Here is a 478,208-nt window from a genome sequence, read left to right as displayed (position 1 = left end):
GATTGGCATGTATTATTGTCGTCGTAGCAAGATATTATCTATGTAATTGCAATAGAGGTCCACCACAATTCATTAGCGGAAGTGATTCAACAACGGATCAATCTCGTGGAAGTAAAGGGTCATCTTCAGGTCGTCGTAGAAAGATAAGCGAATTGCCCACTGAAGAAAATAGACAATTAATTGATGCACTTAGCCAAATATCTGAAGCAATGAAATGTGTTATGAAGCATAAGGAGTACGATGTCGAAACAGATTTTGTCAATGCCCTCATGGAAATTCCGGACCTGCCAAATGCACTGAAGTATGGCGCTCTTGAATGGATAAATATGCCAAGTAAGAAGACCTTGTTTTTAAAAATGACAGTGGCGGAGCGGGTCAAGTGGCTTAATTATTGTGCAAACAAGTAATTGTAATGCGTTTTAAGTACAATATCTTTTTTGAGAAGATTGTTATGTATTAAAGACGATGTTTGAATTATAACGTTGCTAGACTTATCAGTATGGTTAAGGTTTTTATTTTATATGTTTGTTGTCTTAATATATTATGTGGATAATATGGTGGATGAGTATGGATGTGAATATGATTGTTAAGTTTGGATGAATAGGTTATGATTGAAGATTAGCCATTATTTTTGTTTATGACTATTTAGAAGTTTAAATTTGCAGATTCTCATGGATATTATGACAGAAAAAGATATGGATGTAATTATGATTGGATTGGCATGTATTATTGTCATCATAGTAAGATACTATCTATGCCCTGGCAACAGAAGTGTACCACATTCTTATGGGATGAATGCTCCGTTGTATTTGCAAAATGCCTTAGACAAATCTCCTGTTAAATTTCAAAAAGTTTACAGGATGAATCAAATTATCAGCGACAAAGACTATCTCAGTGGAAGAACAACTTGCCTATTTTCTCCTAACTGTTGGTCAACAACAAGCCTATAATGTCACAATAGAGATGTTTGATAGATCGAACTGGTCCATAAGTAAATATTTCAACAAGGTGTTGGATGCTATCCTCAAACTTCACTCTGATTACATCAAACAACCTTCAGAACACACACACTCGAGGATTTTAAACAATTCAATGTTTTATCCATACTTCAAGGTAACATCACTTGTCCTCTATTTAGATTACTATACAAATTTAGTCAATACTAATTGAAATTATATAATTAGGATTGTATTGGGGCTATTGATGGAACGCATATCAAAGCGAATATCCTGCTTGAAGAACAACCAAGGTTCTGGAACAGAAAGGGTTATCTCTCACAAAATGTGATGGCAGCATGTACATTCGACATGCAATTCACGTATGTACTAACTGGATGGGAGGGATCAGCAGCTGATTCTCGTGTATTGAAGGACGCATTGACTCGCCGAAATAAACTATTTGTACCTGAAGATAAATAATATATTTTATGCAGTAATATTTTATCTATTTTATCTTTAATTATTTAATATAAAAAATATTTGGTATTGTAGGTAAATATTATCTAGTCGATGCTGGTTATGCAAATCTATGAGGATTTTTGGCTCCATATCGAGGAACTCGATATCATTTGCAAGAATTTGGAGATAATATTCCTAAGAATGAAAAATAATTATTCAATCGAAGACACTCGTCTTTGCGGAATACTATTGAGAGAATTTTTGGTGCTTTAAAAGCTTAATTTCAAATGTTGAAAGACACTCCTCCATTTTCTTTTAAGGTGCAGACAAAAATTGTCATTGCTTGTTGCATATTGCACAATTATATACGTACAGAGGATTACAATGATATATTTGATTTGGAAGATGATGATTCGGATGATGAGTTTGGTGGAGGAGGTGATGGGGTTCAATTACGTGCAACGGACGATACAGACAACGATGATAGTGATGGTCTTGTGGAAGAGGATACCCAAGTAACAAGCTTTCGGAGGCAGCGTGCATTAGAATCCACAAGAACCGCACAATTTCGAGATGACATAGCGACTTGCATGTGGAATGATAAATGATGATTGTATTTGAACATGTGTTGTTCTTATGTACTAAACTTGTAATTTGATGATTTTAATGCTAAGCACGAACTGGTTATTACAATAAAACTCTATTACATTAGTAATAAAGTTGTATATTTATTTATATATTATATTTATTAAATTTTATTACTATATTAAACTAGATATTTAAATCTGATAAATAAAATATAGTTACAATATGTATTTGATCAATTGATTAATTTTAATTTTTTGGAAATATATTATCAATTAATACTACGCATATTACGTTTTTAATAAAATAATTCTTTATTTACTCATTATATTTATTTTTTATTTATTGTATTATATTAGTGATTTAATAGTGATAATATTACGTACAAATATATAGTGTATTAAAGTTATGATTAGATCAATTTTTCCTCTTAAAACATTCATTTTTAGGCTATAGTATATCATATGTTATTAATAAATTAATAGCTAAACATATTACTTTCGTTTTTGTTATTTATAACGTTATTTATTTATTACTTATAATTAATCATGTGTGTATTTCATTGCCTCACGTAATTACCATATTAATGCACAATAACATATCTAATTCAATTAATAAATATATTAATATATTTTAATTATACATTAAATAAGTTACTCGTGTAGTAATAATGATTGTTTTACCTAATTTGGGGTTCGAGGATTATGTTGTAATTCTAAGTGTACTGTACAGGTTTAAGGATTCTCTTGTTTTTTATGTTTTTCTAATGAGTGGGCACTATTCACTGGAAACTGTTTTCCTGTACATGAAGGCGTCAACAATAACACTAAATGCGAAGATGATCTTCGTGTACATAACTGACATGATCGGATATGAACTTTAACTTCAAAAATTTATTTGGGGGACTAACATGAAGTTCATGTTGGAGATGAAAATGAACTTCAAATTTCCATTTTGTTAACCAAACCCCCAAAGCAGGTCGTTCAATAGAGTTGTAGCATTGCTTATGGCCTATGGGCTACGGAGCGGTCGGTAAACAGACTCGTGTCAAAGTAGATACAAAGAGTATAATCGTAACTCGATGGGAGCTAACTCAGCGTGGTAAAATTCGGGTCAAATTATCTGAGTTGGATCATTTTTTAAAATCCAAAAACTGGATTCGGGGTGGTTCAGAAAGACTGGCAGAAATAACTCGATCTACTCCCTCCCAAATCTGAGTCGACTCGTTGAATCATGGCTTACCTGTCGAAATCGTGATACTAAGTACTGACTTAGCAAAAAAAAAAAAAAAAATCTGGTATAGAAGAATATATAATGAAGAAAAGGAGAGAAAAGTAATTTCAGAAATTTGATAAAAATAAAAAAATAAACTTGATAACTATAAATATTATAAAAAATGTTATTTTTTTATTGGATGAAATTATCAAATAATTTTAATTTTTAATTCCATATCTAAAGAAAAGCTATTAAAATTTTGATATTTAATAATAATTTCTTATTTATAGAAATTACTGAATAATTTATATTTATATTTTTTATATTTATAAAATTCTTTAAAATGTTTTATATCATAAATTATTTTACAATATATCAACATTATATTAAAAATATTATTAACAACACATCTACCAAAAACACAAAAATTACTGATTGCGTACACTCATGGGAAAACACCATCTGGTATCAAGATAAAATTTAGTCAAAGAAGAATTGATAAAAAAAACCTTATCTTACGTAAAGATCCCAAGAACAAGAAGAAAGTTTTGATCACAGCTTAGGATGCAACTGAAGAAGATTTTGGCCACTAGAAAGAAGAAAAAGAGATGTTAGACTCATGGCTTTTGAAGACATAAGTAATAAATCTACAACTTCCGAAGAGGTAAGCAACTCATACTATGAACATGAACTTGAAGTAGATAAGCCCTGGCATTCGGTCTGGCTCTGTTGTAAACCCATCCAAATTTCGAAAAACTAAACTAACCCACCATATTGACCCAAGCATCCAAATGATAATATTAACCAAGTAGTTTTTAGAAGACAGCAGTTTCGATTAATTTCAATAAATAATGTAATTGTAGTCTCTAAAATGTCTGCTTCATGAAAATTTTTAGGAAAGCGTTCAATTCCAACATCTAAAGTTTTCTGAAAGATTTTTTAGTACTTCTTTATGAAAATTCGAACAAGCTTACAGTAAATTTTACAAAAGCTTCAGTTTTGAGTTGGGACATTTCGATCTATTGGAATTACCCAATTCTTCTGGATGGTGTCCAGAAGAACTGGGTTTTAGGGTTTTGCTGAAATCCAGAGGCTTAACTCAGGGCGAATTTGTTGGAAATAGAATTCCGACTTCTCCCAAAAATGAGTCAACCTAAGAGAGTCACGGGTCTACCTGACGAGTTGCTTGGCCATGAATCAGATAACAACTACACAAGTTTCATATTACAGAGGATGGAACAGGAGTTTAACCGAGTACCTTACTCTCACATGGAAGAAAACACATCTCAAGCTCTTTCACCCCATACCGCTAAAACTTCCACCAGGTTTATACAAGCGCTCCTCCAATCTCAGAGAAAAATGAAGAGCAGAACTACAGAATGTGAGTTAATAAAATAACATAAGCATAATCAATTCATTTATTAAAGCTCTATTACCTTATCCCGTGACCGACAAACCCAAGGCTCCTTTTCATTTAATTTTATAAAAATATACTGCTTGATAGATCAAAATCTGCAAGACCAAGTAGTGCTTTTGAATCTTGAAATGAACCAGATGAAGTCTCTTTCAGCAGTAGGTTGCCCAGTGGCAAAGATCAGAACCGACACAACCGATCCACCTCATGTTGAAGTCAAACTTGACTTTGTTCTCCTCTTTTTTCTCATTTGCTGGAAATCTCTGGTAACTTGTCATTTTTGTCGGCGAAGAAAATCCCTCATATCCTGATGTGCTTCTCCACGAACAATCAAGTGCATCTTTTTTGAATCTTCCCACAAAAATCCACCGATTTCTCTAGCATAATCACAGGCAGCCTCAAAGACCTCCTATTAAATAGAAAACATGGGTTAATACTTTTCATGCATCTAAGAACAATAGAGAAGAGGGTGAAAGATGGTAAGTCATAGGACTATCTTGGAAAGGAAAATATTAGAGGAAAAGTTACTTGCCTTGGACGGAAAATCATCATAAAAATGTGAAAGAATCATCTCAACTCTGTTTCGATCACTTTCCCATAGTCTAATCTGTATCAACAGAAATTCCAGCTAATGAGAAAGTGAAGTACCCATGAATAAAACAGGTCTTTAAGTTTATGATTCTATAATTTCTGAATGAGATTTATAAAATCTAGAAAACTCACCTGGTCTGTGACATTCTCAGGAACAGCAGGTACTCTCTCTGCAACACGGGGATGTGCGTTCAGCTGAAGGAATGAAATAATCTGCAAGTGCAGCATTGAAGAAAAGTATGCAGGATCAGTCTACTGAAGAGGAAGGATACACATGTCACTTGACTGAAGAACCATAACCTTTTTATCAACATAATTGAGAGAGTTTACGAACTCTTTTTCAGGGAAGGAAACTTGTTTCCCAGGAAACCCAGTTTGGAGGCATAAATCAAGGAAATGTATCAGAAATGTTTCCATTACTTCTTTGGAATGGTATACATATAAGAAGCTTCTTTTGAAACCCATTGGAAACTCATCTAAAACTTCACGTAATGAAATCCTCAGGCTGTACCTTATTCCTCTCTCTTAATGAAATCTTAATGGAATCTCATCTTCCCATTGTTATCCCAAATAATAATAAACAAATAAAATAATCTAGTTCAAACAAGTTATTAAGTTAAATCAATAAAGTTACTTATTACAACTTTGTTTGATAACAATAAATAAGACTTTGTTGGTAACAATTCCTTTAGATCATTCTCATATAGTTTGTATATAGAGATATAGACAGAAATATGCATAAATCTTTCTTATTTGAATCTTTTCCATTTTGTACGAGTCTTAAATATTTCCTTATTCGTTCCATGACAATTCATAGATTTTTCTGAAGAGTTCCTTATCTGTTTCTAAAATTTATATTTCCTACAAATTGTTGATTGTGTTTCCCATCTTCCCCACTTTCCAATTCCTCTTCACACAATAATGGTTAAAACCTTTCAATTAACCACCTTTTTTAGTTGTTATGCTATATATCTTTTTTTTTTTAAATAGTGCTGAGATATATTAACTCTGCTATATAAGTTGGCAGTTAGTATTTGCAGGTTCCACATTTCTTACTTGACCTGATTTTCCTCTAGCATATTCCACATGCCAGAAAATCTTGGGTCCTATGCTAGGAGGAATAGCCATGATATAACTTTCAGAGTAGAAAAGTATGTTCCTATTGAAACAGTCCTAGTACAGGAGAAACCCTTGGTGCTTTCTATTCAAGATGTTTTGACAATTTTCCAATGATAAAATTAGGAAATTTACCCAATATTTACTAGGACAGGGATTTACCTGATCAGATGTAATCCCATTCTCAAAAGCATTGTATAAACTTTCCTTTGTTATTGCTCCCACTAAGAGGTTAGGAAGTTGATACTCTACCCTGCATTATGAAAGCAGCCTCATGAACCACCATGTGGAAAGGACAGAACTTCCATTGACTAAACAAATCAGACTTTTGTTTTTTTTCAAACTCAAAGTCTATATTTATGAAAGTTCACTGACTACAGAAGCTGGCTAAAGTAAACAATACTCAAGACATGGATGTGGGCTGTATGTACCACAAGTTCACCAGATTCAACAGGCAAGTTGGAAGCAATAGTTTCTGTCATCTTAAGGAAAATGCCCAAGGAAATAAAGCATCTGAAAGGTGGTCTCAGAAACAATTCCAATTTTGACTGATCACCCTTGTGAAAAGTGAGTGCCACTGGACCAAAGTCCATTAATCCATTCCTTTAAAATTAACTCCATTACTCGAGCTTTGTCTCAAATACGGCAGTCCTACTTAGTCTAAATAACTGTCGTTTGAAAGCTTATCCAATAATGTCTACAAGAGAGCCACAATATCATTCCATCATCCATTCCAAGAAATTTTCCCCAAATACAAATTTGTGCTCAAACAGAAGGTCAAAGCTCAAAAGTGTCCAAGCAAAGAGCTGATCTCACCAAGTAGATCAATAAACCATATGAGCAAAAAGTTCCTCATTGTTCTTATGTTTTGCATGTTAGGAAAAGATAGAGAGAGTTGATGGTGTTAATTTCATACTTATCTACATTGATGGCATTGTATAACAAGCTGTCAACATTAACAGAATTCAAAAAATTGGAATCCTATGACAATGAATGAGAGTTGCATACAAACACTAGCACTGTGATGCCAAAGTGCCTTTATGTCAGATTATTGTACATCTTTTGTTAGTACTAGGACAAGAAGAGATCTCCAAAGCATATTATATAGAATAACCTCACATAAAATTATTTGAAAGAAGATTATGCACCTTGCAAAAAGGCGTAAAATCTCACAATGTAACTTGGATGATGAGTAAGCATACATCCTAAAATTTGTCTCAATGACTACAAAACCCTGTTTCAAAAACAATAAAGTGAGGTTATAGACTAAACTACTGCACATACTTGATTTCGATCCAAACAAAGTAGACTATTTTGATATAAAGAACAATCTGTACTATCACAAAACCTGTTTGCGAGTTGATGTATCTGACAAGCTTACAGAAAGGTTGGTCGCTAGTTTGGTGGGAATGAACCAACTTTCTTTCCTACCCTGCTGCAACTTGACTAATCCAAGGTCTGCCAAGTCCTTCACAGCACTACTCTGAACATCAGTGAGGGTGTTCATATTATATGCCTACAATATATTCAAGAGATAAAACAAGTCAGACAAAAAGGAAACATGCAATAATAGGAGAACCAAATATCATTATAACAACAGTTCAAGAGGAACTGCTTTTATCTCAGCTTATTGCAAAGAAATGAATAAGATAGCTATTACCAATTGGTGAATGTTGAAAAATTAGCCAAATCATTTGGTCCTTGTTGAAAAACCAGTAACTAGGACTGTTGGCTATTGTTCCATTTCAAAATGAATGACTATCATAGATTCTGACTGGCGAAGTGCTTCCTCATCCTTCATAACCGCATCTCAAGTATGTAGGGTCAACTATATGAATCCTTCATTTGGTTCTATTCATTGCTAAATACTTCTGAATGCAAGTACAAGAATCTCTTCTTAGCTTTATACTCATTTTTAAGTTTCTCTTTTCCAGGTCCTTCCTCACCAGTTTCTTCATCTTTAATAATTAAAATCTCCAACTGTTTTACTGGTTAACATAAGGAAATATCTACTTCTATCAACTTACATCTTTGAACTAACATCTAACAAACAGAATTCTCCCTAATCAGCTTCTCATAAAAACTAAACAGATTACAGCAAAAACAGAAGCTTCAAAAAATTAAAAAAAATAAAAAAAAGAAAAGGTAAAAATAAAATAAAAACGATACTGTGAATGAGTAGTATTGAACTAGTACTTCACCCATGACGTGGAAACTAAGCTCTAACAAGAAGGAAATTAGATCTGCTGGATCTAAGCCTCGATCCTGCACCATAATAAGAAACTTTCTTAATGAAGATTCAAGGGAGATGAATATATCTCTACTTAACCCTATTTTTCCAATTAGTTTCAATCAATATGACTGGTAATCCAAGTGATTTTTTTTATTTAACATCTATAATGTCCATACCTGTGCCGAAGAGATATATTCTCTTATTATGTACCAAAGTTGTGCATTGGTATCCATTAACTGCAGTTTAAACATAAAATAAGATATATTCATAAAAGATCACGAGAATAAGGTAAGCAAAGGTTTCTCTTTAGCTATACCAAGAACTGGAACCCATGCTCAGACAACTTTGGAGATTCATTTTCCCTGTTAAGATAAAAAAGGTCAGCTCAGATTGAACTACTGATAAACCATTCAAATTTCAGACATAGGCAGAAACTTACCTGGCATGCATAAGGCCTCGTTGAATAACCTTCATCAAGTGAGAGCTTAAACCCATTGGTTTTTCTGCTTGAGCTGAGGTAATAAGTTGAAGCAAGAAGCTCTGGAATTATCAAGAAACCAAATCATAAAGAATCAAATAATCTGAACATGATATTTCAAAAAAAAATCTGAACATAATTACTCATTGGCAAGTGATACAAAATATGTCTAAAACTTTCCATGAAATATAAGTTATGATAGTTACATTAGTACTGAAATCCACAACCTCTTGACATACACAAAATGGCCTATATAAATATAAAGCTGTAGATGGCAACCTCCCATTGGTCAACTGCATAGGCATCTAGCTCCTCCCGGCTTGGAAGTCTCACAGTAATATTTGAAGGCATTGGCTCTCTAGGCAAAGATCCACTGTGATTCCAAGTTTATATGTCATAAACTGCATATAATGTTTCTCAAATTGAAGAAGAAGGGCAAACAACAGCATAACATTTTTAATTTACTCTACACAACTAGAGGAAACATGAAGAACACAACACCTTAGAAAGAAAGAAAAGCTAAAAAACTCTCAGATCTGCCACATGACATGTACCTCAACAACACAGAACATAAAACCATCCAGAAAAGAATACATGCCTGTCTAGTAAGTACAGCCTAATATCAGATGAGGAAGTCAATGAGTAGCACCAGACAATGTCAAAAGATCAAACCTCTACAGATGCAAACTGAACAGGCCCACTATGGGCAAGAGATTGGAGACAGCATTCAAAGCAGAGAAAGAGATAATAGATGAGTCAAAAAAAGAAAAAAAAAAAACTGAGTGTTCAAATTTAGAAATTGCACATGAGGAATTCGCTTGTATCACAAGTGCTAACGGCTTTCATGGCCAGTGGTCATATTACTATAGGCTGCTAGAAACTTCATGCTAGCCCAAAGAAGAAATGCTTCCCTGTTCAACTGTTCAGAAGTAGAGGGTGACTTCTGAACTCAAAATGCAAAAACAAAGAAGACAGTGAAAAAAAGAAAAAAAAGAATCTTTATATATAAGGAGAAGGCTTGAATACAATGACTAATACTAAGAGATCCTAAAGCGATAGAAAAAAATCAATAAGAGAAATCATGCATGATGATCCTCTGAGAATGTACTTCATTTAGAATCCTACATAATGTTGTGCAGATATAGCAATCATGACATAGTAGTTAACTCATCAATCTATGCATGAAAGAATGAAATGGATGATTTTGCCTACACTTTCTCTGTTTTCCAGGAGTGAGATGTCATTCCATTATAAGGTAATCTTCTAATCAACCCCTACATCTGTTTCTATTGTCCTTGCAGGTGGCCCTCTTATGTTCCATGAACAATCTTTTTTTTTTCTTTTTAAATAGCCAAAGGCCTAGAAAACAACATACAAGATCAAAGCTGCCAGTCACAACAGGAAAAAAACAGCGAATAGGAGAAGATATAGCATTAAGCAATCAGAGAATATTCAAGCTCATGCACTACTGCAATTTGCCACACTATTTTTTCATCATTCAACCTTTTCTCACCATGTACTGGCACCCTGTTGCCTAAGAAATTTGTGAACCATTAATCATCGGTTAAGAAATTTTGCTATAACTCTTCATAGATTTGATATAAAAAAAATGAAATAAGATCACCTGAAAATGGACATCGATAATGGAGAGGGTGACTACCTAAGATTTACCGCACTAAAGAACAACAGCCCAAACAAGCAAATGAAATAACTTGGTTGTCTTTTAATATAACTCAGCACTATTTCAAAAAATTAAAAATAAATAACTTGGTTGTGATAAAAGAGTACAAGAAAGTATTTTCTGCAAAACGAGTAATACTGAGCAGTAAATTTTGATATCCTTTTGAAACTAAAATGATGTGGAGCACTAATGCACCGATGATCCAGAATAAAGTGGATTTGCATTTCGAGACATACCCATACACCAAATATTTCTGGAGATTGCCTTGAAACTTGGGGTTTAATCCGTAGCTGGTTTCTTTTTTCCTGCATGAATATGAACAAGTATTTCAGAGAGGAACAAAAACATAGAGACTCCCTTATGAATACCATTTTCTCATCTAGCTGGCTCAAGAGCCTATGAAGACAAACAGATCCAATTTTAGAAATAATATCTACTGCATCCCATGTGCTTCAAATCTTGACCAACATAGAAACATCACCTCCAAAATAAGTCATGAAGAACTATATTCCTAAGGGGTCCAGTCATTCAATAGATAACGGCAATATCAGCAAAAGGCAACACTTGCTAGTGTTTTGGTACAAGGTTCTATGCTTTAGCACCACCACCATATATCTGCCTTTTTGTCCCTACAAGCAGCTCGAATTACCAATGATATATGGGTTGACTGTATGCCAACTACTTGCATAAAAAACTATGGTTTAGATAATATAATCTCATACATTTAACTACTGAAAACCAGTTGCTTGGTGTGAGCACCTCCATGAAACTTCTACCTATTTTCTTTTCCTATCTCTTTTCTGTTTTAATGGTTTCCGTACCTTTCTGAATGGTTCCTTGCCCAGGTTCTGATTAACAATTAGTCACATCAGTTACTTATATTGGACCAGAACAAGTTGCTCAATTACATGCTTCAACTCTTTAGCTTGAAAATAAACCACCCTTACTAATCAAATTAACATTTCCAAAAACATAATGCTTCTTAAGATCGCAGACAACAGACAGAATGCTCCATATGTGTCTTCAATTAAAGTTTGACCATAACAACATATCTAGATATGCCAACAGAGAGAAAGAGAGACGGAGAAAGAAAGAGAGAGAGAGAGAGAGAGAGAGAGAGAGAGAGAGAGAGACGTAGAGAGTAAGAGAGAGAGAGACTTGCACCTGTCTATAGATTCAACAAATATTCTTAGCTGCAATAGTCTATCAATTGCAACCTTATGCTTGGAGAATCCATCTGGAAGCACCCGCTCCTTCAATGATTTGGCCGTCACCGGGACATCAATGTATAACATTTGCATGACATACATCTTAGCTAAAGGTGGCAAAGACCTGAACACAGTAAGCACCAGGCCGCTCAATCCTGAACCTTATAAACACATGGTTCCATAGAACCAGGCAACGCAATTAACATCGAGACAAGTTCAGTGGATTTACAACAGAATCAAACTCAAAATGATTTTCCTTATTAAATGTAATCTACTTCCCCAAAATTGAGAACATGAGCTGAAGTGACGTTTTTAAAAGCATCAGGAGAGATAACTAAATAAATAGTCTGGAGTTTCCTACTCTTCCAATATCATAAGCAAAGCCACCGGTAACAACTCAACCAAGTACTTCAGTAAAAAGACTGACATCATTCCCAACAGATCCAAAAAAAAAAAAAAAATACAAATATAATACAAATGCAGAACAAATTAACACTAACGAATAGGATTCAGTAAATCGTAGGTTCCAAACTGACCACAGGTACATGTCATTATTCTTTGTAATTCTTTTTGTTAATATATACATCCTTTTTCAAAAAAAAAAAAAAAAACATGTCATTGAACTTAGGCCTACCATTTAAGCGATCATTATGACAGTATTTGTGAAGGAATATAGACTTTTATTCGTATCCACACTAACTTAAACTGCTACAGACACCGATAATTCCTAATTGTTACGAAAAACACTAGAACAAACAACAGGAAAACTAAGACAAGGAAATAAATAAGAAGAAATTAAAAAACAAAGAGACTTCTGAAATCAAACTACCTTAGAACTGCTTCACAGATGAAGGCGTTGTCATAGAGTTTGTCAAGCTTCATGGCTGGAAGAGCGGCCACCATGTCCATAAAATTCTTCGCTACGATCTTCACCTGCGGCATTGTTTTTACAGCTCCGATCTCCAGATACAAAACACCGGTTCCTTATAGTTCCTTTATGAAAGATTCTGACACCAGCAGAGGAAGCCAGCAAGAAGAAATCGAGAAGACGGGAAAGGCAAAGAACGAATGTTCGAGCTCTTCTGCTGGCGAGTATATTTCATGCTGCGAAATGCACTAGTTCAAAAGCAAAACCTATACTTCTTGCCAAAAAACTAAAACAATAACAATACATGAATTGGGCCGGATCTGGCCCATACCTGTTGAAAATTTATTTGGAAATGACTGGACCTTAGACCATTAATAGTAGATTGGATTATGATTTCATTATCATACAATTTAATATAAATTTAAGCCCCCTTTAATGCCCCATACGTTGGAAATTTATACACATTTCCAATAACCCTTGAAATAAAATCCTATTAGTGCCTTAATTTTCCAAGGAAAATTAATTGTACCTATTAGTGCCTTTTCTAATAAATAAATAATTAATTAATAATTAATCTCATACATTACCATACATATTCAATAATTTTTTAGTAAAATAAAATATTAAATACAAATTTTAAAATAAATTTGATCATGTTGATACACAGCTCCTTAGTGCTTTTGACAACAACCGTCAGATTTTTCAAATATCTCTCGGTGATAATCTGTTTCCCCTCATGAAAATTCAAATCGAACCACTAATAAAAAAAATAGTCAAAGAAAAATATTTAAGAAAAGAAAGTCTATGTACGTCGAACACGTACAGAAAAAAATAAATAAATAAATAAATAAATAATCCCTCAAAGAACAAAATGACTTGCACCCCTTGTTTTTATAAAGGGGGAGTGCATGCACTTAAGTATTGGGGATTAAAAAAAGGTAGCTTACATGAGTTTTGTCTCCTTGTCCAAGGAATAAAGGATAAAGGAATACAATGGAAAATTTATAATAATTTGACACAAGATGAGGTAGATTGAAAGAATCCAAGGCTTTCAATAACCTAGACAAGAGTGCATATAGAGCAAGGTTTTCCCACTCCTAGACTCATAACTTGGGTTCACCCTTGACTCGACTAGGTCAACTCGAATTTGAGAAGGCTAAGAGGGGCAAGTGACTCCTGACTCACCCCAAGTCCGACCATTAGACTCACTCGAGCTATCCATTTTGGGTTTTCAGGTGCTCAAGTCAAGTCCCAAGTTTGCCTAAAAAATAAATTGTTAGTGAGTGTTTAGCTTCAATTATGAACAAGTCACCCCAAATTTAACAAGAGATTAGGTTATAACAATAGGTCGAGCTCGTCCAAGTTGGGCGCGCTCGAGTCTAAGGGTGACTCCACTCACCATCATCCAAAACCGAGTCAACTTGCCCGAGTTACAAGTCGACACGGTCGAATCCAATGGTTCTACTCCGGCAGTCTGAGTGGGTCATCGGGTCCACCGAGAGCAACGCGACGGAACCGGACTACGGCGCCGTAATTAGGGAGCAATGTCCCCTGCTTTCCGTACTTCCCACGGTCACGGGACGGCCGCCCACGCTCCCACCAGCCAGGAATCCATCTTTCGGGAAACGAAGACCCCCTCATGTGGTCCTGATTGGTCGCCGCTCTTTTGGAGGTATCTTTCGTGGGACCCACCCCGCTTTCACGAGCTACCGACTCAAATCGCTTTCATGCTTCACTGTAGCTTTAGCTCTTTCTCTCTAGAAAGGTCGCCGCCTCAAATATTTTAATTTATTTTTAGAAAAATGTGGCTGTAAAAAAAAAGGATTCCACTGAATCCATCCCAGATTCCAAAAGCTGTCAATTCATAGCAATTGGATTCAAAGTGCCGGGGCCTGACTATTTTTCTTCTAAATTTCAAAGGAGTCCCTTAGAGGTGAAATTTTTTATTTCTCACTCAAAACTTCTTTAGGCTCGCCCGGATGAGATTTTCTATATGTACAGAAGACGTTAATATATATGAGTGTAATAGTTGATATATTCCCCTTGTATATGCTAGTATAGACTGATACAAGTGTATTGGGTAGTCCAAAATATCATAAATATTGGTCGATTTCAACATATATCGACCAATACAAATACTGATCGATATCAGATACTTATTGATTATACTAGTAATCTTATTTTTCTTTGTAAGACAGTTCACGATTTGTTACTTAAGTGACCCATCCGTCGGATGATTTTTTATTGTGGTGGTCACCGGTTACAACCTTACGATTTTTCGTCGATTTCATGGTCTCGTTTGATGGAGAGGAGGCTATAAAAAGGGGTCTAGTTTGCCATTGACGAACTTATGTAATAGACGAGACATTCTGTTTGTCGAAGACGATAGTCGAGAAATTTTGTCTATTGGAAGTTGACGCCGTGTCAGGAGGTACAATTTTAGTTTATGAATTTAATATATGCTTTCAAAATTCTTCATTAAAGTAATCTTACAATCTTGACATATTGCCAACTTGTTAATTTATATATACCTGATTTTAATTTAGAAAATATGATAATATGAGGGTATATGGTCGATGTGGTCAATATATATCAAATTTTAGGATGTTTGATACGTATATATGCCCACTTTTGTTTGAAGTCTTATACTTTTTTCTTTAATTTGGTATTTTATTAGCATAATTGGGTTTTAAAAAATAGTTGGAAATCAAACAAAATAGTTGCATGGCTGGTACACGTAACCCGGTTATCTCAAATGAAATTTCTGGAGAAGGGAGGAGAAGATTGTAATACCCACACTTGTTTAGTACATAAATATAAATAATTTATTTGGGCAGTTATCTTGTATATTTACGGTGGAGTCCTTTTCGTTGAGCCCGCCTTCGCCAAAATCTCCACGATTCTCCAAGTGGATATCCCCTCTGCTAGTGGGTCCCGGAAGCGGGAAGATTCCTGATGTCTCCTCGCATGCCCCGTATCTTCCACTTGCTTCAATTGTCACCCGCGCTGACGAAACCGAACCACACGCCTTTTTGTGCCCAACGCTGGGTCCCACAAATGGAATCTTAATTATTTTGTTATTTTATTTGCTACGTGGAATCCGCATCTCGTTGGCAGTTGCGTTCCCTGTACCAGGAACATCTTCCCCCCCAATAAGCATCGCACACGTGGTGGTTGTTTGACGTGGGAAGTTTTGATTGGGTCATTTGGTAAGCGCTGGGCACATGAGGCTTACTGGAAGATTCTACAAGAGAAAACGGAACAGAACCGGGGCGGGCGCAGAGATGAGAGCTCTATTTGAAGGAGTCTAATCGACGACGAGAAAACAGGAGAGAAGGCAGGAGGCTTGAGTTCGGATCCGAGGAGATTTCATGGAGTTTCTGCGGACCAGGATTTTGCCTCTGCTGTCGCTGCTAGCTTCATTTCTGCTACTCTATATCAGGACCTCCTCCAAGGTCAGATCTCTGTTTCTGTTGCTAGTTTGAGTTCGGATCTGTCTTTTTTGGGTGTATGGATGACAGGATGAATCTATGCGGTGAATAGTTCGGAGCATTCATTTCTGAACTTTTTTCTTTCTCAGTCTCTTTAAGTTGATTATTTTTTTCGTGTGTTTTGAGAGATCGAGTGCTGTGCGTTTTTTCGGTGAATAGAATGAGTCTCTTTCATTAAGGATTAGAGCGTTTTTGAACTTGTTTCTGTTTCGGTCTCACTTGCTTATCGCTTGTCATTTTAGATATGATGCGATTGTAGACGTCTTTCTGTTGAGGCTGATTCTTTTTTTTTTTTCCTGAGAGATGAGGTGCTGATATTAATGTCTGTTGATGTGATGTTCGTTTCGTCAGTGCGTTTGTTAAAAATCGTTTTACTTTTTTGAGATGTTTTACTCGTCGTCTGTTTTTCTGAAGTTGTGCTGTTTTGAATTTATGTTTCATTTTTTGGTGAGTTGAATGTCTTTGCTTTAACTTCAAGATTTTTGGAAGTACATTTTGGAGTTTTGTATCTCTCTTTTCTCTCTCTCATCGTTCGAGTTATGGTAAGATGCGCTGGTTTTTAGTTTCTTTTTTGTTTCTTAAGATTCATGCTCCCTCTTTCTCTCTTTCTTTTCTGATTTCTTTCAACCTGTTTGAGATGTGATCCGTTTTTGTACCGTACTTTTGGTGTTTGAAATTTTTACTAGTTTTTTTTTTTTGTAAGGTACTGCTTTTCCTCTAAATGCATTGAGGTTTTCAACAAGTATTTAACTTTTCTGTAACTCGCTCGATCTGATGCTTTTTGGCTGTTGTCACGTTTCTCTGTTGAAGTTCTTTACTCGACTTCTTTCTTTCTCGTTCGACTTCGATACTTTTTAAGTTGTAGCGCACGTTCAACCAGTCAATTGTTCTCTTGTAGTCTTATTCCTGGAGAGCTTTCTTAGCCAGTTGTTTAACATTTTTCAGAGATTACGTTTCTTATATGTTTATTGTACTTCATGTTTAGCAAGAGATTCTAAAATTTAGTCTAGTCAAGGTTTAATCATGATTTTTAAGTATATGGTCGTTGAAATTTTGGAATCAATAGTGATCGACTGTTTTGCAGTTCTACTTTTTGGTATTTTGGTTCTTTTGTTTTACTGTTTTTCCACGCTTGCCTGTTAGACTTGCTCAACAGTTTTTTCTTTTTTTTTCTTTTTTACTTTGATTAACAAAATACGACGTTTTTCTTTTTCTTCATCAGAGTTTTTTTCTGTAACTTTTACTTTTTTTTATCTTTTATTTTCCTCGGAAAAAAGGTTTGGTAAAGGTTTCGTCTCTCTCTTGGACTCCTCGTTTCACTATTGTCATCGTCTGTTCAGTAATTCCGTTTCTCTGCAGTAATTCCACGAGACTTCAGCATATGAGTAACTTCTCCGACATACTTTTCTTGGCCCAGAAAAGTTGCTGAATCCGCACTCTGCAGCCTCATGCGGACTTTCTAGGACCGTCCATTTAGCGATTAGGCGTGACATCAACCTCACTGGCCCTGTGAGATCATGTGGTCCAAGTAGCGAATACTGTTACAAATTGGAATTCTGTCCCTTCCCCTTCTCTGTCGTGAAAGTGTGTCCTTTTCTTTTTCTTTATAGGTCGGGGGTGTTGTGTGTGTCTTTTCCCCTGCTTGGTACGAATTCGCAGGTCTTTATTGATGCCTTAAAAACTTTGTGTGAACTGCACACTTGTGATATACTTATTCATGCGATCATATATAATAATATATCTTTATATTGTGATTGACTATATCGCTTTGGATAGGTATCGGGGATGTATATGTACTTAAACCTTTTTTTGCCTTCGTTTCAAATAAATTATTATCTTGGATTAAAAAAGTGTATGGATTAAAAGATTGTACATACATATGTATATGTATACATTTATATATGTCCGTGAAGCGTCTTATGTATTAATTTTTCACATTAATTAACAAGTTTCGGTTCCCCATTACAGCCATCGAATAGTTTGTGCAGCCTTCTTCCTCACGATGAATTCTGGATCTATAGCAAGAGAATTGTTACCCCTCAAGGAGTTGCTGCTGGTGCAGGTTGGTGGATAGAGATTGGACAGCACGAATAAAACAAGAAAAACACTTGTTTGTATAGTAATTTTTATGCAAAGCAGAATCTTTTCGATTAATATAAAATTATCAATATAAATTTAATATAATATAATAATTTTAAATATGAATTTCAGTTAATGTAGATAATTATAATTTTTTTTAACGCTGTATCATGATTCTATCATCCTTTTAATTTGCTTTGAAGAGCTTTTAAAAATGCTGTTGCCTGTTGTTAAGAATGATATGATCCTGTCATATCTACGGAGATCTGCCCGCCAATATTAATTGTAAAAAGGAAATTGTAACTGTAGTTTATAGCTAGATCATTTCATTAAAAATGTTAGTGGGGTTCTATTAACTTATTGAGTACTTTCATATGAGTTCTTAAACATGCTCGCTAGTTGAAATCTGTAGTTAGGAAGAAAATATTGAATTTTGTAACTGAGTGTTGCTGTGCTTCTTCTGTTCAATTTCAAGCCCATTTGGCTAAGCTTCCACTCTTTTGGTCTATGCTTTAAGCGTCGCAGCAATGTAAACAAAAGCTGCTTTGAAGTCACTTTGTTAGAGATGGCGTCTGGGCTCAATGCATTTGGCACCACAATCTCCGATTCACTTAATGAATCTTCGTGCTCCTCAACTGCTTGTTAAAATGATATTTTCATTACTGTAAATATGGATGCTCGTTACTACAGCTAAGGTATTTTTTCTTCTTCTGTAAATGATCAGTTGAGGTTAAAGGAGGAACAATTGTCTCTGTGGTTGAAGGAGTTCAAACAGGGGAACTGCCCCAAGGACATGTTGTGGATTATGGGGACGCTGTAGTAATGCCTGGATTGGTTGATGTGTAAGCAAGAATTAAACCATTTGTGGTCTTTTAGTGAATAACATACGCAGAAAATGATCTGCTTTCTTAGTCTGTAATTCATCGGTTTAATGCTGAATAATGATTTGGTATTATACAAACCTCTTCTCAGACACGCACACCTCGATGAACCAGGGAGGGAAGAATGGGAAGGGTTCTCTTCAGGAACTAAAGCAGCTGCTGCTGGTATAGTCATCTGTAAATCCATTTTTAAGTACATTCTGGTAGTCTAATGATTACGGATCTAGTCTCATACGGATTCATATTCTACTTCTGATGCGTACTAAAGAAAAAAAAACTAAAAGAGTTTGAAAGATCTTTCTCCTTGCAGGTGGTATCACGACACTGATTGACATGCCCCTAAACGGTATTCCCTCTACAGTGTCTGACGAAACACTTAGACTCAAGGTTAACATTCTTCACTCAGTTCAAGACTTTGTTTAGTCTTATGGATGCTTCTGTGGCGTTTGGCATGATGTTGTCCATTCTGTTCATGATTCTTTTTCAAGTCTTGTGGGTGTTTCTCTTCCATTTGGCATGGTTACGGTCACTCATGGCATCGGTTGCTTAATGATTTTGGTCAGATTTGCTTACTAGGTTTAGGTCTTTTGGGTGAACTGAGGTCAATTTATTTAATTTTCAAATAAGTTTAATAAAAGGATAGCATCGATTTCTACTTTATTGATATACTTTTTGTTTGATTTCATTTTGGCGAAGAATTTTCTTCAAGTGAATAAGTGTGATCTTTCAAAGATTTTATCAATGTTTAGTTACACTAATATATTTTTGAATTTTTTTTCTTTTCACTGTATGTGACAGGTCGATGCAGCTCATCAGAAAATCTATGTCGATGTTGGTGAGTTTCAGGATTTCAATGTCTATTAAGTGTACAAATTCTGTTAATTTAGATCTTGGAAGCTAGAACCAAGAATTAGAGATGATGACTGGCTTCTCACCCTGAATTGATTACACATACGTTCTGTTATACATTCGAGGCTCAAACTTAATTAGTTTAGTCAGTTGGAGGTGCTAAAGTTTGGCCCTGATCCCACAGTTTACAGTTTAATCTCTCAGCCAGGCAGTTAAAATATTAATGGAATTGGCACCGTTCTAGTTCTCTGACAAAGGAATTCGTGTGATCTGGTCTTACCTTGCCACTTTTCTCTTCTTAATCCATTGGTATCAGAACTTAAGCAAATTGATTTCATCAATGCATTTAGTAGCTGAAGATAAACGGCCTTTCTACATTGCAAATGAAATGTCCAGAATATTATTATTTTTGTTTATATTTCATGTTTTAACACGGGCAATGTTTGTTGTATACAGGCTTCTGGGGAGGACTGGTTCCTGAAAATGCCTTCAATAAGACTGCACTCGAAGGACTTCTAAATGCAGGAGTTCTTGGTCTCAAAGTATGAGATTCTTCTATTCTTTTACAAGCACTGTCTTTTGTGGAAGCTGTCAGTTTGACTTACTGCAGTTTTTTTGTGTTTACGTAGTCTTTTATGTGCCCCACTGGAATAAATGACTTCCCCATGACAGACAAAAACCACATCAAGGTTTGTTCGTTTATCATCTTTGTTTTGTAGAAGTTTTCTATTTCAGTAGTTTTTTTCATTTTTCAATTTTAAAGTGTTTAAAACCATCACATAAAGTTATCCTGGCTATGGACAGACCAAAATATGGATGATGGTTTTTAATTCCTTGGCAGGCTTTAATTTGAGCTTAACTTGTTTCAGTTATAATTTCTTTTCTTTATTATAATTTCTTTTCACTTTATTTACTTTTAGGAGGGATTGCAGACGCTAGCAAAGTACAAAAGACCTTTACTTGTACATGCAGAGCTTCAATTAGATCCTGACCGCCATCTGGAACTGAAAGATGGTCTTGATATCCACCGGTCATATATGACATATCTTAAGACGAGGCCGCCTTCTATGTAAGCAACATTTTTAACAGTGTTAATGCATTTGAAAATGCAATTTTCCAGGTGTTGTTTGACTGCTGACCTTCTTTTCTTTCTATCTTACCAGGGAAGAAGCTGCTATAAAGGAGCTTATAGATGTAGCAGAAGACACAAGGTTGGGTGGAACTGCAGAAGGCGCCCATCTTCATGTTGTCCATCTATCTGATGCAAAAGCATCACTTGATCTTATCAAGGTATTTGAGAGATTCTCTAGATCCTCTACATTCAGATATTTTTCAGATGGAATGCAAGCTTAATATTGAAGAGGGCTAAGACATAATTTTGTTCTTCATATTCTTAGGACCATATCTACTCCTCTTTTTCAGTTCAATCCACAAATAACCACACCACAGTGGATTGGTCTTTTGACAAATAGCCTTCTTTGGGAATGGGGGTGGGGGTAGGACTTAAAAATATAACCTGACTGACTTTATATACGTATGTTCTTGCAGGAGGCAAAAAGCAAAGGTGCAAGCCTAACTGTTGAGACTTGTCCCCATTACCTGGCTTTTTCAGCTGAAGAAATCCAAGATGGGGATACTCGTTATAAATGTGCCCCACCAATACGTGATGCAGCTAATAAAGAGAAGCTGTGGAAGGCTTTGAAGGTACTTTGTAGTTTCCTTAGTTTTACTTTACAAAAAAAAATCATTGTACTGCACCTATTTGTGCAATCTCTCATCCTTTACGAATGAATTGAATCTTATTGCAGGAAGAACATGTTGATATGTTAAGCTCCGATCATTCTCCTGCTGCACCAGAGCTTAAACTTTTCAACGAAGGTGACTTCTTAAGAGCATGGGGTGGAATATCATCTTTGCAGGTTCTTTCTTTTCTAATATGAGAAATGTACATATTTCTTCTCACTGCGAAAACAGAAGAATTGTTTCAGCACAAGGAAACTGACTAGCATCGTGTGGGAAAATCCTGCAGTTTGTTCTTCCAGCTACATGGTCTTATGGGAGACAGTATGGGATCACTTTGAACCAACTAGCATCTTGGTGGAGTGAGAGACCGGCAAAACTTGCAGGCCAAGAACTGAAGGTAGTTTGCTTTGACTTTTGTATCTTTTTTTTGTTATCAGATTGTCAGAGTTGTTTAATTAATCAATAAATGAAAAGTCAATGCGGTACCAGCTGAAACAAAAACGCAACGCATATTTATTAGTTTATAATTAATTGGCCTGCCTAGAGAATCCCATCATCATGTACCTATCAGACAATATGGTAGAACACTGCTACAAGCCGAGCTATTATATTTTTTGCACTTTTTGTACAAGAAAAGTTGAGCAACTCTATCCCTGTTGCTTTGTTCCAGGGAGCCATTGTAACTGGGAATCATGCTGATATTGTCATCTGGGAGCCTGATGCAGAATTTGAACTGGATGAGAACCATTCCATACACCACAAGCACCGGGTATGACTTTCTTCCTCCAGTTAAAAAATATATGCATCTTTCCACTAAAAGTCAACTTGCAACCGCTAATGCCGGGAGAGGCCCTTGCTTGTTAACTGTGTATCAGCTGACACTGGAAACCACAGCCGTTTTGCTTCCCTGTGCTTCAAAACTGATTTTCTGTTTATATTAAATTGAGATTCACCTCTTTCGTGCAGAATATTTCGGCCTACCTGGGTAAAAGGCTCTCAGGAAAAGTTCTGGCTACATTTGTGAGAGGGAACCTTGTTTATAGTGAAGGGAAGCATGCCCCATCAGCTTGTGGTGTTCCAATCCTAGCAAAATAAGTGGCTGAAAAGAAGGTAAATATCACTATTGTGATTTTCTTATTTAAAGTATTGATTTTGTAAAGTTAGTCAAACAGCGCAAAAGATTTATTCCAATCCTCTAACCAGTCTTTCTGTGTAAATATTTCAGGCATTCCTCTGGACTGGAGTCGATTGTAAATAATTCGGTTGGGCTCTGTTTTGGTTATCAAAACAGGGTGCTTGGCTTGTATCTTGTTGAATAGTATAATTTATTAACAGAATCATTCCAAGATGATTCTGAGGAAAAGAAAATCTTTCCTTGTGCAAAAAATGCTGCACCTTCCTGCAGAACAGAGCACAAAACAGTGACGAAACAAATGCATAATTTAGTTTAACAGGAAAGTTTGATTTAACTTCTTTTTGTTTGCTTCCAGACATTATCTTTGCTTTAATTTTCTTTCTATTTGAAATTTAAAGGTTGTCCAGTAGTTATAAAGAAATTTGATGCCTGACATTCTCATTTGGATACATACTTGTTTTCAACCAGCAATTGATTGGATACACACTAGCTGCATCATTGCCCCAAGCGCAAGATTGGATACACATTTGTTATTCATAAGAAAAAGGAAATGTCTGTGAGTACACTCCTGGACACTCCTGAAAGGGACTAGAGAACTTCCTGTGGCGTATTATGCTTAGTGTTGCCAAGAAAAAAAATGCTTAACATATTTCTTGACTAAAGCATTTAATAAACTTGTCTGTGATCCATTAAAAGGATTGTTAAGTAAAAAAACCTATGTGGATTGACATCCAAAAATTTCTCCACTTTGTCTTCTTAAACTTAACAAACTTAACAAACTCATCAATAGTTTGAAGCACCTGTCGAGAAACTCTTTTGAATATAGATTCTGTATACTATGCTTTGAGAACAGAGACTGTTACCTGATCAAACAAGGCCAATCATTTTTTTTCCAGCATTCAATTAACAAGCATATTGCACAGAAACAAACTCCATAAAATCTAATAGCAGCAATAGTTTTTATTTTTTTAAAGTTAATAACAGCGATATCAACAACAAGTCAGCCTAAAACTGAAAAACTAGAATTAACTAAATCAACAGCAAATCCTGCAGTCAATTAAAAAAACTGGACAGTTTTCCCATGTTAGTAATATGTGTAATTAAATAACCTGAATTCCACTAATTTGGTACACTGAAACAAAAAATCAGACAATATTTACATTTTTCTCAAGTTGCTGACATGGTTTATTCTTGGAATGACATATAAAGGAGTTCTTTAATCATAATTATTAGGAGAGTCTAGATTTGCCCTAGTCCTTGAAATAAAATGGAGGCTTCAAGTGGCCATAATTGTAACAGGTGATGATGCCAAAATAAATCCTTGTTTGAGCTCCTGAACCCAGAGTTCTTTTATCTATATTGTTGATTTCTAGGGACAACACATAAATACAAGAGATCTCAAGGGAAAGAGAGAAGAGAGGAACTCTAGCTCTTGGGAAAGAGGTGTATGGACGAATTTGAGCCAAGAGGAAGAGGCTTGAATAGGGTTATAAACTTTTACCAACCCTTCCCTTTAAGCTTTATTTATAGATGCTAAAAGTACCAATATTAAAAGTATACCTTTCACCCTAGTAAGAGTGAAGAAGAGACAAAAATCATAAACTAATTACATCAAAGACCTACCGACATATTCATATCTTCCAACAAGAATAATATAGATTCGTGCTTGTGCAATATACCCCCATTACAAAGGTTCATGCAAATAAGAAGAGATGCGGTGAAGTGCCTTGCTGAAACATTGCTAGTCTTCAAGGTCCAAGAATAATGAACATGTTTCTGGATTGTGGTTGGAAAAAAATTGCCCTTGAAGCTAGTAACTGTAACATCTCATAGATTTCCTCAGCCTGTGGATGATATCTATCCCCTGCTACAAAAGCTGTAAGCTTACCGATAACCTTTATGCAAGACAAACCTGGCTCCTTCCTTCCTTTGATTTCATTAGCTTTCTCATATACACAGCATCTGTCCACATTCCAGTGGCAGAATAAATGTTAGAAATGGTGATAGGTTCCACCACTATTAGGATCCAGTTCCAGAATGTGTTTGGCTGTTCGTCTTGCACATTCAACATCACCATGAAGTCCACATGCCCTTAGCAATATAGACCAAACAACATCATCAGGCTTGACTGGCATTTAGTTGATCAAAGAGTCTGCATCCTTTAACATTCCGGCTCGTCAAAGAATGTCTATCATGCACCCATAATGCTCTTTCCCAGGATTAATTTGGTAATCTCTACTCAGAGAGTTAAAAGTGGTGGAAACCAAGATTAATCAGGCCTGCAGCGCATGGCTTCAGGCACTAAGAATACCAATAAAAGTCACAGAATCAGGCCTAAGACCTACAACAGACATCTTCTCGAACAAGTCAATAGCTTCTCTACTACTACAATGCTCTGCAAACCCATTTATCATGGCTGTCCATGATACCAAATCATCATTCCCAGCATAAAAAATGTTTTTAGCTTCTCCTATGCTACCACATTTTGAATACATGTCGATCAAGGCACTATTTATCATAGGATCGTGTTCTACTCCAATGGAGAGGATGTGGGCATGGATTTGCTTTCCTTGTTCAATAACAGCCATAGTAGCACATAGGGGTAGCATCGAATCGAGCCGAGCCCGAACCTGCCTATGTTCGAGGTAGGCTTGATTTAAATATTTCGAACTCGAGCTCGAGCCAAACCTAGCCTTGAGCCTAAAATTGTAATCGAACTCGAGTCCAATAATTTTAACCGAGTTCGAGCTCAAACTCGAGCCGAGTTTGAACTTCCACTTATATTTAAAACTTTGCATAAAATACATGTCAAAAGAGGAAATGTTTTCAGTTACACTTAAAAAAACATTTCTACCTCATATTATAGGAACATAAACAACGAGAAGCAACAAATTTAGTGTTCTAATGGAGCTTCTTGTGGCACATGACATACTACGCACACCATACAGAGATATGAACCAGAATAATCTGTCTGGTACTCCCTAATCAATACTTCTTCAAGTGCCGAAATGTAAGAACTAAGAAGAAGAGCAGATGCTTGACGACCATGATTTAAAATGGTTGATGTCTCCTTTGTAATTGAGAGATCGAAACACGACGCGATTAAACTACAATCTACAGATATCTAGCAGTGCTGATTGCTAAGGATTGAAAAATCGTTTGGCAAACAGTTAAAACGCCAACAAAATAATACAATGATAAAACAGAAAAATCAACATCATGGTAAGAGCTAAAAATAGAAAAATCAACAGTAGGGTGAGAGCTATTACCTATGAGAAATGAGTAGGAAGAAGCTCCTAAAATAGCATGAGGTGTTCGTCCATAGCAGTTTTAATGTGAGATCGAAGATAAATAATGAAATACAGAAGATAAAAATGAAAAAAAAATCATTGTTACATCGGCGATGAAAAAAAAAACCCAGATTTTTTAAGATTAAAAGAACTTACCTCTGTTCCGTCACTTCCGTTAGCGAGGAAGAAGTTCGGGGGAAGAAATCGAAGAGGAAGAATGAAAAATAAGAAGACGAAATTGATCTTCCCGCCCAAATCCCCATTTTCGCTCAATCGCCGTTTGCCGAATGCCGACTTTCCCTATTCCCCTTGATTCCCGAGAAGTAAGAACGAAAGATGAAGAGTCGAAAAACGAAAATATCAAAATCTCAGAGTCTCGAAGACACCTCCCGGCTCCAGCTTCTGTGCGTAAGAACGAAAGACAAAGACTCGAAACTCGAAAGTCTAGAAATCTCGAAGTCTCGAAGAGTTGAAGTCGAAGACAACTCCCGGCTCCCGCCTCCGTGCTCGGCCCTCATTAAGTTAACGAGCTGGCTCGCAAACTTTCGAACCGAACCATGGTTTGGTCGAGCTCAGCTCGTTAACTTAAACGAGCTTGATCTGGATTTCAAACTCGGTTCGAGATCCAGATAAACCGAATTGAACCGAGTATGCCACCCATATAGCACTAGCATAGGCACTAAGTAAACTAGCAAGAGTAAACTCATTTGGTCTTGTTCCTTCCCTCCTCATTTGCGAAAAAGTTCAAATGCTTCTTCTCCTACGTCAGAGCACCGGAGTCGGCTTAGGCTTTTAAAACACTTGCAAAACTATAAGAATCGCATTCTGCATCTGATAACCACATGGCAGAGAAGTATCTTAGTCCCTCCACATTTTGACCTGCACAGACCAGCCCAGTGATTATTGCTGTCCACTACGAGCAATGGCTACCTTTCCTACTTTAAGTGCACATGTCCAATAATGCACTTCCCACAAATCCCCATGCATAGATTGACCTGGTTTTAGTTCAAAACGGTGAAGAAAAAGAAAGGCTCAGAGCAGTGCTACAAAAGAGTAACTCAACAAAGGTCATTTATCTGCAAAAGAAGAAAAAAAAATTCAACCAAGGTAAGGAAAGAACAATCTTAGGAAAACAGGAAAACACAACATAAAAATTGACTAAAGCGAGCAACAGAAACAAATAACCTACAACATAGCTGCTTATATCTTTAATTGGCATGACAACTATGAAGTTGGGTCCAAGGCTCATCCCAAAATAACTAGGAAGTTTTTTTCCCAACTAATAAACTAAAGATTTTTGTATTCACTAATCCATCTGGATTATTCCTTAACACTCTCCCTCACGTGTAGGCCATCTTTTGTGGCTCTACAAAGTGAATAATTTGGGTGGAGGCACATATATGAGTATATGTTTTGATACCATATGACGTTGGGTCCAAGCCCCATCCCAAAATGACTAGCAAACTTAGCAAACCTCTTCCTCAATTAATAAACTCAAAATCTTTGTACTCTTCTTATCTCTTTAATTGGCGTGACAACCACCATGATAAAAGACAATTTGGCAGGCTGTTAATCGCAGTCTAAGATTAACAAGCCGATGCACAAAACTAAAAACTACAAGTTCAGGACAAAGCGATAAAGATTTTTTACACTCTTTTCAAAGAAATAAGGAAAGAAGTTTGTAAGAACAAAGAACAAGCATAAAACAGAAAAGAGATAATTTACTCGTAAAATACAATCCAAATGCTTGCAGAACGCGATTTCTCCTTCAGCCACACTACACAAAAATAATGAGATTTGACAGCCTACGCAAGACAATAGATATAAAAGAGAAAGAGAAACAACTGAGAGGCCATTGGCGAAGACTTCTGAGAGGTTTTTTGCCGCATAGGAGAGGTCTTTTACAGTGGGGAAGAAGCCGAGACCAGAGACCCGAGACTCGCAGCCTCGTAGGCAGAGATAGAGAGAGAGAGAGAGAGAGAGAATGAGAGACCAGCGGCAAATAATGAGGTAAGGCCGCTCTTTGGTCGAGCTACCGTAACTCTCAGGTCTTTTCAGTTTAAAAACACCCGCGCTCGTGTCTTTCAGGCTTCAAGGAAATGGATAAGAGAGAAAAAAATCATCTTGAGAAATGGGATTGCAGAAAAAGGTGAGGCTGCTCTGTGAGTTTGAAAATTTTGTTTTCATAGTTTCTCTACGCTTGAAATGGGTGGACTTATTAATTTCAATTTTTGATTAAATTTCTCTGGTGTAGATATCTTCATTGAACTCCTATTAGGTGTCTTTGGTGCTCTGTTCTTCATGGAGATGAAACAGAAGTCTGGAATTGGGGGGTTGAACTCAACTACAGCGGCGGGTTTTAATCATTCCCTTTGATGGTTACATGGAAATCTGCAACTGCTGCGTTTTGTCGCAGAGAACACCGGTGTTCTTCCATTTTATTACTATCCATGCCTCCACAAGAAAATTGGACCCCCGAGCAGTGTCTCGAGTCAATCGGGTTAGTGTGTCAGATGACCTGCAGAAAGAGTCAGAGAAAATACTAGAATGGCACTCCGTTTGTTCACTGGTTGCAGCTTTTACTTCCACCAGTATGGGTGTCTCAGTCTCTCGAGAGGGGACTTTGCCTATAGGTCAAACCAGGGAAGAGAGCCAGAAGCTCTTGAACCAGACAACCGCAGCTGCTCTCTTACCTCAACCGTTAGATTTCTCTGGGATTGATGATATATCACATATTGTGAACTCCTCTGTTTTGGGAGAACTACTTACAATTCGAGAGCTATGTGCAGTCGATAGAACTCTTAGATCATCTAGACGGCTTCTGCAACAGTTAGAGCAGGTTTCTTTGGATGGAGAATCTTCGGAAAGGTTAGTGTCCTCTGCCCTCCGCCAGGCATATGCTTCGAGCATTTTTATTTGTTTCTTTTGCAAATTATTTCAAAACTCTCGCTTCCAGTTGGGGTGTTGACCTTTGACATTTTATTTTTTATGGTTGTACTGTGCTTTGGTACTTGTTGCTCCAAGACTTTGGTATTTCATCAGTTTTTTATCTCATGGTTCAGATTTCAAAGATTGAGAAAGACTATGGATTTCCGTATGCTGCTTTCTTCCTTATTAAAGGTACATAATCTTATGAAGTGAGCATGTGAACAGGTATTCTCCACTCCTCAAAATACTTCAGGAGTGCAGTTTTCTGGAAGATCTGGAGCAAAAAATAGGTTTCTGTATAGACTGTAATCTTTCATTTATTTTGGACCGAGCTAGTGACAACTTAGAACTCATTAGGTCTGAAAGAAAGAGGAACATGGAGAACCTAGAATTTCTTCTAAAAGAAACATCTGTGAGGGTTTTCCAATCTGGGGGTATTGATAAACCTCTTGTCACAAAGCGTCGATCTCGAATGTGTGTCGGAATTAGGGCTTCGCATAAATCATTGCTTCCTGAAGGTGTGATTTTAGATGTAAGCAGTTCTGGAGCAACTTACTTCATGGAGCCCAAAGAAGCTGTGGAACTAAACAACATGGAAGTAAAGCTTTCAAATTCTGAGAAAGATGAAGAGAGTGCTATCTTAAGCATGCTGACTTCTGAAATAGCAGAATCTGAAAAGGAAATAAGATATCTAATGGGAAAAATTCTTGAACTGGATCTAGCATCTGCTAGGGGTGCTTATGCCAGATGGATAAAGGGGGTATGTCCAATTTTAAGCCAAAGCCAGGAAGAACAGGTATTGAAGAACCATGGACAAACATTTGCAGTAGATATTGAAGGTGTTCAACATCCGTTGCTTCTTGAGTCATCACTTAGAAGTTTATCTTCCATGTCACCACTTGAAGGGAGCTCGGTTCTACCGGATTCTGACAAAGAAGTAGAGGGACCTAAGTTATCTTCCATGGGTAAAAATAAGTTTCCAGTCCCTTTAGACATTAGGATAGCAAATGCTACAAACGTGGTTGTGATTTCAGGGCCAAATACAGGAGGAAAAACTGCAACTCTAAAAACACTTGGCTTGGCATCTTTGATGTCAAAGGCTGGAATGTATTTACCGGCAAGGAACTCACCAAAGCTTCCATGGTTTGACAAGGTTCTGGCGGATATTGGAGACCACCAGGTATATAGTTTCTCTTTTTTCTTTGGAAGAGAAATGAACTTCTAGTCACAATCTGTTTTTATTCTGAAGCTCTTGTGTTTGAAATGAAGTCATTGGAACATAACCTCTCTACATTCAGTGGACATATCTCACGTCTCTGTAAAATCATGGAAGTGGCTTCAGAAGAATCGCTTGTTCTCATTGATGAGATTGGGAGTGGGACTGACCCATCTGAGGGTGTTGCTCTCTCCACTAGCATTTTGAATTATCTTGCTGGGCGGATTAGGCTTGCTATGGTGACCACTCATTATGCTGACTTGAGTCTTTTAAAATCGAAGGACTGCCGATTTGAGAATGCAGCCATGGAGTTTTCTCTGGAGACTCTGCAACCTACTTATCGAATACTTTGGGGGAGTACAGGTAATTCAAATGCTTTGAGCATTGCCAAGTTGATTGGGTTTAATCAGAAGGTGCTAACAGATGCCCTTGAGTGGGTCAAGAAGCTGATGCCAAATCAGCAGAAGGAACGAAAGGGTATGCTTTATCAATCTCTGATGAAAGAAAGAAATATGCTAGAAGCTCAAGCTATGAAGGCTGCATGTATTCTTTCAGAAGTGGAAAAAGTTTACGCAGAGGTATTCTTTTCTTTGTGTTGGAGAGAAATTTAATGTGTCTCATCTAATGAAAACATACCTTTGTTACTTAAATCAAAGAAGAGAGCTGATTAGAAGAAGTACTAATTCACCAGCTTCTCAATGTAGTGCTGGCACACAGACCCATCAGTCAACACCCCTCACCTGAATTACGTCATCAAGAATCTCACAAATCAAATGCCATTGCTTAACTTGACTTAAGATACATCTCACACTAAGAAAGTTTTTTTATCTAACGGTTAGTATTGTCTCCATTGTGAGATTTTTGCAGCTTGTTTTATACTTTTTAGAGCAGTGTATTGGTGGGTCTGGAGTGCCTGACATGCCTTGTGGAAATACTGCTTGAGAAGATTCCATCATTTAGAATTCAAGAGGTTAATATGACGGTAAAAATTATTTTTGTCCTTACAGATTCTCTCTGAGTCTGAAGATCTTGATCGACGTGAAGCAGCACTTAAAGCAAAGGAAACTCAACAGGTCCTTCATGACATAAAAAAAGCCATAACAAAGATGCATGGAATAGTCAATGACTTCAAAATTCAACTCAGCAATTCGAGTCCTGATCAGTATACTTCTCTACTTCGCAAAGCAGAAGCTGCCATTTCATCCATTCTTTCAACTCACCACACAAGTAGTGATTTGGATCTTAGAAAGTCGATTGGTAACAGAACATACATACCACAAGTGGGAGATCAAGTTTTTGTTAAGGGGTTTAGGGATAAGTTGGCTATTGTTGTTGAAATATCAGGGGATGATAATTCTGTTGTTGTCCAATTTGGCAAAATAAAAGTCAATGTAAAAAAAGATGTTGTAAGGCCAGTCACAAAATCAGAGAAGATTGCAACAGTTGGTTCTCCGTCTCGCTTAAAAGGACAGGTTTGTAGTGGAAATTCTTTATTTGGTTGTTTCTTGATTTGTTTGCTTTGGATTACTTACCTATTGTGCTGCTACTTCTCCATCCTCTACATATATAGGAACACTAGTGCTGCTGATATGAAATAGAAGTATTGTAAGAGTAAATTACACTTTTCCATGCCCACTTACTTTGCATTTGACCTCCTGCAAGTGGTTGTTTAATACTGCATATTTACAACATATAAACATGAATTCACACACTTCTCTAAAAAAAACATACAAACATGAAACTTAAATTTCCATTTTCTAGTTAAAAAATATGCTGTAGTCAACATCCTATTAGTTTCAAATTTCCATATATTTCAAAATTTTATATTCTAACCAGGTGATTTTTTTGCCATTCACCTAAAAATAGGAAATAGAGAAGTGGTTCTTATAATAGTTGTCCAGTAAAATTTCCAACCATTAACATTCAAAAAAAGGCTTCCGACTAGTAGAGACTAATAGTTAATGGTGTAGTAACAGCAAAACACATGTGGCTATCAGCTTCTTTTCTGTTTAACTCAGTTCATTATGTATTGTGCATCATCAAGTCTATAGCTATTTCATTCCTTAACCAGGTGTGTGTGTCTACAGCATTCAGACATACAAATATGAACTTAATCAGCCCCCATTACTCATCAGTAGAATGGTGCATTGTTATGAAAAAGAAAATACGAATAGATTTATCATCATATCACGTATTGGTTTTTGGAATAGAAAAACCTTGTGATCTGAATTATGGCTGATGTCGTAGGGTTCAAGTGGGAGTTTCAAGCAGGCCTCTTCAATGTCCACTGAGGAAGTTGAGTCTCTCCACAGTCCAGCAGTGCAAACATCCAAAAACACAGTTGACCTGCGTGGGATGAGAGTTGAAGAAGCAGCTCACTGCCTCAACATGGCTTTATCTGCTAGTGGGCCAAATCGTGTTCTTTTTGTCATTCATGGGATGGGAACTGGAGTAGTTAAGGAGCGTGCACTTGAAATACTGAAAAATCATCCGCGAGTTACCAGATTTGAACAAGAGAGCCCAATGAACTACGGTTGTACAATTGCCTACATCAAGTAATTGGTCTGCTGCATGCCAAGAAAAAAAAAAGGTAAATGGTCTGCTGGAGTAATTCCCTGTATCAGCTGTTGGCAATTCCATGTAGATATATCTTTTCTAAATTCTATGATTGTGAGTTACTGATTTATAGATTTTTCCACTTATAAAACCATGTCACTAAATTCCACAGTAACTAAACTGCGTCATTCTTTTTCTTCTGGAGAGCAGAGAAAATCAATTTTTTTAAAAAATGGTACAAGACAAGAGATTGTACATAAGCAGAAGGGAAGAAATGTTTATCTAGGCTCTTGCTTTTGAAAGGTTCATTAACAAAGCATTTTAGGGGTTTTCCAAGAATGAGATGGGTTTGCTAAAGGTCCCATGGTTGTGACAATGGATAAGTGATTCACCAAGATGACCTGCAATTCAGCTGGGTCGACATGTTTTTGGGAGGCGATAAGTTGGGTCGGTGGGTCAGACTCCTCCCTTCTATTTATTACAAGTACCCTGGAGGCTAGCCTCCGGAGTCCAGAAAAGCGGCTCCAATCGGGCAATTCAACCTGGATTTTACCTGGGGGTGACTGAATGAGATTTTCTCCAGTCAATTAGCAAGCAATTTCAGAAAACACATCCATGAATGTTTTCTCCATTTTATGGTATGTCTATATTTCTTCTATAACATCAGCCAAAACCCATGGAGACTGAAAACATTGTTCTCTTTTTTTCATTAAGTTAATAACATTTTCTGCATCTCCATTAATGACTGTTATATCACTCTTCAGAAAGCCTGCTCATCAGACTGATCTAAAATAACTTCTCATGTATCACTTTGTAACAAAAGGTGCTGCAAAGATGATAATTTCTGGTCTTCTCAACAGGGACCAAAACACCCCATCTACTAGTTCTGGATTTCCAACTGAATGACCATAAGAAATTAGACAATTCTCATGTGCTATTTGGCTGTATTGACTGCATCTTTTGGTGTAACTGGTTATTCCTTACCGGATATCGGCCAATACATATCGGATTTTGGGTGACCTGATACAGGCAGATACATGGGAGTGGTATTGGCTATGTATCGACCGATACACCCCGCCTCAATATGTATCGGGATTTTGGGTCCCTGAGATGTATCGGTTTCGGAACTGGTAAGGCTGGTATGAACAACATTACAAGGTTATATTACATACCTAAATTTGAATTTCAAGAATATACGTGTATTTATTTGATTATAAATGCTGTATTTACTTGATAAATATTTAATGAGACAGAGGCAACTGAGCTTTTTTCAACCACATACAGACTTCTGGTCTCTCCTCTTGCTATCATCCTTATCTATTCTCCATCAATATCCCCAAGATTTGATCAGTTAGCCACTTTAATAATGTTGTGGGCCCGAGCTCCTTAATGGGCCACAAACCGCTTCTCGTTCACAACCTAAACTTTCGTTTTTCACAGACAAGTAATTGGAAGTCTGCTTCAATTACCTTAATAAAAGCGTTATGTGACTTGCTTTATTTGGTGGGCCCCAAGTAAATCATTCTATGGCCCACACAGTTTGATTAAAAGAACCGTAAAAGGAGTCTGGGCTCAATTGGAGTTAACCTCAGATGCACCCTCTTTATAAAGTTAAAATATTTACAAAAATGCCATTCACTTCTTTTTATTTACAATAATGTAATATTAAATTTTATCATAAAATAATAATAATAAAATAATTTTAAATAAAATAAAATATTAAATAATGGAAATATGTTTAAAATATTAACTAATAAAAATATTTAAAATAATAAATAATAAAAATATATTTTATTATTTTTTTAGAGGAGATGAGTATTGCAGGCTTGCAATTTGCAAAAATTATATAAAGGGACGGCTAACTGTTTGATAGGGAATATATCTCTCTTTTTGCAATAGCTCAATGTAGTGGATGAGTCATTACTCAAAGACTGGAAATACCGTAATTGCCCTTTTCGTTAGATGAATTTTACTGAAGTGGTTTTACAATTTTTTCAATTACAGCTTTAGTTTTATTTTCATTTGCTTTAATAGTGGGAAAAAAATAGAGAGTTTAAATTTTTTAAAAAGGGATAAAATTGAGAAATATAAAATTATTAAAAAATTAACGGCAAAGATTATGGTATAATTAGAGGGTGTGACGTAATATATAATAAAGATATTAGATATTGTATCGATCGGTTAAAAATCTGATAAGGCCTCTCGAAGTAACGGTTATAGAGAATTAAAAAAGAGTAACGGTATTTGATTATTATAATTTTTTATTGAGATTATTTTTAAAAGAAAATATTCTTAAAAGTAAGTTGATCGCCCTCTCGAAGTTGGTTATTCCAATTTAATCTGAGAGCCAGTTAAATCGATAAATTCACAAAAATAACTTAAAATATGCTATATACGATTTAAATAAATAAATTTATTATTTATATAAAATAATTACTTTTAAAATATTTTATATTAAGAACATGAGTATACGGTAGAAAATTCCACCTTCCTACAATAAATAATTATTTTTATAATTTTATATTAAATATTTCATTATTTATCTTGCTCAATTATACATACAAATACTTGATTATAAATAATTATTCAAAATATTTATATTTATATTCCTATCAATGTTAGTAACATGGGTCCAACCTCCTAATAAACCCACATGTCTTTGTTAACACTTTAGGGAACTAATCATAAAAAAGTTCACCTAAACAAACTTGAAATATTGGATAATGCTGGTCGTCTCTATCATTAACATATATCGAATATTGCCCGATATATCCCCCTGGATTTTCGGTACCTGTTCCTAAAATTTTATATTTTTCTTTAATTTTTTTTATAAAATTTGTAAAAAATAAAATAAAATTGGATATTTATAGAAGAAAAAAATAGAGATTAATTTTTTAAAAGGCGAAGGTAATATAGAGTTTAAAATTTTTTTTTAGAACATTTGTCGAAAAAAATAAAATTGGATTATTCATAGAAGAAAAAAATAGAGGTTAATTTTTTAAAAGGCGAGGGTAATTTAGAGTTTAAAAATTATTTTTTTTGGAAAAAAATAAAATTGGATTATTCATAGAAGAAGAAAATAGAGGTTAATTTTTTAAAAGGAGAGGGTAATTTAGAGAGTTCACAATCTTTGTCATTTTCTGATAGGGGTACTTTGGACAACACGCTTTGGGTTTAATTTTTGTAGTACGAAAAAGTTAGTAAACTGAGTCTCGGGGATTGACCAGAGAAGTAGCCAACTAAGACAGGCACTTTTCTGTCTGATTCGATTCCTCCAAAAGTTCAGATTCGAATCCGTGATAACCCTTTCCGTTTCTTTCTCAATGGTGAAGTGAGGCGTTTTTTCCTCTGTAAATGCACATCTGTTTCGCGAGATTCGGTGGAGAAATGTGCTGTGACTGAAGGAAAAGCTTCTCTGTTGATGATATCTGGTGGTGCTTTGTCTGAAAAGTTTACGGAGGAAAACGAGGGGTTAACTGTGTCTCCGCCGAGGTTTGGAGGTGAGGAGTGAGTTCAAGGCCGCCTTTCTGAGAGGAAGACTTAAATTTTTGAAGAAAAACTGTCTTTGCATTCACTGCGTGATTGACGGCGTCCTTGGCGGGTGTGGAATAGAATATGGTCAATTGTAGAGCTCTCATGAGACACGCTTTTTCTTCGAAGCTCCAGCGGGTCGAAGTTTCTGTCAGTTTTTCTTTTGTTTTTCTCTCAGAAAATTAATGGTCTGACACAGGCGAAAAGGTTGGTTCATTACTGGTGAGCTAGTTCTAGTGAGGAGAAATGCGTGTAGCTTTTATCAGTGAACAGTAGTGTCGAGGACTGTGTTTAAGCAATTTTTACACCGCAGAGCAGCTTTTGAGAACCGTTGGTGGTGGCATTGGGGGAATGCGTGTGTCAAAGACAGAGCATTGAAGGTTTTCAGAGAGAGAAAGGTGATTTCAGACTTTACCTTCTCTTAGCTGTCGGAAGCGATCGGTTCCGAAGGTTGGAAGCACATTTTTTGTCCGTCCGTTAAAACTCTGGAGTTTAAATATTTAAAACCATTGGAAGATTATTTTCAACTTTCATAAATCTTTTGGAGATCTGTTTGGTAATGGCGGTGACAACACCCGGGAGGAAAATTGAAGGAAGTTCCCTTTGAAGAAGTTCCTGGTTCTACAGGTACAAGCACATGCCCAGTTTCTTTATCAATTTGAATTTTGAATAAAGATTTTAATTTTTCATAGCTGGAATCCTTTATTGTCTTTGTTATGCATTAAATTAGAGGAACCATTACCAGCTCGTCTTTTACTGAAAAAGTGATTGGATCTCCATGTTATTGAGGATAGAAATAGAGTTAATCGCTACAGGTCTTGGAAGCTAGTGACAGAGCGGTCCTGGAGGAAAATTTCAGAATTGCTTCCATACCCAGTTCCATTCCCCTTATTCTATATGCTTTTGTCCTAAGGCAAGCATGGGTATTGGAACTTCGGATGACTATTTCTTGGTTACGTTCTCTCAAGTTGTGAATAAAGTGCTTGTAAAATTTTGGAAAATGATGTTTGACTGCTGAGATTGGATCTTTCAGAATTTTCAAAAAGGGAGGAAGTGATTGCATGAAAATGGCAGAGAGTTCACAAGAAATGCGATCGCTGGCCTTGACGCCAACTTGGTCTGTTGCAGCCGTACTGACTGTTTTTGTGGCTGTTTCCTTGATTGTTGAGCGTTCTATCCACCGATTGAGTCATGTAAGTACCAACACTGTTTCTTTGGTACCTTGTTCTCTAATTGATTACATTTACTCCTCGTTATCTGAAATTTTGAGCTGGCTAGCTCCTGCAGGTGATTTTTGCTTTTTCACTGCTGTAGGAGTAACAAAAATATGATTTATCTTCCTTAAGATGTTCTTATAAAAAAAATTCTCATTGGTTATTTTGGAGTTGATATGTTTGTAGAGAGTGTGGAAGTATCATGAAGGTTCTTCCTTAGCACATGAAATAGCTATTAACTGTCAGTTTGGGACAGTGAGAGAGAGAATAATTTAGCTTGCTGTGGAAAGCATGAATGATGAGAAATGTAAATACTACTTTGTGTGTGAAAATTAGTTTCAGCATGGCTGATTTCAGAGCACAGTGTTTAAAGAAGCTGATAGTTTTGAGTGTGAGCAATGATATTTCAAGAATTAAATGCCTTTAGTTTTCTTTTTCTCAGTGGTTGCACAAAACCCACCGAAAGCCTTTATTTGAGGCAGTGGAGAAGATGAAAGAAGGTGCATTTCATACTGGCTACTCCACAAAGAAGTTCTGGCATAAAAATTACTTTGCTTGTTCACTTCTCATTCCTTTTCTGTTATCTGTGGAACAGAGCTGATGCTGCTTGGCTTTATATCACTCCTTCTAACAGCTACTTCAAGCTTGATTTCAAACATTTGCATTGACTCGAAGTTCTATGGAGGAAATTTCTCTCCATGCACCAGGTCAGAAGTGGAAGAGGATAAAGTAGATGAGGGCAGTGCAGTTCATGATCGTAAACTGTTGATGGGTTTGATCTTTCATCAGCAATTCAGGAGGGTATTGAGTGGTATTAGTAAGAATACGTGCAAGGAGGTATTGTGATAAAGGACCAGCCAATTATAAATTAAACTCCTTTTTGGCAAGGAATTGCTTTTTGTACTTGTGGGGGACTAGGTAGCAGGTTCTTCTCTAACTTTGTCACTGACTCTAGGGTCATGAGCCGTTTGTTTCATATGAGGGATTGGAGCAGCTGCACCGGTTCATTTTTGTCATGGCGATCACACATGTATCTTACAGTTGTTTGACTATGCTGTTAGCAATTGTAAAGGTAATAAAATTTTCAACACTTTTTTTTTTAACTTAGTAATTGATTTGCAGACATTGAATGTTTTTGACTTGTTATAAATCTCAGAACTCGTATGTATTATTATATGGTATTTCTGGTTAATTGTTATAGTTGTTGTTTTTGTATGTGTGTGTGTGGTGGGGGAAGTACTCAGAAGAGTTCTGTATTCTTGTCCCTTTCATTTATTGGCAATTCAGTGCTGATTCTTCATCAATATACTGTTTGAATTTCTCGTTTCCAAAAGAGTAGTGTTTATATTTCAGTAGCCTTGTAGGGCAGAAAAAAGAATATTTTGACTGCCATTTATGTTATGGTTTTGGATGATATCTTAAGTAGTTTATATTATGATTTTGGTTGGTTTGTACGTTGGCAGATACATACATGGAGGAGATGGGAGGATCTGGCACATATGGATCGGCATGACGATTTGAGTGGTATGCTGGTCAATCTTGTCAGTACCACTAACAAGAGATCTGAAACAACTGTAGACTCGTGTATATGTTACTTTCAGTTTCTCTTTATTTTAGTCATACGTAATGCTATTTACCATTCAGAAAAAAGAAAAATAGTGCTCTCTTCATTTAGTTTGTTGATCACTTGTAGTAGTTCTACTGTCATGTGACTGTCATTGATTTTGGAACAACCAGATTTCCTCATTTTGTTGCACAAGTTCTACTGTTCCATAATGATGCGACTATCTTATCATGGAATTTAAACCTGCCAGAATTCCTCATTTTGTTGAACAGAAATCACAAGAGAATTGATTCTGAGAAGACAATCAACCTTTGTCAAAGTTCATACATCAACTCCTTTTAGCAGAAATAAGTTCCTTGTTTGGGTGGTAGGTATTACAGGGCAATTTACTACTCAAGGGCATGCTTTGACATATTCACTTTTATTTTGATATTTTATTAGATTTCTTACTGGGTTCATGGTTTACAGACCTGTTTCTTCCGCCAATTTGGCCAGTCTGTTGTTCGTGCTGATTACCTGACTTTGCGCATGGGTTTTATCACGGTATGGAATTCTATAATACTTTCTGATTGTGCTTTTTTTCTTGATTTATAAAGTACCCCATTGTATGGATTTTCTTCCTGTTTTTGCTATCTTGACTATCATAAAAAATGCTACATGAATCTCTACCACTTTGATGTGAAACTTCTTCTTCCCTTCAGTTGATATATTGGCTTATCTCTTATGCATTTGCAGAACCACCACCTGCCTCAGAATTATGATTTTCATAGCTACATGATTCGTTCCATGGAAGAAGAATTTAAAATGATTGTTGGTGTGAGGTATGTTGTAAGTTTTCTAGCAATTTCGAACTTCTCCCTGGTGGTCTGGTGATTAAGTTGTTCCATCTTGTCAATTTAGTTGTTTACCTGCTTGAGTCAATCGTCCCCTGACCATGTTATCATGTTTAAACCACATGCCAAGTTTTGTTCTGCTGCATTAACACTTTTCTTTTTGGTAAATGAATTACAGTGCTCCATTATGGGGATTTGTTGTTGCTTTCATGTTATTTAACATAAAAGGTGAGCATGTCCTGCCTCTTCAATCTCTAATTCGTATTAATTTGGTTAAATGCTCACTGATTGGATAATCAGTCTTGCTGTAATTTGGCTCTATTGAGGCGTCATATTATTGCTTTTAATTGCTTTACTACTCTGTGTGTTTCTGCCTTTGCTCAACAAAAAATTCACTGACTGCACATTGGTTTTCATGGCCTACTTTGCAGGATCCAATCTCTATTTTTGGATAGCCATCATTCCTATAACTGTGAGTTTTTTTTTTTCTTTTTTTTTTTTTTTTGCAATATCAGCTACTCAGAGAGAATTAAAACTATGTTTCTTGTCTACTTTTAAATGCTTTTGCTATTCTCATGATGCAGCTAGTTCTTCTGGTTGGAACAAAGCTGCAGCATGTCATTGCAACTCTAGCATTGGAGAATGCGGGAGTAACTGGATTCTTCAGAGGATCAAGCTTAAAGCCACGGGATGATCTATTCTGGTTTAAGAAACCAGAATTACTGCTATTCTTGATACACTTTATTCTTTTCCAGGTTCGTACTTTCATTATACGAAATTTCATACATATTTCCGGTCAGTGGAAGTAAAACTGTCTAAAAAGAAATTCTGTTGTCTCTTTGTTTTGAATGTTTGCAGAATTCATTTGAGCTTGCTTCGTATTTCTGGTTTTGGGTACTACTCTTACAACTGAAACTTCAGTTTTCTTTTAATGAACAGTTGTACACAGTAACTTGTCTACTAGCCACCATTACTGACTCTTGTGTCTCTAGTTTTCACTGATTGGACTAACAACCATTTCTTTTTATTCTTTACAGTGGCAATTTGGATACAATTCATGCTTTATTAGAAACCACACACTGGTATACATACGGCTGATACTGGGGTAAGCATTTAATGTGAAAAGTCTACAGTTAAATGTCTGACTAAATTAATTAATAATACCAAGATGATGATTCACAATCAGAATAAATTGTTTATAGCTGCTACAAATGTTACCAATTGTTGACGATCCAATCTCTGTGGTTATGTTTGTCAGATTTGCTGGTCAGTTTCTCTGCAGCTACAGCACATTACCACTATATGCACTAGTTACTCAGGTACAATTTGCAACACATAGAGGATGAACAACAAGACACTTTTCTCCATGGTGTTGTGACTCGGCCTTGGTGAAATCCAGGTTGTGTCACCTGAGTCAGGTTGGGTTTCCTAAGTTCAGAAGCTCAAGGCAAGTCGGAGGGGGTGGTGCGGGATACAAGGGGTGAGTTGAAGCCTCTGACCTGCCCCTCCCCAAATCCAGGCAACCTGGCCAAATCATGGGTCAAGCCAGCGAGTCGAGAGACCATGTTTCTCTCTTAGGGTCTATCATTCTCTACAATAGCAATATCAGATCCTTGTCCAAATCATTTGGAGAATTAGTTTCTGTATGATGAAATCACATTTTAGTATAAGTGTTTAACAGAAAAGTCATGAACTCTTCTCTGAAATTGTTGTCTCCAGATGGGAACAAACTATAAAGCAGCATTAATTCCACAAAGAATTCGAGAGATGATGCATGGGTGGGGTAAGGCAACAAGGAAAAAGAAAAGAAGGCATGGTTTCATCACCGATGATTCGACTATTCGCACAGAAACGAGCACCATCTGCTCACTGGAGGACACACAAGAGCAGCTTCTGGAGGAGCCTACAACAGATCCCTGCATGGACATTGAGCTACAGCCACATTCTACCATTGAATCATCTCAAATCTCTAATGACATTTCTAGTAGGGCTGGAACCCCCTTGCTTCGTAGCTCAACTACTGTTTCTTCAAGAACTATCATGGATTCTCAAGGAATTGACATTCTGAGAACAGCATCTTTCCCCAGATAATTACAAAATCAAAGAAACTAATCCTCACAGTTTCCTTCAGTCTTCACTTGTATAGGGATAAATACAAAGTTTTTCTTTTTCCATTTTCCATGTTTCTCCTAACCATGAAAGTGTGATCTCAAATTTACAAAGGGAAGTATATACACATATTGTTATAGAACACTTTGTATCTTTTTTATACCAGTGACTAGTGTAATGCATGTGACAGGTCTAATGCTTTAGTGTATCTTCTTGATATCATTTGTTCAATTAATATTTTTACATGATCTTATAGGAGTTTAATGCTATTTTGAGTAAAACAGGTAACATTGTATATGCTAAATAATCAAAACTGGTAATGAAATATTGTTGATTTTTTGGGCAAAGTTCGGTTTCATCTTAAAATGACTAGGAAACATATTACTCAACCTTAAAATCCGTTTAATTTTCTTCTCATTTTTCAATATGGGATTTGTTCTTACTCAACACTTCTCCTCGAGTTTAGATTTACACATAAATGGGTACATAGGCTCCTTCATGGAGCTTCCTATGACATGGAATCCACAACACACGTTTCTACCTCTTGGCACTCACAACACAGATAACTTGGGAAACACAAATTGGGTTTAGCCCGCAAACACAACCTGCTCTTATATTGTATTGAGTTTTTTGGGTTGAGCTCTGTTCTATCACAAAATGACTAGCCACTTGGGAGTATTATTGTTTAATTTTATATCTTATTAATTTTTCTTCTTATTTTTCAATGTGAGATTTTTTCCCATTCAACAAATACCTTTTCACTTGTTACATCTGTTACCCATTGCCAACATTCCTAATGGAGATAACTATTCATTGGGAGAAGAGTTTTCCAGTAGCTTGCTTCTTCATAAGACAACACCAAAACTGATCTTAGGAGGCAAAAAAAACAGTCTTACCTGGGACTCAACCACCATCATTGTTTGGCTTCTTGGGTTGAGCTTCTCATCATTCTCATATTCATCCAAATCCAAATTGCATAAAGAAAAAACAGTAAGATAATTCCTCCCATTAGCAAACAACAAAAAAACTTGCCAGTCTTACAGACCCTCCATATAGCATCAAATGCAACCAAAACAAATGGAAAGGAACATTCAATTGGTGTCATTAACTGACAAAATTGACTACCAGATTTTGGTCATACGAAAGGAGCACACTCCTTGGAACTCCTAGAAAAGAAAAGAAAATGAAAATTTGATCATTATTATTTCTAAAAATAGTAATTAAAAATAAGATAATGATCAAATTATCTTTTTTACTAACTATTTTTGGGAGTAATAATGGTCAAACTTTCATTTTTTTTTCCATAGGGTTCCATACAGACCCTAGGAGAAACACATCTCTTGCTAAACCTCATAACACTCCAAAGCAAAATCAGTACTTGTAATCCTTGACATGGAGACTCTTAGACACTCTTCCCTAGGCAACATCCCCCTTATATGTAACCAAAGTTACTTGTAAGTAGGGGTGACAGCAAGCCAAACTGGCTTGAAAAAAGCTCGGCTCAATTTAGTTTTTATTTGAACTCAACTCGAACTCAAATTTGAAATAAGACTCGTTAAGTATCACAAGTCAAACTCTAGATTGTCCAAACTCCGCTATTTAACTCATGAATCGACTCGTTAGTATAATTTTTTTTTATAAAAATACCCTTTACTCCAATTTTTTAGTAATTCCTTCTTTAGTTTGTTGATAGTTGCTCTTATTTATCTCAAACCTAAAAAAAGATCGATCGTTCAGTCCTTTTGGGTCTCTCAACATCTAATGTTGTTATTTGCCAATGGAATAACACACTATTGATAGAGATGTTTGCCCTTTTTTTGTTGGTCTATTAAACTGGTAATTACATATTAGTATGCTCCATTGCAAAATCTTGGATTCCTACGTGATACCTTGTAGTTCAATGGTACCAAGGTCATCACAATATTCTCTTTATTTATTTTTATAATTTTTTATTTTTAAAAATTTAAATATAAATTGAATTTCAAGCTCGAACTGAAACTCGATTAAAATATCCTCGTCAGCTTTCTATTTTTGGCGGAGCCGATAAGGATCGAGGGTAAGACTTTCTAATTTCTAAAACGGTTCTTTCGCGCTTAAAGCCAAAATAGCTGTTTGTTTGTACATCAACACGTGTCGCTGTCACTCTTTAACCGCCACCAACCCATAATGACACGTCATCACCAGCTGATGCTTCTTTCGTCGGCGCACGTTAGATAAATCAGAACTTCCACTTGCGTAATCATACAGATCAGGGAGAACATCCAATCACTAATCTCAACCGTTGAAAAATATTACGAGATACGGGGGAGCATTGAGGAATCGTTTCACATGCTTCTCTTATTTTAAATGTCTTCCTGTATCTTCTCACTTTTCATCGGTTCGTCTTCCTGCTTCTTTCGTTTGTTATAAGTAGCTCAGACTTCGGACGCGACCTCACCGCCAAGAAAATATGTTCGCTGTCTTCGAGAAATCGGTAGCTAAGCCGCCGGAAGAGCTGATTATTCCGTTGCCCGGCGACCCGAGGCCGAAAACTCGAGCTGAGATTGCCAAAATGTTCAGCTCTTCCTGGCCGGAATCGACGGTTTGTAACCTGTCTAATGGAAACTTCATGGCTTTTTCACACCAGAATGAGAATCCGCAGCAGCCTAGGTATTGTCTATTTTTAGTTCATTTTCGAATGAACTAATCCGACTCTTCGGAGATAATTCAGATTTCGTCTTTTTTGTGAAATAGGATGAAATAGCATGTATATCGAAGTGACTGTTTCAGCTGATCTTAGTGAGCTTCTGGATTTGTTTAGTTTCTTCGCCATGGACAAAGGCTGAAAGGCAGAGGCCGTTGTGCATTTCTCTTATATCTTCTGGTGATTGATGATGACTCAAATCATGAATCTTTTTTGATCGATTGGATTTTGATGTGGATTAATATTTCAGCTGTTATGAGATTCTTGATTTGTTCAAAATTTTCGCCATGGGCAAAAGCTGAAAGGCAGAGATCGCTGTGTGTTTTTCTTCAATTTCTAGTGAATGAACGAGTGAAATCATGAATAATTTTGAAAGTTTCAGTTGATTGAGCTTACAAGTGAGCTCGTAGCTTTGTTAATATTTTCGCCATGGATCAAAGATGAAAGGCAGAGCTCTCCGTGTATTTCGAACTCTATGATTTTGATGTATTTCTCTCCCGTATTCTGGTATGAATGAGTAAAATCATGAATCTCCCTGAACTCACTTAAAATTTAGGTAATGGATATTGAATTTTTTTTATTCTTTGAATGCGATGGAATCATGGAAATAGAAAATATTAAGTGTGAAATACAAACAATTAATTTCTTTATGCATCAAGGTCCCGTAGCTCAGTTGGTTAGAGCGTTGGTCTTATGAGCCGAAGGTCGCGGGTTCGAGCCCCGCCGGGACCATTGATGCATTCACCGTCGTTTTCTAACGTTTTCTTCAAAGCAGAAAACGAGAAAAGTAATTCTGTTGAGTTTGCACTTTGTACAGAACTATTAATCAGGGGCTCTACAGATATCATTTTCAAAATCAAACCATCCAACTACTATAGAAAGTTTTACTTTACTGAAACGACGCAAGTATCTCGGAACTCTTTTTCAAAATGTTTCACCGCGGAAATCAGACAGACTTGATGCTGATTGATCGAAGCAACATAGCCTAAGCCATGCATGTTCTGTTGTGCAGGTCAATTGTTGTGTTGGACGATGTCTTCTGCATATTTGTGGGGAGTTTGGAGAACATATGTGACCTAAAACGGCATTATGGTCTGTCAAGGAACACATCGGAGGCGATGCTAGTGGAGGAGGTGTACAAGGTTCTGCGAGATCGCGCGCCTTATCCGGCCGATCAGGTCATCAGGGATCTCGTCGGGCGATTTGCCTTCGTCCTGTTCGACGTCAAATATGGCACCCTCTTTGCTGCAAGGGTAAGTGAATCGTGTCTCTGTATACCTGTACCGATACTGCTTCCGACAACACAACAAATATTTTATTTGTATGGCGTGTCAATATTTTATTGCACGGATGATCAAGAAATGCAGGAAGTCTAAGAGGGCAAACTTCTTTTCTAGGTAGGAACACATTTCACTTATGAGGGGATTATTAAGTGAAAAGTGCTCTTTACATCAACTCTAGCTGTTATTAATTGAATCAAATTGTGAAACTTCAAACTAGGGGTTCCCGATCCAAGTTAGATATCTTATCAGAATATAAATTCGTACAATATGAAGGAAATTTGAGACAAACCCCTTGATACAAGTTAGATATTGTTCATCATCATTTCAAACAAAAAAAAAAAATTGTTGATATATACATGCAAGTGTGGTTTTATATGTGCATGAATTCATATATTAAGGATGATTTTTAAAATATTTGGCAGGAAATTTAGGTGAATGATATAATTTTTATTTCTGGCTCTTTTAGGGTTTATTTGGAACTCTTAGAAAAGAAAAGAAAAGAAAAGAAAAGGAGAAAAAAAGTGATTTTCTGCTGCTTAGCAGCAGAGGATCATGGAAAGAACATAATGAGAGAGAAATATACTCCTAGTTATAATATTTTCCATCATAATTGAATTCTAAGAGAAAATGAAAGAAATAGAAAGGGGTAGAGAAATTTTTAATCATCAAAATTTATAATATTATTAAAAAAAATAATTATTATTAAATTTTTTTTTTCTTTTTCCATGTGTATCCAAACAAGAGAAACTATATTCCTCTTTCATTTTCCATGAACATCTAAACAAAGGAAAAGAAATCTCTTTTCTTTTCTCTATGTCTTCTCATTCTTTTTTTTTTCTTCCGTCTCCTCTTTCTTTTCTAGGGGTTCTTAACAGACCCTTAGGGGGTGATAAAGAAAATGATGATGATGATGATAACATTAGTAACCGATTGTTTAAATACATTGTTAAAAAATGCTACTGGTGTTTAATTATATATGTTGTTAAAAATTTCACAGACATTAGTTACTGATTATTCAAATATGCTCTAAAATTGCAAAGATAGTATCTGATTGTTTAAATATGCTGCTAAAACATATTGCATAGACATTAGTAACTAATTCTTTACATATGCTGCTAAAAATCCTGAAATAGACATCAATAACTGATTGTTTAAATATGCCGCTGGAAAACGCACAGGATCGTGATGGAAGCATCAACTTCAACTGGGGAGTGGCCAAAGATGGATCACTCGTTTTCTCTGACGACCCTAAGAGTGTTTCTGAAGCCTGTGGGGTCTCCTGCGGTCCCTTTCCTCAAGGTAACACAATTCCTCCATTTATTTTCTTCGTTACTCAGATTTCAAAATTGAAATCGGGTTCAAAACAACTTGGTCTACGAAGCAGCATCGACAGAGTCTTTTTTAAACAATTTACACGATATTCATGATGATGCTAGTTCGTAGCCAGCAGATCTGAATTCAATAGTAACTTGGGGTTGCTCACTGTTAGGCTGCATCTTCATGAACGGGAGTGGATTAGCCAGTTTTGTTCACCCCATGCATAAGATGAGAGCCATCAGGCGTGAGGATGACCAGGGGCAAGTATCTTCTGTAGTGTTCCAGGTGGACTTATACGCGAGGCTTCCTAGCATCCCTCGTGTGGGGAGTGATGCCAATTGGGCCAATCCCACCACAGTCGAATGAGACCTTAGGGCAGTAGAATATATACATAAACAGAGACCCAATATTAATAAAAATAATGTAACAGTTTGATGTGTCACTATGTATCATCCTATGAAGAGTTAAATAAGTAACTTAAGTGGGGCCTGCAAGCTCAGTTTTTGTTACTTAAAATGGGGCAATGATCATGGAAACTTGAGTGTGTTTGTGGGAAGTTGGGTGGTCACAATGATTTGCAATCATGATGAAGGTTGTAGTTCAGTATTGGGTAGGCAGTGTGGTTATTTAACAGCTAAGGTTACAAGTTCATGATATTGTTGTTACATGTAACGTGACATTGCTCTTATAAAGTTCGAGTTAATTTGGATTTGGAAAGGATTGGGTTAGGTTAAAGAATTTGATTTTTATCCCACAAATTATATTTTTATATGATTTTTAATTAATTATAAAAATGGTTATTAAATTCTAATTAAGAGGTCTTAATACGCCCATCCCTTTCCCACCGAAAGCTACTCCCTACATTTCAAAACCCTAAACCTTATCAACAAAAAAACAAATATCTCCTGATCTGCCCCTTCTAATCCTTATCACCCCCCACCTCTTCCACTCCTTCCCCAATATCCTCCCGCCACGTGTCGTGCATAAACCAATGCCACCGAGGTTCCCCCGTTTTATACTCCAGCGGTGAAACCCATTGACTCCGTCCCTCGCTCTTTCCCTTCTTCTCCGTCGTCGTCTCCTTCAATCCCTCCCGATTTTCCTCTGGAAAATCTTCCCCCCGAAGCCACTCGAGAGTCTTTCCATCGTCAATGGCGGGCTTCGATCATCAAATCAAGGAGCGGAGCAAGGATCTGAAGTCGTTCTTCAAGAAAGGGATGAAGGCCGTGGAGCATTCCTGCAAGAAGGGCTGGTACAAGGTGCGGAACTTGCGGCCATTTTCGAGGAAAGCTTGATGGGTAACCGAGTGGTTTCTTCGTGTTAATGGGGTTCGATTCGTGTCGTGGTTTGGTGGAGTGGTGGTTTCCGGGTGCGGATCGTTCGGGAGTTTATGTAAAGTTTGATTTTTGTTTCTTCTTTTTAGGGGATTTCTGGGTGAGGGTAGTTATAGCGAGATCATGAGTTACTCGATTGATGTGTCCCTTTGGGAAATATTGAGGAATAATAGTTTGATTTGCGAGATGACTTGAGGTGATGTTACCGGATTCTTTCGCCGGCGACTGCTTTTTTTTTTTTTTTGCTGCTCTTGTTATGATTTTACCATTTCATTTTGGGTAATTTCTTTGAGAAAGGATCGATGAATTTTTTCGATTATTCTTACTAAAAATGTTTGGCTTCGTTGAGGGATGTCTTGAAGTGACGTCGCACTTTTCTTTGCTCTTGTTAGGATTTTACTATTTCATTTTGGGTTCTTTTTTTTTCTTTTTCTAGATGTTCTTTGAGAAAGGGCGGATGAACCGTTTCGCTTATTCGTACTAGAAATGTTTGGTTTCTTTGAATTACGATACATTTTGAAGCGATGCCACCGGATTCTTTCGCCGGCGACGGCGTTTTTCTTGCTATGTTCAAATTGTTTTTACTATAGATTTAAGTAAAAGGTAGCACATTTAAGACATTTGAAGTTATACAGAGCTATTCACGAAGAAGAAGATTGCAGCTATTGGGTCTACTGACATGTAGATTCATAGTTCTGAAGCGAGGCTTGACTAGGGGAGAAACCTGCGGATTTGAGAGGAGATCAGCGGTCTGATCCGCTGGGGAAGAAATGAAAGAGGAAGAAGCCAGACTTCACTCGAGGGAGAAATCTCTGATTGGCCAGGAGCTTGGTGGCCTCATCCGCGATGAAAGAAACGAAAATAAAGGTCATAAATCATACTCGTCTTCAAGACTCTAAAAAAGAGGCGCTTGCAGGAAGATAACGCAGTTTTAACATCAACATCGTCGATCCAAACAGGCTCACTTCGTCGTCCCCAAACTAAGAACTCCGCCAAAGATAGAGGCAGAAGAAATCTGAACAAACCTGCAAACGACACGATTTTTTTCCATTTGTTCATCTGCATTTTATAGTTCATTCAATGAAGTAGTGGTTTACCAGCGCCAACGTCATATAAAAAACGTAGGTAATCGTCTCAGGCTAAAATCGTGTAATCAGGATTCAGCCCGAAATTGCAAATCACCTTGGCCTTCCTCCCCCTAATTTTGTTTTCTCCTCTCTTCTTCCTCTCGTCTTCGCACTCACTTCGGCTTCTTTTCCTTTCGTCGTTGCGTGGGAGGCTCCCGGGCTCCAATATGTTCCGGTTGACAGAGCTCGGCGACGGCGGGATCGTGATGGACACCGACACGGCGGTGATGAGGTTCCCGGCGTTGCGGGATGCCTTCTTGGCGGAAACAGTAAGGTTGCCGTGCGCTGCTAGCATTTCCATCTTTAATACGTGTTACGATCTGTTCGGATTCGAGTCCTGACGGTGTCTTTCTACTTCTCGGGGGGCCCTTCTGGTTAAAGGAATACAAAATCTCCTTCGATAGGGCCAATGACTTCGTAGGGTTTGGCCCCAATACCTGCTCAGCGTATTTACATGATATTTTTATTTTGGACACTAACACTAAAATCTGTTTTCCAATACACTTGAACTCTTTTACACTAACACCCAATTTGAATTAAATAATTGCTTTGAATTTGAAGTTCAACTTCAATGTTGCCGAGAAGTTATTATGCCCAATTTGGACTTTGGAAGGTTGTTGTTTTGGATCAGGTTAGGCCCAGTCCACTTACAATATAGACGCCTTATCATCCCTTAGGCCCATATGTGAGTTTTTCCTATTTAAAATTGGATTTTGTCTCAATGAGTTCAATTGAATTAATCAACTTCCTATTCAAATTCTACAAATATGAAAGAATGTATCAGATGTGACACATTACTTGGTCCCTAAGTTTCGATGCAATAGTGTCACCTCCCATATCCACATCAACCAAAAATGGAGACTCTTGTGTGAACAAAGTAATTTTCATGCACATGACCATGGGACCACATTCTTTTTTAAAAAATAAAATAAAATAAAATTTGGATCATTATTATTCCTAAAAATAGTTAGTGAAAATGAGATAATAATTAAATTCTTATTTTTAGGAATAATAATTATTAGTTTTTAATTTTTAATTTTTTCTTTTCCATGGGTTCTGAACAAACACTTAGTTCCATGGTTGTACGATTTGGCGAATTGATAGTATCAATACTTTGGTTTTTTTTTATGAGATGTGCAACTCTTATGTCTCAATGAGTTAAATTCGAAATGATCAACTTCCTATTCAAACTTTACAAATACAAATTACTTGAAATTTGATCGAGCTATCTAAAATTTGAAATGTATCAGATGTGACACATTACTTGGGCACCAAGTTTTGATGCGATAATGTCACCGCCCATATCTACATCAATCGAAAGAAGAGATTCTGTGTCAACAAAGTAATTTGCAAGCACATGACGATGGGACCACATTCGTTTCAACGAAAGGAATCTCTTAGAGTCTATTTGGGACCTCACGGAAAATAAAATAAAATAAAATTTTGATCATTATTATTTTTAAAAATAATTAATAAAAATAAAATAATAATCAAAATTTATTTTTTAGCAACTATTTTTGGGAATAATAATGATTAAATTCTTATTTTTTTCCATGAGTTTTCAAATAGACTCGCAATTTGGGTGAGTCGACTTGCATTTTGGAAGATGACTAATTCTTTACTCAAGGTGAGATCACCCCTTCTATTTTGCACGAATCGCCCCAACTCGGATTTCAAGGGTCTGAATCGGTTCCGAGTTCGAATCGCTCATCCTGAAGGGCACTACCGTCCGAATCGGGGAAAGAAAAAACCCGCCAGGCGCCTTTTTTAGTTTTTAAACGAGTTCTTTTAATCCTCTCATGTACCATTTATTCCTTCTCTCCCGACAGCTTCCACTGGAAAGGAATCACGCGTCTGTATTTCTAGAGGGAGAAGTAAGAGAGAGGCGTGCGCGGATCATACACAACTCACTCTCTGTTTCTCTGTCGTTCTATTCGCTTGAATCAGACTGCGTGAATTGAGGTAGTCGTTTTTTTTTTTTTAATTCCCTTGGATGAGGAATTGGAGTAGTCATTGGCAAATGGCCGTAATTATGTGAATTCGTTTATCTACTTGAGGTTTTCATTTTAATTATATGGTTTTAGTTGTGTTGGATTGAGGTAGAAACAGAAGAAAGATCGATGTTGATCAAGTGGCATTCTGTCTTGCTGAAACGATGCATGGAAACTGCTTGTGTGTTAATTGTTTCTCTCTTACTGTTTGTTTTATTTGTTTTAAGATTAAATGAACTGTCTAGTGCTCGCAGTGGGGAGAAGTGATCGATGTTAATCAAGTGGCTTTTTGTCTTACTAAAACAACGAATGAAAACTGCTTGTGTTTTTAATTGCTTCTCTCGTACTGTTTTTTGTTTTAATGATTAAATGAACTGTCTAGTGGTAGCGGTGGGGGATTTGATAGTGGGGAGAAGTGATCGATGTTGATCAAGTGGCTTTCTGTGTTGCTAAAACAACGACTGGAAACTGTCTTTTTTTTAATCATGTATTATTTCACTTTTTTTTTGGAAAAGCACGACCATAATTTGATTGAATTAATGACAACCAGGTTTAAATTTCTCATCTTTGGGCTTCTTTCATTCCCTAAGCTCACCACTAATTCTGTTTCTCTTTGTTTTGCTCCCTCTTACCTTCGATCCCTGGAGCACATCAGATGGAGGCTTCGTCTAGTTCAAGTCCTAAAAAATGTGATATTGAGGAAAAGGACATAGTGGCATTGCTTGATACCTTTGGTACAACTTTTGAACTTAAAGAAATAGCCTCTGCCTACTGCAGAGCTGGGCGTAATGTGGATTTGGCAGGTGAGATTCTTTATGGCCTGCAAGGTGAGAGCCGTGCAAGTAGCGGTACTTCATCACCTGTAAAGAGAGATGAGAAGCCAACTGATATAACAAAGACTTCTAAAGGGTCAAAGCCTAGAAAGTTTTCCGTTTCTGTTGGTACTGTTTCAAGTGTCAGAGGAAAAGGACACCGTATGTCCACTGCTTCTGAAAATCATTCGTACAAAGCAACAAAACCAGTGAAACTGAAAATGAGGTCTTCTTCGACTGAAGATCTTGTCAGCGATGCAGCTGAATCGGATTTTGCACCAAGAAATAAGCCTCTGAAAAATAAAGATGTTGAGAATTTTCTGTACAAAATGCTTGGAGAAGGATTCCAGCTTGAGATGGATGTGATTCAAGACGTTCTTTGTGAGTATTATTTTCCTTATTTGCATATGGAAACTATAAATCTGCCTTGTCTGTGTTGTAACTTTTTGAATCAGTTGCATGAAGTTCCTGATCCCACCACTTCTATTTTCATATCGGCTTTGATGATATTCATTAGTAAGGTTGAAAGTTTGGTACTCTACGTGTGAAATCACCGGCAGCTTCGTATCATGACCCGGTTTTATTTTCTGTCAAATATTTGTTTTAGGTATTTTATTGTTGCTTTCTTTCTTTTGAAGGAGGGAAGATGAATACTTTTTCTTGCTAGAAGAGGTCTCCAGTCAGATTGAATAGTAGTTTAGTACCAGTTATTCTAGGAAGATCATATTGTTCAGTTCTCCCCTCGATTAAAAACTTTATGTCCCATAATCGTGGGCATTATTCCATTGTTTAGTTTCTGGAAGTTAGCTGGAACTGAAATTGACTTAAGAACTAAGCAGAAATATTTTTCCCTAGCCAATAAAACATTATGTAGCTCTTATGCTTCCTGATTCTATCACAGATTGGTAGTCTGAATCTGAATGAGCCTTGAATGGTCAGGGTGCAGCATTTGGAATGAATATGTGACACTTTTCTGCACCATTGATGGAATAAATATATCGCACCATCAATGGAAATAAATGCAGTGATACCTTTTCTTTCCTTTTTATTTTTATTTTTCAATACCAGAGAATGATGAGTATCAAGCATCATTTGTGTCGTTTGGCTGTTTGCATGTTGTATTTGTTTCATTTTTCAGCTATAACTGATTATTTCAAATTGTAAACACACTCACTTACTATCATGCATGATGGAGCATTGTGTGCTTGCAGGTTGCTCTGGATATGACGCAAGAAAGGTAACAGTTGCTATTCTTCTCATGCATGGTACTTTGTTTTCATGGATTCACCTACATTTTCTTTGATAAACTCAGTGTTGATACATTTGATGTTACTTTTTTGTTTTTTGTGTACATTAAAAAACTATGATATGGGTTGGCTCTGAAGCCTCTTTAGTCTTTAAATAGTTTTTTGTAAAATGTTGATGAAATATTCTTTAGGTTTCTTATCTTTGCTGAAGGTACTGAAGTTCCATTTAAGCACATTTTCTTTGAAAAAATTCCTTGTACAAAATTTCCAGTCACTAAGCTGAAAGTTTTGCTTAATGTGTTAACCATATGATTTGCCGGAAAATACAAGACATTCATATAGTTTTTTTGAAATAGACAAGACATTCATATTTGTCATACTCTTCACCATTTATCTTTTCATGGACGTAGAAATGAAGGCGGGAAGGAGAAAAAATTGAGAGCTGTGGTAGGGGGGAAGCCAGTTAGTTATTGAGGCATCTATAGCAAAATTTGTCTCAAGAACGTTTTCTGGAATAAAATTCAAAGAACTCTCAAGCTCTCTTAGAAACTCTAAAAAAAAATCAGTTCTCTTTCTGTAGTAATAATCATAGTCATCTCATGATAGATGTACAAGGATATTCATGTACCGCTGTTATCGTCTAAATAGAAAAATATATACACAGGTGTTTTTATTTTTATTTTTTTATTTTTTAGTTTTTATGAAATGTACGCTGTTACTTTCATCCATAGTTGGAAGAACTATGATACTCAACTATACATCAAAGCTTGCAGAGCCAGAACTAGTTAGCGGTTAAGTTATTGTGTACATGAAATGTCCATACATTGTGTTTATACTTGTGTCAGATGATACAGAGGCTCAGATGATTCTATTCAATGATAAAAAATGAAATTATGACGAATGGGTCTTCTAAAACATGGTTCTCTTTTTCTTATTTCTTTGTTTTTTTAATTTATTCTCTTGCTTTCACTCTGACGATAGTTCCTTAATTGGTTTTTTGAGATGGCACCTTAAGAGAGATTGCTAGTCCAGATTAAATTCCATTCCCTTTTGGTTGTTTTTTATTATATTGGCAATGCTTTCAGTGTTCCAAGGTGATATGTTCTTACTTTTTTCTTTCTTCTATAAGAAGACAAACCAAGTGGGATCTTTGGACAATTCAAATCAAAGGCCTCTCCAATTTCTCATTTTCTAGCTTTTTTTTTTGTTTTTCAACAATCTGGACCTTATATTGTATCTACGTCTGTGAAATTTGATTCATATTGTCAGATAGATCAAAACATGGTATGCACATACAAATCAACAACCAATAACAAATAGAAAATTGATGAATATGTTTGGAATATCATCTTTTGGCTTTGCCTTCTTAAGTTGGTCCATTGTGCTACACATTTTTTCTTCTTCTTTCTTACTTGTAGGGCATGGAGAAATTGTTGAGTATTTCAAGTGCTGAATCAAACAAGACAAAAGATGATATGAGCAAGGTATTCACCCTCAACCTTTTTAATTGGATGATTTAGTGTAAATATTTGAATAATTAGTTTGCTGAGATTTATCCAAATGAAGTTTTTATTAGTTGCAAGAAATTGAGTCTCTTTTGTCTTGTTTTTTCACTTGAAGTGGAACAATTACTCCTGATTTCCAGTAACTGATATATCAGAAAGAGGAAAAAGGACTCGTGCAGCTGATGACAATAGAGTTGGCGCAAGGTCTTGATGATGATTGATAAGCGGGGCTGGGTTCGCCCAATGATTAGCTTACCCTAGGAGGCCTATTATCCAAATTTAGAAATGTAATAGGTCCCATCTTTATAACAGAGGCAGAAGTACCACTTCCTCTGTTTCTTTTTCTCACATCCAGGCCTAATGGAGAAGATTTCAAAGAGGCTTGAGACATGGATTATGGGGATGAGCAAAGACTTGGTTTCAACCTGGCTCTAGTACAATGATAATAAGTAGGGCATGTTTTAATCCTGATAAAACCTGTAGCAAAGAAATCATGAAGAAGAATAAAGGAGAAGATAAAGGAAGAAACAAAGAAAATAGAAGAGAAGTAGACAGAGTAGAAGAAGAAAGGTGCGAGAGTCAGCACCTAGTTGGGAGTCAGAAATCGACTCCTAACACTTTTATTAAACAGCTTAAGTGAAAATTACATGAATTGACCAAGTTGCCCCTCCAGCATTATTTTACATAAAAAATTAATTAAAACAGAAAATAACTGATCCGATATTTTGACTTATCTTTCATTACCAGATTTTGATCATCATGGAGGTTTGGGTTAACCTCTGTAGGGGTATCAACTGGTTTTGCACCTAAAAGCTCATACTCTTGTAACAAATCTGTAATGTATTTTTGTTGAGATAAAACAACTCCATCATTACCTCGAGTCACCTCTATACACATAAAATACCTCACTTGTCCAAGGGTTTTTTTTTTTTTGAAAGTTTTGTTCCAAATATTGTGTTACTTCTTCAATACCTACTTTATCACTTCTTCAGAGGATGATGTCATCCACATAAAAAATCAACATCACAACTTCGGTAGAACTTTTGAGAACAAGAATCTTTAGACTGAGTTGCGGACAGAGTGGTTGGGCAAATATCAACTTAGCTATTAACCAAGAAAGCTTTCTCTCCTTATCTAGGTTCCTCCATTCGTGAAAATTGGAGAAACTTGGCATTGATGCACATTGGGAAAAAGCCTTCGGTCATGAGAGAATGGACTCCTCCTGATCCTGGTTTCCTAAAGTTAAATTTTGATGGTTCATCTCTTGGCAACCCTGGTATTTCTGGTTTCGGAGGAGTTATTTCAAACCATTCTGGTAATTAGCTCTTCACTTATGCTGGCCCCCTTGGTATATCAGACTCTACGTCTGCTGAATTGCATGGTCTCCTCTCCGGTCTTCGTATCTTCAGAGATAAATGTAGGGGGCCTCTTCATGTTGAAGGGGACTCCAAAGTGGTGATAGGTTGGTGTGAGAACGCGTCTTCTCCTCCGTGGAGGCATTGGGATACTTTTAAAGAAATTTTAGATATTACCTCAATGTTTCCTTCTATTTGGTCTCACATTCCGAGATCCGCTAATTCGGCGGTTGATGTGCTTGCCAGGCAGGGAGCTACCCTACAATCACTGGTTGTAAGGGACGTGCTCCCACAAATTTTGTAATTCTCTTCCGTTTTATTAATACATCTTCTTCTTAAAAAAAAAAAAAAAAAAAAAAGAAAACTTCTGAGAACAAATAATGAATTATCACAATGACTTTGACAGAAGCCAAAGGCAGTGAGTACCTAACTGAATTTTTCAAACCACGCTCTTGAACTTTGTTTTAATGCATAAATTATCTTGTTTAATTCGCAAACCTTACCAATCTCTCCCTTAGCAATATACCCAAGAGGTTGGTTCGTGTAGACATCCTCTTGGTAGTCCCCCATACAAGAAGGCATTTTAATGTCTAATTAATGTTTCTGCCATCCATTATTAACGACCATGAAATAAGGATATGAACAAAATTGAGTCGTGCCACAAGAGAATGTATCAATGAAATCCACAACATAAGTCTGGATCTACCCTTGTGCAACAAGTTGAGCTTTGTAACGCTTAATTGTATTTTACTGTATACACCCTAGGACATCCCACAATTACTGCATCAGGTGGAGTGCCACACTCCACGTACCTCTAGAGAGTAAAACCTTTATTTCAGCATCCATGGCTACCTTCCACTTCGAATATTTCAGTGCCTCTAGGACAATGCACATAATAGAATTCATAGACAAAGAAGTAGCAAAAGAGTGAAACTGGGAGGATAAAATATCAAAGGAAACATATTTGGAGATGGAATGGTTGGTACCTTTTTTAGTGCATGACGAGATCTAAGTCGGGTATGTCAGAACTATCAGATGTCAAAGGAGATATAATAGGACAAAGCATTGGTTGCCTATCATGTGGTGCATCATGAGAAGAATCTTGGAAGGACAACAAAGACTCTGTAGGAGCTTCATCTTCACCATTTGTAGTAACATTCTTTTTGTTTTGATATACTTTTGAGAAATCTCTAGAAACTTTCTCCAATGGATGTAGTAGTGGTATATAGTTAGGAGCATCCATCACTGGATCTTGAAGAAGAAGAGTCAGATTGAGGGAGGAAGGAAGACAGACTCTTACGGAAGACATGAAGTAGGTAATATGCTAAAAGAAAGTCATATCAACCAAAATATATAATTTTTTGGTTTTTGGATCATAACACTTGTAACCATTTTGATTTTGTGGATATCTCGAAAACAAACACTTGACTAATCTAGGAACAAGATTGTCAACCAGGGACCCAACCGCATGGACAAAACATGTACAGCCAAACACTCGAGGACAAGTGTCAAATAGAGGTCTCATAGGTTGCAGAATTTGAAAAGGAATACTATTATGCAAAATAGATGAAGGCGTGTGGTTAATCAAGTAACATGCGGTAAGTATTGCATCCACCTAGTATGATTTAGGAACTTTCATGTGAAACATAAAAGTCTGAGCAACATCTAGCAAATGCCTATTTTTGCTTTTAGAAAACCTATTCTATTGTGGGGTATATGGACAAGATGCCTTAGGCAAAAAAAGAATTAGAAAAATCTCTTGTCAACAAACTATAATTCATTGTCACTATGCAGAAATTTGATAGAAGCACCAAACAAAACCTTTATTTCATAGTAAAATTTCAGAAATACATTAAACACTTCATATTTTCCCTTGAGGAGATACATCCGTGTGACACACCTATAATCATCAATGAAGGACAAAAAATACTTAAACCCAAAGATCCTAAGTACCCTATATGGGCCCCATACATCAGAATGAACTACTTCAAAGACAAAACTACTTGTATGATGATTGAATGGAAACAGTGCCCTATGGTGCTCAAGATGACAAGTATCGCAATAAAAGAAGATGGATATAGCATGGAGACGAAGGAATAAGTGAACGTATCTTAGCTGGAGATGGATGTCCCAAAAGAATATGCCATTGGTATAGAGAAATCTTTGCATGGAGTTCACTAGTCTTATGTAACCCTTCAAGGTAGTATAATCTATCATGTTCTTGTCCCCATCAATCATCCTCTTCGTCCTCAAGTCTTAAAAAACACAACCAGTGGCTGAAAACATTACATTACAATTCAAGGATGTTGTCAATTGGCTCATATATAACAAATTGATGGGAAAGTTAGGAACATATAGGACAAATGACAAAGATAAACTACATGTGGCCTAGACCACACCCTCCCTCTGAATTTTTTTCAGTAGACTTGGAACCATCGGCCAACACAACTGATTTACGAGGAGAAGATATAAGGACAAAAACAGAGATGACATAGCAGACTTGTGTGCTGAAGCACCTGAGTGAATGATATAACAAGGAGAGGAAGACACATATAAGGCCGGCAAACTTGAAGTTGCAAGAGTGTTGCTAGCAGTGGGAGGTTCAGAACCTGAACTATCAGAAGAAGTGGACATCTGTCCTAACTTCAAAACTAACTGTTGAATTTGATTTTGAATAGATGCGCAAACTTATCATTACCACCACTATTGTCAGGAACATCTATCAGACTAGAATTAGCCCATGCAAGCTTCCCGAATTTGTCCCAACACCTGTAAGACTGATGGTTTATTTTGCCACAATATATGCATTTTCTTTCTCCTCAATTTCTACTGTGGTCAACTACGTCCACTGCCTCCAACTTCACAACCCCTGACACTTTTTGATTTTATTTTCTTCTGGGGACAGAATTCATAGCCGATGCATCAACCGATTTATGATCCTTAATACCAGAAGTACACCTTCAGCTCTTAAAACCCTAGAGAAAGCGTTTTCTAACGTAGGCACATCATCATCTGTTGACAACTACACTCCAATAGCATCATATTCTTATCCTAAACCATGTAAGAATCGAGCCACTTGCATCTAATTTTCTTTCTTTCTTAAAGCCTCTGCATCAATAGTAAACGGATGGTAGTTGCTAATTTTCTAAAGAACAGCCTGCATCTCACGAAAGTAATCAATGACACTCATATTCCCACACATCATAGTATCATATCAAGAATACAATTAATAAATCATTGACAGATTACTTTGATAAGAATGAAGAGACTCAAGAGTCTTCCACATTCCTTTGGCAGTTTATAAGTCATAACCTGTGAACCAATCTTGGGCTCCAAACTATTGACAAGCCAAACCATGACTTGATAATTATCTCATTCCAGTCACAATTCGTTGGGATTGGAGGACCATACCTAAAATATTTGAGCTTCCTTTGCCCCAAGATAACTGAATCAGACCAACAGACGTAGTTTGAACTATTCAATTTTACAGAAGTAACCTGAATTGAAGTAGAATTTTTACTCTCAGATTTTTATGAATCTCTAGCAGGGGTGACAAACTCACCTTGATCTGCCATTATGCAATATTTCACCAATCACAGTCTCCAACACAAAGGAACAGAATTATAATTCTTCACAGACAATAATTTTTTTTTTTCTAGGAGTAGTAGATGATAGAAGAAGATATGCAAGCTGATGCTCAAACACCAACTGATTAGCACTCAAACAGGTAATAAGCACTTAAAACAGCCCACAGCACACTATTAAGATCCCCAAATGTACTGGTACTGAAATACCTCCAAAAAAGCAAAAAACAATCTTTCCAGATTTGTGTTAAATTGGGTCCAAGGCCCTATCCCAAAATGACTAGCGAACTTAGGAAACCTCTTTACCAACTAATAAACTCTAGATCTTTGTACTCACTAATCTATGTGGGACTATTCCTTAACACTCCCCCTCACGTGTAGACCATCTTTTGTTGCTCTACAAGTGGATAATTTAGGAGTAGGCAGTTTAGGTGTAGGCCCTCTTTTGTGGCTCTACAAGTGGACAGTTTTTAGGTTTAGGCCCTCTTTTGTAGCTCTACAAGTAGATAGTTTTTAGGTGTAGGCCCACATATGAGTACCTGCTCTGATACTATGTTAAATTGGTCCAAGGCCCTATCCCAAAATGACTAGCCAAGTTAGGAAACCTCTTTACCAACTAATAAACTCAAGATCTTTGTACTCACTAATATACGTGGGACTATTCCTTAAAATGTGCATATAGGAAAATCCACTAAATGGGCATTCACAAACACCGAAATAGGTAACAGCATATACTAAACTTTGTGACACATTAAGCCATGAACCAACAGGTTCTGACACACAGAAGAAACAAAAATTGGAACTTTAAAGATAATCATAATAGAAAATCAATGAATCCATTCTTGTGGAAGTCTCAAGTACCAGGATGGAAGATAAAGGCTAAAACTTGAACTCCTGAACTCCAACAAATCCCAAAATGAGTAGCTACCTTAGGAAGTCTATTGCCCAATTTCTCAACCCAGGAGAACCCAAACTATAATGGATATGGGACTCTGCCCAAACTAGTAATGATGATGATAAATCAACTTATTGATTGCATTTCACTAATTAATGTTTCAAATCACTTCTGTGTTTCAAATTAGATATAAGCTTTCATCAAATGTCTTTGTCGCCATTTGGGCCGAGGATAAAGATTTTTTTCCATCAATCGTTTTCTGTTGATTTTAATTATTTTTCGAATTTGAATTTTAGATATTTCTTTTTTTAGCGAATGCACTGATAAATTAAGTATCGTGGGTGATTGAGATAGCCTATAAGCCATCTTGGGAGTTGATCTTCACTTTTAGACAATGATGAGGAACCATTCAAACTTATACCTCCTATTGTAGCTTTTTGTTGAATGGAAGCTTTTAACAAGATGCTTCTGTTCTTCCAATTCGTTAGTTCGATGCTCATTTGCTTTCTCTTGCTTTGACCTTTTTGGACCCATATTAAACTTCTTCTTGTTCTAATGTATTCTTCTATTTTAACCTTGATCCTCCTGCAGCCTGCAGGTTCACACTCTATGTTGCTGCAAAATGCACAGAGACAGTACTCTGGAGGAAGGTGTGCTTGTCAATGTGAATAAATGTACGTTAAAAATGTGACAAAATTATTACATTTCTCAGTCCTCTCACTCTTTTTTTCATATTGGTGCAGAGATGAGATTATAACGGAACCCCCTTCAATGAAGGACAAGTACTCTGATCCTGCTATGGATATTGTAAATGCTTGGTATAGGCCTCCTGTGATGCCCAATGATGACTCTCCTGAGGAAACTTATAAATTGAGTAGAGCGAGCCAAGCTAGCCGTACAATAGTATCGGGTCATCCAGATGATATCTCTTCAGAATGTTCATCAAAAATTGTAGAGCTACACGTTGAGGGTTCAGAAGAAGGTGAAATTTTTAAAGTTTTAGAGGTTGAGACTTGTTTTTTTAATCTTTGATGTGTGTTTTATGGACTTTGCTTATTGTTGGAATTGTAGACGAGGAGGATAAGTATGACACCCTTCGAAAGTCATCTAAGGTTAACTGGGATGCAATGAAGGCATATTATGAAGCAGTGAGTAGCTTACACCAAGATTCTTGAAGCTAACCACCTGTCTCTCATTGTTTTACTATCATAGGAGTTCTGTGTTCAACAAGTCTCATATTCTTATCAGGCTGTCAAAGCGTTTGTAAGTGGAGAGCAAGACCGTGTTGACTACTTGTTAGAACAGGTTTGTTTTTCTGTCCTTGCCCATTTGATACAAAAGTTACTGGTAATTAATGTTTTTGGAGGTGCATGAGATAACTTAGGCACAAATAATTAATGTCTAAAGATTAAAAATAAATAAAATTGTGAAGGCACTTGACTATCTTATCATTGAATATATTACACACCATTGACTGGTATTGATACTCCTGACACCTTTAAGAGAGGTTTTCTAGACTTTAGGATTGAAATTTTGTCATTGCATCACCTCCAATTCAGTATGAAATGTGAACTTAGGATGCTCTGTCTATATATCTATTTGACTTGATCAACGGCCAATTGACAAGTGATACCCCAGCTTGGAATGGATGAGTGTGGGAGACATCCTTTGCTTTTCTGACTAAGTGATACCATACTCGGATGTCTCTTACAAATATGAAAATTTTACTTCTTTAATGACCAATGAATTCTACCGTATATGTAAGAGGCAGGTGGTGGGAATATAATTTTTAGTGGGGTGCTCTGAAGAAGGATCTTATTCAGCCTGATTTTCTGTTCCTTTTGTCTGAAGTATATATAATGCAGGTTGGTCTTTCATAACTTATATGAGATTTATTGGAATCTACATCTTTGTGAATCTAGGGCAAGCATTTTCACAAAAAGGCTCGGGAAGCTGATGATAAATCTGCTAAAAAAATGCACGAGATCAGGTTAATTGCTACATATGGGCAAAGTGCCATTTACTGATCCTTCTTAATTTGTGATGACTCATAATATGAATTAGTTTTGCAGAGATGCAAATGCTTCAACTGTAGTGACTGTTGACTTGCATGAACTAAAAAAAAGAGAAGCCATACGCCTTCTCAAGCTGCAACTTTCATTGTTTTCAGGTATCCCAATTGAGTCTAGTTCCACTACCTTTATTTAACATTCATAACAGTATCTTACGCTTTTCAGTTTCTGATGTTGTTATCCATGGAAAGTTTCTTATGTGAACTTGTTTTCTTTCTTTACTGTCAGGTATTGATTTCCTTAAAGTAATTGTGGACTTAGGTGATGATACCATCACAAAGGGGGCTCGAAGACGATTGGTAAGACTTCACTCCACCTTAACTACTTTTTTTTAAAGCTGAAAGTTCCAGACAGCTGACGTGTTAACCTTATGATAAATCAATCTACCTTATAAGTTTTATGATTTATTTTCTGTTTTCCTTAGGTAAGAAATATATTATACGATGTAGTATTCTAGGTCGATGGTAGAAACTATAGTCTAGTATGTGAGTTTTGTTAGACGGTTGACGAACTGTCACCACATTGTGACCCGTCGTCGTTTGGTGTTTCCACTTCCTAGGTGATTGCCGGTTATAACTGGCAACAATTACAAGCTCTCATAATAAAATTCAGCATCATTTAAAAAAAAAAAAAACAGTTACAACCTCTCACCTTCCCGTCGGTTGGTGGTCTCCTTTGATGGAAAGGAGGACTATAAGAATGGGTCTGGTCTAGTATAGGCAAGCTTGAACGTTGCCATCGACGAGCTTCTGCGATAGACGAGACGCTTTGTTCATCGGAAAATGAAGCCATGTCTGGAGGTACGTTTTCAGTTCATGAATTTCATATATGTTTTTAGAAGTTCATGTATATGGTTAAACTTCATCATTTGGTATCAGAGCCAGCTCTCTCTAATATGGCTTCATTTCCGTGGAGAGCGACACTGCGAGCGTCGCCGTCAGACGACAGCGACTGACGGTCGAAGCCATCGAGTGTCCCCCCTCCTCTGCATGTGGCTGGAGGTTGAAGATGACCACCAGCACGTAGAAATAAAAAGAAAAAAGAAATTTGAAACTTAGGTTAAAGTTGTTTCATTTAAATAACGAGTTGACTCGGACCGGTTGAGTAGGCTCGGACTGGCTTAGACGAGTCGGACGGGTTGAAGCGAATCGGACAATTAGGGTCAACTCGTACGGGTTGAGTCTGCTCGTCCGTTGTGTCAACTCACCCAAGCCGACTCGGTTCTCAAAATCAGTTTTTTGGAAATAACACTGGCACCAATGACCATTAGGCCATCTGCCATTAAGTGTTATTGTTGGATACACACTTGATACATATTTATAATTGCAGTATCTGTTTTTTATGCAATTTAAATTCATATGAATGGAATAATTGTGCATGAACATATAGTTGTATCCTGTGCATATTATTTTAATTTTTCAATTGTAAAAAAATATTTAGGTTTTATGCATAATTCATTTTTTATGCATATTTTCAGTTGACCTAAATATAAAGAATTAATAATTGACCTTAATTTTAGTCAATTATTTTTATGTCACATTTTTTGTATACATTTGAATAATTGAGTAATTGCTACAACATTCTTAATTATGCAAATGTCTAGTGACATTACATTTAGTCAATAAAGTTAATGACAAAAAAAAATTGTGATTAATTATGGAGATATAATTATTTAACCCTACAGGGTAAATGTTATATTTAAGTGATTAATCAGGATGGGAAAGAAAGAAAAATTCTAGTTGCCTACAGGCCTAGAATATTCCTTTACAAACAAATTTCTGGGTCCCATCATAAAGAGACATAAATCGCATATGTGTTATAATGTAAGCCTACAAGAAAAATTATAATGACACACTGATTTATTTGTTTGGATTATTTACATGGGTAAATATTCAAAAAATTTAGCCTGTTGTCTATTTTTTGCAGCTCTTAAAACTTTGTTTGTCCCAAACTTTGATTCCTCTATTATTCCCCTAAGTGGTGAATATTATGGAAGGTACACTAAAAGAGGACAATTGCCTGGTCCTTTTGTAAGGTTTCTTGAGGAACAAGGTGTTGTGCCACAATACACAATGCCTGGCTCACCGTCTCAAAATTGGTGTGGTTGAAAGAAGAAACCGAACATTAATGGACATGGTGAGGAGTATGATTAGTAACTCCAATCTCCCATTGTCTTTGTGGAGTGAAGATTTCAAAACTGCAGTCTGTGTACTCAATAGGGTTCTAACCAAGGCGGTTCATAAAACGCTATTCGAGTTATGGAAAGGGTGGAAACCTAGTTTAAGGCATGTACATATTTGGGGTTGTCCAGCTGAAGTTCGGATCTACAATCCACATGAGACAAAGTTAGACTCTAGAACAGTCAATGGACATTTCATTGGCTATGCAGAAAAGTCTATGGGATACAGATTTTACTGTCCATCTCATTTGACAAGAATTGTTGAATCTAAGAATGCACGGTTCCTTGAGAATGATGAGATTAGTGGGAGTAGCAAATTTTGAAACTTAGTTTTTGAGGAGCATACAAGTTCTCAACCAGCTCCTACAACTTCACATAGATTGGTTGTTATTCATGATAATCATCAGGATTCGATTATTCAAGTACAACCAATAGTTGAAGAACTATCTCATCATGAGGATACTCTTATAGATCTGGTTACCCAACATTCTCAACCTGAAAATGTTGAAGTACCATTAAGAAGATCTTCAAGAGTTAGAAAATCTGCAATCTCTTCAGAGTATGAAGTGTACCTTCAAGAGTTTGACGTGGACATTTGTGCTGAAGATGATCCTATTACGTTTTCATAGGCCATAAATCCACATTATGGAATGATGCCATGAAGGAAGAGTTGGATTCAATGGTTAAAAACTAAGTCTGGGATCTTGTTAAATTGCCTAAAGGGGGGAAGGCCATAAACCAAAAGAAACTCTTTAGGCAATATTGAAAGATATAAGGCAAGACTTGTAGCCAAAGGATTTACTCAATAAGAAGGAATTGATTATCACAATACCTTCTCTCCTGTTTCAAAGAAGGATTCATTTCGGATAATCATGACATTAGTAGCTTATTTTGATATGGAGTTACATTAAATGGATGTGAAACGACTTTCCTCAATGGAGACATTGAAGAAGAGGTTTACATGAAACAACCTGACAGTTTCATTTCAGAATGATCACTTGGTTTGTAAACTTAAGAAATCTATATATGGACTAAAACAAGTCTCCCGTCAGTGGTATTTAAAATTTCATGATATTATTTCTTCATTTGGTTTTACAGAGAATATCATGGATCAATGTATATACCATAAGGTCAGTGGGAGCAAAATAATTTTCTTAGTCCTATATATAAAATGATATTCATTTGGGGCCAGCGGGCAACGGCAACTGGCAATGGCGAAGGCGACGAAGGCGGCGCTCCGACAGTATGCCGAGGGGGAGAAAAGAGGGAGGCCGAGAGAGAAGAGAAGTTGGGAGGCCGAGAGGCTCGACCTCCCATGCTCTGCGACGGAGGTCGAGAGGGAGAGGAGAGGAGGCAGAGAGGAGGGAGAAGTGAGGGGGAAGAGAAGGAGGCCGAAAGAGAAGAGAAGTCGGGAGGCCGAGAGGCTTTGCGACAGAGGCTCGGCCTCCCGTGCTCTACGATGGAGGTCGAGAGGGAGAGGAGAGGGAGGCCGAGAGGGAGGAAGGCCGACGCAACCCACGTGGCGCGAGGAAAGTGGGTGATTCGCAAAATAGGTAGGAATCAGCTTTCCCCCATTTTTGCCTGAGCGAATGAAACGGTGTAATCTCACTTCAATTCAATTCTTTTTACACTAACGCCATTTTTTAATAAACTAGGTAATGCGGGGGGAATTCATTCTACTTCATTGTGGACTAACCCCCCCATATTAACAAAATTCTAGAGAGAGATCGCATGAATAATTGCTCATCTGGTGTTGCACCTATTGTGAAGGTGACATATTGAGTTTGGAACAAGCTCCACGAAATAATTTAGAGAGGGAACAAATGAAAAACATTCCATATACTTCCGTAGTTGGTAGTTTAATGTATGCTCAGGTTTGCACAAGACCTGACATAGCATATGCAATGGGAATGTTGGGCAGATATCAAAGTAATCCAGGTTTGGACCATTGGAAAGCTGCAAAGAAAGTCATGTGATACCTTCAGGGGACTAAAGACTATAAGCTTACTTACAGATGATTTGATCATCTGGAAGTGATTGGATATTCAGACTTTGATTTTATTGGCTTCCTTGATTCGAGAAAGTCGACATCAGGATACGTCTTCTTATTAGATGGAGGAGCTATTTCTTGGAGAAGTGCAAAACAATATTTGATTGCTACTTCAACCACAAAAGCAGAGTTTATAGCATGTTTTGAAGCGTCATCACAGGCTATATGGTTGAGGAGTTTTATTTCAGGGTTTGAAATTGTTGACACAATTTCTAAGTCATTAAGGATTTATTGCGACAATTCCGCATCAGTGTTTTTGGCCAAGAACAATAAGAGCGGAAGACATAGTAAACATATTGACATAAAGTTTTAGCTATTCGAGAACATGTCAAAGCAAACAAAGTGGTCTACCACCCGTTGCTTATAAGGGACATGTTGAACATATGGGACTCAATTCTATTAAGTAATTTATGTAATTGAGATTCTCTTTATGTTTGTATCGCAATTTGTCAATTGAAAAACTTCATTAAGTTCATTTGTGTCTTCTCTTATTTGGTTGTATACATAAAAGGTGATCCTGAATGAGCATTATGAAAGTTCAAAGAAATGTGCCACATAAGGTTCTAATTCAAAGTAGATAGTTGCTTTGTAATATGTGGAAGGTAATATTTGCTCTAAAGGACTTACTGTCATTATTCATGTAATTTAATCTTCTTTGTTTGAGTATAAGGATATTATATCTATAGGAATCATTCTTGAAGATGTATCAATAATCAATGATACATATTAAGTATGAGTATAGGTCAAGTGGGAGAATGTTAGACGGTTGATAAACTGTCACCACATTGTGACCCGTCGTCGTTTGGTGTTTCCCCTTCCGGGTGGTCGCCGGTTGTAACTGGCAACAGTTACAAACTCTCACCTTCCCGTCGGTTGGTGGTCTCCTTTGATAGAAAAGAGGACTATAAGAATGGGTCAGGTCTAGCAGAGGCAAACCTGAACGTTACCATCGACGAGCCTCTGCGATAGACGAGACACTCTGTTCGCCGGAAATTGAAGCCATGTCCGGAGGTATGTTTCAGTTCATGAATTTCATATATGTTTTTAGAAGTTCATGTATATGGTTAAACTTCATCAAGTCTTACATACTTATGCTCAAGGATATCTTAAAAAATTGCAAGAGAGTTGACTCAATGACCAAAGGGGGGTTGTTAAGGAATAGTCCCACATAGATTAGTGAGTACAAAAATCTTGAGTTTATTAGTTGGTAAAGAGGTTTCCTAAGTTGGCTAGTCATTTTGGGATAGGGCCTTTGACCCATTTTAACATGGTGTCAGAGCAAGTACTCATATGTGGGCATGCTCCTAAACTATCTACTTATAGAGCCACAAAAGATGGCCTACACCTAAAACTATCCACTTGTAGAGCCACAAAAAAGAGGGCCTACACCTAAACTGCCTACTCCTAAATTATCCACTTGTAGAGCCACAAAAGAGGGTCTACACGTGAGGGGGAGTGTTAAGGAATAGTCTCACATAGATTAGTGAGTACAAAGATCTTGAGTTTATTAGTTGGTAAAAAAGTTTCCTAAGTTGGCTAGTCATTTTGGGATAGGGCCTTTGACCCATTTTAACAGGGGTGAAAAGAAAACCAACGCAGATAAACTCAGCCAGTTGCCACCCCTTGAAGCAGATGCTTTACAGAAATGATTCCATTGACTTCTAGTGCCAACATACAAATAGCCCTACGAGGCCTGTATTGGCTGTTCTGTAAGATCGGATAGAAAGACTTCATGGTTTCATTGTCAGATCTTATGTTTCACTTCCATGGATTCATAATTGGATAGATCGTTTGCTTGGAAGGAAAGAAAAGGATTGGTTTTTAAAAGAGTCTAGTGATCAAGAGAGTTGAGAGATAACGTCTTGAGCTTTCCTGTGTAAAACAGAGTGGCATCTAAATGATGAGAGACCTCGTAGCTGAGCACAACTTAAATGACGGACTACCTGAATTTGTCTTCTGCTGAATATCAGCTTGGTCCAAAATTGCTTATTAACAAATCTTAGACACTGATGTGAATATTAAATTTCTTTTCTGTTTTTTTTTTTTTTTTTTTGTCATTGGCTTCAATTGACAAGAAAAGTCCGAAATATTTTTTGGAGCCTACTACCAACTGCTAGGCTGATGGTTGGATAGACAATTCCTAGACAGTTAAATTGGTCACAAATGTGGACCCAACATGGACCGTCAGGAATCCAATAAATCTAATGCTAGAAATACATTTTTGATAAACATATAAAAAAAGAAGGAAGCATAAGAACATAAATTTAGAAAAAAAGATTTATTGGTAGGCAAGTTATTCATGTAGTATATATATTAGGGAAATGGCCATCTCAGCCGTCCACCATTGATCATGATCAGATGGCTGAGATAGTGTTTCCCATGTTTCGTATCAAATGGCTGATTTGATATGGTTCAAATATAGCAAAAAAGACTTATTCAGCCTGGTTCTTACTGTTTAGAGCAATTTTAACCAGAAACCATTAGGTCCTATGTCAGCGTGACACTGTAATTAAACTGGTTGGTATATAAACCCACACTCGGCCTGTTATAACTTGGGTTAGGGTAGATTTTGCTCCCCCTGACCTTATAGCTCTCTCAAGCACTTTAGTGCGCTATGTAGAAATTGGCTAAGACAGCAGTTTTCTTAGCCTCCATCTTCTCGTATGGAAAAAATAAAAAATTGAAATAAAACAAGCCAGACTGTTTTTTCTGATTAGTCAAATATATGACATATGGAAATCCATCTCTTATGGATGCATTACAGATTTTTTATGGTTCACTTCCATAAAGTGGCCCACCGCTGCACTGTAATCTTTTCATATATGTGGAAGCAGAAACAGTTTCCATATTGTATAAAACCTCCAGGTGGATCTCTTTATAATGTGCTTGCTACAGGTGATCAAGCTTCTGGAGAAACACGGCATCAAATGGAGTGAAGAAATCGCAGGAACAATCAAAATCAAAATGGATGAGATTGACACAAGGAAGTTGAGTTTTGCAAAAAACACTGGATATTGAACCCTCCTCTCCAGGTAGTTTTTTTGTTGAGGTTATTTGAGACCAATTTTGTTCAAGGTTCTTTTTCTGTTCTTAACTTCTCATACTTGTGAGCAGGCCCATACTGTCAGCCAAGAGAGATCTTTTCATTGCATATGAAATCGAATGTTTGGAGTCAGGTTACTATAATGGTTATTAATTGGAGATCCATTAGAGATCCTTCAGAATTTACTTTTATGCAATACTTTCTTAACTTTCGTTGAATTATTACTCTATTGAATTATTATGTTTGTTATTATATAATTCATATTAAACATTGTTCATACCAATGTTATAAATCCAATTGATTTCCTCCCTCTTAGCTCAGAATATAGAAAAGCACAAGAAAATTTTCAGAAAGATATCAGTGCACAAAATGTCCTTTTAATTTGACTATCTTTCTATGACTAGTTTAACAGCCTTCCGAGCCAATCATGCAGCGAAGAACACTATCAAAAGGAGCCTCATTGAGGTGAAAACTGATTTGCCATTTTACAGCAAGAGAACTACAATATGTACAATACAATGAAAACAGGAATAAAATGCAAAAACTCTTCAAAAGAAAATAAGCTACAACTTCTGCATTGCCCTAGCCACAGTTAAGACTGCAAAATTGCCATTTGACCATAAGCTACTAGATCTTCAATCTCTGCCAGGTGCAAATACCAACTCAACGTCGCCAAAACTTCCCTTGTTGCTTCTGTTCTTGCATCCTCCTGAAACATTAATTTTACATGAAATGATATAGAATCAACAAAAAAAAAAAAGAAGAAGATAGATGTAACAAAACCTCAAGCGGCTGTAAGCAATCTCATGCCTAATGTACAATTTAATTTTGTCTAGCATGTTTTCTAGATTCATTATAGTATTTTGTGGTCCTTACATGTTACATAAGATCTTCTTTCCTTCTTTTAAGAGGTTAGAGAAATAGAACAAGGGATGTTACCGCTGATGCTCCTTAGAACGCTGAATGAATTCGGTAGCGATATCAAGACCTTGGTAAGAAGTGAGTACAGGTCGGATATCAGCAGGCCTATGGCGTGCTACATCTGTCACAAGAGCATACTCAATTGAAATTCTATAACTTCTAATATACTTGATAAGTCAACTATAAAGAACTTATAAAGTTCTCAGAGCTAGCAACTCATTATCAGCAGTTTGAGCAGAACAAAAATGACTCACATTCAAGAAATGGAATAAGATCCAAGAGAGTAGTATCATCTGCTTCAAGTTTCCAAGGCTTGACTTGAACACAGTTTTCTGGCTGAAGGCTGCTTTCCAGAGCATTTCCACTCACATAAATGATCCGAGAAGGATCTCTATTGAGCTTTGATAGATCCTGCCAGATCAAAAGGTCAGCCTATTAAAGAAAAGTTATATATAGGCAACAAAATATGAAAATTAATACAACCAACTTTTAGCTTTTAAATTAGTTAAAATCTCAAGGCTTCCCCTTGATATTAAAAACAAGGTTCCTAATACAGTACTAGGCCATTGAAGATGAAAAAGAACAGAAATTGCAAAGATCCACGAACCAGTAAGTTTTCTTAAAGAATCACATGTCAAAACTCTATTGTTTAGTAGAAACGTAGTAAGAACTAGTGATATTTTTGGGTTGAGTCTAATTCTATTTCAATATAACTAGCCACTTAGAAGGCCTATTGCTCAATTTTATAACCCATTAATTTTTCTTCTCATTTTTCAATATGAGACATTTTTCCCACTCAACACTCCCCCTTACGGTCAAGCTTACACATAATGGGTTTGAGATATGAGCGCGCACACACACACACACTGCTCAACCGTATAACCCGTTAACTTTTCTTCTCATTTTTCAATGAGGGTTTTTTTTTTTCACACTCAACAGAACTAAATAAGTTTTCTTGGAGAATCACATACCCGGTAATGCTTTCCATCTTGATATTTGGTCGCAGCTCTTGATAGCCGAAATCGTATACAACCCTTCTGATCCAACCGCTCAATAACCGGATCAACATACTAAAAGCACATATTAAATCAATAAAAAGAAGCAAACAATCTGTTAAAAGAAGCATAAACCTGGACTTCTGAATAGAGCAAGAAAATAAACTGTACCATGCTTAGCTGGTCAGAGTATACAACAATTTCATAGAACTGAGCAAGATGCTCTAAAAATGCATCCACTCCAGGTCGCTTGAATGTTCTCCAACCTCTGTCACGCTTTATACAGCAAAAAAATTCCTTTTAGAAGATTGATGATCATGCAGTGTGTGTATTGAATGACAAACCAGAAATTAACAGACATGATGAGAATAGGAATTACAACAGGCATCCAAAAATTGAGATAGTTCCACATGATACAGTGCTCCTAGTCTTCTTTTTTTTTTGTTTAAATAATGATGATTTCATTAAAGAAAAATGAACTGAGCTGAAAACATCAATGCCTCTGATACCCAATAAGCCTCTCCAATCTGAAAGCAGATCATCTTCAGAGAGAATCTAAACCATAAGTTGCTTGTGTAGCATAGCGGCTATTATCTAATGGTCGTTCTGAAGTGCTTTTACTGTTGTTGTTTTTTTGTTGTTGAAAGATAGACTTCTCTCTCCCTTTTAGACAGCATTGTAATTTATGTTATGTCGTAATGGTACTTGTCATGTTTCATATTAATGAGGATGGGAAAGCTCAACAACCCAACATTGTTCGAACCATTAGCCCATGCCTCCCCTTTCTCTCTTCTCTCATTCTCCTCCTCCTCCTCCTCCTCCAGCCTTCAGTTGGTGACTTCTTCTTTTTTACTTTTGTCTTTCTTTTGCTTATTATCTTTTTTTGTATGGTATCAGAGAAGACGTAACTGCTTTTCTATTCATGTTTCCCGTCTCTTCCCTCTTTTATCCTTATATGTCCCATCAATTGGAGAAGCATTGACTAGTGCTATTCTGAGGACTCCAATGCTGTAAAATTTCCCTCCTTTCTCCTTTTTTTTCCCTCCGTATTGCACTCCTGTGCATTTTGGGTGTTGGTGTGTCCCTAATCTTTCCTTTGCCATGAGGTAATAGGCATGAAATAGATATCAATCCTGTGTTCTTGATCCAAAGAGTGTCCAATTCCCCCTTTTTGCTCTCTAGGTCTGTGCTGCAGATGAAAAAATAACCCGTGCAGGCACCCTTCTTGTGCTTGACAACTTGGTGTGCTAATTGGTTCTTCTAGAGGTCATTTTACCTTAAAATTTTATCTTTTGCTGCATAATTGAGGAATGGAACTTCCAAAATGAGGTGCCACCGTGTTTGGACATAGGATTACAAGAGACAACTGGGGTGCGATCAAGGTAAACTTCTCCAACTTCTTTATTTGCTACTAAAGGTAAGTTTCAGAATGTATATCAACTAACCAAAATGGGAGACCAGGTAGACAACCATCAGAGTAGGTTTTGTGCATAGGCAATAAGTCAGTTGAACACCTTCTCATAAGCCACTTGTTCAATTGAATTTAAGGAGCCATAATACATAAATTAAGTGTTAAATCAGAAGTCTCACCTTATTATTGGTATGTGACAAATAAAGAGAAGTTAGAGCTGCTCATGCTTAGATTGAACATGTGGAATAAGATAAATATATAGATAAAAGACAAAAAAGGAGGTTGAAAGTTACACACTAAAACTACACTTTTAGTACAATTAACAAACAACTTTACCTTCCAATCAGAGTATATTAAGGTTTCATTGAGATCAAGGACAAGTGTAAAGACATGTTGTTCCTGGGGAAGCAAATCAGGTAGAAGCTTCTCGGATGCTGGTTCAGTAAACCCCTACACAATGGAAGTTTGATGAAGTTTGATGAAGGGCCATAATTTTCAAGCATTAGATGGATAATACATACTCGGACTTGTTCCTCAATAGACCTTCTAATATCAATATATAGCTCAACCCCTTTCGCAGGAACTGCAAAGGACAAATTAAAAAGAAAAAGAGAAAGCACCTTCATTTCCCGTGAACGATGATTCTAGAAGACAATTGGTCTTACAAAGAGCTACAAAGTTTCTTTAGGAAGTAAAGGAAAAAATGGGTAACATATATAAGCCACCAAAGAGTATAGATTATTATTGTCCTACGCTCGTCTATATTACTTAGTTTTTAGATGGCATGGATATATTTGTGACATATTAAAACTGCCATAGGAAACTGAAACAGGACACCTAAAGCATAACTTGGTACCTCACCTGTCATGGCTGTAGAATAAAGGCGTGCCAAGATTTTCTGTTCAATCGATAAAAACAACAATATCATTTTTCCAATAGTAAAAGCCAATGTTTTAGCACAAAAAAGTAAATGAAGTTCTACCTACATCAAGAATGGATGCATCATCAGGTGCGGTATAGTTTGCTGACTCACGTAAAGGTATTGTCTTTTGCTCCACTTCTTCTAAGGTGTATGCTGGGTGGGTGCATGATTACCATGAAATTCAGAATGCAGACATGGAAGTGGACACAATTTACAACACAGGCACACACAAAGATAAACCAAATGAGAGTTCGAAAAAATAGGGAGAGGGAGAGAGAGAGAGAGAGAGAGAGAGGCATCGTGGAGCATTTCAAGAGGAACTACAGCATGAATCAAGTCTGGAAAGTAGTTTCTATCCAAACTATAATTTCAGGAGTTATTTGAATCTACAGTGCAAAATACCCCCAACCCACAAAAACAACATCAATAGGAGAAAAGACAATTTCTCCCTTCTTATCCTATTTAAAGTTAACAATAACTCCTATGGATGATTTTTGAAAGCACAGGAGATGCACTAAGCATAAGAAAATTTCAAGCTCTATTTTGGCAAACTATATAATCACTTATAAAACAGAAAAAATGGATGTTGATATTTTGGTTTCTTTGGACAATGAAGCAGATTTTTTTTTTGCTTAAATAGGTCAATGACAATCAGTATAAAAGACATTAAAAGAGGGTCAACCCAGAGCTTGCTGGAACTTATGATTAACTATTACCACTTCCCAGTTTTCCAAACAGTATCTTGCCTAGTTTCTTTCCTCTTTCCTTTCTTTTTCCATTTTGTAAAGTTTTAGTTCTTCAAGTAATATAAATATCATCGCCACATGATCAATTCAAGTAGTATTAACGACGAACCCTTTTAACTCGAATGTTTTTTAACCGAGAAAAGAATTTAAACGCAGAGAAAAAAGAATGACAACCCAGTAAACTAACCGTAGCTGACAAAACCAGCTGTTGCAGCAGCTCCTGTGAGCATCCCAAAGATCCCAAGCTTCAGAAAACCCCGAGACTTCTTCTCCACGTCCTCCGAGGAAGGGTTAGCAGGACCAGACGGCGGAGGAAGCTGATCATTCAGTACTGTACTCCCGGATACGAGCGGCTCCTTCGAGCAGAAGGGTCTGCTGCGGACATGGCCAACCAGACCACGCGATCGAAGAGCGACGCGCATCGCGCTGAATGCCATTAGCCTGGAGCCTGGAGGCAACGACAGAAATGGAGAGGCGTCGCAGCCTTGCACCAGCCAAAGAATGTAACAAGAAGAGGCAATGAGAGTCTGAAATGGACGTAAATTTACCCATAACCCTTTATTTTAGGAAAAAGAAATATAAAATATATATCGTATTTAAATTTTATATAATTATATAATTTTTTATTTTTTATTTTTTATTTTTTTTATTTTTAACCATATTTAATATTTAAATTCTTATTTATTTTTTATTTTCCCATGTATTCATAGTCTTATTTTTTAATTTTTTATAATTTTAATCAATAATAAAAGATAATAACCACCCCCCGTATTATTTAGTTCATTAAATAACATTAAAATAAATTACATAAAAAATAAATCACATCACATCACTTCATTCTCTCGAGCAAAAATCGGGAAATTTAGATTCAACCAGATATTCCGAATAAACCACTTGACTCGTGCCCCCAAAGGAAAAAATTATCGCGAGTCTATGGAATCAGAACTTGAGCTGAAGCATATATTTCTCACTTTCCTGTCATCAACTTGATCATTACAGTGATCAGAGAAAACATACATGGAGTACAATGCCATACTATACAGAAGAGAACCCACCAGACCAAAGTTAATTTGGCAGAGGAAAGGGAAGAGCAAGCAGAACAAGTTCTGGCCCTTTTGTCACCCCCTCTTCAGACAATATCGAGAAGAGATTGTCTATGGGAGATTATGGTCCTTGGGTGAGTCTTTGCGTCTCGCCTTGGTCATTCAGGGTCTCGATAAGAAGCGGGGGAGCATATTGGGCAGTTCCTTGATGCTCCTCTGCATCCTGGCAGAAGGAGAGAATGATGGTGTCAATAGACATTTCCACTACTGCGAAGAAGAGAGTCGCAACAATGTAACCAAGCACCCAGCAAACCTGAAACAAAGTCAACAAACAAGTTTAGTTAACTATTATGGACATCATCTGAGATAATTTGGATACAGGTATTAAGTCTAGTGATTATAGTAAAATGTAATGCTCCACTAAACGAAACTCAGCATCCTAATGGTGTATACAGCTCATTCGCCTACAGTAATTAAGATCTGCTAATATTTTGAGGTTGGCGGATCATTTTCCTTTCATGTTCATGAAGTAGCAAAATTAGCAGTCCAACTCAGAGAACAGCATCATCCCTTGTGATTTCCCATATTACTCAATTATTCAGGGTTTTGCTTACATGGTCCTGATCCTCCACTGCAACCTGTCATTTGATAGTCCGATTGTACAGTCGGGCTTCCTCAAAACATTACCACTATTGTATTTGTTAAGTTGGGTCCAAAAGCCCTATCCCAAAATGGCTAGTCAACTTAAAAAACCTCTTTCCCAATTAATAAACTCATCTTTGTATTCACTAATCAATGTGAGACTATTCCTTAACACTCTAGTTTAGGTATAGACCCTCTTTTGTGGCTCTACAAGTGGATAGTTTTAGGTGTAAGCCCTCTTTTGTGGCTCTACAAGTAAATAGTTTTTAGGTGTAGGCCCACATATGAGAACCTGACTCTGATACCATATTAAGTTGGGTCCAATGCCCTATCCCAAAATAACTAGTCAACTTGGGAAACCTCTTTCCCAACTAATAAACTCAAGATATTTGTACTCACTAATCAATGTGGGACTACTCCTTAACAGTATTGTTTTCAGTGCAACTCTTCCTGCCAATCCCCCAACAACCAATGGCAGAAGTTTGCTCATTTGATAGTCCGATCGAACAGTAAGGCTTCCTGAAAACTTTACCACACCTATTTATCCATGTTTCATCATTTCAAAAAGCTCTTTTTTTTCTCCTGTTCTTAAATGTGTTTCTGCAGAGAATCAATAATACACTTGCTTCAACTTTTATGAACCCTCCTACAGCCACACCTAACTCAACATTCGAACACTTATTCATGAAGAAGAAAATATTGAAAAATCTAAATAAAAAATCCAAGAAGAAAGCTTACCAGAACAGGGAAGAGTGGAGAAGAAATTTTGTTATGGGCAGATCTGTATTTGTGAGTATCCAACATGAGGAATGCAAAAATGGCGCAGAAGAGGCTGACACATAATTTCCCAAGAAAGAGAATAACATCTCCAATTACATTGACTTTTCCTATTCGCAAAATGTTGTTCATAATCAAACCTGTGGCAATTGAAGAAGCTCTAAAGAATCCTTTACCAGTAATGGCAATCTGCAAGAAAAAACATAAAGAGATCAAAGTGCGTAGAATAACTCCATGAACTTTTTCAACAAGGCTTGTTCTACACACAGAGCTAACTTCTATTTCAAGGCAGATGCACGGAACTGTAGTTATATATATATCAACGTGAGATACATCAGCTGTAAACATGAAAACCTCTTTCAAGGAGCCACCGTCAATTGGTATAGCCACTGATAGTTTTCCCATTCATCATCCAATTACAGGCCACTGCACAAGTTAGTTTGGCAAAATTTGGGAGTATAGCCAATTTTAAAGGTGCCCCCCCCCCCTAACTTAACAAGTTTACTATCAAGTCCTAATCATGTTTAAATCCAACTTAGTTTTATTCTATTGTCAGTGTGCTTGATCTGCCACTTCTTATTCCATCTCACAGGTACAGTCGTTCCACTGTTCAAAAGAAATAAAAACACAGAAAAGGGACTATAGCTCCTTATGTTTCATGACTAGCAATGTTGCAACCCTCTAAATTCAAGCACCAAAATACATACAACAGGCCACTCAACATTTACCCAAGTTGAAGATTCTAGGTAATATTATTCACTATTAAATTCTAAACAACACTAGTAGCTCTTAAAACGTACTCACCATAATATAAGCATTGCGATTAACTGATTTGATGGTCCAATCCACACATCCAAGACAGCATTGTGAAGAACATGATACACATTTACCTATCATACTTATAGGTGTTGTATTAATAAGCTTCAACCTTCGGCGAATTGATTCAAGAATATACCGAACAGATTCGACCACAGAAACTATGAGGGAACCAATAGCCGCAGAACCCAAGTTATAACGCAAAAGCCGCTTCATTGAGGCAAAGACTGGAAGGAAAGGAATCTCTTGCTGCATTCATTACACTCTGTACGTATTAGAATCAAAATAAAGAAAAGCAAAAGAAAGTTTCACTTTAGTGAACCAGACAACATGATCCTGAATTCCTATTTAAATGATCAATTGAGCCATTTTCCTGGACTAAGCAAAAAAATTATGGGTTCGGTTTACCATAAAATGCTTAGACTTTCTTGCTTGTTGACCTTTACACACAGTTTGTCGGTAGAAAATGTTGTCTTTTTTATCCTACGAAGATCTTACATCAAATACAAGCAGGAGTATCCTCCCCAACTTCGTTAACATGACTTTTCATTTCAACCACATGATTATTGTCAACTAACAGTTGATTCCTTGAGATCAAAGCAAACCTAAATGCCCTTAGCAATAGGTAAGGTATGGTCACTTCTGTAAAACCTAAAAGTTCCTACATGATATTTCCATTGCAGACGTTTACTGTTAATGTAATCAAGAGCTTACCGATGTTTCACCGTGAGCCCAATAGTAGGATGCAACAGAACCAGCAATCACAGTTGATGAACATGCAATGACGAATTGTGTAGCCCAATAACATCCAAACAGGTGGAACAATATCGCTAATGTTATATGATGTGTGTAGTGGATACTATATCCACAACAATTATCACAGTTCACCCTATGTGATTTGAGGTCATAAGCACAACAATTGGCACTGCAGTCATTTTGGAGAACCTGTCCAGAGCTGAAGAGATGGAGAATCACAGAAAACCAGAACATGTAAAACACCACAAGAATGGTGTAGGGTATTATAGGGAATATAATAAGTGCTTGAACTTCTCCAATGACCTTAGCAGCCACCTGCACGAAACTTTAATATCTTAATATGCTGATCCACACTGTTAACTGTGAAGTGAAGCAGCATAACCAAATTAACTGAGAGTGATAACAAATCAATATTCTGAAGACCTGCAACAGTCCAGAGAGTAATTGATTGAACATGAAGACTGATAATTTATTGATTAGAACATGTAAATGCCTTGTATACCGCATAGGCCCACCACTTGGAAGATCCTGATCTGGATTTACCACAAGGATAAATTCCCATCAAATAATCCAACTGGATGTAAAATGCTGATCATTCTACTTTCAACATTCTTTTAAGGGAAATAGAGACATATACAGGTCGTGATATTTTGATGGGACAGTCCAGCTAGTATCGGTTACCTGTATGTGAAGCACACCTCTAAAGCATTAATTGCCAGTACCCTGAAAGTATGGCAAAATGAGGTCGAGAATATTTTTTCAGCACCCACTTTTGCATCTCAATGGCATAGTCATCATTTAATGTTGATATATTTGCAGTTTATGGTAGCTTAAGCTGTCCCTTAAAGCATACACAATGAAATTAAATCATTTCATGAAATTTAAACTTACCTTCAAAACAGAGGTGGCCATAAGGATGCGACGGACAATTGCTATCGATGATAGAACAGAAATAATCATTACGACCGTCATAAAAACTGCAATAGCTCGCAGATGGTTTATTTCCTGAATGACAGACAAAAGTATTGAGTGGCCATATTCAAATAAAGCTAAAGTTTCTGATTTAGAACAGTAAATTGAAAATTTTAACCCACCCTTCCACTGATGTGATAGTATGGATCACTTTCGCCAATGACAACTGAGACAGCATCATTGCCAATCCATCCAGCTAAAATGACATGGTAGAGTCAAAGTTCATGTGAATTATAAAATATCAAATTCACTAATTAAATAAGAAACTGGTAGCAAGTGAAAACTACATAAATAAGAATCCTAAAACATAAATGAGGTATATGAAGTTAAAAAGACTGCAAAACATGTAATGGACGTCAACAAAAACTTGGCTAGTATAAAAAAACTTTTAAAAAATAAAGAACTGAAACTAACGACTAAACCCTAAACCCTAAGCTTCTCCCCGATTGAATTTACTGATATATTTAGTCAATTAATGTGAGTCCAATATAATCAAAGCAGAGAACATTAAACATTGCACAAACTACCTGACCAGAGAAATCAGCTCCAGTAGTTCTAGGATTCTAGACATTTTCTCTTTCCTGTCTTTAGCTCAAAAGTGAGTCTATGTCATGTTTCTTCCACCATTCGGTGGTATGTTGCCAAACCTCAATGATTCAAGTTAAGTACCAGCATATTTATAGTTCATTTTAGAAAAATGGCCCCCCATACCAAAGACCAATGTATGTATGAGGCAGAGTGAGCACCTTCAAAATAAAATGCATAACGAGATTTTGTTTCTGACCTTTGGTGTAGAAAAACATAGTGACTGACACAATGAGAGCATTGAAGAGAATAACTGTTATCCAAGTCATTCCAGCAACAAAATGCCGAATCATCAGTAACCATATCACCGAGAGAAAAAGGGGAACAATTCCTCCACAAACAATTAACACTGACCACGACTTCCCAATGTCTGCCATATACCTCTGAAAGAAAATGAAAAACACAAAATTAGAATGACAATTTCTCAAGAGGAATTAAAAAGTTTTATTTCAGAAGATGTGCAAGATTCAGGACAATGAATTAGTATGAGCTATAATAGGTAAGCGTATTAGCAGACTTTTTTATTTTTTGATAAAGATGTATTTATAATAACAAGAGAAAAAATTACAAAGGAAGAGGGATCAGATCCCTAACAACAAGCGATTGCAGGGTTGCTCCCTGCTTGGCAAGCACATTTTGCTGCAGAATTTGTGGATTATTAGCAGACTTATGTAATGTGTGAAAGTTCCCAGAGTTGACAGATCCGCCAGAGAAGTATTAATTAGATGGTTCAGGACTTTATATCAAGGTCCATCTGATGGGAAAGAGGCAGAAAGCTACTCAAGCACATTACTTGACAGAGAGGGTAAACCAAATAGACCTTACTGCTCTAAACAGCTGAAAAAAACAAATATAATAAACATGAATAAGAAGAGCAGTAATAAAAGTTAGACCTGAAGGTTTGGGAGTTTCATTTTGAATTAAAACACACTTTTGACCATCTTGCACCAGAAAAAAGTTTAAAATTGGAAACTTTTCCTCGGTTGACAAGTTCTCTAACAGTTACTGCTTGTACTGAAAACAAACAGCAATACTGCCCACACTCGGCAGAAAATACATTTCAATAGGAAAACCCTCAAGGTTAATACACAACCTTCCCAGATAATTTGAAAGGAAAAAGTGTAGTACATCAATATATTAGTTTTCATGACTGATAAAGACACACCACAAGTCTTGAGTCTCAACTAAATCAGCTAAGGGGTCGTCTGTTGGTTGCAATTGTTATCCACTGAAAAGGTTGGAAACACTTCTTTCTTTGCCTTCTGTTCTGTTCCTGCTATTACTGGAAAAGGAAAATAACCAATTCAATTTTATTTCCTAAAAAGACTGGCAAAACCAGGGAAATTTTGGTCAAAGGGGAAAAAAATTCCCATTACTCGCTTTCATCTTGTTTTTAGAGTGGCAGAATTCTCCAATAGTGTCAGAAACATACAAGGCTAAAAGTACATTCCAGATACAGACAACACCAAATAGGACAAAAAAATATATATTTCTCAAATGGGCATTTCTCAAACCTTTAGGACGGCTGAATGAGAATTGATGGCCCTATGTATTGTTTTGTCAATAACAAGGTCCTCATTGATATTTAATCCACCCATCTGTTGCCAATGCCGCAAAGATACATTTGAAGCACGAGCTATGAACTGGCAGCTCCAATAGACTGAAAGGTGAACCAAAAAAAACAATAAAGCCTGTTAAGCCAAGCTAAAGAAATAAAACATAGCTACATGCAAGATCTCAAGTACATAACTCTGCATGTCCCATACTGAAAAGGAAATATATAGTTGTATTATCCTCTCAAGATGGTCCCATCCCTACTTAAAGAATGTATATCCTACAATAAGAGAAAACAACCTAAGACCTTTCATTTGTTTTGATCAAAATCATCATCTGGTATAATTATTCACGCTTTCAAGAGAATAATCTAAAATTCCTGGGACTAATGACTGCTATTTCAGGCGAATCTAAAATGATGCTGTAGTGGTCACGATGACTTGTTAGAGTCATTAGTGATAAACTCAAGAGCGTGTCTGTCACTTACCATTCACACTAGGAAATATAACAGGGTAGCAAGGGCCTTGAAGCTGAAGGGAGCTATTTCTCATCTCAGGTGTGAGGAACTCGTAATAGTCATAATTCCTATCAATCCAATCATTCGCAGAGATTCGAATATCACCCTCTGGATAATCACATACCCAGTTAATAGAGTCTTCGGAGGGCGTTGGGCATTCGATCAAACAAATGGCTCTTGCATCTGCCAGCTTAAACTGACTATGCTTTACTCCACTTTGGTAGACCTGGTTAGGATTTAACCAGTAACGAACCTCCAATTCACGAAGATCAGGATCTGCATGCTTGTTCCCACAAATGTTACCCTTATAGTCCAACCCATACATAAGCCTGATTTAGATATACAACATAGATGTCAATAAGAAGTTAAATATGTACATCAAGTATTTAGACACAAACCAAATACTCTAAGGCTGAAGAGTTTCTTTTTTATTGTTATTGAAAGAATCAATACTCTGACCCAATATGATCAAAAGCAAACTTCAAACATCAAGAGAAGAAAGACTACATATCTTCAGGGTCCAAAAGACTTTTCACAACCGGAATTAAGCCCTCTACCAATTAGACAAACAACAATAACATAAGAGAGGTCCTTGAAAACTACCATTCAAAACTCAAAACTCCAATTGGCAACCTGCATTTGACTAAGAAACATGTTTCCGTGGACTTTCTCAATATCATCTAACCCAAGGATACAAAATTTCTGACAGACTATGGATGAATGTCAGCCTCTAGAACAAAAAATGTGTATGGCATCTGAAGGTATTTTTGCAGCAGAACCAAACACTTTCAAGTGGACATAAAACCAATCCACAAAATACACAAACTTCGGAATATCCTCCGCTTGCTGCATGGTCTGCCGCTACACACAATATGTAACGAGTTGAAGATGTAGCTCCGCACTCTGGGACAACATGCGAGCGAGGACCTACTAACGCATACTAAAGTTTGAATAAAAAGTGCCGTAACCAAACGAAAAGCAGTAAAGAAACATCTCGAGCCAGCGTTTTCCGACAAAAAATGAATAAAAAAAAAAGATGTACTTCAGAATGCAAGTACAGAACATGGAAAGAGAAAATTTTTACTTCTCATTTTTCCTTCTATCTATGACACTTTGTGAATTTAAAACAGAGCAATAAGTAATCGCTTCACCCAGATGCAACCGAAATGAATAATACGACAACGACCGCAAATAATCTTCTGGGGAAAATAACAAAAAATCTTACCTTTCTTCACAAATCTAAGAAAACAAAACCAAGGTTGAAGCAAGTGAAAAAAGACTCATTTTTCATACAAAGGAAGCAGGAATCATAGACCATCCAAACACTGTCTCTTTACTCCCTCCTCTTCTCTACATTTTCAGAATTCCGCGCCCTGAATCTAAACCTCACTGTAGCCAATTGCAGCTGGAAACAAACCCACTAAGCCCATAACAAACAACCAACAAGAAAACCTCTAAAAGACAAAAGAAACAAACCAACTTCAGTATCTACCTCAAGCAAGCTAAAATGTCAGCAAAGTAACATAACCGATCCATCGGAAAGCAACAAAAACAGATATCGCCGGTTACCTCAACGGGTTGCCCTGGTTGAATGCGAAGCTGGAGTTCACAATCATTGCCACCCAGAAAGCAATGAAGAGGATAAGAAAGACAATATCCCTGCATTTTCGGTTATGTCTGATAATCCCTCCGACTTGGGTATCTCCATCACTTGAAGGGAACCGACCTATGATAGCGCCCAACGGCCCCCCCATGTCTTCCTCTTCTCTGTCACCAACTGTCAGAAAAGAAGATTGCAGTTGAAGCAGATGCGAGAGAGGTTTACAGGAGAGCTACAAGGACTGCTTCAGACTTGCAGTAGAAGGGAGAAGGGAGTTGGAGGGAACTGTGTGTAAAGGGTTCTTGTTTTTGTTAAAGACTACGACAGTGGGAGCTCAAGAAAGCGCTTTCAGGAATAGTGGTCGAGCGGCTCGACTGAGGCATTTTCCTGCGAATCGGCTTGGCTCGAACTGATCCTGAATATTTACCATGAGAGGAATATAGTATGAGACGCACGAAAAATTTCCAAGCCTTTTGAGTCCACTAGTGGACTTTTATGCAACAAATCTTGTTTTATTATTAACTTAAAATTTAATTTAAATATGATATGATATTTTTATCTAACATTTTAACATAGAATTATTCAACCATAATGAAGATAATAGCATTTTTTTTTATGATATAACATCTCTCTTGTCACACTTATGCTCTAGAGTTTTTAGATAATAACAATTCGAAAAAAATGAGTCTAATTATATATCTCATAAAAACAAATAAATAAAAGTAGAACGATAATCCTATTAATATGAGAAATAATTTAAATAGGAGAAAATATGTTCGTAAAAATTGGGTGCTAGGGTTGGCCACGTAATCAAGAAGCACCGATTTAACACCTAATTTGTATTCAAATTCATCTTATATATGGATTAAAAGTAGAGAAATAAAACTGATTATCTATTTGAGGATAATAACGTAATTTTATTTTCGATATCCTTGGAAATTGATGTAATTTTTATTTTGTAATCTTTTATTTTATCGTGTTATAAAATTGGTATTATATTCTTAAATGACAATTTAAGTTTAATTCTATTTATATTCAATGCCTTCTCATATCCTAATTGCAACAAAAACTCATTAAAAAACTTATCAATTTTGACACGAATAAGAAAGGTGACGAATCCTTCCGCCATAAATATAATAATAATAATATAAATATAAATAAAAAAACGAAGTGAGTTATGCTTATCAAATTGGTTTAATCAGACTCAATCACCTTATCAACTCGATGATTAAATTGATTTTTATAACAATGATCAGACTACAATCAATTACTAAACGTTCCTTAAATCCATTACCACCACTAGATTGATTGTGATAAAAATGACCTTGAAAACTACAACTATGGTCTATGGATGCAAGTCATTGGTATTTGACACTTTTTACTAATTTACTAACAGGAAACCTCTAAAAGAGTAGTCTAACTTGCTTCTCGTATCAACAGATAGTCACGCTAGCCTCACTCGACGTATCTGAAGCCGCTGCGCTTTGCGCTAGCGCTAGCGCCGAGAAGAATAAAATATGACCACGGCTAAAATGGATCAAATCGCGCCGCGCGAGGCGGAAAAAAAACAAATATTATAAATTAATTAATTTAGTAAAATTGCTGGGTTTATTTGTCCCTATTCGGATTTCGGAGCATTTCTTCCCCTGTCCAAAAGTAACCACGCTCACTGCCACAATTCGCGAGACACTGACTAAAATGACGAAAATACCCATTTGACTACGTAAACCATAAAATCAAATACCATTTTTGCCCTCCTTGATGAAATTACAATAATATGATTTAAACTTTAATATATTATTAAATAATATCTAATTAAATATTACATGGTTCAATTTAGTAATTTTAATGTAAGATTTGGTAAAGTATGTTTAAATAATTGCATGAAAGCTGAGGGTAATTTTGTAACTTCACTAGAGGATGAGATTCTCCCATGTCGATCACCCTTTTAAAAAGAGAAAAAGGAAGCATACGAATAAAAAGAGGGAAAAAAAGGCTCAGTTTTTGAAAGGCGAAAAGAAAGGGCAGAGGGCAGAGGAATTTTCCGAAAAAACAAAAAAGGAAAAGGGCAAGAGGGCTTGACAGCATTCAGAGCTTAGCGTTTACCCTCGATAAAGCTTTCACGAGATTAGCGCCCTTTAGCGAGGGAGGAAGAAGATGGGTGGTTCTGTGAGGGATGCGCAGTCTAAGGTCGAGATTGATCACGTGCTCCGGGAAGGCGGGCCTGTTGTTCTGCACTTCTGGGCCTCCTGGTGCGAGGCCTCCAAGCAGATGGATCAAGTCTTCTCGCATCTCGCCGTCGATCACCCGCATGCTACGTTTTTTAGGGTATGTTGGGTTTTGTCCTTTTGTTGGTTTTTGTTTCCGCTAGAGATTCTGAATTCGGGTACGCTTGGTTTGGTTACCTGGTTCTTGTGATGAATAGTATTTGATCGAACTTTCAGTGCGTTTTTGTTGGTTGTACGCCTGATTGGAGCGATTTTTTTTGTTGTATTAAGATGCCATTTACATTTGTTGGCGGAGAATAACTGTTAGTTTCTATCGTCGTATTTATGTTCTATTTTTGAGCTCTTCATTGCGAGTTGCTCATGCCTGCTTAAGCAGTTCAAAAACCATTGCAAATTGGCTTCCTCTTTTTTCTTTTCTATAAAAGTTGGTATTGTTCTGTTATTACGATCAGGTTTGCTAGAATGTAATTTTGGGTTCTCTCTTTTGTTATATTTTCATCGTTGCTCTTTTGTTTTGGTTGGCTTTCATCGCTATGTATATTGAGCTTTTTATTGTCTTCCGTTTGTTTTTTTTTTTTTTTGGTCTTATGACTTGGTTACAGGTTGTATTGTTTCCTTCCTTCGAAATCCCATGTTTAATCTATTGTAATTTACTTGAACTTACTGATTTTTTTTTCTAATTTCGTTTACTTCTATCGATTATATTTAGTTTTGACACGAAATTTTGTTGCCTGAGATGATCGTTCTATTTTAGGTTTTGGTCCAATTGGGTAATCCTAATATTCTGTTAAAGAAAGGAAAGATTAAAAGTTTTTATTATTCTATTTATTGATCTGTTGTCCTTGGTTATGGAGAAACAATCACTTTTAACTGATAATCCATTTGGCTATTGTAATTGTATGTGTCTTATGGTGCTCAGATATCAATCTCAATAGAATATTTACTTATAGATGGTTTTGACAAAATAATTAATTAGAGTTTAAGCTTAAAAAATGTCTTTCTCTTGTGCATTATGTTTTTTATTTTTTTGAAAAAGATGTATTAATAAAACGAGAGAGAACAAAATTTTACAAAATTTGGGGGAACATATCCCTTACTTTCTCTTGTGCATTATGTGCGCCCATATATCTGCTTCCATACCTGGTAGTGCATTATAATTCTTCTTCATGTTAATCTTTGGATGTATGAACAAGGAGTAACTCTTTTTTTTTGGTGCCTAATACATGGTTCACTTGTTGCTATGATGCCACTATGCATTCATCTTGGTTTGAGGAGACTGGGATGGTTTATATCAGCAAATGCAGAGCAACAATACCTATATTGAGAGAATGCTTTGAAGCACCTCAATTGGCACCCCCGCATATGTAAAGAATCTGATTTGTTGGTCAAAGCATAATACAATCAAATTGTGCATTCTAATCATTGAACAACAAGAAAACAGGACAGATTGAGCTTTTGGTCAGTCTCCATTTTAGGGTTTCATTCTGTGAGGTCTTGGGTCAAGCTTCAGAGGTGTCTGAGGTATCTTAGGAGAGCACGTATATGTTACTGAGATTCAAAAGGATACTGGAGAAGCAATGCTTGTAGATGCAATCCTTGTGCCTCTTTTTTACATTCAAATGATACCCATCATATTACAATAATAAAAAATACACTACTGCCTTCTTATAGACATCCTTTATTTCATCAATTTCCCATCCGATAATTATAATAGAATTTCACTGCTGCATGCTCATAGAAGTTCTTTATATCACCCATTTTCTGTATGAGTTGTTTTTGTATTTAAAAAATAAACTAGAATTCTTTATATTGAAAGTAAATTTTGTTGTAAAGAGGAAGTTTTGGATCATGACATGTCTTGTCCTGTAATATGCAAGTGATAAGTGTAGTTTTCGTATTTCTCTTGTTCTATTCACTTTTTATGTAAATCCTGATGTACCATGAAATACACGTATTTGGACACTTCTTCTCACTTGGTGTTCCTTATCTTCTCCAACTCTTTGCTCTTTGTACTTTATTCTATTAGTTTACTTTTCATGTTTTCTCATCATGCATGCTTGTTGTTTAAATGCTTACATTTTTGCAGGTAGAAGCTGAGGAGCATCCTGAGATCTCAGAGGCCTATTCAGTTTCTGCTGTGCCATATTTTGCCCTGTGTAAGGTAGTCTTAACCTACTTAAAGATCTTTTTTTTTTGTTTTGTTTTAGGCTGTTGAGACCACACAGATATACATGCAAAACAAAAGTTTCTTTTTTTTTGCTTGAAAAAACAAATAGCTTGTACACAATTGTACTGTGAAACCGACCTGCATCTATCTTGGAATATGTCAACCTATGGTGCTTCTTTTTCCATGCAGGACGGAAAAACTGTTGATACACTTGAAGGTGCAAATCCATCGAGCTTAGCCAACAAAGTTGCAAAACTTGCGGGGCCTGTTGACGCCTCTGGGTCTGCAGTTCCAGCTAGCATTGGAATGGCTGCAGGACCCGTGGTGCTTGAAACGGTCAAAGAGTTGAGCAAGGAAAATGGCTCTTCTCAATCTGCAAAAGCACCATCATCTGGCCTTACTGAATCCCTCAAACACCAACTTCAAGAGCTTATAAACTCTCATCCTGTTTTCCTATTTATGAAAGGAAGCCCCGCAGAGCCCAAGTGTGGGTTCAGCCGTAAAGTTGTGGAGATCTTAAAGGAAGAAGGTGTTAGCTTTGGAACTTTTGATATATTAACTGATAATGAAGTTCGCGATGGTATGAAGAAGTTTTCCAACTGGCCCACGTTTCCTCAGCTCTTCTGCAAGGGTGAACTCCTTGGTGGATGTGATATTGTAATAGCAATGCATGAGAGCGGTGAATTAAAGGAAGTTTTTCAGGACCATGGAGTACTTCCAGTCTTAGATGGACCAAGTTCTGGGTCAGGAAAAGGGGGTATAACCGTATCTGATGGAGTGAGTACAACATTGACTGCCCGACTTAAGGAGCTTATTAACTCTAGCTCTGTGATGCTGTTTATGAAAGGAAAACCTGAAGAGCCCAAGTGTGGCTTTAGTCGCAAGGTGGTCGAGATACTCCAGCAAGAGAACATCGAGTTCAAGAGCTTTGACATTCTCTCAGACGATGAAGTTAGGCAAGGCCTTAAGGTGTCCTCTAACTGGTCAAGCTATCCACAGCTATACATTAAGGGTGAATTAATTGGTGGCTCCGATATTGTGTTGGAGATGCAGAAGAGTGGCGAGCTAAAAAGGGTCTTAAAGGAGAAAGACATTATTGGAGAAGAAACACTTGAGGACAGGTTAAAAAGACTGGTCTCTTCTTCACCCACCATGCTTTTTATGAAGGGTACTCCGGATGCACCTAGATGTGGGTTTAGTTCGAAAGTGGTGGACGCTCTAAGAAAGGAGGGTGTGAGTTTTGGGTCGTTCGACATTCTAAGCGATGAGGAAGTAAGGCAGGGTTTGAAAACTTTCTCGAATTGGCCCACCTTTCCTCAGCTATATCATGATGGGGAGCTCGTAGGCGGTTGTGATATTGTGTTGGAACTGCAGAGTAGTGGTGAACTCAAGTCAACTCTCTCTGAATAGGGACACTATGCTTATCAAATGTAAAACCTAGACATTTGAGAAAAAAAACCAAAAAATCAGCACCTTGACCAATTTCTGGTTACCCTGTGTATGTGAGAAATCCTTTGGTTTCAGTTTTCTGTTAAAGCTATTCAACTGAGGATTTGGGAGATAAAAAGTGAACTGAAACTTCTTTATATTTATCTTGCATGATCGTCTAAACTATTGAATCCTGCAAGAATCTGTTCCTGTTGTAGTTGCAGATGTATAATGTTGTTCATGTTGTAATGATGGGAGAAATCATGAAAGGTAGGTTTTAGAGAGCTACATGACTGCTGGAGCTGTTAATAACGTGCTCATGAGTTCTGTTAATTTGATAAAATGTTTGATCGGCATTCAACACCCAAATGCCTCTAGAATCTTATTTTCTTGCAGATTTTGATAAACAATCGCCCGGACCTGGTCACTGTGATCCCCTTTCTATGGGGAGACACCCCTTCTGCTATTGAGGCATTGTGAACAGCAAAATGTGAAATCGGGAAGCGAAGTACCTTTCGTTGCTCTTGAATCTCTTGAAGTTTGGGCATCTTGTTTTGGACTATAGAAAATTATTTCAAATCTGAGGCAATATTGCTACAAATGTATTGGGTTAAAATAAGATATGCCTGGGACGTTCTGAGATACATAATTTTGGTAATGCCTTTATATAAAATTAGTTCCTTTTAACCTAGTGATGTTGCTATAACAAACATAATTTGCCTATATCAGATTTCTAATACATATTGGGGATCTCAAAATCCAATATATATCGACGGTATCGGCCTACATTCTACATACATTGATGGTACATATTTGTAACAAAGATGTTATGGATCTCCGGTTTTCTAGTTTTACATATCGGGGATCACAATATCCAATATGTATCGGCTGTATCGGCCTACATTCTACACATATCGATGGTACGGATTGGTATCAAAGACATTATAAGGGAGAATTTGAATTGTGGTTCAATGGTCTCCATGGTAAGAGAGAATTTGGATTGTGGGTCAATGTCACCAATAGAAACTTAAACAAAATTTGAATAATTGCAATAACAAATCTAGATTATATTCAATGCTGTCACTTACTCATGCTTAAATTTTGATTTTATTTTAATTCTATTATTTTTAAAATAAAAGAAAATACTTTAATTATATGTATTTTTAGTATTTTGTAATGGGTTTAATTATAAATTCAAAAAATACTGTAATTTTTTTTTTTTTGGCCAAAATTTTCCTTTTGTTTCCTATAGAGGCACAAATGCTAGAAAACCGATCAAAGGAATTTTTTCAATGGAAAAATTAGTCAATTTCGATCATATTTTGTTTTCTTCTTGTGACACAAAAACAGTCCCAGAATACACAACACAGACAATCACCATTCTCAATAGTCAATGTTAACATATTACATGATGTCTATCAATCAATATCAACAATATCAAGGTTTCTTTAGCTCACAATATTAACTCAATTATTCAGTCTATGAAGCAAGGTCCATGAATGATTCTGAGATTGAATTCTGAGCTCTTGGAAGCCAAGGATCTTTATTAATGTCAGTTTATGTTTACCAGGATTTCTTTCAATTTGCAGAAATCCCAGAGTAAAATCTACCAGAGTTCCTTCTTCTTCACATGAACAATCTATCAACATTATTAGGTCCATGACTGCTGCTGCTACTGCTGCTACTATTACCCGTTTGATTACCTGTGTGGTGAGACAAGTAACTTAACAGTTCCATCTCAAGAGCTTTGAATTGAGCAATCTCTGAGTGCAGCTCAGAGTTCTGCCTCTGCAGGTTCTTGTTTTCTTCTAAAAGATGATCGGCTTCTGTAGAGCTGTCTTTGTCGCCGGCCTCGAGAAAGGTTGGGAACATGCTTGGGGCACACTTCCTTCTGCTGATCTCAACAAGCACATCTCGTCGTCCCCTGCGGAACTTCTCATGCTGGAATTCCCATCTATCCGATGACGATTTCTTGAATCCCTGCTTGGACATGCACCATGATCCAGTCCATTGATGAAAGGGTGTTTCAGAAAGCAAAAATCAATGGAAGTTTTTGTGTAACTTTGCATGCATGATCCATCCCTGCAGTTTTTCTGGACTCAGTCAATCACCTGATTGTAAGTGAATGGAGCCAGGTTCCACCATGTCTATGCCAGAAGCTCATTCACCCCCATTCAAGTCATTCACTGAGTTCAGGGAGTCATCTCTAGTAAAACCTTTAGCTCTGGGCTAATACATTCTTAATAGAAAGATAACAGTGGGACGACAGAAGGTCCTCGCCTCCTGTTTCAGCTTCAGCCTTCAGAATTTCTAATTTCTTCTTGTAAAACAAATGAAAGAAGGGAGAAAACTGAAGCTGAACTCAGTAAACTTGTCTATTTGAGCTTTCTTTTGTATTCTATTTGTTTAAAGAAACCAATAGTTTACATTTCTTGGAGAACAACAACTCAACCTGATCAGAAACCTGATTAGAAGGTCCTCGCCTCCTGTTTGATAAAAAAAGATAGAATGTATCTGAAACTTCTTCCATTGCTTACAAATGGGTGCTTAAGCTCTATAAATATTAATGAAAAGTGAAAAAAGTTGATCTCTCTCTTAATCCAAGAAAAGTTGATCTTTTCTCTTAATCCGGAGCCATAGGGCACTGTAACAGAACTCCAAACCATGTTAATTTTTTTCTCTTTTTTTGTTTCCTTTTATATTTTTTTAACATTGACAGAGAAACAGGATCAATAAAAACTCAGTAAAAAAGCATCTCACTACTGTTCTGAGTCTTCTGACTTCTGCATGTCATATCAAGAACAGACTGCTTCTGTTTCATGAAGAATAAAGAAAACTCAGACAAAGTCTGAATTCTACACCAAGGATCATGAACAAGTAGCATATAATAATCCAAGAGCATGATTGAAGTTTTAAGGATATAAATTAAAAAGCTGAAAATAATCAAGTTTCAATTGTTATAATGTTAAATCATCAGGAAACTTACATAGGTATTGAGCTGTCGGACGAAACTGGAGAAGTTGCAGTGCTTGAAATACCTAGGCAGAAGAAACTGCGAGAACTCCTCCGGACACCACACAACAAACCCCGTGCCTTCCTCATTCCAAGAAACGAGCCGCTCGGTCCCTGACTCCTGAAGCAGATCATACGTCTTGCACAGAAACGGCGCCGGAGTCCTCGTCTTGGGCGAACTCCTCGAAGAAGCCTCCGCCTCATCCATGCCCTCGACCTCTTCCGCCCTCCTCGCAGCCACCACTTGGTTAAACAACCACTGCTTCATTCACGGCGGCTGATTCTCTGACTCATTGGCTGTTTTGTCTCGGTTGGAAAAAAGCGAAAAGGGGAAGAAAGAGAGGAAAAGTGATGAAGAAAACCTTTTTAAATAGGAAAAGTGAATATCAGAAAGGTGCGAAATCTTGACTGAAGAATGTCCGTATTCGGCTCTAATGGAGATTTGGATTTGAGGAAGGTTCGCCATGTCTGACTGGTCGTGTTTTTTTTTCTGTTGAAAAACCGTAAGCTAGTAAACAACTGTATCATATTTGAGCTCGTGGAAGAGAACGTTTGGCCCGATGGTTCAGGTGTGGACCAAGCTTTGGCCGACAGTTCCAGTGTAGGCCACTTGGCCACCACCCGCACGGCCACATCGAACCAATGGGCGTATAAGGTATAGTAGGCTAAATTTTGATACATACTTATACCTGATACATATCTACAATATGTCTACGCTGACCCATATGGAATGTATAGGCAATACGAGCCGATATAGGAGAGCATACGGCCAATATAAGGCATGTATATTAGGTGTACACCGACAAGTCACTTATGTATCGGCCTCTGCTAGCCGATAAAAGATGTATTAGATAGGCAAAAATTGATACAAAATACATATCTACTATAGTCCACCCATGTCAATGAGTTCGAGCGTATATTGGGCTTCACCTAACAAATGTTGCCTAGGCTGATACAGACCGTACTTGCTGATATAGGCCAATATAAGGCGTATTTGGAGTATCGATTAACAAGTCGTATCTTTGTATTGGCTTCTATTGATGTATTTCTAATGGAAATAGATGGGGGTTATTAGTAAATATCAATACATTGTCCATTGGAAACAAAAATTATATTTTTTTAAAAATATGTTATATACAAGTAATTATATGTATAAAATAAATATTTCATAAAATATTATTATTTGTTTATTTATTGAGCCTACAATAAGTCAGAAAGCATATGTAGGTTAAAAAGGATGAATAGGAAAGATAGCTACCTCCATTACTGTAGTCAAATGTGGTGGGAGTGAGCATTGTGTCAGCTTTGATGGCTTGAAGTTTCTGAGTACAGGGATTTTCCTTTACCATGTGGGGTGGGGATGGGAATGGGGTGAAGAGAAGAAAACTTGCATGAACTGTGACTTCACTTTGTATACCTACCTTGCGAGGTTTAACTTTTTTGTTAAAATTACGGAAAGATTGAGTGGTTCATGGTTTGAAAAGGGACATGAGGACAAGGTTCGAAAGGGTTAAGTTAGGGTTTAGGTTAGTGCGGTATGTTTGGGCTTTTCAACTTGCCCCGTGCCCACCTCTGGAAGGGCAAAGGATTCAAAAAAACAAACTAACTAATACCTCCATACCATATACAAGCAAAACTGGTCCTCAAACAAGAACAATACCCATGTAAAGAGGCGTTATCAAGGCTACCCGATCAAAACAAGCATATCATGAGTTACAGATTCCAGTGTATTTTCAGGAAGGGAAAGGTCAATTGCTTTAGGGTAAGGGTATACCAGCAAAAACTTGAATGCATTTGTCTCTCTGAATATTTGATGAAGACTGCCAGACATAGATATCTAAAGTGAACCTGCTTCTTGGTCTCTCTCACTGGGCAGCATCAGGATCGAGTCTCCTCTGAATTGCTGCAGCAGCCTGCAAGAGAAAGTAGACATATTAGTAAAATGCATATTTTCAATCATTAGTTCATATAGGTTCATTTGGCTGTCGTGTAGAGTTTAAAATGCTTCAAGTTGGTTTTCTTTAAACAAGGAATATATTAAACCACTTTCCTTTATATTCCTGTGTGGTCTGTTCCTTTCTCTATGCGTCACATTCAGTAGTCCACTAACACAATCTAGTTACTCCCTCTAAACACAGAGAACCAGGCATTTAGAGGCAGTTGCGAGGTTGCCCATGAGAGAGAAGAGGTGGGATTGTGACCGAGGAAAAACATTTTAAGTTTCACACCTTCTTCTAATCTGATATTGTCTAAAGCTTTGGTTATTTTTATTTTATTTTTTTATTTTTTTGCTCCAAATGACAAACATCATCTCTTATAGTTCCTCTTACAGCCATTGGTAGGTTTTAGCTTGTTGAGATGATATCACTAGAAACTTCTGTTAAAGAATAGTCCCACATGGATTCATGAGTACAAAGATCTTAAGTTTATTAGTTAGGAAATGGGTTTCCTAAGTTGGCTAGTCATTTTGGGATAGGCTTTTGACCCAATTTGACATGGTATTAAACCATGTACTCATATGTGGGTCTACACCTAAACTACCCACTTGTAGAGCCACAAAAGAGGACCTACACCTTAACTATCCACTTGTAGAACCACAAAAGAGGGCCTACACCTAAAACTATCCACTTGTAGAGCCACAAAAAGGGCATACACCTACATTATCCACTTGTAGAGCCACAAAAGAGGGCTTACACGTGAGGGGGATTGTTAATGAATAATCCCACATGGATTAGTGAGTACAAAGGTCTTGAGTTTAATAGTAGGGAAAGGGGTTTCCTAAGTTGGCTAGTCATTTTGGGATAGGCTTTGGACCCAACTTTACATAAAACTTTCATTTAATTAAATGCCCTCTAAAGACTGATATGGTTTTTCAATATCTTTATAAGCCTTGATAGAGCTAAGTTGAGGTCAGTGTCAGAGTAAAGATTAACAAGGATAGCACCTAGGTGTTTCTCTCAACACGAATCAACAAGTATTGTAGCTCAAAGATCAAGTTAAAAGGCACATCACGGAGACAACTTCTGAGATGTGTAAAAACCTAGGCTAGTATTTAAAGTTGGCAATTTTACCCTGTGTTTGTGTGTATAAACCCCAAAGATTAAAGCTACAAACAAATTAGAAAGGGAACTCTTACAATAAGAGATTGAAAACTCACCCCTTCCTTAGCTAAAGATTCAGCAATAGAATTTGCTGTACAAGGTACATGAAACCAATTTGACACATGATCTACAGCATGAGTATATAGAAGAAAAAATATTACACATAAGCAAGAGGGATAATTTTATGCAGTTACTTCAGTAACCATACAAATGTAGTCCTAGTTGATTAATAGGAATAACGAATATAATTGGAGTGACTGTTACTAGATTATTACCCGTTTTCACCTCTACATGCATTTGGCATATTGATGCACATGCAAAGAGCAACAAACCATGACAAACAGAACCACTCATAAACAGCACGCAACGAACATTCCAATTTCATATACAGTATCCATGCAGATACTACTAACAGGTTGGGAACTGCTCTTGTGTATGGTTATTTCATAAATTATTGCTTTATTTCAGAATTATCACCTGGTGTTTGCTGCAAAAATTACTTCAAATAATGGCACTCTGTTAAAAAAGTAATCACGCTCACCTCAAAATTTCCAATGCGATACTGGTAAGCCATTTCTTCCCTTAATTGAGCCTGCTCTTTCATGGCTTGTGCCTGAGAATTTGAGTGAGAGAGATTAGCATCTAAACAGCTATACACTGGCATGACTATTTCCTTGCACTTTGTATTGATCTTCAATGTCTTTCATGTACTAAGTATTATAAGAGGCCTGAAAAAGGATTCTTGATATGGACTTACCTGGATCACATGGATTGTTGATGCTTAAAAACAATGAATAGATAGAAGATATAGCATATACATAAATTAGTAGGTAATTAAAATTTTGAAAAGCCAAGGATATGAAAAGATGATTTGTGAAATAGACTCACCAATCCACTCTGCATAGATTGCTTTAAAGCTTCCACCTGCTGTTCCTTCTGCTTTTCACGTTCTCTCAGCAACTCTTGACTGCAAGCCCAAAGAAACTCAGTTATGCTCAAAGGCAAATTAACAAAAGAAGCTTCACATAGTTTTTTTTTTTGAGAGGTGCGTGGCGCGATTCGAACTCGGGACCTGACGCACATGATGTAATGAGAATACCACTAGAGGCCTTGGGTAAAGCTTCACATAGTTAACAGCATATGATGACCATTAGTCCTCTGTCTAATCTAAGATTCAGAGATTCTCAATAGATAATGAAATTTCAAACCCCATACGTTAATAATCTTGGTCTAACCAAATATAGTTTCAACATCGTTTTCACAAAAATAGCTATGAAGGAAATGAAAATCTGATAAGGGCTTGAGTACATTGAAAAGAGCAGTCATAGAAATAACGCTAAGATCATCTTATCAGACTAAAGATTTAATACCTCACACAGATAAATATGGACTGAAAAATCAGTAACAAGAAACACACAACATACCGACGTAGTTCTTCATCATTGAACACAGTACGCTCTGTCTTTGAAACATGCTTCAAACCCTTTTTCAACGCCTTCTCCATCTTACGCCGATGATAAGCATCTAAGCCATAGTATCTGGAAGCACAAATAAATAAATAATTTCATCCTCCACTTTTCTATTTTTTATAACAGTGAGACCATTCTTACTTTTCATCGAGTAGCTATGTCAGTTACTCTCACTTTTGTATAAGTATCTCAATTAAACAGTCATTTGCCTCTCCTTGCGAACTTTAGATGAAAAAGAATCCAAAGTAAATTCACAAGCATCTCTCAGTTTCCTGCAGAGTATATTCATACCAGTATATGGTTTCATATTCCATTCTTCATAATGAATGTCTTTCTACCATATTTTAGTATATGTACCGATTAATTCATTAACCTGTTACAATAAGAATGACTGGTCTATGAGAGAAGATTTGGACATTAGGGCACAGTTACAGGCCTGAATCACCACAAACCAGCTTTAAAAGTTCACTAGCATTTCCATCATCAAGACATCAGAAAACACAACAAACCAGTTACCAGATTTTTTTTTTTTTTTTATCATTCTTAAGGAAAAGAAATTTCCATTTTCTCTTCAACTGCCACATTTTCCAAAAGGATGGGCAGTCCTACACTAATTCCAGTACTAGCAAATGTTAAATACTTCTTTCCTTTTAAGATAGGCAAATAATTGATTTTCAGAAACATGAAATTTTGAAGTCTGAAAGACTATTAAAGTTGTCAAATGCTCAACAAATACCAGGGATGTGTGACTTCAGTGGACGAGCATGTAAATAGGAGCGCCAAATTTTAACCTGACCCAGTAATCTGAACCAAACCCAACCCTTTTATTTGACCCAAACCTCACCCGAGTTATAAATGAGTTGTGTATGGGTCTGTTTATCTAACCTGATTAATAAACGGGTTGGGTTCTGGTTTGGTAGTAGGACTTGATGAGTCCAGGTTTAATTGATCAAAAGAGTAAAAATATAACAAAAATGGTCCTGTTCGAAATATTTAAACTAGACCAAGTACTTTGTCTTTATTTTTAAAAAGAATTAAAATTATTTACAAATAAATTTATACTCAGTAGTTTAAATAATACATACATTTTGTCTTATTTTATGTAGTTTTATTTTTAAATATTTAACCCGAACCCAAAAGGTCATCCCGTAATAAACAGGATGGTTTCGGGTCATCATGTTAGTTGACCCGTCTCAAATTAGGGCACAGATTTGCACTTTACTCCCATTTATTAAAAGGTTGGGTCGGGTTTATCGTTTAAATTGAACTGAGCCAGATCTGACACAAACCCGGCCCATTGCCACCCCTACAAGTAAGACAGTATGGGAACAAGTTTATTATCTGATGGACAATTGAACTGTGTAATGTTACAAATGGAAGCTTCAGGGTAGTTAAGTGCAGTCATTTTCAAAGTGTCTAACAAGATAGATATTATCAGACATTGAAGCTAGTAAAAGCTGAAGAAAAAATAGAATATGTTTTGAGGTACAATGAACTAGTCTGCTTTAATATGCTTTTTTTTTTTTGTGTGTGTGGGGATTAAGAATGCTTTAGAATAAAAACTATTACAAGTAACATACTAGGATCCTGCATGGATACAGTAACTAACAAGCTCATGAGACAATATGACATGATGTTTCTCGATGAAGTTTTCAGCCCTAATACTATCATATCAGCTCATTGAATTCTGGAAAAAGGTAATCTTACTTTTTTGAAGGGAAAGTAGCTGTATTATGATCCTCCATGAACCTGAAAGAATGATACATATTTGCATTAGGAAGAACTGTTCGAAATTACCAAATGCAAAAAACGAGAGAGGAAAAATTAGTCTATCTCACTCATACTTATATGTGTATAATTTGGAAGAGTTCTTACTCTTTGAACATTTGCTTCTCTTCCCAGTTTTGGAGACTTTCCAAGTTGACCTGTAGTGAGACATCAAGTACTCATAAGGCAGCAAAATCATGTGGTTTTGATATTAGTACCATCTACATAAAAACAGACTATATTTGAACTCTGATAGTTATGTGTACTTGATTGAAACAAAAACAAGAGTTCTTAGCAGCTGAACATAGAAAAAGAGAAATTTAGTTTAATGAAGGCAAGCATAAACCAGTACCAAAACCAGATTAAAAAGTATGATATTCCACATATCTTACTATATTTTGCTTAGCTTGGCCAATATTTTCTCTACAAAGCAACCATTTAAAAACCAGATATAAACGTATGAAATGTTGCATTAGTCTTTCTATATTTTGCTTAGATTGGCTAATATTCTCTCTACAAACAACCATTCCCAAACTAGACTTAAAAGTATGAAATGCCACATTCTGACCTTCTTTAGTTTGCATAGCTTAGCTAATATTCGCTAGTATACTGTCTAGAAAGCAACCACCATAAGAAGAGGTTTGAGCATGAAATGCTACATTGAGTCTTTCTTTATTATGCTTAGCTTCACTAATAATCTTGTAGTAAGCAACCTAAAAAAACCAGTAAAATCTGACTTAGACAGCTCCCTTCCATACTAAAGTTTTCACACTTCATGCTCAAATTTGTAAAGACAACATAGAAACATAAAGCACCCAATATCATACAACAAAAAAATGAACCACCATGTAAGTATGCCAACAAAAGCAAATAGTCTAGCTAAATAGTCTGACAGAGATGTTGTTCACATCCATTTCTGAGACATTAAACCAGAAATTAAAGCACTATTCATTGCAATAAAAAGGTTGACATTCTCAATAAATGTACACCTTCTTTACTTCAGCTAACCATGCAGTGAACTCAGGTCTTTTGTTCCTGCAAAAAAGGTAGGGAAGTAAATACTGTTGAGCAAGGGAGGGAACCAAAGAACATTTTGATGGCTTCAAGCTACTATAACACTTTTCTACTTGGCAAGAATTTGATGACCAGTACAACTGAAGGTGAAAAAGTAAAAACTAAGAGAGGTTTCAAGCATTTAGTGTAAAACACTAAAATAAAAGCAATTTATCGAAGAAATCCAATTTGTCACTGAATAAATTAATCAATCCATAATGATCAGTATTGAACCAGAAATACTCTAATAAAATTAGACTGATGTTGTGAATGACATGAAGATGAAGATAATACATGAAAAGCAGAAAAAAATCTCATAGCAATTTGCACATATTAAATACACCAAAATTTCTGAAGTTTTGAAGCCATCAGCAAACATTTGGACTCCATAGTTTGGACAATAATACTACAGGGCATTGGCGAAGTTCTTTTTTCTCTTTCGTTTTTCAAAAAGGCATAATAGATTCTAGAAAGAAGCAATGACGACATCCATCAGCTAGTAAACTGAAAGAGTGAAAGAGCAAATTTACACCAGACATGAATTATATAAGCATATGGGGAGTGTTCTTAAGATGGATTAGAGTTGGTTATATGATCATGACTCAGATAATAAGCAAACTTAAGCTTCAACATAATCTGAGTATTATGAACTCTAGATTCAATGAACATCTAAATACATAATATTGCTATTTTATTATCATCAAGGCCTTTTACTACTGTGATGGCGTACGCTACATGAATACTTCTCCACATGCCTTATCCTAAAGGACGATTCAGTAAAATAAATATCAATGTTCTACGTTGATGGCAACTGTAAATACCAGCAAAAACAGAGCAGGGAGGGGACATATTTCAAGGTTCCATCCAAGAAAGAACATAATGCTTGTATTAAAAAAAATAAAAAAAAAATGTTAAGAATCTCGACAAATTAAAAACTAAAACTCCTCAATAGCGATTCACACCGACTGCATGCAACGCACAATGTCGAAATTTTCCTATTAAATACCGAAAATGATATAGAAACCCTCACCACATATCCGTTTCGCGAATAATCCCGTACTTTCCCCACAAATTCGTAACCGCTCCCATCTTCGCTTTCTCTTTCTCCTTTTTCTTCTCCTTCTTCCTCTTCTCCTTCTCCTTCCTTCTCTTATTCTCCTCCCTTCTTTCCTTCTCTCTCCTCTTCCTCCTCTTCTCCTTCTCATACTCCTTCTCCCTCCTCTTCTTCTCCTTCCGCTTCCTCCTTCCCTCATCCTCACTCTCCTCCGCCAACGACTCCGACCGATCAGATCCAGATCGCGACGATTCCGACCGAGAATCAGAAGAATAATCCGTCGAACTTGAACCAAGATCGTCATCTTCATCAGCTCTACGCTTCCGAGACGAGTGTCTCGACTTCCTTTTCTTGCTTCTCATCTTCTCTTCTTTACTTTCCGAACGAGAAGATTCGCCCGCCGCTTCGTCCTTGCTGCGCTTCGGTTTACGGCTTCGATGTTTTCCCGTCAGCTGTTCACACTTTCCGCCTTTGTCTGGTGGAGCTCCGTTTCCATCTTTCTCCATTTTCCGCTCGGTGTGGACAGAGGTGGGAAGAACGGCAGGAGAAAGAGAGAGAGAGAGAGAGAGCTGTGAGAGTTGCTGCTGCTCAGTGGTGGTGGCAACGGAAACTTGATGAGCCTTTCTAGTGTGTTTTTGGCGGGTTCTCGAAGAGATTTCCAGTGCCCAATCTAATCGGATCCAAGCCCGGATAAGATACAAATCATCGCAGATCCGATTAGGGTCAATTGCTAGTCGGAAGGGTTAGAATCAGGCCAGAATTCGGATTCGGATTCAGACCACCAAGATATCGTCCTGATCTGGATTTGGATTGAATTCGTTTTTTATATTTATTTTATTCAAATAATACATTTAAAATATAAGACTTTAACACAAACATGAACTTGTAAAGAAGTAATGGCGGATTCAATACGAAAAACCATTTGGTGCGCAACAAAACAGTTATCTTTGTATATCAATTTTTATATTTATTTTATTCAAATATTATATTTAAAATATAAGACTTTAACACAAATATGAACTTTTGAAGTTACATTAATCCAATACAAAAAATTATTCGTTGTGGAACATACGAAATGGTTATCTCAATCGTCCGATTTGAAGTTACGGTTTATCTAATACGAAAAACCATTTGGTGTGAAACGAAACGGTTATCTCTGTCGATCAATTTTTATATTTTTTTTATTCAAATAATATATTTAAAATATAAGGCTTTAACACGAATATGAACTTTTGAAGTTACATTAATCCAATACGCAAAGTCATTTGGAACTGAGTCGGATTTGAGTCAGAACCCTGATGTTGTAAATTATTTGGATAAACTTTCAATGGATTAAAGATTCAAATTCAGAGCCATTTGGGACAAAGAGAATATACAACTCTGCCAAAAGGGTAAGAATCAGTTAATTCTGGACTTATTGTCAGGCTTAGTAGCGGCACCAAACAAATAATAAATTAACAGATCATGTTTTGCTCTTATTTTTAAACAGCATCATCAAATGGACCAATTTCCTTAACCTTCAAATCACACAATAGAGAATGATTCACAGCAAAATCAAATTGAATCAGATTGATAATTACCTCCAATCCCACTATTACCAATAAATCATCAACAACTTCCCATTGCCATCAGAATGCAAGCTTTCAACCTGAACAATGAATAGAATCCCCAGTATATTAGTTACAATGACCAAGATCAACTATCGAGATACCCAATATCAAGGCCATAGAGCAAAAACTATCACAGGTCAGTAAGGTTTAGTGAACCAACTATGCTGGGTGTGTACCCACTGCAGAGCTCATCCATATAAATCACAAGCAGTAGGCAATTACTCATGGCTTGATCCAAGTATCTTTATAGTCTCTTCGTCAGGTTTTATATTATCAGCCTCCATGCTCTTCAAAATCTCTTTATAATCTTTCCCCTCTCTAATATTTGCTTTGATCAGGGTATGATACATGTCTCTGTCCATTGGGCTTACAGCAGAAAGCAACGCAACAAAACCCTCCACCTCTTCAACCTTCCCTTCCTCTCCTAGCCATCCCAATATTTTCTTAATCACAGTACGCTTAGGCCTCCAGCCTTCATTTCCTGGGTATGATGATACCGCCTTTTTCATATACTCAAACGCCTTTCCCATGTTACCCTGCTCTTCAAATGCAGTAGCCAAAACCCTGAAACTATTAGGTTTTGGAACTTTTCCTTTCTTCGTGATCTCTTCAAGCATGGCCTCAGCCTTCTCTGGCATGCCCTTTTCACAATACCCAATGAGAAGTACATTGGGCACTCGGAAGTCAAAATTGTGTGCACAAGTCTCCCACTCTTTCAACAAAGATTCTGCTTCTTCAAACCCATTAAGTTTTACCAAAGCACTTAACATTGAAATGTAATCCCTGTTGACCACTCTCTTACATGCTTTTCTACACTTCCATAGCCTGTCCACCTCCGATTTGTTTCCAAGAGAGCCATACAGTGTAATCAAAAAGTTATAACCTTCTGCCTTGGATTCTCCTTCCAGCTTCTCTTCTAATTTCTTCAGGGCTGAAACGGCCTTGTCGGTCACACCAGCTTTTATGTAACCATTTGCCACAGTAGCATAAGTGTTCCAATCCATTATGATGTGTGCTTGACCCTCCATTTCTTCTAAAACTTTCTCCATTCCTTCAAAATCAGATCTTTCACCATAAGAATTAATACAAATTCTGTAGCTGAAATTGTCAGGCACAACCTCGTTTTCCTTCATCTCAGCCAGCAATTCGGGGATCTTCTCATACAGACCTGTATTAGTGTAGAGGCACATGAGGTTATTATAGGGTAAAGCCAATGAGGCAAAGCCCAACTCTTTCATTTTCTGCATATGAGAAATAGATCTTTCGGTTAATTTTTCTCTTACATAACAGTTCAACAAAGCTCCGTAAGTCTTCTCATTTAGGTCATTTTCGTTCAAATTATTGAAGTAGGTTTCCGCAGACTCCAATCCACGGACTCGACCAATCAGATCCAATTGTACAGCAAGATCACTCGATCTTAGACTGCACTTGACACCCATCCACTCAGAGACCTGCGTCCAAAGAGCAAGCCACATTTAACATTACATCTGAAATGTAAAGATCAAATACAAGCACAGAGGTTTTTTTTCCACATAACATACTCTATAGCCAAATTCATTATTAGTTTCACGAAGCCCAATAGACATAAAAGGTTTACAATTTGCACAATAAGAAGGGAATTCAGTATTAGCTTGACTCTCCAAAGGTTGCTTTTAGGTCTCAATTAACTCGGCTACTCTGACACTTTAATCAGCCTGTAACACGAATTACTGTCATTCCCAGTCATTCTCCAAAAGTATCAACCGCACAAAATTTTGAAAAGAAAAAAAGGAGCACCTCGTTCCATTCTGTGACTACCATAAGCCGAGTTAATTTTTCGAGTTATATACCGAATAGCCAGAAAACTGCTCTTCAGGACTTGTGTTCCTGCCACAGTCAAAGCACTTATCAACTAAGATAAGGAGCGGTTGCAGTGCGCAAATTTAAGAAAGATAAGCTGCATTGTCATCATTTCAGTTAATCGTTGAATCCAATACAGAAAAACCAACAAATCTAACAACCTCCCCTCCAAACCAGTGGTTCATTCAACATCACCCACGACCAAGTGGAATAGCCAAACAGAAGCAGATTCGATTATAGTAGAAGCATATCACCAAACATCGCAGAGACTAAAAAGAGAGTGAGAAAAAATTCAACTTCACAATGAAGGAAAAAAATGCACCTCTAACGCCTGCTTATACCGACGGCGCATTCGTAGATCCCGAATGATCCGATTAAGCTCCGCCATGCCAACTTTCTTCCCCTTATCCGCCCATTTATCGAGCTCAGGAACGAGGCTAATGCTCGGATTCCCAAGTGGACTGACTTTGGCGTAGAGAGTGTTCTGACCGCTTCGCTTGGACGCGTAAGATCTGGTGGGAGAGAAACCGCTCCACGGGAGAGTTCTGCGGAGACGATTCATGATCGAGAAGAGATAAGAAGACATCGGCCGTTTCTGGCGATTCTGTAGATGCCTTCGCTCAGTCCAGGCTTCCGGTCCCGTTCGCAGAGGAAGACGAGAGAGTGAGTTTGTGGCTCGTTCGAGTAGGGTTTAAGCATACGTGCCAAAGGTGGGGAGCCTGAGCGCGGATTTGCTGCGATAGTAATTTATTTTATTTCAGGCCTCTATTTCATCGAAATTAGCATTTATTTATTTATTAAAATTTCATTTATTATTAATTATTAATTAATTAGTTTATTTAATTTATTTTAAATAAAATTAACGATAATTCGCACATTCATCTATAAACATATTTCATTAAATATATTATTATTAATTTAATTACAGGGTGTTTTGATCCCTCAATTTTTGCTATATCATTCATATAAATATGAGCTAGCATGGCTAATCCAATTGGTGCAATCTATCAACTATCCGATCCGATCATGATCCGACAACTGATATAGCCATTGATCGGATGACTTAAATAGTCATTGATCGAATAGATAGCCGTTAATCATGATCAGACAGCTGAGATAACGTTTCGAATGTTTTGCACCAAATTGCTTGCTTTAGGTACTACCTATTTAAGCTTTTTGAACATAGAAATTGAAGCTGGTCATTTGGTATTTTCATGAAAAGTACAGGAAGCTACACAGGTAAGCTGCCATATGGTGCATAAAAAATGATACCAACCATATCCTCAAGATCCAGTGATACATTTCCCTTCTGTAGAAAGATCTATTTAGAAAACTCTTTGAGGGCCTCCACTCTCTTCAACATTGTGTTCATACCCCTTTTTTTCTGTAGAATTATATGTTCAGAAAACTCTTGAGAGCTTCAGATCTGCATACATCTTTCAAGCAACCAGGCTCCTTCTAACCCTCAGGCTGAAGCTTCTGCAACTGTCGCATTCGTTTCCTCCGCCTTCTTTCTGTACTCGGACGCTTTCCCTGTCTCACCATTTTTTTCAAAAGCCTCAGCCAAAACTAAATAAGAGTAGGGCTTGGGAACCCTTCCTTTCTTAACATAATCTTCCAGCATGGATTCCGCTTTCTGCAACATACCCTGTTGACAGTATGCACTAAGAAGAATGTTTGGTACTCGGAAATCGAAATCATTCCCACAAGTGTCCCAATCTTTCAACAGAGATTCAGCCTCGTCAAGCTCTTTAAGCTTTACTAATGAGCCAAGCATGGTCATGTATTCCTTGTTAATAATCTTCTTGCAAGAAGACTTGAGGAGCTCCCATATCCTATTCACTGCAGATTTATTCCCAAGAGAACCATAAAGTGAAATCAAACGGTTATAGCCATCTCTTTGTGATTCTTTCTGCAGTACCTTTTCCGTTTGTTCAACGGTTGCAGTAGCCTTATCAGTAAGACCAGCTTTTAGGTATACGTTTGCTACTGCAGCATATGTGTTCCAGTCCATGGTGAAATGTTTCTGAGCTTTCATTTCCTTTAAAACCTTTTCCATCCCTCTGATATCAGATCTTTCACCATAAGAATTTATGCAGATTCTATAGCTGAAATTGCAAGGCACAACGCGGTAGTTCTTCATCTGAGTAAACACTTCGGGTACCTTTTCGTGCTGCCCTGTATTACTGTAAAGGCACATAATGTTATCATATGGTACAGACGTTGAAGCAAAGCCCAACTGTTTCATCTTCTGCATATGAGAGAGGGCTTTGTCAGTTAATTTTTCTCGGGCATAACTGTTCAACAGAGCACCATAAGTCTTTTCATTTTGGTTCTTTTCCTCCAGACTATTGAAGTAGGTTTCTGCAGACTCCGACCCATGGACCTTACCAATCAGATCCAATCTCAAGGCATGTTCACTTGGAGTTATTTTATATACGTCTTTGGAGAACATCCACTCAGTTGCCTGCATTGAAAAGCCATTCATATTTCACATAATCCATGAAATCTAAAAAAAAATGCTAGCTTGAAATGTGTAATAGTGTTCAGGTGTAATTACTGCAACAACTTACAAGCCTCATACTGGTCGATTAACACAAGCAAATAAAAGCTCGAAGATAAAGACACAATGCAGCAATAACAGCCCTTCATGCTCTTCCATACACGTGGAACAATTGGAATAAAATGTTATGGAATTATACTTGTAACTACTGCAACTACTTACAACATCATACTGGTCGATTAACACAAGCCAATAAAAGCTTGAAGATATAGACAGAATGCAGTAATAACCTCCCTTCATACTCTTAACATACAGACAGAACAATTGGAATAAAATGTTATGGGATTATACTAAACCAAACTGCAAAATTCCTAGTACTAATAAATTTACCCAAAATGTCAGCAAACTTATGAAGAAATAAAAAATATATATAATAATAGTGATCAGAGATATCAATTAAGTGTCAAAAACAAAAGATAACGGTAAGCATTTCACCAAAAAAAAAAAAAAAACACAGAGAGAGAGACAGCAGCTTGTTCCTTCCTATTCCTTCTAGATTCCACATAAATTCCCATGTAATTCCTCAATCATGGAACAAAATTAGAACCTTATATCATGGTTTGCCCCATCCTAAGACATACTCTAATTTCAGAGCCTCAAACAGGTGTACTGGCCAAAAGGACCTCATGTTGGCCATATCAGGTTTTTGGGTACCTGATATGAACCGGATACCGACATGGCAAACCATGTTTTACATTCCTGCTGCATTTATTAAAAGTTTAGTAGTGTTTCTGCTGCTGCTACTCTGTGTAGTTTAGGTGAATCTACAAATAAAGACACTTTTAGCCATGGTATTTTAGGTGACTCTTTATCATAAAAATATTTTCACAATTCCAACTCTTTGTCTCCCTCATTTCTTTCAAGGGTAGAGTTCTCGGTGCAACAAAGGCCACTCTCCTAGAAAATAGTAACAATCATTCCACATTGGAGTAGTATCATCCAAATATTTAAAGTTTTATACAGGAAAAAGCAGAATATCTGCAGGATGGATGATTTCCTCCCTTTTCTTAGTAAGGATAGCACCCGGGAAAAGTTGCGTGTGCTGCAAAAAGGCTAGTTCAGGCTTCAATTTCAAAAAGTTTTCCCATAATAGTTGGTAAACCGACCTGCACCCGCTACCTAAATCTTACGTCCCAAATGAATCTGTCTAACTAAAGAACAACAAGGAGCCATAAAGGAAAGGATGATACATCTGGTATCATCAAAATCAAAGTCCTCCGTGTTCTACACCTAGCAATACCTGTTATAGCAAGTCCGTAACACAATATATGAAATCTGAAAAAAAAGTCCTCCGAATGCCAGACAAACCTGAACCCCGATTATTGTCAAATTTCGAACAGCCACTACTAAGCTAGCTTCTTTTCGACAAATCTCTAGATGCTTTCTCTAATCGTCAAGGTTCACCTAAAAAAACATAAAACAATATAGCATGGTTTCTCTGTCGGATTCATCTTAAATGGACATACCAAGTTTTGGCCACATGAATCAACACACAGACAAGTCGAAACAGAAAGCCTAAAAAACCTAAGAAATGAAAACACAGTGGTAGTACGAGCAAAATGAAGCACAGAAAACAAAAACAGACGATTGAAGAAGCAAAAAAAAGCCTCCTTCCCATCAGCAAATTTTCGAGTAATCACAAATCCACCAACAAGCGAACACCAAACTAACCACCAAAAATCATTAGCTCCCTGACTCACTCAATCGCCACACTACATGTGCATTCCAAAATACACAGAAGAGAAAGTTCAGGGAGAGCCCAATCACCTCCAATGCATGTCTATAGCGGTGGCGTTTCCTCAGATCACGAATGATATAACAGAGATCTCCTGCACAAACCTTCTTCCCAGAATCCACCCATTGATCAAGCTCAGGCATGATTGTCTTAAGCGCTCCCAGAGGACTGAGCCTCGCATGCAGCCTATCCTGCTTTCGCTCAGCCCAGTAACATCTGATAGCATAAACGCAGTTCGATCCGAGAGATTTACGAAGACGATTAGTGATCGAGAAGAGAGAAGTGCCCATGGCGGATTTCGCGCTTCTGAGAATTACAACAGGAACTGCAGCAGATTTCAAGGCTGGGCGTTTCGGACGGGGTTTAGGGTTTTTAGAAAATTAACGGAAAATTAGAAACACTTTTCCGGTTCGGGTTGGGCAGCTGAGAGGCCTGTGGGCTGTGGGCTACGGCCCGATGAATGGGAATCGGGCTAAAATGAAATCTTTGGCCCAACGTGAAATTACTTTAGGTCCATTTGTTCAGCCATAGAAAAATAAAATAATCATAATTTTATTATTATTTTAAAATAATTCAACTCTCACAAACAAAAAAACCAGTCCTGGCCGGCTTCTTCTTCAAAGTCTTCTCTTAGCTTTCACAGCCTGCCGGCAGTTCACAGAACCCCCCAACACCTCAAATAAAGATTCAATGAAAGCTCTCTTCTGTGCAAAGATGGCGTCACAGGCCAGCAAATTTCTGATTGTCAAAACACCCATTCTTCCCTTCCACACCCTCTATATAATCTTCATTTTTGCACCACCCTTCTCATTACAAGAGCTTCACAAGGTTGAAGAACATGGCATTGTTTCATCCTAGCAAGAGCTTCTTCATGCTTCTCTTCATTGTCTTCTTCTTTGCCGTTCAAGCTCGGTTATTGCCTCCAGCCTTGGTCAGAGAAGCTACCCCCCTGCAGCTTCAAAGTTTACCAGATGTAGATTTTCTATCATTCGGAGCAATACTCCCGAAGGGAGTACCAATTCCACCGTCAGGGCCGAGTCCGGGGGTTAACTAGGGGAAACTTAGGTTGCATGGTTTTGAGTAATCCTTTTTTGAATTTTTTTCATTTGTTTGTCTTTTTAAAATAAGTCGATGTTTACATGTAGGGTTATGAACCTAGGACGTGTGGTCTAATAAGTTGTTGTTACTCTACTGGTAAATGTGATTCAATGTTGTGATGTGCATGTAAATGGATTATGAAATTGGTTTAGATTTTTTGAAGAATTTCAAGAGAGTTGATTAAATTGCAGGAATTTGAATTCTAAACTCGGAGACTCGGCCAAACTCAGATAAACTTTATATGGGTTTTGTATCCGAGTCCAGAGTTTGATTCCAGAGATAAACAATATAGACTTCTTCTATTTCTTATCAGTTGACATAACCAAATACATTATGAAATACCAGAGCATTTCAAATAATGATTAAACAATAACAAGGCAATATATCGATTGAATGCAGTTAAGAAGATGAATCACCAGAGCTTAAATTCCTTTCTGGGTCTTCTCTGCAACAAACCAATCGTCATCAATCAAAAAAAAAATCTGAAAATCAAATAGTTAATCAAGCTCTTCTTCTGGGTTTTCTCCTTCTTCTACTTATACTGTTAATAAACAAGAAGAATCCCCAGAGCTTCCTTCCGGGTCTTCTCCTTCTTCTTCTTTCTTCTGCTAGTGGAACTGTAGCCGCGAAGCAAAAGTCTGCCCGAAGCTCCATCTGGGAGGAGCTACGTTGGAGAACTCTAGGGTTTTGCCGTCAATCAAGATGACTCTGAAGGACAAACCCTGGTTGCGGAAATCAATGGTGCTCTGCCAGTTGGCGCCCCAGTTCCTATGCATAGGTTCCCAGGTTCTCGTCCTTGAGCCCCTGATCCATGCAGCCTTCACGTCGCCACTTCCCCCTACGTTGGAGATCATCACCAGGTTGAAGTTCTGCTGGCCTTTCATGGTGAATCTCACTCCACCTCTCCTTGTGCATGAAACCCTGCATCGATTCCTCCCACAAATAAATACAACATGATCAAATGAAAATCTCCATTGCTCTTGGTCTACTCAATCCTTGACTGGAACGTGAATGGTCTCATAAATACCCAGTGGAGCCTGGTTTGATTCACATCCCATAATGATTAGCCAAAATCAAGAGATTTTTGGTCGTAAAGATGGTTCCTATAAGACTTAATCATGTTTCTAATCATCTATTTTTTGTACAGAATAAATAAATAAATAAATAATTTAAATTCATAATTTAAAAAATACAAAAACCATTATTAAATTATAGTAAGTATAATTTACCCACTAATGAATTACATGATAATGGGATTAAATTCACTAGAAAGGAAACTCTAAGCAGAGCTTGAGAGCCTTCTGCAGAGCGCAGGGATGAAGAAGAAAAGCCAGCGGGGAAGGTGTAGATCATGATCAGTATACCTTCTATAGAGCAGAGGGATGATCCCCTCGCTGCCAACTCTAGCAATACGAGAGAAAGCTGGCAAAGACATATCGAAATGCCGGCGAGGGGGATCGCACCATCCGCCGTGGTTGTTTGACGGGCAGAAGTTGGTGGCCGTGACGACCACCGACGTTCGTCGGAGACACCATTTAGGGTCCACCTTGGCGTCGCAAGTGAGGAGAAAGCAGGCTCCACAGGCTTCGCCTCCCCTGAACAGAGCTCCACTCAACGCTGCCGTGTTCACCCCGAACCCCGCATGCACCGTGTTGTCGTATCCACACGCACCTCCTGCAAATGACATCGAATAAAATCACACAGTTGAGCTGCAGTCCGCCCCGTTCGATTTCTACAAGGAGTTTCTACACAATCTGAAGCTTACCCAGTGTGGAGGGGTTCTGGTTCGCGCCGTAGAAGGTGGCATGGGCTGAAAGCCAGCCGCTGCTAGCGGATGGTGTGGCTGCTTCAAGAATGAAGCACAGACAGAAGAGAAGATTGACTACTGCCGCCATTTTCGAACTCGGAAACTGAGAAGGAGATCACTGAATTAAGCGAAGCTCACTTGGAATCGGATTCGGGATATGTCACATTAAACTGATCATTTCCATTTATAGAACGATTGTACGCGGTTGTCGGTGGACGGTTGAATTTAAACAAAAGGAGAACTCTCATCCTCTGCGTCAGTTCTCTGCAAATCGACGCGGTTTGATCGAAGTGATACAGAAGATGGGTTGGCGGTTTGCAGGGTCGTTGGAGAGAGAGAGAGAGAGAGAAAGATTGAGATGGGCCCACCAAGCCATGCGACCCCACCAAATATACGGTAAAGGATTACTACTCGCAAAGCCCTTCATTTATTGAGCCGATCAACATGAGAGGCTGGTGAATCACTGTCGGTCCCACAAGTTTCATGGGATCCATTTAAGATCTTTTATATCAAGATGACCCCACCAGACGAAAGGCCCAGCAATGCCACCTGTAGAGATGATCCGCATAAGATATCGGGCCTACCGAAGCTAGTTGACCCCATTACGGCCAAGGTTTGGAACTCGGTGCTCGCAAAGGCCCTTGGATAGGGCATGGGTCCGGAAGTTGAAGGAGTGGGTCCACTAGGTGGGGCCGGTTTGGGACTTTTCCAGCGGGTGGAGGTGGCACCGTCCTAAGGTGTGGGACCAGGGAGGGACGCCGAACATTCCAATGAGAACGGGAGAAAGGGAAGCATCCATGCACGTGGAGGTTAATTCCAGGGTTCCCCGGTGAGGAGGCTAGAATTTGCATGGACTTTACAGCATGTTTTGGTATCTTTGGCAACGTGGGGAGCCCCCGAAGGTGGCGAGAAGCTTCAAACTCACATAGGTAAAGAGTTTTATCTTATTTTCCCTTGGGTTTAGGATATAAAGATTTATCTTAATTTTAAAATATATTTATCCCAATGGATTAAGAGATCTTGATTATATTTACCCTTTCAGAGTTCTGTCGTAAATTATGTATAAATACCACTCTTAAATCAATATAAAGGTGTACTTAAGTTCAACATCTCATAATAGGCAAGATATGCAAAAGCTCAGTCCCACTTCTAATGTCTGACACACAATCAGGTTCGGTTCTATCGACACAAAGTTATATGTATTGGTTGGTAGGCAACCTTTGTGTAACGACATAGCACTCTATTGTGACACATACATGTAACATACCGAGATATATATACATATTAGTTTTGTCTTATTCAAAGGCTAGACATATGAGACATTATATGAAACATAAAACTATGCACCCACCATTGAGGTGGTTTAAAACAGAAATCTAAGTAGTTTTCCCAAGGTAAGAGTAATTAATCAAAAACAAGATAATTAAAATATATCGAAATTTTTATTTAATTCTTGTGACCCATCACGAGATAGGGCAGATGTCAGATTCTGAAGCCCGAAATAGGTTTCAAGTCATCCCTTGCCCACCCGTAAACTAGCCCAACAAGAAATTCGAGTTCAATTAATGGGTTTTCAGGTCTTGAATCTGATTTTGGGGGCGTTAAGAGGCGTTATATGAACGCACTATCGTTAGTGTTAATTGAACTAAGGCTTTTAAGATTCGTTAGGCCCAGCCTATTGCCTTGAGAATTAGAATAATGTGATTCGTTACACCCTGCTTACAACCTACCCATTAAGTGACATTGAGAATATCTCCCAAGAATAAGGTAGATGACGCCCGTAATGCTCTTGGGATTCGTTACACCCCATGATCTAACATTAAGAATATGTCCACAATATTCGAGACGTATGGAACGATATTGGGCAATTTGATGTTTACTTTAGGGGCAAGTAGAAAAGCTAATTCAGCATCGGATCTTGGAAATTCCACTAAAGATTTATTATCTTATTTGGAAGACATTATCAGATTGACAAGACTTTGTTATATCTATGGCCATGTTTTGTATCTCATTCTTCTCTATCAGTTTTACAAGTCTCGGGAAGTGTCTGTCCCCTTCGTTGCCTTACAATCTCTATATACAAGCAGAGGAAGGGGGGAGCCAGCAGCCTTTTATCTTCAGAAGAGGAAGAGGCACAAGACAAGACAACAGAGCAGAAAGACAGAGATTCTGTTGAGTGATCTACCTGCCTGTAGCTCTCGCCGGCGAGTCCTCGAGCTCTCCTCGTTCCTCATCAGATAGTAAGAGGAATCCGAGTAGTGGAGCTCTGATTCCGGGCAGCCGGAGAACAAGCCCAGCACCCAGGGTAGCAATGCGTAGGCCATCCCCCCGTTCGTGGGGTGGAGGACCCGTGAGGTGCCTCTGAAGTGCAGAGGGGAGGGGGTGGATAAGTAGTGGGAATGAGGGTGGTAGTGTTGGTACTGGTAGAATTGCTGCTGCGGCGAGTGGTGGTGTTGGGAGCTTCTGGTGGGGCTGGCGGGTTGGGAGGTCTGGCCGTTGGAGCGGAAGGCCGGGGGGCGATGTGGGATGCCGAGGCCTGTTGTTTTGGATGCTTTGGATTTGCCGGCGGGGTCACTGCCCCGGCCATAGAGGGGGATGAGGGCCGTTTGGGAGAGGGGGCCCTTGCAAACAGGGCACTGTTGTGTGGCGGAGGGGTCGTGGGTGAGCCATTTGTAGATGCATGGCCAGCAGTAGAGGTGACCGCAGAGGGTGACCACTGGGTCGTTTGCGAAGTCCAGGCAGATGTTGCAGTCGAAAGAGCCGGTCACCGTTTCGGAGGACGTCACCGGTCCCACGTCGGAGTCCCATTTCTTGGACAGCTGCTCCTGACTGGGCTGAGGTTGTGAACCGTCGAACATTTCTCGCAGGTATTGATCCATGAAAGGAAATGAGACCTGGAAGTCCTGTAGAAGAGAACGGGAATTAGAGACAAAAGTATGGATAAGAGGCTGTGAGGCAAAGGGAGAAGATGCCGATAAGATCGTAAATAGAATCACAGAGGCAAAGATAAAGAGAATAATGTAATCAACCTCATCTCATCAAGAGGCAGAGAATATAAACAACCTTCAAAACAAGTCGTGTCATACTTAATTTGAAAAAAAAAAAAAACATTGAAAAACCAAAAGTCGTGCTGCATTAAATTGCTTAGAAAACACAAGGAATCTAAAAAGTAAACAATTCAACCTAAGAGGAATAAAACAAGCAGCTGACAGAAAATCTCTGCTAAATTGGGCGGTGGGGATGACGTTGTATTTGATTTTTATGTTCCTGTTGAAAAGTTTATAAATGAAATTGTAATCTGTAAGTTTTGAGATAAACACAGCAGCCCCATGATTCCTTTCAAACAAAAAGTGAAGTGGGATAAAGACAGGACTGAGCATCATCAGAAACCAACAATTGTCGCTGGGGAAACCGGACAAAGCAATCGAACCTGTAGCTCTCCCATTATGGGAATCCACCGAAAGCTTGAAACGCAGGAAGCATGTCTCTTCTGATTGTATCCTCAAGAGGTAACCTTATCAAGACCTCATGAGAGCCAGAGCCACCCACGATTTTCGTTTCGTAAAGGTCGTAAGTAGTAAAGAGGACTTTGGACCGAAAAAAAAAGAGAATTTTCAGATAAAAACGGTAACAAAAAACAGCTAAGTCCCCACTGGACGGCTCTTCTGTTCAGCAAACACAAAAGAAAAGAAAGAAAAGTCCTCGTTTTAAAAGCTGAAACTAGATCGAATGAAAAAAACCTCACGCGCCGTCCGAGCCGAAGCAGCCCGATACAGTCGCGTGTTTGTCCTCAATAAAGCCAGGATATCCGATACGGCAAACTCTACCTAGTTCGTAGGACGGATCGACAAACTTCCCTAGTGGGGAACATGCTGGATCTTCGTCAGCTACCGTACATTGTTAAAGTAGCTTGATTATTCCGATGATCGGTAGCAGGGGCTACAATGAATCACAAAAGCAGGACATCCAATGCTTCCGGCCATTAAATTAGCAGGCAAAGTGTAATCTTTGCGAAACTAACACGATTATTTCCAGTCAACGGTAGCCCACAAGAAGCTCATAAAAGAAAATTATATTATATAATAAATTTTGAAGACAGGAACAGTAACTAACTACAGAATTTTAATGAAAAAACAACTGTTAGTTTCATCCCTTCTTATCATTTATCTCGTCACTCCTGCACTTTTACAGCTTTTCAGAACAGTTTTCTATTGTTAGGCAATCAGTCCGAAATCGCGAGTTGAAGTACTTCAGGCTCTGTTTCGATGTGCGTGAGCTCTCCTTAAAAAACGGAAAGAAGAACAGCCAGAAGAAAAGAAAAAGTCGCGGAAACCTCTATGGCTCAGATCGAAATCATCCGATTAAATATTAATATTTTATTTTGTCTTTTCCCGGTAGAAATAACTATGTAACCATCTTTCCTCAGCTTCCACGCCAAGAATATTTAAAAAAAAAAAACACCCCACAATCTAATCTTTAGCTATTGTGAAGAAGCATAATATCTGGAAATCAAGAAGAGAAAATTCGTTAATCTTAGTTTATTTGTATATCTATTTCCTGTCGATCCAATGATTGAGGTAAAACAAGTCATATATTTCCTCCGACCGGTGACCCAGCAAGAAAGAAGGAAAAGACGTAGATTCGCTAAGAACAATTTCAGGTCGATATAGATATGTAGAGAACTCCATCGTCACAAAGAAAGATGCATACGAAACAGAGTTAAGTTACACATCACGAAAGAGAAATAATGTAAGGAGAAATGAACGATTTATCAAGGCAAAGCAAATTTCTGTTAAAAAATTATTTCAAACCGAAAATTTCATATGCTATTAAAAAAAAGCGAAGGTCTCAGACGAATAAACAACAAATATCCGGACATTTCAAGATCATATAAAACTCTCAGCTCCAAAATCATCTCAAAATAGGAAATTCCGGAAAAACGCGCAAACTTCACCGACGAAAAAAAACGCGCAAAAACTCACAAACGAATCTCAACAAACAAGACCTCGCTTCCAAACCTCTCCAAAACCTGCATCGACTAATCCGATCCTTCACAAACCGAACCACCAAACTCCTCGCAAACAATCTTTCCACCACGACCAATCGGTAAGAAGAACAAAACAGAAAAACCACGCCGGATCCATCCGTCTCCCACTCTCAAAAAAAAAAAACACAATTCACAGCAGAAACAAACCAAACCAATCAAATCAAATAAAAAAACAAAAACAAGAGGGCGACAAAAACGCATCGAAGATTCAAAATGTTAAAAGACTCACCGATGACAGAAGCGGAAAACAATCGGGATAATCCACACAGCACTGTCTGGAACCGCCTCCCGGACTCCAATCCGAAGCTCGAACAATGGCGAATCCAATCGCTTCGCTTTCCGAGACTGTAAAAAGAGGCGATAGAGGGAAGAAAGCCGAAGACGAGAGAAGCGAAGAAAGGCTGTTGCGAGGCGAGCGACGTTCCCGTGGTGTCGATTTATAGAAGGGTAGCAGACACGGATGTAGAAACCCCTCCTCCCACAACCCAAAGCAGCGCTGACGTGGCGGGCGTACATGTTCGTTTCGCACGTGCAAAACGCCATTGTCGCGATTCTAGCTTACTCACCCACGCTCGAGTGTCCAATTCCGCCCAGTTGGCGAAACGAGATCACGACCGTGCGTTGGGTGCACAGAGCTTTGATCGGGCCCACGGAGCGACCGACGGCGGATTCTTCCAGATTTTACCGAGGTTCGTAGTCGACGGAAAGTTGCCTGGACTTTGCGTGATGCTATCATGCGCTGATTGTTACGTAGCAGGGAAATAATGCTCAATATTAGTTGAAGTAAAAAAGAAAAGAAAATAAATAAATAAATAATAATAATTATTATTATTATTATAAAATATAAAATTATGGAGTATTAAAAATAAATAAATAAATTTAAATATTTTAAATTTAAAAATAAAAGTATACAGTAAAAATTAATTAATCTACCACTGATATCTAATTTTTAATAAATGTAAAAAAAATTAAAATCTAATATTGTATGTCGGTTATATTTATCAATATATTCTCTTATATATCGGCCAATATTTAATCCATGTTTACAATGGGGTGAACCTTGATTTAGGTGGACTAATTTTTAATTAGTAAAATTAAATGTATTATATTATTTATTTTAATTACTTAAAATTTATTATATTAACTAATAATTATGGAAAAATAGAAAATTCATCAAGGGATGATATTTTTTTAATAAATTGATGTCAAATTGAGTAATTATCAATTTTTATGAATAAATTGCCAAATTTATTGAATATAATAAAAAATAAAATATTTATTAAATATTTGACTATGTTTAGATGAATACAAAGATAGTTAGGTAGACATTTTTGTCATGTGGCAGGAGAGGCAACAACCTCTTAGTGGAAAGATGTGGTGGAGACACTGACCTGAGGCTAAGCCTTTATCTGCAACTAATGGTTACAAAGAGTCTTCTTGGTCAATTTTGTCCACTAAAGAATTATGTTTTTTCATCCCTCTCATCAATCTTCCTTAAAATAATTATCATTATTTTATAATAATTATTTATAATAAAATAATAGTTCGAATAAATTTAAAATTAATTTAAAATAAAAGTTAAAAACAAAGGACAAATCTTGGTTTGAACTCTTAATGAGACTTAATGCTTGATCCTATAAAACCTCTTACGAAAACTTACGTATCTAGTTTGTACTCAAACTCTGTAATGAAATCTACGTAAAGAAAGCCAGAGAAGTTGCATGACATTTCTTTTCGACCTTGAATTCGGGCAATGCAATGCAAGAGAAGGCAATGGTAAAGTACCACCGGGTCATAAGCGAAAACCCTACACCCTAAACCCTAAACCCTTAATAGTTTAAAATTGACTCTACAGTTTTATAAAATAACATAAAAGAAAAAAAATCCTATAAATAGGGTGAATTTGTTTTTTTTTTTTAAAGAGTTCAATTATTGGTTGTTGTCTCTCATGAGTTAGCTTTCATTGTCATGGATATACCAACTAAAAAACAACTGGTGCTTTTATACATGACCACCTAATGTTTACCAAATGCAACCATCACCATAATTATGTGAAAAATGGATCTCATATTGCATACCACCTACCATATGTACAAATGTACCTCATTAATCAATGAGTGCATGATGAAAAGAAATTCTATAAGAGATATTTCAAAGAGAAATATTTTGTGCTTTTCTTCAATTGATTAACAATGAATCGGAAATAGATTTGGTTTAGGGGATCTAAATTGGTCGGAACTTGTTTTGTTCAAGATTTTGTTCAATTCAGGTGATTAATATTACTTAAGCAATTCGGGTTTGACCTAGTTCTTGAACCCTACCTTGTGTGAGTGAAACTTTTTTTAATTGGGTATATCGACTATAATGTGACTCAGGTCTACCACAAATGATTTGAGTAACACCGACCTCATCTCATTAGGGTTGTAAATAGGTAAAATTAAAGGTTATTTGTTACTCATTTTGCTTCTTTGAACCCTAATCCATCACTTACGAGTTACGAGAACATGTAAAGACCATTCAGAGTTTAGGGTTTAGAGTCGGGTAATGAATATTCCACTACTTGTTTACTTGTGGTGTTTACTTTAAGATGAAAAATGATTTAATAGCTAAAAATTAAATAAAATATTTAAACTATAATACTTAAGATTGACAAAATATTATAACAAACTATAAAAAAATAATTATAATATATTAACATATATAAAGTCAGAAGCTTTCCTCGAGGCCTTCTTAGAAAAGTTGCTTTGAAACCCATGGCTCTTGACTCTAACCTAGAACAAATCCACGGGGTCTAATGAGTCCACAAAAGTGGCTTTTTATGAGTGAATGGCTACAAAAGGGGTCTGTTAGGTGCATTTTAGTTTTGACATTTTTTGTGGTTCACAACAAAAAAGCTGGCAAGAAGGTAAGGAAAAATTTTCAGGCTCTAGAGAGAGGATAGAAAACTTTGGTTTGGCCATGTCTTCCATTGGTTCAAGTTTCATTACCTTCTAGAAGTCTTACTTATAACCTTGGAAGCTTTGAAGAAACTTTAGGGCAATTATCCAATACCCTCCAAATACCACATAAAATATTTTTAGGTTTTACGATAACGGCTATGGACCCATGTAGTATCATCAAAATTACCTAAATACCCTAATTTATCTGTATCTGACATATATCTTATAAAAACATACCTGTTTGTTTGTTTACGGGGTTTCACATACCCTGTGTGATCTACATGAATAATTCGTATACACATATAAAAAGATAATTTTATTTGTTCGAGGGTAATTTTAATTTTTTTTATAAATCAAAGTTAGAGTTAATTAATCGTATTTAATTACAAAGGTGTATAAACAATTTTGATGATATTACAAGGGTAAATATTATGGTCTCTTCACAATTAAAGTTTATTTATGTAACTAAAAAACTATGGAAAAATAAAAATAGAATAAAATATTTATCAAGTGCATATTTAATATTGTGTTATTATCCATCAGTCATTGTAATTGCAATCAAACCTTCTTAAAAGTCCAAAACTCTATCATGGGTAATATTTTATAATTTAAACCTTTAAAGTTGTCTCCTCCCTAACATGGTGAGGTACCCTTTTTTGTCTTGTTGGGTCCCAATTTTTGGTGGCTATCATATAAACTATGTTACCTCCTTGTAGCTGGTAAAAGCCACTAAATTAGACTTTATAGGTTATATAAGACAAAAAAATTAATATTTCATTTATCTATTTATTTATTATTTTATTTATAAACTCTTTTCCTTTTTCTCTTTAACACATGAAAGGGTTAAAAACCCATTTTGTTTATTTTCTTGCACTTTTTCATGGAACCTTAGTCTTATATAATATGAAAGAGAAGGATAATTAAATAAGTAAAATTTTATGTTATGACTTGTGAATTGTGATAGAGTTTAAAAATAAAGTAAAAGTGAGAAAAAGGTAAGCTATATACATGAATTTAGACTCACTAGTGATATCTAAAGTACACTAGGGTAGGTCAAGCATCATTTAGTGTCTAGTTAATATACGTATGTGCATTTTGTAGTCACTTTGAGGAGACCCATGATTTTTGTGACAGTCACCTATTTTGATTCCATTTTTGAGGAGGCATCTCTTCTCTAAGTTAGGACCCTCATTTATTGAGTTCCTAAAAGATTGTTGTCATGTGCCCTAGCTATTCTCTATTTAACCATTTGTCGGTTTTTATATATATACACATATAGAGGTGTGATCCAATACGAAAGCCCCTTATGTGTGATACTTACGAAAATGAGATTTTGGTCATTCAATAAGAGAGAGAGAAAGAGAGGAAGAGAGAGAGAATGAGACTGACAATGCAAGTAACCTACCAAATGGGTTGCATTTGGTTGCATTAGCTTTTTTAAAGAAAAAAAGGGTATTAAAACTTGTGTTTTTGGAAGGGTCTCATTCAAGAAATTAGTGTTTTTTTATTTGCCAGATTGTTTAAGCAAGTGTCATTGTTATGAATTAAGATTTTGTCCAAATAGGAACAAATTTTTTTGGAGAAGGAAAAAGATTTTTGCCTTGTATTTTATTGAAGATAATTATTACTTGACATATTTGGTTAAGAGTTGTTTTGTTAACTAAAAACAAGATAAATTAGGCATATGTCCCTTCTCCGTTGCATTTGCTCGTAACGTATCGTTTTTTTATATATATTCGGCACTTTGAAATCCGATACACATCCGCTTTTTTAATAAAATCTAATATATATTGGATCCCTAACTCCTAAGCTCAAGTTTTGTTAAACGACACAACAGGCGCATGGTAGTGCGATCGGGTTAGCGGACCGAAAATGAAACGCCGGAAAAGCTGGGAAAAATCTGGAGCTTCTTGGAGCAGAAAATTCCCAAACTAGGGAAATGTTTTGCCTTCCGAGTCAGGTCCGAGTCAAAAGACTCCGTCCTCTCCGATCTGATTTAATTTAAAAGTGAATCATGGGATAAAATATTACCCAAAGGTGGACTCGGTGTGGACTTTACAATCTGAACTCAGTTTCTAAAGAAAAATGCCTTTTTTTTTTTTTAACTTATTACCTATGCTTCATATTATTTTTAACAAACATTGACCGGTAACTCGCCAAAGTGGAATTTTTTAAGTCTAGAGCATGGATTCGGGTTTAGGTAGACGCCGTGTGGACTTTAATTTTTACCAAGTTGCTCCAGTAGGAAACTATGTGAGAAACACATAACGAGACACTAAGCTTGGCTGATTGGCGTCTTCATACTTCCTATGACCTTGGCGAGTTACAGGTTTGGGATAAGAGCATTGCATCAAACCAATATCATATGCAATCTCTCTAGACAACCACAAGGGATCTCTCATAACTAATAATTTACAAGAAATTTTTCATCTAACTTTAACTATAATATATTATAGAAGAGAACAAGTCACTAAAAACCTTATCCTGTAAATTAAAAAAAAAAATGTGGGACTTCCACCAACTTTCAGGATTAGGTCAAAAGTTTTCTAAATCCTAAGCTTCTATGCATGAATCACATTTGCCCATAGTAATAAACTAACCCAAGTTTGTATTCATGAATCAGATTTTTAGGTTTGATTCCTTCACCCACAGCAGGGCAGTTTCTTTATTAGTGGAGTTGGAATATTTTTGTTGCTCAAGTCCATTTCCTCGTGCTCATCATTATCTTCGTCTTATCTATGTTTTTGCATGGAATAGAAATTCTATTTACTCATATGGGCTAGTATTTTTTTTTTGAAGATAGTGTGGACTCATGTGGACTAGTATTACTACTCTGTTTTCTCATGTAAGCTAAAAATCTTTTCTTAATCCAAGTTTATCACTCTCACCTTTTATATGGTTCATCTGCATCATCAACATCTCCATATCATCATCATCATCCTCACCAACCTTGCTTCTTCTTCTTCATCTTGTATATGTTTTTGCATTCAGTAGAAGCTCTATTACTCATGTAAGCTAACAATCTTTTTAAATCCATGTGATTTTATCACTACCTTTCATATGGCTCATCTGCATTATCATCATCATCATCTCCTTATCATCACCATCCTCATCATCATACAGCATAACAGGATGCAAGCTGAAAGATGAAAACAGTTGATAGTGCAATATCAGGTATTATTGGTTTTACCAAGGATGGGCAGAACAGTATGTCATAATCCATAATTTCAGGTACATCTAGGACTTGGGAGGGAGACATTATTTCCCATCTCAAAGCTAAATTGAACATTATAGCCTCCATAACAAACTTTACATATCACATAACGTTGTTATGTTTCAGATTCTGGAGAGTCCAATGTGGATGGCCCTAGGGTTACGGTCACCACTGGAATTTACTGGGCACATGTGTAGTTAAAAAATGAAAATCAAGAGAATATAATTGTACCAAACAAAACAGAAGGTACAGAAGGTAAAGATGGAATAGTGCTACCATGAAGCCATCTCATTACAAAATGAAAAGTTTAGAACAGCAGCATAAAATCTGGAACTCAGCGAGTCTTACAGGCTATTAACAGTATTTTATAAAGATGCCCATGGCAGCCTAGTGAACTAAACTTAATAGTAGCAGTGTAGAGAGATTTCAAAAGCAAAGGGACAGGTAGGTTCTTGTAAAAAGCTACATGCTCACCTCTACAAGAATTTCTCAACGGATGAAACTAGAGTGTTCTTGGGCACTGCACCAATGATTGTATCTTTCTTATCGCCGTTTTTAAAGATAATTGCAGTTGGGATGCTTCTGATCCCATACTGGGTGGCTATTGATGGGCTTTCATCAGTGTTCACCTTGAAGCATTTCAACTTCCCTGCAAACTGCTTCGACAGTTCATCTATGACAGGGTGGATCATACGGCAAGGCCCACACCATGGCGCCCAGAACTCAACCAGGACAGGGAGGTCAGCCTCAAGAACAAGGGACTTCCATGTTGCATCAGTAACTGCAGGCACTACTGCAACCAAGAAAAGCAAGGGTCGGTATGTAAATTAAGTATGCCAGCTCTTCCCTAAAACAAAGTATTGTTAAGGCAACCTCTTTCTTCAAGGAGTGTGTGAGCAGAAAGAAAAGAAAACCAAGCCAAAGAAAACATGCTATGATGCGTCCCACCTGTGTGGTGAAAGATCCTTGCCAGTGTCATTTACATGAGTTTTATTTTTCTTTTTGAATGGTAACCATGCTTTTTACTATATTAATTCCAACTTTTAGTGAAACAAAATGAGAAGTAATCAAATTTCCAATGAGAACAGTAGAAATTTTGCCAAACAGTAGCATGCTTAAATGAGATTTCAACTAGAAAAGTAATGGCTAAAAATAAAAATAACTGGCTTCATCGACTCAAGAAATTAATTTTTTCAGCCATAACTCAGAAGTGTAAGATCAAGGCTGCTACTAGAACATGAACTATCCAAAATTGAGAGGTAACCTGAACCTTAGCTTTTTCAACTTATATAGATGCTACACTGCAATAATTAACTACATAAATACTGCTGTTGTCCAAAAAAAAACCTCAAAGTTTTTTTAATCGGGATTTCTTTTATGGAGAGCAAAAGCAAGAAAAAGTGTTTTTCAGAAATAAAGTATTTCATTGCAAACCAAAATAAAATAAACACAATAAGGTTTACTTAATAATTTGAAAACTTACTATTTCAAAAAAATAAAAAAATTGAAAACTTCTATAGGGTTCTGAAAAGAAACCAAGTGTTCTCAGTAGGATAGCAACCTAACCAAGGATGCAAGGGGAGATTATGAGAAAACGACACGATGGAAACAGTAGGAGAAAGTGAGGGAAGGGTCCCCTGACAGTGCAAGATGTCAGAGAATGAAGTTCTTTAGTGTTGAAACACTGTACAAAATAAAAGATATCGACTCCCAACTTTGGGAGCCTTGTTCTACTGGGGAAATCTTGTAAGAGCCTTATAGAAACTTTACATTGAGAAATTTCCAGCATTGAAACCCTATTTTCTCGTACTCTAGTCCAGAAATTGTCAACAATTGGTTGCCAAGAAGCATATGAACAAAAAATGAGAGAAAACAAGCTTTTAATGATGAAAATGCAAAATACAATCTTTTCACTCAAGGCAGTTACAACAAAAGAAACTCTCACTTACGTTCTCTTTTTCAAGGCTCCAAAGAGCTAGAAACCCCGTTATCACATTAAGGATGTGTACTAATACCTCATTCATCTTCTACTCGTGTCTGTCCTCTCTTATCCCTTTCACTCTTTCTTTGTTGCCTTTCTATCATTACTTTTCCAAAAGATGGACCACTCTCATCTAGATAAGGGGGAAATGCCAGAATAGAGAAAGGATAAAAACTAATTCCTCCACTTACCATAGGAGTTTGTTTCTCAACTGACTCCTAAGGGCTGGAACGGCGGGTGATTTTCATCATCCAGATAACCAATTTTCTAAAACCTGACTGTGGACAATCTCCAGAAGTGAGGTAATATGGGACCATCCCTCTCCTGCCCCTTCTGCTGGACTGCTGATGAGAGCGTCTTTCATATCCTTATTCACTACCCCTTTGCCCTGGACGTTTGGAACCGCCTCTTTGATATGATCGGGGTCTGTTGCTGCCTTCCTCATGTCCTCTATGGTACATGTTGCATGCTCCTTGGAGCCTACCTCGCTAAGGTGGGAAAGATGTTCCTTTTCTGCTTGTCTTGCCTTCATCCTCTGGGGCCTTTGGATTGAACGCAACAATCGTCAATTTCATTGGTGCCAACTTATTTGAAATGTATTTTATGCAATGTTTTAAATGTATGTTGAAGCTCGAACCTGGCTCAAGCTTGAGTTCAAACTCAGTAAAAAATTTTGAACTCGAGCTCGAGTTTGAAGTATTCAAATCAAGCCAAGCTCAAAACTATGCAGGTTCAAACTTGGCTCGACATGATGCCACCCCTAGATTTATTTGTTGAAAGGTTTAATTAGTGTAACTAAGGGTTATAATGACAATTTTCTATGATGTCTCATTACCGTGAGGCTTCTTATGATGAGATTATTTGTACATGTATTGAGATATAATTGTAAAGTTGGCACTTATATCAACAAAAACTGGTTTATTTCCTCTGTCATACTATTGCTAAAAATTTGAAAAGGTGGTTGCAGTGGAAACACCACATGAAATGGAGTAAGAAGTTCAAATATTTGGAAAAAAACATATTAATATCAAAGAGAAAACAAAAACATGAAAAACGAAACACTATCAGCTGCTCATCAGACATGAAAATAGCTCTATTTTATGAAAAAATATGCACCCTTCCCAAATGCAAAAAAATACTATGAGCACATGCTTGTACAGGAGGAAAACATGCTTAACTTGCATGGTTCTCTGAAAGAAGAGACAAAGTTCCCAACAAAACAAATGAAAAAATTTCTCAGGCAGTTCTCTTACATCGCTTTTTACTTGTAGTATAACTAACATAGTGATGATAGCTTAAAAGAGAGAAATGCAAGAGGGGCTCAGGAAGCACAGTAATGCAATGTTGCCATCTCCCCTTTATAGAAAAATACAGTAGTCTATAACAAGAGATGTTTCCACGGATAACTACAGACAACTTAGTGCATACAGGGTTCAAGTTTTATTTCCATATAAATTTAGCTTGAAGCTCCAAAATCAAAATTTCTAACTGGAGCAGATCGCTTCCTCCTAATTATGATGCAATGCCCTGCTGGCAGCAAAATGCTTTAAGATTCCCAAGTGCACCTTTTTTTTTTTGTTTTTTGAAATGTTTGGCGACACCAATTTTTAGAAACAATAAACATATCTTAGATCAGTTACAAGTCTGACACTTAATACACTTCCATAAATCGGCTCAATTACAACACACTGAAAGGAAAAGAGAATCAGCTGAGACACTCAGTCAGTAAGAATCATTCTTTGATTCAAAGCCAAAAAAATTATTCTTGTGAACGTTTCATAAAATATTCATTAAGTTTGACTTTACAAACAAAACATACCTTGCGGAAAGGAAAAGAAATTGATGGACAGAGAGGGACCTCAATATTAAACACTTCGAGCTAGTTATTGGAACAAGATTCATCACTTAGGCCACAAGTTAAAATTTAAGAATATACAAAGCCATAAAAGGTCACATCCAAAACCAATTAAATCGCTTAATCTGTCTGAAATATTAAGAAAGGTCGATACCATACAGCGAGCTGTTTTTAGTCGTAAATCGACTGACTACTTAAAACTACAGCAGATCCTAAAAAAACACAAAATTGGAACAAGAATAATGATTTTTTTTTTTGTTGGCAAACGAAAAAGAACGAAATCAAGTGAAGTACGAGACCAACATATTTCCTATCAGACTTCAAGAAAAAGTTCAGTCTTCAGACGCAGCACCAGTAATCAACAAACTAACTCCAGAGAGTCGATCTCCGACAACCACAACAAAATCCAGTAAAATCACAAAAAAATAATCTCAATAGAAGAAAACAAACAACCTTCAACAGCAGCCTCCTGCGATTCACAAACAACTCCGAGGCGCTTAGCATTCGGAACTCTCACGCTCACGGCCGAAGCCAACGCAATCATCTGGAAGCGCGAATCGATCCTCAACCCCCTTGACTCCAGCACTACTCCATGCTTCCTCCGGGCCGGCCCGGCCGCAACCGACGCAAACACCGTCGGCAAAGAGCCGGAACTCAGTTGAACGGCGGCTCGGGGAATCGGAAGAGATTCGAGAACAACCGGCATGGAAGCTGGGAGCAGAATGATCTCAGTGAATCTCCACTCGGCCCGGGAGAAAAATCGGATTGAAACGTGTGACAGATGAACGTGAAAAATAACAAAAGAAAATTTTGTGAAGAGAGATATAGATGTGGCTGGGAGCGCGAATTATGTCCATGCTGGCCTGAAATTGGACCCACAGTCTTGTTATTAATAGAAAATCACCACGTGGAAACCGTCCTATTTTACCCAGTTTTTTGCTTATTTTTATAAATTTTAAATAAAAATAAAAATTATACCTTAATTCTTACAAGACTAAAAATTCGGATAATTTTACTTAATTGACCATATTTTATTAACTAAAATAAAAATAGGTAAGAGTTATTTTATAGTTGAACCGGGTTCAACTAGGTTAAGGGTAGAGGTTCTTAATCCCATCAATGTCATCCTGGGTCAAGTCCCTCTTTTGGACCCCATAGGGAATTGTTGCAAACATGACGGCTTCCGGGACCATCGAATGGCCCATTCCGAGAGTATGGCCCAGCTCATGTAGCGCGACTGATACAAAGTCCACCGTATCGTCTGACTGAGACACACCCCACTTTTCATCCCCGTCAAAATGGGCAAACGCAACCGTGGGAGGCGTTGCATGGCCAAGAATGTGTCTTGGCCCATCAAAGCTCTGATAATCCCCGTGAGGCCCTTTAAAGAATCCGATTTTGATATCCGCACCCAAGTGTTGCTCAAACGGGAGCTCTTCAAAGAGAAAGCTCGTCACTGCACCCCATTTTTGTGCCGCGAATATAATCGACGGTACAGCAAAGTCGTAAGGGAAGTCGGCCTGGAGCGGACCCCACTTGAGGTTCCGTTTGTTGGCGGGCCATTTCGGATTTCCAGGGAAATGGACCCATTGGGTCCCTATACCGGCCTCGGATCCGTTAAAGAAGTCCGGAACTCCGCATCGGGGCGTCATCATGAGGTCGAGGGTGGCGTCGTCAACGACGCCGGAGACATTGAGTTTGTAGGTTGTTTGATAGAGCTTGAGCGCCGACTCGAGATGACTGTCGAAGTGGTCGTCTTTTCCGGTGCCCGTGGCAACGTGGGCGTAGTCCAAGTAGCCGAATCTAGCGAGGTAGTTTTTTAGCTTGTGGAGTCCGGTCACGGTCTCCCCGATTCGGCTGCCTTCCAACGGTTGCAGGTACTTGAACGGCCGTCGATGGCCCTCGATTGGTCTGCAGAAGACGAAGCAAGGTAGAGTGGTTAGAGAGAGAAGCACTAGAAGAAGAAAAGGTTTCTGGAGATAACCCATCTCGACCCGGAAGCTTGTTTACTGTGTTAGAGCTGCTGCTGCATCTGTTTAAATATATTCGCGACTGTTCTTGCCAGCAAAGACTAATGCAGATGACTGGTGAAGCAAGGAAGTTTTTGGCTGGACAGAAGGGTTTTTGGTTCGTTAAAAAGGTAAGAGAGCTGTCAAATTAAACTGGAATGTTACTTACCTTCCTTTTTGAATTCCGTGACAGTTAGATTTTTATTTCTCTCCTCCCATTGACGTCGTGATCGGTGGAGATATGTTTTTAAAGATTTCAGAACCAGAGAAGAGACGGAAAGATTTACATGAGGAAATGTTTGGCAAGTTTTCAGAGGGGTACTGGCTGAGAAACTGAGTTTGCGATTTGGAAACTTGCATTTTCTGGAATGAATTGCATCTTCCTCATTGTTGTGGACACGGTGCAGCAATTCATGCAGAAAGACGAGTCCACTAGATTTTCTGTAACTGAATCACTGAAGTGCGTTTCACTGAGTCACGCCGAGTTGACACTTAGGTTGGCAAAAAATTCTAGTCTAAGTCAGGGCGGGTCACATAAGTTAACCAATTATGTGAGAAATTAAAATCTTGACATGTAATAAATATATATGTTGAGCATAGCTTTGCTTGAGTGAGGTGGATGTTATTTCTTTTAGGTTTTCCTTAGCTATGATTTCTATGTTCATGTCTCTCGGCCAACTTCTTGAGGTTGTCTTGGACCTTTTCTACTCCAGGAAGGTACTCTACTTTTATTGGCGTTATGTCATACTTACGGCTTGCTTATTTATAAATAGGCTACTTTTATCTGTACTTAGTCATAAGACTTTAAATTTCGTACTATTTCCTCGTGAAGACCATATTTTCTCTTCCCGTAAAAGTCGTTGGGTGTACTTGTTTTTTCCATCTTGGGTTACTCTCAAACCCAACAAGGTTATATTTGTTATAATCATACTCTTTGGTGGTTACTTGTGTCTAGGGATATGAACTTTTTGAGGACACATTATTCTATTATTCGAAAATGCTCTAGGTCTTTCATACCTTTTGGTCACTCCTCGTCAATTTGTGCCCTTTAATGCCAATATCACTGCTCCTTGAAGCATCGATAGACACCATGCTTGTGGAGTTTTCAGATCCTACAAAGGTAAGTCCTTCATCCCCTATTCTATTTGGTCCACAATTTGATAAGGGGGGCTCTCTCTTTACTTAAAAACAGGGAAAGGCTTCGCCTCCTCTCCCTATTATTTATTTAAACCCTTAAAATGCTTTTTATTGAAATACTTTAAAGTAATCATTCTTCAAAAGAAGAAAAGAAGTGAAAAATAAGGGGGCTGTTAGGAATTAGACACCCTAATTCCAAATTAAAGAGAGCAATAATAATAATCGAGGAAAAAAATCAAGCAATGAAAAAACACAACATGATTTATACAGGTTCGCCTCAAGGTGAGACTACGTCCTATCTTCCGCAACTGTAGTAAACCACTAAGAAAATGAAATAATTCACAAGAGAAATCGTATACTTATGTTTTCTCTAACCTCTCTCGGCCGCAATTGATGCTCCTCAAATAATGATTTCTCTAACCTCTCTCGACCCACATACCAACTCAACGTAAGGTGTTAATTAGGATCCATAACTTAATAGGGACCTCCCCCTTTACTTAAAGACGGGGAAGGACTTCGTTTCTTCTCTCTATTATTTATTTAAACCCTTAAAATGCTTTTTAGTTGAAATACTTTAAAGTAATCGTTCTTCAAACGAAGGGAAGAAGTGAAAAATAAAGGTGCCTCTTACTTTACTTAAAGACAGGGAAAGGGCTTCACCTCCTCTCTCTATTATTACTTTATATGTTCGAAGACACCATAAACACTTGAAAATTAATTAAAAAATCAACTCAATTGGCCCTTAATTTCAAGAGTTTCTTTTTCCTCCCCTTTTCATCATCACTTTCCGACTCAACCAAAGAATTCAAGGGTAGAGGTTCTTAATCCCATCAATGTCATCCTGGGTCAAGTCCCTCTTTTGCACCCCATAGGGCAGTGTTGCAAACATGACGGCTTCCGGGACCTTCGAATGGGCCATTCCGAGCGTATGGCCCAGCTCATGAAGCGCGACTGATACAAAGTCCACCGTATCGGGTGACTGGTACACCGCCCACTTTTCATCCCCGTCGAAATGGGCAAAGGCTGACATGGGAGACCTAGCATGGGCCAGGATGTGTCTGGGCCCATCAAAGCTCTGATAATCCCCATGAGGCCCTTTAAAGAATCCGATTTTGATATCCGCACCCAAGTGCTGCTCGAACGGGAGCTCTTCAAAGAGAAAGCTTGTGACTGCCCCCCATTTTTGTGCCGCGAATATGATCGACGGTACAGCAAAGTCGTAAGGGAAATCGGCCTGGAGTGGACCCCACTTGAGGTTCCTTTTGTTGGCGGGCCATTTCGGATTTCCAGGGAAATGGGCCCATTTGGTCCCTATACCGGGCTCGGATCCGTTAAAGAAGTCCGGAACTCCGCATCGGGGCGTCATCATGAGGTCGAGGGTGGCGTCGTCAACGACGCCGGAGACATTGAGGTTGTAGGTTGTTTGGTAGAGCTTGAGCGCCGACTCGAGATGACTGTCGAAGTGGTCAACTTCTCCGGCACCCGTGGCAACGTGGGCGTAGTCCAAGTAGCCGAATCTCGCGAGGTAGTTTTTGAGCTTGTGGAGTCCGGTCACGGTCTCCCCGATTCGACTGCCTTCCAACGGTTGCAGGTACTGGAACGGCCTTCGATGGCCCTCGATTGGTCTGCAGAAGACGGAGCAAGGTAGAGTGGTTAGAGAGAGAAGCACTAGAAGAAGAAAAGGTTTCTGGAGAGAACCCATCTCTACCCGGAAGCTTGTTTACTGTTAGAGCTGCTGCATCTGTTTAAATATATTCTCGACTGTTCTTGACAGCAAAGAGTAATGCAGGCGACTGGTGAAGAAAGGAAGTTTTTGGCCGGACGTTCTTTGAATCAGGGAGGAAAATTTGCTGGACAGAAGGGTGTTTAATTCGTTAAAAGGGTAAGAAAGCTGTTAAATTAAACTGGATATTACTTACCTTCCTTTTTCGATTCCGTGACAGCGAGATTCCTCGTTGGCTGCGAAAATGAGTTTGCGATTTGCTGCGCGTAGTGGAAACTTGCATTTTCTGGAATGAATTGCGTCTTCTCGTCGTTGAGTGTAGGGGTGCGTCCAATCAGCCGACCCCGAGCCTACTTATGAGGCTTGATTTAAATAGAGTTTTCTACTAAAATAACCATTTAAAAAATTTATTTTTGAAATGTGGAACCGTATGGCCAATCCTTGTATAAGGTCCTGTTACGCCTCTCACTAATACCTCGAGGTTTTAGCGCAACTAGTTTCAACATGGTATCAGAGCAGGAGTTTTTTCCTCTCTTTTCCGTCGCAGAAAGTCGGAGCTAAGTGCTCCTGTAATCGCCGAAGGAGGAAGCTGGAGGAAGGAAAAATCCGTCGGAGTTGCAGAACTCTGTTTTTTCTGCAACTCCATATTCCGGCTGTCCCGACGCCAAAAGAACGTCGCCGACGCCGACGACGGCACCACCACACTGTTATGACTGAAGCCGACGCTCCGCTGCAATTGCCGAAGACGAAGGTTGCCGTTGTCGACGACGAAGACAGCCGTTGCCTAAGACGAAACATTTTACGTCGTCGGAATCACGTCGCCGACGAGTTCCGACGAGCGCCGCCGACGGCATCACCACCCTTTTCCGAACCGAAGCTGACACTCCGCTGCCGTTGCCGAAGACGAAGACCGTTGCCGAAGACGACAGTATTTTTTTTAAACTTAGGTACTGTTGATTTATTTTTCCTGTCGACCCAGACCGACGGGTCGACCGAATCGGACCGAACCGGTCTAAACTCGAACCGGATCGGACCAGCACTGGAGCGGACCAGAATTGAATCCGCCCAGATCGTACCGAACCGGACCAGATCAAACCGGACCGGACTGAACCGAGCCGGACCGGATTAACATGGTATCAGAGCAGGTTGGTCCCGAGTTCGAATCCCACTCCCCCCCGAAGGCTGTGAATTTGGCCACCGAATTTCCACGGGTATTTCCCGTGCGGGGGCGTGTGGAACCGTATTTGTATCACTCGGGCCAATCCTTGTACAAGGTCCTGTTGCGCCTCTCACTAATACCTCGAAGTTTTAGCGCAACTGGTTTCAACAGAAAACAACGTCATCAACTTATTTTGAAAAATATCCAACTTTGACTAGTCCACTATACATGTGAACAGTCAAAATGACACGTAAGCTTTAACTACTTAGTGTCACCATGTCAACAGTACAAAATGGTCGATGAACACATCGGCTGCCACGCCATTTATTTTTGACATGTCATCTGCCATGTCAGTTGCCATATCATTATCAATTTCCCTCTTTTTCCCCGTCATCTCGCACCACGTAAGTTCATGCCATGTAAGCCCTCACTTATATTTTTTTCATTCTAATATTTCTTCCTCGATCTTTCTCTTCTCCTCTCCTCTCACTCCCTCTCCTACTACTGCCGTTCCCCTGCTACTGCCGCTCGGCCACGACCGCTCCCCTGCTGCCGCCGTTCAGCCTCGGCTTCGCCCTCAACACCCCCCTCTCAACCACTCTCTCTTCGTCTCAACCGAGACTTCATCTCAGCCTCATCTCTCGTTCTTCTTCTCTGTTCCCCTCTGTTCATCCTCTCGCCGCCCCCGCTCTAATACCCTATTATTTCACTCTCTCGCTGCCCCTTCTCTCAAAACCGAAGCCATACACACCCTCCAAACCCGAATTTGAATTTCAGAAGCCGATTTAGTAGGGTGATTTTTTAGGGTTTTTGTTACTTGAATCTAATTACTGTGTTTAATTATAATGTTGATTTGAATTTAGGTGTTTAATTACTGTATTGATTTTTTTGTGATTTACTGTTTAATTTTTTATTTTATGTTAGTGAAATTTTTGTCAATCGCAGATAAATTAAAACCTACAACATGGAAAGGGCTGTAAACCAGAATTTTATCGATGCATTTACTTTTTAAACTCAAATCAAATTTTCATATTTTTTCAGTTAATAAATATTTTTAATTGATAATAAAAGGTGTTTAAGATTTTTAATTAAATAATATATTTTTAAATAATTTATTATTTTGTAAATAAGGTGATAAAAAGTATACAAATAAATTGTATTTTTAAACTCTAAAATAACTTTTTTTATATTTATTAATTTAAATATATTTTAAATCGATAATATATGGGTAAGACTTAAGAGTAAGATTTTTTAAATTTATAAATATTTTAAATTCATAATAAATGGCTAAGAGTTAGATTTTTTCTGTTTATAAATATTTTAAATTTATAAATATTATTATTTTGTAAATAAGGTGATAAAAGTATACAAATAAATTGTATTTTAAAACTTTTAAAAAAAATTGTAGATTTTTTAAATTTATAAATATTTTAAATCGATAATATATGGGTAAGACTTAAGAGTAAGATTTTTTCAATTTATAAATATTTTAAATCCATAATAAATGGGAAAAAGTTAGATTTTTTATATTTATAAATATTTTAAATTTCTTAATATTATTATTTTTTAAATAAGGTGATAAAAAGTATACAAATAAATTTTATTTTTAAACTCTAAGATAACTTTTTTATATATATTCTTTAATTTTTTAATATTTTAAATAGATAATATGTGAGTGAGACTTAAGAGTAAGAAATTTTCAATTTATCAATATTTTAAATCCATAATAAATGGGTAAGAGTTAGAATTTTTCTATTTATAAATATTTTAAATCTAATTTGTATACTTATTTTATTTTATTTTAAAAAATATAAAGTAACAAAAAGTGTAACTTTAAATTTTTTAATTGATATTAAATGGTGTTAAATATGTATGAATTAAATTTTTAATAGTTTATTAGATTTTTTAATAATTTATTATTTTAGATATAGGGTAATAAAAAGTGTATTTGATTTTTTTATTTTTTTAAAATTTATTCAAAATTTAATCATTTAATGGCGTGGCAACTGACATGGCAGATGAAGTGTCAAAAATAATGATGTGGCAACCGGTGTGTTCATCTACCATACCGCACGGATGATGTGGCGACACATAATCAGTCAAAGCTTATGTGTCGCCTTTGACTGTCCACATGTACATTGGACCTATCAAAGTTGGGTATTTTTCAAAATAAGTTGATGACGTCGTTGTTTTCAGGAATAAGTTTTTTTAAATGGTAATTTTGGTAAAAAACTCATTTAAATATTTTGAACTCGAGCTCGAGTCCAGCCTAGCCTTGAGCCTACAATTGTAATCGAGCCTAAGTCCAATAATTTTAACCAAGTTCAAGTTCGAGCTCGAGTCGAGTCGAGTTCGAGCTCTAACCTATATTTAAAACTTTGCATAAAAAATATGTCTTAATTTGGGTACTAGATTCCATAGGGCTTGGAGGTTCATTCACTCGAAGTGCCAAGTAAAGGTCCATGCACCTGTGACAGGAGAATTTTCACCTTCCAATCATTATAATTGTCTCCATTAATGGAGATGAACAATATAAGAGGAATCAAAATTTGGAAAAAATAAAATTTGAACAAATGCAAAATAAACAATAAACTTACTAAAACATGCAATAAAGCTAAATATTGAATATTTAGCCATGTAAATAAATTCAAACAAATAAACCAACATGTCATTATAAAATTTACTATGGGTTTAGATTATAACACAAGCGATTTATATAACTTTATGATGAGATCAAAATATGTCTGTAAAAGAATTTTCTAGGCCTGTTGGCAACTAGATTTTTTTTTTTTTTTGAAATTTTTATATCCCATCTTGATTAATCACTTAAATATAGCATTTGCCATGTGAAGTTAAATAATTATATCTCCATGATTAATCATATTTTTTATGTCATTAACTTTATGTGACTAAGCTTAATGTCACTAGAAATTTTCATAATTAAAAATGTTGTGGCTATTACTCAATTAGTCAAATATAAACAAAAATATGACACTAAAATAATTGACTAAAATTGATGCCAATTATTAATTCATTATATTTAAGTCAACAAAAAATATGCATAAAATACTAAATAAAAAATTTCATAAGATAAAAATGATCATATATATATATATATATATATATATATATACATGTAAAATTATTGAATTCATATGAATTAAATGAGATATGGTATAAAAAAATATACTAATTTTCTAGTTATTCTAATATCTATTAAATGTATCCAACAATTACAATTAAAGTGAGATGACTACGAGGTCATTTACCAAAAATTTAAGTTGAGGGCTTGGGTTCAAATCTCACACTCAACAATTTTTTTTCTTAGCATTACTGACTAACTCAGTTGCGCAATTTGGAATGGGTGAGTCGTATCCAACTCAATCCAAAACCTGGAGGTCATCTTCAACCTCCAGCCACGCGCAAAGAGCAATGCCTTGCCTCCATCACCACCTCGACGACGGCGCACCCAACGCCGACCTTGGCTATGTTCCAACATGCCGCAAGCCAAAAACGTACATAGAGACACCATCGCTGGGAGGCGTCAACGAAATCCGATGGCTACTCACCTAGAAAGGTGTTTCTTCGTATCTGAATAATCCGAACAGGTTCAAGTCCAACCTCTACTTGCAAATAACAGCAAGCAGAAATTTCCTCCAAAAAAATTGAACCCATACCCTTTTTCTGTTCATCCCCACTGCTCGCCATCTCTACTCTCGTGATGCATGATGGACAACGCACATGGAAATTTGCGACCATCGACATCACGAACGACGCTCAACCAATGTAGTGCATGTGGATCACCCGTGTCGGGAAGCTGGAAACACTAGTTTGCATCCATAAAAAATTTGGGAGGGAAAGGTTTCACATTCGGTCCTGACTCCCAAATCCGACTCTTTGAGTAAAGAAGCCGGTTCGCAAGCTCGTGAACCAAACCGAGCTTAGTTCGGGTTCGACTCGTTTACTTAAACAAGTCGGCAACCTAATCTCGAAGTCGATTCAAGATCGGGTTTATTCGAATATAACCGAGCCGAGCTCAAGCTATTCACAAACCTGTGTCAACTCGATGCAACAATTCATGCATAAAGACGAGTCCACTAGATTTTCTGTAACAAAATCACTGAAGTACATTTCACTGAGTCACGCTGAGTTAACATTTAGGTTGGCAAAAAATTATAAACTCAGATCGGGTCACATAAGTTCAGAAGCTGACGAGTAGGACATTTGTGGAGAATAGAAGGGCATTCAACCCGTTCTCTCTCTATTTAGAAATATAAGATATAAGAAGAATGTATTTGAACTAATTACTTAAACTACATTTCTTTCTATTGTAATTTGCCCTTAAATTGGGAACTTATGATTGGTGTTCATTTTAGGATTTGTTCCTCTTCAACACCCCAAAATTATACCAGCATCTACCCCATGTCCCTATCAACCAATGCATCTACCCCTATATCTTTTGTATCTGTATTTATTTTTAGGGAATTTTAGTATATTACCCAATTTTTTTAAAAATAATAATAAAAATAACCAACTTTGGAACTTAATTGCGCAAATACACAACTTTAACTAGTCAAATCCACATGTGTATAGTCAAAGGTGATACGTAAACTTTGAACGCTTACGTAGAGCCACATCATCATGCCACGTCAACACCCAAAGAGTCTTACGCCATGTCACCACCACGTCGTTGGTAAGTCAAGAAAATATTATACCTCTCGAATGTGAATTTTTTTACATTACTTTCCTGTTAATTTTACTCTCTATTCCATTTCTTTATTATTAATTTTAAAATTAATATATTATTTATTAATTTATAAATGATTATTTTCATTTCTTTCTTTATATATTATAATAAATACTTATTTGCAGTTTAATTTTAATTTTATTTGTTATTTTAATTAGTATAATAAGTATTAAATAATTGGTTCCATATTATATTTTATTTATTTAACAAAAACTTCAGTTTTTTCTTTTGTTCTATTTATCTGTTTATTTGTTGTTTGTAATTTTAATTTAAAACTTTAAATTTTCATTTTATTATATTCACTTTTATAAAGTTTATTTTAGCCTTTGTTTTTTTATTTATATTATTTCCTTTTTATCTTAAACAAAATTTTAACCTTTTAACAAAATAAATCAAAATATAAAGGTTTACACGGAAAGGTGAATTGGGCCCATTTTGTCATGGCTCAAAGCCCTCAAAAGGTGGGCTCAAATTTTTTTAATTTCGTAAAGCCAAAAATAAAAAATAAAAAAAGTTTTGGTGGAAATCTAATAACCCTATGTCCTTATTTTAATTCTTATTCTTATATTATTTTATATAGGTTGAATTTACTATGTCCTATTCACAATTTTATATAGAACATTTTCTTATGTTCTATTTTTTAAGTCATAACATAGAAATAGCATAACAAGTGAATACATGTCATAAAAGGGAAATAACATCACATTTCCGATTTTAGTAGTACGAACACAATTAACCAAAGCATAAATACAAACTAAAAAATCTTCAAAATACAATACTTACACAAGGAGAACAAGATACATGAGGGTCACATTAGAGAAAGCCTTAACCAATCATGTGTAATTGGTCCTCTGCTATATATGTAGTCGGTAGACGAGAAATTGATCCAAATGCACCTTTCATTATTTCATACCTTGAAAAATTTTTAAATAAGGGAAAGCAAGAAAAATGTTATATTTCTAATGACATAAAATAATTAAAAGCTGCAAAACTTTGTTTAATCTAATTTAACAGTTCTCGAAAATAATATATTCAAAGGGTCTAATTAGAGGGAGAGGGGCATTATATCTCTCCTTTAATGTCATTCAAATGTAAAGAGCTACTCCTTATGGACATGGTGGGAGAGAGAACGTCGTAGAAAAGATGAAAAAAAAAAAACAAGAAATAAAAGAAAGACGAGTTCTCACCTTGCCAGATAGCATGTAAAAAATATGCTAAATTTCTGAGGGAAGAGAGCTTGCAGTTACATACCTTTATATAGATACCTTTGTTAGGAGTTTCCTTGAGCCATATAAGAATCCATTGAATTGAAAATTTTGAAATGGATCAGTATTATTTGGCTCCTTAGTAGTATATGTAGGTGAAAGTAACTTTAAATATCAATATAAAGAAAAGACTGTCAAGAAGTTACCTCTCTAATGTTCTTCTCTTCTTTGAAAGTTGAATAGCTAGTGAATAGAAATAAAAGGGATATGTGCTATCTTGGGCCAATCCCTTCCATTTATATGTTCGCAACTTTCCATCAACAAGGGCAAATGCAAGATACCAAGTTTCTTCAAAGACTTCGGCAGCCCACTGCTTGGTAGAGATGGTATTTTAGGACATCTGTACAACCACAATCGTTCAAGAGACCTGAGTTTTCCAAAATCCTCTGGCAAGGATGCTAGTTCCCGACAAACTAACAAATTCAATTTATTGAGAGAGGGTAGATTCGACAACCAACTTGGTAGATAAGTGCCCTGATAATCCCACAAAGTTAATGTTTCCAAGTTCATATGAGGTTGGAGGTTTTCAAGCACGTCTTCATCTATGGATCTATCGCGTGCCTCCTCATGTGTCCAAAATAATTCCAGCCACCTAAGTTGTTTATTCTTCAAACCAGCTTCCTTCACCTCTTCCCCGTCAACTACATTTTCAAGCCTTTTAATGTCAAGTTTACCTGTCAAACTGTTCAATCCTTCAAGTTCTACTATTTTCGTCCCTGCCTCCTTCCCCACAATGAAGCAAGTTAATTTTCTTAAATTTGTAAGTTTTCCAATCTGAGTAGGCATACAAGTCAGGTCATAGCAATTGGTTATATTGAGGTGCCTTAGGTTCTTGAGGGTAGCTGTGTTATTAGGCAACTTCTTCAAATTTACACAACCTTCTAGGTTTAATGTTTGGAGATATGAAAGACTGCAAATTGAATATGGCAATTCTTCAATTTTACTGCATGAAAGATCAAGGTACCGTAATAACCGCAAACAACCAACAACGTTGGGCAATCTACATATATTGCTATTTCTCAACCTCATTACGTGCAAAAATTTGAGTTCTGCTATAATATTAATCACGTCAAACTCATCAATAACACTACATATTTGAGTTAGGGCTACAACGGTACGCAGTCGCCTCAAACTTTTTATATAATCAAAGCTTACTTTTTCTGCATTCCCACTCAAAATCAAAGATGCATGACGAGCTCCTTGAGGGATATTGTTCTTTTTAGGAATTAGATCCAACTTGCCGTCATGCAATCTAATACACTCTTCTTTTGCCAATGATTCTGCCAAGTCATGGACTAGATCATGCATGGTGAATTCATTTTTGTGAGGAATAACAGAAAAGAAGGAAATCATCAGTAAATCACTAAAGTATTTATCCCCTATAACTTCTTCTTCTCTCCATCCATCTGGTTGTATGTACCCTAGTGCCATCCACATTCTAATTAACTCATCCTTATCAAATCTCCAATCTTTTGGAAATAAAGAACAAAAAGCAAAGCATGGCTTCACCTTTGGTGGCAGGTGATGGTAGCTCAATCTGAGGGCAGGTAAAATACTATTCTCATTTTGAGGCAACTTCCAAAAGGAACTGTCAAGAACACCATTCCACTCACTTTTATTTCTTGTAAATGTGAGAAGGCCACTTAGTGTATTTATAGCCAAAGGGACCCCTCTACATTTCTTCACTATCACTTTCCCAATGTCAACCAAGTTTGGGTATCTCTCCTCATCGCCATTCACAAATGCCTTCCTCAAGAATAATTTAAGACAATCTTCATCTGGTAAGCCTACCAAATGAAAGGAAGCAGATGTGCCCATAACTGAAGAAACTTTTTCACTCCTCGTTGTAACTATTAGTTTGCTTCCTTGGTTTCCATGTATAAATGGTATGCGAAAATCATCCCAGTAACTGAGAGCATCTTCCCATACATCATCTATCACAATCAAAAATTTCTTCCCTTCTATCAAGTTCTTGAGGCAATTTTCAGGTTGTATTACATCACATTTCTTTCAAGTTATTGACTCTACAATTTCTTTTGTAACCCTCCTTCCCTCAAACCTATCAGATGCACACACCCATCCTTTTACTTCAAAGTATTGCTTTACCTCCTCGTTATTATAAACAAGTCGAGCAAAAGTGGTCTTGCCAAGCCCTCCTAAACCAACTATAGGAATAACTGAGAAATGTTTTTCACTAATTGATTCGTTTGACATCAGCAGTTCTTTTATTAATTTATCTTTCTCCTCTTCCCTCCCTACAACAATAGATGGATCTATCAAGGGGCTTGTAAATGGACCTTGTCTGATTTGGATGGGTCTAGCCACACTCATCTCACAGAGATGAAACTGGTTGCGCTCCTTTGCAATCTCATCTAGTCTCTTTCTTATATCTTGTATCCTTTTCCCTATTTTAAGCTGAAATGTAACTTTCTTTAGAGAAAAGCAAAGGCAAAGGTTATGTACCTCTTTTCTCTTTTTTGATTCAACAACATCCCCAGCTTGTTGTGCTTGTAGTGCATCTAAATTGAAATCATCAACAACATTTTCCGCATCGTACACTACTTCTTTGAGCTTCCTGAGCCAATCTTTCATAGTATTAGATTCCAGTTGCTTCTCTTCAGCATCTGCCATCAAAGAATTGATGGCTGAAAGCGTTCTGGAAAGTCTCTGGAGTTCCTCTTCAACTCCCCAAACTACTCTGATATCTTGGACGAGTGCAGATCCTATGGAACTGATTACTCTGTCAAGGAGAGGTGACAAAACTATCTCAGCCATCAATGACCTTCCAAATAGAACCGATACTGGTTGCAAGAGAGACTCCTTGGAGGGTTGGGAAACGGTGGTGGTAGCATGGGAATACTGAAACACTGCTTTTATACATATGTTCATGGAAGCAATGAGGATTATCTCTTATCTCCACGCCAAAGTACATAATTCTTTATTTTTTCTTTTTCTTTAGTGGGGTGTTACGTGCTTCCTATCTTTAGTAAAAGAAATATTTTATTTTTAACTTTCCATGCAGTCGTCGTGGATCACGAGATCCTCTTCAGAAGGAAAAATCCTGCTTTTCTTTTGGACAAGACATAATAAGTCTCTGCTTTTGAGAGTGCAATTATTGCACCATTTATATGGAAAAAAGAGATATCCCTTGATTTAAGTGAGAAATTATTTTTGAAAATTATTATTTTTGGAATTATATTATATAATAAATTAGGAAATTAATGATAAATCAATTAAGAGATTGATTCTCATGATTTCTTAAAATCAAGAAAAAATATTTATTGATTTAAATTTCTTAAATTAAAAAAATGAATCTTTTATTAAGAATTCAAATTATTTGATTGCAACCAATAAATAGGCTTGTATTGAAGTAAAAATTATTCTGACTTAATAGAATTTCTCTCTTTCTCTTTCACTCCATGGATTAGGTTATAGGGTTGAACCACATAAAATTCTTTTGCAACTTTTGTCTCTTGCATCTTCAAATTTATTTTCTCAAAAAAACTTTCATGGTATGAGTCTTGATTATGCCTATTTTTGTTTTGCAGTAAATTATTTCTCAAATCTATTTTGTTGTTTTTCATTCAAATTGATTTATGTATTAGATAGATCTCTTTAGTACAAGAAATTTGGCTCTTTTTTCGATAAAATACATTGAAAAATGGTTTAGAATTTCATAATTTCACTAACGAAATAATATGCTTTGAATCATTTTTTCTATGTAATATCATGATTTTATATTTAAACTGAAACAATTATTTGAAAGAGGACTCAAATTCGAATATTTACCCTCTAGTTTCACCAAAATCCATAAAAAAATTATGTTGAATTTAATATGTTTCCGTTTTGGTTCATTTTTGCGTCGAAATGAAGACAACAAGCTAATGTGGCTCGGCCTGCTGGCTCACGCATCCGATTTCAGAAACCAACTCTAGTGTAGGAACTATATGCGGACTCGATATGATGGTACTGGGTCATAATGCTCAATCACATGTCTATTTATCCATTTGAACTTTTGTTTATATTATTTGAATTGTATTCTATACAAATAATTATTATATTTTTCATGTTTTCTTATTATGTTTAGATGGATTACTCTTCTTCTTCCATTTTTATTTCATTCTAATATTTCCCTGCTTTTATTTATATTTTTCATTTACTTCTCTTTTTGTTATTGTAATTCTTTGTTTTGATTATTAATTTAGTATTTTATTAGTTTTTAAATTGTATTTATATTTTTAATTAATTTCCTTTTAATTTTACTCTCTATTCCATTTCCTACTATTAATATTACAATTTATATATTATTTATTAATTTATAAATGATTATCTTTCATTTTATTTCTTTATATTATAGTAACTACTTATGTTCAGTTTTAATTTTATTTTTATCCATTGTTTTTTATTAGTATAATAACTATTAAATAATTGGTTCCATAATATATTGTATTTCTTTCTTAATAGAATTATATATTTTTTATTTTTTAAAAAAGACTTCGGTTTTTTCTTTTGTTTTATTTATCTTTTTGTTTATATTCAGTTTTATAAAGTTTATTTTATCCTTCCTTTTTAATTTATATTTTTTTATCTTAAAATATTAAAAAAATTATATTTTGATTTATTTTGTTTTATAAAAATTATGGCCAAAGGGATCCCTCCACATTCTTTCACTATCTATTTATATTTGAGCCTTTTTTAGGCAATGGGCCAAGGGATCAACTTATTTTAAATTTTTACAGCTACTCTTTGGGTCATTCCTTCTTTAGAAAAAGTAATATATATTTGCGAGAACAGGTTGCTAGACAATTGAGGGTAGTCCCTTTGGCCTATTTTGTCATGGCTCAAAGCCCTCTAAAGGTTCATGTCTTGTAACTTAAATACCAACATTAATCATTCTACATCCTAAAGATCTGACATTTTATGTAGGTTGAACTTATTTTAAGTTCTATTTTATAAATTTTTATTTATATAATTTTTTAAATTATTATTTTACTATTTTTTTTTTTTTTTCATATGTCTGTGTATAGGATTTATGCTATGTAAATATTTCATAAACACGATCAAAATCTCAACACAACCAAAACCTTTATTACATAAATTATTTGCTAAGATTTTACTACGAGTGAATAAATATCATAACATAGAAATAACATCATATTTCATGCTTCTATAGTATGAACACAATTGACCAAAGCATAAATACAAACTAACAAATCTTTGAAATATGATACATACACAACAAGAACAAGATACATGAGGTTCTCATTAAAGAAAGCCTTAACCAATCATGTGTAGTTGGTCCTTTGCTATATATATATGGTTGAGTAAACAAGAAATTGATCTAAATGCACCTTTCATTAGTACGTACCCTGAAAATAAAATACAAAACAAAAAAAATGTTACATTTTAATGACATAAAATAATATAAAAGCTACAAAATTTTGTTTAACCAATTTTAACATTTTTTTCTAAAAGAATTTATTAAAAAAAAAGCAAGAAAGAAATAAAAGAGGAGTTCTCACCTTGTCCGGATAGCATGTAAAAAATAAGTTAAATTTTTCAAGGGAAGAAAGCTTGCAGTTTCTTACCTTTATATTGATACCTTTGTTAGGGGTTTCCTTCACCCATGTTAGAATTCAGTAAATTGAAAATTCTGAAATGGTTTAGTATTATTTGGCTCTTTAGTAGTAGATGTTGGTGAAAATAACTCTATCAATGTAGAAGAAAAGACTCTAAAAAAGTTACCTCTCAAATGTTCTTCATTGAAAGTTGAAAGTTAGGGAATCTAAATATATATGGGAAATATGCTATCTTAGCCCAATCCCTTCCATTTATACTTTCACCACTTTCCTTCAACAAGGGGCATCCTGTGATCCAAAGTAACTTCAAAGATTTGGGTGGGTCCAACCACAAACATTCAAGAGACACGAGTTTCTCCAAATCCTCTAGGAAGAATGTTAGTTCCTGACAACCCAGCAAACATAACTCCTTGAAAGAGGGTAGATTTGGCAACCAACTTGGTGTCAAACACCTAGGCAATACTACCCAAAAGATCAACTTATTAGGTAGCGGAAAGCCAAGTACTTAACCCAAACCACAAACTCTAACACCCACCGTTCCCGGGTTCCTACCACTGCCCTTCGGGATTCAAACAAGGAACGTGGTGCCTGGCTGTGATACCATGTCAAACACCTAGCCAATACTACCCAAAAGACCGATATGTTAGGTAGCAGAAAGCCTAGTACTTAACTCAGACCACAAACTCTAACACTTGGTAGATAAGTGCCCTGATAATTCTTCAAATTTAATTTTTCCTACTTGATGTGAGGTTGGAGGTTTTCAAACAATTCTTCTTCTATGGATCCATCTCGTGCCCCATCTCTCAAACATAATTCTAAGCTCCTAAGTTGTTTATTCTTCAAACCAACTTTCTTTGGCCTCTTCCCCGTTAACTTCATTTTCAAGAGTTTCAATGACAAATGCACCTTTCAAACTGTTCAATCCTTTGAGTTCTACTATTTTCTTCCAAGCCTCCTTCCCTAAATGAAGCAAGTTAATTCTCTTAAATTTGTAAGTTTTCCAATATGAGTAGGCATACAAGTCAGGTTATTGCAATTGGATATATTGAGGTACTATAGGTTAGTGAGGGTGGTTGTGTTATTAGGCAACTTCTTCAATGAGCAACAAAATCTCAGGTCTAATGTTTGGAGATATAAAAGACCAAATTGAATCTAGAAATTCTTCAATTTCATTGCCTTAAAAATTAAGGTATCGTAATAGCAGCAAACAACTAATAACACTAGGGAGCCTATCTATCAAGCCAATTTTCAAAGTCAATAAGTGCAAAATTTTGAGTTCTGATATAGTATTAATCTAGTCAAATTCAATGGAATTATCATCAAGATCATATATAAAAGTTAGGGCTACAAAGCTATGCAGGTGCCTAAAACTCTTTGTTTCATCAAAACTTACTTTTCCTGCATTCCTACTCGAAAAAAAAAAGATGCATGACGAGCTCTTTTAAGGGGACTCTCCTTTTTAGGAATTAGATCCAGCTTGCCATCATGCATTCTGATACACTTTTCTTTTGCCAATGATTCTGCCACATCATGGACTAGATCGTGCATAGTGTATAAATTTTCAGCTCTAGGATCACAAGAAAAGAAGGAAATCATTAGTAAATCATTGAAGTATTCATCCCCGATAACTTCTTCTTCTCTCCATCCATCTGGTTGTATGTACCCTAGTTCCATCCACATTCTAATTAACTCATCCTTATCAACTATCCAATCTTTTGGAAATAAAGAACAAAATGCAAAACATGGCTTCACCTTTGGTGGCAAGTGATGGTAGCTCAATTTGAGGGCAGGTAAGATGTTATTCTCCTTTTGAGGCAACTTCCAAAAGGAACTCTCAAGAACACCATTCCATCACTTTCTTTCCTTGTAAATGTGAGAAGACCATCTAGTGTATTTACAATGGGACCCTTCCACATATCTTCACTGTCCTTTTTCCCAATGTTAACCAAGTTTGGGTATCTCTCCTCATCACCATTCACAAATGCCTTAAGAATAATTTGAGACAATCTTCACCTGGTATGTCCTCCAAAATAAACTTTTTCACTCCTTGTTGTAATTGTTAGGAATTAAACGGCCTAATTCCAAACTAACAAGAGTAATCATAATAATCGCAGAAGAAGAAAAAAGTAAACACGAAAATACAACAAGATTTATACAAGTTCGCTTCAAGGTGAGATTACATCATGTCTTCCGCCGCTGCAATAATCCACTATGAAGATGACATAGTTTACATGAGAAATTGCATACACTTACAGGTGATTTTTTCTCTAACATCTCTCAATTGTAACTGATGATCTTACTCCGGGTGATAAAACCCTAACAACAACGCCCCCAAATATAAAGAAAAAATTAGGACAACCAGATTATAAGTGTGAAATCTCCAAACTACCCTTAATGAAACAATATTCAATATATCATGGATCTACCCCTCAAGGTCAACCCGCATACCGACTCAGCGTAAGGGATCAATTAGGCTTCACAACTTAACAATAACTATTAGTTTGCTTCCCTAGTCTCCATATGTAAATGGTATGCGAAAATCATCCCAATATTCGAGAGCATCATCCCATACATCATCTATCACAATCAAAAAAACAATTCTCTTCTATCATGTTCTTGAGGCGACATTGATTTCCAGTTATTGACTTTACAATTTCTTTTGTAATCCTTCTTCTGTGAAATATGTCAGATACACGCACCCATCCTCTTACTTCAAAGTGTTGTTTTACCTCCACATTATTATAAACAAGTCGAGCAAAAATGGTCTTGCCAAGGCCCCTCGTACCAACTATGGGATGTTTTGCACTAATTGATTCGTTTGATGCCAACAATTATTTTATTATTTTATCTTTCTCCTCTTCTCTCCCTATAACAGTAGGTGCATCTATCAAGGGGCCTGTATATGGCCCTTCTCTAGTTTGGATGGGTCTAGCCACACTCATCTCCGAGAGATGAAACTGGTCGTGTTACTTTGCAATCTCATCTAGTGTCTTCCTTATATCTTGTATCCTATACCCTATTTCATGCCAAAATGCGACTTTCTTTAGACAAAAGCAAAAACAAAGGTTATGTACCTTTTTTTTTATTTTTTTTATTCAACAACAACATCCCCAAGTTGTTTTGCTTGTAATGCTTCTAAACTGAAATCATCAACAATATCTTCCACATCGTACGTTGTGTCTTTGAGATTCCTGAACCAATCTGTTATGGTATTAGATTGCACTTGCTTCTCTTCAGCATCTGCCATCAAAGAATTGATGGCTGAAAGCGTGCTGGAAAGTGTCTCAAGTACCTCTTCAACTCCCCAAACTACTCTGATCTCTTTGACGACTACAGATCCTAAGGAACTGATTATTTTCTCAAGGAAAGGTGACAAAACTATCTCAGCCATCACTGACCTTCAAAATAGTACTGCTTGTAGCAACAGGGTTTGAAGGGGTACTGGAGGGTGTTAGTGCCATGAGGAAAATGAAAGGGGCTTGTATATATGTGCTTATGGAAGGAATTGATTCTTTTTTAACTCCAATCAAGAATAAACTTCACTCCTTTGGCCTTAAAAAGGTAAAAGAGGGAAGAACTATGGGAGATCCCATTTTCCTTTTTCTCTTCAGCTACATTTCCCCAGTTCGTGAAATATTTTCAGTAACGTTTTTATTAAATGTTTTTTTTTCTTCACAAGAACAGAAACCCCAAAACATGTAAAGACAATGAAAGAAAGGTCATTTGAGATCAGATCAATCCCACTAGTTGAAGTCTTGGTAATCCTTTCAAAACAATATAACTCTCAATTCATGTAGAATCAAATTTTATGACAGCCAGCTTTTAATTTGATCGCTGTTTTTGAATAATATCTTTTATTCTGGATCAAAAAGAGAATAACTGTAAGGACACAACCAACAATTTACCAAATCTAATGTACTCAAATGATAGCATTGAACAGAAGAATAATAGAAGGAAACAAGCTCAAAATATCCAGGTTCTGAGAGCTCCCATTATTAAGGTAGAAACAGACACCTCTAATGCACCTCCACCCTTCAACTAGCTGCCCTTGTGTTGAAACCAGAAACTTGATTGTTCAACCCTTTCGCTATCTTGAACCACTCGGTGTGAAAGGACCCAGAAACATCAGTCCTTTCGTATGTATGAGCACCAAAGTAGTCCCTTTGAGCTTGGACCAAATTAGCTGGCAACCTCTCTCGCCTGTAAGTATCAAAATAAGCCAAACTGGCTGACATGCCAGGTGTGCTAATACCAGAGTTAATAGCAAGACAAACAACTCTTCGCCAAGCTGATTGTCGATCAATGATCTCCTTTGCAAATTCTGGGTCCACCAGAAGATTTGACAGATCAGGATTCCTGTCATACGCCTTCTTGATCCGATCCAAGAAAATGGCACGAATAATACAACCACCTTTCCATATTCTTGCAAGCTCACCCAATTTCAGGTCCCACCCCTTCTCTACACTCTTTGCCCGTATCAAATTCATCCCTTGGGCATAGCTACAAATTTTTGATGCATAAAGGGCTTGCCTCACATCATTTACTAGCTTTTCCTTGTCTACAGCTTGATCAGTTAAGATGTTGCTGAAACCACCCTCTTTAAAAACTTTGGCTGCTTCAACTCTTTCTTCTTTCAACCCACTCAAGAATCTGGAGTCCAGAGAGGAAGCAATTGTAGGTGCTGCCACGGACAGATCAGCAGCTTGTTGCACTGTCCATTTTCCAGTACCTTTCATTCCCGTTTTGTCCAAAACCTTATCTACCAAGTAGCCATCACTTTTATCATCCTTAATTTTGAATATATCAGCAGTAATCTCAATTAAGAAGCTAAGAAGCTCTCCCTTATTCCACTCTGCAAACACTTCGTGCAACTCCTCATTTGAAAGCTTCCCAACAGATTTCAGCACATCATAGGCCTCTGCAATCAGCTGCATATCACCATATTCAATTCCATTGTGAACCATCTTAACAAAATTACCGGATCCACCTTTCCCTATATATGTGACACATGGACCACTATCAGGAACTTGAGCAGCCACCTTCAGAAGAATATCTTCAATGTGCTTGAAGGCCTCATAGGATCCTCCAGGCATCAAAGAGGGCCCATGCCGTGCACCCTCTTCACCACCAGAGACACCCATTCCAAGATACAGAAGCCCCAGTTCTGACATGGCTATTTCCCTTCTCTCAGTGTTCTCATACCACTCATTGCCTCCATCAATAATGCAATCACCAGGCTCCATGTAAACAGATAGAGTTTTGATAGTTTGGTCAACTGGGGCCCCAGCCTTCACCAGCATGATGATAACCCGTGGTTTTTGAATGGAGTGAACAAACGATTCAGGGTCATGGAAGCCATAGAGAGGAAGCTCTCCTTCTTGTTTTGCCCTCTCAACTGTTTCATCTACTTTGGAGGTTGTTCGGTTGTAAACAGAAATGGGGAAGCCTTTTTCAGCAATGTTGAGGGCAAGATTTTGTCCCATAACAGCAAGGCCAGCCAGACCAATCCTCGTCAGCTTATTTGGAGCAGCCATGTCTTTTTTCCTGTTCAGAGATTGAGGGAATTCAGCACTATCATGGAGGACGGATGAGTAGTGATTCAGCAAAAACTTGATTCTCATAATGCCAAAACATAAACTCTTGAAAGAAATTTGTAAGATAATTTAATTTAATTGTTTAGTTATTTGATCAACATGACTTGGATGCAGAATGCTAAAATTACTCCACATCTCATCGGATATATCAGAAGGCACATAAATCCTTTCAACAAGAATGACCTAGTGTGCAATGTCTATCAGAACACGGGAAGACCAAGAGGCAGATCATACATCATACGGCTTTAGGTAAGACCCATCATGGTCACTGCAATTTAAGCAGAGACGAGAGCATTTGACATTCGTGATTCAACATTCAAAATAGTTAGACTAACAACTTTACATTTTGGATTTCGCCATAAAAATCCAAGCATTCCTGTCCGAATTAAGCATTCAGACGAACAAAACAGGGCCTCGTTTTTAATAACTCATTCTAACCAGGTTCGTCTTTCTACCTTTAGCTCGCAAAACAAGATAAATAGGGAATTTTTTCACAAAATTCGAGGATCAGTATAAAGCAACAGTCGCAAAACTCCATTGCTAAAGAAGACAGATCGTTCATTTAGGAATATTCATCACTTTTTCAAAATATTGAAGGATATTCAGTATGACAAAAGACTTCTTCATAATACAAAGTATTATAGTCCTCGGGGAAGAAAACGATCGACCAAATACAACATTAACAAGCCCTGCAACTGACAGTATCTTCCATAAAAAATTCCCCAAAAAGCTTAAAACTATTCTCACCACAATCTTCAAAAGTTAAAACTCTAAATCCAAAATCAATAAAGCTGGAGATGGAGGAGGGGGGATCCAATAGCGGCAGCCAATACAAATCCCAAATAGAAGAGTCTAGCAGATCAGAATCCCAACCAAGTATCAAATCAAAATCCACAAAACCAGAATTTAAACCGACCAGCACACACAAGGAAAAAGAAAAAGGAATTTCATGCATTAAACTCGAAACAGAGAAGAGAACAAGAACCCGTACCTGAAACTAAAAGAAAAGCTAAGATCGAAAATGGGTATCGCATTAAACAATCAAACCAGCGTTTAAATAACCAATGAATCAAGATTCAACCAATAGAGCAGCGGCTGCTGAGAGGACTAACCTTGCCGATCAAATTCGGCCTACTTTCTTCCTTCGTTGGCGTTTTTTTTTTTAATAATTCTGACTACTCAGATCAGCAAAAGTGGTAGGTGAAAAGGTCGTCACCAAGTGCAATTTTAGAAACTTCGGCAACTTTGTGTTCAGATTTTCAGACGCCTCCCCTGTGGGAGGAACCGCGTTGACTGGAGGATCTGTCGGCAGCTTTGACCCCGATCAACCAGTTCAGACCTTGACATAAGTCGGGTCAGACCGACCCTAAAAAATAATAACCTTTACTTTGGGGTTTAGAACTCTGAAATTTTTTAAAAAATTATTAATCTCTTATTTAAAATAATTTATATTTTTCTCATGTAAGAAATGGAAAGGCAATTAACTACTCAACTAATGTTCCCTACCACCTTTATCATTGCATGGTGTATGAATGTAGATTTTTGATAAATCTAACTTATTATAATTTCATCTAAATTTTAGATTAATTATTTTTTAAGATGGTCTTCATAAGTATAAAAAAATATTTTATAATATTTTTATTTTCTAAAATATAATATTAAGATGTTACATCCAAATTCATACGTTAAAAGTATACGATACCGATATCAAATACTACATTATGTATTGAAAATATATCTAGAAAAAGCTCCGTATATAACCACTATCAATCGATACATACGTTACATATCACATTATGTACCCAAATTAGTATCGACAACCTAAGACAAGGGCTTCAATTCGACTCTACCCCCGACAAAATCCAATGGGATTCATTAAGAGAAATGATGTGTTTGACCCCCTAACCAAACTCGCCATTTTTTCGTCTAAGTTGACTTGCACAAGAGAGGCTTTTAAAGTTGACAATTTGGTTCGAACCTATCAACTCAAATCTTGTACCTAAACCTTAAACCCTAAACTCGTGACTTTATCGGACCGGACTATGATCAAACTCGAAGAAACCGAGTCCGACTCGGTTTTGATGACATTCTTTTTCAACTAATTTTCAGTAAACCCTAAACCCTAAATCCTATCAAGTAACAATAACATAAAATATTTTATATCATGGAACGTATCCATAACCAAATTACTATATAATATAAATTTTAATTTAATCAATCAATACAAACATAGGCTAGATATGAATTTCTATTGCTCATTTAAGAATAATAAATAACACAGTAGTCTCCGGTAGGCCCCACAAGAGTGGGCCATGGCAGGTGTTCTCAAATCCTATAAAACAATTAAGAGTTAACGACCTTATTAAATGGGTTTACCTCAACCACGGTATATTTTATTTTCTTATGGCGATTGGCTTCTTCAATGTCACAATCAATTTGAGCAAAGGATAACCTGATGGCGGACCCCACAAACTGGACGGCCAGAATCGGTCATTGGACGTGGCAGCACCCATTAAGAGGGATTAGTCAACACCCCACCATCTCTAACAACTCCCCTTCCAAATCTGGGACCTACCAGCCACAGTTTCCAAAATTACCCCTCCCCTTCCACAAAATTCCTTATTCACGATTCCTCTTCATTTGCAGGCTTCCAAAGTCAACTGAAGGACTATTTTTCTGAATGATTAGTCTAAACAAAGGATTGGAAATGAGAGGGGTAATATGGGGTACCAAGCTGGGTATATGTTCCACCAAAGAAGCAGAAGCAGAAGCAGATGAGGGTATTTTGGTAGTTTCAGCTGATAAATTGAATTGTCATGGCTTCATCTTCCTCTCAGCCATGCTAGTTGAATTCCATATTTATGCCTCCACCTGCCTACAGCTCAATTCAACTTCCCCTCTGCATAAGATTGCCAAACAGTCAACTCCATGAAAACTCAGGCTTCTACTTTGCCTTTCACGGTTCTGCTGCTCATCATCCTCGTGGTCGGCGGCAAATTCTTCGATTGCGCATCTGGGAGGCGAATCACAAGCAAAAAGAGAGAATTCAATTGGCAAACAGACTTCTTACCTCCACCATCTTCACAGAGCTTCTCTAAAGTAAGTCCTACACCAGGCCCCGCAGACAACGAGGCCTACTGGAGATTCGAGGAGTCGAAGAGAAAGGTGCCAGGAGGACCGAACCCGCTTCACAACTGATCAGTTGGAACTGGAAAATACAGAATTTTGCAGTCTATAGTACCAGTGAGTTCTGGTATAGTATTCTTCTGATTTTTTTTTCCCCCACAGATGTATACAAAAGTTGCAGAAATATGTTTACCTTTTCTCCTGCTGAATATGAATCAGAGAGCTTGATTGAAAGCTGAGAAACCTGTATCATATCCAGAATTGAGCTGTTAAATAAAAATTGATAATTTTCCTGAAAATTTCCTGGGAAGATCAAATACATGATACTGCAGTCAATATACAACGATCCACCGGAGTTTTTTGGGTTTAGAGATTCCGGACAAGAGGTCTGTGAAGAAGTCAAACATCCAGAACAGATGATACTGCAGTCATTATAAAATGATCCACCAGAGTTTTCCTGGTTTAAACGCAGTCAAAGTCTGGATTAGAGGTCTGTAAAAAAAGTCAGACATCTAGAACAGATGACTTTGTTTTTCAAAGATAAACTTCAGGTTTAAAAGATGACAAAACAAGCATAACCTCTTCACTTTCAAATATCTACAGTGGCTTAAGTGGAACAGATGCTGAATTGTATAAGTTTTCTCTGAAATTATAATAATTGATAGCAACTGCAAAGAGAAAAGTGGGTAGAAAGAGCCAAATCTTAACTATTTGTCATTATGCTTCCTTTCCACACAAAAAGATTCCTCCAATCCCATGCTTTGTTTATACCAGAATGTGGGCCTCTGGACTGATAGATCTGATAGATCTTGGGCTGTTACAAAGTCAAGAATCTCCAAATAATAAGAATCTACTGTATGTTGTTTTTTTCCTCCTGAGTTGTCAATTCTAGTCAAGTAAGATGAATTGCATACCACAAGAACCGAACCTATTGACCCACAACTGTGGGAAACAACAGCATGAAAATTGTGAAAAAGTGCATGTCAAAACATAGCAGGTCATGCATACATAGATGTTCCAGATGTACAAGAGGATAAAAAATACACACTTGATCAACAATAAAATCAAGTTTAAGATAAGGATAAGGCACAGATAGAAAACCCAGTATAGAAGCAATGGGCATCTCAAACAATAACTAGTTGGATAAGCAAATAAACCGATATGCATGTGGTTATGGATGCACAACCAAGCATCTGATAATATGTACAGATGTTACAAAGTCATATAGATTCCCATAGCTGTGTAGAGAATACGAGAACATGTCGATATGACACTTACACAACCCTTAGAGCAGAAATGAAAAATAAAATTAAAAAACACTGAAATCCATAAAAGACATGCATAATACATACCCTAGACAAAAAGAGTTACTACAAATACAGAACTACTAAGGCCGTGCTTCCTTAAAAATATATCATATAAGAATCTATTGATGATCCAATGCACAAAGAACTACAAAAGACCTTGTTCTTGCTAATTCATCAACTCTTCAAAATGTTCTCAACAAGTTACCAGCACATGATTGAAAAAATGTGCTTCTTTTTGTTACATACACTTCTTTTCCACTTAACAATTAGTCCAACCGAACCAGAAGCCCAACTTTCTGATCAATGAAGATATGCTACATAATGTCAGTGCCAACAGGGTCAACACGGAAATAAACTTCAAGAGATGATTTCATCAGTGGCTGGAATTTTGACCTCCATATCTGCATTTGAATTTGACAGGAAAAAACTGAGGTTGGAAGGACAACAAGCATCAAATCAGAAAATTTACTTCATAAAAGTTCTAGGTTATGAAATTTGCTTGCCATACATTCTTGTATTCAGAGCTACGTCTGAACAACTCTAGGGCATCCACTGCATAAGTAGACAATACATAAAAATGAAGCAATCAAATGTTAGAACAAGCATAGAAAATACCTGTCAAGTCAACCCCATCTAATCTAACAACTAACCATATTAAAAAAACATCATCTTAAAACCAGACAACGCGAAATTATAAGATCAGAAAGAGTAACCAAAAACTTCATAGCACATTTGTGCCAAGGCTCCTCACTAAGTACGACCAATATTTGGACTTCGAACTTGCTGTAAATATTTCTAGGCATATAACAACATAAATATGAAGCAGAACTTACATGATGGAAATCGAATCACCACAGCATGAGTATATTCTTTATTGCTAAAATTCTGACCTGCAACATACAACCAATGAGATGTACTCAGACATAGCAGTTTATGAACTATTTTATTCTTATTGAAAAGTTAAAATTTGTATTTCCACTGTTTCATTAAATAACATCAGATAAATGAAAGGACGAGCAAGAAAAAGACCCTAAACTCTCAGTTCTCTTGATGATCCAGACAAGGGTGTTCAAATTCACTTCATGTTCAGTGCAAGAAATTTAATCTTGTAATAAGAGAACACAGCTTTTACAATCAAACTCACCTTGTGTAGCCTGCACAATTAGTGATCTAAATTCCACCGTAAGGTTAGCAAGTGTAGCCAATGCATCTTCTACATGTTCACCAATTTCACTCTGAACCACTTGAAGTAGAAGCATAAACTCCACACCATAATTAAAATCCTGTTTACGACAAGTAATGCAACCTAAAATTGAGAAAGAGATGCAATTTCTTTTTCAAATATGATTTAGCATTCACATACAAAGCCCAATTTAGTGGAAAGCACTGCAAAACATGAGTTTGTTTGACAATCTAACTTCAGTTACTCATTTAACTTGAACCAGTGAAGAGTGAGTTTCTTTAGTGTTCATCTATGGTCTTCTAAGGCTTCAGCCTGTAGTAATTTGCAATGCATACACAGAGTTAAAACTGTCACAGATAAACCATAGCTATCAAACAAAGAGAAGAAACAACAGTCTGGAAACGTGAAAAGGATTGACAATATAGGCTTCAACCCTCATCCTTGAATTGAGTTTAATCCTCATCCTTGAAAGACAAACTCAATGCCATTAAAAATAATGCACCAGGTATTTTCTGAATGCTCTATTCAGTTCAGAAGATTGGAAAAGAAAAAACAGAAAAATTAAACAAATGAAACACATTTCATACTGTTTTGTTTAAACCAAAATGAAACCCTGATGGGCTTAAAAAGATATTTGCCTAACCTCGCCCCTGCGAAATATGGAAAGAATGTCATCTTCCACTTCAGCTTCAAAATACACAGCAATTAATCCCTACACAGAATAAAAAAATAAAGGAAAATCTCAACAACTAGAGTCAATGGAACATTATAATTTGTCAACATAAAAGCTAAAAATAGTAAATAGAGTTTTGGTGTTTACTTGTAGAGCATACATGGCAATAAGGCATCACATGCTCCTTGAGAACTCCAGAGAAGGAATTGTCATAGAACCTTGCAAGGTCTTCTTTTCTTTGGAAACGCATAAAAACTGCATGTGTGAAACCTTTGCTGTTCTTTTCAGCTATTTGGCCTGCATATGCGGATGTGGCATCTATATTACTGGAACCCTATAAAACTCTCTAAATCAGAAAATGTAATGATACATGTTGTTTACTACTGTACTGAAAGAAAATCTATTATCTATGAACAAAAAGAAAAACAGAAGCCTCTATGTTATACCTGTCTCCTTTATAATACTTGCAATTTTTTGGAAATGTCTAAGAATACAATTATTAGCTCTTTCGTTCTTTAGAGAGAGAAAGATAGAGGGATCAGAAGCACGCAACCAAGCCAAGTTAGACAAAAGCACATGCATGCTGGACATGAACATAAAATATTGAAGGTCTCATACAAAAGTAAGAAATAATTTAAGAAACAAACCACTAGAAAAAAATAGAGGATAAATAACCAAGAGAACAGTGACCGGTGTAGTGTTTTTCTTTTCTTTCCCTGTTTCATCCAGTTTATTCATTAGCAGGACATATGTATCACAGTATCAGAGTTTCCAAACTGAAGGACGAGATTAAGCATGCAAGTGTAAGACAGAGTGTACAAACATAAAAAAGATATATTAGGAGCAAAGAATAAAAAATGGACATCCAAACAAAAAACTAGCCCCTCACCTAATGAGATTGCAACAATTCATTTCATATGATACTGGAATGTATAAAGATAATCTAGCATTTCTTTCTCTTCATACTCTACCAAGTCTTGTTTTGCTTTCAAAAGGAAAATGTGGTCTGCCACATTCCTGCAATAAAAAGTGGTAATGCTTCTTATCTCACTAGTAAGAAGTAGGGATACTTTAAAGATATTCATGAAGCATAAAAAATTACAATTCAAGTAATGAATATAGTCTACTTTGATCTAATGCCTTTTGGACAAAAATTAGGCAGATATCCATGTCATAAATAGTTCAGAATAAACAGATAAGAAGTACGAAGATTACAACAGAACTAGATACTAAACAAAACACAATCTTTCACTCACAGAACAACAAGAATGACTCAAAAATTTATTCTTTTTGCACTTGAGACAAACCAAAGCAAGTTGATATTACTCTGCCATACAATAGATGCAAATATGATCCTTTGTATTTATTTCTTTCTGAAGCAAAGTAGTGTAACAGATTACAACCACAAAAAACGAGCCAAATATCTGATCTCAATGGCTAAAGAAGACATGAAAATTAGGGAATGCAGAGTATCTCAGTGCTGACTCCAGCTAGAACAAGAATTCAACAGCTTCCCACATGCCAAGCTTACCAGTGAGTCCCAAGGTTCAGTCAGAAACCACAAAACAAATTGTTAAGTCCATCAACCATAGGAAGACTCCATTCATACAAGAGTACTCGCTAAAAAAAAAGGCATAGTATGCGAATAGTTTGGTAGACAAGCCATCAAATTAAAAATATACTCCACTGTTAGTGTTCAATCGAAAAGAAACACTATAACATTACAAAAAGAAATCACGGGTAAAGCCAAAACAAAAAATAACAGCATAAACAGTAAAGGAGAAGCATTTAAAGAAGCTGTAACGAACTAATGCATTAGACAATTGACGGATTCTGCACATCAGGCATTTCAGCATTCAAGATGCGAAAAAAAGTAGAAATGAAAATCATAAATAGAAAAAACTCATTTGTTATTTACGTCTCTGATTAAGAAAAACCTTTCCTACGCGATTACACAAACCAAAATTCGGTGTTCTTCAGTACACAAATTAAAGCGCCCCTGAAGAGAATAAAGAACACCTTTTTTTCTGTTGGAATCTGTTGGCATTGCCTCCACACCAGAGTTCTGTGCCCGAACAGCAGGCAATATCAGTTTACGACCACTTGGCCACAAAAAGTGCTCCATCATTTCTCCTTCAACAAACAAAGATACAAAGATCAAGCGATAACTCCAGGCATTAACCGAAATGCGCTGCTCTTTGGACCCAAAGCAACGAACTAAAAATTAAAAACCCATAACTAAAATCCACACAAAAAGTGAACTCACCAAAAGAACCTCGCTCGTCGAGGACTAATAAAGATCGTTTACGGAGACTGCAACAAGGAGACTTCAAGTGGAACTCTCCCCTTAACCCAAACTCTGTCAAGTCAGCCAAAAACAGCTTTAAAAAAAAAATTAAAAACAATAAAAAATGACATTAAGCAATAATAAACCCACCACGGCCAGGTACTTTCCGCAAGGAACATGCAAGCCGCGAATGAGATAACCAGCAACCAAATCCCTTGGGAGAAATACATAGGGCGGACACCAGGCTTTCATGGGGAACCCAGTTCAGGGAATGAACTGGCATTGTCAAGCCAGAAAAGAAAATAAAATAAAAAAACAGAAATTATATAGGAAACAGAGCAAGTTCATTAACGGGGAAAAGAAGGTTTCTGCAGGCTCGCCGGTTCTTTTTTGTTCTCGTCACCATTCTCCAGGCGCTTTGAAAGGAAAATCTTGAGAGAAGAGGGGGTGGGAAAAACGGCTGGACAGGAAAAGAAAGGATTTTTTCTGAACGAGCGGGAAGGAGAAGGCACCTCGCCACTCACCAGCAAGGTGGTAGACTGGTAGTAACCTGTACTTCGTCCTTCGCGGTTCAGTGACGCAGACATTTACTGAACCGGAACCCGGGTTTGGTACACATTTACTTTTCTCTTCAAAGTTCTAACCGCAGACTTCCAACCAAAAAATAAAAATAATGACATTTAAAATATTTTATATATTTTTAAAAAATATATATCCCTTTAAATAATGGAACTAATCATGGGATTTTTACTCTAATTTATGGACAATTTATAAAAAAAAATATTTTCTAATTGAAAATTGAAAATAAAATTTCTAGAAATTGTTTTAATTTTGACTACATAATATAAAGGGACATAGATTTAAAAATATATATAAAATTTTAATTTTAATTATTATTTTAATTATTTTACATATTTGTTGATGCCATTTATGTTTGGTAGTGAATTTTTTTTTCTACCATTTCTTTTTAATTATGAGAAAAAACCTGAGCTTAACTTTAAATTACACCACCATAGTTGTACCATTGGGGGGGTCTAAGGTGATCTATCCATTGAACTTGAATTTCGATCTTTTAGATTGCATGGTCCAAATAAAACCCTAGACTTGTACATAATGGGGTCCAATTTTCAAGTACACTCCACAAGATCCCATCTCATTCAATTTTTGATACCCAAATCAAATCTTAAGTAATTAAATTAATTAATCTATTTCAATGTTACAAGTTGCATGGTAGACAAACTATTAGTCATTTAACTTATTTCTTGGTTCCAAATTCTACTTAAAAAATGTCTCTCATGTGCTATTTAGAGGCTTCCATTTTGATTAGAGACTTAATTCAAGATATTGAGGTCATCATGTCACATATTTGCCCATATAGGTATTATATGAATTATATCATAAAAATATTTTAATATAATCAGGAAGAAGATGGAAGAATTTTGAAAAACAATAAAAAAAAAGAAATTTATTGAAGAAACTGTAACGCGAGACTTGTGGGATTGCTACAGTGAGAATTCGGTGAGAGAGCCATTAATCAATGACACAGAAGAAGCAAAGAATCGTCGTTCCGCGAGCAGCTCGTGCGCTCGTTCCAGTAACAGTAACTAACAGAAAAACAGAAGTACAGAGACGAATGACAATTCCACCCCAGAAAAAAAAGGCACCTCCACTGACCATCCAACGGCTCGTTTTTCCTTTTCCTTCTCTCTCTCTCTCTATCTCTGTAGACTGACTGTGCGTGCGCGCGCTCCAGAGAGAGAGAGAGAGAGAGAGGAGAATTTATTAAAAAACAAACTAAGCTTTCCGACACGTTTCTGAAATTTGCCTGTACGGATGCGGAAAATGTCATAAAGGCACGATAATTTTTACCGTCCTCCTGGTTTAATCTATTTAAGGACTTGGGGTGGTGGCGAAGGAGCTCTCTGTATTAGCACAAGTGGGAAGAATCGCCTCGGAGAGAAGTATTGTGGGTGGAAGAAGCTCTGAATTGGGTGGAAATGGCGGCTGAGAAAACGCCGGAATGGCTGCCGGCTGGATGGAGTATGGAGGTGCGGACGAGGAAGACGGGAACCAGAGCTGGTGGCGTAGATCGGGTATTCTTCTGCTTCGTTTTTTTACCATTTTCTCATTTGTTGTTTCTTTGGAAGTTTCAGTTTCTTCCCCAATTCGTAATTTTCGGTATGAGGAGCTTAAAAATCCTTTTTTGTTTAGACTTCTTAGTCAGACTTGATGGGAAATTGGGGTCACAGAAGTGGATCGGATGGGATGATCCGAGTTTTTTCATCTAATATGTGCTTTATATTTGTTGGAGTTTTCATATTTGTTTGATTCAATGAGTGAAGAAAAGATGAGATTTTGGGTTCCCTGCATATTAGCTCCGGGTGACCTTACCTGCGCTCAGCCCCAAATTAATCAAAAAAGAAAAAGGAAGTGAATGTTTAGTGTTAATTTTTGCCAGACTTAGTGAAAGAACTATGACTTCAGCTCCTTTTGCCTTACTAAACGTGGCTTCTGTAAGAGATCTGTTAGACTGAAATGGTTGTGCATATTAACTTGACAACTGCAGACTGAGATGCTCAAATGGATATATATGATGAACTTGTGGGCAAAGTGAAAGCTTGAAAGAACTGAGAATTGACTTGTTAGTTCACGTATATTTCTGATTCGACTTTCGGTTATCAGTTAAGTTTCCCAATTGCTTCCTTAGACATGGGAGGATTTATTTCTGGAAGGTTCTTGCCTGTTGTATAACTGAGGCGGCTATTCTTTAGAGCTTTGTTTGGAATCAGAATGTGTCGATAAACTAATTGTGTGTTAGGTGGCTGCATTGACTACAACTGCTGGTGCCATGATCAGCTAACGACATTATAATAACGGTCTGGTTCTTAATGTGGTGTGCTCTTTGTAGTCTAGTGTATAGTTTCTCAACATCTTTATCACAGAATTTAACTGTTTTTTAAATGTTTGGCACGTGTTGATTTATATTGGTGCTTCTTTATTTTGGAACTGTCCGAGATTAATGTAGTTGTGGACACGCGGCAAAATGGGTCAGATTTTCAAATGACCATAGTTTGACATTCCTTTTGAAGGTGCACCCTTATGCCTTTTTTGAAGTGTGGTGTCTTCAATAATACCGCTATTTCTACATCATTCTATGAAAAAGCACACAAGAAAAAAAAAGGAAGTTTTATTATTATTTCCTTATTTATGTAGATTTTTCTTCTTGTTATATGTATGTATAAATAAAGATGGCAGCAGGGCGGGTTTCACAGGGAACCAGCTTGTCCTATCCTGCTAAATGCAGGGACCATGCGGCATTCATGTTGCGGTATGGACATTCAGAATGTTGTCCCTGCCTCACAGGGAGTGAAGTTTATACCCCCTTCAGCCTTTCAGAATGATGTACAGTTTTGAAGGGCAGGGTGGTGCTGGGTTTGCGGGGCAAAATCACTGGACAGGGATAGGGACACAGTTGAAAAATAAATCCTCTCACAGGACAGGGTCACAGGCTGGGGTAGCAAAAACCCAACCCAAACTTGCTTTGAAGGTGTAAATGTCGATGGTCAATGATATGGGAATAGGAAAAGAGACAAATTAGTGAGATGTGGAGTTTCCTATAAAAGAGGAATCATGACATGTTCGCTATTACCCATTCAGGAATTTTTGCTTTCCTGATTCTATTCATAAGTGAAAAAACTCATATTTCTCTTCCCATGTGCGAGTGTGCATAAACTCGTACTGATTATGAGTCCTAAATATTTTTTGTACACTCATCCCCCAACTCTTAAATGAAAACAGTGGCTTCTATAGTAATTAAGGATCTTTTTTTTTTTTTTTTGCATTTATTTCTTTTAGATTATGAACAAGTACATAAATTGTTTCTGGCTATCAAAAGGTCTTTTACGCACAACTTCTTCAAACTTTGTAAGTGATTTATCAGTGGAACTCCTCATTGAAAGTTTCGTGTTATTGACTTGTAAATGCTTACACTTGTATGATCTGTGTTTTTTCAGTATTACACCAGTCCAGAGATTAAACGCCAGTTTCGGTCCAAGAATGAGATCTTTCGCTACCTAGAATCCAGAAAATTTGGAAAGGATGTTGTTGAATCCGTAAAAACATCCAAGGGCCTGAATGCAACTAATGAAAGCCTAGCACTAGACAAACTAGCAGTAAGTATGGTATTCTTTATCTTCTACGTATCTTGATTTGCATTTAATTTAAATTACTTATGTGTCACTTTAACCAGATTGTAGAGAAATCAGAAGATTTGCCCATGTGGCTACCCCCAGGGTGGACAATAGAGATCAGGACTCGAAAGGGAGGTCTGAGTGCTGGAATGCGGTACAAGGTACCAAAATTACAGAAATCTGTTCATTATTAGCCATGTCACTAGTTACATATGAACTCTAATTTTCCACAGGACAAAACTTACCACTTATGCTTTGTAATTCACCAAATCTTTATGCTAATATAACTCGTAACTTTCTTCTAGTCAATACAGTCCACGAAATTTGTTTCTCACTGTCCTACTGCTTCAAACACTGTTTATCTTCAGAATTCCTGAAGCTGTTACCTAATTCCTGCAGTTCTCTCTCCCATCATACACTCACATTGAACGCATATTGCAGTATGTACATAATGAAGAAAGAATACAGATTACAATAATTATGAGAGTTCCAGGAAGACTGATATTTTGTAGATAGGAGCACAAAAGAGATTGCTGGTGCCATAGAAGACAGATTTCCTGGGATCGGCTTCTTATAGGTTTAAGATTTATGATTTCAAGGAAACTGATCTTGTGTACTTTTGCTTTTTGTAGTGTTACATTGATCCATTAAGTGGTTGCAAGTTCTATTCAAAGGCCAAAGTCATAGATTATATCCAAGCTGGACCAATGGGCAGTAAATCACGCAAACGAAAGAGGAGCATAAATGCACTGTCAATGGAGAATGTCTGCTTTTCACCCTATGTTTCATTTTCTTGTCTATTATTTTTGTTTCTCGTTGTCGCTTTATAAGAACTCTAATGCCTTGATGGTTCTTCAAAATTTCGATTTAGCAACTATATTTTTATTCTTCAGACTTCCACTTTAACTGCCTCCTTCACAAATTAAGGGAGTCTATATTAGCAGATATCATGGTAGACAAAAGAGGAATGTGATACTTTCTGTAAACTCGCCATTACCAAACCCAGTTTTTCTTTCTCATGGGTGTTCTACTGCTGCTGTAGTTTTCTCGGTCTATTTTAGCGGGCAATGCTAGTTTCAGTTAACTAGGATAGTTATGTTTGACTTGCTTCTTACTTCCCATTTTAAGTTGGGTTCAAGTCATACATTCAATTTGGTTTACTGCTAGTGTTTGCTGAGCCTCCAAGTATAGTTCCAATGCTTGACAATCTCACGCATTCTTGTTTCTGTTGCTGCAGTTATGTTCAGATCCTGCCAATGGATGTATATACAATTCCAAAAACACTCCAGTTCAGTGTGCCGAAGGTGATGAACTTGAAAACTATGTTTCTGTACCAGTAAGCTCGGTCGATTATGCATTTTGTGTAAGTCTTAGTACTTTCGTTACTCTCTCTCTCTCAGATTTTTCTGGCGTTGCAACATTTAACATTATCATCCTACCAAATGATTTATTATTGAAAAACCAGGTTGTATCAATAGTTGAACTTTTCTTAAAGGATAATAGACCTGATGGCCGATGATTTGCTTTTTATCTTTCAGCTTTCACTGGCAAAATCTAAAAGATCAAAAACCGGAGGTTCCAATGCCAGACGCTGTCTCTTTGCCAACCCTTTGAATCTAAGTAAAGTTCTTAGTTTTCCTATTTTTTGTTTTACAAGATAGAGATCATCTATTTTTCTTTTCCGGGGATTCTCTGGCACATATTAGTGGTTGCAAAGAGCACTCTGCCTCAACATCTAACTTGAACCAGCATGCCGTTGCAGGTGATGGGATTCATTCAGCTGAACCTCTTATAGTAGCCCCAATAAGTTACATCCCTATGAAGGACAATCCCTCTGTGAAGAAGTCTTCTGAATCGGAAGAACAGAAGATTTCAGTTGATAATAAGCTAATGAGTGATGGACTGAATGGAGAGGCAAAAGTGTTTGATGATGAAAAACAAACCAAGAATGGAGCATCTCTTGGAGCAGAAAATGTTATCAAAATAGAGGATACTGCATTGATGGAATTAGAGGACAAGATACCAAAGGAGAATGCAGACCCAGTGCTCAGAGCAAATAAGAATTCATCTGACCATTCCATAGCTCTGCAGTTGGATGAAATCAAGCGACTGGAGAACAAGGTCCAACAAGTGGAAAAGAGGAATCAGAAAGAGGAACAGGTTTGGCCAGAACAAAAAGATAATCAACCACCAGAGAATCGAGAGCTGAGATGCAAAACAGAAACCACCAGATTCACTCGAAGGAAAACAAAAGCTCGGACAACAACTGATTTGCCTCGACGTGTATCTAAACGGTTAGCCGGAATGGACCCAGAAGTGATTCCAGATTCTGCAGATCCTGCGCATGCTCGTCGTCAAGCTAAACTAGCAAAAAAGACATACTTTTCTCTACCAAGAGACTTCACTGCTAGTAACCCAGCCCCTTGCGGATCCGAGGAGCTCAACCAGCTTAAATCTCATGTAGGTGAAAACCCTACTGACGAAAAGGCTTTTGGGTCCAGAAATAATGCAGAAACTGGATCTGTTACAAAATCTGAACCCAGCAAACCAGTCAGTGAGAAGCCAAGTTCTCCGGTGATCTCTCCTTTTGGGGATTCATGGCCAGACCCCTGCCTTGAGTTTGCTTTCAAAACACTCACAGATGCCATTCCAGTGGACTGTTTGCTTCAGACTGACTTTTTCTCTGCCGACTCGACAGCACAGCTGAAACCACTCGCAGAAAGCAGGAGAGAAAACATGGCAAAAGGGTGAAGATAATGCAAACGGTTCTTTGCTCTTCGGACTGCCTGGTTCTTTTCCTGTACAAAGATGCTCAAGGAACCTCTCTCGTTTTGTACCTCTTTTTGTTAGATAACTGTAAGGTCATTCCTACAAATGGCTCACTGTCGCAGGAAAAGAATCTGAGTTATTATCTAAATTCAAAGGCGAATCCCAGTGGATCAATCGCATTGATCTATCTGAAAACTGAGTTACATAGTAAAGACTCCTGGTAATCGGGTCCAGTGACCTGATCAATCTTTCCCCAGGTTTGCAGGAATGGTATCTGGTACCAGAAACACTAGACCATTCACCAGCCCATAACAGCAGCAATAAGCTTTTTCATATGATAGCAACGGAGCGTGGTACGGAGTTCTAAATTGCGAGAGAGAAGCCTGTCGCGACACGAGTTTCATGACAAGCTAAGGAACAGTCTAGTCAGTTGATTCAGCTGATAAATATCATTCAAGGGTCGTTACAACCATATGACATAAATTTCATGTAGAAAATTTGCAACTAGGCTAAAATTACGCTAGCGTAACTTGAACAATGGTGACAATCCTAAAGCAACGGAGAGCGGAAGTAGGAGCTTCCTGAATGGAGCATATGATAGAAAAATTCATTGCCTGCATTAATGAATAATCTAGAAGTCGCTGGATGGAAAGATATTACTCCATGTAAGTGTAACGTAGAATTCCACATTAACAGCAGCGAGTCCAAGAAAAGTCAACAGGTTTTCCCTCTCCTCAAGAAGATTGATTCCATCCCCCATAGTTTTCTTCTTCAGCTGCATTGTATCCCCTATCATTTCGTTCCTACAACAACGCAGCGAATATGAATTTTAGAAAGTCCTACAAACAGCAAATTGGTTAACTGGCTTGGATCAAATGAGTAGTGCTTGAAGGGTGCATGTTAGATTAGAAATGTTCACAGAAGCTTGTGCACTGTTAAATAAAGAGAAATGGGAGAGCAAATGTACCTCAGGGACAAATTTGAGACCTATTTTGATCTCTCCACGATATTCCTCTTCTTTGACAACATTGTATAACTGCTGGTGGAATATCTCCTTCGAGAAACAATGGCTCTAAAGGAATGCTGTGCATGTATCATGAAATCCTGCAAACGAAGTCAATAGAGCCAAAAGAGAGAGAAAGAGAGAGAGGGAGAAGACTCTAATAACAGTGATGTCTGCTTAAACTATTACCAAAAAACATCAGCATTTGCTCTATACAATTTAACATGGTACAGTAACAAGTTTAGAATAAGAGTTGAAACTGTATCAAGTTTACAAGCAGGGCATTCTTACATCGCTTCACCCACATAATCATCCTCAGTGCCACCATCACTGTCCATTATTTTGATTTTGAGATCAGAAGCTCCTTCAGAAACAGTAAACATGAAGGTTTCATTCCATTCAAGATCACTTCCTTTAGCTGCATTGGCCCCAGATCTGAGAGAAGCAGATATTAAAAAGAACCAGTACTACCCACAGTACTGACAAATGACATAAATTGTTGAAGGTCATTATCTAGTTAAGAAAATATTGTGGCAATTAATATAAATAAGGTTTTTAAACAGCACCAAATTCAAACAAAAACATTTTCCCAGCAGTAAATGAGTACTTCACTAAAAAATCATCTTCATACAAAGAATATCATATTTTTTCATACTTTAAAAGATACTGAGAAACTGTGCAACTTGAAAAGATCCATTAAAGCCATCAGATGGACACATAAAGCAGACTAGACAACTTAGAAACAAGAAAATAGGGAGCTATCCACTCCAAAAATGACATTCACAATATCTACTACTCTTAAATCCAACTTAATCTGACCGTGGTTCTTGGTTCTTTCAACCTTAGTTCAGAACTTAATAAGTATTTTAATAAGATGCAGGACTGACAAATTGAGCAATTACAGATTGTTATGGACAGGAGCAAACCTGATGCAACGCTGCTTTTCTGCTCCTGAGAGGTGATTGTGAGAATAACATAAGGATCCATGTTACCTGTTCCAAAAAGCAAACAGTCTTAATAAATAACGTTCATAATTTATAGTAGCAACTGCTCCTATTTTGACCTACCCTCAAAATTAATGGTTATGAATGGTGACTTAGGCATAATAACGAATAGAGAGCAGCAAGAAAAATAATCTGTGTGTGTCTGAGAGTAAGACATATCTATGATGATTTTGATCCCGAAGTTCAGCTTCAAATTCATAGCCTTAATTAATATCATCTGTCTGTGTGGGTAAGAGAGAGATAGGGAAAGTGATCTTTCAGGCTTCTCAAATCAAGTCGGACAAGAACAGAATAAAAGAAAAAAAAAGGAGTAATAATACGCTGGGATCCAAAACAATGATGATAATGTAAAATTGTTTAAACCAATTGAAGTAGTTCATCAAATCAACTCAAACGAACAGTAAGCATTAAAAAAATGATGACAACAGAAAATTAGACCCTGTGTGTGCTAAGGATATTTATTGGTTGCCATACAGGACAAGTTACATATTCTAGGTATACATTTATTACAATCACGGTTTTCAACAACTAGGATCTTGGCTGAGAGAGAGAGAGAGAGAGAGCGAGAGAGAAAGAGAGAGAGAGAGAGAGAGAGAAGTGGTAACTAGAATATTCAAGAAAATGATACTTACATCTCAGTGTCTTGTTAATATTTATCGGAAACATGTGCTTCATTGAATGTTGCTAAATCTAGAGCTTCAGAGATACATAGCTAGCAATTAACGGAAACCCAAAATTTAAACGGTGAGTCACACAAGAGACTTTAAGAGGAAGCTTAATCTATGTTACAAAGACAGAAAAAGAATTGGATGGAAACTCTGCAATACACAACTCTTGAGAGAAAAACCTCATTAATGTAATCGTGCAAAAAGCTTAACAAGAACTGAAGGGAAATAGAAATACTAAATCAGATCACAGATTGAACATTTCCGAGCAAATTGAAGCAGAGAGCTACACACTAATAATAAGTGCTCGCACGGAAAACGGTCTTAGTTACGAAGTATAGGTATTGGACATTATCTTACAAACATAACAAAAGTCTTTAGACAACACGTCCGAAAGAAAAGAAGAAGCAGTGACTAGAACTTACAGAACGGAGTGTAAGAAGAGATGATAAAGATGAGTTCATTAGTTATATAGTGAAGGACATCGGAGAAAATTATGGATCTACAGTTCTACATGCAATCCATTTTGCAACGATGAAGATAAGAAGGAAAGAACGAAATTAACTGCGGCACTTTCTACAGAGAAAGTTTCCCAAAAAATACAACAAGACAAAAAAAGGAAGATTGCCTGGATGGAGAAATAACGGATATCCATAATGAGAACTCTTACATGTCCTTAAAAAGTCAAAGACATTAGTAGAAACATTCTTCAGAAAGGATCTTTGGATTACTTCAAGTTACATCTACTTCCCTACTTTAGAGTGCTAATCCTGGAGATCAAAAACCTCGATATAGTCATAAAAATCCTCCACCAGGAGAGAGCTAAATCTGCAGCCGATCTTCTCATATCAAGAAAAAAATCGAGCTGCACCAACGATCAAAGAATAAATGACTCTGTCCTACCGAACTGCCAATTCAAGTCCACAGCTCACAGTTCAGAGGTACATACGGAAATGCTTCGACTCACAAACATCCTAGACTCTATCGTTCTTCAAAATCTATATGAAAAACAAGCCGAATCAGCCATGAAATAATCGCTCAAACAGATTCTTCACCATGCTGACAAAATTCCATTTCATGCAAAGAAGACACAACAAAACAGAGAGAACAGATAAAAATCTTAAAAAGCTTCTAGCTGAATAGAAGTCGATTTGGTCTAAAAATTTTCTTGCTGAATAGACCAAAAGATTCGCAGCCGATCCTCCCATCCCCTAAAATAAACCTCGAGCTGCATTAACGATCAAAAGAATAAATAGTTCTAGTCCTAACCGACTGTCATCACAAGTCCACAGTCCAGAGGTACAAATGGAAATGCCCCGATCACAAAGATATCAAACTATATCATTCTTCAAAATCCATACAAAAAAGAAAAAAAAAAAACTTTGACCAGCAACGAAGGAAATGGCTCAAGCACGATTCTTCACCATGCTGACAATTTCCAATTCCATAAAAAGAGAGAACAGATACAAAATCGAAACAAGGATCACCAAGGATCAAACAAGTGACTCACTAGAAAATCCCACCGCGAATACTCAGAATTGTCATAGCACGAAACATTTTACGCAATGAGAAGACTGATGAATCGTTGATAACTTACATAGGAAATCTGTGTTCTCGAGGCCTTTGGCGCCCACGAGAAGAACCTCGAGCGTCCCCTCCCGCATCCTGTTCCGATCTTCGAATCAAACCGCGCGATTCGAATCGTCACTCTCGCTGTGTGTGTCTCGCGGATCCTCGGACCGAGCATTTGAACGAGAGGTTGACAGAGTTACTTGTACTCGTGGAAAACGCGGCGAAAGGACTTGGACAGCCACACCCGAGCCAAACCTGTCGCGGCTCGACTCAAATCGGTCTGATGGCGTGGCTCGAACGAATAGTACTAGGTTCAACATGACCCAATTCCGGCACCTGAAAAATTCGAGTTGACTCAGACACCTAAAAATTTTGAGTTGGACAATCCCACTTTGGCAAACTCGGGGCAAAATCGTATGAGAAGAATTATCCGGAGTAGAAGTGGGAGTCTAACCATGAATCATGATCTGACCTCATCCTCGAACCGAGTCGACTCGACGGGTCTGAACACTGAAATTGAATTGACCAATCACAAATTAGAGACAAGTTCCCTCTTTCCGCCTCCCTGGCGGGAGAATTTGCCAAATTTCCCGCGTTCCAAGTCAGCTTTTTCTCTCGCGCACGTCTCGTTTTCGAGTTTCGACTTGTGTTACTTGCAGCGATGCAGATTCGGGTAAAGTGCAGCTGCGGAGAAGGAGACTGCCCGGAGTGGGCGATCGTGGAACTCCAGGGCGTCGTTGAAGCTCAGGCCTCTGTCGGTGATCAGCTCCAGAACCTTGAGATCGGCCGTCTGTGCCGTATTTCTTCCGAGGTCGGTCCCTTTTATTCTCCTTCTCTCAAATAACTTCCCCATGTCTCAATAATTTGCATCTTCGTTAGTTATTTGCATCTTGAATCCTCCGTAAATCTAATATATCAATCAGCGAGGTTTTTTCATCTTCTTTTATTCCTCTCTATTTACATCCAAAAAATACTGAATATTCTCTATAACAAATGAATCAATCTGCTTTGATAAAAGGTTCTCCTAAATCGCTTTTTTTTCAGTAACTTGCATTTGCTGTGTGACTCTTTTTTCTAATTTGAATCTTCTGCAGTTCAAACAGATTAATCTATGACAATTCGATCAACCTACGCGGCTTTTTCATTTTTTTACGATTCTTGGCTGTTAACTTCGATCGAAAACACTCTAAATTTTTTGCTTTATGCTTCGATCAACTGAAATCCTTCCTTCGGGATCTGAATCTTTTTTTTATTAGAAATGGATTAATCAGCGAGGTTTATTTATTTTTCTTGATTAAAATTTCTGTTCTAGGAGAACTACACCTTTACTGTGGGCTACCATGAATTATCAGGGACCAAAGTGCCCCTGAAAAAGCCAATGCTAGTGCTGAAGAAAAGCAAGGTCTCTGATTCGGATTCTCCGAATTCATCGAGGGCAGAATTGGAAGTCATCGGGATTATTCGTCACCGAATTTTATTCAAGACGAGGCCCAAAGCGCTTATTTCCAGTTAAGTACGATTAAAACTAAGATAATCCTGATCGATAATCTTATTTGGCAGGCCATATGGTTCTCAATTACAGATTTTAAATTAAAATTTATTAAATAATTTTTATTTTTTCATAATTGTCATTTTCAGTGCCTCAAAAGTGATGCAGAGGAGATTGAAGAAAGCAATTCAAGTCACCGAATCTGAGTTATTTTTTTTCTTTCTATAAAAAGAAGGCAACGAGGACGAGGGATCTTGATTTTTATTTCTATAAAAATTATGTAGTCTCATATTACCTAATATGATCTTAAACCTATTATGCACTTAGTGGAAAGCCAAGTAGTAATTTTAATCCGGCCTCTAAGTCACTTTTTTTAGGATTCGAATTTGTTTTGATACTAAATGTTATGTACTTAGCTAATATTATCCAAAAGATTGGCTTTGTAAATAGCGAAAAACCAAGTATTTAACCGTAGGATCATAATAAAACCTTAAACCCTAATTGAGATAATAGTTGATTATGATTGGACGTTTGAGATAACTATTTTTTTGTACTAAATGATTTTTTGTATTGGATAATTTTATAATTATTCAAAACAAAAATGAGTTAGGGTTTAAGCAAGATTAGGTTATATTTAAGGGTTTATATATTGTTTATTTACCTATTTATAAAATGGTAATACATAAATAATAATAAAAATGACATAAATTTATAAAACTAATAGAAAGTATAGAAAAATCACATTATTCTATACAAATAAGCTTAAGAATAGTGTCATATTAATGTATAGCCAATCTTTAATTATAAATCATTAGAAAATATATTTTTAATCATACTTTATTTCAAACATGTTCAAATAAAAATTTAATGAATTGGTTACTTAATGTCTAATCGAGTAAGAATTTTTGTTCTTAATTTATTTCTTTTAATAAAAAATAATATAAAATCAAGTAAACAAGTACAATTAACATCTGAATTAAGATTTTAAAAACCCAACTTTAAATGAGGAATTTGACCTAAATTCGTGGTCTTTACTTCATTAGGCTACTAAGCTGAGAAAGGAGTTTCCGACATGGGTTTTTGCTGGACGGATATTCAGGCCCGGTTAGCGGGATGGATTCGGGTTATCTGTTGAATCCGATCCGGTTCAGTAACCGGACCGAACTCGATGTCCCGTAATGAACGTTACCAGTTTTCCGGCCGTCGCAATCTCTTCCTTCCTACGGAAGATTGAAGATTTTCCCGATTTTTTATTTTTAAAACGAGTCCCAAGCGAAAACGGAAGAAAACGCTAAATAACGGGGCCATATATATCTGCCAATACATCCGCATTTTCCCGCGGCCTCGTTGGCTCTCTCGATCCGGGCCTCTGCAGAAACCTAATTCTTACCTCTCTGATTCCTCACTTCTTGGCCTCTGCTCCGAAATCCTCTCGATTCTCTTGCGGGACCTGCGTGGTTTCCTGTCTCGACTGTTGTATCGGGTGCGTATCGTTTCTCGGCTGCTGTACGGGACTAAGTGAGATTGGTTGAGCTACGCGGAGTGAGATTCGTTTTTTGTTTGATTCTTACTGTTTAATTTTTCGTGGTTTGGTTGTTTGATTCTCTTTTTTTGGTTTTATGTTTTAGATAGGGAGGGTAATCTGCGGAGTATTGGTTGTTCCGTTGGCGTTGAAAGGAGTGTGATGGAGGAAGTAGAGGCAGAGGAAGTCTTTGCCGCGGGCTCGAGTTCTTCTGTTTCGGGAAGTAGTGTTGAAACTCCTGTTTCAAAGCATCCACAAGGGTAAGAAATCTGAAGAAACGGCTTACTCTTTATGGAGTAAGTTGTTCAATCTGAACTTTGGACTTTTGTTATGTAGAATTCATGGGTTGATGTTAGGAGCTAATTAATTGACTGATTCCCTTGTGGTTTTGCATGTTTTAGTCGTAACTTGGTTGTGAGCGAGTTTGGTTGCATGCTTTGTATAATTAACGACTTTAGATTAACTATGTTCGGACTAATCATCATTTTTATGTTTGCATAATTTTTATATTGGGACTTCGTAGACAAGTGAGGTTCCTTGCGTTCAAGGATAGTTGGCTTATCATAAGGAAGAAAAATGTATTAAGTATCTGTAGCGCATGTACAACACATCATTTTGTTTACTTGAATTAAGGTAATTGTAAATTGGAAATGACTTTGGAGTCCTTTTTTAAGTTGTTTGAGTGGCTAGCTGCATGTATGGTGTTAGAGTACCTTATTTAGATTTTGGTCAGAGTAGTTTTTGTGGAAAGTTGCCAGTTTTCTTGGTTTGAGATATTGATCATTTGTTAGCATTTAATGATGCAATAGTTACGTCTTGCTTCCATCCCCGAATTCTCGGATTTTGAGTTGTGGTATTGCCTTCATTACTTCTGGCCTTTAATGTCAATTCAATTCAGTATCTTGAGTTGTTAAAATATGGGGTAAGATTTTGGCTAAAGATGCTATTGTAGCTTATTCTTGTTCCAGGAAATTGGATTCTGTTTAATATTATGGAACATGCAAACTGACATATAAATATTCTTCCATTTGTAAGAAATTAATAAGCTGGTGAAGGTTTCTGAAAAAATCATTAAAGGAAATGTGATAAAAGATAGGTGGCCCTTCACTCTTCTTTATTCTTTTGATTCAAGGTCACATTACGGAAGATGATTTTGGTGACACCAGTAGATATTCTTCCATGGAATTTCCGACAGTGTTTCTAGATATTGAAAACTCCTCCTTCCGAAGCTAGACACGGCTACTGCTTTCTTACTTTTGATCTTTTATTTAAATAATCAATTTCTGATATACTATAATGGGATCTCTAGTATTTTTGGTGTGCATGAATCTCTACATGTGTTATTAAAATTTCAGTTCTTTTCTTCATTTTTATGCAGTGATAATTGGCGCTTATGACATGATATTCTTATTGCTTCTGTTGTTACCTTATTCCCAGGAGGATGACAGGTCCAGCCAGACGATCAACAAAAGGAGGCTGGACAGAGGAGGAGGTATGTAGTTTCATGGTACACTATATTATTGTTGAGTTTTGGAATGGCATCTAGCAGGTCTTGTACTCAACCTAGATTTTTTTTATTGGTCAAGGTGGAGGAATTTATAGGTTTCCTATTTTGGATTTCCTTCGGGGAGTTAAATTTTAACATGTCACTCTGAAAAGAAATGAATGCATGGAACAAACTAGTCATTAACCTGGTTATCTTTGTTTAGACTTTACTATTAAACTTAACAAATTTTTATTTAAATTTTCCTGAGATGTTAATAATTTTTCGAATAGTGATTACTATCTTGACTTCTTCTTTTGTACGTGGATCAGGATAACAATCTAATTAAAGCGGTTCAGTTTTATGGAGGGAGAAATTGGAAGAAAATAGGTATGAATCACTTTGAGTTTCTCGAGTTTGACCAACTGGTGAAATTTTCGCCGTAATTAGTTTGCTACCATTTATTCTCAAGTTAACACTTCAAATTTATGATTTTGTAAAAGCTGAATCCTTCCCCGGTCGAACGGATGTTCAGTGTTTGCATCGTTGGCAGAAAGTTCTTAATCCAGAATTAATTAAGGGACCTTGGACTAAAGAGGTGCTATCTTTCTCCTTTTTCCATTTTATTTTTTAAACTCTCTCTCTCTCTCTCTCTCTCTCTCTATATATATATATATATATATATATATATATATATATATATGCATATAATTTTTTCCTATAGCATCACACTGCATTTCTTTATGTTGCCAAATATGTGGTATACACTATGGTGCTAATACTTACTAGGCATATGATTTTCTGATGTTCAGGAAGATGATAGAATCATTGAGTTAGTTGCCAAGCTTGGCTCTAAAAAGTGGTCTCTCATAGCAAAGTCCTTACCTGGCCGCATTGGCAAGCAATGTCGGGAAAGGTAAGGTAGATGCTACTCTTTGAGGTGATGACCTCCCTCCCTCTCACTCTTGTTAGCACCAGTGTATGTCATTTTCCTCCAAATGGTTGAATTTGTGCATCAGCATTATGGATTTAGTACAGTTTTAGGGTTCATGTTTGTCATGTGCCTGGTGTTTAGGATTTAGGTGTTACAGTAGTCGGTAAACCTAAAACATAACTGTCACGTGCAAAAAAAATTTATGACCAAAAGCATTTTAACGTGGTCCTCTGTCTATAAAAGTTCAGGTTTACTGCTAGTTGCTTGAATATACAAAATGTGTTCTGAAAATGAAAGGTACCTTTATTGTCCTTGTTGCCTTGTTGTTTTTCTTCATTTAAAAAAAATCAAAATATGTTTCTTGATATGATTTAATAGTCACTGTAATCAACTGCATCTTTATTTAAGAACAATTACTTGTCTCGTTACGAAACTAAAATTGAATTTATCAGGTGGCACAATCATCTGAACCCTGCTATAAAGAAAGATGCATGGACCGAGGCGGAGGAGGTTGCTCTTATTCGTGCCCATCAAATATATGGAAATAAATGGGCTGAGATAGCAAGGTTTCTGCCAGGAAGGTGTCACATGGCCTTGAGTTATAGCATTATTAAATGTTTTTTTTTTTGCTCATTTTTACAAGCTTATCATTCATTTATGGACTGGCATATGCTTATTTCAACATTGAAAGATGCATATTTATCTGCTGCCAATTCTTTTTTTTGGATTATTCATTTTCCAATATTTACTTGTGTAATTCTTGGCTTCACAGGGCTGATAACTCTATTAAAAATCATTGGAATTGTTCTGTTAAGAAGAAATTGTGTTCATATATAGCTACGGGACTTCTCGGCTCAATCCCATGTGTTGCTCATAATTTTCACAACGCATTAAAAGGAAAGGGAGTTACAGCTTGTAAACACAATGGAGATTTATCTGTCTCTTGTGAGCTGAGAGGTTGTTTCAATGGTGATGCTGCTTCTCTAGACAGTCCAATTCCTTCAGCTACTAGTGGGGAAAAGCAGCATACCAGTCTGAGTCCACCTCAGGTAAGAGTTTTGGAATCTTCTGAAGGGACAAAGAATTTGGAGAATTTAGAAAAGGACACGGATAACACATATGCCGTTATGAGTAGCCAAAGCTGCACAAGACAAGAACATGGAAATTTGTCTGATGAATCTGGAGGAAACTTGTCCTTGAAGCCTCCTGATGGCTCTGATGCATGCTTGACTCTGAAGTCCAATGAAACCATTTTGGTAGCTGATGTTGACCTTAGACATACACCGGAAAAGTTTGTGCACAAGCCTGGTGACGAAGCTGATCCATCTTGCTTACAACTTGGGCATTTTACTCATTCACTGTCTTCTTCCTCTTCCATGGTTGAAACAAAGCTTTCTTCAGAAAGCTCAAAATGTTGGGTAAGGAACAAAGAGAATGTGGATATTATATCTTCTGTTCCTAAAAAGGATTGCAACACTGTTGAAGAGTCTCAGCTATTTATAGAGAAGAGTATGGGTGGATCATGTGATGCAACAGATTCTGGTGCTGCCAGTACTACTTCAATCTTACATGCAGTTGAATCCTGTGATCCCATTCAGAGTGGGGCCTGCAATAAAGTTCCTCGTACCCCTGAACAATTTGAAGATCCACAATTTGGCCGTTTATGGTATAATCCAGTTAATTTGACAAATTGGGATGTCAGATTCTCTGACTTTAAAACATTGGAAAGTTGCAACAGACTGGAACAGAATCCAGTTTATTCTGATCCACACGTTAGTACAGAAAATAATTATTTCAGAGAAAGCAGTCCAGAGTCCATATTGAGGAATGCAGCAAGGAATTTTAAAAACATACCATCAATTTTACGGAAAAGAGGACGTGAGACTTCAAGATTATTACGAACTGAGACTTCTAAAACAAGATCTGCCAGATTTAATGGTGGACCTGAAGTCAGGTGTGGAAGCTACAGCATGAGACCAGGGTGTTGGGACAACCTCAGTGTTGAGCAGCTTAGTATTTCCCATCACAATCTTCAACAAGCTCAAAAAGATTTTGCAGTAAAATCTTTAGAAAGGCGAGTACAAAATGAGCCTGATATGGAAAGGGAGAATGCCAATACCAAATGTGATTGTACCAATACTGCACGCAGTTCCCCTGATGTGAATCTCTAGTAAAAGTAAAAATTGAACTCGTTTCAGCTGAACTAAGTCTGGAGTATAGTCATATGGTCTGCCAAAATTGGTGAGCACATCTACCTATTTGTTTTGATCTTATTTAACATGCTGGTAGAAAATATAGGGAACATCTTCTTCAAGTAATTTGTGTTTGTAATATATCTGATTGATTCTGATGACATCGCGTATTTTTTTGGTGAATTTCACTTTTTGTTGCATTTTTTTTTTTTTTTTGAATGTTGAGTACACATGTACCTTTAGCTGCTCGATAGATAGTAACAAGGCATGGTGGTACCTACTGTCTCTAGGTGTCTAAACAAATTGAAAAAGGCTTAAAGCAGGAAAATTGAGGAGTTCTCTTCTCTTTCCATACCAGTTTTTTTTTTTTTTTCAAATGCTATTTAACTACAGACAGTATTTTTGTTTCTTGTCTAGGTTGTTGTACATTATTGCCTGATGAAGATAACTAGTGCAGAGTCGAATGTAGCCCAGGGCCAACTCTTCTTGAGGTTTGCACTTTCTTCTGCTAATCTGTCTCTGCTTAATGAGTCAACCCATTGGTGGTTAAAATATCAATTGATCCAACACATTGAATTTTTTAGATTCTCGGTTCATGTCATGGAGGGCCCATACAGGCTCCTTTCTATGTTTTATCTACCTGTAATATATATTTTGTTAGGCATTTTTCCTTCTGATAGCTAGTGACAAGAGAGCATGTAAATCTAAACCATGGGAAGCCATACAAGTGATGACTACCTTGCTCTGTAAATTTATCGATTGTTCAAACTGTACAATAAAAATAAGCTACGTTTGCAACTCCATGATTGATGTGGAGTATTTTTTTACTGCAAGTTCTGAGAATATGGTCTTCTCTTGTCTGTTGTATTGCAATTCATGCTTTGTGTATTTGAGGAAACTTAAAAAGAGTCGCAAGCTGTTTGAGAATATGGAGCACCCACATCCCCTCCCTCCGCTATCAAGCTGTTCAAGCACGAAGCTTATTCTCTCTAGGTTGTAACCATTTGCATCTTTAAGGTCCTGTTAGTGCCTTTTTTTCAGGAAATACAACCACTAATCTTCGCCCTAAACCACCCTTAACTTTGAATCATAATTTAGGCTTTAAATTGGTTATATAATATATTATATTTATTTTATCATAAATGTATAGTTTAAATCAGATTATTTAATAATTGAATCTCTAAATAATAAACGTTTACTTTAGAACAGTGCTTCTGTAAACTAAATTAATTTTGCTGACTAACCCCCCTAAACCCAAATCTTAAACCCTAAAAATTTCGCTGTTAAAAAGTTTCTGTTTTTTTTTTTTCCTATATACTCAGCAGGACTGCAGAAGCACGGCGATTTCTCTCGCTGCTGAGGCAGAGCAGCAACCGATTACAGCAGTGAACGATGGTGACATCAGGATAAAACGGCAAAAAAATCGAGACCCATCTCCAAAAACTCCTTGCCGTTGCTTCTGCTGCTGTTTTTTGTGTTTTTTTGGCGACTGTACCATCGTAACTTCGTAAAGAATTCCGGGAGAGACTCCCATCAGTCTCCCAATCAAGCGCTTTGGAGTCGCACTTGAATCTAAAGAGAGGCTTCAGCGACAACCGAGAGAAGATTTCGATCGGTAAATCCTCACAGAGACCAAGGTCATTGCCGCCATGGATACAGTCCCGTTCACCTGTCGTCCGCCTGTCCATTCTTTACTGTTTAAAAATATATCATATTATCTGACCACAGGTTCCACAACAATTTGTTTCTTTTGAAGTTCTTCAAAAGCTATTTTTCAGTCTCACAACTGTGGTTATTTCAGAAATCTCAAAAGGGTAGAGCTAAGAAACTTTAAAACTTCAAGCACGAAAAGAAAAACCAGTTGAATTCTTACATGCAGATCAGATAAGCGTGAGGCTGGCTCAGTCGCTCCTAGTTCCAGTATCACGACGAAAAGCGAAGAAATAAAGGAATGAAGGGAACAGAAGAAATGAAACCAACAGAGAAGTTTCTGTCAGAGAAAGGGAGAAGACAGGGAGCAGTTTTTTGGAAGAGATGCAGACAGTTTGTCAGATCAGAGTCGCCCGAAAGAAACGAAACCCAGTCGAATATCGCGGGATTCCTGCAAAAAATTAATCGGTTTCTCCAGCCAGGAAACGGAAATGCAGAAGGATCGTTCTTGCTTTGTTTCGGTGCAACGGACCAAGTTACAGGAGACCAAGGCTGCCATTGGATGTGAAGAGAATTACAGGAGCCACCCTCGGTTCTCTGTAATTGATCTCTTTGCTACTATTTTGTTTGAAACTCACGAAAATTTCAAGAAGAAGCTGGGTTTTCAATTCTGATGAAATCATGGCTGTTCATTCGTGTTCCTGATCACATCCTAAAAAATGACAAGGTTATAAACAAAACCTGCAAGTAGTAACAAACACTATAAAAAATAATTTATATTGATTAAATAATACAAATTTATTAATATTTAAAAATAATTCAATTTTTTTATATTTTAAATAATTGAATATTTTAAATATATTAATATATAATTTGGAGATATTAAAATTTTCAATATTTTAAATTATGAAGTTAGTCTTTGTTAAGTTTAGAGAGGTGAATAATCTTAGTCTGGTTAATTAATTAGAATGAATCGAGTTTTACCTCATACTGTTAAAGAAAATATTTTTTCCCTAAAAAACAAAAACCTAATGACTTTTATCGACATTAAAATTACTCTCATGATGTTTAATATATAAAAAAAACCCTAATATCTTATAGAACATTTTAACCTAATTATAGTCCGATCTGGTTCTGATGACACTGATAATTGCAACCAATTCAAGCAACCTGACCCTAACTTGACTCTTCCTTTCCGATTTTTCACATACATTCGTTAAAAATTATTCTCGCCTTACAACAACTCCAATATCTAAAAATTTAACGACTTTTTAATACAATTACTAGCTAATTTGAGGGCATTTTTAAGAGAAACCTAGCAAACTCCCACCTCTTCAATCATATGTACATCTTCTTGCCTACTACTCAAAAAGTCTTGCAAAAGCTCAAAACAATTCCCACTAAATGGTAAATTATAAACCTTGTTCATGAAGAATTCTCACCGTTCCGATCATCCCCGTGAAAAAAAAAATAAAAAAAATTGAATCACAGTCACCTAAGTCTCCTCAGCATTAAACCGCCATTGAAATAGGAGTTGTAATCCCTGTAAATAACAGCTCATGCAAGGGTGACTTCTGCAGCGTTTCCTCGTAATCATCCCCTGTTCAGGGAACCGTAACGGAAACTCCGGGCCCCCCATAACGTAGCCGACACCTGGGTACACCAAACGGGTTCCCTGGCTTTCGTCCTGGTTCATGCAAACAGCAGAACCTTCCATTTTCAACAGGATTAGCATTTACAGCCCAAATGGCTGCGAGAAGGCACTGTATATAAGCAGGAAGGGACGATGAAGGCTTCGTCCATGAAAACCCAGAAAAGGAGTTGAGAGAGAAGAGTTGCAGAGAGCATTTTCATGGAGCTGTCTGGTTCTTCTCTGTGGAGGAAAGCTAGGGTTAAGGTTAGTAGTTTTAGGGTTTTGAAGGAGCAGAGGGCACGGTTTTACATAATCCGACGCTGTGTCTTCATGCTGGTGTGTTGGAGGGACGGAGGGGACTAAACTCGGCAGAAAGAATGACGGGGAAGAGACTACACTAGAAGAAGAAATGAAGAAATGAAGATTAAAAGAGACGAACTGCATGAAGAAGATGATCTCTCAACACAGTTCTCATTTTGTACAAATTTCTTTGTTAATATAGCCTTTACATTTCTTCCCTTTTTTATATTTTTCTTCAGTAAAAAACCTCATACTTCTGTTTTTCTTTTCTTTTCGATCACCATTTTTGTGTCATTTCTTGAAGTTTAATATTTTTAGAGATTTTTTTTGCAAATTTTCGATCTTGTCTGTGTGTTGGAGGGGAGATTACTTTGTTCAAACACCAATGTCATTAGAGAATTTGATCTTATTGTTTACTGAAAGTTTTATACTCTAATTACATTTTACAAAGAGATCCAAAAATTGAATGTGTTACATTACGATGTAACAGTTAAGCGATTCGACGACAGTTAGGGACTGGATGTTATAGACTGAAACTCAATCTTCTATGTAAAGATTACTGCAAATTATCCTCCTTGATCATTCTACTTCATCTAATGAATTTCACATTTGGAATGATGTTCTTCTCAATGTTTTCTTAATTAGTTTTAGACAATCTCAATCCTCATTTACTTATCACAAGTGTGATGAATTCAGAAAATTATTCTTGTATTATCCTCTATAATAACAGTTTCGGTTCTAGATCGAGCAATTGCCGGAGTTATAAGTAGGTTAATACGAAGCAACGAACATTCTAACGATTAACAGCTAGGGTTTTGTTAGTTTAAGACGGCCTCGACAATCATTTACATACCGTATTTGCGATGAATTATGTGAGTTATTATTCTATGATTGCTCTAATAGTAGTTCAGGATTATGGGGATATTAACACTAAATAGTAAAGAGTCTAATGATTAACAACAGCTCAATTGTTAATTGGTTGCAGAAATCATCTTTTCCCTAATGAAACATGGAAGCTAAATGCATTGCCAAGGAAGAGAGCAAAATAAGTGAGTGGCGATTTCAGATGCATGATGGAGGCAGTAATTTTTAGGAGATGAGAACAGCTTTATCTCAATCAAGTTTATATAGATGCTTGATTAATACTAGGAAATTGATGGCCAAATGCATGTAATCTGCCATGAATCACTCGTGCATTTATAGAACAGAGGTAAACACTTACTTTTTTTTACAGGAGAAACTGAGTACTTGCAAGGAAGACATGGAAAAATCGTAAAAGAAATTTTATAGATGCAATCACCATCTCTTACAGGAGAGAGAGAGAGAGAGAGAGAGAGTATGAGAGAGAGAGAGAGAGAGAGTATGAGAGAGAGAGAGAGAGAGTATGGTTAAGCATAAACATGAATAATTTTGGCAATGGCACAGTTTCATACCATGTGCAAACTTTCTTTCTCAGCATCTTAGCTTAGACTCCACAAAGTTTAATCTTGTATTAAAGAAAAATCTTTCACTTCACTATCATAGTAGGCTAGTTATAGTTGTCCTTGATCAATCAACTTTCTGCTTGTTCTTGAAAAAGCTTTAGAGTCAGAAAAATAAGAAGAACACAACAACCGGAAACAAGAAAGCATTTAGTGAACCATTGGCTATAATATATCACCTCCTTGCTCGAACAATTTAGACTGTCTGAAGAGTGAAACTAACTGGATTACCCAGAAGAAGAGATCACAATGAAAAACTTCCATTCTCAACCGAATAGAGGATCTTGATAAGAAAGATAACCAGAAAATGTATTACATCAAACCAGAATGATATATAGACAGCAATACTTTTCTGCTTCTCATTGAAAGAGTACAATGTATAAAACTGTGTTTTTTTATTCTTTGAAAACAATGAAAAACACAATACCATAGAGAAGAACTCTCTAAGGAGAAAATACAGCAAGCACATGATAAGAAAAGCAGAAGAAAATTAAACAGGTGTGGGAAGCAAATTCCCAAAAGCAAGGTGCTAGAAGGAGACATAATCCCTGGCCAAAGTGTCAAAACTACCATTAGCATTTTTAGGCGTGTGGTTCCAGCTTATCTGCAATGCACTAAAAATTTCTATGTAAAAATCAATGGTCACCCTCTTCTTGCAGCTTGACCAAATTTTTAGTTTAAGTTGCTCCAGTAAAAGAACAATATGTAAAAAGAGTCTAAAGAACAACAAGAAAAAAAACACATATGAAGCAGTTCTAATCGATAGCGGTAATGCATAGAATATCTCTATCATAGAAAAAGAAATAAAATATGCCCATCAAAATTATCATAGACTAGATGCAACCTCACATGCCAGATACTATAGAATATCATCCTCTGGGAACCAATGAAATGCATCAACATTCTGTCCCCCACCATTAAAAAATCAGGAAAGGAAACAAGTTCATGTTTCTGAACAAATCACAGATCTAGTTACGTGAAAACCCTGCTAACAGGCTGTTTAAGCATACTGTTGGACGCAAAATAATTCAGATATAATCAAGTAAAACCTCTGATAAGGTGCTTCACCTTCCTAAATTGCACAGCCTGAGACTGCAGTCCTCAACGAAGTATTCTGGCATAAAAAAAAATAGGCCTAATGGTTTTTCTTAAAAAAAAATAATAAAAAGGAATTGGGCCTATGGCTTAATGGACACATGGGGCGCTTAGAGTGAGATCATGGGATCAAGTCATACTGAATTTACGACTATTGAAGGGGTGTCAGTGCAATCAACATTCCAGAAAAAAAGAAAAAAGTTAGATAACACAACCCATTTGCCATATTTTTTCCTAAAATCTTATCAATTAAACATTTCCTGAAAAAAATTGTTCTCCTAAAATTACTCCTTGCAGAATATAATTGAGGTTCTCCTAAAAAAATAAATTTACGACCAGAAGATCAATCCAACAGTGCTGATTTCCATTTAAACAAGTCCAATGTCGCCTAGTTCCAGTTAGGATACCTTGCCTTCACCCAGGCCACCAGTTTCAAATCCCATTAAAGGAATTCTCCTTTTCCATTTTTAAAAAGAATCATTTCGAAACACCAATAGACAAGAAGATAGCCCACACTTGCCATGTTTTTAACCTACAAAAGAAGTCAACTAAACGAGAAGATTGCTGCTTGTTCTCAAGCAACCTCGACTTTACCAGAAAATAGACAGAAAAAATAATAGGAAAATGGCAAAACACAAACAAAATCATCAGTCATGAAACCCCTAAACCTGCAACTCTGTAAACAATAGATGTAATTCACTCCAAGAATTTCCCATACATAGGTAATTTCCCATTCCTCACAGATAAATAACAATGCAGAAACCACACAAGCCTTTCAAATATTCATATTGGTTCTAATTTCAATTAAAAATTAAAAAAAAGATTCAAAAATTTATTATTCAGGAGCCGCACAATTCATCACCAAAAGATCTATAATAAATTGGAAAATTCCTATCCATCACCTCTTTACCACAAGATATCACCTTCGTAATTGATATACCAGACTACGATAAAGTACCAAGCAAAAACTTAAAAACAACACGCTTCCCTTTTCTTTACACATGAAAGCAACATAAACCCGTAATAGCACAGGAATCCCACATGAGACCCATGACACATAGACAACAACCCTAATCTGTAAAACCGAAAACAACCCCAAATTCACAATTTGTTCCGGGGGAAACCCAAGGGCACAGACCAGATCATCAGGAGTTATAACGAAAGGGGATGGGATCAGACGGGCGGCAGCTTCTCGCCGTGGTTACTATCTGGGGCGTCGTGGACGATGGGCTTAGTGAGCATCAAGGGGCGGTCCTTGGCCTCTTCCTCGTCTTCAGGGTCGGTGGTGCTGAGGTTGATGCAGGAGCAGCGCTCGAGGGAGGCGAAGAAGGCGGAAGCGACGCTGGTACCGACCCAGTTGGCGACCCGATCGAGCTTCTCGCAGGAGATCAAGCTGGAGTTTTCCATCGCCGCGGGGATCGAAGGAGTAAAATTCGAAGACCTGGCACAAAAGAGGTAACCGAGAGAGAAAGAGAGAGAGAGGGAGGGGAGAGGGAGACAGAAGGGAAACGCGTAGAGAAATTGTTTTTTTATTAATGAGCACGTACTAGAGAAACGCTGGACGGTGCCAATAAACCGACCGGGGAAAACGACCAAACATATTTTCTCAGGGGTAATTTTTTTAATTCCAAAATACTTTTAAAAACTTATAAATAAATAAATTTATTTTTTTATAAAATTTCCTTAATTTTATGGGAAAATTTTCCACTTTTTTTTTGGAAAATTTTAGAAAAATGCACTAAAAATCATTGAAATTTAATTTAAAAACTTCATAAATGTCATAATTTATTTGTTTTCACAAAATAAAGAGGTTAAAAATAAAAAATTATTGGTAATAAAAAATTGATAAAAGTATGTCTTATATTATACGTGTTTTCTCAAAATAAGAGGCATTACAAATACAAATAGGCATCGATCGACTAAGATTATTTGATTAGGCAAAATCAGTTACACTTAATTGACCATTTTGGTTTTGTTTGATAGTTATCATTAATAATTATTTATCACTGATTCTTTATTTAAATAATTTATTATAAAAAATTATAAAAATCTTTAATTCAATTCTTGTATGTCTCATACAAATTTCAAAGTGGTTTCTTACTCATATGTAATTTATAAAATGAATTCATCTTTCACTAAAATTCCCATTTTTCGCTTCTCTCAATCTCTCATTTTCAAGTTTTACTTTCGCAATTGATTCGAATACAACATGGTTCAACCGATCTGATTTAACTAATGTGTTATTTCGAAGAAAAGAGCCAAAAATTCCCCAAAAGCTCATTCTTGATAAAAGGAATAAAAAAATAACCCTATGGTTGAAGTAATCCTTCACTTGTACATGAAGGACTATTTGTTACCTTGTAAGCAAATAATGGAATTACTCAATAAGCTTATATAGAAAAAAAGGATCTACTAAATCATGCATGAATATCTACACTATTTAACAAGTTTTTTTTCTTGCTTGAGTTAAAGACATATTGCCCCCTTAGCTATCTAATCTATTTGGCTCTCATTTTGCATTGGACAAGTCTACAAAGGAATTTAGGTTAGGTGGGCATAAATGACCTTCATAGATGACCTTGATATTGTCTCATGTTAGCTTAAATGTAGGTCTTATTGTGCTCTAGAGCAGAGTGAATACCCCGTTCCCCCCATCCCTGACCTGGCCTATAAATAAGGGTTTCAATTTCGAAGCCCGATTTTTTCTTCCTTAAATGCCCTTAGTTAACTTTTTTTATTCTTCGGAAAAATATTTAGTATTTATTTTTAAATAAACAAGTATAAACATCTAAGTCAAAAGTATTTTGAAATAAAAGTTTTGTTCATTAAATACCCCGACTAAACTTAAGAAATTACTTTCTTTTGTTTATTAAACCTTATGTCATTTAAAAAAGAAGAAGGGGGAATTACAGGTATAAAAACCTGTGGATTGGGTTCACAAAACCCGTCCCTGACCCGAAACCGATGGGGTTTATCTTCCATTTCCACCCCCACCCTGCGGGGTGGAAATGTAACTCCTTCCCTGGTTTTTTCTGGTTAGGTCAAGTTCCCGCCAAACCCGACTCGATGCCCACCCTTAACCATAATAAGCACCCCTTCCAAGCCAAATTACATTTTTTTTAACAGGAAAAAAATGAAGAAAACCAAGAAGAGAATTTAACATCCACATGGAATTGACAACATATACTAAGAATACATTATATAATTTAAAAAAGACATAATTTCCTTTCTTGGATCTTAATCTTAAAATACCATAAGGTAGAAACAAGCATGCACGTAAATATGAACATAAAGGAAGATAGAAAATCATACTAGTTCTTCCCATCCTATATCATTTTTGGTTGAGAGGTAGAGAGAGAGAAAGAGAAAGAGATTAAACTAGCTCTTCCCATCCTATATCATTTTGGGTAGAGAAGTAGAGAGAGAGAGGAAGACGAAGAAGAAAAAGAGGTTGTACAATTATCTAAAAAAAAAGATATTAATTTCCTTCCTGAATCATAATATTAAAATACCATAGATCGAAACATGCATGCACGTAAATATGAACATAAAAGGAAGACAAAAATCGATTAAAGCCTTCCGCAAAGCTAGAAAACTAACTCTTCTCTTTTCAAATCATGTCTGCGTTACATGTTCCTGTCGAATTCCATCCATACTGTAAATCACCGTTCGAACTGACTAAAACGATGAAATTCTAGATTAGAAAGAGAGAGAGAGAGAGAGAGAGAGAGAGAGAAGACCCGTTTTCATACAATCTCAGCTTGTGAAATTCCGCCTCTTTCCCTATCAGAAAAACACTAATCAGTTCCCTCAGTTTGGAAGACAAAGGTAGTGAGCAATGAACAGAAAACCATCTATACTAGGAGAAGAGTTAGAGATCATGCATTGACCCAGATTATTGAAAACCCATTTGATCGAAGAAGATCAGGAGACCTCTAGTCTAACATTGCTTGCGCAAATGAGTATCCCAACTTCGAGCACCGGACGACATTATCATGGCCGGACGCAGCCCTCTGTTGGAATACTCATTTGAGCAAGAAACATTAGAAGAAGTGAAAAAAGACGATAGGATTCGCAGAGTTGCAGGCTTGAAGCTGAAAAGAAACGGGGTTTTCTAGGTCACCCTGAAGCAATCTCCAGCAGACTTGGCCGTCAGAGAGGTGGTTTCAGACGGCCGGCACTCTGATGACGGAGGCCGGGGAGTGGGGGGTGGTGGTTGAGTCGCAGAGGTGCTGCCTGTGGAGCTATTTATATTGTCGCCACCTCAAGGCTGCAGTCTGGAAGCTGTCACCGGAAGCAAATAGGAGGGAGAAGGTTGTTAAATATATGAAATTACTATATTACCCTTACACTCACCATTGTTCTCCTATGCCAAACTTGTTTCTAACATGGTGACTCGGAGGAATGACTCGTCTGAGTTGACTCGGTTTGGAGGTTGCGGAGCTGGTTTAGGGGGTGGAATCACCCCATCTATTTTAGGTGATTCCTCCCTTAATGGTCCCAAATCCTGCCTTGGACTCAGGTGATTCGACCTAACTTAGATTATTCTGCTAAAGCAGTTCCCTGATCTTGTTTAGTGTTTAGGGTTAAGACTAAGATCTTATTCGTGTCAACTCAGCAAAGTCGGTTCTTACTTAAGTCTCTTAGAAGCTAAAATAAGATAGGTCTAACCGAGTCAAATTAAGTTAAACTCGAATCGGCCAAGTGAGGTTCAAATGAGATTTAATTCTAATTGTATTAGACATATTCACATGCTATTAATAATATCAAACATATTAATATGAGTCAAAAGTAGAGTCATACTTGAGTCAACTCGATCAAGTTGGTTCATGGAGACTAGGTTTGAGAGCTCAACTGATTAAACCAACTCGACCAAATTGACTCAAATATGACACACTACATTGAATCTACAAACATGTTTGATATTATCAATAGCATGAACTCGTCCAATTTGATTAGATTTAAATATCATTTGAACCTAACTTGGCCAATTCAAGCTTCACTTAATCTGACTCAATTAGACTCATCTTGTTTTTTGCTCAAGATGAGCAATTGATACCTAAGTGAGATCGACTTTGTCGAGTTGATTCGAACAAGACCCTAGTTAGAGTCCTAGAACCTAGGCCAGGTTTAATCAACTCAGACCGAGTCAACCTCGAAATTGCCCAAATCCTTTCGATCAAGTTAGATCAATTTTTATGCAAGACATTAAACCCTCAAATAAATATATATATATATATATATATCGATCAATACTATCAGTAAAAAAAGTTAGTACTAATCTACATGTAATTATATTAATCAAATTACTAAACCCATAGTTCAAAATTTCTCAAATACAAGCCCTTACCACCACACAAAAAAACCAATTCAAAACTCTTTCAAGGTTAATTGGTGAAAGCCACAAGAGTTAGTTGAAGGGGAGGTCACCCACCACATGCTAGAATGGAAGGTGAAATATAACCAAGGGGTATTTTCGGAATAAAAAGCAAGAAGTGACATTGGTGACCGGTTAGGCCGGTTGCAGCTTCACAAGCATTTTTCAAAAAAATGTGCAGGTGGAAAGATTGGAATTGTAGGTGTTGATGGAAGATGGAATGGCAGCTCAAACGGCTCTTTGGACCACAACTGCCAAAATTGAAGCTGAAATTTTCAAAAAAATTATATTTATTTATAAATTTTATTTAAATAAATAAAAATTTAGAATTTAAATTATGGGGATTTTTTTTCTTGGATTTGGAGGAATTTTTAATATTTTAAATAAGAAGAAATCTAAGAGGAGAAATATTGAAAGGGTAATATGAGTAGTTTTCTTCTAATTAATTTTAATTCACATTTAAATAAAATTTTAAATTAGATTTTAATGAGATGGAATAATTTTAATTTTTAAATGTGTTTCTCTCAACTTGCACCCAATACTATTCCATACAATAATCTTTCCTTGATTCAGGTGAGGGACTAATTGTAACACTGGATAATGAAAAACATTTACCCCTTTTTTATTTTCATCATTATAAAGTTTTCTGGGTGGAAAAATTACATCGAAAGGCACTATTTAACGAAAAAATCTTATTTTGTCATTCGATATAATTTTAATATAATGACAAAGACAATAGTTTGTCTCTTTTAACGATCAAATTTTTTTGTAGTTAAAGGATGAACTGACATTCCATAGTCGAAGACATTTTTTTTAGGGATAAAATTAAATTTATTGTTAAAATGTTCATCGTTAAAATGAATTTCTCGATAATGGTGATTAAATACTAAAATGATAGTTACATTTGGTTTAAACCATGATCAAACTTGGTCAGCTCCATCATCTTGTTGGATTGGTGACTAGGTCGAGTTTTATAAAATCTATTTTATATTTATCAATAAAAAATAGTAAAATATTTGATTAGAAGAAAAAGAGTTTTAAAATTAATAATTGTTATGGCACTAAAGCATAAAAACGATATTATAATTTAAAAAAAAAAACTGAAGAAAAAAATAATCATCCTAATGCGCATCCGGGGAATCGAACCCCGGTCAATACCGTGGGAGGGTACTATGATACCACTACACCAGATGCGCCTAACTCATTTTGTTTATTTTAGCGTACTATCAATATTAGGTAATATTTGTATAGAACCTGTTTCATCTTTCTAAGCTGTATTGGTAAGTGGCAGATCTTCAACATGAACAAAATGAAGTCCTTTTCTTGTCAATAAGAAACCATTTTTCTATTATTTTTCACATTTCTTAAATGCATGAAGAACAAAAAAAAATCTTCTTGTCCCCTAAAATGACATAAACACTAATTTTTTTTAGGTTATTACGGAAAATAGGAAAAAAAATTATGACATATTTTCTATACTAAACACATATTTACATTTTTTTTTGTTTTTCGATTTTTATACTGGGGGGTTAACACTTGGAAAGTAAATCACCCGAAGAAAGAGAACCTGAATGTAAATTTCAGAGTGATCTATTTTCCATTAAGAATGTAAATTTTATTTACTTAATTGGCAAATTTGTGTTAGTGTATATAGAAAGTTAGAGTAGAATTCGCTTCATTTAGGGAAAAGTCGATTACGCCGTTTCTTCACAAAATGATAGAATCTAAAATTTCACATTTTACAAAGTGGAATTCACTTTCCATTCCATCTTTTCCTTTCGTTCCTTCTTCTTCTGTCTCATTCTTTATCTCTTTGATTTTTTTATAAATAAATAATTTTTATATTTTTTTTCCTTTTTTATCAAAAAGTTATTTTTATTATCTATTTTAAAAATATTTAGATAAATTTAACATTATTTTAATTATGTGTAATTATGTATTAGTAATTTATTTAATTTATCAATGTATATTATTTTATTTTGAGTAAATAAATTTATTATAAAACAAAAATTACCAAAAGAAATAAAACAAAGAAGAGAAAATTCTTCATTCTCTTTAGGGCACGAAGACTCGAATAGGGAGAGGAACAAAGGGTATTATTGTCTTTTAACTATTTTCATGCTCCCCAAAAAGGTACTAAGCGGACTCCATTATTTCTCCTTCGCACCCTCCGTCCAAGCAGCCATTTTTCTCTCAGCAAGTCGAGAACTCTTCCCTACCCAGGTATGTTTTTTTTCTTTCTTGTCTCTTACCTTCCGCTGGAGGGAGCTGCTCACTCCTGCCCCACTCTTCCTCGATTGGCGTTTCAGCGTATATGGGTTTATGCAATATTGCTTCATTTTCATTTGAGAAACTGATTCAAGTTGAAAATAAACTACTAGCTATGCACGACTTATTGGACGTTTCACAACTTTTGACTGTAATGTAGATTTTTATTGAAATTTTATGAAAAAACGAACTTGTACCTTCACTCCATATTGCAGGTTGGAGTTTTTTCTCCTCTCTTTCTCCCTTCCTGTCACCCTAGTCATGACATGGCCATGTTAGTTACCCACCATCAGGATCTTGCTAGAGGCTCCGCCCTTACTTTCCTGCATCCATCTGATTCTGCTTTTTTTTTCCTCAGTTCATGAGTGGAGTGATACAAATAGTTGGTCTATTCCTTTTGGATTGATTCTTTGGTTCTATGGTTTATTATCTTGATTTTATAGTAGATTAATTTTAATTGCTAGTGGATGCTTCTCATTCAAAACCCTTATACCCAGATCATAAGTCTGTGGGCTTGTCATGTCCAAAATGTAATTCTTTCTGCTATTGTCAACCAGCACATGTTGCTTCAGTTGAATATAGTTTCAACTTCGGTTATCTAGTCTATCGAATCGGATTTGTGATTGGAAATGACTATGACTTTATTTAATTTATTGACAGCTGAAACTGGACAGGGGTTTGAATGATTTTAGCAGTCTATTATTTATTATGATTTTTTTTCCTCTTTCTTCAATGAATTTTTCTTCTGATTGCTCCATTAGTGTTTGTTCTGTTCTTAACTTTATCCAATGTTGTATACCATTTGTAACTCTTGAGATCATTTCTTCTTGTCAAATTCTTATAAAGCATAATCTTGTATGTAGGACATTTTTTCCACATTAACTCAGAAAGGCAGAAGCCCTCTCTCTCCGCTAACCATAAGTTGTTATCATGTCAATGCTGGAGATCATCACCAAGGCCACCAGTGATGTGTCCAATCACCAAAATCAGTCTGCTCCGCCCAAGTTCCCATTCATTTTAAATGCTGACAACATATTCCCTCAGTTAAAACCAGAAACTAACGACCGAGATGAATCACCTCTAATCAAACAAGTTGTTGGCTGGGAAATCTCCAGCCTTGATTCCCAAATCATGGATTCCACCACTGGCTTAGTCAACAAGCTCAAACGGAAAATCAAGGCTCCTAAGTCCTTCACAAGTGATGAGTTTTTGCAGTTACTGAACTCTTTCTTCAAAAAATGTGGGGAGAAGGCCAACATTTCAATTGACATGCAGGCATCTGAGGAAAGTAAGTATTCATCCAGACTAATTGAGAAGTTTGGGGTTTTTCTTGGTCCTTACCTTGCTAGACTGATTGCTGAGTGCTGTGTGGTTCTCGAGTTGTGGGATCTCTTGGAGACCTTAATTTTGCAACACCTTATCAAGCATTCTGTTTTTAGCCATTTGATAGTGACATTAGTAGAGAAGAAGAAATCCCATTTGCTCTGTCTCTGTGTCAAGTGTGCAACAGATCTCCAGCCTTCAGATATTCTTGCCATCTTGAAATATTTCCTTGCAACAGATAGTTGTGATGCCATGAAAGAAGTTAGAGAAGAATGGGAAGCGCAAGCCCGTACTGCAATCGACAAAGTGGTACAGAAGAAGTCATCCCTCAACAAGCAGGCAGCAATCTTGTTAATGGCAGCAAATGATGGGTTCTCTGCTTCTGAGAAAGGTCTGCATTATCTGTTTAGATCAATTAACACAGAGGATACTGCCTTGACATGGGCAATTGGTGAATTAGAGGGTCCAGAGGTGATGAGGCTGGTGAGGTATCTGGCCAAGTGGTTGGAGAAGTATGAGAGGTTTCCTGAGTTGGTAGGGGCTGGGTCGGAGGGTAATGAATTGGAGGCTTCTAAGTGGGTACCTTCTTTGGAATCAGTGGTAATAAGTGCAGGGATGGTTATAGATGAACATTTCTCATATTTGGTATTGCAGCGGGAGTTTTATGAAGAGCTGAGGATGTTGGAAGAGAGGGTGAGGATTTTGGTGGAGGAGGCAAAGTTGTGTGCTGGTGTTGCCAATATGATTGAAAATTTGAGATCAAATGAAAAAGCTTAGAGGCTCCTTTTGAAGAAACCTCTACAAAAGGTCACACAGTGTGTAATGATTCCATTATAAGTTTGTATACTGAGCCTATCACAAGAGAGAGCCCAAGCAAAGCTATTACTCCTCACATCCAAGAAAGAGTGGAAATTTTGAAGTTGCAGTTCTTTTTGTGACATGGGCTTTTTGTAGCATATATGAAATATCAGTGAAGCTCAAGAATGCTGACGTGTGGAAATTCTTCTCTCCCTGTGCCTTCTTCCACAGAGCTCTGTTTCAAATTTCTATGATGTTCCTTTGCCCTTTGATTTTGTACTCAACTCCATTAACATCTCCATGTTTAAAATGTCCTGGGATTAAGCTTTGTTGATGATGCAGTATCTATTTCCCTCTGCTTCTTGTGGAGAATCTTCATTCTTTTTCTTAGACAAAACTATGCACCGTTAATTCCTTTTGTACTGATTGTGGCATGTTGCAGGAGCTATTTGACGTTAATGTTTGAAAATACAAGTATTAGGAGAAAGGGTAAGCCAATGATCCAAAATGTGGTAATGAAAAAGAGGACATTTCCGTTGGAATATTACAGACATTTTGTTTGGAATTAAATGTCTTGATTCCAAATTAATGAAAATAATAATAATAATTACTAAAAAAAAAAAAACAAATACAAAAAGATAATAAGATTTATACAAGTTCGCCTCAAGGTGAAATTACGTCATATTTTCCATTACTATAATAATCTACTATAAAAATGATCACACGTATTTATAGGTATTTTTCTTTAATCTCTCTCCGATTGTAACTCAAGATCTTCGGGTTCTACAACTTAATACCTCGGTTTGTTATTTCTTTATTCTTCTCTATACATCAAATAGGGGAAGATATAAAATCAAATTGCAATTGATGAAGCTTGCCATTTTCTACTGTAATTACACAAATTTGAACACTTCCTCCGACTGCTATAACATTATTTTAAGCATTCTGGACTCTAGTGAACACAGCTCAAGAAAATTCAAGAGATTGATCTGTATAGAAAGTCACGTAGAAGCAAATGAAAAGAAACTAGTCTTGTGTGGCTGTATTCCACATTCAAAAAGCTTGCTAGGGAGACGAATAAGAAAACATGCATTGCCTCCATGATAGACTTACAAATAATTCTTTTGAAGTAAAACATTTTGCCTCTTGCACAAGAAAGGTAGAACGCATAGTTCCATGACAAACTAAGATTACTCGTATCTCAAACGAATCATCTACCTGTGATTACCATCATAATGGTAAGCATGTACCATAAAATTTCTCAAAACTTCATCAATATCCTACACAAATTCACAAATACAACTATGGTAGCCTGTGATGAGCATATGATGTAGTAAAAGGTATACTATTCCAAATGATTTTTCCTAAAAAGGAAGCTCAGAACAAAAGATCTAGCTGAAATCCAATCTCATGTTTCTCAAGAAGTGCTCTTGAGGAGTTTCTTGTAATCCAGAAAAGTTCCATGGAATGGAGACACCTTCCCCTCTGAGACAACCCACAGCTCATCGACGCTTCCAGATATAAGATGCTCGTCGTGACTTACCTGCACAGGTAGAGCAGAAGACCTCATTGAAAATTTAAGTTTTAGGAAAACAGTAATGAGTTAAGTAGTGAAATGAAGACAGAAACAGACCATGAGCACCCCGCCCTGGAAGAGAACAAGACCTTGGATAAGTGCCTCAACTGCGTCCAAATCCTGGAAAATAAATAATTTCTTTCTGTTAGTATAGTTTCCTGGGTGGAAATAATGGATTAATATGGAGGATTTGCTCACCATAAACGAAGCAGGAAAGGCATAATTTGCTGACATGTAACTGAAGTATAATACTAAAATTTCTATAATGAGATGTTTCTTGTATTGGAGATCTATATGGCCAATACTAGTTGGCAGTCACCCATGGACCCTCCGCAGATGGCCAACAATTGTGTAAAATTTAGAAGATACCGATAGAAAAGTGAATACAAAAAAAGAAAAAAAACATCAAAATAAAAACCATGGTTTCATATTCTACAAGGTAAAAGTACTCTTCAACCTAGAGGTGGGCCCACTAGAGGGCTTGCTTTGATCTCCATACAAGCAGGAGAATGAAACCAAAGCAACTTTGAAGTAAAAGGGCCTGTTATCTCCAAATTTTTGGCCTTACTTTTATATCCAAAGTTCTGTTGATTGTCATCCACTTAAATAAACAAAAGGAAATAGAAAGCTAATACAATTTTAAGACTTACAAGATGGTTTGATGGCTCATCAAGAAGAATGATGTGAGGCTTTTTGAAAGTGATCTTAGCAAATGCAACTCTGCTTTTCTGACCTCCTGAAAAGTTGATAAAGAATATTTTAGAACTGCTCTCAAACATTCATCTTTCAGCAATTTTTGGAAATGCGCATAGGTTGTGAACACAATAAAAAATAAACAAGTTCATTCAATCATCTAAATCAGTATTTATGAATATAATGGTCAACTCAAAACAAAGTCAAAAAGCATGACCGTACCTGACAAGGTATACATTGGTTGAAGTGCAAGATTTCCCGTTACCCCAAAAGATCCCAAGTGAGCTCTTAGTTTCTGGTCAGGTACCCCCTATACAGAGTGAAATTTCAAATAAATTATGCTGACATAACAAGCTTATCTGTCCACAAAGCGGTGAACTAATCCAGCAAAGTTCAGAAGCAATGACAACTCTTTCTGTTAAGATTTTTTATTTTATTTTATTTTGAGGAGAAGGATGAATTCATAAGCCCAAAGGCAAGAACTACAAAACAGAGGGCTCCCTAAATCTTACCATTGAGATCATTGTCTTTATAAAAGATAATTAGTGGTACTAGGTCATGATGATAGACAAAATCCAGCATTTACAGAAAGAACTAGAGCTGTCTGCAGCTAGGTTTTGATAGAAGAAAGTAATACACAAAAGTATATGAACTCACAGGATAGCAGCGCATCATGTAGAGGAGAGGATTTGAAGATAAATCAAGCCCATCAACATGATGCTGACTGAAAACAGCCATCCGAACCTGCAAAAGATAATGGCAGTTTCTTTTACCATGGAGCTTATAAAGAGCTAATCTCCTAAAAGATCTAGAAAGAGACGATACACTACAAAGACAAGACCACATAAGTTGTCTTGAAAATAGTAGCATATGAAATGAATGTCAGCAATAAAAATGTACCTTAGCTGAACGAAAAATTGTTCCAGAGCTTGGCTGAAGCTCTCCTGATATCAACTTGAGAATAGTTGATTTACCAATTCCATTAGCACCCACCACTAGGGACCATTTAGGAGACCAAAGTAAGGCATCAAAGAGAGAGTTATTTGGCAGTCGAATTGAAAATAAAAACAGAAAAAGAAGAAAGACAAAGATGAACAACATCAACAACAAGATTCACGTGCAGGGACCCCTTCCATTAGTGGACACAATATCTTTTCATCTCAAGCGATAGATGTATTCTAGTTAGGCTTGGGAGTTGGTACAACTCACATTGCACCAAATCATGTTAGACACCAATAGCTGCTAGCTTTGCATCAAGCGCCGCTTCAAGTGAATGAAACGGAGCTTGGATTGAAAAGTACCACTTTGGACAACTATAAATGGGGCACTCAGCTATTGGTGTCTAACAAATTTGGTGCAACGCAACTATAAATGGGGCACTCAGCTATTGGTGTCTAACAAATTTGGTGCAACTTGCGTCGCACCAAATCTGGGCCCGTCTAGTTGTCTCCCTCTCTTTGCCTCCTTGTACTGTTTTTATTTTTTTATTTTTTTATTTTTTATGCTAAACAAAGTTCTGTTCTCAAGAATTTAGGGGGAAAAAAAGGGTGATCCTTACTTGCTATCCGACTATCAAGGTCTATACCAAAATTCAAATTCTTAAACAGTAGAGGACCACCAGGATATCCAAATGATGCATCACTGCAATAGAAAGAATGAAAATCAAAAAAAATAATCTAAGGTGCACTAGTACAAATTATTTTTTATAACAATGAGAATAAGGATTCCATTAAGAGAATGTGTGAAGGAGTGAATAGTACAAATACAAGGCAAACAAGATGAAACAGGAACAGAAACTGACGCAGCATCCCAGAAGGAAGAGCCAAGCCTAAGTTAGATAAGAAGAGTGGTTCCTACAGTAAGTTGCTGCCTAGAAACCCCTTTCTCTAGCCAAGGGGTCAGCAATGCTGTTAGCACTTTTTGGGGCTTGCTGCCAAGAAACATCCAGGTATGTACATAAATCCTCAGCTTCATCTATGTACATTAAAAAATGCCCCACTGGAGGTTCTCTTCCTACATGCCCAACTAATGACCATGGTGGAGATCCCTTCCACGAGTAGGGGCAGTAATGCATCCCACATAAAGCCTGATACCTTCAAAAGGGCCCTCACCTCCGCCATAGTAGCATCTCTAAAATCGAAAGAAGCAGAATAAACAAGAAGGATATTATCTGAGAAGTCTCTGATCACACCACTCCTCTCCAGCTGGATCGATGTTGCCCCTAGAGCTCCCATAAAAGTTAAGCTCTACATATTATTAACTGCCAATCCTAAATTAAGATGTTGGTTTGTAAATATTAGATAAGTCCCACCGCCATTCTATGGCTATATGTGTGTCCTACATCTCAAGTTAGTTGCCTACAAGTAAGAGTAGTTGTATATTCTCCATCTCATGAGCTGGGTGGTCAGTTAGGCTTGGATATGAGGGGGAGTAATATTGAGTTAAAAAAAAGAGTTCCACTACTTTCTGGTCATAAGCATGTGCTCTATGACTTAGGCTAGTTACCTTTTTGACAATAATTAGAGAGAGAGAGAGAGAGCATAAATTTTTTCCAATTAGGAACTATCAACATAAAGCTCCCTAATAGAATTTCTATTATTACTGAACCTGAAGCTTATAATGGGAGGTCCTGGTCTATCATCTGGAGTTGGGAAATCAAATTTATAGCTGCACAGTCAGAATGGAAAAAAGTCAGAAGAAGATAGATAAAGATAAATATAGTTTCTTTATATTAAAACAAGAAAAATAGTTTGATCCCAAGGCAAAGGCAGTGCATATGGAAAGGCCACCGTACTCAGGATCATTGACAATTTCATCCACATGACCTATCCGTTCCAATGCCTGAAAATTATCCCGATCAGTACCAGATTAACAAGGGTTCATGACTGCGCTAAGATAGGAAGAATAGGAGGTCAAATAATACCTTGATTCTTGACTGAACAAGAGACGCTCTTTTTGCATTGTAACGGAATTTGTCAATAAAAGCCTGGAAAGCAAAGGATCACACACTAGTCCCAACAATCATTACACAAATGGAAAAAAGTTATAACTTTTAACTGCAAAATATAAACCTGCATATGGGCTTTCTGCCGCTCATTAGACTCAATAGCCTTCTGCTGATTCTTAAGCTGTTCCTCCCTTGTCCTCTCAAAAGTGTCATAGTCCCCTTTGTATGGAACCAGTTTTTTTCCATGTAAATGGAGAATATCTGTGACAACCTGAAAGAAATGTCATTTAAGTTTTCAATAGCACACATTAAAAATATATATATATATATATATATATCAAAGCTACAGCATTGGAAAAAAGAATACCGTGTTTAGGAACTCTCTAGCATGCGAAACTACAATAAATGTCTTCCGCCACTTAACAAGGTACGACTCCAGCCATAAAACTGCATGCAAATCAAGATGGTTCTGCATATAGATGCAAAATGTTATGTTGTCTTCCAAAAGAAAAATCTCATGTATGATTTAATCTTTTCTAGAGGAGAGAGAGAGAGAGAGAGAGCATGTAAGAGGCACATGAAGAAAAATACCGTAGGCTCGTCAAGTAATAACAGATCAGGCTCTATGAACAAAGCACGGGCAAGAGCAATTCGCATGCGCCATCCTCCAGAGAAAGCTTTTGTTGGTTTCTTTTGCATTTCAGGAGTGAAACTGAGACCCTGACAAGATTGTAGAGATTTTTTTTTTTTTTGAATAACTAACAATTTTAAAGATTTTAAGGAACGAATACCGGCTATAAACTGCAGTGATCCATGATAGGAATAATATCATGTGAATACAATATGCTGCAATGTGTACATATAGAAGATAATTTTTCAGTGGGTAGAAACAAGTCCCACCATTCCATGGCCCAATGTTGGAGCTCCATGTCTTAGGTTAGTTGTCTGAGAGTGGGAGAAGTTTGTTCTGAACGATAGTCCTATAGCAGTATGGGCAGGGAAGATCCTATCCTTTTTTTGTTGAGAAAAGGTCCTAACTTTAACTATTCATTGTGAGAACAACTGGCTCTAGTTACAAATCGAGTACTCAAAGCTAATAGTATATTCTGCAGATGTGGGGGGTGCTTCAGAGTGGCACAGATCAGATGACTTATTTTGAAGTGAACATCCACCCTTTTTTTCAATTGCCTTAAAGGAGAAGTATTAAACAAATATAACCTCATTAACATAAAAACAATTAAAAAGGTGCAATTAGCTTTCAGAACTGACCGCAAGAATAGATGCAGCACGAGCTTCTGCAGAATCTGCATCAATGAACTCCAGTCTCTTGTATATCTCCTGAAGCCTTTGAGATATAAAATCCTTATCAACACCATCATGCTTTGCATCTGGACCGTCAAACTCTATATCTCTCTTAAAAATAGCAAAAAAAATCAGTAAAGCTGAAAGCATTCATGGTAAGAAAGGTGGCTCTAGGAAAAAAAACAAAATTGAAGCTACTATGTTCAGGGAAAGACATTGAAACTCTTCTTTAACTCAATATGGAAAAAGTTCTAACCTGCTGAGCAAGAAGTTGAGCTTCTTCTTCCAAGAGTTGAGCTCTTTCTATATCAGTATTAAGAATACATTGCAAGGCTGTAGTATCATCACCTACAACTTCTTGCTCCACATGTAATATCTGGCAGTTCTTAGGTATGCCATCAATTGCATGCATGGCCATATGCCTAAGAAAAGTTGTTTTCCCAGTACCATTTCTCCCAATGAGCCCTAAAAAAGTAGTCCAAGGAATAAGTACAGCTATAGTCCTGGTTGACATCTAAAAAATCCTTAGAAACAATAGCATTTATAACTTTTAGTAAAAAACTAAAGATGTTCATGGGACTATAACCCACTCTCTAAGCGATCCATCAACAAGGCAAGTCTTTGCATTGCACAGATTCAGAGAGCAAATGTACCCATGTACACTAATAATTACAACTCCATGCACCATTGTTTCACACTCATGATAATGTACCTCAGTTGCTTCAAGTGATATACTATCTCTAAACATATCAATCAGGAAAACTCAGAAACCAATACTTTTGGTTTGACTTTTACACTACAACACTACTTACTGGTATTTTCTATCAAATATAAGAAACTATGGCACTAAGACACATATACTCCTCCAGGTGAAACATTTACGATTGACCCATTAGAACCTATCTCATTTGCAAATTGAGATACATCTTTCCCTATGCTAGTTACAATTATTTAACCTGAAGATCAAGGTAGACAGTCAACTTGAAGGAAAAGCCCTGTGAATATTCATGAATAAATTCACATAGAAGGGAACAGAATAAAAATAATAATAATAATAATAATAATAATAATAATAATAATAAAAGCCAAGAAGAATCTCACCATAGTGTCTTCCAAACGAAAGTGTGAGAGAGCCTTCCTCAATGAGCTCACGTCCACCGACAGAAATATTGAAGTTCTCCATATGGATATCCTTCACAGTCCCCTCCCCACTATTATCATGGCTTACACATACCACTGGCATACCTGCTTTGGCTGCTTCCATTTCTGCCAAATGCATTTGATATTTTGCCTGTTAAATAGAAGTAATGGATATGCAATAGTTAGATATAAATGAAATACTGCAAGAAAGAACTAATGAGATGTTTGAGCAGCTTCTCTACCAGCATAGCCTTTTCTTTGGTTCAAACTGATTAACGGACCGAATATTCTAAAATTTTTGGATATGCAAGAGTATAACATGGGGAATTTGGTGTCTGATAACAAAAAAGAATAAAGACACCGTGCTCACAATAGAACCAATTGAGAGCCTATTAACAAAGTTTTGGAGTAGCATTTGATTACTAGCAAGCTCAAATAAACATTTGAAAGAAATGCATTTGCATTTATAACTAAATTCAGCTTTATATATAAGTTAAAACTGACTCAAGAGGAAACATGACATGGTAACTTAAACAGGTCATTTCATAAGTTATGGTAGGCAGTGTTCATGGTCCATTCCAAAAGTAGAAGAAAGTTCATTACTTAAATTATATGTTCTTAAAAAGACTAAGAAGAAAATATACATAATCATTGGTTAGAGTTTAAACCTCTCTTTGTCGTTCATCTTTCCTCTTCTTCCTTTCAAGTTTTGCTTTATCACGTTCAGAGAGTAAGGGACCCTCCACAAGCTCAGGTTGTTTTTTAGGAGCTTCATCTTCATCCATTCCATCAAACATCCGTAAAGGTGTCGCAAGACTTCGAACTGTTGGTTTGGTTTTCACTAATCCATGCTTTCCAAACTTTTCAGTAAGTTTAGAGCAAACCTGTGGTCCCATAAACAGTGAGAACCACGGAAGTAGAAAAACAGTAAACAAAAGAAGAAACAGAAAAACGAAATAACCCTTTAAAGCAAGACATCCTAACAGTTGGAATGATGCTGATATGGTCGAAATTCAAGCCTACGTGATCACTAAGTTATCTGATAGAGCTGAATATAAACCGAATCAAGAAACTTACTTGGAAACACCTGTCCAAACCATCCATTTAAAGTTAATGAGATGTAACCATCTCATAAACATAATCAATTCAAATGCATAAGTCTAGGCAAAACCACTACGCCCGGCATTCCCAACCCAAACACTTTTGACAGATTAAGTGAAAGAGCTGTCTCCTCCCCATTATACTTAAACTCTTTTCCAGAACTTAATGAAAAAAAAATCGAAAAGGAAAACGGGAATTAGTAATTTTATGCAGCACTATAACCATTATAATAAATTAAACAAAATTTGCATACCGATCGTCCTTCAGCATCATCGCTTACGCAACCGGCGTCAACAAGAAGCTCCCCAATGGCATCGAAAGCCCCTTCCCCTTCGATGCCAAAATCGAAGTCTTCATCTGCGAGAACGTTTATGATATAGTCGACGATGGGTTGATCCACTTCTAGCAGTCGTCGACCCAGCAACTCATGCACAACCGTGCTCGCTACGTCCACCATCGCCTTCTTCTCTTGCAACCTCTGAAAGTGAGAGGAGGAAGAAGAAAACCAGCAGCAGCAAAAGAAGGAGAATAGAAGAGATGGCTTGAGAAGCTGTGTTCGAGCACTAGTAAATCACCAATCCGCGATGCAAACGATCTAACGGTGGCTGCCAAGATGGACGGTCGGGATGAATGGACAGTCACATAGGAACGGTATGTGTACAACTGCAACATATTGTTGTAACACATTAAATTTATTTTTAGGTATATTAATATTCTTTTTATTATCGAGGTTATTTTTTGTTGTATTTTTATATAAGATAGTCTACGTGATATATTAACTTATTTTTTATATTATAATTAATATTATAAAAACCAAACCCACCATCAAACCAGTGGGATGATTGGGTTTGGTCGAATTGGGTCAGACCGGATTCAACCATTGGTTGGATTGGTCCAATTCGCCTACGCAAAATGACTATTCTCAATGATGGTGGGACGAAAATCTGAAATTTGCAATACCTGTTCTTGTTGTAAGTTTAAGAGCCAAGAAAGAGACTAAGAGTAGTAACAAATCTACCAGAAGATTAAAACGATATTAGTCAAAAAAAGATAAAACCCTCTTCCAAAAAATAACAAATCTTACATCCACCAGCCTGAGGGTGGGGGGGTCTTAAACGGGGGCAGAGTTTCCTCCCTACCCTTGTTTCAGTCTCTCTCACACTTCTCTTTCTAATCCTTTCCTCTCTATAAAGAACAGTACAAGAAACATTCTTGACCCACTCAAGGGACAGCAATGAAATTAGCAGTCTATTTAAAGCTCATCGTGTGAATCATCATCATCATCGTCACCTCCGGCTCCAGTACCGGCTGCACCACCTGATCTCTGATATACAGCGGTGATGATTGGATTGCAAACAGCTTCCACTTCCTTCAACTTCTCATCATAGTCCTCCTTCTCAGCAGTCTGGTTCTCGTCGAGCCACTCAAGTGCCTCCTTGACGGCAGTCTCAATCTTCTCCTTCTCCTCTGATTCCAACTTGTCGGCCAGCTTGTCCTTGTCATTGATCTGGTTCTTCATGTTGTAGATGTAAGTCTCCAAGCTGTTTCTGGCGTCAATCTTCTCCTTCACCTTCTTGTCCTCCTCCGCAAACTCCTCGGCTTCGCGGACCATACGTTCAATCTCTTCCTGGCTCAGACGGCCCTTGTCATTGGTGATGGTGATCTTCTCTGATTTGCCGGTGCCCTTGTCCTCTGCCTTCACATTCAGGATACCATTGGCATCAACCTCGAAGGTGACTTCTATCTGAGGAGTGCCCCTGCTCAGATGAAAAACAAACGCTCAGGAATTGCTTCACCATAGAGTGCAGAAATGATCTCTAACGGCTAATACGATAAGAGACAGACCTTGGAGCAGGAGGAATCCCAGAAAGATCGAACCTTCCTAGCTCCCTGCAGTCCTTGGTGAGGCTCCTTTCACCCTCAAAGACCTAGATATACAGAGGAACAACCCTTTTAGCAAAACTTAAAAATCTTGATATGAAACAATATTGGTGTCATTCACTTATAGTACCTGGATTGATACAGTAGTCTGTTGATCCTGGTATGTTGTGAAGACTTGAGATTTCTTTGTGGGAATGACTGTGTTTCTTGGGATCAACTTAGTCATCACTCCACCGACAGTCTCAATACCAAGGGTTAATGGGGCAACATCCAAGAGAAGAATGTCTGCATTGAACAAAAAAGTTACGTATCTCCAAATTGTGACAAAAACAGATACTGTACAGATTTTTTTCTTTCGCTGGAGAAATAGATACCTTTGGTTTCTTCACCACCCTCTCCACTCAGAATGCTTCCTTGCACAGCTGCACCGAAAGCAACAGCCTCGTCTGGGTTCACCCCCTTGTTGGGCTCTTTCCCATCGAAATAATCCTTCAGAAGCTGTTGAACCTTGGGAATCCTAGTGCTTCCACCAATAAGCACAATCTCGTCAATCTGGCTCTTCTGAAGCCCTGCATCCTCCATGGCCTTCTTAACAGGGCCCATAGTCTTTCTGAAGAGGTCGTTGTTGAGTTCCTCAAAACGAGCCCTGGTCAAAGGCTCAGAGAAATCCAATCCATCATACAGAGCTTCAATCTCAACACGGACCTGGTGCTGGTTGCTGAGAGCCCTCTTGGCAAGCTCACATTCTCTCCTGAGCTTTCCTAGAGCTCTGTTATCCTTGCTGATGTCCTTGTTGTGCTTCTTCTTGATCAACTTGATGAAGTATTCCATGACTCTCTGATCAAAATCCTCACCTACAAAACCAAAACAGTAAACCCATTAACAATGCACATTTAGTTATTTAATTGGTTTATTTGTAGCTTTGAAAATAAAATTAAACAGAACTCCTAAAAAAATTCTCACCTCCCAAGTGAGTGTCTCCATTTGTGGCCAGAACCTCAAAAACTCCATTATCAATGGTTAAGATACTGACATCAAATGTCCCTCCTCCAAGGTCAAAGACAAGGATGTTCTTCTCTCCACCCTTCTTGTCCAAACCATAGGCAATTGCTGCAGCAGTTGGCTCATTTATAATTCGTGCCACATTCAAACCAGCAATGACACCGGCATCCTTGGTAGCTTGCCTCTGGGCATCATTGAAATATGCTGCAGAATGAAGAAATAAAAATACGTAAAGACAGTTTTTTGGAGAGCGTATTCACTACAATGAGCAAAATAATTAATTAGACAATGAATAAAAGTTCGTAGAGCTGCTTACCTGGTACAGTGACAACAGCATCCTTGATTTTCTTTCCTAGGAAGGCTTCAGCAGTCTCTTTCATTTTGGTTAAAATCATGGCACTGACCTCCTCAGGGCTAAAAACCTTGGTTTCTCCATCCTTCATCTTTACTTGAATGTAAGGCTTTCCATCTCTGTTAACAATTTTGAATGGGACAAGCTTCATATCTCTCTGAACCTCCTTATCTTCAAACCTGCAACAAATATAAACAGGTATTGTAAGGTATATTTTCTATACTTTGGAGAAAAATAACACCTGTTGAAAACAATAACAAAGTGGATTATTACTTTCTTCCAATAAGTCTTTTCACGTCAAAGATGGTTCTTTCCGCGTTCACAGCTGCCTGATTTTTGGCAGCTTCACCGATAAGTCTTTCTGAATCAGTAAACGCCACCCATGATGGAGTGATACGATTTCCTTGATCATTGGCTATAATCTCCACATGACCATTCTTGTAGACACCTACGCATGAGTAGGTGGTACCAAGATCTATTCCAATTACCGTTCCCAACTTGGTGGCTTCTTCTTTTGCGAGGGCAAAAGCAAACAGACAGCCTGAAACAAAACCACAGAAATATAAGTGCAGGTTATAAGAGAAGACTAGGTGAAATACACGAATTATAAAGAAAAAGCACCCAATATAGTTTAAAAGCATAAACTTTATAATCATACAGACTTGTAAAAAAATTCTAGAAAGATGAGTTTCGGTTATCATGCAGGTCTAGAAGAACACTAGGTGAAACACAACCAAAGGTATGAACTTCACAACAATATAGGACTAGTACAACACGACCAAAATAAAAAAACAAGGATAACTACAAAAAACAAAGGATCTGAAGCAAATGCTCACAAGCAAAACTATTTTTTTGAGCAAAAGATGATAAAGAATTTATTAACAACAAGAGGTATACAAGAGATGCTGCTAAGGAAGAATAAAAACTAACCAAAAAGGGGAAACATAAAAAACATAAGAAAAAGTCCCTATAAATAGGAGATCATACGAGTGTCTCCAACACCAAGGTTTTGTCGAGATTTTAAAATTCTACGGGAAAAAAACGTATTAAAGTATAAATTGAGTCCCCCATAACCAACGAAGTTAATTTTTAACTAGATTCACTATAGCTTAAAATTCTAGCCTTATAAGATTCACATCGACAAACAATTAAGCAGTTCAATGAAAACCCAAATGCCTACAAAAACTGAAGACTAATCGCTGCAAGTTCTAATACTTCTCCCACATTCTTCATCGAAAGATTACACCAAACGGCCTCCGATGAAAAACTTCAAAGAAAAAATTTTTACAGATCCTTTAACTCATGAAAACACCTTTCCCATTCGTTTAACCGCTCCAAATGAACACAAAACCAAGAAGTAGATCTAACCCAGATGAACACACCAGCCATTAAAACCTATATTAATCACCCAAATCTGAAACATCAAAAACTTTTAAAAAATATCAATAACAGCATTACCTGACAAGACGAGCAACGCCAGGATCGACGACCGCCGATCTCTCCAAGATCGAGCCATGGTGTGCACGAAATCAGACCTCCCGGGAGCAGATCTGAAAGTCGATCTTTTTCTGTCTCGGTTTCAAGTTTGAGAGAGAGTTTATCGGGGAAGGAAAGCTCTGTGAGCTGAAATTTATATGGCGGGACGGGGCTGCGACTCCGTATCAGCCGGGCATCAGAAGAATTGGAACATGTCATCGAGATAACGTGGACCAATTGGAATCGAGGGGATGACGCAACTGACCAATGGGGGAAACGCTTGTGTTGGGAAAATCTCAGCTGTTGACGGACGGAGAAAGCGGACCATCGTTGGATCTACCGGGGATTGACAGGCATGGACCCGACCCGGCCGTCAATCAAGCGACTCAGTTTTTTAATTTTTTCCACGAATTTGGAAGACTCTAGAGACCGACCCGACCCGACCCGGCGGCCGGGTCTAAATAACTATTTAGCTCTTATATATTGTTAATAAAATTTGGACCTGATCAGGCATTCTTGTAAATAAACGATGCTAATGAAATTTTTGCTTTTGCTGCCGTCACTTTCCACTACATTTATGTTTTTTTTATTGCCTTTGATTCCTTTCTACCAATTATAATCCATATGCAATGAAATTTTTTGTAGTGTTTATGACAAGTTATATTTTTTTATAATTTTTATGTCGGTATAAGTGGAAAATTGCATAACCTAAAAGAGTCGGACAAACGGAGATGAACGAGAATGAGTAGTTTCTTGTTATTGCCCTAAAAGCGGTGGTTTCCCTTGTTTTTTTAAAAACTGATTCTCTAAATTCGACTTAGATAAGTTTTGTTGGTATTTGGAGTCTTGTCATATGACCAAAATTGGGTGTTCAAAACCATTTCAAGAGTGGTAAAAGTATTTTTTTTTTCTTTTTTGTGTACGTGTGCGCATATGTGAGAACAATAATGATTTTTATGGAGAAACAAAAGAAGAGTGAAAATCAAGATTTGGGTGAAGGGAAAAGATGAAAATGAGAGAAAAAGGAGGAGGAAACGAAGACTTATTTGAAAAGTCTAGGAGTGCATAGTTGGGATTACTGTCTTAGGGTTATAAACATAAATGCCCCCTAATCCTTAATAATCCTTAATCACCTTATATCTCCCTAACTATACATCCTATACACATAAAAATTAGCTATTGACATAATTTAACATGCCGAATAAGATTACATAAAGAAAATTAACTATATAAGTGGTAAAATGACTAAAATAACCCTGAATGTATTTTCAAACAAGAAAAAGAAGAAAAAAAAGAAAAGATAGGACATTGTTTGAAATGTGAAGTCAACAAAGTTGGATTGACTCTATTTGTATTAAATATGTGCTAATAAAGCAATTTTAATCTATATTTCATTTATGAGTTAGAAGCTACTTGAAACGATCTAGATAGTGGCATCTAGTTTCTAAAAAAATTAGTTGAATGTCTCCAAATTTGTTTTTTTTTTCTCCGAAGAAGAAGATTAATGCTCTAGATATGTTACAATTACATTGTGTACCTCAGTAAAAGAAAGTGGAGGTCTTAGAGCTTATTGGTGGATTCAATATACTTATGAATGGTACTAGGGTCAACTTCTCCTCAACTAGAAAATAATCTAAATATGTGAAAAAATAGTGTATATTTCGCAAGGTGTAAAAATATCTTCGTAGAAATGATCAAAACTTGTCGTGGAGATCATAATCATCATCCCTGTTAAAAATATCTTCGTAGAAATGATCAAAACTCGTCATGGAGATCATAATCATCATCCCTGTCATAATTTTTTTAACGATATACATTGTCGTAGAATGATAATGGGTGATCAATCATTTCTTGAAGAGATAGTTTCCCATTCTTGTCATCATCTACTTGAATTTCTCATAAAAATGTAAAAGTACCATTAGTACAGAACAAAAATAGAGGGAATAGACAAATTGAAAGAATTAAAGGGTCATCGACTTGATAAATTAGAACTTTGAATTGGTTCTTCAAAGCAAAAACAATTGATATAGCTTGAAATTACTTCCATTCATACCATTCATGTAAATAATTCAACTATATCTTTTCTTTTAAAGTAATATGGAGTAGGGTTCCTTACCTCATGCATCAGTTTCTCTGGGGTACATGTTATGGATGATTGGCTTGAATTCTTTTTTTTTTTACAAGAATTTGGGTTACAAATAAAAATATTAGGCTTCATAATTAAAAAAGAAAAAAGATAGTGTTTATAGGCAATTATGAAAACATACAGTAATTAGAGGAAGAGGAATAAGATGTAAAAGTTAATTGAAAATCAAAATTACAGAAGTGGAGTGATATATTTCATTACTTGTCTCCTTTTGTGTCAAACTTCACAAAATTTCCTTGTAGGTCGTTCTTTTCATTCTCCTCTTTATAGTCATCCCAGTACCCTCATAAGCTTGATCCACATAGCTTAGCCTCCCATCATGGTTTTGATCTAGTTCCCTATTGCATAGTATTTGAATTTTAGATAGAAAAAGGGATGCATGTAAGGAGAAATGGAGTAGAGTGTTTTTAGGACGAGAGAAAGCTATTCTTCAACCATATAGAACTGTAGGGTATATTAAAACAAAGTTACCACACTAGACATGTATCATTACTATAAGATCTCTTTTCTGGAGGATGATCCTCTCCCTTTTCTGTGCATGACATGGTTTTCACCTGGAGGCTTTGTGCTACTCCTAAATCAAATTCTTCATGTGGAGTGCTTGCCTAAATAAGGTCTTAATGGCAGATAACCTTTGGTGTTGCGGTAACATCTCAGTGGATCCTCTTTGCCCTCTCTGTGGATCAGAGGAGGAATAAGTTGGTCACCTCCTCCTCCTTTGCTCCTTTTCTTGGCAGGTCTGGCCCCATATCCTTTGGGGCATCAGGCTTCGATTTTGTTTACCTGAGGACCTGATCTTTGCTTGCTGGATGTTCTTGGGCACTGCCCTGCGTGGGACGGGGAAATTGAACAAAAAATAACCAAGATTGGGTTGGAAAAAAAAGCTGAAATAACCAAGATTTCAGTGTATTATCTTTCAAACTGACATTCCCTTGTATGCTAGATGGAGTGGTGCTATGGGGTTATTTTATAGAGTCATGAATTCAACTGATGATAACCTTTCCTTTCCATCTTTTGTTCATTATCTCTTTTGCCAATTCCTGTTCTTTTTTGGCAATTGGGCCAATGGGGATTCTAAAACTTGATTCACAGCAACATTACATGACAAAATGTTTATTTATACAACTATCTCTTAAAAAGCATTTACATGGCCAACTAGAGGGAATAAATAAATGGTGAAAGGAAGAATATCCAAAGAGAAAAGTGACCCAGCTAATAAATTCCCAGTGTCTTCTCTTTGTAAGTTATTATGTACTAGGGTAGCAATGAAACACATTTTGTAGACCTTCCAGTTTCTAAAAGCTTTTAAATTTATTATTATCCTACCACTTCTTTCTTTTGAGTTAAAGTTTGTTATTTTCTTTTGAAAGATGATGAGATTTCATTGGAAAGGAGAATTGCAAGAAAAAACTGCAGAGCCACCTACAGAGAGAAAAAAAGATAAAAAAAAATGGTCACAACATAGGTTTCTTTAAAAGGATGTTCTACTTTTAAAGAGTTGAATGACAGTTCGCATTCAGCCAATGACTATAGTAAAATCCCCTCGTTGATTTCATTTGCTTCTGTAGAATCAGCAGTACAGACCAGAGTTCTGTTAGAATAATGAACTTTGTTCTGCTGGTTAGATATTGTGCTTATATTTCTTTTTTTATGTGTTTGTGTGGCTCACTTTAAGTTGGAATTTTCTCGACCAAGAGTATTTGCAATCCTTCCCCTAGTTTTTGCTGTATCAGGCTAATGGCAGCTCAAGTTGTTCACATTTTCCAGCTCCCATTGTTGGTATTTTTCTAAGATGATATACCTTAACTGAAGATGAGATCAAGAGGTATTATTCTCTTTGTTAGCCAGATTAAAAAGGTATTAAGCTACTTGTGATAATTTCTTATTTTACTTTAATTTGGAGCTATGTTTTTGCAATGGATAGCCAAGACTTCAATAAGTGGGATTGAACTGAATCAGTACCATAGGGTCTGTGGTTGCCAAAGAGATAAGAGTAGTTTGGGGAAAGTGATGGGTGAAATAGTTTTATCATCTCTCCTTGAGAAAGTCATCAGTACCATAGGGTCTGTGCTTCCCAAAGAGATAAGAGTAGTTTGGGGAAAGTGAAGGGTGAAATAGTTTTATCATTTCTCCTTGAGAAAGTCGTCAGTACCATAGGGTCCGTGCTTGCAAATGAGATAAAGAGTAGTTTGGGGAAAGTGATGGGTGAAATAATTTTATCATATCTGCTTGAGAAAGTCATCAGTACCATAGGGTCTGTGCACCCTTTATCATATCTCCTGTGCTCAAAATCTGAGCTTATTTGTTACATGCTAATAGGGCAAGGTGAGAACTCCTCTTTTTTTTTTTCTTGCTTTTTTGTAGTTTGTATTTGTGCTTTAGTTAATTGTGTTCATACTATAGAAACAAGAAATGTGATATTATTTCTATGTTATGACATATATTCACTCGGTAGTAAAATCTTACCAAATAATTTATGTAAAAGATAGCAAAATATGAAGTGTTAATAAAAAATATTTTTAAAAAATATAAATAAAATTTATAAAATAGAACATAAAATTCAAATAATAAAAAAATATGAACAAAAAATTGAACATAAGAAAATGTTCTATTGAAAATTATGAAGAGGACAAAGTAAATTCAACCTATATAAAATTATATAAAAATAAGAATAAAAATAAAGGACATAGGCATTAAAATGTAAACCATTGATAGAAATAAATACTGATACATAACATAGATAAAGATACATATTATATATATAAAACAAATGGGTGGCTAGCATTGGCTGATGGGGAGGGAAGAGGAGAAAGATAAACCGGAAATGAAAGTGATGTTATACATTTCTCAATGAATTTAAATGATGAGGAGAGATATCCAAATTTTGTTGACAATGGCATAATTTTTATAAATAAAAATTCTAAAACAAAATAAATCAAATTATAAAAAATTTAAAGTTTTATCCAATTTAAAATAAAAGGAGATATATCCAATTTTGGTCGGCATTGGAAAATTTTATTAAGTCAGAGTATTTTTTACAACAATACAAACCTATTTATAGGTTGCAATTGATTAATTTGAATCCTTAATAAAAGATACAATTTTTTTTAATTTAAGAAATTTAAATCAATAAGTATTTTTTCTTGATTTTATGAAATCATGAGAATCAATCTCTTAATTGATTTGTCATTAATTTCCTAATTTCTTATATAATATAATTTTTCAATGTCGACCTAAATTATATACAACCAGATAGAAGCTGGTTTGAAGAATAAACAACTCAGAGAGTTGAAATTATTTTGGACACGGGAGGAGGCACGAGATGGATCCATAGATAAATACGTGCTTGAAAACCTCAAACCTCACATCAACTTGGAAGTATTAAAGTTGAGGAATTATCAGGGCACTTATCTACCAAGTTGGTTGTTGAATTTACTCTCTCATGATGTTGCGTCTAGAATATTGTCAGGAACTAGCATCCTTGCCAAAGGATTTGAAGAAACTCGGGTTTCTTGATTATTTGAGATTGAGGACTTGTCCTAAAATATCATCCCTACCAAAGTATGGGCTGCCCAAGTCTTTGAAGTTACTTAAGATAAACTTTATAAAACTGGAAAATTTTAAAGTTATAAATTAAATATAGAAACAACAAACAAAAAGATAAATAAAACAAAAGAAAAAAAATGAAGTCTTTGTTAAATAAAAAAATATATATAATTCTATTATGAAAGAAATACAATATATATGGAACCAATTATTTAATAATTATTAAACTAATAAAAAATAACGAATAAAAATAAAAATAAAACTGAAAATAAGTAATTACTATAATATAAAGAAATAAAATGAAATATAATCATTTATAAATTAATAAATAATATATATATTTTAAAATTAAAATAGGAAAGTAGAAATGAGAGAAGTATTAAAAGGAAATTAATTAAAAAATATAAACCTAATTTAAAATTTAATAAAATAAAAAAATAAATATTCAAAACAAAGAATTACAATAACAAAAGGAGAAGTAAACAAAAAATATAAATAAAAACAGAGAAATATTAGAATGAAATAAAAAAAGGAAGAATAACAGTAATCTATCTACATATAGTAAGAAAACATGAAAAAATATAATAATTATTTGTATAGAATATAATTGGAATAAAATAAACAAAAAGTCTAAATAGATAAATAGAATATATAATTGGTGGAGGGATTCCATTCGTACAAAGATTAAATGTAAATAAAAATTTATAAAATAGAGCATAAATTCAAATAATACAAAATTATGAACAAAAATAGAACATAAGAAAATGTTCTATAGAAAAATTATGAATAGGACAGAACAGATTGCTCTCACAATCATGGAGTACCCCTACAAAATTAATGGGAGCACAGAGCAGATTGCTCTCATACCTTGCGGGGTTTAAAAAAAATCAATTCCTTCCATGAGCATATATAATTTTTGAAACACTGGTCAATCTCAAATTGGAAAATGATGATAAAACACTGGTCAACAATACCCAGTAACAAAAACTGGTTTTTCAAGGAGAATCCTCAAGAAAATTTAAAATTTATCAAAAAGTTACAGGTGATGTTTATGTTAAGATTCACTCTGAGATTTCTTCACTTAAGGAGAAATCATGTAAATATTCTGTAAATCCGGTGATTGGGTAATCCCGTTAATCACTCATAATTCCTCCATGTATATTCTGTAAAACAGCTATTTAAGCCGATGATGTGAATGAGAAATTAAGATTGTAATTGAAGTATTATTTTTTACTTAGTATCAGAGCAAGATAATCCTTCTCCTTCTCGTTGCCGAAGAACAAAGCGAAAGCTCTGTCCTGTAGTCTCTCCCGTAGCCGAAGAACAGAGTTGCAACTCTGTCGCCGGAAAAAAAAAACACAGAGCAGGTATGCTCCGTGAACGAAGAAGACGCTATTTGCGGTTCTCTTCGGTTGTCGTTGTAACACAAAACCGCCGCCTCCTGAACTCCCGAAATCCGTCGACGAACCGCCGCCGAACCACCTTCCAGCGATCGGCACCAGCGTCACCGACGCAGAAGAAGAAGCCACACCGTCGACGCAGAAGACAAAGTTACGAAAAAAACAAAAAAAAAAGCTTCCGTTAACTTAGGTCCCGCATTTTATTTTTCTGGCGAGTCGCGACAATTTCTTGAACCGGACCGAAAACAGAGACTCGGACCACTTTTCTGACCGGACCGAAAATTGATACCCAATCCCGGTCAACCCATTTGGCAGACCAGACCTGACCAGTTTTCGGACCGGATCAGACCGAAAAAAATTTATTCAGAAAGAGGACCGGACCACAATCGGAGACCCAAATCGGGTCAACCTAGCAAACAGAAAACGGATCAGACCAGTATTTTTGGGTGATCATCACCAATCTACTGATATTTTTTTTCTTCATGTCGAAGGAATCAACACCGATTATTCATGTGCAATCCGAAAACTCTGGTTTACAACCAGCGTCACTCTTACCGAAGCCAACTATGATGTATGGTCCCAGATCATGGAGATACAAATTGCGGTACGAGAAAAACTCGAATATATTATGGGAAAAACACCATTTCCACAAGAAATGGATGCCACCTATGCGAAATGGTATGCTGAAAATCAAAAAGTCAAGGGGTGTTTGTTAACCTCTACGTCACCAGATATTATGAAGCACTATATTCGGCTGCGTACTGCACGCGAAATATGGAATGCTCTGGAAAAAGCTTTCTATGATGGGTCAGATGAATCACAATTAGTTTCATTGAATCAGAGAGCTTTCTCCACCAAACAGACTAGTCGCCCTTTATCAACGTATTATGGTGATCTTGTGAAAAATTTTCAAGAACTTGATCATTGTGACAGGATTATAATGAAAGATCCTGATGATGCTATTGCTTCTAGAAAATCCGTTGAAATATTGCGTGTTCATATTTTCTTAAACGGATTGGATGCAGAATTCGAACAAGTCTGTGGTGAAATTCTCAGAAAAGACCCGATATTGGATCTTAAAGAAGCATATGCTTATGTACGTCGTGACTCTGTTCGCAGAACCACTTTAAATAGTGAAGTTGATCTTGTTGAGACATCTGCAATGGTAGCACGTCGAGCTAAGCCTAAAACAGCTCGACCAACTGGTCCTAACTATGATCAAAATCGAACATCAGGATCTCAGAATCGTAGCTATGAGGTTGGAACAACCAAACCAGAGCGCATTGGTACTCACTGTGGTGAGACTGGGCATACAAAGTCATGATGTTATGAACTTATCGGGTATCCAGAATAGTGGGATCCTACCAAAGCGCCTCGCAAACGGAACTTCAAATCAAATAATCATGCTTCCGTTGTAGTAGCAGAACCTTGCACCTCTCACACAACTGAGGATGCATCAGTCTTAATCGCTACATCTGGTAAAGTTTATAATACTTCTGCTCCTAGTAGAAATAGTTAATGGATAATTGATTCTGGTGCTACTGATCATATGACCTTTGACAATCATCATGTTAAAAGTATGAAACCATCAGCACAACATATCGTATCTACAGAAAATGGTACTCCATCTCACGTTATTGGAGAAGGTTCTATTACTCTCACTGAAAATCTGAGTCTTAATTCTGTATTAGTTGTTCCAACCCTCAATCATAATCTATTATCAGTTGCTCAAATAACTCGTACTCTACATTGTATTGTGGTTTTTGGCCTAACTTTTGTGTTTTTAAGGACATTCGAACTCATAAGATAATTGGGTATGGTACTAGAAGGGGGAAACTCTATTACCTTGATCTGCAGCCAGAGAGTTTTCATCAGTTAGCCCAAGCATTCTCAATGAAGAATAAATCTGTAGATTCTGACATTTGGTTATGGCATAAACAGTTGGGTCATTCATCCTTTGGTTATTTAAAGAAATTGTTTCCTACACTTTTTGCAAAATTATCTATTTCAGATTTTAAGTGTGATGTATGTGAATTAGAGAAAAGCCATCGTGTTCCATTCCAAATAAGCATGAATAGGAGTCCAACACCTTTTATGATTATTCACTCTGATGTGTGGGGTCCAACAAATATAGCCTCTCTTAGTGATAAACGGTGGTTTGTTTATTTTATTGATGATCACACCCGTATGACTTGGATTTGTTTAATGAAGTAAAAAAGTGAAGTTAGTTCGTTGTTCAAACAATTTCACAGAATGATAATCACTCAATATCATTCTACAATACAAACTCTTCGAAGTGACAATGGTGGAGAATTTGTGAATCAAAGTTTCAAAGAATATCTAGATGATCATGGTATTACTCATCAACCTACTTATCTGTACACCCCTCAACAAAATGGGGTTGCAGAGCGAAAGAACCGCCACCTTCTTGAGGTTGTTCGTGCTTCCTTGTTTGAGGTTCATATGTCGGCTAGTTACTGGGGTGAAGCCATCACAACTGCAGCTTACCTTATCAATCGAATACCCTCGAGTGTGTTACAATTTAAGACTCCCTAGAGTGTTCTTCATAAAACCATAAGTTCACCTGCTATGCCGAATCTGCCACCTAAAGTTTTTGGGTGTGTAGCCTTTGTTCACCTCCATAAGTCATTGAGATATAAATTGGAACCCCGAGCTCTCAAGTGTGTTTTTGTTGGTTATGCTCAACATCAGAAAGGTTATCGTTGTTATCATCCTCCCTCTCGCAAATTGTATGTCACTCTTGATGTGGTATTTCACGAAGAAAACATGTATTATTCTACTCCCGAGTCTTCAATACAGGGGGAGAACATGATTGAATTGAAGACCCTTAATCATCATTTGGATTTCTTGGATACAGAAGTGGTCAATATTCAGATTATAGCTGTGGACATCAAAATGATACAAATGAGCATGATTCACAGGATGGAGAAAGACAAGACCAGATGGAAATAATGCAACTAGAGTCTCAGCTGCCATCTTCCCCCCTTCATAATGTACCGATGGATCAATTGCCTTCTGAGCCCGAGTCCATGTTTGAGCCTCAGGTAAGTTCCGAAACTCAACTAAGAGTGCTACCTCATCGAACCACAAGAGGAAAACCTAGAGTCAATTATGATCCTATTCTCACCTCTAAATCTCAGTATCCCATGCATAATTTTGTGTCTTATCATAGATTTTCAAAGGCAAATGAAGTATTTGTGAATCAATTATCTGCTATATCTATTCCTAATAGTGTGCAAGAAGCCTTGAAAGATCCTAAATGGAAAGAAGCCATGAATGAAGAAATGAGGTCCCTCCAAAAGAATTCAACACGGGAAGTGGTTGACCTACCTGTAGGAAAGACACCAGTTGGATGCAGGTGGGTATTTACCATTAAATATAAAGCCGATGACACCATTGAAAGGTTCAAAGCAAGGCTTGTCGCCAAAGGATATATTCAAACTTACGGGATCAATTATATGGAGACATTCACACTAGTGGCCAAAATCAACATTGTCCGGATTCTAATATCTCTGGCTGTGAATCTTGACTGGCCCTTATATCAGTTTGATGTAAAAAATGTATTTTTGCACGGAGATCTCCAAGAAGAAGAATATATGGAATTACCTCCTGGATGTATTATGCAAAACAAAGGATGTAAACAAGTATGTAAACTGAGGAAATCCCTATATGGTTTGAAGCAGTCCTCGAGGGCGTGGTTTGGAAGGTTCACAAATTTTATGAAATCTATCGGATACAAGCAAAACAACTCAGATCACACTCTCTTCCTGAAATATAACAAGGAGGCCATCACAACTCTTATTGTATATGTTGATGATATGATAGTAACTGGGAATGATCATTGCAAAGTCCTATTGCTAAAGTATTTGAAATGAAAGATCTTGGCTACGTAAAATATTTTCTTGGTATTGAAGTGTCCAGATCCAAGGAAGGAATTTTTCTATCGCAACGAAAATTTGCTTTGGATTTATTGAAGGAAACTGGTATGACAACATGTAGTTCAGTCAGTACTCCTATGGAAGAAAATCTGAAACTGGGAACACATTTAGATCAAGTCCCTGCTAACAAGGAGCGTTATCAGAGACTAGTTAGGAGGTTAATGTATCTTGCACATACCAGACCAGACTTAGCTTATGTACTAAGTGTGGTTAGTCAATTTATGCACTCTCCAAGTGAAGAACATATGAATGCCATCAACCGTATCCTGCGCTACTTGAAATCATCTCCAGGGAAAGGAATTTTATTTAAAAAGGGAGGTGACTTGAAAATTGAAGGTTATACCGATGCCGATTGGGCTGGGTCAATAGAAGATCGACGGTCTACATCTGGATACTTTACATTTGCAGGTGAAAATTTGGTCACTTGGAGAAGTAAGAAACAAGAGGTGGTGGCTAGATCGTTAGCTGAAGCTGAATACAGGGGAATGGCCAAGGCAATATGTGAATTATTATGGATCAAAAATCCGATACAAGAATTACATATTGAGCAGACAAGCCATATGAAATTATATTGTGACAATAAGGCAGCATGCGATATTGCCCACAACCCAGTCCAGCATGATAGAACTAAACATGTTGAAGTTGATAGACACTTTATTAAAGAAAAGTTAGAAGCAAGAATCATTGAAGTCCCTCATGTTCGATCTGAGGATCAGCTTGCCAATGTGCTAACCAAAGCAGTGTCTTACCGAACTTTTAACAAATGTCTTGACAAGTTGGGCATGAGTGATATCTATGCACCAACTTGAGGGGGAGTGTTAAGATTCACTCTGAGATTTCTTCCCTTAAGGAGAAATCATGTAAATATTCTGTAAATCCGGTGATTAGGTAATCCTTTTAATCACTCATAATTTTTCCATGCATATTCTGTAAAACGGCTATTTAAGCCGATGATGTGAATGAGAAATTAAGATTGTAATTGAAGTATTATTTTTTACTGTATATTCATAATGACAGACATTACAAGAAACGAAAGAGAAGGGAAGAGTCAAATACTAGTAAACGAGATGCTATGAAGAAGAAGGATTGACGCTGATAAACTGAAGAACAATGTCAAAATCGGCCTTTGATAGAACCTGTTTGTGAGGCATATATAGAAACAGGAAGGTCGGCAAGTTCTTATGGCTAAACACTCCATTCAAATCAACTGTTGCGAACATATTTATGACAGACAAATGATGAAAACTGAGCCATTTGAGGAATCACAAGTGATGGACTTTTCAGTACTGTTTGAGGAATCATAAGTGTTGAGCTCTCTTCTATTCTAATAGTTTTCTTCAGCTACTAATTCTGCAGAAAGGGGAAAAAGGATATGAAGAGATAGTAGAGGAAGGAATATGGTCGACTGGCTGAAGTAAACTCCGCCATTTTCAAACATAAGCCTAAACCACAACTTTTTCCCTGTACATGAATTGAACATTCGACGCAATAAACATGAAGATGACAAACAGGCTCATCTTCTTGGTTTGGGATCTGCTGTGCAAGAAAAACACGCTCAGGAATCGTTACATCGGTTTTTTTTTTTCTTCTCTTTTTCTTGTCGGAAGGAAATCTTCTTCTTCCCCTTCTCTTATGCGAGGTGACAAGAAATATTTCTTCCTATAGTAGGCAAGAGGATAGTGATAGAAATAAATACAGATACCGAGTGCAGATTAAAAAGGTATTATTAAAAAAAGTGATTAAATAAAAGCTACTTGTGATAATTTCTGATTTTACATTACTTTGGAGCCATGTTTTTACAAAGGATAGCCAAAGACTTCAAATAAGTGGGATTGAACTGAACTAGTAAAATCAGAAGCTTCAATAGTACTGGGTTTTGTCGCATTGAAAATCAATTTTCAGTTATACATGCTATATATGTTATAGATCACACCTGAATGAAGCAAAGAAATATTTCTGTTTCCACAAGTAATTAGTTGCAATTCTCAACATCTAATGATTTATTCTTTTGTATGAAATGAAACTGACCACATGAAGGCAACAAAAGATGCCATGCATTTCATCTATGGAGAGAAAATGGATTATATTCTTTTCCAATCTCAAGAAACTGTAAAGAATATATTCTTTTTAAGTTCAGTGAATCCTCTGTTATACATCCATTTGATTTCTTGTTTTTGTGTTGGAGGGTTTTGGTCTTGTAAAAAAGCATAGAAAACGTCAGAAAGGTTACTGAAAATTGTTCATGAACTTTGAAAAGTTTAGCTGAAGAAAAAGAAAAAATTAGATCTCCCAAAAGTTTAGCCGAAAGAGTGAAGCTTACTCTTATGCTTAAGTGTGGAACAATTTCTCATCTATTGGACCACATATATAGTAGAAGACCAACTACTCATGATTGGTTAAGGCTTTCTCTAATGTGAACCTCATGTATTTTTATGGTTGTTTTGTTTGAACAATAGTTTTTTCGGTCTCTCGGTTTTGTCGAGATTAGAAGACGGCGGCAGCGGGTGGCGACGGCACCAGGGACGTCAAGGGACAGTAAAAGTGACAGTAGAGGGTGTTAGACTTGATGTCTAATAATAATATAAACATCATAGAAAATAGATATTAAATCCTCCATAATTTCATTATCAAGAAAACCATACATATATCATAGAATTGAAATAAGAAGAATAAAGAGAGCGTACCTTTCATCTTGAAGAATATAAACAGAACTTGAAGTGCACAAGATAATCTTTTATACTTCGTTTACAAGTGATAAGCTTGCTCCCGTTCAGCTAGACTGGGTGTGCAAATAGCCTTAGCCTCACTTGTAAGACCATGGAGGAATTTATAGATCTCCAAAGGGTGTGGCACTTATGACTATTCATAAGGATACATCCCCTTAGGAGAGATACATCCCCTTAGGAGAGATACATCCTCTAAGGAAAGATACATCCCCTCAAGAGAGATACATCTCCTTATGCCCAAGGGATGTGTCCAATCAATGCACCCAATGAATCTACCTCTATAGGGGGATGTGCTGGCCATTATTCCCTATACTGAACATCTAATGACAACATCTAGAAGTGGGCCCCACGCCTCTAATATCATGGTAATTTTATTTTATAAATTATCTATTTGAAACCATAATGCTAACAAACTCCCACTTGGTTTCAAATCCATTTCAAATTCCGATTTTCGAAAAAAAACTTTGAAAATTAATTTTGACACATAAAACCATACCATGACCATAGGCATTACCTTAAACACTTTAATATACATGTGTAGTTAACCCGGGCCTACACAATATATATCTTAGATATCTAAGGCTGGGGAATAAACCAAATCCATACTTGTCAAATTTGCCAATTCAGCGGTCTCCGTTCATAGCATACTCGGACCTGAACTCAGGGTAAAGCTCTGTACCAGTTCGAGTATTAGCCACTAAGGTAACTGTGTCTAATCAGTACCATAGGCCTGAATAATTTAGACATCCAACCCAACCTTCCTATTGAGACCCTTCCGTATATACATACAGTATATACCTAATAAAAAAGTTGGACATCAAGGCATCTCACCATCCATAGCATACTCAGTACCTGAGGAGCTCAGGGTAAAGCTCTATACCAGCATGAGTATTAGCCGTAAAGGAAACTGTGCCTATGCAGTCCCATTGGCCTGGACAATTTCGAGACTCAACCGTCATTCCCTATTGAGACCCTCATATATACACGTACAAGTGCATACCTAATAGGGAAGCTGAATCTCATGGCATACACTGAGTACTCATATTATCACACAAAAGCATATGCATTTTGTCAAAATCATTCCATGGAATATAAATTACAATGTCATGACATACATAGTATTACAAATCATTGAGACCACAATACATACAAAACAATGTTCTCCCACTTGGTCTCATCAATTATAAACAAATCAAACCCATGTTCCCCACATGGAAAGTGAAACTGGTCACGGGAAGACACTTGGTTAGTGGATCAGCTAAGTTATCCGGAGAAGATATCTTATAAAGAACAACTTCCTCCTTCCTCAGCATGTCTCGTATGTAGTGGTATTTGCCTTCAATATGTTTAGCCTTGGAGTGACACTTCGGATCTTTCGTGATAGCAATAGCAGATTCATTATCACAAAAGAGAGGAATAGGTCGCTCCACACAGTCTACCACTAGAAGACTTCGCAAGAATTTGCGAAGATAGACAACTTCCCTTGTAGCTAAGTTCATAGCCACATATTCTGCCTCCATGGTTGATTGCGCGACACAATCTTGCTTCTTGCTTTTCCAAGAAATGGCACCTCCTCCAAACATAAAGATAAAACCAGAAGTAGATTTTCGAGTATCAACACATCCTTGATAATCTGAGTCGGAATAACCAACCAATTCCAACTTGTCCGCTTGATAAGTCAAAGCATATGACTTTGTTCTTTTTAGATAGCGCATTACCCATTTTACCCCTTCCCAGTGAGTGAAACCTGGATTAGCCTGAAACCGGCTAAGAATCCCAACAGCATAAGCAAGATCAGGTCTTGTACATAAAAGAGCATACATAAAACTCCCCACAGCAGAAGCGTATGGATACTTAGATTCGTCCAACTTATCTTTGAGGCGAGAAGGACAATCCACATGGCTCATCTTTTTAGTGTTATCATAAGGTACTTTACCTTGTATACAGTTAGACATGTGAAACCGATCCAGAAGAGTGTCGATATACTTCTCTTGAGACAAACTCAATTTTCGCAAAGATCTATCCCGTAGAATTTTAATGCCAAGAATATAAGAAGTTTCCCCAAGGTCTTTCATATCAAATGTCTGAAACAACCATGTCTTTATACCTTGGAGTAACTGAATATCATTCCCGGCTAATAAAATATCATCTACGTATAAAGTAAGAAAAGCAATGCCATCTCCCACTGTTTTTATATAAACACAGTGATCTTCTGGATTCTGAGTAAAACCATACGCTGTAATTGCTTTATTGAACTTGATGTTCCATAATCTTGAGGCTTGTTTGAAACCGTAAATAGACTTGTCCAACTTACACACTTTTGCTTCAGTTCCAGATCTAACAAATCCACGTGGTTGTTCCATATAAATCTTCTCATCCAAATTTCCATTTAGAAAAGCAGTTTTAACATCCATTTGGAACAACTCATAGTCATAATATGCTACCAATGCCAGGAGAGCTCGAATAGACTGTATTCTTGCAACGGAAGAGAATGTTTCATCATAATCAATCCCGTATTGTTGAGTAAAACCCTTGGCAACAAGACGAGCTTTGAATCTTTCAACTTTACCTTCAACATTTCTCTTCCTTGTAAAAATCCACTTGCACTTAATGGGCTTAACCGATGTAGGAGGATCAACAAGTTTCCAAACTTCATTTTTATACATAGAGTCCATCTCTTCTTCCATTGCCGACTTCCACTTGTCGGAATCCACATCAAGGAGTGCTTCCTCGTAAGTGTCAGGATCAGTAACATCTTCATTCAACCTTGTTCTTTCATAAGTTTCTCCAGCATAGGTATAAAAATCTGAAGATGATAAGAGTTGACTAGGTTTTCTTTCTCTAGTCCCTCTTCGCATATCCATTTGGGTAGAATTCTCTATATTAGAAGGAGATTCAGAAGAAGACATTTCAACACATTCTTCCAAGTGAGACTTCATACCTAAATCTTCATCACAATCAAATCTATCCTCAATGAATTTTACATGTCTACTTTCAATAATCACCTTCTCCTTAGGATCATATAACCTATATCCTTTCGAATGTTCAGAGTACCCAACGAATAAACATCTTCGAGTCTTAGCCTTCAATTTGTCCTTAGGATTAAGTTTTAAAACATGAGCAACACATCCCCATACTTTAAAATGGTTAAGACTAGGAGTTTTGCCTGACCATACCTCATAAGGTGTTTTCTCAACCGACTTGGAAGGCACTCTATTTGATATATAGGTAGCTATCAATAATGCTTCGCCCCAAAAGGATATTGGCAAATTTGCAAGTGCCATCATAGATCTTACCATTTCTAGTAAGGTTCGATTTCTCCTTTCAGCAATACCATTCTGTTCAGGTGTATAAGGCATGCTAAACATATGGATAATCCCGTTTGACTTGCAAAATTCAGAGAATAACTCCGAACAATACTGTCCACCTCTGTCGGTGTGCAATGTTTTGATCTTCTTTCCTGTGGCATTTTCTACCTCCAATTTGAAGGTTTTGAAATAATCTAAGGCCTCATTTTTTCTATGCAGTAAATATACTCTTCCATATCTTGAGAAATCATCTATAAATGTGATAAAATACGAATGACCATTACGAGTATTCACATTCATAGGTCCACATATATCAGAATGAATAATATCCAAAACATGAGAACTTCTTGAGCCTTTGGATGGAAAGGGTATCTTTGTCATTTCCCCATATATACAACACTCACAAATAGGAAAATCATTATGTGAAAGATTTTTCAATAATCCTTGTGTCACAAGTTTTGTAATTCTATCCTTGTTTATATGCCCTAGTCGTAAATGCCACAAATACAATTCATTTTCTTTAATATCCAAAGAAGTAGAAACATTGAACACCATATTTCCACTAAGTTGCAATTGATATAGACCAGAATTTAGAAAACCTCTCAAAATAACTTTATCATCTTGTAACATAAGAAACTTTCCATTTCCAAAGTAAAATGTAAATCCAAGTTTCTCAAGACAAGATACAGATAATAGACTTCTTCTCATAGAAGGAGCATAAAGACAATCTTCTAAATCAAAAAACTTATTATCAACAAGCTTTAGCCGGTAAGTTCCCACGCCTTCCACAATGGCCTTTTCATCATTTCCCATGTAAATAAAGCTTGTTTTGTCCTCAATCTTTCTTAGCTCCTTGAAACCCTGCAACTCATTCGATACATGAACAGTTACACCAGAATCAGCCCACCAACTAAAAGGCTTGATATAAATAGTACAAGTTTCAAGAGATAAGGACTCACTGGTGTTCTCCTGTTGCCCTTCTTGCATGGTTTTCAAAGCCCTACAATACTTCTTTATATGTCCTGGCTTATTACAGAAGAAGCAAACACGTTGATTTGCATGTACTTCAACCCTTTGTTGATTGACCTTTTTGTCCTTGAAGTTTTGAAATCGAAAGTTCTTTCCCTTCTTCTTAAAATTCTTTTTCTTCGGCTTCAAAACTACGTTAGCACTAGGTGAAGGTTTATCTAACTCAATACTTGGATTGAGTCTTTCGGACTGGTGGTCGATCATATTAACCAAATCAAATATAGTCCACTTTGTCTTGGACAAAGAATAAAAGTCTTGAATATATTTGAGAGATTTGGGTAAAGAGTTGATAATGGTGACCACTTTAGTTTCTTCATCCATTGGTCTACCATGATATTGTAACTCATCTGCCATGGCAAGCATGTCATTTACATGTTTTCTCACATCAGAATTTTCTTCCCATTTGGCACAAGTGAACTTTTGCCATAAGTTATTGATGTGAGTAGACGACTTTTTACCATATTTAGCCTCAATCTGGTCGAGAATCTCTTTTGTAGTGGGGACATGAAAATAAGTCATCAAGAGAGTCTCACTTAGAGCCCCAAGAATATGTGACCTAGAAATTTCATTAGCATTATCCCATTCCTTGAATTTTCTAAGGTCCTTCTTATACTGTTTCAGATTATCAGGGTAGTTTATTCGGGAAGGTCTTTGAGGAGGAGTATCCACTTTGATAATCTTATCAAACCTATAGCCTCGTAGCATTAAGTCAACCCGTTGTGACCAGTTCACATAATTAGTCCCATCAAGTACATTTTTCTTTAGGGACTCAGCAAAATTATGTCCACTACTGGATATTCCTGTCATCCAGAAAATATTTCAATATTTGGGAGAACATACATAATTATAGAATTATTTCAACCATCTAGTACTCCCATTTACCCTTTGGGGATTCATGAGAGTTACTAGGCAAATCATTCCACACATGATAAACAACCAACAATCACAAACCAACAAACAAACAAATAAATTAATTCATACTTACCCTTTGGGGATTCATATGAATTAATTTACAACATACTAATCTAATTATACAATTCGCATTACCCTTTGGGGATTTTGCTAATCATATAATAAAATTAATATAACTCATAAAACAAATTATACTCAAAATAAACACACATAAAATTAATTTAATTTATACAAAATGCATTACCCTTTGGGGATTTTGCAAATTATATAATTAAGTTAATTTTCACATACAAATACATAAATATATAACAAGGCATGCAATAAAACTAATTATAAATACTTCAAATAGCCAAATAATATGGAAATCCTATTCAAAATACAATTCTGGGTAATAATAAACCTTGAAAACACATTCTGGTTCATTATATTAGTAAAAATACGGTTTGGTTCATGGTTCTGGGTCATCACCGACCCGGACCGCACAAGCCTGCACCAGCAGGCCCGTGGCCAGCAGCCCGCGCACAGTAGCCCGCGCAGCAGGCCCGCCTGCGGCGCCAGAACCCAATAAACCTAGATTAGGCTTATTTTCATTCACTAATAAATAGCCAAAAAATCAAAACAAATTATGGAAAAATATAGAAACCTATAATCTATCTCTATGATACCAGCAGAGGCATTAATCACTTGTATTTGTTAGACTTGATGTCTAATAATAATATAAACATCATAGAAAATAGATATTAAATCCTCCATAATTTCATTATCAAGAAAACCATACATATATCATAGAATTGAAATAAGAAGAATAAAGAGAGCGTACCTTTCATCTTGAAGAATATAAACAGAACTTGAAGTGCACAAGATAATCTTTTATACTTCGTTTACAAGTGATAAGCTTGCTCCCGTTCAGCTAGACTGGGTGTGCAAATAGCCTTAGCCTCACTTGTAAGACCATGGAGGAATTTATAGATCTCCAAAGGGTGTGGCACTTATGACTATTCATAAGGATACATCCCCTTAGGAGAGATACATCCCCTTAGGAGAGATACATCCTCTAAGGAAAGATACATCCCCTCAAGAGAGATACATCTCCTTATGCCCAAGGGATGTGTCCAGTCAATGCACCCAATGAATCTACCTCAATAGGGGGATGTGCTGGCCATTATTCCCTATACTGAATATCTAATGACAACATCTAGAAGTGGGCCCCACGCCTCTAATATCATGGTAATTTTATTTTATAAATTATCTATTTGAAACCATAATGCTAACAGAGGGGGGAATGAGAGACGGAGACGAAGACTAAGAGCCTAGTACGTATACGAAAAGAAAAAAACAGTATGAAATTATATGTAACCATTTAACATAAATAAGAAGCAAAAACAGTCAAGCAGTTTTCCCCATCAAACCTCTGGATTATTTCAGTCTAATTTGACAGGACTTTCCATCACCATAAGTCACTGAATTGTTTTTTAATAAAATTTAAAAAATCTTGTGTCTTGTCTTTTCCAAAAGAAAACCAAAACTTGTTACGCTTTTCCCATGTGAACAGGATCTTGTGTTTAAATAAAACTGGACCGTTTTTCTCTTATGTGAGGGTGACAACAAATATTTCAATCCTAAATGCAGATACAGAAAACAAATGGATTGAATTAGTTGGCAAGCATTCAATTCCCATCCGGTCAAAAGCAAGACAGTAATTGCACAAGCAAAAAAACAGTATGAAATATTATCCTGTTTTTAAAGAAAAAGAAAAAATGAATTGTTAACTTTGGTGGAGATCAGAGAGATAAGAGAGAGAATCCATTCCTTCCCTCAGCGTATTTATAAAAAAGCAGTGTTACGGTATGCCACCACCGTTTCCCAACCCTCCTTCCACGGCGGAGTAAGGAGTCCCTCTTGCTACCAGTATCGGTTCTATTTGGAAGGTCATTGATGGCTGAGATAGTTTTGTCACCTCTCCTTCACAGAGTAATTGGTTCCATAGGATCTGCACTCGTCCAAGAGATCAGGGTAGTTTGGGGAGTTGAAGAGGAACTCCAGAGACTTTCCAACACCCTTTCAGCCATCAATTCTTTGATGGCAGATGCTGAAGAGAAGCAACTGGAATCTAATACTATGAGAGATTGGCTTAGGAAGCTCAAAGATGTAGTGTACGATGCGGAAAATGTTGTTGATGATTTCAATTTACGAGCACTACAAGCACAACAAGTTGGGGATGTTGTTGAATCAAAAAAGAGAAAAGAGGTACATAACCTTTGCTTTTGCTTTTCTCTAAAGAAAATTGCATTTCGGCATGAAATAGGGAAAATGATACAAGATATAAGGAAGAGACTAGATGAGATTGCAAAGGATCACGCCCAGTTTCATCTCTCGGAGATGAGTGTGGCTAGACCCATCCAAATCAGACAAGGGCCATTTACAAGCCCCTTGATAGATCCATCTACTGTTGTAGGGAGGGAAGAGGAGAAAGATAAATTAATAGAACAACTGCTGATGTCAAACGAATCAATTAGTGAAAAACTTTTCTCAGTTATTCCTATAGTTGGTTTAGGAGGGCTTGGCAAGACCACTTTTGCTCGACTTGTTTATAATAACGAGACGGTAAAGCAACACTTTGAAGTAAAAGGATGGGTGTGTGCATCTGACAGGTTTGAGGGAAGGAGGGTTACAAAAGAAATTGTAGAGTCAATAACTGGAAAGAAATGTGATGTAATACAACCTGAAAATTGCCTCAAGAACTTGATAGAAGGGAAGAAATTTTTGATTGTGATAGATGATGTATGGGAAGATGCTCTCAATTACTGGGATGTTTTTCGCATACCATTTACATATGGAGACAAGGGAAGCAAACTAATAGTTACAACCAGGAGTAAAAAAATTTCTTTAGTTATGGGCACATCTGATCCCTTTCATTTGGTGGGCTTACCAGATGAAGATTGTTTCAAATTATTCTTGAGGAAGGCATTTGTGAATGGCGATGAGGAGAGATACCCAAACTTGGTTGACATTGGAAAAAGGATAGTGAAGAAATGTGGAGGGGTCCCTTTGGCTATAAATACACTAGGTGGTCTTCTCACATTTACAAGAAATGAAAATGAGTGGGATGGTGTTCTTGAGAGTTCCTTTTGGAAGTTGCCTCAAAATGAGGATAGTATTTTACCTGCCCTCAAATTGAGCTACCATCACCTGCCACCAAAGGTGAAGCCATGCTTTGCATTTTGTTCTATATTTCCAAAAGATTGGACATTTGATAAGAATAAGTTAATTAGAATGTGGATGGCACTAGGGTACATACAACCAGATGGATGGAGAGAAGAAGAAGTTGTAGGGGATGAATACTTCAACGATTTACTGATGATTTCCTTCTTTTCTCGTCACCCTACATTTTATTTTGTATTCACCATGCATGATTTAGTCCATGACTTGGCAGAATCATTGGCAAAAGAAGAGTGCATCAGATTGCATGACGACAAGTTGGATCTAATTCCTGAAAAGAACAATATCCCTCAAAGAGCTCGTCATGCATCTTTGACTTTGAGTCGGAATGCAGAAAAAGTAAGCTTTGATGATATAAAAAGTTTGAGGCGCCTGCGTACCTTTGTAGCCCTAACTAGTATATATCGTGTTGACAATAATTTTGTTGAGTCTAACTGGATTAATACTATAGCAGAACTCAAATTTTTGCACGTAATGTGGTTGAGAAATGGCATGATACATAGGTTGCCTAATGTTATTGGTTGTTTTCCGCTATTACGGTACCTTGATCTTTCAGGCAGTGAAATTGAAGAATTGCCAGATTCAATTTGCAGTCTTTCGTATCTCCAAGCATTAGACCTGACAGATTGTCGCATGTTGAATAAGTTGCCTGATAACACAACCACCCTCACTAACCTAAGGTACCTCGATATATCCGGTTGCCATAACCTGAATTGTATGCCTACTCATATTGGAAAACTTACAAATTTAAGAGAAATAACTCGGTTCATTGTGGGGAAGGAGGTTGGGACGAAAATAGTAGAACTCAAAGGATTGAACAATTTGAAAGGTAAACTTGTCATTAAAAGGCTTGAAAATGTAGTTGACGGGGAAGAGGCCAAGGAAGCTGGTTTGAAGAATAAGCAACTTAGGAATTTGGATTTATTTTGGACACGGGAGGAGGCACGAGATGGATCCATAGATGAAGACATGCTTGAAAACCTCCAACCTCACATCAACCTGGAAATATTAGGTTTGTGGAATTATCAGGGCACTTATCTACCAAGTTGGCTGTCAAATCTACCTTCTCTCAAGCAGTTGTATCTAAATGGTTGTAGTGATCTAGCATCTTTGCCTGAGGATTTGGAGAGACTCGGCTCTCTTGAACTTTTGCGGTTGATCAAATGTTATAAAATATCATCTCTACCAAGGTGTGGGCTGCCCAAGTCTTTGGAGTCACTTGCTATCTATGATTCGCCCTTGTTGAAGGAAAGTTGCAAAAGAATATCTGGAAGTGATTGGGCCAAGATAGCACATATCCCAGAGATTGTTATTCCCTAGCATTTCAACTTTCAATGAAAAACATTTGAGAGGTAACTTTTTGATAGTCTTTTCTCTACATTGATATCTAGAGTTATTTTCACCTACATATACTACTAAGAAGCTAAATAATACTAAACCATTTCAGAATTTTCAGTTTAATGGAATCTTACACGGTTGAAGGAAACTCCTAACAAAGGTATCAATATAAAGGTATGCAATAGCAAGTTCTCTTCCTTCAGAAATTTAGCTTATTTGTTACATGCTAACAGAGCAAGGTGAGAACTCCTCTTTCTTTTCTTTTCTTTTTTTATGTTTTTATTTTAATTTTCAGGGTATGTAATAATGAATTTGGATCAATTTTTCGTCTACTCGACCACATATAGGAGAGGACCAACTACTCATAATTGGTTAAGGTTTTCTCTAATGTGAACCTCATGTATCTTGTTCTTGTTGTGTATGTATCATATTTAAAAGTTTTTTTAGTTTGTATTTGTGTTCGTACTATAGAAAGAGGAAATGTGATGTTATTTCTATGTTATGATATTTATGGTATGTGAGGTGACAAGAAGTATTTCTTCCTGTAGTAGGTAAGAGGGTAGTGAGTAAAACAAATGGGTGGCTGGCATTGGCATTGGCTGATGCATTCATGGGGAAGATGTCCGTTCTTGCTTCTTAATTGGGTATAATAATTGGAAGCAGAAAAGTAAAACCTGTCATTTCTTTTTCATACTCAAGAAAGGTAGGATGATTGCAAGCTCAAAAGCTACTTGTGTAATTTCTGATTTTACATTACTTTGGAGCTATGTTTTTACAAAGGATAGCCAAAGACTTCAAATAAGTGGGATTAAACTGAACTAGTAAAATCAGAAGCTTCAGTAGTACTGGTTTTTGTCGCATTGAAGCTCAATATTCAGTTATACATGCTGTATGTTATAGATCACACCTGAATGAAGCAAAGAAATATTTCTGTTTCCACAAGTAATTAGTTGCAATTCTCAACATCTAATGATTTATTCTTTTGTATGAAATGAAACTGACCACATGAAGGCAACAAAAGATGCCATGCATTTCATCTATGGAGAGAAAATGGATTATATTCTTTTCCAATCTCAAGAAACTGTAAAGAATGTATTCTTTTGAAGTTCAGTGATTCCTCTGTTATACATCCATTTGATTTCTTGTTTTTGTGTTGGAGGGTTTTGGTGGTCTTGTAAAAAAGCATAGAAAACATCAGAAAGGTTACTGAAAATTGTTCATGAACTTGAAAAATTTAGCTGAAGAGAAAAAGAAAAAATTGGGATCTGCCAAAAGTTTTTCTCTCTTTCACCTTTATAAAGCCGAAAGAGTGAAGCTTACTCTTATGCTTAAGTGTTGAAGATAAAAAAAACGAATTGATTTGTTCCATGAGCATATAAAAGCTCTCTTTCAGTTTTCCTCATGGCACAGCCGCCTTCCATTTCCCTTCCACAAAGTAAAGGAGCCCTTGTTGCTACAAACGGTATTTCTGTTTGAAAGGTAAGTGAGGGGTGAAATAGTTTTATCATCTCTCCTTGAGAAAGCCATCAGTACCATAGGGTCTGCGCTTGCCAAAGAGATAAGAGTAGTTTGGGGAAAAGTAATGGGTGAAATAGTTTTATCATCTCTCCTTGAGAAAGTCATCAGTACCGTAGGGTCCGTGCTTGCCAAAGAGATAAAGAGTAGTTTGGGGAAAGTGATGGGCGAAATAATTTTATCATATCTGCTTGAGAAAGTCATCAGTACCATAGGGTCAGTGCACCCTTTATCATATCTCCTATGCTCAAAATCTGACATATATGAGCTAGTTTAAACGATTGAATGTTAGTTGTAGTAAGAAAACAAGAATGTCATCCTTGAGAACAAGGCTGCTATTAAAGGGAAGGTGAAATGAAGGGCCATGTCATGCTTGTTGGTGGATCCATTATCTGTAACTATTCAACATAAATAAAAAGCAAAAAGTAAAGCATCAGGTCAAACAGTTTTTCGTACCAAACCTCTGGATTTCATCCAAATTATCCCGACTTCCCATCACCTTCTCCCTTGTGTCTCTCCTTCTTAATTTGGGAGAGACGAGGGCTGAGAATGAGACAGAGGCATGATGATCTTTTCGTTTTTGGTCGTATCAATGTCACTGTGGAAGAGGCAAGGAGAAAAAGGGGGGAAAAGCAAAAGTATCCAATATTTGAATAACGAAAGTGATCCGGTGAGTAGTTAAAAAACCATGGCTGTAATAGGTTTAAGTGAATCATTTAAAATAAATAATAAAATATAAAATCACAATAATAACCGATTAATTAACAAAAATAATTGTAACTTAAGTAAGCAACTTATTTGAGCCACAATGCACAGGAGATCATCGATCTACAATCAGCTTGGCGAAGAGTTGTTTGTCTTGCTATTTACTCTGGTATTAGCACACCTGGAAAGGGTTGAACAATCAAGTTTCTGGTTTCAACACAAGGGCAGCTAGTTGAAGGGAGGAGGTGCATTAGAGGTGTCTGTTTCTACCTTAATAATGGGAGCTCTCAGAACCTGGATATTTTGAGCTTGTTTCCTTCTATTATTCTTCGGTTCAATGCTATCATTTGCGTTCATTAAAGCAAGACTCAAAGCGAAGGAAAAGTAGGATTTGAAATCATTGCCCTCTCAAAAGCAAGACTTGTTGGAGACCGATGATCCACGACGCCTCCATGAAAAACAAAAAAAAAAATTTATTTTCCAAAAGGAACGAGTAAACATAAGAAGCACGTCACATCTCACTAAAGAAAAAAGAATTATTTACTTTGGCGGGGAGATCAGAGGGAATCCTCGTTCTTTCCCTGAGCATACGTTTAAAAGCAGTGTTTCAGTATCCCCATGCTACCACCACCGTTTCCCAACCCTCCTTACTCCGAGTAAGTCGGGAGTCCCTCTTGCTACCATTATCGGTTCTATTTGGAAGGTCATTGATGGCTGAGATAGTTTTGTCACCTCTCCTTGACAGAGTAATCAGTTCCATAGGATCTGCACTCGTCCAAGAGATCAGAGTAGTTTGGGGAGTTGAAGAGGAACTCCAGAGACTTTCCAGCACGCTCTCAGCCATCAATTCTTTGATGGCAGATGCTGAAGAGAAACAATTGGAATCTAATACTATGAGAGATTGGCTCAGGAAGCTCAAAGACGTAGTGTACGATGCGGAAAATGTTATTGATGATTTCAATTTAGAAGCACTACAAGCACAACAAGCTGGGGATGTTGTTGAATCAAAAAAGAGAAAAGAGGTACATAACCTTTGCCTTTGTTTTTCTCTAAAGAAAGTTGCATTTCGGCATGAAATAGGGTATAGGATACAAGATATAAGGAAGAGACTAGATGAGATTGCTAAGGAACGCGCCCAGTTTCATCTCTTAGAGATGAGTGTGGCTAAACCCATCCAAATCAGAGAAGGGCCATATACAAGCCCCTTGGTAGATCAAACTACAGTTATAGGGAGGGACAAGGAGAAAGAAAAACTAATAAAAGAACTGTTGATGTCAAACGAATCAATTAGTGAAAAACATTTCTCAGTTATTCCTATAGTTGGTTTAGGAGGGCTTGGTAAGACCACTTTTGCTCGACTTGTTTATAATAATGAGGAGGTAAAGCAACACTTCGAAGTAAAAGGATGGGTGTGTGCATCTGACAGGTTCGAGGGAAGGAGGGTTACAAAAGAAATTGTAGAGTCAATAGCTGGAAAGAAATGTGATGTAATACACCCTGAAAATTGCCTCAAGAACTTGATAGAAGGGAAGAAATTTTTTATTGTGATAGATGATGTATGGGATGATTCGCATAAATATTGGGATGATTTTCGCATACCATTTACATACGGAGACAAGGGAAGCAAACTAATAGTTACAACCAGGAGTAAAAAAGTTTCTTCACTTATGGGCACATATGATCCCTTTCATTTGGTGGGCTTCCCAGATGAAGATTGTTTCAAATTATTCTTGAGGAAGGCATTTGTGAATGGCGACGAGGAGAGATACCCAAACTTGGTTGGCATTGGAAAAAGGATAGTGAAGAAATGCGGAGGGGTCCCTTTGGCTATAAATACACTAGGTGGCCTTCTCACATTTACAAGAAATGAAAATGAGTGGGATGGTGTTCTTGAGAGTTCCTTTTGGAAGTTGCCTCAAAATGAGAATAGTATTTTACCTGCCCTCAGATTGAGCTACCATCACTTGCCACCAAAGGTGAAGCCATGCTTTGCATTTTGTTCTTTATTTCCAAAAGATTGGATATTTTATAAGAATAAGTTAATTAGAATGTGGATGGCACTAAGGTACATACAACCAGATGGATGGAGAGAAGAAGAAGATATAGGGGATGAATACTTCAATGATTTACTTATGATTTCCTGCTTTTCTCATGATCCTAAAAATGGGTACACCATGCATGATCTAGTCCATGACTTGGCAGAATCATTGGCAAAAGAAGAGTGTATCAGATTGCATGACGGCAAGTTGGATCCAAATCTTGAAAAGAACATTATCCCTCAAAGAGCTCGTCATGCATCTTGGATTTGGAGTGGGAAGGTAGAAACAGTAAGCTTTGATGATATTAAAAGTTTGAGGCACTTGCGTACCATTGTAGCCCTAACTAATATAAGGGGTGTTCTTGATTTTTCTATTGAGTTTGATTGGATTAATACTATAGCAGAGTTCAAATTTTTGAACGTTATGTGGATGAACAAAACCAATATGAGTAGACTGCCCAATGTTGTTGGTTGTTTGCAGCAATTACGGTACCTTGATCTTTCAAACAGTAGCATTGAAGAATTGCCAGATTCAATTTGCAGTCTTTCATATCTCCAAACATTAAACCTAGAATACTGTTTCAACTTGAGGAAGTTGACTAATAACATAGCCACCCTCACTAACCTAAGGCACCTCATTATGACCCTTTCCCATGGCGTGACTTGTATGCCTACAGATTGGAAAACTTACAAATTTAAGAGAATTAACTTTCTTTATTGTGGGGAATGAGGTTGGGAAAAAAATAGTAGAACTCAAAGGATTGAATAGTTTGAAAGGTTCACTTTCCATTAATGGGCTTGAAAATGTAGTTGACAGGGAAGAGGCCAAGGAAGCTGGTTTGAACAATAAACAACTTAGGGAGTTGAAATTAGCGTGGACACAAAAGGAGGCACAAGATGGATCCATAGATAAAGACGTGCTTGAAAACCTCGAACCTCACATCAACTTGGAAGTATTAAGGTTGATTAGTTATCAGGGCATTTATCTACCAAGTTGGTTGTCGAATTTACTCTCTCTCAAGATGTTGCATCTGGAATATTGTCGGGAACTAGCATCCCTGCCAGAGGATTTGGAGAAACTTGGGTCTCTTGATTATTTGCGGTTGAGGACTTGTCCTAAAATATCATCCCTACCAAAGTATGGGTTGCCCAAGTCTTTAAAGTTACTTGAGATAAAAAAATGCCCCATGTTGAAGGAAAGATGCGACAGTATAAATGGAAGAGATTGGGCCAAGATAGTTCATATCCCAGATATTCGTATTCTCTAGCATTTCAACTTTCAATGAAAAACATTTGAGAGGTAACTTTTTTACGGTCTTTTCTCTATATTGATATCTAGAGTAATTTTTACCTATATATACTACTAAGGAGCCTAATAATACTAAACCAGTTCAAAATTTTCAGTTTAAAGGATTCTAACATAGGGAAAATGAAAATAGGGAAAAGAGTATTTGCAATCCTTCTGGTTTTTTTGCTGTATCCGGCAGCTCAAGTTAGTTCACATTTTTCATTATCTGTAACTAACAGCACCCAATATAGTTTCCAACACAACCGAAGGCACGAACTTCACAATAATATTGGACTCGTACAACACGACCAAAATTAAAAAATCAAAACAAAGGATATGAAAAATGCTGGGTGGCATTGTCATGGACCTGACATTTCTTTTCCCACTAACCTTTTGTCACTGTGGAAGAGACAATGAGAAAGGGGAAAAAAGCAAAAGTATTCGATGTCTGGCCCGCTTTATAAACGTCTCCACCTTGACTCGACCAATGATGCTAAATTAGATCTCGTGATGCACGACGCCTCCATGAAACGTTTAAAAAAAAAAAAAAATCATTAAAAAAAAAAAAAACGAATTATTTACTTTGGCGGCGAGATGAGAGAGAATCCTCATTCCTTCCGTGAGCATACGTTTAAAAGCAGTGTTTCAGTATTCTCATTGCTACCACCACCGTTTCCCAACCTTCCTTCCACGGAGTAAGGAGTCCCTCTTGCTACCAGTATCGGTTCTATTTGGAACGTCATTGATGGCTGAGATAGTTTTGTCACCTCTCCTTGACAGAGTAATCGGTTCCATTGGATCTGCACTCGGCGAAGAGATCGAAGTAGTTTGGGGAGTTGAAGAGGAACTCCGGAGACTTTCCAGCACGCTTTCAGCCATCAATTCTTTGATGGCAGATGCAGAAGAGAAGCAACTGCACTCTTATACTATGAGAGATTGGCTCGGGAAGCTCAAAGAAGTAGTGTACGATGTCGAAGATGTGGTTGATGATTTCAATGTACAAACACCACAAGCAAAACAAGCTGGGGATGCGGTTGAATCAAACTTGAGAAAAAGGGTACGTAACAGTTTGCTTTCTTTGAAAAATAAAGTTCCATTTCGACATGAAATAGGGAAAATGATACAAGATATAAGGAAGAGACTAGATGAGATTGCAAAGGAACGTGCCCAGTTTCATCTCTCGGAGATGAGTGTGGCCAGACCCATCCAAATCAGAGCAGAGCCATATACAAGCCCCTTGATAGATCCATCTACAGTTATAGGGAGGGAAAAGGAGAAAGATGAACTAATAAAAGAAATGTTGATGTCAAACGAATCAATTAGTGAAAAACATTTCTCAGTTATTCCTGTAGTTGGTTTAGGAGGACTTGGCAAGACCACTTTTGCTCGACTTGTTTATAATAACGAGGAGGTAAAGCAACACTTTGAAGTAAAAGGAAGGGTGTGTCCATCTGACAGGTTTGAGGGAAGGAGGGTTATAAAAGAAATTGTAGAGTCAATAACTGAAATGAAATGTGATGCAATATACCCTGAAAATATCCTCAAGAACTATATAGAAGGGAAGAGATTTTTGATTGTGATAGATGATGTATGGGAAGATGCTCTCGATTGCTGGGATGTTTTACGCATACCATTTATATGCGGAAACCAAGGAAGTAAACTAATAGTTACAACCAGGAGTGAAAGAGTTGCTTTTGTTATGGGCAAATCTGCCCTCTTTCGTTTGGAGGGCTTACTAGATGAAGATTGTCTCAAAATGTTCTTGAGGAAGGCATTTATGACTGGCGATGAGGAGAATCACCAAAACTTGGTTGACATTGGAAAAAGCATAGTGAAAAAATGTGGAGGGGTCCCTTTGGCTATAAATACACTAGGCGGCCTTCTCACATTTAAAAGAAATGAGAGTGATTGGAATGGTGTTCTTGAGAGTTCCTTTTGGAAGTTGCCTCAAAAAGAGAATAGTATTTTACCTGTCCTCAGATTGAGCTACCATCACCTGCCACCAAAGGCGAAGCAATGCTTTGCATTTTGTTCAATATTTCCAAAAGATTGGCCAATTAATAAGAATGAGTTAATTAGAATGTGGATGGCACTAGGGTACATACAACCAGATGAATGGAGAGAAGCAGAAGTTGCAGCGGGTGAATACTTTAATGATTTATTGATGATTTCCTTCTTTTCTCATGACCCTGAATACGAAAATTGTTTCACCATGCATGATTTAGTCTATGACTTGGCAGAATCATTGGGAAAAGAAGAGTGCATCACATTGGATGACGACAAGTTGGATCTAATTCCTGAAAAGAACAATATCCCTCAAAGAGCTCGTCATGTATCTCTTTTTTTGAGTGAGAATGTAGAAAAAGTAAGCTTTGATATTATAAAAAGTTTGAGGCGCTTGCGTACCTTTGTAGACCTAACTCATTATGCTATTAATTCCGTTGAGTTGAATGGGATGGATACCATAGAAGAACTCAAATTTTTGCGCATAATGTGTTTGGGAAATGGCATGTTACATGGGTTGCTTAATGTTATTGGTTGTTTCCCGCTATTACGGTACCTTGATATTTCATACAGTTATATTGAAGAATTGCCAGATTCAATTTGCAGTCTTTCAAATCTCCAAACATTAAAACTAGAAGGTTGTCCCAATTTGAAGAAGTTGCCTAATGTTATTGGTTGTTTCCCGCAATTACGCTGCTTTGATCTTACCTACTGTCATATTGAAGAATTGCCAGATTCATTTTGCAGTCTTTCAAATCTCCAAACATTAAACCTACGAGATTGTTTGAAGTTGACGAAGTTGCCTAATATTATTGGTTGTTTCCCGCAATTACGCTACCTTGATCTTTCAGGCAGTAAAATTGAAGAATTGCCAAATTCAATTTGGAGTCTTTCAAATCTCTAAACATTAAACCTAAAAGGTTGTTGCATGTTGAAGAAGTTGCTTAATAACCCAGCCACCTTCAAGAACCTAAGGTACCTCAATTTATTCGATTGTGATAGGTTGACTTATATGCCTACTCATATTGGAAAACTTACAAATTTAATAGAATTAACTCGATTTATTGTGGGGAAGGAGGTTGGGACGAAAATAGTAGAACTCAAAGGATTGAATAGTTTGAAAGGTAAACTTGTCGTTGAACGGCTTGAAAATGTAGTTGGCGGGGAAGAGGCCAAGGAAGCTAATTTGAAGAATAAACAACTTGGGAGCTTGGAATTATTTTGGACATTGGGTGAGGCACGAGATGGATCCATAGATGAAGACGTGCTTGAAAACCTCCAACCTCACTTCAACTTGGAATTATTAATGTTGCAGGATTATGAGGGCACTTATCTACCAAGTTGGCTGTCAAATCTACCTTCTCTCAAAAAGTTGTATCTGAATGGTTGTAGTGAACTAGCATCTTTGCCTGAAGATTTGGAGAAACTCGGGTCTCTTCAACATTTGTGCTTGGTCAGATGTCATAAAATATCATCCCTACCAAGGTCTGGGCTGCCAGAGTCTTTGAAGTCATTTGCTATTTATGATTCGCCCTTGTTGGAGAAAAGTTGCGAAAGAATAAATGGAAGTGATTGGGCCAAGATAGCACATATCCCAAAGATTGATATTAACTTGAATTTCATGTTTCAATGAAAAACATTTGAGAGGTAACTTTTTTATAGTCTTTTCTCTACATTGATATCTAGAGTTACTTTTACCTACATATACTACTAAGAAGCTAAATAATACTAAACCATTTCAGAATTTTCAGTTTAATGGAATCTTACATGGTTGAAGGAAACTCCTAACAAAGGTATCAATATAAAGGTATGCAATAGCAAGTTCTCTTCCCTCAGAAATTTTGCTTTTTTGTTACATGCTAACAGAGCAAGGTGAGAACTCCTCCTTCTTTCTTTTTTGTTTTTTTATTTTTTGTTTTTTTCTATCTCGTTCATAATGAGTAGACCCTTGTAATAAATTCTTTTAGGAAATTGTTAAAATTGATTAAACAATTTTTTCAGCTTTTATATTATTTGATGTCATTTGAAGTATCACATTTTTCATGTTTTTATTTTAATTTTCAGGATTTGTAATAATAAAAGGTGCATTTGGATCAATTTTTCGTCTACTCGAGCACATATAGCAGAGGACCAACTACTCATGATTGGTTGAGGTTTTCTCTAATGTGAACCTCATGTATCTTGTTCTCGTTGTGTATGTATCGTATTTCAAAGATTTTTATTTTTTATTTGTGCTTTGGTTAATTGTGTTCATACTATCGAAACAGGAAATGTAATGTTATTTTTATGTTATGACATTTATTCACTTGTAGTAAAATTTTACAAAATAATTTATGTAAAAGATGCAAGTGTTTATGTAACAAAGGTTTTGGTTGTGTTGAAATTTTGATCATCTTTATGAAATATTTACTTACCATAAATCCTATGTACATACATAGGAAAAGAAAAAAGAAAATAAAGTGGTTTGGTGGTGAGATTCCATTTGTACAAAGAAATATTAAAAAAAAAAAATTTAAATGTAAATAAAATTTTATATAATAGAACATAAAATTCAAATAAGAAAAAAATATGAACAAAAAATAAAACATAAGAAATGATCTTTAGTAAATTCAACCTATACAAAATTATATAAGAACAAAAATAAAAAAATAGGACATAGGCTTATAAAAGGTCAGATATGTAGGATGTAGATTGATTCATGTTGGTACTTAAGTTACGAGACATGAACCTTTTATGGGTTTTGAGCCATGACAAAATGGGCCTCTCTCCTTTCCATGTAAATTGCTCTCATACCTGTAGAAAATAAATTCTGGACAGGCATGAAATAGGATTTAAGATTAAAGTATAAGAGAGAAATTGGACAGTCATGACTTTAATCTGAAATTAGGAGATGGAGTAAATTCTGCATGAAACAATTTTGTTATTTTGGTGGCCTTAATCTGTATATGGTAGAGGTGTCTGTTTCTACCTTAGGGGGGGTTAGTGCACATGACTCAGGACATGATCTTCATGCGCATTACACAGTTCATGTCCTGGTGTCGTTAGGGGGCGCCGAAATTCATGTCATGTATATGAACATATATGACTCAGGAGTTCATGTCCCTAGAGTAAACGGCGGAAAGCACTTTTCGCCCGATTTTTAGAATCATCTACATGACTCTCGCGCGGGGCTGTCTCTCGGGGCTGTCTCTGCCATTGCATTCCCTGCTCCCTCTCTCGTCTCCATTCCCGCAACCCTTTCTCATTCCCGCATCCCTCTCTCATTCCCGCAACCCTCTCTCATTCTCTGCTCCTTCTCTCGTCTCCATTCCCGCAACCCTCTCTCGTCTCCGCAACCCTCTCTTGTCTCTCATTCTCTGCTCCCTCTCTCGTCTCCATTCCCGCAACCCTCTCTCATTCCCGCAGCCCTCTCTCATTCCCGCAGAGCACGGGAGGTCGAGTACTGTTGCAGAGCTTCTCGGCCTCCCTCTCTTCTCCCTCTTGGCGTACCGTCGGAGCGCCGCCTCTGTCGGCATTGCCCGCCGCCGTCGCCAGCCGTCACCTTTGCCTAGCCCGTCCCCGTCGCCATCGCCGTTGCCGTTCACTGCTGAGGAAGACGAAGATGTTTAATTTTTCCCAAGTTAGGAAAAATTAAACTATCTTCATAAAAATCATTAATTTATAATTTTTATTTATAAAATAATTATTTGTATTTATAAAATAATTATTTTATTTATTTAATATATTTATTTTACAATTACTACATTAAAATAGTGATTTAATAGTCATAATTAAAATATTATTAAAATAAATATTTGATAAATTATTTTTGGCATAATTATCCGATTGCTATAGTTACTTAAACCAATGGTTTTAAATTTTGTGATAATATATTATTAATTAATAATACATAAAATATATTATGTACAAATATATAGTGTGTTAAAGTTATGATTAGATTAATTTTTTCTCTTAAATTATTCATTTTTAGGTTAAAGTATATCATATGTTATTAATAAATTAATAACTCAACGTATTACTTTCGTTTTTGTTATTTATAATGTTATTTATTTATTATTTGTAATTAATCATGTAGGTATTTCATTGGCTCATGTAATTACCATATTAATACACAATAAAATATCTAATTCAATTAATAAATATATTAGTATATTTAATTATACATTAAATAACTTATTCGTGTAGTAATAATGGTTGTTTTACCTAATTTGGGGTTTAAGGATTATGTTGTAATTAAGTGCACTATAAAGGTTTAGAGATTCTCTTGTTTTTTATGTTTTTCTCATATTGGGGCACTAACACTGAAAACTGTTTTCCAGTGCACATGAAGTCGTCAACACTAACACCAAGTGGGAAGATAATCTTCATATACATGACTAACATGATCTTCATGTTGGACATGAAGTCGTCAACACTAACACCAAGTGGGAAGATAATCTTCATATACATGACTGACATGATCTTCATGTTGGACATGAACTCGAACTTGAAAAATCTATTTGGGGGACTAACCCCCCCTTAGAAATGGGAGCTGCCAAAACCTGGATATTTTGAGCTTGTTTCCTTCAATTCTTCTGTTCAATGCTATCATTTGAGTATATTAGATTTGGTTATTCTCTTCTTGATCCAGCATAAAACATATTATTCAAAAACGGTGATCAAATTAAAAGTTGGCCAAGACTTGGATAAAATTTGATCCTACATGAATTGAGAGTTACATGTTTTTGATCCTACATGAATTGAGAGTTACATGTTTTTGAAAGGATTACCAAGACTTGGACTAGTGGGATTGATCTGAACCAGTGGTAGATTTCAGCAGCTTCAAAAGTACTGGTTCAAAGGTTGCATCCGAAGAAAAGAAAGAAATATTTGGTGCTGGATATTATGTTAAAGGTGCAAAATGAAGTATCGAATCTACACTCCCTCCAGAATTCGGGTCTGATGGATTGTTAGAAACTAGCATCTTTGCATAAGGATTTGGGGGAACTCGGGTCTCTTAAAAGTTTGGAGGTGGCCGGATGTTATAAAATATCGTCCCTACTAAGACGTGGGTTGTCCAAGTCTTTGAAGTCACTTGAAATCATGTATTCACCCTTGTTCAACGAAAATTATATAAGAATAAGAATAAGAATAAAATAAAGGACAGAGATATTTCTTCCCTATTCTTATGTGAGGCGACAAGAGATATTTCTTCAGTAGATATGAACCAAAAACAAAAATCAAACAGCTGGATCGCTTTTCTTTTCGTGCGTGTTTTTTTCTTTGGTTTTTTTTAGCTCGGTGTAATAAATTTGATGCTTTTAATACTTTTTCGGTCTTGGCGCCTGGGACGTAAAACAAAAATGCTGGCCGGCATGGTCATGGACCTGACATTTCTTTTCCCACTAACCTTTTGCAGTGGAACTTGTTATGTCAGGATTTTTCCGTGTGAATAGAATCTTTTGTTTAAAGAAAACCAACAGCTGGCCCGCCATTATGAACCAGGAACAAAAATCAAACAACCGGACCGCTTTTCTCTTTTGTGAGTAAAACAAACGGCTGGTTGGTATTGGCAGACGCTGTCATGGGGAAGATGTCCCTTCTTTCTGGAGGCAGAATCCATTCTTTTCCGCATGCATGAAAAGCTTAGTCCCCACGAATATTAGGGGTGGCTTCGAGCCGAGTCGGTTTGCGAGCCGGCTCGGTATTGGTTCGGTTCGATTCGTCATTTTTCGAGCTCGAGCCGAGCTCGAACACCGAAATCTGCTCGTTTACCTTAACGAGCCGAGCTCGACCGAAGCTAGGTTCGGTTCGTTGGCTCGCGAGCCGGCTCGAAATGAGTCGGATCGGCATGAATCGGTACGGGATCGCGAGCGAGCAGGGGAGCGGGAGCGGGAGGGAGAGCGAGGGGGGGAAAAATTTTTCCTCCCCCCTCGTCACCGCCGACCCCTCCCATCGGTTGTTGTTGCCGCCTCTACCGCCGTCATAGCTGTTCTCCGACGTCTATACCGCCGTCGCAGCTGCTCGCCGGCCGCCTCTGTGTCCGTCCGTTCGATTTCTTCCTCTCCTCGCCGTCGCCTCTGTTTCCGTCACCGCCGATTCCGTCGCCGCCGACTCCGTCGTGGCCGTCATCTCCGACGATAAATCCTCCCTGGCGCCGTAAGCCCCTTCCCTCGGGGTCGTCTCGGCGGAAAACCAGAACAGGGGAGAAATAATCTCCCCCTTCCTCGCGAGAAGATGATCTCGCACGTGCGATTTAGCACGTGCGGGATCATAAAATAAAAAAAAAACTTTTTCCTCTGGAAAAAATTAAAAATAAATTTTATAGAAATAATTTTCTATAAACTATTAGTGTCTCATTTTTTTTAAAACACTTTTCTAATTGAAATTTTTTATTAAAAATCATATAATTTTCAAAGTAAGATTTTTTGTACCAAGATGGGGTAGAAAACTGTATAAATTTTTTTTGAATAAGTATTTAACAGTTGATGCTGTAATACTTTTAGCATGAAATAATTTTCATTGCAATTTTGTGTTTGATATTTTATTTAATTAAAAATTTATCGATAAGTATAATAATATATTAGATTGATTATTAATTTTTATTTATTTCCCTATAAGAGACAATAAAAGGTCCATTTAACTTTCCTAAGAAAATTTTAAAATATTTCTTGTAATTTTCTAATAAGTCACTAATAGTAATAAGATTTTATTTAAAGGTTTTTTTGGGAATATGTATCATAGGAAAAATATTTTTAGTTTTTCCTAGAATATAAATTTTTATCTAGGGGCACTAAGGAGGCCATAATAAATTATGGCCAAATTCAAAAATTACAAAACAAGCTAGACAACAATTGGAGTAAAAAATATTAATATTGGTGCATTTTAATCCATTATTGAAATTCAATCCTGAACCTCCCCTATCATTATATTTTTTAAAAATGTATGCATAATTTTATATATAATTTAATCAAAGCCACCCCTACGTGCGAGATCATAAACAAGGAAAAAAAAAACTCTTTGTCCCTTCCTCATGGCTCTTAAATAAATTGAAAAGATATTTTAGTAGAAATACGTTTCCAGAGACTAGTTTTTTCAATAAATGTTGAAAAAAAAATTTTAATAAAAATATAGGGACCATTAGTGCCTCGTATTTTTTCAAAATATTTTTTTAATTATAAATTCTTTTTAAAAAATCCTATAATTTTTCAAGTAAGATTTTCTTGCCAAGATGGCTTAGAAAACCATATAGAAAATTTTTGAATAAGTATTTGACAGTTGATGATATAATACTTTGAGCATGAGGCAATTTTCATAGTAATTTTGTGTTTGACATTTTATGTGATTAAAATTTTATCGATAAGTATAATAATATATTAGATTAATTATTAATTTTTATTTATTTCCTTAGAAAAGGCAATAAGAGGTCCATTTAATTTTCCTAAGAAAAATTTAAAATATTTCTTGTAATTTTCTAGTAAGTATGTAATAGTAATATGATTTTATTTAAAGAATTTATAGTTTTTATTTGGGTGATTGTAAATTGATAGTGATATTTTATTTAATTTTGTTGTGTTTGATTATTATATGGAGTTTATTTATAATGTTATGCAGTGTATGGAGTGTTTAGATTATTTTATGGAGTGTATAAACAATTTCATGAAGTGTTTATGGAATGTATAGACAATTTTATGGAGTGTTTATGTAGGTATTATGTATATTGATTATGTCCAATTTTAAGTAAAGGTCATGCCGAATTTTATACAAGTATTATATATATAGATTATGCTCAATTTTAAGTAGAGGTTATGCCCAATCTTATACACATATTATATATATAAGTTATGCCCAATTTTATGTAGAGGTCATGTCCAATTTTATATAAAATGTATGCATAATTTTATATACATTTTATTCGATATATATTTTTTGAAAAGTTTGAAATGTATGTTGAGGCTCGAGCTCGGCTCGAAGCTCGGCTCGAACTCGTTGGGCTCGAGCTCGATAACAATTTTGGGCTCGAGACGAGGCTCGGCTCGAAGCTCGGCTCGAAATATTTAAATCAAGCTCGACTCGAACATAGGCAGGTTCGGGCTCGGCTCGGCTGGATGCCACCCCTACCCACGATATAATATCAAAGCCAAAGCCTGTCACTTCGAGTCCATAAACAAGCTGGGTATAATAATGAACTTTGTTCTGCTAGTTTATATTGCCTTTGTTTTTTTTTTCTCAGCCAAGAGTGTTTGCAATCTTTCTGGTTTTTTGCTGTATCCGGCAGCTCAAGTTTGTTCACATTTTTCATTATCTGTAACTATTTAACATAAAGAAGAAGCAAACAGTAAAGCAACGGGTCATGCAGTTTTCCGCACCAAACCCTCTGGATTTCAGTCTAATTTAACAGGAGGTAGCCGCCTCAATCACCTTCCTCATTTGTTTCTCTCCTTCTTAATTGGGGGAGAGGTAGAAATGAAACTGGATCCATGTAAGTATTCAACACAATTAAGAAGCAAAAAAGTAAACCATTACCTATGATGGAGTTCAGTCTAATTTGACAGGCCTTCCCATCACTATAAGTGATTGATTTTTTTTAATAAAATTTACAAAAATCTTGTGTCTTGTCATTTCCAATAGAAAAGCAAGACTTTGTTAAGTCTCGTAAAAATCTTGTGTCTTGTGTCATGTGAATAGAATCTTTTATTAAAGAAAACCGACAGCTCGCCCGCCTTTACGAACCAAAAACAAAAATCAAACAGCTGGATCGCTTTTCTTTTATGTGAGGTGGACAACAAATATTTCATCTTGCTGCTCTAGTAGGTAAGATATATGTAAACAAATTATATAAATCAAAGATATAGGTGGCTAGCATTGGCTGATGGGGACACGGGAAGAAAGACGTCCAATTCCCATCCGTTCTTGCTCTGCACGGTGGTGCAGCTACGAGCTTGAGTCAGAAAAGTACAATTAGAAAAGTACAATAGTTGCTCTACATGGTGTACAGCTACGAGTTTGAGTCAGAAAAGTACAATAATTGCACCCTCAAACGCAAAACCTATCACTTCAAGAAAAGTCTCAATTATTATCTTATCTTTGGTGGAGATAAGTGAGAGAATCCATTCCTTCCCTCAGCGTATTTATAAAAGCAGTATGCTACCACCGTTTCCCAACCCTCCTTCCACGGCGGAGTAAGGAGTCCCTCTTAATACCAGTATCGGTTCTATTTGGAAGGTCATTGATGGCTGAGATAGTTTTGTCACCTCTCCTTGACAGAGTAATCGAGTCCATTGGATCTGCACTCGGCGAAGAGATCGAAATAGTTTGGGGAGTTGAAGAGAAACTCCAGAGACTTTCCAACACGCTTTCAGCCATCAATTCTTTAATGGCAGACATTGAAGAGAAGCAACTGCACTCTAATACTATGAGAGATTGGCTCGGGAAGCTCAAAGAAGTAGTGTATGATGCCGAAGATGTGGTTGATGATTTCAATTTACAAGCACTACAAGCAAAACAAGCTGGGGATGATGTTGAATCAAACATGATAAAAAGGGTATGTAACAATTTCCTTTCTTTTAAAAATAAAGTTGCATTTCGGCGTGAAATAGGGAAAATGATACAAGATATAACGAAGAGACTAGATGAGATTGCAAAGGAACGTGCCCAGTTTCATCTCTCGGAGATGAGTGTGGCTAGACCCATCCAAGTCAGACAAGGTCCATATACAAGCCCCTTGATAGATCAAACTACTGTTATAGGGAGGGAAAAGGAGAAAGATAAACTAATAAAAGAACTGCTGATGTCAAACGAATCAATTAGTGAAAAACATTTCTCAGTTATTCCTATAGTTGGTTTAGGAGGGCTTGGCAAAACCACTTTTGCTCGACTTGTTTATAATAACGAGAAGGTAAAGCAACACTTTGAAGTAAAAGGATGGGTGTGTGCATCTGACAGGTTTGAGATTATGAGGGTTACAAAAGAAATTGTTTACTCAATAAATGGAAATCCATGTGAAGTAACACATCCTGAAGTTCACCTCCAGAACTTGATTAAAGGGAAGAGATTTTTGATTGTGATAGATGATGTATGGGAAGATGCTCTCGATTGCTGGGATGATTTTTGCATACCATTTATATGCGGAAATCAAGGAAGTAAACTAATAGTTACAACCAGGAGTGAAAAAGTTGCTTTAGTTATGGGCACATCTGATCCCTTTCTTTTGGTGGGCTTATCCGACGAAGATTGTTTCAAATTATTCTCGAGGAAGGCATTTGTGAATGGCGATGAGGAGAGATACCCAAACTTGGTTGACATTGGAAAAAGGATAATGAAGAAATGTGGAGGGGTCCTTTTGGCTATAAATACACTAGGTGGTCTTCTCACATTTACAAGAAATGAAAATGAGTGGGATGGTGTTCTTGAGAGTTCCTTTTGGAAGTTGCCTCAAAATGAGGATAGTATTTTACCTGCCCTCAAATTGAGCTACCATCACTTGCCACCAAAGGTGAAGCCATGTTTTGCATTTTGTTCTATATTTCCAAAAGATTGGTCATTTGATAAGAATAAGTTAATTAGAATGTGGATGGCACTAGGGTACATACAACAAGATGGGTGGAGAGAAGAAGAAGTTGTAGGGGATGAATACTTCAATGATTTACTGATGATTTCTTTCTTTTCTCGTTACACTTATGACAAAAATCATTTCACCATGCATGATTTAGTCCATGACTTGGCAGAATCATTGGCAAAAGAAGAGTGCATTAGATTGCATGACGACCGGTTGGATCTAATTCCTAGAAAGAACAATATCCCTCAAAGAGCTCGTCATGCATCTTTGATTTGGAGTCCGAATACAAAAAAAGTAAGTTTTGATGATATAAAAAGTTTGAAGCGCCTGCGTACCTTTGTAGTCCTAACTCATATGTTTGATGTTGGCAATATTACAGTTGAGTTTAACTGTATTGATACCATAAAAGAACTCAAATTTTTGCACATAATGGGGTTGAGAGACGGCTTGATACTCGGGTTGCTTAATGTTATTGGTTGTTTCCCGCAATTACGCTACCTTGATCTTTCTGGCAGTGAAATTGAAGAATTGCCAGATTTAATTTGTAGTATTTCATATCTCCAAACATTAGACTTGACAAATTGTCACAAGTTGAATAAGTTGCCTAATAACACAGCCACCCTCACTAACCTAAGGTATCTCATTATCACCCATTGTGATAGGTTGACTTGTATGCCTACTCATATTGGAAATCTTACAAATTTAAGAGAATTAACTCGGTTCATTGTGGGGAAAGAAGCTGGGACGAAAATAGTAGAATTCAAAGGATTGAACAGTTTGAAAGGTAATCTTAGCATTAAAGGGCTTGAAAATATAGTTGACGGGGAAGAGGCCAAGGAAGCTGGTTTAAAGAATAAACATCTTTCGGAGTTGGGCTTATTTTGGACACGGGAGGAGGCACGAGATGGATCCATAGATGAAGACGTGTTGGAAAACCTCGAACCTCACATCAACTTGATAACATTATATTTGTATAATTATCAAGGAACTTATCTACCAAGTTGGCTGTCAAATCTATCTTCTCTCAAAGAGTTGTATCTGGATGGTTGTAGTGAACTAGCATCTTTGCCGGAGGATTTAATGAAACTCGGGTCTCTTGAACGTTTATGGTTGATCAAATGTCTTAAAATATCATCCCTACCAAGGTGTGGGTTGCCCAAGTCTTTGGAGTCATTTGTTATCCATGATTCGCCCTTGTTGAAGGAAAGTTGCAAAAGAATATTTGGAAGTGATTGGGGCAAGATTGCACATATCCCAGAGATTGTTATTCCCTAGCATTTCAACTTTCAATGAAAAACATTTGAGAGGTAACTTTTTGATAGTCTTTTCTCTACATTGATATCTAGAGTTATTTTCACTTACATATACTACTGTGAAGCTAAATAATACTAAACCATTTCAGAATTTTCAGTTTAATGGAATCTTACACGGTTGAAGGAAACTCCTAACAAAGGTATCAATATAAAGGTATGCAATTACAAGTTTTCTTCCCCCATAAATTTAGCTTATTTGTTACATGCTAACCGAGCAAGGTGAGAACTCCTCCTTTCTTTCTTGTTTTTTATTTTTTGTTTTTTTCTATCTCGAGTAGACCCTTGTAATAAATTCTTTTAGAAAATAGTTAAAATTGATTAAACAATTCTTTTAGCTTTTATATTATTTGATGTTATTTGAAATATCACATTTTTCATGTTTTTATTTTAATTTTCAGGGTATGTAATAATGAAAGGTGCATTTGGATCATTTTTTTGTCTACTCGACCACATATAGCAGAGGACCAACTGCTCATGATTGGTTTGAGGTTTTCTCTAATGTGAACCTCGTGTATCTTGTTCTTGTTGTGTATGTATCATATTTAAAAGATTTTCTAGGTTGTATTTGTGCTTTAGTTAAAATTGTGTTCATACTATAGAAAGAGGAAATGTGATGTTATTTTTATGTTATGACATTAATTCACTCGTAGTAAAATCTTACCAAATGGTTTATGTAAAAATTGCAAAATATGAAGTATTACTAAAAAAATATTTTAAAAAAATGTAAATAAAAATTTATAAAATAGAAAATAAAATTCAAATAATAAAAAATTATGAACAAAAAATAGAAAATAAAAAAATGTTTTCCATGTGAATAGGATCTGCTTCATTTGAAACATAAAAATCACGATATTGCATAGAAGAAATGATTAAAAAGCACATTATTTTGTTACTGAAATTATGAAATTCTAAACTATTTTTTAATGAAATCTATCAAAATTAGAGGCTAAAACGATATATCTAATTCATAAATTAATTTGAATAAAAAACAAAAAAACAGATTTGAGAAATAATTTACTGCAAAACAAAAATAGGTACACTTAAACCATCCGTTGTATGTTTTTTAGCCTCCGGACTCCGGAGGCGAAGCAAAAACGCCGGAATCCAGGGTCAAGCTATGGCTTCTCTCTTACTCGCTGTCCCACTTCTCACGTCGGAATTTTCTCAACCAAGAGTATTTGCAATCCTTCCCCTGGTTTTTGCTGTACGAGGCTAGTGGCAGCTCAAGTTGTTCACATTTTCCAGCTCCCATTGTTGGTATTTTTCAAAGTTGATATACCTTGACTGAGGATGAGATCAAAAGGTATTATTAAAAAAAGTGATTAAATAAAAGCTACTTGTGATAATTTCTGATTTTACATTAATTTGGAGCTATGTTTTTGCAAAAGATAGCCAAGATTTCAACAAGTGAGAAGTGAGATTGAACTGAACTAGTCACATCAGAAGCTTCAATAGAACTGGGTTTTGTCGCATTGATGCTCAATTATTCATGAACCGGAGAAATTTAGCCGAAGAGAAAAAGAAAAAATTGGGATCTCCCAAAAGTTTTTCTCCCTTTCACCTTCATAAAGCCGAAAGAGTGACGCTTACTCTTATGCTTAAGTGTTGAAGATAAAAAAAGAATTCATTTGTTCCATGAGCATATAAAACCTCTGTTTCAATTTTCCCTTCCACAAAGGAGCCCTTGTTAGTTGCTGCGAACAGTAGTTCTGTTTGAAAGGTAAGTGATGGGTGAAATAGTTTTATCATATCTCCTTGAGAAAGTCATCAGTACTATGGGGGGTCTGTGTTTGCCAAAAAGATTATAGTTTGGGGAATGAAAAGGAACTTGGCAGATACGAGTAGTTTGTGCTTGCCCCAATACCGGAGCATAACCAGTTTAGCCCTTTGCTCAAAATCTGATATATATCAGCATACAGGGCAAAACTAGTTTAAATGATTTGACTGTTAGTTATAGTGAGAAAACAAGAATGTCATCCTTGAAAACAAGGTTGCTGAAAGGGGGGAGGTGAAATGGAAGGGCCATGTCATGCTTGTTGGTGGATCCATTATCTGTAACTATTCAACATAAATAAGAAGCAAAAAAGTAAAGCAAAAAGTAAAGCAGTTTTCCGCACCAAACCTCTGGATTTCGGTCTAATTTGACAGTAGTGAAATTGTAGTGTTTAAAGAAAACTGGACCGCTTTTCTCTTATGTGAGGTGACAAAAATATTTCTTCCTGTAGGGTAGTAACGTAGGAGGATAGTGATAGAAATAAATACAGATAAAGATACAGAATATATATATATATATATATATATATATATATAAACAAACGGATTCAATCAAACAAATGGGTGGCTGGCATTGGCTGATGGGGACACGGGGAAGACGACGTCCAATTCCCATCCCTTCTCTTTCTCATCCACATATCTTTTCCATATGCAGGAAAGGTTCACAAGAAAGGTTACTAAAGAAAAAAGAAAAAAAAAAGAATTATTTACTCTGGTGGGGAGATAAGAGAGAATCCCTCCATTGAGTAAGAAATTCCTGTTGCTTCGAACATCGGTTCCTTTTGGAAGGTGGGTGATTGCTGAGATAGTTTTGTCACCACTCCTTGAGAAAGTAATTAGTTCCTTGGGATCTGTAGTCGCCAAAGAGATGTGAGTAATTTGGGGAGTAGAAGAGGAACTCGAAAGACTTTCCAGCACACTTTCAGCCGTCAGTTCTTTAATGGCAGATGCGGAAGGGAGGGAAGAGTATAAACTGGAAATCGAAGTCATGTTATACAGCCTGAAGATCACCTCAAGAACTTGATTGAAGGGATGGCATAAAAAATAGCGGGAAGGCCTATTCTTCCAGATTCTCGAGAAGTTAACGAAACACCTCCTGCTCCCAGAATTTCGGGCCCTCGTTGAGTTAACGAGTTAACTCGCGAGTTTTTAAATTGAATTATGATTCGATCGAGTTTGATTTATTAACTTAAATGAGCCTAATCTGAGATTCAGATAAACTGAATCGAACCGTGTGGCTGATGGGGACACGGGAAGAAAGACATCCAATTCCCATCCATTCTTGCTCTTCACGGTGTGCAGCAGCTACGAGTTTGAGTCAGAAAAGTACAATAAATTCTCTTCATGGTGTGCAGCTACGAGTTTCAGTCAGAAACGTACAATAAATTCCCTTCATGGTGTGCAGCTACGAGGTTGGGTCAGAAAAGTACGATAATTGCAACCTCAAACCTCTTAACGCTACCACCGTTTCCCAACCTTCCTTCCCCGGAGGAAGGAGTCCCTCTTGCTACCAGTCTCGAAGGTCATTGATCGCTGAGATCGCTGAGATAGTTTTGTCACCTCTCATTAACAGAGTAATCGAGTCCATTGGATTTCCACTCGGCGAAAAGATCAGGGAAGTTTGGGGAGTTGAAGAGAAACTCCAGAGATAAAAAAATAAAGGATAAAAAATAAAATTAAAACTGAACATAAATATTTACTATAATACAAAGAAATAAAATGAAAGATAATCATTTATAAATTAATAAATAATATATAAATAGTAGAATTAATAATAGGAAAATGGAAAAGAGAGTAATTCAAAGGAAATTAATTAAAAATATAAATATAATTTAAAATTTAATAAAATCTTAAATTAATAATCAAAACATAGAATTACAATAACAACAAGAGAACTGAACGAAAAATATAAATAAAAACAAAGAAATATTCGAATGAAATAAAAATGGAAGAATTAGAGTAATCCATCTAAACATAATAAGAAAACATGAAAAATATAATAATTATCTGTATAGAACATAATTCAAATAAAATAAACAAAAGTTCAAATTGATAAATAGAATATATAATTGCTAGATCTAAGAGGCAGAACATGTTGCAAATACTATAGGTGGATGCGGTATATTATCGGATTGCACGCTTGATACTAGAATTAGAATTGAACTCCACTGTCAAATAGACATGTGATTGAATTGAAGGAGATTCAAAGGTGGTCATTGGATGGTGTGCACCCCTCCTCCGTGGCGCCATTGTGTTACCTTTCGGAAAATTTTAGATATTACCTCACTTTACACTTGTATATGGTCCCACATTCAGATATCCGCCAATTCGGCTGCAGATGTGCCAACCAAGGAGGGAGCGTCCTTGCAATCTCTGGTTGTGAGGGAGCTGCTCCTTCTTCCTTTGTAAATTTCTTTGTTTAATATAAATATATCTTTATAAAAAATAAAAATAAATAAACATGTGATTGAGCATTAGGGACCCAGTACCAACATATCGACTCTGCATTCAGCTCCTACACCAGATCTGGTTTCTTAAATCAGATGTGTGAGCCAACAGGCTATTAGGGCGAGCCACATTGGCTTGTTGTCTTCCTCTTGACGCAAAATTGAATGAGAACGAAAACACATCAAATTCAACATATTTTTTTTTATGGATTTTGGTGAAACAAGGGGGTAAATACTCGGTTCTAAGTCCTCTTTAAAATAATTGATTTAGTTTAAATATAAAATCAGGATATTACATAGAAGAAATGATTCAAAAGCACATTATTTCATTTGTGAATTATTTTTAAATAAAAATAAAAATATAATTTAATTAAATAAAGCACGGATTCAAGTCATCTTTAAAATAAATGCTTCAATTTAAACATAAAATGATAATATTCCATTGAATAAATGATTCAAAAGCACATTATTTCATTTGTGAAATTACAAAATTTTAAACTATTTTTCAATGAATTTTATCGAAACAAGAGGCAAAATTCTATTACTAAAATGATCTATCTAGTTTATAAATCAATTTGAATAAAAAACAACAATAGAGATTTGGGAAATAATTTACTACAAAATTTTAAACTATTTTTCAATGAATTTTATCGAAACAAGAGGCAAAATTCTATTACTAAAACGATCTATCTATTTTATAAATCAATTTGAATAAAAAACAACAATAGAGATTTGGGAAATAATTTACTACAAAACAAAAATAGGCATAATTAGACTATCTGTTCTCATACCATGAAAGATGTCTTGCAAAAATAAAATTGTAGATGCAAGTAAGGGTGACATCGAGCCGAGCCAAGCCGAGTTTGAATCTGTCTATGTTCGAGCCCAGCTTGATTTAAATATTTCGAATTCGAGCTCGAGAAGAGCCTAGCCTTGAGCCTAAAATTGTAATCGAGTTTGAGCCTAAAATTGTAATCGAGTTTAAGCCCAATCATTTTAATCGAGTTCAAGTTCCAACCTACTTTAAAAACTTAACATAAAATATATGTCAAAAAAAATATATATAAAATTATGCTTAAATTTTACATAAAATTAGGCATAACCTCTGTATATTAACTCTGCATAAAATTATCTATATATTATACATTAAATTATTCATAAAAGTTCCATAATTATGAATAAACTTTATTCAATAATCAAACACAAAAACATTGATTTGGAAAACAACGAGTTTTGTCCATTTGTACTCAGTCAGATCGTTCTGATTCAAGTACTAGAAAACCAAATCATCGAGATAGATAAAAAGTTTAAGAAAAATGGTTTTAGATGACAGAGAAGAAGGAGAGAAAGTTGCGGGAGGGGCTCGTCAATGATAAGGATCTGTGACGGAAGACGGGGGGAGAAAGAAATCGAAGAGGAAGAATGTTGTCGAACGCAGTTTGCCTATTCCTCCTGATTCTAGAGAAATTGAGACGAAGACGAAACACCTCCTGCTCTTGACTCTCGAGCCCTCGTTGAGTTAACGAGCTGGCTTGCGAATTTTTGAACTGAACCATGACTCGGTCGAGCTCGACTTATTAACTTAAATGAACTTGATCTGAGATTCAGATAAACTGAATCGAACTAAGTTGAACTTGAGCCGCTCCTAAACTGGTTTAATTCGATGCAATCGTTGTAGGCAACCAAGAAAAATTTCTAAACCATTTAACAAATTATCTAAAATATAATCAAGGTAGTAAGTAGGGATTGAATTAGATGAGAAATTTAGATATTATGACCTAGAAACTTTAATTCTTGTTATTTTTTTTTGTTTCAAATATATACCTTTTACAATAAAGTAAAAACTGAAAACCTAAATCTATTTAAATAAGGTAGATCTAATTTTTAATTTAGTCAACAATTGAAATTCTATATCATTAATTTGATGGATATTCGTCTCCCTCCTTGTTGGCGCGTCAGATTTTTCGAAGACTAACCACCTCACTACTGCTTGGCCACTGTACTCTACATAGGAAGAAAAATCCTTCCTTACGTAACTCTTCGCACCGGGTCGAGCTAAACTTCCGTGAAGAAATCTCCTCTCCTAACTCCAACTATTTTTGTGGTTCCGAACTCTCGTTTTAGTTTACTCGTTCGCCATATCTATTGGTTGCTTTTACGTTTTTTTGTGGTTGTTTTGTTTGAACAGTAGTTTTTTCGGTGTCTTCTTGTCGAGATCAGAGGACGGCGGCGGCGGGTGGCGACGGCATCAGGGTCGTCAAGGGACAGTAAAAGTGACAGTAGAGGGGGGAATGCGAGACGGAGACGAACTACTAATGGGTGGCTGGGCTGGCACGATGGGTAGAATAATTGGAAGCAGAAAAGTAAAACCTGTCGTTTCCATTTTCATATGCCAGAAAGGTACACTCTCAAAATCAAATAATTTCTTGTCTAAAAGAAAAAAACATGATTTTTCCCTTGTGAATACGAAAACGTGAGGTGACAACAAATATTTCATCATTGTTGCAGTAGGTAAGTGGATAGGGATAGAAATAAATACAGACAGTGTTACCTTATTTATAAAAGCAGTAGTGTTACACTATGTGACCACCACCGTTTCCCAACCCTCTTCCACGGAGTAAGGAGTCCCTCTTGCTACCATTATCGGTTCTATTTGGAAGGTCATTGATGGCTGAGATAGTTTTGTCACCTCTCCTTGAGAGAGTAATCGGTTCCTTAGGATCTGCACTCGGCGAAGAAATCAAACTAGTTTGGGGAGTTGAAGAGGAACTCCAACGACTTTCCAGCATGCTTTCACACATCAATTCTTTGATGGCATATACTGAAGAGAGGCAACAGGAATCTAATATAACAGATTGGCTCAGGAAGCTCAAAGACGCAGTGTACGATGCCGAAAATGTTATTGATGATTTCAATTTGAAAGCACTACAAGCAAAGCAAGTTGGGGATGTTGTTGAATCAAAAATAAGAAAAGAGGTACATAATCTTTGCTTTTGTTTTTCTTTAAAGAAAGTTGCATTTCGGCGTGAAATAGGGAATAGGATACAAGGTATATGGAAGAGACTAGATGACATTGCAAAGGAATACACCCAGGTACATCTCTTAGAGATGAGTGTGGCTAGACCCATCCAAATCAGAGAAGGGCCAGATACAAGCCCCTTGATAGATCCATCTACTGTTATAGGGAGGGAAGAGGAGAAAGATAAACTAATAAAAGAACTACTGGGATCAAACGAATCGAATAGTGGAAAACATTTCTCAGTAATTCCTATACAGGGTTTAGGGGGGCTTGGCAAGACTACTTTAGCTCGACTTGTTTATGATAATGAGGAGGTAAAGAAACACTTTGAAGTAAGAGGATGGGTGTGTGCATCTGACAAGTTTGAGAGAAGGAGGGTTACAAAAGAAATTGTAGAGTCAATAACTGGAAATCCATGTGAAGTAACACAACCGGAAGTTCTTCTCAAGAACTTGATTGATGGGAAGAGATTTTTGATTGTGATAGATGATGTATGGGAAGATGCTCTCAAATATTGGGATGATTTTTACATACCATTTATACATGAAAATCAAGGAAGCAAACTAATAGTTACAACCAGGAGTGAAAACGTTTCTTCAGTTATGGGCACATATGCTTCTTTTCGTTTGGCAAACTTACCATATGAAGATTGTCTCAAATTATTCTTGAGGAAGGCATGTGTGAATGACCATGAAGAGAGATATCCAAACTTGGTCAAAATTGGGAAAGATATAGTGAAGAAATGTGGAGGGGTCCCTTTGGCTATAAATACTCTAGGCGGCCTTCTCAAATCTACAAGAAAGGAAAGTGATTGGAATGGTGTTCTTAAGAGTTCCTTTTGGAAGTTGCCTCAAAATGAGGATAGTATTTTACCTGCCCTCAGATTGAGCTACTATCATCTGCCTCCAAAGGTGAAGCCATGTTTTGCATTTTGTTCTTTATTTCCAAAAGATTGGAGATTTGATAAGGATGAATTAATCAGAATGTGGATAGCATTAGGGTATATACAACCAGATGGAAGGAGAGAAGAAGAAGTAGGGGATGAATACTTCAATGATTTACATATGAGGTCTTTCTTTTCTGATAATCCTTATTATGAAAATGAATACACCATGCATGATCTAGTCCATGACTTGGCAGAATCATTGGGAAAAGAAGAGTGTATCAGATTGCATGACGGCAAGTTGGATCTAATTCCTGAAAAGAACAATATCCCTCAAAGAGGTCGTCATGCATCTTTGATTTTGAGTGGGAATGCAGAACAAGCAAGCTTTGATGATATAAAAAGTTTGAGGCGCCTGCGTACCTTTGTAGCCCTAACTAATATATCGAGTGTTGACAATAATTCCGTTGAGTTTAACTTGATTGATACCATAGAAGAACTCAAATTTTTGCACATAATGCGGTTGAGAAGAGGCATGATAAATAGGGTGCCTAATGTTATTGGTTGTTTCCCGCTATTACGGTACCTTGATCTTTCACACACTCAAATTGAGGAATTACCAGATTCATTTTGTAATCTTTCATATCTCCAAACATTAAACCTGAGAGGTTGTTACAAATTGAAGAAGTTGCCTAATAACACAGTCACCCTCAAGAACCTAAGGTACCTCAATATATCCGCTTGTACTAGGTTGACTTCTATGCCTAGTCATATTGGAAAACTTACAAATTTAAGAGAATTAACTCGGTTCATTGTGGGGAAGAAGGCTAGAAAGAAAATTGTGGAACTCAAAGGATTGAACAGTTTGAAAGGTGTACTGGACATTGAAGGGCTTGAAAATGTAGTTGATGGGGAAGAGGCCAAGGAAGCTGGTTTGAAGAATAAACAACTTAGGAAATTGAGCTTAGAGTGGGCATGGGGTGACCCACAAGATGGATCCATAGATGAAGACGTGCTTGAAAACCTCCACCCTCACATCAACTTAGAAGCATTATGCTTGATACGTTATGTTGGCACTTCTCTACCAAGTTGGTTGTCAAATCTACCCTCCCTCCAGGAGATGCAACTATCAAGTTGTTGGAAACTAGCATCTTTGCCTGAGGATTTGGAGAAACTCGGGTCTCTTAGAAGGTTGTCGTTGAGGAATTGTCCTAAAATATCATCTCTACCAAGGTGTGGGCTGCCCAAATCTTTGAAATCACTTACTATCATTAATTCGCCCTTGTTGAAGAAAAGTTGCGAAAGAATAAATGGAAGTGATTGGGACAAGATAGCACATATCCCACATATTCATATTCCCTAGCATTTCATCTTTCAATGAAAAACATTTGAGAGGTAACTTTTTTATAGTCTTTTCTCTACATTGATATATAGAGTTACTTTCACCTACATATACTACTAAGAAGCTAAATAATTCTAAACCATTTCAGAATTTTCAGTTTAATGGATTCTTACACGGTTGAAAGAAACTCCTAACAAAGGTGTCAATATAAAGGTATGAAATTGCAAGTTCTCTCCCCTTGGAAATTTAGCTTATTTGTTACATGCTAACATTGTAAGGTGAGAACTCCTCTTTCTTTCTTTTTTGTTTTTTATTTATTTATTTTTATCTCGTTCATAATGAGTAGACCTTTGTAACAAATTTTTTTAGAAAATTGTTAAAATTGATTACACAATTTTTTTTAGCTTTTATATTGTTTGATTTCATTAGAAGTATAACATTTTTCTTGTTTTTATTTTAATTTTCAGGGTATGTAATAATGAATGGTGCATTTGGATCAATTTATCGTCTACTCACACCACATATAGTAGATGACCAAATACTCATGATTGGTTAAGGCTTCTCTCTAATGTGAACCTCATGTATCTTCTTCTTGTTGTGTCTGTATCATATTTAAAAGATTTTCTAGTTTGTATTTGTGTTTTAGTTAATTGTGTTCATACTATAGAAACAAAAACATGTGATGTTATATCTGTTTTTGCTTTTTGGTCGTATCAAATGTCACTGTGGAAAAGACAACGAGAAAGGGCAAAAAAACAAACGTGATCCGGTGAATAGTTGAAAAACCAAGGCTGTAATAGGTTTTTGTGAATCATTTAAAATAAATAAGAAAATATAAAATCATAATAATAACCAATTAATTAACTCAAATAGTTGTCACTTTAAGTAAGCAACTTATTTGAGCCACAATGTTTTTTTTAAAAGAATTTGAAACAAGAAATAAGTCTCTGAATTTTTTTAATAAAATTTTAAAAATAATTTAATAAAATAAAGTCTAGATTCGATTCCTCTTTCAAATAAATGTTTCAATTTAAACATAAAATCACGATATTGCATAGAAGAAATGATTCAAAGGCACATTATTTAGTTAGTGAAATTATTAAATTCTAAACTATTTTTCAATGAATGTTATCAAAATAAGAGGCAAAATTCTTGTACTAAAACGATCTATCTAATTTATAAATTAATTTGAATGAAAAACAACAAAATAGATTTGAGAAATAATTTATTGTAAAAAAAAATTATATGGTTCAACCCTAAGATCCTAATATATGGAAGAGAAAGAAAGAAATGGTAGTGAATCAAAACAATTCGAATACTTAATTAATGATTTTAAATTTCTTAATTTAATAAATTATAAATCAGGATTTTTTTCTTGATTTTAAAAAAATTTGAATTAATTTCCTAACTTATTATATATAATTTAATTCCATATCTTGTGTCTTGTCATTTCCTAAAGAAAAGCAAGCCTTGTTATGTCTTGTCCAAAAAAATAAAAACAGGATTTTTCCTATGTGAATAGGATTTTGTGTTTAAAGAAAACTGGACCGCTTCTCTCTTTATGTGAGGTGACAAAAGATATTTTTTCTTAGGTAAGAGGATAGTGATAAAAATAAATACAGATAAAGATACAGGTAAACAAACGGGTGGATGTCAAAGAGCTTAGGAAATTTTTATCCACTAAGGTTGAAATGCTTCTTAGGTATAACTCAAAAGGTTGAACAGTTTGAACTGTACATTTACCATTAAAGAGTTTGAAAATGTAGTTGATGGGGAAGAGGACAAGGAAGTTGGTTTGAATAATAAACAATTTAGGAGGTTGAAATTAGATTGGACGCAGGAGGAGGCACGAGATGGATCCATAGATGAAGACGTGTTTGAAGACCTCTAATCTCCAACCTCACATCAACTTGGAAACATTAATTTTGAATAATTATCAGGGCACTTATCTACCAAGTTGGTTGTGGAATTTACCCTCTCTTAAGCAATTACATTTGAAGTTTTGTCCGAAGCTAGCATCCTTGCCAGAGGATTTGGGGAAACTTGGGTCTCTTGAAGCTTTGAGTTTGAACAAATTGTTAGACTTGATATCTAATAATAATAAAATAAACATCATAGAAATAGATATTAAATCCTCTATAATTCCATTTATCATGAAAATCATACATATATCATATAATTGAAATAAGAAGAATAAAGAGAGCATACCTTTCATCTTGTAGAATATAAATAGAACTTGAAGTGCACAAGATAACCTTTGATAATTCGTTTACAAGTGATAAGCTTGCTCCCGTTCAGCCAAAATGGGTGTGCAAATAGCCTTAGCCTCACTTGTAAGATCATGGAGGAATTTATAGATTTCGAAAGGGTGTGGCACTAATGACTATTCATAAGGATACATCCCCTTAGGAGAGATACATCCTCTAAGGAGAGATATATCCCATAAGGAGAGATACATCCCCTCAAGAGAGATACATCTCCTTATGCCCAAATAAAAAATGTCCAGGGCATTACTTTAAACATTTTAAAACCATACCATGACCATAGACATTACCTTAAACATTTTAATATACATGTGTAGTTAACCCGGGTCTACACAATATATATCTTAGATATCCAAGGCTGGGGAATAAACCAAATCCATACTTGTCAAATTTGTCAGTTCAACGGTCTCCATTCATAGCATACTCGGACCTGAACTCAAGGTAAAGCTCGGTACCAGTTCGAGTATTAGCCACTAAGGTAATTGTGCCTAATTAGTACCATAGGCCTAAATAATTTAGACATCCAACCCTACCTTCCTATTGAGACCCTTCCGTATATACATACAAGTATATACCTAATAAAAAAGTTGGACATCAAGGCATCTCACCGTCCATAGCATACTCAGTACCTGAGGAGCTCAGGGTAAAGCTCTATACCCGCATGAATATTAGCCGTAAAGGAAATTATGCCTATGCAGTCCCATTGGCCCCGACAATTTAGAGACTCAACCGTCATTCCCTATTGAGACCCTCACATATACACGTACAAGTGCATACCTAATAGGGAAGCTGAATCTCAAGGCATACACTGAGTACTCATATTATCACACAAAAGCATATGCATTCCTTTAAAATCATTCCATGGAATATAAATTACAATGTCATGACATACATAATATTACAAATCATTGAGACCACAATGCATACAAAACAATGTTCTCCCACTTGGTCTCATCAATTATAAACAAATCAAACCCATGTTCCCCACATGGAAAGTGAAACTGGTCACGGGAAGACACTTGGTTAGTGGATCAGTTAAGTTATCTGGAGAAGATATCTTATAAATAACAACTTCCTCCTTCCTCAGCATGTCTCGTATGTAGTGGTATTTTCCTTCGATATGTTTAGCCTTGGAATGATACTTTGGATCTTTTGTGATAGTAATAGCAGATGCATTATCACAAAAGAGAGGAATAGGTCGCTCCACACAGTCTACCACTAGAAGACTTCGTAAGAATTTGTGAAGATAGACAACCTCCTTTGTAGTTAAGTTCATAGCCACATATTCTACCTCCATGGTTGATTGCACGACACAGTCTTGCTTCTTGCTTTTCCAAGAAATGGCACCTCCGCCAAACATAGAGATAAAACCAGAAGTAGACTTTCGGGTATTAATACATCCTTGATAATCTGAGTCGGAATAACTAACCAATTCCAACTTGTCCGCTTGATAAGTCAAAGCATATGACTTTGTTTGTTTTAGATAGCGCATTACCCATTTTACCCCATCCCAGTGAGTAAAACCTGGATTAGCCTGAAATGGGCTAAGAATCCCAACAGCATAAGCAAGATCAAGTCTTGTACATATAAGAGCATACATAAAACTCCCCACAGCAGAAGCATATGGATACTTAGATTCATCCAACTTATCTTTGAGGCGAGAAGGACAATCCACCTAGCTCATCTTTTTAGTGCTATCATAAAGTATTTTACCTTGTATACAGTTAGACATGTGAAATCGATCCAGAAGAGTGTTGATATACTTCTCTTGAGAGAAACTCAATTTTCGCAAAGATCTATCCCGTAGAATTTTAATGCCAAGAATATAAGAAGCTTCCCCAAGGTCTTTCATATCAAATGTTTGAAACAACCATGTCTTTATACCTTGGAGTAACTGAATATCATTCCCGACTAATAAAATATCATTTACGTTTAAAGTAAGAAAAGCAATGCGATCTCCCAATGTTTTTATATAAACACAGTGATTTTCTAGATTCTGAGTAAAACCATACGTTGTAATTGCTTCATTGAACTTGATATTCCATAATCTTGAGGCTTGTTTCAAACCGTAAATAGACTTGTCCAACTTACACACTTTTGCTTCAGTTCCAGGTCTAACAAATCCACGTGGTTGTTCCATATAAATTTTCTCATCCAAATTTCCATTTAGAAAAGCGGTTTTAACATCCATTTGGAACAACTCATAGTCATAATATGCAACCAATGCCAAGAGAGCTCAAATAGACTGTATTCTTGCAACAGGAGAAAATGTTTCATCATAATCAATCCCGTATTGTTGAGTAAAACCCTTGGCAACAAGACGAGCTTTGAATCTTTCAACTTTACCTTCAACATTTCTCTTCCTTGTAAAAATCCACTTGCATTTAATGGGCTTAACCGATGTAGGAGGATCAACAAGTTTCCAAACTTCATTTTTATACATAGAGTCCATCTCTTCTTCCATTGCCGACTTTCACTTGTCGGAATCCACATCAAGGAGTGTTTCCTAATAAGTGACAGGATCAATAACATCTTTATTCAAACTTGTTCTTTCATAAGTTTCTCCAGTATAGGTATAAAAATCTGAAGATGATAGGAGTTGACTAGGTTTTCTTTCTCTAGTCCCTCATCGAATATCTGTTTGGGTGGAATTCTCTATATTAGAAGGAGATTCAGAAGAAGACATTTCAACACATTTTTCCAAGTGAGACTTCGTACCTAAATCTTCATCACAATCAAATTTATCCTTTCGAATGTTCAGAGTACCAAACGAATAAACATCTTCGAGTCTTAGCCTTCAATTTGTCCTTAGGATCAAGTTTTAAAACATGAGCAACACATCCCCATACTTTAAAATGGTTAAGACTAGGAGTTTTGCCTGACCATACCTCTTAAGGTGTTTTCTCAACCGACTTTGAAGGTACTCTATTTGAGATATAGGTAGCTGTCAATAATGCTTCGCCCCAAAAGGATATTAGCAAATTTGCAAGTGCCATCTTAGATCTTACTATCTCTAGTAAGGTTCGATTTCTCCTTTCAGCAATACTATTATGTTCAGGTGTATAAGGCATGCTAAACATATGGACAATCCCGTTTGACTTGCAAAATTCAGAGAATAACTCCGAACAATACTCTCCACCTCTGTCGGTGTGCAATGTTTTAATCTTCCTTCCTGTGGCATTTTCTACTTCCAATTTGAAGGTTGTGAAATAATCTAAGGCCTCATTTTTTCTAAATAACAAGAAAATTCCAAATAACAAGAAAATTCTATTCAAAATACAATTTTGGGTAAAAATAAACCCTTAAAACACATTCTGGCTCATTATATTAGCAAAACCCGTTTTGGTTCATGATTTTTGGTCATTACCAACCCGGACCGCACAAGCCTTGCACATTGGCAAACCTGCACCAGCAGGCCTGCACACAGCAGGCCCGCCTGCGACGCCAGAACCCAATAAGCCTAAACTAGGCTTATTTCCATTCATAAATAAATAGCCAAAAAATTCCAAAACAAATATGGAAAAAATATAGAAAATTAGAATCTATCTCTATGATACCAGCAGAGGCATTATTCACTTGTATTTGTTAGACTTGATGTCTAATAATAATAAAATAAACATCATAGAAATAGATATTAAATCCTCTATAATTCCATTTATCATGAAAGTCATACATATATCATAGAATTGAAATAAGAAGAATAAAGAGAGCGTACCTTTCATTTTGAAGAATATAAATAGAACTTGAAGTGCACAAGATAATCTTTGATAATTCATTTACAAGTGATAAGCTTGCTCCCGTTCAGCCAGACTGGGTGTGCAAATAGCCTTAACACCACTTGTAAGACCATGAAGGAATTTATAGATTTCCAAAGGGTGTGACATTAATGACTATTCATAAGGATACATCCCCTTAGGAGAGATATATCCTTTAAGAAGAGATACATCCCCTAAGGAGAGATACATCCCCTTAAGAGAGATACATCTCCTTATGCGCAAAGGATGTGTCCAGTCAATGCACCCAATGAATCTACCTCTACAGGGGGATGTACTGGCCATTATTCCTTGTACTGAACATTCAATGATAAAACATCTAGAAGTGGGCCCCACGCATCTAATATCATGGTAATTTTATTTTATAAATAATATATTTGAAACCATAATTTCAACCGTTGATATTTTTAATTTTTTTCAACCAAGAGTATTTGCAATCCTTCTAGTTTTTGCTGTATCTGGCAGCTCAAGTTGTTCACATTTTCCAGCTCCCATTGTTAGTATATATATCAGCATACAGGGCAAAACTAGTTTAAACGATTGACTGTTAGTTGTAGTGAGAAAACAAGAATGTCATCCTTGATAACAAGATTGCTATGAAAGGGGGGAGGTGAAATGAAGGGCCATGTCAAGCTTGTTGGCTTGTTGGTGGATCCATTATCTGTAACTATTCAACATAAATAAGAAGCAAAAAGTAAAGCATCAGGTCAAACAGTTTTCCACACACAAGATTTTTTAAAATTTTAAGAAATTATGAATTAATTTCCTAGCTTATTATATAATTTAATTCCATATGTTGTGTCTTGTCATTTCCAAAAGAAAAAAACAAAAACAGGATTTTTCCCATGTGAATAGAATCTTGTGTTTAAAGAAAACTGGCCCAAGTAAATACAGATAAATATATAGAAGATATAGGTAAACAAACGGATTGAATCAAACAAATGGGGGGAAGAAGCCGTCCAATTCCCAGCACCATAAGTCACTGATTTTTTTTAATAAATTTTAAAAAAATTTGTGTCTTGTCATTTCAAAAAACACAGGAAGACTTGTTAAATCTCCAATGTGAATACGATCTTGTGTTTAAAGAAAACTGGTCCGTGAGGTGACAACAAATATTTCATCCTGCTCCTGTAGTAGGTAAGAGGATAGTGATAGAAATAAACCTGTTATTTCTTATTTCTGATCCACATATCTTTTCCAGGAAAGGTACAGTAATTGCAAAAGCAAACCATGTCATTTATAGTCCACAAAAAACAGAACTTTGGTGGAGATAAGAGAGAGAATCCATTCCTTCCCTAACATATTTATAAAAGCAGTGTTACGGTATGCTACCACCGTTTCCCAACCCTCCTTCCACGGCGGAGTAAGGAGTCCCTCTTGCTACCAGTATCGGTTCTATTTGGAAGGTCATCATCGATGGCTGAGATCATTTTGTCACCTCTCCTTGACAGAGTAATCGGTTCCATTGGATCTGCACTCGTCCAAGAGATCAGAGTAGTTTGGGAGTTGAAGAGGAACTCCAGAGACTTTCCAGCACCCTTTCAGCCATCAATTCTTTGATGGCAGATGCTGAAGAGAAGCAACTAGAATCTAATACTATGAGAGATTGGCTCAGGAAACTCAAAGATGTACTGTACGATGCAGAAAATGTTGTTGATGATTTCAATTTGGAAGCACTACAAGCACAACAAGCTGGGGATATTGTTGAATCAAAAAAGAGAAAAGAGGTACATAACCTTTGCCTTTGTTTTTCTCTAAAGAAAGTTGCATTTCGGCATGAAATAGGGAAAAGGATACAAGATATAAGGAAGAGACTAGATGAGATTGAAAAGGAACGCAACCAATTTCATCTATCGGATATGAGTGTGGCTAGACCCATCCAAACCAGAGAAGGGCCATATACAGGCCCCTTGATAGATCAAACTACTGTTATTGGGAGGGAAGAGGAGAAAGATAAACTAATAAAAGAACTGTTGATGTCAAATGAATCAATTAGTGAAAAACATTTCTCACTAATTTCTATACAGGGTATAGGGGGGCTTGGCAAGACCACTTTAGCTCGATTTGTTTATGATTATGAGGAGGTAAAGCAACACTTTGAAATAAGAGGATGGGTGAGTGCATCCGATAGGTTTGAGAGAAGGAGGCTTACAAAGGAAATTGTAGACTCAATAACTGGAAATCCATGTGAAGTAACACATCCGGAACTTCATCTCAAGAACTTGATTGATGGGAAGAGATTTTTGATTGTGATAGATGATGTATGGGAAGATGCTCTCAAATATTGGGATGATTTTCACATACCATTTATACATGGAAACCGAGGAAGCAAACTAATAATTACAACCAGAAGTGAAAAAGTTTCGTCAGTTATGGGCACATCTGCTCCTTTTCGTTTGGTAGGCTTACCACCTGAAGATTGTCTCAAAATATTCTTGAGGAAGGCATTTGTGAATGGCGATGAGGAGAGATATCCAAACTTGGTTGACATTGGGAAAATGATAGTGAAGAAATGTGGAGGCGTCCCTTTGGCTATAAATACACTAAGTGGCCTTCTCTCATTTACAAGAAACGAAAGTGAGTGGAATGGTATTCTTGAGAGTTCCTTTTGGAAGTTACCTCAAAATGAGGATAGTATTTTACCTGCCCTCAGATTGAGCTACCATCACCTACCACCAAAGGTGAAGCCATGCTTTGCATTTTGTTCTCTATTTCCCAAAGATTGGATTTTTGATAAAGATGATTTAATTAGAATGTGGATGGCACTAGGGTACATACAACCAGATGTATGGAGAGAAGAAGAAGTTATAGGGGATGCATACTTTAATGATTTACTGATGATTTCCTTCTTTTCTCGTGATCTTTATCGCAAAAATATATTCACCATGCATGATCTAGTCCATGACTTGGCAGAATCATTGGCAAAAGAAGAGTGTGTCAGATTGCATGATGGCGAGTTGGATCTAATTCCTAAAAAGAACAATATCCCTCAAAGAGCTCGTCATGCATCTTTGATTTTGAGTGGGAATGAAGAAAAAGTAAGCTTTGATGATATAAAAAGTTTGAGGCGCCTGCGTACCTTTGTAGCCTCAATTCCGTCGACTCTGCATGATATATTTGGTGTTGATGATAATTCCGTTGAGTTTAACTTGATTGATACCATAGAAGAACTCAAATTTTTGCACATAATGTCGTTGAGAACTGACATAATATATAGGTGGCCTAATGTTATTGGTTGTTTCCCGCTATTACGGTACCTTGATCTTTCATTTAGTAGAATTGAAGAATTGCCAGATTCAATTTGCAGTCTTTCGTATCTCCAAACATTATGCCTAGCATATTGTCTTAAGTTGAAGAAGATGCCTAATAACACAACCACCCTCAAGAACCTAAGGTACCTCAATTTATTCGATTGTATTATGTTGACTTGTATGCCCACTCATATTGGAAAACTTACAAATTTAAGAGAATTAACTCTGTTCATTGTGGGGAAGGAGGCTGGGACGAAAATAGTAGAACTCAAGGGATTGAACAGTTTGAAAGGTATACTTGTCATTGAAGGGCTTGAAAATGTAGTTGACGGGGAAGAGGCCAAGGAAGCTGGTTTGAATAATAAACAACTTAGGAGGTTGAAATTAGATTGGACATGGGAGGAGGCACGAGATGGTTCCATAGATGAAGACGTGCTTGAAAACCTCCAACCTCACATCAACTTGAAAACATTATATTTGCAGAATTATCAAGGCACTTATCTACCAAGTTGGTTGTTGAATCTACACTCCATCCAGAATTTGGACCTGGTGGGTTGTTGGAAACTAGCATCTCTACCTGAGGAATTGGGGAAACTCTGGTCTCTTGAAATGTTGAGGTTGAACAAATGTCATAAAATATCATCCCTACCAAGGTGTGGGTTGCCCAAGTCTTTGAAGTCACTTTATATCATTGATTCGCCCTTGTCGAAGGAAAGTTGTGAAAGTATAAATGGAAGAGATTGGGCCAAGATAGCACATATCCCAAATATTTATATTTTCTAGTATTTCAACTTTCAATGAAAAACATCTTATACGTAACTTTTTGATAGTTCACCTACTACCAAGTCAAGGTGTTAAGGTGAGCCCGCACATGCTGTTCGTTGCTGGGTTCCCGGTGGGGACGGGGGCCGACCGTCCTGCTGTGAAGAATCCTGATCAAGGGTCTTAGAAATCCCTAGCTCGATTGCGTAAGGCTGGGACCATTCGGTGAACGGTCCAGATCTTAAAATCTCAATTTCTAGAAGTTTCTGGGGTTGAGGATTGACGAGCTGAGAAATCTGGAAGAAGGCTCAGTATCAATGAAGCTGCGAAACTGAAGCAAACAACCAATACCGCCTTTAACAATCGAGAGTCGACCTCCCGATCTCTTTGACAGAGAAGCAAAGCAAGCTCCGTTCTTCAGTCTTCCTTCATTCGCCGCCAATGGCTATCATCTCTGAAGTGACGGAAAATCAATGGGTTGGAAAAAGTTGTATGGCTACTCATATTGACATGCCATTGATCATTACGGATCGGGCAGCATCATATCGGGTCTCATGCAATTCCTGCACCAGAGCTGGTTTCTGAAGCCGGATGCTCGAGTTAGTGGGCTATTAGGGCGAGCCACGGTGGCTTGCTATGTTCCTTTGGATGCAAAAATAAACAAGAACGTCAACACATCGAATTCAGCATCAAATTTTTTATGGATTTTGGTGAAACAAGACGGTAAAATACTTGGATTCGTAATAAATTGTGAAATTACGAAATTTTAAACTATTTTTTAATGAATTTTATTGAAACAAGAGGCAAAATTCTTGTACTAAAACGATCTATCTAATTCATAAATCAATTTGAATGAAAAACAACAATAAAGATTTGAGAAATAATTTACTACAAAACAAAAATAGGCTTAATCAGACCATCCATTCTCATACCATGAAAGATTTCTTGCGATAGTAAAATTGAAGATGCAAGTAGGGTTGGCATTGAGCCGAGCCGAGCCCGAATCTGTCTATGCTCGAGCCGAGTTTGATTTTAATATTTTGAATTCAAGCTCGAGCCGTGCCTAGCCTCGAGCCTAAAATTGTAATCGAGCTCGAGCCCAATAATTTTAATCGAGTTCGAGCTCCAACCTACATTAAAAACTTAGCATAAAATACATGTCAAATAAATTATATATAAAATTATGCATACATTTTACATAATATTGGGCATAACATCTGTATATTAACCCTGGATAAAATTATCTATATAATATGCATAAAATTATTCATAAAAGTTCCATAATTATGAATAAACTTTATTCAATAATCAAACACAAAAACATTCATTTGAAAAACAACGAGTTTTGTCCATTTGTATTCAGTCAGATCGTTCTGATTCAATGACTGAAAAACTAGATCATCGAGATAGATAAAAAGTTTAAGAAAAATAGTTTTAGATGATAGAGATGAAGGAGAGAAAGTTGCGGGAGGGGCTCGCTAATGATAAGGATCGGTGACGGCAAACGAGGGGAGGAAGAAATTGAAGAGGAAGAATGTTGTCGAACGTCGTTTCCCTGTTGCTCCTGATTCCCGAGAAGTCGAGACGAAGACGATGACGAAACACCTCTAGCTCCCGGCTCCCGGGCCCTCGTTGAGTTAACGAGCCAGCTTGTTAACTTAAATGAGCCTGATATGAGATTCAGATAAACTGAATCAAATCGAGCTGAGCTTGAGCTACTCGTGAACCGACTCGATTCGATGCAACCCATGTAGCCAACCAAGAAAAATTTCTAAACCATTTATCTAATTATCTAAAATATTAATCAAGCTAGTAAATAGAGATTGAATTAGATGAGAAATTTAGATACTAGACCTAGAAACTTTAATTCTTGTTAATTTTTCTTTTGTTTCAAATATATACCTTTTACAATAAACTAAAAAATGAAAACCTAAATCTATTTAAATGAGGTAGATCTAATTTTTAATTTAGCCAACAATTGAAATTGTATATCATTAATTTCAAGGATATTCGTCTCCTTCCTTGTTGGCGCGTCAGATTTTTTGAAGACTGACCACACCACCACTGAATGGCCACGGTACCGTACATAGGAAGACAAACCCATTCCTTACGTAACTCTTCTCTCTCGACGAGCTAAACTTCCACAAAGAAATTTCCTCCCCTAACTCCAACTATTTTTGTGGTACATCTGTTCCGAACTCTCGTTTTAGTGTTCTCATTCGCCATTGCCTTACTTTTTTTGTGTTTGTTTTGTTTGAAAGTGAGAGTGAATGTAAAGTATTTGTTTGTGTTAGTGTGCGCAATGAAAAGTGCAGTGTAAAGTACTTGTTTGTGTTAATGTGCACAATGTAAAGTAGAATGTAAAGTACTTGTTTGTGTTAGTGTGCACAATGTAAAGTACAATGTAAAGTATTTGTTTGTGTTAGTGTGCACGATGAGTGGTGTAAAGTGCATATAGATTATTTATTACATAAAATATTTTGATATATCTGATTTTTAGAAAATTAAATTAATATTAGTTAATACATTTCACTTATGTTGCACACTAACAGGGCCTATAAGTGATTTAACGTTTAGTATTATGATATATTAATATCTTAATTAATGAAAAAATATATTATATTACTTAATGATTATAGTTTATTATAAATTAATACAATAATTACGTGCGACTAGAATAAATTATTTAAAATAAATAAATAAAATAACATAAGTGAATATAATAAATAAATAAATTATTTTTTAATAACATAAGATATATTTTAACATTAAAAACCACCAATTTAAAACAATAAAAAAATTAATATAATTAATATATATATATCTATCAATAACATTATATATTTTTATGTATTATTAATTAATAATATATTGTCACAAAATTTAAAACCATTGGTTTAATTAATTATAGCAATGGGATAATTAAACCAAAATAATTTATCAAATATTATTTTTAAAAATATTTTTATTATGACTATTAAATCACTAATTTAATATAGTAATTATAAAAAAAATATATTAAATAAATAAAAATAATTATTTTATAAATAAAAAATATAAATTATTATTTTACGACGAAGGTTAAATTTTTCCTAACTTAGGAAAAATTAAACCATTGTCTTCCTCACGGCGCGCGTCGTCTTCCTCAGCTGCGGGCAACGACGACTGAGGCAACGGGCCAGCGGGCAATGGCGATGGAGGCGGCGGGCCAATGGGAAACGACGATGGTGGCAGCACTCCGAACGCCAAGAGGGAGAAGAGAGGGAGGCCGAGAGGCTTTGCGATAGAGGTCGAGAGGGAGAGGAGAGGGAGGAAGGGAGGGGGGGAAGAAGCAACGCGCGCGTCCCGCGTGCTTCAATTGTTTGATTCACAAAACAGGTCGGAATTCAAATTACCTGATTTTTGCATGAGATAATGAATTGATGTGATTCACTTGAAGAGTAATTCATTTTATACTAACCCATTTATCTAATGAACTAGGTACTGCTGGGGGGGGGGGGGGGGGGTTCCACCCATGACTTGGCAGAATCATTGGCAAAAGGAGAGTGTATCAAATTGCATGACAACAAGTTGGATCTAATTCCTAAAAAGAACAATAGCCCTCAAAGTGCTCGTCATGCATCTTTGATTTTGAGTGGGAATGCAAAAAAATTAATCTTCGATGATATAAAAAGTCATAGGTGTTTGCGTTCCTTTGTAGCCCTAAATAATATATATGATCTTGATTATATTTTCGTTGAGTTTGACATGGTTAATACTATAAAAGAACTCAAATTTTTACAAGTAATACGGTTAATAGGTGTGATAGATAGGTTGCCGTTGAGAAAGGCATGACAGATTGTGATACGAACCGGCTGCTCAATGTTATTGGTTGTTTGTCGCTATTACGGTACCTTGATCTTTCAAGCTCTGGAATTAAAGAATTGCCAGATTCAATTTGTAGTATTTCGTATTTCCAAACATTAAACCTGAAAGATTGTGGCATGTTAAAGAAGTTGCCTAATAACGCAGCCACCCTCACTAACCTAAGGTACCTCCATAGATCCCATTGTGATAGGTTGACTTGTATGCATGCTCATATTGGAAAACTTATAAATTTAAGAGAATTAACTCGGTTCATGGTGGGGAAGGAGGTTGGGAAAAAAATAGTAGAACTCAAAGGATTGAATAGTTTGAAAGGTGTACTTGCCATTGAAGGTCTTGAAAATATAGTCGACGGGGAAGAGGCCAAGGAATTTGGTTTGAAGAGTAAACAACTTAGGAGCTTGGCATTAAGTTGGGCAAGAAAGGAGGCACGAGATGGATCCATAGATGAAGACATGCTTGAAAACCTCCAACCTCACGACAACTTGGAAAAATTAATTTTGAGGAATTATCAGGGTGATTATCTACCAAGTTGGTTGTCGAATCTACCCTCTCTCAAGGAATTGTATCTGCTGGCTTGTAGGGAACTAGCACACTTCCCAAAGGATTTGGGGAAACTCAGGTTTCTTAAAATTTTGAAGTTCTCAGATTGTTCTAAAATTTCATCTATACCAAGGTGTGGGCTGCCCAAAAAGTCTTTGAATGCACTTCACATCAAAGAATGCCCCTTGTTGGAGGAAATTTGCCAAATGATATATGTTGAAATATCATGTCCGAGGTTGTTATGTTCCCTACTATTTCAACAAGAAAAAACATTTGATAGGTAACTTTTTGACAATCTTTTCTTTTCATTAATATCTAGAGTTACTTTCTCCTACATATACTACTAAGGAGCCAAATAATACTAAAACATATTAAAATTTTCAGTTTAATGGTTTCTGACATGGCTAAAGGAAACACCTAACAAATGTATCAATATAAAGATATGAAATTGCAAGCTCTTTCCCTTAAAAATTTAGCTTATTTTTTATATGCTATCAAGGCAAGGTGAGAACTCATCTTTCTTTCTTTCTGTTATTTTTGACATGCTATCCAGGCAAGGTGAGAACTCCTCTTTCTTTCTTTCTGTTTTTTTTTTTCATCTTTTCTATCTCATTCTCTTTCCCACCATGTTCATAACGAGTACCTCTTTACATATGAATGGCGTTAAAGGAGAGAGATAATGCCCTTGCTCCCTCTAATTAAACCCTTTTAATATATTGTTTTAGAAAATTGTTAAATTTGATTAAACAAAATTTTGTAGCTTTTATATTATTTTATGTCATTAGAAATATAACATTTTTCTTTTAATTTTCAGGGTACGTAATAATGAAAGGTGCATTTGGATCAATTTCTCGTCTACTCGACCACATAAATAGCATAAGACCAACTACACATGATTGGTTAAGGCTTTCTCTAATGTGAACCTCATGTATCTTATTCTCCTAGTGTATGTATCGTATTTCAAAGATTTTTTTGTTTGTATTTGTGCTTTGGTTAATTGTGTTCATACTATCGAAATAAGAAATGTGATTTTATTTCTATGTTATGACATTTGTTCACTCATAGTAAAATCTTACCAAATATTTTTTAAGTAAAAGGTGCAAAATATGAAGTGTTTAGGTAACAAATGTTTAGGTTGTGTTGAGTTTTTGATCATCTTTATGAAATATTTACATAGCATAAATCCTATGCACATATATATGAAGAAAAAGAAAAAAAAAGTGGATTGGAGGTGGGGATTCCATTTGTACAAAGATTTACTAACAGGGAAGAAATTTACTTTGTGTTTGGTGATGTGTGGAATGAAAATCGTGATTACTGGGAGGAGTTGCTTGTTGCATTCACCTATGGGGCTGAAGGAAGTGAAATTCTAATTACCTCTAAAAGAGTGACAAAGAGTGATTACTGCTGGGAGTCGTTCACATAGGAAGACACTAATGGGGGAGACTTTTGAAGCTTATCCACCAATTGTTAGTAAATGTCAAGGTCTTCCTTTGGCTTTGAAAACCCTTGGTGGCATTCTTTCTAAGAAAGTCCAATGTGGACCTTGCCAAAAGGCGGGCAAAAATAGTATCTTCCCTGTTCAAGGCTACGTTATACGTTTAATAAACCTTAATTTCTTTAAATACATATCTTATACACACCTATACACTTCCTATATACTTATTGGCTCATCTTGGTTGAAAACCCAATTCGGCTCATCTTGGTTGAAAACCCAATTCCTGTGAGACTGATCTAACCAACATCAACTTGCTCACTGTGTGAGCTAACGGAGTTTTTTTTATCTTGAATGCAAATGTGTTACTTCCTTACCAGATTTTGATCAGTCATAGACATTATACCTTTTGTTTGCAACCTTTGTATGGAATAGACACACTCAAGGTTGTACAGTATACCTAAGGGAAAGCTGCACTAGCTGGAAATACTGGAAATTTACCATATTTGTCATTTGTTTTCGTGGAGAAAGAAAGTTATTTGTTTATTTAGCTCCCCCTGATCCATTTTCTTGTTGTCGTTGTTTCCTGTGCTTGTAAATCCTATACAGAAAACAAATACAAACATCATACTGAATTGGGCTGTGAAACTGGGAAGATCTGAATCAGCTGATTCGGTAGCATAATAAGTTTGAAAAGTCCCCATGAAGCAGAGGTAAGAAATTCTCAATTATTCTCTCTCATGAAGACCGAATTTTGAGGTTCATAATGGAGCTTTCAAACTGGGAGAGACCATGAATTGGAGATCACCATGAATAAATTTGAAGGGATCTCCATGAATTGGAGATTCAGAATTAATTTTTCAATATTAATCTCATCTCTTGAGGACCGACTTTTGAGGTTTTCACAGCTCCCTAAGAAGGGGTATGACACAGGGTTCCCAGCAGGACAAGTAAATCATAAAGCAAAAAAACACTGGTCAACAATACCCAGTAGCAAAAACAGGTTTCTCAAGGAGAACATCAAGAAAATTTAAAATTATCAAAAGTTACAAGTGATGCTTATTCATAATGACAGACATTACAAGAAACGAAAGAGTAGGGAACAGCCAAATACTAGTAAAAGAGATGTTCAGCAGAAGAAGGATTGACTCTGATAAAAATACTTCATAATGTAATTTAAAAGGGGAGGTAGCTGTTATAGGTTTACTCTTTTGGGGCCTCATCGGTATCGATTTGCTTATCTTCCTTAACATGTGAGTGTTCTGCTGTGGTTTCTGTAGGCGCAGCTTCTGCTGGTGTGGTAGTGTCTTCCGTGGATGTGCCTTTTGCTGATCTGGGTTCAGTCTCAGAGGACTCAGTGGCAGGCCCATCCGATACAGGGACAGTTTTTTTTATGGTTCCAACTTTAACATACTTGCTCATGAACTTGTATTCCCAGTCCTGTAAGGCTTCTAGCTCAAAGGGGCCGAGACCTGAGATGTCTCCCGTCAAATCCTTATCTTCGAACGACATCTTTGCGAGAGCTCTGCTGGCGTCTTTGCCAGTGAAGAGGGCATAAGGGCCACCAGGTCCATAGAACATTCTGCAGCAGTGACACCACAAATAGAGAGCAAACACCAGGGTCACTAAGACATTAAGGCATGATTCTATTATAGGAATGGGGCTCCCAATGGTTTCTCCAACAATGAAATTGAAACACTGAACTAGGACAATATATAATAGAGCAATAAACTAAAGCAGTAAAAAAGTAGCAGCAGAGAACAAGAAAATGTGTCTAAAATTAGCTTATTTTCAAGTGCTCAAAGTTGCACTGGTGCCACCTTGGGTTGATATCCTCAAAAAGACTATAATCACGAGAAAGTGGATATCCATGCACATATGTAAACCCTTCATACAGTTACTAAAACATATGAAAGCCATTACAGTTCACCATAACAATTTCAGGAACATAAGATGAACTGATAAATATGTTCTTCATGAGATTACACATCCAAATGCTATTAAAAACATAAACAAAAACAGCAAAGGTATAAAGGCAAATCCAGTTTCTTTAGAGCGAGTAGCAACAGTCCTGGCCATTCATCTACAAGTATAAACATAATGTGAATCACGCATTTGAAAAATCCCAGTTCAATAATTTAAGCTGAAATACACAATCAGCAGGCTCAATGCTATGACTACAAAAACTTCCAGTAAACGACAGACTCCTACTTTACCAAAAGACATTCTTAACCGAGAAGCAAATGGGAAAAGAAAAAGAGATTCTTCGCATACAATCCAAGAAAAGGAAACTCTATTTCAATTGCAGTTATCTAGTATGACACAGGTAACTTAAAGGGTACTGCGCTTTCCACAAAATTAAAGAAACTAAAATTTGCTCTGAAGCACAGACATCCATATCTGGGAAGTAGCATGGAAAAAGGCTACCTTTTAACCAAAATAACAGAAAGGACAAAAATGGTGAAAGTAAACGTCCATAGTTGCAAAGGCATAAAAAAATTAAAAAAAAGAGTTCACTTTTCTTTTACTAAAGTATAGAAAAGCTGGCTCAAAATCTATTTTTCATCGAATGTCAATAAAAATGATAGAAATAACACTTTTTTTGTTGCAGAAAGGTAAAAGAAGAGCAGGATACAACCCAGAGCACATACAGTAACACTGAACTATTTGAAGCCCCACAGAAGCTTACAAGATATGAGGAACCCAAAAAATGAGTAATTGATACAATTCAAAAACCACCCCAAAATAAAAAAGAAGGGAAGAAAGGCCAAGAAATGGTTATCAGCAACAGTTAGCTGCTGCGTGGGGGGAGGAGGAGGGGAGAGGAATGAAAATCGACATGATCTCCTTGAGAGCCTAATATACCCAAGACAAAAGCCGGGGATGCAAACAAGATAACTGGTCTGATGAGCAGAAAAACCAAAATCGACCAAGGAAAACTGACACCCAGTTTCCTGAAAGCCCCGGAACACTCATCAAGCAAGACACTGGTTGTTCAACTAGTCAAACACAAAGAACCAACCAACAAACAAACAAAGCAACCAAAAAACCACAAAAACAAAAACCTCAATATTTAGATGCACAAAATAAACCCGTAAACAAAAAACTCCAAGGTGAAAAACCTGCTCTGCGAGACATCGTAGATCTGTCCCTTGATCGCCATCAACAAGGGCTTCTTAGGATCCAACCCATCATAAGCCTTTAATTCCTCTTCAGAAATCTCCCCGAGCTGAACAGGCGGAGGTAAGGGCTCCGTCTCCTCAACAGGCTCCCTAGCTCTGGGCGGCGGAGGCGACTCAAAAAACCCAGAAATCGCATAGTAAAAGGCGATTGCAAGGGCTACTACAGTAAAGAAAGTCGCCGGGGAGAGGCCCGTGTAAGCGGGGATTGCTTCCTTCAACGTCTCCCAAAGCTGCAGCGCCATGGTTTTGTGTGAGAGAGGAAAACCTAGTGAGAGAGAGAAAAGGGTAGGGGATGAATCTGGAGCTTTGAGGTTTGCTCTGAGGTTTATTAGGGGAATTTTGAGTGTTGTAGAAATGCTGAATTCTGACCGACTTTGGTTGAATGTTGACAGACAGGTTACCAAAATTTTCTTATTCGGTGAATTTACATATTTGCCCCTGATTTTTAAAAGATTTATTAAAATCCTGAATAAAATCTAATTAAAATTTAATTTTTATTAGATGACGTTAATTAAAAATTATTATCCCTTAATTATTAATAGTTTTCTTAATAATAATAATTTAAATATAAAAAGTCATTTTAAATTTCTAAAAAAATTAAAATTTTATAAACGATAATTTAACTGGTAAATAAAATATAATAAAAATGGTAAAATAGATTCATTATTTCTAAAAGGGGATTTTTCAATAAAATTGGGCGCTCAAGCTTGTTTTCTGCCAGTGTTTGGTTCTTTTTATTTAAAAAGAATTTTACGATATTTTAAAGGGTATCAAGGTCATTTCAATGGTCGAAAGAACAGAAGAGTAAAAATGCGTCAGCAGAATGGTCCAGAGCGTGGAATCGCTGACGTGGACAGGCTGCTAGAGAGCCGTCCGGCTGTCGGCTGCGCTTTTGGATTTAAGACTGGCCAGATTTAGATCAAAGGGTCCCCCACCCCTCAACCTACTTCAACGGTCTTGAAGCCCTAAAAATAAAATAAAATAAGAATTTAATTATTATTATTATTTTTAAAAAAATAATAATAAATATAATAATCGGATTATTTTTTAAAATAATAATGATTAAATTCTTATTTTTTTTTTTTTTCCATAGATTCCAAACATACCTATAGCCTAAGTCTCCATTCTGACTCAGGCAATCTAAGTAGAAATTTTAGAAACCCAAGTCAAATCCCCATTTCGAATCATAACACTCTAATAGGAACAGAAAGGATAGGGCAGTGCAGGGCAAGAGAGGTCTAAGACACAAAGGATTTGATTAGGGAAGTGACTTAGTCAAACCCTTTACCTTTCTCACTTATGAACTCTAACATGGGTCTTATGTCTTATAAGTTGACTCAGGTCTAAGGACCTAAGTGTTACACATTGTACCCTACACCCACCAGGAATATATGCCTTAGTTCATATAGGTTAGGTACACCTAAGTTTTATTTAATCATAAAATTTAACTTATTCTTATTATATATTCATTCACTATCTCCATGCATTCATGTTTGATGTTAATTTAAGTTTTTCCTAATTAAATTACAAGCTCACTATTATTTTATGTTTAGAGTTACCCACTGTACAAGACCTAAAAATGGGTCAAGTTTTGTTGATCAGAATTTTTTTTTTTTTTTTTAGTGCATGCAGTGAGCCAACTGACTAAACCCTTCTCCTCACACTTGATCACAAACAGATTTTCACCATTGTTGCTTTGTTCATGCAGTGAACCGACTGACCAAAACCCTCCTCCCACTTATTCACAAAGGGATTCTCACAATCCAGCCCTACTCCCCTTATGCTGGCCTGTAGGGGAGCCCCATCCCATAACAGGATTTTGTCTAATTTATTACCCATTTTAACTTTTAACATAAAAAGTAATTACCTGTTTACATCCATCTATTGAACTCTCTGAGGATGGTTGAAGAGTATTGCAGATTCTGCTCGGCTAAGAAAACAACTTCAAAATTTTCACAGAATGCTTTACATAAAACCAGTTACATAAACTTTTAACTTCTACAACTTACTCTTATCTTATAAATGAAAATTACAGACAGTAATGCTTCCAGTTTGGAGATACAGCAGGTAACAGACATTTGTGGAGTTACATGAAATAGCCAGATAGAGAATGTACACCAGCTGTTTCACTTTCCAATCCCAGAAACAGGAGAGCTGCTAAAAACAAAACCTGTACTCTGTACAACCCCACAATCTCAATGTGCAAGAGAGCTCACCTCATCTGTGGCCCAGAACCGATCCTCATAATTGTACCACCTCATAATACCATCATCTGCAATTGCCCTTTGACATGGAATACATGTCTCCTGCATGCAGTACATGAAAGACTGTAGCCTTGAAGCTTTCTCAAGAATTTCCATGTCGAGTTTCCGAACAAATCTAGGCAGGTCAGGGGGTGGATTGTTTTCGATTAAGACACAATGGGAAATATTCAACACCTGGAGCTGCTTCAAGTTATCCAAGATCATCAACAAGTCATCCATGTACAACTTTGAGCAACGCAGACTAAGGACCTTCAGCTTTGGAATGAAAGTGGCTATGGCCTGCACAAATTTGGCATCACAGGGGCCCATGATCTTGAGCTCGCTGAAGTTCTCACAGTTTCTTCCGATTTGCTCCATGACATAACTCGGGCTACGGACACTAGGCATTGTCAGTGACACAAGCTCCTTCCACATGTGAATAGCCTTGATCATGGCATCCTTTGTAATCAAGTTCCAACCCGGTAAAACAAGCCTTTTTAGATGTGGAGATCTGCAATAAAATGTGTACTATTCCCTTCAGTTGTTTGTTTTTTCTGTTCAAGGCTTTGGAGTTGACTACCTACTATCAAAACCTATGATCTTCCAACAGAAGCAAATTATTCAACAGAAAACACGAAATTTTTTTCTGGTAAATTGAAAGATGTGGTAATTCTGTAAATACATAAATCATCCTGTTAAAAAAAAAAACTCATTTAAGTTGAGAGAAATCATGAGGATCCATGACTGGTCACATCCACCCCCTCAAGCATAAATGATAGTATAGCCATCATAACAGAATTGAGTTTTAGAATTTGCTTCATTGTGGAGCCAACACTGATTGGTTCTAATGGAGCTAATCAAGCCTTTCGAAAAAAATATGCCTTTTAAGATATTGTAAGCCTCCTTTTCAAAAAAGATATTGTAAGCCTGACAGAAGGCCTGGTTGCAGCTTGATGAAGTCCATTCAGACTGGAGTATTTTCAGATGATTTGACACAGTAGAATTACTTTCCATAGCTTAATCAATATATCTTAAAAAGAGATACATACCCTTCAGCAACATGCAGCAAATGCTTGTCATTCATGTATAGATTGTAATGAAAGATCATGCAATTTATGCTGCCACAGCTAAGACCCACAGCAATTCTCAGCACTCGAGTGAGCTCCTTATTTGATTCATTGGCCACCCATATGTATGGCGAAGAGTGAACCTTGATATAGTTAGATTTCCACTGCCCAAGATCAAGAGTCTTCCAGAGAATTGGATCCATGCAAGCCAACCGCCATGAGCTACAAACTTGTGAAATGCCTGAAATCAACTCCGTTACTGTCAATTTCTGGAATACTTTTACCAGAAGATCGATCTGCATGTCTTCCCATCTCTTCACTGATGGATCACTCTCTTCCATCTTGAAAACTTGCTGAGATATTCAGGAGGAATTTCAGAATTTTGCAACAACAAGAAAGGTGAAGAAAAATTGTACGAATTTCCTATTTGAATTATCTCCAATCTTCTTTCTTCTAATTATTTCAAGGAAAAATTAATCAGGAAAAAAGAGAATCCACTCTGGGAGTATGGAAGTATTTAGGTTTAAAGTATCCACTCTCGAAGTGATTACTTCATTTGAAAAAAAAGAAAGAAAGCTAATGAATATTTAAGCAGCATCCCTTAAAAAAGAAAAAGGTTTGAATATAAGGACTGCACTAAAGTTTATAAGATTCTAACAATGCCAGACTAATATAGATGGTTTTAGCAAAGGGAGCAGCTTCCTACTACCAGCAACAGCTCATGGGACCATTAAGAATGCAAGTGTAGAGAAGATTGGATGTTGACATTCTTAGATCTTAGAGAAATAGAAAATAGAATCCAAGATGTTGAAGAGATCCAAATCCCTGAAGCAGTCACATACGTTGAGCAGATTTAAATGAGGTTACTAGTTTATCTATCGGCACAAACAAGTCCCTCATCTCTTGCTCATCCGTGTCTATTCTGTTCGCCACCTGTATTATTGTTTGAAATTTCATTTTCAAGAAACAGCTAATAACTTCAGTTTATCGCTAAATAAGGAAAAATAAGAATAAGCTTTTTGCAGATCTTATTTTAACCTCATTTTTGACTCAATGGTTAATATCTCTGACTCTCCTCTAAACAAATCTTTCAAAACCCAAAAAGTTTAAAATCTAGATTTTCACATGAATAGTAAGAGCATATTTTGCAACCTTCTGAAACAGCACAGAAAGTTTAAAGCAGGCAATTCTATACATTTTTCAGCATTAACAAGCCAATTTTAGTTTACCAAAGCTGGTGCTTTTACGAAAATTTTGCTTCAGAACATTTTTCTCTAAAAAAAAGCCTCATTTTCTATGAAATTATCAGTGAACAAGAAAATACTGTCACTGTGAGGGAGTTGTTCTTACGGTTTTCAGTTTTCTCAAATGCCTCTGTAACTTAAACCAAAGCTAGAAGAGCTAACGTTCTCCAACTTCTTTTGGACACAACATAACAATTTCTTGTAGAAAACTAGTTATGAGATAAAGATCTCTCACGAAAAACAAGCATCTGTGGCACTGACACCCCATTAAAATCATTGAATTCTAAAATTTATTTTCTGCCAGGACTGAGATCCTGAAAAATGTAATATGGGAATTCCAGATTGTACTATTCCCATTTAAGAGTATCTAAATAAACAAATAAATAGATAAATCATTTCAAAGAACGAAAGAAAATCAACAAAACAAAGTTATTATTGAGATATTCAACAACAGAGGAAATCTAACTAATGAAACAAAAAACATAAAGAGAATGTTTTGTGAACCCACGTAATATTTTATTAAAAGAAGTAGCCTAAATGTCAAAATCACTACTATTTTCAACACCAAAAAAAAAAAAAAAAAAAGAAGAGCAAGGGATATGAAATCTGAGGTCTTCGTTTTAATCACCCAGACTACCCAAAACTGCGAATTTGCAGTAGCGTCTGTCATCTTCATGATTTCTTATCTTCTCCTCGTCATTGTAACATAATTACCAGAAATGCACAGAAAAAACAAAAAACCCATAGAGGCCAAGAAGAATTACCTGCTTCCTTCCCCTTCCTTCCCGAGTTAGTAATCAATCAGTCTTTATCAGCAAACCTCGATCAAAATAAAGAAATCTAAAACCAGAGAAATAAGTAAAAAATGAGCAATCTCAGAGATTAACATGCAATCAAGATAAAAAGCAAATGAACACACCCAGAATAAAAGTGAACTAACGATCCTCAAAAGCAGAATTCGATCAAAATGCAACGAACCAACGATTAAGAACACAAAATGAGATCGAAAGATTCCACCTTCCGTCGTCCATCCTCCTCCCCGTCTCATCTCTCTCTCTGTCTTCCTTCTCAAGTCTTGCAGTCTCTGTCCTCTTGGTCCTTCTCCCCCTTATTTAATAGATTTACTAAAATGCCACTTTTTCGTGGCAAAAACGGGTAGTACCCGCGTTAAGTTACAATTTTCCACGTCAGAAATTAAATTTTATTTTCATTTGAGGCAAGGAAATTACTTAAAACTCCAATTAATAGCCGTTACTGTGTAGATGAGCTTTGAGCTTCCATTGCAGATCCGCTTTAGCAATTCATATGTCAAACCACCCAAGGATCAACTAAGTTTTTCCGATATATTTTCTTGATTGCTGGATGGGCTCTTGCTGCGATCAACGAACTCCCCTAGTACAAGAAGATCTGTAAATGTCGTCTGTACAACACCAGCAACTAGATAGATTACAGCTTCCTGAAGAACATGGTTGGAACATTACTGATCGACAAAGGAGAACGGTAGGCATGGCCGTGAGTCTTCTTCATTTTGCCAGGAGTCTTTCTGTCTGTTCTTAACCAATTTCCTTCGGCATTCATGACTATTAGTTGCATTAATTTATGCCTTATGATCACACAACAATATCAGTAATAAAAATAAAAAGTTCAAGAGAGTAGAGAAATCAAAGGTAATGAAAATTCTGGATTGAATGGACTCAAAACCACTTCATCTCACCTTTTGCTGAACCATCCTCACCTTTTGTTACTTGATTTTATTTTTTTAAATAAACTTGGAACTGAAGAATTAAGAGATAATGGGTACTTGAATTATTGACTACTCTATGCCATAAAAATAAAATTTCTGATTTAAATAACATAAATGTGATTTAAATTTATGATTAATGTAATTTTATTTTATTTTTTTTTAAAAAGGGAGGGCGGCCTCCCGCCACTGCCGGCGGCGTGAGGGCGGCCTCCCGTCCCCGTCCCCCTTCCCATTGTCGTTCACTCTGGGGGCAGGAAGAACAGAAAACGGAAGAAAGTAAGAGAGAGAGACTTAAACCCTTTTTTTGAATATATCGACGGCCGGAGACAGTAATGACGATCCCACCGGTGAGAACGATTCCCCGGACGTCCCAACTCCCTCTCTGCATAGATGCCCTCTCTCCAATTTCTCTTCTCCGGTACAGCCTTCGCCGTCTTCTAAGCTGCACTCCGTGAACAAATTTACTTAATTACCCCTTTACTTTCCTGAAATGACAAAAAGACCTTCTACCTGCTTCTTAAACCCTAAACCCTTCGTTCAAACAATTCCCCGGCTTCCCCTCCAGCGCCATGTCCGCGTCCTCTCTCCTTAGAAAGCTCTCGTCCAATACTCTCTCCAAGCTCATATGCAACTTCACGCTCGCCCGCTCCATGGGCGGCGGGCCCCGCACGTTCCCAGGGGGCCTCAACAAATGGCAGTGGAAACGTCTCCACGAGAAGAAAGCCAAGGAAAAGGAGAAAAATCTTCTCCAGCAGGAGAAGCAGCTCTACCAGGCGCGTATACGAACGCAAATACGAGCCAAACTTACCGGAAAACATTACCCGGATGAGCAGGAAGGACTTACTCACGGCCCCATGACGGCCAAGGATCATGTAAAGGCTCTGGCTGATCGATTCATGAAAGAGGGGGCTGAAGATTTGTGGAATGAAGACGATGGGCCCCTGAAGTCGGCTCCTCCGCAGTCTCCTAGAATGCGGGGGCGTGATTTTATTAGCCGATCTGCTCCGCGTATCGATGTGAGAGAGATTGTTTCTGGGGGGCGGCGTTTGCTTGACGGCTTGAGTGGACCAAGTGCAGGAATTGATTCGGTTAACCGGAGGCAGTATTGTTCTCGAAGTGGTGATGAAGTACCCATCTTTCCGTGTCCTCTTAGACACGATGTTTCTGGATCATTTGTTAATTCCGTAAAGATCGTGGGAGGTAGGCCTAGTTTGGCTGATTACGTTGGTATATTTAATTTCCCGTTAAGTTTTACTGGTTACAAGTATTATTCTGTTGAAACTAGTGAGCGTTCGAGATCAAGAGATAGATCTAGGAGAAGTTGGAATTCATCCAGTGAAGATAATGAGTCAGAAATGGAAGATTTTGATGGGGAATCTGGTTCTAGAGTTAGAAGGAGAGGAAAGGAGATGATGAGTAGTGCAGCATTGAGGAATCATGACGCAAAGAAAGTGAGGCGGGTTCCCTGGCGTCCCATTGGAGAGAAGGATGTCTCAGCTGAGGTCCAGATGATCAGAGAAGAGTTTCGAACTAGAACTTCTGTTGAGCGTGAAGAGAGAAAAATCGAGGGAAGGGGCTCACTTCTCAGCGAGAAGAGGTAATGACTGGTTCTGAAAAAAAATTCACTTCCTAGGGAGAGGGCATTAACAGGCATTGCGAGAATGATTTGGATGAATTATTTGCCTCGGTTGTTTCGAGTTTCTTATCATCAAGATTTGCATTTTTTTTAATACACATAGCTACTAGCAACCATCGTTAGTGTTATTACATTGTCTCCTTAGCCTAGATTATGCTTGGAGATTTCAAAAACCGGTTGTATAAGAGTTACTGTGCTGATAAACCTTTCACTGAGATTGCTTGCGTCCACTCACGTGGAATGGTTTAATTGTGTTGTCTTTGAAACCTTTCAGCATTTTCGGAAAGAAGTCTATGACAATAAAGCAGATGTCTAATTAGCTTTATATCCTGTTTCTATTTCTGTAGGTTTGACGAGTGCAATATTTCTCCATTGACACTCAAAGCACTTACAGTAGCTGGCTATGTGCAGATGACCAAGGTGCAAGAGGCCACTTTGTCGTATTGCCTTGAGGGTATGTTTGCAACAGTTAATGCTCTGTTGTCTTTTAACTTGGCTTTTGGTGGTGATTATTCTTAAAGAATTATAGACATGACTTGATTGTTATCGTGTTGGAAAAAGAAGCCCTTGGCTTAATTCTTGTTCAGTTCAAACATTATTTGGAGTTCCATGTTATCTTCAGAAAAGTAAGCTAAAGTGAGTGTGTTTTCTGAGACTTAATTTGAATTACATGTATCGCTTAGTGGATTTCCCTACAGCATTAAAGGCAACATGTAAGAAAGCCATTTCAATGTTCTTGTGTTCTGATACCATAACTGTTCCATTTATTGATATATCAGCAGAATACTTGTTACCTTTACACTTGTAGCTTTCTAGTGGTGCGCCAGGCTTTCAAGTTTAAATGAGGAGAAGCCTGGTTCTGGAGAATTTCAGCATACTCCTTCTTTGGTGGATTATTCTTTGTTTAAGTGAATCCTTACTGTAATGAAAACATGGCACAGCCCCAAGTATTAGTTAAAGAGTGACATGTGGGACTTAAATAAGAAAATTATTTCAACAAGATCAGTTTAAAGAACTAAAAGAAGAATTTGAAAACCCTAGTTTTCCAAAGAAAAATTCTAGAAGTTTCTTTATTAGTTAAAAAAGTAACATGTGGGACTTGAATAAAAAAAACAATTTCAAGATGATCAGTTTAAAGAACTAAAGGAAGAATTTGAAAACACTAGTTTTCAAAAGAAAAAGTTTAGAAGGTTCTGTTGTATCAGGGAAGGTTGGTTTTAGAATATTTGACCTTTATTTTAAGACAATAAGTCAAAGGATTTGGTTCCCTGCACGGAAGGGTATTTAGTCATATAACTCCTCAACAACTCAAGTTTGGACTACAGAGACTCAGGCCAAGTTCTTATACTAAAATAACAAGCACTTTACAACAATCGAGGAATTTTCTCAATCCCCTCAGGAACAAGCCCATTGTCCCAAGTGCATGTGGATAGGCAAACTGATAAAAAAATAAGTAAAAATTGAGAGTTTTGGAGAGAGAATGAGAGAGAGAGAGAGGAAAGAGAGAAGAGAGCGTGAGAGAAACTGTTCTGGATGGGGGTCAAGCATGCCCCCATCTTCTTCTTATTCACTTAAGTGTTATACAGTTACAAAAACTACCCCTATTTAGTCACAATAGACTTACCAAAATTACCTGACTTTTGTACTACAAAGAAATTTAAACATACTGAACAATATAATATCATCTCCAAAAATTACAGCTAAGGTAAAATGACCAAAATGCCTCTGCTGATTTTCTAACACAAACACTTAACAACCATTGAGGATTTTCCCTATCCCCTCAGGAACAAGCCCTTTGACTCAAGAGCATGGGGATAAAATATAAGAAAACAAAACAAGTGGTGGATGCCAAAAACCCTGCTCTAATCAAGAAGAATGACATCTAACTCAAAAATTCAAACTTGCTGTTTTGGAGACCACACCCAAATTTGTATACTAAATCCAGATCACTTTCCAATCATTCTGGCATTTTTAATTTGTTAAGAAAGAAAAGAGATAATGGAGAAGCAGCAAGAGTAGGATGGAAGAAAACAGAGAATCGAGTTGGAAATTGACTTGTTGAACTGGTATTTCTGTGATTAGTCAGTCTTATTGTCACTTTATTAATAAACTTTTTCAAAGAGAGTGCTAAAACATCAGAAAGTTAGACAAGTAAGAACTCTTTAAGATAATTGACTATGAGGTTTAAAAAGAAAGATTATGCACTGACTTAAAATAGAGCTTAAACTTAGAAACAGAGATAGAATACGGACAACTCTAGAAATCTGAGTGCAAAACCACGTTTTACATGGCTAAATTCTTATAACTGATGTACAACTTTTTGTTCCTGCAATTCTTTTATTTTTAACTGTTTCTTTTCAGTTTCTAATCTTAGTTACATGACACCATTAACTCCTTGGTGGGAAATTTATAATTTTTGAATGTCAAATATGTGAGCATCGGATCTGCTATTATAGAAGGGATTAGGACGCTACTGTGTTTAATAGCCTAGTCTTAGATATCTCCCCATTCTAGGTATGAATTTCTACACTGTTACTCCAAATTCCTGGTCCTTTTTGAGTTTATGCTGGATTACTGATTCTGGGATGAAATGCAGCAATTCGTTCTAGTTTAGAGGCCTGTTGAAGTTCATACTCTAGTTTTTTGTTTTCTGACTGATTAAAGTGCAAACTTAGTCTATAAAGTGGGGTTTGTTCCATGCCTATGTCAAGACTCCTGTAGAAGCGTCATGTATGATGAACTTGTAAGTTGTGTGCCATTTGTCAGTAATTTGTAAAGATAAATTTCTTTCTGTACCTGTTGCTGGCTGCCAAAAACTGTGTTGTATTTACTTTTCTTATTCCTTTTCCTTTATAAATGTTATCCATGATCAACCTTCTCAGTGTTATGTATGTGTTCTATTTCAAAATAAAAAATAAAAATGATCAACCTTCTCTGTGGAAAAGAGTTATATTGATATGGTTCCTGTATCTCAACTGTTAAGGGATCTTTCAATTTCCTTGCTTTTTTTTTCCACAATGCTAATTGTCTGTCAGTTTTGGATCAGGGAAGGATGTTTTAGTCAAAGCTAAAACAGGCACTGGAAAGAGTGCAGCATTTTTGGTAAATTCCCATTGTTTTTTTTTCCTTAAATTTACCGTACCGTTTTGTCATTCTTCTTGTATACATTATATTAAACTTTTGACCAAAAACAGCTTCCTGCAATTGAAGCAGTTGTCAAAGCTAAAAGTAGTGATGTAAATCAAAGGATCCCGCCTATTCTGGTTCTCATTCTTTGCCCCACGAGAGAGCTCGCAAGTCAAATTGCTGCGGAGGCAAAGGTTCTTGTACATTATCACAGTGGCATTGGTGTCCAAACTCTCATCGGAGGAACCCGTTTCAAGGATGATCTAAAGCGCCTAGAATCGAATCCATCTGAGGTACGCTGTTAGACAGACAAAATGATTTTTTTCTTAAACTTCTTTACCCCAGTTTGGGACACAGCAAATCCCCAACACTGCAGTATGTCTGTGGCACATACAAAGCTGAAGCTCATGTATACTCTCGTATCACCCTTGCCGTTGGGCAGTTGTATTGTAACCTACCTTTTCCAGAAGCAGTCATTGGTCATATTAGGCCATATTGTTTCACAGAAAAACCATATTATTTTAGAGGGCCCTCTTAACCGGGGAAGGGTGTTATACCTACTATTCTTCATATTGTTGTCAATATTCTATCGTTTTGGCAAAATTTTAGTGTTTTCTTGTGACCTTCACAGATTATTGTGGCAACACCTGGCAGACTATTGGAACACATTGAGAACAAATCTGGATTCTCTGTTCGCTTAATGGGTCTGAAATTACTTATACTTGATGAAGCTGATCACTTATTGGACCTGGGATTCCGTAAGGATATAGAAAAGTTAGTTGATTGTGTGCCACGCCAGAGGCAAACAATGCTGTTTTCTGCCACAATCCCCAAAGAGGTGTTTCTACCATTTGCTCATCACAAAGTTTCTGATAATCTTTCATTTAGTTATATAAATAGACATTTATGTTCAGATTTAAAGACTGGTTGAGTTGTGAAAAAATGCAGGTTCGTCGGACTTCCCAACTTGTGTTGAGAAAGGATCATGTTTACATTGATACAGTGGGGCTGAGAAATGTGGAAACGCATGAAAAGGTACAAAGTGTTTTTCTTGCAACATCTCATCTTTATGATCATTGGGTATGCAATTTAAATTTGTAACTCCAAAACAAAGAGAGTTGAGGTTGGGATATTACTGAATGTTTTTGTGCTTCATCAATTGCAGGTGTTGCAGTGTTACATGGTTGCACCACATGAAAACCACTTCTACATAGTTCATCACCTTGTGAAGGAACATATCATGCGTGTTGTGGACTACAAAGTACATTAATGAATTGAAATTATCACTTTCAAATGCTGACTCAGTTATTTTATTTGAAGTCTTTCTTGGGCTGCACTACTTGTTTTGGGCTTCATGTGGACAAACTGCATAACACCAAATGCAAGGGCCTAAGATGTTGGTTTGTCCACATCAGTGTAACAAATAGCACAATTAGCAGCTTCATTGTTTCATTTGCTTTAACTTTTAAGCTCAATGGCAGAGTATGTCTTTGATTTTTCTTCAGGTTATTGTATTTTGTACAACAGCTGTGGTAACATCTCTTCTTTATCAACTTCTTCGGGAGATGAAATTGAATGTCCGAGAAATCCACTCTCGAAAACCTCAAATTTACAGGACTCGTATTTCTGATGAGTTTAGGGAATCAAAGCGATTGATTCTTGTCACATCGGATGTTTCAGCCCGTGGTTTGAACTATCCTGATGTCAGTCTCGTAATTCAGGTAATCAATGTACTTCAAACTCTTCATTTCTTGTAATTCATCATGGCAATTAGGGCTTAAAGGGAACTTAATGATTACTGAATTTAAGCTTGAACATGTTACTGGATAAAAAATTTGTGTTGAGAGGTTAGATAAAAGATTTAGGGTGTACATAAGGTTGTTAAATATCAGCCAACTGGTTATGGCCTGATCTTGTGATATATGAATCCTGATTGTGGTGGATATTGCAATAATCAAATCAAGAATGCTGATCCAGATGTCGTCATTTACTGGTGATTGGATGCTGATGTCAGAGTGGTTCCGTCCACTCTTGTTAGAATTTGTGGTCTGAGTTAGGTACTTGGCTTTCCGCACCTTAAAAGGCTAGTCTTTTCGGGTTGTATTGGCTAGGTATTTGACTCAGAACTCCGAAGTTAAGCGAGTTTGGGCAAGAGTAATTCTAGGATGGGTGACCTCCTGGGAAGTACTCTTGCCTAAGACTTTAACAGCTGAGACTGTGTGTGCACTTTCTAGTCTCATCCAGTCAGACTAAACTGGATTCTGATCTAGGCTGTATATCAGAACCTGCTGATGCCCATATTTCCGGGTGCCACTCTGATTGATGCATCTGTATGAAAGGACCATCCTAATTACACCTGCAGAGCTCAGTAATTTGATTTCCACATAAGAACTGTTGATTTGTTGACTGTTCTGGTCCTTGTATCATGATTCTTGGAACATGCATAATCACTGTGTACTCATTTTTGGATATCTTCTACATTCTTTTACATTTTATGTTTGTAATCCACTTTTCACTATTATGTACTAATGCTCACTCATTTATTTTCTGCGAGTTCTGATAAAACTTGATTTGCTCTAAGGTGGGTGTTCCCACGGATCGGGAACAATACATTCACCGACTTGGGAGGACGGGGCGTGAAGGTAAAGATGGAGAAGGCATATTGTTGCTCGCACCTTGGGAAGAATATTTCTTGGATGAAATAAAAGATCTTCCTATTCGAAGGTCTCCTTTACCACAGCTAGAGTCTGACATGAAAGTAAAGGTTTGTGTTTTAGTTTTGTGTTTCTGAAGTAGATAAATATGCTGTGCTACTTTTCCAAAAAAATTAGGATCTTTGCTAATTGTTTGTCATTGAGGAGATATAATGCTTTACCAGAGTAAGTAATTTGCAACTCAGTGGACTAGTGTGTGACGGTTGGAAGGTGATGCAGGTGGACAACTCAATTTCGATGGTTGACAGTAGTGTTAAAGAAGCGGCATATCATGCTTGGCTAGGTTATTATAATTCAATCAGGGAAATAGGAAGAGATAAAACAATGCTGGTTGAACTAGCAAATAAATTTTGTGAGTCCATTGGTTTGGAGCGGCCTCCTGCTTTGTTCAGGAAGACTGCTAACAAAATGGGTTTAAGGGACATCCCTGGAATTAGAATTAGAAAGTAAACCTTTTACCAATGCTGCTCTTTCCTGGAGTAACTGGAGACTGGAGAGTTGCCTTCAGTTTAGTGGTACTTTTGGAAGAAAAGGCTACTGAAAGTCTTGAAGCTGTACTTCTGTGGCATTTGCATTCTGGTAAGTGAGCCTTTTATCTGGCAGCCAGCATTTTAGTGCAGATGGTTGATTTCAGATATATGTAGCTTCTATGACTATAAAATTTTAATTATATGATGTTTTCTGGAAATTTTGGAATAACAGGTGGGCTATACGATTGAGCTGATGCCATGGAAAATCGCCTTTGATCTTTCCAATCCAGTTTTCTTTAAATTCTTCTGAACATTCGCCTGATGCTAGGGTGGTCTTTTGGCCGGGATGGCTGGCATTGCTGCAAGAGGTTGCAAACAGACGTTGGGAATGTACAGTCCTGTGTCAAGTCAAGGTTAGACGATGAGTGTCAAAGAAAGAAAGTAGAAATCCTTCTGGATGGGCATATCAACATTTAAACAAAAGGAGTTGTCGATTAGATTCACTACAGCAAATGTTTCTAACGAATGCCAGAGTTGGTAGAATCCTTTGCAGTAATAGTTCCTGTATCCAGTGTATTGAACATTTCTTTTTTTGCTTCAAATTAATCAAAGTTAGCCATGGTTATTAGTGTTGTCAAAAGTAAACTGATTGAGAAGTTGAATTGTTGGAGCTCAAAATGGAGCAATTACCATTGTTAATTGATGTTTATATATAGTTGTAGTCATTTTCTCCTTGCATTTTCCTTTTGTGTTTGAGTTACCATGTCATTACTGCACCTGAAAATCCAGAAACACAAAATGAAGCCTCCAAAACATACTTTTTTCTGATCCTCAGTAACTCTCTTCTTATTTTATGTTTTTTACTCTCTTTGTTCTCTAAGACGAGCATTTAGTAGTGGAAAAGAAGGGCCTCCCCAGCTCTCAACACCCATCCAGTTCTTCACAAAGAAGAAAATTAAGCCCCAATTATACCTTGATGTGTAAGATTTGGAAGTTCAGAATGTGAAAGTCTTATGTGCTCTTCTTGTAAAAATAAAGATTTGGGTGAAGGAAGAGGAGAAGATTGAGAGAAAAATAAGAAAAGATAGTAAGAGCTTTCTAAAGAGCCTGAATGGTTTTGTTGGGAACTGTGTACGAATTCCCAAAATTTTTAAATAAGTGTTTTGAGTTATAAATTATAAAAATACCCCTAAACATTTAATAACTTTAATCTCCTTATATCTCCCCAATTACTCATCCTATTACATTAAAATTTAACCACTGATATAATTTAACTTACATAATAAAATTATATAAAGAAAATTAACCACTAAAATACCCATGAATGTATTTTCTAACACTTATGTTAGAAAATGCTCTATTAGATTGAAGTAGATAGGCAACAAGAAATTTGATCCACGAGGATTGTTATTATTACTATCATCATCATCATCATCATCATCATCATCATCACCCTCACCCTACCTGTACCCCGACTAGACATGAATACTCTTCAAAAAGAAAAAAAATGTACCCCTAACCCTTTTCTTTATTTTAGATACCTTATTTTTTCCTTTCCCTTTAAATTTTGCTTTCATCTGATTTTTCTTCTTTATTACTTGTTTTTTTGTTTTTTACTACAAGTATCTTTTATTGCAGCCATGGCTGAGTGTATCTCAAAGGAATTCTTCTTGGGCAGTATAGAAGATGAGAAATCAATATGGTTTTAGTGAGCAAATTCTAAAGGATGTGAAATCTGCATTTGTCACTTATTTCTTCAAAAACCCAATCAATAGCATTTATAAGAGATTCAACTTGGGGTTTTATCTATATACATTCTCATTGTGCAAAAATTGAGTATATTTTTTTATTTATTTATCGTGGATGGTGAATATATAATATTGTGGGAAACACACTCTTCATAGTCATGTCTTCCGATATTTTAGCATGATAGTGTAAGGCACTGTTAGTGTCTTTTCCAGGAAACGTTGGAAAGACATTTCTAATAGAAATATGTTTTCAGAGACCATTAATGCCTTATATTTATTGAAAACATTTTTCTAGCTGAAAATTCTTATTGGGAAAATCATATAATTTTCTAGGTAAAAATTCTAAGCCAAGATAAGTCGAAAAACCATATGAATTTTTTTAATAAGTATTTAATAATTGATATTGTAATACTTTAAGCACAAGGTAATTTTCATGGCAATTTAGTATTTAACATTTTATTTTACTGAAAATTTGAAAATTGATATTGTCACTTATTTCTTCAAAAACCCAACCAATAGCATCTATATGAGATTCAACTTGGGGTTTTATCTATATACATTCTCTTGCGGAAAAATTGAGTATATTTTTTTTATTTATCTCGGATGGCGAATATATAATATTGTGGGAAACACACTCTTCACAGTCATGTCTTCTGATATTTTAGCATGATAGTGTAAGGCCTGTTAGTGTCTTTTCCAAGAAACGTTGGAAAGACATTTCTAATAGAAATATGTTTTTAGAAACCATTAATGCCTTATGTTTATTGGAAACATTTTTCTACCCAAAAATTTTTATTGGAAAAATCATATAATTTTCTAGGTAAAATTTTTAAGCCAAGATGGGTTCGGAAAACCATATAATTTTTTTTGAATAAGTATTTGACAATTAATGTTATAATATTTTCAGTACAAGGCAAATTTTCACGACAATTTAGTATTCGACATTTTATTTTACTAAAAATTTATTGGATAAGTATAGTAATGTATGAGATTGATTATTTATTTCTATTTATTTTCCTGGAAAAGGCACTAACAAGTCCATTTAATTTCCCTTTAAATTTTCTAAATTTTTTTATGTAATTTCTTAGTAAGGAACTAATAGGAATTTATCTGAAGGTTTCTTGGAAATGTGTATCCTTGGAAAAACATTTTTATCTTTTCCTGGGATATAAATTTCCAACCAGGTATACCAACAGGGCTTAAGTGTATTTCATATAGTAATTTTGGAAGACAATCTATATCGAGTATTATAGGATGTCGAAAAGGGCAATATATTTATTCCCAACTACAACTCATAATAAGAAGACAAATTTTGGAGACATACAAAGGAAATAGATACAACATCCATTTTACTATGGAGGTCGAAAATAGGAATAGGCAGAGAAAAAAGTTTGTGCCATGGTAAGGAGAATGAGTAGTAGTCCTGCAATGACAGAAATGATCGACCAAGGACTCTTGAAGTAGTCACTCATTAAATTTGACATCCATCTATGCCAATTAATCTTGCAGTAATTATTTAGATCCTTGGATATTTGAGGAAGGAAATCATATTCTTCTTTATCTTCTTCATTGATTGTATAAACCAAGTTCTTACCCAAATTATTGAAGACTGAAGCAACCTCCTCATCCGTTCCCAGTGAATGTTCCAAAACTTTGTTTTGGATCAGAATTTCTATGTCCTTGGACGTGTTAACAAGATAGTCCATGAAAATCGCATAGTTGATAAAATATTTCACTGCTCCATGATGACACTTCTCCCAAGCTATAAGATTTGCGAGGAGTTTGCCTGTGTTTCTTCTTACATGCAGACGAGGGAGCCGCAACACACCATGCTTGAACTCTGCAACAAATCCTTTCCCCCCTACTGGTTTGAATTTTATGCCTGCCTGTTGGAGTCTCGTTGCTGTTGGGACGGCTGTTATTAGTAGTTGTGATTTCCGAAAATACTTGTAAAAGATTGCCTGCCAAACTCCAGGGATTGCGTTCACTATCCTCTCCAGATAATTCATCAAACGAACAAACTGAGTGTCACCTGTTGGAGGCGTTGCTTGGCAGCAGAAGCGTGCTAAAGCTTTGAAGATATGTTTGAAGAGGATGAAGATGCATACCACTGAGGTGAAGATACATAGCAAAGGGGCCAAGATACTACCATAAGCGGGCAGATCCATACCCAACGGGTGGAGACATGTAGTGAGTTGCTGTGTCTGTCAGGTAGTAGACTGTGGTGGACGAATTGAAGAAGATGGTGGACCCGGTTGGATTCGTTTGCTCCCTCACCTTCTCTGGGAAGTGGTTGTTTTCTCAATGGAACGAATTCTTTATAGTAATAATAGACAAGCTTCTCTAGAGTCAGAAAAGCAATATCTTCTTGAATCGAAGTGTTTATAACATCTTGAAGGATGAATAACGGAATTTGGTTCTCCACCAGGAGCAAGTCCACCCATAACTCAGATGCCCATTGGTGACAACATTCAGGATCTTCTTTACTGGAGAATTCATTCCAATGCCACTTGTGAAATAGATCAATAATGAAGCAACCACTGAGAAGTAAACCCAGAAACTGAGGGAAATCTGCGGTGGTTTCTCCTTTATCTGAATACCATTTAGCGATTTCTTCTTTCTTCTTCTTCATCGCCAATAGGTAATCCTCCGGAGTCTGCTTTTTGAACCGTTTGAGTACTGCATCGAGATGATAATAGTAATGCCTAAGTTGCTTTTTTGTATTATCATCAGGCTTTGCAATCATCAACATTTCCCTTATTTTTCTAAATTTGGCGCAGACAGGAACATAAAGATCCTTGCTCTCTTTGGAGGACTGCTCGTCTATGGGGACTGTATAGAAGAAGCCTGAACCTCCACTAGCAACCTCCGGTGATTTCTTGAGATCATCAGCATAAGATTCAATCTCATCAATATAGCGCTGCTCAAAGCCTTCAATATCTTTCATATTTTCCATCTCTTGTATAGGATTCTCTGTTACTCCCGCAGTTCCAGGCTCTTCAACTGCCTTTCCCATTATACTGCTTGTTCCTGGGTCTTCCCTCATTTGATCTGCCTGATCTGCAACTGCTTTCTCCGGCTTCCTCACGTCTGCAACTCTTTCTTTGATTTCTGGGTTTCCTGGTTGGTCGGCCATTCTACCTCCCATCTCGGTTATTTTGGTGACAGCAGAATTCTCTGTTATTTCTTCCATCTTTCTGTGCTCTTCGAACTGAAGAATTGGACTGTTTTTTTTTTTTTTTTTTTTCTGATGTTTCCTGCAGACTTGTTTAGGGAGTGATATAATGGTCCAATCTTCTGGGAAAGTATGCATTTTGGTGCTAAGTTTGTGAAGCAGAAGCAAAGATTCCTCCAAACCTTATCATCATCTTCATTCCCTGAGATCGCTTTCTTCTTTCTTCTTCTTTCATGTTCATTTGGAAAGGAATTGCTCTTCTGCACCACAAACCAGTCCTTTGGTGTTACGTTTGTGGTGCAGAAGCAAAGATACCTCGAAACCTAATGATCCTTATCCTCACTCCTCTGGTCTTGTCTTCTTTTTCCTTCTTTCTCGTACATTTGGAAAGCAAACTCTAGGCTTTTTTCAATTATTCTGCTCTGCTATCAGCCAACTACAGAAGAGTACAGCGGCTTTATGTAACAGATCCGAAGAGTACAAAGATTACAGAAAGAGTGTTCCAAAACAGATTTGCGGAGAAGTATCAATCCTTCCCAAGTTTTGTGATGCACAAGGAATTGCTACTGGTACAGCCATTGAGTCAAGTGAATGAAAGGAATTGAAAATGCTCCTATTTCTTGCCCAATCCAAGACATCTTTCTCCATGTGGCCCAACATTTGCTCCTTATGTCAGACCCTCCCAACTCAAGCCAACCCAACTTTCTCTGCTCATGCCGTTATGTATGTATAATTGGTTATCTTTGTATTTTAAAAATCGATAAAAGGTGATTGAAACAGGGACAAACTCAAATTATAAGTGACTGAAATAAAGACAAATTCAAATTGTAGAGTTGTAAAAGCTACCGTGTTGTTACATGAATAACAGGTACTAGACTGAGGAGTTGAAAGAACTGGTGGAGGATTAGGTAATAAAAAGCTTATCAACTGAAAGGGCCATTATATTCATCAGCCTCTGCAACTACTTCTTCCACCATTGTAACATCTAGAACCATTTCTTTGATTTCGGCATTTCCTGCCTTCTTCGCCATCCTCCCTTTGTCAGTACTGAACTTGTATCTTAATTGGCTTTATTAACAGTAACCCTTCAGGTGAAGTCGTAAACCATCATATACAGCAATGAAGAGAACATTACTGAAGAGCTTCATGAAAATTCAATTGATATTTTATTTTGGAGGTCTAAAATAAGAATAGCCTGAAAAAAAGGTTTGCGTTGCAGTAAATAAAATAAGAAACAAAGCTGCAACCAAAGAAGCTATCGACCAAGGGCTCCCAAAGTAATCGCTCATCAGCTTCGCCCACCAATTCTCGCAGTATTCATTCAATTCTTTGGACAATTGCCGAAGGAAATCATATTCTTGTCCATCTCTTGTATCATAAGTATAAACTATGTCCTCACCCAAACTGTTGAATACTGCGGCAACCTCCTCGTGTGTTGGTAGGGAATGCTCCAAAATTTTGCTCCGGATCAGAATTTCTATGTCCTTGGAGGTATTCACCAGGTAGTCCATTAAGATTGCATAGTTGATCACGTATTTCACTGCTTCATGGTGATATTGCTCCCAAGCTATAACATTCTTCAAAAACTTCTTGGTGCTTCTCCTTACTTGCAAGCGAGGGAGTCTCAATACTCCTTTCTGGAACTCTACAACAAATCCTTTTTCCTCCACTGGCATGAACTCTACGCCTGCCTCTTGCAGTCTCGTCGCTGTTGGGATAATTCTCATCATGGGTGGTTGCGATGAACTCTGCTTCTTTTCCAACAAGTTCACCACGGTCGAAAAGAAAGGGAGACGATCACTTTTTTTGTCCGGAAGCAGACTCTGGTGAACGTAATGAAGCAAATGGAGTGGCCTGAATTGTTCGCTATTTAGCCTATTCAATGGAATAAAATCTGCAAAGTAACCATAAATTATGCGATCCATTACAGAACCAAATTCAGGTCCCATAGCTATTTCAACAATTCTCTCGAGGATGAAGAAAGGGATCTGGTTCTCCAAAAGGAGCAAGTCTACCCATAAATCATGAACCCATAGGCGAGCACATTCTGGATCTTCTACTGGAGACACCTGTGCAATGAAGGGCTTCGAGAGTAGATAAATGATGAAGCAATCACTGAGCAGTAGACTCAACAAGTAAGGGAAATCTATCGATTCTCCATCCTCTACAGCATAATCCCATCTTTCAATTACTCCCCAGTCGTCATATATCATCTGCAGGTAATCCTGCAAACTCTTGCTCTCGTTGCTTACAAGGATGAAAAAAAGATGATCATAGTAATGCCTCAGCAGCCTCTGTGTCTGAACATCGGGGTTGTCATTCTCCAACATATCCCTTATTTTTGGGAAGTTGACGTAAGTAGAATCATAAAGACCCTCGCTCCCTCGGAGATGGACTCTGTAGAAGCCCGAACCTCCACGACCATAAGCAATCTTATGAGGATCCCATCGCTCTTCATAGTAAGAATTTATGTCCTTCAAATAGCGCTGCCTAAAGCCTCTGATCTCTTCAACTATATTTCCCTTGACTAAAGGAGTCTCTGTTATACGTTCCATGTTGCCCGCCTCTTCAAAAGCTTCTTCACCGTAATATTGCTTGTTGCTGCGTCATCTGCCATCGTATCTGCTGGCTCTTCTATAAGCTCTTTCATTTTAGGAGTCTCTGTTAGTCCTTCCATCTCTCCAGTCTCTTTTGCTGCTTCTTCCACTATATCGATTGTTGCTGCGTCTGCCCTCTTCTTCGTCTGCCACGGCAACTACTTGTTCCAACTTCCTCACATCTACTACTGTTTCTTTAATTTCAGCCTTTCCTGGTTCCTTGGCTATCCTCCCCTTGCCGATACTGAAGCTGTATCTCAAGTGGCTTTATGAACAGAATAACCTTTCAGGTGAAACGGTGAACCATTATATAAATCAAAATAAATAAATAAAAGCAGCAACGCGAACCAATACTAAAAAACTTCGGCTGAACCCCCCCTTTTCTACTGATTTCTCCGAGCGTTCAGGAAGTGATACTCCGGTCGCCGTGGGGGAAACTATTCTGGTTTCAAATTTGAGACGTCGAAGCTAAGATATTTAGACAAGGTATATCCGATGTCCAGGCCTTCACAGTAAGTTGTTCCTTTCCCACTTTTTCTCTGTCCCTTTCTATTACCATCCTGTATCTATCCATATTTATCGGCTAGACTTTCTTTCAATGGCATTTTTCAATAGGTTAGGCAAGATTTCTCACTTCTGTTTGCAAATAACTATTTAAAAATTGAAAGTAATCCTTAAAAGAAAGAGAATAAAAGGCACAAAGGCATTTAAGGTGCTTTGGATTGTATAAGAAAATTGAATTTGAATGCAAAAATGTATGAATACTCTTATTTATAATGAACAACTAACTGTAATGTTTTAGGCAAAGATCAAGCGAAAATTTTCATCATGTGAATATCGAAATAGTGTACTATTTTCCTATAAACAGACATGAAATTTCGTGAATGCTGAACCACCTAACATTGCAGTCATGGTGGGGATGATCACGATCAATGAAGCCCAGTGGTTGAGCCATAAAAACATCCTCAGACAGGGTACCTTGGAGAAACGTATTATTTAAATCAAGTTGCCGAAGTGACCAACCACGACTTATAACAAAGCTAAGAACAATGTGAATAGTGGTAGGTTTGACAATGAGACTAAATGTGTTATGATAATCAACCCCAGGGGTTGATAAAACCCCTTGGTAACTAAGCAAACTTGTACCTATCAATAGATCCATCAGAAAGATATTTAGTACAAAAAATTCTTTTGCAACCTACCAGATTGTACAAGGGATCCAAGGGAATAAGTTCCACAAAAACATCATACTCATCAGACATAGCCCGACGCCACTTGGGATTGGTGGGGCTTGAGTCACAATTGTGGTCACAGTCGGCAAAAGGAGAGAGTTGAGATGTTAGGTTTAATTTGTTGATGGGTTTGTAAATGTTTTTTTTGAATCTTGAAACAATGACACGAGAGAGGAAGAAGAGGGGTTGGAAGCAAGTAGGGAAGGAAGTTGTGGGTTAGTCGACGAGGGAGGTGTTGGAGGGGGGTCAGGTAGTGGAGTGGGATTAGGTGGGAGGTTTTGTACGGAGCTTGTACAGGGTGCAGAGGTCAAAGTTATGGTTGATATGCCAATAACCAGAAGTAAGGACACAAAGGAGCATCAATGAGAGAGTGTGTTAGATGAAGGATGATCAAGGTGAGACTGAAGTGTAGTGAAGGAGAAGATAAACTCCAGAAATTTATCATGACGTGACGTACCAAGACGAGAGGTGGTGGGTTCAAGACATAGATAGACACTTTGAGTGGTAGAGTAACCAAGAAAGGCACAAGGAGATGAACAAGGAATGAGTTTGTGGAAGGAGTATGACCTGAGTCACGAATAACAGAGACAACCAAAATTTAGAAGTTTAGTGTAGTTAGGATGAGTGCCAAAGACTTTGGCATTAGGAAAAATAAGATTAAGCATGGGAGTAGGTAGATGGTTAATGAGATAGATGTTGGAAGATGGGCTAAAGCCTATACGACTAAGGCCCACATATCCAAGAGTGTTGGAAGATGGGCTAAAGCCCATAAGATATGGATCCACCATGATGACACGAGCAGGTGGGACCCACCATGATCATGTGAGGTGGCATGATGAGTTCTACACAATAAGAAGTCTTACAGAGCCAAAATTATTATGGAAGCAGGTTTCACATAACAATTTCATTTTAAAGGTGTTTTAGTCATGTTAGTCTTCTATATATATTGGGTTATTAAATTATGCTAGAACTTATCTTTAAGTGTTAGATTTTGGGTGTAATTGGGACAAATGTAGTTTAATTGTAATTGGACTCTACTTCCTTCCTCTATTATAAATAGAGATTCACGTACTCTGATTAAATAAGTCAATGAAGTATTTTTCTTTTCCATAAATTTAATATTGTATCAGAGCAAGTTCTGTGGGTTGACTCGACTGAGTCAACCCACAGAGATAATGTAATTTTTTTTTTATCTATAATCTCTAGCAGTTTAGGTTCATATTTATCTTTTTTTTTAGTCCCTATATCCGTTGTTTCCTTTGAGTTTTCACCTCTATACTGAGCTTTTCATATTGCATATTATATATTGATGGAAAGACATCCGAGTCTACTTTCCAAGGAAAAATGATTTTTTGAAGTCAGAGTTATCTACAAAGAGAAATAGATATATGAAGCAGTAATGGTCAGATTGCAAAAGAGGTTCGAGTAGTAGTAGAAAGCTTCAACTTCCGAGCTATTTTATGCTATCAAGAACAAAACTTTATATAGAGAATTATATATAAAAAGAAATATTTGTAAGTCTATTTTCTTACCTATTTAACCAATTCTTGATCTAAGTTTTTATATAGAGATATTGATCTTGGAAGAGTCAATGGTCATGTGGGAAAAAGGGGAAGAGTACTTAGTTCAGCCAGATTACAAAGATCAAAATCTATCAGATTATATATCTCAATAGAAGTATATTTTATGAAGAGAAGTTATACTTGGATGAAATGTATTTAAGTTTAGTTTCAGAAAGAGAAAATTTCATGACAATCTGATCTATATTTAAGGATATATTTGCATTGGAAAAATCAAAGATCATGCTGGTATCCTATTGCATTAAAAAATTTGTATTTAAGCCGAATTATTTCATGTGTCCTTATTACTTTTAAGGACTTTCATTATTTACCAGTTGTCTAATGTTATACTACTGCAAATTTGGTACAAATTATTTTGGCATTGGCCCATTTCCATTACTGCTATTGTGTCTCTTTGATTAAAACATTATTTCTAAAGAAGAACTCCTCAGTTGCTTGCTTTGGGTTCATTATTTGTTGACCATTGTCGCCATTGATTCGTCTTATGCGGAATTTGAATTTCTCAGAAAAATAAACATATGGTGGCATCAACATCTTATTTTTTTTTTTACTTGTTACCCATTGGTTATTTGGCAGCCTTTCTCTTACCATCCTTTATTTGACTCTCACATACCCCTTTGGGCCAACCTCTTGTGTGTTGCTTTGGTTGGTTTACCTTTATATACATATACATAGGGGTGGCTTCGAACTAAGCCGGCTCGAGTTCGGCTCGGTTCAATTCGGTATCTCTCGAACTAGAGATCCGGAATCGGCTCATTTAAATTAAAGAGCCGAACTCGATCAAAGCCAGGTTCGGTTCGACGTCTCACGGTGGGATTCGAGGGGAAATTTTTGGGAGTCTCGGTCTCGCGCTCTCTCCCGAATTTTTTTTTTCGGTCTCTCTCGTGCACCCTCGCTCTCTTCGTCTCCTCCTTCCCTTCTCTTCTTCCTCCGAAAATTTTTTCTCCCTCTCTCGGCCTCCATCTCCCTTCTCCCTCCCGCCGCCGGTGCCCCTTCCGCTGCCGCCACACCTAATCCTTCCCCCCGCGCATCGCCTTCTCTACCTCTCATCGCCGTCGCCGTCGACTCCCGTAGAGTCGCCCTCGCCTCGTCGTACCCCAGCTAGAGCAGCTGCTCTGGACCCTCTCCCGTCATCGTCACCCCCTACCACCACCTGCTATCGTCATCATATCAGCCAACCACCGCTCTCACCAGAACGACACAGAACCCCCGGCTACCTAAGTTGAGCTCGACGCTCCGTCCCGCACAGCGTGTGTACTCGCACGTGCAGTTCACACATGCGAGTTTCGCACGTGCGATTTTTTTATAAAAAAAGAAAAACTTGCAAATCCTATTCTCAGCCTGTTTTTCCTCTGGACGATGCAATTTTGTCAGCCCTAACCGCCTCTAGTATTGCTTTTCCTCCGGACGATGCAATAATAAGTAAAAATATAGTGTGCTAAAGTTAGCATTTGATCAAATTTTCCTGTTTATTTATTTATTTTTTATAATTAATCATGTACACAGTTAATTGGCTCACGTAATTATTTTATTAATGTACAATAAACTGCAATCATTAAATAATATAATATCTAATTTAATTAATTAATATATTAATTTATTTTAATTATACATTAAATTACTTATTTGTGTTGTAATCATGTTTGTTTTACCTAATTTGGGGTTTAAGTATTATGTTTTAATTAAGTATACTATTATAAGTTACTCATTTTCTTGTTTTTTATATTTTTCTTATTTTGGGGTACTAGCACTGGAAATTGTTTTCCAATGTACATGAACTCGTCCACACTAACACCAAGTTTGAAATTGAATTTCATGTAGAGGAATGAAATGAATTTGAAGCAGATGATGAAGATGAACTTCAAATTTTAAGTTTGTTGACTAACCCCCCTTATTATTCTCATATCCACAGTAGCTTCGGAGTCAACATTTAGTGCTGGTGGTAGAGTAAGAGACGTTCTTCCTTGGCACCAAATATAGTTCAAACTCTTCACTGTGTAAAGAAAAATCAAAATGTGAATTTATTTGATTAATTATTTATTATGATATTTTTTAGTATATTTTTTAGTTTTATTTATTAAAATTTTGTTTTATGATTACAGCAAGAGAAGAAGAGTGCAGGGATAATGCCACTAGCTACATGATTTTTCATGTTTTTCTCATTATGGTAATTTTAATATTTTTAACGACATTAAGTAACTAGTAGTGGAAGAGTATTTTTTTATCTGACAATAACTAATTTTATTTTTTTGTTTTTGTCATAGGTGGAGATTTTGCTCATGCAGGGACGTATATTATTTTCTAGCATGAAGAGAAACAACTATAGTTTGTAAATTTATAATGGATTTATAGTTTTTATTTGGGTGATTGTAAATTGGAAGTGATATTTCATTTAATTTTGTTGTATTTGATTATTGTATGGAGTTTATTTATAATGTTATACAGTGTATGGAGTGTTTAAACTATTTTATGGACACAAATAGAACAAGTAGCATCAAGCAAGCAATTACCTCTTCCATCTTATAGTTGAGAGTAGAAATCTGGGAAGCTCATGGACACCAAGTAGTATCTAGATATTGACACCGAAAAAAACTAAGAGAATTTGCCATGGAACAGGCGGTACCTCTTTTCCACCACTAGAAGCTGCAATCAATAATGCATAAGACTTTCCATTGATGGATGTATAAATAATCACACAAGGAAAAACTAATCTAAGCCTCAAAAGGTCCATCTCACATCAGCCATGAGTCTTTATTTATTAATGACAAAGCTAAAGAGTCGATCTAGTCTAATGTGGCGGCTAACTTTTCCTACATAACCTATAATACTGGTTGGTTGAATATTTTAATAATGTTTTTGAGCCCAAATTTTGGGCAGCAAATCCAGTAATATCACCAATACTCTAGTAATCACACAGCTGTTCAAATGTCAAGCTTGTGCCCACTATATAAGAAAACTAATTGGTGCAAACTAGAGACAATTTGTTCTTCTGCCAATACAATAAGCCGACTAATAATCTCAGACTAGGACTTGTTCTTCTTCTTGTTGAAAGATAATATAGATTTCGTTAAAAAGAGAATGCAAAAGGTTAGCAATTACTTAGACTACCAACAAAAGATTCTTAGGGCTAATACATAATTATTTATTGAATTCTAGAGGCTTTCATGGGTTTGCTTAATCTGTTCTCTTTCAATGATCCCATGCCAATTTGGTCTCTTTTAATAATTAGCATTTGCATGAATATTTCTTTATTTACATCTTTGATATTATCTCTGAAATGGGTTCGTGGAGATTCAGCTCTTAGCAATCTGGGCATCTCACCCCAGAAAGAAGAACTGCAGAGGAAACTGTTATTCCATCACCAGCAAATTTGAGTATGAGACTTTCTCTTCAATTTTTTGTCCATATAATATTTGATGGGTGATCATAATGTGTTTGGAATATTTCTCTTCCTCTTTAATTAAATCTAACTCAATCACATATAAGCCCTCTAAATCTTAGTGTAAATATAATGAAAGATAAATTTGAATGTAAAGAAAAATCTACAAATTACCCTCATAAAAATATAATTTGAAACATCTTGTTCAATTCTGAAAATTAAAGTCAGAAAGACCATATTAGGGAGACAAAAGATGTTGCTCTGAAGATACTAGAGTTACTGAGGAGGTTGAAAATAAGAATATGCAGAAAAGAAGGTCTGTACAAAGGTGAGTACAAGAAGGACTATTGCTGCTACCACTGATACAATACTCCAAGGATTGCTGAAGTAATCGTTCATCAGTTTTGCCACCATTTATTCACATTACTCTGGCAGTAATGGTTGAGCTGCTTTGTCAGCTCAGGGAGGAAATTATCATCAAGTCCTGTATGGACAAGGTTCATACTCAGACCATTGAAGATATCAGCAACATCTTCATCACTACTCAAAGAATGCTCAATTATACCTGCTTCACTCAGTATCTCAATGTCCTTCTCCGTGTTGACAATGTAATCTATGAAAATGGCGTAGCTGGTAAAGTAAGTCCCCGCAGCATGGTGACATTGCTCCCAAGCAATAAGGTTCCTTAGTAGAACTTTGGTGTTACTATGCACATACAGATGAGGGATCTCCAACACTCCATTCTTGAAGGAAACGTCCTGGAATCCACTGCCTTCCTTCTTCTTGAACTTAATTCCTACATCTTGCAGCATTCTGGCAGAAGGAATTGGTTTCCTGATAAACAGTTGTTTTGATGGGCTTCTGGTAGAGAGGGAGAAGAGGAAGAGGGGAGTCTCCGGACCTATTAAGAATACTTGAGAGGGGTTTTGAAGGGTTTGATAGGAGTTGGTGGTGAACTAAGTGGAGAAGATGGTGGACGGATTTGGAGTCCATGACAGGTTTCTGCAAATCTCTTTGAATAAAATTATCAAAAAGATTGAGGGCAAGCTCCACAAGTGAAGGGAACTCCGAAGAGCTTCATGAAAATTCAATTGATATTTTATTTTGGAGGTCTAAAATAGGAATAGCCTGAAAAAAAGGTTTGCGTTGCAGTAAATAAAATAAGAAACAAAGCTGCAACCAAAGAAGCTATCGACCAAGGGCTCCCAAAGTAATCGCTCATCAGCTTCGCCCACCAATTGTTAAACCTATTCTCGCAGTATTCATTCAATTCTTTGGACAATTGCCGAAGGAAATCATATTCTTGTCCATCTCTTGTATCATAAGTATAAACTATGTCCTCACCCAAACTGTTGAATACTGCAGCAACCTCCTCGTGTGTTGGTAGGGAATGCTCCAAAATTTTGCTCCGGATCAGAATTTCTATGTCCTTGGAGGTATTCACCAGGTAGTCCATTAAGATTGCATAGTTGATCACGTATTTCACTGCTTCATGGTGATATTGCTCCCAAGCTATAACATTCTTCAAAAACTTCTTGGTGCTTCTCCTTACTTGCAAGCGAGGGAGTCTCAATACTCCTTTCTGGAACTCTACAACAAATCCTTTTTCCTCCACTGGCATGAACTCTACGCCTGCCTCTTGCAGTCTCGTCGCTGTTGGGATAATTCTCATCATGGGTGGTTGCGATGAACTCTGCTTCTTTTCCAACAAGTTCACCATGGTCGAAAAGAAAGGGAGACGATCACTTTTTTTGTCCGGAAGCAGACTCTGGTGAACGTAATGAAGCAAATGGAGTGGCCTGAATTGTTCGCTATTTAGCCTATTCAATGGAATAAATTCTTCAAAGTAACCATAAATTATGCGATCCGTTACAGAACCAATTCCAGATCCCATAGCTTTTTCCCCAGCTGTTTCAGCAATTCTTTCGAGGATGAAGAAAGGGATCTGGTTCTCCAAAAGGAGCAAGTCTACCCATAAATCATGAACCCATAGGCGGGCACATTCTGGATCTTCTACTGGAGACACCTGTGCAATGAAGGGCTTCGAGAGTAGATGAATGATGAAGCAGCCACTGAGCAGTAGACTCAACAAGTAAGGGAAATCTATCGATTCTCCATCCTCTACAGCATAATCCCATCTTGCAATTACTCCCCTGTCGTCATATATCATCTGCAGGTAATCCTGCAAACTCTTGCTCTCGTTGCTTACAAGGATGAAAAAAAGATGATCATAGTAATGCCTCAGCAGCCTCTGTGTTTCAACATCGGGGTTGTCATTCTCCAACATATCCCTTATTTTTGGGAAGTTGACGTAAGTAGGATCATAAAGACCCTCGGTCCCTCGGAGCTGGACTCTGTAGAAGCCCGAACCTCGACGATCATAAGCAATCTTACGAGGATCCCATCGCTCTTTATAGTAAGAACTTATGTCCTTAACATAGCGCTGCCTAAAGCCTCTGATCTCTGCTATATTTCCCTTGACTAAAGGAGTCTCTGTTATACGTTCCATGTTGCCCGCCTCTTCAAAAGCTTCTTCCGTCGTAATATTGCTTGTTGCTGCGTCATCTGCCATCGTATCTGCTGGCTCTTCTATAAGCTCATTCATTTTAGGAATCTCTGTTATTCCTTCCATCTCTTCAGTCTCTTTTGCTGCTTCTTCCACTATATCGATTGTTGCTGCGTCTGCCCTCTTCTTGTCTGCCACGGCAACTACTTGTTCCAACATCCTCACATCTACTAGTGTTTCTTTAATTTCAGCCTTTCCTGGTTCCTTGGCCATCCTCCCTTTGCCGATGTTGAAGCTGTATCTCAAGTGGCTTTATGAACAGGATAATCTTTCAGGTGAAGCGGTGAACCATTATATAAATCAAAATAAATAAATCAAAGCAGCAATGCAGAGAACCATTACTGAAAAGCTTCGGCTTAACCCCCCTTTTATTCTAGATTTCTCCGAGCGTTCAGGAAGTGATAATCCGGTCGCCGTGGGGGAAACTATTCTGGTATCAAATTTGAGAAGCAGAAGCTAAGATATTAAGATAAGGTACCTACGATGTCCAGGCCTTCACTGTAACTTGTTGCTTTCCCACTTTTTCTCTGTCCCTTTCTATTACCAGCTTTTCTCTGTCCCTTTCTGTGTCTATTCATACGTATCGTCTAGACTTCCTTTCATTTACGTTTTGGGAACAAACCTTGACATACTTTAATAATACAAGTGGTTACCCAAGATTTCTCACTTCTGTTTGCAAATAACTATTTAAAAATTAAAAATAAATCCTAAAAGAAAGAGAATAAAAGCACAAAGGGATTTAAGGTACTCTGTGTTAGGGAAAAACTGATGATGACAACAAGACAAGTAAAAAGTAATTATGCACAACACTTTATTTTACGTGGTTCGGAAAGTTACTTATATCCACGGGAGCTGCAGAGGATTTCATTTCAAATCAATTGAGGATCACAATACAATAAGGAGGCTTATCTGTTACAGCAACAACGTCATCCTACTGTCTCTCACAGCAATGACACTGTCCCTCACAACAATGACTCCCTGCTGCCTCTACTAGTAGCACCTGGAATGCCTCCTTGCTGTCTCTACCATTAGCACCTGGAACGGCTCCCTGCTGTCTCTAACTGCAGCACCTGGCACGGCTCCCTGCTGTCTCTACCAGTTGCACCTGGAATGACTCCCTGTTGTCTCTAACAGTAGCACCTGGAACGACTCCCTGCTATCTTTACCATCAACACCTAGAACGGGTCCCTGTTGTCTCTAACAGCTGCACCTGGAACAGCTCCCTACTGTCTTTAACTGCTGCACCTGGAACGACTCGCTGCTGTCTCTACCAGCAATACCTGGAACGACTCCCTGCTGTCTCTAACAACAACATCTGGAACGGCTCCCTGTTGTCTCTAATAGCAGCACCTGGAACGACTGCTTGCTGTCTCTAATAGCAGCACCTGAACGGCTCCTTGCTGTCTCTACCAGCAACATCTAGAACGACTCCTTACTGTCTCTAACAGCATCACCTGGAACAGCTCCTTGCTGTCTCTACCAGCAACATTTGGAACGGCTCCCTACTGTCTCTACCAGCAGCATCTGGAATGGCTCCCTGCTGTCTCTAACAGTTTTCTCTCACAGTAGCGCCAGCAACGCACAACGACATTGTTCAGCATCAGCGTCGCTCGTCGAGCCATCTGTCCGGCAACGACGAGCTTCCACGACTCTCTTTATTTCGGCAGCGGCGATGCACTCCCAAGCTACTCTCTGCAGCGTTAGCGTCGACACTCTCTCTGCGGTGTCGTCTCGACGAGAGTTCGAGGCCCCTCTCTATGCGGCGTCGACCGGAGAGCCCCTTCTCTGCTGTGTTAACCGGAGAGATGCTTCAGAGACCCTTCTCTACAAAGTCTCTGTTTCTTCTCAACAACACGCAACCAATCTCTCTCTTCTGCAACTCCCACTGACGCCAATCCTGTTCTTTCGACACCGGCGAGTCCCGGCGAGACTGAAGCTCACTGCTTCGTCTTCCTGGCCAGACCGAAGCTCACTGCTTCGTCTTCTTGCCGAGACTGAAGCTTCTCCCCACTTCATCTTCTTGGCGCACACACAAGCATTGATACGAAATCCCGAGAGAGTTCTGAGAAGACTCCTCTGTTCAGGCAACGACGTCGCTCCACGCGGCGGTGAGAAGCCTCCTCTCTTGCAGCACCGACGACGCTCATCCCGAGCTAGTCACTCTGTTTCTCGCTGTGACCCAAACCTGCTCTGTTCCGACAGTTGTGCCGAACGACAATGCTCACAACGCCGAGACCCGAGCCTCCCTATGTTTCTCTCCCGGCATCGAGAGTCCCGAGCTTACCTTTGTTTTTCTCCCGGCGTCGAGATGTCTTTGAGAAGATTGTTTGTTTCTCTTCCGCTGCAGTCTCTGTAAGTCCCGATAGAGCCCTGTTTTTTCGTTGTGTGTCGGTCAGTTCGGAAGAGATAAATATCAACATAGAGGGAAAGTTAATTTTCCCTTTGAGTGAGGCACGCATTAATGCAAATAAACTCGAGTGGTGTGGGCCAGGCTCCACCACTCAACAATTGACATATTTCAATAATACAAGTACTTAGCCAAGATTTATCACTTCTGTTTGCAAATAACTATTTAAAAATTGAAAGTAATTCCTAAAATAAAGAGAATAAAAAGCACAAAGGGATTTAAGGTGCTTTGGACTGTATAAGAAAATTGAATTTGAATGCAAAAATGTATGAATACTCTTATTTATAATGAATAACTGTAATATTTAGCCAAAGATCAAGTGAAAAATTACATCATGTGGATATTGAAATAGTGTAACAACGAAATTGTGAAGGCTGAACCACCTAAAATTGTAGACATGATGAAGATGATCACGATCAATGAAGCCCGGTGGTTGACCCATAAAACATCCCGAGACAAGGTACCTTGGAGAAACACATTAAATCAAGTTGCCAAAGTGACCATCCACGATTTACAACAAGACTAAGAACAATGCAAAAAGTGGTAGGTTTGACAACGGGACTAAAAGTGTCATGATAATCAACTCCTGGGCATTGATGAAACCCCTTAGTAACTAAGCGAACTTGTACATGTCAATAGATGCATCAGGTAGATATTTAGTATAGAAAATTCATTTACAACTAACCAGATTCTACAAGGAACCCAATGGAACCAGTTCCCATGTCCCATTCCAAACAAAAACATCATACTCATCAAACATTACACGATGCTACTTGGGAAATGTGAGGGCTTGAGTCATAGTTGTGGGTCACGGTCAGCAAATGGAGAGAGTAGAGATGTGAGGTTTAATTTGTTGATGGGTTTGTAAATGTTGTTTTTAGATCTTGTAACAATAACATGAGAGAGGAGAAAGATGGGTTGGAAGCAGGTAAGGAAGGTAGGTGTGGGTCAATCGATGAGGGAGGCGTTGGAGGGGGTGAGGTAGTGGAATGGGATTAGGTAGGAGGTCTAGTACGGAGCTTGTAGAGGGGTGCAGAGGTCGAAGCTGTGGTTAATGTGCCAATAACCAGAAATAAGGACACAAAGGTGCACCAATGAGAGAGTGTGTCAGATGAAGGACAATCAAGGTGAGACTGAAGTGTAATGAAGGGAAGATAGACTCAACAAATTTAACATCACATGATGTATTAAGACGAGAGATGGTGGCTTCAAAACATAGATAGGCAGTTTGAGTAGTAGAGTACCCAAGAAAGGCACAAGGAGATAAAGAAGGGGTGAGTTTGTGGGAGGAGTATGGCCTAAGCCACGAATAATAGAGACAACTAAAACTTTGAAGTTTAGTGTGGTTAGGAGGAGTGCCAAAAACTTTGGCATTAGGAAAAATAGGATTAAGCATGGGAGTAGGTAGATGGTTGATGAGATAGACAACAATGGAGAATGCATATGACCAGTAAGAGAAATGTATAGATGGATGAGAAAGAAGAGACAAACCTGTTAAGACCAATGGAGAATACATATGACCAGTAAGAGAAATGTATAGATGGATGAGAAAGAAGAGACAAACCTGTTAAGACAATATGACGATGTCATCGTTCGGAATACCCATTGTGTTTAGGGGTATGTGGAGGGGACGTGAGATGAGAAATGTCATTAGTAACTACAAAAGGAGGACATTGCTTTTATATTCCCCCCATTATCAAAATAGAGTATTTTAATCCGTTTACCAAAGAAGTTTTCAACAAGAGATTTAAATTGGACAAAGATATCGAACACATAGAATTTTTTTTCAAGAGGGTAAAACCAGATATACTTTCTAAAGTGATTGACAAAAATAACATAATATTTGAAATCATCAATAGAGGAAATAGGAGAGGTCTATACATTCGAGAAAATAATATAAAGAAACGAAGAAGAGACAAGAGAGGAGTGGGAGAATGGTAATTTGTGACTCTTATTGCATTGACAAGAATTACAATTGAAATTAAAATTTAGTGGATGCGATAAATCTAATTGAAACATAGAAATAATGTGCATTAGAATTAGTGATGATAGATAACCTAAGATATGATGCCACACAAAGAAAATGGTCTTAACATTGGAAAATGATACTAATGATGAAGACTGGGCTAAGGACAATGACCACTCATACACACCATTTTTAGCTCCACCTTGCAAAAGTGTTGACCCCCCCGTGTGATAAATCTTTCAAAAGAAAATAATTAGGTAAAAACTCATTGGAAGTATGATTAGTCAGACAGAATTGAGATATAGAAATAAGATTTTTTTTCATGGTAGGAAAACAAAGAATATTATTTAAGGAAAATATGCGGGAGGGTGAAGAGAGAGATTTGGAACCAGTATGAGTAATAGGGAGGCCCGTGTCATCACCAATCACAATGTCATCAATGCCGTCATGAGGAGTGTGAACAAAGATAATACTCAAGTCAGATGTAACATGGTGCGATGTACCACTATCCAAGAGCCAAGTTTAATCAGTAGAAGAGGTAGTGGATGCAAGATGTGATCATGGTTGCCATTGAACCGAAGGGCATGGTTGGGCGAGGAGTTGGCGGTGGTGACAATTGTGGACCATTAGCCATGATCACAAACTTGGATGACAAGGAAGGAATAAGTTCTTATTGACGAGTTGGAAGACCATCAAGAGAAATATGTTGTACCTCGTAAATCAATCTGGAACATGGTGAGTCGTCAAAATAGAGTTGAGGGCAGTGTGCCTCTTTTTTTTTTTTTTTTTATGTAAGCTTCTATCGCATGTGCATCATTCGCATGTGTGCGGGCTCCCATTCCTTCGATTAATTAGAAGGTTGAAACAGAGGAGGAAGAAGGGGGAGCGTGACTAGTTGGCTCCCAATCTTCAATGATAGCAATAGAGGTGATGTTCTTCGATGACTGCGACAGTGACTACGATAAAGGTGAAGGTCGATACAGAGGTAGTGGGAAGGAGGTGGCGGCGATTCTTGGTGACGGGCTGCGAGTTTATGGCGGATGAAGCAATGATGGCTCTGGCTGATGAATGATGAGCTCCAGAAGAGGTTGCCCAGAAGACAATCATTGTTTGCCACAGATGGCCATTGCGCTTGGGAATGATGATTGGCGCGGAAGAGATGGTGTGCCAAAGAAAAGAGACCTGGATCGATCAGAGGGAGAAGACGTCGACATCACCAACGTCCTGTGCTTGTTCTGATACCATATAGATAATAAAATGTTTTGTATTTATATTGGAAAGAATAGCCTCCTGGACCCATACTGGAAAAGAATAGTGTGGAGAACACAAAGGAAGCTGAAAAAATCTTATATGCTTTCTGGAAGTATAGGATTTTGATGATTAACTCCTAAACGACATGAAATCTGGGATTGTGGCTTTTGTAGAGGAGTATCCAAGCATTACTATTTATCTAGTTCTAGATACCATTCGTCGTGTGGACGAGCAGGCTTACACTCCTCGTTACCTTTGGCTTGCAATACATTATTCATTTGATTATACCTATCCTAGAGATACTATGAGGAACCAACACTCCTCCAGGCATGTGCATTCGATGTTGTCCCGCAACCCAACTGAGACAGTGGTGTTATCGTATATATATAAAATAGTGTATGTGGGGAGGGGCATTATTGTAATTTTTTGAGGGTTATCACATACATAAGAGAGAAAGGGGAAGAAATCGGGAGAGGTTTTTTTGATACCTTGCTATGTAACATTGATTCTCTGAATATATTGGCAATGTGATTTTTCTAGAAATCTCTCTGAGCGTCATCAATTGACATGGTATAAGAGCTTGGTTCATAGTTTAGAATTTTTTTTACCTTTCGTGCATTCTCGGCACCATCTGAGTTGCGTTTGGAGCTCATCGATGCCCTCTTTCTCAGTTTGTCGGTTCTCGGTTCGTCTTTCCTCTTTGCATCTCCTTTATAGTGGATTTCAGAGGTTCCTCATTTGGCGTCGTGGTAGTCTTTGCCGTGGTGAGTAGACTTGGCTTTAGTCCCATCTTTTGACTTCTTTTTTGCTATAGTGAAGACGGGTTGACTTCTCTGAACGAATTAGCAACAGTAGCAGAAAAACGACAATAGGATTTGGTGGGTTTTTGTCCAGAGGGGTTTCGGCATTGAGTTCTGTCCAAAGGGGTTTCAAGTGGGGTTCTGTCTAGAAAAGTTTCGGTGTCATCTGGATTTTATCATGTCATCAGACAAGTTAGATGATATGGTCCTGTGTTACGTACCTATGTCTTCCGCTCCTAACTGGCCGGTCTTTTGGGTAGTATTGGCTAGGTGCTTAACATTTGGTATCCGCGTTCGAATCCTGGAGGGGGCGACCAGAGTGGGCCATCGCTATAGCGGAGGGGGCGACCTGAGTAGGCTGTCACCAGAATGGGCCATTGTGGTCGTCGGCTTGCGAAGGTGGGGTGTGATGTTATGGTCCTGGGTTAAGTACCTAGGGTTTAGGGTGAAAAAAGATGATCATAGTAATGCCTCAGCAACCTCTGTGTCTGAACATCGGAGTTGTCATTCTCCAACATATCCCTTATTTTTGGGAAGTTGACGTAAGTAGGATCATAAAGACCCTCGCTCCCTCGGAGATGGACTCTGTAGAAGCCCGAACCTCCACGACCATAAGCAATCTTATGAGGATCCCATCGCTCTTCATAGTAAGAATTTATGTCCTTCAAATAGCGTTGCCTAAAGCCTCTGATCTCTTCTATATTTACCTTGACTAAAGGAGTCTCTGTTATACGTTCCATGTTGCCCGCCTCTTCAAAAGCTTCTTCCACCGTAATATTGCTTGTTGCTGCGTCGGCTGCCATCGTGTCTGTTGGCTCTTCTATAAACTCTTTCATTTTAGGAGTCTCTGTTATTCCTTCCATCTCTCCTGTCTCTTTTGCTGCTTCTTCCACTATATCGATTGTTGCTGCGTTTGCCCTCTTCTTGTCTGCCACGGCAACTACTTGTTCCAACTTCCTCACATCTACTACTGTTTCTTTAATTTCAGCCTTTCCTGGTTCCTTGGCCATCCTCCCCTTGCCGATACTGAAGCTGTATCTCAAGTGGCTTTATGAACAGAATAACCTTTCAGGTGAAGCGGTGAACCATTATATAAATCAAAATAAATAAATAAAAGCAGCAAGGCGAACCAATACTAAAAAACTTCGGCTGAACCCCCCCTTTTCTTCTAATTTCTCCGAGCGTTCAGGAAGTAATATTCCGGTCGCCGTGGGGGAAACTATTCTGGTTTCAAATTTGAGACGTAGAAGCTAAGATATTTAGACAAGGTACCTCCGATGTCCAGGCCTTCACAGTAAGTTGTTCCTTTCCCACTTTTTCTCTGTCCCTTTCTATTACCAGCTTGTGTCTATCCATACTAATCCGCTAGACTTTCTTTCAATGACATTTTTCAATAATACAAGTGGTTAGGCAAGATTTCTCACTTCTGTTTGCAAATAACTATTTAAAAATTGAAGGTAATCCTTAAAAGAAAGAGAATAAAAGGCACAAAGGGATTTAAGGTGCTTTGGATTGTATAAGAAAATTGAATTTGAATGCAAAAATGTATGAATACTCTTATTTATAATGAACAACTAACTGTAATGTTTTAGGCAAAGATCAAGCAAAAATTTTCATCATGTAAATATCGAAATAGGGTACTATTTGCCTATACATAGGCATGAAATTTCATGAATGCTGAAGCACCTAACATTGCAGTCATGGTGGGGATGATCACGATCAATGAAGCCCGGTGGTTGAGCCATAAAAATATCCTCATGCAGGGTACCTTGGAGAAACGTATTATTTAAATCAAGTTGCCAAAGTGACCAACCACGACTTATAACAAAGCTGTTGGAAGATGGGCTCAAGCCCACGAGCTCAAGACAAGAAGTCCACACGTCAAAGGAGTGACATATGTGTAAAATATGTTACTTTCCATAAAGATGGCATAGAAGTGTAAATAAATGTTCCTTTTATGTCTTTTGTTTTATCAAGTTGTAGCCCTAAGGGTATTGTAAAACTATAAATAAAGGCATTGGCTAAGAGGTAAGGCATTGAAGTACTCTCCTCTCTTTCCACAAATTCGTCCAGCCCTCATTTTTCTTTTTGACGCAACCCTCTTCTCCCTTAATCCAAACTCTCTTCTTCCACGTTCTTCTTCTTCTCTTCTCCTTCTCTCTTCTTCTTCTTCTTCTTCTTTCTTGTTGATCTAAAGTTCCTTTCATGAGATCCTAAATTCTACATGGTATCAGAACAAGGAGTTTAGGATCTCTTCATGGAGTTATTATGAAATCTATTCAATAAGTTGTAAAAAGAGTTCAGTCATAAAGAGATAAGTTCATCATCTACTTATTTACGTTTTTTTGTTTCCTTTTCTTATTTACATACTCCTTTTTACTGTTTTTCTTTACTTCTTGAATTTTGAGTCACATCAAGTCAAGATAAATCTTTATATGTTGTAAAGATTTATTTCTATGACTAAATTGATGTTATAATTTTGACTTCTTGTAAATAAATTACAAGAGTGATCAAGATCAATTGCTCTTTGCATCTTATTAAGATTGATGGGTGAAATTCAATTACCCTTGTGTAATTTGGATCCATCTTATTTGAGGTAGAATTCCAGCACATGTTGTTGTATCTTCTCCTACTTTAGGTTGCTCATGGGTTTGTGTTATGTTGTTGAATGCCCATTATATGTTTGATGAAATGCCAATAGCCATTTACCCTTTGTAGTTCCATTTTTTTTAACTTCAACAATTGAATTTTTTCTTACGTTGAAGTCTCCCATGAGCTGAAGATAAATCTCTTCCAAGTGCCTTGGTTTGTCGTTAAATCTTCTCTAAATTTTTGTCTATTGCTCGTTTGTGTTGGAGTTTGGATTAAGGCCTAATAGGTTGCATCTACTTTCTTCTCTTTTTTCTTATGAATACAAGAGAAGTTGAGTGATGGCTGGATGTTATTATCACTTTCTAAAGGCACAAATTTGTTGATAATTTGGTGCTTGCCCTTGTGAAAGAAATTGGTTCTTGTTCTCTTTTGTTGGTGATTGATTTGGTCTACGGGTTCTTCAAATTACATAGAGTAATTGTTCTTTGAAGAAGGTATTTTCCTTGACCTCCATATTTTACTTGCCTCATCATGGAGATTGGATACAATAGTAATAAGAGTGATATACTCCGTATTACTACAATTCCACTTAGAGGTCTCTCCAATTACATGAGTTGGTCATAATCGGTTCGGAGGGTTCTTATTACTCGTGACCTCTTGAGCCACATTGTTAACTTTCCTCTTTCGATTGATGAAGAAGATGCGTCCTACCACAAGTGGGTTAAGGATGATAACATGGTGATAAGTTGGCTCATTAATAACATTGAAGAGCAGGTGGCCAACAATGTGGTCTACTTGGAAACTGCCAAGAACATATGGGACACTTGTGCTAAGCTTTACTCAAGCACTACTTCATTACAAAAAATATATGATATCTTACAAAACATGCTGCATACGAATCATGGAGATAATATTCACGAATTTTTGGCACAGTTTCACGGTCTTCTTCAAGAATGGAAACTAGCTCAGCCATATTTCACCGATATTGCCGTTCAAGAACGACAAAGAGAAGCTTTGGCAACAACCATTTGCTTATTGAATATTAAACCATACCTTGAGGTGGCCAAAACTCAACTTCTTAGTTCTTCTGCTCTTCCATCCTTCGATGATATTAGTGCTACATTACTTATGATACCGGATCCATCCCCTCCTCCTATTGATGCTCCATCGGCGATGTTCTCTGGCAATCGGGGAACATCTTCCTCATCCCGAGGACGGGGCAGAAATATGAGAGGGGGTCGAACTATGAGAGGGGCTGAAAATAGAGGTGGTAGAATGGGTCAGAATTATTTCCGTACTGAGCCTCAACTTTGTACTTATTATGGCCGTCAGAACCATCTATCAGGTAACAAACACTTGTTGCAGTCCTTATCTCCTTGTTATCCTCATAAATTCGTTACTATTGTTGATGGTACCCAAACCAAGGTCCTTGGCAAAGGTTCCTCCTCTCTTACTTCATCTATTCCCCTTCAAGATGTTTTGTTTGTTCCTCAATTTCCTTTAAATTTGGTCTCGGTTAGCCAATTGACCAAACAATTAAATTGCTCTATCACCTTCTCACCGTCTTCTTGTGTCTGTCAGGATCTCACTACGAAGCGGGTGATTGGTGGCGGCCATGAAAAGGGGGGTTTGTACTACTTCACTCTTCCACCATTAGCTGCATTATCGTCCACTACATCTGAGGCCCAACTTTGGCACAACCGACTTGGTCATCCGTCTACCCCTTCACTTCGTTCTTTGGTTCCATCTTTAAAAGGACTTTCTAATATCAGTTGTGAGGTTTGTCAATTAAGTAAACATGTCAGGAGTACATATTCTCCTCGTCTTACAACTACAAGTACTGCTCCGTTTGAGCTAATACATTCTGATGTATGGGGCCCTTTATGTGTCTCAAATATTTCCCCAGTTAAATATTTTGTCATTTTTGTTGATGATTTTACTCGAGTGACTTGGTTATATCTATTTAAAGAGCGTTCCAAAATTCTTCCTTTGTTTAAAAATTTTCATGCTATGGTCTTGACACAATTTGGGAAGAAAATTCAAACCCTTAGATCTGATAATGCTAAGGAATACATGTCTCATGACTTCAAATCATTTTGTGAGAGTAATGGGCTTATTCATCAAACATTATGTGTCTATACTCCTCAACAAAATGGTGTTGCTGAAAGGAAGAATCGTCATCTTCTTGAAGTTGTTCATGAAGGTACCCTATTTCTATTGGCCTCATGTTATACTTACAGCATGTTTTCTCATTGATAGGTTACCTTCATCAGTCCATCATAAAACTCCTTACTCTGTGTTATTTAATGGTGAAGATCTTTTTTCTCTTCCTTTGAAAGTGTTTGGATGTACGTGTTTTGTTCATGTTACATCTCCACATAAAAATAAATTTGATCCTCGGTCTATGAAGTGCATTTTTTTGGGATACTCTCGTACCCAGAAAGGTTATGTCTGTTACAATCCTACCCTTCGGAGGATGTTTATCTCTAGGGATGTGACTTTCTTTGAGGACACTCCCTTCTACTCCTCCCATGATGCTCCTCCAGGATGGACTTGTCCTTCTACTACTCCTTGTCCGCTTGTGCCGTTCAATCTTGAAGTGGATCCATCCCCTGATGCACCAGCCGTACCTTCACCTGTGGAGTTGTCGGATCCACCCGAGGTAAGTCCTTCTCCTCCTATGTATGGGCCTGAATTTGATACTCGGCCTATTGCTTTAAGAAAAGAACATCGCTCTTGTACTACTTCGCATCCTATCTCAAATTTTATGTCTCACCATCGCTTGTCTTCCGAGTGTTTTCAGTTTCTTGCGTCCTTTCTTTTACTTCCGTTCCGCAGTCGTATCAGGAGGCCCTGAGACATCCAGGATGGAAGGCGGCTATGGATGAAGAAATGCACGCCTTATACGAAAACTAAACCTGGTACTTAACATCACTCCCGAAAGGTAAAAGGCCGGTTGGTTGTCGATGGGTTTTTTCGGTGAAACATAATCCGGATGGATCGGTTGCTCGTCTTAAAGCTCGACTGGTTGCTAAGGGCTATACGCAGTGTTATGGGATAGATTATGAGGAGACCTTCTCTCCTGTTGTAAAATTGAATTCGGTACACATCATCTTATCTATTGCTGCTAACTCCTCATGGCCCGTCTATCAGTTGGATGTTAAAAATGTTTTTTTAAATGGTGATATCAATGAGGAAATTTATATGGTTCAACCACCTGGTTATATGGTTGAGGGGGAGTCAGTATGCCGGTTAAAAAAGTCTTTATATGGGCTTAAGCAGTCCCCTCGGGCTTGGTTTGATAAATTTAGTCAAACACTCCTACGGTTTGGTTTTCATCGGTGCTCAGTTGATCATTCCTTATATTATAAAGATACAGTCAAAGGGAAAATATTATTGGCCGTATACGTGGATGATATTATCTTAACCGGTGATGATGCTTTGAGCATACAAGAAGTGAAACAGATGATATGTCAGGAATTCAAGACTAAAGACTTTGGTATGCTTAAATATTTTTTGGGTATAGAAGTTCTTCAATCCAAACATGGGATAATATTGTCTCAAAGAAAATATGTCTTGGATCTCCTTGAAGAAACAAGAATGAAGGGTTGTAGACCAGTTGACACACCTATGGATACAAATGTAAAATTATGTGCCACAAATGAAGAAGATATTGATATTGGCAAATATCAAAAACTTGTGGGAAAACTGATTTATCTCACGGTAACTAGGCCAGACATATCATATGCTGTTAGTGTGGTAAGTCAATTCATGCACAAACCACAAATTACCCACTGGCAGGCTTTAGAGAGAATATTACGTTATCTAAAAGGAGCTCCAGGAAGAGGATTGTTGTATAAAAAACATGGGCACTTCAACATAGAAGGCTTCTCAGATGCAGATTGGGCTGGATTTCCAGATGATAGAAAATCTACATCAGGATATTGTACTCTGGTTGGGGGAATTGGTTACATTGAAAAGTAAGAAGCAAAATGTGGTTGCAAGATCTAGCGCCAAAGCAGAATACAGCGCTATGGCCCATACCGTTAGTGAACTTTTATGGATTAGGACCCTTCTTACCGAACTAGGTTTTTATAAAAAGGGGTCCATGAATCTGCATTGTGATAATCAAGCACATTCATATCATTTCAAATCCAGTTTTTCATGAAAGAACTAAACATATTGAGGTGGATTGTCATTTTATACGGGAGAAATTTCAAGCAGGAATAATCTCTCTCAAACATGTGCCATCTCAAGAGCAAGTAGCTGATATTCTCACTAAACCCGTTACATCTAAAATCCTATCATTTATATGTGGCAAGCTGGGTATTTATGATGTCTTTTCTCCTCCAGCTTGAGGGAAAGTGTTGGAAGATGCGCTCAAGCCCACGAGCTCAAGACAAGAAGCCCACATGTCAAAGGAGTGGCATATGTGTAAAATATGTTACTTTCCATAAAGATGGCATAGAAGTGTAAATATGTGTTCCTTTTATGTCTTTTGTTTTATCAAGTTGTAGCCCTAAGCGTATTGTAAAACTATAAATAAAGGCATTGGCTAAGAGGTAGGGCATTGAAGCACTCTCTTCTCTTTGCACAAATTCGTCCAGCCCATATTTTTCTTTTTGGCGCAATCCTCTTCTCCCTTAATCCAAACTCTCTTCTTCCACGTTCTTCTTCTTCTCTTCTCCTTCTCTCTTCTTCTTCTTCTTCTTTCTTGTTGATCTAAAGTTCCTTTCATGAGATCCTAAATTCTACAAAAGCTAAGAACAATGTGAATAGTGGTAGGTTTGACAATGGGACTAAAGGCGTTATGATAATCAACCCCAGGGCGCTGATGAAACCCCTTGGTAACTAAGCAAACTTGTACCTATCAATAGATCCATTAGATAGATATTGAGTACAAGAAATTCATTTGTAACCTACCAGATTGTACAAGGGATCCAAGGGAACAAGTTCCCAATCCCATTCCGAACAAAAACATCATACTCATCAGACATAGCCCGACGCCACTTGGGATTGGTAGGGCTTGAGTCACAGTTGTGGTCATAGTCGACAAAAGGAGAGAGTTGAGATGTGAGGTTTAATTTGTTGATGGGTTTGTAAATGTTTTTTTTTTAATCTTGTAACAATGACACGAGAGAGGAAGAAGAGGGGTTGGAAGCAAGTAGGGAAGGAAGGTGCGGGTTAGTCGACGAGGGAGGTGTTGGAGGGGGGGTCAGGTAGTGGAGTGGGATTAGGTGGGAGGTCTTGTACGGAGCTTGTATAGGGTGCAGAGGTCAAAGTTATGGTTGATATGCTAATAACCAGAAGTAAGGACACAAAGGAGCACCAACGAGAGAGTGTGCTAGATGAAGGATGATCAAGGTGAGACTGAAGTGTAGTGAAGGAGAAGATAAACTCCAGAAATTTATCATGACGTGATGTATCAAGACGAGAGGTGGTGGGTTCAAGACATAGATAGACACTTTGAGTGGTAGAGTAACCAAGAAAGGCACAAGGAGATGAACGAGGAGTGAGTTTGTGGAAGGAGTATGACCTGAGTCACGAATAACAGAGACAACCAAAACTTAGAAGTTTAGTGTAGTTAGGATGAGTGCCAAAAACTTTGGAATTAGGAAAAATAAGATTAAGCATGGGAGTAGGTAGATGGTTAATGAGATAGATGTTGGAAGATGGGCCAAAGCCTATACAACTAAGGAAGGCCCACATATCCAAGAGTATTGGAAGATGGGTTCAAGCCCATAAGATATGGATCCACCATGATGACACGAGTAGGTGGGACCACCATGATCATGTGAGGTGGCATGATGAGTTCTACACAATAAGAAGTCCTACAGAGCCAAAATTATTATGGAAGCAGATTTCACATAAGAGTTTCATTTTAAAGGTGTTTTAGTCATGTTAGTCTTCTATACATATTGGGTTATTTAATTATGCTAGGACTTATCTTTAAGTGTTAGATTTTGGGTGTAATTGGGACAAATGTAGTTTAATTGTAATTGGACTCTACTTCCTTCCTCTATTATAAATAGAGATTCACGTACTTTGATTAAATAAGTCAACGAAGTATTTTTCTTTTCCATAAATTTAATATTGTATCAGAGCAGCTTCTGTGGGTTGACTCGGTCTTTTTCATAAATTTAATATTGTATCTGAGCAGGTTCTGTGGGTTGACTCAGTTTTTTTCTGATCTATGATCTCTAGCAGTTTAGGTTCGTATTTATCTTTTTTTTTTAAGTCCTTATATCCGTTGTTTCCTTTGAGTTTTCACCTCTATACTGAGTTTTTCATATTGCATATTATATATTGATGGAAAGACATCCGAATCTACTTTCCAAGGAAAAATGATTTTTTGAAGTCAGAGTTATCTACAAAGAGAAATAGATATATGAAGCAGTAATGGTCAGATTGCAAAAGAGGTTCATGCAGCAGTAGAAAACTTCAACTTTCGAGCTATTTTATGCTATCAAGAACAAAACTTTATATAGAGAATTATATATCAAAAGAAATATTTGTAAGTCTATTTTCTTACCTATTTAACCAATTCTCGATCTAAGTTTTTTATATAGAGATATTGATCTTGGAAGAGTCAATGGTCGTGTGGGAAAAAGGGGAAAGAGTACTTAGTTCAGCCAGATTACAAAGATCAAAATCTATCAGATTATATATCTCAATAGAAGTATATTTTATGAAGAGAAGTTATATTTAGATGAAATTTAATTAAGTCTAGTTTCAGAAAGAGAAAATTTCATGTCAATCTTATCTATATTTAAGGATATATTCGCATTGGAAGAATCAAAGATCATGCTGGTATCCTATTACATTAAAAAAATTGTATTTAAGCCGAATTATTTCATGTGTCCTTATTACTCTTAAGGACTTTCATTATTTACCAGTTGTCTAATGTTATACTACTGCAAATTTGGTACATATTATTTGGGCATTGGCCCATTTCCATTACTGCTATTGTGTCTCTTTGATTAAAACATTATTTCTAAAGAAGAACTCCTCGGTTGCTTGCCTTGGGTTCATTATTTGTTGACCGTTGTTGGCATTGGTTCGTCTTATGTGGAATTTGAATTTCTCAGAAAAATAAACACATAGTCGCATCAGCATCTAATCTTTTTTTTTACTTGTTACCCATTGGTTATTTGGCAGCCTTTATCCTACCATCCTTTATTTGACTCTCACATACCCCTTTGGGCCAACCTCTTGTGTGTTGCTTTAGTTGGTTTACCTTTATATACATATACATAGGGGTGGCTTCGAACTGAGCCCGCTCGGGTTCGGCTCGGTTAAATTTGGTATCTCTCGAGCTCGAGATCCGGAATCGGCTCGTTTAAATTAACGAGCCGAACTCAACCGAAGTCAGGTTCGGCTCGACGACTCGTTAATTTAACAAGCGACAGGATTCAGGGGGAAATTTTCGGGAGTCTCGGTCTCGCGCTCTCTCCCAAATTTTTTTTTTTAGTCTCTTTCCTTCTCCCTCGCTCTCTTCGTCTCCTCCTTCCCTTGTCTTCTTCCTCCGAAATTTTTTTCTCCCTCTCTCGGCCTCTATCTCCCTTCTCCCTCCCGTCGCCGGTGCCCTTTCCGCCGCTGCCACACCTAATCCTTCCCCCCGAGCATCGCCTTCTCTGCCTCTCATCGTCGTCGCCGTCGACTCCCGTAGAAGCGCCCTCGTCTCGTCGTACCCCAGCTAGAGCGGTTGCTCTGGACCGTCTCCCGTCATCGTCACCCCCTACCACCACCTGCTATCACCGTCATATCAGCCAACCACCGCTCTCACCGGAACGACACAGAACCCCCGGATACCTAAGTTGAGCTAGACGCTCCGTCCCGCACAGCGTGTGTACTTGCACGTGCAGTTCACACATGCGAGTTTCGCATGTGCGATTTTTTTATTAAAAAAAACTTGCAAATCCTATTCTCAGCCTATTTTTCCTCTGGACGATGCAATTTTGTTAGCCCTAACCGCCTCTAGTATTGCTTTTCCTTCGGACGATGCAATAATACGTAAAAATATAGTGTGTTAAAGTTAGCATTTGATCAAATTTTCCTATTTATTTATTTATTTTTTATAATTAATCATGTACACAGTTAATTGGCTCACGTAATTATTTTATTAATGTACAATAAACTGCAATCATTAAATAATATAATATCTAATTTAATTAATTAATATATTAATTTATTTTAATTACACATTAAATTACTTATTTGTGTTGTAATCATGTTTGTTTTCCCTAATTTGGGGTTTAAGTATTATATTTTAATTAAGTAGACTATTATAAGTTACTCATTTTCTTGTTTTTTATATTTTTCTTATTTTGGGGTACTAACACTGGAAATTGTTTTCCAATGTACATGAACTCGTCCACACTAACACCAAGTTTGAAATTGAATTTCATGTAGAGGAATGAAATGAATTTGAAACAGAAGATGAAGATGAACTTCAAATTTTAAGTTTGTTGACTAACCCCCCTTATAATTCTCATATCCACAGTAGCTTCGGAGTCAACATTTAATGTTAGTGGTAGAGTAAGAGACGTTCTTCCTTGGCACCAAATACAGTTCAAACTCTTCACGGTGTAAAGAAAAATCAAAAGGTGAATTTATTTGATTAATTATTTATTATGACATTTTTTAGTATATTTTTTAGTTTTAGTTATTAAAATTTTGTTTTATGATTACAGCCAGAGAAGAAGAGTGCAAAGATATTGCTACTAGCTACATGATTTTTCATGTTTTTCTCATCATGGTAATTTTAATATTTTTAATGACATTAAGTAACTAATAGTGGAAGAGTATTTTTTTATCTGACAATAACTAATTTTATTTTTTTGTTTTTGTCATAGGTGGAGATTTTGCTCATGCATGGACGTATATTATTTTCTAGCATGAAGAGAAACAACTATAGTTTGTAAATTTATAATGGATTTATAGTTTTTATTTGGGTGATTGTAAATTGGTAGTGATATTTCATTTAATTTTATTGTATTTGATTATTGTATGGAGTTTATTTATAATGTTATACAGTGTATGGAGTGTTTAAACTATTTTATGGAGTGTATAAACAATTTCATGGAGTGTTTATGGAATGTATAGACAATTTTGTGGAATGTTTATGCAGGTATTATGTATATTAATTATGCCCAACTTTAAATAGAGGTCATGCTGAAGTTTATACAGGTATTATATATATAGATTATGTTCAATTTTAAGTAGAGATTATACCCAATCTTATACATGTATTATATATATAGGTTATACCCAATTTTATGTAGAGGTCATACCCAATTTTATGTAAAATGTATGCATAATTTTATATACATTTTATTTGATATATATTTTTTAAAAAGTTTTAAATGTATGTTGAGGCTCGAGTTCGGCCCGAACTCGGTGGGATCGAGCTCGATAACAATTTTAGGCTCGAGACGAGTCTCGGCTCGAAATATTTAAATCAAGCTCAGCTCGAACATAGGCAGGTTTGGGCTCGGCTCGGCTCGGCTTGATGCCACCCCTACATACACACACACACACACACACACACACATATATATATATATATATATATATATATATATAGGTATTTTAAGTCCATTGAGACTTTTATATATATATATATATATATATATATACCCGTGGGTCTTTTATCGCCATTTTGTGAATGACAGGCATTGCACAGTTATCACTCATTTCTACCTTTGAAAGTCTGTGCCTTAGTTGGGACATCGTGATGGAGAAGCTTATTACTACATCTATGTTATTTGGTTCAAGCTGGGATCACTGCCATTACCTCCCAGCTTGAGGGGAAGTAAAATAAGAAATACAAGAAAGAAGTATTTTATATGTTGTGGTATTTTTAATGTGACAAAAATATTCAAGAAAAGGGGGAGCACAAAGATGAAGTTTTTGAATCTAAGAAGAAATTTTTGCAGCGAAGAAAATTGATGACCAAGAATCCTGACTCGCAATAATAATTGTGCTAAATATTGGTGATACCTGACTCGGCTCGACTCGATTCTATTTCTCCGGTTGGATTATTATTTTGAGGTATTTACAACATATTCTTTGGTCAACATATTATTTGGTGCAGATACTCGCATCATATTATTTCATGGATCCTTTTACAAGAATTTTTATTATTTTGGTTCGTGTTATATGGGCCCAGGTCCATTTCAACTACAACTATTGTGTCTCTTTGGATGAGACATTATTGAAAGGCTTCTCGGTTGCTGATTTTTTAAGCTATTCTGAAGGATGACGAAAGCCAATATGGCCCCAGAATATTATCTTCTGGGTAATTACCTATTACCCCCCTTAATTGGTATTTATTACTCGTACCATTTGAGAGTCGATGTCTAGGATTTAAACACGGTGATGGAGGAATTTTATTACACTTCTGAGCATTACATATAGACCAACTATCTATAGAAGATAGGAGTGTGCCCTACATCCAACATGGGTTATGACTGGAGTATGGAGCAATGTCACACGACTTGGAGTGATTTTACTCTCACTTATCTTATGCCAGTTGGGCCTCATGGAAGACACCTCCAATGTGAGGGGGAGTGTTAGAAGATACAAAGGACTACCATTTTATACGAGAAGATATTATACATCATTTGTAACAAGTTAGGAGTTCATGATGTTCTCTCATCCCCAGCTTGAGGGGGAATGTTAGAAGATGGGCCCAAGCCTATACAACCAAGAAAGACCCACATATCCATGAGTATTGGAAGATGGGCCCAAACCCGTAAGATATGGATCTACCATGATCACAGGAGCTGGTGGGACGCACCATGATCACGTGAGGTGGCATGATGAGTTCTACACAATAAGAAGTCTTATAGAGCCAAAATTATTATAGAAGCAGGTCTCACATAAGAGTTTCGGTTTAAAGGTGTTTTAGTTATGTCAGTCTTCTATTTATATTGAGTTATTTAATTATGTTGGACTTATCTTTAAGGGTTAGACTTTGGTTGTAATTGAGAAAAAAAAGTAGTTTAAATGTAACTGGACTTTACTACCTTTCTCTATTATAAATAGAGGTTCATGTACTCTGATTAAATAAGGACATTGCCCAACTCTAAAAACTCTTCAAGTTTCAAACAAAAACACAAATTCAATTGTAAACAAAAGAATGAGTAGCATCAAGCAAGCAATTACCTCTTCCATCTTACAGTTGAGAGTAGAAATATGGGAAGCTGATGGGCACCAAGTAGTATCTAGATATTGGCACCGAAAGAAAAACTGAGAGAAGTTGACAAGGAAAAGGCAGTGCCTTTTTTCCACCACCAGAAGCTGCACTCAATAATGCAGAAGACTTTGCATTGATGGATGTATAAATAACCACACAAGGAAGACTGATTCTCCTCAGGCCCTTGCAACATCGCCATCATTCTTTGGAAAAACTAATCTAAGCCTCAAAAGGTCCATCTCACTTGAGCCATGACTCTTTATTTATTAATGACAGAGAGCTAAAGAGTCGATGTAGTCTAATGATGCGGCTAATTTTTCCTACTTTTGAGCCCAAATTTTGGGCAGCAAATCCAGTAATATCACCAATACTCTAGTAATCACACAGTTGTTCCAATGTCAAGCTTGTGCCCACTATATAAGAAAACTAATTGGTGCAAACTAGAGACAATTTGTTCTTCTGCCAATACAATAAGCCGACTAATAATCTCAGACTAGGACTTGTTCTTCTTCTTGTTGAAAGATAATATAGATTTCGTTAAAAAGAGAATGCAAAAGGTTAGCAATTACTTAGACTACCAACAAAAGATTCTTAGGGCTAATACATAATTATTTATTGATTTCTAGAGGCTTTCATGGTAAGTTTTTAGTTGGTTTACTTAAATTCTCAGAAGTTGTCAACCTGGGTTTGCTTGGTTTTCAATGACTAGTCATGGGTCTTTCTTAATCTGGTCTCTTTCAATGATCCCATGCCAGTTTGGTCTCTTTTAATAATTAGCATTTGCATGATTATTTCTTTATTTACATCGTTGATATTATCTCTGAAATGGGTTCGTGGAGATTCAGCTCTTAGCAATCTGGGCATCTCACCCCAGAAAGAAGAACTGCAGAGGAAACTATTAGTCCATCACCAGCAAATTTGAGTATGAGACTTTCTCTTCAATTTTTTGTCCATATAATATTTGATGGGTGATCATAATGTGTTTGGTATAGTTCTCTTCCTCTTTAATTAAATCTAACTCAATCACATATAAGCCCTCTAAATCTTAGTATAAATATAATGAAAGATAAATTTGAATGTAAAGAAAAATCGACAAATTACCCTCATAAAAATATAATTTGAAATATCTTGTTCAATTCTGAAAATTAAAGTCAGAAAGACCATATTTGGGAGACAAAAGATGTTGCTTTGAAGATACTAGAATTACTGAGGAGGTTGAAAATAAGAATATGCAGAAAAGAAGGCCTGTACAGAGGTGAGTACAAGAAGGACTATTGCTCCTACCACTGATACAATACTCCAAGGATTGCTGAACTAATCGTTCATCAGTTTTGCCCACCATTTATTCACATTACTCTGGCAGTAATGGTTGAGCTCCCTTGTCAGCTCAGGGAGGAAACTGTCATCAAGTCCTGTATGGACAAGGTTCATACTCAGACCATTGAAGATATCAGCAACATCTTCATCACTACTCAAAGAATGCTCAATTATACCTACTTCACTCAATATCTCAATGTCCGTCTCTGTGTTGACAATGTAATCTATGAAAATGGCGTAGCTGGTAAAGTAAGTCCCGGCAGCATGGTGACATTGCTCCCAAGCAATAAGGTTCTTTAGCAGAACTTTGGTGTTACTATGCACATATAGATGAGGGATCTCCAGCACTCCATTCTTGAAGGAAACGTCGTGGAATCCACTGCCTTCCTTGTTGCATTTGATTCCTACATCTTGCAGCATTCTGGCAGAAGGAATTGGTTTCATGATAAACAGTTGTTTTGAAGGGCTTCTGTCAGAGACAGGGAGAAGAGGAAAAGGGGAGTCTCCGAACCTATCAAGAATACTTGAGAGGGGTTTTGAAGGGTTTGATAGGAGGAGTTGGTGGTGAACTAAGTGGAGAAGATGGTGGACGGATTTGGAGTTCATGACAGGTTTCTGCAAATCTCTTTGAATAAAATTATCAAAAAGATTGAGGGCAAGCTCCACAAGTGAAGGGAACTCCGATTTGTCTTCCCTGAAATACCTACAGAGAAAGATACCTCCAACAAATGAAAGGAGAAACCAAAAGAGAAAAGAAAAAGGGGAAGGGAATAAGGATATAGAAAAGGGCGGCAGGTTACTTCGCTTCTGCTTCAAAAATTGAAAAGTAAATACTTTTCTCTCACGGTGTGTTTTGTGGCCGTAGAGAATAGAAGTGTCAGGAGAGCATTTTTTGGTATCCATGCGTGATTTAATGGAGGAAACAATTTTCAACTAAATTCATCACTTTGAACACAAAGCTAAAGATGGAAGAATGAGTTTGTTACTCCAACTACAAAAATGAAAATTTTTAACCCAAAAGGCAGAATAATAAAAATATCAATCAAAGAAAAATGATTTTTCTGCCATTTTATCTTCTTTTCATATAACAAATTGTAATAAGAATGAAGAATTACTCCCCAAAATAAAGGTCTACTGAGTATCTATGCAACACTAACATGGCAAGAGTTAACATTATCAGTTAGAATCTAGCAAGAAAAAGAAAAGAACTTTTGAGTATCAAGAATGAAAAATCAAGAAAGGTGAACTTTGAATACCACTGTGTTCTTCAGCCATTGGAGACAAATTGAGAATGAAAAATTACTCAACAAGAGAAGTGATATATTCTAAAGAATAATCTTCAAAAAAGTTGAATTTTCCTCAATTTCAAAGGCTGAAATAGCATGCACATGTGTTGTGTTTGTTGTTCATGCTTTTGCTTTGAAATTCATGCCATAATTCCATCCATAATAATTCACAAACTTCTCTGAAAAATCTCTTTGAGTTCAGTCTTGTTGAAAGAGTAATTGCTTCATTAATCCATTGAAAACCTAAGTTAGGGTTTGAGGAGTTGTTTGTTTTTTAAAGTAGTCTGTAGTTCAAGTGTATTTGAATTACTTTTATACCTGTTATTATTTCATTTTTCCTTGGCTAATTAAAAGTGGTTTTTGGCTAATTAGAGTTCTGGTTTAAACTCTAAAAGGAGAAACAAAAATAAAAAAAAGGGGAAGTCATACTCATATGCCTATAGGCTGGTTTTGATCTCTCAATTGATTGCTGAATTCAATGTGTTGTTAATGCCATTTTTGAATTCCATTACATCAAGAATTTGTAACTTTAATTCAATTTTGTCCTCTTCCTTCTAAGGCTCATTCAAAGAGTGTTTTTTTCCCAAAAAAATAAAATTGTTGAGTCATCATCTCTGAATTTTTGAACTCGTTTTCCTCATCTACATATGCTGATTTCAGCAGAGGTGATCCCTTGAGGATTACTATAATTCCACGAAAAAGGCTGGGTAATTATTTATCTTGGTTCCAATGTGTGAAAGTGTTCTTTATTACTAGAGACCTTGTTGGGCATATAACTTAAACCATCTTTGCATATAGATGACCCCTCCTACTTAGTTGAAGGAAGATATTCTAGTTATCAATTGGTTGATAAATAACATTGAAGAACATGTGGCAAACAATATGGTACACCAAGAAACAACCAAAGCAATATGATACACATGTTTTGAGTTATATTCTACTCTTGATAGTCTTCAAAGGATTTACGAAATTTTTCAAGAGATGAGCAACACAAAAATAAGACAACGATCATGAGTACTTTGCTAGATTCAGAGGGTTACTATAAGAGCGGAAAATTGAACAACAATGTGCTCTTGATATTGCCACAAAAGAAAAGCAGAGAGAGGACCTTGTTTTAGCCATATGTCTCACAAATTTACCATCTTACTTGGATGTTGCAAAGCCACAAGTACTTATCTATGTAGTAAATCCTTCTTTTAATGATTTATGTGCTACCATACTAAGATTGATCTTGACCTTATATTAATTGAAAAGATAGATACATACCCAAGGATTAACAAAAAGAAGTTAAAATTAGCAATAAAATTTAACAAACCTATTTATCCCCATACAGGTTTCTTCAACCTTTCATGGAACATGATTGAAAAACAAGATCCAACATGACCCGCCATATGCTTTTTCTTTTGGTCTGGCACTTTCTCCATTTTAGACCACAACCGGTCCAATTCTGCTTCACAAGAAAAGTAGCTGGATTCAACTCATTTTCCTCATTTTTAACCTAATTTTCACCATTTAATTACATTTTCACCATTTACATACTTTCTATTTATTTCCTCGGAGTTTTTTTAATCAGTAAAAGAGAAATAATATTTTTTATGATACTAGAACTAGAGATTGTGTGACAGACATAAATCTCATATCCTACATGATTTAAGAAAAATTACATCCATCATTTCTCTTCCTTCCATAATTAAATCCAATGCATCTTTTGCATCAATTTGAACTTTTCATATCACCTTATCTTTGCTTCCGAATTTTGCTTGTATCAAGAACACTTTCACAGGATGGAGAGAAGATGTGCAAATTAGATGAGTTACTTATGCCGTTACTACCATTTTATCAAACATTCCACCATACCACAACTGTCATTTGATTGTGACATCAAGTATGCCAAACACAAGAAACTCCCCTTAACAAAGATGGAGGCTCCTTCCCAAAGATTCTAAGTTGAATTTCCTCTCAACCCCAATTTAACTTGAGGGGGATTTTAAGAGATTTTTTTAATTTATTTAATTATAAAATCAATAAAAATCGATCAAGAGATTGATTTGTATTAATTTCCCAAAATCAAGAAACGTTGTCTTGATTAAATTGATAATGCAAATCAGTAATTAATTTCATAGTCAAGAAAATTTGAATCTTTGATTAAGGATTCAAATTATCCCCTCTTAGATTATACAGAGAGTTTATTACCCCCCTTTATGCTCTTCAGATTCCCCTCCTCGCCATCCTTTGTTCAACTCTAAGCCACCTCCCGATTCATGTCCACCTCCTACCTCTAGCTAGGGTGGATGCCTTGAGATTGTATTACCAATTCATGCTCTTCCGATTCCCCTCCTCCCCTTCCTCCGATCAACTCTCAACCACCTCACAACTCATGTCCACCTCTTACCTCCAGCCAAGGTGGTTGCCTTGAGATTTTATTACCCTTCAATGCTCTTTTGATTCCCCTCCTCGCCATCCTCTGATCAACTCTAAGCCACCTCACAACTCATGTCCACTTCCTACTTCCAGTCAGGGTGGATGCCATGAGATTGTATATCCCCTTCATGCTCTTCTGATTCCCCTCCTCCCCTTCCTCTGAACAACTCTCAGCCACCTCACAACTCATGTCCACCTCCTACCTCCAGCCAAGGTGGTTGCCATGAGATTTTATTACCCCTTGATGCTCTCTTCTGATTCCCCTCCGCGCCAGCCATCCTCTAATCAACTCTAGCCACCTCACAACTCATGTCCACCTCCTACCTCCAACTAGGGTGGAAACCTTGAGATTGCATTACCCCTTCATGGTCTTCCGATTCCCCTCCTCCCCTTCCTCCGATCAACTCTAAGCCACCACCTCACAACTCATGTCCACCTCCAACCACCAGCCAGGGTGGATGCCTTGAGATTGCATTACCCCTTCATGGTCATTCCCCTCCTCCCCTTCCTCCGATCAACTCATGTCCACCTCCAACCACCAGCCAGGGTGGATGCGTTGAGATTGTATTACCCCTTCATGCTCTTCCGATTCCCCTCCTCGCCATCCTCCGATCAACTCTAAGTCACCTCACAACTCATGTCCACCTCCTATCTTCAGCCAAGGTGGTTGCCTTGAGATTGCATTACCCCTTGAGATTGAAAATATTATTCTTAATGGATCATCTTCAAAAAATAATTCAAACTTCTGAAAAAGAATTCTCCATAAAAACACTAGGGAACTTAAAAATGTCTCTTTGAGATAGGATCACAAAAACTCTCATGACCTTATTCTCCCTATCTACCGTTCCTCCCCAACTGATAACCATCCCATGTAGACTAAATCGAAAACCAGGAATCACCCATGTCCTTCACTCTTCCCTGACCTCCAACCCACATCTTATAAAACAGTTTTAACTTCACCATGTTGGAAATCCACCATGGTTACTGAATTTACAAGGATACTTCAAAAGAACACATCGGAACTAATTCTTCCTCCACCTAATGTTTCTTTGCAAATAGACAAATTGTACACAAAAGAACCAAAAAAGAAGCACACTGAAGCACCACGAGTGCATTACAGATATGAGAAAAAAACACTAAAACATACATCAAAGTAAAGAAAGAAAGAAAGAAATACATTTTGTAAGGTACATTAAAAACCTCTAAGGAGGACGAATATAGGCGTATGCAGAATAAAATGTTTGTGTAGAAGTAAGAAGAAGGAGGTAGATTGCCGCAACAACAGAAATAATTGCCCAAGGACTACTAAAGTAGTCGACCATTAATTTTGCTTTCCATCTGAAAAATCTATTGCGGCAATACCTATTCAAGTCATTGCTCAACTGAGGAAGAAAATCGTTTCCGTCTCCATTGTAGGCAATGTTGGTGCTCAAGCCATTGAAAATGGAAGCAACTTGTTCTTCAGATCCCAATGTTTGCTCAATTATTCCTACCTGATTGAGTATTTGAACATCCTCCGCTACATTGATAATATAGTCCATGAAGATCGAATAGCTAGAGAAGTATGACCCAACCGTGAGGTGACATTGCTCCCAAGCCGTCAAATTTTGTAGTAGGATTTCAGTGTTGTTATCTATACGCAAAAAGGGTATTTCAAGAACACCTCTGTGGAAGGTGATGTTCGAGAATCCGGCAGTTTTCTTCTTTCGGAACTTTATTCCAGCTTCTTGGAGGCTTCTAGCAGAAAGAATTGATTCTATTGTCAATTGCTGCACATGTGGACGAGAAGCAGAGGTAGGTAGTTCAGCGGGTGGGCTGGAAAGGATGAAACTCTTCATTTTGGTGAAAAGGAGTCGCATTGACCCTTGAGGTTTAGGCGGGTCGTTTGATGGAAGAAGATGGTAGTGAACTAAATGTAGCAAATGGTGGATAGAACCAGACTCCATTGGAGGAGTTTGCCTATTAATAACCAAAAACTTTTCAAAGAAACGAAGGCAGAGCTCTGCTAAAGAAGGATATTTAGATTGATCCAGGTTCAGCATATCATACATTCGTCGCAGAGCAAAAAAAGGAACCTGATTCTTGACGAGGAGGAAGTCCACCCATATGGTTTGCAACCCAGAGGAGCAATATTGGTCCTCTTGGGGCGTCAATTTGCCTTCAAAGAATAAGATGATAGTATCAAGTATATGGCCACAACTCAACACCAGAGCAATCAAGTTCCGGAAGTGCATCGTTAATCCAACAGAATGGCATGCCTTTATTTCTTCACTCATAGCATTCATGGCCCTGACGTAATCGACAAAAGTGTTGTTCGGATTTCGGGTGATGATCGAATGCATATGTGCTGTGATGTGCAGTTTTTCTATTCTCGAGGGTGGATAGATTTTATCGGGCACCCAGGTGAGTCCCAACCATAGCAAGCGTGGATTGAAGAGCTCCTGTTTGGCAGTGAAAATGGTTTTGGGAACTAGGTAGATGGTGATGCTCTGTTTCCAGACAAACAAGGGTTTGAACCCCTTTGTAACTCTGTCCAGAAGTTCTCCGTCAAAGCCATCTATCTCATTGGCGAGGTCTTTGTCCTGAAATTTTCACAAGCAACAAAAAGGGGACAAGCCAACTCTGAAAACTCTTCAAGTTTAAAACAGAAACACAAATTCAATCGTAAACAAAAGAATGAGTAGCATCAAGAAAGCAATTACCTTTTCCATCTTACAGTTGAGAGTAGAAATCTGGGAAGCTGATGGGCACCAAGTAGTATCTAGATATAGGCACCGAAAGAAAAACTGAGAGAAGTTGACAAGGAAAAGGCGGTGCCTTTTGTCCACCACCAGAAGCTGCACTCAATAATGCAGAAGACTTTGCATTGATGGATGTATAAATAATCACACAAGGAAGACTGATTCTCCACAGGCCCTTGCTACATCGCCATCTTTCTTTGGAAAAACTAATCTAAGCCTCAAAAGGTCCATCTCACATGAGCCATGAGTCTTTATTTATTAATGACAAAGCTAAAGAGTCGATCTAGTCTAATGTGGCGGCTAACTTTTCCTACATAACCTATAATACTGGTTGGTTGAATATTTTAATAATGTTTTTGAGCCCAAATTTTGGGCAGCAAATCCAGTAATATCACCAATACTCTAGTAATCACACAGCTGTTCCAATGTCAAGCTTGTGCCCACTATATAAGAAAACTAATTGGTGCAAACTAGAGACAATTTGTTCTTCTGCCAATACAATAAGCCGACTAATAATCTCAGACTAGGACTTGTTCTTCTTCTTGTTGAAAGATAAATATAGATTTCGTTAAAAAGAGAATGCAAAAGGTTAGCAATTACTTAGACTACCAACAAAAGATTCTTAAGGCTAATACATAATTATTTATTGATTTCTAGAGGCTTTCATGGCAAGTTTTTAGTTGGTTTACTTAAATTCTCAGAAGTTGTCAACCTGGGTTTGCTTGGTTTTCAATGACTAGTCATGGGTCTTTCTTAATCTGGTCTCTTTCAATGATCCCATGCCAGTTTGGTCTCTTTTAATAATTAGCATTTGCATGAATATTTCTTTATTTACATCTTTGATATTATCTCTGAAATGGGTTCGTGGAGATTCAGCTCTTAGCAATCTGGGCATCTCACCCCAGAAAGAAGAACTGCAGAGGAAACTGTTATTCCATCACCAGCAAATTTGAGTATGAGACTTTCTCTTCAATTTTTTGTCCATATAATATTTGATGGGTGATCATAATTTGTTTGGTATATTTCTCTTCCTCTTTAATTAAATCTAACTCAATCACATATAAGCCCTCTAAATCTTAGTGTAAATATAATCAAAGATAAATTTGAATGTAAAGAAAAATCTACAAATTACCCTCACAAAAATATAATTTGAAACATCTTGTTCCATTCTGAAAATTAAAGTCAGAAAGACCATATTTGGGAGACAAAAGAAGTTGCTCTGAAGATACTAGAGTTACTGAGGAGGTTGAAAATAAGAATATGCAGAAAAGAAGGTCTGTACAAAGGTGAGTACAAGAAGGACTATTGCTGCTACCACTGATACAATACTCCAAGGATTGCTGAAGTAATCGTTCATCAGTTTTGCCCACCATTTATTCACATTACTCTGGCAGTAATGGTTGAGCTGCTTTGTCAGCTCAGGGAGGAAACTGTTATCAAGTCCTGTATGGACAAGGTTCATACTCAGACCATTGAAGATATCAGCAACATCTTCATCACTACTCAAAGAATGCTCAATTATGCCTGCTTCACTCAGTATCTCAATGTCCTTCTCTGTGTTGACAATGTAATCTATGAAAATGGCGTAGCTGGTAAAGTAAGTCCCAGCAGCATGGTGACATTGCTCCCAAGCAATAAGGTTCCTTAGCAGAACTTTGGTGTTACTATGCACATACAGATGAGGGATCTCCAGCACTCCATTCTTGAAGGAAACGTCCTGGAATCCACTGCCTTCCTTCTTCTTGAACTTGATTCCTACATCTTGCAACATTCTGGCAGAAGGAATTGGTTTCATGATAAACAGTTGTTTTGAAGGGCTTCTGTTAGAGACAGGGAGAAGAGGAAGAGGGGAGTCTCCGGGCCTATTAAGAATACTTGTGAGGGGTTTTGAAGGGTTTGATAGGTGGAGTTGGTGGTGAACTAAATGGAGAAGATGGTGGACGGATTTGGAGTCCATGACAGGTTTCTGCAAATCTCTTTGAATAAAATTATCAAAAAGATTGAGGGCAAGCTCCACAAGTGAAGGGAACTCCGATTTGTCTTCCACAACCATATCGAATATCTTTTCCGCAGCAAAGAAAGGGTACTGATTCTCAACAAGGAGCAAATCTATCCACAAATAATGGAGATTGGAAGCACATATTGAATCCACCTTGGGGGTCAATCTACCCTCGTAGAACATCAGCAGAACATCAACTATGAAGCAGCCATCAACCACCAACCATATCAATCGTTGAAAATCGATTTCAATCTCAACATAATGGCAACGTTTGATTCGAACTTTCATCTCATACATGGCCATGAGATAATCCTCCAGAGTCCTGTTGGGGTTTCTGGTAAGGATGGAATGTAGGTGGCGAATCGAATGAGCTCGTTTGCTCTCATCCCTGATGAGGTCCAGATCATAGGTGGTGTCAGCCACAAGAGACATGTAACGGGTCTGATAGACATCTTCTTCCACTTTCAGAATCGGTTCTGGCAGCTTGTAGATGGTGATGTTGGGATCCTCCACATAGAAAGGCTCGATCATTGCTTTCAAGTCCGTAAAGAGCTCTCCATCAAATTCTGCTATCACCTCTAGCTGATTCCCGCCTTGTACAGCTTCTTCTGCCATTGTTATTATTCTTCTTCTTCTTTCCGGCTGAGTCGCCCAAATTGCTAATAGATGAATCTCGTCGGACCCATTTGAGGTTGAACATCAGAGATGTGAATCATACCCAGTCAATGGCTTCCATTGACAAAATGCTGGAGATAAAGAAAGACCCATGACTAGTCATTAAAAAGAACAACAACCGAGGATGACAAATACTGAGGAATTAAGTAAACCAACTTGGCATGTGCATTAGAAAAAAATAAAAAACGCGTTGGCTTGAATGCAACTGGAGATTAGTAGATAAATATGTAATAGTGGCAGTCAATTATGAACTTTTTGTCGGTAGTCTTGTAATTGAATTGAGCTTTTGGATCCCTTTTTAAAGAAACTAACAAAAATTTTCAACAAGAAAGAAGAAAATTTATGAAAAGGAGCGGAGCTCCCCTACTTATCCACAGATGGTGCAGGCTGGTTCAGGTTCCGTCCAAGTGAAAAGAAAGAGAGAAGGCTGGCTCAGAACCTATCCGCAGATGACGCAGCCCCTTCTTCGTCATTAAATATTGCAAAATACGTGGTCGGCGGATAGAAACGAATAGACCACAGGTCACCGGTGAACAGTTTACTGGTGACCCCCCGGCATGCGACATTATCGAATACAAAAAGGAAATTTTTACGTCTTTCCTAAGGCTGCCAGTGCCAAGCTAACTGAATTTGTCTTGATTCAGTTTTTCTTTTTTTTAGTTCAATAGTTGAATGAAAACTCTCCGTATCCATCATGTCGAGCAGAGAAGTAGAATACCAGTAATCAACCCTGTTATTTTACTGCATTTTAGGCTAGATAGATGTTACCCAATTGGTTTTTTCCTAAATATCGCCTCCGAAGGACAATGGAAACTCAATTTCTAGTTTTCACTCAGTCGCCGAGGAGCTTCTGTTGTCGGGCAAACGCACAGGTACTCTCTCTTTCCCTCTACTTCTTCTTCTTTTTAGTTCAATAATTGAATGAAAAGTCTCCGTATCCATCGTATCGAGCCATACACAGAGAAGTAGAAAGCCAGTAGTCAACCCTGTTATTTTACTGCATTTTAGGCTAGTTATAGATGTTACTCAGTTGTGTTTTTTCCCAGATATCGCCTACGAAGGACAACGGAAACTCAATTTCTAGTTTTCACTCAGTCGCCGAGGAGCTTCTGTTGTCGGGCAAACGCACAGGTACTCTCTCTTTTCCTCTACTTCTTCTTCTTTTTAGTTCAATAATTGAATGAAAAGTCTCCGTATCCATCATATCGAGCCATACCCAGAGAAGTAGAAAGCCAGTAGCCAGTAGTCAACCCTGTTATTTTACTGCATTTTAGGCTAGTTATAGATGTTACCCAGTGGGTTTTTTCCTAGATATCGCCTACGAAGGACAACGGAATCTCAATTTCTAGTTTTCATTCAGTCGCCGAGGAGCTTCTGTTGTCAGGCAAACGCACAGGTACTCTCTCTTTCCCTCTACTTCTTTCTCTCTCGTTAGCCAAACTTTGATCAGATTTCAGAAAGGGAGTTTCTTCTCGTGATTTGCATTTGCCCCGCTTTATACTTTTCGCCATCTACCTTATGCCATGCCCTATCTAGCTAGTCCATTGGCCCTTCCATTTTCATTTTCGCTCTCTCGTACAAATCCTGGCAACCTTGGGCGGCTTACCTGAATTAAGCAAGCTTCTTGCTTGTCATTTGGATAGACAACCCGAAATTAAAGGATTCGTCTGGTTCGTTCACTTTTCCGGTGGTTTGTTGCTTCTTGACCTAGAAAGATCGCAGCAATTCTCTATATAAAACAAATTTGTTTCTTATTTCGTCCAACAGTTCGTCTTTAGCTCTTCTTTGTTCGCTTTGAAGTTGATACACAACTCGACGTTTAGAGCTCTTTCAGTTTCCTCAATCGAATTCTGTTGCCGTATGTCAATTTGTCGGCGTGGGTTGAGAAGTAGGCGTGATTTTGAGGTGAATTTTTTGTGTTTCTTTTCTTGAAAAGGTAGTGCATAGCTGCTGCTAGTGTTGATAAGTTTCCATTTTCTCATTTTGATCTCCTAGTACCTGGACTTGTATGTCTCGTGGGAGACGAGTCTGTTTCTATGATTTTCTCTCTGTTATTTATAGTAGAAGAACATATCAGTTGTCATTCAGCTGGTTCTATTACTGTTGTTTTACTTGATTCATATATTGTGATATTTTTATTGTTCTATACTTTGCTCTGTCTAACAACTGAACCATAGATTTTTCTTTTTAACCAAGCAAAAGCAATTATTTGTGTTTTTAGAGACAGGTAGATGCAAGTGAAGCATGTTTATGAAACGTGTTAATTGTGTATCTGTGGTTAGTTATACTCGGAGTTTCTGTTTCTCCTGTCCTTTTTTTCTGAAATGGCTCTTAGGCTGTGTTTGGAACACAGAAAGTGGAGAGAAAAGAAAAGGAAGAGAAGAGAAAGTGAGAGAAAAGATAGGAAAGGAAAAGAGGTTTCTTTTCTCTGGTTTGGATGTCCATGGAAAATGAGAGAGAAAATGGGAGAGAAATATAGTTTCTCTTGTTTGGATACACATGGAAAATTAGTAATATTTTAAAATTTTGATGATTAAAATTTTCTCTCATTTTTTATATATTTTCTTTTTTCCCAAAATTCCATCATTTTGTGAGAGAAAATTTATGAACTGATTATCTCTCTTATTTTCTTTTCTCTCAATGATTCTCTGCTGCCAAATAACAGAAAATAACTTTTTCTCACCTTTTCTTTTCTGGGGGTTCCAAACAGGTCCTTAATATTTTCTCTCATTTTCATTCAAGCAATTGCAGTGCCGATGTATCCAGTGGCCATACCCTTGGAAAAATTTTGGAGTTGTTGTAAGGTTGCAGGTAATGTACATGAAATCAGTGTTTTATTTGATCCTTGTTAATCATCCAGATAATTCATGAAAAAATAGCTGATACTTTTGTTAGCAGAAAATGTTCTCATTTCTTTGTTGACGTTGCCAAAAAATTGCCTAGTAGAAGAAATTCTTCTACTCAAGGATCTCTTTGCACAAATGGTCATTACTCATACACAAAAAGTTACTACTGTTGCATTTTTCTTTCACAATTTCTTTCTCATGAAGTTTTATGCTTGTCTCAAGTGATGCAAAGAACCTGCCATCCTATTGTACATTGCATAGTGATCCAACTTCAGGAAATTCATCCTCCTTTTTTCTCTTTTACCACCCACATACAAGCTACTCCTAGTCTATAATGGTCACCTATATGAAGTTGATTCACATTGGTTTATTGAAATAGGGCACACATTGGCAGATACTTTGGCATGTTGTGGTGATATGGTTGCAAAATTTTAAATGATCACAAGAGGTGACTTTGACATTGTAGTTTGGACTTGTTAGAAGACTTGAATCTGACTGTGTTGTTAAGGAATTAACTAACATGTGGTGGTGATATCCTAGCATAGGATTCATAGTGTCTTTGCTTTCAAGCTTTTTGAAGAGCAGATTAATTATGATTATGTGCCAAGTAGTTTCAGTTATAGCAGATTGCTTTTGATTCTAAGTGAAGAGAACAGGTTAAAGGAGGTTTATAGAGTGTGTGATATGGTCCTCAAAAAAGGAACACTAGATGAGAGTACAAAGAATATATTGATGAATGGGTTCAACTTGCCTTTGCAGTTATAGAAAATATTATTTTTCATGAGAGCTAGCTTTTTCATGGAGCTTGCTGTGTTAGATATGATTGTCAAAGAAAAGGAATAAACTCCAGATTTGTCAAAGGAGAAAATGCTGGTGGCAAAGAATTTGCTAATTGAGGGCAGATATGTTTCTTTTTCAGAGTTATTAATAATTATATCACATCCATTTAAAGCAACTTTGTCGGGGAACTTACTGCCTGTGATGGGCAAAGTCACCTGTTGAAGATTATAGCTCTTGGAGGTGACTCTCATCTTTTGACATGTCATGACTTTTTTATTTCTCCAGCTGTTTTATCATAACTTTTTTTTCTCCTAAATTCTATATCAGATGGCTGTTTGATTTTGTTGATTGGGTCTATTTAGGGGGGAAGAAACTTGCTTGTGTTTAGATGGATACTTGACTAAGGTTGGTTGGGGCATCCGACTTTCATTTTATCTTGATACGAAGTTTCCAAATATTTTTGTGTATGGGTTTCTCTTTAAAGTTAGCCTATCTTTTTTTGTTTCCACCAAATTGAATGTAAATGCAACTTTATCAGAATCAGACCGGCCATTAACCTGGAAAGATTGCTGCACCAGTTCAATTGCAAAAGAACCAGCAGTTGAACTGGTTTGGTGTCATAATTAGTTATAAATATAAAAGATAAGATAATTTGAGTTTGAGGAGGGGTAGGGTCCCCTCTACCTTTTGGAGTACATCCATCCATCCTGCAAGTTGGGCCCATCTCTTTTCCCCTCACTCTTGATTCTAGGAGAGAAAGGCAATTTTGATTCTTGTCTTGCTAATAACATTGAGTCCATTGAGCTGTGGTTTCTTCTGAGGGGAACCTTCAATGCCTTCAAATATCACCTTGTCAATTGGGATGAGGTTTGGAAGCCCAATCATCTCAGGGCCTCGACATCAAAAGAATCGGAATAATGAACTCTGTTCTTCTCTTTAAATTTTTTTAGTATTTTTTTTTATAATATAAATATTATTGTAATGTTTTTTTAATTTAAATATTTTCATAATTTATATTTTATGTGACATATTTATAACTTTAAATAATTATTTTCATAATTTAAGTTATTTATAATAATTTTTGTAAGTTATTGGATTCCATAATGGGTCCTTATTGGATATTCAATAGCAATCCATTTAAGTTTATTGGATATCCATTAAGGATCCAATGGCTTATTTGACGTTCGTTGCATATCCAATAAGTAAATATTGATTTGAGTTTGATTTAGATTTGGATAAATCCAGATCATTGACACCCCTACCTGGAATAAACTTTCTATCCTCTCCCTTAAAGAAGCAAATTTTAATGTAGTTCCTTCATGTGTTTCAAATATCAAGGGAGAAAACTGGACTCCAATTAATGACAAAGTTGGCAGCTTCCTTCTGGTGCATGAAATCTAGACATGGGATCGATGTACCACCAAACATTTCTTGATATGTTTTTTATGATCCAACTTTTCTTTTGTTTTTTTTTCATAGTTGTCATTTACTTTGCATCAGGGATGGCATTTTGGATGTCTGAAATGTTTTGGGCCGTCAAAAAAAAAAATATGATTCAAATTCAGATGTTAATCATAAAGTTCGAGACACCACCTGCAATACTAACACTATAGTGAGATAGATGCTAAAGGGATTGTAATGTAATACTCAAAAAATTCCAAGACATTAAGTTCAATAAGCCTTTATTTTCAGCATTACACCCACCCATTCTTTGAACTCGTCATATTTACTAAGCGTGTTTCAGTGTGAAATTAAATTAGGTGTATCTACGGGAGTTCCATACGAATAGATAAACCTAATTCTGTCTCATACCGAGACACAGTGCAGGAAACCTCATGCTGAGATGTGGATCTAAAAACCCCAAGTCTTGCTTTGAATTCTTCAAAGATTCATTAAAACAAGTGCATATGGTAAAATAATTAGATATCTTATACAACAGTTTTTCTAAACAAAAACAGTGGAGAATGGAGAAAGAAAACTGTGATGACTACATGGGAAGTAAGATGGCAATTGACAAGAGTTTTTAGTTTTTTGGTACAGCTAGAGGAGCAGAAGCTGACCTTCTTCTTCCTGCTAATCTTGTATGTTTTTTCAGGATCTGAGCTTGTTGCCTTTGGCGTACTGCCATTCCCTATGCTGTGATTTCAGTGAGTAAGAAAGAAGATGGGAGATGAAGCAGTAAGCCCCATTAATCACATATCAGAAGTAGAAGATTTTGATGAGGAGCTGCTCAATGATCTGAAAGCCGCCCTCGAGCCCTTTTCTTTGGAGGATCCCATGATTACCATCTACACAGTCCCAGACCCAATACGCAATGTGGATTCAGATGCATATGGGAGTCGTTACATGACTCTGGCTGTCGACACCACTTATGATTTAGACCTCATCAGGGGAGATGAGACTGTCCGTTCCCACGCACTGCGCCATCTCCACTCCATCCTCACTCGTAACCCAGCTCTATCTCTGAATGATTACTTGCTGGCCATGAACGAACTGAAAGATCAGATCAAGAGCTGCCATTACATTGACATCACCATTGATTTCCAGCGCCTGGTCTGGGTGGTGATCAACAGCTGCTTCATTGTTGATGTTCTGCTGATGTTCTATGAGGGCAGATTGACGGCCAGTGTGGACTCAACCTGTGCTTCCATTTACTTTCAGTACATGTGGATAGACTTTCTCTTGGTTGAGAACCAGCAGCCTTTCTTTGTTCTTGAGAAGGTTTTTGACTTGGCTGTGGTTGATAAATCCAAGTACCCTTCATTGGTAGACATTGCCCTTTTCTTCTTTGATCATTTTGTGGAAAGAGATTTGCAGAAGCCTGTCATGGAGTCCAAATCAATTCACCATCTTCTTCATTTGGTTCATCACCAGCTCCTCCCCTCAGACCCACTACAATCTTTCAACCTAAAGCTTCAACCATCAAGGAAACTCTTCTTCAACAAAGTGAAAGACGCGATCCCTCTACACCATTCTCCACCACCTCCGCTGCTGGAGAGCAGCCAAACGAAGCAGCTCTTCATCACGAAGCCAATTCCATCTGCAAAAAGATTGGAAGAGGTAGGAATCAAGTTCAAGAAAAGGGATGGAACTGGATTCTTGAATGTATGCTTCGACAACCGCAAAGGGGTTTTGGAAATCCCCCGTTTGTATGTTCATAGCAACACCAAAATTCTCTTGAGGAATCTGATTGCTTGGGAGCAATGTCATCCGGCTGCTGGTGCTTACTTCACGGGTTACGCAATCTTCATGGACTATATCGTGAATACAGATAAGGACATTGAGATACTTGTTCAGAGTGGAATCATTGAACATTCATTGGGCACTGATGATGATGTCGCTGCAGTCTTCAATGGCTTGAGCACCAACCTAGTCCACACCGGACTCGAAGATGAGTTCCTCCCTTACATCTGCAAGGAATTGAATAAATATTGCCACAACCATTACAATATATGGTGGGCCAAATTAATGGCGGATTACTTCAGTAACCCTTGGACAACCATTTCAATCGGGGCCGCAATAATCCTCCTCATTCTCACTTTTACACAAACATTTTTTTCTGCCTACTCTTATTTCCGTCCACCATAGTGCGACATGTTTCAAGAATAAGAAGTAAGATTTATTGGGGCTTTGCTGTTTATTTTGATCTTTCATGTAATTGTAGTAATTTACAGGGAGTTTTTAAATCTGTAATCCAGACTTTGTTGTTACCATCTTTATATAATCTTTTTAGTTTAGTCTTCTCTTACTTTTCCAATCTGAAAAAAAAAAAAAGTGTTTGTTAGGCTCCATATTTCCCACCAATAGTTTCAGTCACTATTCCTTGTTCTTTCAACTTTGTATGTGAGAGTTGTTCACTATTTTCTTAATACATTTGAAATAAACCACCATTGTTAGATTCTCTAAGTTTGGATTTGTTGGGTCTGATAAATCCCATATTGCCTTTGTTTGTATTGTGCAATTCCATATGATCAGAATGGTGGGATACTATTTGGCATGAAACGGGTAGAGTGAAGACATCAACAAGAGCAAGTGGACTTTAATTATTGGCTAAAATATTCAGACCTGCAATAAAATGTCTACAATCTTTTCTCTTGCAGCAGCAATTTTTTAAGTGATTCAACTTGGCAGCTTCCTTTCTTATGCGTTAGGTCCAGAGCACATGGAATCCTTCTGTATATGTTTTCAGCATCCAACTGTTTTCTTTCTTTTTTATTTGAAGTTGCTTATAATTGAATGCTTCAGAGATTCGTGGAAACAAGTGCATATTCTCAAAGATCTATTAAATATGTTTTGCAGCAGTTTGACTAAACAAAAACAGTACATATTAAAGAAAAAAACTCTGATGATCATATGGTAATGGCAAACGTTTCTTCTTGTTCCAGCTAGAGGAGCAGGTGCTGAGTGCTGGCCTTCTTCTTCTTCCTTCTAACCTTATCTTTTTATCTGTACCAGAAACTGAGCTTGTCGCCATCGGTGTGCTGCCATTGCCTGCATCTTCTGCTGTTGTTTCGGTGAGGAAGATTGGAGAAAGGAAGGGAAACAGCGAACCCCATTAATCACAAATCAGAAGTAGAAGATTTAGACAAGGAGCTTCCCAACATATAGTAGCAGCGATCGAGCCCTTTTCAATGGAGGATCCCACGATCTCCATCTACACAGTCCCAGACCCAATCCGCAACGTGGATTCAGATGCATACGAGCGCCGTTACATGACTCTGGCAATCGACACCCCGTACGATTTGAAGCTGAAAACCAGTAAGGGACACGACGCCGTTCTTTGCCACGCACACGGCCATCTTCTCTCCATCCTCAATTGGAACCGAGCTCTGTCTCTGAATGATTACATGCTCGCCATGACTAAACTGAAAGATCAGATCAAGGGCTGCCACCACAACGACATCACCATTGACAGCGCCCGTCAGGTTTTGATGATTTACAAAAGCTGCTTCATCGTTGATGTTTTGCTCCTGTTTTACGAGGGTAGATTGACATCCAGTGTGGACTCCACCTGCGGTTCCATTTACTCTCAGATACTGTGGATAGATTTTCTCCTGGTTGAGAACCAGCTGCCGTTCTTAGTTCTTGAGAAGGTTTTTGACATGGCTGTGGTTGATAAATCCAGGTACCCTTCATTGGTAGACATTGCCCTGTACTTCTTTGATCATTTTATGGAAAGGGATTTGCAGAAGCCTGTCATGGTCTCCAAATCAGTGCACCATCTGCTTCATTTGGTTCATCACCATCTCCTTCCATTACACCCACCACAGCATCTTAACCAAAAGTCTCACCCTTTAACAAACCTCATTTTTAGCAAATTAAGAAGTGTGATCCCTTTGCGACATTCCCCGCCAACCCTGCTGCCGAAGCACAACCAAGCGAAGCAGCTCTTCGTTATAAAACCAATCCCATCTGCAAAAAGACTGAAAGATACAGGAATCAAGTTTAAGAAAAGGGAAGGAACTGGGTTCCAGAATGTATGCTTTGACAGTCGCCATGGAGTTCTAGAAATCCCTAGCTTGAGTATTCACAGCAACACCAAAATTCTTTTGAGGAATCTAACTGCTTGGGAGCAATGTCATTCTGCTGCTTGCGCATACTTCACAGCCTATGCGATATTCATGGATTATATAGTGAAAACAGATGAGGACACAGAGATACTTGTGCAGAGTGGAATCATTGAACATTCATTTTGCAGCAACAAAGATGTCACTCCAGTCTTCAATGGTTTGAGCACCAACCTTGGCTACATAGGACTTGAGGATAGCTTCCTACCTCACATCTGCAATGAGTTGAACAAATATTGCCATAACCCTTACCATATATGGTGGGCAAACTTGATGACTTTTTACTTCGGTAACCCTTGGACAATCATTTTAGCTACAACAATAATAATCCTTATTGTTTTCACGTTTACACAGACATTCTTTTCAAACTATTCTTATCTTGGTCTACCATAGTGTGTTGTGTAAAGAACCAGATGAAATGCAGATTTGTTGTAGCATTTTTGTGTAATTATTGGGAGTCTGTGTCTGGTTGAGTACTTATCCTTGAGACACCTTGATGGAGGAGATAATTATTACAACTATTTTATTTGTTTCAAGTTAGGATCATTACCATTACCTTTTAGCTTGAGGGAGAGTGTTAAAGATATGGACAAGCCTGGGTGTCATTGATGTATTTGATCTTTTGTCTACTATTCACTCCTACTTGGGTGAAGGTATACTTATAATATTTGTACTTTTGACATCTATAAATAAAACTTACGAGAGAGGGTTAAAACATAAGTCCACAACATTAATTCTCCTCAATGTGCTCTCTTTTTTCCCTCATCTCTTAGACGTGATCTCTTTCTTCTCTCTTCTCTCTTCATGTTTCATGTCCACCTTGTGCAATCTACAAGTCTTTCAGTTTAACTTTGTTACTCAAAATTATGTAAAAGAAATTGTCCGTACATGTAATTAAGTAACTTAAGTGAACTCCATTATAGAAGTTCTAAGCAAAAGCTATTCATAAGTACATCAGTCACTCACATACATGAACATCGTGTATAAATTGCAGGAAAAAATTGCTTTAAACCACAATCGAGTTGGTGTGAGTTCCTGTAGAGGACTTCTTCCTCTGGAGCGGTCTTCCAGATCCGTAAAAACAAAGGAATAAATCCTCTGTAACAACGGCTTTTGAGAGATCCAAGAGACCAGTTGAAATAAACTATAATTTTAGTATATAAATATGGATGTAAATAGATGAAATGAAATGAAATAAGAAAGAAAGATTTTATAGAAAGTTTACAAATCTTTACCCTGAAAGTCGAAATTTTCGGCTTCGAATGAGCATCCGAATCTATGAAATGCTCCAAAGTCTTCCATAGGTTACAATCTTTGGTAAAGGAGACAAGGAAGAAGAAGAAGAGAGAAGGAGATCACGTCTAAGAGAAGAGGGAGAAAGGAAAGCATGTCGAGGAAAATTAGGGTTGTGGACTTATATCCTAACCCTCCTCCTTAAGTTTTATTTATAGATGTCAAAAGTATAAATATTATTAGTATGCCCTTCACCTAAGTAAGAGTGAATAATAGATAAAATATCAAACGATAATTACATCAATGACACCCAGGTTTGTCCATATCTTCAACACTCCCCCTAAAGCTAGGAGGTAATAGTAATGATCCTCCTAGCTTGAAACAAATAAAATAGTTATAGTAATTATTTCCTCCATCAAGGTGTCCCAAGGATAAGTATTCAACTAGACACAAGACTCTCAAAAAGTAAAAAATGGGTGATAAAACATGAGTTTAAATCAACCTCAAAGGATTTCAAACAAAATAGTGATAATAATCACTAAATAGGGTAATGCCTATCACTTAAAAGATGACAATAAAAACCCAAAGGTACCAATAAAAATGTCTTAATGGACTTGTAAATAACCTATATATAAAAAAGGGACTAACCAAAGCAACACACGAAAGGGTTGGCCTAAGAGGATAAACGAGAGTAAAAAAAATGATGGTAGGAGAAAGGCAACCGAATAAAAGGTTAATGGGGAATTAAAGGGAGAGGAGACGGTGAAGAAGCTAGGGCCATCAAGTGTTTTATCTTCTGAAGTAATTCAAATTCTTCATGAAGGTAGACGTCATCATATGCTTTATCTTCTGGAGTAATTCAAACTCCTCTACAAAAGGCACCCTTCTTGCCTTTGTGGTTCTTAAGAATCATTGTAGAACTTAACTTTTTGAACAACCGAATCCTTTTTATGTCAAGCCAAAAACAGTTAGCAAACAAGAGAAATCATGTTTCTCTTCCATTTTCTCACTCCAAACAAGAGAAAAAGAAATACTATTTCTTTTCTTTTTTCTTTTTCTTTTATTTTCTCTCCATTTTCTATGATGCCAAACACAGACTTAAGGTTTTTTAGGTGGACAAGTACCATAAATTGTGCTTTTCTCCAATTTTGAATCAAATACTCCAAAAGTGTGGTTGAAATTATATTTAAGAATAGGGCATCATGAAGAATCTGATTGTGAAATATCCACAAACAGGCCTGCATTCATGTAATAGGACACCATGAACTAGTCAAAGAGAAGGTATTTCATCGGTAACTTTCCAAGTTATGTCTTAGCACGAGATGGAATCGAGGTTATCCACTTATGTGGGACCCAGATGATTATCCTACAATATAATTGATAATGTAACTTTTATTTATTGATAATTTACATATACTACTTCATAATATAATGTTTATAATTTTAGTGATTAACTCTTAAAATGCATTTTATTGGTGTTAAGTTACTCAAACTTTATCGTGAATTAGGACCCTCAAAATTCAGATCAACTGAACTAAGAGATTTTGTTAAGAAGTTGGCCAAGTTTCTTCAAAATAATTTTTTAATAATGAATGTTATCAAGAAGAAAAATTTTGAAATTTTTTCTTTTAATCCAAACAAGTCTTACTCTCTTCAAAAGCCTAGCAGATCTGACAAAAAATAAGTCTGTTAAAATTTCAGATGCTTCAAGCAGAAGCAATTTTAGATGTCTATCAACCAAAATTCTGAAAACTTTCCTTAAGCTCCCAGTTTCAAAGCTGTAAGAAATTGCTCTACTTCCCAATGTCAAAGCTATGAGGAATTGCTCTTTGTTCTTTTAATGGAAGCAAAACACTAAAATAAAAATTCCTCATGAATCTCTTTGAAATTTTCAAATAAGATTGATCTTCATTTATGAACACACAAATATTTACGTAAACGGAGCTGCTCTATGAACCATAGACAACCCTCTGGAGCATAATACAATATGAAAGAGAGAACTTCAAGTTTGGATTTGTCCACCACTGCCATGTCAAATATTAGTTGCAGGGCAAGGAAGGGAACTTGGTTGGGGAGAAGGAGCATGTCTACCCGTAAGTCTTGAATGCAGGAGATACATGATGTGTCCACCTTAGGCTTCAATCTGCCTTCATAGAGCATGAGAAACACATCTACAATGAAGAAGCCACTGAACAAGAGAAAAAGCAAGTCCTTCAAATCCACATCAATGGCAAAATAATGGCATATTTTCATTCGGTCTTTAATTGAATTCATGGCCAATATGTAATCTTCCAGTGTCTTGGTTGGGTTGCGGGACAATAATGAGTGCACATGCCTGGAGTGTTGGTTCCTCATAGTATCTCTGGGATAGTTAAGATCAAATGAATAATTTATTGCAAACCAAAGGTAACGAGGAGTGTAAGCCTGCTCGTCCACACGAGGAATGGTGTTTGGAACTAGATAAATAGTAATGCTTGGATACTCCTCAACAAAAGGCACAATCCCAGATTTCATGTCGTTTAGGAGTTGCTCGTCAAAATCTTGCACATCCAGAAGGCAATTATGAGGGCCTTTCTGCTTCCTTTGTGTTCTCCACATCATTCTTTTCTAGTATGGGACTAGGAGGTTGTCCTGTTTCTTCTGCTATCTCTTCTTTCTCCTCAATCAAGCTACCCCCAAGGTCTCCTAATTCTAGTGCCATGGTTGCCATCTTCCCTTCCTCCTATTCTGGCCATAATAATAGTGTTATGTTTGACCAAATTGTGGTGTGGGGCCTAGTGGGCCCATGTAATTTTATCTATTTCTCTTATGTAACCCTAAGTTAGGGAACAGTAAATTGAATAACGAAAATCGGGAAATAGAGCGTCGTCGCTCTCGTCTTCTCTCTTCCTCCTCCTCGTCTTCTTCTCGATCCAGATTCTCAACCCAAAATCCTAACAAATTGGTATCAGAGTGAGGCTAATCAAATCTCGTTTTCGTTTTTGCTGGTCGTCCCGTCTCAGAGCCGCCTTGAGAATCCCAATCGGAGCTTTGCATCAGAGCTGTTGGAGAAGCTCTGTTTTTCCCGCTTCTCTGTTTTTCAACCATTTATCGGAGAAGAGAGAGTCCAAGGGACTCTCGTTGTTGCCGTATCCCAGATCCGTGGGACTCCTCGCCGTCCCTGTGGCCGGAACTGTCGTTGCCGTCGCCACAGGTAGGGTTCAGATCTTACCAAATGCAGGGGTGCCGAAATTGAGTTTTCGTGGCGCAGAAATCTTGATTTCGGGAGACATTTCATCAACGTGAGGCATTTGTCCATTTGGGGGAGAAGAGCGCAGCCTTGCGCCGTGAGCACTATTCTTGGGACATTGAGGTAATTCTAATTTTATTCTGAAATTAGAATTTTTTTTTTGTAGTTTGGTTCTGCTGTGTTCTGTGAATTGGGTATTGAAAAAAATTTGAAGGGATATGTCAGGTAAATTTGATATTGAGAAGTATGATGGGAAGACGAGTTTGCACTGTGGCAAGTGCGGATGGCTGCTATTTTGTCAAGTCAAGTGTCAAAGAGGCCATTTTTGGCCGAGATAAGATGTTTGATGCAGTATCGGATAAGAAGTGGAGAGAAATGGATGATAAAGCACTCTCCATTATCCAATTGTGTTTGAACAATTTGTCATTACAAGAGGTCCTATCGGAGAAGACCGCTAAGGGTTTGTGGGAAAAATTGGAGGACATCTACATGAAGAAGTCACTCACTAATCGGTTGCGGTTGAAGTTGTGCCTCTACACCCTTCACATGGTTGAAGGTACATCAATTTTCGATCACATTTCGGTGTTGGCATCTATTTTGAATGATTTAGATAAAAGTGATGCTATGGTAGAGGATGAAGATCAAACCCTTTTGTTATTGTGCTCATTACCCACATCTTATAAAGCTTTTAGAGACATGTTGATTTATAGTAGAGACAAGATTTCTCTTGAAGATGTCAAGAGCAATTTACAAGCCAAGATGCACATTGACAGTGACATGACCATTGTTGAGAAAGGGAGCCAAGGTGTTGGTTTGGTTGTGGATCGGGGTAGGCCAAGGGATCGATACTCCAAGGACACAAGGACCCGTTCGAAGTCTAAACACAAGGATTTGAAGTGTAATTATTGTAAGAAGAAGGGACACATTAAGGCAGATTGTTTCAAGCTTAAAAACAAACAAAAGGTGGATACCAAAGGTTTTTCTTCGGAGGCAAATGTGGCCGAGTGTGACACGATTGATACTCTTTGTGTGGTAGATACCAATGTTGATGACAAGCATTGTTGGGTTATGGATACAGGTACTTCACAACACATGACTCCTTATAGAGATAGGTTTGAGACTTATGAGTCTATGGATGGTAAGGTACTTATGGGGAATAACAATGTGTATAAGGTTGCTGGAGTTGGTTCAGTAACAATGAGGTTCCATGATGGAAAGGTCCGAAGATTGACAGGTGTGAGGCATATACCCGATTTGACGAAGAATTTGATTTCTTTGGGGTCTCTTGAGGAAAAGGGTTGTAAATTCCAAAGTGAAGGTGGAGTTCTTAGAGTTTCTAAAGGTGCTCTCACAATCATGAAGGCAAAGCGGATTGGAACTCTTTATTTCCTACAAGGTTCCACGGTCATGGGCTCGGCCACCATTGCACGTTCGGGTACTATCTCGGATGCAGATGCTATAAGGTTGTGGCATATGAAATTGGGGCATATGAGCGAGAGAGGAATTACCATTTTGAGTAAGAGAGGCTTGTTGTGTGGCCAATGCACGGGTAACTTTGAGTTTTGTGAACATTGGACTACATTCATTTGGATCTTTGGGGACCTTCTCATGAGACATCCAGAGGTAATGGTTATCGTTACATGCTTACTTTCATTGATGATTTTTCAAGGAAGGTTTGGGTCTGTTTCTTGAAAGAGAAAAGTGAAGTGTTCCGCACATTCAGAGAATGGAAATCACTTTTGGAAAACCAAACGGGAAAGAAAGTAAAGAGGTTGAGAATTGATAATGGCTTAGAGTTTTGCAATCAGGAGTTCGATAATTTTTGCAAGACCGAAGGAATTGTTCGGCATAAGACAGTGGTCAACACTCTACAACAAAATGGTATTGCAGAGGGGAAGAATAAGACGCTACTTGAGAGAGCTAGAAGTATGTTTTCCAATGGGGGTTTGGGTAAGGAGTTTTGGGCGAAAGCTGTCAACACAACATGCCATTTGGTGAATCGATCTCCTACCACTTCAATTGAGTGCAAAACGCCCGAGGAGGTGTGGTCGGGTAAGCTGACAGATTATTCCAGTTTGAGGGTGTTTGGTTGTCCCGCATATACTCATGTGAATGAAGGAAAGTTAGAGCCTAGATCGAAGAAATGTGTTTTTCTTGGGTATCCCGAAAATGTGAAGGGGTATAGATTCTGGTATCTCGAATCATCCAAGTTTTTTATATCTAGAGATATCATTTTCAACGAGTTGGCAATGTTAAAAGAAAAAGATGTTGCACCCGAGTCGACTATTAAGGAAAATGAGACAGTTGCAAAGAAGGTGGAGTTCGAAGTACCGGTCCAAGAAGGTGATGAGGCAACGTCACATGATGATGAGATAGGCCAAGAAGATGCACAACCATATTTATTGGCAAGGGATCACGTTAGAAGAGAAATTCGACCACCCACCAGGTATAGACACTCTGATTTTGTTTATTGTTTGGCAGTTGCCGAAGATGTGGAGTATAGTGTGTCATCCTCCTACAAGGAAGCCATTTCTTTTAAGAATGCGGCCGAGTGGGTTGCCGCGATGAATGAAGAGTTACAATCACTGCAACAAAATGAGACTTGGTCTCTTGTGAAGCCTCCTAGTGATAAGAGGATTGTGGGTTGCAAGTGGGTGTACAAGAGAAAGATTGATGACTCAAATCTCGCGAATTTCCGATACAAGGCAAAGCTTGTGGCTAAAGGCTATAGCCAAGTCCAAGGCGTGGACTTCAATGATGTATTCTCTCCCGTGGTAAGACATACCTCCATTCGAGTTTTGCTCTCTTTAGTGGCAATGCAGGATTTGGAATTGGAGCAAATGGATGTGAAAACTGCGTTCTTCCATGGTGATTTGGAGGAGCAAATTTACATGAGTCAACCGAAGGGTTTTAAGGTGGCGGGAAAGGAGGACCGTGTGTGTCTTTTGAAGAAGTCCATTTATGGCCTTAAGCAATCACTGCAGCAATGGTACAAGAAGTTCGACTCATTCATGGTGAGTATTGATTTTCACCGTTCCAATTATGATAGTTGTGTCAATTTCAAGAAGTTGAATGGTGGTGAGTTCATTTACTTGATGCTCTATGTGGATGATATGTTGATTGTATCCTCCAACTTGAAAGAAGTTAGGAGGTTGAAAGAGCAATTGAGTTCGGCATTTGAGATGCAAGACTTGGGGGCTGCCAAAAAGATTCTCGGGATGGAGATCACAAGTGATCGGCCAAATAGAAAATTGTTCCTTTCACAAAAGAGTTTTGCTGAAAAAATGTTATGCCGGTTTGGCATGGAGAAAGCTAAGGGTGTTTCAACTCTTCTTGCGGTGCATTTCAAGCTTTTGGCTGATTTAAGCCCAAAATCCGATGATGAGAAGAAATATATAGAGAATGTTCCATATTCGAGTGTGGTCGGGAGTCTCATGTACTTGATGGTGTGTACTCGACCCGACATTGCTCAAGCTGTTAGTGTGGTAGGTAGATATCTCTCTTGTCCTGAAAAAGGGCACTGGGATGCAGTGAAGTGGATTTTTCGCTATTTGAAAGGTACCATTAATGCTCGTTTGGAATTTGGAAATGGTAACAAGGCACTAATGGGTTTTGTGGATGCGGATTTTGTGGGTGATTTAGACAAGAGGCGTTCCTTGACAGGATATATTTTTAATTTTGGAGATTGTGCAATTAGTTGGAAGTCTACACTTCAAGCCACTGTTGCACTCTCAAGTATCAAGGCCGAATACATGGCAATTACAGAGGCTATCAAGGAAGCTATTTGGCTCAAGGCGTTTGTTGGTGAGATGTCTTCTATCGAGGGTCCTATTACAGTGCACTGTGACAACTAAAGCGTCATTCATTTGACAAAGGACCGCATGTATCATGAGAAGACGAAGCACATTGATATTCAGTATCATTTTGTTCGAGATGTGATCTCGGATGGTAAGGTTGTCATGAAGAAGATTGGTACTGAGTCCAATCCAGCCGATATGCTCACAAAGCCTCTTCCAATTGCAAAATTCAAGTTTTGTTCAGGTTTGGTGTCGGTTTGTTTCTAGCATGTTGCTAGTGTATCTTTATGTTTGTTTTTGTTTAGGTTATGTTTGTTTTAGATGCAATTTGGTTCAAAGTGGAGATTGTTATGTTTGACCAAATTATGGTGTGGGGCCCAATGGGCCCATGTAATTTTATCTATTTATCTTATGTAACCTTAAGTTAGGGAACAATAAATTGAATAACAAAAATTGGGAAATACACCCCCCCCCCCCCCCCCATCGTCTTCTTCTCGATCCAGATTCTCAACCCAAAATCCTATACAAATAGAGATGGAAATGGTAACAACGTTCTCTTGAGCGTTTTGGTAAACAGATAGAGGAACAACACGATTTCATACAAAATGAAGAAAAATGAGAAACTTACATTAGTGCACAAGAACAGAAACAGAATAAAAAGCAAACCTGAAGGAGAGTTGAGGTCTTCTGCAGTAAAGGGTCAACGATGCTTTCCCGAAACAAGTCCAAGATCAACTCTCTCTCTCTCAACATGTCCCACCAGAGCTCTTAAGCCGAGTCTGCCTCACATCCAATTTGAAGGCCATGAGAGATCACAAGGGTTTTCACCACCTTCAATAAAAGAAATACTTACAAGCCATTTTCGTTCGAGTTCACCATTAAAGCCCTCAGAGTTATAAGCAGACTGAAGAACACTCTCCATTTAAAACAAAAACTAGCCGTTGTTCCAATCCCTTCTCACCAGCACACACAATCCCTTTTCATTATTTACACTTACAAGACCATCTAATGAAGACTTTTTGTAGGCTGATAAGTACCCTTAAGCTACTTTTCTCCAATTTTGATTATGACATGTCCTTAAACAAATCACCCTTCATGTCAACGCTCTACCCTGCGTCGATCCAATGCATAGCTTCAATTTGAAGGTGTCAGTTTGGCCGCTCAATCCAATCTGGAGTCTCAGATTCTTGAACAATAGTCTCTCGCTTCTGTATCCAATGACTGCTTTAACACCCAATCTGAAAATTGGATCCGATGCGACCTGCATATCCACTTGAACTTTGGTTCATTTATATTTTTTGAACCAAACTGGCCAGATTTTGGTTCAAAACATAAGCATCCCCTCTGTCTAACATCTCCTCTTTCTTCTGCCATCCCCTCTTTTTTCTTCAAACTTTTCACCTCCAACGAGGGAGTGCAGAAGTCTCTTCTATCTTCTGCCATATCTCCCGTCCTCTCAGCTAGACAATCACCCAAAATACTACTTTGCAATTGACTGAATACACATGGAAACAACATGACACCAAGTGCAGTTAGATTGATTTTTGCAATCTTGAAATGCCATTCCAAGCAAAGAAATCAAGTTTTGTGAGATTTTTTGATGCGGGACAAGGTGCGATTTTAATTGATGTATACGAATGTCGATTAATTGTTAAAATTAGAAAGATAAAAGAAAAAATAGAAAAAAAGAAAGAAGAATTAGGAACAAGAAATAGGAGAATTGAGATGAGTAAGTTGAACAAAGAAAGAAAAAGAACAAGGGGAAGAAGAATAAGGAAGGAGAGAGAGAGGTAGAGATAAAAAATATGATATTTTATTAAATCTTAGATACTTTTAACATCCTGTTACAACTTATAAAACCCTTAGTACCCAACAATCCATTTAAGAAACCAAATCAACACCTTCGATGGAATGAAAGCTAGGTTCTTGGCAAGACAATTGGAAGATTAATGGAATATCGAAGATGATTTTGGTACGAGAAGCTCATTTTATTTTAAAATTGCAGAGTTCATTGCTTAAGCTTGCCTCAAGGCTAAACTAGAGAACTTTGAAGCGATCGATGTTGAATCTGGGTTTCAACTATCGTTCTTCAATGTCCAAGCATAACCCTCTATATGGTTCGCAAGATCATCACTGAAGTTCAACAGCCTACTTCACAGCCTTTCTGAACGTCTCTGTTCCTTCTCTTTCTGCCCTTCTTTATTTCACCCAGAAACAAATTACTTTACCCTTCTTGTTTTTCCAAGCTGCAACTCTACCTGTGAAGTCTGGTTTCTGACTTCACTTTGCTGCAAGCTGTACAAAATAACTTTTTTCTTGTGGCTGCCCAACATTCCGTACTCTGCTCTGCTTTACAAGAAACAATTTTTTTCTGTGGCTTCAGCCTTTAGAACGCTGTGACCAACCTATCTGCAGCTCTCCCCTCTATTTTCCTTTCTTTCTCATTTCGCTCTCTGGTTTCACCCTATCAGTCTGTCTGGAAGTATGAATTCACCTTGCCTTATTAGGCAAGTTAACTCTTTCTGTATGTTTTCAGTTGAGGAGCATTATCTTTTTGAGGCAGGCAAGGAAGCGTGCTTCTGATTCTGGTATTTCATGTCTACCTTATGCAATCTGGGAGTCTTGCAGATTAACTGTTTTAATTAGGACTATGCAGAAGAAACTGCTACTAGATTTTATTAAGTTTCCTTTAGTGAACTTCGTTATACAATTTCTAAGCAACAATCGTTTTTTTATGTACTCCAGTAGTCCTAAGCATACACATAAGCATTAGAAACACAAACACAAAGCTGATATAAATTGCAGAAAAAAGCTGCTTTGAACCACAATCTCTGCCCTGATGCCCTGAAAGTAAAAATTCTCAGCTTCGAATGAGAATCTGAAAAAGGAACATCTATGTAGCCTTAATGAAGCCATAGATGGAAAAAATTGATTGGACCACATTGAGAACTAGTAGGAAGATTGCTGCCACAAGAGAGATGACTGACCAAGGGCTACCAAAGTAATCATTCATTAATTTTGCCCACCATGTGTTGTATTTATTTCCACAGTAGTCATTCACTTCCTTGGACAACTGTGGAAGAAAACTCTCTTCCCACCGGCAAACCAGATAAGTACTCAATTTGTTGAAGACTGCTACAACTTCTTCATCTACACCTAAAGAATGTAGAAGAATTCCACTCTTGATGAGTATGTCGACATCCTTCTCTGTGTTAATTACATAATCCATGAAGATTGAGTAGCTAGTGAAAGATGTGCCAACAGTGGGATCACATTGCTCCCAAGCTGCTAAGTTTAGGAGGAGTTTCTTGGTATTACCATTAATCTGTAGATATGGGATCTCCAAGACACCCTTTTTGAAGGTTATGTCAGTGAATGCATCTCCCTCGTTCCTCCTGAAATGGACCCCTGACATTGTAAGTCTCCTTGCAGTAGATATTGGTTTCAGAAGTGTGGTAGGTAACTGTCCTTTGTTGTTTTTTGAAATTGGGAGCTCATAAGAGCGAGAAGAGAACAAATTCTCCAATTTGGAGGAGATGATTTTCAGTGGGTTGTAACTCCTGCTGCTTACAGGACTTTGAGGACCAGATGGGCGAAGATGGTGATGAACTAAATGAAGCAGATGATGGACAGATTTGGACTCCAATGGCTTCACATTCTTGTTTATCGTCACAAACTGGCTAAAAAATTCAAGGCAGAGCTCTACCAATGAAGGATATGCAGATTTATTAACAAAGACCATGTCAAATATCAGTTGGAGTGCGAAGAATGGAACCTGGTAGGGGACAAGGAGCATATCCATCCACAGGTCTTGAATGTTAGAGACACAGGGATAGTCCACCTTGTCCAGTATCTTTTCATGGAACTTAAGAAGAATATCTATGATATGGAAGCCGCTGAACAAGAGATAAAGCAACTGCTTCAAATCTACCTCAAGGGGAACTTCATGGGACATCTTGATCTGATCTTTGAATTCATTCATCGCCACAAGGTAATGCTGCAAAGTCTTTTCCTTATTCCGGGAGAGAATCGAATCCACATGCTGCATCTCGTGATCAGTCAACCTAGTTGGTGAATAGACCCCTTCAACTGTATAACTGAGTGAAAGCCACCGGTATTGAGGGGTGTAAGCGTTCTCTTGGAAACGAAGAAGGGTCTCTGGAACTTGGTAAATGGTAACTGGTCGAGGCTCGACGAAAGACTGAATTTTAGATTTCACTTGCTCTATATATCCTTCTTCATACCCATTCACTTGCAGTAAGCGACTGTGAAGGTCTCTTGTTTCTCCTGCCATCTCTTCCCCTTCAAGATCACGAATTTCCTCATGGCGGCTTGGAGTATCTCCTCTTTCATTAGCCCTCCCCCCTTCCTCTGAACCTTGCACGATAAAGGGTGTGCGCAGGTCTCCGCCATCTTCAGCCATGTCGCCCTTCCCCTCAGTTAGACTACCCACTGGAACTGTTACTCTGCGATTAACTGAACAAGCATGGAAACGACAAGATCCCAAGCGCAGTTTGATTATTTCCGCTTTCTTCAATTACGATTCCAAGTGCAGAAATCGAGTTCAGCAAGACCTCTCCAAGATTGAGCATTTGGAATCACTGAAAATTAAGTCTTCTCAAGTAAAAAGAACTAAGCCTATGTCAGTTAAAAGGAAAACTCTACAGTCCTACAAGCTAAAGAATACAGTACCTGAAAAAGAAGATCATGGTGGTCATCTTTATTTTCTAGCAACTGATAGAACCACTGAAGAGAATTTCCATAAGGAATGAACAATTAAAACATCTCTTGACCTTAAGTTACAGAGATCTGCTACCATTATCCATACTTTTTTCATAAAGTTAGGAAAAGGGTAGCCACTAAGTTGGAAGATGGAGCTCTCTCTGGGTTCATATCATGTGGTGGCCAACCTTAGGCAACCTTGTCCTTTGGCTTAGGTTCTTGTCAGGTTCTTTTCATTAAAATAAAAATCTCAAATTCAGTTGTTTATGGAGAACAAAAAATACCTTTTTCTTTGCATTTCTTTCATGTATATGAAAAAATTATGGAAACAAAAAGGATGAGGGCCCCTAATTACGGGTAAAAAGAAGACAGAGGTGAGGTATGAAGCAAAACCAACCCCTTTCCCAAATTTTATTTTAAATTTATTTTTATTGTTAATTATGTTAGTGCATCCACTAGTATACCTCAGTTGAATGGAATAATCTAGGCTTACCCACCTTTTCGGTTTGAGAACATTTTTTATGTATTTTTCTTGTCTTTTCCCTCTTTGTTTGCTTGCCTATTTGTCCATTTCCAGGCATGACTACCTCCTAATCTTCCAAAAATTTGATCAACTTGTAGAACACTGTGTAAAGAAATTACAGTAACTTAAGTATTTTAATGTGTTGTCAATATCAGAGCTCTAAGCCCTTCATAAATACAGTGGAAGTCTTTAAGTGCATACAGATTACAGACAAGAATACAATAACAGGATATAGATCGCAGAAACAATAGCTTTGAACCATAGACTGCACTAGAAGTATTAAGTCCACAGCTTCAACTAAGTGCCTAAAACAAGAGTGACTACGGAGACTCCAAAAAGCTGTAGATAAAAAATATAGACTGGATCGTATTGAGAATGAGAAGCAAGATCCCAGCCACCAGGGAAATGCCTGCCCAAGGGTTATTGAAGTAATCGTTCATCAAATTTGCCCACCAAATGTTCATTTTATTTTCACAGTATCTGTTCACATCTATGGACAACTGCGGAAGAAAACTCTCTTCCCAACGGCAGACGAGGTGGGTACTCAAATTGTTGAAGACAGATGCAACCTCTTCATCAGTACCTAATGTGTGACCGATAATCCCACCCTTGCTGAGAATGTCAACATCCTTTTCTGTGTTAACTATCAAGTCCATGAAGATTGAGTAGCTAGAAAAATATGTGCCGGCAGAAGCATCACATTGCTCCCAAGCGGCGAGGTTTTGGAGGAGTTTCTTGGTGTTTTCATCAATTTGTATGTATGGGATCTCTAGAACACCCTTTTTGAAGGTTATGTCGGTGAATCCATGACCATCTTTCCTTCTGAACTTAATTCCAGCTTCTGTGAATCTTCTTGCAGAAGATATGGGATTCAGAGTGAGTGTCGTAGGTAACTGTTTTCTGCTATTGTTTGATATGGGAAGCTCAGAAGAGTGAGAAGGGAAACTATTTTTCAGCTTGGAGAAAATGATTTTTAGTTGGTTGTAAGACCTGCAGCTTAAAGGGTTTTGAGGTCTAGATGGGAGAAGATGGTAATGAACCAAGTGAAGCTGATGATGCACAGATCTGGACTCTAATGGATGCTGGTTCTTGTTTATCGTCAGAAATTGACCGAAAAATTGAAGGCAGAGCTCTACCAAAGAAGGGTATTTGGATTTATCAACAACGGCCATGTCAAATATCAACTGGAGTGCAAAGAATGGAACCTGGTTAGGGAGGAGCATGTCCATCCACAGGTCTTGAATGTTAGAGACACACAGAGTATCCACCTTGGCTTTCAATCTCTCGTCATAGAACATGAGAAGAACATCTATGACAAAGAAGCCGCTGAACAAGAGAAAAAGCAAGTGCTTCAAGTCTACATCAAGGGTGACATAGTGGCACTTCTTAATCTGGTCTTTGAATGCAGACATTGCCTGTAGGTAATCCTCCAAACTCTTGGTTGGATTTCGGGAGAGAATCGAATGCATATGCCGCATCGCATGTTGATTCTTCAAATTTTCTCTTGGGTAGAATTGATCAAATGAATAATGGATTGCCAGCCACAGGTGGCGAGGGATGTAAGCATCTTCTTGGTCTCTGCGAATGTGAATGCTAATTGCAGGAGGCTCCTCAACAAAAGGCACAATTGCAGATTTGACATCCTTTAAAAGCCCCTCATCATATTCTTTCAAGTTTTTGCCAAGGTCTCTTGTTTCTCCTATCTTCTCTTCAAAACTGCGAATTTCCACACTACGGGTTCGAACATCTCTTCTTTTTTCTGTCTTCCTCAAAAATTTTCAGATCCAGTGAGTGAAGAGATCTTTTTTATCTTCTGCCATATCTCCCTTCCCCACCTACTGCCACTCAACAGCTACTCTGCAAATGACTGAAACAATATGATACCGAGTGCAGTTAGATTGATTTCTACAATCTTGAATTGACATTTCCATGTGAAGAAATCAAGTTACAGTAAGAACATGCGCATTTGGAATCACTGAAAGTTTGCCTTTGCCAGTAAAAAGAACTAAGCATGAGAATTGTATCTGCTTGACAAAGACTCCAGTATTCTTCTACATTACTGAGAATGAATGATCAGAAGAACGAGAAAGCAGGAGAAACAGAAAGCAGAACTAAACTGAATCAAGGAATGCAGTACCTGAAAAAAAAGATTATCACTGTGGTTCATTATCTGTACACTACAGAAACTGATACAGCCACTCTAGAGAGTTTCCACAAGAGGACTGACCTTGCAGAGATATGCCTCAATTACTCATATATATACATCAAGTTAGAAAATGAGTGGATTATTTAAATGACTGATCCTACTGTGAAGGAAGACGTGATGCACGAGGAAGAGACTCAAGGGATATCTTTTTTGAGATTTAATAATCAAGAAAGACTTGTCACCTCCACGCGTCTATAGTGTCTGTTGATGCTTGCATGGTGGTGTAGACGTTGAAAAAAGCCAAGAGTTTGCTTCTCAAATGTACGAGAAAGAAGGAAAAAGAAGACAAGACCAGGGGAATGAGGATAAGGATCATAAAGTTTCGAGCCTTCGAGGTATCTTTGCTTCTGCATCGCAAACGTAACACCAAAAGAGACTTTCATATAAAATTCTATTAATGCCTTACCAAAAAATTAAAATAATTTTTTTAAGAAAATTTTAAGGGAAATTAAATGGTCCTGTTAATGCCTTTTTTAGGGGAATAAATAGAAACAAATAATCAATCTCATATATTACTATACTTATCCGATAAATTTTTAGTAAAATAAAATATCATATGCTAAATTATAGTGAAAAATTACCTTATACCGAAAGTATTACAACATTAATTGTCAAAATACTTATTCAATAAAATTTCATATGTTTTTTCGAACCCATCTTGGCTTCAAAATTTTACCATAAAAATTATATGATTTTCTCAATAAGAATTTCCAACTAGAAAAGTGTTTCCGATAAACATGAAGCACTAATGGTCCCTGAAAACATATTTCTACTAGAAATGTCTTTCCAACATTTCCTAGAAAACACATTAACAGGGCCTTACACTATCTCAACTCTCTCCATTTGCCGACTATGACCCACAATTGTGACTCAAACCCTCACCAATCCCAAGTGGTGTCAGGTTATGTCTGATGAGTATGATGTTTTTGTTCGGAATGGGACATAGAAACTTGTTCTCTTAGATCCCTTGTAGAATCTGGTAGGTTGCAAATGATTTTTTTGTACTAAATATTTATCTGATGGATCTATTGATAGGTACAAGCTTGCTTAGTTACCAAGGGGTTTCATCAGCGCCTGGGGTTGATTATTATAATACCTTTAGTCCCGTTGTCAAGCTTACCACTATTCGTATTGTTCTTAGCCTTGTTGTAAGTCGTGGTTGGTCACTTCGGCAACTTGATTTAAATAATGTGTTTCTCCTAGGTACCCTACCTGAGGATATTTTTATGGCTAAACCACCGGGCTTCATTGATCATGATCATCCCCACCATGTCTACAATTTTAGGTGGTTCAGCATTCACGAAAATTTTTGCCTGTTTATAGGCAAATATTACACTATTTTGATATTCACATGATGAAATTTTTCGCTTGATCTTTGCCTAAAACATTACAGTTGTTCATTATCAATAAGAGTATTCATACATTTTTGCATTCAAATTCAATTTTCTTATACGGTCCAAAGCACCTTAAATCCCTTTGTGCTTTTTATTCTCTTTCTTTTATGGATTACTTTCAATTTTTAAATAGTTATTTGCAAACAGAGGTGAGAAATCTTGCCTAATCACTTGTATTATTGAAATATGTCATTGGAAGAAAGTCTAGACGGTAAGTATGGATAGACTCAGGCTGGTAATAGAAAGGGACAGAGAAAACAGTGAAGGCTTGGACATCGGAGCTACCTTATCTTTCACCTGAAAGGTTATCCTGTTTATAAAGCCACTTGAGATACAGTTTCATTATCGGCAAGGGGAGGATGGACAAGGAACCAGGAAAGGCTGAAATTAAAGAAACAGCTGTAGATGTGAGGATGTTGGAACAAGTAGTTACCGTGGCAGACAAGAAGAGGGCAGACGCATCAACAATCGATATAGTGGAAGAAGCAGCAAAAGAGACTGGAGAAGTGGAAGGAATAACAGTGACTCCTAAAATGAAAGAGCTTATAGAAGAGCCAGCAGATACGATGGCAGACGACGCAGCAACAAGCAATATTACGGTGGAAGAAGTTTTTGAAGAGGCGGGCAACATGGAACGTATAACAGAGATCAGAGGCTTTAGGCAGCGCTATGTTAAGGACATAAGTTCTTACTACGAAGAGCGATGGGATCCTCGTAAGATTGATTATGGTCGTGGAGGTTCGGGCTTCTACAGAGTCCAGCTCCGAGGGAGCGAGGGTCTTTATGATCCTACTTACGTCAACTTCCAAAAAATAAGGGATATGTTGGAGAATGACAACCCCGATGTCCAGACACAGAGGCTGCTGTGGCATTACTATGATCATCTTTTTTTCATCCTTGTAAGCAACGAGAGCAAGAGTTTGCAGGATTACCTGCAGATGATATATGACGACTGAGGAGTAATTGCAAGATGGGATTATGCTGTAGAGGATGGAAAATCGATAGATTTCCCTTACTTGTTGAGTCTACTGCTCAGTGGCTGCTTCATCATTCATCTACTCTCGAAGCCCTTCATTACACAGGTGTCTCCAGTAGAAGATCCAGAATGTGCCCGCCTATGGGTTCATGATTTATGGGTAGACTTGCTCCTTTTGGAGAACCAGATCCCTTTCTTCATCCTCGAGAGAATTTCTGAAATAGCTATGGGACCTGGATTTTGTTCTGTAATGGATCGCATAATTTATGGTTACTTTGCAGATTTTATTCCATTGAATAGGCTAAATAGCGAACAATTCAGGCCAGTCCATTTGCTTCATTACGTTCACCGGAGTCTGCTTCCGGACAAAAAAAGTGATCGTCTCCCTTTCTTTTCGACCATGGTGAACTTGTTGGAAAAGAAGCCGAGTTCATCACAACCACCCATGATGAGAGTTATCCCAACAGCGACAAGACTTCAAGAGGCAGGCGTAGAGTTCTTGCCAGTGGAGGAGAAAGGATTTGTTGTAGAGTTCCAGAAAGGAGTATTGAAGAATCTTATAGCTTGGGAGCAATATCACCATGAAGCAGTGAAATACGTGATCAACTATGCAATCTTAATGGACTACCTGGTGAATACCTCCAGGGACATAGAAATCTGATCCAGAGTAAAATTTTGGAGCATTCCCTACCAACACAGGAGGTTGCTGCAGTCTTCAACAGTTTGGGTGAGGACATAGTTTATACGTTTGATACAAGAGATGGACAAGAACATGATTTCCTTCTGTTGGAATTTGTGTTTGTATCGACCGGGCCAGTCCTTGTATAAGATCCGTGGGGTTGCTTTCCTAAAAGGTTCGAGCCTTTTAGCGCATTGGTTTCAACATGGTATCAGAGCAGGTTGGTCCCGAGTTCGAGTCCCGCTCCCACCGAATTTTGTCCTAGGTATTTCTGGTGAATTTGTCCTGGGTTTTTCCAGGAGTTTGTCCCGGGTTTTTCCGGTGAATTTGTCCACGGGTTTTCCCGTGCGGGGGAGTGTTGGAATTTGTGTTTGTATCGACCGGGCCATATAAGATCCGTGGGGTTGCTTTCCTAAAAGGTTCGAGCCTTTTAGCCCAATGGTTTCAACACCTTCCGCAATTGTCCAAAGAATTGAATGAATACTCCGAGAATAGGTTTAACAATTGGTGGGCGAAGCTGATGAGTGATTACTTTGGGAGCCCTAACCAGATTCTACATCTGACCTCTCTTCTATAATAACCTTGTACCTGTCATTCATGTAACAACACAGTTCGTAACTTTAAAAACTCTACAATTTGAGTCGCATTAGTGAGAGGCGCAATAGGACCTTATACAAGGACCGGCCCGGTCGATATCTCAACACTCCCCCGCACGGGGACAACCCGTGTAAATTCGGGTCCCAACATACAAGAGACAAATTCGTGGGGGAACGGGATTCAAACTCATGACCGACCTGCTCTGATACCATGTTGAAACCAGTTGCGTTGAAACCTCGAGGCATTAGTGAGAGGCGCAACAGGACCTTATACAAGGACCGGCCCGGTCGATATCTCAACAAAGAAATAGAGGCGTTTTTGTCCCAATGACTATAAATCGTAAATTTTGGAATCTTTGATCTATGAATCATGGATTTAACATCAATTAATATGTAATTCCTAAGTTTTTAATAATTTAATACAAAATTAGAAGATATCATTTTTTTAATCATTCAGTTCACTTCAAATTACCGTCAACATGCATGCATCTAAGCTTGTGGTGTGTTCCGTTGACTCTTGTGGGAGGTATCAATTCCTTTCATTGAGTTGACTCAATGGCTGTACCAAATGTACAAGAAGAAGGAAAAAGAAGACAAGACCAGAGGAGTGAGGATAAGGATCATAAGGTTTCGAGGTATCTTTGCTTCTGCACCGCAAACGTAACACCAAAGGGCTGGTTTTCCTGCTTCAGATTTGAACCAGACAATAAATTAGTACGGGAAATTTTTTTATATCATTGCTAGAGTTTTTTTGCTTTTTTACCGAATCCTTTTTTTATCAATCTCTAGCAAACAACCGTAACAGAATTCTAGTAAACAACAATGGAGGCTGATTGAAAAGTCAAATTAATAATGCCCAGCAGAGTGGACTTGTCGAAAAAGGCCAAGAGTGTTGCTTTCCAAATGAACACGAAAGAAGAAGAAAGAAGAAGAAAGAAGAAAATGATCTTAGGGAATGAAGATAATGATAAGGTTTGGAGGAATCTTTGCTTCTGCTTCACAAATTTACTTAAAATTTACAGCCTTATCGGTGTATGAATGAGAAATTTACTTAAAATTTAACTAAGTCATTCATTGAAACTTGAAGGAGAGATTCTTCTCCTTGTCGTGATACCTCTTATACCCATAAAACCATTTAAGAAACCAAATCCCTTTGGCCACTTACTAGAGCTCATAAGCGTATAAAACCACTTCTATGAACCCAGACCTATCCCACATGCAGCATGTGGGTGACTGAATGAGTGTTAATATGAACGGGTCCATGGTTAATAAGAAAGTCATTTGGTGACATTTTCAGCTGACACGTTCCCATCCTTAGCTTTGGCTTAATAACTAAGATAACATAACATTTGACTTCTTTAATATCAATTCAGTCTTCATCTTGACCTAACCTATTTGTTGAATTAAATTTTGAATTTTTTACTCACATATGCAGTTCTAGCCCTCTTAAAAACTCAACGTAATTGACATCCTCACCCAATTTAACATAAAAAATTAAATTTCCTATATGGAGATTAAGAAAAAAAATAAGTGCTAGAAGTACATATACCATTTCATGATGAGCTTGGACAAAGGTTTTTTGCCTACACAAACGATGATTTGGTATTTTATGTTTTTGGATTTCTTGGATTTTTTGGAAGTCTAAGAGTTAGACTCGGGACAAATTAGGTTCAACTCAATTCTAAATAAAAAGGAGCTAATCCGAACTGAATCTGACCTACCCTGTCTTTCATCCAAGTTAACCTGGCCGAGTCGAGGGTCAAGTTGCTAGGTTGTCGAAACACCAAGGTCTCCCCCAATCCTTTTTTTTTTAATGTTAATTTTTGTATATTTTTAACTTTAGTTGTCCCCTATGTAAAAAAGAAAAGGACTTCTTTTTCCTATATTTACATATGGAGAGATTACAATTGACAAAATTACCCTTCTCTTTATTAGGGTAATCAAGTAATTGGATAGAAAATAAATTACACCATTTCCATGCTTTAGAATAAGGTGCACATCAAAAACATATGATTATTATCACGATTCATGAACCAAACATAAACTCTTAACACATTCATAAATTCAACTTCTATTTCTATTGTGGAGGTCAAAAATAGGAATAAATAGAGAAAAAGCTCTGCAACATAGTAAGTAGAACGACTGATGCTGCTGCAATAAGAGAAATAGTTGTCCAGGGGCTACCAAAGTAATCAGTCATTAGCTTTGCCCACCATTTGTTAAACCTTCTTTCATAATAACTGTTAAGTTCCTCGCACAACTCTTCAAGAAAATTATTTTGCACAAGTTCTGTATAAACCAGGTTATCACTCAAACTGTTGAAGACTTGAACAACCTCCTCATTATTTTTCAAGTAATGCTCTAGGACTCCGCTCTCGATCAGTATCTCTATATCCTTTGAGGTATTAACGAGATAATACAAGAACATAGCGTAGTTGGTGAAGTATTTTTCAGCTCCACGAGGACATTGTTCCCAAGCTATGAGATTCCTCAAGAACTTCATGGTCATTCCTACATGCAAATGTGGGAGTTTCTAAAACTCCATTGTTAAACTCCACAACAAATCCTCTAGCCTCTCTTGGCCTAAACTTGACCCCTACCTATTGGAGTCTTGTTGCTGTAGGGATAGTTTTCATCCTTGAGAGATGATAAAGCCTTTCGTAATCCATAGGCAACTGCATTTGTCTTCCCAACCAGTTGAACAATGTTCTTGTTGAGTATATGGCTCATACATAAGGTTGAGGGGTATTATTGTATAGGGGTATTATTGTCTTTCCTACACAAATACTGTTACGATATGTTAAAATGTATATTAAATATAATTTATGTTCATAATTATTATATAATTTGGGATATGTATATAGGGTTATTTGATTAGGCTTAATAGGATGGGTGGTATTGTCTTGGGCCCATGGGCCATTTTGTAACAGGAAAACCTAAAGCATAAATACCTAATGAAAGGGGGAAAATCCCCAAAGGAAACATTTTATTCGTCGTTCGTCTGCTTCGTTTTCGCCGTGAAACCAGAGATCGTTGAGCTCTCTCTTGTTGGTGTTTGGACTATTCCGTCAGTCCTGTGAGGTTCGTTGGATCGTTAGTTCCCGTCAGATCCTCAATTTGTCATGGTATTAGTGCTAGATTCGTCCGAAGATTAACCGTCCAAAGCATCTTTGTCCGACGACCTGCGCTGTCCGACGAGTCTTTTTTTCGGCATTGATTTCGGGGGTCGTCGAAAAATTTTGTCGGACGGTTCCGTTGCCAGGAAGAAGGTTCTAGCCAGAAGGGGAAACGAGAGGGGTGGTTTTCGGAAAATATTGTCCAAGCTCGGGAAAATTGTCGGAAACGCTCCACTGGTGGTTCCGTCGTCGGAAAAGCTCCACCAACGGTTTCGTTGTCGGAGAAGCTACAACGGGAAGGGGGCTCTCGCCGGAAGGGGGAACGAAAGTATGAGTTTTTTTTATGCCGCGTGTTCGATTAATTATTTGGCATAGGTCGTTCTGCAATTTGAGAAACTTTGGGGGCCGATTTGTAATTTTTGAAGGTATTGGGGGCCAATCTAGAATTTCTGAAGGTACGAGGGTGTTTTTCAAATTTCTAAAAGTATGGGGGGTATAATTCAAATTTTTATTAACTTGGGGGAAAATCTTGGATTTCTAAAAGCGTAGGGGTCTATTTGAAATTTTTGAAAAGTGGGGGTATATTTGGAATTTCTTATCTTGTGGGGGTACATCAGGAATTTTGCTAGATTCGATCTTATCATGTCAGCAGACAAGTCAGATTTCACTCCTATTTGGTTCACGGGCAAGAACTACGGTACTTTGGGAATTTCAGTTCTGGTTATTTGTTCAGGGAAGAGGTTTATGGGGTCATATTGATGGGAGTGATCCAGCACCTGGCGATGCTGACGCATTGTCAAAATGGATCATCATGGATGCTAGAGTCATGACTTGGATACTTGGATCTCTTGAGCCTCACCTAGTCCCAAATCTGAGGCCCTACAAAACTGCCGCAGATATATGGAATTACCTCCACAAGGTTTATCGTCAAACCAGCACAGCCCGTCGATTTCAAGTTGAATATGAACTTGCAAATTTCACCCAAGGCAGCCGCTCGATTGAAGAATATTTCTCAGGCTTCCAAAATCTATGGGCTGACTACATTGATATTGTTTACGAGGATGTCCCTGCTGCTGCTCTCTATGTTGTGCAAGCTATACATGAAACCAATAAACGGGATCAATTCTTGATGAAGCTTCATCCCAAATTTGAGATTGCTCGATCACATCTGATGAATCGTCATCTAGTGTCGTCCCTGGATGCTTGTTTGGGTGAACTTCTCTGGGAGGAGCAGCGCCTTACTACTCAGGCTGGCATGGAACTTCGCGTTTAGGCTGATCTCTCGGTTCCTGTAGCTTATGTAGCACAAGGAAGACATAAGGGTCGGGACACCAGTCCTGTTCAGTGCTTCCACTGCAAGGCTTATGGTCACTTTGTTCGGGACTACCCCAAGAGGTCGGTTCTGTTCTGTAGCTACTGTAAGAAGTCGGGTCATCACATTGCCATTTACCCTACACGACCTCAAAGGTGGAAGCCTACAGCTTATCATGCATCCACTGGTACTTCTAGTTCTACCGCATTGTCGCCTGTCGTTTCAGTCCCTATCATTCCTATTCCACCAGCACCTGCCAGTTCAACCACCCTCACTCCTGAAATGGTACAACAGATGATCATTTTTGCCTTTTCTACTTTTGGTATCAGAGCCGGGTCAAATACCTCTAGGGTTTAGTATAAATATGGATTATGTAACCCTAATTATAATTAGTGAACTTTCCGACTGTTGGACGTAGGCACACTGCCGAACCACTGTAAAATTTTTGTCTTCTTCATTTTCTTGCCTTCTTCCTACAATAAGTGGTATAAGAGCTGCAGGAGGAGGATTTTTCGGACGAAGGTTTTTGGTTATGGAACTCTAGAAACAGAGAGAAGGTTTTCGGCGTTCGGCGATGACCCAGAGAAATGTAGTTCTGGCGTTCGGCGACGACGCAAGGTTAGCGACGTGTGGCCACAGACGAAGCCGTCGAGGTCTACAATTTCTAAGAAATCATAGATAGAGGAAAGCCGAGAAGAAAAAAAATGAGACACAGGAAACCCGGATTTCTGAGTTCAATAACGATAACCCTACGCCGCCGCTGCCGAGGACGACGATGGAGATGACGAGAGGCGACGGAAATTGTCGGGCCGCCGTGAATTTCCATTTGAAGCATTGTAGGAGGATGACGGAACCGGAAATGAGAACGTCACGTAGGATGACGAAGAAGAAAAAAAATTGAAACTCGCGTCATGAGGGAGACGCCTGACATCTGACGTGTTAGGGATTTTTCTGACGCGTCTGATTTTCTGCTAGCACAGAGGGTTGCAGGTGCATGCTATGCACATCCGAGGAGGTATTTTTCTACGCAATGCCGAGGCTTCTCATGCCCTACTTGAAATTTGGATTTTTCGTACAAAAAACCCAAGTTAGGTTACGATGATTTGGGTTTTTTCTGCCAAATTTGACATGATGAAATTCGACGGAACATGGAATTTCAGATTATGGCAGAGGAGGGTGAAAGACCTGTTAGTGCAGTAGGGCATGTTGAAGGCGCTATACGAAAAACAATTGGCAAGAATGGACGACATGGATTGGAAAAAAATGGAAGTGAAGGTTGTGGTGACTATTAGGCTTTGTTTGGCTGATGAAGTGATGTATCACATCATGGATGAGGAATCACCAGCGAAAGTTTAGTTAAAACTGGAAAGTCGGTATATGTCCAAGTCGTTGACGAACAAGCTCTATCTTAAGTAAAAATTGTATGGTCTTAAGATAACAGAGGGCTCGGATCTGGGCCAGCATATCAACGTTTTCAATCAGGTCATTAGTGATTTGAGGCGAGTTGATGTGAAGTTTGAAGACAAAGACAAGGCGTTAATGTTGCTAAATTCCCTACCGAATTCTCCTACGTACAAAAATTTGGTTACGACTCTGATGTGGAGAAAAGAAACTCTCGAATTGGAGGAAATCACAAGTGCTCTATTAGGCTTGCATCAAAGGAAGAAAGTCAATGATGAGACTTCACAAGGTGAAAGACTTGTGGTGAAGGGTAACCAGGAACGTGGAAGAAACAAGTCTCGAAGTAGATCGAGTAACAACAAATTTCGGTTTAAATCCAGGAAGAGGAAGGACATCACGTGTTTTAAGTGCGGGAAAAAGGGGCACAAACGGGATTGTCTAGAGAAAAAAAAAAGGGAATGCAGAGAACAAAGATGGTCCTTCAAAGTCTGCGAATGTAGTGGAAGAAGAAGAATCAGAGAATGGTGACGGGGATATGCTTTCTGTCTCATCTAGTTTAGATCATCTAAGAGATTCTTGGATTCTGGATTCGGCATGCTCTTATCACATGACACCAAATAAAGATTGGTTTCACACCTACAGGTTAGTAAACTCTAGTTCTGTTCTGATGGGTAATGATGCTTCATGCAAAGTTGTTGGAATATGGAGTATACAAATTAAAATGTTTGATGGTGTCGTTAGAACATTGTGTGATGTTAGACACATACTTGATTTAAGAAAGAATCTGATTCCATTGGGTACTTTAGGTTGTAATAGATATAGTTACATGTCTGCAAGTAGAATAATGAAAGTTAGTAAAAGTGTCCTAATAGTGATGAAGGGGCAAAAAATATCTGGCAATATCTATGCACTGCAAGGTACTACAGTTGTAGGTGGAGTTGCAATTGTAGAGTCTGAGTCAGACTGTACAGTCTTGTGGCATATGCGGTTATGACATATGCGAGTGAGTAGGAAGATGGAGCTTCATAAGAGAAATCTATTGAAGGGTATCAAAATATGCAAACTTGATTTCTGCAAGTTTTGTGTCCTTGGGAAACAGAATAAGGTGCAGTTCAAGGCAGCCACAAACAAGACGGAGGGGGGCCAGTAAGAGTAGCATCCCAAGGAGGACACGTGTATTTTGTGATCTTCATTGATGGCTACTCATGAAAAGTTTGGGTGTACTTCATGCAGCACAAGTCAAAAACGTTTGCCAAGTTTAAGTTGTGGAAAGCTGAAGTAGAGAACCAAACAGGGAGAAAGATTAAATGCCTTCGGTAAGACAATGGTACTGAGTACACAGACTCAAAGTTCAAGGAGTTGTGTGAGCAGCATGGAATTAAAAGACACTTCACAGTACGCAAGACACCACAACAGAACGGTGTGGCGGAAAGAATGAGCAGAACTATAGCTGAAAAGCTCGATGTCTCAGGTTGAATGCAGGGCTTGCAAAGAACTCCTAGGCAAAAGCAGTAAATATGACATATTTCTTGATTAACGGATCACCTAGAGCAACACTAGATGGGAAAGTATCAGAGGAGGTGTGCACAAGTAGTGAGGTAGACTACTTTGGCTTGAGAGTGTTTGCCTGTCCAACCTATGTACATGTTTCTAGTGTGGAGAGGTTGAAGCTTGATGCGAAGTCTAGACAATGTATCTTTCTGGGCTATCAGAAAGGGATGAAAGGCTTCAAGCTCTGGGATCCGAAGGCAAACAAGACGGTGATCAGTAGATATGTGGTTTTTGATGAAAAATCCATGTTGCAGCGTACTCAGGAAGAAGGGAAACAAGTGCCAAAAAATTGCAGCACCAATGAGCATGTGGTGCAGGTGGAGCTAGAGAACCATGGTAGAGAAAAGGATACTCAACATGTAAAAAGTTCTAGCTCAGGTGATCAGCAGCATCATCGTATAGCCATAGACAAACCCAAACGCACTATCAAGCCACCTACCAGGTATGATTTTGAAGATTTGGTTTCTTATGCGCTTATTACTAGTAGCGGGGATCCTACAACTTTTTAGGATGCAGTACAAAGCCAGGAGAAAAGTAGATGGATGGGTGCTATGGTGGAGGACATGGAGTTTCCTTCAACAACTTAAGAGTCTATATATGTGTAAAGGGAGGAAATCGGGGGCATAAAAAAAGTAGAAAATTGATATCTTGATATTACCTTCATTCGGAGAAATTGATTAACATGGTATCAGAGCTGCGTTTGGAGATCATCGGCGCCACAATAATCCTTCGATGTGTTCAGTGCTCTCAGAGGTGATTTATCTTCCCCCTCTTTCTCAGTTCGTCGGATCTAGGTTCTCGATTCTTGATTTGTAGTGGATTTCGGTGGACTCTCACGGAGTCTTTTGTTTCGCCTTTGCTTCGACATCTGGTATGATTTCGATTGTCGGGGACATTCAGTCTAGTAATAGGGGGGTTCCGTGTGGTGTTTGACGGGGTGGGATCCAGAGTTGGGTTTGCACCGCGAGGGTTTAGGGCACGTGATTTTCGAATTTATGGTTGTTATTGCTGAAACATAGCAGAGAGGTTGGGATTTTTTTGGTTGTTCATTTTGCTACTGCTCGTGATTTTTGGACTTTGTGTCTGTAGATACAAAACACCAGCCAAGTGCGTTTACATAAAGAAGGCAAAGAAATGAAATACAATAGGGTGTTTCTTATATGTTTCTGTGAATTTCTTTCATCGCATTCAGATCTCTGTTAGGGTTTCGCTTCTGCAATTTGTGGGTTTTTGTCCAGAGAGGTGTCATATGGATTTTATCATGTCATTTGATAGGTTAGACTTGTTCCCTGTTCGTTTCACAGGTAAAAGTTATAATAACTGGGAATTTCAGTTTCGTTTATTTGTTATGGGAAAAGAGTTATGGGCTCATATAGATGAGAGTGATCCCGCACCTCGAGAGGCCGAGGCTTTGTCCAAGTGGAAAGTCAAGGATGCTAGGGTCATGACCTGGATCCTTGGCTCCGTTGAGCCTCACTTTGTTTTCAATCTGAGGCCTTATAAAAATGCGGCTAAGATGTAGAGTTACCTTGACAAGGTCTACCATCAAGACAACACGGCTCAGCGTTTTCAATTGGAGTATGAAATGGCTAATTTCACACAAGGAAGTCTCTCCATTGAGGAATATTTTTCTGGTTTTCAAAACCTTTGGGCTGACTATGCAAACATTGTTTATGCTAATGTTCCCATTGCAGCTCTCTCTGTTATTCAAGTAGTGCATGAAACCAGCAAGAGAGATCAATTCTTGATGAAGCTCCATTCCGATTTTGAAATTGCATGATCTAATCTGATGAATCGTCATCCTGTACCATCTCTAGATGCTTGTTTCAGTGAACTCCTTCGTGAGGAGCAGCGTATAGTAACTCAGGTTGGCATGGAACATCAGGCTAATGTTAGTGCCCCTATTATTGTGGCTTATGCAGTACAGGGAAGGAATAAGGGAAAAGACATTTGTGTTGTTCAGTGCTTTAGTTGTAAAGCTTTTGGTCATATTGCTAGGGATTGCCCTAAGAAGTTCTGTAACTACTGCAAGAAACATGGTCATATCATCTCTGCCTGCCCCATTCGATCTGAAAGGAAGCAGGGTACTGCTTATCATGCCTCCGTTGGTGCCTCTACTTCTACTGCATTGCCTGCTGCCTCGCCGGTTATTCCTATTCCTGCCCCTACAACCTCAGCAAACCCGAACATACATACTCCTGAGATGGTACAACAGATGATCATTTCTGCTTTCTCTACTTTTGGGCTCTCAGGTAATCATAAAGTTTCTTCTAAGCCATGGTATTTTGACTCCGGAGCTTCTAACCATATGACCAATACTATTGTTTATCTTTCCAATGTAAGAAATTATGATGGCAAGCAGAAAATTAACACTACTGATGGCAGTTCTCTGTCTATCAGTATTGTTGGTGATCTTTCCTCTTGCTTAATTGATTTTTTTTGTGTCTCCTGACCTCTTCACAAATTTTATTTTTGTCGGTCAATAAGTCGATAATAATTGTAATGTCCATTTCTGTCAATCTGGTTGTGTTGTGTAGGATCAAGTGTCAGGGATAATGATCGCGAAGGGGCCTAAAGTAAGACGACTCTTTCCTCTTTATATTTTTCTTTCCACTATTAGTCCTAGTTTTCCTTTCCTTTCTTTTCCTTTGAATGTAATGTTGTTGGTTCTGGACCTCAGATGTTGTATAAACGTCTAAGCCACCCAAACTCTGATGTACTTCGAAAATTATTTAATTCTAGTGTATTGGGACATAAAACATGTTCTTCTCTTGATCTTTCTTTTGAATGTCCATCATGCAAACTTGGCAAAAGTAAAGTTCTACCTTTTCCTCATCATGCATCTCATGCCTTACAATGTTTCGATATTATTCATACTGATGTTTGGGGGATTATACATGTTGTTTCTCATGCGTATTACAAGTACTTTGTTACCTTTATTGATGACTGTACTCGCTTTACTTGGGTTTACTTTCTACGATGCTAAGGTCGAAGTTTTTTTAGTATTTAAGCGTTTTCTTGCACTTCTTGAGACTCAATTCTCTGCCAGCATCAAGGTCTTGCGTTCTGAATTTGGCGGCGAATACATGTCTAATGAGTTTCAGGACTTTATTCAAAGCAAAGGGATTGTCTCCCAGTGCTCTTGTCCTTCGACACCGCAAAAAAATGGTGTTGCTGAGCAGAAAAATTGTCACCTTCTTGGTGTGGTCAGAACCCTTTTACGTGAATCATCTGTTCCTTCTCATTTTTGGTGCGAAGCGATTTCTACTTCGGTTCATTTGATCAATCGCTTACCTTCTCTTACATTATATCATGTTTCTCCCTTCTTTAAGTTGTTTGGCCATTCTCTTTTATATTCTGATCTTCAAACATTTGGTTGTGTTTGTTTTGTGCATATCCCTGCTCATGAACGACATAAACTTACAACCCAATCAGTTAAGTGTGCTTTTCTTGGTAATGCTATACCTCAAAACGGTTATTTTTGTTATGATCCACATGCTCGTCGTATACATGTTTCTCGGAATATGGTTTTCTTTGAAAATCAATATTTTTTTCCATCTTATGTTGAGTTGCCATATGTATTTTTATCCCTTCTGCCTAGCTTTTATGATTATCCGACAATTGTGGAAAGGTTCAAACCTGGTTTTGTGTATGGAAAACGTAGTAGACATGAGTTTGGTTCCACTTCCTCTGTGCCCCCTCACGATCTTGTCCTGGTGCCTACTCCTACTCCTCTCTTCGCCGGTCTACTCGCCCTTCTCGGCATCCTCATTGGTATGGTTTCTCCTCCACTGTCTCTCCTGTAGCTACTTTATCCTCTATTTCCATTCCCACTTGCTACAAACAGACCATAGAACATGAGTGTTGGCAGAATGCAATGTAAATAGAACTTCGAGCTCTTGAGGAGAATCACACTTCCTTATATTTCTTCGGATCTCCAAATGGTCGATGTCTTCACCAAAGCAATGACTCGACAGTAGCATCAATTTTTGGTTGGCAAATTATTGTTGGTTGACTTACCAACATCAATTTGAGAGGGGATGTTATCGTATTCAAGTTGAAATGTATTTGTATTTATGAATTATGATAAGGGGAGGGTATTATTATAATTTCCTATAACTTATAACTTAAGAGTCTATATATGTCTAACGGGAGGAAATCGGGGGCATAAAAAAAACTAAAAAATTGATCTCTTGATATTACCTTCGTTCGGAGAAATTGATTGACAAAAGGGTAGCCACCAAGTTGAACAACGGTGCTTCTTGAGATAATTTATGGTTGGCCAACCTTCTGGATCATTTAAATGACTGGTCCTACTGTGAAGGAAGACGTGATGCACGAGGAAGAGAATGGGATATCTGCTTTGAGATTTAATAACTAAGAAAGACTTGTCACCTCCATGCGTCTGTAGTGTCGGTTGATGCTTGCATGGTGGGGTAGAAGTACCTGAAATGGGAGATAATGTTGCTGTAATGGGTGCCCAAGCATCCCTTAGTAGTAGCTAAAGGTGGATCACATCCAATTTGAAGCCAAGACTACCTTCACTACAAAGAAAAGTACTAACAAGGTGTTTCCATTAGAGTTCACCATAAAATCCCTCTGCATATTTGTACACAGCAGCAAATCACCATAAAGAGATATCTGCTTTGGCATTAGTAGCTAAGGACTTGTTATCTCCACCCATTCATGGTGACTGCTTTATAGGGTAGGATGGAAGTGTACCAGTTTACGATCAATGCGAATGCTTTTATGGTCAATATGAAATTCCTTTGGCTTAGGTTCTAGTCAGGTTCTTTTCATTTTGAGGTCACAGTCAAACAGCTAACTCCCACTTCCTTTTTCGTGATAAACATGGTTAACTTTAGGGGTGGAGACGAATTGAGCTTGACCTTGGCTCCACCATGAGTCTAGAGTTCAACTTTGTCTATTAAAGCCTCTTTTTCGTATGGTCACCTCCATACGTCTCTAGTGTCTGTTGATGATTGCATGGTGAGGTAGAAGTATCTGAAATGGGAGATAAAGAATACAGTACCTGAAAAAGAAGATCATGGTGGTTTATCTTTATTTTCTAGCAACTGATAGAACCACCGAAGAGAATTTCCGTTAGGAATAAACAATTAAAACATCTCTTGAGCTCAAGTTGCAAGATCATCACTGAGGTCCAACTGCCTACTTCACAGCCTTCTGCCCTTCTTTATTTCACCCAGAAACAAATTACTTTACCCTTCTTGTTTTTCCTAGCTGCAACTCTACCTGCGAAGTCTGGTTTCTGACTTCACTTTGCTGCAAGCTGTACAAAATAACCTTTTTCTTGTGGCTGCCCAACACTCCGTACTCTGCTCTGCTTTACAAGAAACAATTTTTTTTCTGTGGCTTCAGCCTTTAGAAAGCTGTGGCCAACTTTTCTGCAGCTCTCCACTCTACCAGATGCGGCGGTCTCTTTCCTATTTTCCTTTCTCATTTCTCTCTCTGGTTTCACCCTATCAGTCTCTCTGGAAGTATGGATTCACCTTGCCTTAGGCAAGTTAACTCTTTCTGTATGTTTTCAGTTGAGGAGCATTATCTTTTTGAGGCAGGCAACGAAGCATGCTTCTGATTCTGGTATTTCATGTCTAGCTTATGCAATTTGGGAGTCTGAGTCTTGCAGACTAAGCGTGGTAATTATCTGGGAGTCTCTCTGAACCACAAACTTTGAATGGATTAAGCGTGGTATTTATATATATTACAATCCGAACCTTTATATAATAATACAATCGGGATCTTATCCAATAACCAAAGGGAAGATTATGTTAATCCAATATCATGTGCATCCTCCTCTATTCTGCCTCTTATACATCTATAACTTTTTTCTTTCCTTTCATTTTCTTTCCAACAACTTGGGGCCTCTGGTAACACGGACAATGAGGCCAGAACATTGTATCCGGAAGCCATTAACATAGTCTCTGAATCACTCCAGGCCTGAAATTACAGTAACTTAAGTATTTTAATGGGTTTTCATTATCAGAGCTCTAAGCCCTCCATAAATACATTGGAAGTCTTTAAGTGCATACAGATTACAGTCAAGAATACAATAACAGGATATAGATTGCAGAAACAATAGCTATAAGTCCACAGCTTTAACTAAGTGCCTAAAACAAGAGTGACTATGGAGACTCCAAAAAGCTGTAGATAAAAAAAATAGACTGGATCGTATTGAGAATGAGGAGCAAGATTCCAGCCACCAGGGAAATGCCTGCCCAAGGGCTATTGAAGTAATCGTTCATCAACTTTGCCCACCAAATGTTAATTTTATTTTCACAGTATTTGTTCACATCTAGGGACAACTGTGGAAGAAAACTCTCTTCCCAACGGCAGACGAGGTGGCTACTCAAATTGTTGAAGACTGATGCAACCTCTTCATCAGTACCTAATGTATGACGGATAATCCCACCCTTGCTGAGAATGTCAACATCCTTTTCTGTGTTAACTATCAAGTTCATGAAGATTGAGTAGCTAGAAAAATATGTGCCGGCGGAAGCATGACATTGCTCCCAAGCTGCGAGGTTTCGGAGGAGTTTCTTGGTGTTTTCATCAATTTGTATGTATGGGATCTCTAGAACACCCTTTTTGAAGGTTATGTCCGTGAACCCATGACCCTCTTTCCTTCTGAACTTAATTCCAGCTTCTGTGAGTCTTCTTGCAGAAGATATGGGTTTCAGAGTGAGTGTCGTAGGTAACTGTCTTTTGCTATTGTTTGATATGGGAAGCTCAGAAGATTGAGAAGGGAAACTATTTTTCATCTTGGAGAGAATGATTTTTAGTGGGTTGTAAGACCTGCAGCTTAAAGGGTTTTGAGGTGTAGATGGGAGAAGATGGTAATGAACCAAGTGAAGCAGATGATGCACAGATCTGAACTCTAATGGATGCTGGTTCTTGTTTATCGTCAGAAATTGACCGAAAAATTGAAGGCAGAGCTCTACCAAAGAAGGGTATTTGGATTTATCAACAACGGCCATGTCAAATATCAACTGGAGTGCAAAGAATGGAACCTGGTTAGGGAGAAGGAGCATGTCCATCCACAGGTCTTGAATGTTAGAGACACACAGAGTATCCACCTTGGCCTTCAATCTCTCTTCATAGAACATGAGAAGAACATCTATGACAAAGAAGCCGCTGAACAAGAGAAAAAGCAAGTGCTTCAAGTCTACATCAAGGGTGACATAGTGGCACTTCTTAATCTGGTCTTTGAATGCAGACATTGCCTGTAGGTAATCCTCCAAACTCTTGGTTGGATTTCGAGAGAGAATCGAATGCACATGCCGCATCGCATGTTGATTCTTCAAATTTTCTCTTGGGTAGAATTGATCAAATGAATAATGGATTGCCAGCCACAGGTGGCGAGGGACGTAAGCATCTTCTTGGACTCTGCGAATGGTCTCTGGAACTATGTGGATGCTAATTGCAGGAGACTCCTCAACAAAAGGCACAATTGCAGATTTGACATCCTTCAAAAGCCCCTCATCATATTCTTTCAAGTTTTTGCCAAGGTCTCTTGTTTCTTCTACCTTCTCTTCAAAACTGCTTATTTCCACACTGCGGGTTCGAACATCTCCTCTTTCTTCTGCCTTCCCTTCTTCCTCCTCCACATTTTTCACATCCAGTAAGTGAGTGAACAGATCGCTTGTATCTTCTGCCATATCTCCCTTCCCCTCCTACTACCACTCAACAGTTACTCTGCAATTGACTGAAACAATACGATACCAAGTGCAGTTAGATTGATTTCTCCAATCTTGAAATGACATTTCCATGTGAAGAAATCAAGTTACGGTAAAAAGAACTAAGCATGTGAATTGTGTCTGCTTGACAAAGACTCCAGTATTCTTCTACATTACTGAGCATGAATGATCAGTAGAAAGAGAAAGCAGGAGAAGCAAAACACAGGACTAAACTGAATCAAAGAATGCTGTACCTGAAGAAGAAAATTATCTGACCGCTCCAGAAACTGATACATCCACTATAGAGAGTTTCCACAAGAGGACTGACCTTGCAGAGATATGCCTCAATTACTCATATTTATACACCAAGTAAGAAAACAGGGTACCCTCTGGATTATCTTCTTTGAGACTTATCCCACATGCAGCATGTGGGTGATTGAATGAGAAAAGTATATACGAATTCAGTCTTCATCTTGACCTAACTATTTGAAAATCGTTCCTTAAGCCTACTTTTGTCCAATTCTAGTGAAATTGGCAGCCATCCTTTGGCTTAATAACTAAGATAAGATATCAAATGAATTCTCTAATATCAATTCAGTCTTCATCTTGACCTAACTATTTGAAAATTAAATTTGAAAAACTCAATGTAATTGACATCCTCACCCAATTTAACATAAAAAAATTAGATTTCCTACAATGTAGATTAATAAAAAAGAGTGTTAGAAGTACACAAACGATGATTTGTTTTTTGTGTTTTTGGATTTCTTAGATTTTTTGGAAGTCTAAGAGTTAGACTCGGGACAAATTAAGTTCAACTCATTCTAAATAAAAAAGGAGCGAATCCAACCTGAATCCGACCCACCCCGTCTTGCATCCAAGTCAACTTGGCCAAGTTGCTAAGTTGTCGAAACACCAGGGTCTCCCCTAATCCTTTTTTTAAATGTTAATTTTTGTATATTTTATACTTAAAGTTGTCCCCTATGTAAAAAAAAAGGACTTTTTCTCTTTCTCTCTTAGATGTTTCTCCTATCTCTCTCCTCCCCTTTTTCACATAATACCCCATAATAGGACCCTATAACACATTTTATAACAAGCCATGTAACATATTACACCACATAACATCTTAAATATGTATCTTGAATAATATATATTTTCTTCTCTGAGACAACTTAGGAGGTAAAATTGTACACAACACCCCTAAAATATTTTAGATGATATATGTTACATATCATCAAGATGCTACTCATCATTGAAGATGAGTGGAACTCATTTACATGAATTAAACCCATATAAAATGCTACAATGTGTTGGGAGGACATTGGTCTCAAGATCCTATTCATTCGAGTTTTGATGATAATAAACATTTGAAAACTAATTTGATGCACGGAGATGTTTTAGGTAGAGTTTCAAAGTCATTTCAAGCTTTTACCATTCAAAACATTTGAATGGTAGATCAATGCTCGAATGGTGCATAAGTTGGAAGCTTAAATTTTAATAAAATCACCTAAAAATGTTGGCAAAAGGGTAACCGTTCAAACAGGCCTTCTATTGTTAAAACAATGGAGAATAGAAGTCGTTGACACATATTTAATGAAGATTGTTCAAGTGACCGTTTGAACAATTTTGGACAACACATGTGGACTCGACTTATAGAATTTGACACAAACTCTATATGTTTCTAAATTTTGCAAGTGACCTACTACTAATGCGATCAATAACTCAAGAAAAATACTTTAAGTATTATTTATAAGATTTAATCACGCATTTGGTGGATTTTACTAGGGAACAAAAAGTCCCTATCAAAACCTTGCATCTCTATTTCAAGATGTTAGAATTTCATTTTTAAGTTGATTTTCTATCTCATTTCATGAAAAACGCTTGCCATTGAGACTACTACCCTTTTCCATAGTACTCAATAATTTGAAATTATCTTGGAAGGTCGATTTTGGGGTTTACTAGTTCAATCCATTAGTCTTTTGAAAAGCTAAGTACATAAGAACTTATATTTAAATTTTTTTATTTATCTTAGCTTAGATTCATCTTGGAACTAATCCTAGTGATCGCTAAATCATATTCCATTGTCTAGGAAGTCTATTTAGATAATCGATTTCTTCAACTTTTAGTTTGTGTTGGACTAGATGTTTGTACATTGTAAAATCTTTTGCAAACATCTAATAACTACTCTTGAGCCGTAAATTTAGTATTATCTATTTGATTGTGTTATGGTCTTGGTCATTCTCAATGATAGATGTGTTTTCAGTTTAAGTTATGTGAATAATGTAATTTCTATTTTTAGTGGTAATTGATGCAATTTCTATAATTCTTTTTTGCCAACACAATAAAAAGAATACAATTCAAGAGAGAGAGGAGAAGAATTTTAACCCTCTTCGTCTCTTTTCAATTCAATCACTACAGTTATGCAAGAAGTTCATATCAAAGGTATCAAAGCATTAGTCTTGGACTCATTGAGAGCAATCAGCCACGGTGAACACGAAATCTATGGAATGAGAACAAGAGGAAGTGGCCACTTTGTAGGAATTTTCTCCAGACAATTGGGCTAGTCTTTGTGCTCGAGTGGATTAGTTGTGTGGCATGGAAGAAACGATGATGCAAATAAAAAATATGACAAGTGTTAATGAAGGATAGAGGTGTGAGAGTTCCTTTAATTGATTTTATACTTTGAAATCTTTATCTGGGTTTGCAAATTGTGCTTGGATTTTGAAATCAATTGAATTTATATATATTGAACTTCTGTTACACTTAGAGATCATATTGGAAGGAGTGTCCTTTTTTAGCTTTTAATTGAAATTAGCCTATTAATAAGCATTTTACATGGGAATAATGTAAGCCATCAAATCTAGTTGTCATATTTGGTCAGGCCTTGTGTAGGCAAGACCACACCCTCAACTTAATTCCATGGGGTGGTGAAACGTGATAAAAATAAGGTTTTTTGAATTATTACGAAACTGCCATTACCTAGAAAAAACAAGAATAGTGTCGCAACTCGCGATGCCCGCTCGGGCCCTCGCCTTTCGTCGCCTTCGTTTATTATTTTTTTCTTGAGACAAATCTAGACATCTCCGCGCCTTCTTCGCCGGCCCAGACTAGAGGCGACAACGGGGAGACCCGATCGATCGCCGGTCACCTACGCTCGAACCCTCACCGATCTGACGTCCTCCTCCGTCCCGCTAAAACAGGTAAATCCCTTCTCTTTGGGTCTTCTTCATCTTCGCTTCCTGTCGTTCCCCCTTTTCCATTCTTCCTCTTTCCCGCTTCTCTCTCTCTCTCTCTTTTGTTTCTTCTTTCTTCTGATGGCTGCGCTCAAACCCTTCTCGGATCATCCTCTTTTCTTTTTCTTTTTCTTTTTAACTTATTTTATCCCATTTCCTTTTTAAAGTGTATGACAATTTTTTTTTTTTTGTTTGTTGTTGTTGTTGTTTCATTCATTTGTTATCTATTTACATGTTCATAGGTGTACCATATGCTTCTTTTAGTTGGTATTTAATTGTTTGCTTCTGCGGACTCATGATTGAAAATTGCAAGGACCATTTGGTTTCTTTTTGCCGAGGGCATTTAGGAAGTGAGAGATGTGAGTCTTGTTATCGGATAAACGTGGACACGTCTTCAGCTTTTTTATTTTCAAATATGATGTGAAATCCTGCTTAAATGTTTACTTGTTTGTGAGCAGGTGTAATATAGGTAGGGGCACCATAGTAGTTTTAAGAGCAATAAGGGTGCTTGCGGGTGGCTGCTATACATCAGAATAATTTGTCAGGGACAGAGTGAAACAGGAAATGTTACTGAATTTAAAAAAAACAAAAAAAGTTTTAACTGCCCAAGCTGTCTTGATCTTGGATAGAGGTTTCACTGTGGTTAATGGAGTTATACTGCATACTCTTAACTTTCATTTCAAAATTTCATTGTATTCTCTATACAATTGATTAGATGACTAGTTGAATGGTTCTGGGCTTTATTGTCGTTAATTTATTATTTTTGGTTTCCTTTCTTTTGCTTATTTTGGGTGGTAGGCTGTGATTTTTACTTGTTACTTTTAAGGTTCGAGAAATATTTTCTACTGATCAAGTGTACAACAAGTTAAGTTTTCCCATTTCATTTTTGGTCTTTTCTCCTTTATTTGGGGATTGGGAGAAGGATTTGATGATGGTTAATGATGGTGAAATTTCAAACCTATTATATTTAACAAGATCATCCTCTGTGGTTAGCTGAAGTCTATTCTACTGTTTGGTTGTTTATTGGATACAGAAATTTGTTGAATGCTGGTCAAGCATTTTAGCATGTTAAGTTAGTCAGTATAAACTACAGTTCGGTAGCTCTTATGTTATTCATGCGTTACAGCTAATTGATGACCTATTCATGTTACTTTTGAAATAAAGTATCCTGCTCAAGTCTCAGAATTCGTTAACTTTCACTGTGGTTAATGAAGTTATACTGCATACTCTTACCTTTCATTTAACAATTTCATTGTATTCTCTATACAATTGATTAGATGACTAGTTGAATGGTTCTGGGCTTTATTGTCGTTAATTTATTATTTTTGGTTTCCTTTCTTTTGCTTGTTTTGGGTGGTGGGCTGTGACTTTACTTGTTACTTTTAAGCTTCGAGAAATATTTTCTACTGATCAAGTGTACAGCAAGTTAAGTTTTCCCATTTCATTTTTTGGTATTTTCTCCTTTATTTGGCGATTGGGAGAAGGATTTGATGATGGTTAATGATGGTGAAATGTCAAACCTATTATATTTAACAAGATCATCCTCTATGGTTAGCTGAAAATTTATTCTACTGTTTACTTGTTTATTGGATACAGAAATTTGTTGAATGCTGGTCAAGCATTTTAGCAGGTTAAGTTAGTCAGTATAAACTACAGTTTGGTAGCTCCTTGGTTATTCATGCATTACAACTAATTGATGTCCTATTCATGTTACTTTTGAATTAAAGTGTCCTGCTCAAGTCTCAGAATTCCTTAGATGCGTACCTTTTGAAGATAGAGATTGCGTTAACTTTGAAAGTTTTGTCTTATGTTATCTGAGGTGATCTTAGTAGTTACTTTTAGGACCATATATTTTCCAAAAGAAAATATATAATAACTATAGAGTTCCTTAAAGGTATTTTGCATAAATAGCTTTCTTAGTTAGTCCTTTCTATGCTTGTGATTTGGCCGTTAGATAACTGGAAAAAAGAAGCTTTTTGACAAGTTCCTTCTTTCTTTATTTCCAAGGATATATTACATTTTTTTCTTAATACTTAAAGTTTTTTATTATCTCCTGTTGTATTACTCTCTTGGTGACTTCAGCCTTGACAAAAATAAGTAAATCATTACTTGCAAAAAGTTTTGGAGTTGAAGATGACAGTAACCATCTGGTTGCAGTTCTTTTGTACCATTGTCATCCCATCTTTTCATATTATTGGACAAGCTTGTAAACTGATAAGAAAACTCCCAATTACTCTTATGCCATGCAAAGTGATTATAAGGTTAATTATCAGGAAATATAAGAGAAAGCCTGATCATAAACTTTACTCTGTTGGAATGTCTCGAGCTTTATGTTGTAGTTTAACTCACTAATTACGTGTTTCTGTTGCAGTATTATCCGGTATGTTATTTCTCTTAGTGCACAGGATATGCTTCTGTTATGCAGTTGTTAGTGATGGATATTTTGGAGAATCCTTTAGTTGATGAGGGAAGTTCTATTTCAGCATATCTTACAAAGATTGACCTCGGAATTCAGTGCTTTAGATTGAACTGAATGTTAATATGAGTGAATCAGTGCTTTAAATTCATTGCTTTGTCCTTGATGCATATTAGTTTCATCATTTACTTTGTATAGGAGATTTGCTCTAATTTTCAAGATGTTGTTTCCTATGGTCAATTCCAGGAATTATGGAATTTAATTCATTTTTCTATAATAGCTTGAGATTTTACATGATAAAGAAAAAGATTTCCTGGTCTAAATTGTGCAGAATGCTTGTTCTAATTATGGTTATTTGGGTTCCTTTGCTCTTCATAATTTTTTTGTTTTTGTTTTCAATGTTGAGATCATTGATATTCTCTTTTCAGTTGTAGCGAGTATATTGACTTCAATCGCCTGCATACTCCACGTATCAAAATCTCGGTAAATTTTCATTTGTCTTGGACAAAGAAAACACCAAGAATGGAGAGATCTTTGATGCGGACCATGTCCAGCACCACCGCAACCACTGTTCTTACCCTCGATGACTCTTCCTTCTCTTCCTCAGCTCAGAACCACCTGCCTCAGCAGTCTCTGACTCTCCGCCTCTCTAGGCGGTTGAAGAAGAAAGTATCTTGGAAGGAAGGCACAGTTGATAATGAGTTCCTACAGAGAAAAAGTTCCAAGAAATGTTGCATTTTTCACAAGCAAAAGCAGTTTGATGAGGACAACAGTGACGATGATGATGACCACGATAATAGTAAGAAGAATAAACTGGATGAGCATGGTCATTGTGAGAAGGATTCTGATTGTAGTGGAGATGGAGCGAGTACTAGCAGGTGTTGTTCAGGGCACTGATTATACTCCAAAATTTTGAGTATTGTAAGTGTCTATTCTTCTGTATTTTCTTTTTTTGTAATCTGTGATGAATTTCTTGGTTTATGTGACAGATGATATAACATATTAGTGTTGGAAATTTTGATTCTCATCTTCGTCACAACATATGGGTTCTTTTATTTATTTTATTGGGTTGTTTAGGGTTTGGCTTCACTGATTCATGATCCCATTGATGATTTTCTGTTTCTTTGATTAGGTTACATATTTTTTCTTTTTTCACATTCCTTCTCAGTTTTCGTCATCATTTCTTTTCGATAATGTCCATTAGGTGGTTTAGATTGAAGCGTTCTTTGGATTGTATTCTTTTAGTTCTATTAAAATTTGTTGCCTATGCATTTTCTAATTAGATTTACACGTGTTATAATGCATGATAAAAGGCGTGTGATGGCTGTCAACTGTCATCTTTACCGGGGTGTTAAGCCCCAAAAAATATAGGAAGATTAAAATGATATGCTTTGAATGGTAAGGAAAGACTTGAAACTGATCAAACTCATAATAGTGCTCACAAATGGTCGCCCAAATGCCAAAATCCCATCCATCATTTGTTGGGATAGGCTCTGATAATAATAGTGATGACTGATTTATGGTGATGATGCACATTTCCCAGTTTAGTGTAGGTACATTTTGGATAATTATTTGAAAATGCATGTGCTTTGAATGCATTTTCAAGGTTTTCTTTTGATGTGTGACTCAAATGTTTAATTGTGCCATTTCTTTAACAAAGTTAGTATTGAGATCTCTAATGTATGCATTTTTTTACCCTACTAGATTATTTTTACTCCATTCTATTTTGTAAACTAGGAAACCAATGTTTGGAGTATTCTAAATAAAAATGTATTTCTCTAAAAATAATGCTTGAGTTACCCTAATGGAGCTCTGGCCAAATGAAGGCTTGATCTCATTATTGTTTTGCTTATCAGTTGAGACGTGGTTATTATTGCTTTTTAGATCTGTGGCAATTCTATCTTAAGTTAATCTTTTGCTGAATTTATGGTCAGATACTTCATATTGGGGATTTGAACCTGTTGTCAAGAAATTGAACCAGTCTAAGCAGCGAGTTGAAAGTTTTAGAAGAAGGTGATATCTGCATCTTCTTGTGGAGCGATTTTCCTTTTTGTACTTCAGACCATTTGGAATATAAGTTTTTGTCTTGAAGAATTCTTCCGAGTCTGATGCCAGAAAACTATGTATCAACTCGTTTTGCGTGTTTTTATATTTGTTGTATCCAGCATTACTGAAAAGGTAAAGACTTTTCTGTATTTGGTCTTGGATGTGTAAAATGAAAGTTGATCGGGCTGTGATATTAACTTTAGTATTTGATGCTTACATGGAGATGAGTTAAAACTTGGCTGACTGGATTGAATTAACAGCTTCAGTTGATGAATTGACTGACCTGACTTGTTAGTCATGTTGCACTCACAGAATGGGAAATAGGGAGGGGCTTGTCCCCCCTGCATTTGGAATCAGTAGGGGGAGAAGCTCTTGCCCTCCTTGCCCTCTCCTTGTCAATTGAAGGAGGGAAGGGCAAAGCTGGAGAGAGAAGACTCTTTTGATGTTTTTCTTGAAGTTTTACTTGTATATTTAGATAAAATCATGACTCCATTGTGTAGTAGCTCTCACCTACTAGTTTTGCATGGACATGGAATTTGGTTATTTACTAGTCCCACAAAGCCAGCATAGAGCTAGTCCCACCTTATCTCTTAGAGAGAGTCAATGAGACTAATCCCTCCCCAGTGTATGCATCCCATATAACTCATTCTGATGGGATAGAAGTATGCTAGCCCCATAATCTTTAAAAATCAAATTTCAAGTCTAGATAAATTGTTAAAGGCGAAGGTAAAAAGTAACCTAGACTTTGTATGGCATTTATAACCAATAATGGACTAGAAGCAATCTAGACCACAAACTAAAACTGTGACCATTGAAGGATGTGGTAGTTTGTGTTTGCATAGTCCACATTATATCACAAATTCTCAATTATGATGTGACAATTGAAGTGTGAAACACTTTCTGAATAGACAAGATGAGTGCAACCCAATTGACTTCATTTGTGCTCTTCCTCTGGTTTTTAACCCTTTAGTTGGTCCTCCTTGTCCTCAACTTCTTCTTAGCAGCTTCATTTCTGCATCAGAAACAGTCAAGTATGTCATATTCACTATGAGTTTTACATTATAACATCTTCTGAGTGGCATCTCTAGAATCTTGAAGAGAATGGTGGCTCTTCCGTCTCATATTTAGACATGGTTCAGAAAATTTTAAGTCTTACTATTGGCTTCGAGATGGGATCTCCTAGATTGCTTTGGCAGCTTTGGTATCATAAATAAGAGATCCAGGAGGCAGTTGCTTGGATCACTTGAGTGCAGTGCAATGGCTGTCTATATGTTCTTCTTTCTTTTTCTTCTTCTTCTTCTTTCAGTTTTTGTTTTATTAAACAGAAACAGTAGAAAGAGAGTGCACAGACTCCCACCAGGTCCATCCCAGCTTCCCATTCTTGGAGTTCTACACGAGCTAAGGGAGGTGAGCCATCGATCTCTGTGGTCACTCTCCAAGAAATATGGCTCCCTCGTGTACCTGAAACTTGGTCGACGTCCTGTCGTAGTTGTTTCATCTGCAGACATGGCAAGGGAGGTGATGAAATCTCATGATCTTCATTTCTGCAGCAGACCCTCTTTCCTCTCTCAGACAATGGTCACTTATAACAATCAAGACTTAGCCTTTGCGCCCTATGGACCTCGTTGGAGGGAACTTCGTAAGATCTCCATCTTAGAACTGTTTAGTGTTAAAAGAGTAGAGTCCTTCAGTTCCATCCGGAACGCAGAAGTTGCAGAAATGATCCAGAAAATTTCCATGTCCGGCGCTTCCCCGAAGAAAGCTGTTGATTTGAGTGAGATATTGTTCACTCATGGAAACAACATAGTTCACAGAGCTGCGTATGGGAAGAGCTATCAAGGAAGAGACCAAGACTGCAAGATTAAGATGCAAAGTGCTTTTAACGAGACACGGCTTCTGACGAGTACTTTCTTCTTCACTGATTACTTACCACAACTGGGTTGGATTGATGTGCTAACTGGACTTTTCGGCCGGCTCACGAAGAACTGTGCTGACCTCGATTCTTTCTTGGAGACAATCATACAAGAGCACCTTGATGGACCGAGCCCAGAAAAGGAAGACTTCATCGATGCGTTGCTCAGACTGCAGAAAGATCGTTGTCTCGTTCGAGAAGAAATTAAAGGCTTACTCCTGGTGAGATTTCTCAATTTTTATTTTCTGAATTAGATCGAGATGGGTGTTCATTATCTTCTTGTTTTAATTCCATTTTATCCCCTTTGGCAAGAATGTTTTGTTCGCTGGAACAGATACCAGCGCGGCGGCTCTGGAATGGGCCATGTCGGAGCTTATGAGGAATCCGACAGCAATGCGAAAAGTCCAGAAAGAAGTGCGAACAGTGGTCCAGGGGAAACAACAGGTTGAAGAAGGTGAACTTCACAGACTTGAATTCCTCAAAGCGGTGATCAAGGAGACCCTGAGACTGCACCCTCCTGCCCCATTATTAATCCCTAGAGAAACCATACACCACAGTGAGATCGCTGGCTATGACATCCCACCCAAAACAACAGTCATCGTTAATGCCTTCGCCATCGGACGGGACCCGAAGTCCTGGCAGAACCCAGAAGAGTTCATGTCAGAGAGATTCGAGAACAGTTCCATCGATTACAGAGGGCAGGTTTTCGAGTTCATTCCGTTCGGCGCCGGACGGCGGGGATGCCCGGGGATATCTTTTGGGATGGTGATTGTGGAGCTTGCGTTGGCTAACCTTCTCTACTGCTTCGATTGGGAACTGCCTGATGGGGTGGGCAGGGAAGAACTGGACATGGATGAATCTTTAGGTCTTGTGGTGCAGAGGAGGAACCCACTGCATCTTGTGCCCATAAAAAAGTGATAATTATGTACAAAGTTCGATTGAATTAGACGACGGAAGATTCAAACACAAATATTACAATGTGAAATTGCAAAAGAAAGAAACAGCTAAGAAGTTCAAAAGAACAACCTCTAAGGAGGTCTGTAATAAGCATAAGCAGAAAAAAAGGTTTGTATAGTGGTAAGAACTAGGAGGTAGAATGCTGCTATAAAAGAGATAACTGTCCAAGGATTGCTGAAATAATCAGCCATTAGCTTTGACCTCCACATGTAAAACTTACTCCTGCAATATTTATTCACTTCTTTGCACAGGTGAGGTAGGAAGTCATTGTCATCTCCAAGATAAGCAATGTTCAAGCCCAAACCATTGAAAATAGAGGCAACCTCCTCTTCAGATCCCAGAGTTTGTTCAATTATCCCACTTTCATTGAGTATCTCGACATCTTCTTTGGTGTTGATGAGGTAATCCATGAAGATGGCATAGCTGGTGAAATATGATCCAACGGTCAGGTAACTTTGCTCCCAGAGGACCAAGTTTCTTAGCAGTGATTCAGTCCTCTTGTCAATGAATAAATACGGGATTTCTAAGACACCTCTGTAAAAGGTTATATCAGAGAACCCAGGACTGTAATTTTTTCGGAACTTTATTCCAGCATCTTGAAGTCTTCTAGCAGAAGGAATAGGTTCTACCATCTTTTGTCTGATAGCTGGTCGTGAAGCAGATGTTGGAAGTTGATGTGGTGGATTTGAAGGGAAAAGAGACTTTACATTGTTGAAGAAGTCTTTCATCAATTTCCGAGGCTTAGAGGAGCTCTTCTCTGGAATGAGATGGTAGTGAACCAAATGAAGTAGATGGTGGACTGTCGCAGACTCCATTAGAGGTTTTTGCCTGTTAATCTCGATGAAATTTTCAAAGAAGCCAAGGCAAAGCTCTACCAAGGAAGGATATTGAAGTTTATCGAGCTCTAGCATGTCATACATTTTTTGAAGGGCAAAGAAAGGAACCTGATTGCCAACCAGGAGCATGTCCCTCCTTAACTCTTGCAGGGAAGCGGAGCAAAGGCCGTCCACATCCGGCGTCATCTTGCCTTCATAGACTAATAGCATGCAGTCGAGTAACTGGCTGCAACCTAACAAAAGAACGATCAAATGATTCAAATCCATGGTAATGGTTCCCAGATGGCACAGCGTAATCTCCTCTTTCATCGCATTCATCGCCAGGAGGTAACTTTCGAAAGTGTTGTTTGGATTTCTGGAGAGGATCGACTGCATATGTGAATAGATGTGTTGATCCTTCCGACCCTGCTTTGGGTAAAGAACATCGTAGTCGACGTTGATTCCAAAGTACTGAAAGACACAGTCGTAAGGCTCCCTTTTGACTCTGTAAATATTTGGAGGAGCAACGTAAAGGGTGGTGGTAGGTTTCCGAGCAAACTGTGGTTTCAACTGTGATTTGATGTCATCTAATTCTTCCCCACTGAAATTTTGTATTTCATTTAAAGGGTCTTGGGGATCTGCTGCAGAATTGCTGGCATCTCCCCTCCGGTTGCTCATTCTTCTCTTTCCCCAGAAATTCTCCCCTGCAGATCACTGAAAGAAAAAAAGCAGCGAAGGTGAGGAACTTTGAAAGAGAAACTGAACCTCGTCTCTAGGAGAAGCTCCGATCAGCTGTAGCAGAAGAGTCTCTTTCCATGGTGGAGCAGATTACAATCCCTTTCAGCCTCTCTCGAACGGTTCCCTGCGTGGATAAGATTGTTGTGTTATTAATAAAACTTTTTAAAGGTAATCAAACACAAAATCGGTGATTACCATTTTTAAAGCGACTGATTTCTATGAAGTTCGGAACAAGAACATGTGGAGACGACTGTGATGGGGCAGATCGTTCCTAACCAAAAACCCTCTTCTTCTGTCGATCTGAGACTGAAAATAATTTACTCCTATCGTTGCGGGTCATTCATGTGAGTCTCAAAATATTGGCAGAGAGAGTCCGAAAAGAAGTGCCTATCTGAATTTGAGTTGAAATAGGCAGGTCGGCCTTGTTTGAAAGCTACTCAACATTATTCTTTTGGAAGAGATTGAACTCATGGAAACAAAAACCAGGGCTGGTGTCTTCCTCCCAAATTACTTTCCATCATCACTTTCCTACGCTTAATTTAGCAAGTGAAATATTCATTTTTTAGAACTTTTCAAATTTGATCTATTAGATTTTTTTCCTTTTCCTAAGAGATAATATATTTGAGTCATAAAAAGGCCAAATTGTGGTTGGAGATGGACATTTTCCTTCTTTGGATCTTGGAAAAGCTACAATTTTTTAAAATAGCTGCCAAGCCTCTTAAAAGGAGTTTCAAACTACCTTTCTTGGGCTCAGTTAATCAAAAGGTGACAAAAGATTTTGCTGATCACCTTATCAAATCTCCTCAGGAAGATGCAAAATACAAAAGGTGACTCAAAGAAGACACATTAGTCATAAATTGGCTACTCAATAGTATGAAAGAAAGTGTGGCTAATAATGTTGTGTATCTTGATACAACCAAAATTATCTAAGATATATCTTGATAAGACCATTTGCCAGACATAAAAAAGGCCAACCCAAAAAGAGGCAAGAAGAGCCGAAATGGCAAAAGGATTTATCACATTGGAGAGTTTAAGTCTTGAAGTGTCAAACTCCAAAGGAGTTGATTATAGGGCAAGGAGTCGACCTCATCAGTAGCAAAAATAAAAAATTGAAGTATAAAGAGAAAATGAGTCGACCACATTCAAGAGGAGTCAACTACATTTAATAAGAAAGGAGTTGACCCCTTGGTAGGAGGAAGGAAAAACATCATAAGGGTTTGAACACAGAGAAATGAGTCAAACCCTTTGAAACGAGATGACTTTGTGCAAAAATTCAAATCTTCAATCATTCAAGTTCAGTTTTAGGAGCTATAGGTCTCCAAAATTTGTAAGTGACCGCCCTTTGTGTTCAATAGAAAAAAACTTAATGCATTTGTTAATAATTTTTTTACATATTTTTACCTATTTTCTAAATGATAAAAAGTCATTTTCTAGCCATAACGACTAGTTTTTTTTTTTCACTTGGAAACCTTACTATTTAGCCCAAACTCGCCCTAAACATTGAGAATTCTCTTCCATGTATTTTCCAAGCCCTCTAAGCTTTTACATGCATTTTTCAAAATTTGTCTCCTCCTAAGCATAAGGGAAATCAAAATTTGAAAATTTCTTCATTCAGCTAAGTACTTTGATATCATAGAATTCACTCTAGCATTTGATTTTAAGTGGTCTTTTGCATAAGTATAAGAACTTTGGGACAAAAATTTAAAAATCTAAGTATTTACATACTTTTAATTTGACCCATTGATTATACTTGGTCGACTACACTGAACTAATGGTATTCCACTTTGATACCGTTCATTAAAGTTCAAATTATTACTCATGGGCTATAATTTTAATTAAATTATTCAATTGAGTTTATTTGTGCATTTTCCCCCATTTGAAAAACCAATCCGAATATTTTATGCTTGAATTTTTAAAATAATTTTATTGCACAATCAAATTATACAAGTTTATAAACATTTATGAAAAGCATCGAAGAAAATAATCAAAAGAAGTTAAAAAATACTAAACAATTAAATAAACCTATTCACCTTGCCCTCTAAGCTTATTCCTTCAAAGGCCCAACAAATGGTATAAGAGCAAGTGCACTTTGAAAATTTTGTTCTAGGTTTAGTATTAAAGATTCTAAGTGAAAATTTGAATAGAAACACATTAGCCTTTACCATCCTATAAGTGTATAGATATGACACTCTATGAGAACATCTCATTTTTAGAGGGTCATGACACGATAACAAAAAAGACTTTTGTCAACAATTTTTTTGCTAACGGAAGTCAAATTTTCGCTTGCAATTTTGGTGGCTAATTTCTACCAATGAATTTCAATTTTCGCTGGCAAAACCCTTTTCCAGCGCCCTTTTATTTTCTTTTCCATGGGTTCCAAACAGACCCTATAGAACCCCATATTAGAGAAAAGTGAGGGTATTTTTCTAGCTGTTATCTAAATTTAAAATATAAAAACACGGTTTTAAAAATAATAAAAATTCCTAAAAAGTATAGCAAGTAGGCTTACCACCTTGATGGTAAAGTTTTGGATGAACATTGCATCACTGGTCTTTTTTAATGGCGAAAGACTGGATTAGTGGTCATATTTTATTAGTTCATATTACCAACTTATATTTACTAAAAATATCGATAACAACTTCTAGTTTGGATGCACCTATCAACATTGACATTTCAATAACACCTTTGAAGTTTTAGCAAGAACCTGCGATTGGACCTCAAGAACAATTTATTAAATATTCAACCAACCAAAGCATCTGTTGATCTAAGTCCCAAATCACCACTTCAACTTGTCCTTAATCAAATGGAAACACAGGAGCAAGAGCCTGCAATTGGACCGCAAGAAAGAAAATTATAGAAATCCAACCACCACCATCTACACCGTCTCAAGACGTGTTAGATAGGTCATACCGGAGGCCTATAACAATCGGTATCAGTACTTTGGAATCACCAATATAGACTTGGATGAATTGTATCAAATCGTCTGTGATTATTTATAGACCCGTTTCGAGACAATTTGCTCCATCAGAGCACTCTCTTCTGCATTGTTGATTGCAGCTTCTCGTTGACACAAGAGGTTCTCTATTTCTTCTCTCCAGTTTTCCTATTTTTCCTTTCAGTGCCAATAGCTCAAACATAATTCGTTTCTGAACCTCTTCTCCCATACTTGGCCTGTTCTTATTTTCATAGCTTTCTATTTAGTTTTTACGTCCCTTCTGCAATCAAAAACAAATTTCGTTTGGCAGACAGGATACATGGACGAAATAGAAGGTTTCGAATTGAAACTTCTAGCGGACTATGAATCTGGATTCCGACCTTTGTTTGTTAGGAATCCAACCACCACCATCTACACCGTCCCAAGATGTATAAGAGAGGTCAAACCGGAGGCCTATAATTATCGATATCAGTACTTTGGAATCACCTTGGATGAATTATATCCGAGGCCAGAGTTGGAGGACCGGCATTTGTTATCTCATATGCATTCAATCCTCCCTCAAAACCGGAGCAAGACTTTTAAGGATTACCTTTTCGCGATGAATGAAGTAAGAGACCAAATAAGAGAGTGCTACCTCGTCGAAACCAAGGTAGACTTCAAGTGCCTGATTGCTTTGGTATTGAGCTGTTGCCACATACTTGATGTGCTACTTTTGTTCTTTAAAGGCGAGCTGACACCACAAGTGGACCAACTGTGTTCCACTGGGTTGCAAGACTTGTGCATGGACATGCTCCTTGTTCAGAGTCAAGTTCCTTTCTTTGCCCTTCAAAAAATATATTGCATTCTAGACCTTGATCATTCTCTCTATCCTTCCTTAGTAGAGCTTTGTCTTATTTTCTTTAAGGAGTTTTTAGATTTCAACAAGCCGGTTGATCCAATGACATCTGAATCTACCCACCATTTGCTTCATTTAGTCCACTACCATTTCCTTACCGTTGAAACGAGGAGTTATATTCCTTCACGCCCAATTCGTCGACAGCCGCTCATCATACACCCTATTCCTTCAGTTAGAAGACTCCTAGACGCTGGGATACAGTTTAAGAAAAACCAAACTATTGGACTCTCAAACATAATCTTTGAGGGAGATGTCCTAGAAATCCCATATTTACATATAGACAACCACACTGAAATTCTACTAAGGAACATGATTGCTTGGGAGCAATGTCATCCCAGAGTTGGAGCATATTTCACCAGCTATGCCATCTTCATGGACTTCATCATTAACACGGCAGAGGATATCGAGATACTCAATCGCCATGGAATACTTGAACAAACTCTGGGATCAGAGGAACAGGTAGCTTCCATTTTCAATGGGTTGAGCACTAATGTTTTTTATAATGGAGATGAGAATGATTTCCTTCCCATTGTGTGCAGAAAACTCAATGACTACCGCCCGAATCCGATTAATATTGTGAGGGCCAATCTAATAAATAATTACTTTGGTAATCCATGGACCGCCATTCCTGTTGCAACAACTTTATTTGTCGTTATTCTTACCATTACGCAGACAATCTTCTTTGTCTATGTCTACTTTCACCCACGTTAAAAGGTTGTTTTTTTTTACAATAAAATGTATTTTTCTCTTCTTCTTCTTTTGTGATATTAAGTGTCTTTTTGTGTTTAAGTACAAGAGCATCAGAATCCTTTGATAATTATTATTGCAATAGTGAAGGCGCAACATGAATATAAGAGGGATCGGCCTGATCGATATTAAATTTTCAATAGTTATTGGTCCAATTCCCATTTTTTATTTAATGGCAAGATCAAATTTAAGAGAGGAAGAAGTTATATAAGGTAGCTCCTGCAAACCATGGAGGACGAAAGCTAACATAGACAAAAAAATACAAAGCTACCCAACAAAACAATCAAACCTAGATAACCATAGATTAGTATGTAATCTTCAAATGAATTTCTAAACACGATGAAATTCATAAAACTGTAAACCAGAAAGACATACCTCTTGCTATGGCAATCGATTTCTAGAGATTGGAGAACAACTCATCTATTCAGAGGCTTGTTGATGGAAAAAACACACATGCCCTCTGTTAAACTAGATCCCGTAACCTTAAACTCCTCTTTTCCCATCAAAAGAGCAGAGATTGTAACTGCTAAGCATTTACAACTGTTCATTGCCACTTACATCCAAGGAAGCCACTCCTCAATAATGGATCAGTTTCTTTTAACATGTCTAACATTCTCCCACTTGACCCATTCACATATTTAATATATACCATTGAATATTGATACATCTCCAAAAATATTTTCCATATATATAATATACTTATACCCAAACAAATAAGATTAAATTACATGAATTGTGACGGTAAATCCTTAGGAGCATGTATTACCTTTTACGCATTACAATGCAACTGACTCCTTTGAATGAGAACCTTATGTGATACATATCTTTATGAATGAACTTCCAAACGCTCATTCAGGATAATCTAACATTGTTATTCTCTAAACTTTATGTATACAAATAAATAAGAGAAGACAAAAATAAATTTAATGGAGCTTTTTTTTCATTTGACAAATTACAATACAAACATAAAGGGAATCTCAATTACATAAAATTACATAATAAAACTGGGTCTCATATGTTTAACATGTCCCTTCTAAGTAACGTGTGATAGACCTTTTGTCAATGGATCAACAATCATATATCCGATGCTGATGTGTTCCACAACCACTTTGTTTGTTTTGACTTCTGCTCTTTTTGTTCTTGGTCAAAAACACAGATGTAGAATTATCGTAGTAAATCCTCAATGGCTTATAAATTGTGTCAACAATTTATGCCCTAAAATAAAACTCCTCAACCATATAGCCTGTGATGACGTTTCAAAACATGCAACAAATTCTACTTCTGTGGTAGAAGTAGCAATGAAATATTATTTTGCACTTCTCCAAAAAATGACCCCTCCAGCTAATAAGAAGACGATAATAAGTGTCTTTTTTACGGTTAAGAACAAGAGCACCCAAATCCTTTAACAGTTATTGGTCCAACTCCCATTTTTTATTTAATGGTAAGATCAAATTCAAGAGATGAAGAATTTATACAAGGCATCTCCCGCAAACCATGGAGGGCGAAAGATAACATAGACGAAAAAATACAAAGCTACTCAACTAAACAATCAAACCCATAAAACCATAGATCAGTACGCCACACAGATAATAAATCTCATGTTTCCTCATCAACCATCCAAGTAACTCCACTTCTTTCATGGAGACCCCATCATTAGCAATCTTATCTGCATCTCTGTGAGCGGATCTAAGGGTGTGATCACAGGGAATATAGAGGTGTTGAGCAATATCAAGAACTCCTTCCACCTATGAAGTAACTTCCAAGGCATAATAGATTTTGAACTAACTTTGAGTCTCCCTCCAATATGGGGCAGCACTGATAGGCCAATCGCTATGCAAATTCCATGAAGTAAGGCATGGGCTTCTGCTGCTAAAACATCCAAGTTGTACTTAACAATTACTATACCTTTAGAATTTCTGAATATATCTCCAAACCTCAATGGAAAAGGAGATCCCTTGTTGCTGTTATCAAAATTCAGCTTCATGGCATTGGGGAGTGAGGGGAACCAGGTGACCACCATCCTATGCTTGGGGCTCTTCAGAGTGGTCCCACTCACCAGCCACTCAAATGGATCAATTTCACAGTTCACAAGTGGAAAACAGATTGGTCAAAAATTTGCAGGACCTCATACTCAAAAACTGCCCAAACTAATCTTTCTAATAAACAAATTATTTTCATAGTAAAATCCGCACTGAATTTTGGATTGAGGCTTTTGCCACAACGACTTATATAATTAATTGCCTACCAATGGAGCCACTTCAAGGTAATATGCCATTTTAACTTCTTTACAATCATGGTCCTATATATTATCATATATGGATTTTTGGTTTCCTATGTGTTCCATGCATGAGAGAGGTTTCCTTCTTATAGATTCTGCAAAGCATGGAATCCCTTGTCTTGATTAATCAATTGAAACAACAAAAATAAGAAGAGCAAGAACCTTCATGGAAAGATTGTGGAAAAACTAGAATCGGATATACAGTTGCATATAATTTTTAAAGAAAAAAATAAAAAGATGTTGATTGCTGAGCTAATAAAATATTAAACTACGGCGATTGAATTTACAGACTTGAAATAAAAAGCTAGAAAACGACATTTTGAATTCAAACCACTCTGAAATTTGTACAGAAGATAGAAAAAAAAAAGAATCACTTACTCTTATGATTCTTTCCTAGAATTATATCTTCCAAGCATAATCCAGTTCTTTAGTTACACAGATAAGGCTACTTTGTGCCCTGTAATTTATGATGTTTGTTCAGGAGATAAAATTACTCTTTGCATTGAATAAAAAATTAGGATTCTTAATAAATTATAGAAAATTATAAGGAAAAAATTGGTAAAAAAAAAAAAATTATTTTAGGCTTATGAGTGATCTCAACCACATAAATTCATAGAGTCATGCTCAAACCTTTATATTTGTTTTATGTCCTTCCTTTTGTGGTGTTTCACTTTGGCTGCTTTCGACCTTGTTTTCAAAATTTATCTTGTCCACATTTGTTCAAGTTGCCAACAAGTAAGGTTTCTTTTACGTTCTTGAAAAACCTCTTTGCCTCTTGAATGCTAAGAATCGAAACTCAAACTTGTTCACGCTTTAAATTTGTCTTATTTTAACCTTTTCTCTTCCATTTTGTTGCTTTGTCCATAAAACTTGGACGGTCCCTTTGCAACCCCTAGAGAAGAAAATAAATGAAAATAAAAATTTGATAATTATCATTCCAAAAAATAGTTAGTGATAATGAGAATTTCACTAAAAGTTGATGTCTAATAGCCTCGATTTAAGTAGAGGTTATGCCCAATTTTATGTAAAATGTATGCATAATTTTACATATAATTTATTTGACTTGTATTTTATGCAAAGTTTTAAATGTAGGTTGGAGCTCGAACTCAGCTCAAGCTCGAGCTAGAAGTCGGTTAAAATTATTGGGCTCGAGCTCGATTAAAATTTTAGGTTCGAGCCTAGGCTCGGCTTGAGCTCGAGTTCAAAATATTTAAATCAAACTCGGCTCAAACATAGACAGGTTCGGGCTCGACTCGATTCAATGCCACCCCTACTCAAAGATTTTGAGTGGAGGTATTCATTTCTAACCTGATAAATAAACAAGTCGACCCCAAGCTATCCCGACCAATTATGAGGAAAACACAACTCTGAACTTGAAAATATTAATATATATAGCAAGTTGGCCTGCCAAGTTGGAAAATTGAAAGATTGGTCTTCTCTAGAAGAAGACAAGCTGATAGGCTGGTTCTCTATTGTTATTTAAAATGGCAAAGATACCTTCCCCAGTAAACATCGTGACACAAAGTAAAGAAAGTATCGTTTTATTTATTTTACTGGGAATGTTACCGTTGGATCCATCTCTTTTCTCTAAAACATAGTATTGCCTTCTATTCTTTTAACATTTTTTAATGGGGTGAAACGAACTCCAAGCTATCCCGAGCAATTATGACGATAACACAACTCTGAACTTGAGAAGATTAATATATATAGCAAGTTGTTCTGCCAAATTGGAAAATTGAAAGATTGGTCTTCTTGAAGAAGACAACCTTGTCGGCTGGTTCTCTGTTGTTATTTAAAATGGCAAAGATACCTTCCTCGGTCAACATTTTTTTTTTATCGTGACACAAAAGTATCCTTTCACCTACTCTTCCATGATAGACCATCTACAGGAATAGATAAAGACTAAACATTACCACTGCAATCTATAAAAAGTCTTGGTCAATCAATAAAACTGCTTCAATCTCCATTTAAGTCTGTCTTAGTTGGAAATCTAAACGTATTCAAGTGTTCTCACGTATATATATATAAACTAGCAGTAGACAAAAGCAGGAGTTAGTAACAAAGACTAAGAAAGGTTGACATTAGTTTTTTGTTGAAGAAGTTAGTAGGTCACTTACAAGATATGGAGAGGCAAAGCTTCTGGATATGGATCTGACATTTAGAATTTTTGAATTTCTATTGTAAGGGGTAGAGGATCTCCTTTCCCGGTGGTGAACATTTTTTTTGTTTTGCCCTTTCCTGCTGTTTTTACTTCTGCAGTGGTTGACTCAGTTTTTGCTCTTGCAACTGTGATTGGAGCGTTCAGAACCGGCTTATGAGCAGAAACTTTTGCCTCGCATGAATGGACCTCAATGATAGGAGTAAAATATTCAAACTCTCAGATAGAAAGAAAAAGAGGGTCATTGGTGTTTGTATATAAACCCATGAGGAACGATCTGCTCCATCAAGTTACAGACTTCTGCAATGGTGGTTGGAGCGTTCAGAACTGGCTTATCAACATCTTCTTAGTCCGAACTTGATAAAAATCCGTTTGAACTTCTTGGAAATCCGCTCACAGGTTACTCTCATTTTCTCATTTCGCAAATGGGTTAATGGAATTGTCTTGTCAGTTAGATAAGAAATTCCCTCTTAGCTTTCGATTCGGTTTTTATGTCTGCCTGTCCCTTTGAATTGAAATGATATATAAATTTCTATGGCAGAAAACATGAAACGAGGCAGCTATTCAACGGCCAAAGACGATGGCAGCTCACACATTGCGGACCATGGAGATCCTTCTGAAGACCCTGGAGATCCTCCAAAAGAAATAGAAGGTTTCCACTAGCCACTCTTGGATGATTTTAAATCTGGGTTCCTCTTATCACTTTACATCGATATTCTCTTCTGTGTTTCATCATGAACCAGAATAAAAGCATAGAGGGTACTCATTTTCTCATTTTCATGTTTATGGCAGAAAAAATGGAGGAGAGCAGCACTTCAATGACCTCAAACTCTGGGGCAGAAGGAATTGAAGGTTTCGATAGGCAACTTCTAGATGACTTCAAATCTGGGTTCCGACCATTGTTTGTTCGAGACCCAACCACCACCATCTACGCCGTTCCAGAACGTATATACAAGCTCAAACCAAAGATCTATGATGATCGGTTTCAGTACTTTGGAATCGTCATGGACTTCGATGAATTCTATCCAAGGTCGAGCTTGAGTACTCTTCACATGTTAGCACATATGCAATCAATCCTCTCCCGCAATGGTAAAAACACTTTTGAGGATTACCTCTCGGCTATGGAACAAATGAGAGACAGAATAAGCGAGTGTTACCTCGGAGAAATCAGGGTAGACTTCAAGTGTTTGATTGCTTTGGTATTGAGTTGTTGCCACATACTTGATGTGCTACTCTTATTTTTTGAAGGCAAACTGACGCCACAAGTGGATCAACGTTGTTCCACTGCATTGCATGAATTGCGCACGGACATGCTCCTCGTTCAGAGTCAAATTTCTTTCTTTGCCCTTCAAAAAATTTACAATATGCTAGACCTCGATCATTCTGTCTACCCTTTTTTAATGGACCTTTCCCTTCATTTCTTCAAGGAGTTTTTTCAGTTCAACCAGCTGGTTGATCCAATGCCTTCCGATCAGATCCACCATTTACTTCATTTAGTTCACTATCATCTCCTTCCACCCAACTACTTCCTCAAACAACAAGGATCGAAAAGTTCATTTCTCTCACGCTGTCTTGAATTTCCAATCTCTATCCCTTCTCCATCAAAACAGCCACGCACCATATCACCAATTCCTTGTGCTAGAAGACTCCGAGATGCTGGAATAAAGCTCAAGAAGAAGAAAACTATTGGATTCTCAAATATTACCTTCCATAGAGGTGTTCTGGAGATCCCATATTTACATGTTGATAACTACACTGAAGTTCTATTACGGAACCTGATTGCTTGGGAGCAATGCCATCCAAACGTTGGAGCATATTTCACCGGTTACGGGATTTTCATGGACTTCATCATTAACACAGCAGAGGATGTTGAGATACTCAATCGCCTCGGAATTCTTGAACAAACGTTGGGATCAGAGGAAGAAGTAGCTTCAGTTTTCAATGGGTTGAGCACCAACATTTTCTATGTTGAACACGAAAACGATTTACTTCCGAGCGTATGCGAAGAACTAAACAAATACTGTCAGGATAAGTTCAATATATGGAAGGCAAATCTGATAAATGATTACTTTGGTAACCCTTGGGCAATTATTTCTGTTGTTGCAGCCATCGTCCTCCTTTTTCTCACCGCGACGCAGACATTCTTCTCTGCCTTTGCCTATTTTCGACCTCCTTAAAAGGGTTTTGAAGCTTCATTTCTTTATGTAATAAAATGTATTTGACTTAATCGTTTGTTTGTATGAAGCATTTACTTTTTTTACTTGCAATGTTAGCCTTGGATCCATCTCTTTTCTCTATTCTTTTAACTTTTTTTAGCCGAACCTAACCCAAACTAAAAGGTAACGGTGGCATCGAACAAAGCCGGTTCGCGAGCAGCTCGAGCTCGGCTCGGTTCGATTCGATTTATCTGGATCTCCAACCAAGTTTAAGATCCATATGAGGCTCGTTGGAGTTAACTAGCTCAGTTTGACTGAACCATGGTTCGGTTTGAAAGCTTACAAGCCGGCTCGTTAACTTAACGAGGGCCCGGGAGGCGGGAGTGGGAGTCGACTTCGATTCTTCGAGTTCAACTTCTATTTCTTCCTCCCCTCGTCTGCTATCACCTATCCATATCACTGTCGAGTCCCTCCCTTTCGCTGCTATGGCCGCCTCTATCGCCATCGACAGCTGCACTTCGGCCGCCTTTGTCACAGACTCCCCTACCCTCGTGTCATCTCGGTAGCCGCTACCTTCACCGCCGCCGCCTTCGTCGCAGATGTCATCCCCGACGATAGCTCCTCGTAGCCGCCACTAGACCCTCCTGCTCCGAAAAAAAACGAAAATGGGCATATGATTAAGTCATCCAAAATAATTTTTCTTAAACTTTTTCTCTGTCTCGATAATCTGGTTCCCTTGAATCAAAATGATATGATTGAGTACAAATGGACAAAACTAGAGTTGCTTAGCATAATTATGCAGTTTTATGAATAATTTTATGCATAGTATATAAATAATTTTATGTGGGGTTAATATACGGAGGTTAGGCCCAATATTAAGTAGAGGTTATGCCAAATTTTATGTAAAATGTATGCATAATTTTACATATAATTTATTTGGCTTGTATTTTATGCAAAGTTTTAAATGTTGGTTGGAGCTCAAACTCGGCTCAAACTCGAGCTCGAAATCGAACTCGAACTCGGTTAAAATTATTGGGCTCGAGCTCAATTACAATTTTAGGTTCAAGGCTAGGCTCAGCTCGAGTTCAACTTCAAAATATTTAAATCAAACTCGGCTCAAACATAGCCAGGTTCGGGCTTGGCTCGATTCAATGTTACCCTACTCAAAGGTTCTGAGTGGAGGTATTCATTTCTAACTTGATAAATAAACAAGTCGACCCCAAACTATCCCGACCAATTATGAGGAAAACACAACTCTGAACTTGAAAATATTAATGTATATAGCATGTTGCCCCGCCAAGTTGGAAAATTGAAAGATTGGCCTTCTCTAGAAGAAGACAACCTGGCAGGCTGGTTCTCTATTGTTATTTAAAATGGCAAAGATACCTTCCCCAGTAAACATCGTGACACAAAGTAAAGAAAGTATCCTTTTATTTATTTTACTGGGAATGTTACCGTTGGATCCATCTCTTTTCTCTAAAACATAGTATTGCCTTCTATTCTTTTAACATTTTTTAATGGGGTGAAACGAACCTAACCCAAACTCAAAGATTCTGACCAAGTTGGAAAATTGAAAGATTGGTCTTCTCTAGATAGAAAGATTCTGACCAAGTTGGAAAATGTAACGAAATTATCCTTTCACCTACTCTTTCATGATAGACCATCTACTGCAATAGTTAAAGACTAAACATGACCACTGCAATCTATAAAAAGTCTTGGTCAATCAATAAAAGTGCTGCAATCTTCATTTAAGTCTTTCTTAGTTGGAAATCTAAACATATTCAAGTGTCCTCACGTATATATATAAACTAGCAGTAGACAAAATCAGGAGTTACTAACAAAGACTAAGAAAGGTTGACATAGCTAGTAGAAAAGCTTATGAAAAATAATGAGTGGACAGAGACTAAACTAGACCACTTTAAAACTAGACCAGCTCTTGTAATATATAAATAAAGACTGAACAGAGACTAATGTGAGATGTGCCAGATAAGTGAATCAAAATTACTCCTCCATATAAATTAATCATTCTAGATTCTAGGGCTTAATTGATTGTAGAGGTTAGTGGTAAAGGAGAAGAGAGAAAGAGAAAAAGAAGAAGAAGAAGAAGAAGAAGAAGAGAGAAAGTAGAAGGAGAGTGGTCTAGTAGACAGTGAAGCAAAGGTATTACTTCTGCAGTGGTTGACTCAGTTTTTGCTCTTGCAACTGTGATTGGAGCGTTCAGAACCGGCTTATGAGCAGAAACTTTTGAGCCTCGCATGAATGGACCTCAATGATAGGAGTAAAATATTCAAACTCTCAGATAGAAAGAAAAAGAGGGTCATTGGTTTCTTCGCTTCCGTTTGTTGTTTGTATATAAACCCATGAGGAACGATCTGCTCCATCAAGTTACAGACTTCTGCAATGGTGGTTGGAGCGTTCAGAACCGGCTTATCAACATCTTCTTAGTCCGAACTTGATAAAAATCCGTTCGAACTTCTTGGAAATCCGCTCACAGGTTACTCTCATTTTCTCATTTCGCAAATGGGTTAATGGAATTGTCTTGTCAGTTAGATAAGAAATTCTCTCTCTGCTTTCGATTCGGTTTTTATGTCTGCCTGTCCCTTTGAATTGAAATGATATATAAATTTTGTTGAAAGAAAACATGAAACAAGGCAGCTATTCAACGGCCAAAGACGATGGCAGCTCACACATTGTGGACCATGGAGATCCTTCTGAAGACCCTGGAGATCCTCCAAAAGAAATAGAAGGTTTCGACTAGCCACTCTTGGATGATTTTAAATCTGGGTTCCTCTTATCACTTTACATCGATATTCTCTTCTGAGTTTCATCATGAACCAGAATAAAAGCATAGAGGGTACTCATTTTCTCATTTTCATGTTTATGGCAGAAAAAATGGAGGAGAGCAGCACTTCAATGGCCCCAAACTCTGGGGCAGAAGGAATTGAAGGCTTCGATAGGCAACTTCTAGATGACTTCAAATCTGGGTTCCGACAATTATTTGTTCGGAATTCAACCACCACCATCTACTCCGTCCCAAAGCGAATTTACAAGCTCAAACCAAAGATCTACAATGATCGGTATCAGTACTTTGGAATCGTCATGAACTTCGATAAATTCTATCCAAGGTCGAGCTTGAGTAATCTTCACATGTTAGCACATATGCAATCAATCCTCTCCCGCGATGGTAAAAACACTTTTGAGGATTACCTCTCGGCTATGGAACAAATGAGAGAGAGAATAAGAAAGTGTTACCTCGTAGAAATCAGGGTAGACTTCAAGTGTTTCATTGCTTTGGTATTGAGTTGTTGCCACATACTTGATGTGCTACTCTTATTTTTTGAAGGCAAACTGACTCCACAAGTGGATCTATCTTGTTCCACTGCATTGCATGAATTGTGCACGGACATGCTCCTCGTTCAGAGTCAAATTCCTTTCTTTGCCCTTCAAAAAATTTACGATATGCTAGACCTCGATCATTCTCTCTACCCCTCCTTAACGGATCTTTCCCTTCATTTCTTCAAGGAGTTTTTTCAGTTCAACCAGCAGGTTGATCCAATGCCTTCCGATCAGATCCACCATTTACTTCATTTAGTTCACTATCATCTCCTTCCACCCAACTACTTCCTCAAACAACAAGGATCGAAAAGTTCATTTCTCTCACACTGTCTTGAATTTCCGATCTCTATCCCTTCTCCATCAAAACAGCCACGCACCATATCACCAATTCCTTGTGCAAGAAGACTCCGAGATGCTGGAATAAAGCTCAAGAAGAAGAAAACTATTGGATTCTCAAATATTACCTTCCATAGAGGTGTCCTGGAGATCCCATATTCACATGTTGATAACTACACTGAAGTTCTATTACGGAACCTGATTGCTTGGGAGCAATGTCATCCAAACGTTGGAGCATATTTCACCGGTTACGGGATTTTCATGGACTTCATCATTAACACAGCAGAGGATGTTGAGATACTCAATCGCCTCGGAATTCTTGAACAAACGTTGGGATCAGAGGAAGAAGTAGCTTCCGTTTTCAATGGGTTGAGCACCAACATTTTCTATGTTGAACACGAAAACGATTTACTTCCGAGCGTATGCGAAGAACTAAACAAATACTGTCAGGATAAGTTCAATATATGGAAGGCAAATCTGATAAATGATTACTTTGGTAACCCTTGGGCAATTATTTCTGTTGTTGCAGCCATTGTCCTCCTTTTTCTTACCGCGACGCAGACATTCTTCTCTGCCTTTGCCTATTTTCGACCTCCTTAAAAGGGTTTTGAAGCTTCATTTCTTTATGTAATAAAATGTATTTGACTTAATCTTTTGTTTGTATGAAGCATTTACTGTTTTTACTTGCAATGTTAGCCTTGGATCCATCTCTTTTTTCTATTCTTTTAACATTTTTTAGCCGAACCTAACCCAAACTAAAAGGTAAGGGTGGCATCGAACAAAGCCGGTTCGCGAGCAGCTCGAGCTCGGCTCAGTTCGATTCAATTTATCTGGAAGCTTGTTGGAGTTAACTAGCTGAGTTTGACCGAACCATGGTTCGGTTTGAAAGCTTACAAGCCGGCTCGTTAACTTAACGAGGGCCCGGGAGGCGGGAGTGGGAGTCGACTTCGACTCTTCAAGTTCAACTTCTATTTCTTCCTCCCCTCGTCTGCTATCACCTATCCATATCACTATCGAGTCCCTCCCTTTTGCTGCTATGGCCGCCTCTATCGCCATCGACAGCTGCACTTCAGCCGCCTTTGTCACTGACTCCCCTACCCTCGTGTCATCTCGGTAGCTGCTACCTTCACCGCCGCCGCCGCCTTCGTCGCAGATGCCATCCCCGACGATAGCTCCTCGTAGCCGCCTCTAGACCCTCCTGCTCCGAAAAAAAACGAAAATGGGCATATGATTAAGTCATCCAAAATAATTTTTCTTAAACTTTTTCTCTGTCACGATAATCTAGTTCCCTTGAATCAAAATGATATGATTGAGTACAAATGGACAAAACTAGAGTTGTTTAGCATAATTATGCAGTTTTATGAATAATTTTATGCATAGTATATAGATAATTTTATGCGGGGTTAATATACAGAGGTTAGGCCCAATATTAAGTAGAAGTTATGCCAAATTTTATGTAAAATGTATGCATAATTTACATATAATTTATTTGGCTTGTATTTTATGCAAAGTTTTAAATGTTGGTTGGAGCTCAAACTCGGCCCAAACTCGAGCTCAAAATCGAACTTGAACTCGGTTAAAATTATTGGGCTCGAACTCAATTACAATTTTAGGTTCGAGGCTAGGCTCAGCTCGAGTTCAACTTCAAAATATTTAAATCAAACTCGGCTCAAACATAGCCAGGTTCGGGCTTGGCTCAATTCAATGCTACCTTACTCAAAGGTTCTGAGTGGAGGTATTCATTTCTAACTTGATAAATAAACAAGTCGACCCCAAACTATCCCGACCAATTATGAGGAAAACACAACTCTGAACTTGAAAATATTAATGTATATAGCATGTTGCCCCGCCAAGTTGGAAAATTGAAAGATTGGCCTTCTCTAGAAGAAGACAACCTGGCAGGCTGGTTCTCTATTGTTATTTAAAATGGCAAAGATACCTTCCCCAGTAAACATCGTGACACAAAGTAAAGAAAGTATCCTTTTATTTATTTTACTGGGAATGTTACCGTTGGATCCATCTCTTTTCTCTAAAACATAGTATTGCCTTCTATTCTTTTAACATTTTTTAATGGGGTGAAACGAACCTAACCCAAACTCAAAGATTCTGACCAAGTTGGAAAATTGAAAGATTGGTCTTCTCTAGATAGAAAGATTCTGACCAAGTTGGAAAATGTAACGAAAGTATCCTTTCACCTACTCTTTCATGATAGACCATCTACTGCAATAGATAAAGACTAAACATGACGACTGCAGTCTATAAAAAGTCTTGGCCAATCAATAAAACTGCTGTTATCCTTTCACCTACTCTTTCATGATAGACCATCTACTGTAATAGATAAAGACTAAACATGACCACTGCAATCTATAAAAAGTCTTGGTCAATCAATAAAAGTGCTGCAATCTTCATTTAAGTCTTTCTTAGTTGGAAATCTAAACATATTCAAGTGTCCTCACGTATATATATAAACTAGCAGTAGACAAAATCAGGAGTTACTAACAAAGACTAAGAAAGGTTGACATAGCTAGTAGAAAAGCTTATGAAAAATAATGAGTGGACAGAGACTAAACTAGACCACTTTAAAACTAGACCAGCTCTTGTAATATATAAATAAAGACTGAACAGAGACTAATGTGAGATGTGCCAGATAAGTGAATCAAAATTACTCCTCCATATAAATTAATCATTCTAGATTCTAGGGCTTAATTGATTGTAGAGGTTAGTGGTAAAGGAGAAGAGAGAAAGAGAAAAAGAAGAAGAAGAAGAAGAAGAAGAAGAGAGAAAGTAGAAGGAGAGTGGTCTAGTAGACAGCAAAGCAAAGGGTGACCACAATTTTTTTGTGAAAGAGAGCTTTCACCCTTAGGTCTTTATTATGGTTAGTTCCTCTCACCCTAATTTATATCGATAAGTCTTGATAAAATAACAAGAGTGTCATAGGCCACTTAAGGAGGAAAAATAGCATAACATAAACTTGATTACATTATATTCTTTCAACACTCCTCTTCTAGCTGGTAGTACAAAAACATCAAACACCCCAACTTGGAATCTTGAATGTTGAAGTATACCTCCTGCAACGGTTTTAAAATATCAGCATGGTGAATCTTAGAAGGAATGTAGTACATATGAATAGCTCCGGTCTTGAGTTTCACACAAATATTATGTCAATCAATCAAATATGTTTTATCCTTTCTTGAAACAGTAGATTTGTAGCAATGTGAATAGCTGATTGATTGTCAAAATTAAGTTGCATGGGGATTTCCACCGGAAAGACAAGTTCTACAAGGATTGAAGCCTTAACATCTTACTAATTGCTTGTGTTATAGACTTGTATTCAGCCCTTGCACCGGACCAAGTTACAATACTTTGTTTCTTACTGCACCTTGTCATTAGATTGCCACCAACCATTGTACAAAAACTAGAGGTAGATTTCCTATCATGAGCAAAACCTGCCCACTTCATATCTACAAATCCTTCAACCGCCATGAAAAGAAGAATTTGTTCTGACATCTCATTTTACTCTAGAACATTTATATATAACCAGCGTTATGAGCTTTTTCATTCGGCCTACAGGAAGAGAAGAAAGAAACCTTAAAAATGCAACAAGACATTTGTTGTATCCTTTAAATAGTCATAAGACGTGTGTATCATTTTATTGTGATCTTCCCCTCTCCTAAATGACTATCTTCAATCAAAATCATCTAGGTGCACTTCCAAATCAGCCAACTTATGGAAAACAAAAACCTCAAGGAAACATGGGACCTTCAAGTAGATGTCAAATATGTCATAAACCGAATGATAGTGCAGATATGTGTTGGCATTTTAAAGGGTCGTTTGCGTAAGTATCAGAACACATCCTGCTGCATTAGCTGCACTTTCAATCTCAGAACCAAAAGAAGATCCACAATGGTTCCTTGACGCAGGTGCAACGGCCCATATGACCAATGATTCAGGTATATTCTCTCATCTCACCTTACAAAGGAACTTACAAGCTAAGAGTATGAGATAGTAATATTCTCTCCATTGAAGCATAAAGTTATGTTACCATCACCTATCGGACCTTTTACTCTCAATAATGCACTATTGATTCCCTCAAATTTAGAAGAATCTTATATCAGTTTCAAAGTTTACACAAGATAAGTATAGCATGACAATGCTTAAATGGTCTTTGTCTATTTCCACATGAAGAAAAAGCTTTAGCGGCCACCAAAGATTCATTACCAACAGTTTAACATAAACGCCCGATAGAGAGGGAGACGGTAGATGACTAATGAGAGCAGAATCATCTCAAACGATAACCCCATTCGTCATTCAGATATCTGAAACCACTGTGGGAGAGAAGGCGACTAGATGGAAGGTAATTGGGATTGGTAGTAGATTCAGGGGTAAAGAAATACTCTTTCACTACTAATTACTTAGTGTAGTGACAAATATTAAAGTCACCAAGATGAGAAAAAGATGAAAAATGAAGTAACTGGTAGCATTATCTGCACAATCTTCTTCTCAGGTTGTAATCATAAAACAAAATTTTAATAAATAAAACTAAAAAATATACTCAAAGATATCATAATAAATAATTATTCAAAAGTAGTTCACCTTTTGATTTTTCTTGACACCATGAAGTGTCTGAACCCAATCACTGCCACAAATCTGTTATGGTCCTGGGGGTTAAGTACTTATGCCTTCCGCTCCTAACAGGCTGGTCTTTTGGGTAGTATTGGCTAAGTGTTTAATATTTGGTATCAGAGCAGGCGCTACGTCTGACTTCGAGTCCCCGCGAGTGCAGGTGGACCGCACGCCTCAAGCAGGGCGCTGTAAGGGAGTATGGGCTCTTGACTCGGTCTTTGTTGTTGTGTTAAGGCCACCGTGGTCGTCGGCTCGGGAGGGCGGGGTGTACTGTTATGGTCCTGGGGTTAAGTACATATGTCTTCTGCTCCTAACAGGCCGAAGACATTCCAAGCACAGACATTCATGCACATTGTTTACATATCATATTGTGTTAAACAATGTGCATTTAACCCATCATGCACAATGTTTACATATCAAACTGTGTTAAACAATGTGCATTTAACCCATCATGCACGCTATTTACATAACAAATTGTGGTAAACAGTGCGCATTTAACCCATCATGCACACAATTTACATATCAGACTTGTAAAGGATTCTGCATGTGCAAAACATTCATACCAAACAATTTGTCTTGTATTGAAGAAAAAAAGAACAACAGAAAAGAAAATCAAGTATTGGCTAAAATAAATGAAACACTATTGACCAATATATGCAAACCCAAGTTCAAACAATTACAGCTATACGTCGCCCTCTTAGTAAGCAGGGTTGGGCATCTCGACGAAAGTACTGTGAAACACCCAACAAAATAATCCTAACTATCCCGATTCTCCAATTTTGAAGAATGAAAGTTATGTAACGGATGAAGACCGCTCTGCGCTAGGGCCCTCGTTAAATTAATGAGCCGACTCACGAGCTTCCAAACCGAACCATGGTTCGCTCGAACTCAGCTCATTAACTTAAATGAGCCTGATCTTGATCTCGAATTCGGCTCTAGATCCAGATAAATCGAATCAAACCAAGCCATGCTCGAGCCACTCGCGAACCAACTCAGTTCGGTGCCACCCCTATTTACTTCAGATTCTCATATTGTTCTTAGCATTAGAGCAAACCAAACCGTCTAGTGGATAGGAATGTATACAATTTAATCAGATATATTAGTATTAAAATTAATAAAATATACTAATGCAGTCTTTAGATATCTGATCCGCAAAAAACAATGCTATCACCCAATCAAAGGTAGCAGGCCAACTTAGTTTACCTCCGAACGTATGTGTATGAGAAGAATTAAGCAAATATTCTCTGGATAAGTTCAATATATGGAAGGCAAATCTAATAAATGATTACTTTGGTAACCCTTGGGCAATTATTTCTCTTGTTGCAGCCATCTTCCTTCTTTTTCTCACTGCCACATAGACATTCTTCTCTTCCTTTGCCTATTTTCGACCTCCTTAGAAGGGTTTTGAAGTTTCATTTCTTTATGTAATAAAATGTAATTGATTTCGTCTTTTGTTTATATGAAGCATTTATTATGTTATCTTGGATCCATCTCTTTTCTCAAAATGCATACAAGTTCCTTCTATTCTTTTTACATCCCAACAAATTATAATGATTACACAACTCTGAACTTGAAAAGATCTATATATATATATATATAGCAAGTTGGCCAGCCAAGTTGAAAAATTGAAAGCTGACCAGCATGTTTTCTACTGTTATTTAATATGGCAAAGATACCTTCCTCGATAAACGCTTGTTTTATCATCACACAAACTAACAAAAATATGCTTTCATATACTCTTTCATGACACAAACTAACAAAAGTATCTTTTCATGACTGAATATTACCTCTCCAATCTTCACAAGTCTTTCTTGGTGGGCAATGTAAACTTATTCGAGTCTCCTCACGTTCAAATAAACTAGTGGTAGACAAAGTCAGGAGTTGGTAGCAAAGACTAAGAAAGATAGACAGAGCTAATAGGAAAGCTTATGAAAAAATAACAAGTTGACCTGCCACATTTAAACCTAGATCAGCTCTTGTAACATATAAATAAAGACTGAAGAGAGACCAATGTGAGATGTGCCCTGATAAGTTACTCACAATATGTGCCCCACATAAATTAATCAAATGGCAAACCATGCTTGGAGACAATGTTGGTTGAGAAGGGGCTTATTTATTGACCACGAAAACCCAACATATTATGTTCTGTGGTTATTAGTAATTTGTACTTGGATATGTTACAATTACAACATTACCCTTATCAGTATTGCCATAGGTTTACATATGTACTGACCCAGTTTCACTAATCCACATTACTACATCAATTTCAATCATATAAACATAGGGTTGGTTCATATTCACCGGCACCCCCTTTGAACTCTTTGGCAAAAGAAACTTTGATGAGTTTGTCTTTATGAAACTCGTATTTGCCTCGGCCAAAACCCTTGGTAAAGAAATCTACGAATTGATTGGCAATAGGCATGAATTAAACTACAATTCATTACCTTCTATCTTCTACCGAATAAATGACAATCGATTTCAATGCATTTCATTGGATTTGAAAGTTAGAGAGTATTTGAGAATGGTGTTAGGTCTAGTGAGTAAAAACCCTAGGCCAGTGAATAGGTTTGTGACTTTTATTCTTAATTTTAACTTCTTTTGTTTAATTCATATGTGTGTGTGTAATTCAAAGTAAATTTATGTTTTATGCATAGTGATCAAGGTTCAAATAGAAGCACTCACATACAAAGTACAAACAGGATTATTATATGGTTCACAATCTTTTCACAGTTTGTTAGTCCACCCCCAAGATGTTTTAGCACCTTGAGGCTCCACTAAGCTTGGGTTTCCCTAAAACATCTACATCAAATTGCCTCTAAAGCCAAATTAAAATGTTGCTCACACAAGAACATACATCACTCAATTAACCACATCAACCAACATAAAATACCATAACCTCACTTAGAATGACAATAGCTAACTAGGCTACACAAGCCAAAATCCACACATGGATTTTTCAACAGCTCACAAGACACACCGACCTAGACCCACAAATAAATTTTCAGCAATTAAATTGGCACACTAGCTTAGACCCACAAAAAGATTTTTCAATAGCACACTAGGCACACTAGCCTAAACTCATAAAGGGATTTTTAGTACCATCTGCCTATACAAGGTGTTACAACGTAGTATCAACCAAAACTTCCCAACTTCTACTCCTCAACCATAATAGCTTCTTTCAAACACTTTTGGGGAGAGGATGGCCTTGCCTACTCAAGGCTTGATGCACTTGCAAAGATTACTTACTTACAATATAGCCGAATATAAATTACCTGTCAATAGATAGATTGTAACAATCCAAATACAAGCAAATAGGTATATTAACTCTAAGTGCCTACTCAATGTAATCAATTATTCAAAATAGTCCTTAATGCCTTGATTTTAAAATATAGGCTCAATTTAAAACTAAGATTAGTTTTTCATATTAGGGGAAAGCACATAGAACAACACAATGTAATAATTGGTTTGAAAGTATAGTCAACAAGTAGTAATATGAATTTTAGTAAATGATTTCAAAACATACTAGAACTAGTTCATTATATTAAGTATCATTAATATATCTAAAAAATTATGCATGTAAATTATTGGATTTGAAATATATCCTGAAATTTTAATACTTTGTTGTAGTCTTTCAAATGCCACTGTAAATTAGCATACAAACATGTCTTTATATGATTTGAAAATGCAAAACTAATTTCATGTGGTAATCAATCACACTTCTCACACTGAATTCAATATCATCTTAAAATCCCTTATCACATATTCAAAAAATGAAGATCTAAGTATTTAATAAGGATATAAAAGAACCAACACTAAAATACTTAGTTCGATGAAAAAAACTATCAAATTTGGCTTCCTTTCATGCTTTGGAGGAGGCAAAAATTTCTCATATCATGTTTAAGGGCTCGGGAGACTTGGTTTTCACTATGGTAAGTAGGATAGATTGTGTTGATTTCTAGGGATAACACATAAATACAAGAGATCTCAAGGGAAGGAGAGAAGGGAGGAACTCTAGCTCTTGGGAGAGAGGAGAGAAAAAACCAAAGGAGAGAAGGAAGAGGAAAAAAGAGATAGTTGTATGGACGAATTTGAGGCAAGAGGAAGGGGCTTGAATGTTCTACCCTATGCCTTGAGGTTTTAATTATAGTTGTGTGAAAGTGTTTACAATTACGACAATGCCCTTAGGGTTACATGCTTCAAAAGGAAAAAGACATAAGAGGTTATACACTAGCTTGCATAATTTATATCATATTTATGAAAGATCTCCTTACTTACTAGTCATGCCACCCCTACACATGTGGCTGTCTTTTAACAGTTTGTGTGGGGCAAATTTGGGTTAAATTACATGAATTCTGACATTCAAAAATCAGTTATTATAGGTGGATAATGTTATTTTTGGTATTTATAAAAAAATAGGTAATAATTTGTTATAAAAATTGTGAAAAAAATAAAAAAAAAATTAGTTTGTTGTTGAAGAAGTTAGTAGGTCACTTAGAAGTTTTGGAGACGCAAAGCTTCTAGATCTGGATTTGACATATAGAATTTTTGAATTTCTATTGTAAGGGGTAGAGGATCCCGGTGGTTAACATTTTTTTTTTTTTTTTTTTTGCCCTTTCCTTCTATTTTTACTTCTGCAATTGACTCAGTTTTTACTCTTGCAACTGTGATTGGAGCGTTCAAAACCGTCTTATGAGCAGAAACTTTTGAGCCTCGCATGTATGGACCTCAATGATAGGAGTAAAATATTCAAACTCTCAGATAGAAAGAAAAAGAGGGTCATTGGTGTCTTCGCTTCCATTTGTTGTTTGTATATAAACCCATGAGGAACGATCAGCTCCATCAAGTTACAGACTTCTGCAAACTCCACACAAGTCTTTCAGAAGAACAGATTAGTAGCATTTCAGAATTGCTATTGTATGAATTCATGCCCCGAAAAAAAAAAACTAAAATGGGCATATGATTAAGTCATCCAAAATCATTTTTTATAAAAATTTTCTCTGTCTCGATAATCTAGTTTTCCAGTCCTTGAATCAAAACGATTTGATCGAATACAAATGGACAAAAGTAGTGTTGCTTTTCAAAGGAATGTTTTTGTGTTTATTTATTGAATAAATTTTATGCATAGTATATAGATAATTTTATGCGGGGTTAATATACAGAGGTTATGTCCAATTTTATGTAAAATATATGCATAATTTTACATATAATTTATTTGACTTTTATTTTATGCAAAGTTTTAACTGTAGGTTGGAGCTCAAACTCGGCTAAAATTATTGGGCTTGAGCTTAATTACAATTTTAGGTTCGAGGCTAGGCTCGACTCGAGCTTGAGTTCACAATATTTAAATCAAACTCGGCTCAAACATAGGTAAGTTAGGGCTTAGCTCGATTCGATGTCACCCCTAATCAAAGGTTCTAACCACAAGTATTCATTTCTAACCTGATAAATAAACAAGTCAGACTCCAAGCTATCCCGACCAATGATGATGATAACACAACTCTGAACTTGAAAAGATTAATATATATAGCAAGTTGGCCTGCCAAATTGGAAAATTGAAAGATTGGTCTTCTCTTGAAGAAGACAACCTTGTCGGCTGGTTCTCTGTTGTTATTTAAAATGGCAAAGATACCTTCCTCGGTCAACATTTTTTTTTTATCGTGACACAAAAGTATCCTTTCACCTACTCTTCCATGATAGACCATCTACAGCAATAGATAAAGACTAAACATTACCACTGCAATCTATAAAAAGTCTTGGTCAATCAATAAAACTGCTTCAATCTCCATTTAAGTCTTTCTTAGTTGGAAATCTAAACGTATTCAAGTGTTCTCACATGTATATATATATAAACTAGCAGTAGACAAAAGCAGGAGTTAGTAACAAAGACTAAGAAAGGTTGACATTAGTTTTTTGTTGAAGAAGTTAGTAGGTCACCTACAAGATATGGAGAGGCAAAGCTTCTGGATATGGATCTGACATTTAGAATTTTTGAATTTCTATTGTAAGGGGTAGAGGATCTCTTTTCCCGGTGGTGAACATTTTTTTTGTTTTGCCCTTTCCTGCTGTTTTTACTTCTGCAGTGGTTCACTCAGTTTTTGCTCTTGCAACTGTGATTGGAGCGTTCAGAACCGGCTTATGAGCAGAAACTTTTGAGCCTCTCATGAATGGACCTCAATGATAGGAGTAAAATATTCTAACTCTAAGATAGAAAGAAAAAGAGGGTCATTGCTGTCTTCGCTTCCGTTTGTTGTTTGTATATAAACCCATGAGGAACGATCTGCTCCATCAAGTTACAGACTTCTGCAATGGTGGTTGGAGCGTTCAGAACTGCCTTATCAACATCTTCTTAGTCCGAACTTGATAAAATCCGTTCGAACTCCTTGGAAATCCGCTCACAGGTTACTCTCATTTTCTCATTTCGCAAATGGGTTAATGGAATTGTCTTGTCAGTTAGATAAGAAATTCCCTCTTAGCTTTCGATTCGGTTTTTATGTCTGCCTGTCCCTTTGAATTGAAATGATATATAAATTTTGTTGAAAGAAAACATGAAACAAGGCAGCTATTCAACGGCCAAAGACGATGGCAGCTCACACATTGTGGACCATGGAGATCCTTCTGAAGACCCTGGAGATCCTCCAAAAGAAATAGAAGGTTTCGACTAGCCACTCTTGGATGATTTTAAATCTGGGTTCCTCTTATCACTTTACATCGATATTCTCTTCTGAGTTTCATCATGAACCAGAATAAAAGCATAGAGGGTACTCATTTTCTCATTTTCATGTTTATGGCAGAAAAAATGGAGGAGAGCAGCAGTTCAATGGCCCCAAACTCTGGGGCAGAAGGAATTGAAGGTTTCGATAGGCAACTTCTAGATGACTTCAAATGTGGGTTCCGACCATTGTTTGTTCGAGACCCAACCACCACCATCTACGCCGTTCCAGAACGTATATACAAGCTCAAACCAAAGATCTATGATGATCGGTATCAGTACTTTGGAATCGTCATGGACTTCGATGAATTCTATCCAAGGTCGAGCTTGAGTGATTTTCACATGTTAGCACATATGCAATCAATCCTCTCCCGCAATGGTAAAAACACTTTTGAGGATTACCTCTCGGCTATGGAACAAATGAGAGACAGAATAAGCGAGTGTTACCTCGAAGAAATCAGGGTAGACTTCAAGTGTTTGATTGCTTTGGTATTGAGTTGTTGCCACATACTTGATGTGCTACTCTTATTTTTTGAAGGCAAACTGACACCACAAGTGGATCAACGTTGTTCCACTGCATTGCATGAATTGCGCACGGACATGCTCCTCGTTCAGAGTCAAATTCCTTTCTTTGCTCTTCAAAAAATTTACGATATGCTAGATCTCGATCATTCTGTCTACCCTTCCTTAACGGACCTTTCCCTTCATTTCTTCAAGGAGTTTTTTCAGTTCAACCAGCAGGTTAATCCAATGCCTTCTAACCAGATCCACCATTTACTTCATTTAATTCACTATCATCTCCTTCCACCCAACTATTTCCTCAAACAACAAGGATCGAAAAGTTCATTTCTCTCACACTGTCTTGAATTACCGATCTCTGTCCCTTCTCCATCAAAACAGCCACACACCATATCACCAATTCCTTGTGCTAGAAGACTCCGAGATGCTGGAATAAAGCTCAAGAAGAAGAAAACTACTGGATTCTCAAATATTACCTTCCACAGAGGTGTCCTGGAGATCCCATATTTACATGTTGATAACTACACTGAAGTTCTATTACGGAACCTGATTGCTTGGGAGCAATGTCATCCTAACGTTGGAGCATATTTCACCGGTTACGGGATTTTCATGGACTTCATCATTAACACAGCAGAGGATGTTGAGATACTCAATCGCCTCGGAATTCTTGAACAAACGTTGGGATCAGAGGAAGAAGTAGCTTCAGTTTTCAATGGGTTGAGCACCAACATTTTCTATTCTCAACAAGAAAACGATTTACTTCCGAGCGTATGCGAAGAACTAAACAAATACTGTGAGAATAAGTTTAATATATGGAAAGCAAATCTGATAAATGATTACTTTGGTAACCCTTGGGCAATTATTTCTGTTGTTGCAGCCATCGTCCTCCTTTTTCTTACCGCGACACAGACATTCTTCGCTGCCTTTGCCTATTTTCGACCTCCTTAAAAGGGTTTTGAAGCTTAATTTCTTCATATGAAGCATTTACTTTTTTTACTTGGAATGTTAGCCTTGGATCCATCTCTTTTCTCTATTCTTTTAACATTTTTTAATAATTAATAACTTAATTTATTATATTCTTTTCTGCTATTTTTAACTTTATTTTTTTATAATTAATCACAAGCACAGTTAATTGGCTCATGTAATTACTGTATTATTGTACAATAAATTATAATCATTAAATAAAATAATATCTAACTTAATTAGTTAGTATATTAATATATTTTAATTATAAATTAAATTACTTATTCATGTATTAATCATATTTGTTTTACCTAATTTTGGATTTAGGTATTATGTTTTATTTAAATATATTATTAAAAATTACTCATTCTCTTGTTTTTTATATTTTTCACATTTAATATGAATAACTTAGTTTAAATATGGATTTTGGTTGATTTTTAATACTTATAATTCGTACTTAAAATAGAAATCTGGAGGCAGAACATCTGCCAATACCAACCACCTCACGTAAGTGAAAAGCGGTCCAGTTGTTTGATTTTTGTTCCTGGTTCGTAATAGCGGGCCAGCTGTTGGTTTTCTTTAAATAAAAGATTCTATTCATACGAAAAAGTATTAAAAGCATCCAATGAACACCGAAAGAATTTATTACAAGACTCTACTCATTATGCACGCGCTAGAAAAAACCAAAGAAAAACAACACGCACGAAAAGAAAAGCGATCCTGATTTTTGTTTTTGGTTCATAAAGGCCGCCGAACTGTCGGTTTTCTTTAAACAAAAGATTCTATTCACGCGGGAAGTCAATTGCACATACAAATGGTAAATGGGAAAAGATTTGTGTTTTTTCTTTTGAATTATATTATATAATAAATTAGAAAATTAATGATAAATCAATCACTTATCCAGAAAAATTAATAATTTTTTTATTGATTTTAATTTCTTAAATTAAAAAAATTAATTTTTTTATTAAGGATTCATTTCATTTTTATTTTTTTTCTTTTCGTATATGTATTAGCCTCTTAGTCTTCATCTCCGTCTCTCATTCCCCCCTCTACTGTCACTTTTACTGTCCCTTGATGTCCCTGGTGCCGTCGCCCTCTGATCTCGATAAGAAGACACCGAAAAAACTACTGTTCAAACAAAACAACCACAAAAAAAAAAAAAAAAGCATCTCAAAATAGTTGGAGTTAGGTGAGGAGATTTCAATAGTTGGAGTTCGGTGAGGAGATTTCTTCACGGAAGTTTTGTTCGACCGAGAGAGGAGTTATGCAAGGAATGGTTTTTCTTCCTATGTAGAGTACATTGGCCAAGCAGTGGTGGCCTGGTTAGTCTTCAAAAAATCTGACGCGCCAACGAGGAGGGAGACGAATATCCATCAAATTAATGATATAAAATTTTAATTGTTGACTAAATTAAAAATTATATCTACCTCATTTAAATAGATTTAAGTTTTCAGTTTTTACTTTATTGTAAAAGGTATATATTTGAAACAAAAGAAACATAACAAGAATTAAAGTTTCTAGGTCATAATATCTAAATTTCTCGTCTAATTCAATCCCTACTTACTACCTTGATTATATTTTAGATAATTTGTTAAATGGTTTAGAAATTTTTCTTGGTTGTCTACAGGGGTTACATCTAATTGAGCCATTTCACGAGTGGCTCAAGTTCAACTCGGTTCGATTCAGTTTATCTGAATCTCAAATCAGGCTCATTTAAGTTAATAAGTCGAGTTCAACCTAATCATGATTCAGTTCAAAAGCTCGTGAATCAACTCAATTTTGGAATATAATCAATTTTCTCTCCATAGATGAAATGCATGGCATCTTTTGTTGCCTTCATGTGGTCAGTTTCATTTCATACAAAAGAATAAATCATTAGATGTTGAGAATTGCAACTAATTACTTGTGGAAACAGAAATATTTCTTTGCTTCATTCAGGTGTGATCTATAACATACAGCATGTATAACTGAATATTGAGCTTCAATGCGACAAAAACCAGTACTACTGAAGCTTCTGATTTTACTAGTTCAGTTCAATCCCACTTATTTGAAGTCTTTGGCTATCCTTTGTAAAAACATAGCTCCAAAGTAATGTAAAATCAGAAATTACACAAGTAGCTTTTGAGCTTGCAATTATTCTACCTTTCTTGAGTATGAAAAAGAAATGACAGGTTTTACTTTTCTGCTTTCAATTATTATACCCGATTAAGAAGCAAGAACGGACATCTTCCCCATGAATGCATCAGCCAATGCCAATGCCGATGCCAGCCACCCATTTGTTTTACTCACTACCCTCTTACCTACTACAGGAAGAAATACTTCTTGTCACCTCACATACCATAAATGTCATAACATAAAAATAACATCACATTTCCTCTTTCTATAGTATGAACACAATTTAACTAAAGCACAAATACAAACTAGAAAATCTTTTAAATATGATACATACACAACAAGAACAAGTTACATGAGGTTCACATTAGAGAAAACCTTAACCAATCATGAGTAGTTGATCCTCTCCTATATGTGGTCGAGTAGACGAAAAATTGATCCAAATTCATTATTACATACCCTGAAAATTAAAATAAAAACATGAAAAATGTTATACTTCTAATGACATCAAATAATATAAAAGCTAAAAAAATTGTTTAATCAATTTTAACTATTTTCTAAAAGAATTTATTACAAGGGTCTACTCATTATGAACGAGATAGAAAAAAATAAAAAATAAAAAACTAGAAAGAAAGAAAGAAGGAGAAGTTCTCACCTTGCTTGGTTAGCATGTAACAAATAAGCTAAATTTCTGAGGGAAGAGAACTTGCAATTGCATACCTTTATATTGATACCTTTGTTAGGAGTTTCCTTCAACCATGTAAGATTCCATTAAACTGAAAATTCTGAAATAACTTAGTATTATTTGGCTTATTAGAAGTATATGTAGGTGAAAGTAACTCTAGATATCAATGTAGAGAAAAGACTATCAAAAAGTTACCTCTCAAATGTTTTTCATTGAAAGTTGAAATGCTAAGAAATATCAATATGTGAGATATGTGTTATCTTGGCCCAATCACTTCCAGATATTCTTTTGCAATTTTTCTTCAACAAGGGTAAATTAATGATAACAAGTGACTTCAAAGACTTGGGCAGTCCACACGTTGGTAAGGTTGATATTTTAGGACATGCACCCAAAATCAAATATTCAAGAGACCCGAATTTCTCCAAATCCTCAGGCAAAGATGCTAGTTCCCAACAACCAAACAATTCCAAATTCTGGAGGGAGTGTAGATTCAACAACCAACTTGGTAGATAAGTGCCTTGATAATTCCGCAAATGTAATGTTTTCAAGTTGATGTGAGGTTGGAGGTTTTCAAGCACGTCTTCATCTATGGATCCATCTCGTGCCTCCTCCAGTGTCCAATATAATTTCAACTCCCTAAGTTGTTTATTCTTTAAACCCGCTTCCTTGGCCTCTTCCCCGTCAACTACATTTTCAAGCCCTTCAATGACAAGTATACCTTTCAAACTGTTCAATCCTTTGAGTTCTACTTTTTTCGTCCCAGCTTCCTTCCCCACAATGAACCGAGTTAATTCTCTTAAATTTGTAAGTTTTCCAATCTGAGTAGGCATACAAGTCAGCCTATCACAATGGGTGATAATGAGGTACCTTAGGTTAGTGAGGGTGGCTGTGTTATTAGGCAACTTCTTCAACTTGTGACAATTTTTCAGGTCTAATGTTTGGAGATATGAAAGACTGCAAATTGAATCTGGCAATTCTTTAATATTACTGTGTGAAAGATCAAGGTACCGTAATTGCGGGAAACAACCAATAACATTAAGCAACCCAAGTATCAAGCCGTTTCTCAACCCCATTATGTGCAAAAATTTGAGTTCTTTTATGGTATCAATACAGTTAAACTCAACTGAAATATCACCAACACCAAACATATGAGTTAGGGCTACAAAGGTACGCAGGCGCCTCAAACTTTTTATATCATCAAAGCTTACTTTTTTTGTATTCCGACTCCAAATCAAAGATGCATGACGAGCTCTTTGAGGGATATTGTTCTTTCCAGGAATTAGATCCAACTTGTCTTCATGCAATCTGATGCACTCTTCTTTTGCCAATGATTCTGCCTAATCCTGACTATCCCGATTCTCCGATTTTGAAGAATGAAAGTTATGAAACGGATGAAGACCACTCTGCGCTAGGGCCCTCATTAAATTAACGAGCCGATTCACAAGCTTCCAAACCGAACCATGGTTCACTCGAACTCAGCTCATTAACTTAAACGAGCCTGATCTTGATCTCGAATTAGGTTCTAGATCCAGATAAACCGAATCGAACCGAGCCATGCTCGAGCCGTTCACGAACCAGTTCAGTTCGATGCCACCCCTAGTTACTTCAGATTCTCATATTCTTCTTAGCATTAGAGCAAACAAAATCGTCCGATGGATAGGAACGTATACAATTTAATCAGATATATTAGTATTAAAATTAATAAAATATAACTAATGCAGTCTTTAGATATCTGATCCACAAAAAACAATGCTATCACCCAATCAAAGGTACCAGGCCAACTTAGTATACCTCCGAACGTATGCGTATGTGAAGAACTAAGCAAATACTCACAGGATAAGTTCAATATATGAAAGGCAAATCTAATAAATGATTACTTTGGTAACCCTTGGGCAATTATTTCTCTTGTTGCAGCCATCTTCCTTCTTTTTCTCACTGCCACGTAGACATTCTTCTCTTCCTTTGCCAATTTTTGACCTCCTTAAAAGGGTTTTGAAGTTTCATTTCTTTATGTAATAAAATGTATTTGATTTCATCTTTTGTTTATATGAAGCCTTTCTTATGTAATCTAGGATCCATCTCTTTTCTCAAAATGCATACAAGTTCCTTCTATTCTTTTTACATCCCGATAAATTATAATGATTACACAACTCTGAACTTGAAAAGATATATATATGTATGTATGTATGTATGTATGTATGTATAGAGCAAGTTGGTCAGCCAAGTTGTTATTTAATATGGCAAAGATACCTTCCTCAATAAACGCTTGTTTTATCATCACACAAACTAACAAAAATATGCTTTCATATACTCTTTCATGACACAAACTAACAAAAAGTATCTTTTCATGACTGAATATTACCTCTCCAATCTTCACAAGTCTTTCTTGGTGGGCAAAGTAAACTTATTCAAGTCTCCTCACGTTCAAATAAACTAGTGGTAGACAAAGTCAGGAGTTGGTAGCAAAGACTAAGAAAGATAGACTGAGCTAATAGGAAAGCTTATGAAAAAATAACAAGTTGACTTGCCACATTTAAACCTAGATCAGCTCTTGTAACATATAAACAAAGACTGAAGAGAGACCAATGTGAGATGTGGCCTGAGAAGTTACTCACAATATGTGTCCCACATAAATTCATCAAATGGCAAACCATGCTTGGAGACAGGCTTATTTATTGACCATGAGGACCCAACATATTATGTTCTATGGTTATTAGTAATTTGTAGTTGAATGTGTTACAATTACAGCATCACCCTTATCAGTATTGCCATAGGGTTACATATGTACTGACCCGGTTTCACTAATCCACATTACTACATCAATTTCAATCATATAAACATAGGGTTGGTTCATATTCACCGGCACCCCCACCCCCTTTGAACTCTTTGGCAAAAGAAACTTTGATGAGTTTGTCTTTAAGAAACTCGTATCTGCCTCGGCCAAAACCATTGGTAAAGAAATCTACGAATTGATTGGCAATAGGCATGAATTAAACTACAATAGAATTTTTGAATTTCTATTGTAAGGGGTAGAGGATCTCCTTTCCCGGTGGTTAACATTTTCTTTTCTTTTTTTTGCCCTTTCCTTCTGTTTTTACTTCTGCAGTGGTTGACTCATATTTTGATTTTTGCGACTGTGATTGGAGCGTTCAGAACCGGCTTATGAGCAGAAACTTTTGAGCCTCGCATGAATGGACCTTAATGATAGGAGTAAAATATTCAAACTCTCAGATAGAAAGAAAAAGAGGATCATTGGTGTTTGTATATAAACCCATGAGGGACGATCTGCTCCATCAAGTTACAGACTTCTGCAATGGTGGTTGGAGCGTTCAGAACCGGCTTATCAACATCTTCTTAGTCCGAACTTGATAAAAATCCGTTCGAACTTCTTGGAAATCCGCTCACAGGTTACTCTCATTTTCTCCTTTTGCAAATGGGTTAAAGGAATTGTCTTGTCAGTTAGATAAGAAATTCTCTCTCTGCTTTCGATTCGGTTTTTATGTCTGCCTGTCCCTTTGAATTGAAATGATATATAAATTTCTATGGCAGAAAACATGAAACGAGGCAGCTCACTCATTGCGGACCATGGAGATCCTTCTGAAGACCCTGGAGATCCTCCAAAAGAAATAGAAGGTTTCCACTAGCCACTCTTGGATGATTTTAAATCTGGGTTCCTCTTATCACTTTACATCGATATTCTCTTCTGTGTTTCATCATGAACCAGAATAAAAGCATAGAGGGTACTCATTTTCTCATTTTCATGTTTATGGCAGAAAAAATGGAGGAGAGCAGCACTTCAATGACCTCGAACTCTGGGGCAGAAGGAATTGAAGGTTTCGATAGGCAACTTCTAGATGACTTCAAATCTGGGTTCCGACCATTGTTTGTTCGAGACCCAACCACCACCATCTACGCCGTTCCAGAACGTATATACAAGCTCAAACCAAAGATCTATGATGATCGGTATCAGTACTTTGGAATCGTCATGGACTTCGATGAATTCTATCCAAGGTCGAGCTTGAGTGATCTTCACATGTTAGCACATATGCAATCAATCCTCTCCCGCAATGGTAAAAACACTTTTGAGGATTACCTCTCGGCTATGGAACAAATGAGAGACGGAATAAGCGAGTGTTACCTCGAAGAAATCAGGGTAGACTTCAAGTGTTTGATTGCTTTGGTATTGAGTTGTTGCCACATACTTGATGTGCTACTCTTATTTTTTGAAGGCGAACTGACGCCACAAGTGGATCAACGTTGTTCCACTGCATTGCATGAATTGCGCACGGACATGCTCCTCGTTCAGAGTCAAATTCCTTTCTTTGCTCTTCAAAAAATTTACGATATGCTAGACATCGATCAGTCTATATACCCTTCCTTAACTGACCTTTCCCTTCATTTCTTCAAGGAGTTTTTTCAGTTCAACCAGCAGGTTGATCCAATGCCTTCCGACCAGATCCACCATTTACTTCATTTAGTTCACTATCATCTCCTTCCACCCAACTACTTCCTCAAACAACAAGGATCGAAAAGTTCATTTCTCTCACACTGTCTTGAATTTTGATCTCTGTCCCTTCTCCATCAAAACAGCCAAGCACCATATCACCAATTCCTTGTGCTAGAAGACTCCGAGATGCTGGAATAAAGCTCAAGAAGAAGAAAACTACTGGATTCTCAAATATTACCTTCCATAGAGGTGTCCTGGAGATCCCATATTTACATGTTGATAACTACACTGAAGTTCTATTACGGAACCTGATTGCTTGGGAGCAATGTCATCCTAACGTTGGAGCATATTTCACCGGTTACGGGATTTTCATGGACTTCATCATTAACACAGCAGAGGATGTTGAGATACTCAATCGCCTCGGAATTCTTGAACAAACGTTGGGATCAGAGGAAGAAGTAGCTTCCGTTTTCAATGGGTTGAGCACCAACATTTTCTATGTTGCAGACGAAAACGATTTACTTCCGATCGTATGCGAAGAACTAAACAAATACTGTGAGGATAAGTTCAATATATGGAAGGCAAATCTGATAAATGATTACTTTGGTAGCCCTTGGGCTATTATTTCTGTTGTTGCAGCCATCGTCCTCCTTTTTCTTACCGCGACGCAGACATTCTTCTCTGCCTTTGCCTATTTTCGACCTCCTTAAAAGGGTTTTGAAGCTTCATTTCTTTATTTAATAAAATGTATTTGATTTCATCTTCTGTTTATATGAAGCATTTACTTTTTTTACTTGGAATGTTAGCCTTGGATCCATCTCTTTTCTCTATTCTTTTAACATTGTTTAATGTGGGTAGCCGAACCTAACCCAAACTCATAAAACTGTAATTAATAAAACTGCTGCAATCTTCATTTAAGTCTTTCTTAGTTGGAAATCTAAACATATCCTAGTGTCCTCACGTATATATATAAACTAGCAGTAGACAAAATCAGGAGTTAGTAACAAAGACTAAGACCAGCTCTTTGTTTTATCAAGAACCTGCAATTGGACCTCGAGAACAATTTATTAAATATTCAACCAACCAAAGCATCGGCTGATCTAAGTCCCATATCACCACTTCAACTTGTCCTTAATCAAATGGAAACACAGGCCAGGACAAGAGCAAGAGCCTGCAATTGGAACACAAGAACAATATTAAATATTCAACCAACAACAACATAGGCTGCTGTAAGTCTCAAATCATGTCTATGTACACAAGGGCACTCTTCTACGTAATAAGCTTCCGTCTGTGATTTATTGGGTTGTTTGGATGACGTATTTTCTGATATGAGCTACTTACTTCCCTTTTTGTATGAACCACTACAGACCATGGCTTATGGAACATATTTGGTACTAGAAATTTCCTCTAAGACTTTTTGAACTACACAACATACTTTACACAAATCATTAGTAACTTAAGTACTTGCTATCATCAAACTAGTCTTAATGAGGATGTTGAGACCAACACATTGCACACAAGGGAACCATTCCGCTAAACAAAATAAGAAAGCAAAAATTCTACAAATGATAGTTTCTAGTGTCGAAGTAGTATACAAAAAGATAAAGGTTGTCATGCACAATGTGATTGATTTATATATATACCAAACTCCAACTATCTTTTAATCATCGGCCAGATGAAAATGATGAAACTCCATTGTTAAAACTATAACAATACCGTTGACATTATTCAATGACGAAGAGTATCATCATAAAAAGTTGTTCTTATATCTACTGCATTCTCTGCGGCACTAATTATCTTTACCTCAATCTGGCCCTGAGACACAATATCTCTCATAAAATGTTATCTGACATCAATGTGCTTAGTTCTCTCATGATATGTCTGATTTTTAGTCATATGTATAACACTCTAACTATCACAGTGAACAAGTGTAGCACCTTGTGGCAAACCAAGCTCACCAAGTAAGCCTCTCAACCAGATAGCCACTTTCACTGCCTCAGTCACAGCCATGTACTCGGCCTCTGTAGTGGATAAGGCAACTGTAGTCTGTAATGTTGCCTTCCAACTCACAACACAACTCGAGAGAGGGAAAACATAACCTTCTGTTTATATGAAGCATTTACTTTTTTTACTTGGAATGTTAGCCTTGGATCCATCTCTTTTCTCTATTCTTTTAATATTGTTTAATGTGGGCAGCCAAACCTAACCCAAACTCAAAGGTTTTGACCATGGGTATTCATTTCTAACCTGATAAATAAACAAGTAGACTCAAAGCTATCCCGACATATTATGATGATAACACAACTCTGTACTTGAAAAGATAAATATACATATATATATATATATATAATGCTGGTTCTCTATTGTTATTTAAAATTGCAAAGATACCTTCCCAAGTAAACATTTTTTTTATCGTGACACAAAGTAACGAAAGTATCCTTTCATCTACTCTTTCATGATAGACCATCTACTGTAATAGATAAAGACTAAACATTACCACTGCAATCTATAAAAAGTCTTGGTCAATTAATAAAACTGCTGCAATCTTCATTTAAGTCTTTCTTAGTTGGAAATCTAAACATATCCTAGTGTCCTCACGTATATATATAAACTAGCAGTAGACAAAATCAGGAGTTAGTAACAAAGACTAAGACCAGCTCTTTGTTTTATCAAGAACCTGCAATTGGACCTCGAGAACAATTTATTAAATATTCAACCAACCAAAGCATCTGCTGATCTAAGTCCCAAATCACCACTTCAACTTGTCCTTAACCAAATGGAAACACAGGATAGGACAAGAGCAAGAGCCTTGCAATAGGAATGCAAGAACAATATTAAATATTCAACCAACCACAGCACACGCTGCTGTAAGTCTCAAATCAAGTCTACGTACACAAGGGGACTCTTCTATGTAATAAGCTTCCGTCTGTGATTTATTGGGTTGTTTGGATGACGTATTTTCTGACATGAGCTACTTACTTCCCTTTTTGTATGAACCATTCAGCTAAACAAAATAAGGATGTTGAGACCAACACATTGCACACAAGGGAACCATTCCGCTAAACAAAATAAGAAAGCAAAAATTCTACAAATGATAATTTCTAGTGTCGAAGTAGTATACAAAAAGATAAAGGTTGTCATGCACAATGTGATTGATTTATATATATACCAAACTCCAACTATCTTTTAATCATCGGCCAGATGAGAATGATGAAACTCCATTGTTAAAACTATAACAATACCGTTGACATTATTCAATGACGAAGAGTATCATCATAAAAAGCTGTTCTTAATGATAAAATCCAATTCCTCATTAGAAGATAAAAACTGAACAAAGACTCAAGTTGTATTACTTTTGAGGAGACAGTCTCCCACTATTTAATTTATACATGCCCACTTAGACTAATCAAATGGAAAACGATGAGAAAATACAATTGAGACTCACATGAATGGACATCAACGATAGGAGTGGAATATTCAAACTCTCAGATAGACAGAAGAAGAGGGTTAACGCTTCCGTGTGATATTATTTATACCCCCATGGGGATCGATCTGCTCCATCACGGTACAGACTCCTACAATGGTGATTGGAACTTCCAGAACTGGCTTATCAACATCTTCTTATTCCGAACTTGATAAAAATCAGTTCGAACTTCAGAGAAATCCGTTCACAGGTTAGTCTTATTTTCTCTTGTCAGTTAGATAAGAACTTCCCTCTCAGCTTTCGATTCAGTTTTTATGTCTGCTTGTCCGTTTGAATCGAAATGACATATAATATTTTCATGGCAGAAAACAATGAAAACCCTGGAGATCGTTTGGAAGACCCTGGAGATCCTTCAAATGAATTAGAAGGTTTCCGTAGCCACACTTGGATAACTATAAATCCCTTTAAATAGATATTCTCTTTCTTTTTCAATTTTTTACTTTTTTTTTTTCAGTGTTAGCATCTCAACATTTTCCTTTTTACTCACATTCTCAATTTTCATTTTCAAGGAATTCAAGGTTTCGATAGGCAACTTCTAGATCACTTCAAATCTGGATTCCAACCATTGCTTGTTCGAAACCCAACCGCCACCATCTACACCGTCCCAAAGCGAATTTACAAGCTCAAACCAAAGATCTATCATAATCGGTATCAGTACTTTGGAATTGTCATGAACTTCAATAATTTCTATCCAAGTAAGAACTTGAAAGATCTTCACATGTTAGCACATATGAATTCAATCCTCTCCCGCAATGTTAACAACACTTTTGAGCATTACCTCTTGGCTATGAAACAAATGAGAGAGAGAATACGTCAGTGTCACCTCGTCAAAATCAGGGTAGACTTCAAGTGTTTGATTGCTTTGGTATTGAGTTGTTGCCACATACTTGATGTGATACTCTTATTTTTTGAAGACAAACTGACACCACAAGTGGATGAAACTTGTTCCACTGCATTGCGTGAATTGCGCACGGACATGCTCCTTGTTCAGAGTCAAATTCCTTTCTTTGCCCTTCAAAAAATTTACGATATGCTACACCTCGATCATTCTGTCTACCCTTCCTTAACGCACCTTTCCCTTCATTTCTTCAAGGAGTATTTTCAGTTCAACCAGCAGGTTGATCCAATGCCTTCCGACAAGATCCACCATTTACTTCATTTAATTCACTATCATCTCCTTCCACCCAACTATTTCCTCAAACAACAAGGATCGAAAAGTTTATTTCTCTCACACTGTCTTGAATTACCGATCTCTGTCCCTTCTCCATCAAAACAGCCACGCACCATATATCCAATTCCTTGTGCTAGAAGACTCCGAGATGCTGGAATAAAGCTCAAGAAGAAGAAAACTGCTGGATTCTCAAATATTACCTTCCATAGAGGTGTCCTGAAGATCCCATGCTTACTTCTTGATAACTACACTGAAGTTCTATTACGGAACCTGATTGCTTGGGAGCAATGCCATCCTAACGTTGGAGCATATTTCACCGGTTACGGGATTTTCATGGACTTCATCATTAACACTGCAGAGGATGTTGACATACTCAGTCGCCACAGGATTCTTGAGCAAACGTTGGGATCAGAGGAAGAAGTAGCTTCCGTTTTCAATGGGCTGAGCACCAACATTTTCTACTCTCAACAAGAAAACGATTTACTTCCGAGCGTATGCGAAGAAATAAACAAATACTGTGAGAATAAGTTTAATATATGGAAGGCAAATCTGATAAATGATTACTTTGGTAACCCTTGGGCAATTATTTCTGTTGTTGCAGCCATCGTCCTCCTTTTTCTTACCGCGACGCAGACATTCTTCGCTGCCTTTGCCTATTTTCGACCTCCTTAAAAGGGTTTTGAAGCTTCATTTCTTTATGTAATAAAATGTATTTGATTTCATCTTTTGTTTATATGAAGCTGTTACCTTGTTTTACTTGGAATGTTAATCTTGGATCCAGCTCTTTTCTCTAAAACATACTAGTGTCTTCTATTCTTGTAACAGTTTTTTAATGGGTTGAAACGAACCTAACCCAAACTCATAAAGGTTCTGAGTGGAGGGATTCATTTCTAACCCCATAAATAAACAAGCTATCCCCACCAATTATGAAGATGACACAACTCTGAACTTATATATATATAGCAAGATGGCCTGCCAAGTTGGAAAATTGCAAGTGTGGTCTTCTCTAGAAGAAGACAAGCTGGCCGGCTGAGCAAGAGAGAGGGAACACACTATGGAAGCAACTGTAGCAGGAACCATTTGAATGGCCCCATAAACACTTGGCACAAGAAGCAAGGCAAGCTCATTCGAATAGAGAGGAGAGAGAAAAGTATCTATTGAAGACCATTTGCCAGACATAAAAAAGCCAACCCAAAAAGAGGCAAGAAGAATAGAAACGGCAAAAGGAGTCAATTACATAGCAAGTACTTGGCCACATCAATAGGAGAGTTGAAGTCTTGAAGTGTAGAACTCCAAAGGAGTTGATTATTGTGCAAGGAGTCGAGCACATAAGTAGCAAAAATAAAACATTGAAGTATAAAGTGAAAATGAGTCGACCACATTCAAGAGGAGTCGAATACATTTAATAAGAAAGGAGTTCACCATATCAAAAGAGTTGACCCATTTAGTAGGAGAAAGGAAAAACATCGTAAGGGTTCGAACACTGTGAAATGAGTCAAACCCTTTGAAACGAGTTGACTTTGTGCAAAAGTTCAAATCTTCAATCATTCAAGCTCAGTTCTAGGAGCTATAGGTCTCCAAAATTTGTGTCCGACCTACCTTTGCGTTTATTAGAAAAAAATTAATATATTTTAAATATTTTTTTAGCATATTTTTTACCTTTTTTTCTAAATGATAAAAACTCATTTTGTAGCCATTATGACTTTTTTTTTCACTTGGAAACCTTACTATTTAGCCCAAACTCACCCTAAACATTGAGAATTCTCTTCCCTGTATTTTCCAAGCACTCTAAGCTTTTACGTACAATTTTCAGAATTTGTATCTCCTCCAAAGCTTAAAAGGAAATCAATTGTAGAAATTTTCTTCATTGAGCTAAGTTTCGCATAGCATTTACTTTAAAATCGCTACTTAGAATATCTTGTGCTAGATAAACTGATCATGTACTATGATATCTTAGAATTCACTCTAGCATTTGATTTTAAAGGGACTTTTGCATAAGTATAAGAACTTTGGGGTAGGAATTTAAAAAATTTAAATTATTTACACACTTTTACATTGAACTAGTGTTTTTTCTCTTTGAAACCATTCATTAAAGTTCACTTAATTACTCATGGGGCAATAATTTTAATTAAATTATTCAATTGAGTTTCTTTGTACATTTTCCCCCATTTGAAAAACCATTCCGAAATCGACTTTGAACTTATATTTTAAAATCAAGTCATTAAGTACTATTTGAGCTATTGTTACATAGGCACATAATTGGTGTGCTTACTATTCAAGTTGTTACATGGGTAGGCACGTATGATTGATTGTGCTTGTTGTTCATTCTTGAATTGTGATGTCAACCTTATTAAGAGGCTTTTGTATTTGACCAAGATTTAACCGAGCAACCCTTAGATTGTTGGTTGAGCCTTGGCAAGGCAAAATCATCTCAACTTAATTTGTCTATAAAAAGTCTTGGTCAATCAATAAAACTGCTGCAATCTCATTTAAGTCTTTCTTAGTTAGCAATCTAAACATATTCAAGTGTCCTCACGTATATGTATAAACTAGCGGTAGACAAAATCAGGAGTTAGTAACAAAGACGAAGAAAGGTTGACATAGCTAGTAGAAAAGCTTATGAAAAATAACGAGTGGACCGGCCACTTCTAAAACTAGACCAGCTCTTGTATTTTAACTACATTGACATTTCAATAACAACTTGTTTTATCAAGAACCTGCAATTGGTCCTCAAGAACAATTTATTAAATATTCAACCAACCAAAGCATTTGCTGATGTAAGTCCCAAATCACCACTTCAACTTGTCCTTAATCAAATGGAAACACAGGCTAGGACAAGAGCAAGAGCCTGCAATTAGACCGCAAGAACAATATTAAATATTCAACCAACCACAGCATATGCTGCTGTAAGTCTCAAATCATGTCTATGTACACAAGGGGACTCCTCTACATAATAAGCTTCTGCATTGTTGATTTCAGCTTCTCTTTCACACTAGAGGTTCTCTATTCCTTCTCCGGTTTTCCTATTTTTCTCGTCCCTTTGCAATTAAAAACAAATTTGTTTTGACAGACAGGATATATGGACGAAATAGAAGGTTTTTGAAACTATTTTTCTTAGATCCTTGTCATTTTTTTAGTTCTCTTTTTTTTTTGTGATATTAAGTGTCTTTTTGTGGTTATTGTAACTATTTTTCTTAGATCCTTGTCATTTTTTTGAACGCATGGAACTCAATGAAATCCTAATAGCTTTATGAAAATGTCTGCAAGTTGATTTTTTCAATTGGAACAAATTCCACTTTAATTACGTTGATTTGAACCTGCTCTTATATAAAATGGTGTCTGATTTTAATGTGTTTTGATCGAGAATGGTGAACCGGATTCTTACTAAGGCTTATAGCACTCATGTTGTCACAATAGATTGGCATTTCGTTTTGCTCTAAACCATAATCTTCCAGTTGTTGTCTCATCCATAGAAGTTATATACAACAACTTCCAGCAGCTATGTACTCAACTTTGATGGTGAAAAAAGTAACCTAATGTTAGTTTTTGAAAACCATTAAACAAGAATATTTCCAAGTAATTTGTAGTTACCACTCATACTCTTCCTATCAATTTTGCATCCAGCAAAACCAACATCTAAGTACCCTATTAGATCTATGAAAGAGGAGTTTGAGTACCAAAGTCCCAAGATGGGTGCTCCAAGTAGAAATATGAAAATTCTTTTCATGACCACTAAGTAGGAGACTCTAGGATTGGATTAAAATTTAACAAATAGGCCTATGCCGTAAACATAATATTCGATCTACTAGCTGCTAAATAAATTATTGACCCTATCATGCTTCTATACAATTTCGGATCTACAAGTCTATTCGATTTCTCTAAAAATCTAATTTTAAGGACGAATTCATGGGTGTGCTCATTGATTTGAGTTTTTCAATGTTGAATTTCTTTAGAAATCCTTTTGTATACTTTGATTGATTTATAAAAGTTCCATTTTAAGTTTGTATAATTTGAAGTACTAATTCTTCTTATTTTGATCATTACTATCACTCATTTATTGCTTGTTTTTCGGTTTGATTATCAAATATTTTTAAATTTTTGTTTTATTTTTAAATGATAGATAAAATAGTGGAATGGATAGTTGAATAAAATTATGAACCCATTTCCATGCTTGAGAATAAGTTGATAAATGATTATTATCACTATTCATGGACCAAACATAAACTCTTAATACATTCATAAATTCAACTTCTATTTCTATTGTGGAGGTCGAAAATAGGAATAAACAGAAAAAAAGGTCTGTAGAAAAGTAAACAGAACGATTAATACTGCTGCAATAAGAGAAATAGTTGTCCAGGGGCTACCAAAGTAATCAGTCATTAGCTTTGTCCACCATTTGTTAAACCAGCTTTCACAGTAACGGTTAAGTTCCATGCACAACTCTGGAAGAAAATCATAAGACTCAAGTTTTGCATAAACCAGGTTATCACTCAAACTGTTGAAGACTTGAACAACCTCCTCATTATTTTTCAAGGAATGCTCCAGGACTCCGCTCTCGATGAGTATCTCTATATCCTTTGAGGTATTAATGAGATAATCCATGAAAATAGCGTAATTGGTGAAGTATTTTTCAGCTCCACGATGACATTGTTCCCAAGCTATGAGATTCCTCAGGAACTTCTTCGTGGTCGTTCTTACATGCAAATATGGGAGTTCTAAAACTCCAATGTTAAACTCCACAACAAATCCTCTATCCTCTCTTGGCCTAAACTTGACCCCTGCCTGTTGGAGTGTTGTTGCTGTAGGGATAGTTCTCATCCTTGAGAGATGATCAAACCATTCAACATCCATAGGCAACTGCATTCCTCTTCCCAAACATTTGAACAATGTTCCCCAAAGACCGTAAATTATGCGATGCATTCTTTTCAGCCTCTTATGACGACCAGGGTCTGAAGGAATTAGAAGGTGGTGAACTAAGTGAAGCAGATGGTATACTTCACTCCGCCCATCTATATTTTTTTCCTTGTTCATTGGAACAAACTTACGGTAGGAAACTAGATCTATTTTTTTTTCCTCGTTCATTGGAACAAACTGATCGAAGAAAAATAAGGCTAGAATCTCCAAAGGAGGTCGGTCCATCTCGGTGTAGGCCATCTCATAAACCTTTTCAAGGATGAAGAAAGGAATCTGGTTCTCCACAAGGAGCAAGTCTACCCATAAATCATAAACCCATCTGTGACCACATTCTGGGTCATCTGCAGGGGACAATTTTCCATCACAATACTTGAGAAATAGATCAAGTATAAAGCAACTACTGAGTAGGAGATCGAACAAGTGAGAGAAATCTGTAGAGATGTGTTCCTCGTTACGTTTTGCAATTTCTTCCTTCTGCTCTTCCATCATCTGCAAGTAATCCGCCAAACCCTTGTCGTTGTTTTCTTTAAGGATTGAGTAGAGATGAAAATAATAATGCTCATCGTCACCCTTCCACAGAGGGTCATAAACGTCGATACATGTGGGCTCGTAAAGACTTTCTTTCTCTCCACTTTGGCGCATGGCTTCGGGGACTCTGTAGATTGTCACGCTTTTATCTGTGATCTTCGAAGACCTTTCCTGCAAGGTCGGTTTGTCTCTTGCAAGGTAGGATTGCGCCTCGTCATAACGATGCTGCACAAAACCTTCCATCTCTTCAATATTTCTCGTCGCTTTTCCCTTCTTTCCGCGGTCGACAGAACTCGTTGCTGCTACAGCCACCTGACCCAGGATCACTCCTGTTTCTATATCAGTATTTCCTGATTCGTTGGCCATGTTTAATTCCCTTTCTGTAGATGGTGAAACCGTGTCTTAAGTGAGATTCATCAATGGAGATACTCCATGCTTTGGTTTGCGAGAAACGGGATGAAAACTTTTGGAAGTGAAATGGACAACAGGATCCATTGCTCTTCGTTCTTCAATTCTTTCTTGCATTCACTCGGCTGAACTGGGATCGGCTCTGAACACAGGATTTGTCTGAACATAGATGGGGGAGGTGCAGAAATCAAGCCTCCTTCCCTATTTCCCAGTTCAAGCACGAACCGTGAATGGGAGCCGTCAATGAATGACTCCAGTTCGCCGATTGGGGTTCATATGCCCCCTTGTTCGGGGCGGATTGGACCCTACTCCGCTACCTCTTGTCGTACAGAGAAAGAAAAGTACAGGCTTCTCTTAGAAAACCAGAAAATGAAAAGAAAGGCCCCAAGGAACTCACCTGAGTTAACTTTGGTAGTTCCTATATCAGCTTCATGCCAAATTCTTCTGCCATATCTTCTTTCTCCTCGATCAAGCTTACCCCAGGGTCCCCTGTTTCTATTGACATGCCATGGTTGCCATCTTACCTTCCACCCACTATGGCAACAATAATAGACACAGTAATGGTACAAAGAGAAACAACACGACATCAAACAAAATGAAGAAAATTGAGAAACTTGAATTAGTGAACAAGAACAGAAACAGAATAAAACACAAACCTGAAGGAGCGTTGAGGTCTTCCAAGTTGGCCTGCCAAGTTGGAAAATTGAAAGATTGGTCTTCTCTATTGTTATTTAAAATGGCAACGATACCTTCCTCGGTAAACATTTAAAAAGTGGACCGGTCACTTTTAAAACTAGACCAGCTCTTGTAATATATAGATAAAGACTGAACAGAGCCTAATGTGGGATGTGCAGTATAATTGAATCAATATTAAATATTCAACCAACCACAGCATATGCTGCTGTAAGTCTCAAATCATGTCTACGTACACAAGGGGACTCTTCTTCGTCTGTGATTATTTTCCAAATCATGTTCTATTAAGTGATACTTCCCTTTTTGTATGAACCATCACTACAGACCATGGCTAATGGAACATATTTGGTACTAGAAATTTCCTCTAAGACTTTTTGAACTACACAACATACTTTACACAAATCATTAGTACTTGAGTATTTGTTATCATCAAAGTAGTCTTAATGGGGATGTTGAGACCAACACATTGCACACAAGGGAACCATGAGTAGTGTCTCTTAATGACCAAATCCAATTCCTCATTAGAAGATAAAAACTGAACAAAGACTCAAGTTGTATTACTTTTGAGTAGTGTCCCTCACTATTTAATTAATTTATACATGCCCACATAGACTAATCAAATGGAAAGCCATGAGATGATACAATTGAGACTCACATGAATGGACAGCAACGATAGGAGTAAAATATTCAAACTCTGAGATCGACAGAAGATGAGGGTTAACGCTTCCGTATGATATTATTTATACACTGGGATCGATCTGCTCCATCACGTTACTGACTCCTACAATGGTGATTGGAACGTCCAGAACTGGCTTATCAACATCTTCTCATTCCGAACTTCAGAGAAATTCGTTCACAGGTTACTCTTATTTTCTCTTGTCAGTTAGATAGGAACTTCCCTTTCAGCTTTCGATTCAGGTTTTATGACTGCTTGTCCGTTTGGATTGAAATGACCTATAATTTTTCCATGAAAGAGAACAGCTCTTCAGTGGCCCAAGATGCTGGCAGCTCACGCATTGAAGACCCTGGATATCGTTTGGAAGACCTTCATTCGAAGGTTTCCGTAGCCACACTTGGATAACATTAAATCCGGGCGCCTCTTATCCCTTTAAATCGATATCTCAACATTTTCCTTTTTGCTCACTTTCTTAATTTTCATTTTCATGGAATTGGCGCAGGAATTGAAGGTTTCGATAGGCAACTTCTAGATGACTTCAAATCTGGGTTCCAACCATTGTTTGTTCGAAACCCAACCACCACCATCTACGCCATTCCAGAACATATTTGTAAGGGCAACCGCAGCTTTTGAGCGTTACCTCTCGGCTATGAAACAAATGAGAGAGAGAATAAGCGAGTGTTACCTCGTCAAAATCAGGGTAGACTTCAAGTGTTTGATTGCTTTGGTATTGACTTGTTGCCACATATTTGGTGTGCTACTCTTATTTTTCTAAGGCAGACTGACACCACAAGTGGATCTTCCACTGCATTGATATGCTAGACCTTGATCATTCTCTCTACCCTTCCTTAATAGACCTTTCTCTTTATTTCTTTGAGTTTTTTCAGTTCAACCAAAAGGTTGAACCAATGCCCTCAGACCAGATCCATCATTTGCTTCATTTAGTTCACTATCATCTCCTTCCACCCAACTACCCCTTCAAACAGGAAGGATCGAAAAGTTTATTTCTCTCACACAGTCTTCAACTTCCGACCTATGTCCCTTCTCCATCAAAACAACCACGAATCATATCACCTATTCCTTGTGCTAGAAGACTCCGAGATGCTGGAATAAAGTTTAATAAGAAGAAAACTACTGGATTCTCAAATATTACCTTCCATAGAGGTGTCCTGGAGATCCCATATTTACATCTTGATAACTATACTGAAGTTCTATTACGGAACCTGATTGCTTGGGAGCAATGTCATCCTAACGTTGGAGCATATTTCACCGGTTACGGGATTTTCATGGACTTCTTCAATAACACAGCAGAGGATGTTGACATACTCAATCGCCACGGAATTCTTGAACAAACGTTGGGATCAGAGGAAGAAGTAGCCTCCGTTTTCAATGGGTTGAGCACCGACGTTTTCTATTCCCAACACAAACACGATTTCCTTCCTAGCTTATGCCAAAAACTAACCAAATACTGTGAGGTTAAGTTTAATAAACGATTACTGTGGTAACCCTTGGGCAATTATTTCTGTTGTTGCAGCCATCGTCCTCCTTTTTCTCACCGCGATACAGACATTCTTCTCTGCCTTTGCCGAAACCCAACGGGATTTTTTCTGAATCCCTTCCCCGTCCTGCACAGAGGAAAACAAAATCCATTCTCCGATTTTTCAGGTAGGGTCAGATCGGATTCCACGGGGAACCAGTCCCCGTGCCCACCCCCACTTAGATGAAGAATGATAGGAGAACGTGGAGGGATCCAAAAACATGGTTTGGAAAGGTGGAACTTTTAAAACCTAGTGGTTGTCTCATAAACACTTCCTCACTGAGAGATCCTTGAAGAAATGCATTGTTAACATTGAGTTGAAGCAATGTCCAATTATAGATGGCTAGGGTAAGTACTATTGAAATTGTTTGAGGTCGGACAACAGGACTAAATGTTTGATCATAGTCGACTCCTAAAAGTTGGCGATGTCCTTGCATAACAAGTTGAACTTTGTATTTTTTGTACGGACCCATCCATATTGAATTTGGTTTTAAAAACCCATCGATACATGAATATTAGAATTTTTAGGTACAAGTTCCCCAAGTATTTTTTTGTTGAAGAGCAAGGTACTCTTGTTTCATGGCAATCAAACCATTGAAGAAGTGTAAGAGCAACTTTATCGGACATAGGATTAGATATATGTGTGACTATATGTGCTTGAAGTGTTGATGGAGCTACCTTACTCTTGGCTCTAGTCATCATTAGATGGTTATTAGGGTGGGGAGGAAGAGATGTAGGAGGTGGGTAAATAGGAAGGACAATTTCATTCTGACCGGTGTCAAGGGGAGATTTGGATGAGAGTCTTGAAGTAGGTCATGGGGGGTTTGAATTAGACTCAAAGTACTTGGGGATAGGTTTGGAGGGTTATGAACATAAATTTCATCTAAGGATGAATGAGTGGTTCAAATGGTAGGTGTTTTATGTAATGTTTCGAAGAAATCTTTTACACTAACAGTAAAGGGGTTAGAAATTTTAAATTTTTTTGATGATGAATAAGGAAAACATAATTCATAAAAAATAGCATGCCTAGTAATAAAAAATACTTGTTTAAAGAAGGACAAAAGTATCATTAACCTTTATAAGAATCATGAAATCCCAGAAAAATTGGTTTTGTTATATGGTCTTATACAAGGAAACATAGACATCCAAAAGTATGAATATGATTATAAGCAGGAGAGGTATTTAGAAGTAATGAGTATGGAATTTTACCTTGTAAGGGAGCAATAGGTAGTCGATTAATCAAATATCTTTCAATTTGAAAAGTTTCAACCCAAAAACTATTAGAAACATTACCTTCATATAACAATGTTAATCCTATTTCAACTATGTGTCTATGCTTTCTTTCAGCTATTCCATTATTTCCTGGGCTATAAAAACAAGAGAGATGTTGAAGAATTCCATATTGAATTAAATAATCATTAAAAAGTGAGCTTATGCAATCACCTCCTCCATCTGAATGAAGTAATTTTATCCTACATGAGAATTTATTTTCCACCATATTCCTAAATTTAGCAAACATTCCAAAGGGTCCATGTTTAGCCTTTAGAGGATACATCCAAAATGTTGGAATATATGATGTAATTAGGGTGACACTGATATAATTAGTTTATATTTTCTATCTCTTCTTCACTCTTATAGGGTGAAGGGTATACTTGTAATATTGGTAGTTTTGATACCTATAAATATATCTTATGGGGAAGGGTCTGGCTAAGTCTATAACTTCTTCTTCCTCCTGTTTTCTCCCAATGGGTCTCTCTCTCTTTTGCTCCAAGAGCTAAATCTATGGAGTCCTGAAAATCAACACAAAAAACCTATAACAATCATAAAAAAGGTAATATAGTACTTACATCAAAATTTAGGAATTAAAAGAGAGGGTTCCGACAAACTAGAATGTAATACTTCAAGTGGCTTAGAGGCTTTATGTTCAACATGAACAAAAGATAATTTAGCTTGTTTTGCCATTTGACAACTAAAACAAGTGTTTAAAATAGAACTCAAACTAGAATGAAATTTTTGTCTGACTAAGGACGAAATCAAAGTTGAATATGGATGTCCGAGTCTATGATGTCACAATGTTGGAAGATAGGCCCAAGCCCACACGACCAAAAAGGCCTACATATCCTAGTGTGTTGGAAGATGGGCCCAAGCTCATAAGACCAAGGAAGGTCCACATATCCAAGTGTGTTAGAAGATGGGCCCAAGCCCATCTGATATGGACCCACTATGATCACGTGAGGAGTCTTACACAATAAGAAGTCATACAGAGCTAAAATTATTATGGAAGTAGGTCTCATAGAGGAGTTTCAGTTTAGAGATATTTTAGTCATGTTAGTCTTCTATTTATATTGAGTTATTTAATTATATTGGGACTTATCTTTAAGTGTTAAAGTTTGGGTGTAATTGGACTCTACTACTTTCCTCTATTATAAATAGAGGTTCGTGTACTCTAATTATCAAAAGTCAATGAAGTATTTTTCTTTTCCATAAATTCAACATGGTATCAGAGCAGGTTCTGTGAGTTGACTCCGTCAACCCATAGAGATTATGTGATTCTTTTCTGATCTATTATCTCTAGCAGTTTAGGTTTGTATTTATCTTTTTTTTCTCTTTTTAGTCCCTATACCAGTTATTTTATTTGAGTTATAACCTCTATACTGAGCTTTAGTATATTGTATATTATATATTGATGAAAAGATATTCGAGTATACTTTCCAAAAAAAAATAATTTTTTGCAATCGGAGTTATCTTAAAGAGAAATTGATATTTTAAGCACCAAAGGTCACATTACAAAAGAAGTTTGAGCAGCAGTAAAAAGCTTCAACTCCCAAGTTATTTTATGCTATCAAGAACGAGACTTTATATGAAGAATTATATATCAAAAAAAAGATTTGTAAGTGTATTTTCTTACTAATTCAACCAATTCTCTATCTGAGTTTTTTTATATGGAGATATTGATCATGGAAGAGTCAATGGTTATGCTGATAAAAGGGGAAAGAGTTCTTAGTGCGGCTAGATTACAGAGACCGAAATCTATCAGATTACATAACTCAAAAGAAGTATATTTTATGAATTAAAGTTATATTTGGATGAAAGGTATTTAAGTCTATTTTCAGAAGGAGAAAGTTTCATATCTATCTGATCTATATTTAAAGATATAATCGCATTGGAAGAATCAAAGGTCATGCTGGTATCCTGTTGCATTGAAATATCCAAATTTAAGCTGATTATTTTGCGTCACTTTTTGAGTTGCTATTATGGATCAACTATATCAAGAAAATATCTTACTTACCCCTTTTTCGGTTACCTTTCTCCCCCTTCTTATTACTACATCTATGTTATTTGGTTCAAGTTGGGATCACTGCTATTACCTCCCAGTTTGAAGGGTAGAAGTACAAGAAGTACAAGAAAGTGGTATTTTCTTCCATATTTTGTGGTCAATTTTATGTGACCAAAATATTCAAGAAAGGGGGAGCACAAAAGATGAAGCTTTTGCATCTAAAAAGAAATTTTTGCAGCAAATAAAATTGAAGACCAAGAATCCTGACTCGCAATAATAATTGAGGTAATTATTGGTAATACCTGACTCAGCTCGACTCGATTCTATTTCTCCGGCTGGATTATTATTTTAAGGTATTCGCAACATATTATTTGGTGGAGATACTCGCATCGGATTATTTCAAGGGTAATTTTATAAAGATTTTTATTATTTTGGTTCATGTTATATGGGCCTAGACCCATTTCAGCTGCAACTATTATATTTCAAGGGTAATTTTGCAAGGATTTTTATTATTTTGGTTCGTGTTATATGGGCTCAGGCCCATTTCAGCTGCAACTATTATGTCTCTATGGATGAGACATTATTATTGAAGAAGTGGTGACCTCAGCATCATATCTTCCTCTTTACCTATTACCTATTAGTTATTTGACAACCTTACTCTTACCATCATTTATTTGACTTTCACATACATCTTTGGGCCAACCTTTTGCGTGTTGCTCCGGTTGGGAGTTTAAGTTCATATATATATATATACATATGGGTGTTTTAAGTCCATTGAGACTTTTTTATAGATATACACCTATGGATCTTTTATCGTTGTCTTGTGAATGACAAGCATTACCATGTTTATCTATAGGTTGCAGAGCTTTTTCTCTGTTTATTCCTATTTTCGACCTCCACAACAGAAATAGAAGTTGAATTTATGAATGTATTAAGAGTTTATGTTTGGTCCATGAATAGTGATAATAATCATTTATCAACTTATTCTAAAGCATGTAAATGGGTTCATAATTTTATTCAACTATCCATTCCACTATTTTATCTATCATTTAAAAATAAAACAAAATTTTAAAAATATTTGATAATCAACTTGTTAGTGCATCTGGGGACTTCAAACTCTAATCAAAGAGATGCTTTACTTGAGAGGGGGGTGTCCAAGAAGTGGGATTCTGGTAGGCAACAGACAAAGGTCTAGATCAAAATCTAGACATGACAACTTGATTTGTAACTATTGTAAGAAATAGGAGCATATTAAGGTCGATTGTCACAAACCGAAAAACAAGCAATAAAAGAGTGATAGTAAAGATCAAAATAAGAAGAATTAATACTTGCAGGGGCTAGTGTTGCAAAAATTGTCGCCTTCAAGATTCGGATACATGACATGGTGTGTGGTCCTTCTGACTCATCCTCCTACATAAATTTATCCTTAAATCTATTCAAAACAAGTGGATCTATCTTGTTCCACTGGATTGAATGAATTGTGGCACGGACATGCTCCTCGTTCAGAGTCAAATTCCTTTCTTTGCCCTTCAAAAAATTTACGATATGCTAAACCTTAATCGTTATCTGTACCCCTCTTTAACGAACCTTTGCCTTTATTTCTTCAAGGCATTTTTTGAGCTCAACCAGCAGGTTGATCCAATAGGTCCAGACCAAATCCACCATTTGCTTCATTTAGTTCACTATCATCTCCTTCCACCCAACTACTTCCTCAAACAACAAGGATCGACAAGTTCACTTCCCTCACACAGTCTTCAACTTCCGATCTCTGTCCCTTATCCATCAAAACAACCACGCGCCATATCACCTATTCCTTGTGCTAGAAAGACTCCAAGAAGCTGGAATCAAGTTTAAGAAGAAGAAAACTACTGGATTTTCAAATATTACCTTCGATAGAGGTGTCCTGGAGATCCCATATTTACATGTTGATAACTCCACTGAAGTTCTATTACGGAACCTGATTGCTTGGGAGCAATGTCATCCTAACGTTGGAGCATATTTCACCGGTTACTGGATTTTCATGGACTTCATCATTAACACAGCAGAGGATGTTGACATACTCAATCGCCTCGGAATTCTTGATCAAACGTTGGGATCAGAGGAAGAAGTAGCTTCCGTTTTCAATGGGTTGAGCACCAACATTTTCTATGTTGCAGACGAAAACGATTTACTTCCGAGCGTATGCGAAGAACTAAACAAATACTGTCAGGATAAGTTCAATATATGGAAGGCAAATCTGATAAATGATTACTTTGGTAGCCCTTGGGCTATTATTTCTGTTGTTGCAGCCATCGTCCTCCTTTTTCTTACCGCGACGCAGACATTCTTCGCTGCCTTTGCCTATTTTCGACCTCCTTAAAAGGGTTTGGAAGCTTCATTTCTTTATGTAATAAAATGTATTTGATTTCATCTTCTGTTTATATGAAGCATTTACTTTTTTTACTTGGAATGTTAACCTTGGATCCATCTCTTTTCTCTATTCTTTTAACATTGTTTAATGTGGGTAGCCGAACCTAACCCAAACTCAAAGGTTCTGACCACAGGTATTCATTTCTAACCTGATAAATAAACAAGTAGACTCCAAGCTATCCTGACCAATTATGATGATAACACAACTCTGTACTATTGTTATTTAAAATGGCAAAGATACCTTCCCCAGTAAACATTATTTTACCATGACACAAAGTAACGAAAGTATCCTTTCACCTACTCTTTCATGACAGACCATCTACTGCAATTAATAAAACTGCTGCAATCTTCATTTAAGTCTTTCTTAGTTGGAAATCTAAACATATCCTAGGTAGACAAAATCCACGTATATATATAAACTAGCAGTAGACAAAATCAGGAGTTAGTAACAAAGACTAAGACCAGCTCTTTGTTTTATCAAAAACCTGCAATTGGACCTCGAGAACAATTTATTAAATATTCAACCAACCAAAGCATCTGCTGATCTAAGTCCCATATCACCACTTCAACTTGTCCTTAATCAAATGGAAACACAGGCCAAGACAAGAGCAGAAGCCTGCAATTGGACCGCAAGAACAATATTAAATATTCAACCAACCACAACATATGCTGCTGTAAGTCTCAAATCATGTCTACGTACACAAGGGAACTCCTCTACCTAATAAGCTTCTGCATTGTTGATTTCAGCTTCTCTTTCACACTAGAGGTTCTCTATTACTACATTTATGTTATACCGTGATGGAGGAGCTTATTACTACATCTATGTTATACCCCTCTTAATTGGTATTTATTACTCCTATCACTTGAGAGTCATTGTTTTGTGGAGGGACACGGTGATGGAGGAGTTTTTACTACACTTCTGAGCATTGCGTATAGACCGACTACCTGCAAAAGATAGGAGTGCCACTACCTACAAATGGTAGGAGTGTGCCCTACATCCAACATGAGTTATGACTGGAGTATGGAGCGATGTCATACGACTTCGAGTGATTTTACGCTCACTTTTCTTATGCCAGTTGGGCCTCATGGAAGAGAGCACCAACATGAGGGGGAGTGTTGGAAGATATGGAGGACTGCCATTTTATACGAGAAGATCTTATGCACCATTTGTAGCAAACTGGGAGTTCATGATGTTCTCTCACCCCCAGCTTGAAGGGGAGTGTCGGAAGATAGGCCCAAGCACACAATACCAAGGAAGGCCCACATATCCAAGTGTGTTGGAAGATGGGCCCAAGCCCATAAGACCAAGGAAAGCCCACATATCCAAGAGTGTTAGAAGATTGGCCCAAGCTCATAAGATATGGACCCACCATGATCACGTGAAGAGTCTTACACAATAAGAAGTCTTACAGAGCTAAAATTATTATGGAAGCAGGTCTCATAGAGGAGTTTCAGTTTAAAGGTGTTTTAGTCATGTTAGTCTTCTATTTATATTGAGTTATTTAATTATGTTAGGAGTTATCTTTAAGTGTTAGAGTTTAGGTGTAATTGGGACAAGGGTAGTCTATTTGTAATTGGACTATACTACTTTCCTCTATTATAAATAGAGTTTCTTGTAATCTGATTATAAAAAGTCAATGAAGTATTCCATTCTTTGATTCCTTCCATGAAAACAATTTTGTTGAAACTCCATATAGAAATTATAATCTTTTGTAAATTTTGAAACTGAGATGAGATTTTTTTTATTTGTGAAACTAGAAGCACATTATTAAGGTAAAAGGAATCCGTAGAAGATGGCAGTTGAACTCATTTTCCTTCAATAGAGAGTACCATCTCCTATTCATACGTTCTTTGAATTTATATAAGGAGATAGGTTGGAGACATTCCTGGATTGTTTGATCATGTTGGATTTAGCATTAGTATCAGGTGACCATTGTGAGTCTTATTTTGATTCTAAGATGGTGAGAGCTGCTAAACCACTTAGAATATTTTCTAGCTTTATACTTGTGATTAAACCGATGCCAGAACGTATAATTAGTGTAATTGGGTTTGTGACAAACTTGATAGTAAATCCCGTTTGATGAGGCGGTGGATGATTATTGCTTCCTATAGTTGAACTAACCAAATGTGTTATTTCCAGATTGGGTGAAGGTGTTATGTTTTGAGGACTTACCTAATTTTTTGTTGAAAGATCAGTTGTTGCCTTTACTCCTTGATGACTTGTTGATAGATGTTTTGTTCACCAGCTTGGTAGAGAATGAATTTCCAAGTTTTTGGCTTATCTCAAGATCATGACTCTATAGTACTTGTTTCTTTCGCTTGTTATATATAGTACTTGTTTTTTATAACACCTACTCATTAATTGTGTTATTTTCTTGTATAAAATGCACTATTATATGATGGAAACAAATGTTCTAGTCGAATGGGTTACTTCCATCGTCACCATCCATATCATCAAACATTTCTACATACCACGAGTTTCAGTTTTTGGCTTATCTCAAAATCATGACTCTATAGTACTGGTAGAACTACTTCATAAGTTGGCACGGAGGTCGAGCAAGCACTATTGTGACAAAGGATTCATATGGGGCATTTAAGCCATGGACAAGCCAAAAAGATTTGTCCTTTTTTGAAGTAGGACTTCGCATGGCCGCTAAAGTGTCACACAGTCCTTTGAATTTTGTGACATAGTCATTCAATGTATGATCTTTTATCTTGTTAATTGTTTATAATGTTTTACATAAGTGCATTTCACATACCTTTGACTGATTTTTTTTAAAATAATTTGACATTTTTGTCATACAACTCTTTAAGTCTTAAGTCCAACCACATAACAAATGGCTTCTGCAACCATTTTAGTATTGAACCAACTAACAAGTAACTGGTCTCTAAGCTCCCATTCTTCAAAAGATGGATTTATTATGGATGGGTTATCACTAAGAAATTGAAGAGGCGGTGTAAGAAATCCATCAATGAATAGTGTGAAGCTTTGAGATCAACCTCCTCAGAATCATACTGTTTGCTCTAATACGGAGAGAAAATTTAAGCCACCATGAATGAGTGAATGAATAAATGAATGAATAAATGGAAGAGCTTATAAATAGAAAAACACTCAATCATAAATCAATGCTAAAGGTACCTTACGTGAAAAAAATTAAAAGTCAGAAGTTTATCCTTTTGAGTTGTAGAGAGAGATTGATTTTGAAGTTTCTTTCAGTCTTACACCAACTGAAGAATGTAATTCTTTACGTGAATAAATTGAAAGCCAAAAGTTTATTCTCTCTCTTTCTTCTATAACAGACTACTTTCATTTCTCTTGAACTATTTATATAGCTGCTAGATTTCTCTTGAAATCCGTTCACAGGTTACTCTTATCGAATTCTGTTGTCAGTAAGATAAGAACTTCCCCCTCAGTTTTCGATTCAGTTTTTATGTCTGCTTGTCCGTTTGAATTGAAATGACCTATAATTTTTCCATGGCAGAAAACATGAAAGAGAACAGCTCTTCAACGGCCCAAGATGCTGTCAGCTCACGGATTGAAGACCCTGGAGATCCTTCAATTGAAATAGAAGGTTTCCGTAGGCACTCTTGGATAACATCAAATCCGGGGGCCTCTTGTCCCTTTAAATCGATATTGTCCCTTTAATCTCAACATTTTCCTTTTTTCAGCGATTTATCATGAACATTGGCACAGAGGTTACTCACTTTCTCAATATTCATTTTCATGGAACTGGCGCAGAAGGAATTGAAGGTTTCGATAGGCAACTTCTAGATTACTTCAATTCTGAGTTCCAACCATTGGTTGGTCAGAACCCAACCACCACCATCTACGCCGTTCCAGAACGTATTTATAAGCTCAAACCGCAGCTCTACGATTGTCGGTATCAGTACTTTGGAATCGTCATGAAGTTGGATGAACACAAGCTAGCACATATGAAATCAATCCTCTCTCGCAATGGTAACAACACTTTTGAGCGTTACCTCTCGGCTATGAAACAAATGAGGGAGAGAATAAGCGAGTGTTACCTCGTCAAAATCAAGGTAGACTTGGAGTGTTTGATTGCTTTGGTATTGAGTTGTTGCCACATACATGATGTGCTACTCTTATTTTTCGAAGGCAGACTGACACCACAAGAGGATCAAACTTGTTCCATTGGATTCCGTGAATTGTGCACGGACATGCTCCTCGTTCAGAATCAAATTCCTTTCTTTGCCCTTCAAAAAATTTACGATATGCTAGACCTTAATCGTTCTCAATACCCCCCCTTAAAGGACCTTTGCCTTTCTTTCTTTGATGAGTTTTTGGAGTTCAACCACAAGGTTGATCCAATGCACCCAAACCAGATTCATCATTTGCTTCATTTAATTCACTATCATCTCCTTCCAACCAACTACCTTCTCAGACAACAAGGATCGAAAAGTCCATTTCTCTCACACAGTCTTGATCCGATCTATGTCTCTTCTCCATCAAAACGACCACGCACCATATTACCTATTCCTTGTGCTAGAAGACTCCGAGATGCAGGAATAAAGTTTAAGAAGAAGAAAACTACTGGATTCTCAAATATTACCTTCCATAGAGGTGTCCTGGAGATCCCATATTTACATGTTGATAACTACACTGAAGTTCTATTACGGAACCTGATTGCTTGGGAGCAATGTCATCCTAACGTTGGAGCATATTTCACCGGTTACGGGATTTTCATGGACTTCATCATTAACACAGCAGAGGACGTTGACATACTCAATCGCCACGGGATTCTTGAACAAACGTTGGGATCAGAGGAAGAAGTAGCTTCCCTTTTCAATGGATTGAGCACCAACATTTTCTATTCCCAACACAAAAACGATTTCCTTCCTCGCGTATGCCAAAGACTAAGACTATATTGTAAGGGTAGGATCAATATATGGAAGGCAAATCTAATAAATGATTACATTGGTAACCCTTGGGCAATTATTTCTGTTGTTGCAGCCATCGTCCTCCTTTTTCTCACCGCCATGCAGACATTCTTCTCTGTCTTAGTCTATTTTCGACCTCCTTAAAAGGGGTTTTAAGCTTCATTTCTTTATGTAATAAAATGTATTTGATTTCATGTTTTGTTTATATGAACCATTTATTTTTAGGATGTCAATTTCGTTGGGAGAGAACATCCCATAAAATGTCCCTTCTTCCACAAAAATCTTTTCCACGTGAATTTAGGTAAATTTTCCCTACAAATATATGTAAATTTGCTAAGCAAATTTATGTAAATTCGCATGGAAATGCTAAAAACTAAAAGTATTTTTCAGAAAAATTCAATTCGCTTGGAGAAAATTTAATAATTTCATATGATGAACTACTAAACTCAATCACATGTTGTCATTACTCTTCGATTTTTTTGTTGAGGTATATCCCGTAGAGGTACTCAAAAGTGATCGATTTCAAGGGTTCGATGGTAATTTGTTTGTCCTCCTTATTCTTCTCCTCCATATTTTAATTTTTTAAATATTTTTTATAATTACTTTTTTTTTCTCTTTCTTTATCCTCTTATTTTTATTTTTATTGTAATTTTATTTTTCTAAAATAGGGAATATTTTTATTTTTTCACTTTTTTCTTCTCCTTTTTTTATTTCTTTCTTTCTTCTCTTTTTTATTTTTTCTTCTTTACTTTTCTTTCTTCTCTTTTTTTTTTTAACTTTCTTCCCTTCTTTTTTTTTTTTTTTTTCCTTACTCCTTTCTCTTTTTTATTTTTTACCTTTCTTCCTTTCTTTATTTTTTTTTTTTTCTTATTATATTTTTCTTTTTTCTTTCTTCCCTCTTTTTCCTTTTTTCTCATTTTCTTCCCTTTTTTCCCTTTTCTTTTTCTTCCCGGTTTTTTCCTGGGTTCGGTTTTCTAATTTCAACCCAGGGGTCGAGGACGGGGCCAGGAAAACAACCCATCAAAATTTCTGGCTCAAGGATGGGTTTTCCAAAACCCAACCCAAACTCCACCCACATATGAGACAGAGATATAAAACGGGGTTGAGACGGGCCGGGTTTAAGGGCATGGGGCAGGGGCGGGTCAGGTTTAAGTCGGGTTTACGAGGACTAGGCGGAGACAGGGTTACAAGGATCATGATCGGGTCGGAGCAGGTTTGATGATTCAGATTTTTTTGGGCTTTTTTCGGGTTCAGGTTTTGGGGTTTGGGATGGGGTGGTTTTGGTGAACCCAACCTGTGCCCATCTACTCCTACCTGTCCTTAGGTTTCTTCCCTTCCCCTCCCCCCCCACCACCCCCCCACCCAAGTACATCCTATTTCCTTTTCTACTTGGGTTTTTGGGTCTAGTGCACACATGGAGAGGGAGAAGAGGGCCGCATGTCATGGAAGAGAGAAAAGGGAGGGATCCGAGGGGGGAGAAAAGGGAGGGTAGGTTTCCCTCCCTCAAGCATTTCTCAAATACCTCACAGAAGAAAGACTGAAGAAAGTTGTTCTTATAAATCCACTGGAGAAATGGGAAGTGAAAGTGTATGGAAATATAAATTCATGCCAATGGTTTGGTGGTGAAAGTTGGAGTGACTTAATGAGCAAGCATGGCATCTCCATCAGAGATTTTATCATGTTTGAGCAAAAAAGAGATGGTTTTCAATCTCACCATGATGAGGGTTCAACAAGGGTAACTATTTTTTCTCTTGTCACTGTTTCAACATTTTTTTTCTTTTCTTTGCATGGTTCTCCAAACTGTAACTTCCAGACGTTCATTGTGGAGGTCCTTCAACGACCCATGATGTTGGAGTCCCGAGCAGACCCACCTTCGCAGCCACCATGTTCTCCTACGATCTGAATCCCATGATCTTTTGCCTGCATGGTCGTTGCCCCATTTCTTTGTTTTTGGAAATTATGTCCATATGAAGAAGAAGAAGATAATGATGATGATGATTATGGTGGTGGTGATGTGATGATTAATTGTACATACATTTGATTTTAAATTTATTATAGCGTCTATACAATTTATTTTGTAATTTAATTGAATTTTTTGAGATTTTATATTTTAATTGAGATTTTATTATAGATATTTGATTTTTATTATTTAATTGATTATTTTTATATTATAAAAATATATTATTTAAAATATAAAAATTAATGGACCTTTGCCAGTGAGTTTAAAAAATAGCAGATGGTCAATAATTTGATACCGAATTTCAAATTTTTCCGCTAGTGGGTACTATATATTTAATATTTTCACAAAATTATCAAACTCGAAATTATCAATTCTAAAATTATTTGCTACCTACCAACGAATTTAAAAATTCATTAGTAGAGGTTTATGATGTCTACCATCAAATCTTCAAATTTGTTAGTAGAATTTCTACCAATGGAATGTATTAGCAACTTTTGCCAGTGATTTTTTTTGTAGGGAGAAGTTATCCCAACAAAATTTGGACTACAAAGTCCATTTTTTATAGTGTGGTAGCTAGGGTTGACTCCGTTTTGTTCAAATGTCTTAATGTGGCTGACTACTCTTGTGGTCCACTTCTTTTTGTTCAGATGGCTTACATATGGTTGACAAATTTGGTCTCTCTGGTTCTTCATATAGTCAACTCCTTTGCCTTGTGATTGATAGTTTTTTTTCTTTTTTTTCATGTGGTTGACTGTTTGAGGGTCTCTCCCTCAAGTATTTCTCAAAAACCTCACAGGAGAAAGACTAGAGAAAGCTATTCTTATAACCACTTGGCAAATTGGAAGTGAAAGTGCATGGAAATCTGAATTCGTGCCTATGGTTTGGTAGTGAAGTTTGGAAGACTAGAAGCTATTCTTATAAGCCCAATGTTTTTGCACCACTCCTCTTCTGGTCTTCTAATACTGCTCAAGCTGGTGGTGCAAAAACATCATACATTCCCAGCTTGGAGCATGTAGTGTTCAATGTCTTTGAAGTAACAGGCTTTGTGAATATGTCAACGACTTGTCTTGAGATATAACATGTTTAAGGCTTATGACACTAGCTTGTAGTTTTTTTCTCTAACAAAGTGGGAACCAACCTAGATGTTCTTATTCCTTCCATGGAAGACCAGATTTAAGAAATATCAATAGTTGCTTAGTTATCACAAAGGAGTTTCATTGGAGTATCTATGTTGAGCCCCAATTCTATGATAAATGACTTAATCAATATCAGTTCACTCATCGTAGGTGTCATGGCTCTATATTCAGTTTCTGCATTGGATCTAGCAACTACATTTTGCTTCTTCATCTTCCAAGTTACTAGGTTTCCTCCAACTACTACTACTTCAAGTGGCTTAGAGGCTTTATGATCAACATGATCAAAAGACAACTTAGCTTTTTTTGCCATTCAACAACTAACACAAGAGTCTAAAAAAAACTAGAATTAGAATGAATTTTTTTGTTTGACTAAGGATTCAATAAAATAGGACTTCGCATGGCTGCTTAAACGTCACACATTCCTTTAAATTTTGTTACATAGTCATTCAAAGTGTGATCATCCGTCTTCATTGTTTGGAATGTTTAACAGAAGTGCATTTCACATACCTTTGATTGATTTTTTAAAATAATTTGACATTTTTGTCATACCTCTCTTGCGGTCTTAAGTCCAACCACATAACAAAGGGTTTCTCTAGCTATTTTATCATTGAATCAACTAACAAGTAATTGGTCTCTAAGATCCCATTATTCAAAAGATGGATTTATCATGGATGGGTTTTCACTGAAAATTTGAGGAGGTGGTGCAATAGATCCATCAATGAATACTATCAATCTTTGAGATTTCAAAATTGGAATCTATTGACTTCTCCATAGCACATAACTGTTGGAAGAGAGTTTAATTTAAATGAGTAATGTAATATATGTAACTAACATGAGAGGCAGATTTGAATGTATAGAGATGGCATCGATTCTCATTATTTTTTTCAAAAAAAATGATGGAAGATAGATTCAAGAAGAGAAAAAGAATTTATGACAATGTTTATGGAAGAAGATGATAATCAAAAGAACTTGTATAAGATATAGAATTAAAGAAATAGTACCTACTTGTTTGAATGAGAACAACCTCCTCAGGATCAAACCTTTTGCTTTGATACAAAGAGAAAATTTAAGCCACATGAATGAGTGAATGAATAAATGAATGAATGGAAGAGCTTAAAGGCACTTGAAACCAATAGCATGAGAGGGAGTCAAAGGGGATGAATTATTTGAATAAATCAACGAATGAATAGAGAAGAGCTATAAGGGCTTATATAGTGTTTCAAAACCCTTAATTAAGTAACAAAAATATCATGCACATCCTCATGCATGGTGTCATCTAGGTGTCTTGATTTTTTTACATAAATTAATACAAATCAATGTGATCTTTGTTCAATAAATGTGTTAATCTTTTCTTTCTTCTCCATTTTTAGATCTAGATGTTCTCCAAGTGATTGATTTGACCTAGATTTTCTCCCCTTGATTGATTGATATGTGATAATATTTCTCCTTGATTGATTTGGATAGATTGAGAATGATTTGTAGGAGATATTCGAGTAGCTTTGGAAGGTTTCAGTGGGGCCCTCATGTGAGTGATTGTAGGGATAGTCTTCTAGATCCATGCATGGGGATGTCCCCCTTTGCATGAGTGAGGTGGACATCACCCTTGCATGGTTTTGCATGGGTGACATAGCCTCCTTTGCCTTTGCCTCTTTACTACCTTTGCATTTGTTCTTCCTTTGTATTTATGTTCGGTTGTGTAGCTTGTAGTAATGAATCCTCTTGTGCATGTCTTTGTACATTGATGTGTCCTTCAAGAGATTTAGACTGCTTAACATAAATTATGATTCTTCGATTTTCTTTTCTGAAATGATAATCTTCGATCTTTGGACGAAGATCGCTTATTATGCAAGGGCATTTTTATCCGAAGATCTTAGATTTATCATTTAAGAAAAAATCGAAGAATCATAATTTATGCAAATGCAAAAATTTTGTGTGTGTGTGTGTGTGGATATAAAAAATAGTTTTTTTTATTGGTAGTTTCCAAACAATCTATTTTATATAAAAAATTAACTTATAAATAGCACTATACTTAATTAAGTACTTTATATAAAAAATTTATCCAATGCCTTCCGATCAGATCCACCATTTACTTCATTTAGTTCACTATCATCTCCTTCCACCCAACTACTTCCTCAAACAACACGGATCGAAAAGTTCATTTCTCTCACACTGTCTTGAATTTTCGATCTCTGTCCCTTCTCCATCAAAACAGGCAAGCACCATATCACCTATTCCTTGTGCTAGAAGACTCCGAGATGCTGGAATAATGTTTAAGAAAAAGAAAACTACTGGATTCTCAAATATTACCTTCCATAGAGGTGTCCTGGAGATCCCATATTTACGTGTTGATAATTACACTGAAGTTCTATTACGGAACCTGATTGCCTGGGAGCAATGCCATCCTAACGTTGGAGCATATTTCACCGGTTACGGGATTTTCATGGACTTCATCATTAACACAGCAGAGGATGTTGAGATACTCAATCGCCTCGGAATTCTTGAACAAACGCTGGGATCAGAGGAAGAAGTAGCTTCCGTTTTCAATGGGTTGAGCACCAACATTTTCTATGTTGCAGACGAAAACGATTTACTTCCGAGCGTATGCGAAGAACTAAACAAATACTGTCAGGATAAGTTCAATATATGGAAGGCAAATCTGATAAATGATTACTTTGGTAACCCTTGGGCAATTATTTCTGTTGTTGCAGCCATCTTCCTCCTTTTTCTTACCGCGACGCAGACATTCTTCGCTGCCTTTGCCTATTTTCGACCTCCTTAAAAGGGTTTTGAAGCTTCATTTCTTTATGTAATAAAATGTAATTGATTTCATCTTTTGTTTATATGAAGCTTTTACCCTTTTTTACTTGGAATGTTACCCTTGGATCCATCTATTTATGGATGAGAGATTTATAAACCCTAATACATGTGAAAGAAAAAATAATTTAAACTCTAAACTAATTATAACTTATGTCACTCACTTAATTACATAAGTTGCCACTTATAGTTCTTCAATACCCCCCATGCTTGTGAAAATAAACAAATAATCCCAGCTTGGCTTACTCAATTCTAAGCTTTCAATCGTGAAATCCCATATTGGGTTCATTTTTTAGAGAAAAAGGATGACTTTTGCATATCTTCACCATTCCTCTCAAATCCACTCTTAGCATTCATGCTAGACAAACTCCAAATCGTTTCAAAGTGTTCATCAAAGTCGGAGGTTTGGATATTCCGAAAGAGAAGGTTGTCTCTCCAAACTTCAAAAGGGTGTAAGTTTTTCATTTTTGTTGTAATCTTTGATTTTATTTGATACTATCTGAATCTCAAGGGAGATTGCTTATAATCGTGTATTTGAGCATATATGTGGCTTGAAGGAGAGCTAAAATATCTTTCTTGTAAAACTCCAAGCTAATAGAGCTTATACTAATAGAATTTCCCAAGCATGGGTTCTTGGGCAATGAAAACCAATAGGGGAGCATTGATAATAAAATATTTGGTGTTCATTAGGGTGTGTGAATTATTCTTGTTTTACTTGTATTTGCTATCTTGATTTAATTGTTGCACCCTTAGCTTTAAATTTTGAAAACCTCAATTAAAACGCCCGAACACAAGCACAGATTCTATCTACCCGAAGGAGGCGATAGATAATCTGCACATTTCAGCACACATGCATTCGATCCTCAGTCGAAATCCGAACATCTCTTTTGAGGATTATATCAGGGCCATGAACGCAATGAGGGAGGAAATAAAAGCATGCCACTTTAACGTCGTCACCGTAGACCTCCCAAATTTGATTTCTGTGGTTCTGAGTTGTTGCCACATACTCGATGTTCTGATCTTATTCCATGAAGGCAGACTCACGCCCCAAGTTGATCAAATTTGTTCCTCAGGGATCCAAACCTTATGGGTGGACTTCCTCCTCGTCAAGAATCAGGTTCCTTTCTTTGCTCTTCAACGAATTTATGACATGTTGATCCTCGATAAATCTCAGTATCCTCCATTGGTAAACCTCTGCCTTGGATTCTTTGAACACTTTTTGGATGTTAATTATAAGCAAACTCCTCCGTTGGATTCCAAATCTATCTATCATCTTCTACATTTAGTTCATTATCATCTCGTTCCTTCAAACAACCCACCTAAAACTCGAGGGTTGATAGGGTTCTTATTCGACAAAACGAAGAGTCTCACATTTTCACGCCCGCCTCCTCAACTTCCAATCTTTGTATCTCCACCAGTGGAACACTTGACAATGGAAACCATTCCCTCTGCTAGAAGACTCCAAGAAGCTGGGATAAGGTTTCGAAAGAAAAAAACTCCCGGATTCTCGAACATCACATTTCGCAGAGGTGTTCTGGAAATTCCTTTTTTACGTCTTGATAGCAACACTGAAACTCTACTACGAAATTTTACTGCTTGGGAGCAGTTTCATTTTACTGTCGGGGCGTACTTCACCAGCTATGCCATCTTCATGGATTATATTATCAATGCAGTGGAGGATGTTCAGATACTCAATCGTGAAGGAATCCTTGAACAGACTTTGGGATCTGAAGAGCAAGTTGCTTCTCTTTTCAATGGTTTGAGCAGCAACCTTGTCTATATTGGAGAAAAAGATGGTTTTCTTCCTCATTTGAGCAAAGAGTTGAATAGGTATTGCCGCAACAGATTTAACCTGTGGAGGGCAAAGCTAATGGTCGATTACTTCAGCAGTCCTTGGGCAACTATTTCCATTATAGCAGCTATTTTCCTCCTTTTGATGACTGCTACACAGACATTCTTTTCTACTTATTCCTATTATCGACCCCATTAGAAGTTTTGAAGTACCATATATTTTCGTCTGTAAAATTCTCCTAGTAAAAAAAGAGAATTTGACTATTATTATTCTCAAGAAAATAGTTAGTAAAAATAAGATAATGACCAAATTCTCATTTTCACTAACTATTTTCTGGGAATAATAATGGTCAAATTCTCATTTTCTTTTATTTTCCATGGGGTTTCAAACAAACCCTAGATGTTTGCTCTTTGCCATTTCTTTGGTTCAACAGGTTCGTCCATTTGGGCTTTGTACAATTTGTTTTCATGAATGTTATGCCATCTTTGAGCACAATTTGTAGGTTGTTAGACTCAATACTAAATGCCTTGCATTGAGATGACTCTATCTTATTTGAAATATTTTGGGCCTTATCAAATTTAGTTTAGGAATGGCCATTTCAACACAAATTTTCATATAAATATTATAGTCCTTTTGGAGCCAATATGAGTCACGCTCTCACTCTAGCATCACGTAGCCCTTTTTATAGGTTGTTGCCTCCAATATTCGAATATATGACATGGTGTCTACTATAATATCAATACTAGTACAAGTAAGTTTCTTAAATCATTATGATGTAAACTATAAATAATTAGGAACGTATAATTTGACGATTATAAATAACATTTATAGACGATTGGAACAAGGTCACAAAGGGAGTATTATTTATACCTTAATACACTGGAACAAAATCTTCTATAAATAACATATTATTTGAATCTTGGGTTTTATTTAGTTTCAACTATTAGGCATTTTGAAGGACAATTTGACATTATTATGTAAATTTGATTTCAATATTGTCTTGCAAGTCATCTTAAGTTTGTAATTCTTAATTGCACAAGACAAATTTGTATTTTTGTTTCTTCCTCTCTTGCCAAATAGGTACTTAGACCTAACAACACAATGAAGAATGTGTTCACTAAACCCACTAAGCTTAAGCCCCGGAAATCATTACTATGTTTAACTAATTATGCGTGACATATTATATATCAAAATAAATATATTTGTTAAGTCTTTTTTGGTATTTTTATATTTTTAAATATATTTTTGGCCCAATCCCTTTATAGAAGGTTATACGACCCAATCAGGTAGAGAATCAAACATGTTAGGTTTTAGCATTGGAAGTTGAGTTGGGACTCGGGATGGATGGACGCTAAGTCCAGACTCAAGATCGTTGATCCCCTAGTCATATACTAATCCCAATTCCAAAAACAAAAAACATGATTAATCTTGCACTATTAGACTATATTTATGTTTCTTTTTCTCCTACCAAACAGGTACTTGGACCCACAACACACTAAGTTTATGTCCTGAAAATCATCACAATATTTAGCTCATTATAGATAACATATTATATATCATAAAAAAGATAATTTTAGCTATTTCTATTATTTTTTATATTTTTTGAATTATATATCTGGTTGAATCACCTTGTAGAAAGTTAATAACAACTTGGCATACGGATCAGGAGAATCAGCCCGACTCACCCAACCTAACTCGGGATAGGGAGATGCTGAGTCGGGTCCAGTTCCAAATTTTCAAAACCTTGCCAAGACATCATTTCACCAAAACCATTGATAAATTTCTTGGAATTTTTTTTAATTTAAATAAAGGACATCAAAATGTAGTTTGTAAACATTGTTAGTTTGCCAAACATTCTCAACTTCCTTTTTCCATTGTTACAAAGTAAAAGTGATCAAGTCTCGAAGTTATTTCAACTAATGTGTGGGATCTCGCACTGTGGCTTCTATGCCACATGCATGTTTTTGTGTGGTGTTTGTTGATGAACTTTCTTAGTCAATTGCATCTATTTTATCTACACATAAATCACAATTGTGTTGAGACCCACATGAATTTCCAAGAAAAAGAGTAGTTCTATTGGTTTCTTTCACTTGTTATATATAGACAAAGACACCAGCATTCATGTACAAACAAAGACTATGAAATTGAAGAACACATAATAAAAAGATGCACCATCTGCACACAAACTTTTTTTATGTTCTAATGTGAACAAGTACAAAAGGAATCAACATCCAAAGTGCTTGCTCTTGGTCAACCCATGAAACTTGTGCAATCTTCATTTAATTCTTTCTTGGCTGGCAATATTAATCTAATTAAGTCTCTCTCTCTCTCTCTCTCTCTCTCTCTCTCTCTCCTAATGATTAGGCTTCCGAGGATTAAACCACATAAAATTGGTTTGTATGTTTTGTTTTTCATACATCTAGTTATATATTCGAATAACTTTGATATGGTATCAAAATTGAAGGTTTGATCTTTCGTTGTTTTTTTATAACACCTACTCATTAATTGTGTTAATTGTGTTTCGACAACCTAGCAACTTGACCCACGACTCGGCCAGGTTAACTTGGATGCAAGACGAGGTAGGTCAGATTTGGGTTGGATTTGATCCTTTTTAATTAGAATGAGTTGAGTTTTTAAGAGGGCTAGAACTCAATAGCAACTCAATTATGTTAGAGTTTTTAAGAGGGCTAGAACTGCATATGTGAGTAAAAAATTCAAATTTTAATTCAACAAATAGGTTAGGTCAAGATGAAGACTGAATTGATATTAAAGAAGTCAAATGCTATCTTATCTTAGTAATTAAGCCAAAGCCAAGGATGGCTGTCAATTTCACTAGAACTGGACAAAATTAAGCTTAGGGAACGTGTCAGCTGAAAATGTCACCAAATGACTTCTTATTAACACTATTTTATTCATAAATTAATTCATATATACTTTTCTCAATCAGTCACCCACATGCTGCATGTGGGATAGGTCTGGATTCATTCACAGATAATACCTTCTATTGTTAAAGACATTTTCCTTTCTTTGAAATGGGTTTATAAGCTTATGAGCTCTAGTAAGTAGCCAAAGGGATTTGGTTTCTTAAATGGTTTTATGGGAATAAGAGGTATCACGATTAGGAGAAGAATTTCCCTAGCTTTTATTTTCTTCCTTGATCTCTCCTTCAAGTTTCGATGAAGTTAAATTTTAAGTAAATTTCTCGTTCATACACCCATTGCAGCAACTGTCTCTCCCATTTCAGGAACGTCTACACCACCATGCAAGCATCAACAGACACTATGGACGCGTGGAGGTGACAAGTCTTTCTTGATTATTAAATCTCAAAGCAGATAATCTTCGTGCAGCACGTCTTCCGTCATAGTAGGATCAGTCATTTAAATAATACAGAAGGTTGGCCAACCTTGGTGGCTACCCTCAGACTACTGCGAACGAGTTGCATCATGACCTCCAGTCATCTTTCTGGTGATGTTTCATTCCTGCTCTCGACTCTGTAGATAGTAAATGTAATTTGTTCTTCTCATTTTTTATAGGGAGAGTCGTCGCCACTGATCAATTCGCTCTCCCCATCTGCTGCAGGTAGAATCTTCAAAACAAAAGGCTGATCAGATAACTTCAGAGGGAACATCTTTCCCACTGCTTTCCAGATTTCTACTCTCTCAACTCTACGATGGAAAAGGTAATTGCTTGCTGCTACTCATTCCATTCTATAGAGTGTGATTGGTGTTATCGTCTGAAACATGAACAGTTTCAGATTTGCTTTACTGTTTGCTTCTTCTTTATGTTAAATAGTTACAGATAATGAAAAATGTGAACAACTTGAGCTGCCGGATACAGCAAAAAGAACAGAAGGATTGCAAATACTCTTGGCTGAGACAAAAAAACAAAGGCAATATAAACTGGCAGAACAAAGTTCATTATTATACCCAGCTTGTTTATGGACTCGAAATGACAGGCTTTGGCTTTGATATTATATCGTGGGGACTAAGCTTTTCATGCATGTGGAAAACGAATGGACAAGTTATACTAATTTCTGCCTCCAGGAAGACTGAATTGATATTAATGAAGTCAAATGCTATCTTATCTTAGTTATTAAGCCAAAGACAAAGATGGGTGTCAATTTCACTGGAATGGACAAACGTAGGCTTAGGGAACTTGTCAGCTGAAAATGTCACCAAATGACTTTTCTCATTCAGTCACCCACATGCTGCAAGTGGGATAAGTCTGGGTTCATTCACAGCTAATACCTTCTAATGTTAAATAGCATTTTCCTTTCATAGAAGTGGGTTTATAAGCTTATGAGCTCTATTATGTGGCCAAAGGGTTTTGGTTTCTTAAATGGATTTATGGGTATAAGAGGTATCACGATTAGGAGAAGAATCTCTCCTTCAAGTTTCGATGAATGACTTTCTTAAATTTTAACTAAAATTTCTCGTTCATACACCCATTGCAGCAACTTTCTCTCCCATTTCAGGAACGTCTACACCACCATGCAAGCATCAACAGACACTATGGACGCATGGAGCTGACAAGTCATTCTTATTATTAAATCTCAAAGCAGATATTTCTTGAGTCTCTTCCTCGTGAATCACGTCTTGCTTCACAGTAGGATCAGTCATTTACATAATCCAGTCATTTTCTAATTTGGTGTATAAATATGAGTAATTGAGGCAGATCTCTGCAAGGTCAGTCCTCTTGTAGAAACTCTCTATTGTGGCTGTATCAGTTTCTGGAGTGGTCAGATAATCTTCTTCTTCAGGTACTGCAATCTTTGATTCAGTTTAGTTCTGCTTTCTGCCTCTCCTGCTTTCTCTTTCTACTGATCATTCATGCTCAGTAATGTAGAAGAATACTGGAGTCTTTGTCAAGTAGATACAATTCACATGCTTAGTTCTTTTAGCTCTACTCTGTGCTTGTGTTTAGAATTGAGTGTCTGCTTAGAATTATAGTGACCATTTCCTGTGTTCTTTTTCCATTTCACTTGCAAAAGTATTCATCCCGTTTGTCACAAACCAAAGCATGCAGTATATCCTCCATTGATGAATCTCTCTTAAGACACGGTTTCACCATCTACAGAAAGGGAATTAAACATGGCCAACGAATCAGGAAATACTGATTTAGAAACAGGAGTGAACCTGGGTCAGAAACCAGATGAGGTGGCAGTAGCAGCAACGAGTTCTGTCGACCGCGGAAAGAAGGGAAAAGCGACGACAAATATTGAAGAGATGAAAGGTTTTGTGAAGTATCGTTATGACAAGGCGCAATCCTACCTTGCAAGAGACAAACCGACCTTGCAGGAAAGGTCTTCGAAGATCACAGATGAAAGAGTGACAATCTACAGAGTCCCCGAAGCCATGCGCCAAAGTGGAGAGAAAGAAAGTCTTTACAAGCCCACATATATCAACGTTTATGACCCTCTGTTGAAGGGCGACGATGATCATTATTATTTTCATCTCTACTCAATCCTTCAAAAAAACAACAACAAGGGTTTGAAGGATTACTTGCTGATGATGGATGAGCATAAGGAAGAAATTGCAAAACGTAACGAGGACCAGATCTCTACAGATTTCTCTCACTTGTTGGGTCTCCTACTCAGTAGTTGCTTTATACTTGATCTATTTCTCAAGTATTGTGATGAAAAATTGTCCCCTGCAGACGACCCAGAATGTAGTCACAGATGGGTTAATGATTTATGGGTAGACTTGCTCCTTGTGGAGAACCAGATTCCTTTCTTCATCCTTGGAAAGGTTTATGAGATGGCCTACCCCGACAAGGACCGACATCGTTTAGAGATTATAGCCTTCAATTTCTTCAATCAGTTTGTTCCAATGAACGAGGGAAAATTCGGAGGTGGGCCGAGTGACGTATGCCATCTGCATCTGCTTCATTTAGTTCACCAGAGTCTAATTCCTTCAGACCCTGGTCGTCATAAGAGGTTGAAAATAAATAATTGCATACTTTATAGTGTTTGGGGAACATTGTTGAAATGGTTGGGAACACGAATACAGTTGCCTATGGATTCCGAAAGGCTTTATCGTCTCTCAAGGATGAGAACTATCCCTACAGCAACAAGACTCCAACAGGCAGGGGTCAAGTTTAGGCCAAGAGAGGGTAGAGGATTTGTTGTGGAGTTTAACAATGGAGTTTTAGAACTCCCACATTTGCATGTAGGAACGACCACGAAGAAGTTCCTGATGAATCTCATAGCTTGGGAACAATGTCATCGTGGAGCTGAAAACTACTTCTCCAACTACGCTATTTTCATGGATGATCTCGTTAATACCTCAAAGGATATAGAGATACTCATCGAGAGCGAAGTCCTGGAGCATTCCTTGAAAAATAATGAGGAGGTTGTTCAAGTCTTCCACAGTTTGAAGAATAACCTGGTTTATACAAAACTTGAGGCTTATGATTTTCTTGAAGAGTTGCGCATGGAACTTAACAGTTATTGGGAAAGAAGGTTTAACAAATGGTGGGCAAAGCTAATGACCGATTACTTTGGTAGCCCCTGGACAACTATTTCACTTATTACAGTAGCATTAATCGTTCTGTTTACTTTTTTGCAGACCTTTTTTTCTGTTTATTCCTATTTTCGACCTCCACAATAGAAATAGAAGTTGAATTTATGAATGTGTTAAGAGTTTATGTTTGGTCCATGAATAGTGATAATAATCAGATGTTGTTGATGTGCACCTTATTCTAAATCATGGAAATGGGTTCATAATTTTATTCAACTATCCATTCCAATATTTTATCTATCATTTAAAAATAAAACAAAAATTTAAAATATTTGATAATCAACTTGTTAGTGCATCTGGGGACTTCAAACTCTAATCAAAGAGATGCTTTACTTGAGAGGGGTGGTGTCAAAGAAGTGGGATTCTGGTAGGCAACAGACAAAGGTCTAGATCAAAATCTAGACATGACAACTTGATTTGTAACTATTGTAAGAAATAGGAGCATATTAAGGTTAGATTGTCACAAACCGAAAAACAAGCAATAAAAGAGTATGCCCCATGCATGTTTTTGTGTTTACTAAATTTTTATGAAACCAAAAATCATGTAACTTCTGACTCATCCTCCTACATAAATTTATCCTTAAATCTATTCAAAACAAGTGGATTTATCTTGTTCCACTGGATTGAATGAACAAGTGGATTTAAATCTATTCAAAACAAGTGGATTCTGTTTTTGTGGATTTATCTTGTTCCTCGTTCAGAGTCAAATTCCTTTCTTTGCCCTTCAAAAAATTTACGATATGCTAAAACTTAATCGTTATCTACATTTTTTATTCTCAACAAGAAAACGATTTCCTTCCAAGCGTATGCCAAGAACTAAACAAATATTATTTCTGTTGTTGCAGCCATCGTCCTCCTTTTTCTTACAGCGACGCAGACATTCTTCTCGGCCTTTGCCTATTTTCGACCTCCTTAAAAGGGTTTTGAAGCTTCATTTCTTTATGTAATAAAATGTATTTGATTTCATCTTCTGTTTATATGAAGCATTTACTTTTTTTTACTTGGAATGTTAGCCTTGGATCCATCTCTTTTCTCTATTCTTTTAACATTGTTTAATGTGGGTAGCCGAACCTAACCCAAACTCAAAGGTTCTGACCACAGGTATTCATTTCTAACCTGATAAATAAACAAGTAGACTCCAAGCTATCCCGACCAATTATGATGATAACACAACTCTGTACTTGAAAAGATTAATATATATATATATATATATACCTTTCCTGGAAAAGATATGTCGATCAGGAAAACTGATTGACCTGCTGGTTTACTGTTTGCTTCTTTATGTTGAATAGTTACATGGATCCACTTTCATTTCATCTCTACCCCAATCAAGCAGGAGAGAAACAAATGAGGAAGGTGATGGAGGCGGCTACCCTCCTGTTAAAGTAGACTGAAATCCAGAGGGTTTGGTGCGGAAAACTGGTTGACCCGTTGCTTTACAGTTTGCTTCTTCTTTATGTTAAATAGTTAGAGATAATGAAAAATGTGAACAACTTGAGCTGCCGGATACAGCAACAAAACCAGAAGGATTGCAAATACTCTTGGCTGAGAAAAAAAAAAACAAAGGCAATATAAACTAGCAGAACAAAGTTCATTATTATACCCAGCTTGTTTATGGACTCGAAATGACAGGTTTTATCTTTGATATTATATCGTGGGGACTAAGCTTTTCATGCATGTGGAAAAGAATGGACAAGTTTTACTTTTTTTCTGCCTCCTGAAAGAATGGACAAGTTTTACTTTCCCCATGACGGCAAATGGAAAGTGGGAAAAGAAATGTCAGGTCCATGACCATGCCACCCAGCAGTTTTTGTTTTACGTCCCAGGCGCCAAGACCGAAAAAGTATTAAAAGCATCCAATGAAAACCAAAGAAAAAAACACGCACGAAAAGAAAAGCGATGTTCGATTTTTGTTTTTGGTTCATAAAGGCGGGCGAGCTGTCGGTTTTCTTTAAACAAAAGATTCTATTCACATGGGAAGACTGTACAATTATTGCACGTGCAAATGGTAAATGGGAAAAGATTTATTTTTTTCTTTTGAACTTTACGTTTTTAGCCTCCAATAATTGTACCATTTTGTTGTCACGTCACGTTTTCTTTAAACACAAGATCGTATTCACATGGGAAAAATCCTGTTGTTTTTTTTTTTTTTTTACAAGATTTAACAAGTCTTCATGTTTTTTTGGAAATGAGCAAGGTACTCTTGTTTCATGGCAATCAAACCATTGAGGAAGTGTAAGAGCAACTTTATTGGACATAGGATTAGATATATGTGTGACTATATGTGCTTGAAGTGTTGATGGAGCTACCTTACTCTTGGCTCTAGTCATCATTAGATGGTTATTAGGGTGGGGAGGAAGAGATGTAGGAGGTGGGTAAATAGGAAGGACAATTTCATTCTTACCAGAGTCCAGGGGAGATTTGGATGAGAGTGTTGAAGTAGGTCATGGGGGGTTTGAATTAGACTCAAAGTACTTGGGGATAGGTTTGGAGGGTTATGAACATAAATTTCATCTGAGGATGAATGAGTGGTTCAAATGGTAGGTGTTTTATGTAATGTTTCGAAGAAATCTTTTACACTAACAGTAAAGGGGTTAGAAATTTTAAATTTTTTTTATGATGAATAAGGAAAACATAATTCATAAAAAATAGCATGCCTAGTAATAAAAAATACTTGTTTAAAGAAGGACAAAAGTATCATTAACCTTTATAACAATCATGAAATCCCAGAAAAATTGGTTTTGTTATAAGGTCTTATACAAGGAAACATAGACATCCAAAAGTACGAATATGATTATAAGCAGGAGAGGTATTTAGAAGTAATGAGTAAGGAATTTTACCTTGTAAGGGAGCAATAGGTAGTCGATTAATCAAATATCTTTCAATTTGAAAAGTTTCAACCCAAAAACTATTAGAAACATTACCTTCCTATAACAATGTTAATCCTATTTCAACTATGTGTCTATGCTTTCTTTCAGCTATTCCATTATTTCCTGGGGTATAAAAACAAGAGAGATGTTGAAGAATTCCATATTGAATTAAATAATCATTAAAAAGTGAGCTTATGCAATCACCTCCTCCATCTGAATGAAGTAATTTTATCCTACATGAGAATTTATTTTCCACCATATTCCTAAATTTAGCAAACACTCCAAAGGGTCCATGTTTAGCCTTTAGAGGATACATCCAAAATGTTGGAATATATGATGTAATTAGGGTGGCACTGATATAATTATGGGGGAGGGTTTGGCTAAGTCTATAACCTCTTCTTCCTCCTATTTTTTTCCCAATGGGTCTCTCCCTTTTGCTCCATGAACTAAATCTAAGGAGTCCTGAAAATCAACACAAAAAACCTATAACAATCATAAAAAAAAAAGGTAATATAGTACTTCAATCAAAATTTAGGAATTAAAAGAGAGTGTTCAGACAAACTAGAATGTAATACTTCAAGTGGCTTAGAGGCTTTATGTTCAACATGATCAAAAGATAATTTAGCTTGTTTTGCCATTCGACAACTAACACAAGTGTCTAAAATAGAACTCAAACTAGAATGAAATTTTTGTCTGACTAAGGACGAAATCAAAGTTGAATATGGATGTCCGAGTCTATGATGTCACAATGTTGGAAGATTGGCCCAAGCCCACACAACCAAAAAGGCCCACATATCCAGGTGAGTTGGAAGATGGGCCCAAATCCATAAGACCAAGGAAGACCCACATATCCAAGTGTGCTAGAAGATGGGCCCAAGCCCATAAGATATGGACCCACCATGATCACATGAGGAGTCTTACACAATAAGAAGTCATACAGAGCTAAAATTATTATGGAAGTAGGTCTCATAGAGGAGTTTCAATTTAAAGATATTTTAGTCATGTTAGTCTTTTATTTATATTGAGTTATTTAATTATACTGGGACTTATCTTTAAGTGTTAGAGTTTGGGTGTAATTGGACTCTACTACTTTTCTCTATTATAAATAGAGGTTCATATACTTTAATTATCAAAAGTCAATGAAGTATTTTTCTTTTCCATAAATTCAACTTGGTATCAGAACAGGTTCTATGAGTTGACTCCGTCAACCCACAGAGATTATGTGATTCTTTTCTGATCTATTATCTCAAGCAGTTTAGGTTCGTATTTATCGTTTTTTTCTCTTTTCAGTCCCTATACCAGTTATTTTCTTTGAGTTATCTCCTCTATACTGAGCTTTAGTATATTATATATTATATATTGACGGAAAGATATTCGAGTCTACTTTCCAACGAAAAATGATTTTTTTTGCAATCAGAGTTATCTATAAAGAGAAATTGATATTTTAAGCAGCAAATGTCAGATTATAAAAGAGGTTCGAGCAGCAATAAAAAGCTTCAACTTCCAAGCCATTTTATGTTATCAAGAACGAGACTTTATATGGAGAATTATATATCAAAAGAAAGATTTGTAAGTCTATTTTCTTACCAATTCAACCAATTCTCTATCTGAGTTTTTTTATATGGAGATATTGATCTTGGAAGAGTCAATGGTTATGTTGATAAAAGGGGAAAGAGTTCTTAGATCGGCTAGATTACAGAGCCCGAAATCTATCAGATTATATTTCTCAAAAGAAGTATATTTTATGAATTAAAGTTATATTTGGATGAAAGGTATTTAAGTCTATTTTTAGAAGGAGAAAGTTTCATTTCTATCTGATCTATATTTAAAGATATAATCGCATTGGAAGAATCAAAGGTCATGCTGGTATCCTGTTGCATTGAAATATCTGAATTTAAGCGGATTGTTTTTTGTCACTTTTTGAGTTGCAGTTATTGGTCAACTATATCATGAAAATATCTTACTTACCCCTTTTACGGTTACCTTTCTCCCCCTTCTTATTACTACATCTATGTTATTTGGTTCAAGTTGGGATCACTGCTATTACCTCCCTGTTTGAGGGGGAGAAGTACAAGAAGTACAAGAAAGAGGTATTTTCTTCCATATGTTGTGGTAAGTTTTATGTGACCAAAATATTCAAGAAAAGGGGAGCACAAAAGATGAAGTTTTTGCATCTAAAAAGAAATTTTTGCTGCAAAGAAAATTGAAGACCAAGAATCCTGACTCGCAATAATAACTGAGGTAATTATTGGTGATATCTGACTCAGCTCAACTCGATTCTATTTCTCTGGCTAGATTATTATTTTAAGGTATTCGCAACATATTCCTTAGTCAACATATTATTTGGTGTAGATACTCGCATCAGATTATTTCAAGGGTATTTACAAGTATTTTTATTATTTTGGTTCGTGTTATATGGGCCTAGGCCCATTTCATCTGCAGCTATTATATTTCAAGGGTAATTTTACGTGGATTTTTATTACTTTGGTTCGTGTTATATGGGCTCAGGCCCATTTCAGCTGCAACTATTATGTCTCTGTCGATGAGACATTATTATTGAAGAAGTGGTGACCTCAGCATCATATCTTCCTCTTTACCCATTACCTATTGGTTATTTGACAACCTTACTCCTACCATCCTTTATTTGACTTTCACATACATCTGTGGGCCAACCTTTTGTGTGTTGCTTCGATTGGGAGTTTTAGTTATATATTTTCATATGGGTGTTTTTAAGTCCATTGAGACTTTTTTATAGATATACACCTGTGGATCTTTTATCGTTGTCTTGTGGATGACAAGCATTCCCCACTTATCACGTTTGAGAGTCGTTGCCTGGGTTGGGACAGCGTGATGGAGGAGCTTATTACTACATTTATGTTATACCGTGATAGAGGAGCTTATTACTACATCTATGTTATGCTCCTCTTAATTAGTATTTATTACTCCTACGACTTAAGAGTCGTTGTTCTGTGGAGGGACACGGTGATGGAGGAGTTTTTACTACACTTCTGAGCATTGCGTATAGACCCACTACCTTCAAATGATAGGAGTGTGCCCTACATCCAACATGAGTTATCACTGGAGTATGGAACGATGTCATACGGCTTCGAGTGATTTTACTCTCACTTTTCTTATGCCAGCTGGGCCTCATGGAAGAGAGCACCGACATGAGGGGGAGTGTTCAAAGATATGGAGGGCTGCCATTTTATACGAGAAGATTCTATGCACCATTTGCAGCAAGTTGGGAGTTCATGATATTTTCTCACCCCCAGCTTGAAGGGGAGTGTCGAAAGATAGGCCCAAGCACACAATACCAAGGAAGACCCACATATCCAAGTGTGTTGGAAGATGGGCCCAAGCCCATAAGACCAAAGAAAGCCCTCATATCCAAGAGTGTAAGAAGATGGGCCCAAGCCCATAAGATCTGGACCCACCATGATCACGTGAGGAGTCTTACACAATAAGAAGTCTTAAAGAGCTAAAATTACTATGGAAGCAGGTCTCATAGAGGAGTTTCAGTTTAAAGGTGTTTTAGTCATGTTAGTCTTCTATTTATATTGAATTATTTAATTATGCTAGGACTTATCTTTAAGTGTTAGAGTTTGGGTGTAATTGGGACAAGGGTAGTCTATTTATAATTGGACTCTACTACTTTCCTCTATTATAAATAGAGGTTCATGTAATCTAATTATAAAAAGTCAATGAAGTATTTCTCTTTTCCATAAATTCAACACACAACATAGATTGTGATTCTATTGTGGCTGCAAAGTCTTTTTCTTCTTGAGGAAAAAGGTATAGACCATCAGGCATTGTCCCTCTAGCTTGAATTATTCCATTCTTTGTGTCCTTCCATGAAAACAATTTGGTTGAAACTCCATATAGAAATTATTATCTTTTGTAAATTTTGAAACCGAGATGAGATTTTTTTTTATTTGTGGAACTAGAAGCACATTATTAAGGTAAAAGGAATCAATAGAAGATAGCAGTTGAACTCATTTTCCTTCAATAGAGAGTACCATCTCCTACTCATACGTTCTTTGAATTTATATAAGGAGCTAGGTTGGAGAACATTCCTGGATTGTTTGATCATGTTGGATTTAGCATTAGTATCAGGTGACCATTGTGAGTCTTATTTTGATTCTAAGATGGTGAGAGCTGCTAAACCACTTAGAATATTTTCTAGCTTTATACTTGTGATTAAACCGATGCTAGAACATATCATTAGTGTGATTGGGTTTGTGACAAACTTGACAGTAAATCCCGTTTGATGAGGCGGTGGATGATTATTGCTTCCTGTAGTTGAACTAACCAAATGTGTTATTTCCAGATTGGGTGAAGGTGTTATGTTTTGAGGACTTACATAAATTTTTGTTGAAAGATCAGTTGTTGCCTTTACTCCTTGATGACTTGTTGATAGATGTTTTGTTCACCAGCTTGGTAGAGAATGAATTTCCAAGTTTTTGGCTTATCTCAAGATCATGACTCTATAGTACTTGTTTCTTTCGCTTGTTATATATAGACAAAGACACCAGCATTCATGTACAGAAAGAGACTATGAAATTGAAGAACACATAATTAAAAGAAGCACCACCTGCACACAAACTTTTTTCATGTTCTAATGTGAACAAGTACAAAAGGAATCAACATCCAAAGTGCTTGCTCTTGGTCAACCTGTGAAACTTGTGCAATCTACATTTAATCCATTCTTGGCTGGCAATATTAATCTAATTAAGTCTCTCTCTCTCTCTCTCCCCCATTGATTAGGCTTCCGAGGTTTAAACCACATAAAATTGGTTTGTATGTTTTGTTTTTCATACATCTAGTTATATATTCGAATAACTTTGATACGGTATCAAAATTGAAGGTTTGACCTTTGGTTGTTTTTTATAACACCTACTCATTGATTGTGTTATTTTCTTGTATAAAATGCACTATTATATGATGGAAACAAATGTGCTAGTCAAATGGGTTACTTCCATTGTCACCATCCATATCATCAAACATTTCTACATACCACGAGTTTCAGTTTTTGGCTTATCTCAAGATCATGACTCTATAGTACTTTTGAGGTTAAGTATAAAAAATAGTTCTTTATTGGAAGTAGAAAAATATATGTATGTAAAAAATACCTTACGTGAAAAATTAAAAGTCAGAAGTTTATCCTTTTGAGTTGGAGAGAGAGATTGATTTTGAAGTTTCTTTCAGTCTTACACCAACTGAACAATGAAATTCTTTACGTGAATAAATTGAAAGCCAAAAGTTTATTCTCTCTCTTTCTTCTATAACAGACTACTTTCATTTCTCTTGAAGTATTTATATGGCTGCTAGATGTCTCTTGAAATCAGTTCACAGGTTACTCTTATCAAATTCTGTTGTCGGTAAGATAAGAACTTCCCTCTCAGTTTTCGATTCAGTTTTTATGTCTGCTTGTCCGTTTGAATTGAAATGACCTATAATTTTTCCATGGCAGAAAACATGAAAGAGAACAACTCTTCAACGGCCCAAGATGCTGTCAGCTCACGGATTGAAGACCCTGGTGATCCTTCAATTGAAATAGAAGGTTTCCGTAGCCACTCTTGGATAACATCAAATCCGGGGGCCTCTTGTCCCTTTAAATCGATATTCTCCTTCTTTTTCTTTTCTTTTTTTTTTTCAGTGCTAGCATCTCAACATTTTCCTTTTTTCAGCGATTTATCATGAACATTGGCACAGAGGTTACTCACTTTCTCAATTTTCATTTTCGTGGAACTGGCGCAGAAGGAATTGAAGGTTTCGATAGGCAACTTCTAGATTACTTCAATTCTGAGTTCCAACCATTGGTTGGTCAGAACCCAACCACCACCATCTACGCCGTTCCAGAACGTATTTATAAGCTCA

The 478,208-nt window shown here is 37.1% G+C and overlaps 58 protein-coding genes, 1 long non-coding RNA gene, 2 other non-coding genes and 2 pseudogenes across 77 annotated transcripts in view; 34 read left to right on the top strand and 29 right to left on the bottom strand.

The window, feature by feature from the left end:
* Window positions 1-3,725: 3,725 nt before the first annotated feature.
* LOC137938704 (general transcription and DNA repair factor IIH subunit TFB2) lies at window positions 3,726-13,016 on the bottom strand. Of its 4 annotated transcripts, none has more exons than XR_011109900.1 (15): window positions 12,748-13,016; window positions 11,875-12,042; window positions 10,947-11,015; window positions 9,309-9,402; window positions 8,991-9,091; window positions 8,868-8,913; window positions 8,728-8,787; window positions 8,515-8,583; window positions 7,667-7,834; window positions 7,467-7,552; window positions 6,481-6,571; window positions 5,335-5,415; window positions 5,144-5,218; window positions 4,456-5,020; window positions 3,726-3,786 (listed from the first exon to the last, which is right to left on the bottom strand). XR_011109900.1 is itself a non-coding variant. In XM_068783709.1 (14 exons), exons 1-14 carry the CDS (start codon window positions 12,858-12,860, stop codon window positions 4,886-4,888), a joined length of 1,356 nt encoding a protein of 451 aa, XP_068639810.1. In that variant the 5' UTR covers window positions 12,861-13,016; the 3' UTR covers window positions 4,367-4,885. The 4 variants fall into 4 exon arrangements, 2 of the variants coding, with proteins under 2 accessions (XP_068639810.1, XP_068639811.1); XR_011109901.1 differs by lacking the exon at window positions 3,726-3,786 and having other exon boundaries at window positions 4,367-4,569; window positions 4,634-5,020; XM_068783709.1 differs by lacking the exon at window positions 3,726-3,786 and having other exon boundaries at window positions 4,367-5,020.
* Window positions 13,017-16,082: 3,066 nt separating this feature from the next.
* LOC137938586 (uncharacterized) lies at window positions 16,083-33,123 on the top strand. The gene is made up of 20 exons (XM_068783536.1): window positions 16,083-16,241; window positions 18,246-18,339; window positions 19,081-19,198; window positions 19,329-19,402; window positions 19,548-19,624; window positions 20,036-20,072; window positions 20,543-20,628; window positions 20,716-20,775; window positions 21,007-21,155; window positions 21,250-21,376; window positions 21,635-21,790; window positions 21,895-22,005; window positions 22,116-22,226; window positions 22,500-22,598; window positions 22,796-22,921; window positions 28,605-29,122; window positions 29,408-30,362; window positions 30,452-30,976; window positions 31,406-31,870; window positions 32,646-33,123. Exons 1-20 carry the CDS (start codon window positions 16,158-16,160, stop codon window positions 32,955-32,957), a joined length of 4,284 nt encoding a protein of 1,427 aa, XP_068639637.1. The 5' UTR covers window positions 16,083-16,157; the 3' UTR covers window positions 32,958-33,123.
* Window positions 33,124-36,207: 3,084 nt separating this feature from the next.
* Window positions 36,208-42,413, top strand: LOC137938777 (MLO-like protein 11). The gene is made up of 16 exons (XM_068783813.1): window positions 36,208-37,112; window positions 37,519-37,678; window positions 38,142-38,199; window positions 38,295-38,536; window positions 38,655-38,771; window positions 39,163-39,223; window positions 39,536-39,630; window positions 39,732-39,806; window positions 39,999-40,084; window positions 40,275-40,324; window positions 40,528-40,568; window positions 40,681-40,851; window positions 40,955-40,990; window positions 41,134-41,201; window positions 41,355-41,415; window positions 41,816-42,413. Exons 2-16 carry the CDS (start codon window positions 37,547-37,549, stop codon window positions 42,185-42,187), a joined length of 1,665 nt encoding a protein of 554 aa, XP_068639914.1. The 5' UTR covers window positions 36,208-37,112; window positions 37,519-37,546; the 3' UTR covers window positions 42,188-42,413.
* A 2,240-nt stretch (window positions 42,414-44,653) lies between these two features.
* LOC137939432 (stem-specific protein TSJT1-like) lies at window positions 44,654-48,205 on the top strand. The gene is made up of 4 exons (XM_068784700.1): window positions 44,654-44,854; window positions 45,901-46,141; window positions 47,350-47,470; window positions 47,661-48,205. The coding sequence occupies exons 1-4, from the start codon at window positions 44,655-44,657 to the stop codon at window positions 47,852-47,854; spliced, it is 756 nt and encodes a 251-aa protein (XP_068640801.1). The 5' UTR covers window position 44,654; the 3' UTR covers window positions 47,855-48,205.
* On the top strand, window positions 45,547-45,620 carry TRNAI-UAU (transfer RNA isoleucine (anticodon UAU)). Its single transcript has one exon. It is a non-coding gene; the product is annotated as a tRNA-Ile (tRNA).
* A 3,588-nt stretch (window positions 48,206-51,793) lies between the features above and the next one.
* LOC137939531 (putative nuclear RNA export factor SDE5) lies at window positions 51,794-70,881 on the top strand. The gene is made up of 13 exons (XM_068784814.1): window positions 51,794-51,911; window positions 52,596-53,133; window positions 53,964-53,989; window positions 55,418-55,483; window positions 61,930-61,988; window positions 62,082-62,320; window positions 62,410-62,486; window positions 62,587-62,643; window positions 63,261-63,328; window positions 63,411-63,508; window positions 63,639-63,709; window positions 70,535-70,671; window positions 70,754-70,881. The coding sequence occupies exons 2-12, from the start codon at window positions 52,596-52,598 to the stop codon at window positions 70,655-70,657; spliced, it is 1,422 nt and encodes a 473-aa protein (XP_068640915.1). The 5' UTR covers window positions 51,794-51,911; the 3' UTR covers window positions 70,658-70,671; window positions 70,754-70,881.
* A 236-nt stretch (window positions 70,882-71,117) lies between these two features.
* LOC137939052 (mitochondrial import inner membrane translocase subunit TIM50-like) lies at window positions 71,118-76,146 on the bottom strand. 2 transcript variants are annotated; one of them, XM_068784223.1, is made up of 10 exons: window positions 75,865-76,146; window positions 74,996-75,084; window positions 74,871-74,907; window positions 74,531-74,592; window positions 74,346-74,459; window positions 72,770-72,874; window positions 72,575-72,673; window positions 71,858-72,014; window positions 71,622-71,724; window positions 71,118-71,391 (listed from the first exon to the last, which is right to left on the bottom strand). In XM_068784223.1, the coding sequence occupies exons 1-10, from the start codon at window positions 76,112-76,114 to the stop codon at window positions 71,346-71,348; spliced, it is 1,062 nt and encodes a 353-aa protein (XP_068640324.1). In that variant the 5' UTR covers window positions 76,115-76,146; the 3' UTR covers window positions 71,118-71,345. The 2 variants fall into 2 exon arrangements, with proteins under 2 accessions (XP_068640324.1, XP_068640325.1); XM_068784224.1 differs by lacking the exon at window positions 74,531-74,592 and having other exon boundaries at window positions 74,866-74,907.
* A 305-nt stretch (window positions 76,147-76,451) lies between these two features.
* Window positions 76,452-85,201, bottom strand: LOC137938734 (choline transporter protein 1-like). 2 transcript variants are annotated; one of them, XM_068783756.1, is made up of 10 exons: window positions 84,909-85,201; window positions 83,310-83,668; window positions 82,783-82,928; window positions 81,468-81,651; window positions 80,806-80,879; window positions 80,603-80,716; window positions 79,670-80,026; window positions 78,944-79,204; window positions 78,101-78,328; window positions 76,452-77,033 (listed from the first exon to the last, which is right to left on the bottom strand). In XM_068783756.1, exons 1-10 carry the CDS (start codon window positions 85,091-85,093, stop codon window positions 76,842-76,844), a joined length of 2,100 nt encoding a protein of 699 aa, XP_068639857.1. In that variant the 5' UTR covers window positions 85,094-85,201; the 3' UTR covers window positions 76,452-76,841. The 2 variants fall into 2 exon arrangements, with proteins under 2 accessions (XP_068639857.1, XP_068639858.1); XM_068783757.1 differs by lacking the exon at window positions 84,909-85,201 and adding an exon at window positions 84,565-84,769.
* A 1,732-nt stretch (window positions 85,202-86,933) lies between these two features.
* Window positions 86,934-91,046, top strand: LOC137939499 (monothiol glutaredoxin-S17-like). The gene is made up of 3 exons (XM_068784785.1): window positions 86,934-87,267; window positions 89,254-89,328; window positions 89,524-91,046. Exons 1-3 carry the CDS (start codon window positions 87,097-87,099, stop codon window positions 90,742-90,744), a joined length of 1,467 nt encoding a protein of 488 aa, XP_068640886.1. The 5' UTR covers window positions 86,934-87,096; the 3' UTR covers window positions 90,745-91,046.
* A 4,365-nt stretch (window positions 91,047-95,411) lies between these two features.
* LOC137938945 (uncharacterized) lies at window positions 95,412-102,811 on the bottom strand. Its single transcript, XM_068784069.1, has 8 exons — window positions 102,195-102,811; window positions 101,101-101,146; window positions 100,220-100,269; window positions 100,052-100,093; window positions 98,300-98,413; window positions 97,764-97,842; window positions 97,417-97,488; window positions 95,412-95,687 (listed from the first exon to the last, which is right to left on the bottom strand). Exons 1-8 carry the CDS (start codon window positions 102,722-102,724, stop codon window positions 95,640-95,642), a joined length of 981 nt encoding a protein of 326 aa, XP_068640170.1. The 5' UTR covers window positions 102,725-102,811; the 3' UTR covers window positions 95,412-95,639.
* A 949-nt stretch (window positions 102,812-103,760) lies between these two features.
* On the bottom strand, window positions 103,761-106,292 carry LOC137939142 (pentatricopeptide repeat-containing protein At4g21705, mitochondrial-like). Its single transcript, XM_068784346.1, has 2 exons — window positions 105,990-106,292; window positions 103,761-105,279 (listed from the first exon to the last, which is right to left on the bottom strand). Exons 1-2 carry the CDS (start codon window positions 106,251-106,253, stop codon window positions 104,047-104,049), a joined length of 1,497 nt encoding a protein of 498 aa, XP_068640447.1. The 5' UTR covers window positions 106,254-106,292; the 3' UTR covers window positions 103,761-104,046.
* Window positions 106,293-106,784: 492 nt separating this feature from the next.
* On the bottom strand, window positions 106,785-110,290 carry LOC137939112 (pentatricopeptide repeat-containing protein At4g21705, mitochondrial-like). The gene is made up of 2 exons (XM_068784303.1): window positions 109,998-110,290; window positions 106,785-108,134 (listed from the first exon to the last, which is right to left on the bottom strand). The coding sequence occupies exons 1-2, from the start codon at window positions 110,253-110,255 to the stop codon at window positions 107,133-107,135; spliced, it is 1,260 nt and encodes a 419-aa protein (XP_068640404.1). The 5' UTR covers window positions 110,256-110,290; the 3' UTR covers window positions 106,785-107,132.
* A 1,381-nt stretch (window positions 110,291-111,671) lies between these two features.
* LOC137938585 (expansin-A12-like) lies at window positions 111,672-112,958 on the bottom strand. The gene is made up of 3 exons (XM_068783535.1): window positions 112,829-112,958; window positions 112,428-112,737; window positions 111,672-111,984 (listed from the first exon to the last, which is right to left on the bottom strand). Exons 1-3 carry the CDS (start codon window positions 112,956-112,958, stop codon window positions 111,672-111,674), a joined length of 753 nt encoding a protein of 250 aa, XP_068639636.1.
* Window positions 112,959-114,793: 1,835 nt separating this feature from the next.
* Window positions 114,794-118,303, bottom strand: LOC137939180 (E3 ubiquitin-protein ligase RMA1H1-like). Its single transcript, XM_068784393.1, has 2 exons — window positions 118,147-118,303; window positions 114,794-115,773 (listed from the first exon to the last, which is right to left on the bottom strand). Exon 2 carries the CDS (start codon window positions 115,747-115,749, stop codon window positions 114,988-114,990), a length of 762 nt encoding a protein of 253 aa, XP_068640494.1. The 5' UTR covers window positions 115,750-115,773; window positions 118,147-118,303; the 3' UTR covers window positions 114,794-114,987.
* A 5,328-nt stretch (window positions 118,304-123,631) lies between these two features.
* Window positions 123,632-128,687, bottom strand: LOC137938816 (uncharacterized). 2 transcript variants are annotated; one of them, XR_011109908.1, is made up of 4 exons: window positions 128,360-128,687; window positions 124,545-124,863; window positions 123,910-123,995; window positions 123,632-123,824 (listed from the first exon to the last, which is right to left on the bottom strand). XR_011109908.1 is itself a non-coding variant. In XM_068783862.1 (3 exons), exons 1-2 carry the CDS (start codon window positions 128,610-128,612, stop codon window positions 124,547-124,549), a joined length of 570 nt encoding a protein of 189 aa, XP_068639963.1. In that variant the 5' UTR covers window positions 128,613-128,687; the 3' UTR covers window positions 123,632-123,995; window positions 124,545-124,546. The 2 variants fall into 2 exon arrangements, 1 of the variants encoding a protein (XP_068639963.1); XM_068783862.1 differs by having other exon boundaries at window positions 123,632-123,995.
* Window positions 128,688-128,997: 310 nt separating this feature from the next.
* Window positions 128,998-129,894, bottom strand: LOC137938584 (metalloendoproteinase 5-MMP-like). Its single transcript, XM_068783534.1, has one exon. The coding sequence runs from the start codon at window positions 129,892-129,894 to the stop codon at window positions 128,998-129,000; it is 897 nt and encodes a 298-aa protein (XP_068639635.1).
* A 10,235-nt stretch (window positions 129,895-140,129) lies between these two features.
* LOC137938583 (putative disease resistance protein RGA3) lies at window positions 140,130-142,721 on the bottom strand. The gene is made up of 2 exons (XM_068783532.1): window positions 142,023-142,721; window positions 140,130-141,917 (listed from the first exon to the last, which is right to left on the bottom strand). The coding sequence occupies exons 1-2, from the start codon at window positions 142,719-142,721 to the stop codon at window positions 140,130-140,132; spliced, it is 2,487 nt and encodes an 828-aa protein (XP_068639633.1).
* Window positions 142,722-149,297: 6,576 nt separating this feature from the next.
* Window positions 149,298-152,423, bottom strand: LOC137939380 (6-phosphogluconate dehydrogenase, decarboxylating 1). Of its 2 annotated transcripts, none has more exons than XM_068784648.1 (2): window positions 152,232-152,423; window positions 149,298-151,069 (listed from the first exon to the last, which is right to left on the bottom strand). In XM_068784648.1, the coding sequence occupies exon 2, from the start codon at window positions 151,057-151,059 to the stop codon at window positions 149,560-149,562; it is 1,500 nt and encodes a 499-aa protein (XP_068640749.1). In that variant the 5' UTR covers window positions 151,060-151,069; window positions 152,232-152,423; the 3' UTR covers window positions 149,298-149,559. The 2 variants fall into 2 exon arrangements, with proteins under 2 accessions (XP_068640749.1, XP_068640750.1); XM_068784649.1 differs by lacking the exon at window positions 152,232-152,423 and adding an exon at window positions 152,111-152,225.
* A 3,290-nt stretch (window positions 152,424-155,713) lies between these two features.
* On the bottom strand, window positions 155,714-160,195 carry LOC137939572 (uncharacterized). The gene is made up of 10 exons (XM_068784849.1): window positions 159,846-160,195; window positions 159,675-159,767; window positions 159,428-159,541; window positions 158,298-158,425; window positions 157,556-157,705; window positions 157,379-157,447; window positions 156,697-156,835; window positions 156,386-156,442; window positions 156,061-156,104; window positions 155,714-155,953 (listed from the first exon to the last, which is right to left on the bottom strand). The coding sequence occupies exons 5-10, from the start codon at window positions 157,568-157,570 to the stop codon at window positions 155,867-155,869; spliced, it is 411 nt and encodes a 136-aa protein (XP_068640950.1). The 5' UTR covers window positions 157,571-157,705; window positions 158,298-158,425; window positions 159,428-159,541; window positions 159,675-159,767; window positions 159,846-160,195; the 3' UTR covers window positions 155,714-155,866.
* Window positions 160,196-161,452: 1,257 nt separating this feature from the next.
* LOC137938894 (uncharacterized) lies at window positions 161,453-166,839 on the top strand. The gene is made up of 7 exons (XM_068783991.1): window positions 161,453-161,788; window positions 163,709-163,867; window positions 163,945-164,046; window positions 164,518-164,649; window positions 165,123-165,248; window positions 165,424-165,505; window positions 165,648-166,839. Exons 1-7 carry the CDS (start codon window positions 161,693-161,695, stop codon window positions 166,634-166,636), a joined length of 1,686 nt encoding a protein of 561 aa, XP_068640092.1. The 5' UTR covers window positions 161,453-161,692; the 3' UTR covers window positions 166,637-166,839.
* Window positions 166,840-167,104: 265 nt separating this feature from the next.
* LOC137939559 (elicitor-responsive protein 3-like) lies at window positions 167,105-170,990 on the bottom strand (annotated as a pseudogene).
* Window positions 170,991-171,541: 551 nt separating this feature from the next.
* Window positions 171,542-172,702, top strand: LOC137939539 (uncharacterized). The gene is made up of 3 exons (XM_068784820.1): window positions 171,542-171,709; window positions 172,211-172,406; window positions 172,537-172,702. Exons 1-3 carry the CDS (start codon window positions 171,560-171,562, stop codon window positions 172,548-172,550), a joined length of 360 nt encoding a protein of 119 aa, XP_068640921.1. The 5' UTR covers window positions 171,542-171,559; the 3' UTR covers window positions 172,551-172,702.
* Window positions 172,703-173,703: 1,001 nt separating this feature from the next.
* On the top strand, window positions 173,704-179,332 carry LOC137939089 (uncharacterized). The gene is made up of 9 exons (XM_068784279.1): window positions 173,704-173,929; window positions 174,016-174,169; window positions 175,347-175,401; window positions 175,725-175,782; window positions 175,896-175,990; window positions 176,205-176,308; window positions 176,779-176,907; window positions 177,099-178,567; window positions 178,936-179,332. The coding sequence occupies exons 2-8, from the start codon at window positions 174,072-174,074 to the stop codon at window positions 178,495-178,497; spliced, it is 1,938 nt and encodes a 645-aa protein (XP_068640380.1). The 5' UTR covers window positions 173,704-173,929; window positions 174,016-174,071; the 3' UTR covers window positions 178,498-178,567; window positions 178,936-179,332.
* Window positions 179,333-191,179: 11,847 nt separating this feature from the next.
* Window positions 191,180-191,250, bottom strand: TRNAG-CCC (transfer RNA glycine (anticodon CCC)). The gene has a single exon. It is a non-coding gene; the product is annotated as a tRNA-Gly (tRNA).
* Window positions 191,251-192,231: 981 nt separating this feature from the next.
* On the top strand, window positions 192,232-194,839 carry LOC137939119 (uncharacterized). 3 transcript variants are annotated; one of them, XM_068784313.1, is made up of 3 exons: window positions 192,232-192,277; window positions 193,186-193,610; window positions 193,884-194,839. In XM_068784313.1, the coding sequence occupies exons 2-3, from the start codon at window positions 193,253-193,255 to the stop codon at window positions 194,420-194,422; spliced, it is 897 nt and encodes a 298-aa protein (XP_068640414.1). In that variant the 5' UTR covers window positions 192,232-192,277; window positions 193,186-193,252; the 3' UTR covers window positions 194,423-194,839. The 3 variants fall into 3 exon arrangements, with proteins under 3 accessions (XP_068640414.1, XP_068640411.1, XP_068640412.1); XM_068784310.1 differs by having other exon boundaries at window positions 193,186-194,839; XM_068784311.1 differs by lacking the exon at window positions 192,232-192,277 and adding an exon at window positions 192,302-192,364 and having other exon boundaries at window positions 193,186-194,839.
* Window positions 194,840-195,515: 676 nt separating this feature from the next.
* On the bottom strand, window positions 195,516-203,721 carry LOC137939106 (ABC transporter F family member 3). Its single transcript, XM_068784296.1, has 18 exons — window positions 203,456-203,721; window positions 202,770-202,985; window positions 202,063-202,252; window positions 201,218-201,426; window positions 200,929-201,072; window positions 200,251-200,379; window positions 200,027-200,128; window positions 199,784-199,930; window positions 199,636-199,698; window positions 199,507-199,553; window positions 199,320-199,379; window positions 198,271-198,353; window positions 197,613-197,707; window positions 197,370-197,456; window positions 196,935-197,022; window positions 196,670-196,755; window positions 196,077-196,139; window positions 195,516-195,986 (listed from the first exon to the last, which is right to left on the bottom strand). Exons 1-18 carry the CDS (start codon window positions 203,657-203,659, stop codon window positions 195,861-195,863), a joined length of 2,139 nt encoding a protein of 712 aa, XP_068640397.1. The 5' UTR covers window positions 203,660-203,721; the 3' UTR covers window positions 195,516-195,860.
* A 484-nt stretch (window positions 203,722-204,205) lies between these two features.
* Window positions 204,206-208,053, bottom strand: LOC137938640 (luminal-binding protein 5). The gene is made up of 8 exons (XM_068783609.1): window positions 207,896-208,053; window positions 206,711-206,978; window positions 206,402-206,616; window positions 206,047-206,289; window positions 205,458-205,937; window positions 205,214-205,368; window positions 205,048-205,130; window positions 204,206-204,959 (listed from the first exon to the last, which is right to left on the bottom strand). Exons 1-8 carry the CDS (start codon window positions 207,951-207,953, stop codon window positions 204,455-204,457), a joined length of 2,007 nt encoding a protein of 668 aa, XP_068639710.1. The 5' UTR covers window positions 207,954-208,053; the 3' UTR covers window positions 204,206-204,454.
* A 7,607-nt stretch (window positions 208,054-215,660) lies between these two features.
* Window positions 215,661-216,329, top strand: LOC137938582 (uncharacterized). The gene has a single exon (XM_068783531.1). It carries the CDS (start codon window positions 215,661-215,663, stop codon window positions 216,327-216,329), a length of 669 nt encoding a protein of 222 aa, XP_068639632.1.
* Window positions 216,330-228,823: 12,494 nt separating this feature from the next.
* On the top strand, window positions 228,824-232,054 carry LOC137939374 (putative disease resistance protein RGA3). Of its 3 annotated transcripts, none has more exons than XR_011109940.1 (3): window positions 228,824-231,510; window positions 231,606-231,670; window positions 232,045-232,054. XR_011109940.1 is itself a non-coding variant. In XM_068784642.1 (2 exons), the coding sequence occupies exon 1, from the start codon at window positions 228,875-228,877 to the stop codon at window positions 231,476-231,478; it is 2,604 nt and encodes an 867-aa protein (XP_068640743.1). In that variant the 5' UTR covers window positions 228,824-228,874; the 3' UTR covers window positions 231,479-231,510; window positions 231,606-231,904. The 3 variants fall into 3 exon arrangements, 1 of the variants encoding a protein (XP_068640743.1); XR_011109939.1 differs by lacking the exon at window positions 232,045-232,054 and adding an exon at window positions 231,792-231,904; XM_068784642.1 differs by lacking the exon at window positions 232,045-232,054 and having other exon boundaries at window positions 231,606-231,904.
* Window positions 232,055-234,426: 2,372 nt separating this feature from the next.
* On the top strand, window positions 234,427-237,022 carry LOC137938581 (disease resistance protein RGA2-like). Its single transcript, XM_068783530.1, has 2 exons — window positions 234,427-236,419; window positions 236,565-237,022. The coding sequence occupies exons 1-2, from the start codon at window positions 234,427-234,429 to the stop codon at window positions 237,020-237,022; spliced, it is 2,451 nt and encodes an 816-aa protein (XP_068639631.1).
* Window positions 237,023-237,470: 448 nt separating this feature from the next.
* Window positions 237,471-240,679, top strand: LOC137938580 (putative disease resistance protein RGA3). Its single transcript, XM_068783529.1, has 2 exons — window positions 237,471-239,861; window positions 239,967-240,679. The coding sequence occupies exons 1-2, from the start codon at window positions 237,788-237,790 to the stop codon at window positions 240,677-240,679; spliced, it is 2,787 nt and encodes a 928-aa protein (XP_068639630.1). The 5' UTR covers window positions 237,471-237,787.
* A 7,507-nt stretch (window positions 240,680-248,186) lies between these two features.
* On the top strand, window positions 248,187-251,521 carry LOC137939375 (disease resistance protein RGA2-like). The gene is made up of 3 exons (XM_068784644.1): window positions 248,187-250,890; window positions 250,986-251,050; window positions 251,295-251,521. The coding sequence occupies exon 1, from the start codon at window positions 248,258-248,260 to the stop codon at window positions 250,856-250,858; it is 2,601 nt and encodes an 866-aa protein (XP_068640745.1). The 5' UTR covers window positions 248,187-248,257; the 3' UTR covers window positions 250,859-250,890; window positions 250,986-251,050; window positions 251,295-251,521.
* A 6,201-nt stretch (window positions 251,522-257,722) lies between these two features.
* On the top strand, window positions 257,723-260,233 carry LOC137938579 (disease resistance protein RGA2-like). Its single transcript, XM_068783528.1, has 2 exons — window positions 257,723-260,165; window positions 260,207-260,233. Exons 1-2 carry the CDS (start codon window positions 257,784-257,786, stop codon window positions 260,231-260,233), a joined length of 2,409 nt encoding a protein of 802 aa, XP_068639629.1. The 5' UTR covers window positions 257,723-257,783.
* Window positions 260,234-260,275: 42 nt separating this feature from the next.
* LOC137939376 (uncharacterized) lies at window positions 260,276-260,947 on the top strand. Its single transcript, XR_011109941.1, has 3 exons — window positions 260,276-260,413; window positions 260,509-260,573; window positions 260,828-260,947. It is a non-coding gene; the product is annotated as an uncharacterized lncRNA (long non-coding RNA).
* A 6,816-nt stretch (window positions 260,948-267,763) lies between these two features.
* Window positions 267,764-270,456, top strand: LOC137939150 (putative disease resistance protein RGA1). The gene has a single exon (XM_068784357.1). It carries the CDS (start codon window positions 267,957-267,959, stop codon window positions 270,429-270,431), a length of 2,475 nt encoding a protein of 824 aa, XP_068640458.1. The 5' UTR covers window positions 267,764-267,956; the 3' UTR covers window positions 270,432-270,456.
* Window positions 270,457-277,210: 6,754 nt separating this feature from the next.
* LOC137939356 (membrane steroid-binding protein 1-like) lies at window positions 277,211-279,787 on the bottom strand. The gene is made up of 2 exons (XM_068784632.1): window positions 279,375-279,787; window positions 277,211-277,834 (listed from the first exon to the last, which is right to left on the bottom strand). Exons 1-2 carry the CDS (start codon window positions 279,674-279,676, stop codon window positions 277,456-277,458), a joined length of 681 nt encoding a protein of 226 aa, XP_068640733.1. The 5' UTR covers window positions 279,677-279,787; the 3' UTR covers window positions 277,211-277,455.
* Window positions 279,788-281,395: 1,608 nt separating this feature from the next.
* Window positions 281,396-285,694, bottom strand: LOC137938847 (F-box/LRR-repeat protein At3g48880-like). Of its 4 annotated transcripts, none has more exons than XM_068783915.1 (6): window positions 285,470-285,694; window positions 285,218-285,380; window positions 284,967-285,123; window positions 284,753-284,828; window positions 282,727-283,097; window positions 281,396-282,188 (listed from the first exon to the last, which is right to left on the bottom strand). In XM_068783915.1, the coding sequence occupies exons 5-6, from the start codon at window positions 283,083-283,085 to the stop codon at window positions 281,630-281,632; spliced, it is 918 nt and encodes a 305-aa protein (XP_068640016.1). In that variant the 5' UTR covers window positions 283,086-283,097; window positions 284,753-284,828; window positions 284,967-285,123; window positions 285,218-285,380; window positions 285,470-285,694; the 3' UTR covers window positions 281,396-281,629. The 4 variants fall into 4 exon arrangements, with proteins under 4 accessions (XP_068640016.1, XP_068640014.1, XP_068640015.1 ...); XM_068783913.1 differs by having other exon boundaries at window positions 285,006-285,123; XM_068783914.1 differs by having other exon boundaries at window positions 285,006-285,123; window positions 285,218-285,694.
* Window positions 285,695-286,296: 602 nt separating this feature from the next.
* On the top strand, window positions 286,297-294,416 carry LOC137938846 (probable DEAD-box ATP-dependent RNA helicase 48). The gene is made up of 11 exons (XM_068783912.1): window positions 286,297-287,329; window positions 287,716-287,822; window positions 290,415-290,470; window positions 290,563-290,787; window positions 291,126-291,332; window positions 291,443-291,529; window positions 291,660-291,755; window positions 292,000-292,215; window positions 293,076-293,258; window positions 293,428-293,787; window positions 293,911-294,416. Exons 1-10 carry the CDS (start codon window positions 286,302-286,304, stop codon window positions 293,656-293,658), a joined length of 2,436 nt encoding a protein of 811 aa, XP_068640013.1. The 5' UTR covers window positions 286,297-286,301; the 3' UTR covers window positions 293,659-293,787; window positions 293,911-294,416.
* A 2,362-nt stretch (window positions 294,417-296,778) lies between these two features.
* On the bottom strand, window positions 296,779-298,619 carry LOC137938578 (UPF0481 protein At3g47200-like). Its single transcript, XM_068783527.1, has 2 exons — window positions 297,704-298,619; window positions 296,779-297,497 (listed from the first exon to the last, which is right to left on the bottom strand). The coding sequence occupies exons 1-2, from the start codon at window positions 298,617-298,619 to the stop codon at window positions 296,779-296,781; spliced, it is 1,635 nt and encodes a 544-aa protein (XP_068639628.1).
* A 9,033-nt stretch (window positions 298,620-307,652) lies between these two features.
* LOC137939553 (UPF0481 protein At3g47200-like) lies at window positions 307,653-309,703 on the bottom strand. The gene is made up of 2 exons (XM_068784832.1): window positions 307,955-309,703; window positions 307,653-307,873 (listed from the first exon to the last, which is right to left on the bottom strand). The coding sequence occupies exon 1, from the start codon at window positions 309,674-309,676 to the stop codon at window positions 308,489-308,491; it is 1,188 nt and encodes a 395-aa protein (XP_068640933.1). The 5' UTR covers window positions 309,677-309,703; the 3' UTR covers window positions 307,653-307,873; window positions 307,955-308,488.
* LOC137938577 (putative UPF0481 protein At3g02645) lies at window positions 307,788-308,201 on the bottom strand. Its single transcript, XM_068783526.1, has one exon. The coding sequence runs from the start codon at window positions 308,199-308,201 to the stop codon at window positions 307,788-307,790; it is 414 nt and encodes a 137-aa protein (XP_068639627.1).
* Window positions 309,704-339,144: 29,441 nt separating the features above from the next.
* On the bottom strand, window positions 339,145-340,550 carry LOC137938576 (UPF0481 protein At3g47200-like). The gene has a single exon (XM_068783524.1). It carries the CDS (start codon window positions 340,548-340,550, stop codon window positions 339,171-339,173), a length of 1,380 nt encoding a protein of 459 aa, XP_068639625.1. The 3' UTR covers window positions 339,145-339,170.
* A 593-nt stretch (window positions 340,551-341,143) lies between these two features.
* Window positions 341,144-349,865, top strand: LOC137938822 (UPF0481 protein At3g47200-like). Of its 3 annotated transcripts, XM_068783871.1 has the most exons (6): window positions 341,144-341,482; window positions 341,657-341,741; window positions 341,922-342,006; window positions 343,321-343,421; window positions 346,332-347,848; window positions 348,692-349,865. In XM_068783871.1, exon 5 carries the CDS (start codon window positions 346,400-346,402, stop codon window positions 347,822-347,824), a length of 1,425 nt encoding a protein of 474 aa, XP_068639972.1. In that variant the 5' UTR covers window positions 341,144-341,482; window positions 341,657-341,741; window positions 341,922-342,006; window positions 343,321-343,421; window positions 346,332-346,399; the 3' UTR covers window positions 347,825-347,848; window positions 348,692-349,865. The 3 variants fall into 3 exon arrangements, with proteins under 3 accessions (XP_068639972.1, XP_068639970.1, XP_068639971.1); XM_068783869.1 differs by lacking the exon at window positions 348,692-349,865 and having other exon boundaries at window positions 346,332-347,973; XM_068783870.1 differs by lacking the exons at window positions 341,144-341,482; window positions 341,657-341,741; window positions 348,692-349,865 and having other exon boundaries at window positions 341,907-342,006; window positions 346,332-347,973.
* Window positions 348,868-350,196, top strand: LOC137938575 (UPF0481 protein At3g47200-like). Its single transcript, XM_068783523.1, has one exon. The coding sequence runs from the start codon at window positions 348,868-348,870 to the stop codon at window positions 350,194-350,196; it is 1,329 nt and encodes a 442-aa protein (XP_068639624.1).
* Window positions 350,197-360,686: 10,490 nt separating this feature from the next.
* LOC137939498 (UPF0481 protein At3g47200-like) lies at window positions 360,687-362,847 on the bottom strand. Its single transcript, XM_068784784.1, has 2 exons — window positions 362,755-362,847; window positions 360,687-362,663 (listed from the first exon to the last, which is right to left on the bottom strand). Exon 2 carries the CDS (start codon window positions 362,483-362,485, stop codon window positions 360,956-360,958), a length of 1,530 nt encoding a protein of 509 aa, XP_068640885.1. The 5' UTR covers window positions 362,486-362,663; window positions 362,755-362,847; the 3' UTR covers window positions 360,687-360,955.
* A 780-nt stretch (window positions 362,848-363,627) lies between these two features.
* LOC137938574 (UPF0481 protein At3g47200-like) lies at window positions 363,628-365,474 on the bottom strand. Its single transcript, XM_068783522.1, has 3 exons — window positions 365,445-365,474; window positions 365,257-365,358; window positions 363,628-365,070 (listed from the first exon to the last, which is right to left on the bottom strand). The coding sequence occupies exons 1-3, from the start codon at window positions 365,472-365,474 to the stop codon at window positions 363,628-363,630; spliced, it is 1,575 nt and encodes a 524-aa protein (XP_068639623.1).
* A 16,920-nt stretch (window positions 365,475-382,394) lies between these two features.
* Window positions 382,395-384,556, bottom strand: LOC137939049 (UPF0481 protein At3g47200-like). The gene is made up of 2 exons (XM_068784219.1): window positions 384,487-384,556; window positions 382,395-384,261 (listed from the first exon to the last, which is right to left on the bottom strand). Exon 2 carries the CDS (start codon window positions 384,212-384,214, stop codon window positions 382,682-382,684), a length of 1,533 nt encoding a protein of 510 aa, XP_068640320.1. The 5' UTR covers window positions 384,215-384,261; window positions 384,487-384,556; the 3' UTR covers window positions 382,395-382,681.
* A 5,844-nt stretch (window positions 384,557-390,400) lies between these two features.
* Window positions 390,401-390,871, top strand: LOC137938573 (protein phosphatase 1 regulatory subunit INH3). Its single transcript, XM_068783521.1, has 2 exons — window positions 390,401-390,756; window positions 390,868-390,871. The coding sequence occupies exons 1-2, from the start codon at window positions 390,401-390,403 to the stop codon at window positions 390,869-390,871; spliced, it is 360 nt and encodes a 119-aa protein (XP_068639622.1).
* A 2,310-nt stretch (window positions 390,872-393,181) lies between these two features.
* LOC137938572 (cytochrome P450 71A1-like) lies at window positions 393,182-395,128 on the top strand. The gene is made up of 2 exons (XM_068783520.1): window positions 393,182-394,057; window positions 394,149-395,128. The coding sequence occupies exons 1-2, from the start codon at window positions 393,182-393,184 to the stop codon at window positions 394,752-394,754; spliced, it is 1,482 nt and encodes a 493-aa protein (XP_068639621.1). The 3' UTR covers window positions 394,755-395,128.
* LOC137939179 (UPF0481 protein At3g47200-like) lies at window positions 394,730-396,292 on the bottom strand. The gene has a single exon (XM_068784392.1). It carries the CDS (start codon window positions 396,284-396,286, stop codon window positions 394,865-394,867), a length of 1,422 nt encoding a protein of 473 aa, XP_068640493.1. The 5' UTR covers window positions 396,287-396,292; the 3' UTR covers window positions 394,730-394,864.
* A 3,308-nt stretch (window positions 396,293-399,600) lies between these two features.
* LOC137938571 (UPF0481 protein At3g47200-like) lies at window positions 399,601-400,887 on the top strand. Its single transcript, XM_068783519.1, has one exon. The coding sequence runs from the start codon at window positions 399,601-399,603 to the stop codon at window positions 400,885-400,887; it is 1,287 nt and encodes a 428-aa protein (XP_068639620.1).
* Window positions 400,888-405,678: 4,791 nt separating this feature from the next.
* LOC137938570 (UPF0481 protein At3g47200-like) lies at window positions 405,679-407,536 on the top strand. The gene is made up of 3 exons (XM_068783517.1): window positions 405,679-405,758; window positions 405,901-406,011; window positions 406,152-407,536. Exons 2-3 carry the CDS (start codon window positions 405,906-405,908, stop codon window positions 407,534-407,536), a joined length of 1,491 nt encoding a protein of 496 aa, XP_068639618.1. The 5' UTR covers window positions 405,679-405,758; window positions 405,901-405,905.
* A 2,808-nt stretch (window positions 407,537-410,344) lies between these two features.
* Window positions 410,345-411,787, top strand: LOC137938569 (UPF0481 protein At3g47200-like). Its single transcript, XM_068783516.1, has one exon. The coding sequence runs from the start codon at window positions 410,345-410,347 to the stop codon at window positions 411,785-411,787; it is 1,443 nt and encodes a 480-aa protein (XP_068639617.1).
* Window positions 411,788-422,606: 10,819 nt separating this feature from the next.
* On the top strand, window positions 422,607-423,986 carry LOC137938568 (UPF0481 protein At3g47200-like). The gene has a single exon (XM_068783515.1). It carries the CDS (start codon window positions 422,607-422,609, stop codon window positions 423,984-423,986), a length of 1,380 nt encoding a protein of 459 aa, XP_068639616.1.
* A 3,039-nt stretch (window positions 423,987-427,025) lies between these two features.
* On the bottom strand, window positions 427,026-427,871 carry LOC137938566 (putative disease resistance protein RGA3). Its single transcript, XM_068783514.1, has one exon. It carries the CDS (start codon window positions 427,869-427,871, stop codon window positions 427,026-427,028), a length of 846 nt encoding a protein of 281 aa, XP_068639615.1.
* A 2,469-nt stretch (window positions 427,872-430,340) lies between these two features.
* On the top strand, window positions 430,341-431,955 carry LOC137938565 (UPF0481 protein At3g47200-like). The gene is made up of 3 exons (XM_068783513.1): window positions 430,341-430,431; window positions 430,572-431,230; window positions 431,389-431,955. Exons 1-3 carry the CDS (start codon window positions 430,341-430,343, stop codon window positions 431,953-431,955), a joined length of 1,317 nt encoding a protein of 438 aa, XP_068639614.1.
* A 2,870-nt stretch (window positions 431,956-434,825) lies between these two features.
* On the top strand, window positions 434,826-436,572 carry LOC137938564 (UPF0481 protein At3g47200-like). Its single transcript, XM_068783512.1, has 3 exons — window positions 434,826-434,919; window positions 435,035-435,097; window positions 435,239-436,572. The coding sequence occupies exons 1-3, from the start codon at window positions 434,826-434,828 to the stop codon at window positions 436,570-436,572; spliced, it is 1,491 nt and encodes a 496-aa protein (XP_068639613.1).
* Window positions 436,573-440,157: 3,585 nt separating this feature from the next.
* LOC137938563 (UPF0481 protein At3g47200-like) lies at window positions 440,158-441,708 on the bottom strand. Its single transcript, XM_068783511.1, has one exon. The coding sequence runs from the start codon at window positions 441,706-441,708 to the stop codon at window positions 440,158-440,160; it is 1,551 nt and encodes a 516-aa protein (XP_068639612.1).
* A 1,521-nt stretch (window positions 441,709-443,229) lies between these two features.
* Window positions 443,230-450,292, top strand: LOC137938562 (putative UPF0481 protein At3g02645; annotated as a pseudogene).
* Window positions 450,293-453,817: 3,525 nt separating this feature from the next.
* On the top strand, window positions 453,818-461,116 carry LOC137938561 (UPF0481 protein At3g47200-like). The gene is made up of 3 exons (XM_068783510.1): window positions 453,818-453,914; window positions 454,037-455,205; window positions 460,550-461,116. The coding sequence occupies exons 1-3, from the start codon at window positions 453,818-453,820 to the stop codon at window positions 461,114-461,116; spliced, it is 1,833 nt and encodes a 610-aa protein (XP_068639611.1).
* Window positions 461,117-462,001: 885 nt separating this feature from the next.
* On the top strand, window positions 462,002-463,141 carry LOC137938560 (UPF0481 protein At3g47200-like). Its single transcript, XM_068783509.1, has one exon. It carries the CDS (start codon window positions 462,002-462,004, stop codon window positions 463,139-463,141), a length of 1,140 nt encoding a protein of 379 aa, XP_068639610.1.
* Window positions 463,142-467,728: 4,587 nt separating this feature from the next.
* On the top strand, window positions 467,729-470,377 carry LOC137938559 (UPF0481 protein At3g47200-like). Its single transcript, XM_068783508.1, has 2 exons — window positions 467,729-469,444; window positions 470,307-470,377. The coding sequence occupies exons 1-2, from the start codon at window positions 468,034-468,036 to the stop codon at window positions 470,375-470,377; spliced, it is 1,482 nt and encodes a 493-aa protein (XP_068639609.1). The 5' UTR covers window positions 467,729-468,033.
* A 7,650-nt stretch (window positions 470,378-478,027) lies between these two features.
* Window positions 478,028-478,208, top strand: part of LOC137938558 (UPF0481 protein At3g47200-like) — a 1,365-nt gene continuing 1,184 nt past the window's right edge. The window contains exon 1 of the mRNA XM_068783507.1: window positions 478,028-478,208. This exon is cut by the window's right edge and continues 1,184 nt beyond it. Within this exon, the coding sequence (XP_068639608.1) occupies window positions 478,028-478,208 (181 nt within the window).

This window comes from Aristolochia californica, unplaced genomic scaffold, assembly GCF_029961685.1.
Source record: "Aristolochia californica isolate CCGP_79_NKW_82.1479 unplaced genomic scaffold, dmAriCali1.0.hap1 SCAF_8, whole genome shotgun sequence".
Taxonomy (NCBI): domain Eukaryota; kingdom Viridiplantae; phylum Streptophyta; class Magnoliopsida; order Piperales; family Aristolochiaceae; genus Aristolochia; species Aristolochia californica.
Note: the sequence above shows the minus strand (reverse complement) of the source record. Positions and strands in the feature narration are given on the sequence as shown.

Bases quoted from the DNA above. Each gene is read 5' to 3' on its own strand.
- LOC137938640 (XM_068783609.1), bottom strand. From the start codon at position 207,953: ATGGCTCGATCTTGGAGAGATCGGCGGTCGTCGATCCTGGCGTTGCTC. The intron at 205,938-206,046 runs GTGAGAATTTTT...TTGGTTTTGTAG, and splicing joins TGGAGACACTCACTTGGGAG to GTGAGGATTTTGATCAGAGA. The intron at 205,131-205,213 runs GTACTATAAGTG...CTGTATATCTAG, and splicing joins AGACTACTGTATCAATCCAG to GTCTTTGAGGGTGAAAGGAG.
- LOC137939119 (XM_068784310.1), top strand. From the start codon at position 193,253: ATGTCAATGCTGGAGATCATCACCAAGGCCACCAGTGATGTGTCCAAT.
- LOC137938894 (XM_068783991.1), top strand. From the start codon at position 161,693: ATGGCGGCTGAGAAAACGCCGGAATGGCTGCCGGCTGGATGGAGTATG. The intron at 164,047-164,517 runs GTACCAAAATTA...TGCTTTTTGTAG, and splicing joins GTGCTGGAATGCGGTACAAG to TGTTACATTGATCCATTAAG. The intron at 164,650-165,122 runs GTCTGCTTTTCA...CTGTTGCTGCAG, and splicing joins ATGCACTGTCAATGGAGAAT to TTATGTTCAGATCCTGCCAA.
- LOC137938569 (XM_068783516.1), top strand. From the start codon at position 410,345: ATGAACCAGAATAAAAGCATAGAGGGTACTCATTTTCTCATTTTCATG.
- LOC137938585 (XM_068783535.1), bottom strand. From the start codon at position 112,958: ATGGCGGCAGTAGTCAATCTTCTCTTCTGTCTGTGCTTCATTCTTGAA. The intron at 112,738-112,828 runs GTAAGCTTCAGA...TGTCATTTGCAG, and splicing joins CCAGAACCCCTCCACACTGG to GAGGTGCGTGTGGATACGAC. The intron at 111,985-112,427 runs GTATACTGATCA...GAATCGATGCAG, and splicing joins ATCCCTCTGCTCTATAGAAG to GGTTTCATGCACAAGGAGAG.
- LOC137938572 (XM_068783520.1), top strand. From the start codon at position 393,182: ATGGCTGTCTATATGTTCTTCTTTCTTTTTCTTCTTCTTCTTCTTTCA. The intron at 394,058-394,148 runs GTGAGATTTCTC...CCCTTTGGCAAG, and splicing joins AAATTAAAGGCTTACTCCTG to AATGTTTTGTTCGCTGGAAC.
- LOC137938570 (XM_068783517.1), top strand. From the start codon at position 405,906: ATGAAACGAGGCAGCTATTCAACGGCCAAAGACGATGGCAGCTCACAC. The intron at 406,012-406,151 runs GTTTCCACTAGC...TGTTTATGGCAG, and splicing joins TCCTCCAAAAGAAATAGAAG to AAAAAATGGAGGAGAGCAGC.
- LOC137938565 (XM_068783513.1), top strand. From the start codon at position 430,341: ATGGCAGAAAACATGAAACGAGGCAGCTCACTCATTGCGGACCATGGA. The intron at 430,432-430,571 runs GTTTCCACTAGC...TGTTTATGGCAG, and splicing joins TCCTCCAAAAGAAATAGAAG to AAAAAATGGAGGAGAGCAGC. The intron at 431,231-431,388 runs GTTGATCCAATG...CCATCAAAACAG, and splicing joins TTTTTCAGTTCAACCAGCAG to CCAAGCACCATATCACCAAT.
- LOC137938847 (XM_068783914.1), bottom strand. From the start codon at position 283,085: ATGGAAGAGAGTGATCCATCAGTGAAGAGATGGGAAGACATGCAGATC. The intron at 282,189-282,726 runs GTATGTATCTCT...ATTTTATTGCAG, and splicing joins TTGCTGCATGTTGCTGAAGG to ATCTCCACATCTAAAAAGGC.
- LOC137938559 (XM_068783508.1), top strand. From the start codon at position 468,034: ATGGCCAACGAATCAGGAAATACTGATTTAGAAACAGGAGTGAACCTG. The intron at 469,445-470,306 runs GTAGCCCCTGGA...CTGTTGTTGCAG, and splicing joins GCTAATGACCGATTACTTTG to CCATCGTCCTCCTTTTTCTT.
- LOC137939380 (XM_068784648.1), bottom strand. From the start codon at position 151,059: ATGGCTGCTCCAAATAAGCTGACGAGGATTGGTCTGGCTGGCCTTGCT.
- LOC137938586 (XM_068783536.1), top strand. From the start codon at position 16,158: ATGGAGTTTCTGCGGACCAGGATTTTGCCTCTGCTGTCGCTGCTAGCT. The intron at 19,199-19,328 runs GTAAGCAAGAAT...ACCTCTTCTCAG, and splicing joins ATGCCTGGATTGGTTGATGT to ACACGCACACCTCGATGAAC. The intron at 20,629-20,715 runs GTATGAGATTCT...GTGTTTACGTAG, and splicing joins CAGGAGTTCTTGGTCTCAAA to TCTTTTATGTGCCCCACTGG.
- LOC137938583 (XM_068783532.1), bottom strand. From the start codon at position 142,721: ATGGCTGAGATAGTTTTGTCACCTCTCCTTGACAGAGTAATCAGTTCC. The intron at 141,918-142,022 runs GTGTGTGCATCT...AATTGCCTCAAG, and splicing joins ACTTTGAAGTAAAAGGATGG to AACTTGATAGAAGGGAAGAA.
- LOC137939179 (XM_068784392.1), bottom strand. From the start codon at position 396,286: ATGAGCAACCGGAGGGGAGATGCCAGCAATTCTGCAGCAGATCCCCAA.
- LOC137938568 (XM_068783515.1), top strand. From the start codon at position 422,607: ATGGAGGAGAGCAGCAGTTCAATGGCCCCAAACTCTGGGGCAGAAGGA.
- LOC137938577 (XM_068783526.1), bottom strand. From the start codon at position 308,201: ATGCTGCAAGATGTAGGAATTAAGTTCAAGAAGAAGGAAGGCAGTGGA.
- LOC137939498 (XM_068784784.1), bottom strand. From the start codon at position 362,485: ATGGCTGAAGATGGCGGAGACCTGCGCACACCCTTTATCGTGCAAGGT.
- LOC137938560 (XM_068783509.1), top strand. From the start codon at position 462,002: ATGCATTCGATCCTCAGTCGAAATCCGAACATCTCTTTTGAGGATTAT.
- LOC137939052 (XM_068784223.1), bottom strand. From the start codon at position 76,114: ATGGCATTCAGCGCGATGCGCGTCGCTCTTCGATCGCGTGGTCTGGTT. The intron at 72,875-74,345 runs GTAAAGTTGTTT...TGCTGTATAAAG, and splicing joins TAATATACTCTGATTGGAAG to CGTGACAGAGGTTGGAGAAC. The intron at 71,392-71,621 runs GTAACATCCCTT...TTAATGTTTCAG, and splicing joins CGTTCTAAGGAGCATCAGCG to GAGGATGCAAGAACAGAAGC.
- LOC137939089 (XM_068784279.1), top strand. From the start codon at position 174,072: ATGGAGGAAGTAGAGGCAGAGGAAGTCTTTGCCGCGGGCTCGAGTTCT. The intron at 174,170-175,346 runs GTAAGAAATCTG...CCTTATTCCCAG, and splicing joins GTTTCAAAGCATCCACAAGG to GAGGATGACAGGTCCAGCCA. The intron at 175,402-175,724 runs GTATGTAGTTTC...TACGTGGATCAG, and splicing joins GAGGCTGGACAGAGGAGGAG to GATAACAATCTAATTAAAGC.
- LOC137939572 (XM_068784849.1), bottom strand. The intron at 156,836-157,378 runs GTTAGGCAAATA...TGTCGTAAACAG, and splicing joins CCATATTTCGCAGGGGCGAG to GATTTTAATTATGGTGTGGA. The intron at 155,954-156,060 runs GTATGGCAAGCA...ATTCAAATGCAG, and splicing joins GTAGCTCTGAATACAAGAAT to ATATGGAGGTCAAAATTCCA.
- LOC137938945 (XM_068784069.1), bottom strand. From the start codon at position 102,724: ATGGAGAAAGATGGAAACGGAGCTCCACCAGACAAAGGCGGAAAGTGT. The intron at 101,147-102,194 runs GTGAGGGTTTCT...CCTTTTTTGCAG, and splicing joins ATTCGCGAAACGGATATGTG to GAACAAAAGACCTGAGTTCA. The intron at 100,270-101,100 runs GTGTACATTTAT...GTCTCACTACAG, and splicing joins GGTTAGCTGAAGTAAAGAAG to GTCAACTTGGAAAGTCTCCA.
- LOC137938816 (XM_068783862.1), bottom strand. From the start codon at position 128,612: ATGCCGGTTGTTCTCGAATCTCTTCCGATTCCCCGAGCCGCCGTTCAA. The intron at 124,864-128,359 runs GTTGTTTGTTTT...TCTTGGTTGCAG, and splicing joins GCAGGAGGCTGCTGTTGAAG to TAGTGCCTGCAGTTACTGAT.
- LOC137939142 (XM_068784346.1), bottom strand. From the start codon at position 106,253: ATGTCTTCTTATCTCTTCTCGATCATGAATCGTCTCCGCAGAACTCTC. The intron at 105,280-105,989 runs GTGCATTTTTTT...CTTTGGACGCAG, and splicing joins GGTATAAGCAGGCGTTAGAG to GTCTCTGAGTGGATGGGTGT.
- LOC137938582 (XM_068783531.1), top strand. From the start codon at position 215,661: ATGGATGCCACCTATGCGAAATGGTATGCTGAAAATCAAAAAGTCAAG.
- LOC137939539 (XM_068784820.1), top strand. From the start codon at position 171,560: ATGCAGATTCGGGTAAAGTGCAGCTGCGGAGAAGGAGACTGCCCGGAG. The intron at 171,710-172,210 runs GTCGGTCCCTTT...TTTCTGTTCTAG, and splicing joins TGTGCCGTATTTCTTCCGAG to GAGAACTACACCTTTACTGT.
- LOC137939180 (XM_068784393.1), bottom strand. From the start codon at position 115,749: ATGGATCAATACCTGCGAGAAATGTTCGACGGTTCACAACCTCAGCCC.
- LOC137938564 (XM_068783512.1), top strand. From the start codon at position 434,826: ATGGTGATTGGAACTTCCAGAACTGGCTTATCAACATCTTCTTATTCC. The intron at 434,920-435,034 runs GTTAGTCTTATT...TTTTCATGGCAG, and splicing joins TCAGAGAAATCCGTTCACAG to AAAACAATGAAAACCCTGGA. The intron at 435,098-435,238 runs GTTTCCGTAGCC...TTCATTTTCAAG, and splicing joins TCCTTCAAATGAATTAGAAG to GAATTCAAGGTTTCGATAGG.
- LOC137938777 (XM_068783813.1), top strand. From the start codon at position 37,547: ATGAAAATGGCAGAGAGTTCACAAGAAATGCGATCGCTGGCCTTGACG. The intron at 38,200-38,294 runs GTGCATTTCATA...TCTGTGGAACAG, and splicing joins AGTGGAGAAGATGAAAGAAG to AGCTGATGCTGCTTGGCTTT. The intron at 39,631-39,731 runs GTAGGTATTACA...CATGGTTTACAG, and splicing joins ATAAGTTCCTTGTTTGGGTG to ACCTGTTTCTTCCGCCAATT.
- LOC137939106 (XM_068784296.1), bottom strand. From the start codon at position 203,659: ATGGTGGACGTAGCGAGCACGGTTGTGCATGAGTTGCTGGGTCGACGA. The intron at 202,986-203,455 runs GTATGCAAATTT...ATGGGACCACAG, and splicing joins ATGATGCTGAAGGACGATCG to GTTTGCTCTAAACTTACTGA. The intron at 199,931-200,026 runs GTATTCTTTTTT...CATTTCTTTCAG, and splicing joins CTAGAGAGTTCCTAAACACG to GTTGTCACAGATATTCTCCA.
- LOC137938580 (XM_068783529.1), top strand. From the start codon at position 237,788: ATGGCTGAGATAGTTTTGTCACCTCTCCTTGACAGAGTAATCGGTTCC. The intron at 239,862-239,966 runs GTTGTTTCCCGC...TAAACCTAAAAG, and splicing joins GAAGTTGCCTAATATTATTG to GTTGTTGCATGTTGAAGAAG.
- LOC137938581 (XM_068783530.1), top strand. From the start codon at position 234,427: ATGGCTGAGATAGTTTTGTCACCTCTCCTTGACAGAGTAATCAGTTCC. The intron at 236,420-236,564 runs GTATGCCTACAG...TTGAAAATGTAG, and splicing joins CCTTTCCCATGGCGTGACTT to TTGACAGGGAAGAGGCCAAG.
- LOC137939531 (XM_068784814.1), top strand. From the start codon at position 52,596: ATGGAGGCTTCGTCTAGTTCAAGTCCTAAAAAATGTGATATTGAGGAA. The intron at 53,134-53,963 runs GTGAGTATTATT...GTGTGCTTGCAG, and splicing joins TGTGATTCAAGACGTTCTTT to GTTGCTCTGGATATGACGCA. The intron at 63,710-70,534 runs GTAAGACTTCAC...TGCTTGCTACAG, and splicing joins AGGGGGCTCGAAGACGATTG to GTGATCAAGCTTCTGGAGAA.
- LOC137938573 (XM_068783521.1), top strand. From the start codon at position 390,401: ATGGAGAGATCTTTGATGCGGACCATGTCCAGCACCACCGCAACCACT.
- LOC137938571 (XM_068783519.1), top strand. From the start codon at position 399,601: ATGGACGAAATAGAAGGTTTCGAATTGAAACTTCTAGCGGACTATGAA.
- LOC137939553 (XM_068784832.1), bottom strand. From the start codon at position 309,676: ATGTTGGAGAATGACAACCCCGATGTTGAAACACAGAGGCTGCTGAGG.
- LOC137938561 (XM_068783510.1), top strand. From the start codon at position 453,818: ATGGCAGAAAACATGAAAGAGAACAGCTCTTCAACGGCCCAAGATGCT. The intron at 453,915-454,036 runs GTTTCCGTAGGC...ACATTGGCACAG, and splicing joins TCCTTCAATTGAAATAGAAG to AGGTTACTCACTTTCTCAAT. The intron at 455,206-460,549 runs GTATGCCAAAGA...CCATCAAAACAG, and splicing joins AAAACGATTTCCTTCCTCGC to GCAAGCACCATATCACCTAT.
- LOC137938566 (XM_068783514.1), bottom strand. From the start codon at position 427,871: ATGGGGTTGAGAAACGGCTTGATACTTGGGTTGCTTAATGTTATTGGT.
- LOC137938734 (XM_068783756.1), bottom strand. From the start codon at position 85,093: ATGGGGGGGCCGTTGGGCGCTATCATAGGTCGGTTCCCTTCAAGTGAT. The intron at 81,652-82,782 runs GTTTGAGAAATG...ATTTTCTTTCAG, and splicing joins CTCATTCAGCCGTCCTAAAG to AGGTATATGGCAGACATTGG. The intron at 78,329-78,943 runs GTGAGTACGTTT...TTTTTCTTGCAG, and splicing joins ATCGCAATGCTTATATTATG to ATTGCCATTACTGGTAAAGG.
- LOC137938576 (XM_068783524.1), bottom strand. From the start codon at position 340,550: ATGGCAGAAGAAGCTGTACAAGGCGGGAATCAGCTAGAGGTGATAGCA.
- LOC137939374 (XM_068784642.1), top strand. From the start codon at position 228,875: ATGGCTGAGATAGTTTTGTCACCTCTCCTTCACAGAGTAATTGGTTCC.
- LOC137938704 (XM_068783709.1), bottom strand. From the start codon at position 12,860: ATGCCGCAGGTGAAGATCGTAGCGAAGAATTTTATGGACATGGTGGCC. The intron at 7,553-7,666 runs GTTTTGTGATAG...TTTTTGAAACAG, and splicing joins ATACATCAACTCGCAAACAG to GGTTTTGTAGTCATTGAGAC. The intron at 5,021-5,143 runs GCAAGTAACTTT...TCTATTTAATAG, and splicing joins ATGATGATTTTCCGTCCAAG to GAGGTCTTTGAGGCTGCCTG.
- LOC137939432 (XM_068784700.1), top strand. From the start codon at position 44,655: ATGTTCGCTGTCTTCGAGAAATCGGTAGCTAAGCCGCCGGAAGAGCTG. The intron at 44,855-45,900 runs GTATTGTCTATT...TCTGTTGTGCAG, and splicing joins GAGAATCCGCAGCAGCCTAG to GTCAATTGTTGTGTTGGACG. The intron at 47,471-47,660 runs GTAACACAATTC...GCTCACTGTTAG, and splicing joins CTGCGGTCCCTTTCCTCAAG to GCTGCATCTTCATGAACGGG.
- LOC137938575 (XM_068783523.1), top strand. From the start codon at position 348,868: ATGGAGGATCCCACGATCTCCATCTACACAGTCCCAGACCCAATCCGC.
- LOC137938578 (XM_068783527.1), bottom strand. From the start codon at position 298,619: ATGGAAGAAATAACAGAGAATTCTGCTGTCACCAAAATAACCGAGATG. The intron at 297,498-297,703 runs GTGAGGGAGCAA...ATATCTTCAAAG, and splicing joins ACAACCACTTCCCAGAGAAG to CTTTAGCACGCTTCTGCTGC.
- LOC137939375 (XM_068784644.1), top strand. From the start codon at position 248,258: ATGGCTGAGATAGTTTTGTCACCTCTCCTTGACAGAGTAATCGAGTCC.
- LOC137938574 (XM_068783522.1), bottom strand. From the start codon at position 365,474: ATGAACCACAGTGATAATCTTTTTTTTCAG. The intron at 365,359-365,444 runs GTACTGCATTCC...TCAGTAATGTAG, and splicing joins GTGATAATCTTTTTTTTCAG to AAGAATACTGGAGTCTTTGT. The intron at 365,071-365,256 runs GTAACTTGATTT...TTTTTGAGGAAG, and splicing joins CAAATGCGCATGTTCTTACT to ACAGAAAAAAGAAGAGATGT.
- LOC137938822 (XM_068783871.1), top strand. From the start codon at position 346,400: ATGGGAGATGAAGCAGTAAGCCCCATTAATCACATATCAGAAGTAGAA.
- LOC137938579 (XM_068783528.1), top strand. From the start codon at position 257,784: ATGGCTGAGATAGTTTTGTCACCTCTCCTTGAGAGAGTAATCGGTTCC. The intron at 260,166-260,206 runs GCATCTTTGCCT...CGGGTCTCTTAG, and splicing joins TATCAAGTTGTTGGAAACTA to AAGGTTGTCGTTGAGGAATT.
- LOC137938563 (XM_068783511.1), bottom strand. From the start codon at position 441,708: ATGGCCAACGAATCAGGAAATACTGATATAGAAACAGGAGTGATCCTG.
- LOC137939499 (XM_068784785.1), top strand. From the start codon at position 87,097: ATGGGTGGTTCTGTGAGGGATGCGCAGTCTAAGGTCGAGATTGATCAC. The intron at 87,268-89,253 runs GTATGTTGGGTT...ACATTTTTGCAG, and splicing joins CGCATGCTACGTTTTTTAGG to GTAGAAGCTGAGGAGCATCC. The intron at 89,329-89,523 runs GTAGTCTTAACC...TTTTCCATGCAG, and splicing joins CATATTTTGCCCTGTGTAAG to GACGGAAAAACTGTTGATAC.
- LOC137938584 (XM_068783534.1), bottom strand. From the start codon at position 129,894: ATGGGTTATCTCCAGAAACCTTTTCTTCTTCTAGTGCTTCTCTCTCTA.
- LOC137939112 (XM_068784303.1), bottom strand. From the start codon at position 110,255: ATGGGCACTTCTCTCTTCTCGATCACTAATCGTCTTCGTAAATCTCTC. The intron at 108,135-109,997 runs GTGATTGGGCTC...TTTTCAATGCAG, and splicing joins GCTATAGACATGCATTGGAG to GCAACTGAGTGGATGTTCTC.
- LOC137939150 (XM_068784357.1), top strand. From the start codon at position 267,957: ATGGCAGATGCTGAAGAGAAGCAACTAGAATCTAATACTATGAGAGAT.
- LOC137939356 (XM_068784632.1), bottom strand. From the start codon at position 279,676: ATGGCGCTGCAGCTTTGGGAGACGTTGAAGGAAGCAATCCCCGCTTAC. The intron at 277,835-279,374 runs GTTTTTCACCTT...TCACTGCTGCAG, and splicing joins TACGATGTCTCGCAGAGCAG to AATGTTCTATGGACCTGGTG.
- LOC137939049 (XM_068784219.1), bottom strand. From the start codon at position 384,214: ATGGCAGAAGATACAAGCGATCTGTTCACTCACTTACTGGATGTGAAA.
- LOC137938846 (XM_068783912.1), top strand. From the start codon at position 286,302: ATGTCCGCGTCCTCTCTCCTTAGAAAGCTCTCGTCCAATACTCTCTCC. The intron at 290,471-290,562 runs GTAAATTCCCAT...GACCAAAAACAG, and splicing joins GAAAGAGTGCAGCATTTTTG to CTTCCTGCAATTGAAGCAGT. The intron at 291,530-291,659 runs GTACAAAGTGTT...CATCAATTGCAG, and splicing joins ATGTGGAAACGCATGAAAAG to GTGTTGCAGTGTTACATGGT.